Source organism: Aquila chrysaetos, chromosome 18, assembly GCF_900496995.4.
Source record: "Aquila chrysaetos chrysaetos chromosome 18, bAquChr1.4, whole genome shotgun sequence".
NCBI lineage: Eukaryota > Metazoa > Chordata > Aves > Accipitriformes > Accipitridae > Aquila > Aquila chrysaetos.
In genome coordinates this window covers 4,728,552-5,305,267 of record NC_044021.1, presented here as the reverse complement: position 1 = coordinate 5,305,267, position 576,716 = coordinate 4,728,552, and the positions used below count along the sequence as shown (strand labels likewise).

At 41.8% G+C, this 576,716-nt stretch overlaps 5 protein-coding genes and 3 long non-coding RNA genes across 18 annotated transcripts; 3 read left to right on the top strand and 5 right to left on the bottom strand.

The window, feature by feature from the left end:
• Window positions 1-55,559: 55,559 nt before the first annotated feature.
• LOC115353026 lies at window positions 55,560-56,657 on the bottom strand. The gene is made up of 2 exons (XR_003927376.1): window positions 56,533-56,657; window positions 55,560-55,743 (listed from the first exon to the last, which is right to left on the bottom strand). It is a non-coding gene; the product is annotated as an uncharacterized LOC115353026 (long non-coding RNA).
• A 90,844-nt stretch (window positions 56,658-147,501) lies between these two features.
• Window positions 147,502-199,281, bottom strand: BASP1 (brain abundant membrane attached signal protein 1). 4 transcript variants are annotated; one of them, XM_041118326.1, is made up of 3 exons: window positions 199,062-199,266; window positions 192,219-192,308; window positions 147,502-149,115 (listed from the first exon to the last, which is right to left on the bottom strand). In XM_041118326.1, the coding sequence occupies exon 3, from the start codon at window positions 149,104-149,106 to the stop codon at window positions 148,375-148,377; it is 732 nt and encodes a 243-aa protein (XP_040974260.1). In that variant the 5' UTR covers window positions 149,107-149,115; window positions 192,219-192,308; window positions 199,062-199,266; the 3' UTR covers window positions 147,502-148,374. The 4 variants fall into 4 exon arrangements, with proteins under 4 accessions (XP_040974260.1, XP_029897876.1, XP_029897875.1 ...); XM_030042016.2 differs by lacking the exon at window positions 199,062-199,266 and adding an exon at window positions 193,138-193,238; XM_030042015.1 differs by lacking the exon at window positions 192,219-192,308 and having other exon boundaries at window positions 199,062-199,281.
• Window positions 199,282-269,254: 69,973 nt separating this feature from the next.
• On the bottom strand, window positions 269,255-290,547 carry LOC115352880. 4 transcript variants are annotated; one of them, XM_030041610.1, is made up of 2 exons: window positions 290,537-290,547; window positions 269,255-275,852 (listed from the first exon to the last, which is right to left on the bottom strand). In XM_030041610.1, the coding sequence occupies exon 2, from the start codon at window positions 271,989-271,991 to the stop codon at window positions 270,618-270,620; it is 1,374 nt and encodes a 457-aa protein (XP_029897470.1). In that variant the 5' UTR covers window positions 271,992-275,852; window positions 290,537-290,547; the 3' UTR covers window positions 269,255-270,617. The 4 variants fall into 4 exon arrangements, with proteins under 4 accessions (XP_029897470.1, XP_029897472.1, XP_029897473.1 ...); XM_030041612.2 differs by lacking the exon at window positions 290,537-290,547 and having other exon boundaries at window positions 269,255-271,940; window positions 275,724-276,272; XM_030041613.2 differs by lacking the exon at window positions 290,537-290,547 and having other exon boundaries at window positions 269,255-271,921; window positions 275,724-276,272.
• A 10,071-nt stretch (window positions 290,548-300,618) lies between these two features.
• Window positions 300,619-470,449, top strand: MYO10 (myosin X). Its single transcript, XM_030041607.2, has 41 exons — window positions 300,619-300,906; window positions 334,128-334,226; window positions 374,317-374,475; window positions 391,034-391,221; window positions 398,062-398,196; window positions 399,180-399,304; window positions 400,213-400,226; window positions 400,352-400,436; window positions 401,108-401,211; window positions 403,403-403,532; window positions 404,471-404,589; window positions 405,318-405,464; window positions 405,650-405,750; window positions 405,987-406,053; window positions 407,457-407,549; window positions 408,280-408,348; window positions 408,534-408,616; window positions 410,065-410,173; window positions 413,337-413,417; window positions 436,927-437,051; window positions 437,210-437,324; window positions 440,474-440,580; window positions 441,606-441,815; window positions 442,126-442,165; window positions 442,586-443,488; window positions 444,763-444,886; window positions 446,758-447,001; window positions 449,291-449,386; window positions 452,760-452,853; window positions 453,622-453,677; window positions 456,088-456,230; window positions 456,668-456,862; window positions 457,992-458,149; window positions 459,456-459,579; window positions 461,355-461,652; window positions 463,273-463,480; window positions 464,082-464,218; window positions 465,139-465,259; window positions 467,719-468,171; window positions 468,543-468,734; window positions 469,023-470,449. Exons 1-41 carry the CDS (start codon window positions 300,886-300,888, stop codon window positions 469,131-469,133), a joined length of 6,183 nt encoding a protein of 2,060 aa, XP_029897467.1. The 5' UTR covers window positions 300,619-300,885; the 3' UTR covers window positions 469,134-470,449.
• Window positions 407,576-415,867, bottom strand: LOC115352883. Of its 2 annotated transcripts, XR_005930802.1 has the most exons (4): window positions 415,234-415,867; window positions 412,936-413,099; window positions 410,349-410,462; window positions 407,576-407,718 (listed from the first exon to the last, which is right to left on the bottom strand). It is a non-coding gene; the product is annotated as an uncharacterized LOC115352883 (long non-coding RNA). The 2 variants fall into 2 exon arrangements; XR_003927310.2 differs by lacking the exon at window positions 412,936-413,099.
• Window positions 456,057-483,239, bottom strand: LOC115352881. 2 transcript variants are annotated; one of them, XR_003927305.2, is made up of 4 exons: window positions 483,001-483,239; window positions 461,587-461,793; window positions 458,800-458,952; window positions 456,057-456,915 (listed from the first exon to the last, which is right to left on the bottom strand). It is a non-coding gene; the product is annotated as an uncharacterized LOC115352881 (long non-coding RNA). The 2 variants fall into 2 exon arrangements; XR_003927306.2 differs by having other exon boundaries at window positions 456,057-456,197.
• Window positions 483,240-483,516: 277 nt separating this feature from the next.
• Window positions 483,517-554,334, top strand: RETREG1 (reticulophagy regulator 1). Of its 2 annotated transcripts, XM_030041718.1 has the most exons (9): window positions 483,517-483,856; window positions 499,068-499,174; window positions 500,947-500,977; window positions 540,235-540,361; window positions 542,207-542,291; window positions 543,760-543,897; window positions 545,733-545,797; window positions 546,953-547,079; window positions 550,050-554,334. In XM_030041718.1, exons 1-9 carry the CDS (start codon window positions 483,567-483,569, stop codon window positions 550,559-550,561), a joined length of 1,482 nt encoding a protein of 493 aa, XP_029897578.1. In that variant the 5' UTR covers window positions 483,517-483,566; the 3' UTR covers window positions 550,562-554,334. The 2 variants fall into 2 exon arrangements, with proteins under 2 accessions (XP_029897578.1, XP_029897579.1); XM_030041719.1 differs by lacking the exons at window positions 483,517-483,856; window positions 499,068-499,174; window positions 500,947-500,977 and adding an exon at window positions 527,302-527,518.
• Window positions 554,335-554,650: 316 nt separating this feature from the next.
• On the top strand, window positions 554,651-563,668 carry ZNF622 (zinc finger protein 622). 2 transcript variants are annotated; one of them, XM_030041716.2, is made up of 8 exons: window positions 554,651-554,714; window positions 555,369-555,415; window positions 556,510-557,118; window positions 558,981-559,235; window positions 559,946-560,108; window positions 561,533-561,645; window positions 562,532-562,675; window positions 563,289-563,668. In XM_030041716.2, exons 3-8 carry the CDS (start codon window positions 556,512-556,514, stop codon window positions 563,414-563,416), a joined length of 1,410 nt encoding a protein of 469 aa, XP_029897576.1. In that variant the 5' UTR covers window positions 554,651-554,714; window positions 555,369-555,415; window positions 556,510-556,511; the 3' UTR covers window positions 563,417-563,668. The 2 variants fall into 2 exon arrangements, with proteins under 2 accessions (XP_029897576.1, XP_029897577.1); XM_030041717.2 differs by lacking the exon at window positions 554,651-554,714 and adding an exon at window positions 555,050-555,160.
• The last annotated feature ends 13,048 nt before the right edge of the window (window positions 563,669-576,716 follow it).

Here is a 576,716-nt window from a genome sequence, read left to right as displayed (position 1 = left end):
GGGAGGAGGGATGGACAGCACGGGACAGCTTCTAGAAGCAGCGTTTCAGCGAGCAAGTCAGAAAGAGCACACGACTCCTACAGACAGCTTAACCGGAGAAGATTGGCTATGCTCCAGAAAAGCCCTGCTCGCACGTTTACATAGAAACGGCCTGATAAATGAGAACTGCTGCTTGCGTCTCATTGTTTCCAGGTAATCCGGCCTGTGCTTGTGTTAGCCAAGATCATTTCACAACTTCTTCCACAAGCCCTTTCTTCACCTGTTTGTCTTCAGTATCTGCCTGCTACCGGCTGTGATCGTAAGCTCTTCGTAACAGGGGCTAGTTTTTCTTGTGCATGTTGTACTGCTTGATTGGGGTCCCTGGATGTTCAGGAAAAGTCAAAAAATCGTATTAACAGCAGGACCCCCTTACTAATTCATTGTGTTGAATTTTCTACATTTTTCCTAAAATACTGAGTAAACTGATTCTTCATATTCCTAGTTTTAAAAAGAAAACAAAAAAAAAGCCTTGGTATGTAATGAAGAAAAGGCATATGAAGCTGAATGACAGTCTTCAAGTGTTGGCGGGCACAGTGAAGGCAGAAGTTTAGAAATTACTAAATAAGTGTCCTGTGCCTTCATTAAGTTGATTTGGTGTAGATGACACTGTAAAAACCACTGTTTTAATGCATTTTCTGCTCTTTTAAGTCTCTCCCTGAATAGCTGTCCTTCATTCTTTTATTTGTAAAAGGACAATCACAGAAAAAAAAAAAGGCAAAGTGTCTGAAATGTCAAGATATAAAGCTGAATGATAATTTTTGCATTGATCAGTGGATTTAATTGGAGATAGTTCATCCGGAGTCTTCAAGTGAACATTTTTAAGCTGTTTTTTTCCTAAAGAATTACAGTAGGATCAGTTTAAGTCACAAAACTTCATACAGTCATACCAGAAATGTTCAGGAATTCATTTTCAGATGTCATGCTCCCAGTCTTTTCGTAAAAGCTTGTATACAAAAGCACCCATTTACCAGTGTGAAAATGGACTTTGAAGTAGAATACACAAGCACCAGAAGAGTTTCCTCTTCATGCTTTAAAGGATGGAGTTTTCTTTCTTCAGCCTGTATGGCCGTTCTCTACTAAATACATGCTTATTGTCTTATGTATAACGTTAATTCAAGAAGCTGCAAGATTTCTGAAACCACTCTTTTTAAGCTGGGCCTGTTTGTCCAGTTCTTTAAACTGGGATCACTGTTATCATATTCTGATAACCAGCATTTTACAGTAGTTTGTGTTCACTTAACATTCATATATTAATTGACAAGGTGCAAGACACTAGGGAAATCAGGTCTATGCTGTGCTATGTTCATTTGGTGTTGTGCATCTATCCTATCAGGTTTTAATATCCTGTTTGAATGTTGTTATTTGTATCCTGTTCCAGCTAGTATTTTCATGAGATGCAAAGAAACCACTGATTAACTGATCCATAGTTGATCTATCCACTCTATGCCACTGAAAAAATGTATAACTTAAAAGTGAAACTCTTGCAAATGTTACTATCAGACAAAAAGAAAGGAGAAGTTAAAACTAAAACTGTGTGAAAATCTCTGCTGAGACCAGACTAAGAAATTTCAGGTTTACACATTCACTGTTGTGTTCTGGCTGTGCAGAGATTTCAAAATCTTGCATGACGTACAGATGATATGAAACAAGAATTAAATGGCATTGCCACAACTAAAACTACGTTTTCTTCCTGTAAAACCAGACCATGTCAAACATGGCCTACCTACCTGCCTACCATCAGCACTGTTTAAATAATATTGTTCAGTGTGCAGCATCCTCTATTGCCACACCATAACTCGGTATTTCCATTTAATCTGATTTCGCACTCTGTGACAGACTATGTCGGGTTTCCATATATTCAAATGCACCTGAAAATACCTGCTTCCTGCAAGACTTCTCAGTAGCTTGCAGATAACGTAGGATACAAATATCACAGTCCTTACTGAAGTGTGTACCACCAGCTTTTTATCACAAGGCAAACTCCTTTGCCTGTGGCTCTAACGTTCAGCAATGTAAGCATTTTTCTTTTTGAAGCTGAGGTGTTTCTGAAAATGCACGGTCTGCTCTTTTAAAGCAGGACATGACTGTTTTGGCTGATTCACTCCATTGTTGGATTGTGCACCCCTCAGGATCACACAGTGGTGAGTCAGTCATTTGTAAACAAGAGAGAAAAAAACCAAATGAATAGAGACAACCACAGGCTTCATTTTTGTGATCAAAGGCCTCAGAGAAACCATGCAAAAGGAGCATAATTAGTTACTGAACAAAACTCATAGCGTGATCTTTCCTGTACAACCTCGGCAGTGCCTGCAGCTGGCCTCACCCACTATTGAACTAAGAAATCACTTGCACCTCGAGAAAAGATAACACACGTTTTGGATCCTCCCTTTGGGAGAAGGGGCTGAACGATGGGTAGTGCCTGCTGTTCCCTTTCTTCTGAGGGACTTTCAACGGAGTCATTTTGAAGGACAGAGACGTGATTTTAGGTATATCTCAGAAGCAAAAGATAAGTAAGTATCACGTGCTGGTTTTGCAGGCCTGAGCACTGGAACAGCACAGGACAACTTACAGTAGAGGCTTATACGCTTTCCTACAAGCAGAATCAGTCTGAGGAGGCTTTAAAAAACAACATTGCTTAGAAAGGATTTTTGCAAACACAAAGCTAATGAGACTACTTGGTATTATGTCAGATGTATAATGTTTCAGTATATTGTTTTTTGGCAGCAGTGGTTTGGTTTTCCTGGGCTCAGAGCCCAGTTTCTGTTTAATTTTCTGTAAGGTTTCATAGCAGCCTAGGCATACAGACATGGCTTGCTTGCAAATAACCATGTATTTCAGTATATTGGTTAGAATTCAAACACACCCAGCAGCCTGTTGGATGGACAAGCATTGCCTGCGTATGGTATCTTCATCAGAAAAATCTCTTCTCAAATTAATGGGAATTTTGCCTATGGAAGAACTCATAAGTTTACACATCAAAAAGAAGCTAGATGGATTAAGAATTAAAAAGGTGAACTTCACATGTTAAAAACACATTGACTTATCATTACAACTTTGGGCCTAAATCCTGTCCCAATTCTGAACAATTTTGTGTACCTGCAGTGACCTCCAAGCTTTACTAGGTCTGAAGCAAGGTATCAAAACGAATAGAAGATTTTTTCCCAGGATGCCAGCAGTCTTCTAGGTCCACTCACTTCCGAACATCTTGTTTGAGGCAAAGGCTCTTGAAGGGGAGTTTCCTGAGGCACTGCAGTTCCCAGGCAGTTCAGTTGAACTCACAGATGTATTAGCTCAGATCCAAATCGACTCTACCTGCTTTTATCCAGTGTTATTCCCAAGGCTAATGAGCCTTACGGAGGTAAGAAGCTCTTGGCAGAAAAGTTGGACTTTCTGGAGAGTGAGCCCCAGGGCCAGCTCCCACCGCCCTCCCCACCGTCAGCGTCACCTTGTGTGACACAAGCCTGAATGCTCTCTGCATTTGCACACCACTACAAATCTGTGCATTTGTGTTTAACTGCAGCTCTGTATGTAGCTGAAGACAGCAAAACTGAAAGCTCTACACCCAGTTCTACACCTCCTTGAAAACTGGGCCCTTTATTTGTATTAAAAGGTGAATATATCCCTCAATGGTGCACTTGTATACACACATATTCATCTTGTTCTAGAAGTCTATTGGTTCACCAAAGGCTAGAATGTGTAATTAAAGTTGGGTGAGTAATGAAAAATAATTAAATCAGACATTTAAATGTCTGTTTACTGTAGCTGTATAGGTCTTGTGCTTGCTTTCTGTGAAAGGTACATTTTTAAAATTTTCTTTCCAGAAAAAGTTAACAGAATGGCATATCTTTTATTGTTCATAGCAAGCAACATGTGTAAGTTTTTTGCAAGCAATACTTGTATATGGATTCGGTCACAAAGCAGAGGTGTAGTAGCAGTAGTAGCAGACTACTTTGTGTCACAGTTTTGACAAGTGCAAGAAAGTAGTACAACTCCCAGTTATAAAATATTAAGAAAAGATTTTTGATGGATACATGGATACAATTATGACATGGATGCAACTGAAGACTTTTTGATCTGCTTATGGCTATTCGGGGAAGAGGGGCAAAGATGCTACAGATATATATATATTCAAGCTGCGGTGACACAACTAATTCTAAACCACATATCTGGCTGTGACTTTGGGTCTTTGAATTAAAAGTGTTTATTCATCACTTCCTTTCCTCTCTGCCCACCATGTCTACTAATTTGTTTTATATCATCCCTCAGTGCCTGCTTTGAATAAAACTTGTTTGAATTAGGCACCATCTCTTTCTGTGTTGAGCCTGTGTTATAACGATTTTCTGTTACACCACTTAGGTTTGGCCAGTAATGGCCACTAGTAATCAAACACATCGTCCACTTTATTATGCACAAGTAATTTTGTTACAGCTGTTTAGAGCATCTGTGTTGTCCTAATCTCTGATTTCCCTTTTCTACTAATGAAAGTTACAGTAATTGTATATGATAATAATGGAGCAGCACGGTGAAAATAAACAAGGAAAAACACCCGCTTGTTTTTTCTTGCCCAAAGAGACTGCTAGGACAATTAGTAGTGTATAAAGACACTGTTCTCTCTTCTGCACTAGCTTTCATCACACAAAGTCACCTTTAAGTTACACAGCAGAGAAGAAAATCCTTAAATTAAAACATTTGAGCACCAATATTTCTTGCTTCGAAATGTCTTCAGTTTAGACTTTGCATATCTGTGTGGCAGTAGGAGATCATTATCCTGGAGCTGCAGTCTGATCCAGAGGCTCTGTCTTGATCTTACCATCTTAGATGTTCAAAAAAAAGGAAAGAAAGAGAGAGAGGAAAAAAGAAAAAGCTGAACTATTTAGTTCCTTGAGTCAGGTCTTTAGACTACTATGTCTATAAGGCTATCTTAAAATACAATTAAGAATACTTCTATTAATCACATTAAAACTCTCCTAGTAGACACAAGGGATTGTTTGTTGTTTGAATATCAAAGTGGGATGTCTTTTCAGATGATGTGTTCTCATACAAAAATTATAAATGAGAGAGAAATTATTTGCTCAAGATCATGGCATAGATTATGCCGGAGAAAGGCAAAATCGTTTCAGTGGGCTCATCTCACCAAAAAATGGTAGGCAGATAAAAATTAGAGCTGTGAGTGACAGAAAACATTGGGTCACTAGCAACCAAAGGTCATTAAGGACATCGTTCCCTTTATAATGTACAGGCAACCAGACAATTGAACTCACCATTACAATAGTCCTAATTACCCCCATTATTGACAGCCTTGGTAAAGAAACCAGAGAATGAGTTACATGTTGAGCATACCATAGGTCACTGTAGACACACACTGGCAAAACTCATACTTTGATGTATTTTCCTTGCTGATGTAGTCCTGTACTTATTCTATTGAGTGGACTTCTATTTCTATTATACTTCCACCAATCAATTAAGATTCAATTAAAAATAAAAATAGAACTGAAAAAACTCAACATCCTGCTAGCTGGAAGTTTTGTTGGTTTTTTTCCCCTTCTCATTTCAAAATCTTAGATAAATTCAATTGGTAAAAATCCCTGGGGGAAGGAATAAGAAAGTGTAAGTTATTTTTGTCAAAATTTATGTACTCTCAAATTAAGCTTCACAAACTGTGCTTAACTTGACAGGCAGGTGAAAAAAATGAGTCTATTTTTTACTAATTTACTTGGTGCTTTATCCATAAGCATTTTAAAAACCTAGAAATGTAAAGGACTGTGGAGCTAGGCATCAGAAAACATGCAAAAGAATTAGGTCCTTTATTAGGCATTTTCTAGATTTATGACTCACAAAGAATGTAGGGATGTTTTTTTTCTGTTCTGTGGAGATTTTATTTGGGTTTGTCGCTTCTAACATTAGGGAAATCTAACATGGGAAATGTCTACTCTTGAATGCAAAGAGAAGTTTAGTACTTGATTTCAAATTTAATACCTCATCCCAGATTACATACTCTTCACTTTTATGCTGTTTGGTATAAAAACATGTTTCAGTAAAAGAAATATCCTGATCTAGTTATTCATAGTCTAATAGTGATTTGGGGGCTAGTACCAATGATTACAGATGCTGCTTTTTCTGACACAATGCAGCACGTGAAAAGGAATTCTTCCTTGAGTGTGGTAAGTTAATCGTCAAACTATACACCTTGCTGATACAAAGAGCAGTTCTCAAATTCCCTAGAAACAATAGAATCACAGATCTTTTTCCTTCTCTATTTATGTCCTTTACTTAGAATGTAACAATATAAATGGAGTTCACTATGTGGAGTGTTGTTCATATAAATGATTTTAGCAATAAGATGACTCAGCTGGTGACAGAGCACATTTACATTAGATAATACACATTCAAATGCGTGCTGTACTGACAGAAAGCAAAATATCCAAACTGACTGTATTTCATTCTGTCAGGTCTGATAGTGGATCCAGCAGGTACACCCAAAGCTGAAAACACTGTGGAGAAAAAAATCCGAGGCGTGTTTCCAACACCAGTCTCTAGTTTTCAGAGAAGAGAGCTGGAGTCAGGGCTGGAGCACAGGTTCCAGGTCCATCCGGGAAAAAGAACTGGAAAGAAGACTGGAGACAAAGCTGCTTACAGGGTGGTCCCCAGTCCACCCAGCAAACCCAGTCCATTAACAGCAGGGGTGAGGACCAGGACCATGACTACGGCCAGGACCCAGGTGCACCTCGAGCAGTGCTGGGACAGGGATGGATGGTCCCAAGCTGGGCTGAAATGAGGTCCTGGGCCACAGGCAGGGTGGGGGGAAGCCCCCGCAGAGGCTAGGCAGGGACAGTCAGGGCTGGTCGTGCCCTCAGGGGTCAGACATCATTTCAGTCGCCTAGTGCAAGAAGTTGAGGAAGACACTAAAAGACCTGGCAGAGGAATAAGGCTGTTAAGATAAACTTAGTGATGTACAAGAGAACGTCTGTCATTTTATTAAGAGTAACAATTAGTTCCCGGCCGGGATGGCCTACAAATTTTCTGCTTCTCATAAAATACATATTACCCAGTAAACACCCATTCTCAAAAGTTATTTAAAATGTCATATTATAATGAATTACCTCCTTTTCATTTTAATAAAATGGTATATCTATTAGTCAGACAGAGAATCCATGAAGAAAACAAAATTAGCAAAAAGTAATAAAATCATCTTGCCTTTGTAAAGGATTTGAAGTCAGGCTGTCTCAGAGTCTGGTATCGAAGTCCAGAAGATAGGACAATCAACTCCTGGTGCAGTTCACCACAAGATGCCGTTGAATGACATATGACAACTACAGGGTGAAGCATCTTCTCAGGCAGAACTGGTTTTTTAATCAAAAAACTGCCACACTGACATTAACTCAACTTTATTGTTGGTGGATTTGTTTTCACCTTACATCTTTTTACACCAGGACTGAAGCATTTGGGAAAGCAACATTACTAACTTTGCTCTACAGCATCTGTTCCGAGGCAGTAAACCGGGCTTCCACAGCTGTAAATATGGCACCTTCCTCCAGAGCTAGATTCACATAACAAAAGTCAATTAAAATAAATATGGAGTCAGTAATTTCTGCGAGGAAGTAGAAAGACGTAGTAGCTACAAAAGTAGTAGTGGTCATGAACAAGGAAGAGAAGACTCTGACTGGTTTGGGTACTTAGAGATCTTACTTTGTATTTTGATTTACACTGCAGAATTTCCTTCAATGGTGAAGCAGACATATTACTAGTGATTTCAGTGAAGTTGTTCCTATTGCTGCACTGTTAATCCAGCTCCATGTAATGTTTATAGCACGCGTCTGGTTTTACTAGGGGTAGTAAAGAGCCTTTGGTGGTTGTGCTGTGCCACATGCGTAATGAGTAAAGATGACTGAAACAAAGGCTGTACGTCAACACATTGAATTTTATCCTTTTCTGGGCTATAGACTAGTTGTCCTAAGCTTTAAAAGCATTAGTGTGATGATTATGCCTATTGATGATGTAACGGAAGAACTGACTGTCTCTTCCTCCGAAAGAAACCCTCCTGAGCTAAAGACAGAAAATCACTCTTTTATAAAGCAAAAAATAAAACAAGAGCAAATTATATTGTCTCCTGACATCCTTGTTTTCCTGAATTAAAATGCTGACCGGATAGTCCCCAGAATTAGGAGATATGTCATTTGAGTAGTCACCTCATTAGTTTTAAGACTGGAAAAGGTAGGTCATTAAAGTGACCTCATCACACAGGAACGCTAATGCAGTCCAAGAACCACAGTACTGGAACAGAGAGTCAGAAAAGTGATGCATCGAGTCTTGATCATTTTTAAGGTCTTTTATATGGTCCCCTGTTTTTTTAGTGCTTCCAGATGATTTCAGTGAGATTTATCATGGAGTAAGGATCTATACAATACAGTTATCACTATCACAGTCTAGATGCTATAGAATAAAGCCTAACTGTGAGTGGACCCATACAAATGCTCATAGATGAGAGATTGAGTGCAGTGACACTTTGCCCCCTTGTCTCACCTTTTCCACCTGGAGAACCTGTGCAAGAGCATGCCACAGTAAGAGTCTTCATTTCCTGGTTTAGCAATAAGAAAGAGTTGGTCATAAAATAAGGATCAATCCCTTTCAGTCAGCCAGTGGGGACAATCTACGGATTTGCGGAGTAGAAAAGTAGAACACTTGTCAACAAGGTGATTTTTAAAATATTTATGTTTGGAAAGTGCTATTTTCTTATGCAGAAAACTGGAAAAGTGATTTTGAAATGTATAAATACATGCATTACACCAAGTAAGGCCAGTCTTGATCTTGGTTTCGTGTTCAATAATAGACACAGCCATTCCCATCTGGTTCTCTCTCTTAGTCAAGAAAAGGTGAATGCTAGCAGACTGCAGGCTTAAGAAGTGCTTTCTATGCAGAGAAAGGATCCATCAGTTCACCTTTCAAGGTGGACCTCCAAGAAGAAAAGGGCTATGTAAAATTGTTTCCTAACAAAAATTTCACCAAATAAAGCAAGAGATTGAGCTTCTCCTGAACATGGGAAGCCAAAAGGAAACCACTAAGCTGGGACTCTGCAACCCTCGCCCACTAACTACCTGATCCAATTTAAAGCCTAGTTATTGCTTAGTGTAACTTCCAGTGGAAGCAAAGCCAAGGTATCCGAAAGACAGCCTCACGCTCCTGGAACCCACTGGGACATGTGACATTTAACAGCATCGGGGGCATTTGGCACAGGGAGCCCAAGGTGGAACATTTTCAGTAGTTGGTTCTAAAGATCAGAAATCTCATCGTGCCCCCAAGGAGACCTGGAATAAGTCTGCCCAGACCACCAGTTAGCTGCCCCTAAAAGACTTTTAACCAAAGTGATGCCAAGAAATCAGTACCAGAGAATAAAGAAATGTCAGCCACCTGAAAAAAGGAAGAAAAACAAACACTAAGTAAAACTCAGATGAAGCAGGGTTTTCTGCAATCCATATGCATTGAAACTGTAGATCTCCAGAAGGAAATAAATTAGAAATTCTGATAGAATTATTACTTGTGATAGCACATGGCATGCCTGGCTTTTTGCTTATTTATTTATGGTTCTAAATGGGCAAAAGAAAAAGAAAATAATTTGGAATAGATACAAAAACATGTAAATGAATAATTCACCCCAGTCCATCGGGTTCAGCAGTGTCTGCTTACCTGAAAAAGAAAAGAGATAAGGAAATGTCAAAACTTAATGATTTTATGCAGCTTCTTCCATAATTCATTCTACTTTTTCTTCAGTGTCAAAACAAAACCATACTAGATTCTTGAAAAGAAATTATGAAGTAAGTGATTTCCCAAGATTTTTGTGGGGCTTTGGCATATAGATTGTGATCTCCAATTTCAATAACAAGTTGCAATATTAAGTGAAATCACAGTACCTCTATTAGCCCATCCAACATAAGGCTGATTTATAATACCTGTCTAGCCAGAAACCACTGAAGTATTTTTCTGGAAAAGTAGCCAAGCTGAATATAATTCCACTGCTAAAAAACATGGTTAATAAGGGTCTTTGTGTCTTCATGTATTCCCTGGGCTTAGTGTTACTGTGCTCTCCTCTGCCATGGTGTAAATTGCACTTTCCCTCAAAGTGGGAACTTCTGCACCCTCTCTATTTTTTCCTCAGCAATTTGAGTATGTCTGCACCAGTAACCTAGGCAACAGCAAGGATTTTTCCTCCCACTTTTCTAAGTTGTCCACCTTATCATTAAGAATAAACCTCAGAAAAATTGTGTGCCCACTATACAAGGGACTGCATTTTCATCTTTGATACGATAATGGTTCAAGCATGAGCGGAGGTGCAATGCAAAGGCAAGATTAATCCATGCTATATGTTCTACCAAAGGGAGTTTTCTTTTGCCTACAATTCCAGCCCATCAAGACTGCTATAACCTTGAGCAGGTTAGAGAGATGTGCAAACATGTTCATATCTTAAGCAGAAATGATAATGCTTTGAACTACTTTGATCCACTGATTTCCAAGTGTTCTGTAAATATTAACTACAGCCTGACTCTCAGATAGGCAGTGAGCACACTTCTATCTGACAGTCTGTCACTGATTTCAGAGGGATCTTTGCCCTAATAAAAAGAACGTATTCAAACCTATTTCCATGATCTGTCTACCAAAGTCAGGAAACTGGGCTTCAAGAAAGTGCAATGTGGTGACTGTCCATGAAAGTGAGGACAACAAATTGTGTTTCCAAACTCAGTAATGTAACCTAGAACACCTCTAGGTGCATCTATTAGCAGAAGTACATAGAGTTTGCACGGTGTAAGATCCAGACAATGCTTACACATACTATTAGACACGTAACCTTTTTGTTTATTTGATTGTTGGGTTTTTTTAAACTTAGGCTTTGAATTTGGAAAGTCCTAAACATATAGCCACATTCCACTTTATTGTGCTTTGGAGTTCAACTGATTGCAGCAGGATTATACTGACGGCTAACAGGAGGATGGAATCCAGCACCTATGCTTTGCAAATAGCTTGAAAGTGGCCATGCAGTTCTGAGCATTTCGGGAAGCTGGCCAGTAATTTCTAAGCTTTTTATCACAAGAGGATGTCTTTTTAAAAATGATGGAAAAGACACAAGCTTTCATGAATTGCTCCCAATGCATAAGGTAAAGCCATTTGTCTCTCTATATTTAGCTAGTAAGATGCAAGCCTTTCTTTCTCAATCAATGTTTGCAAATCCTAATCAAGCTGATAGCAGATTTATAGATGTCATGTCATATATTCTTACAAGATTGCACACCAAGGAATAGGCAAACATCTATATTTTCAGTAGGATGATGCACTAGTGCTAAACACATTAAGTTTGCACAACTGTGAGTAGAAATTTGGCAGAACAATCAAAAATTATATTCTATAAATCACAGAAGGATGAAGAAGTTAGTTCAACCTCCTGTAGACAAATAAATCTCCTTTGACAAGGTTTTGTGTGTTGAGCCCAACTCTCAACAGCAAATCACACATATATTGAGCAAAATACTGAAATATATATAGATATAGGAGGTGAAATCTAACACTTGGTGTAAAAAAGTAAAGTCAGTAAAGAACTATAAGCTCAAGTTATGACCCATATTTTTAGATAAAATGGTCTTTTTAAAACCATTTACTTAGATGCTTTGCAAATATTTAGAATCACTCAGGCCAAGAGCTGGTAAGTATTCTTACAGCGAGTGCCTTGTATCAGAACTCCTTGCTCCATGCAGCACATTTGCCATGCAGCAGAGCATTTCATCTTTTACATAGTTCATCTGTAACAGTAATCCTTCTGATTTACTAATTGTACACTTTGAAGTTACAGATATGATCCATCCCAAGGAATTACTCAGATGTGGCAAGTTGCACGGATATTTAAGTCTGCCTGTGGTTGTATCCGCATGCCATTGTTAAGCCTATACATATCATTAATCAAATCATCCAACAATCGGTCCAGATTTTCAAAATAGCTTAACTTTTTTAAACAAGGCCAGAGTTTTAAAGAGATCTCAAGTATTCCCACTGTGAGATTTTGAGCCAGATTATGAAAAATCTTACAGTACAGTAGGACTCTTGTAAAGCTCTAACCACTCACTTCAGAGCCTAGGTAGCTGCTAAGATCATCCTTGAAAACCTGGCACAAAAGTGAAGGCGGATCACTTCCAAAAATCTGTAAGAACAAGCATTCTTTAATCCAGCAGAGTAAAATGTATAGAGATAATGCTGTGACCTAATACTAGCTCGTTTTGCAAAATATTATCAGGGAAAGAGCATCCTGGCAACAACGTCTGGTATAAAAATCACTTGATAAGTGCAATGCAAAATCTGGATAGATCCACTGTGAATCTCTATCAAACTCTCTTTAGAGACATGTACAAACATTTGGGGGAGTATTCTGCAAAATTGTGTAAATAGTCCAAATCACTAAGTATATTACTGCTTCTACAAGGTGGTTTTGAATAAATGTTTATAGATTATTATTTCCATTTATTTCTTTGCTGGGCTTTCTTCATTTGAAATAGCTTCCATCCAAGAATGTAATTCGAGTCATATGCTGAAATTTCATATCTAGTTTCATTTTTGGATTATCATTTCATATTTATGTTGTTTTAGGGAGTACTTCGGAGATTTTTTGAGCCAAGCACTTGACAATGTTTTCATTTGTGCAATATTTGAAAGCTTCCTCAGCTGCAAGAAAAAAAAGGAATAGACCCTGTTTTTATTTCTAAAATTCTTCAGCCTTAAAGAACTGCTTTGCCCTCTCAGATGCTATTTAGGACTTTTCAGGATACACTACCACATACCGCAAATATTATTTGAATTCCAGCCTCATATGAAACATAGTCTTTGGAAGGCATCAAAGTCACCCTTGCTGGTTATGTCCACACTTGTATTTTCTAAAGGAGAGCTGAAATATTTCTCTGTCACAAAAAATCTCCCTTATTAGTTCTATACTCACAAACCTTCACTTTGATTGTCTATTACTCTTGTTATTGTTTTATTTATTAAACAAGTTAAAAATCTGATGCCAAGTTCAATGATGAAAAACTATAGTCATGTGAAAGTACAGACCAGTCATAAGACTATTACTTATCAAGGAGAAATATTATGCGAGTAATGCATTCTTTGATAAAAGCCCTTAAGTAGTGCTGTATGTATTGCTGCATTATACTAGAGTTTTAAATCCTAATTCCCTCTTTGTCTCATGACACACAGGAAAAAAACATTTCTTTCTTTGATTAATAGATACATAGGGATCCTTTTTTAATACACACAGAGATGTTTCTCTTTTTAAAATATGCTTCTTGCTATATAGGATCCACAAGTGGGATACAAAGGCATAAAGAAATAAAAATATTTTTAAAGTTCACTCATTCATGAAACAAACTAGCATTGCAGTTACCTTCTTTTCCTCCTTTTTTTTTTAAATACATTTATTGCTGATGAAATGAAGCAGACAGAACAAAAACTAGAACTCTGTAGTCAGCCATGGCAGAGGCAATTCAAACTTGACTCCCTTGTTCAAATAACATGCCTCAACCTTATCTTTAGGGGACTATCTCTGAGGTAAAAGAGTAAATGAATGCCACTGTTTCAGTCGGTGGCCTTTCTGAGGTTGACAGTAACCGTAGCAACTTGCTTCCATAAACTTCGCATCATACAGGCTTATCGAATGATGTTCAAGGAATTCAGCTTTGTACTCTTCAGCCTGTTTGACTGCATATGACTGATGTCTCAAACTACATTTAAACGTGGCCCTTAAATCCTGGTGTGAGACCCACCTAAATCACTACTTACTGCAAGATGAAGACACTGGTTACTGTTCTGCAAACATTTCAGCTCACTGGTTTCCATTCAGAGGGTGAGACTTTGGGAATCTGTTCTCATGAGGAATTTGTAGGGTACCTAAAGCATAAGGCTATAGGCACCGGGATAATTTGTCTCAACAAGGAGTAAAATGCAGTGAGATTAATCTGCTCTTCCATATAGACCAAAGGAACAGAAAAGAGAGGACCGAAAGTCTGTCCCATTCTTTTGTTCCTTCAGAAAGTCCAAGCTGAGTCAATTGCCTTCTAAGCCAGAAAAGTTCAGATTACTCAAAGCTGCTTTTCCTTTGGTGGAGATTCTTTCGAAACTCCAAGAGGCTTTGTATTTTGATTCTGTATCTAGGCTCTTAATTTCTACTTCCCTTCACTTCTCTTTTGCAGGAACACTGTCCAGGTAGTTCCCTGTGTCTTAGTACTATCTAAGAAAGAAGCTAACAGTGAGGTACTACTTACTGCTTCCTCACAAGCTGAGCATCAATGAGGATCATGTAAGTAGCATACACCAACCCGCTGTTTCTCTTGACCATTGTGTCTGAAAACACTTTACACTGATTGAGTTTCATACTTAACAGGTTACTCAAAGATCTAACATAAGCTAAACTCTGAAACTGTCATAGCAAGACCCTCAAGATCGCTTTTTCCCTGGCTTGCTGGACACCTCCACTACAGAAAATATTCTGAATACACTTTCATTAGATATAGCCTGCTCAGATAACAGTTGGGCACTAAAGTGTACAGATCTCTTGCATAAGGAGCCAAGATATTAATGAAGAATGTTATATTCTTGTTTCCAGCCAGGTAGAACAGCTACCTGAATGCTTAGGGATTTCCTAACCATGACATTTTTCTGAGCTGGGTATCTCCCAGTCTTTCCTTTGAGAGCTGTACATTTGTACAGCATTGGTCTATTGAAGCACGGACCCTGATTGCCAGCTTTCCTCTTCTTGTTCCTCTCCACTTTTTGTGATAGGGAAATTGAGCTGCTTTAGCTGCAAAACAGAACTTCTCTGTTGGTAAACTCCTTCCAGTTATACTTCGAGACTCACAGTCTCTCCTCAGCAGATGTTTGGTCATCTGGCTACAATTCCACCTGAAACCAACTTTCCTAGCTGTGAACTGCTGGACTAAGACTTGCCCCTTTTCTTGAATTCCATAACTAGCTTAAGCAGCTCCCAGTTTGTTCCCCACAGGACTTCTTCACAAGTCTAAAGCCCCCACTCACTGAGAGGCGGAAGGCATCGGATGGGCTATGGAAAAACTGGACTGCTCAGTGGAGCAGTATTTGAATATTCTCACAAACCCGAGTTTGGATGACTGATTTCTTCCGCAGTGCTATCAGAAGTGTACTTTAAAAAACAAAATTATTTTGTCATGGGAGGATAATGGAAACGGGAAAAAATAAAAATGGAAATTTTGCAGATTAGGGACTGAAAGTTCCAGCCCTGAGACATTAAAATACCAAACCAGGAACATTAACAAGACAGTACTTGCATTCAGTTGACTTTCACAGGAGCTAAGTGGCTATGTGTGTGGTAAAAGTGATTTTATTTTCTGATTTTTTTTTTTTCTCCAAATGAAAAATATTTAACATTCCTTGTTTAAAAGGGATTGGGGAACCACTAGAAGTTGAAAAGGTCTTAAATTTCACAAGACAAAAAAAAATGTAATCTGAACCTCCTCATCCCACTAGATTCGCCATCTCTAAAGTAATATGAACAGAAACGGCCCCAGAAGTCCAGCAGTTTAGGAAAGGAAAAATAATCATTTCATTCTGAATAGAAAGCCATGTTGCATATATGAAATAGATTAGACTAAAAGTACCAGGACTTCAAACTTGAAGGCAAGAGAAAAAACTGTTCACTTTAAGGGGAATAGGAAGCTTTTTTTTTTTACGCAGAGAAGAAATTCAAAGTAGATTACTGCAGACTTATCCACAGCTAGAGTAAACCAAGCTCTAAAATGATGCAAAATATAGAAGTAAAGCTGAAAAGAAATGCTGAAAAGTTTATATACTGTGAATATCCTCAGCATAATAACTAACTACAGTAGTATGAATTTCAGCCATTTTTATTATTTGCACATTCAAATGATCTAAGAAAAGATACATTTTCTATAATCACATTACTGTATAGTAACGTAATTTTTTTTCTTTCTTTCTAATATTGCAAGTTAGGTTCAAAAGCAAGCATTTTAACTTTTTAAAGCAGTGACAACTGAAGAGTAAGGGGGTTAGGAAATAGACACTTTCACACCACCTTTGAGTGTAGGACTGTCTCTGGTGATAAAATTGCCAATGGCAGGAAAATAGGTCCAGAGCAATTTGAGTATGAGGTTCTGATTTTGCAGTAAAAGTTGTGTGAATATAGGTGGCAGTCATATAAAATTTCCTAAAGGAGTGGTCTACCATGAACCTAAAAATTCAGGCTTTAGTTTGTTCTGCTTAGCACAAAGCCACATTTGAACCGCACATTCGAACTGCACATTCTATGTGGATGTGTAAATACAATGCTGTAAGAAAGAAAAAAAATATTTATGCCTGGTTTAGTAAATTGGCTGGGAAAAATGCTTCACTTGAAAGAATCAAATTAAAATTATTAGACCACATGCACTCATGATGAATGAAGATTCAACTGCAGTGATCTTGGCAGGTTTGCAAGTGTCCAGCACAATCTGTTATATGGCCATTTGCCATTTATGTTTTATAGGTCAGCATGAAATGAGGACTATAGGAGAAGATAATTTTATTAAGTAGCAGCCATTCTCCTGTGGAAGCATCTGGCTTTGCAGGTAAGCTATCAATCCTTGCAAGACAGATTGTGAGTTTGAGAAGTGGAATAGGAAAATCAGCAGGGGATGAACCAGCCACAAGAGATCTTAGGTTTCAGTTTAGAAAAATACCCACAGCTGAAATACTTGTAACTTAAAAGCAACGGAAGACCCTTTATTTCTTTCTAGCATCCAAAACAGGTGTTGGGTCCCTTCCTATATGCTTTCTATAATCTGCTCTTTTTTCTCATGATGAGGAAAGCCCAGAGTAATCAGAAGTTTCAAAGTAGCAGAGGGTTTGTTTTACCCAAGCAGTCCCAAGTGATCTAATAATTCTCTGGGAAAAAAAAGAATTTAAAATAATGTAGGGAGAAATGTTGGGAAGAAAAGGAGTGTAAGAATTTAATCAAACAGATACAAATCAGAAGAAAGGAAAAACAAGAGTCTTAATGTTCAGTCTGTTGTTTTGATCATACCTCACATTCAGATCTCACTTTGCAGCCAAGCTTCACAATTCCGACTATTTCTAAAGTAATATTTCGTTTTGTTCCCTGAAATGTATTACCTATGTTCTCATATGCACAAAACAGGAAGAGACTAAAGTACAAATAAAACTAGGAAAAAAGATCAGCTCTGCTGCCTTTTCTTGTCATTGTAGACGGGTTACCCAATGTTTAGTATTTCTTTCTTGAAATATATTGCATCTAGATAGACTGTAAATATTTTTTTTCCAAATATATGACTGTAAAGTCATACTTCTGACTTGGAAAAGTATATTCAGCTCGCTTGAATTTCATCCACTAGAAACAGGAGTTTCTAGTCAGAGGAGAGAAAAAAACACACCTAAAAAGTGATACAAAGAGTTTAAATATGGCAGTTAGGAAGGTACTTAGAGCCTGCCAAGAGAAAACATTAAGCTTGTGATTTTAGACGGAATTTTGACACTCTGTAAATTGCATATTTACCTTCAGCTGATTTCACTTTTATAAATGTTTCATAGTAGTAAATATAATTTAATAAGACATCACAACTTTGTCTACATATTTATTAATTTATTTGTTATCTAAAGGAAAATATCTCCTGTCCTCTAAAATTAGCAGCTTCTCTAAAGCTGCAAAAAGCTTCTTAGTGCCACAGCCAAAACCCACATCCTGTATGTTTCAGAAGATATGATAGGTGACTGTTAATAAACTGGAAAGCACTGAAAAAACAGATTAAACTGTAGCTAAAACACAGTGTTAACAATAACAATTACAGCCATAATCGGAGGAAGCAGGTAAGATACTTGGAAGCATCAACAAGTGAAAAGTGGGAAAAATCCATAAATTATTTCTAATCTAGTACTAGATGCTGTGTGTATGTGTTGCTGGTGTTAGAAGAACACAGTGAAATATTAATTTTATAAAGAAAACAATGCGAACACACATATTGATCATTCTCTGTAACTAGAACTTTAAGAAGCCTGTAATTCGGAAGAACCTGATGTCCAAGCCCCAAGAGCACCCTGAATTTATGGTGCAGGAGAAATAAATCATTAGGCTGTCTTGTGTCTCGATATCTGTGATACTGAGTAGGTTCTGCTTACGGTAGGTTCCTCTTACATGGCAATGTTTGAAAGAAAAAAACTCTCAAAGACCAAGAATTTCACTGGAGTACAATACCATGGTATGCAGGGGAAAAGCAAATTGAAACAAAAGAATCTTCATACATATATTAAGGCATAGATATTAAATATGCTTCTTAAGGTACATCTGCAGGAACGTACAGAGACATGCACGCTCGCCAGCCTGCACGACACCTGGATAAGAGTTAATAACAGCTTCATGGCTTTTGGTGTAGCGATAAAGTACTTCTCAGCAAGGCCTGACATGCTTTTCAAACTAGAGTTGGCAGGAGCGGGGCACACGGAGCTTGTTCACTTCCATCTGTGCCTGCCAGCACAGGCACTCTCTTCGAAGGCACTTTTTTCTGACGCCTTTTGAAATCAGTAAGACTGGAGTACCTACTGGATTTCAGCACCCAGTCAGAGGCCTCAGCATCCCAAAAGCAACTTAGGAACATAAAACAGGTAAATAGCCATAGGAACCAAGTTTTAAAGAGGTTTTTCCTTTCTCTCCAAAGCAGCATTGTTCACTCAACATTTTTTTGGCAACCAACCTCTGGCCTTGGCAAGGAGGCTTTATACTGACAGCTTCAGCTTACATGAACCTCATGTACCTGCCAAAAGCTTTTAGGCAAAGACCTAGATTTGCATTGCTTTAAATATAATATGTAACTCTAGGATTTTACATATATTTTCTTAGTTTACATGAATCTGAAAAAGGGAAGAAGAAGAGAAAATTATATCAAGCCAAATAAAAAAAGGAACAGTGTGAGACTCCAGTATTTTCTGAGGTCAGACTGAGGCCCCAGAAGACTTTTACTTTTTCACACGTAGATTTGTAAGACACCCTTAAAACTCTTTCCCATACAAAATTTTCCAAGCCAGATCAGAAAACTGGATATCATTTCCAGAAAGATTTCATATCCACTTCATTTATTCTCCAGTATAAGGCACTACTAGAAGTGTTTTCTCTCCCTCCAAGGGAGATGCAGCAAGAGAAGAGAAACAGAGTCTACAGGACCACGACTTCTCCCCAGGGAAAAAGGGCAGTCCGAAATGCTGTGAGACTTCAGGTAGCAAGAGGGCAAAGCTAAAAATCCACTAGCCAAAAAAAGGTAAGCTTCTTTCCCCATTACCTCATTAGCTGTGAGGTATCCTGTTGTGAACAAGACAGACTGACTGTACCTTGTCAAACTTGGGGTGAACGGAGTGACAGTTGCTATATGCCCTGCGTAGGGTAGGAAGCTGTGAATGAGCTCCTTCTTTTTGGCCTGATTAAGAGGTGGAGGACTGGCTAACGATGACCAGGATACCAGCCTGGATATGACTGTGCCAATGACCGTGCGTGCTCCCGAGCAGGCAGAGACAGAAGACTGGGGTCAAGTCTTTACTGCACAGCAAGCGTGGTGCCAAAATACATGTTAACTGCAAAGCCTAAAGCAACACTGGTACAGACATACTGCTCTCAGGACCAGAGCGGCTGCCTTTATACAGCCCTCCGTTCCACTCTGGAAAGGTGCCCGCACGGAGATGATGAAAGTACCTGAGCTAATTAATTTGAATTACAGCTTAGGTATACTGGTTTGCAACAAGTATTCTTACAGCTTTCCTCCAGTCGATGCATCCCTAGTGCTTTCTGCCCCTTGAATGTTACCTGTAGGATTTATAGTTTGGGACTGGTGTTTCTAGAGCATGTCTGAGTAAGAAGGAGAGGAAGAGAATAGGTTCTTTTTCCTCAGAATAAATCTTCTCTCAGGTTTGCAGTAGCAAAAAAGGTCTTTCTTGCAGAAAGCTACAGCATGCTGCTACCATACTTCCTCACAGCATCAGTTTTATGTTATTATTTTTATATACTTCGGGCAATTTTCCCTTTGCCACAGACGGTGACAAAATGAAGATGTAATCCTCGATCAGCTGTTAGTCTCTAAAATGAAAAACATTTCTAATATTCATAATCCACAGGTTTCAAAGTTCATGATAATAAAGGCTAATTCCTGTTGCTGCAGAAATAGAATGAACTTTTCACATTTTAAAAGAAGTCTCCAGTTCTATGAGGAACTGTTCAAAAGCTGCAAGTTCCTTAAAAAACGTAGAGCTGAATGCCTAAAACTCTAACACAGAAGCAGAAGTAAAATCAGCTGATGCTTATCTATCCCACAAGCAGCTCTCGTCACATGCTTATTTCCACTTTTTTAAATGAAGAGCAATGCAAATTAGTTCTTTTAAGCTGCGATTATCACTTCATCTATTACAAGCTAAAATTTCCCTCCCTCTATACTGTAGCTCTCTTTTATTTGCTTAGTTACTTTAATAGGAGCCAGACTTGATTTTTTTTTAACTGGGAAGAGAAATTATCTCAAATTATTTTATTTTGTGGTATAAGTCAATTTCTGGAACATGCAAATGTCAGACACAGGCACATTTATTGTCAGTGCCTCTGCTTTGGTAGCATGGATACCTTCACAATTCACACCTATACCTACTGTTCATGCTAAGTAAAGATTTGCACCAGCCTCTACCTCTAGTTCATCAATGTTCCTTATGAAACCAAAGTTCCCTGACCCATCGCAGGTGGAGATCTTTAATGGAAGAGTTCATTTCATATGCTGTTAACTGCCTCAATATTAGAGGCCTCATTTAAGCTCCTCATTAAATCTCCTAAGGTCTCTCTCACCACTGGAAGATGGAAGGCAATTCACACCATCATAACTAGGTAGCCTGAGTCTTCCTTCCAAAGTGCCTTTTTTCCTTGACTAGGGAGGGATCACAGTCAACCAGCCGAGACTGAAATACAGACAGAATTTTTAAAGGGTATGTTAACAAGTAGTTCCCACTGAAAACATGGCTTTCAGTCTGTTACCTTAGGAGATTCTTCTGAATAACCCGGTCATTCTTGCCTGCGCTTAGCACAGGATTATGTAAATATAATTTCCCTATTGTTTTACTGAACTACTTCAGAGTATGGCTGGGCAAACAGTTCAGGAAGAGAGAGCTGTGCCTAACTGGACACAACAAATGCAAATAACATGCTTCAGACTGAAGTTGAACACTTACCCGTTTAACTCCTTCCAGATAAAACCACGGAGACCGTGGAGAGGAAAGAGCTTTAACATGCAGCACAACACAAAGAACCTCAGGAATCCTCTAAAGCTACTTAAAATTCTTTCAAAATGAAAAAATCCATTTGAAGAAAATACCTCCTGAAATATTTCTAAAGCTTTTCAGGTATTTGTTATTATAATCCACATAGTCTTACCTAAGTTCAAGAAACCTCTGATAGAAGTCTACAGCTATAAACAAGGGTATCATAGATGAATCCAGGTAGGGAATACTGCCTTTTCATCAGAGTGCAATGAGCACAAGCTGCCTGGAAAAAAGAAAGATTTCACTTTGGCCCTGTTCAGGTAAAGCTGCAAATTATATGAGGCAGCCACACAGAGGGGGAAATACAAGAGTAACTGCTGAAGAAGTGCATGTGGCCATGTCAAAGAATGTCTAAAGTAGTGCTGCTGCTTTGATTTTATTGAAAACGCTGTTGTTGCAGGGCATGGTTCTACTCTGGCAAGTAACAATGAAGAAGTCATATTGCTTAGCTCCAAGATTATCTTTTGGTTTTCAGCTTTTCTTTGCTTTTCACTTTTCTACAAAACTAAAAGTGTGTTTCACATACAAGTATAAAGGTAAGTTGTCAACATAAGGGAGCTGAAGGTTTCTGGTAAGAGAACATGTATTAGGCACTCAGTCCCTTTTAAATGTCTTGGAGCATTGCAACACTTAACACCAACACAACTAGCATGACATTAAGATAACATTTTAATCCGAGATAATTTTGATTTGACTTGCTGAAGCCACTGCTAACATTTCAAAATTCTTCAAACCAGCAACATTAATAAAGAGAGCAGTCTTAATTTTGAATGTGACAAAAATAACTGCTTGGTGGGGAGTGAGGGCGGGGATGACAGGACACGACAAGGTTATACATACAACTATTCTGATTTTAACAACAGGCATACCTATAGATGTATGGGTTTGGGAGTAATAGCTAAACAACAATTTCCAAACAAACTTTTACTTTGGACATAATAAAATGTGATTTGTTCTTTTATTCACAAAGTAGAGAGATTATTACTCACTGCTAAAGAGGAATGATATATTATCCTTTGGAAGCCTGTACATAAATTGTACAGTTTCATGTCATGTATGAGTTTCAGTGAAGCTGCCATGGCCCACGGGACTACTGTTTTACATCTCAAGTGGTTTTCTGCACTAGTATTACTGCACTGATTATCTGGTTTCTGAAAGAAGAAAGGGATCTTTCAGGAGAAACAAAACTACATTCATAAACCTTCATAATATTGCATGATACTAGAAGCTGTATTCTCATTTTTGGCTATGGTGGTATAAAGCTAGAATGATTTCCCTGACTTCCATAGAGTTGCACTAGACTCAATGTGGTGTTCCTGAGCAAGGAAATTCATAATAAAAGCTTTAGACACAGCCTAAAAAGTTTATAGACAGAAAAGAACTTAGAGAAGACATTTGGCTGATCACAGTTGAAAATTAAATAATACTTACACTTGTTACTCTGATTATGGCAAGAATCTGTTGGAATTCTGAAAGAATCTTAGGAATATGGTCTCTATTGCAAGGGAACTTTTTTCCTTTTTCCTTTAGCAATCTGACAAATGGTGTCTCTCAGCTACTGCCAGCATCATTACATATTCTCCTGAAACTACATGATCTCATTGTAAAGAGTTTAGATTTGGCACGAAAAGCATACAGACCTCATGGTTCTGGTCCCTGTTCTGTCACTGCATTTTATTCAATGACTCCTTCACATATACAAGCCATCCTTCCATCCAGAAGCATAAACCTGGACTGGATTAGTAGTTGCTCATTTAATCAGTGAACTGGCCATTGTAAATCCTGGTTTGTTCATCTAAGTTTTGCCAGTCACCAGCAAGTAAACAGATGCTTTAAAAGGCAGATGTGACAATAATGAGAATCACTTCAGCTAAGTTATATATTATACTTAAATTACTCATATAAACTAGCTATAAACTAAATTATCATTTAATAATCTTGGCCAGAATGAAAAAAAGTAGATTCATCAAGGTCACAGTGCAAATATTAATAAGAGAAGAAATAGGCTAGTGCCCTGATGATTCAGCTATTTTTCTCCCAGCAGTGGTGTTCATTTTAACTCTCACAAGGCACAGCAAACAAGAGACAAAACTCCAAGTACCCGGAAAAGAAAGTCTGGGATCGTCGTTTGCTATTTTACAAGCGGACTGCTTGATACCTCTTGCATGATCCACTAATGACCATTTCTGTGTAAAGATCAAGCAAGACAAAAGCCTGAAAACCTCTGCCTTGAAGAATCTGTCCTTTAACCACTATTTCCCCTCCAGAATAGAAGAACTTGTTCAGAACGTATCAAAGCAATGAACATCCTTGTTAAGAGCTCCTCTTTTTTTTTTGATACTATGTCCAAAACAGAATGTATCTTGCTTTTATATTGTCCTAATAGGCTCACTGCAAACTTGTAAAATATTCACAGGTACACATGCAAGCAGACCAAGCTGTCGGGATGTTCTGGACTTGCCATGAATGCCCAGGTTGTTTGCTCATACGTAGCAAGGCAGCTGATTATATCTAAGGGCAGGCACTAAGGGGAATCTAGAGCCAGAACTTGAGTGTGCCCGTACTAACCTGCCATTCTAGTCCCATAAAGTTGGCAGAAAAATAAAAGGCAATAGCATGCTAGGCGATAGAAGATTTATAAACCACAGAATCTCTCACAGAGCCAGAAGTTTTAACGAAAACATTAGAAGTGTCACTGACATACTTCCTCTATGTCAGCAAAAACATTAAACAAAGTGTCCTAGTCTGATTACTTCCAAGAACTCCTACTCCCTGTAGTCTTTAGAGTTTGTTGTCTCTTAAAGAAGCAAATTAGTCATAGATTTTTTATTGAGACAATATTGTTTAATCCTTATAGAGCAGAGCAGATGGTTTAGAAGGTACCTATCTGTGGCAAAGATAATTATTGAGATTAATGGCTCCTCTCATTTCTGGTTGTGAGGCTTTGAGATTATGAATGGATTGAAAACACATTTTTGGCCAACTACTGACAGCACCTTTTGGCATTCCACCTCTTGATTGTGTGAGCAGAAAAAATATTAAAGGATGGCTTCTTTTTTACAACAGCGATTGTAAAAGAGATACATGCTTGATATCCATTCATACTAGTGCCTCTGTATCATTTTCAGGGCAGCACCAAGCAAAGAGTTCCAGCCACAGCTTTGTCTCAGGAGTCTGCCAGCCTTTGTCTCTGGGTTGGGCCACTGACATTCTAAATTATTCTGATGATCTTCTTTGTTCACCTGGTCATGTAATGGGTGAGTACCTTAGAGGCCTTACTCAGGTAAGGAACTGGCTGTGGGAGGGACCTTCTGCAGGTCAAGGATGTCTCACGTACACTAATGACACGGCAGGGGAAAAGCTATAACAAAACTCTTTTCAATAGTCTTTGAGGTTTCTATGTATTTTATCACCTTGGGAAGAGTAGGAGGTCATCTTGCCCGAAATGTAGCAGAGTGTGCGACTCCAGAGAAGTGAAAGGGAACTTATTTGTTCAAATAAAGTCCGTGGTCATATTGCTGTTGTTGTCTCCAAACCATTCTTTGATGCTTTCATGGCACAAAACCACAAAGAATAAACTTTGACAGTCCTCTCAAATGGAACAACCTACTACACCGTCTTTCAGAGAAGTCTCTGCACAAGAAAATGTGTCACACATAAGATTCAATTTATATGCTTCACTTTGCCTTAGTTCTCAAAAGCAAATTCCTCAAAACTAAGACTTTAGTTTGGTTTTGGAATAAATACACTTTATTTTTTCAATACATACAAGTTAATCAGGAGGTACAATAGAGAAAAAATTGTACTACTTAAGTTGAAAATCATACCAATGTGCTTAGAGCTCTTAAAAATGAATTAAATTATGCAAACTGGTATTTTCAAATACCTCACACTTACAAAAAACCCAAAAGGTATAGTTCTTTTTAGTCCAACAAGCTTCTATGTTGAAATCTGCCAAATACGATTCTGTGTTAATTTAACATTTAGTGTTTGTTTACATACTTCCCATCAAGAAAGAAAGAATCCTGCGCACTAATGTAGTCCCATATTGGTTTTTTCACTTGTTTTCTTAATATTTTGCTTAATATTTTTATGTTCCTAGAGATGACTGCAACATAGGGTGATAAGTTCAATGGTCAAATATAGCTGCAAAAAAACCCACGTAAAACAGTAACTCTAGTTCAAAAAGTGAGCCAGCATCTATTGACTCTAAGACAAGAAATAAGGTTTTCTATTTCTGCGTATTGGATCGCTGTCTCACGTCTGTTTAAATGGATGGCAGTATTGCCATCAAAAAGATTGGCCATTGGCTATTTCTGAGTAACAAAGCTTTTCTACAAAAAAGATGATCCTGATTATCTAGACTGACATTCCTAATGAATCCTAATAAGAGAAATTTGGGAGTGAAGTTATTCAGGGAAATGCCCGTTAACAACTGATTTTTTCTAAGTTAAGAACCTCAGAATGTAGCCTATTAATGGTGGAGGTCATGCTTGGGAAGAATTCTATGAAAAGATGTCATGACATTTTAATCGTGTGGAACATCTTAAGGCAGATCTAGTCTAAAACATAACTAATTCCACTAAAATAATGACATTATACCTATATTAAATTGTGTTAAAATGGGGCAACAGTCAGATCCTTAACCTGGTGATAGAAGATCTTTCTCTCCACTGGAGATTAACGGCATTTATGGTACATTTACATTGCTTCTAGAGTAATGTTATCTCTGGTGAAACTGTGGGAGTGATTGTTATAGCAACAGGTGTTAATGTCATAAATTGTAAGCTACTGCTATCTAAGGACTCAAGAAAAAAATTTTCAGCAAAAGCAGAGATCAAATGTATGAAATGGCTTAAAGTCATAGTTAATGGGGGAAAAAAAGAGCTTGCTACATGACTCTTTTTCTGCATCATGTGAGCTTTGGTCTAAGGGCACCTATGTGAGTTTTTCAAAGAAGCAGTCGTCCTTGTGAACACCTCTTCTCAAGGAAATTGAATGTATCTTCCACATTTTTTGGCAAACAAACCACCCAGAGGCAATGCTAAGAGACTAGACATTACCGAGTTCCTTAACAATAAGAAGCCAGGGATCTTCAAGACATCACTATTTGTGACTTTTCTACAAAAAGGACAATGGCAATATTCAAATAAGCCCCAGAGGGGGGAAATGTAGTGATTTATGCAAGCCGACATTCATTTGAAGAAAGGAGCAAAGGAAAAGTGACTGAGCTGTAGGGCTCTGATAAACTCTGAACTAAACAGCAAAATAAATACATAAAATAAAATATAATATAAAATAAAATAGAATAAAATAAAGTAAAATATACAGATTAAGATAACTGCAAAAAGTCTGTGTTAAATGTTGCACATAAGAAGTGATGAGACAAGAGAAATTTATGTGCAGTATTGTAGATCTTGATGCTAAATAATAGCTTATTTGAGTTTTATATCCATTGCCTATGGAGGAAGTTTTATAATCATCTCAGCTTCACTATTGACTCAATACTCCCAGTTCAGACATTTAATCTCTTATGACATATTGCTGTCATGTGCTTTGATAAGTGACATTACAAAGAATATAACAATGTGTGAGATTCATCATGCAGCCTGTAGACATTTTTAAAACGAAATAGAAGAGAATCTTATTTTGGCACATGCAAAGAGGTGTAAAAAAAAAATCCAAAACCCTTAACCAGGCTCTTTTAATCCCTATCTATGTCCGCTTCACTAGTATAGCTATATATTTGACTTATTTGCAGACATTATATTATCCTCCCCATGAAAACAAAAAGTGCATGAACCACAAAAAAGTGCTGACTAAAACAGGGAGAAGGCTACATTTGTTTTCATGTTCTTAGCTTATCCCCCTCTAAATACCTGAGTATTATAGTGGTACATCTGGGAGAGGGAAAGGGAGTTTTTATTGTTATTTTTGTTTCCACAGACTTGGAACTTGCCTAGAAATGAACAATGACATTATTGAAATAGCTCAGAAAAATTCCGGAGTAATTGGTTTTACAGTATCATTGGGTTTGCCTGGAAATAAATTAAAGTTCAGAAAAATTGTCCAATTCAAAAAATTACGTCTCCCTGTCCTAACAAAAAAACCTGTAGAACAACTCCCCCTTTCCTCCACCCCTGAAAATACTTATCTAAAAAAAGCAAGAAAGCAGAATACTTTGATTAGATACCTAGAAATATCAACCGAAGAGCCTTGATAATACCACATAGAATTACAAAAACACCCTCTTCAGAATCCCAATGCTAACCAAAGTTGTTTCCACGTTTACATCAGGACATTTGTTTTTTATAGAAAAGAACCTCTGAGAATCCACACCGCCTCACTCATTCCCTGCAGGGCTGTCTCTCTGCTGCTCCTGAACGCACGCTACCTCCCACCCACACCGGAAAAGTAGAATGTATATTATTTGCCTTGGGTCAATTCCTACCATCACTAAAAAAAACCTTTGTGATACCAAGATTTCGACCTATGAGCACTGCTTAGTTCTCTGCCTCGGTAGACTGCCATAGTGAGTACTGTGCCCGCTGGCCGTCACTCTGTTGGATTCGAGAATTAACCAGAACCATCTGATAAAATGGCAAAGCCTATTATGCTTTTCTTTGCACTGCACCTTAGACTGCTCATTTGCCTTGTTCCCTATTTTTATTACGTCTTCCACTTTACACGTGGAACCCCCCAGGTGACAAATAAGACCGTGCTGTGAATAGTATCCGTCATGTTGCCTAACCTACACAAGAGATACAACTGCATGCATGATTTGCCCATACAATATACGAGGCACGCCACTGAATAAGAAGCAAGATTGAATGGGCATGGACAGCCAAAGACCATCTGAAAGTTATGGATGACCCTTCAGCATTTGCAGAAATCAGGCAACACTCTGACCTGACCTGGGCATCACCAGGAAGTTCTTGGAAACTGCTCAGGAAACAGACACTTCTGCTACTTTCTGAGTAGGTACAAACATCTCCTCTCTCCTAACCTTTACTATATTTAGCCAGCTCCACTGCACCCAGGTTTATATTCTCATTCATGGACTAAACCCAAATCCTGTTTGAGATCATTCTAGCTGAGCAATTGAGGTTTCCAAGACCACACATGGTTTGTCCATAAAAAAATACATGGATAAAAGCTGACTTGATGACTGATGACTTCATGACAATTTGTATAATGTTAGTCCTGTTGTGTTACTGAGCAGTTCTTATATTTAAGAGAATTTCCTTTTGACAGCAAGCTTTCAAATCTAGTGAAGAGCTGATTATAACTCTTTATCTTTCCTAATATTGGAAAAGAATTCTAAACAAAAGATAACAATTAAAGAGATGTTTTGTTGCACAGATTTAGCAATGAAGCGGATACAAACCTGTAATGCTAACAGTGTAGGAGTTAATGAAATTCAATCACAGGAAAAGATGAAAGAGCACATAAAAAGAGTCCATTCTTCCATCTATTCCCTTATAGGAAGCATAAGGGAATGAGAAGCTTACTCTATTGAGTGAGAGAAGGTTGTTAGAGGGCAAACAGCTTCCTGGAATTTCACCAGAGACAACGAATCAGAAAAGGAACTGCTAGGGAGCTTTCTGTAGCAATAGTGAACATAAAAGAAAAAGATCTGTGAAGACAAAGATAAGCTTCAACCAAATATTTCACTCCCAACTTTCTCACCAAAAGCTTTGTGCCACCAGCAATATGGATGCTGAAGAAAATATGCTTTCATAAAAAAAAAAAAAAAAGCTTTCATTCCTTAATGCTTTTCACATGAGAGCTTGCAGAATTATTCTCAAAGAGGATTTGCACCCATACAAGTGGAACTTCTCTTTCTTCTTCAGTCAACCAACAGTCGTAAAGTATAAAGTAGCAATCGGTAATTATATTTCTAACACCTTTAATCATTTTAGTAGGCCAGGAAGGGTCCAAATAAGCATTTTTCAAATGTCTTTTTAGTGATAGATTACAAGTGGAATTCCTTGCCTTCTTATGAGTTCCTTTTCATTGTATATTTCAGTGCTGTGCTAAATCTCCTGGTACCTGCTTTTATGTTAGCTGAATGATTCGTTTAATCACTGCAGCTGAATTTTCTTTCAAGACATCCTTCTCTGACATTGCTCCAAGATAAAATGTGTCATAGAGGCTGACACATACTGTAGCAAATCTCTCAAAAATTATTCAAACCTCAGCTGCCCAGAACTTCTCAAGCACTTAAAATGCACTCACCAATTCCTCCAATTGCCTATGGCAATTCACTCCTTCCTTCCCTTTTCCTATAAGCAATATGGCCCACGTCCAGATGTATTACCCAAGCATTTCTCAGTGGCCAGAGATATATCTTGCAATTTTTTTGTTTAGAACACTGACCGGAACATTAACATACCAGACTTCATTCTATCACCTGCTCCATGAAATGAGACAAAGATATCCATTCACAAGGAGCCCATTGCTGGGAAGACTTACACACTCGTTTACCTTCGCATACTGTAAGACATTCCATTGACTTTTCTAGTGCTCTCATGCGTCAAATCAAACACATGCTTAAAATCTTACAGGGTCAGGGTTTAAAAGATGAGTTTAGGCAGATTCAGAATACCATGACCTCCAGCTGTAATGGGGGTGGCAGAACAGATGTGTGTCCACTCCTCATCTGCGCCAGTTCTTGATTCGGTGCCGTAAAACACTCATGTCTGTAAACTGTAAGGCTAAGCCAAAACAAAAAAATAGTGAGAATTATCCTAGCTTCATTGAATGCAATATTTAGGCTTGACATAAGAGTTGCTTTGCTCAGAAAAATACAGATTTTTATGACTGTGTGGAACAGCCAATCATATATCTACATATATATTAATATATAAATAGCAATATTGAGATATTGTTACCTTTCTGTGTGCAGAAATGTAACATAGATAAATGGTTGAAAGCAATTAAAAAATGTCTGTGTATTTCTAGCTTCTAAGAAATCCCCATTTCCTTGTGTCATTTCAAAACTGTTGTGAATCAGTTGCTGCTCTCTTTCAATTAGGTCATTTTAATTTCAAACACTTTTAGCATCCCTCTAATTGTGGGAATTCAGCACCTCTGGAAAAAGTAGACTAGAATAGCTTCTGAAGCTTTTTGCTTTAATCTTTGATTTTGAGTGTTTTGCTACATGCACACACACACACATACACACAGAGATGAAGCTGTTTGGCTGGTTGCATATTTGTGTATTACAACATACAAAAGCTCTCACTTAACTGTCACATAAATCCAATATTTGACACTTCAGTGCCATAATAAATCACATTGTCATTTCAGAGCTATTCACACCCTTTGTGATCAAAAATGCAGAAGAAATTGATTCCGTAGGAGATCTGCTATTTCCATGGTTTAGAGAGGCCATGACTACAAGAAGAAGGAAAAGAGTTGAATAAAAAATTAAATAGGGATCTAAAACTGAGGGCTAGCAGAATGAGAAGAGCATAAGCCAAATTCTTTGGCTGAATTTATGGCAATATAAGCTCCTTGCAACATATTTATCCCTGTTCCCTTTTCTGGGGGCCCCCGTGGAAGAATACACACATTTCCCTATTTCGCTTTGCAAATAAAGGTATGTGCTAGCTATCAAATAAGAAATAGATCTAGAAGGTCCTTAAAAAGTAGCTGCAATAGAGGAAAATAGATTATAATTAGGAAGAGATCGAGACCATTCAGCTTTCTCCAGCCTATTTTTGCAGATGCCTCCTAATTAAAAAAAGAACATGAGCTTCAAAAGCTTCGATGGGAATTCCTTATCTATCAGGGCTTGGGTCCCAGATTAGACAAATCTCTGGGCCAGATGCCCAGCTGCTACAAATCCATGGAATTACCCTGATTTAAACCAGCTGATGAGATGGCCAACTCTTTTGAATGCACAGCTCAATTCCCTTTACCCAGAGCTTTTTTTTTTTCTTTCTTTCTTAAGAAAAGCTTTTTGAAAAACAAGCTGCGTGTAAATATTAGGGTGAAATATGATTTAAAAGCACAAAGTCGTGTTATAAACCCCCCAGCCAGATGCAAAATCTCAACTCTGCTATGCAGTTCATAAGTTTATACTCAGGATAATGGTGTTAGGTTACTTTCATATATGGAGATATTTATGTTTCCACAAGTCAGAGATGGAAAATATGATTTGGTCATCTAGCCCTGTCAGCCAAAATGCTTTCTAGTTCTCCATCAGGTTATCTTTCAACATCTGAAGCAGCAGGTTTCGGTTTGTGTCTTTTGCCTTAGAGTCCCACCTTAGTTTTGTGAATGGCATATTACATTTCTACTTCAGTCATCAGAATTACTTTAGGAGTTCATTTTGAAGCTGAAGGTTGACACTTTGACACTGTCTAGGAAATTACAGCAGAGCAATCAAAGACAACCTACAAAGCAGTTCCATCTGAGTGGAGGTGGTACACCTCGTACTGGTAAAACTATTAATTCTGAATGTCTGCCAAGGCAGGAAAGAAGAGAAAGGGATTGCTCCACCCTGGAATTTCCTATCTGGAAGTGCATGGACAGGTAACAGAAACCAATGTGTAACCAAAACCTCTAGGTTTAAACTAAAAGCAAAAAAAGACAGCGCCATCTTGCTTCAGGTCAAAAACTGAGTCAAGATTTTCTAGAGAGAAGACAGCAAACATGATAAAGATTTTGTCCAGGAGGTCTGTGATACTAGTTCTGCAGTAAGGTCCTGCCGCTGCAACAAACGTGTCAGGAAGTGGTTTTCCATCTAAAGGAGGAGCTGCCAAAGCCAAGCCACACATAGGAAAACTGCTTAGTCACTTCTTCAAATCAAAAAGAATCGACATATCTGAGACTCAGCAACTGGAAGTGCAGCACAACACGGAGACAGGTTCGACATCTTGAAAGTCCGGCCCATGGAACATAGATGTACGCTATGGGACGTGGGAATTCTTCAAGCTCGAGATCTGTGTACTTCCCAGCTTCACACTATTAGAAGAGACAGGCTTCCCCGATTCCTTGCAGGAACATAGCCCTGCCAGTTGGACTGAAAGAAGAGTCTGTGAATTTTCTCAACGTTGCCAACCTACATTGGACCCCAGGGCACATTACAAAGTGCCCAAATATTGCAAGCAGACACAGAATTCAGTTCACTTTTTCAACAGCTTGCCAATGCAGCATTTCAGAGTTATTTTAAAACTCTCATTTCCCTAAAACAACTAACCTTTGGAACTGAAACTGTGGGCAGCAATTTCATGGCAACCGAAAGGGAAACTTAAACTTTGCCCACGTACACAAGTGTGATGAGAAACATCACCCTTAGAGTGCACCGAGGCAAAAGTTGGTGGCTTAGCCCAAGCAGTAGCAAGAGTCAGGCTTCAGATCAGCCATTTGATTCCACAAAGAGAGACTTTCCAGCGGATTAGCTCTTACTAGAGCTTTTTATGTGTGTCACTACGGTTGATAAAGTAAAAATATAGGCTCAGAAATACATTCACATATATGTCTCTCTTAAAGACGTAACTTGAAGTGCTGCCAATGGCAGCATTAAGTTTAATGTCCCACCTGGAAAACAGAGAAGACTCTAGCACAATTACAATGAAGGCGATGCTAAACAGCTGTTAATACTCCCTCAGCCTCTCACAGATTCACACAAAGTGGTACAACATAGATTCTGTCTATTGCTCTACTCCCCCATGAAATTAAAACCAAAGATAAAATTCACACTGAAAAAAAAACAATTAAGCAACAGTGGAGACCTATAAACTTGAAATTAACATGCCCAACATTTGTTTGAGCAAAATCTGCAGGAGTTTAAATTCAAGGGCATTTTTAATAGGTGTCAGGGAGCCATTTCTTCCACTTGATGTTCAGAAATGCAATTTCATGTAGCAAAGACCGCAGAGATCTTTTTCAGAGCAATAGAGAAACAAAGCAATGAGGTGCCTGCTTGACCACTCTTTCATTACTGAACTCAGATTTACAGGTCTCTTAAGTCATTTGATTAAGATTTGGTGAGAGATATCTGAAAATCTCTTTGGTTTGCTGATAAACCATTTGGAAAACCTGAAAGTACAAACTGGCTATTCAGAATGTTTTTCAGAACTGTAACCACCTATGAGGTTTTATAAAGCTGATTTCCCCCAAAAAAATCATCAATGATTTTATATCATCTGCAAAATGCTTGAAGTCATGTCACAAAACATAAGAAGACTCAAAAACTGTGTTTATAATGGTTATGGATTTTTTTGATTTGACATAGCTGTGAAGATGTGTTCACTCCAATAACTCCTCCTAACAGCATCTGCAAGTAACAAACTGAAACAGAAGAGTTAACTGAGCTCTCATAAGGTCAACATCAGCATTTAGAGCATTACAGCCAATTGACCTGAACAGTGAGGAATAGAGCACTGCTGTTTGTGCAAAAAAAGGATTGAAGATATTTTGAAGGATATCTTGAAAATTTCCTTTTACATTGCATTTATATCCTTTTACTCTGATGTTTCATATTAAAACAGAAAAAGACAATAAGGATAAAGGATATGTGAATTTCTATTATCATGTGAAAAGCCTCAGTTTTGCCTAATCCTTAGCCTGTTCGTAGAATTAAATCTTGCTGGAGATTATAAAGTTTTTGTTGTGACATTAAATTTTTTCTGTCTTTTTTGTCTTTTTTGTGTTTCTGGTTTTGGAAAGGAAAAGCAAATGCTGTGATTCTCACGAAATACCCAACTGTGAATTTACAGCACAGTTTTGCAGACTAAAAGGATCAAATTAAGATCAGATGTGGAAAGCAGCAGCTTCAGGGAAGTGAATGGTGATGCAGCCTCCTACACCTGGTTTGAATTTTGTTGCACTCTGCTAATTCAGATACACTACCAAAAGTATTTCTCCCTGAAGCTCTTGAAAAAGACTAAAATTTGCCTGAGAGACCACATGATTTTTAAACTTTGTATTGTTACAAAGCTAGCAGGAAGCAGGACCTGAGGTAACATACTAAATTTCATTTTATGACAAAAACAGAGGGAGAAATCTGAGCCACCATTAACTGGGATTTTAAATTATTAAGATATTCAAATAAACATTTTTTATCATCATCATCATCATCATCATTATTATTATTATTATTATTATTATTATTATTATTTTCAGTAGCACATGTAAGCTCTAGTCCTGGACCACCTCTGATAGATGCAATACAAGCAGAATGCAAAAAAAAAAAAAAAGAAAAAAGTAGTTTCAGCTCCCAGAACTGACTGGGCTCCTATTAAGAAAAATCTTTTAAAATCCTTCTAAATTCCTTTGAAAAGAGGACAGGGAAAAAGAAAAAGAAAGTAACCTGTGCAACTTAGTTCAATAACCTACTAACCTATGCCATGTCTGTTTTCCTGCTTTCATGACTTTGTAATGGTTTGTATGAATTTTCCAAATGGCACCTTGTTATACCTGCTGTTAATAGCAATTTCCTGTAGTTATATGTTTTATTTGCCAAGCTTTTTTAATACTACAAAATGTTGCGCCTCTGAAAACAGACTTGAACAAAGCTCAATAAAAATTCTTAAAAGTGCTGATGAATTAGAATAGCTGCTGATCAGCAGAAAACATGTTTAGTTGTTATGTCATTATTGATCCGGGCTCTCTATAGTCAAATCCAATTAGTTTTAACCATTTTAAATTAAAGGTAGATATTTAGCTTGGAAGAAAAGATTTCCCCTTGGATACCAAAACAGAAATGTTGTTGCATTTTGCCAGGATATACTATTCAAAATTGGAATGTAAGGTGACATGACACAGTGGCATTTGCTTCAAACTAGTAAACAACAAATCCAATTCTCTTTTTAACAAAACGAACTGCCCACTTCACAGCAGAGATCATTCCAGTATAAGTGCTTTGTGCGCTTTTAAATGGGCAACCAGAGACACTGACGTACCTGTGGCTGGATAAAACGCTGATACGGGTATTGCAAACTGGTGATGAATTTTGCTGGACAAATTTCTTTAGTTGGCAGGATTGTAATTATTGTCTACCAAGGTCTGCCCTGTGAATGGGAAGTACTTTTTGAAAAGGCTTTTAATCCAAGCTTCAAAGTTATCATCGAGTCAGGTAGAAGATAAACATAGCTCAGTTTAAGAGAATAGTTAGGAAGTAACATGTCATTTATTATTAGAAGCAGGTGTGGTATCTCTTGAAAGCTCAGGGGTTTTTTTCTGGGTGCTAGGCGTCAGCATGCTGACATGTCTAGTTTATAGCGATGAAAGTGCTTCTTCATCTCAGTTCACCAACTTTCAGGCTGTTATGGAATTCTGCCAAAGTTTAGTGACACTGACAGATTCAATCTATCTCAGAACTAACCTCATTTTAGCCTTATTGCTGTCTGCACCACTAGACTGATGAAATGAAAAAGAGGAAGTCTTCTATAGACTTGCAAACAGAGGAAGATGTCATTTATCACCTCCACTGCTGATTTTTCCACCCTATTCTTACATAACTGTGTAAAAAATTTTCAAGTGCACTGCACAGTTCTTTTAAAAAAAAAAACTACTGCCGCAGCCAAAAGTTTCTACCATTTACCTAAACTCAGACTGAACAAAATAATTTTTAAAAAAATCATAAGTATTTTCCTAGCATTTATAGGAAAGAGGGAACTCTGCAAATTTACGAGGAAAACTTGGGAGAGAAATGCAACAAGAGTCCTTCCCCGCCTGCGTGACTAAAAGGTCACAAACTGCTGATGGTACATCCCTGTAGCAAACTGCAGCCCCTACCAACTTGTGTGCAACATGATGTCTAGGATGATGTTCAGAAGGCAAAAAGTTTTCTGCGACAACCACTCTTCAGATATTCATGCCTACGTGTCTTGCACTTCAGGGTCTATTCTCCCTTTTGGTTGTAACATGAAGAGGCAAAAAAGGACACCTCATACACTCGGATTGTGTAGCTGTAATGTAAATCTGATCTTGCTTTGAGATTTTAAATTGTTTAGGGGAAAAAAGGGAAAGTTTGAAAAAAAAAAAAGCACAGAACGCAAGCAACCAGTCCATTCGTCTTCCGCAACATATATAGACAAGTCTTAAAGAGTGCCAGAGAAAAAATTTCTGTTTATATAAAAAAATGTCCATCCACTGAAGAAAAAGTGAACCACCAAGTTTGATTCTTACTTTTTGACAGATATCTATTCATCCCAATATTACTGTAACTCACCTTAGCACTGGGTGTGCTTAGGTAACAGATGCACAGTAAATAACCTTATAAGTACTACAAGAAAAGAAAACAAGTATACATGTTATTCACATGTGAGGGGTGTGATTTTTATGAGCACGAGCAGATTTACAGTAGGTTGTAGTTGTCAAATGAATGGGTCATGTGAAGAAACAAAAATGATAGTTTCAAATCTACTTGATGTTTCTTTAAGCTTCATGCTTTTTTCTTTAATAGCTGAACTGCCAAAAGGAAGAAAAATTAAATGACAAATGCTGAACTCAGTTAACCATTGTGTGTCTGTCTGTATCTTAAGTACAGTGTTCCTTACAGCAAAGAAATTGGATGAAAAAAACCAAAACCAACATCCCTCACCCTTTAATAAATTAATCCAAATTGTATTGCTTTTTTTTTCTTCTGCTCTTATGAGAAATGTGTCAGAAGATTGGATGTCCACAGTTAAAGATAAGTAAGTAAAAGATAATCTTCAATGACAAAAATAATATTCTTACACTGTCCAATATGTTCTTTGTACAGCCCTGAAGAGAGGTAGCAAGTAGACACAGGGAAGAGAAGCTAATATCCACTTTGCTGAAGAACATAGCCAAATTGGACATTTGAATCCTCTGGATACTGCCTTGTTCCCAAAGGAATCACAACTGATTTTGATGGTACAGGTGTGTGTAAAATGTCATTAAGTAAAGATGCATGGTGAGCTGTCTGATCCATGGGAGCCGAGATTAATCTTTAGTTCAGAATCTTTTAACACAATGGGATGAAAAGAGTTAAATTCCTGCAGCATCAATCTCAAGCAGTGTGCTTCAGAAGACACAATTTAGTGAGGGCTAATTAATGACATCTTTAGATTCACTGAATTCAATGAGACTGATCAAGAAACATTTGATAAGTGTAAGGATACTCTAATATGATCCTTAAATATTTCTTTTCTTTTTTTATTCTCACATTACAATGGTGAACATACGTCAGTTAAGTTTACTTAAATACAACAATTGCTAATCATGAGAAAAAGCTAGTAAATTAACCTATTCAAGCAATCTGCAAGACAAAGTATAATTTTCATAAAGCTTATTAGACCAACATTTTATCAGAACTACTATTGCTCCACCGTTGCAATGACTCAGCTATAAAGTGTAAAGAAAAAAATGTGCTCCAAACTTTCTGGACAATGAAATAATTTCAAATCATCAGTTACTGAAAACACCAGAATATTTTCCAGACTGACATTTTTGCTTAGCTCTGAGATGTTTCAGGCAACATTTTTTCAATGAGCTACTTTCCCTGTAACTGTGAGCTTCAGGTAGACCTACCACAACCAACAGCATGGAAGGAGTAGAACAAGAAATGAAGTATGTGAGAAGTAGGTAAAGACAAACCTATATAAAAAGATTTATGAGAAGGTGGTAGGGAACTGGGAAAGCCAACTAAATAGAAGAAGACTGGTCTGTGTTCAGATGTCTGGACTCTGAGCTTGTCAGGTTGTGTAACTGGTAAACAGAACAGCCAGGATTTGGGGAAGGGGTATCAATATTACGCTTTGCCTGTTAACTGAAAGAGCTGGAAGAGCTGATAGGCACATCTGTACTAGTTACGTGCTACGGCTGAATTGTTGGGCGTGTGGAGGGCTTTGTTTTCTGTACTGAGATCAACAGATACAAAGATGCCTAGACCTATATGTCAGCAGGCGAGAAGAGAAGAAGGAGGGAGCGTAGGCTATGCTCCTTGACTGAGCTCTACTACAGAAAGCAGTAAGATGACAAGCAGAGATCACTTGTTTGCCTGTTTGGCAAGCACCCCCGTGTCCCTGTCTTATAAAGTCATGCATAAACTGGACTACAAAAAATAATGAAGCCAGCCTTCATTGTCATCCATTAACATATTTTGCATCAACACTTAAGCTCTTCAATCACTACCAGGCTTCATGCACCAATTACATCATTTTGCAAGAGTAGAATTACATATTCTGGTGCTGAGGATTGACAATAATTTTTCACAGTGTATTCTATGTTTAATTTCCCAGTCTAATTCATGGCAGAGTAAAGGTTGAGCACTCAGGCCCAGGAAACGCTGGGACCTGTTTGGAAGTTCTGGTTTGACTCTTTCTGCCTGTCTTTTTAGCTTAAAATGTGGGTTCTGTGGGTTTTGGTCAAAGTTACGCATTTTAGAACTCCATATGACCTGGAATGTTTGCCAGAACCATATGCACCATGAACGTAAATATTATACATTCTCAACACTCTGAAGTGGGATAAATCACACAGAGTCAAGGTCTGTGTATTTATCTGTCACAAAGAGCTCCTTTGCTCTGCCAAAACAAAGCACATAAAATATTCATAAAGAATGCAGAAAGGGACAGACATCATGATCTTCAGCCCAGCAGACATTTAAATGGACATGGTAAAGGGACACCAAGACTATCGAACACAAAAAAAAACCCAAAAATCAGGAGTCCAAAAAAGAATAAAAATTGTTTTTTTTTATTTCAGTGAGAGTTAGGCCCTTACCTAGGAGCTATGTGTTTAAATATCTGTAAGGATGTAGGCCTGACTGATCACAGAAAAAAAGAGGAAGAGAGGCAGATCAGAATTAGAAGGGGTTTTCCCCTAACAGAGTTCAGTTTCGGAAAAATTAATATTGTTACAAAACTGACCTCAGCCCAAGCTAAAAATCCCTGAGACTTGCAAAAAAAAGGTAGGAGCTGGAGTTGCTAAGAAGCAGGACACAAGCACCCAGGCAAATGAAGTCAAGTCCTAGGGAAATAATACAAATAATATTCTCTCATCAGCCTAGGTTTCAGGTAGCAAATCCACAGCCAAAGAATCCTTTTCTGTGCCTTCTGCACACTTAGCCTTTGGGATATGTCTCATTTGTTTCATATATAAGTGATGGGATGGTTTTAGCCAACTAAGTCTTTATTTACTGTTCTTAATAAAGTAGCTTTTGTGTTCACTTGAGGAAATGTGGATTGACCACGAGTTTTAGGAAGTTTATAATTAACGACTAGTAAGGACAATTTCGGGTTTGGTTTGCACCAGTTTTATCTTTGCTGTTGGAATTTCAGTAGAAATGTTCTGCTAAGTATTTCCTGTGGGCTTGGACTTTCTAAACTTTGTTCTTTCCTTCTGCTCCCACAAGCTCTTTTTCTGATGGCATTGTAAAGAGAGAGCACTCTCTGAAGGTTGTGATAGGACTTAATTAATTATCTGTTTCAGGGGAAAGAAAAACAGTTTTGGCTAGCCCTGTGCTGCAGATAAGTAGAGAGAATGGTACGAGTTTCAATAGCTTTTTCAAACAACTGGTTGCAACTTAACATCTCTGGTGGCATACGTGAATCTCCTGTTCCCTCTGCATCAATCCATCTTATCTAACCTCTTCAGAGTTTCCATTCTTATGTGCCCTGCCAGCCCCGTTTCCTCAACAGTCCTAGTCTTATTCTGAGCCAGAGTTGACCAAACACAGGTTTTCATGGTGCTCTTCTATCCACTCCCCACAGCTCAGCTGTACACAACCATGTTCCTAAGGTACGTGAAAGCCCTGAATTTAGCACACCTTTTGCAGACTTCAATGCTTCTCAAGAAAGGAGATTTATTTATTAAACTGCTGTCTCTTGTAAATACAGAAACCTGTATCAACAGATAATGTCTTTTACACTTAGCCTTTGCAATTCTGCTGTAGCACTGGATTTTTCTTCCCTGTTTACAGCTTCATTTAGAAATTCTCTCACAATGTTTGCCCATTCTGAATGACCCCTTGACGCTCTTTTGTATTGAAGACTGTACAGGACAGGCAAGGACCTATTTCTGTTCTCATGGGTTCCTCTGAGTTTCTTTTCTTCATCTTTCACTCTTCACCTCTGCTTTGATTTCCTTTAGTTCCACTTACATTTCTCTGCCCTTCATCTTCACCATGAGCCACACTGTTTCCAACATGCTGAACTCACCAGCATAACCTACAAGATGAGACCAGGCAACGGAGGCTTCACCATCTATTCAAATTCTACCTAGAGCTTTCCTTTTCTTGCTACAGGGTGACGTCATCATATGGAAAGTGGAGAGGTGGAAGCTATCCCATCTCCAAAATGGATTCTTTCTATAGTCTCTGAGGCCATTTATTAATTGATAATGCCAACAATAACCAGATTGGGAGTTCTGCTAGAAGTTACCCATAGTAAGACATAACATGATTCCTACAAATCGCATGCAAATTACTATTTCCAATATATGACTTTTTCTGGCGATAGTACATGACAGGTTTTCTTCAAGACTGCATAATTCATCATTGGCTCTAGGGCAAGGCTAGAGAGGAGAGCAGGAGAAAGCAAGCAGGTAATTCCCACATCTGAAAGGTTTCTGGTGTGCATAGCCATCTGCATAGATGTTATGTGCACCCTGACATACGCCCAGTCTTTTGGGACCCAGATCATGCTTTCTACTGGCAGAACAACAGAAAAGGAGAGAAGGAATGTACCCTGTCCCATTTTGAGAAGAAAAAAATACGTGGGTAACAGAGGAACTGTCTCTGAAAAAACCTGAAATGTTTCTATGGAGTGGAGAAAAAAGGCTGGAATGGTCCTGAGGCAAGGACTGGATGATGGCTCAGCTTAAATCTCCGCCAACTTTCTGGCCCAGCACCCAAGCCTCTCTAGTCAATGGGAATCATCCTCAAAACATTGCCTGTACAATATGTAGCTATAGCCTTATATGTGGTTCCAAACACAGCAGAAACGTAAGAATTGCCATAGAAAATCAGAGAGTGCACTTAGTCCAGGGACTTGCCAGTGGTCAGATCCTTCAGATGACAGAAAACGGATCCTGCAAAAGTTTGTATACAATATCCTGATGTGCAAAAAAAGACACAGTCTCATATCAGGTATCTGCCTACTATGCTGGGGAGATCCTAATCTTTGCTAGTTACTTAGGGACTTAATCATGAGTTTAAATATCCTTCCAAAATGTTATCACCGCAAATCTGGATATTCTACTCTCCCATGTATATATTCAGTTTCCCTATATCACTAACAATCAGAATTACATTTATTATAGCCTTTCAGTGTGGTTCCCTAATTCTTCTGCACACAGTGTTGTGTTTTCTTGGAGTTTAATATCATCTGTAAATTTAATATATCTTCTCCTTATCCTGTCCTCTGGGAAGCTGTTAAAATAAAAATGTAAGATTTATTACTGTCTCCTGCATTTTTGGCTCTTGAAAGCAATAGTTCTACAATATTGTAATGGTTTTGACCAGTATGAACCAGCACCTACAAACACTTTTCTCCTAGGAGTATGACTTTCAGTGATGGTATTTTCTGCAAGGATAGCATTCAAGATTTTGTAGATTATTTGCAGAGTTTCAAAATAATAAAATTACATGACACACTCTGAACTGCTTATTAGATATAGTAAGATACAGAAACGTTAGCCAGAGAACAGAAAACAGATCAGAAAACTCTGTCTGGCTAATACGTTAAGAATTATGTTGGAAAATAGTATGACCCAGGGTAATACAAAGACTAATAGAAAAGCAGGGTGTTCTCTATGGGGTTTTCTCTCTCTGCTCCCCTTGGGAAGGTTGTAAAGATTCTCTTTTCTTAGCCCCCCCCTATTGCTACCTCCTGTTCAGTTTCTGATTTGTGAAAATAGCAGCTCCTAGCCTGGGCATCTGAAACCCCTAAATCCAGTGTTGGTAATGCCAACGTCTTTTAAGCATAGTTGTCTTCCCCAGTCCTCCGGTTGTACATACACTCCAGATTTACAGTTCACTTTTTCAGGGATACATAATAGCAAATTGATAAGTGGATTTTGTCTTACATGAGGAAAAGTGCCTCTCAATATTATCCTGCATGCCATCTGACCACTCTAACCTATTGTCTGGGTTAGGTCAGGATACTGCGAAGCATCCAGAATCTTTCCTCTCCCTTTCTCTGGCTTCTCACTAGTAAAGAGACCGTCCTCCTGGTGTCACCACCAGTCATTTAAATTTTGCTTCTATTCCAGCTCTCTTCCATTTTTCAGGGCCCTGCTAAGACAATTTCTTAAAACCTCAGGGTTCTTTCTCAGGGTTCCTCTCCTTGCAGTCAAAGTACTGCTTTGTCATTCAGTTACCTCTCTGGAGAACTCAGACTTGAAAAAATGCTTTAGTAGTAAAAAAAGTCAATTCATTCAGCTGCACTTCCATGCAAATAAATGATCATCAAGACTTAAAGCCACTTTGCTGCCAGTGCTATGTTACTTTCTCTGAGAATTGCATTGTAAGGTAAGGCAAGAGAGAAGACAGATAAACTCTTGCATGTATAGATAATAGAGAAATTACAATACCAAGTGTATTTCTTGTTAGGTATGTACATATACACATTTCCTCAGTCGTCACAATATTCAAGATTCCTTAATGCTGTGTGTAAAACACTGGACAGCAATAACAAGTATTATCTAGGAAAATGTTCACTGGAGTTTCATTTTAAAATTGGTGTTATCCACCAGGAGGGGATATCAGTATGAAAATACAAAGGTTACAAGTAAAATAAATATGCACAGGTATGCTTTCCATTCACAGTGAGACGCCTTTATATGACACGGGCCATGTGTAAGAGCTTTAGTGCGCACATGTTTTACCCAATAGATTCCTCAACAGTGCATGAGAATATCTTACATTATAGTACAAATGAAATTTGGACACTGTGATTCATTAGAGGCCAGGATCCCATGAAAAGCTAATTGCTAGAAGCAATAAATCTTCTGTCTAAAAGAGGAGACAGATTCTGCTCAACGGAGGTCCATAGTCTTCCACTGATTTCCACTTCCACTGAGCAGACCAAAAATTTTTTGTGCAGCACATTATCTTCTTGGTCAGCCCTAACACATGCTTCTGCCTGGTCTTGGCTGTCATTAAATTAATGGCAAGGACTCAGCTGGGAGGAAATGCAAAGCCTTAGGCTGATGGTCAGTTCAGCAGGAACTTATGAAAACAAAATGGTCCCTATCTGAAAGCAGTAGGCTATGGGTTTGTAAATCTGTCTCTCACCAGGTGATATTCTATCCTCTTGGATGTTGCCACTGTGTCTGATGTCCTTTGCATTAAAGTTCCCAGGCACGCATCTACATAGCCCTCTTTTAGGTAGATTTTAAAAGGTTAATTAACAGCTTTTTTTCCACAGTCCCTTATTTAATAAAACTACCAGAATCCGCCTCCCCCCCACCCCCCCCCAAAAAAATACTTTATACTTAATTATATTTGTATTATTGGCATAGGTCAACCTGTTGCCTTGGTGATGGAGAATCCGTTTTTTTTGCCACAAACGCTACTCCGTTCTCCAAGGAAAGAAGGTAAATGCATGATGTAAATAGCCGCCTAATTCCACCTTTCATCTAAACGGATATCTTTAAAATAGAAGTAATTAGAAGTGAAGTTCAAAGTATTCTGAAGATATCTGCTTTTCCCAATCTGTCCACATATAGAACATGCTATTAGGATGTGAAGAAAATCAGTATTAACTAAAATTAATTCTGTCAGTGAATATCTACTTCTTTATATGAGATTTCAAAGCTTCAGTAAGAGAGGCCCACTACTGAGCAATCAGGTTTGACTCCAAGCCCCTGCTCATCTTCTTCCTCTTACCCCAAATATAGCAAATCTACAAAGCCAGAAGTCACAGGCAGAGTTATTTTTAGCACAGTCACATGACTGGAATTTGGAGAAAAAATAGCACAGTTATTGAACATCCTTACTGTGAATGCATCACGGGAGAGAACCGTATAACAGTCCTCTTTCTGTGGCACAGCTGAGAAAATGCAGAAACCAAATTTAATACATGACATGACCAAGCTTGAGAGAGACTTGCTGTACAACTCCCAAAATTCCGTTATATTTTTTTTTTAACAACAATGACAGTAATATATAAGAAAGCATGCTGCAGGGAAAAAAATACATCTGCTTTTAAATACAACCATCAAATTTTCAATTGGCACTCGATTATTTTAACACGATCTTTTGGATCACAGAGAAGTAAAAATCGAGAACACGTGACTGTCAGTATCTCAGGAAACAGATAAAAATTACAGTAGACTGATCACTGTAATATAAGTGATAAGAGGAGACAACCCCACACTCCTTTGCTTTGTAGACAGAGTGAGGTCAACACATATCAGACTCTATAAATCAAAACTACAGGGGCTTGCCCCATGCCATTTTGTGCTATATTTTTTCTTCATCACACAAAACATTAAAATCATAACTGTTAGTTTTATAAATCCAAGCATAGGTCTGAATTCTTAAATAAGGATGTGGAAAGTATTTTCCGAATCCTGAACTCTTCAACCCTGCAAAAATCAATGATGCATAAGAGTCAAATAAAATCACTGCTGGAAACTAACTTGCATTTTTGTCCTAGATAGTCTACAGATTTATACTGCGATGATTATAAGCCAACTGGTTACATGAGGAAAAGGGAGGAACCAACACGGACAAATGTAGGAATCAATTGTTCTGTCCGTTCTGGCTCAGCCCCTACTGAGCTTTCAAATACACAAATTCTTACTGCTTCTTAAAGAATCACAATCTCTAAAGATCCTCTTCTTTTTTCTCTACTCCCTTGGTTGTTCTAAGCAGAGAAAAGATGGAAGTAATTCAAACTGGCAGCTGCAGGCAAATTCGGTGGTAAAAATAGGAACGAAGAGCTTGGAGCTATTTCACAAGATCATCTCTCTTGCAGTGAGGTTTCTGTTTAGACAGAGAAAACTAGAGCTTTTAATTCTCTGGATGAGTTCTGGAAGTAATAATTCTAACAAGTGAGGCTGTTCATAAAGGCCATACAATGTCCAGCACTATTACAAAATCTCTTTGTCTTGCAACACCCAATACTTGGAAAAGTTACAAATTAATCCATTGGCTCCCAGTCCAAAGGCTGGCCTTTTGGTTTTCTCCTGCCCAGGAGGAGAAATTACAACAGATGAGAACTCAGTAGTGGAGCCAGTTGAAACATTCCAAAAAATTCAACACATTAATGAAAAAAAGTTGTTTTGTGAATATTTTTTGATCATCTCCGCTGAGCAGAAGGGGCAGAACACTGGGGATAAATCCATGACACTCGTCTAACTCTGTAAAAACCACCAAGGCCCGGAAGACTGTTACTGAAACGGGCCTTTTGTACGTGCCACACTAAGCAACAGAGCGGGGCAGCCCAAGTAGGAACGCATTCCTGGGTGCGCACCAAAGAGCCCCAAGGAGAGCGTTACTGCAAAGCGTAAGCAGAAGGCCACATACAGGCACAGACATATATATATATATATATATGCCGGCATTACACATACAGCGGGTTGTAAACAGCTGGATGCTTCGTTCTGTGTGATACAGCCGCAACTACGCGTGGGGGGCAGAGGAAATAGGGAGCCTCCGTCCCCCACTGTCCCCTCCTTATGCAGGGACAAGGCTGAGCAATGGGGCTCTCCGCCAGCTCCCTGATTACTGCCCTTGGGGCAGAGTCGTCGGCAGAAGAAAAGGGGAACCGTCTAGGGAGGGAGTAGAGGGATGAGTTGGCCCTTGCTTTTCCCAGCCACGCACAGCCATACAGCACAGGGGTGGGCGGCTGTCCTTCTTGAAGGAGGTGAAAGCTGACCGCTCGCCCTGTCACTTACAAAAACCCTCCCTCAGCCCTCCCTGAGCTCCAGGTTCAGCACAGCTGGGCTGCTGCTGGTGCTTAAGGCAGAGAGGGAGTTTTTAAGTACCTCCAGCACACCGAAACCTTCAGGCGGTGCAGGGAACGCATTGAGAAGCAGAATATTGTGATGCCTAATGCTGCAAGGGAGCGTATTTATGCTGCCGTGCAACTGTTCCCTCTTTTAAGACAGTGCCCAAGGGAAACACGCTCACCTTTAAATGATTACACGCCTACTGCATTTAATTATAATAAAGGTATTGTCATGCTGGTAGAACTGTTGTTAGGGAAGCCCAGTAACATAGTACAAAACTTGTTTTCAGTTCTGAGGAAGAAAAAGCTAAAGCCAATTATGTATCTGTCACAAAATGGATAAAGAAAATGAATCTCATTAGACAGAGCAGGTGAAGACGGGGTAGATGGGCATAATCAGTCCAGAGATCTGAGGAACTCTGAGTACTGTCTGTTAATAAAAAATAAGGCCGAAGCTGGAAAAAAAAGGTGTGTATATCTAATGGAATTCATTCAGCCACAGGGTTTGGGGATTCACTATAGAAAAGGCATGTAATTAATTATGCTTCAATCCTTGACCTATTTTATGCCAGTAAACCGCAAATGCTTATGTTCATGCTAAGCCTAGAAGTAAAAGTAATGCTGTGTCAGCTTTCAGGGTGAAAAACACTACATTTTTTGTTGCCTCCACAAAAGTGTGTCTAATTACCTCCTGAGGCTGAAGCCAATGGAAAGGTTAAACTGTGATCTGTTCTTATTATTCATTATTCAGACTTCTCTGAATTAGGAATGCGTAAGTTTTACACCAAAAAAACCTAACCATCTCCAGGCCTATTTACAAAGCAATTCAGGGTTTCTGCCAGTACTGCCTTGAGATTTCCCTGGTGCAGAAGTCTGAAAGAGAGAACTGCTGCTGGACAATCTGACTCAAGACCAAAGAAATGTCACTTTAGATATTAATCCTGAAGTCATACAGCAGAGCACAACAAAATGGTTTAATAGGTTTTTTAAGCAAGCTTGCTAGCTAGTGGAGGTAGCTAAATCCCTAAGAGGCTGAGCAACACTCCAGTTCAGGCCAGCTGTGTCTCAGAACAAGGCACAGGGCACCTACTTTTGCTGTCCTCCATGTCATCTTGAACTAACTATTGTAAAGGGTGTGTCCCCCACCCCAATAAAATCATGAACTTTATCCATCGTTCATGTCGTATTTTGATTCTCAACCAGCTCCACTAGAGAAATCACAAAAGCCACCCAGCCACATGCCAGAAATTGTAAGGTATTTTCTGCCTTATGAACAGAGAATGGAGTACAGTCAGCTCAGCACAAGCCTGTCTGTAACAGAAAACCAGGGGAGCGATATTTCACATTAATTGTATAATAAAACTGGAAACAGTTGGGAATAGTGGACGTTCTTACCTTGTCTCTGATTTGCTACTGTCAATCAGTGCTATATCTATTATCCTCTGTAATTTGTGAACTATCTTATTTTAAATTTGCTGCAATATAATGATCACTCGGTTTTCAAGGAAAATTTGGACCCACTGTTACTTCTCTTTTGCTGTCTACCTGAAACCAAGAGAAGACTGTTAATAATAAATATCTAATAACGATATGCTGGTGGGATTTTGGGTTATTGAGGAATGTATCATGAGAGAAAGGACAACAATTAAAATTTAAATTCTTTTAAAACTCAGTTGTCCTTATCTACCCTAAGAAGTAACACCAGGTTAAGTAAAACATGTCATTTAACACCACTTCTAATAGAAGCCTTCAGCTATTTGGACATACTACTAGTATTAAGTCTTCTAACGTTATCATTTCATATATTGCCAGAGAAATGAATCATTACAATTTGCAGGACTTTCTTTTTTCCTATCACTTCCACGGTGCTGTATCTCTACATACCCATATCCAGCATAAAGCTGTAAGCCTAAGAAGGATCATATTTATACGGATAGAAAACTTTTTACAGGCAATCAATGAATGTCAAGGGTCAAGTCTTGGTGGATTTTCTATTTCAAAACCCTTTTAGGAAGAGTTTTTCACTAAAAAAAACCAAATTTTCTCCTTTTTTCGTAAAGATTTGTTCATACAATACAGTTCACAAAGACTTGTTCATTATGTCAGTTACAGAACTTGCACTGAATTTAGCAGGAATCCTGCAGTCTAAGCAGCACATTACTTTCTGAAAATGTGGAAAAAGCAACAAATTTGGAATAAAAAAAGCAAAAGTTTGTAAATAAAATGTGATAACAAAGTGCATTTTAAATAAAAATGTTCTTCCGTACTCCTGTGACTGGTATTAAGTTTATAATTCACAAGAAATTAGAATTTTAAATGGACAGATAAAACAATAACTAAAGCCTTTTTTCAATGATTCAAAGCCACATTTTCATTTTAACACGTATGTTTCCTACTCGTTTCTTGGTACACATTTCATATACACACATTTGATTGAGGTGTGTAGTAAACAAACTTCAAATGATGCCTAAAGCAGGAATACTGGATCTGTGACCTCAGCTAACTCTTACAAATTTAACAAAAATGTTATTTTAGTTCCTGCTCTGACAGTTTTCACATCAGTCTTAAAAGCAAAAGGGGAGAAAGAGAGAGAGCAGGAAAGAAAGAAGACAAGGAGACAGCAAATATTTTGCAGGTTTTTTTAAGGAAAGTGCACTACACAAGAAAATGTACGACAGGAAAGAAGACAGCCACGGAATCCCCCTCTGGTGTAGGTGGAGGGGGTACCCACGGGAACAGACTCTCAAAGCCAAGCCCAGAAATCATGAGTCCTGGCAACAGCACTTCTTGCGACTGCTGCTAACATCTCTGCCCTCCAGAACCTCCGTTACAAGCTAATGTATTAGCCCCCTGGTCGCATGCATTTGCTTATTTTCCGGAGAAAATTAACTAAGGTCGTAACACGTGCCATTTTAAAAACAGATCTGGAAGTAGAAGTTGGTTGCTCTTCAGTGTAACAGCTAATTCACAAGTTTGTCTTGTGGCTTTTCAGGCAAGAACAGATGAAACTACAAATCTTTGGCCCACAAGCCTGCTATGCCTCCCTGTCGCCTTGGCCACACACAGGAGTTTATGGGCTGGATACCACATCCTTTTGAAGGGATCTAAGCCTTCAGTTGAAATAACAAAAATTCACACTCTCAAATGCTGAGACTCATTCCCCGCAGGAAACTCAAATAGGTAAAAACTCTCCACAAACTCTAACTTCTAATCGTTCTTCAAAACAGGATGTACAACCTTGATTTTGAAGGGCAGGTGTTGGAATTAAAAAGGGGAATGCAGGGCCTCTGATTTATCTAAGAAAGGAGGAGCTTCTAAGACAGAACTGGAGCAGCGAGGGCAAGCCACGCACTGGATCAAGGACAGGCCATGCATTTAATAGTGGCAGTTAAGCCTTGCTGTTCCCGGCTCTCTATGCCATTGCCCAAGGCAAAAAACAACAGCAGAAAGCGATTGTGTCTATGCTTCGGTCGCTCCTGGATCTTTGCTTAAACCACCTGTGAAGGTGAGCTGCTCTAAAATGACAATTATATACAGGAGCATAGAAAGTGTAAATACAGATTGTTTTCTGCTGAGTGTGTGTTAGAAATATTAATGCCCAGCGGTGGGGCAGAGTGCCGGTTCCAAGCAGTAATGCCTGAAACGGACACTGCTGATTTTACCTGGGGGTATACGTCAGAACCCTGTGTTTTTCTAAAAGACTGGGAATTAGCTCAATTCTTTGCATTTAGCTTAGGAAAAAAACTTATTTAATTTAGGCTTTAGTAAAATCTTAAGGTTAAACAAGCATGACCAGACTGGTTATTTTTTCAGTAATAATTTCTCCATAATGTTTTGCTCTAATTACCCCAAAAACCCCACCACTCAGGGACAAAGACTGTGAGGAATAAGCCAAAAGCAGAAGAACAGCACAAATTGTCCCCATTGAATGATTTGACCGCTCTAGGCTGAAGATTTTCAGAGAATGACAATGATAAATATCTTGTTGCAGAGATGCACAAAATCTGTATCAGTGTTGGGAATAATTCTACCAGCCACTTTGCAGTGATTAAAACAGTACTTACAGTTACATATCACCCCCACAACGCAGAAGAGATGATGTAAATTGATTTCACAGAAACATTTCATCTGAGGACTAGAAACATCTGACTATAGTTGAAAATGTGCAATGTATTTCTAACCAACCTTCCAGCTAAAACCAAATTACACAGCACTGGAAGGCTCTAAAATTCATTTACAAAAAAGGAGCAACACTGACAATAGTGAGTAATTGGCTAATCATGATGAAGATGATGTCATGGGGAATAAAGAAAAGGTTTAGGCATGTATTATTTATTATCCCATTTACAAATAGTTTATGAATAGCTAAGAGATTCTTAATAGCAGTCCTAAGCATGTCACAGACATTGATAGTATGTGCTATAGTTGGTTATAAGCAATGCATTGTTATAAATTATGCATGGATTTCTAGGACTCTAATGGCTCTTTATTAAAATTCTGCTGGGTCTATTATTGACCTATTCCACATAATTTATAAAACCTTAATGCAAAGTTTGATAAATGTTTATTTTGACTTTTTGGTTACAGTCCTTATTCTCCATTTGATGGTTAAATCAATGGGTGAAGAAAATTAATGGAAATTACTATTGCAGAAAAGCACATTTTTACCAAGCATCATTTTTCAAGAGAAGTACCTGTATTATGTAAAAGTGTTGAATTTTTATAAAGACTGGAAATCAAGATTAAAATTACTTTGTATTCAGATTGCAAAGTGCCTTATGCTACCAATTTACTTTATCGGTTTACTTTATGTGCCAAATTCTTTGGTTGGCCACCTTCTCTGTTGATGCACTACAGTCAGAGATAGCTATAAAATGTCTCACCCCTTTGAGACAGGAAAAATACGGACTCTGAAATGGTGCCATAGGAAAGGAAGTTCTGGTGCCTTTAATTATCCTTTTCCCTTACAGGCTCGGATCTGTTTCCAGACTGATTATTTATAATACACCTGTTTCTTACCTTCATAATTTTACTAGATCTCTGACAATTGTACACGACCTAAAATCTGATCCTTTGCCTGTACATATGTTGCAAAAGGATGATTTAAAACATCCTGAAATTTCATCTCTGTTTCCCACAGGCCCTTATTATATATGTGCTTGTCTCCCTCCCACATACTGTCTCCTGCACTGAATATTTAAAGTTACTGTGCCCTTTAAACAATGAATTGGTGACCTACTGTGAAGAAAATAAGAATCACTCTTTAAACATTTACCTAAAACCTGACTTGAAATAAAAGCTTTCTGTTTACTTTTCAGTATTCTGAAAAAATTCAACAAAGAAAATATTGAGACCTCTTCCAGTCACTGTTGAGGAATGATCCTTTATTCCTCGTCCCTGTCACCTTCCTTCCCGCAGGGTCCCTTGCTGGTTATCTGCATGGCCCTTTTGCATTTTCACTGTCCTAGGGTATTTGAGAGGAGAGAATGGTTGACCTCATGCTTGTGTTGGTTATGCTCTGCTGAACTCCACTATGGTGAAAAACAACAGTTAAACACCTTTACCAAATTCTAACAGTGTTGTTCCCTCTCCCAGGATCAAAGGAACCAGCCTCATTCAAGGTAAAATAAAAAAACAGGGAAAATTTCTGAATTTCTTAACCATTTCTTTCCTTTCCACAGCCCTCTATAGGGCTGCATTCCTCCCATACACCAGCACCAAACATCTGTCTTTCAGGCTACCAATATATTTCAATTCTGTGGAAAAGACTTCAGAATAGGCAGGACTGGTATAACACTTCCAAGTGAAAGGTTTTTGATGTTGCCCTAATCCAACTATTTCAGATGAAAAGGTATGTAGAAAAGCCCAAATCCCTTCCAGCTGCCCTTAAAGTGACGAGCCAAGTCATTGTGTAGCTGTGCAATCACCCTTTCAGTCTAAAAAAGCCACCTCCAAAGTGCTAGGTCAGGAATTCCTTTCCAAAGGTACAGTCTAACGAATGTGCCGGACAAGCCTGGTGCAGTCAGTTATCTGCTATCAACTATTTGGCAACTCACTGTTTACACAGTATAGTCAGTATAGTCTGGTTTCTGCTTGGAGACAATACCTACTGTAGTCAGACTACGTACTCTGTAAACAGAAACAAAATTCCCCAAGGGGACCGAGGCAGCGCCAATACTTTGCTTTTAATTATTTGACTAAATTAACCATTTCCTACTGTCTGGGATTTGATTTGTTTTATATTAATCCCCTTAATTATTCAGTCTTCCTCACGCAGACAGCTCACAACGACCATGCACAAACCTGTTGTATAAAGTGAAATAATGCCTTAAGACTAATAATTGATAAGGTATCATGCAGAGTATTATGAGCTGGCAGTCTGGCAGTTTCATTAATCTCCAGAGTACACAGATTTTTATTACCTTTGTTTCTTGGAGTTTCCGTCCAAAAACCCATTAAGCCTATGAGCATGGCATACCTGAGAGTCTAACCATTTACAGCTGATGAAATAGTATTCCCTGTTTTTCAGGTTTCATTTTTTTGTGGGGAAACAACTGATTTAAGCCTATCCTGGTGAGTAACTCCATAAACACGTTCCTGCTCTTGCACTAAGGCCCATATTTCTAAAGATAATCCAGCCTCTCCTCTACTGAACATAGTCCGTGAGTTTTACATAAAAGCATCTTATCTTTCAAAGTGGCTCAACTATACCTCAAGATATTTTGCCATGTATCTAGGAAAAAGTGGGCCAAGTGGTAGGACTGTTAACTGCCTGAGTAACTCTGAAAAAGAACTCAACCACCTAGGTCATTCAAGCCAAGGCAATGACACCTATGGGAGTTTTCAAATATTCCTGGGAGTCTATTTCAGTTTATTTCAATGAGGGATTAAAGAGCCTACTTGCATCTTTCTGCCTCTAAGTATTTTCCAAATCTGGCCACTAAGCCATGCAGCCTAAAATCCTTAATATTTTTGTCCCAGAGCCATAATTCTTCCCTAAGCCTTGGACTGGTTGATCTCTATTCCCATGAGTTTCTCACCAAATAATGCTATATAGAACATCACTAAAAAAAATCAGCTCACTTAAAGCAGTATGATGTTCTCATTGCTGTACCTCAACCTTCACTTGCAACAACTCCCTACTGATAACGCTGGAGAATCTTCCTTTTGTTTTGAAAAATATCATGAATGAAAACAGACAAGGCTTATTTTTATTTGCAAGAAATAATAAAACTCTGCAAAAACAAAGTTGAGAACACCACCACCACCACCCATGTTTTTATTTATATGTTTACAAAGAACACAGTGAGCTTTCTAATCTGATGAGGTGACCGTGGGACACTCTGCAGGAGATTACTTGAAGAGAAGAGAAAAATGATTTTATCTTTGCTATGTGTTAATATGTTTCGTTTATGGCATGCACTTAGTCATTTGAATGCTGAGGAAGTAACAACACAGCACAGAGTCAGAAGAGCCCGAATGCATTTCTGGAGTTTATTTCTAGCATATGGTGAAAGTTCACAGTCTGGCTCAGAAAAGGCATTTAGCTATTTCCGATTGTTTAACTTTGGCTTGTCCCTGCCTACTGAATAATAAGGTAGGTTACGCACTGCAGTGGTTGAACAAAGTCCCTCTCCATACTTCCATTGTGTCATTGCAGGGGATCATGGGAAGCCCCCTTTTATTTTTAATCTTCCTGTAACTAAAAATACCTTAAACCAAAATAATACTTGCAGACAGCTTTTTAAAGCTATCTCGAAAATGAGGCTTTTCTTGGTCAGTTACTGATGTTATTTTGCTTAGCAGAGTATTTTCACCTTTTCCTCCACTTGTTTGAACTAAATTACATTAAAAGGTCTTTATTACAACCAAGCCATCAGAAACATTTACTTTACTCCTAAACTTACTCTGAAACTTTTTAAAGTTAATGTATACATTCCAATTAAACTTAGACTTTGGCATAGGCTGCACCAGTACCTGGTTCATAAGCACACACTTGTAAAAAAGCAGTACATAAATCTGTCTATCCAGAGAAATCCTTTGGGTCTGAGTTGATATCTTACAGAGTTGTTCCTCTCACCTACAAGCTTTGTTCCTCTCATCTACGAGCTTCTCCTCACGCTTGGTATCACAACCAGATTCATCATTACAGATAAGCCCTCAGGCAAAGATCTGGTATTCAGCTTTGAATAAAACCTATATTCTCCAGCAAGGCCCCCAGACCTCTTGCCTAAGATCTATTTTAGTAAATTACTCTCTGCACAAACAATTCAGTGAGGATTCCTTATGATTTCTGCCACTGATGGCAAACCATACATCCCCTCACGGGTGTGTATCGATACAGTTAGACAGAAGTAAGTGGAATGGCATCTCTAGAAACCAGCAAATCATCAGGCTTCATTTTACTCTCCCTCTCTAGTTTGAAAGTATGAAATAGTCTGTGGTGCAAAAGAATAACTGTTTTAACCAGGTCCACCTTTAGAAGACATTGGAGATGGCAGGGAGACGTTTAAGTCATTCAGGAAAGTAGCAGGGCAGTTTAGAGTTATGGGATCAAAAGCAGTTCAGGGGGTTTCAGCTCAAATGGCCTTCAGCGAAATAGTTAACTGTGTTCACATTGGCAAATTTTAAGGCTATTCAATCTCTGGATGGACACTGAGCACTTAAGACATCTCTTAGTCAGTATTTCGGTTGTATGGTGCAGACTCAGCCATTAGTAAAACATCAGTCCTCAGGTGATTCGTGGCTGGGACTTTTATGGCCACACGAGGAGGAAAAAGTATGCAAAACTGTGGACATTTATATCCTGGTTCACAGTACTATGGAAAGGGTAAAGGATGCGAGATACACCACAGCCATGGTACCAAAGGTTGTAAATGCCTCTGATCTTACTGTGACCAGCACCATCTCACACAGCAACGCTGTTCCTCTGTGACATACCACAATGCTCAATTCCAGAAGCATAAACTCAGTACGAACCAGCACGCATTACCGCATTACACCAGCGGGGATTTTCTTCCTTTCTTTGCTCCCTGCTGCTTTTCCCTATTAGCCTTGTTGTTCTGCTCTGTTAGGTCTGCATTCCTGTCAAGTTCCTATCTCTGCTAGCTCTCTTAGTAAGGGCAAGACTGGGAGATTTTCGTGATTCTCTGCCTTTGAAATGCAACATGTAGGAGGTGTGAGGAGAAGAAACAGTAGAGAGCTCAATTAGCACAGAATGAGGAAAATTGTGACCAAAAAAAAAAAAAAAGGCTAGCAAACAAACAAACAAACAAACAAACAAAAACTATGTATGCTCACAATTCCTTTTCATTTACAAGCTCACTGTATTTTTCCAGATGATGGATTGCTCCAATTTAGAAGGTGAACAAACTCAACCCGGTGACCTTCAGCAATATGTTCAAGGTCCTTCAAGCGGTACTGAAATCCCACTCTTCCCTTCATGGCCCTTCATTGATGGACATCTAGACCACATCTTAACAGAACAGATAGATGAAGAAAGATTTAGCTATATTTTGTATATTTCACACAATTTTAAGAACAAAAAATACCAATCCACACGGATAGGCCTGATCCCAAATCTCAGCTACAGCTATTTAAGCAATCAGAGGAGTTGGACCCAGGATTTTGTGTCTGACTTACTATAGCAAAGGCCTCAGCTTTGAAAAACACATTTGAAGAATTCAAAATAGACTTAATTCATGGTTATGTAACTGAATTATTTTACTTTTCATTATGCAGTAAAACTTTGTCGTGGAGAATTCTAATTCTTGTTAGGAAGTTTTGCATTTTGACAGTTTGTATCACCTGATTAGCACAGAAGAAGAAGGGGAATTGTGGGCAAGCAAGTTAACTAGCCTGTTTTTGCTAAAAAGCTAAGCAGGTAAATATAGCTTTGATTTTTATGTTATATTCATTCAGTTTTATTGTCAACATATTCATGTCACTAATGTCCCTAACGGGCATAATTCAGTTACCTGGTCATGATTAATTTGCAAACCCAGGAAAAAAATAAAAATTTTCACCTTTTAAATCAGAATCATAAATATCAAATGTGAAGTTAAAAAAATATCAGATGAAAGCCAAGATTCTATAGATCAATAATCAAGGAAGAAATGGGCAAGTCAAGAGACATGCCAATGTCTGAGCAGAAGTTAAGGCCTATACTGCGTAGAAGGCCACCCAAACCTGCTTTCAACTCCCCCTCATGAGGCAACAGGTTGAAACAGTTCTTAAAGTCATACAAAAAGTGACAAGACATTACCTGGGAATTGGAAGGGGAAGTCATGATATGATCCAAAGCCGTAATGATAGTATTTAACAGCGCTTGCTTTCCCTCGTAACGCATAGACTGAAAAGTTCTGAGCAAAATCTCTCTGTCAAGAATGAAACACTGATTATTGTCAATAAATTAGAACATTGCCCAAGCACTGCCTACATAACCTGTGTGTAACACATTGCCATTTCTTTTCTGCCCATGTGCATACTTTGGCCTACAGACTTCTCTTTTTTCACTGTGTTTGACGGTAATCTTCAAAGGACTCCGGTTTCTCAACAACATGTATAAAGGGATTTGACCTCCTGGGACAAGCCACAGCAAAATAAACAAAAAAGCAGAAGCTGAACTTTGAAATTATCAACATTCAAGCAGGAGTATGAAGCCAAACACTGTCAGCCCTCAGTAATATCCGTGGAGGACTATAGGCAGTTACACCGAGAAAGGAATGAAATTAAGCTAATGGTTTTCTAACCCTGATAAAAAAGTGACCTATCAATTAAGAAAAGTCCAGGACAGGTTGCTTAAAACTAGCAAGCTTAGTTTCAGAAGCCACAAACAGAATTTCTGCAGGTATAGCATGATACAGTACTTTAGAGGCATTGAAATGTTTAGGTTATGATTTTGTATTAACTTGCTCTTTTGAAATCTCATTAACGATGCTGAATGACTATTAGAAAAATGTGCAAGCCTTGCCTGTATGTTCTCTTGCTGTTTTATTAAAGCAATTTTGTATGGGTTTCCTAACTTCCATGGTAATTTAAAAATGTTTTTTATATTAAGCTTTTTGTATGAGGATTGAGTTTTAAATTTTGACCTCTAAGTTACCACATTTGCAATCTCATCTAATAAAGACAAGCAACATGATGTGATTTATTCAATCAGTCCACCTTTGACAGTACACTTTAATTTGAACTTGACTTCCAAAGCCTGCTTTCAGACAGCCCACAAGAAGAAAAAGCAACGGTGTTCCTCAGGAACCGAATATTTTTCAAGTACAGCTCAGCATCTAATCAAGAGATAATTAATAAACAAAAAGAAATTATTTTCAGGAAACTTTAAGGGGCCAAACTCATCCTAAAAGGATCCAATCTGTATAACACCAGAATCCTGTATGAACATCATATGTGTCCAGATACAACAGTACACAGTTTAAGGAAAATATAGGAAGTTATGTTAGATCTAATTTAAAGTAGTGCATAATGTCAAACAGACAAAAATTCAGTTTCCATGCTATAGGCAAGACTTAAAGAAGATAAGGACACTATTAAATTCTCTGTGCTCAATACAGACTTGATTTCCTCCCAATATTTGTTGTCATCCTGAAATCTAAAAATGAAGGCGAAGCTTGAACAGGTTTGATAACACGGAATTCTCAAGGACATTTCAGCCTAACACAGACAAGGTCAGAATAAGTCAAACCAAACTCCTGTTGTCAAAGCTTGAGCTCAAAGCATATTGATCCTAAAAATATAAGACATATACAAGCTGTTCATGTGAATTCAGGCAGTAATGTCTGTACACCTCATTGGAAGCCTTCTTTTGAAGACTCCAGTTGGTGCTCTGCTTCTGCTCATTAGTTGGGGGCAGGGGGAAACATGTTCTGAATGGCAAGTACATTACACAAAAGATCGGGCTAGGAGAATGGAGAAAAACTAATGCTGCTATGTCCACTAAAGAAAAACAAAATGTGCTAATTGGTTTTGTCAGAAGACAGAAGCAGGTGCTCTCTTCAGGGCTTTAATAAAGACCTGAAGGCTCTTTGGCTGATTTGTGGTATGATCTCCACTGGCAACAAATTATGAGGGCTACACAAGGGGCTGCAAAAGGAATACTCAGTCCTCATTGTTAGAATATGTGCAGAAAATAGAGGAACATGCTCTAAATAGAAAATTATTAGCTTCATTATGGATTTTTTTTATGGTGTTTTTTACTACAATATCTGAATGTTTGAGAAAAATAGAATTTATCTTCACATTTCTACTGCCAGGAAAAGGGAGGAGGGCTGAAGTTTGAAAGGCAGCAGGGCTTAACCCAATTTAGAGATTGGCAAGCAAAACATTTACAGGAGTGCTACCCAGAGTTGAGTAGTATCTGTTTTTTCAGAGTACTTACCATTCTTATAGCTATTTCTGTTCCCAAGTCTCAGTTTCCGATGGATTTGGTAGCAGCTGTGTATGTTTAGCACTTTCTTTGAAACTCTGGCTTATAGTTAACAGGAGTAAGTTAAACTTGTCACGACTGAAAGAATTCTCCTACGCAGGAGCCAACTGCTTTAATCTAGCAATACCCTTTTTATTCCTGTGAGCCCTTCCCTCATTCTCTGGATGTCCTCCAGTTAGATGTAAGCAACACTGAATTTCTGCAGCAATAAATGAAGCCTACTCCATATATAAAGATGATAAATTATAAATTATAATTATAAAAAACAATAGGAAATCTTCTTCCTTTATGAGTTTCATAATTGGTGTACAAAAATGAAAGGGTAAAGCATCTTTACTTTGCCGTAACTATGCTTCCATAGAGCCATCCATACAGCGCACTGAATGAGGTAGAGTCTGACAGAAAAAAAAGCATGTCATCACATGATTAAATGTGAGATGATATGAACAAATTCAAGTTATGCTGGTGATGTTTCATGGAATTTAAAAGCACAAACTGTATTTAGTTATGTGGCAACACAATGACATTGAATCATCGGTGGGGCTTTTATCTTTAATGGCATAAATCTCCGTCTTTGAGCAAGCAGCCAGCCAGAGCTGGCAAATACCTCTGAATTGAGACTGACTTTATAGTTCCAATTGTAAGGGAAAAATAGGAAAACTTGTTTTAGCAGTGACCTGCTCATACATTTTTTGATAGCGTGTCAGGGCCTTGAGTGCACTCCCAACTTCTAGGAGGGCAGCTGGCTCCGCAAGGCCAGCTCGCTGATAAGAGCCATTGTGAAGAAAAAGCTTTGTGGGGAGGCCTCGGCCAGGGCTCCCCCCATCCTTCGGGAGCTGCTTCTGGCCGTGACCCTCGCCAGGGGACCGCGTGGCCCGCTGACCAGCTGGTGGTTAGGGCAGCTGCCTGGTAGTCGAGCCTGTGCCTGGCCGTGCAGCCCCTTGACCGGGACCCCTGATCCTGACCCACGGTCTGACCGCCCCGGGACCTCATCGCCTGGGACTCGCCCACCAATCTGGACCACGTCTGACTCTATTTTCACCAGACCCGCTCTGCTTTTTGAGAATTGTGGGACCGCAGGCCGCTGGGGAGGGCAAGGCCCTGCTGGGCAGGCGGGCATCCGCCACCACAACCCCTGCCCTCACGGAGCAGCCCACCTCGCCCCTGACAGAAAGTGTCTCCGACGCTCTGTGCTTTGTTGCAGTCACAGGGAGGCAGGAGAATTCTCTTCCCAGCCCAGCCAGTCTTTTTACCAAACTTCTCTTCCTGAGTGTTTACGCCTTCTGGCTTTTGTTCCCTTTGTTTCAGGATGAAACACGGTCTAGATGGAAGGAGAAAAGCAGGAAGGGGAGAGGGGCTCACTACCAGAGGAGCTATTAGGGAATTCAGCATTGCGGTAAAAGGCTATTAAACTGGAGAAAGCTTCTTCTGAGCGTGTGAAGACACAGCTTAGCCAAATTTGGGAAATATAGGAAAACCAAGAAACATCCAAGAAATCAACCAACATTTTGCAACAAAAATGTTTAGAAGATATAGGGGTACGGGGCCCACTAACTGCCAGCCTCAGTTGTGCTACCCTTTCTACTATGGAGTTAGGGAAAGCCCACATTTTATGAATAACAAGGACTCATCCAAATTCTTACAAATAGGAAACAGCATGACAGTAAATCAGCCTCCTTTCTTTATGAATACATTTTAATATATTCTGTGACCACTGGACTAGAACTATTTCTAATACAAGCTCATTTCTCACAGATTTCTTTCATTGTCTACTGATATATCCCTTCATTCTTATCTTTCCATGCATTTAAAGTAGGCTATCTGCATAAGACACATCTTAGAGACACATATTTGTCAGGAAACATATTAAAGTCACCATCATCATTCTTTGCCTAACAGTCAACTGTCTGAGGCATTACAGTTTTGACCCCATTCTGACTGTAGAACTGTATCACAGGACAGAAAATACTTTCACCATGTTTCTTGGGGTCAGTGATTTTTGCAAATGTTTTGTGTTAACCAATAAAACCAGATGCTTTCCTCATTCAGTTACATTATAGTTCTCACTCAAAGCCCGGAAGAATCCTTGCTTCCCAGTGATTTTGATGGCAGCCACAGAAAATGAAGACAAGAGAATTCAATGTATATTCTCTCACAATCCAGAAACTGGAGGGCATCCAATGAAATTTCCAGGTACCAAATTTAAAACCACATTACATAATAAACTGTCCAACTCATCGACACAGTAAGCTGTTGAGGCCAAAAGTCTGAACGAGTTCAAAAAAGAACTGGAAAAAAATCACAGAAGACAGGTCCACTAGAGGCTTTTAAACACAATGGACAAATACCAGCCTCTGGCTCAGAAAGTCTGCCCTGTTAAATGCCTTAAACTGGGAGGTTTCAAAGGAGTATTGTTCTGTGCCTGCCCTGATTCTTGTTCTCCCTCTAAGCACCATCTACAAGTTGCCATCAAAATAGGAGAGAGCAAGCTAAACAGACCTTTGGTCTCAGCCTATATGACATGCTGCTTTGGAGGAAAAAATCTTTGCAACTGAGTGCATTTTTTCCCCATTTAGTGGCATATTTTAGTTATTTTAAAGTCTTTAGGGTCATGACTGGTGGTAGTAACTAAAGAAGGAAAACATGAAGAGAAATAGTAAGTTTAATCAGTAAATATGTATTATTTCAGTAAAATTGAATATATTGCTATTGCTTGAAGAAAATAACTAAATTAAATGGTAAACACAGGACTGCAAAGGCAGGTCATGTCAATGTTAGATGTGCATAAAACTGTCAATTATCATTACACCTGTAACAGATGGTGAGACTGTTAATCATTTTGTAGCAATAGCGAATTTACTGCCCACAGCAAAATGTAATGTTCCAATTAGCCTTGTGCTCTTGCAATAATAATAATCTCAATGCACTTTGTTTTGAGGATCCCAAAGCTCTTTGAAGATGTTTTCTTCTCAGCTCCTCCCTCACAGTTATTTGAATAGCTTTTTACTGGTTTTAGAACAAGAGACAGAAATGCTAGGGGATGTGATCACATTTACAGAAGTTTATTCTTCATGAAGTGAAGACCACATTCACATTCATGAGACAAAGCTTCATTTCCAGGCCTTATTCCACTGAAAACACTGGAACTGTTTACGCAAGAAGATTACCTGATCATACATGTCACAAATTCAGTCTCACACCTTCTGAAATCGTTGCAACTCATAAAGCACAGGCCAGATCATCAGATGGTACAGATTTACACAAAACCATTGAAATTGGTTGGAGCTGCGACAAATACAAAAGTAGAGGCTCTCCAAATTTGGATATGATGAAGTTATAGAAAATGTTCAAGTTCCACTGTCATTTTCTGTTTCTCTCTCTCTCATCACTATTTACACCATCATGGGCATTTGGGGGTCTATGAGTTCTGGCAGTTTTTGTTTAATTACATGTTAATCCATTACATGAATGATGAGGTTTCTATGTACTTCTGGCACACTTCTGCCTGGATAAAATAATAAATCAAATAAAAGTAAAGCTAAGGGTAGGAGTAAATGAAATGACCATACGTGCTTTTAAAACCACCTAGGATCCTGAGCCCTTGACCTTTTGGCTCTCTTAACCAAAGGACCCAGCTTTCAATAACAGCTCTTGAACTTCTCGATCCGTGAAGACCCCAAGGTCTACCTGCAGGAGCAAGTGCACGGACATCCTCCCCTGAAAGCAGCGGAGGTGCCAGCAGTGCCGCGAGCTCCGCGGGGTCAGTCAGGGCAGGGCCTGGCAGCCATGGCCTGTCCCGTCTCCCCAGCCAGGAGCGGGGCAGCTGGGAGGCACTGGGACAAGCGCAGCCCCAGGCAGTGGACACCATTCTGGGGACGGGGACGGGAGGAGGCTGGGCTGGAACGTGGGCCCACGGGTGGGCCTGGCTCGGCAGGGCCCGTGGACGGGCAGGGCTGCGGGGTCACCGGGGCAGGGGCTGGCGGCCCTGGGGGGGTGACATGGCGTCCTGGGCCGGGGAGTGTGTGGAGGGGAAGAGCCCCAGCGGGGACGGTCAGGGCTAACAGTGCCCTGGGGCCATGACACAAGAGGGAAAAGTCATATACCAGGTGTCACGAGATCCCCACTCTAACCCAAACCCTTGCTTAGAAGTGCCTGGGGCAAGCACCCCAGCCCCTTTCTAACACAGTACGTGTGCCGGCTGCAGACGCTACTTTTTCCGCAGAGCAGCCTGACCTTAAAAATTATCATCTTAGTAGCAAAAGCACTGACCTCATCAGGGACTGAGTACATTAGTGCAGTAAGACTCTTTCATGATAAGCCATTGATCATTCCACTTGCTGCCTTTTCTTGGGAGTAATACTGCATATAATATTCATGTAACTTCAGTTGCAGGGATTTCTAAAAATAAAGTATCTTTCAAGAAATCATTCTCAGTCCTCCTCTGCAATTTCACTAGTTAAAGTCCCACCAGTCAGGTGACAGGTTTCAGGTCCCTACTGAGCAATGTAGTGTAAGTTTCTTATAAAATGCTAGTATAATTCCAGACAGCCATTTCATTTCATGATAGGTCCTAGATCATTGCAGTAGCCTTCAGGACTCATTTTCCCACCTGTTTGTCTTGAGGCTTTGAGCTCCATGGCCTTGTTCAGGGCTTTTGTGGAGACTGCCAGCCCATGGCTGTGCTCTGTGGCCCCCAGTTCTCTTTTCGTCCCACACTGTTGTCTCTGGCAGCGTTCTACTCACTGGGATGTTGCCACAAATGCTAGTTTCTGCCCCACTACAGCTTGAGTAACTCCGATCCCTGCCTCCTTGCCTACGATTCCTACAAAGGACAGATTTTTTTCCAGCTTGTGCTCATCCTACTATACAAAACTGCAATCCGGCACATTGTCTTATTCCACTTATGCCAAGAGTGGTCAAATATGGATGCCTGAAAAAGAGTGAAGAAACTGGGAAGGCATGTAGCAATGCCCTAAATATTTACCAAGTCACTATCAATTTGCAGACTAGAGACTTCCTGAGTCAGAGTTGTTATCTTTGTGTGCAAGAACCTTCTCTTTCACAAAATATGGGTTTCCACATTTTGCTCCTATGTGCAGTTTTAGATGCACATCATCCCACAGCACAGGTTTCCACAGCTTTATTGTATGCTTTCTAAGGCATTGTCTCCTTTTTGTTTGGCTTGATCTTGCCACCTGATAGCTTAATCTAATGTCACTTGGTTTGTGTACTGGAAAAGGAAGTGAATAGTTGTTCCATGCTTACCCTCTGCTCTGGGTTATCGAGCTTAATCAAATACTGGTCCTTCAGACATCTAGGTTGAAGTTGGTTGGGATACTCTTACACTTTTCTGCAGGAGAATCCACACTGGTAACATAGTTGTACCAAAGTGGCCTGCAACTTCTAGAGTAGCTGTACTGACTTAAAGCAGAGATCTGGAATGTATTAAATTTGGGGGGAAGTTCTCTGTGGAAGGCTTGTGGTTTTCCTGAGTCGAAGCTTGTAATAGAAGACAGAGACAGTTTAGTCTGCTTTGTTCTACACTGTGTTTAATCTTATCTGCCTTTCCCTTTTCTCTTCCTTGAGGAGTAGGTGGGAGGAGATCATCACAAGCCAGTGTCAATAGGATGTTAGAGGTTAATCAGATAAATATGGATCCATAAACCCTAGAATGCAGTGAATAAGATAACTAATATGAGACAACAGAGTGGTTGCCCTCCCCTTACTGATAGTATTCAAGAGAGAGCTGGTGAAGGATATCTGAATGACTGATACACTATACCCCTTGATCACTACTCACTAACCCAGTTAGATGCCCTTGCATGGGGTCTATTCTTTTCTTAGTAACCAATGAGCCTGACAATTAGGTAGAGGTGCATCTTGCAACAGAAGGGGACAGCATAAAGCAATGAAGATGGGGGAGGGGGGGGGGGGGGGGGGGGGGGGGGGCGATGGATGCATTAGAGATAAGACTGAAACAACTGCTTCAAGCAGCCCGCTTAAATAGATAGATTGCTCACCTGCAGAGACCCAGCAGTAGACAAAATTTCTGGATGGGGATTCTATTTTCTCTTTCCTGCAGAACAGGCCACATCCTCCCATCTCATTCCTCTCTTTAATAACAGATGATATAACACTTGCCAGACTTCTCTCTCACTCACAATTTTGCTGACTGATTTTTTTCCTTATTCTTCAATTTTGCTTCTTTTAAAGCACATAACAGAAAAGCATCAAAGTTTTTTAAGACCATTCATCTGTCAATTTGTCAACTCCTGTTTAACAGATCTGACTGATTACAGGCAATCATTTCAGAAGCAGTGCAGTGCAAAGTTAGACCTTCCCAACAGAAATTGAAGTTCCCAACAAGGCACTACACTTCCATTCTGCCCTTAGAGAGCCATGGTACCAAACTAACATAAGACGTGAGATCTCCAAGCTTCTAATAAATAGCATCCAACTGCTTTATTTAAAATGGAATTATCTGAAATCTAGTGAATATCTTCTATGCAAACACACATTCTTACTGTTGTACATGAAACTGATCTTGGGTATTTAGACACAACTAACAAGTATTGAACAATTTAAACATGATCATCAGACTTTTGTCTGATGGGAATCTTTCAGAGCTTAACATTTCTACAGCTATCCAACTCACAAAAGAGATCATAGACTTCCCTTGGATTTAGGGGACATAAATCTACCACTCAAAATAAAGACCAGTAAAAAAGTGCCTTATACAGATGAGCTTGTTACCAAATACCATGAAGCATTTCGGAGAGGTCAGTTTCCAAACAAGTGGACGGGTGCAAAGTAACATGAGGTAACAAAACATTCCCTAATGCTTCAAAAATCATCATCTCTTAGGATAGAAAAGAGTTACTTAAGAGTTACTATAGGAATTACTGTTATCAGTGACTTGGGGTTCAAGCTGATGCTAATGTCACTGTTGCCTCTAGGAAGCCAAAGAATCCTCTTTCCTTTCATATGTGTAGGAGACATTGGACAACAGCCTTTGAATGCCCTATTCCTCATGTTTACTAAATGGGAGAGTTTTCGGTTCCCTGGATTCCCTCATATGAAGCTGTCGTGGTTTAACCCCAGCTGGGAACTAAGCCATACACAGCTGCTCACTCACTCCCCGCCGGTGGGATGGGGGAGAGAATCAGAAGGGTAAAAGTGAGAAAACTCATGGGCTGAGATAAAGACAGTTTTATAGGCAAAGCAAAAGCTGTGTGTGCAAGCAAAGCAAAGCAAGGAATTCATTCCCCGCTTCCCACTGGCAGGCAGGTGTTCAGCCATCTCCAGGAAAGCCGGGCTCCAGCACGCTAAGTAACGGTGACTTGGGAAGACAAACGGCATCACTCTGAACGTGTCCCCCCTTCCTTCTTCTTCCCCAGCTTTCTATGCTGAGCATGGTGTCCTATCATCTGGAATATCCCTTGGGTCAGTTGGGGTCAGCTGTCCCGGCTCTGTCCCCTCCCAAATCCTTGTGCCCCCCCAGCCTCCTCACTGGTGAGGTGGGGTGAGAAGCAGAAGAGCCCTTGGCTCTGGGTAAGCACCGCTCAGCAGTGATGAAAACATCCCTGTGTTATCAACACTGTTTTCAGCACAAAGCCAAAATACAGCCTAGCTAATCTAAAACTAGCTACTATGAAGAAAACTAACTCTACCGCAGCCAAAACCAGCACAGAAGCCATGACATATGAAACACAATTTCTTGCTGCTATTGTTGACTTGATTCTAGTATGGCTAGATCTCCCAGCCTTTATGAATCAACATACAGAAGACATCTAAATAGATCAAACAGCACAAAATCATGTTGCAGGTTGGCAGTGCTTCATTAAGCCCACAGTTCATTTCCAAGCTGACTAAACCTAATTAAAGCATATCTCAAGACATAACACGAGTAGGGATGTGATGGAAACTAAGCATAAGCAAACAGGCTCATAAGGAAATCAGTGATAATTGGCATTTTAGATGGCAAAACTGGCTTGCAGTGTCAGGGTAGTAACCATTCCTATGGAGATTAAGAATTTACTGAAAATTCATGTAAAGCCTTTCATAGGCTAAGTAATGAAAGATTCGAGCAGATGGAGACCCCTTTGGGGCAAAATTAATATTATCTAAATGCATGTACTTCCCAGAATGTTGCGTGCCCTAAGAGATCTCCGAGTTATTATTCTGCCATTTTATTTCAGAAAAATTAATGTGTCCTTAAATATTTTTAGGTAGCAAAGGAGAGGACAACAGTGAGGTAGGATGCTGCATAAATTGTGACTTCTAGTCACACTCAAAAGTTTCTTCTTCTTCTTCTGGAAATTTTATTTTGCTCCAACACCTATCCAAAAGGTCTGTGACTCTAGAATGACAAAGTAAGCTGATCTCAGGGAATCCATTTTCTGTCCTGCACTGTCATATGACTGGCACTGACAGTTATATAGTTCTTCACAATAAAAATAAGAATAACATCACCACGAATATCACAATTCCATAATCTCAACCCCTTAGCACAGAGGTTATCCAGGGTGGCACTTCAATGTAGCTCAAGAGTTTACAAGGGAAATTAATCTCCATGGATGTCTCCAATATTTTTCATTGAAAAGAGAGCTCACAAATATCTAAGGTAAATGAATGAATGAATTAGGCAGTGGGGTTATTATGCCAAAAATACACACACACACACACACACACACATACACACACACACACACACATATATATCTCAGAGGTTAAGTGTCCCAGAGACCCATTCCCACTGCAGGAGCCCAGACTGTTGTTGCCTGGTGTTTCCTGACACCCTACCCCCTGCCCAATAGAGAATGGAGCCATACCATGGCTTGTATTCTACTAACCCAGAAGAAAAAAAAAAAAAAAAAAACAACATCATTTTAACAGTTATTGTCCTGTATAGAGGACAATCCTTTATATGTAAATATTCAGGTCACTATGGAATATGCAGGTAGCATGAAACTCTCACACCACAGCTGTTTTCCCTCTGAATTGCTAATTCTCTATGGCTTTTTTAAAGGTCGAATTTTATTTTTTTTTTTTAATTGTATAACAGAACAGGTGTGTAAGAATGGAATTAACATCAATTCTTACCCTGCCATTTATTTAAAGTAACCCCACATCTGGAGCGTATTACTGGGGCAGGGGGGGGAACACCTGCAGTGATTATCCTGATAAAGCTACATGTTGCTGAATAACAGCAATATTGGCATATCACAGAATAATCCTCTGATCTTTTAAAATTATTTCACCATAGATATAAACTTCTAAGATCCCTTCATCATGTTACATCATCAAAGTACATATTTTATAGCTTCAGAGCTGAGAGAAACTGAAGTCCTTTGCCCTCAACAAAGCAGTACCACTTTAAATCAGAAAGGCAATGACCACTTAAAACTGGTGGGTTTAGGTTCCACAATCACTTTGTTTCTTTTATAAATAGGAGTGACTGAATATTTTGTAACTATTTTAGATACTGAGTAACAAGTAGTTATTGGGTTACATAAAACTGCCTGGAAAAGAATTATGCAGCAGATTGGGTTGTTTGAGGGTTTTAGCGCATTTTATGCATAAGGTAGAGCACAAGTTTACAAGAAACCTGCAAGAGGAAGAAATAAACTTCTTTAGGCATATCTTGTTGAGAGGCCAACATTTAGAAAAGTTTTCCAGCTTCGAAATGAAATAAAAGTACTTATCTTAGGTACCATCACCTGCATCTCAGGGTTTGATGGTAGTTGACATTCAAGGGAGTATTAATTTAATGTTTGCATTCCTTAAAAATGACAAAAGCCCTTGCCTACAAGCTCCGTGTGCTGTTTTACCCTTCCAAAGCTCTATAACCTGGATGCTGTAACAGCCAGGGAGACACACAGTTCCACCTGCCAGGAGTGAGATCACCCTACTCCACTGACTGAGACCCTCCAAACAAGACCACACTCCTGGAAAACAAACAAACAAACAAACAAACAAAAAAACCCTCTTGTATTCTCTGCAGCTTGGGAGTAAATCTAAAATTCCAGGATGTGCCACTTTCTGGGATGAACAGAAGTAACTGCGTAAAGCTGTAGTTAATCGAGATTCCTTTCTCAAGCTATGCCAGATCAATAAGGCATGTAAGCGTGCATTAACTCTCATGAAATAAGATGTGCAAAGGGCTTGCTGGCTCTGTCTACATTAGCATGTACTGCAGGCTAACAGGAGTCTTCCTACCACGTTCAAAGAAGCAAACACATCTCAGTAGACAAAAAATTACACAAAGGCACTACATGCTCATGTCTTAAATTTTACTTTACAAAAACACTAAACAACACACAACACTGTTTAATATAAAGCCTTATATGCAATTCTGATATACAACTCAAATAACAGACCAAAACACATACTGAAGTTCCTTTTTGCTGTGGCAGAAGCCTTCTATCCTGTGCACCAGATAAAACATTTCAGTCTGGCCCTCTGAGAGTTGGATGCAGATCTGTTACCAAAGTGGAAGTTCAGAATGTGAACTATGGGTGTATTTTCCATGAATTATTGACTGAGATTTTTTTCCAGTAATAGGATAAATGCTTTCAGAAAAAGAACTAGCATAGCAAGAGGTTTGAAGTGTTATTTTCTCTCTGTGTGCTAGAAGAAGCAGGGGAAGAGGGCACCATTTCATTGTTTAGTTTAAGGAATGAGCCTTTTATACAACGACTGAGAACCATTATCACTCTAGTTACTGACCATACCAAAGTAAGAGCGGATAGGAAATGTATTCCTTTGCCATTTCAGATTACAAATCAATAATTCCAATACTGTATTTAATCTCTGTACACTAACATACAGTGTCAGAGCTCAACAACGACTGTCCTTTTTTCTGTATCTATTACCGAGTGCATCTCCTCTTCCAGCTTTATTGTATCCTAGCCATCCTCTTTGCACTGAAGAAAACAGTGCCAGCCAGTGTGCATTACCACGTACACCTCGGGACTCACCGTGGTGAGCTAACCCACAGCATTCACCATAAACCCGGGGCACCCGTTCCTCACAATCACTGTTAGTATCAGACAACATAACTTGTCTTTTTGCTCATCACCTTTCCCACATTTATATTTTCTTTATGCACAGCCAGTGCCTGAAAAGAGTTAAATAGGATAGTGTACGGTTTTGGTTTGGGGTGTGGGTTTGGGTTTGGGTTTGGGTTTGGTTGTTGGGGGTTTGGGGGGCAGGGAGTTTGTGTCAACTCAGTATACGTTCTGCTCTTGGGTTAAAACAAAAACATGGGGAAAAAAGCTTAGTGTTCTGGTCACTTGATAAATGTAATCGCCATGAGCAGACTTTTTCCCACCCGGGAAAGATGAGAGTAGGCAAGGCTTGCCTCTTTACCAGTCTGTGATCGAATCAGAGGGTGCAATAGGTTTTACTTGGATAGTACATAAAAGTAATTTACAACCTGACTAATAACTGATAATTGCTGATGAATTTCTGTTATGTGGATGCTAAAAGCATTTTCTTGAAGCAGAAAGTTTAGGTCCAAAGTTTTGGGGATTTTGATGTTTCTTGCATTCTTTTCTCTATTACAAAATGGAGCAAAAGGTTTGCTTGGGGGGGGGGGGGGATTTACTTTTTTCTGACTTTTGTTTGAAAATAGTATAAAGTTGGATGCATCTTAGCCCATAGTAAATTAATTCTACTAGGATATGAAGTGAATTAAGATTTCAGCACAAAATCAGAACATAGGATTTTTTGCCAAGTATTTTTGTTCCGCAAGTGAAACTAATTTAGTTAAACAACATTTTTAAGTACAAATGTTCCTTCATAAAAGTAAATATTGACTAGCTCTAAAATTGACAGATAAATCAAGCTGGATAGATTGTTTGCTAGATTGAATGCTGGATCCATTGACCTTCAAATCTATCATGTTTTGCAACATATATTCAATTGCCTTACAGCAACACACTTTTCTCTATTCTCTGTCAAGCAAATCCCTGACATATTGCGAGCACTATTGTCAAACAAAATAATGGTTCTTTCCCTGGAGTATGGCATGCAGGTGGGAGGGGAGGAGAGAAGTAAAGGTTATTTTAATTTAGTTCTCAGTTCCCTCTCAGACAAGTTGCTTAGCTCACCATAAATTCATCACCACACAGCTCAGCTATTCCTAGTATGGTGCCTTCAGAAATTTAGTATTTATGAATGCAGTCATGGAGTAACTCAAATGCCTGGAACAATTCCATGACAGAGATTCAAAAGGAATATTACACCTTTGCTACATTTTCTAGTAGTCCTTTCTTAAGCTGAGGAAGCGATTTAAGTTAAATGCACCATGATCCCTGTTGCTGCACATCTATGTTCAGAAGATATTACTTAAATTAATCACCCATCTCAACCAGAGAGCTCTGTCACTGCAGCAAGAGCTTATAAGGGAACAAGGATGGTTATTGAAGAAGGAAAAGGCAATCAGCACGATGAACAGGAAAAAGTTAACAGCTAAACCAGAACTGGTCTGCTACATCCCATTCAACAGCTCCCTTGAAACAAAGTACTATTGGATTACATTTTCTCAGTCAGGGTATTCGTCTGAAATTCTAGAGCCATCTAGACAGGATTAAATAGGATAAGAGTGTTCCCCACGATAATAAACATTAAATCCAGTGACTGAATGAGAGACAGAGGGTGATCCTGTTTGTGTGTGTGCGTGTGTGCGCGCGCAGGCGTGTGTTCCGCTGCCTGTGATGGTCTCTATAGGCTTGAGTGATTTGACTGCATTTCTGGCACAGCCTTTTATTCTGCACGCACACAGTCAAACACATTAAATATTTATCATTGTGGAGCAGAGCGATTCTGCGAGTTTGGAGTGCTGGTAACGATCGTGTCCAAGCAACTCCCTAATAAAGTACAGATGTGGTTTCAAAATGGAACAGAAGTACAGGACACACACACACACACAAGCGCACATGCACAAATGCATACACACAAAATATGCTGTGGGTTATTTACGTTATGCCTGGTATTGATTATTACCAGATGGGACGGGAAAGCAATAGCTGACAGATTAACCATATGGAACTGCTTTAATTTACCCTGAGTTATACGTTTTCAATTCTCCCTCCTCCCTTTTTGGTTCAGAAACCTATGAATTGCTAGGGGGGGGGGAAATGTAAACTTACTGTAAAGAGCTCATTTCCATCATAAGCCTCCTAATGCTACACCCAGGACTTGAGCTATCTTTCTTTACAGGAATTGCACTTCCAGCACCACTTCCTAAAGCCACAGCCAGTACCATGAGCAGGAGATTTTGTTACAGACCAATGAACAAAAAGTGTTTCAATACTGATGAGCCTTGCAGACAATAGATCCTAACTGAAGAAGCTTTGTTTAAGACTCTGCTTTTCACAAAGCTGTTTCGGCCAGCCTCATGTAACACACCAACAAAAAATCCAGAGACGGCAGTTGTCAAGGCATCATTCTATTCTGAAAACTGGGAGCCCTCAGCAGTGCTTTGAGCTTCAAAGCCTTGGCTCTGGAGGCTTTCTAAATAGCTGCTCTTCCTACAAGAGTCAGATATAGCAGGAGCTACAAACTCTCTCAAAGCAACAAAGGAAAACACAGTCTCCCCACCCAGCTGTGACCTTATGAGACTTGTGCATTATGCATTAGAAGGCTGCAGTGTAAATGGATACTTCAGAAAGCCTTAAAGAAAAAGAAAAAAAAGTCTAATTGACAAAAAAAGCTTTTTGGTCTTTCTGCCTAAAGTGGATTTGAAACAACGTATTTTCTGTACAGTTTAACCTTTAATTTCTATTGTTTTGATTTGCGGCCACCTCCATCCCACTTCCAAGGGCAGAGGGCAAACAACCCTCTATTGCTCATAGGTTTTATTTATATATATGCACCATTATAGTTATCTAACCTTTCTGCTTTTCAAATCCATCACTTATGCCTACTGCCAAACAAGTTGCTGTAGATTTTTCAGTGCTCTCTAAATCCATAAAAGAGCTCTAAAAGGAGTAGCACGGGCATCAAAGAAACAACATATAGAGCTCAGACAGAACGAAAAGGGACGATGCAAACTAGGAAATCAGCACTAGAAAGACATGTACACCATGTTTCAATGTTCTATTCATAACTTCTGAAGGTTACAGGCAGATTCCAGCCTCTCTGGCACTAAAAGGCATGAATCCTTCCTTTCAGTTCTTGAGTCAAGAAGAGCTGTGGCAGCCAGCGTTTGCAACTGGTCAGAGTTCTGTCCCTCAATTTTGTGACTTTCTGTGCAGTCTTGGACAATTGGGGGGTTTTATCCCAATTTCTTACCCCTAAAATGGGAACAAACACTAACTCATGCACAGCAACTGCTAGGGGAATTAGTAAAGCATTTTCAAACTCCTAGTTAAAAGCCATACTCCATCTACTCTAGCTCTGCCTGGACGTAATTCTCAAACCACAAAGAAGCTGAGAATGTTGCACCCAATCTGGTAAGCTATTCTCAGTTGAAAATTTAATAGCATGCTGGAACAAATGGCAAAAGCCCTGCTGATTTTAACACAGTTAGGATTTCACCCCACTAAACAAAATTCCTAATAGAAGTCATGCACTTCAAACATTTGCACACTACAGCACTGTATTTTCAGTTTCAGCAAGGTATTTTGTAATTCATGCATGACTGCTTCTCTACAAAAGAATATTAAATAAAAAGTCAGTGTTCAGTGAAACCTATACAAAATACAGTGGCTGACCTTAAAATCATGCTTTTTGTAAACAAAACTGTATTTAAATTCAATGGCTGCTTGAGCAAGAAATTTTTTTTCTATTCTTGTTTTTGACAAAAGCTAACAGCTTAACACTATGCAACACATATAATCAATATCCAAAGACATGCTTTAGAAAACATAAGGCCATTTGCAGTATTTCCCCTTCCTCAGACAACAAGCACAAAGAGTTCAATTTACTATTATGCTGTCGGTTCACCTACCAAGCCCGTGACAAAACCGGGATGGGAATCTACAGCTCTCAACTCCCAGCCCTACGCATTAGCAGATAAACCACAGTTTCCTTTTGTGCCCATGCTGCTCTGATGGTCAGTAAGACTGGAAGCCAACTTAGGGAAAACTACTATTTTACCATAAAAGAAGGAAGGTTACAGATGCCTCCCTGAAGGTGAATAACAAAGACTAATATGTAAGTGCTTCTCTTGACAGTGGAAGCTCTGTCTGAGATGACTTGTACGCCCAGGACTAACGTTTACACCTCTGTGGAGAAACAGGGTGACATCCTGGTGATAGAGCCTTAGTCATTTACTCAGAGTGACACTACTGTTCATTGTTGGAGGGTGTTGGCCCTTATTTCTAAACGGTCCCTGTGGAGCCATGCTGGCGGAAGCTTGGAAAGAGGCAGAGCTGTACTGAAGCCCTTTAGTTTCGGCCTAAGGATAATGCATTCATGCATTAACGCTGGACTTGCAGAGCGGAACAGTCAGTAGGATGCAAGGAGAGGTTATTTAGATTCAGTCAGTGTTGTGATGCAGAGGAGGAAAAACAGACTCAGGTTAGTCTAGAAAATACGTGCAAAAGGGCACACTGGGAACGACAGTTAAAATCTTTACATTTCAGCTATAAAGTATAGGCACATGTCAAATGACTTTCCCTAACAGAAGACAGAAAATCTGCTTTCTTTTGAAAGCAGCTTGGAGAGCAAACTCAGTACAGAACATGTCAAGGTAGATTTCTTTCAGCTCTATGGATGTGCAAATCCAAACATTCACCCTGAAAAGTCAAATTCAGAAATGCTAGGTTTCACACTGCTTTCATCAAACCAGAAAATGCAAGCAACCTTTGATAGACAGCTTTCCTCCTAAGTTTCCCCTCTGCATTTTAACTCAAAGTTTCAGGCATACCTAGCCAATGTCAGGTAAATAATCAGAATATCTGTGTGGGATTTAAATGGCAACGTAGATGCAAGTCCTTCCATATACACTATAGGCAGAGGCCATGTAATTTCCCTACTTGAGATGCTATATGCAATGTACTACACAAATGTTCAGATTATAACTGTGTTGACAGAGCCCCTGAGTGCAGCTTGAATTTATTCAGGAGCTCTGCTGGGTTTCTTGACTTAGCTCTTTCTTTATCAGGAAAAAGTGGTACCACTTCTGACATCAAGCAAACATGCCACTTACTTACATGACCATATGCCAGTGCATTATGCAAACTTGTGGACGCCTCCATACATAAAACCATGTAAGAAATTTTAGCTGGATTAGTTATATTGGTTAAATCCAAAGGTGTGCATCTGATTTGTAAAAATCATTCTTATGCTGCCTAAAGTCCTGGTTTGTGGTTCTGACACACCTGTGACAACAGATTAAAATTAGATGACCCAGGTGTCCCTCTGCACCTTCCTGACAGATGCTGCTAGGCAGTGAAAGGGACCTAAATCGAAGTTGTGGGCAATAACCCCGTCTAGTTTTAATCCATTGCCACAAATCTGCTGGATACCATAGAAGCAGTTATATTGTCCAAAAGTGCTTTTGTCAGTATAGCTCATTTCACACATTGAACCACTGTAAACTATGCTAGCCCTAGCACTTTTTTGCTAGTATAACCGTGATTCCATTAGTAGGGTTTTATCAGGAAAGTTATCCAGTAAAGCTATCTGTAAAGCCAGGTCTTTCATTAGGAATGAAACTGCTAACAAGTCTGACATTTAAATTACCATTACTAGCCAGCTGAGTTATCTTGCTGAAATGAATGGACCATTCGAACCTCTCAGAACTACTGCTGCAAGCTCTTTGCTCTGTCCCCTGTGATTCAAGTTTCTGAGGTTTTCTTTGCAAGCAGAACCCATAAAAACACCATTATTTTTCAAAATTCAGAGGACCAAGCTATTGCTACAAAATGGTGCCCAATATGATCTGCTACCTCTTGCAGACCTACTCCAAGCACTTACCTGCAATAGCCTGGAAAATTCCCTAGGTTACCTGGGAAGTTTCCAAGCTCCTGCTCAGCACAAGAAAATGCACTAAGAGAAAGAAAAACCTCATGGTTAATGTTCAGGTTCTCCTACACGACTTTGGGCAAATATTTTTATTTTCTTTGCTGCAGCTTTCCCACTGGTGAAAGAGGATAGTTCTCCTCTTACCAGCCTGCTGTGATGGACCAGGCACCTCACTGCATGAGTAGGGAGAGTCAAAAGCAGACCCCCTCTTTCAAGTGCTTTGAGAAAAAAATAACAAAATAATGTTGATCAAGAGACTGCTAACAAAAAGACTGTAAAATACATCGGTTGTGCTCTTTCTGGATGCTGCTCTACTGGTTTCAATCTTTGTGGTTGAAAGCTGCAGAAGTCCTGCCACGGCAGCCGCGGGGACTCTGAGCTGAGGCTATGGCTACGTGATCAAAGGGCCATGCTGCAGGTATACACTTGGAGCAGAAAAAAGGTACCATGGCAGCTCCTGAGAAAGCAGCAGACCGTGCATTTGAAAGCCTGCAAAAGAAGCAAGCTGCATGCTGGAAGAAAGACATCTCATCCTGCAAGAAACATAGCCCTGACTCATCCAAGGGTGCTTTGGGATAGCTTTAAGCTGTAATCAAGGCACGTGATGGCTTTGCTGCTTGTCAAAAATCAGGACAGCTCTATTTGCCTTGGGTTAACTGGTTCACATGTCCCTTGCCTACACGTGATTTCATGTAGCTGTTTGCTAGGATGCCCATTTTGTAGGGAAAAAAAAGGAGAAAAAAAAAATACGTAAAGTAAAAATCCACAGGTTTGGGGATTTGAGGGTTTTTTTCAAATCACAGGCTTCCTGGGTAATCAAAACCCTGGTTTCTTCAGACTTACTTGTTAATGTGATAGACTGTGGATTACAGTAAGGAGGTATTTCTAGATTCTGAAAAGAGCTTCAAAAATCAGAGGTTAGTAAATAAATGTAGGCAGCAGGAGTGGGCTCTTGATCTCCCACACAAAATGAAAAAAAAGGCACAGGAAGAGGCCTGACCTTCCTCCTCTGTGGACACTAACCCAGCACAGAATTACAATCCCGTCTCACTTGCTTCATGCAAACAAAGAGTAATGCCTGTGAACGGAGGTACTCTGGCCCAAATTCTTCTCTGCTTGCTTTCATCAGCCGCAGCGTGCTCACCCGGGGTCTGAGTAATGCTGCGTAATTGATGGCTATTCCCAGTCTGGAGCATCACGGCCTGGTAAGTAACAGCATTCACAGCAGCTGGGAAGAAAGAGGTTCTTGTTAAATAAATAGGACCTGAATTAGAAGGCAAGGATTTTAACTAAAGCTAGGTATTTCTAATGCATATTTCTGACAGCTCATTCACCTGCACTAAATGCTTCAAGATGTACAAAAACGTACATGTATTTAAGACAGCTGAACCTCTGTGCCATCAAGTGTTTCTGAGGGTGCATTTTTACAGTTTGAAAGCTACTATGCTGACTTGGTGCAATGTATTTGAAAAATGTTTGCTAGAACCAATAAACAAACCAAACCCAAAGAAAACCACTATTTTCATTGCTGCCTTTTGTTTTACAGGACACTGCAAAGATTCTTGAAGGTTACAGAAAAAGGTGGCAGGAGCATTTTCTCAGGGAGATTCACATAAACCTAGTTTTTGAGATTCATGAGAGCTGGAGACAGTAGAAACATCCACAAGAAGGCCAGGCATATGGTAGTGTAAGGTAGAAATGCAGAAAACAGGTCAGGCTTGCTATGAGGTCTCAAGGAAAAATGAACACCGTTAAGCTTTACCTTTGGGGTTCAATGTAGCTGCCACGGTTCAGCTATTTGCTGGGTTGCATCCACACGCGGCCAGAAAACATTTGGCAGTTTCACTCTGAGGTGGCTTGTAGTCAAATTTAGAGTCAAATATAGTGACATTCTCTGATCTGCTTCAAGAGCTTATTACTCAGGCCCTGCTCAGATAGTGAAGAATTGGGCTAAAACAAGGCAGGCTCACAGGTACCAAATAAGATAAAATAAAATAAAATAAAATAAAATAAAGCACAGGAGTACCTTTTATTTTTTTCTTTCAAACCTACTCTGCTGCTTTTGTACAATGCACAGATCAGACTGACTGAAGAATTTTACAGAGATGGCTCTTGACGTAAAACCAAGATATTTGCACTTACCTCTCTGGGCGCAGTTCTGCGCTCCCTCCTGCCTATTGCACTCCAGCAACTCTCTGCTTTCAGGGTTCTCCATACCGCGTCGCTGGCTCTTCTAGAGCTCGTCAGCAATGAGTATTTCAGTCACAGAAGTTTACAACCACATGGGAGAAAAACACCGTGATACATTTGACTATTTGTATCACAGGGCTAATCCAAAAGATAAGCCCATTTGGGTAACTCTGATCATCAGGCCAGCTTTAATCTTTTGTCTTCTTTCTCTGGCTGTGCTTTCTTCTCACCAAACCAAGACATGCGCCTAGGTGAGCAGGTGAGGGGAGGTATAGAAAAAGTCTTAGCTTAGCTTGCTAATGACTTGAGCTGCCCAACTTGATGACAGATTTTGGCAGGTTCTGAAAATTATAATAGTGGCAACTGGCCCATGTTACATCAAAATTGTTTCCATCTAAGCTTCATAACATATCTTAAACTAACCTGCTTTCTAAAATAATATTAATTTTTCATGTAGCACTTCGAACAAAAGGGAAAACAAGAAAAACTGTTCTTTCACTTTCTACCAAGCCAATGATACAAACAGTTTACTAAGCTATGGTGAGGGCATAAATCGTATTTTGGTTTTGTCTACTTCCTTTTCATAGATTTGTAGAAAGCTGGGGATTGAATGTTCATAAAGATTTCTTTGCTTATCAAACAACTAAGTCTTCCATAAACAATCTCCAGTGAATGTCTTTTGATGGTAAAAAATGACACTAACAGCCGTGCAAATAAATGAGAAACAGATTGTTTCAATTCTCATTGAAAATAAGAGACTGGATTAATGCAATGATGACACTGGAAACAATTGTGAGTGGATAAAAATCTGTCTACTTACATGAACAGAATTTAAGCCTAGAAGAAATTTATTGTGCAGTATTTGTAAGGTTCATTTTGTTCTTCAAAGTGCTTTATAAATGTTAGAATTCAGATCCTAAAATGCTGAGGGCCTTCATTTCCTATTCCAAATTACTCAAATTAGGAAGCGTCTTTAGAAGCAGACTATACAGACTTCTAAGAAAAAAACTTGTTCATGTATAAAGAGGAAGTGAACACAAAAGCTAGCACTGGCTGTCCAAAGCTCCAACCTCCCACCTGCTCAGGTTTAGATCAGACTAAATGTTCTTCTCTGCTTGTTTGTCTGTGTTTTCAGTGATAATGGTTCTTATGATGGCTATTGCTGTGAGTTTCCAACAGTCACTCAGTCCAGTTGTTAAGAAACCCTGTCTTCAGCATGCAGAAGCAACAGCCTTTACTATAACCAGTGCCATTAGAATTCATTACAAAGTGCTCCAACAGTACCTAGATACCTAGAGAATCATAGACTGGTTTGGGTTGGAAGGGACTTTTAAAGTTCATCTAGTCCAACCCCCCTGCAATGAGCAGGGACATCTTCAACTAGATGAGGTTGCTCAGAGCCCCGTCCAGCCTGACCTGGAATGGTTCCAGGGATGGGGCATCCACCACCTCTCTGGGCAACCTGTGCCAGTGTTTCACCACCCTCATCATAAAAAATTTCTTCCTTATATCTAGTCTATCTCCACCATGACCCACATTGGTGCCCCATGTCCTAGGGATCAGCCAAAGACAATTGTTCAGTAGTGCAATTTGCTCCTAATGAATAGATCCCCTGGGAACAGGCAAAGTCATAAAGAATAAGTTACTCTTCCAGATCCAACCACTTCATTGAGACCTTGTAACTTGCCCACATTTTAAAGAAACCCAGGAATAAACCAGCATGGGTGGCTGAACCATCTGTTGTTGAGCCTAGAGGGAGTTTTGAGCAACAGAGACTATGAGTTCTCATTCAGAAAATGTTTACACCCCAGTCCCTGCTGTCCACAAAAACATTTCAGAGACAGCTTCAGAGTACTTAGATCAGAGACTGCAATCAGGAAAGTAGCCACACCATAAATCTCAAATGGTACTAAGTAGCTCAAACATTTACTTAGATTCTCAGGTGGGACTCATAACCTGTGTTGAGCATCATGAATACACTGAAAGCAGTACTTAAGTTAGCTAACTTTAAAGTTATCTTGGAAAGGCCTTTGTTCACCACAGTGACTACGATCTTGGCACATCCTTAGGTTGCGAGATTTTTCAGGAAAAAAAATACACATTTGGCAATACACTGAGTAACTCGGAGCAACTGCACTGGCAAGGGCAATGGCACTCCAATCTCCAGCTGGGATTTTACTTACAAATATGAAGTTGGAAGTAAGAATTACTAAAAATAGGATGTCAAATGCTGTGTCAAACAAATAATTTTTGAGTACGCCCAGTAAAAAAACAGTTACTTGATTTTGACCAAGTTTTACTTTCAGTCATTTCAGCATTAAAGCAAGCAGTTATCAAGAAATGTAAAAGCATACCTTTCAAACAGACCCTTCACAAAGTAAAACTGCAAGGTCTCACAGAAATCTCTATATATGCTGTAGTTAGTTTGCCATTTTTGTTCTTATTGCTTCTTCCCTTTAATTTTTTTTTTACTTTTGCTTTTGAAGAAACTTTCCATTCCCACACATTCTCTGCCCATCTTTCACCACCTACCTTCCTATAATAATAATAAAAAGGGGATTTACGTCCAATTTGCTGAAATCTTTGTATTCATTTATTTCCAGCACAGAGTATAAAAAAATAAATAGAATGAAGAAGAAAGGTGATTTTTCTTTTTTTATTAAAAGAATGTATTTTTATTTTGTTTTTTCTTCCTCAAGTCACATATAACTTTGTTGTCACAGATGCTGGGGTTGTGACAGCACTTTTAAAAAATGTTTTCTAAATAAGTTAAAATCATGCCATACAGCAAACTGAAATGAGGCAATGAATCACATATTCCATAGGTATAAATCTGCAAAATTCCTTTCAGGTCAATTGTCGTACACTGATATGATGTGAAAGTGGTGGTGGGGAGGGTTTAATCCCCTTTTACATCATTCTTCCCCTCTCCCACTACGCTCCTATCCTCTTATCACCTCTTTTCGACTTGGAAGACTTAAAGTCAGAAATATTTTCAGGAAGTTTTCATAATGCTGATGACACTTCAAACAGGTTAGAAGGGACAGAGAGAGAGAGAGAGAGATTAACTAAGTAACTATATTTGTATGCATTAGCTCAAAAAGCAATTAACTGCTGTAACAGGAGACCTAACAGATTGGTGCCTTGCAAGAATATATGACTAATGCTGTGTGACTGTATCAAGAAGAGCAGTTAGCCCACTAGAGAAGGTAACACATTACTATATAAGAAGTAATTCACTTTGAGCTCACATTTTTAAGCCTGCAGATGCTCTCAACGGGGGGTTTTTTGAGTTTTCTGCTTCCTTTTTTCCATAATTATTTCTGACAACTTTGTCCCTCCTACTCAGCCCAGTGCAAAGCAATGCAGTGGAAAAAGCATTGCACTTATACCACGAAAATGGGTAGTTGCATATTTTCTTGTCTGTCTAACCCTTCTGCCCTTCCTCCTCCCCAGGAAGCCCCAGACCCGAGATACAACAGAGGACAAGAGCAAAATATCCACTTTTCTAGAAAAGAACAACAGAACTCCTATCCACTCCAGCAACAATGGTGTCTGGCTTGATGTTAAAGCATTTCTCACCTCCTCTCCCCCCGCTTCCCGATTCTCCCTGGTGTAAAATGACCATCCCAAATGGATCCATTTGACAGTTCCTCCTTAGCAGTTACTTCGGACCGTAAGATTGGCTAAAAGCAGTGGTACTTTGCAAGTGGTCCAACACAGGCCACATCCATGCGTAGTTTACAACAGTACCCATGTAGATGTGATTGCTTCTAGCTGCAGTGGTACCTGATATTGTGGTAACACTGAGTAATCACTAGAAGCCTTGAGAGTTTGTCCTGGTGGGTCTCCTGAAGGCTGGACCTCTGATCCTTGGGGAGGAGGGAGATGGATGGTGAGTGAACCACTGTAGGGTTTCAGCTCAGAGGCAACCCAAATACAGCAGCTGTTAAGTTCAACACCTTTCATCCTCCTCCTCAGAGGAACCCCTTACCTGTGTCTGAAGTCACACATTTTATATCAACTTTACATTACCTTCCTGGAAGACAGCCTTGGAGGACAGATCCGTGGCTTCCTACCTAACCGAGGCTGGAGGAAATTACACAACCCTTCTTCCTCCGCTTCTCTTTCAGTCATACTATTAAATATTTTGAAGTCTCCAGTTCCAGCAGATGAAAGACACTTGAGGCAAAGCTTTAGCTACTGATTATTAGGTTTCTCTCTCAGACAGCTGATAGGTTTCTCACATACTTAATTGCATTTTAAAAAAAAGCAGTCCAGGAAAACTGCTGCAGAAACCTGACACATATTAAGGGAGTGCAGGAACTGACAAACAATACAAAGAATAAAGATCAATTGCTTTGAGAACAACTGATGAGATCATTCACTTATGAAATAGCAGGCTTGACAGCAAGGATCAGGTATCCCTGAACTAGCTCCCGAAGTGTAACCATACCATGTAATTAATATCAGCCCTCAGAGAGGTTAATGTTTCTGTTCCAGTCGCATTTCCTCCTGCTATCAGTGAGTTTTTCTGCAGGCTCAAGGCAGAGCAGAGCAGAACAGGGAGTGCAGTGCTGTTACTATACAGGCTGCATTGTCTGCAGAAGCACACTGCTAGCTGGTAGTGGAAAAGGCAACAAAGAGACTGCTGGAGGGTCACTTGGAAATAAAAAAAAATAAAATAAAATAAAAATGCCAGAACTGTAGCACTGGATATGCTAGCTATTACAACTTGGCTCAGGAAACAGAGAACTTTCCAGGGCCGTTTCCAGCCTTTGCAGGAGACTGTGCTCTCTGGAACGCAGAACAGAGTGGGCTGAGTGGGCCTGCCATGCCCTGTCACACTATTCATGGCAACCTTGCCTGTTTTATCCTCTGCTTCTCTGAAGGGAAGGGTAAAAAGAAGTGTCCCAAACAGCTCTTCCAAAATATAGAAAATGCCAACCAAAAACAGCAAAAGTAATTAAAACCTAAGGCCAGCTTAAAAAACATGTTGGAAGTCATACAGCTGCAGTCTTCAAAGGCTTGCTTTTTTCTGGAGAGGGGTGGAGAAGAGAGCTTTGATTTAAACACCACCACCACCACCACAATGGATCATTTGATCTTTTGGTTCCTCCTGTTTTATTTTAATTAATGTTTCTAAGTACTGATTTCAAGTCAATCCAGCTTTATTAAAGGTTCATTGCAGGATTAAGAGAGATTTGAAACCAAGCCCAATACAGTCAGCAGAGACAAGTTCAAAATGGCCACTCAGCAAATAAAAAGCGTATCATGCTGGTAGTGTTTTGAGCGATCAGCCAATAAAACCAGGCAGCATTTCTAAACACTGTTATTTTTTTTTTTTTTTCCCCTGGCAGTGAAAATCTTTTAAAGTTCTAGTTAATAGGCCTTTGTGCCCCTTGTGAAACATTCCTTTTCATTTTTTTTAAGAGAACATTCATTCATTCATTTAAGGTTAATGTTAAATAGGATCTTACATACATGTACATCAAGTACGCAGTCACTACCCAAGCTAAATGCAACATATATTAGCAACCTCATACCATTTGATTCCACTCTTTTGCCAGATTTTCAGGCTCCGAAACAGTAAGATTTCCTAGCTGAAGGGAGTGCCAAGGCTCTAATGTAATATAGGCTGTACATTGCTCTCTACATGCAGCACATACAGGACACAGAAGGAGCAACGCTTGCAAAGTCAATGAGCTTATTTTAAATCTTGCAGAAGCAGTAGCCTTTCTAACTTCCAGATAGGTTGCATCCAGTTGACAGCCTGCCTTGGTGGCATTAGGATTGTGTCTAGGAACTTATTAGTATTTAATACGGATTAGGCACCAACCCATTTATTTCACACTCCATTAGAAGAGCAGAAAATGTGAGATCCGTTATGAAAAAGCCCTGTGTTTCATTTGCCTTATTCCCATCTCAGATGAGACAGCATGTCACAGGTATCAAAAATGTCCCCTCCTCCCTTCCCGAGGGAAAGTTACCCAAGTCATACATGCTGAAGTCCTCAGACCACATCTATAGTACTGCATCTGTTCGGTGCTTCTGCAGGTTTTGCAGAAGACGAGGGAGAGGCACACTAAAACTTTACATGACCTTGGGAAGCACCGTTCTCTCTTGCAGAAACCTTTCTACAGCTTCTCCAGTGGGCAGGTGGGAAAAGAGGAACCGTCCTGTGACAGATCTGGATCAGTTGTGAGGGAGCTAGGCTATTAGCAGGAAAAAGTGCGTAGCTGAAGAGTGCGGGCATTGGTGCTGCTGTACAGCAGGTCCGGGATCAGCCGGTACGGCTCATCGGTCCTCAGCTTCTTTCGGCACAGCTAGGTCCCTCTCGGTCAAACGGACAACGGTTCACAGCTGCGGATATATTGCCCTCATTCATTCTGTCCCCTGTGAGCGTGTCTGCAGAGGGTGTCAGGGGGCCTCCATTGCATTAGTGCTGCTACTAAAGGAAGGCAGTACTTACAGAAATGCATTTCAATTCTGAGTCCTGCAGACATGCTTTGGTTACTTTTGTCCACTTAATGAGAAAATAATCTCAGGCCCAGCTGGTGTAAGTCAGCACAGAAGCAATGAGCCTAAGGAAATGGTGCCAATTTACCTCAGTGAGGATCTGGCCCAAGGGATTCGTAATGGATGGAGATGTCTAGTCAAGAAGAGGTTAGAATGGCTCAAAATGTCGGCATTTATCCCCCACTTTCACAGTTCAGACAGCTTCTGCCAAATGGTATGAGCAGCTGGACAGCTCTTTCAAATCCATATTTAATTCCCTAAAGCTGCATTGAAATGAAGAATCCTGCCCACAAAACAGATCAATGTCTTGCACTGCTTTAACTTCAAACTGTAATGAACAAGGAAGATGATGCTGTAGCTTAGCAAAAAATCAAATAATTAAAGTTACAGAATCTGTAGGCTGAGGAAACCAAGAAAATAAGCATTTTAAAACATTTTCTCAGGTAGTTACCTATGATGTAAACAAATTTTTCCCTGATTATGACACCTGTTTTTATTCAGTACAGGAGTGAGCAGCAGAAAAAAAATAATAATTGCAGTCTGAGAATTGAAAGAATTGTGCAAATTAAATGAGAAAATGATGAGTTATTGTCATTCATGATACTGCCATCAATAGACAGAGATACTACAACTAAGCCAAACTATTTGAATCTGGATCAGATTATTATTAACATTAATCTCTCTACTCGAGTTTTCTCTTTCACCACAAAAATACACAAATTTCAAATCAGTGAATAACCATAGCTGTGGATGGAAGATAGAAGTCATTTAAATTCTGATTGAACTTTGCTTCTTCACTTTCTTTATCTAAGCAGAAGAAAGTTCTCTTCAACGTTGTTTGGTGCTAAAAATTTAATCAAATATAGCTGAGACACACCTGAGCTTAGGGAATGGAATATAGGAAGGAATAAAAATGTCAGGTAGTTTTATTGATTTTGTTGGGACTATTTAAATTGTATGAGGGTACATTACATTATTGAGTAGGACAGAATCCACATAAATGTAGTGTCTTGGACTATACTTATAAATTCTAGTCTTAAGAATCTGGTTTGAGGTCTCTCAAGTTGAATTTTCACTCATGTTAAAAAAGGCATTGTAAAGGCATGCCCCACTGGATTTTTGTCTACAGCCTTGATCAAAAGGAACCTGAAACCCTCAGGTTCACAAGACTAGATAAAAGAAGCCTGGTTTAGAACACAGATATTCCTAAAATTTTTGCTAGCACTGAATACAACATTCCATGAAATAGAAATCTGATCTTTAATATGTCTCACTTTTTAAAATTAACATCTCCACATCTTCTTAATTCCCCTTGATAGTCTAAATCAGAATAAGAAACTTGGCCCTTTAACTACAGAGATGCAAGCTTCCATGTGCTCACCTGAGACTATAAAACACATTCCGGCTTATTTTATGGATGGATCAAACCCTAAAACCCCAAATAACCCAACAGCCCAAAGATAAGAAAACGGGAATCTCACTTTCTCGCTTTGACCCTTTTAAAACTTGAAAGTGGTATTTCTCCTCTTAAACCAAAACAGAAGTAGTTCATCTCTAGAAATAAACATGGGAAAATACCTCTTCAGAGGAAAAGGCTCAGCTTCTCACCCTACAGTGATATTTTCTGCAATGAAACAACTGTCATTTTGAAACTCCACCAGTAAATAAACTGAAGGTGCTTTCTGCTAAGAAATAACACTTAGTAAAAAATACATTATATAAGGTGCACATACCTTATATGGAGTACAAAATAGATCAAAATGTGCCTGGTTGTGTCTTTCAGCACTTGTATTTGTCTGCTAAACAAGGGACTCCTAAGACTGCCAGAGTTGGTATGGTTTTGAAAGGTAAAACTGCGTAACCATCAGGGAATGAGAAGCCAGACTACCTGCTTGACAGCTTCAAGGACGATGTGCCTGCTCTGTTCCAAATTAAACTTCAAAAGAATCCCATAATCAAACAAACTGAACATAAGAGGTATCCAAGGACAGCACAACAAAAGGCTGCTTTGCAGGGACGGAGAGAAAGAAAGCAATGGGAAATAATATAGTCAACCCTCACAGGCAAAAGAATGCAAACGGAGAAAGGAAGTGAAAAATTAGGCATCCAAGTGTATTAGAACAAGGTAAAGAAGAGTGGGGTGTTTTTTTAATTAATTGCATGAGCAAAAATGTTATACACCTCCTGCCCCAGACTGACCAACCAGCTGTCCTTCTAAAGGCTTCCTTTGTGATTTAGAAAATTCTTGCATGAGAAATTGCAGATCCTACTTATCAAAGTCAAAACAATATATATGTTTATAGTCAGATTTCCATGTTTTTGTTGCTAGAAAAGCCTTCTTACTGAGAACACAACAGTTCTTATTTTATTTATTCAGCCTGGATATGCAATTAACGATAGTCCAGACCCTAGTCCTACTTTGTACAGTAGCACTAATTCCACAGGATGCAAACTCCACTGATATATTAACACTGAATCAATGGATTGTGTTTTCTAATCAATATGAGCATAGTGTTGAAAGTTTGGTCTTTCTAATTTTGAGGGAAGGCATGAAGCTGATAATGTCAGAAGATAGGAACTATAATATATGCTGTAATAGGGAGAACAGGACAAGGACTTGGCAAAGAGTGTGACACAACAGAAAAGGAAGGACTACTGGACAGGAAGGAGATAATTCTTCAGATTATCTCTGGCCTAGTCCTGTTGACTGAATGCACACTGGTGCAGTAGGCACTTGGAGCACATCTGTCCCTTTAATGTCCTCCAGAAGGAATCTAGTTTGTGTACTCCAGACATATCTGTAGTGCAAACAAACCACGGTAAGAGGAGATGCATGGGAGAGTGACTTGAAAAGTGCTTTCCTGATCCAAACTAAAACATTAGCATGGATGCACCCCTCATCTTCCTGAATGAAAAGCAGAGACAGAGCAGGGAAGGAGCAAAAGAGCTTGGAATGGGAAATGAGGAAGCTGGGAGAAATGAGGCAGAGCTCGGCACCACCAGAGCAAAGACTTCTGCTGAGCTCTGAGTGACCAGTGCTGCAACCCAGTAACTGCAAATTGTGCAGCTCTCCCATCTCTGGTGACTGCTCAAACCAATAGGAAACGGTCTCTTTCTGTTATCATGAGGGGGAAAAGATCTGTGCTGTCTCTCTAGAGCATCCAGCCTTGCCAGGTAAGGATGATTCCCGATCAGTGAATTTTGGGAAAAAAAAAAAAGTCTAGAAAGCACATTCAGAGCAACTGCATCCAAAACCCTATTTTGTATGCTAGTTGAAGCCATCAAAATCCAGTTTGGAGGAGTGCTGAGTATTCCCTGTGCACATCTGAGGTCGGTGGGAACATGGCTAAACATGTTAGTCTTTCAAACCTAAGCATCCCTGTCAAACCAGAGAAAACCAAGAGTCTGAAAACTGCCCCTTCAAAAGGAGGATGCGTGGGTGGGGGTCAGGTGTCTTTGACGCAGGCCAGATACGGCACAGGAATGTGCAATATCCTGCTTCCTTCAACACCAGAAAAATCAAAGAGCTAGAGATCGTCTCCCTGCTCACAGCTCCAAACCTTCCAGCCAGCGAGGTCTCCACTGAGAGGACTTTTCCCAGGGGACTGCTCAAGAGACCAGTGCCATGCCATAAAGCAATTTAAGTTTTTGCACTCAGGCTGGTATTTATACTTACTTTACTAGACCTTGATGCTGATGGGGGTGGGGATGTAAAGAGCATTTAGCAAGCACCTGCACAGCCTTTTCCCATGATGTGGTCCATAAAGCCCAGGCTGCAGGGTACTACGGAAACATCGCAGTTCCCTCAGCCCCGCCATGAGCTGCCCCTGCAACCGACATGGAGCTTGCTGACAAACTCTAACTGCATTCAAAGCAGTCACCCAGATTACCTGGATATATGTACACACACGTATAATCTTAAGCGGTTTGTGGCTTTAACACTCTACCTGTAAAATGGCAGTCTCACACCTCAACCTCCCAAAGGTCGTGGGACAGTAACTAAAATAATATTTGTGAAGTACACAGAAATGTTATTATTAGCAGCAGAGCCCACACAGAAATTAATAATTATTTACTCAGAACAGGCTTGGATCTGAACGTACGGCAAACAAACGGTGTTGAACACTGAAGGCTAGTGATAAAGGAGAAAAAATACGGTCATTTCCTCACCATCTCATGTACTGAGGCAGAAATCAGAGGGGGGAAATTCTAAGTGATTATTAATTCAAACTTATGTTATATTGTGTATGTTCAGGGATCAAGTCTGGACTGAATGGAAACTTTGTTCTTAAATTTTCTTACTTCCAAGTTATTTTTATTTTGCAAATATGGCTTTACATGCAATACAAATAATACTTACAAAATATAGTTTGCAAATTCAGTGAATTACTAATGGGATACGATGTATTTCACAACCCAGGCTGTCAACTAGTAGTCCAAAACTTGCAGACACCCTTTTTCAGGAAAGCCCTATAAGTGCCAGACAGTCACAGTCCATTTTCATGCAATCTTATATTTGCATAATTAAGACTGAATGTAACCAACAATTTGATAATCTCAGGAATGATACAAGAGCTCAATGAAGATTAGAAAAGACAATATCAGTGTCTGAGGGTGAAATTAGGGGAGAAAGGGGTGGGGGGGTAGGGGGATACAAAGCAAGCAAGCAAACCAGAAAGTCAATTATTTGCCATTCCTCTTTGCCAGTTGCATGCTAGCTCTAATGAGAACAGCAGCTAAGTAGCCCTGCCAGCCCTCCTGGTTGGAGATGGATATGATGACAAGGAATTTGAGGAACCGAGCACTGCTGCTGCTGTTACATCTGTTTTAAAAAGCAACATCAGCCTCCCTTCAGAGCTAACTAATCAAGCAATTTTTGCAACTGTTAACGGGGCGCATTTGCTATCAATCAACTCAAGGTGGTGGGAAGAATCAGACCCAAATCCGTCCAGTCTAACAGCCTGATTGCTGTTGAGCACAGCCTCATTATATTCCAAAAATATTAAAAGATGAAATACCTTTGGCCTTTATAAAAGATATCTAAAAATAATGAGGACAGAAAGTGGGAAATGAATGCCTGCAATTGGGAGTCCCCAGCTCGGTACGCCTGTCACCAGTAGTGTGATATACCATAACAAAGAAATCAGCAAACTGGAAATTCCTCCTGCTGAGCACAAATGAAGCCAGAAATGACTGTCACTGCTGCTTGTACAGACAACATCAACATCTATGTGATGCTTTCCCAAGCTCGGTATGTTTGGTAGCCCTGGACTACAGAGCCTGAGCAGCGTATTCTGACGATTCAGCAGCACGCTTAGGCACAAGCTAGTTTCACTTCCATTCTGATGTGGATCCTGTTAAAAGATTTTTTGTAACCACTGGAGGATCTGAGGTAGCCAAGGGGTGAAATAATAATTTCTTTGAAGTACCAGACAGAAAAAGACGGAACGCTACTCACTGATTTAGTGCAAAAGACAGTAAGGAAATGACCATTTTTATTATCCTTTTTTCCCCACCAGCTGTTCATGTTTTACCCAATGTTTTTTAGAGGCAGACTGCTGCCTTTCTGGACAATAATTCTACAACATCCTAGTTTATACATTGGTGTGAACAACCGTTATCGATATAACTGCAAAATACGACAGTCTCTTTTTATGATGTAATTAGGCATCAGGCACGATAAGCTTATTGTTAACCAAAATTTATTGCCTGGCTGCTGCAAGTATAATAATTCAGCTCTCATTTTATCCAATTGTATAAAGTGCAAGAACAAGCTTTACATTTTGTACAGAATGCACAAAAGATTAAACACAAAATTTAGACTATTGAGCAGAAACTTGTATTGCAATATTAGCCACTGTGTGATTTAGTGTCAGGCCATAATCTGGACGAGAAATTTCAAAGACTTTTTCCTTGACATAATTAGGAAGTAGACAGTTTTCACCGGCTGACAAGATTTCTACCCATATGAATCTCAAACAGAACCAAAGGAATGGCTGATTGTGGAAACAAATGGAGACCCCACCACTTTTTGTAAGCAACTCAGGGGATGTGTCTTAAGTAAGGGACAATAGAAGAAGTTACAATGGAACAAACCAACAAAAGAACCAGTAAGAAATGACCAGGATTAAGATTATATTCACTCCAAAATGATAAAGGAACTCAAGCAAAGAGCTGGAAAAAATACAGTTTGTAACGTCTCTTTTGTTAGCCCTTGCATCTGAGGACTGAGAGGTGGCAAATGGGATGTCATTTTTTTAAAGAAATTTCACAGGGGAACTCAGGCTTCTAACTCTGGCCATATCTGTTTTGGGAAAATTAATAGAAACTCTAAGACCAAAATTAGTGGACATGTGGATAAAGATTATATATTTAGGAAAAAAATAACAGGAGTTTTTACATGGTCCTGCCTGGAAAACATGTGGGAGTTCTTCACAGGGTCAACAAGTACATCCAGCTGATATCAACTACCTGGCTCTCCAAAGGTGTTTTTTTTTTAAAGTCCCCCTCCAGTACCTTTTCAGGAAACTAATTGGTCATGGCATTGCATGGCAAATACTTGGTTAAAAGTCAGGAAACAGAAAGTAGGATGAAAATAGAACAGAACAAGATCATCAAGATCAAGAAAAATCTGGTTTGGGGCCATGTGCTGCTCAATACAGTGATGATCAACCTGGAAAGGACATGAGCAACAAGTTGAGAATGTCTGATGATACGAACTGATACTGAGTAGGAACAGGAGCGAAGTGGTGAAAAATTGCAGAAGTGCTTTGCACACTGTATAATGAAAAGGCAGATGAAGTTCAGCAGAGATTAATGTAAAGAAATACACAAGGGGAAGAACAATCCTAACTTCATATACAAAACCATGGGCTCTGAGCTGACCAATAGCATTCAGGAGAAAGACCATGGAGCTGCAACAGATGAAGTGTTAATGACTATTAGGAGGGAAATTGAGAACAAAACAGAGAATATCCTCATGCCACCATAAGGAATCAGGGTTCCCTACGTATTGAACTGTGTAATTCTGTCTCCCCATTTTAAAAAGGACACAGCAGAACTTGAATAAATACATGAAAACAATAATCAGAAGTGTGAAACAGCTTCAACAGAGGTGATGGCTAAGTGGAGTAAGACTCTCATCTGGCTCAGAGGGAATCCTGGGGAATTAAGATAAAGACTTTAAGAACTAAATGTCATTGAAAAACCTTGAAGGAGCAGGTTTCAAAACAGAGGTAGTGCTTCACTTAGGTGTTGTTAACTAGTGGAATACCTTGACAGATAAATTTGTGGACCCAAAGTTTACCTAGTTTGAAGAGAATATTAATCAAGTGCATGCAAGGGAAACTCCTCAAGAATTACTATCTGTCCAGAAACCACATCTAGCTCACGTCTTTTCCAGGATATTCAAGGAGTAAGAGTCATTTTTCCCCACCTCTGTCAGCCAACCTGGAAGCTGGTAATAGACAAATTTGTCTGAGACATCTCTCCAGAGACCAGCAGCAGCCAAAAAAATGTCTTTGGTGAGTATCAGGAGGGTAGAGAGATTTTGATACATAATGCTCTAGGACTGAGGCAAGGATGTTAGTAATCTGGATTTATGATAAAATAAGTCAAAAAAATTAATGAACTCTGGGGATACTAAAATTTTCTGTGACGTCAAGGGGAGATCAGACAAGTCCCTGGAGAAGTACCACTATATGCTTGTCCTGTCCTTATATTCTTTGCAGTAGACATCTATTACCGCCTACAGCAAACTGAGCTAGAGGCAACTTTGTTCTGACCTGCTACCAGTATTTTGTTTGCTCTGACCTCTGTTTTTATGGCATCATGCAAACAGGCAGTGTTAGGGCATAAAGCGCATCCCCCTGCTCCTGGGGATTTGGCTGCCTGGGCTTATGGTCAGCTTAGAGAGAGCACAGCTGCTGACTTTGAAAGCTGCTGTGAAGAAAACTAGAAGAAGCCTCAGCAGATGCCGCCTCTCCTTCCCTTGGGAGATGCTTTTAGCTGTGACTGTCGCCCTTGGCCTCTGCCTGAGCTACGTTGCAGTTGTGTTATAGCCATGCCCGCCCCTGGCCACGTACCCCATTGATTAGGACTCCTGACCCTGACCCACAGACTGACTGCCCAGTGCACCCCAGGACCTCTCTTGTCACCGTGACTTCACCCGGTGATCACTGGCCCCCAACTGTCCCTTACCCTCAGCCCCAGCCCTGCTCCACTTAGCTTGTTGGGGTATGGTGGGACTTCACCCAGCCTGGGATGGCACAGCCCTGCCAGCCTGTGGGCACCTACGCAGCCTGGGTGCAGCCGTGCACCTACCATGCCCTACCCATACCCCACGGCCCACGCTGTAGCCCGACAGAGCAGCAGTGCTGAATTTTGATCAGTATCTTCTGCTAATATCCACCTTGCATCAGAAGAACAGATCAATAAAACATGAGGAATCTGAACAGCCAGGATGCCTGCGACAGCATCTTTTGTCTTTAAAAGACAGAGTATCTCCTAGCACACTGTCATAATTCAGAAGAGCTTCATCTATATAGAGGTTTCTACTGTGAAATTCTATTGATTGCATAATACAACATTTCCTTTTGGAATTGGCAGCTAAAATATATAAAGCCCTTTATCACAGGAGACTTCTGCCCAAAGTTAGTATACAGGAGAAGTGGAAAAGAAGGCTAAATACAGGCTGTTCTCTTCTTCGCTGTGCTTTCAGAACAATGATGCTCCCCATTCCTGTCTCTGCAAGAAGCACTGTGAGAAATAACTCAAACTGTCTGCTCTAGTAGGATAGCAAAATTGCAAAGCTCTGGCTCCGAACTCAAGTGTAAAAGTACACTGCAAGCCACGAAAAAAGAGGGAAAGGGACAAAAAAAAGCCCTCAGTTGACATTTTCTTTACTGTTTGGTTCATTGCAGTAGATATTCCCCTAAACAATATATTGCATTAATTTATAAAGTACTACAGGTTTCAAACTATTTGATCCTTCATTCTGGTTTGTATACCTGTGGAGTTCATTTATGTGATTCTTTCCATAGTCATGAAGATTAGAATTTTCCTTTTTACTTTTAACGTGGGAACCTTAACTCATTTAGTCAGCTGATTCCAGGAACGGAGGTTTTAAAAGTAGAACATTACACATTGAAAAATTAGCAATAAAGCTCTAAGAGTTGGCAACAGTTACCGTTGCAAGGACTTTTCTTTTTAGCTCTTAAAGTTTTACAATTCTGAATCAATACAGTTCAATGATGGAAACAGTAGAAGTCTTCTGATACTGCCTCCCAAAACCTCTCCTCTTAAAACTAGAATCCCCATAAAATAAGTCAAAACAGCAAAAAGACCAACAGCTTTTGTGCAGGATAGCAGTTACATGTACATGTACTTTACTCCTGATCAGACACTTCACATTGCTTATTTTCTCCACCCGTTTTGCTCATTTACTTAATTGTATGTTACTGTGCATAATGAATATTCCTTTATCCAGAATGTAATATTTCTAGTGATCTAGAGCAACAGGCTCACTGTTGTTCTGCTGAAGTTATTGCAAGTTTTGCTGATGACCTCTTGACTTCATTGTCTGAAAAAATTAGGGGGTTTTCTGTCTTGGTAAAACAAGTTGTTAGTGTTGAGTCAATGAATCTAGAGTTCAAGCAGATTTTGTCATTACAGCAAATTTAAAATATTAATTCTGTGAAGTCAGGTCTACATAAATCATAAAAATTAAAAGTTAAAATCAAAAATAGAACATGAACAGTTTCCACTTCACTCAAAAATGTCTTTTATATTCAAGAAAAATTGACTATTGGAAGAGCATTGGAGAAAAAGACAAAGTTCAAGATAGGCTTAATTTTAATATCTGGTAGTTTACATTAGAATGAGTTTCACTTGGATTCTATCAAAACCAGAACAAGATTTCAGGTAAAGCTTCCTGACATAAATGTATGTATGTAATTAAGATAGATTACACAAAAGGAAAAACTAAGGTTTGTGTTAGCAGACCTAAGGTTTGTATTAGCAGACCTTGTTCTCCTTCAGGCATTACTGCAGACCAGAACTGAGACATGTCTGGGCTCAGGAGAAGCTGCTGCTGATAACCCAGATGAGAAACACAGCTTGCTTTCCAGCTACACTTACGTGTGAGTTAACCTTTATTAGCACGTTTCAGGGGAAGGTAAGCCTTCTGTCTGATGTTACTAGGCGATATTTGGCTCTTTCCTTCATCCTGCCTCTTGAGTTGAAGTAAGAAAGATAGGCCCAACCTCTCGTGAGCATACCTGTGAAAGGTATTTAGCAACTAAGCTTACTTTGTCATCTCCCTGCAAGGAGAAATTCAGATACTTGACTTCCCATTTACAATGCCAAAACCTAAACATTATGCCCTCCAATAGCCTCTCTCTGCTAAACCACATACTAACAAGAGTGAAGGTTTCTTTCCAAAGAAGCCCTGGAGCATTTTGGCTGATTTACATAGGGTCTGATTTCTTCACATGTAACAGAAATACCGTAGTAATCAATCCACTAAGGGAGAAAAATTAAATATTCCCCCAACTACTCAACTTCTAAAGGATTCCAGCAGTTTCTGAATTTAATTACCGACAAGTTTAGATATGCTGGGAGATTCCAGGGCTGGTTTTATGCACTCTCCCTTGAACCTCTCTTGTCAGACTTTCTCACAGTTCTTCATAAATGAAGGCCCTGATTGTTTAGATTAAATTGGAACATGGTGTTTATGTCCATACAGTGTAATACTAAACATAAACAAAGTCACATGAAAATTCTTGGTATGAGAAAAGAAGACAGATCTCCAATGTAACTCTGTTGTATCAGAGAGCACATAGTTTCTCTTAAAATCCAAAAACAATATTGCTATTTAAGTCTAAACAAATCACTGCAATGTAGAAGAACATATAGGTTTATTCTTAATAAGGCAAGTGAGCCCTGATTCTTTTTACTGAGTATTCAGACAACTTATTGTGATACAAATAGGTTCAATGCTAGCCCAGAAGTCAAGGTCCCTACTCAGACAGCTGAACACAGCAAAGAACGCTGAACAAACTTGCACAAAGTTAGCTATATCAGTTCGTGCACTTTCCACTCCTTCAGTTGGGGAATGTTTGTGTGTACACAGGACCTTTGAATTTGAAATCAGATTTCCCAGCTACACAGAGCTGGTGGACAGGCTGTTTCCCTTTTAGTTGCAACCTTTCTCAGCAGCTCCTGGCTTTTCAGCACTGTAGCCTGAAGTCAAATAAATTGTTCAAAGACAATGTAGCTGCACATTCATGTTCAGCTACAAAGGTCACATACTCGGGTTGCAGAGATCCAAGAAAAAGGCTGAACAAGAGGTCGGTGGTTGGAAAAAAAGTTCTTGAAAACATTTTGCCTTTAAATTCATATCAGCATAGTCTCAGTAGAGCCACTTACCTTTTTTTTGGTAGTAAAAACTTTTCTTAATGAAACACCTGAACTTTCTTAAAATTAAAAAGTAAGGTTATTAAGAAATTCTGTTTCACACACAAAACTGAACATTTCTCTCAACTCTTCCCAATGTCTTTATAGAATAGACATCTTTTTTCTTTTCCCTGTATTTATGTAAAAATGCTGAGTAGAGGAAGATCACAACTAAACAGATAGTCAACTGCAAAAATCCAAGAATGACTTCCTGATCCCTCCTCCATCAGTCCTTCCATTCTTACTACAACTGTGGTCCACACATCACCAGCAAAGATGACTCTTTGGTATCATTTTTTATAATTTGAAACTCCAAGAAGTTGCAATGACACGCAGGAAAGTCAAGTGTTTATCTTAGGTACTTGTTAACTTGCCCTGACTGGTTAATAAACTGTCAGCAATCACATTATTACGTGGGAGATACTGAAAATACTAGGAATAAGTGTAGACATTTATGTAGCTTAAATATAGGAAGATTTAAAGGTATTACCCTTTGCTAATGCCTATAGTGACTATTTCATTGTAATGGACAAGAGGTCTAAATGGATGTCTTTCAATGTCACTTAATAGGGATTGAACCAAGCCTTAATTAAACAGGCACTTTCAACTTTGAAGAACCAATGAAGCATGCAGACACACACCCCAAAAGAAACCAAAACACACGACAGTATTTTGGGGTATTTTTACACGATGCTTGACATATCTACTATAGGGTTTTTACAAGGAAGCAAACAACAACTGAACACAAAAGGATTTTTTGTTGCAAGAGTAAAACTTGAATTCTTTGCATTACCTACATTCCCATGAAGTCATGAGAACTCATAAGTCATTGCTGTACCTCTGAAGACCTACATTTTCACCCTATGACACTGTGTTTTAGCCTTGATCCACAAATAAGCCCCATGAATCTATCTGGAAGCATTGGAAGCATGCTCATGCATGTGTAAGCATGTTTTGGATTTAATGAGCAGTGAAAAATTAAGTGACAATGATGACACTTCAGCACAGTTTATAAACTGGTATTTGCAAATGTACATGCACTGTAGAGGCAGTTCTATACTATTATTTGAAACAAAAGTAAACAGGTATCGGTATGTACTTCCCCATATAAAAATACCTCATTTGACAGCCTTACTTAATGTTGTGTAAAAACACCATATTTAGAAAATAACACGTAGCAGAGAACTACTCTGCAGAGGCAGCTACTCTCAGGAGCTAAATTTAGATGCAGAAGGCAAATCTTTCAGCTAGAGCTTACCTTGCACCAGAACTCATTCTCTGTTGGCTAGAAATGAAGATTTTTTAGGTTCCAGGGTTTTTGTGAAGCTGAACGGCTTTCAGCATGAAGATCTGAGCAGAAGACTAGAATTGAATAGCACGTAAAACCCCCATTTCACCTGTCACTGCTAGCTAGTTGGGTCCTCAGATACATCCCAAGATAATATGTTTAATATTTTAACACCATTAAAATTCAACCAGTATATGGCATGACCTCTCTTCACTGTGCTGTGCTGATGAGGCAAAAAAGGTAGCAGCTTCTCCCTACAGACTCTCATCATATAGGTTCCTTAGCTAGGCTTGAGGCTACCTGGTGCCCTCGTAAAAAAGGGGCATTAAACAGGCGTTATCATCATGAGGATAAAGCCAGAGCAGAAGATTAAGTATCTTAGCTTGAAATACATTAATTTTGTATAGAGGAGATGTAAAATTAGGGGAAGCAGAGTTGATACAGGTCACTGAGGTGGAAGGGGAAAATTTTAAAGGAGAAAAAAAGCCATCTGTTAAAGTTAAGGACTGGGCAATGGAAGGGAAAAATACTATACAGATGGAAAAATGCACACACAAATGAAGGAGTTAACAAAAGGATTGGAAATATGGAACTGGGAAAGTATTTCCTACTGGGGATAGCTGGGGGGGGTTATTATTCTGATTCAGAGAAACATGCTTATGTTCTCCTTTCCCTTTTTTCAACCCAGCAATAAAATGAACCACTGGACATTTGCATTGTACTCATATGTAAATAGAGAAAACCCAAATGAAAAATAAGGGAAACAAGTATATGCTATAGAGGGAATCCAAATTACCATGGCTAGGTACTTCAGCATGTATAGGAAAGAACAAGTGAGGTAGAATTCTTTCCTTAAACAAAAGAGTTTGGAACTTAGTATGATCCCAGTTTTGAAGCTATAACTAGGAGACCTGATCCTAGCATTATAACCTATACTCAGCAGCAATTTTCTTTAGAAGAGGTCTTCTCATGGACTGCTATAGAGGGGAACTAGATAAAATCTTAGCATAATCAAGCCTAAAAAAAGGTGCAATGGGATTTTATTCTATACCCAAGGGTACAGCAATATAAGAAAATAATAAAGGTGTTGGATGAAAGTGAGGTGGAACTCATCAGTAGGCACATACTACAGGAGATCTCAGCTAAAGAAATAGGAATGGGTATTTGCAAAGACTACAGAAAGAGAGGTGTTTGTACATACATCAACAGAAGGCTTCCTTGTACAAAACAAAAGCAAGAAACAGAGACAGGAAGGAAATCACAGGGAATAGCTTGAGTAACAGCTTGAGTAACAGCCAAAATGCAGTTTCAGATCTGTGTAAATGTCAAGGTAGGGGACAGAAAGGGGGGAGAGCTTACATGTAGTGTTAAAAATCAATTATCCAATCAAACAAAATAATGTGAGAAAAAGGAAAAAAGAGAGAGGAAGGGGCAAGTACTTCAAACAACAGTGTTACTTCCAAAAGATATACTTTCCACCTGTAAAAATAAAACCCAAAGTCCTAGCAGTGCCGATAGGTATGACTAACAAACTGCAAACATTAGCTGAAAGAGGAAAAGTGTAATATGATAAACAAAACACAAGGCACAGGAAGAAGAACATTCAGAGTAAAAAGTGGTCAGGTGGAGAACACGCTCCCAGATGAGAATTTAGTAATCTCTTCGTCTTTCAGTTCCCAGATGAAAATGGGTGAACAAAACGTTAGAACAGAGGAGGAGGAAGAGACACTGGCAAATACACTTTCTGCCATTTTCACTTAAGATAATGAAGACTGAAGGAAATGAAATGACTGCCAAAGGCAGCAATTAATGCAAGCAGGAAAATTATTTTTAAAGGAACATAAATAATATTAGAAGGAAGCAGACTGTGTGAAGCTTCTTAGGTGTCAGAGAGTGCAGCAGATTCATTAATATCCTGGCTTCCTTTTTATCAATGCTTACATAGCACTATTTTAAAGCTTTGCTGGCTAACTCTTCCAGTCCTGCAACTCTTTTGCATACAGAATTTGTCAGATACCAGAAAAAAAAAAACCAGCCTCAAAAATTATAACACCATTTCTCATAAGAAACTTGTTTTATTTCTACAATCATAACAATGAAGCCTTACTGCAAGGTGAGAGAAGGACAAACCAGTAACTATAAAGTGAACATTTATCACCTGACCATGGTGGCTATGGTGCTGCCCTCAATAATAAACAAGACACATAGAAACAGCCGTTTCTACAAGATCAGATTATGCATGTTGCACAGAAACATCAACCAGAGCAATTCTTGTGGAGTGCTTGCGTGGGCGTGCTATGCTCAATGTATCTTTCTGATTCTGTATCCTTGTCCAATATATAGCTGCTGGCATGGTGGAGCAAAATCTAAATACGGAAAAGAAGAGTTAAAGGCGAAGTACTAGAGATAAAACAAAATTTAAAATGGAGGCAGAAAACCTCTTGTAACAGATCTGCTTTTTAGACTTTCAGTGTTCAGCTTTCAGCCCTGGTCAGAAGGTGAAGCACACTGAAAAATCCTTCTCAGGCTCATTCATACCATAATCAGCAAATATCTTCATGAAGAACATGAGGCCAATTTATGTTGCTAGTCAGTAACCATGGTTGGTATCAGAACCAGACTATACAACTCTTTTTGAAGTGTAACTAATTCAAGGCAAGGATTTTTGACAATGAACTCTTTGGATTAACAGGGAATGTTAGGCCATTGACTCAGTACGGCTAAGGTTTCATCCTTCTTACACAGGAATGTGTATGGTATAACATTTTTTTCCCTAATTCTCATTTCAGTAGGCGATTCAAATGGTTTCCTTGTGATGATCCACTGGGAGATCCACTAGGTTTCCAAATGGTAAAGAAAGATTAAGAAAAGGAGGGTGACAGTTTTGACACTACCTTCAGAACTGATGGAGGTTGCCGACCTGAGGTGCACATTTGGACTATCTCCCCATCTGATCTAAATTAGGAGCTCTTTCTGACAGCTGGGAGAAAGTCTGTGAGGAAGCTGAAACCTGACCTTTTCAAAACATTTGGGACTTCAGAGGAACAAAACCTATGTTTTCTTGAATAGGGGTTTATATATATGTGTCGTGGTTTCAGCCCAGCCGGTAACAAAGGACCACGCAGCCGCTCGCTCACTCCTCCCGCCCCCTCCGGTGGGACAGGGGGGAGATGGAGGAGAGAAAAGAAAAAAAACCGGAACCTCGAGGGTTGGGATAAGGGCAGTTTACTGGGACAACGCAAAAAAAAGTTACAACAACAACGATGGTACTAATGAAAGAGTATACAGAAAAGAGTGATGCACAGTGCAACTGCTCACCACCCGGGACCCGACGCTCCGCCACTTCCCCCACCGAAAGTCGAGAGCAGGAGCCCCCTCCTCCCGGCCCACTCCCCATGTATATACTGAGCATGATGTCACATGGTATGGAATAGCTCCTTGGCTAGTTCAGGTCAGCTGCCCCGGCTATGCCCCCCCACCTCCCAGGTTCCTGTAAAAATTAACTCTATCCCAGCTGAACCCAGGACAATATGCTTTTTTCTTTACAAGTGTAGGCATATAAATTGCCCAAGAACTAAGAACCCAGTAGATTATAAAATGAAGTTTTGAGGCTTCCAAGTAAAAACTCATGACAAGAATAATCTTAAATGCTTTCTCTTTTTTTTCTCACTGAAATGACTATAGGTAGAGTTTGGGGGCTCTTTAACCTAAAAATCCCGTTAATTTTTGAAAGACACTCTGCTTGCGTGCCCATTTTTGAAAACTCAGATCAAAACCTGTGAAGAAGACTGTATAGACTTACCTTCACTTTTGAAAGAATAAGAGGGAGTTAAAAAGAAATTGCTCAGAAAATCCTACTGTGAAGCTCAGATGGCACGTGGGCATGTTCACAAGCTTGGTTGCTTACACATATTTCCTCAGTGAAGAAATCAGATTGAGACTCACCATAGGTTTCCTGGCATGATGCATTTCTGTGTTTTGAGAAGGTTGCCTCTGGCACCACTGGAATGGCTGCGTTGCAGACATAAGGCATGCCCCAGTAAAGGTCCAGGTCTGGCCATTTTTAAAGCAAAAGATAAAAGGATGCAATCCTTTCCTAGAAAAAAGGAGTACAAGCTCTATTGTCAACTACTGTGAAGAAAACTCAACCTTAAAATCCTACAAGTGAGTTATAGAACCACTCACTGCCAAGTTTAATTACAGGCAGAATGAACTGTATGTGATGGAAAAGAGGAGTTTAATTTTCTGCCTCCTTTCCCTTCATACAGGCACCAACGGATGATATCAGAATATGATGTGGTGGCTTTCTACACTTGCTTTTTTGCCAGTAAGAAGTAACATATAATTATACAAAGTGGAGAACAAACATGGGGTAGAGATGGGGGTGAATCAAGATTTTCCACAAATCTCTCAGATCCTCTGCAATCACATACAAAAGTTAAGATAAAGACACTCTGGAAGATCCCTTTCCCAGAAAAGGCACACAGTAGTTGCTACTACTACCATCCAGTGAAAGGCTGAATTGTGTCTCCTCATGAAACTGCTCCTTGCACACCACCTCCCTTCCCCTACGCCTCCTCAGCAAGAGGAAGAATGTACTAAACTTTCTCTAACACCTCTGATGAAGTATGCTCATTTACCTGCAGGTGCCTCATTCTGATTTATTTTACCTGACCTTGTTGTCTCAATAAGGGCTTGTCCAATGCCTAATAGCTGTAGTACCTGGGAAATTCCACTGATGGTTGAAAAAGGATAAATGATCTCTCCTAAACCTTACACAATAACAAAAACATTGTCCACGACTCATCTTCTCTGAGCATAATTTGGTATCATACAGAACTGAAAATGAACATTTAGGGTACTATTTTGTCTTTAACAGCAGTTGAGCATCTCCAGGAAAAGGCAACCTACTATGGGAAAGTAAGGATCACAGGACTTCAGTCTCTTTTTCATCTCTGGCTGACACGTTCTAAGTCATATGGCTTTATACATTCTTACTGATCTCCATCAACATGTCTCTTTGATGTTTAAAGTCTCAGCTGGAGTCACATTTGTAAGCCAACAACTCATTTCAAAATATTTATGTCCTTCAACTCAAAGTTCAAAACAGGGCAAGATTCTTTTTGTATAATCGCTTAGAGCAAGCACACACCAGTTCGAGGAACAGGCATGACGTGTATTTTAAGACACTATACCTCATGTAACTTTTGGCACTGGCGTCGAAGAGCTATAACCTTTTAGTAAAGGAGAACAATGTGCTCAGGGCTTCTCACATTAAGCTGGTTTTGACTGTACTGAAATCAGCTTCAGTAGTCTATAAGTTCTCCATTAGGAGAATCAAACTATAACAACACTCTAAAAATGGAAATCGTGCACACAGTTTACTGTGACTCCAATATATACTTAAACAACCTATGAATAAAATCCAATGGAATGCGATGGTTATTAAGTCAATAGGGTTCATTAGGCATTTATCTTAAAGAATTTAATAAATAATGGCATCCTTCCTCCAGAATTTTTTAAGTGATACGTACTTTCTCTAGCAGGAGAGAAAATGGTGAATTTCAGTTTATAGAGCTCGGTGTGGAGTATCAATTTTATGTATATCACTACAGATTTTGTTTTGCAAGACTTTTAGATTTATGGTTCCAGTGCCCTTCTGCTTCCTAGGTATTCTTGGCAAGATGCTGAAGCCCCATCAGGATGTCAGTTCTTTGGCTAGCTGATCCAGAGAGAGGGTGTGAGACAGATAGAGAGGAGGAGCAGTTCCTTTCCTTCTCACCAATTTGCGTAGCTTGTTCTGTCTGGGCTGGAGAGCTCGAGCCAGCTGCTGCAGAAGAGATGTCAACTGCCATATAGAAAGATACACCCCAAATCATTCCGTAACCCATATTCCAGATACCCCTGTTCTCCAAGCAAGAGTCAAACTGAGGATTATATTAAACATGGGTGGCAGTTTCAGCCTCTCTGCAGCTGAGCCTGACTGCTGCTGCTGCCTTCTCTTTCTCATTTGCATCCTCCCATCTGTTCTTGCTTCATTTCCTGCCACCCCACACAAATTATTACACTCCTTTCTCAGTCCTCCTCCATCTCTTTCCTTCTCCCATTACAGCTACTGTCACTGCCTTCTCACTTGCCCCTGCCTTTCCCAGGCTGTCACATTCCTTCCTCCTTATCCAGCTTCAGCCATCACAAGTCCTTTTCTTCCTTGCTCTGCCTTGCCTCTCCCCACCAGCAGGTGTGGCAGTACCGGAGCAGAGAGCACGACCACAAAGCTTCCTCAACCTGCTGACTTTATTACAAATCTGCCCCCTGCCCAAATAGAGCAGAAATGTGGCCATCTATAAGCTTTCTGTGACATTACATTGCACTTTCATCTCCCATCAAGCATACATATAACCTTGGAAACAGTGGTATAGATAAAAGAAGTCTCATTTAAACAAATTTTTGTTTCTTTTGTATTTCGGTTAATTGTTCTTTCATGCATTGCACAATGAAAGAAATCTTTGTGCATTCTCTTAGCCCCAGGAATTTTGCAGAAAATTCTGGTGACTTTCTGGCTACGCTATTTGAGGAACATGGGAAATTACCAAGGGAACTCCCATGGAAATTATCTTTCTATATTTTCAACTTTGTATATCAGAGAACAGTGCACCACACACAACAAAACTAGTGGGATACAGCTGCTTCACAAAAGACATGACTTCACACTTTCCTCCCTATATGAACTCCATTAAATGGCAAGTAGAAAATACCTATGCGGTTTATAATCAACCAGCAGAGAACATCATGACCACTGAGGTGCCAAAGCAGCTCCAGATATACTACAAAGACCACTTTACATTGAAACCATGCACTACTTTTACAAGGGGTTGCCTTAGAAGACTGCCCAGGTGATTAAGGGATTACCCTGCCAAACTACGAGACAGAGCTTTTAATGACAGAGAAAACTAAGCTGACAACTACAATGCTGTGTTTTACTCTAAAGCTTGATATATTTTCTGCACCTTTTTTATTATTTGACAAATGTAAACTCTTTAATGCAAAGCATAGGAAACCATATTCTGATCAGCGTTTCCCTATACCCATGCTTGACCAAATAGGGACCACTTCTCTCTCAACTCAAACCTTGTCCCTTACGTCTACATACTTTCACCCAACTGCAACAACCCACAGAGAAATTCACTTTTCAGGCCCTGCTTGTGCTTCACTCCTGTTGCACCTGTGTTCTTAACGTCTCAAAAGGAATAGCATGACACTTTCACAACACCACTGTGAAGCCAATGGGGAATTTTGTCCGTAAGGTATTGTGGTGGGAGAGAATTTTGTGAGGATGTACAAGATCTACTTGACTTACATGTCTCTGTGTCCTTCTCTAGCTATGACAAGTCAATTCTGTGCGGAAAATTATCTTTAAGAAAGAATTGCTGTGATGCAAATTGACCCTGCTTTATTTCAGGCAGGCTCGTTACTATCTTGTGAGTGATCAGATGAGAAGGTCCAGTGGATTGATGCTCTGTGGAACAGGTTACAAAAATCCAGAGAAGAAATGGCTCTGCTTAAGGGATTTTTTTCCCCTTATGATCTGCAGCATTACCCCTCGTCTGTGGGGGCCTAAAGATTATTAGGGAAAGCCAATCAGCTTACAATCCAGGGGTCCACTCCATACCAGGATTTTTTCCTGCTCACTGAAAAAGGTTGAAAATCACTGCTCTAGACTCCTTACAATCATATTTTCTCTGTGTGATTGCATTCTGCCAGAACAGCTACATAAGAGGATTTAACTATGTTTTCACTAAAGGAAAGAGCAGCAACTTGAAGTGGCAGAGAAAACTTGCTTCTCTGTACTGCCCTACATCAATGTGTCACTATTCTTACCCACCTTTACCATTAACAAACCCTGGCTTCAGATAGGACCCGGCAAGAGTGGGCTGAATCCACCTACACAGATCTCCAGCAAGTTTACTGGGATTTCCCACACTGAATCAGGAACTGAAAATGTATGTGATGTGTACAGCTGGTTGTATTTATAGGTTACGACTCCTCTGACTGACCAACCATACATTTGGGGATTTTGTTGTTATGGAAGCTACTCAACTCTCTTTGTTTTATACTAGGTGTCAAGGAGGAAAGTTGTACTTGTAGAAATACGATAGCATAAGCATCTAGACTGAAAGCACAAAAACAGGTCTATTGTCATAGGGTAGCCTTGAATTAGGCCCACAAAAAATAATTCTCCTACTTCGCATCTTGAATTGTTGCTTTGATTTCAAGTGGGGAAGAGGGGACTCGCATGCATGACATAATTTGGCTATGTATGCTCAAAAATGAATTTATTCTGGCTATTTACTTTGTACACAGTTTTGTATAGGTTTATTTTTATATCTGTGACATCTTTATTTGCTGTTGGCTCTTTCTAAAAACAATAAGCCCTTCCTGTGCTTTTGCAGACTATTGTTAATAAACAACTCTCCTTTTGGTTTTAAAATTACCTTTTGGACAAGGAACATTTGTCCTACATAACAACCAGTAAATTAAAGAGGATGTTGAGCAGAAGATACATCTGTGTATAATATATTACGGCAAGTTTGCTAACTCCCTACATAGTGATTTCTCTACTATTTTACAAGTGTTGGCCACAAGTCATTCTGGAGTGCTCAAGAAGTCAGACACTTCTCAAGTGCCAAATTTTCCATGAAAATTACAACAGGCAGCTGAAGTTTTATGTAGATCTGGACATTGCCCACCTCCCAACCTCTTCTTCCACATTGGTTTATGGCCAGATTTTCAAAAGAGCTCAACTACAGTAGTAGACCATTTTGAAGACCTGACCCAAACCTTTAAAAATCTTGGAAGCTTAAAAAACCCACCTCAGAAACCTGGAAATCCAGTCTGTGTTCAGTACCTGACCTATTGTTCCAGGCTATCTCTTTTTTTAAGTTTTCAAAATCTCCTGCAAGTTAAGAAACCTGTTCAAACTGCTTCTGCACAAGTCCTACCCCACTCAAATATATGGGATCCTTAAAATAGTTGAAGCAAATCGCAGAGGGATTTTTTAGCCCAAGAGCTGTCTGTGAAAGACTATTCTTCAGAATATTTCTGTTTCCTACCTCCCCCGTTTCCATCCCTCCGTTCTTCCACTTGCATTATTCCTCAGCTAAACTACATGCTGCTCTTCTCCTTGTCCAGCTCACCTTCCAGCTCCATTAAGAAGTTGTTCTGTATGCTCTCAGGTTTTGACAGCTGATGTTACAGTCCTGCATTTCCACTTATTTGTGGAAAGGGTTGAAAGGGACAATTCTGCTTGGTTGAATATGGTGAGAAAGAACGGCTTGTTCTTCATCTTCTATTCTCCTTCCTGTCTAAGTGGAAGTGGATAGGCATCCCTGATCCATGCTTTGTGCTTGTTACAAATGGTGTCCCAGTTTTTCCATTTTGAAAACCTGCAGGGTTTTTGAGCAGGAAAAGAAGAAGAGATATGAAGGCAGCCCTATGCTTAGAGGAGAGTCAGAGGATTATGAAACCTCTGGAGATCACTTTTGTTGCTGGACGAGGAAAGTCTGAAAGACAGACAGCCTATGAGCAAAGACAAGGCAGGTAGGTAACAAGCTGAGAGAGCAAAGCAGGTTGTAGATCTCCAGAAGCAATTATATTGCCTTTGAGAAGCACATAGAGCAAACAGAAAGTGCAAGACTGGTGTCACAGGTAATAGAGAAATCAAGCAGTGAGCCCGGATGAGAAGACAAGGTGCTCTCTGGCAAATTCCACAGGCTTGTACTCAGTGGTTGTCAGCACAGATATAGACCAGAAGTAACAACGCAGATACTAGCCTTGGAAACCTGGCCGTTTAGTGCTGCTATCAAAATCACAGTGGTTTATTGCTGACTACTAGAAAGTAGCTTCTGAAAGGTCTGTACCCTCTCATCCAAGCAAGCCTGAGCAGGGGGTGAGCCCTGGCAACATTTCAGGAACTAGAACCTACAGCTTTATACCTGTCTGTGACCTTTCAGCACAAAAACCCAGCTTAAAATATCTGCCACAGCTTGTCACAACATACCCTATGATACCTTACCAACAGTATAACAGTAGTCAGTCAGCAGTAGCATTTTATCAAGAACCTTTTTTAAACCTAACTAGTTGTGGGGGGAAGGGGAGAGGGAGGCTGCAAGAAAATAGTACATTTGCATTTTTTATTTTATTTTAACTATCTTTAAATACATTCAACAACTTTTTACTTTTTCAAGTTTTGCTAGTCCTGTCCTGAAGTGCAACTTCCCTGGTACGGGTTATCAGACCCTGTGCTGTGGAGTCTAAAAGTGTTTGCAGAGATAAAAGTCGCAAATACATACAAGCCCAGAACGCTCCAGTGAAAACTGGAGAGTTATATGGGAAAAACAAATGAAACCTGAAGAGATACATAAGAAGGACATGCACTGTTTAAACAGCTCTTGGCCCTTTTCTGTTGATAGTTTCTGAAGCTCCATCAAACTGCATGTGGTCTAATAACAAAAGTAGAACGCCCACATCCATGTCACAGCTTAAAGAAAATAATGGTCCAGCTTCATTTCTAGTGAAGCAAACTTCACTTCATTTCTCCACAGAAGCCAACAGAGTGACAAGAGGAACACTCCCCCACCCAGGTCAGTCAGCTGACCCATTCAGACTGCACCCACAGAAGTAACTCAAACAGACCAAAGCTTGGCCTCTGGTACTGAGATGGCAAGTGGCACAGGGTGACTCCCCTTCAGATGGCTAAGCTTTCCCTTCCCCACACACAGCTGGATGGCCTCATCCATATGGCTTGCCAAGAAAAGTCCTCGGCATATGGTCCTCCCCAAAGGATGTCCAGAAGCGTGTTAGCAACCATGGGTCAAACAGGAACGTGGTCACAGTTATGCACTATCACGGGCCAGTGCCTGAGCCTTGGCACTGTTTAGGTGACCAGCATGCATGTAGCCTTGTATTCCTTTTATAGAAGAGCACCAGAAGCCCAGCTGAACTGTGATGCAAGGGGGAAAAAGCAAGAATCAGTAGAAATTGATTCTGCTCAATTCAAAAACTGAGGGGAGATGAGCTGTGAAACACGGGGATGTTCTTTCCATTATTTGCTCTTGTGACAGTCTCGCTGTCATCATCCTACCATACACACCGAGATCCAAAAATCAAAACAAACCAGGGCCAAATGCTCAAATGGGGTTTGGCAATCTGTCACATACCTTGCAATGAGTGCATTTGTCCCATGAAAAATATTCTGCCTGATGCAACAAAACTCTTTCCTCTAAGGGCTTCTGTTGCCTTGCTCCTGTCAAATACTTTCAATGAAAGTAAGATGGGGCCAAAGGGGAGAAACAAACAAAAAAAAAAAAAAAAAGAAAAAAAGACTATTGAGACCCTTTATCCCTAAGACTTCTAGAAAGTCAAACCCAAAGTTCTTATTTGTCATTGAATACCTGCAAGCAGCTTAGGCCACTTGCCTTCAAAAAGTATGGGTTTTTTAAATGTTGAAAGCACCAATTCCCAAAACATTCCCTATTAAGTTCATCTGATGGAAAGGAGTTTGATTATATCAAATGGGCCCTACATCAAGGACAGTAAACAATCCTAGGATAAGTCTGGAATTAAATTCTAAAGCCTGCACACTAGTGTAAAACCTGGATACTCTATAGAATGGTAGATCAATTATCTAAGAGGTAAACTGCTTTGAATAGCTGAACTTTTCAAGGGGAACAGAACAGAGGGAATAGTGCAAGGGACAAAGTTTCAAGAATATATCTGGTTTAGGTAGCACCTTTCTATCCGTGACTTCTCAGTCACAGTCAGTTCTCAGAAAATGTTCTCACTCCATTTCATACACAGTGAACCTGGTCCCAATTTGTACCCTCTGTTAGGTTTGTGTGGTACTGTTACCAAACAAAACAGATATCCTAGGACCAAACAGCTTATTGCTTTTGAGAAACAGCGTCTGGACCTGGTCTGCAAATACAATGAAGGCACAGAAATAAACAAAGAGGACTCAGGAGTGACAGATGCAGGCTATGAAACAGAAACAATCTGACAAGGTCAATAGAAATGGTGCTAGGAAGGCACTGAAGACATCATTACACTAGAAGTTAAATGCTGAGCTGTTCATTTAGTGGTTATTCCATTAGTGCATAGATTGGAAATAAAAGTTTTTAAAGTGACATTATGTTTAGGAGTAAGCTTTGTTTTACCCAAAAGTGCACTGTCAGGTATCATAAAAATGCCCTTCCTCTTGAGGCTTTTTGGCCTCTGGCAAATCAGAACCAGACTGCTGTAGCATAACTACACCCAAATATATTTAGAGGTCTTAAGAAAGATTTGCACCTATGAATTACGTTAAACTCATCTGGAACAGAAATTTATTTATTCTAAGTGAAGAGATACAGAATAAAATGCTCTTGAGACACAGAAAGTTTTTATTCACTCCTTTGATTCAGCATCTTAAGCTTAGCCATGGCAGGTGCTGACACTATTTCTTTTCTTTCTTCATGTGCACAACCAGCTCACATATAGTTTCCTTCATTAATGGGGAAAGATTATCTCCTTAAGTAATGACTTCTCTCTTATTGACATGGCTTTTTTTTTCTTGCATACTGAGTCGGTGGATTTAAATGAAACTATTCCCCCATACAACACTTTTCCTCATTTCAACCCCAGCTAAAGTAATGGATCCTATACTTTAAGTCTTTTCTGAAACTCAGACTGAAGTTTTCTTTTAATAAATTTATTATCATCAGTTGTTATTATAATTGTCTTATTCATTCCTCTGTAAGATTCTGCTGTGTTTTATTTGTGACCTTGACCCACTAAGTTTTGGAGATGAGATTTTCTCTTTTTTCACTGGCTCAGCCAGATTTTTTCTGAACAGTTTTCCATTTACCATAGATCTGTCACTTTTGAAAGACTCCCAAAGAAAGCATGGGTTTTTTCAGTATTAAAACTGGTGATCCTTTCTTTGAAAGTTACATGTTTTAGAGCAGAAACTACAAAGGGACAAGGTAATGGCCTTTGTATCAGGAAAATGTGCTTTACAAATATGCATTCAAATGGATTGTGCTACAAGCCTTCTGGTGCTGGGGGAATCATCCAGTTTTGCATATGTACAGTAGAGATTAATTACGGTTCAACAGTTAAAACTGCTGTTCCACTCACGTTTTTCAGGGATAATGCAACACCTTCTTTTCCACACCAGCTTCCCATCACGTGTTCCAGATCCCAAGTAAGGAACAGGAATCTACTTGACTCCTACACAAAGGAAGAATAAAAGATAGGATAAGCAAGTAGATGTGGCAAGAAGCAGTGTCAGGAGGAGTAGCAAAAACGTGGCTAAAAGCAGCGAACCTGCAAACCAGTGAAAAGATGCCCTAAAGGACAGGTGAGACAGATTTGATGAAGTATGTGGGCATGGAGCTGACTGGGCAAAGATACCGGGACACAAAACTGTGAGAGATTCAGCAGAGAGCCAGGGGGATAAGGAACAAGTGACTAGAGGCCAGGCACAGAGTGAAGAGATGGAGGCGACAGAAAGGTGAGAGTAACGTTGTCAGAACAATGTCGTAGAGCTCTTCCCAAAGACAAAATGCCCAAGTGTGTGAGAGTGGTGAGGACCTTACATGTGAAGGAAGGAACAAAACATGAATGTGGTCCTCTTTTGACCATCTTTGCTTGTGCTTATGGACAATTACAGGATCAAAAATCAATGTGATCTTACAGACAACAAAAATCATAACCTAAGGGAAAATATAGTCCAGTGCCTGAGCAGACGAGCATTTAAAGAGAGAACATATAGAACTACACAGACACAGAACGAAAACAACAGATTGCAACGTGACTCTAGAAAACAGGAAACAAAGTAAGAGGAGCAGACTGTAACAGTAGTTACAGGCAAAGGGTGTCTTATACTGAGGTGACATCCCACTACGTCAGCAGCAGGCAGGGAGAAACCTTAACGCTCCTGAGCATTTTACTTCATTAAAAAATCCAGTTACATGAAAGACTCCTTTTTCTATCAATCAAGAACCTGCAGAACAATGGGTCAGAGTTTTGGCAAACTACACAAAGATGACTGATTCATGCAATTACCAAACTCTACAGGCTGAACTAATTTGCGATAGAATAATGACAGGACAAAAATCCAGGCACTCAAATGAGAATGCTTAGGGATCCCATTAACTGTACAGAGAACTAAAGACATGTGCACAACTAGTGAACAAGCTCACATCCAAATAGAGAATATAAGCAAAGCAGTCACAAAGGTATTTCAGAAGGCAGAGCAAGTAAGGCATGAAAATTTACTGAAAATTCGACAAAGGCAGGCATACGAACACAAAGTAGAAAAGATGAACAAAATCCAAAGATCTATGGTTATTGTGGAAAAAAAAATTATAATAATGAAATGTCTTTATATGGGGTCACAGGCAAAAATTCTGACAAGACAAGTCATTATGCAAAGGATTACAGACAACAAAAAAAAATGCCCCCATATTGAGAAAGTAAGCAGTGACTCAGAGACCTTTGCATGTATGCGACATCAGTGCAGTGCAAAACAGCAAAAAATAAATGGACTGTGAAGTTCAGACTAGCACCAGATGCAAAGACAAGGCAGCAGAACACAATAAGAAATGGAATGCAAATTAACAGTAGGCATCAATGTGTGTGAAAGGCTCAAAGACCTCTTCAGAAGTGTGCGTGAAGAGAAAGGAAAATAGCAGAACCAAATTTTAAATTATTTTATACTATAATCAAACCAAATTTTAAGTTCCCTGATAATATAATCACAGTACCATGAGGCTGAGTAAATTGAGAGCAGAATATCAAGTAAGAAGTAGAGAGAGTGAAAGTTCAGGTAGTACAAATGTTAGAGAGACATTTAGCAAAAGAAGGAGAGTTATTAACCCCAGCACATTAAACCAAAATTACAGATAACTCCTATGAGAAACACACAAATAAAAATCATACCCTGTGTGGCCAGTGCATTATTGCATCCATGCAGTGAAGAACTGGACTTTTAAGGCAAGACATTAACTGAGAGTTGCTCAGAGACAAAAAATGATGAGGTGCCCACTCTTAAGACAATAAAAAAATGTTAACATCTTTTTTTATCTGCTTTTAGTGTCACACATTATATAGCACAATTTCAAAAAGCAGCATAGGATAGGTATCAGGAAGCCAAACACATACATTTAAAATTAAAAGAAAAATAATAATAAAAAAATAGTTTACATCTAACTGCTTACAATTAAAGAACCACTACCTGATACACTAAAGCAAAACTCTTCTTAATAAAATCAATACATGTTACCAAGTGAGAACAGCTATCTCAGTAATTCTATGCAGTAAACCAGTCTTTTTTGCAGTTACCAGCATAGAAAATGATTAGTGCACATTATACGGTGCATAGGTTGTGCTCTTTCTCTTGGAAGCTCGGAAGGCATCCAGGAATAAGCAGGAGACAGTGAAGGACCACGGGGCAAAGAGATCATGCTGCAGCAGAGCAGGCTCTGCCTCCGAGCGTCCCAGTCTCCGAGAGTGAAGGGACTGAGCCAGCACGAGAAGAGGTTTGGGAGCGCACAGCCTCCAAATCTGGTGGTGGTGGGAGGGGTACAAGGAGGAGAAACGATAGCGCTGGAAACAGGCAGAGGAACAGGTCAACGTCATTCATTTTTACTTACAAGATTAAATAGCAAATCGTGCCTTTCACCGTTTTCTCCTGCCTGACCATCAGCCGTGATTACGCACCAGGACAGCAGCCTTCGGACTCACGTTTGCGGTGGAGGGCGATGGAGAAGGTGCTGCCCGGGGGACATCAGCACCCGCCTCGAGAACCAGCCCCCTGTGAGGGTGCTGTGGCAAACCCGCCAGCAGCGGGGCGGCGGGAGCTGAGGGGGAGCACGGCTCCGCTCACCTCTCCTCCAGAAGGAGCCCGCGAAGAAGTCTGAAATTAAAGGAAATTTAATTAACCTTGGGGCTCCCAGGAGTCCCCCCACCCTGCCCACGGCCCAGGGCCCCGTGTCACCCCCGCCAGGGCCGCCAGCCCCTGCCCCAGCGACGCCGCAGCCGGGCCGCTCTCCCGCTCCCCACGGCCCTGCGTGGCCGCGGGCCCCGCCACGCCGGCCAACCCCCGGGCCCACATCCCTGCCCGGCCTCTGCCCGGCCCCGGCCCCACAGAGGGGACCGGTGCCGGGGCTGGGGCTGCCCCGGTGCCCCCCCCGGCCGCCCCGCTCCTGGCTGAGGAGATGGGACGGGCCGTGGCCGCCAGGCCCCGCCGTCACCCACGCGGCGAGCCCCCGTCACGGCTAACGGGCAGCCCCGGGGAGCCACCAGCCCCTCAGTGCCGCGACGCCGGTCCTGCGCTCGGGCCACCGCTCGGGAGAGAGAAGAGCAGCTACGGCTCCTGCGCCCGGGCACCCGCCGGGCACGGCGACGCTCCGCGCCAGCGAGTGAGACGGGGTGAGGACGCAGCCTTGAGGCCCGGCGCACCGTAGCCCAACCGCTGAGCTGCCGGGGCGCCTTCGTGGCCAGGTGCCATCTCCCCGGCACAGCCCGGCTACCCTTTCGGGAACCACACAAGCCGGAGGGTCAGTGTTCCTCGCTGGCAGCGCAGGCAACCCCGTTTATGAGGGCTGGGAAGGGAGCAGGAGGACAGTCTAGCCATAGGAAGGTGTCCCGTAAGACCCATTTTATTTACCGCTACGGGTGAGAGGCCAGCGGAAAAGGAATACCTTTCGGTACCGCTCAGGTGGGAAAAGTTCGAGCTGTATGTTCAAGGAGAGGGAACTATACAGGCAGAAATTAAATACACATCACCACAGGGCATTTTTAAGGGCTGCTGCCTGTTACTCAATCTGCAGTGTTATGTATTTGATGCGTGGTACACAAGACAGGTATGTGCTTACCAAGTTATTCAGAGCAGCCTCACACTACGAAATAAATAGCAATTAAGTCAGAACATGAGATCTTCAGCCAGCTACAAGGATGTCTATCTTTCTATAAGAAGCAAATATAAAACAGAAGGCTAAGGGACTGCTCTGCCCTGGTTTCAGGGCAAGGGGGTGGAAAGAGTTCAGTAACAAATCTTCCAGAGCAAAGATGAATACACGTTCACATACGTTGCTGTGTCGGGCACTCGCAGAGCAACCTCACCTGTCTCTCAGAACAGCAGGACTTCACACAAGCCAAATGTGTAGTATATTGCCTCCTATATTCTCATATCATAATATCCATGCTAATGAAAACAGAAAATCTCCTAAGAGATCAGAGCCACTCTGAAAAAAAAAGCAACAGAGAAGGACCATACAGAAGCCTACAGTTGAATTTATCTCCCCTAACTGCAGGCAGACAGAAGTTACACATGTCCTCTGAACTACTTGCCTACTCTGCCCTGAAAGTTAATAGACAGCTCTCTGGATGAGCTAACTGCCCTGTAGGCACCTATTTCTTCCTACTGATTTCAGGAGGAACCTTATAGCTAGCTCAGAGTACAGGCCTATCTTTTTGCTAGCTAAAGTCAGAAAGATGAGTCCCAAGCAGCGTAGGAAATGCCATATGTAGAACAATTCAGGAAAGGAATTAATGTACATGTGGAAAAAAATGTACACGTGAACTTCAGTCCTTGAAGCAAAAAAGGCAGTGAAACTGTCACTGTGAACTACTCAGTTATCATAGGCCACTAGAAATTAAATGAACTGCCCTAGTAGTCCTCTCAGACAAGACAATGAGACATTTTAGCAGCTATGGTACCTCAAAAATATTACTTCAGCCAATGGACACCTGCTTACACAACTCAAAATAGATAAACAACAAAATCCAGTTTTTCCAGTGCCAGTCAAATAAACAAGCCAAAAAAATTGTTAAAAATGGTTATATACTACCAAAAGAAAGGTGAAAAAAAAGAAGTCACAGGATCACAGATTGCTTGAGGTTGGAGGGCACTGCTGGATGTCATCTGGTCCAGCACCCTGCTCAAGCAGGTTGCCTAGGACCCTGTCCAGATGGCTTTGGCATATCTCCAAGGATGGGGACGCCACAATCTCTCTGGGAAACCAGTGCCAGTGCTTGGTCACACTCACAGTGAAAAAGTGTTTCCTGATGTTCAGATGAACATCATATGGCACTATTCTTGAATTCCAAGAGATAGTCATAAAAAAGCACAGGCCAACACTTCTGTGACAAACCCCCTATAATAAACAATGTCATTGAGGAAAAGGGGTAGTGTTTGACCAAGCATCAATTTTTTTTCTTCACTGCCTACTGTACCAATGTATCACAGCTGATCTGTAAGAAATGCTGGAGGCAAGCTGTGGAGTTCACAGGGAGTTCATGCCATAGTCATTTTTAAGACTGATTATGAAAGAAATTTTGCACCGAGCAAGAAGAGTTTGTGTAAAACAGGACAAATGGCCTGGTTAAAGAAAACAACTAAAATCCAAAGCAAACTCTGAGGGTGAGGAAAGAGACCACATTTACTGTACACACTCTGTAAGAGAATGAATTTGATGGCAAGTGAAGCTAGACCACTGCAACAGGAAAAGTAGTAGATTTATATTCACAAGTTCTCCTATATGAGGCAACCTAGTATTAAATTTGTATTTTCACTGATAAGCAAGACTGCAACATCACTGAGATGAATAGCAGGAAAAAGGTGGTAAGGTGTTTTTCTGAAATTCACTTTCTGAAATTCATTCCTTAGGCAATAAGAAGGAAGATCTCCAGAAAGTCATGATTAAGAAAAGGATCCAGATCTGTGAACCAATTAAAAAAAAGCACAATACATCTGGAGCTGGCCTCTCAGTAGAACTACTGGTAGATAACTTTTCAGAAAATGTATTTCCAAACATATCAAGTTTCGAAGGCTACTCTTTGCTAAAATAAGGTTAATGGAATTCTTTCATTTAATCTTGTCTAATAATAAGATATTTCTCAAAATGGGCTCACAAATGGCAGATATTATTTTTTTTCCCATTAGCAAATAACTCTGCTTTGAGTGGTGCACAGATATACTCCTGAAATACTTCCCCATTACAGGTGCATTTTGACAATCTACGGAGTAGGAGCACATACTTACCATGTCGTTGTCATGGTCAACTTCAGTGATACCCAGATACTTATCAGAGTAAGTAAACCTGGATATCAAAGAGCTCTAACAACAGAAAATGGACCCCACAATTTAAAGAGGATGTTGAGGTCCTTGAATAGGTCCAGAGGAGGGCAAAAAAGCTGGTGAACTGGCTGGAAGGAATGTCCTATGAGGAGAGGCTAAGGACTCTGGATTTGTCTAGTTTGGAGAACAGGAGGCTGAGGGGCAACTCATTGCTCTCTCCACCTTCCTGAGGAGGGGAAGGGGAGAGGGACGTGCTGAGCTCTTCTCCCTGGGATCCAGTGGTAAGACACGTGGGAATGGTTCAAAGCTGCTCCAGGGGAGGTTTAGACTGGGCTTTAGGAAGCATTTCTTTACCAAGAGGGTGGTCAAACACTGCAACAGGCTTCCTAGAGAGGTGGTCGATGCCCCAAGCCTGTCAGTGTCTAAAAGAGGCATTTGGGCAATGCCCTTAACAACATGCTTTAGCTTTTGGTCAGCCCTGAAGCGGTCAGGCAGTTGGACTAGATGATCACTGTAGGTCCCTTCCAACTGAAAATATTCTATTCTATTCTATTCTATTCTATCCTATTCTATTCTAAAATAAGCACCCTTCAGAGAATCCACCAGTCCAATATGAATAGAACATGGGCCAAAAAGTAAGAGATGACAAAATAGATTTAACATATCCCAGCACAAGATGAAGCAAGTGCAAAGCAGCAGCCAGTCATCAAAAGAAAGACTTGAAGTTTTTCCAGCATCTTGCTAAATAAGCAAAAGGCTTTGTACCAAGAAGCAGATGTTATTCCCAAAACAAAATACTAAACTCTTGGTAGAGTTGGTGTTAATTTATCTGAAATGGATTTTCAAGGAATGTACCTGAGAGTTCAGTATGTGCACAAGTTATTTTATTCATGTTTCATTTCATTAACTCCCATGAAAGTGACACAAGGAAAGTTACGTTATGAACCTCCTAGTATGGGTCTGCTTGACATATTTTTATAAGTTAATGCTCAGGAATTTAAAAGCATTTACAGAAAGTATTTGGTGGTTGTCATAACACAGAGAGCAGAATAAAGCCTGGGTATCACTTTTTCTTGGCTGCCATTTTACATCAATTGAATGTGAACAGCAAAGAATGGAGGCAGGCCTGAGAAAGGAGCTAGGAGAGAGAAAGTGTCTGTAACAGGGAGAGATTAGATGGAGAGGGAAAAAAAGAAGCAGGCAGGAGAGCCTGTGCCCCTAGAGCACACTCTGCCAGAACCTGAGGGAGTCTGAGGGTTGTGAATCTCCTCTCGCATCCTCTGTTACGGAGCCACTGGGAAACCCGTTGGAAGAGAGCCCCTTCCTTTTGCAGCACGGGCTACGACAGAGGATGACGCCCCGTTACTGGCACCATTGCGAGCTACAGTAACCCAAATGGCAGAGGTCAGGGTGCCACATCTAAGGGGCTCCAGTCATGCTTTTGAACAATGACTTATCAATATGGAAAGACACTGCAATTTGATCCACTGCCTTTCAGCACACACTTAATACTGTTCAGCCAACAGCGGTTTCTACCGCTAAAGCGATCTACCCTTTTTCAGTCTAACTGGCAGTAAAACCCAGAGAACTGAGATGTTTCTGATGACCAAGAGCCAAAACCAGGCTAGTTGTTCCCAGGGTCGAGAAGAACACCATGTATTCTATGGAGTGGCACAGGACTGAGCTTAAATTTTAATCTAGTTGGAAGACAGATATTTTTAATAGAATTCTAATACAAGGAACCTTTTAGTTCAACACTTCCTGCAATTTTCCCAAATGCAGGAGCAAACCCAAAATAAAATAAAATATGTATGTAGTAGGACAGAAGATATCTGTGGGAAAATCTCGGTCTCAGTTCAATGACCAAAGCGGAATTAACCCATGGAAGTACTGAAGATCTAGACTAGTGTAATGAGAAACCAGTCTTTACTGGAGACAAAAATGTCAGTTAAAATGTTTACAGTCACAGCATTTTGCTCTTCATTGCTGCATGACAGCCCGATATTTGTTCAAATAGCAGGGATAAGCCAATTCCACAGCTTCAGAGAAGCACAGGTGAGCAAATTCAAATAACAATACCATAGCAACAACCCTATGATCACCTCAGTGAAAGAAAATTGGATCCCTCTGGATCACTATGTGGACACTCAAGATATTGACATGGAAATCCTAAAACCTTATAGAACTGGTTTTAATGCACTTCTTTCACTTTTTTCCTATTGTCATCACCTAATTAGAGATGGGATAAATGAGTTTTCCCAGCTTTCTACACTGTGCTTTCCCTTCATGCCACAGTTCACAGTAATTGATACTAACTTAATTCAGCACTGAATTGTTATTAGCTACAGCCTAGTGCAATTCTGGTTTAAGTTTGCAACAATCGAATTTACTTTTGCAACACCAATCAACATCAATATTAGATATGAAGGGGAAAAATGAAAAAAATCAAGGTTTTTATTTCTGGTAAAAAAAGAACCTAAATATTTTCTCTCGGGATTAGATCTCATATCTGCTGGAGAAGGGATGTGCAGCATCAGAAATCCACTGGTCCAAAACTGGAGGTAATCTGCAGGGATCAGCGAAGAACAAATGGCAGACAGTCGCTTATAAACAGGATAAGAGGACATCCAACTTCTGTGTCATTTACAGAATTTGCCTGTCACCTGCATACCTCAAGGATCACAGCACCTTCCCTTTCCACCTGTAGGAACCCTGATGAGATGAGGTAGCCCACACACTTCAGCCTAACTGAAGAGTCTGCCAAAAAAACCCGAGCTGACCAGAACAGCCACTTGTAGCCAATGTGCCATATCAGAGCAGCCGAGCGTTCATGAACAGATGCTCATGACTAATTGGGTGCTTCACATACTGAAGTCAACAAAAAGCAAGATCGATGACAAAATAAAACAAAACAAAACCTGAGATCAACTAAAAGCTGTACTTCATGACAAAATAAAAGTCTTAACTTGTGCATCCTGTCTGGAAAGGAAATCATATGCTCATTCTGCATAACTAGTTCATTTTTAAATAGACTTATTTTGATTGTATGTGTCCACATCATAGTCCATAAATTTCCTGGCTTGACATAGGTTTCTCTATGCTTTATAGGTATCTCTTCATAGGCATCACTATAAAGAGTTTAACTATTGTATCTGGAGTGCAAATCAAAACAACATGTTTACAGTGACACAGCAGTGTTAAAATCTTTGACTTCTGAAACCCATGTCTTTCATCAAAATTAGTGATTCCCTCTATCCAATAGGTAAAAAAAAATCTTGCTTACAAAGAAAATTCAAATAACTGAAGAGGGAGACAGGGGTTCTCTAAATCAAACAACATTGATGTGACTTCTTGTCATGACTACAGGCATTTAAATTACTCTTAGAAGCAGAGTCTTAAGATTAATGTCTTTTGCATAAATTTGTCTGCATATACTGCATAGCTGTGGCTGCTACTAAAAAAATTTTTCACCAATAGACATTTTAACTTATAAGCAAGTCAAGAATTAAAAAGCTAAGTGTTTTGCTAAAAGGCCAAACACTGCACATATTAAAACCTTTTTTTTTTTTTAATTCTGAGAAATTGAATATAGCTTGATTACAAGGCGGGGGCGGGGGGGAGCGTATTTTCTTTCCTTGAAATTTCTGAAACTGATGTAGGAACAACAACAAAAACTCTACCAAAGTCTGTGAGAAACTAATGCAAATTAAAAAGGGAAAAAGAGTAAATATGTTATTTGGATACTTAGCCAGCAGTCATTATACCCACCTCTCTAAAATTTTTAATATTCTATTGATACTCCAGAGACTTTTTCACCTTAAAAATGAAAGTAATCTTATGGCCGCTATACTGCATTAAACATACACATTGTAGACTCCAGTAAGGGGGTAAGATCCAGGAGGATAGGATGAAAAGATCCAAGGGTCCAAGATTTTGTTAATGCAGTTACAAAGACCAATCTTCCATCGCACATTTTCCCCCTCTTTGAGCAAATTATTAAAAGCCCAAAAATCAAGATAACATTTATAAGGAACAGTAATAGCTGTGTACAAAACAAAGAAACAAACAAAAATAACAGCTGTTGCGATTAAAGAGATTTCATATTGTAAATTTGCATTTCTAAATGAGATCTTAGACAATACTATGCATGACTTGTAACCATCTTGATGCAGCTTTTATAATCATGTGGGTTGGGATCCTCATGATATCCTAGTATTTACGGGTTTCCCATAACATGCCCAAATGGAATCCACAGCCCCTAAAATTTACTGCTTCCTCCCATACTAAATTATTCGACCTCAGTTGGTTTAGTGATAGTCAGATGGCCTTTTGAGAGAAGTTCCTCAAAAAATACATAAATAGACAACATATTCTAATAGAAAGAACACTGAGAGCACACAAGACATTTCTCATGTAGAGGGAGGAAGCGCTAGCAAAGAGGCAACATTTCACCTGAGATTTCAGCTGCTTGGAGAACTGTTCATGGGTAATGACAGCTTAATTTCGTACAGAACCGTCCTCTCTTCTTTTTCCCCCACTCTTTCCAAGGTACCCCCACAAACACTTAAATTTCTCCTACTTCCTTCTTCCAAGCACGGACATGATGGAAAGCAAAACATGAGGCTTGAAGAATATGGATTACCTGCCTGTCAACAACCACCTGCCCTTTGTGTTTTGATTGTGCAAGTGGAATGCCCTCAAAATATGAAATTCAAACTCTTTTCTTTGTTCTCATCATTTCCTACCACCAGTAGGTTAAAGAGCTTGTTTTCAACTGCTCTTCTTGTCCCATAGCAAATGTGTAGATCAGTAGAGCACAGGTTCTTCTACTTAGAGAAATTACTTCCATCTTTTCAGACCACCTGTGTCACCTGGAAACAAAGGCAGTGACTAAATACTGAATATTAGTAACCAAAATTTGTGGTTTTTAAAGGAGGAGGTGGACAAATAAAATTTTAAAGTTATAACATTTGGGAATACAAAGGGATAGAAAATGTAAAAAGTATTTCTTTCCCCCAAAAGAATTCTATTATGTAGCACAAAGTCAAGGCAAAACATTTTGCTTGTATCTATCTAGGATTATTGTCTGAGCATTACTTCAGAGCAAAGGAATTTGCAAGTTTCATTAATTTTCAGTATAGAAATGATTTTCTGTTCCTACTGGCTTACATGGAATATCCACAAAGATAGTGGGGGAGAGAATAAACCAAGGACAAGCCAACTTGTTATTTATTCATTTAAAAATAAAAGAAATACTGATTTACAGAAAGATTTAAAAAATTAAAGCTCAACTAATGGAACACAGGTAGAAAAATTTGACAGTCTGCTTGTGTAACTGAAGACCAATAGCAATATTTCTATTCATTTTTTAAAAACAATATTCCACTGGGGAAAAATTAATAACGTCAATTACGCCCAAGATCTTTGGAAAATAAAATCTGCATCGCAGTTCTGCATATTAGAACTTAACGTAGGAATAATAATCCAACTGATGTAATTTTACAGTGAGGATGAGTATCTTGAAAAACAAAACAAATTCTCAAGTAAATTTTGAAATGAAATCATGGTTTTAGTTCACCCTAGTTTCAAGGCATCTGTATTTTGTTCAATCAAGTGGCAGAGAGTTTTTTTAGTCAGTAATATCACTGATACAATTTCATTCTAAATGAAAGCTTTGCTTTGAACAACATTAACTGCATATTGTAGCTAGAACCATGCTGTTTATGCTGAGAGGTAAATGAAAACCACTAACTTTCCCCCACCCCCTTTCCCAGAAGAAACATGATCATTTGAGAAGCAATTATTTACATTTCATATTGAATCAAGAATTGCTTTTCTCCTTTTTTCCAGAAACCCATTCAAATACCTTGAATAACTTGGTAGATTGCTCTGTCATTTTTCACTTTGATGTTCCTTCAAAAGGTTGGGTTTCCCCCATAAACACAAGCAGCACAACAAGGGCTCGTGGGTTATCAGAAACCGCTTCTGCTCACGTCCTGTCCCACCAAGACTTTCCTGTCACTCACTAGCAGGTGATTGACAGAAAGTACTTTCTTCCAGGCCTTATGGTGGGAAGGGAGGTGAGTACGCTGCAGTCCTGCGTGTCCCTGTGGAGGTTTCTGAGGGCTCGCTGGAGAAGGCAGAAACACCTGCCAGAAGTTCTGATGGGAGAAGAGTTGCTGACCCATACACACACTTGGAACAACTATCTTTAGTCAGCATTAATATATGAAGGGGTTTTTAATTAATTTAAATCACGTTTGGCATAGAAGAATGTGTTTTTCATCCTAAAGCATTGTACATAGCACCAGGTGAAATTTTTTGGCTCGGGCTGAGTAAGAGATCAGACGAGATAGCCCCAACAGTCCATTCAAAGTTTTGAAAAGCTTTTGAGCTGACCATTAATCCAAAGATAGTTCTTACAAAACACAGATAACTATGAAACTGAGGCTTACTTTGAATTCGCTGGCAAAAACTTCATCACAGAAAGACTAGAAGATATAATTATGTAGCACAGCACCAAAAACTATAAACACAATTAAATTTCTTGTTCTGTTTATTAATATCCTGTGAGAAAACAACAGCAACAACAGAACTGTAGGAACTGGTGAAGAAAGCTGGAAAAAATAACATAATGATCTGGATATTTCAGGTATTTCTTTTCTCTTTGTCCAAAGCAAGGTTGTAAGCATTTTTCAGGCTGATATGGTATTTTAATTCTACCGGTATTATTTTCCTGTCAGAGAGTGAACATATTGACGAGAACATTTAAAACACAAAATAGTCCTAATGCTCTACTGTCCAATTAGAGCTAAAACATTAGCTAACTTCAAAGAAAGAGTCTACTGCATATGCCAGTGTTTTGGAAATTGCTTCATATTGGAATGCTTAACTGTTAGCAAAGAATGAGACTCTTGAGTATCATATTTGACTTTAATCTGTTGTGAGAGATACATTTACTTCATTAAAAAGATGGCTGTCTGTAGACACAGCTAATACAAATGAGTTTCCTTCTGGTAAGGCTGCTTAATGCAGAAAACTGTCCCAAACAATTATACTTTCCTACAGAAACTACTTTGAATATATAAATATGTGTACATATGTGCACCTGCACAGATCTATTGACTTTTATACGAAATGCATGTGTTCACGTATATATCTGCAAACTGGGTGGCAGGTAGTCCTCACATTCCATTTCCTTAATGTGTAAATACTAAAAGAAAAAAAGAAAAAAAGTAAAAAGAGACAACCAGAACTTGTGGAAATCTGAAGACGTAATAGTCTGGAGATTTTTCTCTCTGTAAAGCAAGGACTCAAGTATTTTTTCTGTCCGTTCTACTATAAGGCTTTCCTACAATTCTTTACATGTCTTCCAAACTTTACTTGGTTAGACCGAAGCGTTTCACATTCTTGTTTTTCAGAAGCACATAAGCGATTTCCTCAGAAATAAAACAATATAGAGGAACCACTATGTCAGAGCACTCTAAGGGTATTTGCTAGGGCTCCTCTGTGCTTTTGAGCAGAAGCTTCAGATCTGGCAGATGGATGATCCCAGTACTGTCTTTTTGTCCTGATGAATGTCCGCTCAAACTAGTTTATAGGCCCCTGAATATTTCAGTCTGTATCTGCTCAGTGGTTTGACAGCAAAACTCTTTTAGAAAACTCTCCCTTATTTGCTCAGATCTCCACAGAGCCTGAGGGATGAATGGGACTTTCCCTGGAATTGCATCTGACATGACGTAGTACCTGCTGCAGTGACAGAACGACTCAGTGGCTGCTCTAGCAACACCCAGGCGACAGAGATGGGAAAAGCAGCAGACTGTTTAGGTGCAAGTAAGAAAACCAAAAACTGAGATGCAAAACTGGTACAGATGCTGGAGGTGTGGGATACTGTGATAAGAAAGTATATGAGCAGCAAGGAGTTGCAGAGCTGAGAGATAAGAGCAGGATTCTCCCTCTGCCCTAGATATTTTCTGTGACGCTGAATACACCACCGAGCCAAACTTTTTTCCACAACAATCAGTGCACAGAGCCTTTTAAATATCAGTTCCCAAACTGATTTGATTCTCCACTCGCAGGCTCTGATCTGCAGGAGTGCTAAGCACTTTATGCAGACTGAGGGCCGTGAGAGCTATGCTCTGAGCAGAGGAGCTGCTTTCAAGAGAGTATCTAAAGGCGGCAGCAGATATCCCAGATTGCACACTGTGGTGTGTTGACCCTGGCTGGATCCCAGGTGGCCACCAAAGCCGCTCTATCACTCCCCTTCTCAGCTGGACGGGGGAAAGAAAATATAACGAAAGGCTCGTGGGTCGAGATAAGGACAGGGAGGGATCACTCACCAATTACTGTCATGGGGAAAACAGACTCAGCTTGGGGAAAATTAATTTAATTTGTTACCTATCAAATCAGAGTAGGATAATGAGAAATAAAACCAAATCTTAAGAAACACCATCCCCATAGCCCTCCCTTCTTCCCTGGCTTAATTTTACTCCTGATTTTCTCTACCTCCTCCCCCCCAGCGGCGCAGGTGGATGGGGAATGGGGCTTGGGGTCAGTTCATCACACGTTGTCTCTGCCGCTCCTTCCTCCTCAGGGGCGGGACTCATCACACTCTTCCCCTGCTCCAGCGTGGGTCCCTTCCCTGGGCTGCAGTCCTTCAGGCACAGACTGCTCCAGCGTGGGTCCCCTGTGGGGTCACCAGTCCTGCCAGAAAACCTGCTCCAGCGTGGGCTCCTCTCTGCATGGGGCCACAGGTCCTGCCAGGAGCCTGCTCCAGCACGGGCTTCCCACAGGGTCACAGCCTCCTTCGGGCATCCCCCTGCTCCGGCGTGGGGTCCTCCCCGGGCTGCAGGTGGAGATCTGCTCCCCCGTGGACCTCCCTGGGCTGCAGGGGGACAGCCTGCCTCACCAAGGTCTTCCCCACGGGCTGCAGGGGAATCTCTGCTCTGGTGCCTGGAGCACCTCCTCCCCTCCTTCTGCACTGACCTGGGGGGCTGCAGGGCTCTTTCTCTCCCATATTCTCACTCCTCTCTCTGGCTGCAGTTTCTGTTCCACAGCAACTTTTTTTTCCCTTCTTAAATACATTATCCCAGAGGCACTACCACCGTCGCTGACGGGCTCGGCCTTGGCCAGCGGCAGGTCTGTCTTGGAGCCGGCTGGCATTGGCTCTGTCGGACATGGGGGCAGCTTCTGGCATCTTCTCACAGAAGTCGCCCCTGTAGCCCCCCCTGTAGCCCCCCCCCCGCTACCAAAACCTTGCCACGCAAACCCAATACACACACTTTCAAAGGAACAGCACAGTCCTTCTGACCTACAGTTTTACAGGAATTTAGGTGCCTAACTTCCACAGAATTGATTTTGCTGGGAACTGAGAATCTAACTATCTTTCTTTGGTGTTTTTTTCTAAAAAAATAAGAAATGGCCCTCAGTTCCATCTGTCAAATGGCCCAGACTCTACTCAGGACTGGTCTCCAGGTCTGCCATATATTCTTCTCAATCTTTTTCACAAATCTTGTTATCAGGTAATTTGCTTTTAGAAAGTGTTAAACTACAACCATAAGGGAGAGAGGAAGATTTTGATCACACAGGATTTTCTGAATCAACAGCAAGATCCTTTGAATACATTATATAGGCTGCCACCCTGAAAGTCCTTACCTTTATCTTACTGGTGGAATGTGTTGTTTTTCTGTTTCACAGCGTGGAGGGGACTCTGTATGAAATTCACCAGCTGTTTTTCTTTGAGAAATGCATGCTATAATCACGTTATCAGTTTACTCATTTCTAAATCAATTTTCTATTTCACATCCTTTAAAATCTGATGTGACTGGATGTGCTGGAAGAAAATATTCCTCCTCAACTTGTCAGCTTTGTTGTAACACTTCAGGAAAGGGAAAAAGAGGGGAACCTTGCTCTGACTCGGCACGTCTCAAGACTGACCTCTCAGCTATGTATATTTTTAAAAAACCCAACAAAAAAACCACCCCAAAAACCCCCACCTAAGACTTTATTCTGCATCAACAAATTCAGTGGAAAATTTCCCTTTGACTTCATCAGATACAGAAATAGGCCATAGAAGAAGGGTGAATATGAAGATCTGCTTATGTATATAACTATCACTTCATCAGCTGAGACTGTAATCCTGGCAAGAGGGAAGAGGAAAAGAATAAATCACTGGATATCCATGTTGCAGTTGGCAGCCTTTGGCTACAGAAATTACACAGGGACCTCTAGGTTCCACTATAGGACCTTTGCCCAGAACCTAAGCCACCCAAGTAAGCCACCTTTGTCCTACACCATCCTCATTCTCTGGACCCTAAAAGTCAGTTGTTTAGTTGCAAACAGCCATTTGGAGAAGCAGAACTCCAGGCAGGTAGCTAATAAAGAGATGATGAAGCTGGCACTGACTAGCAAAAGACTTTATTTAGTTGAATTTGGGGTTCGCTTGTCTCTCTGTGTAATAAAGATCTATCTAATTATATCACTACAGTCAGAAGAATACAGTAAATCTAATCTCAGGAAGCATTATAGCAAAAGCCTCCCAAGGGTTTCTCAGCCCCTTCCTGAAACACCATTCAATCAAGCAAAGCATTATTGTCACTCACCCTCCACAGTAAAAACACTTCCTCTTTTACTCTCAGTAAGAAGAAAACATGTGAGCTTCATTATAAGACTAACAATTAGCATGTGAGTTAAAGATGGAAGCTGCTAGCTGAAAGCAATACAAGGACTGCAATGGGCTTTACTGAATAAGGTATCACCACCCTTTGAGTGATGGTGTGAGATAACTGGAGATTATGAGCCTGATATTGCACTTAATGACTTTACACTTCTCTACAGCTACTCCTAATTTAAATCTCCTATACTCCCTAACTTTCCCCTTATCCTGAGACATCTGCCTTTGGCAAGATGTTTGCCATCTTTAAAATGAGAGTCTCCATATTCCTCCTTCTTAGGCAGGCCTACATATTCCTATTCCTATATGTCTACTCTCAGACATTTAAATATTCCTCTGTTGTATATTAATCATTCAGCAAAAAGGAGTCAGAGGTCTAATTAATCCAGAGTCTCAAAGCTGTCACATCAGAGAGACAGATCGCAATGTGATAGATCTTTTTCATATGATAGTCCCTAGAGTTAAATTAATTTGTTTAGAAGAATGCGGTCTTATACAGAGATTCTTTTCTATTCCCAAAGTAATAGTGTACATACACAACAGACGTAGCTTCAGATCCACTTTCACACTTTTTCATGATTAATATAATAGTGTTGATACATGTTTCTGTGTGCTTGTCAAGCTGAGAGGCTAGCTCAGATTATTTGAAGGCTTCACTTAATTGATTTTCTGATACATAGCTAAATTCTCTGCTGGCCCAAACTAGTGCAGCAGCACTGCATTTGATCAGTAAAGATGCAGCCATTTAGAGGGTCAGGAGAGTATGTTGGTTAAATTCAGCTTTCAGTTGCTATAAATTGAGAGAGACTTAATTGATTTCAGCTAATGTGTTGTAGAGTTGCACTTGTACATTTGGGAACCAAATTTGGGCCAAGGACAGTAAGGACTGCAGTCACAAAATGATTGTGACAGAGAAGTAGCATTTAAATTCAGCAGTTTAGGGGCAGGTAATAGGCAGACCATGGCAACACTGGACTGGGTGACTGACCTGCCAAAAAAAGCAAATACAGATAGCCCATAGCTGGGTTACAGATAGATTGATCCCAGCCCTAAATTTCTAGCACTAGCTAGGGTATGTAACTGTTGGATAGCCTTTTGTGTTCTGATTGCAGCACAGGTATATCCCAAGTTATACAACTCTGAAAACAAAACCCCATTGATTAACCAGTCACCTACTGCTGATAAGTTTTTTCCAAACTAATTCCAAATGGTTCCTTACCACAGCTCCATTTCGAGAAGAGAGCTTAGCACTTTCCCATGGTGTCATTTACAAAACAGCATGAAAACAACAGCCTCCAGGTGCTGTGAATTTCAAGCTGTTCCTTCTGAGATAAGTACCATCAAGAGCCCTTAATTTAGTTTTGGCAATCCCATATTTAACCATGTTGTTAAGTGTGCTGAAAGAAAAATCTGAAAGGGCTTTTCGCAGTTTTCATGTAAGTGTTGCTATAGAGCTTGCAGGGTGATTGTTTTTCAAATTTCCTTTGAAGTACAATTGTTCTTTGGTCTCTTTTCTTGAACCTGTGCTGTTTCTTGGTTGCGTTATAACCTCAACAGAGAGCAGGAAAGTGCCTTTCAAAGCCGCACACCAAGTGTGTGCAAAACTCTGAAGACTGAGACATTTTGAAGCTGGCTTCAGATTTTGAAAGGGTACTGTAGTATGACCATAATGAGGAAAGATAATCCTGTGCTTGGAAAACATGCTTAAATGTCATTTTATAGATACAGATACTGTATTTAATATGAAATGACACGTTCCAAACTCACATTCGGCTTTTGGGATCACACTCTGCACTAGTTCTGTTTTCTTCTTGAGCTAAAAAGATACAAACCTCAGTGAGCCACGTAGAAGTAAATAAAATCTATGCCTTTCCACTCATAATCATAAAGATGCTCTTACCAAAACCTCAACGTGAGGCCCACTCGGTTTTGTGGAGACTGAAAGAGAATATCAGTGAGCACAGAAAACTCTGTGAAACCATCTGGCTTTGAGTCAGTACAAAGTGAGACCTTCTGGGAGCAGGGAGAGGGGGACAAGCCGGCAGCTGCAGGTCACCCTAACATTGGCCATGCCCTCACTGAGAGGGAACCAGCGTGTGGCACCTGAGCAAGGCTGGGCTGGTGACAGAGACAGGTCCCATCAACTGTCTACTCATCATCTAATGAAGGCAAGGGGATGAGTCGAGTCAGGTCAGGGAGCACCCCGTGAAATCCGAACAATTCGCAATGGCCACCTACGACATAGGTGAGGAAGGAGCTGAAATGGGTTCTTGGGCCATCGGCGGCATGGGGAAAGCCCCCGGGTGGGCTGGGCAGGGACAGTCAGCGCTAACAGTGCCCTCAGATCCCATACAGCAGCCAAAATAATGAAACTCTTGGACACTAACTATTTGGGACTGTGATTTTTGTGGCTGGTTTGGACTTAGCTAAGCAAAATCCAGAATTTAGTCCCCCATTCCAGGTCCAAATATTATTTTCACAAACAAAGCCTAAGCCCTAAAAGATACCACTGACAGATATATGAAAGAAGTGTTTTAATCCACAGATGGACCAAGGAAGAAGACACCCAGGTTTAGTCCCTAAATTAAAAACACCCCTCAGGTAAATACACAACCATCGTAACAGTGGCATCTTTTACATCTTAAACTTAGCATGTGAAATGAAAACGTCTCAATCACAAAAAGTCTGCTTCTAGTAGATGGAAAACTTTCCTGTACCTCAAGTCTTAGAGCCAATGAAACTGGTAAAACCCAGTAAAAGCTTTCTTGAGAAGGGTTGTCATTGAAAGCCTCCTCATTCCTTCTTTCTATGCTGTGCCCAGTTGAAGCATTATTTCCCAAAAGGGCACCAATTAGGAGGTTTGGTACAGTTTCCAAGTCACATTTCTGTGGGATGAGGAAGTCCAGCATAATGACTATCTGAAAGACACAGCACATCAGTTGAACCATGAATGCTGCTTCCTCTCCTGCTTTTCTTTGACCATTATTCATTTATTCATTAAAGAAAGTACTAGTAACTAGTACTAGTAACTGCTGTGCTTTCAAAATTTGCCACTCCATCATCCCAGAGATGAAAATCCCCTTTCTTCTTTCGCACAGGATAGGAAACCTCCTGGTGTCCAGCTGAGAAGTTAGTTCAGTGGCCTCAGTCACTGCACCCTGAGACGGTGGCTGCCACGCTCTCCTCTACGTGAAGGACAGAGAAGTAGATGCACTATTTATGCCCGAACCAACCTGTGTCACCAATGGACATCTGCAAATTAATTTATTTTCAGTCCAGAAGTCCACATCCCACTCACCCTTGATCTGGTGCAGAACTTCCACTGTCAGTGTGTGGATTTATGTGTATGACCTAAGAGGAGGAACAGATATCGGTTATTTATTATTGCTTTTTGGTTTTTTTTCCTGGGGGAACTATTGATATCCTTAGTTTTACTCAGCCTCTTTAAATAAATATAACTCAAAGGGTTCTGAGCGCTAAGCAGTGGTGATTCATCTGCAGCAGTGTAAGTCACCGTGGTCCCCCAGAAAAGGAACAGCAGGGCAATTATACACCCATGCCTGAGCTTCCCCGACCTCATACAGTACACACAACTTCCTCAACGATTTTAAACACACAAGACTGTGATTGAGAGCGGTAAATTCACCATCTAGCACACAACCATGCCAACACACAAGTCACGCTTCCCTTGCTACCACAAGCAGGAGAAGAGGACAAAAGAGAGAGCAGAGAGAAAGCATGAACGGATGAAGCCAGCCATGTCTTAAGCTGCCACGGTTAAATTCAGGAGTAAGGAGTAAGATCCAGTGCCCTTCCTAAATGAAATCTGATATAATCAACGTGATTAAAATTCCTGATTTGGAATCCCTGAGGTAAATAGCTCAGCTCATGCTTAAGAGCTAAACCTTTCAACAAGAACATTCAAGTTTAGGAAATGGTTTGAGGTAAAAGCAAGCAAGGCAGAAGCCCAGCCTGGAAGAATGTCTCAATCCCCGCAGCGGTCTGGCAGGTTGTTTCCTGAGGGTTAAAGACACATGCCAGAACTGCAGTATAGGCTTGTGAAATGGAAAATGAAAGGGAGAAACTAGCTAACTTCATAGAAAGTTTTAATCTTAAAATAGAGTTGGTTTAAGTGAGCAGTATCCTGCAGAGAGCAGCCGCTGTATGTGCTCATTTCTGCGCCGAAGACTTCTCTGCTGCCTGCCACTGGGGGATCTGTATGAACACGATCACTAAGGGCTGTAATTTAAAACGCAGAACAATGCATTAATAAATCTGATGAATAACACAATGAGCACAAGCCAGACTTGGGAGCTGCAGCAAATGCAGGAAAGCTGATGTGACTACAAAAAACTTTGTCTCATGACCGGCCTGGATTGCTTTTACATGAGTCACCTGACCTCAGAACGTGGGCCCGCGAGGGCTGGGCTTTCCGATTACCCTTATTAGGGGGTTAGTGTTTCTTAGGTTTCACGCTGCGGGGCCGTCATTCCAGAAAATGACAACGCGTCTGATGGACGCATCACCGAGGGGTGGCCAGTGATTCCTTTTGAGTGCTGCAATAAAATTGCACAAGTGTTTTGGTTACTAGATAAGCAGGATGCTAACGTGGTGACTACACTTACAGGACTGTCTAATGTGGTTAGAGAAAGAACTCAGCATATATTTGTAGTTGTTTTCACTGCATGTCAAACGTGTCTGCATCAGAACGGTAAGTCAGGTCCACATAACTGAATCACTGTAAAATGGCTAAAATAAAAACAGAAGTACAATATACGAACTTAAGGGTCCCAGTTTATTGAGAGACATGAAAGGACCACCCTTGCTAAAAGCTAATGAAAAATATCCTTTCAGAATATCACTTCTAGTGCTAAATGTAAATCCAAACTTACTCAACTGCTGTGTCTTCAGACCTCAGATTTGAGGTTTGAATTCTGAAGCCTGTCTAGATCCAGATTTGGGATTTAGATTCTAACCCATCTTGACCTATTGCTAACTTCGTATCTACTCTTCTCCCCCCCTCCCCAAGAATACCTTTTCTTTGATGTATAAAAGCAAATGTTCTTTTTGCAAATGTCTATCTTATTTCAATAGCTCCTAGCTGCTGAAATCTGTAGGACTGCATTTTAAGCTGCATTTTAATTTCTAAAGGTATTTAAGCAGTTCTACTCCTATTTTTAAAATAAAAGAACGTAATCTATTTCTCACTTACAAATAGCTCTACTGTAGGTGAAGCAGGCACTGGCACGGGAGTGACTAGAATCCAGAGACAAAAAATTTTATTAAATGCTGTTTCACATTTCTTTTCCCTTCCGGGGCAGGGACACTATGAACCAAATCTTTAATCTGAGTGACTGATATGCCAACTTATACCACCTTTGGCTTTGATCTTTCAGTCCTACCACAGTGTAAATTTGGCCTAGTATTTAAAACTTGGAAAATCCCCTGGTTATAACGTCTGCTTTTTCTCACTTCCCATTCTGAAATAGTTGTCTTTTTTGTGGTTCCTTTGAGAGAGCGTCGCCCAGCATCTCCTCTTGAACTTTCATTTCTTTGTGTATTTAGACAACTAAAGACCACTGCTTCAAGATTTTTCTTATTCTTACACTGCAACAATTCACACGGTAGAGATCTCAGTGAATTCAAAAAATTCGAGTGTGCATTCCAAAAAATGCAAGTGTGCATGACTTTTAAGTACCTGCTAAAGTCTCATTAAGCTCGTGCTTGAAGTAAGATCCACCTAAGTATTTTGCTGAATAGAGCCCTTTTGGGTCCGAGCCAATGCACATTGAAGCCAGTCAAAAATTCCCATTGACTTCAGTGGGCTCCCAGCCGATTCCTGGGAGGTATTGAGTGTGTGAAGTTCAGCACTTCTCCTGCCAAACTTCAGTTCTTGCTCTGACATGTGTTCTTTAGTTTTTTTACACTGTCTCCTCTCAACAGAAAAACATAAAATTTTTAAGGCCTCCCTGAAAGACCTGAAGAGTTTTTCAGCACAGCTTTAAATGCACTCTTGTCAAAACTGAAGCATTTCAAAACCATTCATTTCCTCCTATGAGAAACATAAAACCAAATAGTTTCAGGTCTAATATATAACTTCAGGGCTGATAAATGTCATTGCAGCTTTATAATTTTGAGGTTATGTTAGTATTTTTATACAAATATTCAGGACACATTCATTACAAATACTATATACATGTATAAACACAGAATACAAACACACACTGTTGTACATATTTACAATATTCTAATGGTTTAAATAGTTAACAAAATGTTTTTCTTTTTCAGAATTACAACTTTCATAAGTTTGGGTTCATTTGGAAATTTTAAAATAGAAACATTTTCAGTTCAGATTAAAACCAAATTTCTAAATGTTCAATTTTCCATAGAAGAAAAATTCCACCTTTCTGTTGACATCTTCTAGAATACTTCCAGATGATATAGCTTTTTATACTTACTTCTCCCTCCAGCCTTTTACTAGCAAACATGGAAATCCACTTTTCAACATCCTCCTCCATTACAAATACTTCTACATTTATGTATACAACCAGTATCAGAACACAGTACTCACTCAACTTGCATAAATGAATCTTCCAAGTTACAGTGCATCAGATATGCATCTTAAATGGGAGCTCACAGTTAATCATAGTTCACTTCAGACTTGACGATTTATACTATGACCATTCTGTTTATTAGTAAGTACAAGTACACATGGCACTTTCACTTTGGCTTGCCTGTTTGAAGCAACTTAGAAACACTACTAAATTCCTCCTTAAATAAACTTGCAGTTAAATAAATGGCCTTTGTATGCAATGTGACAAGCTAAGCTAAATTCTGCAGAGAAGGGCTCTGGTTTCTGGGCATTGTGTTAATTTTGTGGCAGCTTCATTACATATAAAAATTGAGAGTCAAATCTTAAGAAGTTTTAAGACCACTGAAGCTATACTGGTTCAATGCAGCTGGAGAGGTGTTCAGTTGAATATGAAATTGAATAATAGGAACTGAATAAAAAGAAGCCTCTGTTTTATTAAGATAATACATTCCAAATTTTTTTTGTGGTTCCTGAATTTTCAAAAAGCCTCTTTACTTTCTTGCTGTCTTCTCATTGAAGCTTTTAGGAGAGTGCTTGACGTTTAGATGGTGGAGATGCGGAGCTGGCACCCAAGAAGGTGTAGGAGGAACGCTGAGCTTCTCAAACAGTTTGAGTCATAGGATATACCTGCTAGAGGGATCAGGACAAAATTTAATGACAGTTTAAATTTATCACTTGGAGATTTCGCAGTTACTAGGCCATCAGAGTACACAGGGCATGGCAAGTCTTTCAGATGCAGGCACAGATTGACCACAGGGACTAAGGGGCCTCTTGCCCCCATCTCCAGAAGCCATTTGGACTCAATGATCTTGAAGGTCTTTTCCAACCTAAATGATTCTATGATTGAGGGAGAAGCAAGGCACCACTGAAGCCACTGCCCGTAGCTGCCCGAGGCTACACCAAAATGTCAAGTGCCTGGGGACAAGGGCACTGCCCTTGCTGGATCCATGCCTGGGGCAGCCAGTATGAGCTGCTAGGGTAGTCCTGGTTTGGTATGGAGCTTGGCATCCAAACACTGCTTCCCCTGAAATATCTTGGCTCTCCAGAGTGCATCCTGTTCTTACTCCACCACCCTCACAAGGCAAGGACTCAAATATTTCTTATCAGTTATTCGTGTGAGAAGCCTTCCCCCCATGTTTACAAATGCAGATGTGAAGGACTGTGTTTATTTTGAGTGACAGCTGAGTTATGAAATGTTTTCCACACCTGGAATATTATATAAAGCCTAGTGGCAGAAAGAAAATAGAAAAGAAAGTGAGAAAGAGAGAAAGGTAGCAATAAAAAAGAAAGGTTATATTTACACAGTGAGCTCTATGTGAAAGATGAGGGGACTGAACTTTCTTCATGGGAATTTAAGTCTCTATTTCTGTGCTTGGGTAGTCACTGTACTGGCTTTAGATTGGCCTTTCACCATAACAAGGATCCAAAGCGTGTTTTTCCTGTGAAGACAAAAAAGGAAAATCATTGTCAGTCATCTTCTTCAGGCACTTCTTCCTCTTCCATCTTCTCTGCCTGCCTGTTTGTTCACAGCAGTGGCTCTTCCGAGTCAAAGAGAAAATCTGAGAAAATGATAATTTGAAAATCACCTGTTGATACTACTTTGAATTTGTCTTCCCCTACACTAAAATCAGTGGTGATGTAATTAGTTCCTTCAGTGTGGTGCACAACCTGATCCTTGTTTTGCAAGGACCTTGTTCTTCAATCATTACCCGTCAAAGCTAAACTTCCCACAATTTTATTCAGAACAGGACTAGGATATATATTCTTTTTTTTTTTTTTTTCACCATGTGAAGCAGTACTTGCTAGGATAAACACAGACAAAGTAGAGAGGTTATTGGAGCATGTAAGTTCAGTGACTTCTTTTACTCCATGAGAAAAATAAGAGATTAATTGGGATCTTTGTTCCCCAAAGGGAAAGCGGTCATGTTCTTTCCATCAAGATTTTGAAGAAGAAAAAAAAAGAGAGAGAAAGAAGAAAACCTTAAAAACAAACAAAGAAAAACCCAGAGACATCTCTCTCTCAGATTGTTACTGCAATACCTGGAGAAGGGGGAAAAGTGGGAGGCTGGTGAGTAAGAGGAAAAATGTAGATAATTTTTTTAGAGTACACTTGACAGCTTCTTAAAAAGAAGTGCTGGTCAGGAGAGCTACAGAGCAAAGCAAAGGTGCACAGCAGAGACTCTGTCCTTACCCTGTGTCAGCGGTGTCCACCAGCGGGGGATCATAGAAATATTACAAAAGGGAGAAGTGCCAAAAACTGCCGAGTCTACAAGTGGAGAGAGAAAATGAATAGGAGAAAGCAGAGAGAGCTTCCACCCTTCGTGCTTCCCTGGTCTCTTAAGTTTAGCGGGTGCTTTTAAATCCCCTCACTGGCTGTTTCCCAGGTGCTTCTCTGGCAACGTAGACCCCCCGTAGACTAATTAAACCAATAGACAGTAATTTATACTACTGTATTTCACACAACGCCTCTTCATCATTCCAGGATAATCCCAAACATTTTCCTTCTTAGTAGAGCATTAGCTTACGTTGTACAGATATCTACATAAAGGCAGCTTACCAAAATACCCAGTTGGAACAGCATTGTACACAGAAGTTTAATAAATCCTTATACTTTCAGATAATTTAATAGAGTTGGTATTATAACAAATACATGAAAACATAAGCTTTTAAGCTTAGCATCTCACCAGCAGCATTTCTCTCCCTGTTTTATCAGCAAGCTATACTAATGGTTACGCCAGAGCAAGCACGTCACATTTTATCTCCCTCAGGTGACACTGCCTGGCCAGACTACGATGCTCAGCTGCAAACCAAGAACCCCCCTTGACTCTCACAGACAGGGGAAGTGGGGGAAAGAGTGGGCTACATGGGTAACTAGCACATGCCTGATTTCAGAACAGCAGTTAATAATGAACAGCATAGATATCTTGACCGGGACAAGGCTGTGTTGTTTTCAGTTTGGCTTTCTAAAACCAAAGTGAATTAGACTGTCACTCTGTAATGCACAGTTTCTTTACCTGCTGCATTACTGCTTATGCACTTGAAGCCCAAACTAGGTGCGACTGTTTCAGACCAATTTGAAGCTTTGTTTTAGATTGAAGGCATTTTTTTAACCTTCTATGTTATTTTTCCCTTCATTAAGAGATCATGCATTTAAGAACATCTACAGAAAGCCTCAGGCTCTAAAAACTTAAAAAATAAAACTGATCTCCTAAGAAGAATATATGTTAGTAAAGAAACTGCCAAATGCTGCATAATAAGAAATTAATAAAAAATAAAAATATTTTTTCTTCCTAACTTTCCACTCCCTGCCCTCAAGACTCCAGCAACTCTTGGGAGCTGTTCTGATTATCCTCTTAGGCAACAGCCTTAAAACTAAGTAAATCCAGGGGAGCAAGTTTTTAAAAATTGTTTTGTCTTTGTCCCAAGGTGGGAAAATATCTCATTAAACATAAAGTCATAACAGAATAGGGATATCTGTGATTGTCTGGGTTATAAGCCATAGCAGGAGTGGTATGTCTTACCATGTGGCACCACTGGATTCCAGTTGCACGCACTATGTAAAATGACTGGGCCCCCTGTAACAGCTGTACGCAGTGGGTCTGATACAACGGCTCAAGGAACGCAGCTCTCCCCTTAGTTATTCAGTAACTTCTTATGACGGGTCCAATTGTACACTCTGTAAGAAACTATGTTTCTTATTTGAAAAAGATAAAGCTGTTCAATAAAGATTAGGGCCTTTAGGGCAGTATTATAAATAGAGACAGGCAAGTACTAAAACGCTACACACCCGCCTGTATCTGCATAGTGATAAAACAGCGGAGAAAATCTATGTGGTAACAGGGTAAAACACCCACTGCTTTCCGATACCAGGTGAGCTGAATCTTTGGGAACCACCCATGAATAAACAGTCCAGATTTTGTGGAAAGGCATAGCTGATTACTCAGCAGTTCCAGTTTTTATTATGGAAAAGATGCTCAAGCATCTTGCCTACTTGCAGTTGTTCCAGTTGAACAAATTTTCATTCTCTTTTTTCCTTCATTTTTATAGCTTTAATGATTATTTTAACTGCATAATTATCCTGGCTAAAGTCATGAGAAGCTGTACGTGCAGTCTGGTCCTTAAGTTCACTGAAATTTGGATTAATTTGGCCAAACTAAGATGGGAGGTGTGGGGGAAGCATGGAAACTGTGGTGGTTTCCAAGACTTTTGATATAAAACCCAGCAGTTTTTGCAGATAATTTACTCTGAGGTTTAGGTGTTAATAGATGCCAGGAGTCAAGACAGGGTACAGAGGGAGACAAACCCATGGAGTTTTCAACTGGAAAGAGTTCAAAAGAATCCTCAAAATTGTTAGTTCCTGAGTTTCAAATGGATCTAATTACTCTTACGCATATGGCTGAGTCACTTCTGAGCAGCTTCTAGTGCCCAAACGCGGCTGTGTGGAGATGCACAAGGACTTGAGACAGTCTGACCTAGCTTCAGTTTCTAATCTCATTGCTTCCTGCCAACAACAAAAATTAAAAGCTTAGAAAATCATTTTCTCTTCAGGATAAAAAAAAAGGGGAGTTTAAAATTTTGTGGTTTCCCCTATGCCTATCCCAGCTCTGAATTAACTCACTACTAGTATATCTATGCACAGGCCAGCACAAAGGGAAAAGCACAGAACAGCAATGATTGCTCAGCAGTCAGCACTGTACATGAGGCAGGGATTTTCCAGGTCATTTTAATCCAGTTCATCACTACAATTTGCTGGTCCAATTCTGCCAAATCAGCAGAAGTACTTCTTAAAAGAAAGCCTCACCCAGTTTTGCACAGGCAGCACTCTAAGAGCTCGCAGGGTTACTAGCACTTTTCATCAGAGATCCATTGTGAATTGCACTTTTAAATAAAGCACACAAAGATTAGAAAATTCTCACCACTGCTGGATATCTGCATATCCCCAAGTCAATTTATAACAACTGATGATTTTGCCCAGTTCAAATAGCAACATGGTCCTTGCCTATAGCAGGCTGAGACATGAACTGAAGTGCTGCAAAAATATATCCAAGGGAAGGTTGTGACCAAAACACATGTTATTGTTTCTCATTTGTGGTTTGATTGATGTACACAGGAAAAAGTAAACAGTTTTGCCTATTGACAGCCTGGTGGACAAAAGAATGGCTGGAATGAAATCATGTAAGAAAGTGGGGAAAAAAGTAAAGTAAAATTGAGAAACATTTCATTCCGGGCACTCAGACAACACTTCAAAAATCCATTTAAAAAGGGGATACTCAGTATCCCAGAGTAACAGTCTGCAGCTATTGAAGTACAGCACTGAGGGATTTATTTAAGCCTGAACAGTACCTTGTACTGCCCTTAGTCCTGCTGAAGGCGATGCAGAGTGATTTATTATTCCGTGAAAGCAAATATAGTCTAGCTCTTATTCAGGTGAAGAAAAACAGTTCTCACTGGGACAATCTTTGGTTATCGCAGAACCATAGAAAACTTGAAAGACTTTGACTTTCAAAGTCTTTTAGGGCTTCCCATTCCCCTGCCCTAAGGGACATGCAACCATACCCACGTAATTCCCGACAAATCGTTCCCCTCCCCATCCTTGAGCTGCCCCAAGGTAGTTCCGCGGCCTCCCCAGGTGAATTATTGGCCTCCAAGCCATTCTCTTCAGCAAAAGGTGCAGGTACGTCCCGGGCAGAAGGAGGAGCAGCCCCCCTGCAGCCCACCGCAGCCAGCCCCGGTGGGCTAAAGGTGGGCAGCTCTCCTCGCCCGCACGGTCAGGCCAGGCCTGGCAGCGCACAGGGCAGCCGGAGAAGTTGCTCATAAAATGGTCTCTCCGGGTTAACAGGACCGTTGGTGTTTCAGACAAGTGCTACAACACTACACGCCCGCCTGTGTCTGCATAGTGATAAAACAGTGGAGAAAATCTACGTGGTGACAGGGTAAGGCACGCGATGGTTCCAGATACGAGGTGAGCTGGTACGTCTTTGCTTCATACAAGATGCTCTGAGGGGCAAGGCTGTACATGAAGCCTCTCCAGAAGCACAGGAGCTCTCTGGAAGACATGTGGTATGTGTCACGTTCCTTTTAAATGGGTGCTTTGGCCACTTTAGGAAAGTCTTGCGGGTTGACTAAAGCGTACCTTGGGGACAAGAAAGAAATCCTTGAGGGAAAGGTTAAGCCTGCGGGAGGAAGTAAATATCAATGTAGGAGAGCTGGAGTGAAAGGGAAAAGAACAGCAGTGTGTGACTTTGTGCCTTCACATGCAGGCAAAATCCCTCTACTTTCTTTTTGCATAACGTCTCTAGCCTGCAACCTGTTCTGTCTAGTCCAGACTCTCAGCTTGTGTCTTGTCTCCATACGCATTCGAAGTGGTGCTCTGAAAATCGTTATCCTGGCCTTGCACACTGACTGCAATCTTTTCCCCACATTCCCCCTGTGACTGACTCCTTCCCAAAAGCTTCTCTGACCTTGTAATGTGTTTTTTAGTCGTCTTCTCTACCTACACCTGCTCTGTCACTGACTTGCAACACATAGACTGATTCTTACTTTCAATGCTATCAAACTAATTCTGGGATTTTCAAACTGGACAGCAAGGTTATAAAATCAATGGAAACAGCCATTTGCATAAAAGTTACTCCTTCAAAAAAGTCATAAATGTGCTAAGCGTTATGACTAGAATTGATTGCAGTTGGGTCTGATTGATAGCATCATTGGATGTGACGGTATCTCATGATACCATCACTAAACCAGGACTTTTCAGTCACTGAAAATGAGCTCTGATCACTGTGTAAAACTGTGCCCACAGCTTCCACCTCATCCTCTCATTTTCATTAGAAACATTGCACGTGTTTGGGGCGCTAGCTAGGAACTTGTACTTCACCAACACCACGGTTCATTTCTTTTTAGACTCTTTGATCCTGCTGTAGAAAGGCTTTGCTTATGCTGTTGCAAAATGTCATTCAGTATACCAAAATGTATTTTCTTGTATTTGTAATCTAAATTAAGTGTCAGAAACATAAGCATCACACAAAAAAATCTCTTTAAATAGGTTTCAAATATGATCCCATCTCTAAAAATGACTGCAACAGTGGACATGTCTTTCTGCCAAACTAGATGTCCCTCTAATCATCACAAGTTTTGGTTTTGCCTAAACGCAATATTTGTTCTCATGGCAGCTACATTTTCATACTCAGCTTCCTCCTCTGCAATACTGTACGTCATCCCAACTGTAAGGTGCTGCTCTTCTTGGGACACAGCCTGTGTCTTTGTCACCTTAATTCTACCATGAAGTTAAAGATTATTTTTATGCCAGCTATCATACTTTCAAACTCTTCTTTTCCATTCCCTGCTCATCCTGACCAAGGAACTGTATAGCTTTGTTTCAAATTTTCAGCCCTTCATTTGAGACCCACAGAAGCACTCTCCAGCTCAGCATGCCAGAATTTATCAGCTGCCCTCACTTTTTGAGCACAGGGAAGAGAGGGCGTCAGTGAGACGTGGGGCACCCAATGCACATTAAAACCTACTGACAGCTTTTCCCAGTCCCTGCCATTGGTATGGACACATCGAAGCCAGAGGTCACAAGCTCAGATGCAACACAGAGCTCTGTCTGGATGGTAAAGACTTATCCGAGTTTGGATCATCACCTATTCAGATCCCCACTAATGTAGCCATGTTGGTCCTGGCAGATTAAACTAGAAAAATTGGTATAAAATTAGGTCAGGTATGGCTACAAAAATAGTGACCTGCTATTCAAATCTCATCCAAAAGTCTGGTCCAACATGTGTGTGATACAGCTAAGCTAGAACACCAAAATATGGTACAAGGCAAAATTCAAGCCCAAGATATTTAAGTGCAGCATGATGCACCAGTTAAATTTAACACTTATTAGAAAGTATATACCTCTCCTCCCTTCTATCATTAATTTTTCTTCTCCATTTTTACATGTGTATGTAGAAATATGCTGATCCTTATGTTGTCCCCCTTGTCCCACAGAAACACTGTGAAACATTCATAAAAATTATTTACCTAAAGTCTTGAATAAATCCTTTAAATTTACTATTTCAGAACTTACATTACGCTCCTAATTAGTACTCATACACTGCTTCAATGCAAACTCCGATCTGTCTGTTATTAGGTTACCACTAAGGTCAACAGCTTAATTGTCTCATATCCAATCTTCAACGCTACCTACTATAACGTGGCATTCTATTGCTAATAATTTTTTTTCAGATCTATATGGAATAATTGCAAATAAAACAATTTTCATACAGTTCAGTGGACCTGAATCAATAATTTTGCTAGCTGATGAACTGGCCTCCCATGTTCCAGGTTTTCTTTCCTCAGCCCGCAATGCGCAGCCAGACTCTGTAAGATTGTCCATTTAGCTTATCATCAACAGTTATGCTATTAAAGTATGCTTTTATGAATATGTCCTTGAAAAACTGGCTATCAGGAAACTTTTCCTTTTAAATAAAATGTTGGAAAAGATTCCTAAGTAATGTTAGAGCTTCTTCTACTGGGAAAGGTTATTCAAGGTTTAATGGGATTGAAATTTTCCTTTGCAACGTACTCATTATGAGCTACTGTTGTTCGCCTCTTGAAACAAAAATGCCAGCTTTGGAATGCTGTCTTTTATTTAAAAATAAAAAAATGAAGTGCAGCTGACAAAGTTCAGATAATTGGGCAGAGCAGCAGAGCTTAAACCAACAATGTATTCAGCATACTGACATGTGATATCTTTTGAAATCTCCATAGGGTCTTTCAGCTTACAGTGAGCCATTTCAGAATCCCAGACCATTGCAGAATAAAGAGTTTGCTCTTTCAGGCTTGCACCCATGTCCAATGGTATAATTATATTTTCAGCTTCTCCTTTCCACCAGATCAATTCATATTCTACTCGGTAAACACATAAGTTTTTACGGACCCAGTCCAGAATCCTCCAAGTAATGCCAGAACTCTACAAAAAAACATTAAAAGCCAGAAAAATGCTATTAACGGAGCATCAGTATGGTCTGTCATTACAGCATACTATTCTCATTAACACATAATAAACTTAAAACTGGTAGAAAGCCAATAAAAGAGGGATAGGGGAAAAGGAGTGCTAAAAATGAGAACCACTGGAATAAATTGAACAGAAGCTCAGCTGCTGGCTTCCTGCCACACTGGGTATCTCTAGTAGCCCAGCTTCTCAGGGGGGCTGTGTAGCCTGTGATTAAAACACCTACTATTCAGGTTTAAGGTTTAAAGTACTAACTGTTAAGTTTTAAAGACCACTCTTTGGCTGGTATGACTTACAGTCTGGCTGCTATGAGCTTTGCCCCGTTCCCAAAGTGAAAAGACCATCTAGGGACAGAGTCCTGTTTCACACTGGTTTTCTGAACTGGATGGAACTGAATGGAGGAAAAAGAATTGAATTCTATTACCTTTCCACCTCCTAATGTGAACAGCTCTATTCTGTCCTCATATTGAGCCCAGTACGAGTTGTTTAATTCTCAAGTGAGACTGAATGTTGAACTTCACCAGACGTTAATCTAAAATTAGTGGCCAGCTGAACCAGCAGTGATGTTTAGCAAGTTACTCATTTTGCAGCAACGTGATGACGTTCCAAATAACAGACTGGTAGGGCTTGTAGGAAGATTTCACCTTACTGTCATCAAGAACATCATGTAAAGCCTTTGAACTTTTGCTTAGTAAGTGAAACAAAGTTGTAACTCAATCAAATCTGCACCTCACTTGACTGAACAATCTCAAAAAAAGTCATCTTGATCAAGCCAAGCCATCAAGAAGCTCAGTCAGCCTCCTGACGCTATGGGAGACTCTCAGAGATGCAAGACTTATGTTGTGGAGGGAAGACAAGCTAAAGATAGAAGCAATACATTTAAACAGCCACGAGAGTAAGAGCTGGAATTAATATTTATTGCCTACACAAGCAAATATGCTAAAAGAGAGACAAGTATCCTGACAAGTGGGAGAGACTTGGTAACCCCATGGCAGCCAGTTAACATACAACAGTGTTGTCTCCAGGAAACAAAAAGATTGTGTCATATGCCCTGTGTCCCAACTCTTGTGGCCATATTTTGAAACATCCACTCCTTCCTTCTCTCCCCACAACAAAAAAAACAAAAAACCAAAACAAAACTAAAAATACCTCCTGCTGCTTACCTGACCCTGTGGCCAGATCTTGACCCCACCGTGATAAATGCAGCAAGCTCTGCCAGTCCCGGAGAAGGCTGTTTCACGGCAGTGAAGGAAAACACATGTATGCTGCTGTTCCTTGTGCCGTGTTTTTCCCACGACTGGAGGGCCGCGGTTTCCAAATCTGACTTCTTAACAGCTGATATGCATTCATATTGCATGAAATACGGTAGGAAGGTTAAATATAAAACAGGATGTAAAAAAAAAAAAAGTAAATTAAAGGCAGAAAGTCAACCAAATCAGACTCAGGATAAATGTGGAGAGTTTGGTGCAGAAAAAAATATGTGACACCCCCCCCCCCCAAAAAAAGGCAAACCAAGTGATTAGCATATTAAAAATCCTTAAAAGGGGGCCTTAAAGACCATTAATTTAGTGCGAGGAGACAACAATGAAAGTATAGCAGTAGATGTACTGAGAAAATGTACTGTGAGAAAATGCCTTCTGCAGCGCTGGCAACAAATCTGAGATATTTCTTGCCACACTCCCCAGTTTGGCTAAATAAGGATAAAGTCACAGAAATGCAATCTAGTGAGAAGAAGCTGCTGAAGCAAGACCGAGGGCTTGATTCACCCACTGCTTCAGGCTCAGTTCAGTACAGTAGAACCAAGCTGGGGTTCAAGCTGATCCGGAGAAGGCAATTGTTAGGTGAGACACAGAAGGGACAGACCTTCTAGTTAAGTGCTGGGACAAAGGAAGTGCCAGCAGAAATTTGGGAGTCATTGACTGTTTAGGTACTGGCAGTCACACAGTCACATGCCTAGAAGTGCTGTCACATAAGACACCAACACAGCCTATAATGTTTTATTTTACTGTTTCTTCATGGAAGTGTCTATCCTGTACAGACACATAAGTAAGTGTACAGAAACCAGCTACAGGGCAAGTGGTCAGCATTGCTCCTAGGAAGCTATTTCATTATGAATATTTTAACATAACTTTACTTGGTTTTCCATCTCAAAATGTCATTAGAAAAATACCACGAGGCACATTTCAAGTATGGTTAAAAAAAAGAAAAAAAAAAAAAAGACAAGGTTAAGTTGCCGTACTTTTAACAGCAGCTGCATTTCTCCTTGCTGTGAAAGTGCGAGCAAAGTGTGAGCAAAGCCAATGGCACTGACCTTCCTGTTGTCGAAGGGAGAGCAGCAGATTCTTGACAATCTCCAAGGCAAAACAAGGGAGACCTTGCAAACATCTCTCTGCAGGGGCTCTAAACAATAGCAAAGGTTCTTTCCCAGGGTTGAATTTCTCTATTCCTTTGGCACGCTTTCACAAAAGGGCTGGGTCCTTTGAGGTTATCTGCAATGTGCTTACGCTCAAAGCATTAACATGCCTGTTAGCTCTGTACCCTTAGCATACTTTTACTGTTATTAAAGAGTGATTATAACTCAGAAAAAGAGGATCTTGGAGATGAGGTACTGGACTGAGGTGAAGAAAAGCAGGGCTGTAGGCTCTAACCTCTTCTCATGCCACTTCAGGCAAGCAACATGCTTCACATTTCTCTTAACCATATACACTTAGTTCATAAGCTCTTTGAACAGAGATGATTCCTTTCCTTGCATATGTAGGTATAGAATAGCAGTACTGTCCAGCAACGGCCTGAGCCAGAATGCCTTGGCATTACCAGTTACAGACTAAGCATTTTAACTACTATGACATGGCTAATTTTGCCGCTCCCCCTCTATTAATAAAAGAATTAAAAACATTATATGGCAACTGTCCTTTTTATTTTTTGAGAACATTGAGAACTTATTTAAGTGCATCCATCTTTGGCTGCACTGCCTCTCAGCTTCCCAAACACAACTGCCTATTTCTTTGCCCATATCTAGTGATTTCCAGCCACGTGGGGCACAACATTCGCTTGCACCATCAACACTAGCAGGAAGAAACTACCGTCAGCAAGCAGGCTGTGAGAGCTGCAGCAGGGGTGTTAAGAGTTTGCAGTCAACTGCTGCAGAAGCTGCTGGGTTTGGATACAGCTGTGAAGCACAGGGGTATTTCTAATTGCCTCAAAGAATTAAAGTAAGACTGCGTTCGAGATCTTCTCACCAGCTTTAAGTATGCCAACTGAGGAAAGCTCAGGGGAAGACAAGGCACGTGTTGGTTGTCAAACTATTTTAGTAAAAGAGATTAAGGGCTATTTTGAACATTATATTGAAAGTGAATGGGTGTGATACCAGCCAAGGTGTGATATTGTTAGTAGGCACATTCACACACCCTCCCAGTAAACAAGTTACATACCTATTGTCCATCGGCAGCCACTTCCAGCCTTAGGCAGAGCACAGATTTAGTCCCATCAGCTTCGGGTCGGTCCAGTACTACGGCACCACAAAGTACTGCAGGATCCCTGCTCTCCTCCTCTCAATCCTGGACTCGTCCCCACGGGGGAGTTGTGGACGGAATTTCTCCCTTTCCAGGACACATCTACACTGCGAAACGACGGCAGAAGGCTCTTGCAGATTTGCAGGAAAGCCGCAAACTTGGCCACACAAAGATGCTGTAAATTGTGACAGCTATATGTGCACAAAGCTTGGTAAACTACTGCAAATGTGTTATCTGCCTGGCCCCTTGCATTGCTTCAGCTATTTAATCTAAAAAAGCCTGCCTTCTTTTTAAGCCAGAGTACTTAGCTGACCTTTCCCTGTGCAAAAGAATCCACTTTATTTTGACATGTTATGCATGAAATTGGCTCCTTTGCATTAAGGATGCGAAAGCTTGATGGTGGTGCAAGATTCATGTAAGTGAACGACCTGATCTAAACCCAGCAGAACTACTCCTGCCTGTTCCAGTAAGCTTTCCACGGGTGTACAACTGCACATCAGTATCCCCAGCATGGTATAGGAACCTTGTACTTCTGAATAAAATAAAAGATAAGAATTATGGAAGTCTGTAGAGTGAATCATCCTCACTGCATGAAGAGAGAGTATGTGAAATAATTTATATCATTTTAAAACACCATTTCCCTTATTTACTGAACACAAGTCCACTCATCCCTTTGGTATGTGTACAAGCGGTGTTTCTATTTACCATTGCCCACTTCCCTCAGAATTTCTGCTCAGCCTAAGAGCTTATTAATGGGCAGACCAAATATGCTTCTTTAACCAGTTTTGTGAATCCTGGGCTCTGCACTGAAATAGTTGTCTGTATCCAGCAAGGACACCACTCAGCAGAAACTGCAATTATTCAGCAGTTCTGCTGAATAAAAATGGGGCAAACAGGCAAAACTATTGAAAAATGTTGTTTATGCTAGTCTAAACTCTGCTCAGCTCCACAAGGGTACCCATATTTGAAATACCCAGAATTGGCCTTTTGTGGCAGTTGCAGTTCATCTCCTGCACAATGGCAATGGGGAAAAGGACAAAGCGGATCAGCACTGGGAATATTTTAAGAGGACTAGGATTAAATTGAATTGCCTCATTTTAAAAGATCAGTTTATCGAATCCACGGTCTTACTCCCAGTTAAAACCCAGTCAGCATGCCTCTGGCTCTTTAAAACAGCGAGAGAGCATTTTTTTCACATGTTAAGGCAGGCAAAAGCCATTTCTACTTTGCCTGGGATAAAACATGTATGAGATGTGCTGTTCCTTCGCCGCTTCTTCCAACCTCACCTGTGAATGCTTGTGGCTGTTGAATAGGAGTTTACGGCAACCTGTTTCTAGGATCATGAGGCTGACGGTTCTTTCTTTGCCTCTACTTCGCTATAAATAGGAGAGTTAACAGCCCCAGATGTACCACTTCTTCTCCGCCTATTTGCCAAGGGGTAAAAAGTGAAGATTTAATCAGTCTTTACACTTTTGTATTTTTTAAATTATTTAACTTTTATTACTGTTGCACCATTTATACAATTACATATAATTTCAATGCATCCATTGTACATTTTGTTTTTTCATTTGTTTTCCAATGAGTGTGTGTTGGTGTCTGTGACACAGAATGGAAGAGAAACTGGAACTGCAATGAACGCAGACTTTTTCATTTCCACTGACCAATAAACAGAACTACAGGTGCACCCAACCACGGACATGCATTAACTCGTCATGAGAAATCTAGGTAGGCTAAGTAGGATGAGAATGCTTTTTACTCCCAAAAAATATTTGGAGAGGAAGAATTGGAGGATTGGCATTGAGAAATATGTGGACAGCTAAGTGGGTTTTGTCTGAAAGTTGGCATTCATCCACTGCATAAAAAAAATATCAAAATAAGAAAGGCTGTAAATAAAAAAACCACAGAAAATACTGCTTTCATAAAGATCTGATTGCCTTGGCACAAACCTAGTGGGCAGAATCAAACGCATCACTCCCAAACCCCATTACAGAACAAAAAGAAGATTTTGATACATTGGTGGAGTGCATTTACAGCAGTTCAGATACAAAAGATGTGCTGTACTTTCAGACATCCATTTATTTTACTTTTTTTTTTAATCCAGGACTTGTGTCAAGTTGGCAGAAAGTATATTAGATATTTCCCCACAAAAATACTATTTGGATTCTCCCCCCTCCCTCCCTCCCAACTTGATGGGACATCCTTTTCATTTTTTCCTTTTTTTTTTTTTCTCCTTTTCTTTCTGGGCAATACACATTTGTTATTTCAGATCTGAAACGAGTTAGTATAGCTGAAAAAATAAAAAAAAGACACAGGTTGTTTTAAGTGGTTGTTTCAACAGGCTGTCCAATTTAATCTTGCACTGCTATGGTTTGATCCGAATTAGTCGCTGGAACTTCAGAAGGTTTCGCTTCCTCTGGTGGGGCTGCAGGGTCCGAGGCCTTAGCAGTGGAACTAGGTGCTGCTGTTGCCGCGGTCTCCTTGGAAGAAGGCGCAGCCTCGCTGCTGCTAGGTTTTGAGTCTGAAGCTGGGGCCACTTCACTTTTAGTTTCTTGGGCTGCAGGCGTTGCGGGAGCCTCAGTCTTTTTGGCTTCCCCTTCCTCTTTGCTCTTGTCATCTGCTTTACTGGGAGCTGTGGCTTCTGAAGGCTGGGAAGCTTTTGCATCGTTGCTAGGCTCAGAAGTTTTGGGTGCTTCGCTACTGGCAGCGGGAGCAGAGGCTGCAGTCGGCTCCTCTTGCTTGGGTGCCTGTTCGTTGGTCTTCTGTGGCTCTACTTTCCCATCGACAACAGCCTCCGACTTCTCTGGTTCTGGTTTCTGGGTTTCTTCCTGGGTCACTGTTTTCTCCTTCTCCCCTTCTTTTTCTTCCGTCTTATTGGCAGCGACCTGAGTATCCTTTTCGCCCTTCTCCTCCTTGTTGTTCTCCTTCACTTCTGTGGTCTCTGTGGTTTGCTGAGCATCCTCAGCCTCCTTTGGAGTCTCCTCTTCCTCAGTTGCTGCTCCTTCAGCCTTCTTGTCTTTGTCTTTAGCTTTTTCATCATTGACACTGTACCCCTTCTTCTTCTTGCTCAGTTTGCCTCCCATGTTGGAGCTCTGTAACAGAAGAGAGAAGGAGATGGTTACCCAGAGCCCCGCATTTATCACCGAGAGAATCAAAATCAGATCAACTGAGGTGCAGGAGAAAAACCGATGCTGGCTCCTGAAAAGGAGACTACATCAGCTTCGGTCAGGCGTTATCAGCTGAACGCGCTGACGCTGCCGAGCATCACTGCCGCTGAGCTTACGTCCCGCTCAGCCCTGCAGCATTTCGGTCAGCAAACCCCCTTCTGCCACGTCCCCCCCTGAAGAGTCCTTCTCTGAGCCTCTCCAACCCTGGTCACTTTTCAGGGGCGAGGGAGGAACAAGAAGATGGAGGACTAACGTACATCACGATCTCTTGTGTCCTGAGCAAGGGATACAAAGGGTGGAAGGAGAACAAAGATGTATTTACGTTCAGGTTGGGCACAAACTGAATTTGACTCAATCTTGGCATCCACCCCTGGTTAACACAAAGTCCACTATCACTCTAGAAAAGGCTACGAACAAGGTTTTCACTAAGATTTGGAAAAATCAAAGCAAGCCTAGAGTCAGTGAGAAGGCTGATGTTCTCCGTAAGACGGAAGACTGCATCTGCCTGATACCCCCCCAGCCAGCTCCCACGGTAGATACAGCCGATGCGCAGGGCTGACGGTACCCGGAGGCCAGGAGGGGTACGGGCATCACCCTCCAGCACCCCAGAAGCAGAAGCAGCTCCCGAGCGGGGACGTCCCCACGCAGAGACCTCCCCGCAGCCCATTCCCACCCCACAGCTCCCGCAGGGATCGCCGTTCCCGCACACAGCAGCATCTCACAGCCCCCCCGCAGCAGGATGGGAAACTCAGAGCTTGAAACGCAGCAAGCCCGCGACCACTCGGTAAGACGACAGAAGCAAATACGGGCCCTTCTGACTACAGGCTTCCACGTGGTACGCGACATTACGCAATAACAAATGCGGGGGGAAGAGGGGTGCATGCGTTGTAGCCTCTGCTCATGGTTTTCAAGCATGACAAGCGATCAGGAACACAGATCAGTTGTTTAAAAGAAGTCGAGCCCGTGTGTAACCATATCAGTGTTTATATACCCTTCATGTGGGAGTCTTAACTAAGAATATACAAAATCTTTCACAGTACTTCAAAGCAAACTTTGCCTATTAAAACAGAAGGAGACACTTACAGATGCATCGGGTCATTAACAAACACAAAAACCTCTATGACTGGCTAAAAAATTATGCTTCCGGTATTAAAACAAATATATCATTCATACTCAATGAAAGGTTAAGGAAAAAAAATTTCCTAGTTTCACACTATTTGAAAATAGGAGAAAGTGATTTTTTCAAGGTACTGCCAAACAAATGTTGAAGGCCTTCTCCAGGGGAGATGAATCATTCTCATTTTCTGTTTTGCAAAGGTAGACAGACTTATAGGCCCTATATTTTTCACACACTTGCCAAAATTGTGAAAACAAACCAGTAAAAATTCATAGGAGTGCTCACAGAAGGTTGACTATTAAAATAATTTTAAATACCACTAAGAAGTAGCTGCCTCTCAGTCGATTTTCTGCTAACACAGATATAAGGCCCAAGCACAGCCCAACAGCAGACTTTCCACATGTCTTGGGCAAAAATGAGATATTACGGTCAGCAGAGCCCATCCTGATTTTGGCTCTCAAAAAGAACAACAATTTGCAAATACTGTTGAAGGGTCAGCACACAGCCCTGCGAAACGATAATGTAATGTTACTGAAACACTACTTTGTTGTCTGAAATTTTATGGGGAACAGCAATAAAAAGATTAACTTCCACAGAGCCACAGCTGAGCAATCTAATCTCTACCTTCGTGGCAGAGATACCAGCTTTTTAGGTATTTAGGGCAGGCTATGGACATTAGTTTGTTATCTGACAAATTTACAGGCTTCTTGATACTCCATAAATATTGCTCCAGCTTATTGTTTATGTACAGTTACAACCAAATACTTTGAAAGGGCTTTTGCAAGTCAGCAGGATCAGAGATTTATACCGAAGTCATGTGCGTATCCTAATTTGCAATCCCTAATTAAGCCTGTATTTGTTACCTGGCAAAGCCCAGGTACTGTGAGACTAATTTCATTTGCTCTATCTTCTGTATTTTTCCAGATTTTGCTATTTGGTGGATAGTAGTAACTCACCACATTTTACATTTTCTTCCATAAAAAGCTTTTAACCTCAGATACAGCTGGCTACAGAATGTGTACGCCAAAGGACCTCTAATAAGCAGAGAAGCACGCATATGAGAAATGTGCTCCCAAACTACGAAAAGAAACGTGCACTGTCTTTGCTCGGAGGTATGCTGTGAAATCGCTGTGTCTCAATTTGCATCACAGCCAGCTGGCTCGAGATACTGGAGCAGAAGATGGGGAAGAGGTGCACAGACTATCATTATGCCCTATTAGTAAATATTTACACTTACAAATGGAGTGCCACCTTCCAGCATAGTTTCAACTACTTTATAACAGAATAGATTCCCTCTTTGTGACACTGAATCTCACGTCTCCCTATTTAAAAGTCGCCTAGATCATCATCTTAATAGCTATGCCACATGCAACAGCACAGCAACCATCAAGGTCATCGCCCAGCCCTGCAGGTAGCAACGCTATGTTGTTCCTTTCCCCCTGTATCTGATTACAAAGACTCCTCCTCTCCCCCGCCTCCTGATAACATATCTGGGCTCCACTGCCTCAAACAGATGCTGATTTAGTCCCTGTCCCACCTTACCCGTGCCTGAAGCACAGCTCTGAACCACCCAGTGCAAAGAGTCTCAGGGCGCAGCAGACGCCAAGCAGACCTTAAAAAGTATTTTAAAATTACAACCAGCTGAACCTGGAAGTAGCACGTAGATTAAGCCACTTAAACATCTCTGTGACTGTGCTGGATATTCTTGCAGGGATAATCCTGCCTGGTGCCACACGAAAGTGAATCTCAGTGAAATGTCTCTGAAGTCATTGAGGTATGTATTCATACGGTGTTAAATCCACTCTGTATTACTACCTACACATTAACACTTGCAAAAGTACAGACCTTTTTGCTCACCCCCCAGCCCGGCAAAGGACTAAAGTCTAACAAAAAGGAGATACTCCGTCTGTCCCAGCGAGACTGATGGCCCTGGCTCTATTGCTCAGCTTCTCCTGCTTCCCCTGCCTCTCCCTAACCCCCATAAACATTGCATCCACCTTGTGAATGCCAGCCCCAGAAAAAAAAAAAATTGCCTACAACTCTTTACTACCCAGGCGAAAACCCAGTATGGCTTCAGTTATTTGCACTACCGTTGACACGCGCAGTGGTTTTGAACTAGCTCTAGCAGCTACCAGCTGAGTGCAAAGCGCTTTGTAGCAAGCATGTCCAAAGGGAAGATCCTTGAAAGTTTTGGTGCTGAGCACCATTCCTATAAAATGGCACAGCATTTGATGGCTGTGCCTCTTCGCTACTGGACAGAAAAGGGTCGAGAGAGAGACAGTCTAGAAGCAGATTTTATGCAAGAAGTTGCAATATATCAGTTATTTTCAGGCAACTTGGATGAACCAGTTGGCAGACTGGTGCTTCAGAAGAGCAAGGTTCAACACAGCACTTCAAAGTCATAATAGACTCCTGCTTCTCAGCATGCTCAGCATTCTTTGACTGTATTGCTCTTCTCATGGGAGAAGAAACAGATCGAGAGACCACTGTGGAGGACTTCTACAACAGGAGCAAGGATTTCTTCAGTTTCTAAGAGCTGCTGTTCATTGTGCTCATCCTGAAGTTTCCATTCTCCTGCAGAAAGCAGGAAGAGAACTAGAGAGCTTGCACAAGTATCTTTCTTATTGTATAGAAGAAATAAGCTGACTATATTTGTATTACAAAATACCACGTCTACAGATCACCCAGAGCACGTTAAGTGCTTTGAAAAACTGAATATTTGTGATAATCAGGATTTTCTGGGATAGCAGTGTCAAAAAAAGAGTTAATGTCCATAAGGCCATAATACAGCATGAAGAAGAGCTCACCGAACATTTCAGGTTTTACACGTGAAGACTGAGCTGATCTGATGGAGATGAGTCCCTGGAATACAGGCAGCATACATTTGTACAGTTTGGGAAAAGAAATATTATTTCAAGGTTTTATATTTCAAATTGTGCTTCTGTATTGAAAAAGTCCCTAGAATTAGACTCTTAGTATCTCTGTCTTTTGGCAGTAAAGATTAGTCTGCCCAATTACATTTCTTACGCACTTATAAATTTCGAAATGTTTCATTTAGCATACAATTCCACATCCCATGAAAGGGTCTGACTCTTACAAAAACAGACTTGCTGTCACCTTCATTCTTGGTACAGAGAACAGTGCATGGGGAAAGGACAAAAACACAGATATCAGCTGTATAGTCCGACTGACAAAGCTAAACTTCCAAAGCTCCTGTTCAACATCACGCAAAGTGTGGGGAGCTCAGTCCACCTCCAGAAAAACCAGTTCAGGAAGACAATAGGTATCTCCTGAAATCCCACCGCCTTCAGCGCAACGTAGGCACGTGCGGTGGGTCAGGCCAAAGTACCCCTTGCACAAGCCTGTTCCCAGGCATGAGTTATCTCACATCGCCTGCAGACAAGAGCTGTAAAACGCACATCCCTCCCAAGGCAGGGTTTCAACACTCCAAATCAAAGGAAATACCGATCCCAGAAACTGCCCCACCCCCCAGCTGCTCAAAATAAATGAAAAGATCTTGAAGAAACCATTACAGATCTGTACCTCATTGATTCACCCTATACCTCTATTAAAAAAAAAGAAAAAATCCAAGTTTTTATAAAGGGATATATATAGTAACTTAAGGAAACAAAGAATTTCCAGACACAATTTTCAAAAGATTTTCTGAAACTTTTATAAAAGAAAAAAAAAAAAAAGAACTCACTACTTCTCAAAATACGCTGTACTATTTCATGCTTCCCATTACACACACACACACTCAGAGACACTCCTATCTCACCAGCCCAGGTCAATCAGTTTACCAGGTTAATGTTAGAAGATGTCTGTAGCATACACCTAGATAGAATTTGACTCGCTAGCCTTGTCTTTTAGCAACCAAGCCATGTTTTTCTGTTCTTTCTCAATTATCCTCACACATCTTCCCTTTCCTCTGACGTTACTTGGAATTAATAGAACAGAAATGCTAGGTCTCACTCAGGTTTGAACCTCTTCATACCTCAGTAGTAGTGACCGTTTCTTTACTCTTTTTTCTTTTTTCTTTCTTTTCTTTTCTTTTCTTTTCTTTTCTTTTCTTTTATTTTATTTTATTTTCTCCTTTCTTTTTTTTCTCTTTTCTTTTCTCCTCTTTTCTCCTCTCCTCTCGTCTCCTCTTCTCTTCTCTCCTCTCTTCTCCTCTTCTCTTCCCCTTTTTTCTCTTTTTTCTTTCTGTCTCCTTCCCTTCCCTCCCCTCCCCTCTTGTTCTGTGTTCCTTACATTTCAGAGCAGTGATGGGAACCGGCTCTCCTACAGCCAGGCAGGTTGTTGGTGCTGGGCAAGGGAGGCAGCAGGAGAACACACCCTTGACCACCTCTCCCTTCCAAAGCGATGGCCGGGGGTAGCCCACGGCTCTGCCCCAAGAGGCCGGGCACCTCCTGCCGTGTCACACCTGCTCATGGAAATTCCATATATCTGAGGGTAATTAGATGCTAGTTCATTAGATGCACACAGCCAAACATGGCCTGTGGTCTCCACGTGCCCCGGTCGTTCAAGCCGAGTCCTTAACACTGAACAACGCGGTGTGTTTATTGCTGTGAGACACATGATAATAAAGTGGGGACATCTCGGCATGGCACTTGTGCTGTTTGCTTCACGGACCACAGGTAATATTTTCTCCTTCCCTCAGCATGTGCACAGTCCTTTCACCACTGTGCCTCCTTTCCTTCCTCCAAAGCCTCATGAATCTCAAGATTTAGTAAAGGAGTATAGAGTAACAGAACAGTGAATGCTTAAGACACAAATTGTACTAACTAGATTTTCTAACTTTGATCTTTAAAAGAAGCCAATTCCAGTTTTGGTGCTGTCCTGTTTTCTTTTAATATGCAGCCAATAAAGGAATTCTAAGAAGTAATATTGCCAAGTCTAAGGGTTTCATTCTCAGCCAGATTTCAGTTCTGTTTTCCTGTGGTGAGAAGTAGGATACATTTGATGCAAATTTCCTTAAAAAAAAAGAAGAAAGAGGAACTTCAATTTTTATATTATTTTAAAATTCCTGGGGACACATACACCACACAAAAATGGAAGGATGATGTGCTTTTTTTAATATGGGCCATTTGTCATTAATAGATCTGAATTATGATCATTGATAATAGACTCCAATTATGAGAGTAATAATAATTTAAGCACACTGCAGGCTGACGTAAAATTGTGCCTGGCTATTTAAGAACTTGTACTTGAGTAACTGCTTCATTTGAGAAGCATAACGTACTAATAATACAGCAAGTTATCAGAAAAGTTAATAATCAGCTGACAATTATTTTGAGAGCAAATTAGAGAGTTGTACCTGAAATATTACTAAGACTCATGTGAAATACTTGAGCGCTAAGGTATGTATTAATTCATCAATTAGAAACCTATTTTTCCAAGAACAGAACAGGAATGAAGACCAGCAGTTTCACCACAGGCAAAGGTTTTGCCAAATTTATCAATTCGTTTAGCATCAACCTGAAACCAAAAGTACTTTGCATGTGTAATTCGTCTTTGCACCCTGTGTGGGAAAAAAGCTAGCTAGCTAGGCAGGATTCCTGAATAAAAATAAAATTTATCCATTATTTGATCGAAGAGTGACGAAGATTTTGTGGGTTACATTGAAAGCAACTATCGAAGACTTTGGACTTGCGTCGGAGGACTGTGCAGCTGAAGAACCTGGAGACACGTAGTGACTGAAGATCCAGTACCCAGTCTGACTCTGGTCAGACACCAGCACTACTTTAGCCGTAGGAAAGTCCGCGGAAACAGCTACACCAAGGTACTGCCTGATGCAGCCTCTGTGCGTGTCACCCTATAGTAAAGCCGCTCTAGTGAAGTAGTGACCCGCGTGCTGCAGAGCCGAGCGGTGGGACCATGCCCCCGAACGCAACACACCTCATTTCTTTAAGCCGATACACCCCGAGCTTCTCCAGCTACAAAAAGCCGTCTTGCAGAAAACATGAGCAGAACATGGACTAGTCTTGCCTTCCCGAGTCAACGAGCGGCATGGAAGAAATTCTCTGCTGCGTGCGAAATCCCAGGCTGTGCTTTGTAGGCAGAGATAACATCTTTTATTATTAGACCAGCTAATATGGATAGAAATAACATCACCCCTATTCTTAGACGAATGTCTACAGCTGATCCATTTTAGCGTTAGCATTACTTGATACTTTCTTATTGCTGGTTTCAAATCAGAATCGCACTGTTTTGCCACAACTGGGGTTTTTTCAGTGATCCAACACAACACTACCTTGCCCAGCAGCGTAGATACAATTGCCAGTGCCTCCGGTTTCATCCTTGGCAGCTCTTGCAAGGCTGTTTTGCATTGTTTATAACAGAAACACAAGCCATATTAAAAACTGAGCGAGACAGAAGAAGCATAAAATAGGTTATTTTCACAGCGCAGTGCATGTGTTGCTCAGCCTTGCGTTCAGTGCATCCAATGCTCTGATTGCTTAAATTAAAAACGCTGCCATCAATTTCTATTTGCCTCATCTGCTCCGTTCAGCCTACCAGCCTTCCTACAGACTTGAGATCCACCTCACGCTCAAAGCATTCTCCTATATTCAGATTAACTGCATACGTTCTTTTTGTTGAATAATTAAAGACATGCTCATGCAGGTACACACATGCAGCCAAAAGTCAGCCTGCCCCAGACTGAGATCTTAATCACGCTATTGTTAGGCACACGGTTGGAAGGGGAAACTCTGCTGTAAACACCTGTTTTGCAGAGACTGAGATTAATTTTACAAGAACGCCTCTTGCAGAAAAAGTTTGCAGGCTTCAAAATAACCTGAAAGACTAAGCCAAAAATATAAGCATGTGCCGCCTCCTTATTCTTTCTAAGTTGCCACATCACTTTGGGGTTTGTGCATGACTCCCCAGGAAGCAGTTTAATAAATATTTTACACTAGCCAAAGCTTTCTAATCTGTATCCTAGAATTAAGCTCCTAAATAGGAAATGATGCAAATTTCAGAGGTGGTTATTACCCACATCTTTCAAACTGTTCAGGTCCCAGGAACATGCACAGCCGAGGGAGAGGCGAGATTCCACACATATTATTCCAATTATGGCCAGCCACTTTTTGCCTCCCTCAAATACTTAAGACACCACCACGATGTCTAATTACAAAAACAGGCAAGGTGGTGAAAGCCTAGATAATGGGACTATTTCCTTCTAATTCGCATTTTGCTTGAATTTCGTCCCTCCAGCGTTATCTCTATCATGGATCTCAATACCACAAATACGCTTGGCTTGCAGACCCCTGAACTGTTTGGGGTGCCTCCAAAAGAGACACTCCAAAAATGTAACAGTCAGATGCTAGTAAGCAACGAAAACGAATTAGCCTCCTCCACACTACAATCCTAGTGAAGAGGAGATGGTGGGAAGACCTCATTCCTGCAGGGACTGCACACCGGGAAAGGGAATTTTTTCAAGCTTAACACTTATAGCTTATATTTCTCTAGCCTCATCCTGAACAAAGAACATACAGTATGAGGCACATGAAGAGATTTCAAATTCATGCTTTCTATACCAAAAAAAAAGAAATTACTGTACAATCCTCATTTACATGTTTTCTTCAATAGCAAAGCTTCTCAGTTACTGTTTGCATAAACAGTAAACTTACCTGCCTTTTCCTTAACAAGGACATTCACTTGGAGAAGGAAGGAGAGCCACATTCACTTTTTGAAAAAGGCCTTAGGGTATTTAACTAGTGAACTGTCACTGGAGACAATTGCTTATGGGGATCTACATTTACGTTATATCTGGTTAACATTCCACACTTTAAAAACCTGTATTACTTTAATGCCCATTTAACTGGTCAAACTAGTTTTAATCAAACTTGAGACAGTCCTTAGAATATAAATTACAGTATGCTATAAGAAATGGATACATTAACTCTGAAATCTTGGAACTACCAGTTTTACTTTGAAAATGGATTCTCCAAGTGACTGCTATACTCTTCATCATTTTTCTTTCCTATCTCTAGGCTGCTCACGGTGCTGCTCAGTGGAAAAAGCACCGTCTGTAAGAAAACATCCTATAGCTAGGAACAGGGCTCTTAACAGACAGCTCAGACCTATGGGAGGTCATGGCAATCCTTACACTATGCATTTTCCTTCTTCTGTTTACATGACACCCTCACTACAGGCAATGAAACCACTCTTCTAATTATGAACCAAATCCAATCCTCAATTTTGTTTTTCCTTTTTAAATACAAGCCACACGGACTGCAGCGCACCGTTCCTGACTGCAGCAAATGAGTCCACAACTGCACCCCAGAAAGGGGGAAAAGCGGGAAGCAAGGCCAGCCGCCACGCAGCACTCTCCGCTGCGGCGGGTGTCCTGGGGTTCACGAGAACATTGCAAGCGCTTCCTTCCAAAATACGCAACATCTGGTTCACCCAGCAAAACAAAAGATTAGCAATTTCAATGAAGTATTTCTTGTAGACTCCTTTATTTCATTACCTAACTCTTGAAGTATTTTAAGATTTAGGATCTAGTTAACACGTTCTCTATCTGCTTTTATCTGTTGCAGCTCTATATTAAGCTGCAGCAATAGCTTTTCTCTATTTTTCCTCAAAAGGAAATGATTGAACATCCACTTGATGCTCCAAGAGGTACCACAGCTTCAGGTTTAGACTTTAGAAGGGGTCGGTTGGTTTTAAAAAAACACCCACAGTTCTCTCCTCCCAAATCTCCGTCACGGAACACGCAGCTCCTTCAGTTACTGGTGACGTGCCCACCTTCCCGATAACCTCAGCCCCGCACACCCCAACGGCATTCCTCAGAAATGAAGGTATGTGCAAGAGTCACGGGATTAAACCAGTTTCATCCTCCAGTTAATACACAACTGCTAAGGACAGTAAAATTAGTAATTAGAACGTTATTCTGAAAATACCTGCAAGTTTAACATTGCATTAGAAAGCTGAGTGCACCTATGTCTTTAGGACAGTATTACACACCATGCCTCTGGTGGAATTTAACCGCCTGCAAGCAACCGGCACAAAACCTACTTACCACCTCAGCAGCACTTACAGGGTATTTTACACCGGCTTCCTGAAGAGCTGCTGCATTTCTCCCTGGAATAACAACTTTTGACTTTCAGTCTTGTGTACGAAATTAATTTTAAACAAAAAATTCTGTACTGAAGTCAACGTGTACAAGTCAAGTCATGTTTTGCGTAACTTCAAAACTACCTATAATTAAACCCTGCAAGACTTTGGGCTGAATTACAAGTATTTTTCATGTTGTTAAGAAAAAACCCCTCGTGACCACAGTATCGGTGTCAGCACCTTATCAGCTCTCAGCTTCTCCCAGCTCTGTTGTAATAATGTCTTGTAGCAAAGACACACTCAAAAGAAATGAGAGAAATGCAAGCCTGAACGCTCAACATCTTGGAAAGCTTTTTACATTCATGTTCCCGGACACTCACTTGTGCCATATACACTTTCTACCAGGCTGTAGCTTGGTCTATTATATTAGGTTTGTCACTTTGGTCATTCTCATTTCCTGGTTCTCACACTAGCACAATATGTGTTTTTTTTTAAAATAGCATACATTTAGCACAAAAGAAAATATCATGTTCCAGACTTTCTTTTTTGATCTTATTTAGAATGCATGTTTATACTGGATTTTGACTTTTTTCCCTTCCCCCCTCCATTTTTTAAACAAAGCATTACATTCAAACTACCAGGCTTACCAGTTTCACTTTAGTCACTGGGGGAGGATTATCAAAATAACACGGAACCGGTACACAACAATCACTGGCAAGCAAAGAGCATTAAGCAGCTGATTTCTATTTGTGTCTTGCAAATATCTCTCTCCATCTTTTTCACCTCTACTCATTTACGCTCCTCTAACGACTGTTCAAAATACCAAGGCGTCTTAGGCAATCTTTTATTAAGACTGGCAATATTCTCCAAAACTTGAGAACTGAGAGCTGTGTTTCTTGCCCCGGATGAAGAACCGTAGGTGTGCGTGACCAAACGCTGTCATGTGGAGCCTATTACACTCCTCCGGTGCCACACCTCGGCCACAAGCTAACACATATTCGGAGTGTGCCATAGGCGGTTGAGAGGGAAGAGGCAGAGTTTGCTTGTCGGTTTCAGGGGTGGAAGCTGACAGAGGGGGCTGCAGAATAAAACCAGTCTCTATTAGAGAGCTTTGCCTTGTGTCCCAACACGATAACGGTTTGCTTTGCAAAATCCACTTTGAAAACATAAAGTGTTTCTAATACTCCCAAAGTAAGAGCTATGCCAGGCAATAAGCCGTACCACGTCCTGTGTTACGCTGTTAGATATGTCACCTCGGATTCAAGACTCCCAGATCCAGATCGATTGCCTCAGTGTCTTTCTGACATCTTCACTGACTGTACTTTCTCTTTTCTTTTATTTGGTTTTGGTTCGGGTTATATTGGGATGGCTGATCAGCCCTGCTAGAGGGAAGGTTACATAAGACTGGAAGCAAACAAGTCCATTTGGCAAGATGTGAAGGGAGCAGCTAGTGCAATCCATGAATTGCGCTAAGAGATTTATGTTCAAACCGGGCAAGGCAGAAATCCGATTTAATAATTACTCAGCCAGAACCATTCCAAGCTAGCAGCTACCCCAAAAAGGAGAAGAACACACAATGCAGCAGGAATGAAATGAAAACTGGGAATCAGGAAAGGTGATCAGGCGCATATCTCCTTTCAGTAAAATAGCTTGGTTTTCTTTTCCATTTAAGTATCAGTAGGAAAGCTGTCCATCTTAGAGCTATCAAATTTAAACTCACTAAATGAAAGCAAAAGAAAAATAGCTTTGCAGGGATAGCTGTGGAGTTGGATGTAGTCCTTTTCGCTCCCCCTCACCTGAGCACTGACTTGCATTTTGTGTCAATGAATGTAATTAATACCTAATATGGCCACAGTTCAATTTCTGCAGTTCAGAATGCGTATCAATTTCCTTAGATTATATTACTCTTGATGTAGACTAGCCCTCCATCAAGGCTGTATGTATGCCAATTCGCAATTTTGGTCAGCTCAGACCATATAACAGAAAAGAGCTTACTTTCCAAGGCCCACATGCTGTACCGAAAGCTATTTATAGAGAACTCTTAGAGTCACTCCTTCAGTTTAAAGAGCTTTCAGCCCATGGCTATTTGAAAAATTATTTATTCTAACCAAAGAAGGCAGGCAAACATCAATATAAAGTAGAACTGAGCTATTTCAGGATTCAAGTGAGAGAAGTCTATCAAAGCAATGGAGACTTGAGAAATATGGAAAATTGGTTTTCATTTTTCAAGACAGAGCCATAAATAAAAAGAAAAATACCACTAGAAAGGTTCTGGTAGCTCTTTCAGCACTAATGCATTTCAGTAGCAGCCCATGTTTCAAACCAACACCGGGGTCCCATTCTGCTGTCCCCCATATTAGCACATACGTGGAATCCATCCGTGCCCCAGGACGTCCACGTTTTAGACGGAGTAAGAGGAGAGCAATTCATTTTAATGCTGTTAACGGAACACAGCTGCCAAGACTCCTGACAATAACTGGCTTTTCCAGAGGGCTTTTTGTAATCTGCTCTCCTGGCTGGCAGGGTAGCAATGGTCAGACCGAGCAGCACTTCAGTTTGGGGTTTTTTCCGCTCTGGCTCCCAGGGTTTGGGCAATTCATTTGTTTGAGAGGTGAGGAGAGGGAGCTGCGCTTCATAAAGTTTAAGATGTTGGCTGTCACAAGGCAGGAGGCATTCAGCTCTGCAGAACTCATGTACGCAGTTCTGCTCACTGCAGTTTTCTGCACAAGTTGAGCACTAAATTCACACGTCCCAGACACGGGGCCCGGGTCTAAATATGATTCAAGTGCATAAAAGTCTCACATCCATATTTGGAAATATTACTTTCAAAGGTCTCATGCTATTTCAGAAAATGCTAAGTGAGACAGTATCAAGAAATATGTCTCAAGAAACACGTAACTATTTTAAGAGTATTTGCAACCCCAAAACTTCATTTAAGTCTCTTACCTACCACAATTTCTTACTCTCTTCTATTTCTTCTATTTTTATTCACAGGTAACTGGTAAGCAATACCACAGTTAAGCTTATTCTATGGTTTATACATAAAACACAATAAAAAACTTCTTTCCATAAATGGCCAATTTCACTGCCCACTTTCAGCTCAGCAATTCTTCACTATAAAAGGGCAAGTCTTCTATTTAAGTATTTATTAGCTTTTCCAAAGGAACGATGAAAAAAAAGGTTTCTTTTCAAAGTCTATTCTGTGTGAATATATGGGGCTAAAAAGAGGGGTCCTTTTAAGCCTGTTGCCAGTGACTGCAAACTTCTCTGGTCACACACTTCTCCCGACAGAATCTGACATGAGCCACTTCATTCAAACACAGAAATCAAATACAGAAGGAATTATCCTCTTTATTTAGGACAACTTAAATAATGCAAAACTACCGTTACATTTTCTCATACCCTGTCATTCACACTTAGCTTCATGTGTGAAGCCTGTCCCAGCGCTGCATCTCTCCGCAAGTCCGAAGAACCGACCTCATACCCCCAAAATCACAACTTGCTCATTTGGAGCAGGAGTCACCTTCTCAAGGTGAAATTGCCATCCTAGAGCAGTGAGACAATATCCCTTGGGTTAAGCTTCTGGGAGCTGTCATAGCACGAAGCGTCCCATGGCAAAAATGCCAGGCGAGATCTTGCCTTCCAAAGCCCAAATGCAGACACGTGTTACTGCAAGAAAACTGTAATGTAGTACAAAATCCTGAGAATCTCTGTCTCTCCCCGTTTTCAGGGGTCCACAGCAGTCTGGGGTCAGAGGAGGCAAGAGCCCCAAACCTCCTCACTCTCCTCCGGCTGTTATTGGGTGGAAGGCCACCTCATTTGCAGCCCAACTTCCCCGTTTGCAAAATGGGATAATAGCACTTTTCATCCCCAGAAAAGCTCTGCCTGATGCCAACAGGTGCTATAAAGGGTTGGAGATATTTTTCCTTGTTTTAAACAGCAAGCTCATTCCGTATGACTTCTTCACCCCAGATCTCTGTTAGAGAAGGCTGTTTTTCTGCGTATTGGCACTACTGATTACTGTCTCTGAAGCTTACCATTTATTTACACACGTTAGAATAGCATAATGAGCAAGTCACTCATCTACATTTTACAGTACTGTGCTAATATTGTAATATGGAGCCGAAAAGCATCTCTGAACATTTTCAGGTATTGCTGAAAGCTCCTTCTGGAAACAAGCTCCTTTGCATTTTTGCCTCTAGGCTGTGAACATCTGTACAGGGACATTTTGATTTATAGTGCCAAATATGCACATTTTGCTCAATTTTGGTTCATTTGATGAAAAGGATTTTTTCTCCAGCTAAGAAAGCTCAGGTGTATCCAGCTGGAAAAAGACAAAGCTACTGCTTGGCAGCCATCTTAGTGCTTTATTAAAGACAGATGTAAGAAAACAAAGTAATTTTGCTTAAACAGAACATTGTGAGTGCTTGAAAAACTACAATAAACCCCTTTTAACATGCTTTCATTAGCTTTTCAGGTGTTGGACTGGTGCATCATGGTCAGTGCTATGTTTATTCTATGTTTATTAATTAGAGGCCTGTCTTTGTTAAAACAATATCCCTTTTAGGAGTAATTATTCAAATTTAAACAGATGCAAGAGGAAGCTCTAAACTGGTTCACTAACTTTCCCAGACCTTTTTAAAGATTACACAAGTTTGAAAATTCTGAGTTATATTTGTCACATGCTGCAGAAGCTGCCTTTCCTACCTACAGATCTGAGCTGTAGCGGCTACATTATTACAATCACAAAAAGCCATGAAAATAGGAAGTGTCTGCCTTTAATGTGCAATTACATATCAACTAGACATAGCAACACGGCGCTGCTGGAGATGATGCTCAACAGAGCAGGATACGAAAGGAATGGCAGGAATTAGGGATTTGAAGGGTGACAAGTGTAGGTAAATTCCCCTCAGTAGCAGCATTTTCACACTGCCTACTCAAACTAGTCTGTATTCTGGAGTTTCAGAAGCCTTGGTAAGTAAATTAAGATCAGCGGCACAAATTTGGGCAGGTAAATAATATCAGGGGAATGAAGAACGGCCACGTAGGTCTCGGTTCTTAGTACCTGCACCGAGGGGCAAGCGGCTACGAAGGACTGCACTGCTCGAAGTCACAGGCTGAGTTTGTGAACCTCTAACTTCATACCCACTGACTTTGATGTGATTTTTTTTTTAATGTACCTTTTGATGTAATTGTTTTTTTCATTACGAGTAGATGAAGGGCATACACGTGTTGTTGCAGAGAGTTCAGCTTCCTTGCAGGTTACATCGTGGCAGTTACGTAAACACGAGGCTTTTGAAAAAAATCTCGTATCAGTGTCTGTTGAGCAGGTTCACAACCTGTTTTGTAGTCACTGGTTGAAAATACATTCATCGTAAAAGCAAGAAAAGTTTTTAGATGAATTTCAAAAATAAGCATAATTTCCCTGTAAAAAGTTCAAATAACTGTTACAGAGGAAGAAAAAAAGATTAAGAGGGTCTTTTTTCTTTTAAACTAAAAGAAAACTACTTTCATTATCGTATTTGTCAGAGGCCAGTCAGGAAAAATGTTACGTGTGCCAACAAATCTTAAAGATCCTAGCCTGAGAAAGAAGTGAGGTTAAAGTAACTAAATAATATGGGATCATAACCATATGACACTCAGTTTCAAATGAACTCAGTTTCTATGAACTCTTACATTTGTACGTTGTCAGCTCATAATTTTATCATAACCTCGGAGTAACTGGAATTTTTTTAAAGCATCAGCTCTAGTATTTATTACAAAAATAATCTAAGATTTCATTTCTATTCCTTATTTCAGCAAGAAAAGTCCTGAAAGCATCCTAAACCCAGAAGGCACTTTTTGTCTCATGGTTTCTTACAGCATCGTTCGTTTTAGGTGCTTAAGGCTGGGAACACTGCATGCTTGCAAGGAGAGAAAGGTATCTGAAACATTCATTAAAAAAATGAATGTCAGTTTATTTCAGGCATTCTTACCTGTTAGCCTGGTATTCAGATAAATTCAAGAAACACAAGAGTTCTTTAAATTTATTTTAAAATCCATGTGAGTGTTTCTCCATAGCATGCTTTGTTCTGACAAGTTAATCTGACATATTCAGGAGTCAAGACATCTAGCACCATTTGAAATAAACCTGATAAAGGACAGTAGAACAAGGCCACAGGGGAAGACAGAAGAATTGTGGATGGAAAAGAAGAGAACTGAGTCTCTGGCAACTGGTATGTCTGGAGTGCAGAGATGGGAGCCTGTCAAAATCAGTACAGGTAGAGAAAGGAGGAACTCCCAACCATTTTTCCCTTTCAGACCTACATGGAGAATCCAAAATTGTCCTAAAAAATTAAATTAACTTTAAAACGAAGAAGTTGAGAACAATGTCGTTGTCTACAAGCTAGCTACAGTGCATCACTGCAAGATGATCTGTGCTGTTAGCTCTCCATCTTCTGAGCTTCCGGAGTGTTTTGACATAAATTTCTTTGCTCATTTGCACTTAACTGATATTTTTGGTGCTCTGAGTGGCTTTCCAGCTGGAGCATTATAACAATCATTTGATTTTATTTATGTTATTTATAGCATAGAATTAATCCAAAAATTAAAACATGGGAATTCAAAATTGGCTGCCTGTTAGGCCATTTCAACTGTTTTGCCTGGATATTTTTGACCACCTTTTCTCCTGTCTCATTCCTTTTTTTAGCAACTGGCAAATAACTATTTGCTATCAGGCTAGATTGAAATAAAAGCAGTTTTAAAACTTGTTCAGAGTAATGTGGTGATATTATCTGCTTTACCAAGTAATCTAGATACAAATCAATGTGCAACTTCAGTATTGCTGAAGAGATGGGAGTTTCCTCACTTCTTTTCAAGTTCCAAATCTTATTTTCATGAGTTATAGAATTCAGTTAAGTGCTCTTGAGAGTTTATCCTTATGATCTTTCCCTCAAAGATAACTATAGATAACAGTGCAAAGCAAGAACTCAGTCCTTACAAAATGCCAGCATCATTAAGAATAATTTTGCAGTTTCACTCGAAGAACTACAAAGTAATGCTCCTAAATGCTAAACAAAAGTTAATCTGCAATGACTGTCTGTAATTCGGTCCTTTCAAATGAGTATTAAAATACTATTTTTTATATTTAGGAGAGTAAAATTTAGCTGGGATCTTTGATCACATCTCCAGCATTTGCCAGTACAATTCCCTTTCAATAGAAAACAAGAAGAGAGACAGAAAGACTCCAGCACCGTTTGCTAGCCCTATGAATGAAGTTAGAAGCTGGATCAAAGCATACTGAACCAGAGGCCCTGAAGCCAGTTGGTTTTGTTGAACCTCACATTGAACCATTTTTTTCAAAAAACCAAGTGTTTCATGTGCAGCCCAACTGTATGACATCTACAGTTACTCAAATATGATCCTCAGTTACCAGAAATATGCTCATACTAGCAAGCAGCAGCTGGAAAACATTAGTATCAATGGTAAACCTGGATGGATATCAATATCTGCAAGCTAATAGCCAGAGAAAAGAAGTATTACAGTTGTACATGGCCACCTGCCTATACAGATTGAGAGCGATTAACTCTCTTCTCAGCTGAGCGTCACCCTCCCCAGACTGCTTTAACGACTTTAAAACATTGTTTAGAAGGTTATTGAAAGCATATTCTTTACATTTGCAAGGTACAATATCATTTCCCCACTGTAAATTGCTGAGATTTACAGCCTCCCCTTGACTAGCACTTCAGCACGATGCTGTGGAGCAGAATGCACCACTGGGCTTATGAAGATTCGGCGCATGTGATTAAGCGTGTGGAACAAAAGTTTTAATGCTCAGCTGCAAAAGCATGCAACAATTAATTAAATATTTGACTAGAGCAGGATGAAAGTAAAAGCCTGACTTTCCATTAGCGCTCTGTAACTCTACCTTGGACTAATGTCTAAGAAAATATAAAGCCCTGTCTTCCCTCATGTGACATTATCAAGCAGTTGACAGTTCTGTTAATAAATAGACAGGAGAAGAGAGCAACAGGAGAGCAACTTTGTGCCCATACACATTCTTGTGTTAAAAAGAGAGACATTAGACCATGTCTACAATTAAATCTACCAGGAAACAAAGTCTGGAGTCTGTAAAGAGGTAAAAAGACCTGAGAAAAGGGTATTCTTTCCCCTTCTTATCTGGTACTGGAAAGGCACAGAAAAAAAAAGAAAAAAAAGAAAAGAGTAAATGTCACTCTACATTCCTATTCAGATGTGGGAAACTTCATTAAGCCTGTCAATCTGTGCTCATTTTCAATCAATGGTTATCCACACAAAATGGGAATACATCACAGAGCTGTTCATTTTCCATTTAACATCCCACCTGGAAAGATCAGCAACCTTGCAGCTCTGGAAGGCTCCATGCTCCACTGCTCATCTTGCTAAGATTTGAGAGACGAGTAGCACTGTGCAGATTTATAGGCACTGTGGGCTGAACAACCAGTCACAGCCTGAAACGTCAATATCTAGATGAAGACGTTTCCATACAATTACTGCATGAACACCTCCAAGCTGTACTTTTGTTCTTGGAGCATGATATTGCTGGGAGGTTTCTATAGCACTAATAAGAGTCACTCTCCAATTGGATACTAGCATAAATTTGGTACAATAGATTCAAGGAGGTTATTATTCCTGTCCACCTAAATCTTCCCAAAATGTAAAGTTTCAACGCTACTTTAAATGCAAAAAGAAAAAAGAAAAATGCAAGCAATCCTACCGCTTTTTTCCCCTGAGAAGCTACAGAATTTTGCATCTCAGCGGTAAATAACTATTCGGTATCATTGGGTCACAGTGCATAGCAGATCTAGGAGTCTGAACAACCTATACTTGCTAATATATACTGTGGAAAAGGGGCATAAAAATTGTTCAATAGTTCTTTCATTCTAGGCTACGCTTTAATTCTTTTCTACAGCAGTGGTTTAGATCTCAAAAATATTAAGGCATTAGGGAACCAATCTGGACATTACAAGCATAGTTGCCAAGAAAAGCTCATGTGTAGAATCTGAGAGTTGAAGGTACCGAGGAGAGTTAAAACTTAGATTTAAACTAAGACCACTAGCCAGAACATGGCTACTGAAGTGCAAAGAATTATTGTACTTCAGAAAATTAAGTTACTCACTGCTGTTGTCCATACTCAGCATGATCTAACAGCAAATGTGTAACAAACAATGCTAGGAAAAGGTTACTAAATTGGTCCTTATGCTTTTCTGATTATTCAAATGTTGTGTAAGTATCCGACAAACAGTAGAATCTTTGCAGCCCCCAGGATTAGCAGTCATTTTAGGATGCCACCGATGACTTCTGAGGTCAACCTGTGTAAATGTTAAAGAGCGAAACTGCTTTTATGTCCAACAGAGTTTGCAAGAGAAGGGGAAAGGACGAAAGGGCGACCCTTTCCCTTTAGAACATTTCTGAGGAAAGGACGTCTCTTATCTGTTTCTACGGCGGATACTGGAACATGGCAGGTCACCTCCCTCTCACTGTCTTTCCTCCGTTTTTTTACCATGTTCCTCACTGAAGGAATAGCCAATAAATTATCCCAGCGTGCAGGGTAGTGTGGACCATCACACCGAGAAGGCGAGAGGTCCTCTGCTCTAACCAAAGCAACCTATACACAGGGTGAGCGCGGTCCATATTGCTGCTTCTCTCTGTTACCACGGCAGAGCCCCTCGGCTCCGAGCCGCCCTGCGCATCTTCCTGCTCCTGGCACCGGTCAGCATCGTCCTTCTGCCTCCTCCGCACTGGCATGAAGAAAAAGACCCCACGGAAGAACTGGAGTTCCTCGATGAAAAGAGGAGGGGAATCACCTTTCCACTGTGAGGGAGGGGAGGAGAGGGCCAGAAGAGAGCGCAGAAAACCAGAGAAAAGGATATATAGGAAATCTATCCTTCTCATGCTCAAAAAGAGCAAGGATATGCTGCCACGGCCTTCACCTCCTTTTCCCTGGGGACCTTGCAACCAAAAAGTACTCCCCAGCCACAGCTGCACGTCAGATAATGTCCCATTACACTGGCTGCGGGGCACGGGTGTAAGATGTTGTCCTGGCCTAGATAAGAAAGGTGCAGCGCTAGCAAAACACCAAAACAAAACAGCAAAACAGCCAACAACAAAAGCTCTCTCAGACCAGCAGTAGCAACTCCAGCGCTGGAGCTCGGCATCTGTTTGGACACACGCCTGGCTTGCCCAAAGTGCCTGGTGTCACCGAGGCGGTGGCACGGTCCGAATGCGCGCGACTAGGCCCAGCAAGACATCAGACGAAATTTAAGAGGAAAATGTACAGAAAAAAGCAGTATACTTAACACATTCTTGGTAAATGGCTATTCAGTGTAGTTGGGTTGAAAAGCGGAGCTGACCTAGGAGTCTGAGCAATCTACGTTTGCCACGACATTCAGCAGGAAAGGGGCACAAAAATTGTTAAACGGGTTGAAAAAATTCTCACCTTGAGTTTAATCTAGAGCAGATAAAAAATAGTTTGGTTACTCAGCAACATAGGTTTTTTTATTTTATTTTAACAGATATCTGAAATTAGAGGCGATGATCTACGCCTCTATAACTACTTTTATAACTGCTTATATTGCTATAACTACATAAACTGCATTTATATGCTGGAACTGATTTCTGGGCATGTTTTCTGTGACAAACAGGGATAATAAATCGCCCAGTCTTCTGTTCTTCACCGTCACCTTCTGCTGTATGTCACATTTTGGTTCATACACTACCTTTCATAAACTACCCTCCCCCTCCACTTACAGTGCCCCTTCACTTTTATGAAACACAGCTGTCAAGGACTTCAGTAACAAAGAAATTCCCAAATTCTCCCAGTCTCAGGCATTTTCCTGTCTATTACACTGCTTGCAACATTAAAGCGGTATTATGTGAAACAAGGCTGCCTTAAGAGTATAGCTGCCACTCTCTATTGACACAGGACACTTTAAAATGAGAATGTAATAAGAGTCAGAGTTCAAGAATCGTGCGCCCAGTCCAGCTGGATAACATACAAACATCTTTCAACTCTGTCTCATTAAACGAGTTCAGGGAAAGGGCATTGCTAAAAATGAAGAACAAATGTCTTGATTTACAGATCGACACAGCATTCGCCGCAGTACGTTAAACAGTAACAGAAGTCATTTTTAATGCAGCCTCTTTTGCTGAGAAGCACATAATGACACCGCATCTGTGCTGCTAAGGAGGAACCCAGAAAAGACACATACATCATAAGTCGTCATTTGTGCTACCTTTTACTGAAAGGCCATACCAGTAGAAGGTAACGACGGCAGTACGGTGATGTACAAAATATTGCTCCAGTTACTTAAATCAGGATCCTCAATCCTTGCCCTTCCTTTCTGATCACGGCCTGTCCAGCAGCCAGCCGTGGACAGCCCAGGAGATGCTCTCAACGACAACTGAGTAGCCCAATGTACTGCATGTCACCGAGTTTAAGGGACTCGAATTCACGCCTATAAGCAACAGGGTAGATCAGAGACATTCCTATTTTCACAGCAGAGACATGCTGATACAAATCAGAGTACTGATTTTACCAGTTTACCAGTAATAACCAACTGGCCCATAGCAATCATACCAGTTGTTGAATAAAGGCTTTTTTCTTTCTTTTTTTTTTTTTGCTGACGTATGCATAGGCCTCTGCGAAAGGGCTCTGTGTCAGGGCAATTGCTTCTGAACTGCTACTCCAGTCTTTCCAAAGATGCCTAAGCAACTTCCCGCACCACGTGGTATTTCTCTGCTACTGCAAAACGCCACGCAGCACAGAGATCCCACTGGGATGGACACAAAGCACTGTCGAATGCATCTGCCGTGGTGGAACCAGGTCAAAATGCCCACAGTTGATTCAAAAGTGAGCTGCTTTGATTTGGGGTTTTGGGAGAGGGGCAGCAGCTCATTTCTCTTAGGCACAAGGGTAGTTAACTTTCTGCAGCTAAGCAGACAATCAGAAAAAGACTCACAGGATTATAAGGATGATGTATCCATGGTGATTTTAATAAGAAATCTTACTTGCAGTAGAATAGATAGAAGCAAGAAACAGAACCAGGCTTCACGGGTGATTTATTTTAGTTCATCTCCTAGGAAGTAGGATGTTACTGGTTTGATTTGAAGCCAAAAATTGTAAGCCTGGATCAAGGTCTTGAGGTTCAAACTCAACTATATTCTGCTCTCAGAAACCAGGACACTGTGGCTGTCTTTATCCTGAATATACCAGTTCTCTTTGGTAAATCGCTTATAATGTATTAAGCCAAGTTTGGACAGAGTCATGCTGTGAACATTAATTTCATCAATGTAAGTATCCTACTGCAGCTGCCCCGTTTCTTCTCCTGTAGCTTTCTGAAAGAGCAATATTTATGGTACTTCTGTTCCTCCCCAAGGCCACCAACATTTAATAGTGCCCAGGTAAAGTAGCCTAATATACACATACCTAATTTTGTCAATCCTTCAGCCAGGAAAGGACAGGAATTTTGCAGCATATGTCAGGATGCTGTGCAGAAAGGAGCACTAAATAGTTACAACTTTCATTTGTATCTATATTTAAATTACACTATTTTTAAGAATTTTTATACATATAAATCTACATATATGTATATATACATATAGAGGTTCTACTGAGTATAAGCACTCCTTGTTTACAAAGCTTCTTCTTGGATCAGCTGCTTAATGCCCCTTATTCGTTGCAGCCGATTGCTACATTTTCTGAAACACAGTAAGTATATTGTTACTATTTATTTTAATAAGCTCTGCTATCAAGCATTTTTAAATTGCTCACCACCACCGTATTCCCTGAGATCCAGGATAAACAGAGCATTCGGGCTCGCAACACCCATGGGATTCTGTGACTAAGCTGCCCAACCGCAGGGGTGTCCTAAGCGGTGAAGTTATTTGTGATGCTAGAGAGGCTATTCCGTGCCCATTTGGCTTCCTCTGTTGTCTACAGCTATATTTTACCCAGTGTCCTTGCTCAGTCAAGGAGGAAGAAACCCCAAGACAACTATCTCGACAAAGTAGAATTTGATAGAAAGACTTCTAAGAACAAGGAGAAAAGAGACCTGTTTGCCTTGAGACTGACTCTGTAGGAGGGAGATGCCACGGTTAGAGTTTTAGGCTTGAACAAGCTAAGACCAGAATGGAAATGATGTTAAGACTTCTGAGAAAAGGACCCTGACAAATGGCAAACCAGCAGTGAGATGTTTGCATTCCTCTTGCAAGGTCCAATAGCTCGGTTCCCATAGCTACTGTATGTTGAGACGGATGATGTAGCTACAGCAACAGAGAGCCAACATCCATGTTCACTGTAAAATTCCTAAGTCATTACTTAATCCTTCTTTTACCTCCCTCCAAACTTCTAAAAGAGGAAAAAATTAGGGTTAGCTTGGTCTTTGAATGAATTCAAATTATGCTAAAAATATTGAAATTAAGAGATCCACTGCAGATAACTGGAGCTACAATTTGCTTCCCTGGCACAAACTGCCTCATGCCACGGTTCCCTTCTCCACACTGACTGGGGGCCATTGCTGCTTTGCCAAAAAGAGAGCTGTCACTGCATTACTCGATGAGCGACGTTTGGCAGTCTGCAGCTCCTCCAGGTCCATATTCAAGAGCAGCACCCAGTCATTTATAAGCCAGTCCTTCCATCAGGTATACTCAGTTGTTTCTTATCTCCCACCACCCACTATTTCTACCCTACTACTATTTTGAAGAAATACTTCTGCTCGGAAAACCTGCAAATTTTCATGGCAATTATTTGCCTCCACTTAACAGTGATAGTTCTCTGCATAATTAAAAGGGAAATATTGCATCAAGCACAGAAAGTTTTGTTTAAAGCACAGTGTCTTTTAATCTTCAGCATGTTGTTTGCCATGCGATTGCCAACTGGATAATGTTTGGCAAGCCAAGGACATGTTTTGTTATATTTATATACAGCTAAACAGAAAAGAGTTTAAAGTTTAACCTACTATAATGATCTCTGCTTTAATACCCCAATTCAAGTCTCACCAAAAACAACAGGAGTCTCACTTAGGGGGATTTATACTGGGTCCTTAAGAGGAACAGTCAGCACAAGCCTTGATTTCCTAAGGGCCCTACACAGAAATATGCCCTATTGTTGCAGAATCCAAATGCGGAGATACCAGCAAAAGTCAGCACCCGGAGCTCTACTTAATTTTGCTTCAGTGTCCTGCTTAAAACTGCTTTTTTACAAAGCTACATAATCAAATGGTCAGTCTTTGCTAGAACTGTGAAAGGATTAAGTAACGCTTAAGCCCTGATATAGCGTAAATTAATCTGTAACCATTGATCAGAAAAGCATTGAAGCAGTTTTATGTTAAAAAGTCAACTCTAGAATATTCTCAATTAAGAAACCCCAACTTCAGTGCTCAGAAATAATCTCAGAAGAGTCCAGAAGGCAGCAGAATCTCAGTGTAAATATTTAAAGTTTTAATAACAAGATGTTTATGCAAGCTCACAAATCCATGTGTGGCATAACTACCCAACGTCTACACTGACATTGCTAATTTTGATTTGTGTGGACAGAAGGAAGGCTCAAGTAAATACTGCAGAGAATTGTTTTTCCAGACCCCATCTTTCTGTCAGGTCAGAATTGCTAAGGTTTGCAGAGGCATTTGGTTAATGTCGGGATAATTTTATTTCCTGTCTGGGAAAGGTACAGCACAGGTAGCACGTACGCAAAGTTACTCCTTCAGCAAGTGTCATGAGTCAACAGCTTTCCATTCAAAACTAAGTGAAAAAAGAATCCAAACACGGCCCCGGTTTCACCTTTTTCAGAGGAGAAGATGACCGCTCAGGTTCTGAGAAATGACGCTTTCATAGATGATGAGGCTGGGTATTTTTTTTCCCCTCCTGGCATTACAACATAGCTTTCCCACTCCCCGGGGCACAGCTTCTGAAAGAGGAAAGTTTCACAACACGGCGTCGGCAGAGCAGGCGTGCATACCGCACACCAGCCTGGGACGACAGAAACTGTGCAGGAAGTGAAACTACTGTAAGTTCACAAGTTTTCAAATACAGAGCTGAATATAGATACAAGCTAGCTGAGAAGTGGAAGAAAAGTAGAGTTGGTAGGGTTCATGCAACATAGTGAGAGACAGAGACACACAGTAAAGAACTTACATTTGTTTAATCTGGTCCTTTCTAATTTAGATCACTTCATGAGTTACCCAAACAGGTTGATACTTCATGTGTATTAAGTTTTTTAAAGCAAATTTCCAAATAATCTTATTTTTATCTAAAAAACCACATCAGCTCTGGGGAATCTAACTAAGTAAGAGTCTGGTAGGTCACCAGGTCATCATTAACCTTGGTGTTGTAATACCTTTGAAGTACTGCAGCAGAGCTCATTTAAACATCTAAGGCTAGCTATCAGGTTGCACTGCTAGAGTCCTCAATATCTACAAATTTGGGATGATTGTAGGCTCCGAATGAATTAACAGCAGAAAAGGAGATAGGCTGCTCCATCCAAGCTCTCCATACAAGCAGCCGCACAGACACCATTGGAATTTCAGTCAGAACCAGGAAAGGCTTTATAAAGGCTGCACAGAAATGTTTGCCATCACCCTGCAAGTAACAGTGCTGAGGCCAAAAGTAAAAAGAGTAGGAGACCATCAAAATTTTATCTTTTAACACATGAGATTCCAACTGCATACCAGGGTAGTGTGAAACATGTCTGGTACAAGCCTAAGCAAGGAGGAAAGAGGATTCAGAGGGCATGCGTGTACTCTGTTGCTTCCAGACCTGAACACAAACTGGTTCACACCTCAATTTTATCATCAGATTCTGCAAAAATGAATGACGGGGGGGACCAGGACTGCCTCTTCTTCAAGGTGTGTCCATTCTGTGAAACCAACGACCAAACGTTCTAAGAAACTGGCCCCACCTCATCCGGATTTAGCTTGCTCTATTGACTTGAAAAGACTTAGAAACAGAGTCCCCATATTACAGAAAATAAGCCACAGTTCCAGAGAAACCTAAGCTTCTTTCCTGCATGTTGGCCATTGCAAAGAGATAAAGACAGGAACTCCGAATGAATACGACCATTTCAATACTAGTGGCGAACTCTGCAAAAGTGAAGTACAAAGCTGGAAGAGAATTTGCTGTGGGATTGCCCCAGGCGTGCTAAGAGAAAGGAGTGCCATTGCTACTTCTGCCTGACGGAGAGATGGAAATCACCTTGGTGAATTGGATTCTGATGCCAGAAAGGCAGTCTGAAGGCTAACAGTAGGGAATAAATCGTAAACTGTGAGCATCCTCAAAACTCAACACTTCCAAGATACTAGTTTTGTGAAACATGAAATATATTTAAGAAAAGAAATCCACCAAATGCAAGAGAACTTAAAATAAACTGCCACTCCGTCATAGAGGCACCAGTCTTATTACTAAAAACAGTTATGGTGTTTACGCCACTGTACACAATAAAAAAGGCCAGATCCAGGATTACATTTCCTCTGTTCTTCATTAAATTTACTCCTTAAATTTTACACTCTGATCCCTGGCATGACTTGAAGAAGGCTTCCTCCCACCATCTGAATTACGCATTCTGGTGCGTTCAGCAAAAGCAGGGCTTTCTCCCAGTAACGCAATGGCTTCCCATTGCAGCAACAGACTCAGCGCAGCAACCTGAAGAGAAAGAAAGTAACACCTCACAGATGGAGTCAACCTCATGATTTCCATCCTGCATTTATTGTATGAAATGCAGTAACTTATTCTAGCCCACCTGCACTAGGAGAAAGAAGGTGTTTTACATGCAAGGACGTCAGTGCCACAGCATTATTTGATAAATATTTCCAGAGTTTCTCAGGCAAGCAACTGTCGTTCTCTGATCACTGTCTCAAAAATGAAGCTTACATCGATGGTAATGAAGATTCAAGTATAAACAGCAGGTGGTCTGCAGCTTTCCAGTAAAACTAGCACTCAGCAAGACAATTACTCCTAACTGGTATTCTGGTAAGGAATCTGCAAATGAGAGAGGCAGCATGGAAGATCATCCCAGAGATACGCATCTCAGTAGCTGTGACATAGTTTAAAAGAAGTTTGCAATTTTAAGCGATTCAGCTTTATTGTGTCTTCAGTAAAGAAAAATAAAAGTAAAAAAGTACAACAGTGATGTGGATAATACTTAATCAGTATTATTTCAGAGGAATCAGCCATGCCATCATGATGAAAAAGAACTTTATTCAGACAGTTCCATTTTTTTTTTCATTTTTTTGTGTACACCAACAGATTAGAATAGAAAGTCTTTAAAAGAGTCAAATGGATGCAAATAGAAGCTGTTTACAGTGAGTGGTCTGAAGTGACTGCAGGAAAACTCATTATTACTCAACATTGACAGTGGCAGCAGTGAGGTGATCCAGGAAAGGCAAGGAAAAGAATTAGGAGTTCCTGATATGGGTCAAGTCATTCATTTCTAAGAACGTATCCCAAAAGGCAAGATGCAAAAGTGATAGCTGAAAATGTTCATTTAACAGTGAAAAATGTCCTAAGAAATGACAGTGGGAAAAGTTCGTAATCGATCTAGAAGAGATGACTGGTCTGATACACTTTCTATGTTTTCATCTGAATTTGCAAGGTAAAAACTTAGGAGCTTCATGCAGCAGAGGAAGCTTGAGCAAATTGAGGTCTCCCCACAGGCCTGTGAAACTCTGTTACGTAAGTTCTTTCCATTTTACATACCTCAATTATTCACTACTTCCAACCTACCAAGCACATAGGATATTTTCTAAGTATTTAAATGAAACCGTTTGCCAGTTAAAATTATTTTCTCCAGCAAAGGAGGTAATCCAGAGAATGAGACTTCTGCTTTGAAGTACTCATTTGCAAAACATCCAACTGTCGGGGGGGGGCAGGGAGAAGGAGGATGAACTACCTCAGAGAATTTCTTAACCCATGAGAGAATTTCAACTCAGTGCAACTGAAGAAGTGGCTAATGGTCAATGAACAAAAGGAGCTCCTTGCTCAAGGACGTGCCGCGCTTGTTACGGCACTTAGTGCGTGCCTACCGGGCTCCATTCACTCCTATAGCCCTCAATGGAAAAAACGATGCGATAAAATTTAGGACATGTAAGCGAGGATTTAAAATAAACCCAAAGTAAGGAAGGACCAGTGTTGTTGGAGATACTACAAGTACACAAAAGAGTCATTGCCAGCTGGCAGCCTGTGGGGCAGATAGCCTGCCAGAACAAACTATCCTGTGCCCTGGCGCAAGGTTTTGGCAAGTTTTGCCGTGTCTATTGGAAATGTATTTCCCGTGAGCCCTGGCAGCACCAGGCAGGCTCTCACCTAAGCTACACCCAGGCAGGGATGAGCACAGGGAGAGAAGGAGAAGAGCTGAGCGCGAAGGGGAGCCCATGGTCAGGCAGAGGTCTGGGATTTCCTCGCACCGTGTGGGAGCACAAGAAGTAGAACTAGGATGGGACCTGACTGCAAGAAAAGCCCTGAGGTCCAAAGACATGAAGGATTTGGGAGAAGGATGAGGAAGGTGCGCAAGAGGGACTCCGAATGGCAGAGATGTCTGCGCCAGTAAATAACTATAGAGAGGGCTCTGCACGTTAAATCAGTGTCTTTGAAAGAGGCTGTTGCTGTGATAAGGGGTAGGACAATCACGCCAAACTGCAAGGGCAACATCCCCAGAGCAGGAAAACAGAAGTATCAACCAAGGGAAAATCACCCTGTTGGGGACTGGAAGAGATTACGTGCTGGGCTGAGAACCCCAGGCTGGAAAACAATCTCTGCTACCTCGTTTTGGGTTTGGAGTTCAGGGGGTGGAGGGGCTCGGGGGGGAGGGGAGGAGGAAGATAAAAGAGGAAGGAGATTGTTCAAGGCAGCAAGGCAATCCTTAATTCATACCAACAGATTTTGGTCTTTGTTCCAATCTCCATAGCGAGCAAGAGTAAGTGTCTGTGCCCGCACGCTGCCTCCCAAAGGGCTGACAAAGGTGGGGTCAAGATTCAGGAGGGCTTGGAGGCAGCTAGATTAGGTCTGGCACCGAACAGGAGATAAAATCAAGGAGTTTTGTGCAATCAAACTTCTCTCTACCAAGCCTTCCTCATCTGTGTTTTTTCCTTTCCCATTATCTGAGCTAATGAGGAATTGTCCATTACGTTGGCCCAGCCCCAAAGCAGTTGCCCAAGAGGAGCAGCGGTGAAACAGTCGCCAGCACTGCAAAAAAAAAATACGTACTGGCAGAAAGCAATGGATTAAATACAAGCAGAGGGTTCATCTGTTTTTCCATTCACTCTAGTATTTAACTCTATTAAGGTTATTTTAAATACAGAGGTCTCACTCACTACTGTAGTGGGATACTTTTTGAAGTAATTCCAGAATATTTTTGCTGTGCTGCTTTTTTTCTTTTTTTCCACTCTAATGGGAAAGCCTCACCAAAAAAAATCCTCAATTTTAAGAAAACACATCAATTCTTTTATGTCCTCAAGGACTTGGCAAGCAGGCAGATTTGGCAAGTAGAGTCGTGGCCAGGCAGCAGCTTTTAAGTTTATGGACACGAAGGTCAGTGACATAAGGCACATACACTCTGTATCACAGCTGCCTGCTACTGAATTTCCACAGTGGGTCAGTGACTCGATTACGTAAACAGTGGAAATAAGAGATCAAATCATCCCCAACACAGCCAATCTATTAATAAAATAAAGTCTTGTTGGGTATGAAAAATCAGGAACTGGCAAAAGACAAGCTAGGAATGTTCCCTGGCTTAAAAGACAGCACAAAGCTGAGTTTGAAGTTACTGGCTCCAGTAAATTTGGCTTAAATCAATCTTCAGTATCTATAACTTTTTGAAATACCATGCACGGCTTCACTGAACACATGGTATATCAGGATTCTGGCCATACAAAGAGGAAAGGCAGCACCTCCCAGAACCTGTTTCTAACTCACACTTCTCATCTTTACTTTGCTTCAAAGAAATCCTCAGATTGTTTTCATCTGTCGTATCTGAGTTATGATAACCTTGTCCAAGTACAGCCAGCTAATTATCTTCAGTGGATAATTAGGAGCACTGAGGAGCTTGGCTTTCTCCCCCAGTGGTAGATGTCAAGGCTTTTAATTTAGGCATTTAAGTTTGTTTCTTAAGCTACTCGGTGAGAACTACAACACTACGTTTTCAATTTTTATTAAACTACAGAACAGAGCAAAATCTTCTTTTACGTAATAATGATGCGTTTCAGAGCACTACTAGCCCTCTGTTGTAAGGACCTTCACACATGGTGAGCTGAGGCTTCAAAACACCATACAACCCAGGCATATAATTGTAGTTGAATTCAAACAGCTGCTAACCACAGCTAAATTACAATCCTCTACTAAGACACAGGTCACATCGAAGGGATAAAAAGAAGCAACAAGAAGGGAGGAGTTAAAGCATCCACTGTAACAATTAGCTGAATATCTTAATCAGCTGGTTTGTAATTATTTATTGCTTGGCCTAGGCAATTTGCTAAAAATGTCAGGGTTTCATCTGTGGTCTAGGAAATGAAATTTCAGGTGCCAGTATCTAACTATCTTAAGACATAATAACATGATTCCTGTTTTTTTCCTGGAAGCATGGTCAGGGAATTTCAAATTGCCACCACACTTTGTCAAAGTGAATCCTTAAATACTACCTGCAAGATAGGCTCTGAAGTCTTGAAGGGCTCCACGATTGTTGAGGCAGCAGCTGGTTGAAAAACAAAACATACTCGGATCTTTGCTTTATTGTTGATCTGCATGATGTCCTTCTTTTGGCTACTTTATGTGTTGTTCTGTGCAAACAATTGGACTATTTGTCTGGGAATAGAAATATTCTGTATAGTGAGAAAATGGTCTAATTTTTAATTTTCTTTTAAGATGACGTGAGGAAATTCTTTCTGAAGCTGTGCAAGTTGCATGTACACTTAAAATGGAATATAGAAACATTGCTCCAAGAGAAAGAGGAAACAGTCTCAAAATACTTAATGAATTTTCCATGCATTGCTTCATCTGACCAGTTGCATTAGCCACACCATACAAGACGCATTACACCTTCTCACCTCCCAGAACTGTACATATTTTAGGCATGAGAAAAGTAAACCCATGTAAAATTGAGAAACTGTAAGCCCCTGAAAACAGGTGTTTAAAGAGTCTTATCAATCACACTTGTAGCAGTGCTAAGTTTGGAGAAGATCTTGCTCTTAGCTTAAACAGACACTAGCAACTGATTGGACTTTGATATTCAGAGGTTTGGTTTTTTTATTTCACTCTTTGAGTACTTCATAGGAGAAATAATTGTACAAAATTTGAACTTGTTAGCTAGGACAACGCACACAAGCCAGTTGTTGAGGCCAACAATACCCCTGAAGCAATGCTTCAGCGCTAGATTGCGGAAATAGCAGAGCAACCCAAATGAACCCAGAATTTCAAGGGAGCGCTCTTTATATTCCTCTAATTGGGTGGACACATCAATCCTTGTTAGAGCACCTCAGTGATTCATTTGTTGTTTACTGAGGCATGTGCTGGAAGACTCCACTGGCATGCCTTCAAGGGTCGCAGTGAAGCCTCTTCCATTGAAATTTAAAATCTAGTTGTCTTTAGCAGCTTTTTAATAAACAGGATTTCCATTTGACCCACATTAGAAGCTTGCTTTGTTGAGATTTAGAAAGAAAGGTTTGTCCTTGCGAAAGAGCACGGGGGGCTCTTAATACTCCGATTAGATCTCTGCAATGATTAGGTATTATGAGCACTTGAGTTTCGGCTCAAAATGGATATAGTTTCCTCCTCGTCTCAAGAAGTTCTCAATGAGTCACCTTTCTTCCTCTCAGAGGCAGCAGCCTTTATAGACACCGGAGTCTTTTTAACAAACGGATTTTCCCTCAGACCTGCATTAGGTGAGAAGCTGGCGTGCTCCAACGCCTCAGCGGGCGCAGGTTCGTACACGAGCATCCGCAGCGCAGATGCACGCTGCCTAGCTTTAACACCAGCTACGCCAGGTGCTGGTAGTCATGCGGCTACCGCAGAGCGCAGCGTGGGCTAACTATTTGTGTATTCCCACTGCTGCTTGCACGGTTTCTGCAGATTGCTGAGCTCCACGCTGCCACGCAACTCTAGCCCACGCCTTGAGCTCCCTCAAAAGCGGTGGTGCGTCACAGAGCCATCACAGCAGCACCAGCCGTGCAGTCGTGCCATCAAATTCACGGGCAGAAGGAGAAGGAAGCCGCTTTCGATCCAGCAGCGCGGTCGTGCAGCTTGTTGGCAGGGGCAGTGGTAAGCCCTCAGGCGGAGCAGCCCCCCATGCTGGGTAGCTTCACCACCACGAAGGCACGTGGCATCGGCCAGGGGTGGTCGGGCCAGAAACCTTCCTGAGATCCCAGCTTCACTCCAAATCACCAAGTGCCTTGTTCAGCCTGTTCTCCCTGATGGCTTTTAGCATTTATAGCAGGGATGATAAGCTTAGCCATATACTTGTTATCTCAGTATAACTTACATCGCATTTTTTATGAGCTTAAATTCCTTCGTTCGATGTGAGTTTGTTTTACAGAAAACAGGGGTCGGTGTCCTGTTGCCTGTAACAGACGGAACACCAGTTTGCTGTAAACGGCATTTATGCTGACTATCTGTGCTGAAGGAATGACACTGGACCCATCAACATTTGTATGAAGGATTCAGTCTCTATAGTGCCATTCATTTGTCGAAGTGTGCAAATATAAGGTAGTGGGATCTCCATCATTACTGTCATCTCTCATGGTGCCATTTTCTAATTATTCAGTTATTTAAGGTTGAAGTTAAGAGGGACTGTTGGATTTTACAAGCATTTCTGGAGAGCTATGTGCACAAAAAAGCTTTATAATGAAAGATGAAACTGGTATATTTAACACTGATTCTTTAAATGTTATTTTTATTCAATTTAATTCAATTGAAAAGAATGGAACAAGGATACCTACCACTCCAGGCAATGCAACACTGAAGCACTCAGTTGGAAGGCAGAACTACGGGGCACAGAGCAGTGTAACATACTGGTGCCCACGTTAGTGGAAGCAGTGGGGTAAAATGTATGTGAAATTCTACAAGAGGTGGCTAAACATTCTCACACGGATAAAATTAGCTCCCACAGAGCTTCCTCATGAACGTGGCTATGGTGCTGCTGGGAACAGAGCTAACTCCCGCACTTCTAACGCTACCGACTGCACTACGGACATATTCCCACTTTTATGGCTGCAATATAAATGAGCAGAAAATTGTGGATCTATAGCTGTAGATCTGATGGATTAGGACTGGTCCAACTGTTCTCTGCTTCCAGATAAAATCAGAAAAGAAATTTCCTTGCAGTTGGTTTCTCAAAAATCCCATCAACAGTCCTTTCTTTTTACTGCATTGCCTCAGGACATGGTAGAAAAGATTTCTACGGGAGTTTCGGTAGGCAGGAAGCACCCAGTGAGTTACTGTATGAAAAGACAATATGATAGCTGGGCTTACCTCACAAAATACAGCTTTACACAAGAATAGCGCACGCACTTACCTCACTGACGTGACAAACTGCCTCATGTTTGGCTAACAGTCCTAACTTCCCCTCCCACGAGCAAGAGGTACCATTTTCCTGCAGCCAAATGGCTGACACAGTAGACATAAATACAAAAAACCTGTACAAAATGAAGCTGGGTTTTATAGCCATCTTGTAAGTACACCAAGTGAGAAAATTACACATATTCACACATTACGCTGAGCAGCTATCTACAGGATAAGATATTTCATAAAAAGTTCTAATTTCCTGTTTACAATAGAAAGGATTTCTTAAACCAGCACCAGTGTAGCAATTTGTTATGTGCAACACATTTTGGTTGCTGCTCTACTGATCTAATTCTATCAAGGAGTATAACCTGTAGTCTCCACGACCTGTTTTGTAGTGGGAATCAGGAATTACAGATGAAACGGTCGAGCTAAAAGAGCCTTTCTCTTTTGAAGCAAACTCTGAGTGACTCTTACACTAACAGAAAAAAATAAGAACTCCTTTGAAGAGATTATAAATATGTATTAGGAATTAAAATGTAGTCCCCTTGATTAAAACTCGTGGAAATCCCCCCAACTCCCCCCCGTCAGCATTAAATGAACGTTCAGAAACACTTGAAAGTATGAACCCAAGTTTCCAGTCCAGTCTAATAGTTTTATCATAACAACCTACTCACTATTTTTAATATTCGAATCAAAAGACAACATTAAAGTAAGAATTTAGTGAGCCTTCTGCAGCTCTCTTGCAGTGCCAGGATCACAATATCCCTTGAGAGGCCTGGCTCCTGCCCAAGGCACAGAAGTGTCGGATGCTCCGAGGCATCCCTTTACTCGCCGTACCACTTCACTCACACCTGAGCTTTACACAGCAATCTCCATTCAGGTGTAAACAAAAGGATCACATCATAAACCATAAGGGTTATTGCTTGCTTTTACAGGAATCGAAACAATTTAAGGAGACGAAAAAAAGGAAGCTTAAGATTTGAGTCATCTTCATTTACACAAAATAGATATGGATGTAAGAGACGTAGATGGTCATTAGAGGTCACAGTCTGAGTTAAGTCACTTCTGATTTCCCACACTGGAACTCCCTTGTCAGTTCAGACATACCGTGACCTTTGGGCAGATTTAGCCCTTTGGCACTGAGATAATTCACTTAGTAGATTTTAAACCGAAAAGCATTTTATTGGAAGATTCCACAATTGGTTTTAATCTGCAAAAGTTTGTGCAATTTTTTTTATATTCGATAACGTGATGTTTCCATGTTCTAGTCGTAAGATGTTCTAGTCTTAAACATGTGGGTTTAGATGAAAAACATGCTTAGAAGAATAACATTAAAAATCATTAATATCCTGAAATGAAGGAGTAGTTAGGTGATACAGCTAAGCCAAATTAAATAGCTTGCTGTTTCAAGTGGGCTGGGCCCACTGCCCGCTCCCCTTCCCTTGCAGCTGGTCTGGCTCTTAGCTGAGCCCTGGGCAAGGTGATTCAGCTCACTGAGCTGGGAGAAAAGGAGCCCAGCCAGAAAAAGCAAAGCCAACAGGGGAGAGCGTGCAGCCAGCCCACCCTAAGGAGCTGCTGATTCAGTTCAGCTGTCCTACCTGCACCCTTGAGGTGGAAGGATCTAACACCATAGATGGGATTAGTTCGCAAATAAGGAAAAAACCCACACGGTGTAAAGTAAATTTAAAATTTTCATGCTATGTAATTTCCCTCTAACGTAAAGTAGCGGGACCAGCTCCGTGGTTAAGATACGTGCCAGGCACTTAATTGGCAGTTGGGGACTTGAACATCTTCCCAGAAACTCCTATAAATAAAATACTGCAAAACGGGTAGATATTTAATCTACGAATCCAAACAAAGACACTGGCTTTATACTAGAGCTACATGGTAAAAAACTGTCCAGTCCCCCAAAAGATTGCTATTTATGGCATTTTTATATGAGTTTTCGCACTCAGACAGGCAAAAAATTAGCCACAGGTTTAAGCCCTTTGCTTAAAGGAAGTCACTTCATCTACAAAAGAGCATGTTTCAGCTCTTCTCTGTCCAGTTCAGACCGGAACCTCAGCTTTCAACACCTCGGTGAGCGCTCTGACCAGAGACATTCTCTTGCCAATTGGTAGTTTATATAGCAAAGAGTAGGCAGCTCCATCAGTAGAGGCTGAGACTGACCCAACCAAAACTGGGCAATAGCCTGATGAATATGTTACTCACTTGCTTTGCAGGAGACAAGTCCAATCCCCTAGCAGGAATCAGCAAGAGCAAAAATTTGGATCTTGGCTGTCCACGTGGGTTTCTTATGCACTAAATGATTAGCTAGCTCAAAGTGGGTAAGTCTGTCCTTTTTTTCAGCTAGAAATGAAAACCCGTACGATTACACCTACAGAATTTGAGCTGCAAGAACATTTTCCAGTAGAAAACATTTCATTGAAAGATTCCCAGCCAGATCCACTGTCATGACCAAATCTCAAACCTTTTTAGGACAATCTTTTAAAAAAAGTAAAAGAAAATAAAAATTATAACATCAGAAGTACTCTTCACTTGACTAGAAACCACTGATAGGATTTTATTTAAACTTTCTTCCTACCAGCATTACACTTCCCATTTGGTGAAAAAAATGCAAAGGATGTGGTATTACACACGAAGCTACCAAATCTATTAAAATAAATTCAAATTTCAAATAATTCACCTCATAGTTTTTGCAACAAGTTTTCTTATTGCTGCACATCCTCAGGTTGCTTTACCAATAGGTATGTGATATATGCCTTTCTTTAATTACTACTCATTAGTCCATAGGCTTTGTATTCTATTGCATGCTTTAGGTCTTAAACCTCAGAAATCTATGAACTGTACTCTTTATTAAGCGGCTAGTTACCTTATGGTAGAAAATGGAAATGTTTTTACTATCCCACTGTTGCAGATAGTAGTCTTGAAAGCATACTCTAATCCTGAAATACAAACTTGAGGGTTGATTTTAAAGTTCATGTTTATTTTCATTGGCCTGTCTCTTAAGTAGAAAAGGTTTTTGTAGAAGCACACTAGTCACGCCAGCCATATCTGGTTTATACATGTCAGATATTTCTCTATGACAAATCAGCCCAGCTCCGAACTTTAAACATCAGTATCCACATAATACGTGAAGATAAAAACTATTTTCTAGGGCATATCAACCCTTGAATGAAGTTCCAGCGTGGCCATTTTTAGCGCTTCATCTCGCTTACCTATTGCTTGTACTGCAGAGCTCCATAAGGCAGCTGACAAAACAGGCTTGGCTGGATCACTTGGGAACAGTTTTTACCGAACCAGATTCCCCCCCAAAACCCAGCTGAAGCCAGCTCCGAGGCAGGGGGTTGACTCAAACCCAGCCCCATGACCACCCTAACCCACCATCCCCATTCAATAGGTCCCACGCGGAGATCTACAGCAGAGAAGTAAGAGAGCACTGCCCATTTACGCACTAGATACGCTCCCTACCTACCCTAGTATATATTATTGCATAGCAGCGTGTGCTTGCATAGCCTAGTATATCTAGGACACAGTCCCCCCCCCCCTCACTGCCGTAATTACAAGGTCTGCTGTTTCTCATGTACAGGCCCATGTACTGGAAAAAAAATTCTCTGCTTTACAGACTATTCTGCAGCCCTTTGTGCCAGTTTATATGAGCTTGTTAATAGTAATAAGACCCAATGTCAGAGATTTTGTCTCTGACCAAAATAATCCTAACTTCAGGCATATGTTTTTCTGACCTATCTACTCAACATGAAGACTGCACTGCTGCACACACTTACCTTCTACAGAGTAAAAAGATAAACCTTCTCCCTCTTCAGGCAGTACGAAACTTGCCCTCAACATTGATACTATCCAAATTAACCTACCATTACTTTGTTAAAAGAACCAAGGAGGAAGTCATGAAGAAAAGCAGACAGATGACAGAACACCGGGATTTAATGTTTTGGCAAATGCTTACAGGTTGTGATTGCAAACACGAGCGCTGTTATATCACGTAAGAGCATCAGACCCAATCAGTACTGCCCACCCAACCATCCAAACCACCGTGGAATTCTAGCAGCTCACAGCTCTGCCTTTATTAGTACAACTCAATTAGATTCAAAGCAAATACTCACTGATCAGCGACGTAAATAAAACCAGAATCAAGCCCACAACTCTAGTTCTGCTCCCAAACATGCCTCCCTCATTGAGAGATTCGCTTCAGAGAATGCCAATACACTGTTGTGCATGGCTCAAAATCCGTACGTCGCTGAATAATCTAACAATTAGCAGCTAAACGAAGGTGAGCATTTCCTCATCTCTAATAACACCGAGATATGGGCAGCTAGTCAAGAATCTGGTTCATTAAACAGAAACATACGTACAAATCCTGCAAGCGCTTCTTAAGAGCACAACACTATTCCCAGTAAGCATACACAGAAACTCTATAAATCTCAGGTTGCCCTCAGGTACAAAAAGGTTGACTGATTTCAAACACATAGTCCAAAGTAGCCGCAGCGTGGATAGCCCCTGGTATAGAACCAGGAACTTCGACAGCAGCTGCCCACCTGCACACAAAAGATAGACTGCACAAAGATATTTGTTCAGCTAAACATTAAGTCTATTCAAAACCATTTATGAATACACACCAAGGATTTCTTTAGAAATGAGCCTAATTTATGTCAGGCTTAACCTTCAAAGCTATTGTTATTATGCCATTAAGTTTGAGCAACCATGTGTTGAAAACGTGTGTATAGCCTTTGTTACACAGTTAGATTCTCCACTCATCTGTGGAACAACCCAACAAATGTCTCTGCAGCCTATAGATTAAGTAACAAAAGGCATCCTAGTGCCATACCAATCAGTATTACACAGCGGTCCTCAGCTGCAGTCACAAAATTTCATCCTGAGCTTACAGAGTAAAATTTTCAAACCTACCCACATGACTACAAATCACCATCTTGAAATAAAATTTAGGAAGTGAAAAGCCTCCATCATTTTTGCAAGCTTTACTCCCCTTCTTGTCCCGCAGCCTCAGTTTGAAGAATGGCTTCAAACTTACAGCACATTTCAGGAATTCTGTCCAAAGTGCTATGAGAAATCTCTGTTTAAGAAGCTGTGCTGTTCAGCATCAAGAAATTAAATCTCCTCTTGCCAGCTCTGGAAAAGCCTTACTTGTATATTTCTTTCTAGCATGTACCATGCCCATACAGCATATTAGCAGAGGGTTTACCTTTTGTTCTCTATTTTAACAGAGCTCAGACATACTGCCAATAAATTACTATGCTTGGGAATGATTGTGTTTCAACCAACCTAATTTCTCTGCACTCAAGAACAAGCTCACTCCAAAGGTCGCCCATCTGCCTGGTCCCACAAACCATAGGGCTGGAAGTGACCTCAAGAGAAGTCTAGACAGTCCCTCTTCTTGCCCCAAGGCAGAATGAGTGACATTTAAGTGATCTCTCGCTGGTTACCGTCTTACCTCTTCTTAAAATGATCATTCTCTTCTTTATACTCCACAAAACCAATGTGTTCATTTTTCCCTTTCATAGGTCCTGTTTGATCACTCTCACTGTTTACCACTTGAACGGTATCTCTTTTATGTGGCATATGACCCATGCAAGAAATATCTTTAAACGTTCAATGCATAGTACATGAAAGGAAATTCTTAGATGTCCATTTTAGGACAGTTAAAAGGCAATTTGTTCTATTTTGGTAGCAAATGCTTAGCACAACTAAGAAGTGGACCTCTGTTACTCTTGTTGTCCCTTTCTGGTGAACAAAATCTTCTTTATGGTAATTCTGATCACATATCCTTTATGGTTACCACGTACAGTCTTAGAAATGCCTCCATGGACAAGGAATTTTTACTATGATTTATTCATTTCAAATTATTCAGATTATTTTAACTCAGGTTACTGACAGTCTTCCATCTATTACAGAGCAAAGGGCAAATATTTTCCACATACAATCTAAAGTTACATTTATCTACTCAAAGAGCAGAAATCCCATTTCTTGTGTACAACACAGTTACTTGCTACTCCTTAGTGGCAGAACAGAGAAAGATGCCTCCTTGTTTCCATGAAAGGCTTTAACATGTTTGTTACTTATGAGGTGTATTGTTAACATAAAAAATTATTCCACCATGTTAATTAAGGTGAACTCTGTATTTTTATTTCAGATGAAGGGCAGCTGGGCGATATTCCCGGCTGTGACTCCATAGCTTTGAAATATAGTCTCTTAGGAACCGTGAGCAGATTTAACCACAAATAGCTAAATGTGCCTAGATACATGAAAGTTTTATTTAACTATCTCCCTAGCTAATTAGATCAAGGAACCAGAATCATATGGCTAGATTAATTAAGATAAAACAGGGCATTTGTAATAATTAAGTTAGCTATTTGGTCTCCTTTCCAGTGCAGGGAGTCTACGACCATCATTAGCACAGCAGCCGATGACTGGCCCTTCAGACGGGGTACGCCCCACGGATGCAGACCCACCAAAGCCACTGTGCTTGCACGACGGCACAGAAGGCTCCTGCGGACAGTCTCATTTCATTTCTTTGTTTTGAGAAGACCGAGCGGCCAGAGGAGCTCCTTCCCCGCAGGAGTCCCTGAGGCTGCTCAGAGGAGAGAAGGTTTCCAGAGACGGCAGGGTGAGACAGGCGAAAGATTCAAGCCGGCAACCTGCAGCTCGGAAACAAAACTGGAAAAACGCTGCGAGGAGCACGTAGCAGACCCACAGGCAGACTCCAAAGGTGTTGGGAAGGAAGTTTGGGACCAGGGAGGACTGTGGAAATTTGCTGCAACGCAGAAAACCACTGTGTACTTGAAACCAACATTAGTATTCGAAACTTGCAAGGGCTTATGGGCAGAGATCGGGCTGTGAATAAACCTTTTATCTATTATTTTGGTTCTCTCACCGCTGTAAGTTTTCTCTGTTTAAGGAGTTAATTAACTGAGATGACTAGTTGTACTTCTAATGAAACTAATTTCTTTTGAGTTTTTTGGTCTTCTTTGGGAGCACAGCATACAGGAAATGATCTCAATCAATCCACTTCAGTTCTCTGGCCCCCTACTTGGGGACCCTCCACAGCGACCAAAGGCTATTTTGTGTCTTCACTCTATCTGTAGCCACAAACTCATACTTCAGAAAAAAGGCATATATATTTGCCATCATGAACTTATTTGGCCTGAACAGGGCACTCATCCCGATGGCATTCATAATGAATTTGCACAGCAATCATGTTGTTGTCTCCATCATTTATAGATGTTGTGCTTTATTTGGACACAATGAAAATCTCAAGCAATTAGAAGTGGATCCAAAGAAGGTTTCTCTATGGAAGCAACTCAGGCCAGTATGACTGTGACCGCTACTGGCCTTTGTGCAATATGTAGCCCAGCAAAGCCACAGCTTGACAGACAAGCTTTGTCTATTATAATAGCAAACGTTTCCCCTAAAAGTGTGTTTTGGAAGGTTTTGCAACTCACTAATGTAGTTTAATTATGTTCTTGCAGCAATTTGTTTCATGTCCTACAGGAATCAAACAAATCTAGTTCTTCTTGAAAATAAGACTGACAACGCAAGCTATCACATACAGGTTTTTAGGGTTTGGGGTGGTTTTTTTTTCATTTAGTCAAGTGCCAGTTTTGCTTAAAACTAAACCACCATGTAAAGAGGAAAAAATTCTACTCCCTCTCAGTCAGCAGAAGGAGAAATCACATTAATATTTCTTCAAGTGATAAGAAGGTAAAAGTGTTGAATGCTTTTGGCTGGCAGAGCTCCGAGATTTCCACATTGTTACAGGATTTGCATAAAACTCTGTTTAAGATCAAGTTCTCATGTTGATATCATCTCACTCTAGTGAGCGTCTAGATTTGGGAGTCATATCCATGCAAACAGTTGGGGTATAGTAACATTCATTTCAGAGTTTGGAATTAAAGTTTTGCAATAAGTGGCTCTGTTCTCATATCCCTGCTTTGTACTACACAGGAATGACAGTACACACTTAACCTTATGACATCTTACTGCGTCCTGGATACCTCCTAACGCACATATTACATGTTTAATGTCTGATTAACAAGGTGTTCTCTGAAATAGTTTGAGTTAGTTCACAGCTGAAAATAGGGACTTCTAGAGAGGATAACCAAGGGGAACAGCAACATAACCAGTTGTGATACTCTAATTGAAGCAAATGATCTACAGGGACATGGCAAGGAAGGATACAGAGTCAGAGTTAGCTTGAAGACACCAGGGTTTTTTTTAGTGTGACACATTTAGAAATATGCGCAGAGATAATAAGGTATATCCCAACATGCTAGAATACAAAGTTGATATCAAGAAGTGTATTCAATGGCTTCTTTAATCAGGAGCAAATATGCCAAAGAACTTTGTTTTTTAAGTAGAAAGGAAAAAAAAAAAGCTGCTGAGATAAATATTTCTATTCTCAGACTGTAAATTTACTGCCACTGTTTCACAGCAAACTCCTGGACAGACTTTCTTCCTGAACCACAAATCTGTCAGTGCGGAACTTCCTTCACTCCCTATCACCTCTGTGTTGTAGGCGGTGAGGGACTCGGATATTCAGTCTCTTGCCTCACACGGTCAATAGCTGTGGGGGAGCGTGCAAAGCCAGTTCATTTCCCTCAACACCATCCTCCAGGTATCAACTCTAAGTTAGAGCAGAGATAGCAAGTATTTAAAGACACAATATTTATCCTGCTTCAGGCAAGGGAGATCCATTATATTTGTCATTTGTTGACTGGTATGTTTGGTTTTCTCCATAATGCCTTGGTGACAGCATGGTTTCAAGACATGTTTATAGAAACACCTGTAGCTGATTTGCAGTATAGTTTGAAGCCTCAGTAACAGAAGCTACCTCAGCACTGAAGGCCACTTCCAAGACATTGTGCCGTAGTGGATTGCCAATACAATGTACTGTTCAGTCAGGATTGAGACACCATGAGGAGTGCCACATTGCTCTTGCCATCACCATCAGTAAATTGTTCCTGAATCTGTCAGTCACTGACTCATGCACAGAAGAGGATGACAGCTGAACTTTCAGTGACTGAATAATTATTCTCGTGCTTATAAAAAACTACCATAATATCAGTTTTCTTGAGCTCTTTTGAAGCTTTTATTCAATATTACATGCATGGGAAAAGAGTACACTCGGGTGAGCTATCATATTTCAGTGCACATGGCAGCTCTTACTTAGCTTGGTTCTAAAAGTATTATTCATTAAGGCAATGTCATCAGTTCAAGGCAACTGGATGTAAAGCACACGCCACTATGCAGAAAGCTGAATGTTCCTCTAAATATCACCTAGGGAAACTAGCACTGAGGAAATCATTAAAATGTACAATACCGGTGGAACGTCAGATGGCCACAAGCGGCTTAAAAGGGGTTCTGCTGGTACCTCTGCACTGTGGGATGGTTTTCTTCAAGGTGAAGGTCTCTGAGGGTAGGGAATAAGAAAAGGGAACAGCGTACAGAAACAGAGAACGAATAAATCCATCTCACCAAAATCTTTCCCTGCGAATGATACCAGATCCATCAGAAAGAATTGTCTGCATGGACAACTTGCCACTGTCCTTGAACTCTCACAGTCTACATGCAGCTTTCTAGGGCCAGCAGGATGCTCTTCGCTATGAATGCTGGAGCTATGCAGAGCATGTATGAACCGCAAACAGGGAAAGAGTTTCCACATTTGCTTTAGTCTGCTAATTTAGGCCCTTGAATTATAGGCTATGGGGCTATCCTGAGCACTCGGGTACACTACAGAGGCCTCACGTGCTCCTAGTGAAATCTCCTAGTGAAAAGAACTTACAAACCAACAGTGCGCTCTACTCAGCCTCAAGCAAAGTATGGAATGGAAAAGCCTGGAGAATCTGGCCAGATTTTCATTTTTACGCTCTGGGGAGCTGTTGTCTCCCTTGCTTCACAGGGCTTGTAGATCGGAAAAGGAAAGCAAGAGTCAACAGGCAGCTTTCACCCACTCCTCAGTGAGACCAGCTACTCCCAGCGCAGGCTGTACGTTCACTGGTGCAGAGTTGGCACGCAGGGCCGAGCAATGCTGCTGGAGGAGAACGAGTCCCACTCTCTGAGCCCATCTGGTTCGGAAACCTGTTGGGTAGAGCAGCCAGCACATCTTCCCCATTTGCCTCAGCTTTTGTGGTGATGGCAAGAAACCCAAAAGAGCCGTTTTCACCACCTCAGAGCTCACTGAATTTGCTTCCTCCCACCAGCTCAGCACAGCTAGTAGCAGAAGGCAATCACGCACTTACCAGTGCCGGCCAAAATACAAGCAACAGGAAATTTTGCCTATGAATGGGGAATGCTGAAACCATCCGAGCACCGTACCTAGCCGTGACAGGTTTCACCCTCTCCTTTTCCAGACTCCTAGTTTTATACCACCTCTAGCCTGTTTTGGTTTTGTTTTCCTTCCCCCTGTATGACGTGCTCTACCGCTTTGAGGAAGGATGATTACAGGAAGCTGATGTAGCAATTCTCAGGCTCCGGTCTATCCTGGACAAACAGATGTACCAAAGGGTTTCTCATAGTTTGACTCTCCTGTGTTGATTACGTGTTTGCAACTGGGTTTCCCCTGTTTTCTACATCCTGATTTGCGCTTGGTTTGCACATGCTTTTCTAAGATAGTTAGATGAGAGAGACGCATATCAGTTCTGTTATTGTTGATCCATTCTTGGTTTTGTCTAACTTTGCTTCATTTCTTCTCCATAGTTGAGCAATCATCTTAAATTTGTCTAGCAGATGCACATGTACAGCATCCTGCTATGTGACCACCTTCTACTTCATCCTAAAACAGTTAATAACATCAAGCTGTAATTTTGAATATGAGCCCCTCCTTCACCAACCAATTACCTAAGGAAAACAGTAACCGCAGAAAAGAAATTCACAAACTAAAACCAGGCTCTATCCTTCTGCAGGGGTTATGCTCTACCTCCTATTGAGTATTTAAGGACTACTGAAACAGGAAATGGCCAGCAGCCCCCCCTCATTTTACTATTTGTACAGAAGTGCCTTCCACTTGTCATGTAAAGTCATGATGGCAGAGATTTCTACCTTTAAAATTAATCCTATGGGAAGCTTTGACGTTACAGTTACTTGTCTTATTGCCTGGAGTAGAAGGTTATGCTTCAACATTGCATTCACATCCTCTTCATGCCAATGCGTCAGTACTACAACCACCATCATGACATCATTAGCAAGCATCCATCAGCACACCTTTACGAGCAGCAAAAGGTAGAGTGGTTAAGGCCCAATACTTATTACACAGTCGGTGCTGAATCCTTCGTAAGGACAGCGAGTCTCTATTCAAAATGAAGCTCTTACCATCAGTCCTACGGTTTACATTAACTACCAAGTGTGTGCTGCTCTGAACAACTGCTAGGGCAGCGTACATAAAACTAAATCTTTTGAAAAGACATTCAAATTCCTACAGGGTAAGGAAAAAAAAAATAATATACCAAAAAAATCCCCGGATCAGCAGATCATAATCATATGTGGCACTACTTACCAGGCTAAAATCTAAACTATGCAACATGTGACTAAAAAGCATGTGGCTTTCCCAACACTACAGCACTGGTGAGGTACTTGGCAGCCTATACCCCACAACTCAGATCAACTATAGAGCCTACTTAATTTCTATTCTGCAGAACACAATACCAAACACATCAAAAGAGATCGGCCTCTGATTTATATCCTGAGACAGAAGGTTTTTATTAATAAAACTGTTTCCTCAGAGTTAAATTCCATTAACTATACTTAAGAGGGAATTACTACACATCTTGCTCCCAGGCAAAGCCTGACCATTCCACATGTGTTACAAATCAGTATCTCTTTACATTTATTGGTGTGCTGAAGAAAGTCAAAGGATTTTATTTTCACATTCTGGCAAGTCAGGAATCTTTCATGTTTGAGGAATCGTGTTGCTATCAATCAGTTTCTATTTTAAACGTATGAATTTTCATATCAAATAACCAATTGATACATTTTTATACTAACCGCACGTCTCCATCTTGAAGTAAGAAGCTTAGCTGGCATCACGCTTTTAAGACAGACAGCTGGGAGATAGAAGATGCTGTAGAGAGGACTTTAAAGTCCTTTTCATTCCGCACAAGGTGTTTCCCCCCTTCTTCCCCCTGCATTTTTTTAAATCTTGAAAGCGTTTCCTACTAATGCATGAAACCTCTATTATGCTGCATATGGTTTCTATTTTCAAGTCCCTAATGCTTTCAGGAATTTCTTTGATTTCTCTAGTTGTTACCTCATTCTTGTCATTCCTGATTGACACAGCAGAAACAACCCGAGCCCCTCCTAAGTTTTCTTCCTTTAGTTATGAAGCTGTCTCAATGCATCTGTACAGTACTTCAAAATGGCCTGCCTTTACTACCCTCGTAGGAGAGAAGGTAGGGCCTTGAATGTTGGCTGATAACTCTTCGTTATATTTGAATAGCATCCAGTTTTCTTACTTGAAGAACTCAGATTTTAGCCACTAAATTTACAGTGCACCCAAGGACACTACATTTACACCTACAGACCTAAATCAAGACCTGGGATTTGTGCACATATGCGTACATACAAATGTAGCATCCTCTTCTTGCAGATGGAGGGGGGAAAAAAAAAAAAAAAAAGGAATATTCTGAAATTCTTGCTTTCAAAATTGGTGCAAAATCAGCTTTCAATGGCAAGCTTCCAAATAATTAGTAGCTCAATGGTAGCTGAATGCCTGAAAATGTAGCCGCGCAGAAGTCTCCCAAGACTTCATGGGAAGGCCTGTTTCTGCCCTGCAACCGACTTCTGTCCCTCAGCATACCCCATGGGGGCATGGGTGGATGCCTGCACAAGGGAAGAATTTCGCATTGCTCAGACAGAAGCCGTCCTGTACACAGGAGGCTCTGCCGAAGGACTTCATGGTTCACTGCATGGGGCAAAGCTACCAGCGGAACACAGCACAAACACAAGAAGATTCACTGGGAAAATACAATTTATTCCAGAGACTTGACATTGAAAGATCAAAATACTTAAGGACTAGACATAGCTCTAGAGACGGTTCTGAAATTGTGGAGCGTGCACACTCTATAATCTCAGGGGAAGGGTATGCTCCAAAGGTGTGCCACTGTCTGGAATAGATCAACCTTTTATCTCCAGGTTGCTTCAGTGGGTGTTGCATTTCAAATGCAAAGAAGCATGGAAAAAGAGGGGGGAAAAAAAGAAAAAGAAAAAAAAAGCACCTGATCGTTGTTCATGCAATAACTGGAGGAGTAATTTTACCAGTTTTACCTTTTAATGTTGATTTTATTTTAACTGGATATGATAAGCTCAGAGGTTCATATAAACAGAAGAAAACGCTGCGTGATTGCTTTTTGGCAGCTACGTACAATTTCCCCGAATTACACAATCAGCTATTTCATACACGAAGCATACAAGAATAGGCAGAGCCACCACAAATTTCCCATCACTTTGGGTGTATTCCATCCACAGACCAGAGTTGGCGCTCTCCAGTGAAACTAAGCCAGACAAAAAGAAAATATTCACTGCATACAATCCAGTAGGTAGGAAGATCACAAAGCAAAGCTTCTCCCTCATATGAGGAAGTTCTGCGAGACAACGAGTAGAGACAGCAAGTGCACAAACCTTTGGCCATGCCCTTACTTCTTCCCTCCCTTCCCTAAAGCTCGGAGGGTCTGCCCAAAATTCTCAGAAACGCCCTGAATACAAAAGGATTGTGCGGGTCAAGGTATCTCCGCTGGAGACGGCGGTAGCAGCAGATGCCGCATCTTCCCCCGGTGCGGCACTCCCACCCCACGCTCGCACTGCTCCCCTGCTTCACGGGGAACAGCTACGCTGGGGAAAAAAACCCTCGGTGTTCAAAGCCTGGCCACCGGACTACCGTTGTTGCCTGGCGAGCCGAGAGGGCACGTTAAGACAGATTTTAGGGCTCTGATGGCAGCACTTCTTCCGAAGGGACCTTAACTGAAAACACTGGAAATACCCAATAATCACGACGTGAGGGGCCTTGGGGTGTATGTTTTCCAGCGGATGTTCCTCACCCTAGAGGGGAAGGAATAAAACCCACTGCCATCCTCTCTTTAGGAGCCCACTTGCAGTACTCTTTTGTCACCTTTAAGTCCAGCTGGACAAACACCCCAGTCGTCTCTGTTCAGAAACCAACAGTCACTGGCTTACAAAATTATCCATTTCCAACAGGCTTAAGCACGCTCACCCTAAGGAGAAACATGCATCCTCGGTTTGGACAAGAGCATCTGCTGGGAAGGAAAAGGGGCGGAGGAGGAGGAACGAGCACCGATGCCAGCAGCGAGATGCAACAATTCGAACAAAAGAGATTTCAAGATGTCGCACCAACGCGCACACAAAAAAATTTAAAAAAAAAAAAAAATTTTTTTTTTAAAAAATCTTCCTCTTGAAAGACTGCATCCCCTGGGCCGAGGGAGATGCTTCAGCAGAGCACGAGTGTCCCGTGTGTGTCCCCCCCCACCCAAGACGGAGCCCGGCAGCAGGCGCGTCCCCGCGGCGTGGCGGATTCCCACGGCACCCGCGTCCCCTCCCTGACCCGAAGGACCCACGGACCCGCAGGCCGTTCCCGCGCTGCTGTAGAGCCCCCCCCCTTGCTTTTTCCGCACCGCCCCCCCAGGACTGCTTTTTCCCCCTTCAAAAAACGCCCCATTTTGCCTCAGCGAGGCGACGGGGGGTGTCCACTGGCAGATACCAAAGCTAAGCCGGGCGCAGCGCGGGCTCCGGAAGGTCTCGGCGTGCCCGGGCAAGGCCGGGGGCGAGGGGGGGTGTGAGGGGTGAGAGGGGAGCGGCGTCCCGGGGGTCGCAGCGGCGCCTTTGTTCCGCCGCCCCATCCCCGCCCCCGCCTCCGCGCATGCGCGGGGCAGAGACAAAGGCGCGGGCAGGGGCGTCTCTCACACAACGCCCCCCCCCCACACACACACACTCTCTCCTCACGCCGCACCGCGCCCTCGGCCCCCGCGGGGCGCCCACCCGGCCTGACAGGAGGGTGCGTGGGGGGGGTGTCCCGGGTGGGGGTCCCCTTCTCCCGCCTGAGGCGGGCGCGGGGAAAGTCCCTCGCGGGAGGCGCGTTGGCAAAGGCACGCGTGTGCGTGGGGGCACGGCGAGGCGGGTGGGGAGGAGGAAGATAAAAAAGGTCGTGGGGCGGGTGGGGGGGGATCTGTGGGGAGGGGGGGGCGGCGTTCGATGAATATTCATGAGGCAGGCGCGGTGAGGGGAGCAGCGGCCGTCCCTGTCTTTTTTGACGGCCGGTTCGTAGCCCCCGCCCGGGCGGGATTCGGGTAACCGACACCCCCCCCCCCCAAAAAAAAAAAAAAAACCAAACCCCAAACCCTTGGCATAACGCCCCGCCAAAAAGCAGGGATCGGAATCGCCGCCGCGTCCACGCACACGCGTGACCGCGAAGGCAGCGCCGCTCCTTCACCGAGAACAATCGCGCTGTTGCTCAGCCCCGCTCCTCCGCACGCCGGCCCCGCCCGCACCCCCCCCCTCCACCCGCAGCCCGGCACCGGGAGCCGAGCCCCGCCGAACCCCCACGCAACCCGCCTGCACCCCCCCACACACGTTCCCCCCACGTTCCCCCTTCCCCGGCGCCTCCCTGCACCACCGCCCCCCCCCCCCATCCTCCTAGCGCGGTGCGTTTTCTTCTCCCAGCGCTTCATTTCATGGAGAGGTTTGGGGGTCTTTTGGGGGGTTGGTTTTGTTGGTTTGGGTTTTGGGTTTTTTTTTAATTACTATTTTTTTTTCTTTAAGCAGGCTCCTTTTGGAAACAGGCTCAAGGCACCGACAAGAAATTGGGCATAAATCACTATTATCCCCACCACACCCACCGCTACCCCCCCCCCCCCCCCCCCCCAAGAAAGGCTTATCGGGCATTTAAATTTCACGAAATAGCCCTTCAGTCCATTTTGTGCCTCGAATCCGCTCCGGGGCTGTCTCCCTCTCGAGGAATCGAGCTCCCCGCAGCGATATTCCTAAAAACGTGCCCAATCTCCTCCGCTCTCCCCACTCTTTCCCATTCAAACCCCCGGTCTCCTCTCCCCACATCCCAAACACCACGGGGATGGGGGGGGGGGGGGGGGGAACGATCAAAATCGCAAAGCTCTCGAGATCTGCTATATAAATACCATAAGCGAGATATACCGCTCCTTACCTTTTTATGGTTTTCCTCTCTCCCCCTCTGTGTATTTCTGTGCTGGGGGTGTCACAAAGAGAGTCCGAGGTAGCCCCCCCCAGAGCCCGCTCGCCTTGCTGGCAGCGCTGTGCCTCTCCCCTGCTCGCTCGCCGGGACTGGAGTGACTGGTGCCTGCTGGAGCAATGCCGCCGCTACCGCGGCTGCTGCCTCTGCATTTCTCACTCTCTCTCCCCCTCCCTCTTTCCCTCCCCCCCCCCCCACCCCCCCCCCCTTTTCTCTGTGACAGTCTGTGGGCAGTTCAAAAGCCACACGCGCTTTATTTATTTATTTTGCAGGCGGGAGATGCGCTGCGCGCCTTTTGCGCTTAGGGGGCGCGCAGACCCAAGGGTTTAAAGATAAGCTTGGCACGCTGGGGGGGGGGGGGGGGGGACTTGCGCGGAGGTCCGCAAACGCACCTTGCAACCTTACCCCCCCCCCCCCAAAAAAAAAAAAAAAAAAATTTAGGGAGGATGGCGGCGAGGAGCGAACGGGGAGCTGGAAGGGAGAAGCCAGCCAGCCTTCCCGCCCCGTGGCGGGGGTGGTTGTGGCCCCCCCGGGGGGGGTCCGGTCCCGGCGGAGCTGGGAAGCTGCGAGGCAAGCGGAGCCGCCTGCCTACACGTGTGGTCCTTTCGGGGAGCCCCGCGGAAGAGGTCGGAAAATCCCCGGCGTTTATGCTTTTTTGGCACGCTTAAGGAGAGGGTCTGCCCGTTAAACACAAAAGGAAAGAAAAAAAAAAAATTAGAGGAAAGCAACCCATTTCTCAAGAGAATGGATCTCTCCCGGGCGCTCCTGCAGCCTCTTTTTAAAACCCTGCCGCCAGGCACAACCCGCCCTGCGGCGGAACCTCCCGCTCCTCCGCTTCTTCCCTCCTCCGCGCCCGCTCCGCGCTGCGGGAGCCCGGCGGCGGCGGCGGGTGGTGCGCGGGGCTCGGGCGCCCTCTGCTCCCCGAGCGGCGGGCGGGACGGGCGCTGGCTCCGGGGGACATGTCACCGTCCCCCGTGGCACCCCCCCCCCCCCCGCCTCCCTTGCCGGGAAAAGGCGGTGGAAACCACCCGGCAAGAAAATACATTTGGGGGATTTGGGGCAGCCCGTGGCCGCGCCGAGCATCCAGCCGCTGCCGGGGAGGGGGGGGGGGGCTCAGGGAAAGGCGGGCAGCACGGTGGGAGCCCCCCGGTGCCCCCCGCGGTCACACAAAAGCCCCGGGCGTGGAGGGAGGGAGGGAGGGAGGGAGCGAGCACGGTTCCCCGGGCGACTGCAGGGACAATTCCCCGTGTTTTCGTGCAAACCTTCACACGCCAGCCTTTCAAACCTTCGCTTCAGCCTTTTCATCTTTTTTTTTTTTTTTTTCCTTAATTCTCCTCCGTATCTCCCTTTTTTTTTTTCCCCCCCCAGTGGTTTAACCCTCGCTCTGCAGCTGCATGCCACACCTGCCCAAATGCAGCATCCCAGCCCTGCCGCAGCTGGGGGAGGGAGAGCAGGCGGGGACCCCCCCCCCCCACCCGCGACATCTCCCCGCTCACGGTAACGGGCTGCTGCACCGCACGGGTGAGGCAAGCAGCATTTACCGTTAAATTGGGTAATCGAGGAAAAAAGAAAAAGGGGGGCTGGGGGGGGGGGGGCGGCCCGATACGTCAGCTGTCGGAGGAGGGGGAGCTGCTCCCCGTGGATGCCGTGTCCCCCCCCGGGGGTCGTGGGGGCTGGCGGCCCCCGAGCAGCCTGGGCAAGCGGGGGGTCCACCCGGAGCATCCCTTGTAGAGGGAGCAGTAACGCCGGCGCCTGGCTGTCGGTGATCTGCTGCAAGGTCCCGGCGGGGGGGAAATCCCTCTCCCCAGTTTTATTTCGGAGGCACGCTGTGAGGCAGGGCGGGAGAGAAGCGACAAGGCAATATGAGTCCGAAATGTAGCCGGGATTTAAGGGCAGAGGCAGGCAGAGCACGGCAGCACGCCCACCGAATAGCTTAGTTGGGGCCTGGGGGCCTGGGCTGGGCTGAAATGGGGTCCTGGACCCCAGGTAGGGCTGGGGCAAAGCCCCAGGTTAGGCTGGGCAGGGGCACTCAAGGTTAAGAGTGCCCGCGGGGCCGTGGCATTTCAACCCTCGAGATTGTCCTGTAAAATTGCCCGACCACTGCAGAACCAGTGTGAAATAATGTAACGGAGGGAAAGAAGACGGCCAGGATTTAAGCCTGTCTTTGAAGGTGGGTTAGGCGGTGGAAGTTCACCTGCATGGAGCCAAGCACTATCTGACCTGATAGGGGAAAGACAAGTTACACAGGGTTCCCAGTATATCCAGGTAATAAAATTCCCGAGTGTGTACTGAGTCATTTGCTTGGGGAAGCCTGTACAACCAAAAGTGACATGGAAATAGTCATTCCTGCTACCAATTAGAGAGGGGGTTGGATCCTTTTCCCGCTTTCGCCAGCTAGAGGGCTGAGATGATAGCCATGGTTTACCAGCTAGTATTCTTTTTAAATACACCTACATGCTAAATTATGTACCTCCGAACAGCCCCCCAAATTCAGAATTCAGCAAATGCTCCCTTTAGTTACTTTGCTGCATCAAGATACCATAGATATCTGGATGTCTCATTTGATAAATGCGATACATTTATCCAAACGGGGATTCTAAGCAGCGTTTGAACATCTTTGTCATAACTAAGGGTGTGTAAAGTATGCCCACCTTTTCCTCGTATGCCGAAGGAATTGAAAGAAAAAGTGGGTATCAGGAAGAAGGAAAAGCACTGAACAGAGACATCTGCGAAAAGATGGAGAACCAGGTCTGGTCTGCAAACACGGGTACGTCCAGGCCCTTCTGTGTAATGGATCAGTTCTCTGCTTTTCTGAAATCCATGCTGTCACTGCGCTGTGACAAACACCCAAGCTCCCTCCCACTTCTTAGCCAGCTCCCCTTGTCGCCTCGAGCCAGGGCTCTTCGCCCAGCATTATCGCAGCCCAAGCCCGAAGTACGCACAAGGCCACCTCCGCTCTTCTCCTCCCGCCCTGCCAACATCCCTCCATCCCTCTCACCCAGCACCTCCGTTTCTGTGCCTGATCGCTCTTTGGTCTTTTTCCGCGGGAGAACCTAGTACCAATAAGGAGCACCTACTCTGAGGAAGCAGGGGCCTTTTCGTTTTACCCTGTAGGAAGGGAGAAACAACCAGCAAGCAAGGAAAAAAAAAAAAAAAAAAAAAGAAAAAAATCACCAAAATCCCACCTGTGCTCTTTCAGAATCAGCCTAGCCAGAGAAACACCTCCTTCCTCACACTTAACCAGCACAGCAAAACAGAAGACAACCCAGAGCCGTAACTGAGCTCAGGGCTTTCCAAAACTTCGGCTGCATCTATTTCCAAGCTCACACCACGAGAGGGAGCATTTTGTTCAGTTTACCGGCAAAACCTAGTTGCCCCGGTACCGAGGAGAAGAGAATAAACGCAGTTTCCCGTATGTAGAGGTTTTTCCCAAACCCCTTTACCCCCATAAGCATTTTCGTAGTAACATTTTTTCTTTTACCGTGCAGTTCAATTTTTTAACATTTCAGAAGATTATTATTCATTTGCAGTAAGTTTTATAATGAATATCTACAATGTAATTAGAGTCTAATTCCCTGTTGATTCACCCGGTTATAGAGTCATTTATTCTGGGAAAATAAAAGATGTCAGTGTAAGGCATGTGTAAAATTTTCTACTTGCAGTGGATATCATTCTCCTTATAAATGTAAATACCAGCTACATGAATTTAAAAAATTGATTGCAATAGCATAGGCAGACACGAGGTGTTTTTTCATAGATTTGCAGGCAAAGCACATAAAACAAACAGCTTTGATAAAATCCCAAAATAACAACATCGATAAGTCACTACTGGAACACCTCAGTCCAAATTTAAGTCCTGACATGAAGACAGGCGCAAGGCTCTGATAACAATTTTAATCTTAATGATGCAAAATTGAATGGCGGTAGGCCTAGCTAAGCCTAGTTTTACTAGACTGGGTGTTTCTGTTTATACCATAAAAAGTGGCACTTCATGCCTATAGCCAGGTAGGGATACGTGGGTTGTGAACCCTACTTTACCCCAACGTTCCTGGCTTCAGCTCAATCTGTAACGCGAAGCACATGTGCCTCCCAGGAGGTCCTGCGCTAGCCATTGATTTTAAAAGGCTTCCCTGCTCCGCAGAAGTCTGTATGCACGTTTTTCCAAAGATGGATGTAGTTGCTGTTCTGACAGGACAATTATCTGGCTTATTTCTGTCTCTTACCCCAGTTACCCTAAAGAGGTAGGGTTACTTATGTATAAAAGAAGCAAATGTGCTCAACTGCTATAAGCTTCCCTTATGATTTATGTATGCCAGGCTTCTCCATGACCATCTATAGGTTAGATCTCGGAGTCTTTGGTCTGTTTTCACTTGCAAGTTTCACCAAAGCAACGGCTGAATAAGATATTCACTGTTTGGCTTCCAAGGCCACAAAAATGTCTTTCAGTTAACAGCTGGAGTGACTATATCAATATCTTGATAGTGATCAAATTGGCTTCTTATGTAGTATTTTCTTCTGTTCTCATTCAACTCCAAGAATGTCAGTAATGCAGGATCAAGTGCACGGCTGACTGGATGATCTAACTAATGTGACAGCTATGGTGTACCTCCTACAAGGGAGGAGAAGTGAGGCGCACAGAAAAGAGTGTCAAATACCATGAGAGAAGAAAAGCGGGATTCTCTGCTCTGGTACGTGGTACCAGATCCGATCTCTGCAATGAAGGCTGCTTATATACTTTACTTACTGGACTAAAACATTGCTTTGTTTGAAACACGAGTTTTGGGATTCCTCCTACCTCGAGAGAGAACTTCTGGCTGTGAACCCCAGGGCCACGGCCCTGAGGGCACCGTTAGCCCTGACTGTCCCTGCCAAACCTCCCCCGGGGCCTCCCCCCACCCTGCCCATGGCCCAGGACCCCGTTCCAGCTCAGCCCGGGCCATCAATCCCTGGCCCGGCGACGCCACAGTTGTGCCTGACCCCATCGCTGTCTCTGACCCCATCTCCTGCTGCTTCTGAACCTCCTGGATGGACCCTGCATCTGGTTTATCTCCTCATCTTGCCGCTCCTCCTCCCCTGTGGAGCAACCCCGTGCTTGCTGCTCCCCGATATCCCGTTTGTCCCAGGTGCCTCCTGGCAGCCCAGTTAGTTGTGTAAAGCCGGCGCAAGATGCAGTTCCTTGAGGTAACTCCAGCTTAAGCCATCGGGTTTACCTGGCACGTTGCTCCTTGGTGGAGGCACTCATGCCATTGGTACCACTGCTCCGATTTCAGATTCAAACCGGGTCCCGTGAGGCCACTTCAGGAGCACCTGCATCTGTACTTTCGCAAACTTAGTCTTAGAATGAAAACTCTCCTAACGGCGCCAGTGTCACCACAGAGTCAAAGCAGAAAAAGGACAAGACGGACGCCCATCTCAAATTTGTCTAACAGGGCCAAATATTTCTGACACCTCTCTGTTGTTGCTGCCACTTCTGCCCTGGAAGCTGACTGCGGGAAAGCCTGGGGGTTCATTGCAGGGGAGAAATTGATAGGATCATTTGGTCGTCTTCCTACCGCTCTAGGTTGCAGCACTCGTTTATATACCTTCCCCGTCCTTTTCTACCCTCTCCCAATGAAGGGCTTTTCTAGGTCAGCAATTGACTGAAATGAGGTGTTCTGAGGATCTCTGGTGATTGAAGTGGTCATGGAAAAGAGTTTAAACCTGCATAAATTACAGCAGCTCTAGTCCTATGCAGCCGCCTTTCTTAGTCCCCTTTATCCCTTCAACTCGGAGGCACTAGATTTAAAGCTGTCTGCCTCTTGTACTTCACTGTGCTATTTGTGCCAAGCACAAGCTGCAAATGACTTGTGGAGAGTCAAATTAAATAACTATGTTTGAGGTGGCTAAAGCTGAAAACGTTTGTAAACGTTGAGATGGAAGTGGCTCTCCCAGAAAACGAGAGCCAGATAATACTCGTGCCTCGAAACCATCATGCCTCAACCAACCACCAGGCATGTCGATAGCACGAGCTGTCGAGATCGCTCCCGTGTGCGGAAACACTCCTCTGCTTCCAATCAAGAGTCAATTGCGGAGATTTCTCTGAAACTGAAATGTTAGCAGTAGATGGTCACAGAAAGGACCCAGGGCTTCAGACTAGCGAGTGCAAGTGCGAGCAGCTAGATGGTAAGTTATGCAACCACACCTAGATGACCTGTCCTTTCCATACCAGAGACGGATACATTCTCAAAGCATGCACCATGCATTCAGCCACAGGATTCTCCGTGTTGGAGCAAGACATGCTGTCTGCTTCCTGAATGCTTCTTTGAAATGCTACACTACTTTGATATTTTTATTTTCGTGTTTTTACTTGCCAAGTTTAGTTATCAGAGAGGGTGGGTGAAAGTACTCGAGCTTTAAATAAGCCTTGTAATGTGCGCTACCAGCTGTTTGTAGCTGAATGACAGAGGATCTGTAGCCAGGCTGTACTTTTTGCCTTTATTGGGTAAATTTTGTGGATACTACAAATGAAAGAACACATGGGGAGTCCTGACATATGGTAGGATCAAGGTTGTTACAGTGCATAAATCAAACGCTTACACACACAAAATGGTTCAAGCTTTACTGAAAAAACTTCAGAAAGACAAAGATAAAGGCCAGTGGGATCTGTGGAGATCCAGAAGCTGGTAACTGATTGTGCTCCAGCACAGAAATATCAGACGTTCCCTGCTTTATCAGCTACAGTTCATTGACCGGTGTAACTGAATGATTTCAGATAATGAAGGCAGATGCCGCTTTTGCTTCCCCAGCAGCTCATGTTTGTTTAGAGACAGGTAACAGCCTTGGTGACAGGCACAGGCTGCTATTGTCACCGCACCACCAGTCTGTCCTTCAGTGAAGATGAGGTAATTGCGGTAACAACATTTGATGGTGCAAAGAGCACCTCCAGTTTCTATTTAGTGAGTTAAAAAGATGAGAAAGAGCTTTGCAACGGGGCAAGGAGGGCACCATCTTTTCTCATCAAAATCACCGAAAGAGGCCCCCACCACTGGTGGGTCTGACACAAAGCTCACAGGACAAGCAGCCTGTTTGGCTGGAAAGTTGTAACTTTCTATAAGGAGTACTTTCCAAGTGTTTCTGGCACATCATAGTTTCCAAGACGTCTCCAGCACCTTTCCGAAGAGCTGTGACCAGCGGGCCACAGCGCGACCTTACAGCCTAGACTTCTTCAATGTATTGTCCGACAGGACTTGTGTGAAGAGGCATATGGTTTTACTTCTGATCAATGAAGTTCATAGATGCCATCTTGTATTGACCCCATCTGCTCTGTAGTCTCAAGCAAACTTGTGTGGTTTAATTCATCAGTCAGGAAAACAAGGCTAATACCACACCTGGAAGTAAGTCACAGTTTAGTAAATTTATCCTGAATTCCATGAGCTCCATAAGCCTGAGCTATTAATAAGCAAAGATTACAAAGCAAATCATTAAGGAGTTTTTGTTCCAAATATGGTAGCCACCTCATTAGCAGAAAGGGCTTTCAAGCAGTTATTTCTTTGAACTGAGAAAGTAAACTGGGCAATGGCATAGTACAAACCAGTTGCCAGTTAGCTGAATGATGAATTGTTCAGATTTTAAGAGATGCTTCAGCTCTTCTTCATACTCTCCCTGTCCACCCTCTCCCCGTCCACCCTCTCCCCTTCCTTCCCTTACAAACCAGCGTTTGGGCTTTTTTGCCAGAGAGGCTGTAGTACTCGGCGTGGCTAGGGCAGGAGCTCATACCATCATTCACCAATGCCAAGGGAATGTAAGGGATCCGCAGGAATTCACAATGTAAGTAAAATGAAGTCATAATCAACACTCAAAACCACCACAGTCGCCTTGCTTTTCAGTCTTTCATGTGATTTCATCTGGGCAGTCAGTCCTGTTGCAGTGTTAGGTCTTTGTGACAAGGCAGAAACTTTTCCTGCTCATACACACCCGTGCGTTGTAGGTGCTAGCCAAGTCAAATAGATCAGTAGGATCATGGTGCTGGCTAGGCTCCCGTACAGTGTAAGGATCATAAAAAGCATAAGGATGAGTGACGCCCCTATAGTGGGAACAAAAGAACCTAAGAGGCAACAAGGCTGGATTTGGGGGGGGGGGGCTGTTCCCCTCTGTTTTATCGGTAGCTAATGACGGTGCAGTTGGCTCAGGCACCTCCTGCTGCTTGCCCCAACATAGCCAGCATGACCAAAATTATGCATCAGGGAGGATATACTGATGCCAGAACTGCACCTAGAGCAGGTGGTTTCCTCCCTGCAGAATGGGAAGAAGGATGTTGGAGGGGCTATCAGATCAGTTTGGGAAGAAGCTTACCTATACCTGATTTTTGGCACGGAAGCCATCAGTACTAAGAATAAAAATCAGAGCATATTGGGGCAGTCATATTCTGAGTAAAGATTGCTCTTCCACAACAGATGTAATAGACTTAGTTTTGAGAATTTCATGGTGAATTTGCAGTGGTATGTAGTGAATACGATGCACAGCCATGTGCCTGGTCTGAAGCTCCAATCTTGTTCAGTCTACAACCTACATCTGATTTTCTTGTTCACCCACTTCTACTCAATGTCCCTTTCTTTTGTTTGTAGAATTTAGTAACATAACTTAAAGCAAATCCTGTTGACTTCTTTCTTTACATGTTACTTTTTTTAAAAGACTGTTTTTAAGCAAAAGTTACTCTATATTCCAGGCTGAATAATTAAGCCTCTGAGCACAGATGAAATGCAATATTAGAGGACAAAAGCATAAACTTTCCCATGTTGCTTTCTCAAATACTTTCTTCTATCTATAGAAACAAGTACTTGCTAGCCTTTTCTATAGCGTAATTTTGAAAACCTTTGCCAAAATTACCAGTTACAGTATAGGCCTTTCTCATGGAGGAGCTAACCTGTAGCCAGCAATTTGTTTTACAGCCACGAAGCAATTTAGTCACAAGAGCCACTAGATGCCCCAGCCGGCTAAAGAAACAGGAAACTTGAAGGAAGGCTGTCTTCTCCTCCTGTTCCCTGCAACCACTGACATTTGCAAAGCTGCTTTCAGCACAAGCTGCAAAGGCACGTTAAGCTGATACAGCTCATTCCCGATACCATGTGATGAATTAAAGATGCTGAAGATTTGCCTCCACTTCTTTCAGCCTTCTCATACCAAAAAAACTAGAACAAGATTCACCTTTGTTACTCAGTAAATAACAGGAATGTTGAGTCCACCACAAGGCAGTTCTGCTGTAAGGAACCGTGGGAAGAATATACTGCAAGCTCCTGCCCCATTATGATAGAAAGGCTAACCCAGACCATTTTTACCAGGGTATATTAGAGTTAATATTGTAAACAAAAAACAGAAGTCAGCAGTTTGACTTGAGGTTGCTTTCCATTTGATTGCTTAATTATCAGTTTCTGGATTTATGTGCAATCCAATTTTATTGGTTACCGAGACGTTTCAAAATATAGTGCCTGAATATAATATTTCTCTTCTCTCTCCAAACAAACAACTCTAAAAAAAAATCTGCTGTGAGATAGGCAAAAATAGACCATAAACTGAAATGAGTTCCTTATCCAGAAGTTTTCCCTGACAATCTGATTTGTATATACTTCACTGATATACAGCACATGAGCAAAATAAACTCCTTGAAATGCAAGATTTCAGCTTGGACTAGAGACACGTCATAGCATATCACAAGAGCTGTTTTGAGGGGACCTTGGGAGGTATATAGTTCAGTTTTCTGCTTAAAGCAGGACAATCATTAGCACTAAATTAGATCTAGCATGGCTTCATCATCTGGCAGAGTCTTGAAAACCTCCAAGGGTGGAGACTCTACAGCATCCCTCAGAGCTTCTTCCAGTGCTACGCTACCGTCTTGGTGAAGGATATTTTCCCAATGTCTTATTTGAACCTCCCAAGTCACAACATATGTCCCTTACCCTTGTCTGCTTTGTGCTTGCTACTGTGAAGAGAAATCTGGCTTTGTCATCTTCGCAACTTCAGTAACTTCCTCAGCTTCTGAGTGAGATTTGGGATACAGTAGGAGGTGGTGTCAAATGCTCTACTAAAGTCAGTTATATTAAACCCACCATTCTCCCCTCGCCTACATAGCCAGTCATTTTGTCAGAGAAGGTAATCTGGTTAGCAAAGGGTGATTTGCTCTTTGGAAATCTGTGTTGACTAGTCCTCATTACCTTCTTGTCTTTTGGGGGTTTGGAAGTGTCCAGAGGACATGCTCCTCAGCTGCCTCTCCTGACCGTCGTTATTTTCCATGGAGGCATCACAATCACACCAGCCATCTCTGTCAGCACCCACCTCCTCCCACAGAGCTCCTCCCAGCCTCTCTAGGTAGCCCCTAAACTGTTGTGCTCCCTACCCACCATCTCCTTCCAAATACGTGCTGGTACACACAGAGCTCTGGGAGCAGGTTTTGTCTGTGAAGACAGAAGCGAAAAAGGACTTTAGTGCTTCAGTCATTTCCATGTTTTTTACTAGACTGTCTCCTCGTTCATCCACTGACCTACCTTTTCTCTCAACTTCCTTTTCCAGCTAATGTTCCTGTAACATATCTTATTGCCCTTTGTGTCCCTGGCCAGTTTTAGCTCCAGACCCACCTTCTGTTTTGACCATCCTGATTTTGTCCCTACAGCATTTGTCCTTAAGCATTGCCGAGCAATATCGTTATACTCTTCTTTCATTGCCTCTCTTTGTTTCCGCTCCTTGTACACTCATTTTTTGTGTGTTTTAGTTCATTGAGAAGCTCCTGGCTTAGCCAAGCAGGCCTTCTGCCAGAATTCCCGGTCTTCCTGTACAACAGGATGGTTTGGTCCTGAGCTCTCAACAAGTTTTCTTTAAAAGTTAGCCAGCTTTCCTGGGCACCTTTCCCCTTCATGGCTGCTTCCCAGGGCACTCTGCCTAGCAATACCCTAAAAATAAGCCAAAGTCTGCTCTCCTGCATCCCAGAGTCCTAGCCCTGCTGCTTTCCTTCCCAGCTATCCTTCAGATCCTGAGCTCCATCACTCTGTGGTTACTGCAACCCAAGCTGCCAACCATGACTGCATTTTCCACTAGCTCTTCACAGTTTGTGAGCAGTAGGTCTGGTAGAGCATCAGCTATGGTTGACCCTCTAACGTTTCTGTGTTGCAAAATTATCACCAACACAATCTAGGGTTTTCCTGGAAGGCTTACATAATGCCATATTGTCGGTGTCTAGAGGGTTGAAAACCACATGAGGATGAGAGCCTAAACGCAGCAGACCTTTACTAGTCATTTTAGAAAGCCTCATCTGCTCTGTCCTCTTGGTCAGGTAGTTCTTACAGACTCATGCTCGGTGTGCCCTCCTCCTCTCTTCTTGACCCAGAGGCACGCTCAATGAGCATGTCCTCCAGCTTTATACTGGAGCACTGGACAGTCAGACTCTTGACGAGCCCCCCTTCTCTTCTTCCCTGTTTGCCCTTCCTAAACAGCCCTTACTCATGTCTGACCATGAGCTTCAGCCTCTGTTCACCAGGGATTTATGTTATACAAGAAGGGAATACAGGATCCGCATTCAAGTTCTCCAACCTTGATGTCTATTTATAGCTAGCGTTCACGTACGCAAGTTATGCAACACCTGCTGGGTTAAATGTTGTTTCATATTTTGGAGGGAGAAGAAATCTAGGACCTGTCCTCCTTACCCTTCTGCAAACCCTTCTGTAGATGAAGTTGTGATCTGAAAGGGGACAACACCGCTGTTCCCTGTGACACAGCTCACAAGTGCAGAAAAGGTGTAAAATGAGCCAGGATGAGCCACCAGACAAAGCCCAGCACTCGGATCCAGTTTTCTACCCACACCTGCATTTGCACCCATGGAAAATACAGGAACGGTTAGAACAGGAATGACTTTACCCGCACTGTGATACTGCAGGTCCGCTGCACACATGACCATTCAGCCTGAGGAAGAGCAGAAAGAGAACTTGCTCTCAACTTCAAAGTAGTAAGCACATTCCTTTAACTCAGGAAACTCTCATAAAAACGTAAAAATATCCTATTTCCTATTGTATTCGGTAGTGCCTATATACATGCAGCCATACAGTTCACAGCAATCTTTTATAGAGCTCCAGCCAAGCTAAATGCTTTTGAAATGCTAATGAACACAATGAATCAATTCTTCATAACCCAAGACACTGCTATGCACACAAAAAGGAGAAAGCATCCTTAGGAAAGAATGACTATCCCCCTTCACATGGGAAACACATTAGGTTTGGACTGTAGAGCTTGTGAGTGGGAATCCAGAGCCACCTTCAGGTTAGTACTCAGGTGGATTTTGTTATATGCTTGATTATTTATAAACCAGCTAATTTAAAGAGTGTTTCAGCTACAAGTAAGGAAAATTATACTTGTATTCCATGTAATAAACTGTAAGTCACACTGTGTGTGGCTTGTGGATCTCTCTTGAATTTGTGATGCCATCATCTTGAACAGTGTCCGGTTTCCTCACCACCACAAATAGGAATGCAGCATCCTTATGGAAAACGTACAAATACATGTGTAAATAAGCAGATATCCCTCAAAAAGTTAAGAATCACTAATGTCAAAGAAAATGCATTTTACATTACTTTGGATTTTTTGTCTCAGTCTTAGGGTGAATGACAACTGTAGAGAATGTACGTTTTCTGCATTTGCTGTTCGCTGACAAGCCCAAGAATTCATACTGTGACAAGAAAAAGTGCTTTCTGGACTCCAGGGTACGGGACAATGTTGACAGTGCCACTGTTGATGCTCTATATGTAGCAAGGTTTAGACGGAAAATAGAGCGTTTGAAAGCGGAGATGCAAAGTCTAAACTTCTTTCCCCCACCATGTCCACAACTTTGAACCTATTGGGCAGTTTTACCTAACAGTGACAGAGAACTCACATGAAAAGCTTACACGTGTTCATTAAAGAAATTACCTACTTTTCTAGAGGAATTCTGGTTTTGCTCCACTTTAGGGAAAGGTTGCAATGTGAGCTTGCGCCTCAGGGACATCAGAAAGTGCTCGTATGAGAATCTTGAATGCCTTGGGTTTAGGAAAAACTTTGAACACATTTTTAGGTAGAGAGTGGAGTCAGGAGGCAAAAAGGTATTAAGGGCATGTTAAGAACGTCTCTCTTGTGGCACATGTACATAGCAAGTCAATGGCTCACATAAACGAGACCAGATTTGCTGTACAGATGTTGGATGGTCTGATTTTACTACACACGTGCTTTGCAGTTGCTGTGTGCACATGCAGCTTAACACGTGTGTGGTAGACACTGAACATGAGCTACAGGGATCTGGAAAACAAACTTCCACTTGTTACAGTAACTTCGATTGCTCACAGAGCTCCTTGTTTTCTTGCACAAAGCCGTTTCTCTTGATATTGTTAATCTAGCAAGGCGAGCAGGAGGATCACTTCCTTCCAAGCACTGTGAAGCTCTGTAGTGCATAATTCTCATAGCTTCCCAAATGGCTCCTGCCTTTTGGATGGGATCACAAAGCACCGCAAACTTGCGTGCTACAAATATCACCCAATGCTTTTGAAGAAGTTCAAGGCAATGTAGTTCTAAGTCCAGGGTGGTGCATGGTCTTCTTAGACTCTTGGCTTTCTGCAGCAGCGTATAGAACACTCTCCAGTAGCATCTTAAGCAAAATAAATGATTCGTCATGTGTTTGGTCCCCTCTTTGAGAAAGCAGGCGTAGCTTTCAGGTTACCTCCCTGGGAACAAGCAGAGCAGCACTGTTTGCTGCAGTTGTGTGTCCCGCTCTGATGGAAACTGGGGAGCCACCCAGATGATTTACTCTTGGTGACAAGTACCCTTGGAGAGAGTAGATCAGCGCCATTCTGTGCAGCAGGCATTGCTAGAAATGGCATTATCGGAAAGCTTCGTGCTTCTGCTCATTCACCAAACAAAAAATCAAGCAGAATCCCATCAGGGCCAGTTTTGACCAGAGGGGAATGACTCATTTCAACTATTTGCAATCTGAATGAACTTTTGAAGGAGTAGCAAGTTTATCTCTAGGTCCTACAAAAATAGCAGTTACTGATTCCAAATTTCCCTCCGTTTGAATCTGATACCTTTTGTTTTCTATTTTAAGCTCATGCAAGTGGGGCCAAAACCAGCTCTCAAGTAATTCAAACATCTCAGGCTGCCTGCTGGGGTGAGCAGTGCTCCTGTGCTCCTAGAGCAGGATCTGATAGCTAATTCTAACTCCAGATTTTGGGAGTACTACAGAAGGTACACAGATGAATATTGTCTACCTGTCCTGGGCTCTTGCTATGCCCAGGCTTACCTTACCTTATCTTGGAGCGGGACTCCTGGAAAATCATTGTCCTGCCCACTCAATCTTCCACACACAGGAATTAAGGAACAGTTCCCATCTTCTATTTCTTGGCCAAGTGAAAGCTGTACTGCATAGTTTGTAGGATGAGGAGTATTGGCTACAGATCATTTTCTGCCTTCCCTCCCAAGAATCATAGAATATCTTGAGTTGGAAGGACCCATAAGGATCATTAAGTCCAGCTCCCTGTTCCTCGCAGGACCACCTAAAACTAAACCATATGTCTAAGAGCGTCGTCCAGATGCTCCTTGAACTCTGACGGGCTTGGTGCCGTGACCACTTCCCTGGGGAGCCTGTTCCAGTGACCGACCACCCTCTCGGTGAAGAACTTTTTCCTAATGTCCAGTCTGAACTTCCCCTGATGCAGCTTCATGCCATTCCTTCATGTCCTACTGCTGGTCACCAGAAAGAGGAGATCAGAACTTCCGCCTCCGCTGCCCGCCTTGAGGAAGGTGTAGACTGTGAGGACATCACCCCTCAGCCTTCTCTTCTCCAAGCTGAACAGACCAAATGACCTCAGCCGCCCTTCCTAAGTCTTGCCCTCGAGGCCTTTCACCACCTTGGTCACCCTCCTCTGGACACACTCTAATAGTCTGATGTCCTGAATGGGGTAGTCCACAGATCCTCCACCGATACTATAAGTGGAATTAGCTGAGGGAGGTAGCTCTGGAGGCAGTGAAGCTTTCTACAGGGTAGAGAGACTGGGAGACAGCTCATTTTGTCAGCCAAAGTCACTGCTCATTAGCTAACCTGAAGGGAGTCAGAACAACAGATCTACTCCGAATCTGACTGTCATAGCAAGAAAAGAGATGGGGTTTTACAAATAAAAATATTCAATCTTTCCTTAAATGATTGCTAGCACTGCTATTGGAAGTGCATTGTATGTTACAAGAACGTGGTGTTTATATTCGGTCCCTCAACATCTTTATAATTTCTCTCCAGCTAACAGTCACCAGAACTAAACGGGATCTGAGCAAGGCCATAATAGCACATTCATTAATACAACAGGAGTCTATTTGGGAAGCGTAAAACATCTGAGATTTCTCAACTGTCTTTAAAAATTGGAACATAGTGTGTTATTTTTGTTGACATTTGTTGTGCTTCCAGTGAACAAATAGGCTGGAAGGATGCTAACAGGAAATTCTGTTCACAAGATAAGCAGCTGTTAGCCCCCCAAAGCTTCAGAAGTTCATAAGGGCCAAAAAAAAATGTCTTTCTGTGTCTGATTTAATGAATAGTCAGCATTCCACATCAGCCAAAGGAAATGCTTTGGGGGCAGTTTTTACAGATGCAATCAAATCTTGTGTTTGTGTGAAGAAGGACAGAGCTTGCCGTTTGTTTGTGAAATAACAGTTTCAAAGGTTATGCTTTCACCACAAAAATCCTGAACTGTTGTCATTCCAAAATGCTTGAAAACTAGCCTATTTTGTAACTTACTGCTTAATTTCTGGAAAGAGACTTGGTCCAGAACATGTCATTGTTTTCAGATTGGAAACCCTCATGATTTTAATGCACATTTCTTGAAAAGTGTTCTGGTCTGGCTTATAATCATCTGCAAAGCAGCTAGCAGAGAACTGCTTCAGTCTTTTGGTCTTCTGTTTGTGGCCCACAGACGCTACAGCTTTCAAGTAAACCCACAAAGGAAAGAGCAACAGAAGCACGTCAGTAGTGGACCATATGATCCATTAGTAAAATCATAAAATGAGTATGTCTTCATCAAATTTCTCAGTGCTGTGCAGTGAGATACATCTTCAGCTGATGTAGATGGCATAACCTCATGTATTACTACTATGTTAATTTACATCAGCCAAAGCTGCGGACCTGGTGAGTCACTGGTAATCCTGGGAAAATTCCATGCTGCTTTGGAGATATTTGTTCTTGGAAAAGCGGTTTTGGATTTTTGTATATAAAGCATGTTCAAGGACTGTCCCGCATAGCAAGCAAGTAGTAAACTTAACTTTAGACATTATGATTTCATATGAAAACATGAAAATAAAAATGAAAATTGAACAAGTTACTGCGGGTTCTGTATGATCTATTTGTAGAAGGGTGGTGAAACTTTAGAGCCCTGAATTCCTTCCAATGGAAAAACCAAGCTCTAAGGAGCTTGGCATTCATGAAATCTTAATCCAAAAGGGCCAGAGAAGTAGTAAACCATGCTCCTTGCAAGGAGATTGACATAATGACTTCAAACCGTCCACAAGCCCAGTGACAGAAAACATGGCAGGTCTTCAGTCAAGCTGCTCTTTAGTTGTCTTCAAGGTATAAGAAGATAAATTATAACATTTGTGTTCTGCTAAACTGTGGTAGTCTAACAATGGAGTTTGGCTCCTTTTCTGTATTTTCTCCTCCCAGCCTAGGATAGAATGAATTTTTACTTGCGGTGTACAAGAAATGTGTATTTAGATGCTTCTATGACCAAAACAATGTAACTGTGCATAAGGAGTTCTCATCAAGCATAGGGCGGAATTGTTTTCTCAGGAAAATACAATGGCCTTAATTGCAGTTATACGCTAGCATTAGGTTACTCAATTGCAGAGTAATGAAGTAGAGTAGGAAACAGCCCAGACAAGACAGAATATGTACAAAATGCAGCCCTAATTGCTTGCACAAACGCTATCATTGATAAGCTGAGAATCTCCTCAAGTGTCATGGAACGGTGGAGCAGAGGACCACACAGCTGCTCTGACCGTGTTGCGTATGTGGACCAGGGCTCTTTTTGCATTCAAGCTTCTTCTGGGCCACGGCAATTCCAAACCGACAGACACTTGAGTATTCAGCTGCCTTGGACCAGAACAGATCCGGGAGGTCTAACCGTTTCCTCCGATTTCCCTATCACTGATGCATCCTCAGAAGGTGCAGGTGTAACTGATGTTGGAAATGACACTCTGAAAAGGGAATAAACAATTTTTCAGGAACATCCTGGTCTCAACAAATGATGCTTTTTTTTCTCTGTATCTAGCATGTTGTTTTCTTAGTAATGCCTAAAGTGCACAGAAGTAGAAACAAGTTGTGACATTTATATATATTGATTCCTGTCCACACATTGGAAAATATATTTTCTCTGGAAAAAGTTGAATACTTTTATCTTCTTCTTCTTCTGTTTGGGGGGGGGGGGTTTAACAAAAAAACTCTTTTCAAAATGGAAATAGACGTTTCAATTTTGGTTCAGCTTGAAAGCAGTATTTTGTTGCAAGAGAAGATATTCTTTGAATTTTGTTATGTTTATGTGCGTATGCATTTCCTTAATGTGAATTTATACAGAAAAGCTTATATAAAATTTCACTAATTAAAAGCCACTGCAATGTTTCAGAAATACATTTAACTGTCTAGTCTACAAGGAAACTTGAATTTCCCCTGGATCACATTCTAAATTAACCATCTATATTTTTGAATGAGCACCCTTCAAGACTGAACTGCTGCAATAGGTCATACCTCACTGAGCTTGGACAGAAATTACCTCTTTTTTTCATGCTTTTTTTCCTGACCTGGGCATTTCTGCTGCTTTCACCACTCTTCTTGGAGGCAGTACGTGGGTAAACTGAAGTTCTTGCCTCCCCGTTGCTAAAAGCAGCCCTCTGAATTTAGCTGAATGCTCGCACATGGTACATTTTTACAGCAATCTCACTGGATTAAGTCAGTAGGTTCTGGTGCTTTTATTTATAACACCATTTTCATTTGTGTCTATCCATAAAAAGTGCTGAGGGGGTTCATTTGTGTTAGCGGAAAGGATGAACTTCCCAAAGGCTCCCGTGGAAGTGGTAAGAATCCTGTTTTGTTCAATAGGAAAATCCACCCTGGTCTGTCTCTGGGACCCAAACACAAACCTGAGCATATCACACTTAGCCGAGCCACCGCCTCAGGCTGCCTGTTTCAGAAAATGCTCAAGTTCAGCTTTCCAAGCTGTCCTTCAAATTCATACAGACAGCTGCCAAGAAGCTTTTTTAAGCAACAGCGAGTCTGAGACTTACTGAGACAGAAGGGGAAGGCAGCTGGTTTTAGTTATCAGAGACAATTTACATATCACCAGGTAGTCCCCGCTAGGCGTGGAGAGACTGACCACCGCAGAAGAAGGGAGCAGCAGCTTTTATGGAGATACATTAGTGCTTGCTTCACTGTCACTATGCATGTTTACCTGTGTTCATGCCGTCTTCTTTCTTCACACAGGGAATCCAGAATTTTTGTGAAATAGTGTGCTTCAGCCTACGCTGAAACACTCACAGACAAGGTGGCTTTCCCTCCCCCTTAGGTATTTCTTCTCAAAAATCAATCTGGTATTTTGTAGGGTAAATTTTCACTTCAGTATGGCATCAGCCGTGTCACTGCTCCGTGGACTGTCACCGAGCTAACCCGTACCATGCAACATCCTCAGCTCTGCTTTCTCAGCAGACCTTGGTAAATACAGTTAGCTAGATGATACTGTTTCCTCCAGCTCACGAATCATATAAACTTTCTACATCTGCTCGTTAAGTCAACCACCTCAAACGATTTCATTTTCCCCTTCCCTTCCCCTAAGTGATTGGTTACACACAAGCAAAACGCTGTCTGATGTTCTGATGTTTGCAGGCTACTTCCCCTTGCAACTTTGAAAACTCCTTCCCATGTTACCTATACAAATATGTGGCATTCATTCATCAGGAATTAGAATAGGAAAGCAGTTGAAGCTGTGAGGCTCTTTGTGAGGTAGTTAGAATTATGCAGTTAGAAATCCAGCTGCTCTCCTGCCTCCCTATTCCTTTTCCCATTGCTCATAATTCAAATTCCTTTTGGCCTCAATTTTCCACACTCGACCTCAGCCCAAAAGTGATTACGTTGGACGTCTGAGTAAAATCTGTTGAGCTATTTTTGAACGATTCAAGTGTGAAAAAACACTGCCATATGCTCTGACCAAATATAAATAAACAGAGGGAAGATTTAGAGCCTTTCTTTTTTTTTTCTGTAGAGGCCACTGAAGTTTCTCAAGTCTTTTCAGCTTGATGCAGAAGTTCAGAATGGGAAATTTTGTGACCCAGTGTAAAGAAGCAGCTCCCCAACCCAGCCTCGTGTCTCTTACTTTTCCCCAGTTTTAAAGCAGGGCTCCAAAATTTTACCCATAAGCACATGTGGGCACACACGTAAAGGGCATCATTCAATCTGGGCTGTCTGTGCTGACGGCAGCAGAATTTCGGTTTCCTCTCTGCTAGGTGGAAGTTTACCACTGTGTTAAAAAGGGAAACCAAAGCAACGTGCTGTTTTCTGTTCCAAGTGAACTTTGTTCATCCAAACAACGTGTCTGAGGGGAAGACAGAGCAAGGTCTCCCTCTCAAGACCTCTCTAGGGCCGTACCCCTGGAGATCCAGAGGAGGTGCTTGATGGATAAAGAAAGGGAGAAGTCATAGGCATCTTCAAAAAAAAAAGGCCAAAAGGTCAACCTGAAGAACTACAGGCTAATTGATGTTACTTTGATTGTCCCTGGGGAGATAATTAAGCATAGATTTACCAAGGGTAAGTTACGCCTGACCCACCTGATTGCCTCTTGTGATCAGGATCTCAGTTTCTGGACAAAGGCAGAGCACTGCATGTCATTTATCTTGACTTCAGCAAGGCTTTCAACACAGTTTTACCCAATATTCTTGTATCCAAGTTAGGATGTTACGGTTTGGATGGATGGACAACCGTCCACCTAAAAAACTCATTCATTAGGCTCATAAGGGTAGGGGTTAATGGGTCATACTTGTTAAGAGCCAGCGGTGTGCCCTGGCTGCGGGGACGGCCAGCAGCACCCTGGGAGGTGTTCACGGGGACACGGCCAGGACATCAAGGGTTTATCCTTCTCCACTCAGCATGCCTCAGACCACGTCTCAAACACTGCACCCGGTTTGGGCTTCCCCATAAGAGAACGACATTAACAAACTGGACCACGTTCAGTGGAGGACCCCAAGCTGCTCAGGGCCTGGAGCACTTGCCTTGGGGGCGAAACTGAGGGACGGAGGCTTGTTCAGCCTGGAGGAGAGATGGCTTTGAGGGGACCTAGCAGTAGCCTGCCTGTACCTGCAAGGAGGTCATCAAGCAAAGGGAGCCAGGCTCTTCACAGCAGAGTGTGGGAGGACACGACGCAATGCACATAAGCTGAAACAAGAGAGGTGCATGCTAGAAAAAGGAAAAAGGACTGGAATAAGGAAAAAAATATGTTTTTCACTCTGAGGACAGTAAAGGACTGGAACAGGTTACCTAGAGAGGCTGTACAGTCTCTCTCCATCCTTGGAGAGTTTCAAGACCAGACTGGATAAAGCCCTGTACAACTTGGTCTGATCACACAGCTGACCCTGCTCGTAGCAGGAGGTTGGAATAGAGACCTCCCGAGCTCCCTCCAGCCTGAATTATCCTACCATCCTGCATTGCATTCAAGAGTAAACACGACCTGTTCTCCCAGCTCTGCTGGTGCCAACCAGTACCGTAGCCTGAGGGTACCGGTACTGTGGCCAATGTGATGCCAGGAGGCAGAGGAAGAAACCCTGAGAGCACCCTGTCTGCAGGGTGGCATGTGCTCCCCACCCACCTGCTCGCCCTTCCCTTTAGTCCCTGCTACACTCCCACAGGCATGATTTGGAATATTTTTCTATCATCTTATGTATCAAAAGCATTAAAGAAAATTATCTCCTAATCTACTGACAAGCCCTGTTAATTCCATAAGCTTAAGAGTAGGATCCAGCTACTTTGAACTTGGGGAAAGGAGTGTTGGTATTTGTTTCAAGAAGAGGAATTTAAGCCAGAACTGCTATTATTTCTAAGACGTCTACCCCCCAAGATCAGAAGTTGCCAGCCCAAAGCAGATTCAATCAAATTTAGCGATACAAATCTCCTTTTTTCTAACTAGAGTCAGCAGTAACCAAGTTAGTCTAAGAAATAATTTGGGACTTCTAGGGTATAAAACATTAAGTATCATAGAACATGAGGGCCACTGTTATTCTTACTTGAATACAAGGAGTTTTAATATGTGAGCAAATCATCATTTTCCAGACTCGTTCAGAAGCTCGGTGAAGTAATTGGGTTTTCCCATCCACTGCCAGCTGGCACTGAATCAGAATTAATGTGCAGTAGTGGAAGTGAGACTGGTAGTTTTGAGTCATATTTCAGTCATGACAATAGATCAGCTTGTATTAGAGAAGCAGTGGATATGGTTGTAAAGAAGATTAGTTCCCAGGCATATGAAGTGGAATTGGTAATGAAAGACTGTAATAATGAAGGGTTGTGAGAGAGCAAAAGGAAACCAAAGTTGCTGGACGAGTGAGTGAATGCGATAACAGAACAAGTCAGACAGTTCGTGTTGGAAGCTAATGTGGAGGAATGGCTGGAAACAGCAATGGAAGATGGAAAAGCTATGATCTCAAGGTAGTAGGACAAGATCTTTTTCACTAACTTGAGTACAAAACCGGAGACTAAGTAAGGATTTAGATGGCTAACAAGGAAGAGTTAAGCACTTAAGTACTTAGGAATAGTGTAGGATCAACGGTTTCATCTCAAAAATGAGGTTTACAAAAAAATTTTATTTCAGTAAGAGGTATATTTGCAAATAGAAATAACAAAACTTTTGACGTAACACATTTAGCACAAAGCCATCTACAGCGTGTAGTAAGTTTTACTACTCTCATACAGTCCAAAATATTATTGAGTCATAATGGTGGTATGTGATATAATGATTAGGTGGTGTTAATCCTACCTACTTTTCCTTAACCCAGGAACATCACAGGAGCGTTCATAGAGTGATAAAATCTCTGTAGCTGAGATAACAATTTGTTTTCTCTTAGTTCTTTTTGAGTTATGCCATGCTTAAACACAAGACTTTTTAATGATCAAAGCAAGAAAAGTGAAAAAAAAAACAAACTGAATGCACCAGCAAGTGAAAAATATGTTTGATTTTTGCATTTGACAGTACTAAAAGAGGCTTACTCTTAAATGAACTTACCTTGGCATGTAGGTCCTCCTCAATATCAGTAGAGTCACGGTGTGTTAACAGTGCATACTGAGTAGTGAGATACTACAACTGAGAGAACAAAACCCTAACAAGTATGATTATATTACTTTGGAGTGTGCTGTTGCCAGACCTGTTTGAATACTTTTGAAAATGGAATTTTGACTTGGAAAGTGAGACATACATGCGTGATTTGAAGTCTGAAAGCCGTGGCTAGGAATGAGAAGAGTAAATTCAGTCTGTTTAGTGAATTGAAGTCTACAGGATGTAATCACTGTCTCTGTCACATATAAATGAACTCCAGTGTAACAGGATTTGCAAACAAAATTGCAATAAGAATAATTGGATATATTTTGTTTAGTGTCGGGATTCATACTGGTCATTTTCTGATGTTGTTCCTGACCCAGGTTTTGTTATGTTTTCTTCAGGCTTATAGCACTGGAATGAGACTGAGATAGGAAAAGCTCAACCGAAGATCAATTTCATCTGAAATCATTAAAAATAGTCACTGAACTTGTCAATATGTAAGACTTCAGGTACCCCAAGAGGAAACAAGGAGGGAATTAATGCCGCAGAGCTCCTGTCCTTTATTGCTTACCTTGCTTTAAAGAATTTACTTATCACTCATGTTGAAATGTGATGTCAAAAACTAAAATGTTATCTCCAGGGCATAAAGCCTTAAGATATTTACTGGAAAGAAAAACTAGAACTAAGCTTAGGTTTTTGAAAGAAAAATAGCAAGTGTTTTGAAAAAGAAGGAAAGACCTTGTGAACATTACTGGAAGTCATGACACTCCATTTAGGTTTTGATAAGGCTTTTCTGTGCCTTCTTTTACAGTGGGTTTTGATAGACCCAGTCCATAAGTAGGTACGGTTGATGAACGGATCTCCCGGACAAACGTGGTAAGGGGAAGGATGACAGTTCACCTCATCTGGAGATAGCATTCCCCAAAAGCTTAAGTACCCCTCTTCAAATTGTTCATGCCCCTTTGCCTCTCCCCAGTCTTTCCTACATGGCAAGTTTAATTTTGTCCCTAATACATAAGGCTGAAACAGTCACTGTCTTGTTCGCCAGGAAGGAAAAACAGCACAGCGTTCTGACTGAGACGTACCCAGGGTGGTCTTCAGTGCAGTCTGTGCGTGAAGGATTGCAGAGCGGGATTTTGAGCTCTCGGTGACACTGCGCGGTTGCCTGCAGGTTCTTCGGTTAAGTGATCTGTCAGGGTTTGAGACCCACAGTGCACTGAGTCCATTAGCAAGGTCATTAGGACTGAGCTCATCTTACTCCTGTGCTCCTCACCTCCTCATTCTCCTGCCAATTTGTTTCCAGATGCAGAGATAGAAACACAGGAATGCTCAGCCAGGTAAGTGTGAAGCGATCTCAGGGCAACGTACCTAAAGCCATTTTACACATAAAGGAGTGCATATCCACATCCTTAATCACGCCTTGATTTACTTTGGGTAGATCCATTAGGTAAACACAAAAAGAATGTAAACTTGACAGCAAGTAGGTACATAATTTTGAAGGCCGTCAAATGAAAGGAGAATTTAGTACTGAATATGCATTTTCCTAGAAAACAGGTTTACTTGTCTAGAAGCGTCCTGGGTGCCAAAAACTCATTTGCAAAAGACGAATGACTCTGCAGGAAAACGGAAGGACTGTGAAGGCCGTGCTCTTCCCTTAAGCTATTACAATGATTGACTTAAATGGCTTGTTAGTTTAAGAGACTTCCAACGGGAACTGGAGCACACTGTATACTGTTTATGTTTTAAGAAAACACGGACTATGTTGATTTACAGCTCTCTAGGTTTCTCCTTTAAGCAAAAATACAGATTCCAGACGAATTCCGTGGAATTAAAAAAAAACCAACAAACCCCCACAAAATTCGGCAGAAAGCACTGTGAGTAGAGTTAGAAAACATTCTAGTCAGGTAAGGAGCAGCATTCATTTTCCCAGTTTCACCATCTGCTTTTTAACTTCACTCCCTGTGTGCAAAGCTAAAAATTTTAGAAGGGCAGAGGGTCACCATTACTTCAGATAATTGGTATTTTAAATATGTTAGAAATACCATGAGGGCTGGCAGGAAGCCATTAGCAGCAGACAAGGAAACAAAATTTGTCTTCTCAGATTTATAATGAAAAGTCCGTGCATTACACTAAACCCCTGCAAAGAAAGAGTCTTCAGAGAGCAATTCAGTTCCTCAAAGTTTCACATTTTCATCAGAATATTCCACTGCCTTGTGTATCTTAAATAGCTGTTTGTACAAGAGAATTCATAACCAACAGGAACAGAGTTCATACTGCACGAACTCTGACTTCGTACCTCTCAGAGCAAACAGGAACTAAAATCCCTACTTTCCAATAGCATTTGCATTGGGGCTTTTTTGTGTGTGTGTGTGAATTGTGTTAATCTTGTCATTTCCTCATTTAATAGAACAAAAATTTGCTTTGGGTTCATAAGCACAAAGGCGCTACTTCAATTTTGTCTAACTGTTAATGGACAATCTTAAAACGTTTAGCCACTATATCACAGAGTGCAATGACTAAGCCTCTGAAGTAGAATATGCCACACCAAGATACTTTTCCACAAACAGTTTAAAAGCAAAAAGCAAATAAAGCCAAGCCTTTCAGCATGCAGTGCAGCCCAAAGCCTGGCGTTCGAGTCCAGGTGAGCAGAAGGAATGTGCACAAAGGTCCTCACATAGGACATATCAGCAGGTCTTTTTTAACAAATAAATTTCTTCAGGTAGGCACGTTGGAATGACATCTAGGATAGCCTGACTGAAGAAAATAGGAATTCCTGCACCCATTTAGTCTGAAGTGAGAGTTTTGCACACATGAATGAGACTCGGTGCCTCTCCACCAAGTCACATCTATTTTCGTTCACTCCAGGGAGATCTCATCAACTTCAATTGAATGGAGGGGGAGAATTTAGCAGCAGGAACTTTAAAAAATTCAACGTAGCTTCTACTAGTCCGTTATTAATTCACTGCTGCCTTCGTGAAATGGTACTTATTAGGCAAACTTTCATTTGTCCCATATAATTAATTTGAACTAATATTGCTTGGACAGTTCTTAGAAATGTGATATTAGCGTTGGCAGAGTTTCCCCTATTGTCTGCCATGTTCTCTAAAATTGCGCCAAACCACAAACTAGGTCATCACTGCTTTTATAGACTCAAGTAAAGCTAGCTAGCAATAGTATGCTTTTGGCAATTTTAGAGTTGCTATTTTAAAGCTCCTTTGCTTGGGGCTATCTTGTCTCAGGGGTTACAAAAGGAATCCTAGACTTTCTAAGGATGTACCCTGAATTTTCAGTAATTGAGAATAGCCATAGGATTAGACCATCATTTGATACTGTGTTTGGATAAGACCCTCAATTTAGATGTTATTTGTCTCAGATGTTTATTTTAAAGTGAAGCATATTTAGGGTCTTAGTAGCTCAAGCCAGATGCCACGTCAGCGTTCTCCACGCTATACATAGCCACCATCTGGCACAACTGCGTCGGCGCAAACCCCCAAGGCTCCGAACTGCAGCTCTCCGCGGCACCAGCGGAGCTTAGCGCGGGTCCCAGCAGGTGCGACCTCGGCGCGAGCTGCGGCCAGCTCACGGCGCGGCGAGCACTGCCGCGGGGCTCGGGCTGCCCGTATCTAACGTGTGACATTGAGGCTAGCATCAGCTGAAGGTCAGATGTTTGTTCTCTCTTTATCTGCCTTGATCTAAATCGTGGACTGAAGAGCTTTAAATTGGTTATCATCGTGTTTAAATGAGACTACGGGGCCCATTTTCTAGCATTCATAATGCTGAGTTAGCTTACTCGTGAGCAGGGGCTTGCCAGGCAGGTCTCCGGAGAAACAGCCTGGTGTGTATGAGAATCGTGTTACAAGGAACTTAATAAGGACAATAAACTCCACGTAGATGAAAAGACGTCGTGTTGGGCAACTTAATCAGTATTCATTAACTGTGTTCACTGTTGACCTCTCAGATTGATCCAGACTACATTGGCTGAATCTTTTAGATGAGGTGTTGATACTTGAAATGCTCAGAGCTTCACTTTTTGGGGTAGTCTTGAGACTACTGTTCAATACATCCAGCTGCAGCTCTGACATTAATAAGTGATACCAACTAGTTTATGCAACAAATAAAGATTAACCGTAGATGCAAAATACACAGCAGTCTGCACATTAATGCCTGAACTATCGTTATACTTCTTTGCAGAAGCCATGATGGACTGTCCTTTAAAAAGCATACATTGGCTATTTCTATTTCACACGTAGCAGGAACTTCCAGCCAGACCCCACAGAACAATGACTTAATTGGGCTATTAGGTAGACAGCCTGCATGACCAAATTGACTACATTTTCTTACTCCGTTTGCAAGGATAACTAATTAGAAGCAGCTCATCCAAACATATTGGAAAGGAGCTTAACACGACGCCTGCTGTGCATAGTTTGTGTGCTGCATACGCAAACAGTGCAGAACTGCACAGTGGAGAAAGCCAATGTGTGGCGAATGAGTGACCCTGCATTTGCAGAACAACAGAGCTTCTAGCATTTCAGATATACTGAGGAAAGTGGAAGTTAACAATTTGGAAATTAGCTATTTTATACTAAAAAATGAAATAGCAGTTTGCTGTTTGATTTGTATTCTGCTCTGCATTGTGATGTAAAACTGAAAAAAAAGGAATAAGAGGGACAACTTTGTGACATCCTTAGAGAAACATTTGTAAGGGGCCATCCTTATGGTTGCCAGGACAGAAAATGGTGTAACAATTCTGCAGGGTTATACCAGAGATACAACCAGCCTAGCAGGTAATACCTAGGCAAGAGTGTGGCAGAGCACTCATGTTGTGATACATTCCCAGAATATTCTCCCATCCTTTAGCACTTTGCAGTTTGTTAGCTTCCAGAGACAGATGTCAGAGGCTTTGTATATGATAACCCTTGATGGATACTCTTCCACAAATGTTTGGTTGCTTTTTGAAAGCATGTACACTACCAGTATCCACACCCCCCCTTGGCAAGGGATTTCTTGCAACAGTTTAACGTTACACTGGATGAGGAGCTACTTCCTTTTCCTTTTATTTGGAACCTCCGTACTTCTAAGTTGGCACAATGACCAGCTCTTCTTCTCTTGGAAGAGCTGTCAAACAGCCATTCCCCCCCCCTCACCACCTTCGGGTCGCTCATGGTTTTGTAGCACTGTCATCTCTCTCTCTCTGGCTATCTTTTTTCCAAACTGAAGACTCCTGGTCTTAGTAGGGAAGCTCTTCCATACCTTGCTGGCTTTCACTAGACCTCATCTACATTTGTTTTATCGTTTTTGAGTTGACAGAGCAGAACTGCACACCATATTAATGATGAGGGTGTGCCATGGAAATATTCAGTGACATACTGGTGTAGTCAGATATAGGCATATTAACTATTTAATTATCTATGGAGTGATCTTCCCTTTTATGCAAAGGCTGCCTCATTTCCTTAAGAGCTTTCTGGAAATCCAGGAAGACTGAATCAACCACTTGACTGCATCTTCAGAAAATTCCAAGAGATTTATGAGACGTGACTTCCTTTACAAAAAAACATGTTGATCCTCTGAAGCGTGTCATTTATCTATATGTGCACTAATTCTTCTACTGGTTCTACAAGCGTAGCTCTGCAGCAACAGCCGCCTCACTGATTGTGTTTCCTGAATCTCTCCTGGAATTCTTTTTAGCAAAAGCATCGAGGAAGTTTATCCAAATAATTTTAACATGTTAGAAAGAATCTGCATGCTAGCCAAAACAAATCAAGAGATTTATAGGTTTCTTGCCGAAATCTTCTACGGACTGTATTCAGGAAAACAATAAGCTAGCATGCAAAGTCTTCTGCATCGTCCTTCACGGTAATGCTATAAGCAGAAGGGGAAAATGAAGAAAAAGCTGATAGAAAGGAGATAAAAGACACTCAGAAGTCAATACATGGTTCAAGGGAGTCTGTCTTTATCTACAGCAATGATTACAGACACATTAGATATGTATGTTCCTTCAGAATCAGTATTTTCTAAAAAGGTATATCAGCTGGGGATGATAACTCCTATGTTATCTCACTTTGCGAAAAAAAAATTCATTAATGCTTGAGCACATGGGGATCCTGTGATGTCCCTGAGCCAAGGGGGGGATGCAAGGCACCATAAAGCGGTAATTGACTGATAAAGCAGATGTATTTAATCTTGTATTACAAATATAATACTAGAAAACAAAGCACTGAGGACAGATTGTCAGAGGTCGCAAGATCCCACCACCCCTGATCAGGTGGTATTTCAGATGCTTCGGTTCCCTGTGAATTGGGCTTTGTGAACATTTGCAAACACGCTGACCGAACACTGCAACAGCTTTTCCTGGCACTTGGTTCTGAAAAGAGGTTTGTTATGTGTCTACACTTCTTTTAAAGCATAGTCACTTGAGGATCTTCCTCATCACTTAAATTTTTCAGTTAGAATATTAGTTGTTGCCACTGACAAACTGGAAATACTGCAACATAAAATGACATTTTTTGTTACCTCAGACTCATCAGTGAAAACCCATAAAGTGCGATTACAATTTGAAAAGAGAGCTATATGTTTTGAAATGTGCATTCATTGGAATACTGCTGCAAAAAATGAATGTCAAGTTGCTTCGGTGCTGCAGGGCAGTTGATCAATGGGGCATGACTACATAAACTGTGGTGTGTAACTAACACTTAACTAACTCTCCCCTTTCAGTAGGATTTAGAGTGGGGAATGGAACCTTTAATCTCAGCAAGGTCTTTGTTGTACTCCTCTGATATGTTGGAACAATATCTGCCGTTGTTCGGGGAATGAATCTGGTCAGGGACAAACTGCCAAATGTAAAAAGATTGCCAGGCCACCTAAATATATCACTTCACCAGCCGGAGATCAAACCGTTACTGCTATCTGACTTAAGCTTCTGACTCTGAAACAAGCCTGTGCATATTCATGTTCTAAACTACAGTGAAAAATGTCAGAAGTAAGAAAAATTTTTCTTTAATAGTGGTGATTTTCTAAAGCATGGTTTAAAATCTTCCTGAAGAATCTGAGAGCAGCTATGGAGTTACTGCCAAAGAGAACTAGATGCTACACACTCGGGGTTTACGCCGCACGTATGCAAGAACTTTATTTACTTTGTGTGTGGCCACAGTTCGACTAATGCTGATAAAGCATCTCCTTGGACAAGCGAATGGAAAACAAATCTGTCAAATTCTGTTAAATAAAAAGACACGTCTTCCTGCTCAGTGAGTCTCTGAGCCACAAAATGCTGGAGGCTGGGAGAGCGTTTAGAAGACTTGTCATTACATAATGGCCCCACTCTTGTATTCCCCCTGTGTCTGCTGTGGGCTATTGGTTTTCCCAGTTCCCCCAGAATACCAAATGAGGGTCGAGAAACACCAAACGGGAAAAAGTAGACACGGCAAGCTCAGGAAAAAGCACAAGTGATCCCACAGGAGATAAGTAGAAAAAGGATGGGGTGAAGGATTAAAGAAACAAAAATGCAAAATAGCCAGAGGAGGTGCTTGGCCAAGATCTCCAACAGCGCCCATTGCTCCAGGAAAACGTCTGAGGAACCGGTGGATGCTGCCAGGGTGCTCTACTTGGAGACGTGACAGGACAAGGGAACAGAAATAGGTTCCGCAGTTGTTGAAGTCTCCCCTTGTCATGCCGCTTTTTCCGCTGCGCTGGGTGGTCAGCATGGTTGGGACAAGGAGAGCATGGATGAGGATGTCTTGGGACTCGGCGGGCATGAGAAAGGGGCAGATGGGAAAAAAATGAGGGGGACGAGTGCAGCCAGAACCTCAGCAACAGGGTTTGGAGTCAGAGGAAAGACTACAGCCTGAGGCACTCAATACGCCGTACCGTAGGATTTCTCCTTTGCCGCTACAATGCCATGAGTCGGACAGCACAGCCATGCCTGCCACCCTACGGTTGAGTTTTCAACTTAGGTCCCTGTTAAGCAGTGCTTTGATCTCAACCAGGTTGGCTGTTCTTACATTTACTAGCTAATACATCTGCTGGCAAAGCCATAAAAATCACAGTCCGAGTGCTAATTCGCAAAAATTAACTCTCAAAAAAGCTAATCCTGTGTAATGCTTCAGAAATCCACACTCAAGATGCTACCACTGCGCTGTGTTGCACGTTATGAACCCAGTACGGTGTTCCATAGCTCCAGGTTTTGGCCAAACACAATTTTTCCTGCAACCTCCAGCTCTCTTAAGTTCAGCTAGAGATGTCTGCATGCTACTACATAGTAATGCCAAAGTTCAAAAAGGGCAAGGAATTATTTTTTCACTGATTTTTCAGAGAGATGTGGGACTGGTTTAGTTTTATCTGATGCATTACATATTACAGCTCATAGACCTGTAGAAAAACGTGCATCAAACGTCATATTCTAGCACCCCAAATCACAAATCCAATAATGAGAAATGTTTGTATAACAACCTTGAAAAAATTGTCCAAGATAATGTTCTGTACTACGTAGTGCCTTTTCCAGTCACAGAAGACAGAAGGAAGCTGTTCTGAAAGCACTTGATTACAGTGAATTAAGCAATGCAGAGGGTATATTCCTGGTGTATAAATTGTGACATATGGGATATTTGTGTTAGCTGTAAAGCTATCCTAACGTTTTTGTGGTTGGGCATCCAGTTAAAATTATTTCTGTAAAAATTCTCCCTGTAATGGTACTCCTGTGTCTCTCAGGTATTGTGAAGGTTGCTTCGTTAATATTTGTAGAGCACATCTGGATTTCTTGACAGAAAAAATATTGAAACGGTAGGTACTATTTTATCCCAATTCTTTGCTATTGAACATGACTCTAACACCAAGAGATCAAAATACCTTTCACTATACTGTAGAGCTTTCTCTTCCTTATTTGAAAGTGGCAATAATACCATAATTTATTTTTAGAAATAAGACTGCATTTGTCTTAGCTTTGTCTGTTTAGCCTTCTTTGTTCTGACAGCATCGCCTCCTGAATTCATCCCCTTTTTGGTGAGTACGCGTCTGCATTTACATGGCAACGCTATCGGAAACAAGAAGTTGCATCTTGGGAACTCTACTGTATATGGATGAGACTTTCGCTGTGCCCTTAGATGCAAATGATAGAATTAACTGCTTCTTCAGCATATTGGTGAGAAATGCTTTGAGGTGGTTGGCTAAAGCTCAATCTTAATTTAGGTCACTATGTTTTAATTTAACATAACCTTCCTGATAGGCTGAAAAGAACAGCTAAAATAACATTGCCTCCCCAGCATTACCAAAGCTGTTGTTTTCAGGAAATGACATAAAATGGAGAGGAATTCAAATTAAAATTGAGTCTGAGTAGCTGCAAACATTGCGAGTGTTGGGAGTTCAGAATCCAAACTTGGCATCATCTGTTGTCTTTGACCCTGAATGCAGGAGTTGAGCTAATTGCACGCATCCGAGAACCACATCAGTTTGGAGATCACCTCTCCTATTTTTCCTCTCCCTCAGTCAAGACCTAGCGCTCATTCCCTCTGACTTCAGACCTGAATTCTGTACGTGTTGCCGCAGCTGTGGTGTGTCTCTCGCTGGGAAGCCTGACCCCTGCGGTCCCTACCCAGGGTGCGGAGGAGCAGACGTGTGAGATGGGAGCTGCTACAGGCATCGGACCATATGATCGTTCTCAGCCAGTGGCTCATATGAGCTCATTTTCCTTCTCTGCAGGAATAAAGGGTGCTTTGTTTGTACTGCAGAATCAAAGACTACACGCAGGCAGTTCCCATGGTATAGCGGGTTTGCGGAAACTTGGCAGGAGGAGAAGTCGGTGCCAAATACGCCGTGTAGCTCCAACCAGCCTGCGCCCTGGTCCGCATCCCACGACCACCTACTCTTGCAGGCCAGGAAGACTAGTCAGATTTTTCTTTCAAAGCGGAGGGCCGTGGGAGGGAGCCCAGATCTACCTGTCGGCAGAAAAAAAGCAACTGGAAGAAAGCCCGGTGCCCCGAGCCAGCCAGCCTTCCTCCCCTGGGCTCTGCCACCCCGCTGCCGTGTCCCGGCTTCGCATCCACCTTTTGTCCCCTGGGCTCCCCTCCGTTCCTCATCGCTAAGAGCAGGGAATGAAGATCTCTCTTTCTGGCTGGTGTGTGACACATGCTGTCGCTGCCAAGAGCGAGCAGCCCTTTTCAAACAGTACTCATTCTTTGCTCTGTGCAAACACAGCGCTTAATTGATTTTGTAAACGGCGCAGCCTGCTTCTCCAAGGATTATAGCAAACTGTAGAGTTTGCACTTTGCGCTAAAACTTAGTGGGGGAAAAAAAAAAAAAAAGATTCATTATTCTCAGGCCTTGAAGAGTTTCCGTACTGCATGGCAAGAGCTGCCTGTGCTGACAGGGGAGAGCATTGCCAACTGCATGTGGTGAAAAACGAGGAGTTGTCCCACGCCGAGGAGCGGGGAGCGCTTCTCTTCCCAAGGCCATCCTTGTGCGTTAGGAAGTAGCAGCTTCTGTTAAAAGAAAACATATTACAGAAGTACGTGATTGTAACTGGGAATAGGGACTGTTACTAATCATCCCTAAATGCAAAAACATTGCAAGCCGTTTGATACGAACTGCCGCATGTGGGTAGGACAAGACGGTGCAGTCTGAAATCACGGACCCGTATTTTAAGGCAGAAGCTGGGTGTTTTTTTAAGCTAACCAAATGTTAATAGCAGTCCCTCGACAGAGGCTTTGGAGACTGACTTTCTGAAGACGGAGAGACTGTCAGTTATTTTTCACTTCAGTAATTAAAGGCAGGGTACTCATTAGCTTTGAGAACAGGTTAGGTGATACCCTAACCCAAACCCCTAGTTTCTTTCTGGCTCTTCAGCTCTAAGCGCAGTTGCATTTCACTGCTGACTTCCACATAGCAGTACGATGATTGCATCCAGATTTGGGACCTCTGAGAATAAGTACCTATTACTGGCCTTTCTTTAAATACAAAATTGATAGAAAACTGTAGTTGCAGAGAGCTTGCATGCACTGTCTTAAGCAGGAAAATCCAAAGTTTATAAGCCCTTGAGAAGGATTAAAGGATCTTTTACACGTATGTTTTGTTCCTTTTTAGCAAGCTTCTTGATACTTTGGGCTGCTGATACGTATTTCAGTTTTTCCTCTGGATTATTTAATTAAAACTGAATGAACAGAGAGGGAGAGCTGACAGCTAATTGTCAGTATTAGAAGGCACTGAAGAAACGATGACATAAACTGTTTCCCCTTTGATGACAGCTTCAGCACGTGAGTGAAGTTTAAAGACACAGGGGGCATTAGTGTTTACATTCTTTTCTTTTCTTGATATCTTTGTCCCTAGTTGAGACTATTAACTAACGAAACATAGAAGTGAAAACAACCTTGGTTTGCAGAAGACCTGTCCTTGCCCCTCATAAAATGTCATCTTCTTTATACACTTCTGGTATGTTTAAAAAGTATATAGTTATAACAAAAAGGCAAACCTTTGTCCAGAAGGCTTATAGTGGTGCCAGGTTCTCCATCCTTTCCTCTTTGATTTGAATCTGTATCCCTTTGTATATTAGTTTGGAGTCAACAGGATACTGCATCATTACCCTTCCTCAAGGGCAGCTTCCTTTATTTTTCTGAAGCAGCTGCAATTGCCACATGGCAATAAACGGCTGTAACCAGGTCCTAATATTTACCTTTTTTCAATACTAAACTTAATACCGCGTATGATGTCATTTTAACTTTTAAAGTTGATATAAGCAGTGAACTTACCGTCACTGTATCGGTGTGAGGTAACAAAAATATTGTTAAGGAAATTTGGATTTGTAAATCTGAGGCTTTTTGTCTAAGCTAGCAAGCATCGTGCCCATTCTACGAGTGGCAGAAAATGGAAATTAACATCTGATGACACAAGTAAGTTGTTCTTTCCAGCATGGGGAGCATTCAGTTCCTGGCTCTTGGAGCTCCCATCACAAATGCTCCTGCACTGGAGCAGCGATAGATCCCTACTCTCCCTAACTTGTTAAAGGACTTTGGATCTTCACATATGTGAAGAAGAAGAGACACATTATATAGCATTTTCTTAGAATATATGTACAGGGGAATATTTCTTGACAAATATTCTTAATAGGACCATAATTATATCCCCGAAGTGTAAGACCAAAATCAATTTTTATGAATATAAAGATCAAAATATGGAAATATTTTATTTCTTTATTTCATTCAACTCCAGTATGTTGTACCAAAGTGACACAACCTATTTTATAGTGCCTTTTTAGTGGGGATGTAATAATTAGTATTCATCCTGTCATTTTTTTAAATTGATAAGTCCATGATAGTCAGTGTGTGAGAATTACTAGAAACTAATTAAAATTCCATCAAATTGACTACTGTAGGTGTTTTCGTTGTTTATTTCGAGAAGTAAGAGTTTGATGTAATGCCTGTGACTGAAACCTCATTAGTACCTCTTACAGAAAACGAGCGGTCACTCAGTAAGCCTTCGAGATGGGCAGAAGTCCCTGCTAGCGTAGGGAGGGGGTGTCTGCCACTGTACAGGGGGGTTTGGCTGGCTGGCCAGACCCCGTTTGCAGAAATGTTCGTGAACATCAGGACGGCTGAGTTTTAAAACTGGGCACCCTGCTATTCATGTTTGAAAGAGGGGACAAATAGCCTGTTTGCTGTGCCCGGCCAGGGTTAAAACCTGCAGGGCGAGTGAGACCAGGACAGTTTATAAAAGCATGGGGGGAGAGCCGAAGCAATAATTCCCCCCCTCTGCTTGGCATAACTGGGCAGTGACGGTTCTGTCACAGCTCATACGGCACCTTCACAGAGGACGTTCTTCTTCCACTCCTAAATCCCAGCGGTGAGGAGCAGCACCACCGAGAAGTACCCGCGCCCCGCAGCTGCAGGACATGAGTCGTTGCAGGGTCACTACTGAGCATGAGTGAAGAACAGAGTGTAATAGCTCAGCGAGAGGGATAGTCACTCAAAACCTTGAGAGCATTGCTCGGCACGGGGCTTTACAGAGGTGCCCGGAGGCAGCAGCCTTGCTGAATGCGTATTTGGGTGTTGCTGGTCGCCGTGGTTGCTCTTTGCCCGGTAAGGCTGTGTTCACGTTCGGGTCTGGCTGAGAGCTGGTGATCGAGTGGTCAGCAGGAACCTCTGGAAACCAGGTCTGGTCCTTCTTACTCCTCCTATACAGCACAGGGTGACAAGGTAGGTCCTCTTTTTTCTCTGGAGTGTAAGCAAAGAACATTGAATTTCATTTTTGTTTGTTTTTTTAGTTTATAGTGCTACATCACAATACAAATGAGGAATTTCTTTAAAATATCGAGGGAAGTGATTAAACTGTCAATGAATTTGACAATAGACCTGAGCAGTCAGCATGCAAAGCAGAACAGATGCTAAAAAATCAGTTATAGGTGGCTCTTGTTTACTTTTTCTAACTCTGTTTCTACTTACTTATATTTTGGTCTGACTGTACCAGCATGCACACGAAATGAGTTAGTAGCCACTGTAATGGAAGCTGAGTAGAATACTGAACACTTGTTTTCATCAGTGCTCATCCACACAGAGAGAAGATGAACATTTTCCTAGAGAATGAAATAAAGTAATAAAGCTGAGCAAATCCCTGGAGAACAGCATCCCTTGTTGCAAAATAAATAATAGCATCGTTACAGATGCTTCTGTCCTTCCAGGAGTTAAGATTCTGCGTGACATCATGGCTGTAGCAGATTTTGGATGCACAAAAATGAATAAAATGAGATTGAGAAATGGATCTCTTCTCTTGATGGGAGTGAGCTCCCCACCTGGTTTGCCTCAGTCAGGAGAGATCCCCCACCCCTTCCCTGCTAATTCAGCTGCTGCAACAAAGAGTAACTGTGTAGTCTGAGAAAATGGGCGAGCTGGGTGTCCTGGTTTCAGCTGGGATAGAATTAATTTCATTTCTAATAGCTGGTATAGTGTTACAGTTTGGATTTAGGATGAGAAGAATCTGGATAACACCCTGATGTTTTCAGTTGTTGCTAAGTAATGTTTATCCTAAGTCAAGGGGTTTTCAGCTTCTCCTGCCCAGCCAGCGAGAAGGCTGGAGGGGTACAAGGAGTTGGGAGGGGACACAGCCAGGGCAGCTGACCCGAACTGGCCAAAGGGGTATTCCAAACCATGGGATGTCATGCCCAGTATATAAACTGGGGGGAGTTGGCCTGGGGGGATCACTGCTCGGGAACTAACTGGGCATCGGTCAGTGAGCAATTGCATTGTGCATCACTTGGTTTGTATATTCTAGTAGTAGTAGTAGTAGTAGTAGTATCTTCCTTTCTGTCCTATTAAACTGTCTTTACTTCAACCCATGAGCTTTACTTTTTTCGATTCTCTCCCCCATCCCACTGGGTGAGGGGGGAGTGAGCGAGCGGCTGCGTGGTGCTTAGTTGCCGGCTGGGGTTAAACCACAACACTGGGGATTTCTAAGGTCTCTGAGGATATAACTGGTACAAGAAAAATTGCCAAACGACTTGAGTTCAAAGGTAGGAAAGTACAGCAGGCTCTGGTTAGCAGGACGACTCCTTACTAAGCCTCAGGGGAGGCAGGGCTGCCTCCCCTCGTACATCCCCGGGAGATGTGCTGTTACACACTGCGGTGCTCTGCACAGCGCTAAAGGCTGATGGACCTGCTCACGTGAAGTGAAAAGGTTGTGTTGAATTGAGTTAAAAATAAAAAAAAAAAGTTGAGTTCAAAACATTCTGCTATTACAACTACAAAAATAAGGCAGTTAAATGTTGTGTTGGTCCTCACGTCCAGGGTGACTCAGGTGCTGGACCTGAAGTTCAGGGAGCAATGGGCAGCCTAAGGATTCTATTTTTCAGCCTACCCTTGGTGGTCAGAAAGAAGACCAGAAAAGTGAGTTTTATCTTCCCTGGGCATTTCTACATTATGTTTGTCCTATTACCTGGTCTTGCTCAGTGGAATGGGAGATGTCTGATTTTCATGTGTTTATCTGGGTGGAAGTAAAATCGTCCTGCAATGTCTGGTACCTTCATTAATGTGTTGGGAATGCCTGATCCAGCCATACTCTTCCTCCAAGAGAATAATACGACTTTCATAGGTATGAACGGAGCCAAACGAGGGAAGGATTTTCTCAGTCATGCTTGCGTGGAAAAAGAGTCATAGGAGAAGTTCAGTTACTTTATCATACAAGTAAGCTGGTTTTGAGACAGAATTTGACCTCATTGTGCATGGAAACTGGGAAGTTCAAGCAGGTCATAAATTTAATGTTGTGAGTACCTAGTGTAGCTCTGGCAAGGGAAAAAAAAAAGTGACCTATTTTTCAGGATCATTTTGTGTTGAATAAATACTAGTGGATTCTGTTTTCTCCCTCATTTCCCTTGGGTAATTGGACTGGGCAAAGAATAGCCAACACTTCTAAATTGATTGTTAGCATGAAATTTGCAGTGGTAAATGTTGGGAAATATTTGGATACATACAGCCCAGAAATGAACAGCTTTAAGGTTACACTGGGAAAGCCAGGCTTCAGGTATATATTCGTTAATGAACATTAATGTATAGAAACATGAATGGGTTCCAAAGCCTTTAATGAAAGGGATGAAAATATTTTACTTTTTGGTTACTGGGTCTCAAACCCTCACACCTGTGAAAGATCGGACCCTGACCGTGGTTCATCACTTGCCGTGCCTGGGGACCCTGATACCAGCCTGATGTGCTCAGACCCCGCGAGACAGCACCCATCAGTAAGGGCACCGAGGAGGAGCCCAGCTTCTCCTCCCTCGTGGACCAGCCCCACCCTCGCTGCTCCCTAACGCTCTCGGGACAGGTCTTGAGGTTAAACAGCTCAGGGATGGTACAGAAGAGCCCCTCAGCAATGTAAAATAACAGTAAAACGTGCAAGCGAGCCTCACAGCACTAAGATCTTTTTTGCTTAGCAGGAAATGATCTATGTTTTAAAAGGACTGCTTTGTGTTCCTTCATAAACAAATTCCTCTTTTGAAGAATTTTTCCTAAGGCTTTCATTCTTGGTTCTTTATTTCTGGCCATGGGATTTTGCCAGTAAGTTTATGCACATGGAATAATAATGTTCTAGAGGTTGTATATGTCACCCTGACACACAATCTTGCTGGATCGAGCTGGCTCTGTTCAACCCATATTTGACCCTGCTGTTGTCGCTGGACCAACCAAATAGCTGGGGAGTTTGATGTGTGTGGTTTGGATGCTTCCTTCTGTTTTTTCCTGTCTCTTGAAACTCAGCATTAAAATTCGCAGGTATGGCTTCTTAACAGAAGAAATAATTTCTATTGAGTTTCCAGGCAAGGGTGAGGAAGAGAGATTAATAATTCAAAGATTTCTGCTGTTTTCAGAGTTTCAGAAGCCAGGTGTGTTGTTTGGTATTTTCCAAAAGGTCAAATACATGTAGTTATTGCCAATGAAAGATTTCGCATTTGGGTGTTGTGACTGCACTTTACAGCAAGTGAGCAGTAAAACTCCAACTGTCAATGCATATTTAGAAAGTTTGATTTATCTTGCCTGGCTCTCCTGGAGACGACAAGTGCAGCTGTATCCTCTAATCGTGTGGTCAAGGGAACTGTGGAACTGCTCAAGGAGAGGAGCAGTCTCAGGCTGACCTTTAGCAGTGTTTTATCAAGGACTTCTGCACTGTATCAGTCCATGCTACGAGAAGAAAATTTCCAATACATTTTCAGAGTAGCTCTAAGGGAAGGTGGATGGGCTTTTCTGGTAGGATGGGAGCTTTTACTCGGAAAAAAAGGAAGAAGCAGCGTAGCCTTTTTTGTTCTGCTGCTTTGTGTCCTTCAAGCATATCTACCTCTAGCAACTCTTCAAAAGACAGCCAACTAGCTAAAAAATGGGTCTTCTATGGAGAGACTGAAGATTTGTTTAAAAAAAAAAATTGCATGATTTCTTGCAACCTGGAGCTAACATTTTTTTCATAGTGGTAACAATGTAAACTGAGTATGTGCAAATTACTTTTATCTTTAACATGGCAGAACAGTGATAGCCCAATGCTGCACCTAAGCATGTAAGCTCTGCTCGCAGCCATGGATTTTGGATAATGACATGGCAGAGAACACAAAATTTCTGCAACCATGGTTGGTGTAAAAAAACCCCAAATTCTCTGCATGGCAGAGACAGTGAAGAAAGTAAACCCTAACTGTAGGGTTGGTATAGCAGTAGAAACACCTGAACTGACAAACTGTGGGAGTCAAGACCATCAGAAGTTGGTCTGTACTCTTTTTCCAAGTCTAATTAGGCTAAAAATCTTGCAAGATTTGTGTTTCTTGCAAGATTTCCAGTAATATGTGATTTTTGGCTTGTGAGGAAACGCCATGAGAACAGTCTTTTTGTGGAGGTTTAAGTAGTAAATTTTGGTTGGAGCCAGCAGCACAGAACATGACGAGGTGTTTGCCGAAAGGGAATTGGAAAAGATGAAAAACTTCAAACATTTTTAGGCAGAAAAATATTGATGGGATTTAAGCCTCAGGGAAAATTCAAACTGGTTCCTATATTATCTAAAGAAGTTTCCTTCTCTTTTAAGGTGATGGCAATGTTCCTGTTGTCTTTGTTGTGCTTTGAACTGTATCTTTAAGCACTAGTATCGTTCCAGTACAGTTGTTCATTATGAATACTTTAAGTGAAGATTTTGAGGACAAATATATTCAGCCTCTGCTTTTCTTCCTTACCATGGATACATCTTCACCTCTTCCACAAGCTTACTTTCTCTAGAGCTGTCTTGAGCGTCTGTTCACTTACTCATGAGCACAGCCATACCCGTACAGTCGTTAACAGGCTTTCTTTGGGCTTAGCTGCACCACTCTGCCAGAAAATACCGTGGCTCTGTATCGTAGCTTATAATGCTAGTTTTTGAAGGAAACCAACATTTCTGTGTAGGGTGGGGACCTATTGGTGTCATGTCACAGTGAAGTTTCCTAGAGCATGTAACAAGGCCGCAGATGGGCTACCTTTTACAATATTATTCTTGGATATTAGAAATCTGCTGCTTTACGGTAAGTGATGGGGAAAAAACTATTCCTTCCCAGAGCTTACTGCAGATCAACAGTATGGAGTGGCGAAACTAAGTCAACAGAAATAATGGTGTGTGGAGTTTCAGTCTTTTAGATAGCAGTGCATTTGGTTGAGAGACTGGGGAATGCAAAACCATATTACTTTACATTCAGGTCACAAATTACCTTGTAAATAAAATTATTTCCAGACAAACAGTTCTTGTCTCAGCCATACGTATGTGCCACAGCATGATAATCTATGATTAATCCATTAATTATTTTGGTCAAATGACGATAACTGGAATTCCGATTAGCTTGAAATTTATCTTGGAAGAAAAATCTAGGCTGAAAAAAATTGTAATTGTGAGCTATATCAATTCATTTTATTTTGAACCATGCTGCTAAGCTGAGGATCAGCATTTGCTTCTGGATTTGCTTATCCTCTAAAGAAAAGACAGTACTTCTAACTCTAAGATGAGATATATTTCCATCCGCACTATTCAGTATAGAAGAAAAAGCATAATATGTCAATTACAGCAAAAATGGATCAGTGGAAAAGATTTTCCTGGCTTAGAATGGTGTTGCAGAATATCAGCCGTGATCAGTTTTTTAGTCCTCTATAACACAGGGTAGACGGTAAGTAAGCTTTTACAATGCAAAATAGTTTTCAACTCTTTCTATTATATACTGATATTGGATAATTCTATGTTTTGGCTTATTTTATGAAAATATTTTAAGTTTCAAAGGGCATGGGGGAGGGAGGGGTTTTATTTTGTTTGGCTAGTATTCAGGAGTCTTTCTGTAGTTACCAACATTAAAGGTAGGTAGATGAAACCAAATGATTGCTGACACGACAAGTCACAAGGGATCATCCTGTGCCTTCTGCCATTCTATCAGCTCAGGTCTACCGTGACTGTTCCACTCTACAGTGATAATTTGTACTTTAATTTCTCACCTGAGGAAAGTATGTCCTGTTTAGTTCCCTGAGAGAATAAGACAGTGATTACACTGTCCCCAGCCAGCTGTGTCCCTATTCTCCCTCTGATTCTTTGACAGACATCAATCAAATTTACCAGAGATGAAAAAGTCTACAATAAATACTGTCACCTTCATAAAAAAGAGTGACTCAAAAGTTTCTACTTGGATACCTACTACCATTTTTTGATTTCCTTATAAGACATCAGGAGCCCCATCCAGAAGAAATACTCGGAGGTGAGAGGACCAGGAGCACACCTGTAGGAAATCAGACTTCATTAGTACTGGTGCTCACAGCACCACTGGTTCCTAAGGTGCTCTGCAACGGCTGGCAGTAGATGCTTCGGATCCTGTCCTCTTCCTTTCCTCGGTCGTATATCTCATTATTCCTGTAAGGCAAGGAAACAATGAAAGGAGGAATGAAGCCAGGGGGCAATATTTGTTCTTGTTCTCTTCTTGACTGAGGTCACAGCTAGCAAGGACCAAGCGATACAGCTGAGGGGAGTTTCTTGTCTTGCCAAGGATAACTACGGTCATCATCCTGCTCCCTGTTAAATCTATACTTAATGTGTAGAGAAATCTGGATTTCCAGAAATGTATAATTTACTTCAAAATAAAGTGAGCAAAGAGGTGACTTGTACACTCTTTGAGAGTGTAAGATGTTTTTCTTCTCACCAAAGCTGTTTTCTTTCATTTTGTGAGAGGTTACTTGATGTGTTAAGTCACATAGTAGCAGAATTCCCAGGGCAGGGGACTCTGTCTTAACCTCCCCACCCACCCCCCCTGCAGCTATGCAAGATTTCTAATTCTGGTTTTAGCATGATAGCTTTCCCTAATGGCTTTGACACAATCCTAACACAAAAATAGCTTTCATCGCTGTGCAGTCCAATACAAACACCTTCCAGACTTCCAGCAGCCACTTGATATCCCCTTCGGATAACTTTTTTGCTATAGTAGAGTTGCAGAGAATCTATGAATTTATCATTTACTTGTTTGATTCTTACAATTGTACCTTCAGCCCTGCAAGTTGTATTAGTCCTACTGCAAAGTGAGGTTACTGCTCTAAGCATTGCTTAAGCAAGCATGCTTTCCACCCCCCTCCCTTCTCCCAGTACTACGCAATTTTTACCCAGAGCATCCTAGATTTTTCTAGAGTCTTTTCCTTCTGGTTCTCTTAAATGAACATACCCTTCATTGATATTATAGTCCCAGACTAAGTGCGGATCCAAGCATTCTTGAACTGAGTGGAAATTCATATCCAAATTTTGGTTCTGAACCAAACCAAAATCTTAGATGACAATCCCATTCTCAGGAATAAAGTTAAAATTGGCTAGAGATCAAGCTCACAGATCGTTAGACTGCTTTGTATAAGCTTTGTATATGTTACATTGTGAATAGTAAGATTTTCTTTTTTTCCATCTATTTCCTTTCTCCTGATGCATTTTTGCAGTGTTGTAGCCATAATGGCAGTTAGTAAAAGAAAAGGGAAATAAATATTGGTGAGAGAATCTGAAGTAAGTTTCATAGCCCTTAAATCAAATTAACTTTTGCAGTCATGAACTAATCAATTGCCTTTCTCTTCGGTATGATTCAAGCTGGAACTTGTGATTTAAGTTTTCTTTAATTTAGCATTCTTTTTGTACAGAGGCTTTAGAAAGACATAAAATTAGCACATAGTAAAATGAAGTGTTGAACTCGTACCATTGAGAAAAAGAGCTGTAACACACCCACATATATAATGACTTATGCTGAAGACCAAAAATAATACTAGGCATGCCTAATATTGCTTGTCCATTATCCTTTCCCTGTAAAAAGTGAACACTAAATATTATTGATTTATATAGTTATGTTAGAGGATTTGGATGAAGATGTTGGAGCTGTTACTCTCCTTGGAGGGAAATTATGTTTTAACACAGAACCAGGTAGAAGTCATCACAGGTAAAAATGGTGATGTCAAATGTGGAAATGAGTTGGAATCTGGAAGAAGAGGACTGACTTTTAATATGCACCTTGTATTGGGAGCTAAGGCAAGGAATGCTGATCACCCTTTAGACCATATGTCTGATAGCTTATTAGCAAAATACTTCATATCACATCTGGTCTTAGTGCTGGGGGGGAAGGACAAACAGGATTTGGAAAACCGAAACAACATGGAGTTGTAGTGGGGAAAACAACCACCTCCAGAACAACAACTGGACTGGTGGCTGAGACAGCTGGCTGCTACCCATCTCTCATTATAACACTTGATGGGCAGGTGGCTCAAAGGTACGTTTAAATTCCAGAATCTGTCACCTGTTCCTAATTTAACAATGAATGTTTCACCTGCTGAAACATTAAGGACAGGCTTCAGTGCTTTTAATTGCCATATCATTCCTGCTGACAGTGACTCCCAGCTCTTCTATAATATGAAGCTTACAAACATCAAATGCAAAAAAAAAAATCTGTCCTTTTTTCCCCAATATGCAATAGGGTATGGTGGAAGAATAATCATCAAGATGTTGGCATCTAGATCTGGAGGTATCTGAGAGAAGCTTTTTGGATGATCCTAAAACAGGCATTTGTGCAAACCTGATGATCATAGTATTGACAACTGATGGCCAGCAGAGACAAGAACTGTCCTTCCCCAAAAACTCCAACTAACAGAGCCCTATATTAACACAGGTCCCAGTCCTATGGTTGAAAGAGTGACTTGTCAGCAGCTTTGGAGAATAAAGGAAAGTAACTGCAACAGCCCAGGCTTAGGCAAGCTTCATTTTCACTGATGTTCTATTATATTTGGAACATTTCTGTTAAAGATAACTATATTTTAACCTTGGACGAACATTTGTTTGCACTGTGCAGTCAAGCATGCTGCACTCTTGAGGAGTTCATATAAGTTCAGTATTGTGGACTAGAAGCCAGCCACCAAGTATCAGAGTCTAGACAAGTTTTGGTTTTGCAACCATCTACATTCTTTTGTGTTTCTGGGAAACTGGTCAACAGTAAGACATGATCCCAGTGTGGCAAGGTCTTAATTCTCAATGCTTGGTTGCACGCTGCCAAAACCACAGTGCGGAGGGCTGTTCTGTTCTGATGTGGTGGGTGAAGTTAGTAGAGGGGTGTTAGGTAAAACTGTGAACTGATGGCAAGTACGTTCAGGTAGGTTTGAATAAGATGAAGTATACCAAATGTAAGGATTATGCAGTTTTCAACTTTGGTAACAACACACATTTTGGCTTTGATAATTTCACACAGTACCCCAAAAGCACAAGTTATGCTTTTTGACCTCGTTAGCACAGGCAGCAGGCTGAGCATGGGCTTTGGTTTTTCCTGTGGTGTTTCTTCCTTGCACACTGAAATACATTCATCCTCCCAGGAATACTTTGTTCACGTGCTTCTGTGACTTTGAAAATTTCTCAATGGAGAACAGGTCCTGTCCAATCACACATGGGTTTTGGCCTAAATTATGTTATTTTTGTGTTACAGAGCAACAAAACCATTTATGGCCAGAATCATCTGCACTGAGACATGCACCTCAGCAGTATTTGGGGCAAATCAGTGAGCCAGCTAGTGTCATAGTGCAGGCCTTGGGCAGCCAGACAATCACCATAAAAAAAAAAAAAAAAAAAAAATGGAAATTGGAGCTCTGTCAAATACAGAGGTCCAATAAGAACATCAGATTCCTATGCCTTGGTATGGCAGTCATGGCAGTCACTCTCAAACTGTGCAAGTCAGCAAAAATTAGTGGAAAGGAATCCTTTCTTCTAACCTTTACAGTATAGTACAGGCCACTTAAGAGGTATCAGCTATAAGTTGGCTGTGGTAAGACTTAGAAAGAAGCTATGGAAGACATGCAACTGTCTTATTTTGTAAGGATTGAGTTGGAATTAGGCTGGGATGTAAGTCATAACACTGTCACCCTTGAGTGAACCTGCCTGTGTGAACTTCCCCATCAACAAAGACAGTTCAACCACTCATTTTTTCCTTCAGCAGATAAAGAAAGTAATAAAGTAAATCTGGGCTGTAGGAGCTCAAGGAGCCTCAGCTGCATCATTTTCCAGTTTCCATTGCAGAAATTCTCACACAATCACAGAAGCATTGGTTGGGGTGGGCATTTGGATGTCATTCAGTCCATCCTTCTCTTTAAAACAAGAACTATCGTCATCGCTAGATCATTACATCTATCACCAACTACCATTGACTATCACCAACTCTAGAGCAATGGCTTTGCTTAGCTGAATATTGAAAAGCAGGGAAGTCCACCCACTCTCTACCTAGCTGCTTTCAGAGCAGCACTATCCTGCTGGTGAAGAAATTCTTCCCAATGTCCCATCTGAATATTCCAAGTCACAACACGTGTCCCTTGCCCCTTGTTATGTTCTCTGCTACTGCCAAGAGAAGTCTGACTTTGGTATCTCTGTAACTCCCCTTCATGTAGTCACAGGCTGCTGCTTGATCCCCCTGTAGCCTCTCCTTTGCCAGATAAATGAAGTACAACTCGCTCAGGTTTCCCTCATAGCTCACGCGCTCTGTGTCCCTGGTCATCCTGCTAGACACCTTATCGACCCTCTCCAGGTTTTAACGTCCCTCTTGAAGCGTATGTGGGTTCCCAGAAGTGAACACAGTAGACCAGCTATGCCCCACTCCCTCAGCAGCAGGTTAAGCAAGGAACAACCTCCCTTGATCTGCTGGCCGTGTTCCCCCTAAGGTAACCCTTAGCCGTTTGCTTCATTCGTGATGGGAGCAGACGGTCGTCACAGGTTCAACTTGGCATCCACCGTAATGTCCGCGTCCTTTTCGTTGAGGCTGCTGCTCTGCCAGCCAGCTCCCAGCCCGTTCCGATGCCCCAGGTGTCCTTCTTCCTACCGAACCGCATAAGTTTTCTGTTGCCCCAGTCCCTGAGTTTCTCAGGTCACTGGGAAGTAAAGTTCTGCCATTCGTCATGTCATCCCCCCAGTTTAGCATGGAAAGCGTGTCCACATGACTTTACTGATTGATTCAAGAGATGCGTTATACCTGAATGCTGAGAGTTGATCCTAAGTTCTCCTCCTGGTTTGCGTTGTAAAACATCTCTCCTGTATGGACTGGACCCTAAGTGAATATTGCTGAGAGGAGAAGGTGACCTGTAATACTCACCAGATGGCTTCAACCCACACTGTATTTTTCAGAGGAGGACTTTCCTGTGCTGCTTTCTTACAAGCTGATCTACTTCGGCTACTCAGAAAACAGCTGTGGAAGTTCTTAAGCACTGTTTACTGATTCAAACTATGTAATATTATTAGAAACATTCGTAAGTATTGAAAACATAACAATGCTGAATGATCTAGCATCTTCATGGAACAGCTGGTGTGCTGGTACCATTCTCTGAGATATGTTTTTCAGCTGTAAATTGTGATTAAAAGAGGGGGGAAAAATGAGCACAACTGTGGGAACTGTTCCAAGGGCAGCGATAACGATCTCCTCCCTTGTCTGGAATTGCCCTTTAAGCCCTAGACTCTTAATCAGCAGCAAAAGGAAGCAAAAGCTTCCTTCCCCGACTAGACCTGATTTCAACTAAGATGTGAGAGTGTCTTTCACAAAATACTCCCGTCACAATCTGTGTAAGAGCTGCTTTAAAAAAAAAAAAAAATTAAAATAGCTTGGTCTTTCGCTTCCTTCAGTTGTTAGACTAAATAATAAGAGACCAGCACCCTTTCTGACGGTCCCTTTCACGAATACAAAGCTGCCCCTGTTTCACTGAGATAAAGCAGCTTCAGCAGTGTGTGTTCTGCTTTGCAGATAGTTTATCTTATTTAGACGATGACATTTCTGCAAGTAATCTACATCCAAAAAGTGAAATTGACTCATTTTTATAGGAAAAAAGCCTAACTGAAGTTTGCTGGTAGATGGTTGTATTCTTCAAGGCTTCCCATCCCTAGGAAAGTTTTCCAGTCCCAGATTTGGCAGGCAATTAGGACAACTGTCCTAAAGTGGATTTCATACCATGTCATGTACAGAGCATAAATTTCTATCGTACTAGCTCGGGGCAGGGAAAGAACACGGGACAGACTAAAAAGCAGAGGCACATCTATACCTCATTACTGTAAAAGAGGCTCTGGCCTTTCCAACGCTAACGTAGCCCAAAGACAGGGAAGCCTAATGGCGATGGTGACTAGATATCAAGAATGATGAATCTGTATGGAAATGGGCTTCATGAAAGGAGTAGAGGAAGACTGACAGGAACTGGGATCAGAGAGAGCAGCAAAAGGTAGTCAGCTGCTGAGGCAGAAGAATGTTCTTTATGTTTTGAGTGTGTGGCTTGGCGGGTTGCTTAAATACCCTCCTTTGAATACACAGAGCAATGAGGAAAAATACAAAAGATTTGTATTTAAGCATTTAAAGGTATGTGAGTGATCTGGTCTGAGTGAATTAAGGCAGGACCTTTCCTGGTAGAGCATCTACATGTCGATATCAAGGGGAACTTTTATTCCAGGCATAGTTAAAAATTTGGGTGCTTTCAAAAAGTCCCATTAACCACTTCTGTGAATCCTTAAGTGGTGACAGTAGTAGGTTCAGGCACTTGAGAAAGTCTTCTGTTTCCCAAGGAGAAAGTTTTTGTGGGTTATACAGGATAATCGTTACCCTGAATACAATGAGTCAGGCTGTAGATCTGTCATGGAGAGCTTTGAACTCACAGCAAAAAGCCGTAATTCATAGCAGTTACACTTTGGAATACGTACGTAGGATTGCATGTGGCCATGCCACTGCGAAGAATAGGAAATGTCACTAAATCTGGTAAGTCAAACTGACTGTATTATAATCAGTGTTGCTCCCACGCTGCTTTTTTTTTTTTTTTCCACCAGTCAGCTCAGAACTAGAGTCCTGAATCTGCCTTTCCCTAAAGGAAAAACATGTTTTCCCTTGGTTTGCCTATCCTTGTTACTTTTATGACCTTTGGCAGCTTCTGAAAACTGCCACATGGAAGACAAAAGAGCTATAGTCTCTGCCGTATGACTGATGAAGTAGGCATGTAGGCACGTCCATAAGAGTTGGAGAATGGAGCTGTATCATACTTCAAGTGCTTCTATCTGGGGCAGAGTTGAATATCACATTAAATTAGGTTTGCTGCCGAGTACCTCAGATCAGTCTGTGAAACCTCTTTTCCTGTTAAGGTTTGCTAGCTTTGATGTTCTTATCTACAGTACTTTCAAAATGCAAAGTCAACCCAGGGAATTTCAACCTCTGAAGTTAAGTGTGAATTTAAACCAGTATAAACACCCCCTTTTTCTTGGAACAGTTCCAATGGCCTTCAGTATTGTTATTTTGCTCTTGCAAAAATTGGTGAAATTTGTGGCTTTGTTTGCACGGTCCGCATTTTTGTTCCTGACAAGTTGTCTTAGTTTGCAGCTGATACTCAGGTTAAGTGCTGGTGAAAACACTTTACTTAAATATTAATTGGAGAGAGCCCAAAGAATACGTTTCAACTAAAAAAAGCTGACAGTTTAAAATCCTGACCCAAATAAAACATTTAAATTAAGCATGTTGGTCAGTGTAATATGAAAACGATTTTAACTTTGCAGCAAAAACTTATTAGCTCTGACAGAAAATGTTTTCACACGGCGTGATGGGAACAAACTCTGTATAACTGAGATGCTGATGTTCATTTTCCCTGCCATGTTCTGTAAGACGCCTTAAGCAGACCGCGCAGTTCAGCCCAGGCAGAGTGCAGACGGAGCACGCACAACTCTGGGTAAACCTCTCCCGTCTATTTGTGCTCGTTGCTTGTCCTGCAGTTTTAAGCCAATTCCCACATGACAGAAATGGGGCGTTTGAGAGGTATTAGGAGTTGGTGAGGAAAAGAGCAGGGAATTAATGAGTGAGCGGGACGGTTGTCAGTTGGGCACTAGAAGGTGCAGGGTTTACAGGTGGCCGTGGGATAGAATTGGGTCCGGTCACGCAAAGCGGATCGATAGGGAAGAGCTGGAGGAAGGGCTGCAAGGGGCAACGGGTTTCGGTGAGCGCGGGAACAGGGCTGACAGGGATGTTTACTTACACAAGGGCAGTGCTGTTGCTGTGGGGTTTAATCTAAGTTAGACGCATGAATACAGATGTCACTAGGAAAGAATTTGAAATGTTCGGGTTGCCAGAGGTTGTGAAAGAAATTAATAAGGGGTGATAATGTGATTGGTCACATGTTTGTTCTCAAAGTATTTTTTCCCAAGACAGCGTTGGTCTGGGTTATTCAGGCCGGGTTATTCATGTGGAGGGTGTCCATGATTATTTTGACTTTGCAATGTTCGATGTCACGCAGTGCTCAATTCAGAGCAATAATCATGAATTGTGGGGTTTCTTACCCATGTATCCAATTGCCATTCATTAGCTTTGGGTCTGGGAGGGGGTTTTGATATGAAAATAGAAGCATACACAAGAGAATGTGTGCCTGCAGGGTGCCACGGTTCATCCTTGCCTTTTGAAATTTTCATAAAAAATACCAAATCGCCACTTTCTCCACAGAAGCTAATGCATTGCACAGACATGACTGGGTGAAGGCAGAGCCGGGCTGCAGACGTGGCAGTGAGGGGGAAGGTTAGCTCCTAGATTTAATTTTTAACGATTAGATTCCAAGCTAAATTTAGAGGGCCTTCTTTATTACAGGCTTCCCTGACACTGGCAAAGGGTTAGTTAACTGTTACAGACAGCTTGGTAGCTGGGGTTTTATGTAAGCTCCTATTTACCAAATGCTTACATTTGCCAAACGCGCTTGAGCTTGAACTTCCTTTAGGTATTCCTCCAAGAAGAAAAGGCTTTTGAGCATCAGCTTAAATCTTGCAGTTGTTTCTATGACCAATACCAGAGAAAATGACATCGTTTTGTCGACAGAAATAAAGCAAATTGGAGAAGATTAAGGAGACAAGAATAAAGAGGATAGGGTGGAGTAGCAACAGGGATCAGAGCAGGGAGGGAGGATAGTAAAGAAAGGGACAAGGAGTGATGCGGGTGTGGGCAGAGAGAAGCAGAAAAGGTCTGCAAAAGTAGGATAAAAGCAAGTAGGCAGTAGGGACTAGGAGGAACTAGCGATTGGACTCTACTATCCGAAAAAGCTCAGCAAAAGCCATGTGTGTCTCCTCCAGTGAACTGTCTGAACCGAGAAGAGCAGTCTGCCGTGAATATTACTGTTGGCTCAAATGACAGAGGTCTGTGCCATGATATTAAAATTCCAGCTCTGCTGATAGGCACTGCTAGGATTGTCTTTCATAAGATCTGGAAAATGACATGCAAAATACTGCACGTGAAGAATATTAAGTCTGTAAAATCAAGCTCTCTTCAACCATGCCAGGAATATTGTTACCTGTACTGTTTTCAGCCACTCGTCTGTAACATACATCATCATAGTTTCTAAATAGAGCGTAGTATGACTTTTTTCCCCCTCAGTGGCTTCATAGGTTTGCCTAACATGAATTATGTTACCTGTAGTGCCTTTCCTTTTCTTTTCAATATATTGAGAAGTATTAGTAAAAACTTTTGGAGGCACTGCAAGTATTTTTAGAGGACTAATGATTTCTTCTACCAAAATGCAAATCTGAGCCAAATTTGTAAGAAATTTCTTTACTGAATAATATCTTGAATTGAACCACAAGAAGATGTTATCTGTGTGAAATAAATTAGAATTGCTTTGTTTTCCTGACAGGATTCAGCTTTAAAAAAGGGAAGTCATCCATAAAAAAAAAAATGTATCTCACAAAATGGCTCTTACAAAAGTTAATTTGACGTTTTCAAACTACCATGTTCTGTAGGTGTATCAGACGATCTAGAGAGCTTGTAGGGATTTAGTAAAGTACCAGCTTAAAAATGAGCTAAAGAATGCTTAAAGTCTCAGCTTTCTCACTGATTACTGTGTATTTTTAGTGGCTCCCTGTTTTAACTAATTAAAACTATGGTTGACATACTCCAAATAACATATGTAACATATTAAAGTTAATAAAGAGGGGATTGTTGATCATACTTTATAAATGGCACTACTAAATAAATGGCAAAAGGACACTGCTCTTAATTATATAAATTACTCTTCAGCTTGAAGGCTGCTAATGTAGCCCATTGTTGAATTCAGTCCTACTACAAGTTTTTAGTACCTCTGACTTTCATTAGGCCAAAATCCTTGAGTAGGTCTTAATCATGTTGCCAATTTCTAAGCAGCTTTGAGACAACAACAGAAATTACTCCTTTAAAACCCAGTAAGTCCTGAGCTGTAGTTGTTAACCCATCCCTCCTTAGACACAACCAGTGTTGATTTTAATGGGAGTGCAAACAAGTCCTAAATTCAAATTTCGCATCCTTAAAGAGGTAAAAAGGTCAGCCTCACCCCCCACCATCACTACCCCAGTGGTACCCAACTTCAAAAAGGGGAAATATGTGAAAATGAGGAATTTGTTAAATTGAACCTAAAGGGAGTAAATCTTTGCAGGCTACAAAGAGGTTACTGGAAGCCCAGCAGTAGTATGTACCACCTGTTAAGAGAGGCTTGAATCAGGGTAAAAAGGAAGCAAGCGTGTCTAATCAGCACAGTTAAGCAGGTTATTAGAATAAGAAGACATCTTTCAAAAAGCTGAAATTGTATCCAAACGAGGAAAAGACAAAGGATTGTAAACTCTGGCAGATTAATTGTATAAATGCAATAGTGCATGTCAAAATAGAGCTCAAGGAACAATGAGCAAAAGGGATCAAATGAATACTAACTATTCCTTCAGACATATCAAGAGCAGGAAGCGTACCAGAGAGTCTATAGAGCCAAATAGTGCTCATGGCATTAAAGGAGCACTGAGAGGGCAAGACCACTGCTGAGAAGCCAAATGAATTCTTTACATAAGCTTTCACTGTGGACTAACTTGGAGATCTGTGTTGGATTCCTTTGGAGAGGGAGGATGTTCCTCAGAGAGTATGTCTGACACCGAAGCGGCTAAAGATGTTGTGGAAACGTTGACAATGCAAATACCAACCGGTGATGGACAGTGTTCACCAAAGTGCTTTAAGAGAAGTCAAGGATGAAATAGCTGAATTGCCAATGGCAATGTGTAAGCTCTCAGTTTAAAACTATTTTGGTGCATGAGGACTGCACCAATGGCAAATGTTATGCCAGTCTTTGAAACAGGTTCCAGGGAGAATGAAGGAAACTACACATCTGTAGCATGAGATTTATACCCACCAAGTCAGTAAAACTCTGAGAAATAATTGAATTAGCGGACATGTGAATATATGTGATTTATGTGGGAAGAGACAAAATGGCTGGTTGATAATAGTCAAGCTAGTTTCCTTTAAAAGCTCTTGGGAATCCAAAGAGCCGTGGGGTAAGACATGGATTGGCTATGAGACAGGATTCAAAGGGTGGAAGGCAAATGTCAATTATAGCAATTGAGAGAAGTCACAGAAGTTTGGGGGGGTCCGTGCCCAAACCTGTGCTGCTGGAACGACTGGGGAGGGGGAGGACAAGGGAGAGAGTGAGCGAAAAGTGAAATGATTTGCAGAGGATATGAAGTTGTTCTCATAGTAAGGCTGAAGACACACAGTGAAGAAGTATGGGAGGAGCTTTTGAGAATAGTAACTGGGCAATAAAATGTTAGATAAAATTCAATGCGGGTAAAGGTAAGGAGGAAGAAACCCTTTTCACATAAAATAATGGGCTCTGTGCTGACCAGTGACATTTCAGGAGTGAAGCCTTTGGATTATGAGCAGCAATTCAATGGAAAATATCAATTCTAATTCTATTCATTAGTGGTCAAAAAAAGGCAAAATAAAAGTTAGGCATGATTTAGGAAGGAAAGAAGAGCAAAACAATAACATTGTTTTGCATGCATGAATGCATTGTTTGCCCTCAGCATTAATACTGTGTGCAGTTCTGCCTCCCATACCATAAAAAAAGGTTAACTGTGAAGCCAGTCAACTGGAAAAGGCCCAAAGAAGATAAACAAGGATGATCGAGTATATGCCAGAAGAATGACCACGGTAGGATTTGTCAGTTTGGAAAAGAAAGGGGTTAGAAGGCAATATGATAGAGGTCTTCAGAATCACACCTTGTGCAGAGCGAACGGTAAGGATTGACTGCTCACTGTCTCCTGCAGTATGAGACGGGCTTCTTGTAGGAACTGGATCTGAAACAAATGAAAGAAGGTGGGTTTTGGCACAGTGGGTGGTAGACTTGTAGAACTCCTTTCCAAAGGATGTTGTGGATACTGAAAGTTTACGTGAGTTCAAAAGGATAAGTATTTGGAGGAAAGATCTATTCAGGGTTGCTAAACAGACAAATCATGTTAGGCCTAGACTACGCCGATTTGAAAATATGTGGTGGCTAGGAGAATATTTGAGATAAGTACCGTGCCCTATACTTACTCTTCACTGACATCTGTTTATTGCCATTGTGGAAGAGAGGTTATTAAGGAGAAGGACGCTTGGTCTGTATTGGATTCTCAATAAGCATGCTTCACTGTATGCTTTCCACTGTGATTATTCTAGGAGGATAAAATATATCATTGTGATCAACCTCATCTGTCTGGAGACTTGAATGAATTATCTGCCCTGAAACAAATTTAATCTGTGGTTTATGAAGGATATTCTTAAAATTAGAGAATCATTCAGACAACATGCTTTATTGTGGTCAAGGTTGCCTAGGGTTTGAAACAGTTAGGTGTGTCTAATACTTCAAAATAGAAATGAGACTCATTATTTAGCCCTTGCATAATGCTTACTGTTGCCAAAAAGTCATCATTCTTCAATCACAGGTGAAATTGGATCAACTACATGGTGGCAGACAGCTTTATCTGGTTCAGGATCTGATTAAGAACGTAAGGACAAATATGCTCATTCATACTAAAAATCCATCTAATGTCTTGCCTGTGACAGAGGCCAACAGTGTATGCCTAGGAAAGAATATAATAAGGTGTAAGGAATACCTTCCTGAAGTATCAAGGTCTCTCCTCAGCCAGAATGGTGTCTATAAATTTGTCAAGGGCTTCTTGAATCCATCTATAATTCTAGGATTAACAGCAAAGCTGTGAATAGTTGCACAGCTTAACTGCATGTTGCATGAGGACCATATCTTTCTGTTTCGAACATGTCATCTACTGGTGTCATTACTTCTCCATCACCTCTCTTTGAGCCTGAAGAATTCTAGCCCACTTAATCACTTCCCATGTGGAAACTGATCCACATGTTTTCCCTTCTCTACACCTTTTCCAGTTCTCTTGCATACATTTTGAGATGGTAAGAGACCTATATGAAGCATTTAAAATGTAGGAGTACATTTAGTAGGAGTATTTAAAATGTAGGGGTTTATATAGTGGCATGATATCTTCTGCCTTGCTCTCTATTCCCTACTTAGAATTTCCTAATATGTGGTTGGTTTTGTGTTTGCTACTGGACACTGAGCCAAGGTTTTCAGGGAAGTATAACCCCTAGATCTTGTTACGAGGTGGAAACATTGAGTTCAGATCCTATACTAATGGGTGTATAAAGTCAGGATTGCTCTACATTTATCCGAATTTCATCTGCCATTTTATCACCCACTAAACCTCACACCATCTTTCAGTTAGACATTTCTCTTTATTGACCTCAACAACTTGCCTGAGCAGACAACTGTCTTGCCTTATCCTTTGTGTGTCCCTTCGTGGTGACCTGCAATGAAGGATGTCTCCAAAGAGAGAATAGACGTTTAGAGCCCTGCTTTATTTGATTTAGTCCTTACTCTGCTGCTAATCCCACGCTTTCATAGTGCACTCTGTCAGAAGTATTTCCTCTTTGAACATTAAGCTATGAAACAATAAGTACACATGTAATGTAAAACAATACCATTTACTATTGGTTTCATGCTATGCTCTTCTACAGCAGACTAGCAAATGCTCTGAAATACTTTCTTTGTGGGAACGTGAAGGCTATATTGCATCAAGTTATTAAGCTTGTGACTGCCGTATTAAGGAAGGAAAAGCTTCAATGGAAGTCTGTGACATTTCCCACAAAAGTTAAATACTTTTTTTAAACAGCATTGTTGGGCAGATCCCTTCAGGATCGCAATACAATTGAAATGAACTGGGTGCTGCTCGGTACTGTGTTTCTCATTGCATGATAACATGCCATTGTGCATCATGGTGAACTCTGGGAGAAAACAATATGTAACATGTTCGTTATTCTCCTCCAAGAACTTTTATGGTAAGTGGCTTTTGATACCATCAGAGGAATATAAATGCTGGTGCAAAGCGAAACCAAATATAGACTCAAACGGAGATCGGCAGCTAAGATTGCATACAGTTGAAATATTGTTGTCTATGGTTGGGACTTTAGCAGCAGGGTACGGCTTCAAGGCAGCCCAAATTTATCTAAACCCTCATTTATCCCCTCATTTGCAACAACAATATCGCTTAGGTGATTTCTTGGTAAAACAGTTCTGGAGCATGAAACCAATCACAAATGAACCTGGCAAAAAAGTTAAAAGATTTATTCTTTTTTACTATGGACTGGCTTACTGCCAGATCAAAATGGCACAAGCTTGTACTAGAAGGGGACTGAGAACATGGGGCTGGAGAAGAAGGGGGCACCCATAGCAGTTGACAGTCTATAAGATGTTCTTTTCTCAACATATTCTTGACATATAGTGCATGATTGCAGAAGTGTTTTTACTTTCGTACCTTCCTTCCACAATTAGTTTTTAAATTGGCAAGAGAATATTTCTTATTTTGTGGGTACGTCATAGCACTAAAATCACTTTTCTGACAAAACCATTTCTCAAATTTGCACATAAACAAGGCACAAATACTGTACTTTTCCACCTATAAAAGTTAAAGGACCTAATTTGCTTTGATGGATTTTCCTTCGCTACTCTCTTTTGTAAGCAGTATATAATATCCATTTTAAAGAAGGGGGTTAGCAGTCCCATTTTGATGGTTCTGCATTGCAAAGATACAACTTGCAAGTAAAGAGAGGGCCATTGCACTTGTAGGTACTGCACATTCTCAGACCAGTGACGATCCGTGAGGAAGGATAGAACAGGTCCACCTTGGTTAAAAGCCCAGTTGACAGTAGCCAGAGCTGAAACACAATTCCATCTGTTTGTTTCATTCTTCCTGTTGTTGAACTTGTTGAATTTGTCATAAATAACTGCAAAGAGCGTGGGCAGAAAGGAATTTAGATGATTCATGATATGGTCACACTGTTTAGCCTCTGGTTTTTAGGGGTGTAGAATTTTGCTCCTCTGTACCTACAGCCTGGCCTTAAATCCTGAGATCATAGGGACTGTGAAACTGTAAAACTGAAGGCTTTTTATTAAAGTTGCCTGTTTAATAGCTCTGTCAGTCAGCGTTTAAGCAGCCCGGGAATAAGATTTGTGCATTTGTGCTGTGCTGTGAGAAGTTTGGGTAGCAAGCATAGCAAAGACTGATTTCCTTTCCATGGAAGATAAATGTAATCTCTGTAAAGAGTGATAGTCTTGACATAATAAAGAAAAACTAAAAGAAGTACAGTTTCACGATTAGTCAGGGAAGAGGGAATTGGGTTTCCTACTTTTCTTCTGCTTCTGCCAATGTTTTATGGTACCACATTGGATGAATTGCTCGCTTCATGGAGAAGTTATACATGATAGTGGGACAGTCTCATTTGTTGAGTACTGGAATGTACTTGCTGATGAACAAAAAATAGTTAAGGCAAGCTGTGTTTCACTGACCTGTCTAAAATAAGTTTTCCATAAAGAACAGAGTTAACGAAGACTGGTTTCTAAAGGAGCCCCATGTTCCCTATATCTCGATAACATTATCCCTGGTTTTTTGGTCAGAGATCCCCACTGTGCACTGGGCAGGATGTGCTGTGCCCAGCCCGGAGCTACGAGCCCGCTCTCCTGCTTTCAGCCGGCTGGCTGGCATGGGGGTTCAGCCTCGGCTCCTCTCCCTGGGCACCCTCTTTCCAATCAGTTGCAAAGCTTGGGGAAAAAAAACATTAATAGAAGTCTGATCACAGATATTATTTTTCTAAAGTCAATTAGAAGCAAGTTGCCCACTTAAAACTCACGTAAAAATAAAATTGCTTACTAAAAAAATGCATTTTGGTTATGTGTTGCCACGTGAGAATGAATCGTGCTTCGCTCTTGGGACTTTTAACCAAATATCTATGTAATTCTAGATGAAATTAAAGACTTTCATTTGCTTTCTGTAAAGCATGGTTGACTTTCCACTTCACAGGGATGGTGTTAATAGCACGGTTTACTTAAATGCTTGCAACATGCTCCGGACGCTGCGTGGGTTGGGAGCACCGTGGGTTCAGCGAGCGGGTGAGGGCAGGAGACGGGGTCCGCTGCGGCATCGCCGGGGCTGCCGGCGCCGGGGGCTGCGAGGGGTCCTGGGCCGTGGGCAGCGTGGGGGCACTCCCGGGGTCTAGGCACGGACAGGCAGGGCTGGCGGTGCCCTCGGGGACCCGAAAAAAGGAGCCCAGGGTTGTCCTGTGCACGTCAATAATTATAACTGGCAAATACTGGCGTTCTCTGCGTAGACAGCAGCTCGCAACAGCCATAATGTGACTCGGATCAGAGCTAGGTACGACTTCTGCCACTCTTCAGAAACCTCTCTGAAGTCGCCTGTGGTTGCAATCCGCTTCAGACTTTCCAGCCCAGCTGTAGATTCTGATTTTTCATAATACAGTGTCAACCATTTACTATCCATTATACTGTATTCCTGTGGCATTCTTCTTATCATTGAGATAGACTGCAAAACCTCAGAGGTAGCAGAAGTAAAAGCAACCTGCAAAGAAGAAAATGTAATTATGTGCTCCACTGTCCTGTATGAAGATGGCCCGGAAAATACGTTCCTTGGCATGTTTTTCCACCAGTTCTAGTACTATTTCAGCTCCGTAAATTTTCTTATTGAGAGTGATTAGAAAGAAAGAGCTGAGATGCTGAGGAGGAGCAAATGAGGATGCCTTTAATCACTAAAACTATATTGATTAATCTGCTTAGCCCAGTATCTGTCACCCGAACCCTGCAACTGTTTAGAGAAAGGATCTATTTAAGGAGCAGCTATCTCAGCTTATGATGATTTAGCAGAATGACTCCAGTTGTCTTTTATCCAAGAGACTCCCATCAAAGTGGGGGAGACTTCTGATGTGCTCAGAAACGTGCTCAAAAATACTTGGGCATTTTGTAAAAGGAGTCCTAAATGGCACAGTCTGAATTTTCAAGGCTTAACTTTGGTTGTTTATGTTAAGTATTTTTGTTTCTGTGTAATGCAAATATCATTGTAATTAACCACACCTGAGAGTATATACGTCGGTATCCTAAATGTACTTAAGAGTCATTGTTGCCAATTTTTTTACTTCTTACCTAGAAATAATACAAACTCCAGAGCAGAGATGACTTACTGTTGATGTAACTGATATAATTTATAATATAATTTTATATAGGAAAAAGAATCCTTCTGATTTCTTTGGTTTATTAAACAGATTTAGGATATGTGGTGTCCTCTAGTACCTTTGAATGCAGGTACACATTCTTGACCGAGTGGGTTTTTGAGTTTGTTCCTGTTGTTTCTCAATTGGCTAAAAGATGATGCTGCTTCAAAATAATTCACCGTCCTTTATTTCTTGAGCTTGCACAGAAAAACATGTGTGGTTACTTTATTTGTGTTGTACAATCGTGCGTGTGGACTTCAAAATTAGACATCTGATTTTAGAGGACTTCCAACAGCCCAGGCTAGAGAAGATTAACATGGACTATATTTACATTAAGAGAAATACAACCAAACAAGAAAGTATTTGAATTCTCTGTTAAAATATATAACCTGAGAGAAAATGAAATGGATCATTCCTACCAGTGCAAAAGTGAAATTAAAATGGTTAATCTACCCTTTGGACTTGTCCTTTCCTCCTTTGAGCAGAATTTCACATCTAGGAAGGAAAACCTAGAAGTAATGCTTAGGTGCAATTGCACTTATCGGTGCAAAGAAGATACCTGTAAAAGCAAGGAGAGGCTGGTGTGGTGAACACAAATCTCACAAATTCTTTGAAGCTCCCAGTCCTGACCCAAACTGCCAAATCTCTTGAGATATTGTGGCGGTGCATTTCTTTCCCCCTCTCCGGGCTGATTTACGAACTCGGGAAGGCTCGCTAGCCCTTAGCGTAAGTATAATAATGAGTCGGGCAGTTAAGCGACCCTTGGCTGTGCCGGGAACTCTTCCCCAGCTAAGACAGGGAGATGTGTTGTGCGTCTCAAGGACGCCTGGTGCCTGGCGGAGGCGGGGGACGGGAGTAGAGATTGCCAGTTCTCATAACAACCTGCAGCCAGTTCTTTCTCGTAACGACCTTGAGACATTACAATCCTCCCCTGACAATCTTGGAGCATCCCCTATCTATGTTTTGAGCTATTCTCCGAAAGTCTCGGAATTTTCCAGTGCAGCTGGGATTCTAGCAATTTGTTAATGACGAAAGTCATTAACATCATTCACCTCGTGAACCTATAAGCAGCGGTACTGAGTGAGGCTCTTTGAGCTCTCCTGGACCGCAGCGGGCTGGGACCAGCATCTCCCTCCGAGCGGGACGCCTCTCGGAGCTCCCAAACTCTCCTGTTTGCAAAAATCGGAGGTCTGTCGCCGAAAGCCGACACGACCTGGGCTGATTCTCTTCGCTCCTTGAGGCTCGACCCTTCACCTGTTGAGACAAATGCTGAAGCATTCGATGTGAATATTTTCACTGACCTCAAGAGGAATTTTTAACAGGTATACCTCCTGTTCTCTCTCTTTTACTCTCTTTTACTCTCTTTTATTCTCTTATATGTATTTCTCTCAGTGTCTTTATGCATGCATATGTACTAACTTGAATAGTCTATAGTAAGTTATAGCAAGTATATTATAAGACATTAAGTATGTTATAGCAAATATATTATAAATTAATACTTTCAAATTTGTACTTAAAATACTGTCTTAATTTTTATTCAACTGTGAATGAATTTTAGGCTGCTATTATAATCCTTTTAGATATAAACCTTTGACCAAGTCTGGGACTAGGAGTTGATCCAGCTGCACCTAGACTCTGACAGGAGTTTAGAAAGCAAGGGGGTCTGCTCTGAACCTCGTGACTCAACGGGAGGGTCTTCCTTACCCTTTCCCACATTCCCTTTTACCCTATTATGTTTTCTGTCCCTATATACATAAGTTTAGTCTGATTCTGATTTAATTTTCCTGTGTGCATTTCATCCATGTACTAAGTAATAGAGTGAACCTTGCCAACGAATTCTGTGAAGTCGCACTTTTATACGAATTCCTATTAAATCATTTTTCTATTGCTAATACAATTGAAGGTGATTCTTTAAGCGATGCAAACCCCTCTCTCATTTTTAATTCCCGCCACGACAGATATGCCCAGTACCACCACTTCTGAGTCCTGGATGTGTATAATTACACCACTTCCATGCACAGTGGGGATGCCACTGTACCACGCATTTCACACAGAGCCCCATTTCAGAACTGCTGCCTGTCTGATAAGAGGAAAATGAAATTAGGGATGTTATCTCTCCTGCCTCTGCGTAGCCTCTTGACTTGGTATCTGAAAATTTTGCCTTTGCCAGATGTAGTTTTAGAGGGGAATGTAAGGAGTGGGAAGGCATTCAAACAGGCCTGTACGGATTAAACAACTGTTCATCGCTGGTGGAGATTGCAAGAGCAGGACTTCCAGCCCTGAGCTCCTAAGAGTTGCAGAAAACAGTTTAGAAAATTAAATAAAAAAAACCTAATCTTGGTAAGCAAGACTGGATTTTGCTCAGTCAGGATTTACTGTTTTCTCTATTATCTGTTTAACAGAGGCCATGCAATGTTTTCACCAAGCAATTTCCATCCAGCATGGTAATTTATGTAAACTGTAACATACTGTAAAAGCATAGCATTCTGAAAGGAAAACACAATGTCCTGTGGAAACAGTATGAACAGCTGAATTTACTTTAAAGCTTGTGCCTGATTTGTGGTGTGAATTTCACCTCTGTAAGCTTCATCCTGGCCACTGAATCTTGGAAGTCTTTTCTTTGATAATGAGCTCTATCAAATCATCTCTCCATCCCAGCATTTCTGACTAGGATCAAGATTCCTCTTAACCTTGCTGCAAATAAACTAAACAGGAACAAACACAGAACTCCTCTTTTTTTCCACTGGCCTCTACTTGTTTGTCAGACCTCCCTTTTTTCACCCTTAGCAGCTTTTTCCAGTGCTTATGACTTTTATGTTATCAGTCTAATTTAGCTTATAAACTCCAATCAGGAACTCTTTTTACCTGATGGCATGTATTAACACTGCTAGCTAGTGTCAAGTTTTCACTATTAGAATACACTATGTTGCATAATCCATCACTAATTTTAATGCCAGTGTTCTGTTATTACCATAAATACATATATTGAGTGTTTTTTCCTGGTTTGCCACAACAGTTTGGGCTTTTTTTTTTTTTTTTTTTTTTTTTTAGCAGTGGTCTTATCTGATTTTTAGTCCTGAAGTACAGGTCTCTTCTATGAACCTTCATAATGCTAGATTAAATATGTATATGAACTTTACCTCCAAATCTGAAGTCAGCAGAGTAAAGGAAGAGATTTATTTACCCAGTACCCAGGACTTTAAAGGATGAGCAAATCTTTCCTATAGTTATGTCCCTGCATGACTTGGTCCTTTTCAACACTCATAACTCATATTTGGTCAGGTCTTATATTGGAAATGCTAATTCTGGCAAATTGTTGAGTCTTTCCAGTGAAGCCTTTTAGAGGTTAAAGTACATCCTCACCTGAGGGTGAGGGAAGTGTGTTCTTAACCATGTATTTTGTAAAATGGTAAAATCCTGTGAAGTTCCTATAAACTGTAATTTGTGCTTGCATTAAGAAGTTAAGGTTAAAATTATTCACTAGAGCACTTGTTTGACTAAAACTGACAAGATCTATTTTAGATATGACATTGCCTGTGACAGTGTTAACAGCAGAATGTATTCCAGCTTTTTTCTCACCTAGTTATTGGATACAGATCCTATAAATCATTTACCAACTGCTAATAGCATAGGTGAGTTGTCTTTTTGATAGGAAAGTTTACTCAGGTGTCATTAATATTAGAGAATTACTGTGAAGACCATAAACCACTAACTCCAGATGCTGAGCATGCACCTACACCTAGGTCTGTAAAAGTCTATGAGTGTGTTTTGTTCTTCCAGTCCTGTCCACGTGGTGTTCTCATTCAAAATTTGAATGATAGAAGGAAAAGCACAAATCATTAATTTCTTTTGAGGGCTCCTTTGTGATAGGCTGCATATGTTGAAGCCACTTCTGTGAAGACAGCCTGATGCAGACCTGACTGAACTAGCTATAAACTAGTTAGGATGGCCTGTGAGTACCACGGCAGCTTGGGACTGCACTATGCATAAAACACATTAATTGTCCCATTACTTAAATAGTTTTTCAGGTGAGCCTTCCAACCCAGATCAAGTCTTGCCAAGATACCACTGTTCCTTTTGACCAGGCTAGCATAGTAGTATTCACAGTGAAGACGTCCTCTTTGATTTTTGAGTTGAGCAATCCCAAGTCTAAAACTGTTGTGTGTGAGATAGAAGTCCACTGTATATTGAAGACAGGTCTAATGCCTTCATCATGCAGTGAAGTATGGTGTAAGGAGCCCTGAACTAGCCGAACAGGCTGATGTATCCATGCAAGGCAGTGAAGCAGCTCTGGGAGCGGTGTAACTCCTTTGGAATTGCACTCAATGGAAGCGAAGCAAACCTGCCTGTTGGACATGAAGTCTCTTGGACCTCAAGCACAGAAATTCTCTGACTCGTAAATACTGCTTCCTTTTCTGGAGGCTGCTTCTAGGATACACAGGCCCTACTCCATCATACACTTGCATGCTCCAGGAGAGCTTCTGTACAAAATTCCAGTCCCCTCAGTCCTTGCCTTGCATTAGCTTAAAGGTATGAAAAATCACAAATATTAATTTCCTGCAGATCCTTGTCAAGTATAACAGAAGAGTATCTTGGCAGACATTTCCCATCTCTGCCACAGTAAAGGGAATTAGGGACAACACGAACTCCTTATCTGCCTTCTGCAAAACTTCATTAAAAATACTTTCTGTCATGTTCCCCCAATAGTCTTAAACAGTCTTAACATTCACTCCTCAAAAGGTTTCCCAGCCTTCCAGTTGTGTAGCGTTCTTCTTGAGAGAGGATCACCAGGTGAGGTTGCACCCCCAGTTTATGGACAGCTGTGTCTCTCCAGCACTATTCGCCTTGTTCCTTGTACATCTGACTACGCGCCAATAACTTTCCATCAGGTACAGACTGTTAGCCGGCTCCCTTTCCTGCAGTGATTTACAAAGCTGCAGGCAGAGGTGCGGCTGTAGAGACCCCACATCATTCCCTGGGAGAAGGGAAGGGGGAGCGGGAGCGGGGCGGCCTCCTTCCCCTGCAGGGCAGAGATAGCTGGGTTGCAGCTTGGACGTGAGGGGAGAAAAGCTCGTGTTGCCTGAGATGAGCTCGGGCAGCAGTTTCTGGAGGAGCAGGGGGGGTGGTAGAAGCGGGGAGCAAGGTATGCCCGGTGCAGTGCTTGAATGATAATGCCAAGGTATCTTGCCCTTGCAGAAACCACGAGGCAGGTGTGAGTAGTCTCAACTTTGCCCACCAGTCAGTACTGAAGTTCGTTCGCCAGCTCATTGTCCATTCACTCACTGATGCCATCCTAAATTTTGTCACATCTCTCTTCTTGACTTTTTCACATCACCTGAAAAATGTCGCTGTCTCAGTTTAGTTGTTTTCTCCTCTCCACCTACACAGTGATACTATTAGGAGACTAAGTGTAGTATCTGAGATCCCTCTGTTACCCCTCCTTTGTCACGATGGAGTTTTACCATTCACTACAATTTCACTTCTCTCCTAGATCAAAAGCAATACTTTGACTCTCATCTTACTCAACTTTTCACTCAGCATTCATAGTATTATACCGATAAATTAAAAGCTGTAGAGTTTGTGTAGGTACTATATACCTCCTTTCTCACTTACAAGTGTGTTGGACTTACCAGTAGCAAAAGATGGCTTCCAAAATAGCCAAAGCTGAGAGAAAAATTTGGATATGGTAGAAAATCCTGGTGTGGAAGATGAGGCACAGAGTTCAAAAAATATTGTGAGTCTGAACACTTTTTCATGGCTTCCAAGTCACGGAACAAGGAATTTAAATTACTGGGGAAATTGACTACTGAATATATGATCAATTTGGCTCTTCTCTGAGTATTTTTGTGTGTGTGTCTACTGAACATATGAGCAAATACCAGTTCTTTGACAAATTTCTCCAGGAAAACAAAAATAGCTGACTTCTGTGATGGTTTCTATTTCCTGCTGAACTCATGTGACCACAAAAATTTGTTACGGTTAGCCTTTTCTTTACAAGATGACTGAAGGTTTAGTAGTCTTTAAGGAAGACTATCTGAGAACTCTGACACTAGTTGTTCTGCAAAAGACTTGACCATTTTTCAATTTAGGTTCATCACCAGTCTATATGAATTTACTTAAAAATCTCTTCTGTAAGGAAAAAATATGGGTTTCAGTTGCAAAATTTAGAGATTTTTCCCTGGCAGAAATATCAAACCCTTCACAGCATCAAGGAAAACCTAAGTTTATTTTGTACTGTTTTCTTAAGATATATGAAAAAGGAGAGAAGGAAAGGAAGTAAAAGAAAGAAAAGGAAAAGTAGGGAAAGGCAAAGAGAGAGGGAAGGAAGGAAGGAATGAGCCCTGGATCATTTGGGGTCTAACTGCATCTTGTTTTATGCGACCTTCATTCTGAGTAGCCTCCTAAAGAGTGGGCAGGTGTGAATGTCCCAGCCTTTTTCCAAATCCAAATGATCCACAGTGAGATTACCTGCTTACCTTCCTGTGAGGAGCCATCGCGTCTACAGCAGATAAACAGGTCACTGAAGGTGTCGTTCTTTTGATACCGTATTGCAGGATCAAAACGTAGAACAAACAGGTACTGAACTGGAACAGCACTTAATGCGTTAAATAATGTGCCTTTCAGCACGCAAGACAGCCTGCGTGGCGGGAGCGCTGCAATGGAGGGTCTAAGCTCATCAGGAAAGCCAGGCAGGGAAGAAGAGGAGGGGGATGCCCAAGGGCTAAAGGAGCAGCTGGGATGTAGGGAGCGGACGAGGGTCTGGGGAGACCTCGTGGGTCAGAACGGAGGGAAGGCCAGGGAGGGCGGCAGCGGGGGGGGAGCACGTTACCAACCATGGAGCCAGGGTGAGGGAGGGGACGAAGCCTTCCTTAAACCCCTCGAGGAAGCGTGGGGAGGGCAGCCTTGGCCGTAGTGAGCGTGAAAGCGTGGAGATGAAGATCCCAACAGGAGGGAGGGAGGGAGGGAAGGAGGGAGAAGCGTCGCAGAGGCCAGACATGGGGCACCAGGCGGGAGCAGCTCTGAAGGGGGAAGAAGATGAGGGGAACTGCCAGGGCCATACGGACCGCACCCTCCAAATGTGAGAATGGCCCATCCTGGTACCCGGGAAAACAAGCAGGCTTAGCAGCAGCCCTACTCAACTAAACCAGAAACTCTGCTTAATATCTTTATCAATGATCTGGATGAGGGGATCGAGCGCACCGTCAACAGGGTTTGCAGGTGACACCAAGTTGGGCAGGGGTGTTGATCTGCTTGAGAGTAGGAAGGTTCTACAGAGGGATCTGGACAGGCTGGATCGATGGGCTGAGGCCAATTGTATGAGGTTCAAAAAGGCCAAGTGCTGGGTTCTGCACTTGGGTCACAACAACCCCATGGAACTCTACAGGCTTGGGGAAGAGTGGCTGGAAAGCTGCCTGGCAAAAAAGGACCTGGGGGTGCTGGTCAACAGCCGCCTGACTATAAGCCAGCAGTGTGCCCAGGTGGCCAAGGCGGCCAACGGCATCCTGGTTTGGATCAGAAATAGCGTGGCCAGCAGGAGCAGGGAAGTGATTGTCCCCCTGTACTCGGCACTGGTGAGGCCGCACCTCGAGTGCTGTGTTCGGTTTTGGGCCCCTCACTACAAGACAGACACTGAGGTGCTGGAACGTGTCCAGAGAAGGGCAACAAAGCTGGTGAGGGGCCTGGAGCACAAGTCTTGTGAGGAGCAGCTGAGGGAACTGGGGTTGTTTAATCTGGAGAAAAGGAGGCTGAGGGGAGACCTTATCGCTCTCTGCAACTACCTGGAAGGAGGTTGTAGCGAGGTGGGGGTTGGTCTCTTCTCCTGAGTAACAAGCAATAGGACAAGAGGAAAAGGTCTCAAGTTGCACCAAGGGAGGTTTTAGTTGGATATTAGGAAACATTTCTTCACTGAAACGGTTGTGAAGCATTGGAACAGTCTGACCAGGGAAATGGTTGAGTCACCATCCCTGGAGGTATTTAAAAGACGTCTAGATGAGGCGCTTAGGGACATGGTTTAGTGGTGGACTTGGCAGTGTTAGGTTAGCAGTTAGACTCAATGATCTTAAAGGTCCTCTCCAACCTAAATGATTATACGATTCTATGATTCATGGTGCAGTTCCACTGCAAAATGGCCACGTACAGGAGGTGGAAGCAGGGCCAGACTACAAAGGAGGGCTTTAGAAATATCGCCCAGGCATGCAGGGTGGGGTTAGGAAAGCCAAAGCTCAGCTTGAGCTGGCAGGGACATCAAGGGCAAGACAAAGAGCTTCAGCCTCTGCATGAGCAGTAAAAGGCCAAACAAGGAGATGTGGCTCACTGCTGAGCAGGGCTCTTGATTTCATGGCAGCAAACGTGGAAATTTACAAATCGCTTGCATAGCCTGAATTATAAAACCAGATCTTAACCTATTAAATCTCAATACCGTATGTTATTGATACATAGATGAGGAATTCCTTTAGGACCACATACCTGTACTTTTACATGCTGGCATATGGCACATATGTTTTTATCACGTGACTCTTTCCTCACGGGAACTTTAATACATAAGGTCACACAGGTTTCAGTACTAATATTAGGTTAATCTTGTGGTATTATCAAGGACAAGTGAAGTGATAGGTGCTTTTTAAAGGCAGCACTAGAAGTGAAAGAATATAATATATTTTCAAATTAAGTATTGTGTGTCTTTGTAGCCACAGAAAAAAACTTGAAAACATTAGCAAAAACCCAAACAGTCAGAGGCTAAAAGAAAAAGGAATCCAAAATGATTATTCAAGTCTTGAAAGATAAGCTCATCACCTGGATTTTGAGGATCAAATGAATATTTTTGATGAATAGTTTGAATTGCCTGATACAAAGCTGGATTATATCAATGGACAAGTTCTCATTAGTTGTTGTGACATCTGCTGCAAAAGGAAAATTACAAAGCAGCCGTATCTTTGCTAAAGCACCATTAAGAACTGTTCTGTGGAAATGCTTTCTGATTCCCTTTTGGTATTGGGCAACATGTTGTATTTGTGGTTGTGACTTTAACATAACGAAGTATAAAATATTTGCATGTATTGCAACAAAAAGGATCATTTCTTTCATCATAACTAAACAGAATTGACAAGTCTTGGGTGCAGGGAAGCTTTAGTTTCTTTTAAATACAAGGTAACTGACTCACGGCACCACGTCCCAAGCCAAGGCAGCCATTTGGCAGTATTACAGGGAATAGAAGATAGACCGCTGGACCCCCAGTTCTGCGCTGTAAACACAGTAATCCTTTCTGGATTGCTTAAAAAAAAAAGTGAGAGAGTGCCTTAACATTTAGGAAGTTGATGCTGTTAGAAGAGTTGATGATCTGAAAGAAGATATCCGTGACTCGTTGCAAGAGTCCTGTGAAGCGATGAGGTTGTGATGTGTCAGCAAACGAGAAAGACAGACCTAACCATCCTCCCATCTCCAGCCAGTGTCGCAGGAGGTTAACAACCCCCGTCCTCTCACGGTTTACAGCAGCAGTTCTTGCAGAATTGGGTGACTAACAGTACAGAGGAGATCCAGACTCAACGGATATTATGCATATTTCCTTCAGCCCCTGCAGCTCTGTGCCAGTACACTCAGTCATGATTTGCATCATCGTTGCAAGTCCTGTCTATCACGTTTCCTGAATAAAAACAGTGTCAGTGTTTGACACGTGCACAAAGGGCTGGAATGAGGCCCCTAATTTTATTTTTGCTACTGTTCTGTTGAGAATGTGAGTAGCCTTGTTTTTCCAGCAAGCGATTTAATTTGCAAAACAAGACTGGAACCTTTCCTCTGACTCACCTGTTTTGTACTGTGTATATCCCATCTTAAGTACTTCTTTGCGTTCCCTTTTTAAATACCATCTGTTCTAAATAAAAAATAATTCAGGATGCTGTGTTTATATCCAAGTTCTTTAATAGTGCATGTAGATAGTACCATATGTTTTTCTTTCATTTCTAAAAGGAAATTCCTTCAAGGTCCACCTGGGTAACAGCTGAATAGGAAACCTGCAGAGCTGTTACAGTTCCCAAATACATTACTTCCTGCCCAGATTTCCACACAGAAGTCCTCCAAACCTGCAGAGAGACTGCTTTTGACCCGTCGCTGTTTGCCCTCTGTCTCCCAGCTTATCAGCTACTTCAAAAACAAGCAAACAACCAACACAAAACCCAAACCCGACCCCTTAGATGGTATCGTAAGTACTGGAGGACGTAGGTGAGGGAGGAAGTTCTGCAGACTGGGACCTTGTTTTCACGGTATCATGACAAGACAGTAGGACCGCACCTGAGATGAGCTCTCCTGGGCATTACTGCCTTACCAATCTTCTTCCTGTACCCATGGGCAGAGTGAGAGCCACGTACGAAAGTCTGTACTTGAGGATCGTGCAGGGGTGCACCTAGCAAACTAGCATCAAATGTACAGTTTAAATCTTCCCTGAACAGTTTCTTCTGCAGATGCAGAAGAGAATTTATAAAGGGCCAGAACCCATGGTAATGTCAGTGCAGGAAACAATTTTAAGCTAACTTTGCATTTGCCTAGATCCAGGGGCCTGGGAGCCAGATGAGCTTTTGGTGCGACTCCATACAGCCACAGGGCTAGAACGGGGTGGGAATGTTTTTTCCTATACTACACCAATTTGTGTGTTTAAAACTATTCCAAATCCACTGAGATGGTGAAGGAAGTTGTCCCAGAATAGCTAATGTGCCTGGGTGATCTCCTAGGCCACTCAGGTTAAGTCCTTGTTCTTGTGTCTTCATTTATACAGGAACATGTTACCCCCCTCAGGCTGACTATTCTTGGAAAGAGTAGAAATGGGCAGGATGTTTCAATTTCTCCCTTTGAAGCTTTTCCGTGTTAATCGTGAAATATTTTGGTAAGCCCAGCTGTAAGGACTGTAACCTGGGACAGTGGGAACTAAGGTTCGGGTCCTTGCTCCACAGAACATCATAAAAATCATGAGAAGTGGGCCATTCCAACAGCAGAAACTGGGAAATCCACTCAGCTTTTGCCCGCAGCCTGGTGGTTAGGTTGCAGAGTTGAGTCAGACCAAGGAGTAATTTAAAACTGAGCCTAGCTTATTGGCTATTTTAAGGTATATAATTTGGATCAGAAGTCTTCCCAAATGAAATTTCCATCGATATTAACACATTCCCACAGTCTGTTCTTATTCATTGGTGTCTTCTGTTAGTTTGGTTGGAAAATTCCCAGTCATCTGTACTGGACATTAATTATAGTGCAGTATAAAAATAGCCAAAGACTCGTAAGACCAGCTGAGATTAATAAGAGCTGGAGAAAAGGAGATGTGCTAGTCATGGACCTGCTGACAGGGAGAACTAGCAGAGGACCATACTGGTGGCTTTGCATCTTCTACAGAATCATTTTCCTGTAAGGTATTCCCTACCAGGCCTGTGTCTGCCTGCCACCCCCCCGTCCCGTTCCAAAAGTATGGAAGGGAAAATAAAAATTGGATACATCCGAAGCAAGATTAAGACACAAATGAGGTCCAATGATGATAACCAAAGGTCAATTCACTTTATTGCTTACAAAAAAAAAAAAAAAAAAAAAAAAAGAGGGAAATGATAAAAAGAAGGGAGAAAAGATAGAAAAATTTTCTTAAAAGAAAACGAGTGATAGTCACCACCATGGATCCTGCGGCGTCACGTTGATCCTCCTCTTCAGTGGGGAGAGCTCTGCCCGTGCTTGCCTAATGCCTGTTTTTATACAGTCCTGTTGATGAGTTTTACGGCTGCTTTTCAGCAGTCTTGCCCAAATCTGGTAGTCAGGGCAATGGCACTTCTGCCTCGTAGGCTTTGGCACTCATGTGATGATCGTGTGAATCCCCAGCTCGATGGTGCATGCGGACACCTCTTTAGGGGGTTGTTAGTCATCGGATCCCCCTCTAAATGCCGTGACCGCCAACTGACCTTCAATCGTGCAGGCGTAAGACGTTAGGCTGTAGTTTTGCTGATTGCACAAATCGCTGCCGTTGTTATGGTGACTGTGCAAGGATGAGAGGCGAACATCCTGGTTTTGCTGCTTATCTTCCAAGCGCCAGGCCAGCCAGAGCAGGTAGGCAGAGCAAACATTAAGCAGGCAATGGCGAGACAAAGTCTCGCAAATATTTCTCAGTCCTTTACACCACCCCATGGCTTGACATTGCCTCGGGGGAAATCGATGTAGTCTTCTACCACGGTGGTGATTCAAATATAGCGAACAGAGGAGGAATGTGAGGTCATCAACTGGTTTACCATACACTTCACTAGGCCAATGCCAATCATGAAAAATACCAAGCCAGTTAAGATAGCCACTCCAATTTGGATTAACCATTTCCCCCATCCAATAAGTCCCAATGATCTTAGGATGGTAGTAATCCATGATCCAGGGTTCGACCCATCACACCAATCATGGGGTTGGATCGATCGGAATAACTCCCCGGTCTGATCAGCTATCTCCTTCATCTTAGCTTAGGCTTCCTCAATTGAGGGTGAAGCATTATAAATGGTAATACAACATTCGGCTTCAGATAAATTTAACATTCCACATACCCCTTGTTCTTTTAACAATAACATATCTAAGGCTAATCTGCTTTGAAGAGTCATTTGGGAAACCTGTTGGACTTGCACATTTAGTTCACCAAAGGCGTATCTAGTCCGATTACTTAATACATGTACCTGCCATGTGATATTCTCTAATAGAAATTGGTGCCGTTTGAGGGTATGATAAGGGGCAAATATATTTTCAAACATTAATGATATCGTTTGCCCTGTGGTATAATAGTCCGGGACATGAATTCTTGTAATCGCCCAATCTGGCCTACTGGTTGCCGACTGAGGTCTTGACAGTGAGTGTGACGAAAATATCACGCCACTCTCATCTATGAGATAATTTGGTAATGTTGAAAATGTGACCAGGACAAAGAGATGGCAATGCAACCCCACAACGTAGTCCTGCGTGTTGTTCTAACATCAGATAGGAATAAAACTTGCCATTTGAACACACCCATGACAAACCAAAGGGGGTAGGGTATACACTATTTCTACATGAATACCGATCCTTATAATCCATAAAACGTACAGGCGGTCGTGAATCAATGGGTAGTGACTGAACTGGATAATGAGTATACGGAATGCCGCAGACTCTCTGTAGCGAGGTATCATTAGACCGGGTGGTATTGCACCGGGTGTCATTATTTTTCCATCCCATGGAGGGATATCCCCAACAAGTACACATATCTCTTATCAAGGTTCGTATTCCATACAAAAACCAGGTCTCTGGAGGATCTCCAGGACCATCCTCACATGTGATGGTTTGAGTACAATGAAACAAGAAACTATTCTCCCACCTTCGGCTTTTGCCGGATTGTAAGGGCTCGATGACAGTAACATTTCGCGACCAAAACCACATCAAATTATCCTTATCTAAGGGGCCAACTGCCCTCATGTTAGGAAGTTTAATACACCACTTGACCGATACATTCAGATTATAGTCAGCTTCATAATAATCAGGTATTGTTAGTGGGTCAAAAATAGGGTCCCAGGGGTAATATTCACACTTCCACGGGGAGATAAATGGGGAAAATGCATTATTTCCCCTAACATGAGAGTGATTTCCCAATGACACTAAAGGACGAGCCTGTACTGTATTGTCAATAGTAAGGTTAAAGGCGGGACCACTGACGTTACATGTTTTATTCATGAGATCAGCATTTAAATCACCAAAGAGGGGAGACCAAGTTTCCTGCAGACTAGGGACCATTGGTCTTCGATGCCATTTAATGGTGGTGTTGTCATAATCGTTCACCCAGGACATAGGTAAATAAAGTTTTGATGTGGTATTGGTACTGGTTACGTTAAAGATAAAAGATAGGTCAATTGGAGTCACAAAAAATCGCAATCCTTGTTCAGCTGATTCTGGCAAAGCAACACATATACCTTGATTGGTATGATTCCACACCCTTACAAACCCCTTAATGAGTTCCCATGCGAGGTTCCGATTATTCTCATTTCCAGGGGTTTGGTTTGCTGCACACACATACAACATGCATAACCATACAAATACAAACAGCACCCCCACATGATTATTAAAAATAGTCCCACAAGTAGGATGCTGATGCATATTCCAAATATGACGGTCTGCATTCACGGTCCGGGGTTCTTCTTCATTCAACAGGCTACCTACGAAGAGAAAAATAAAAATCTGTTCGGTCCTTTTCAGAACCGACATTAAAATAAGGGAACAATCCATCGAGTATTTATCCTGTGTTCCTTCCCAGAAGCATCTTTTGCTTTCCAGGCATATGTATTCAGTGGGCTAGTGAGTACCAACTGTACAGCTCCTATGGTAGGTAACTCTACCAGGACCGGTTGTCCTGGAAAATGGGAGGGATTCTGTTCACGATCCGGTCCCAGTATTGCAGCTATCAGGGAAGGGGGCTTCGGGCAGAAAGCTCTAAGTTTAGGACACCCGTTCATTCCCCACCAGTCATTTACTTGCCTAACGGCTTCCCATAACCGATCAGCCCAGTTCGCCTCTTGAGGCTTCAAGAATCATTTAAGGAGACCGTTAGTTCTCTCCACTATGCCGTTGTCCTGTGGGTAATAGGGTGTATGGAATACCCATTTGATCCCCTCCTCCTTAGCCTTTGAATGGCCCCCTCAGGATAATGGACTGCCAATGAATAGTCCTTTCTGCTTCTCGGAGGGCAAGACTTACTACAAAAAGACCCTTCTCCCAAGTAGAGTATCATTTTTTGGCATCTTTGAAGCTACAGGAATAAAACCCAATGGGCCATGTAGGGGCATCGGGCCCTTGTTGCCACATATGTACTGACAATCCTGAATTTACAAATCCCCATTCAATCTGCACAGGGTCAGTGGGGTGGATAGCACCAAGTGCTTAGTGTGTAGTAGCTTCAAAGATTAGGAGTTGTAAGGCCTCATCGTGGAGGGGCGTCCATTTCCACCCAGCTCCCTTCCGTAGTAAATCATACAGGGGTCTCACAATTATCGAAAAATCTGGAATGTGTTTTCTCCGAAACACCAGCAATCCCAAAACATGCTGCAACTCCCTCTTATCCTCCGGTACTTTTATTTGATCTATGGAGGTTAGAGTGTCTGGGGGAACACGTACCATCCCTCCCTTCCACCAAATACCTCAAAATTCCACCTCTTGCGCAGGAAGTTGTATTTTCTCGGAGGGGATTTGTAATCCTAGGGATTCTAGGTATTTAATGATATCATTCTGCATCACTGTACTGGTATGATTTCATCCCCTGCGATAACTATGTCATCAATATATTGATATATTCTAACTCCAGCTGCAGGAGGAACATTCAAAAGCTCCTATGCTAAGGCATGGTGTGTGAAAGTAGGTGAGTGCTTAAATCCCTGTGGGAGATGGGTAAAGGTGTATTGTTGACCCTCCCACTTGAAGACAAAACCATTCTGATCCTCCTTTTGCAGGGGAACCATGAAGAAGATATCTTTGACATCAACAGTAGCCATAATCTTGTGGGCCTGTTCCTAAATAACGGATATTAATTCAGCTGTATTAGGCACTGCTGCAGTTAGGGGTCCTGTATTAACATCGAGCTGCTGATAATCCACGGTCAGCCTCCATTTGTCATGTGGCTTGCAGACAGGCCATACAGGGGTGTTGTACGGGGAGTGTGTCATGACCAGAATCCCTTTCTCCTTTAGCTCCTCTATAACTGAGGCAATCCCCTCTTGGGCCCCTAAAGGCAAGCGGTAAGGTTTGACATTGGTAACTAAAGAGGGAGGAAGGAGGGGGACAGCTTGCAATAAGCGGAAACTTGGAAATTCCCATCCAAAGGCCCACACCTTTCCACCCTCATCAGTCCAAGATCTTCCTTTCAACAGGTCTAGTCCCAGCAAATTCACTGGGTATTCCCCTAAGACCATTACGGTGTCGACGGCTTCCTCCTCCCCGGGTAGCCAACATTTCACTTTGGCAGTCATTTGGGGCTGAGTACACCTGAAGGCATCTACCACAAATATACCCTTATGCAAAGGCATGATGCCACAAAGAGGTGTCTTTGGTCTTTAGGGCAGACATCTGAACTCCAGTGCCTATTAAAAAGGTAATAGAGACTTTACGGGGGCCGATGGGGCAAGATATTAATAGGTCCCCTCTTGAATTCTCGGTAAGCCTTCTGATAAACATCCATCCTTCACCTACTGAGGATGAAGGAGGAAGTTTCCCGCCTCCTTTTCATTCTGAGACCCTTGCAGGGGAGGGGCTGTAGCAGAAGTAGGTTTCTCCGGTCCCTCTCTAGAATGCCAACTTTTAACTAATAATTCCAGTTTGTCAGTGGGCTGTCCATCTATTAACGTCTTTGTGATTCCCTTCTGCAACCCCAAAATCAAAAAACTGTTTCTTCTTTTTTTATGTTTCTCACTGACATTTATCCGACCTCCATAATTCATGGGAGGTGTTGCTTTCTTAGGTCCTGACTGCTGCGTCGGAATCCTCCACTCCATGCGCCTAATAGCTTTAGAGTCCCCCCTATCAGAGGGTATTGGACTGCACTTTCGCCCATAATTAGTCAACTCCTGAGCCACCTCCCCCCACGTCCAGACTTTCCGCTCTCTGCAATTACAATTGGGGGTTACTACTCCTTCTAGAGAGGCAACAGCTCTTTCCCCTTTCGACAGACTGGCTATTTGTCCTTGTAATTGAATCCCCATTGGTTTTAAGAACTCCAGGAACCCCTTATAAGAGGGGTCATTCTCTCTGGGTCTACCGGCGTCATCATAGGGGATTCATGTCGTGGCTCTAACTCCCTCTCATACATCATTTGCAAACAAGCTGCCTTTTGAGCACTCTCTATTATCTGGTCCACAGTTCCCACTATGGCTAGTGGGTCTCCCCTCTCCAAGGGGTTCAAGCCTCCAGCCCAATAGGTCGCTCGCTGTGTGAGTGACCAAGGGGTGCGATGGTTTCCCGTGGTTATGAAAACACCGGGTCCCCAATACCCTTCAGCTTCCTTTTCTGTCAATAAAATCTGGCCACCCCCAGTAAGTGAAACTCTCCAAACATACTCCATCTCCGACTCTTAGGAGTCCGGCCATACTCTTTTTTTAATTTAGGCAATTTGGTGGCTGTAAAGGGGACTTCTTTTGTTGTTATTTGAGGAGCCTTGTCCTCCTTATCTTCATATGAATATTCGGTTTTAATCAGTGGCCGCAGCGGGACGGATAGCTTATCCAAGCGATCCCGCCAATCTTTTAGCTGGGACAGGGGCTAGGTTGGTGTTTTCTCCTCTGTCCTTCCTAGTGGATTATCGAATCCCTTTTCTGACATATCCTCCTCCTCTTTCATCAATCTTTCATAAAACTCATCTCTGAGTTAACGGGCATTAGCCCTTTCCTCCTCTAATTGCGCCTGCAGGGTTCTAACCAGGTCTTGTAACAACACGATGATTTGGCTTTCAGCTTTATCCTGTTGTCCCTTCTCTTCCACAGCAGCTAACAAGGCTGCACCTAATACCGCACAAAACCAGATTTTTCCTTTGCCCCGTGTCTCGGCCTGCAAGGCAATAATTCGGTCCACAATCGATTGCGCATTATGCCAATTTTTTCGAGCCCACTCCAAACCCGGCGGTGAGGGTTTAGCGGCTTGTTCATCCAAAAACTGTTAAGAATACTTTAGAGCCATTCTCCATCCTGTCACACTTTGGGAGCGGCCTTCTCGAGGGCTGCCTTATTTAACTAACTATAAATTTCAACATCCTGCTCCCTCTACCCAAGAGGTGCCTCGCTTTAACTATGTCTTCTACTAATCAAAACCTTGGTATCAACACTCTCGCTTAAGGCGATCCTGCCCGCGACGCCAGTTAAAACGTCCCGTTCCAAGGGCATGGAAGGGAAAATAAAAATTGGATGCACCCGAAGCAAGATCAAGACACAAACGAGGTCCAGCGCTGCTAACCAAGGGTCAACTGACTTTATCGCTTACCAAAAAAAGAGGGAAGCGATTAAAAAAAAAGGGAGGAAAGGTAGAAAAGTTGTCTCCAAGCCCCCCAAGTGATAGTCACCACCGTGGCTCCAGCGGCGTCCCATCGGTCCTGCGGGCCGGCGGGGAGAGCTCGGCCCGCCCCTGCCCGCGGCCCCGCTGCGGCGCTTTACGGCCGCTTTTCAGCAGTCCTGGTCGTCACGGCAACGGCGCTTCCGCCGCGGGGGGCTTCGGCGCCCCGGCGGCCGTGAGGCGACACCGCGGCCCGGCCGTGGGCGCGGAGGCCTCCTCCTCCTCCTCCTCCTCCTCCTCCTCCTCCTCCTCCTCCTCCTCCTCCTCCTCCTCCTCACCGGGGGGGTGTCGTTAGTCGCCGGGTTCCCCTCCAAGTGCCGTGACCGCCAACCCACCTTCGCCCCCGCGGGCGTTCGGGCGTCAGGCTGTAGCTTTGCGGGCTGCCACGAGCGGCTGCCGTTGTCACGGTGACCGTGGGAGGATGAGGGGCGAACGAGCCGGCCTCGCTGGTTGCCTCCCAAGCGCCGGGCCAGCCCGAGCAGGTAGGCAGAGCCGGCGTTGAAAGTCCTTGCCTCAGCCCTTCGCACCCCCGCTGCCTGTTCGCTCCGTTTGGACGAAGTGGAACGACCCTCGGGGCTAACAGCAGCCGAAATTCCCTCAAAATACAAACCTGAGATTCATCGAACCTGCCTCCTGATTTTGACAGAGGTTTGCCCAGGGTGCAGGCGAAAAATAGATTACTTTTTAAGGGAATCGGTCACGGCGCCAGCCCAGCAGACCCACTCCAGGCAAACTTCGCCAAAGGAAAACAACTTTAAAGTTCCTGACGAGCCGCTTAAACCTTATCGCAGGCAATATTCAAGTCTGGCTGCGCGGTCACCTCTGTTGAAAGTACTGAAAGTATGCTGTTTGGCAATCAGAACGTTTCAAGAGATGCAGATATATCCCCATCCTTTAATTTTGTTGAATTCAGGATAACTTCAAACACTTGTTGGTTTAGACCTTCATGTAGACCTGTTGTTTACTTTTCAGTCCTATACACTTAACTGTACCCAGCACAAGGAAATACAGGAACTAGCATAGGACTGTTGTCCCAAAAGTGGGATGGTTTACCCGGTGTGCAAAACGCCAGTATATGCACCAAGCAGAGGTATTTTATTCCAATTCATGTTTGCACAAAGATGGGGGCTAGGTGGTAATCCACAAAGCTAGCACCCCTCATACCTAAACGGGCAAGCAGTTCATACAGTTCAGTTATAGATACTTAATTTCCAAAGTTCTTCTCCAAAACTATTATTGGTAGTGGCTTATCTACCACAGTTTCTATTGAGCTAAAGTTTTCCCCGCTTCGAATGAAAGGTACAATGTTCTTTTATTCTACAGCGCATGCTCAAGGAGGGGGGGGGGTAAGTCTTTTAGGTCTGGAATTGAGTCGGTGGTCATGATCTCCCCCTGCCACCTTTATCTTTACTCCAGTTATCAAAGATCTTTGCTGACTTCATGCCTATTAGCAATTATTCAACTTTTGGGCGCCTCCTGGGCTGGGATGTTCCCTTCTTATCAGTCTGTTAGTTCTTCAGTGGCACAGTCGTTAGCAAGGCATGCATTGGTTATACAGAGGGGATCTTGTTTGACAAGACCTTTGGTGGCCTTTTTAAGGTGGTTTAAGTACATCATTTCTTAAGTACATCAGGATAACCTTAAGAGATAGAATAATATGATAATACAGAGAGCAGAATATGACAGTATGGAGAGCAACTTCCTTAGTATATATGAAAAGTAATCATAAGAAGGCTATGTTCAGTTTAATTTCACTTATGCCAAAAGAAAATAAAATGTCTAGAAGTCACTGCCAAAGAGAACTGAGAAATAGAGAGAGGCTTTCCAGAGGCAGAAGTCAGAGCCAGTTTGATTGCTAATCTACTAATAAACTCCTTTATGCAAGGAGATAATTGATTTTATCAGTAAATATGTCTAGTTACCTTATCAGAATAACAATATTTTGTGTAGGTTAGGGTAATTTTACATTGTTAATAACAAAATAAAAGAAGAGATACCTGGCTAGATATGGTTAAGCTGTATTTTGACCTGCTGTTACCTTCGAATCGTCTTTGAAAATTAGTCTCTGAATTTACAGAAGCAAACCTTTCCTAACTTACATAATGGGTTAGCTACCTGTTGGGTTTTTAAATAACACTCTGGTTTTTAAATCTGAACACATTCTGTTCACTTAATTACTAAACTTACATGTTCAGTATTGCTGTAAATCTCTGTTATTATAAATCTCTCATGAGATGTCATTTCCTATTATTGTTTATTTATCCAACATATGCGCATTTGAAAATTCAACTTACCTTTTAAAAAAACATATGTTGCTACGAAGGCTTAAATTTTGGGAGGTGGATTGCCTGAACTCTTCTGGTTCCCTGGTGATTAATGTTTACGATTTTTCTTTTTACTTATTGTCCATGTGTTCGCTATTTACAAAAACAAATTACTCTTTTTTTGTGTGTGTGTGTGCACGTGAATGGTAACGTATTGGTCAGTGGTGAATGTATTCTCCTTTGTATGCTATCACAACGCAGACGCTCTCTCAAGTATTAGAAACTATACCCATCTTACAGGTCTTACTGGAATATTAAGTCTCTCTCTTCATAATCCTATTAATTAGCTAATTTTAGCATGGCAGGCTGAATACCTAGTCCCAATAGAATTGTTCTCTGACTAAGGCATGAGTCCAGGATGTCTGGGTTATGTGTCCCTTTTTGCCAAATTACTCAACCTCTTTGTGTGTCACTTTTTCCTTAAAATGGGAATAGCACATGGAGTGTTTAAGGATATTTAATGTTAGGAAAGGGCTTTGAGATCCTTGCATAAAAGATGCCCTAGAAAATTACCACCTTTAGACTTTATAGGTTCTTATCCATGAGTGGTTTATTTCCAAAATACTGTAGAGTTCCAGGTGCCTGTGTATACGAATCATTTTCAGTATGTTTTATAAACTGAAAATAAAAACCAACCCTAAATCTCCTTGAATACATCACCAGCTCTAACCAAGCTTATGCTACACTCGGTTTTGAATTAAAAGGGTTTTTCTTGCTTTTGAATTAAAAGAGTTTTTCTTGCTTTTGAATGAAAAGGGTTTTGAATGAAAAGGGTTTTGAATTAAAAAGGGTTTTATACAGAGATATGGCTAGAGATGTAGAGGTAAGTGAACTGATGCTAGGCACGGGGAAGCCCATGTAAATTAGCCCAGACGGAGAGCCCCGGGGATGTGGTTATACCAATATTTCCCACAGCTCAGAGTGCGTTCTCGCAGTGCACACCCGGGCACCGGTACTGGGCTCCCACCGGTGTCCACGCTGGCTCCCCACTGTGGTTTAAGTCCTCGTGCTTCCAGTGGGGCCTGCAGGAATGGGGATGAGCACTGGATCTTTCAGCCCCTGCCTTCAAGCTGTTGGGTTACACTTAATTTTAAATGCTAGCTTATTTTAGGGAGAGTTTGTATTGAAGCTGTTCTGTAACATGCTGAGGTGTGGTGTTTAACCTATGTTAGCTGGGAATGTCAGCTTGGCTTGTATGTCATACCACCAAAAATCACCTTATTCTTACAAGCAGAACTCCATTACGTTAGTTGTAAACCAGTTTAAGTGCTTTATAGTACCATTAAGCTTAATTTAAGTTTGGAGAAGTCTTTAAGAAATGTAAGAGGTGAGAAAATACCAACAAGTGAATATAACACCAAGGTTAATGAAGACTGCAAAGCGTTGATGAGTTGAATTGCTGACCTGGAGAACAAGCTCAAATCAAGAAGCTGAAGGAGCAGTGGGGATGGGAGCTCCGCTATCAAAGCTATTTATCAAAATACATTAATGATACAATGCATAAGATATCTGAAGCATTGCTACAGTTTTATTTCCCCATGGGCCAAATCCTGTTGCTATTTTCACAACAAAGAAACAAAAAAAAGTGTTTACCTGAATGGGAATAGTAGGATTAGTGCATTCTCATGGGGAAATGAGAAGAATGCAGAAACACAAATGCTGGTTATGCATATAGATGTAAATTTGATGGGGAAGGTAATTCACTTTCCCATGTTCTTTTTTGCCATTTGGTATCCGGTGAATATTATCCAAGCACTTAAAGCCCTGGAAAAATGCGGGCAGAATTATTAATTGTTAGTAAATAATTTCTTATTGTTTCTGAATTGATCAATTTCCAAATAGATCAAACCCAAAGTTGGTTAGCTAATACAAATGTAGATTATCCCCCCAAAAAAGCTTTTTTTACTAATCTTTTTACTAACATTATGCACTATAAATAATTCAGCCAATTTGCAAGAACATGAAGTGAATTTTGACCTCCCAAAAGTAAATTTAAATTTGCTCCTGGCATGAATAAGAAAACAATTAAATTAATAGCAAGAAAATCACATTCCCTAATATAAAGCAGGATCTGGACTTTATTATCCCACACAGCAGATGAGCTGCCTTAACCACCAAACTGTTGGTTCTTTTGGCACATGTCTTCCTCGTTTCCACTGACACCTTATTCTGGACTGAAAATATAATTAAATACACTACACTTTTTTCTTTAGTGTATGCTTTAGAAAAAGCATTTTGTCCAACGAATTTTTTTTTGAAGCTTCTTGCAAGTTTCTAATCCTGTGCCTAGAACTATTGAAGTGAATCTCTATTTTAAACCTTTTGGTTACAACATGCCTGGATCTTGCCTTTGTCTCAAATGCGCATTTTTTTTCACATCGCTGTAGGAGGTCCCCTGCTGCTCCTCAGTGCTTGGAAGAACAGCTGGGGGGATAGAAGACACGCAACCTCCCCCCGCCTCATTCTGCTCCTAGGCATGGATCGAGTCAGCTGGATCCAACACTGCATCTTCCTGAGCAGACCTCAGAAGTAGAGTAGCTATGCTTTTAGGTGGCTGTGGGCAAAATCTGTTTGTTTGCTCGTTTGTTTGTTTTTAATGCCGAGCCCCTAGCACTTCTTTGCATTAACAGAAACTACCAGAAGTACTAGTAGAGTACTCTGGCTTCTTGCTGAAGTAGTGCCTGCCAATGGAGGTGATATCTGGCTTCTAGAGGAATCGTGATAAGGCATTCTTCCAAGAATTGCATATCATATTTCAAAGGTAGTTCTGATCCCTTTGGAGATGTAGTTAGAGCATGAGGATGCCCACGCCAGGTCAAGCCCAGAGCCCACCCATGGAGCCGGTGGGCAGGGGAAGGCACGCGATTTGCTCTCTGCGCCGGGGTCTGCGTCGCAGCCTTCCTCCCTGCCCGGCGTGCGAGTCACGCACAGCCACGTGCTGGCCGTTGCCTGCGCCGAGGCCCGCCGGGAGACGGGGCCACATCTTTGGCTTGGTGGGAGGGCTCTGTGGCAAGGAGACCGTCTAGGAGCTGCCCGGCAGCCTCCGTAGGGCACCTTCTTCTGCAGGCTCTGCGGGCTCCGCGTCTGGGGTCCCCCGGGGAAACGCAGTGGGGCAGGGGAAACAAACGCCGCCTCTGTGAGCGGTGACAGACCCACCCTGGGGAAACCTGACAAGACACTTTCGCTTAATTTTAATCATAATTTTAAAGAAGAAAAAGTAGAGGCAGAGAGTTGAGGGAGACCTTTGTCCTCCCTGCCTTACTGGAAAACTTAGAAACAAACATTGCAAACGTGCAAACCAACCAACCAAATTTTCAGTGTCAGGCGAGGTGAGACCCCTGTCCTGTAGTTTTAATTAAATGGATGGATTATCTTTGGACTGGACTGATGTTTTCAGTTGATTTTAAACTCCACACTGAAATTCTTATTTCAAAGCAGCAAGACTGTATTTGCCCTCGGGTATAAAAGCCTGTGGATCCTCTTGTAATGGGAGATAAAATAGGGAAAAGAGATTGTCATAAATACTTCTCAAACTCTGTGATTAATAACCTGATTTTAATTTTGAGGCCAACATGCTAAATTTTAACATGAGATCTGTTGCAAGGGATAACTGACCCCAGAAGAGACATGAGGGATTATTAATGGATGCCTGTGATCTGCTTGCCTCGTTTTTCCAAGCCTTCAAGCCCAGAGACTGAAATTCAGAGGAATTTTCCAGATGTTGCCGTCATTGCACATCAGCTTGCAAGGTTCTTAGGTGACTCCTATGCTTGATTTATTATTACTTCATCTTTTCTATTTTGCTTATTACTCTTGCTTGTGTACTTTTGTATTTTCTTTCTACAGTGGATACCCCAGACTCATTTTTCAAAGGCAGTCCTTTTGCTTGCTTCAACAGTAATAGATCACAGCCTCCTACTGCCTTTTGAGTTAAACACAGATTTCTGCTTTACAACTTTGGTCCACCTATAACTGAAAAATAGTGAATTTGACACATGTAGAACCCTTGTATTCACAAATAAATAATGAAGTGGCTGGTTACTCAGCCAGCATGCAGCAAATGCTACAATTTAGACAGCATGGGTAAACTTTTTTTTCCTCTGTACCATATTTACTTTTGTAATTTCATGTGGAAGTATTTATCTTGGATAAATTAGTAGCCGATGGGCTCTTTAGTACTTAATATTTCATAAACGCTAATGCAGATATTCCTCAATTGCTCTAGAAAGCTCTCAGCCTGATTACTAGCTCCACTGGCTATAGAGAAGAGGAGGGGATTATTATTTATAGTTTTAGTACTGGGGAAAACTCCAGTTGCTAGTCTCCTCAACACAAAATCCTAGCGTAGCTAATCCAGTGGGGGTGGGGAGAACAACCTTACTGCATTTCCAGCTGCAGCCTCTCTAAGAAATCACAAAATCAGCAACGGTGTTTGCTATAAACAGCGACTATACAAACAGTATAACAGTAACTGTTCCTCTGTTGCCTCCACATTTGTGAGAGTTCCAGGGGAACAATTTCTCCCAAAAGGGACTTCATAAAGAAATTTGATTTGTCTTTGAAAATGTTATCTATTCAAAAACATTTTGTCGTGTATTGAAAATAAAATTTTAATATAATGATTTTTTTTTTTCCAGTTAAGTGAACAAGCTCTTGTTTGAAAAATAAACTTGATGGATAGGAAACCTTGAGAGACAGAGCTTGGTAGTGGTCAGGATTGGTCTTCTAACAACATAGCTGCTTTTAGATGTATTGAGAAGTTGGATAAACTTGTGTCAACATCCGAGAAGTATTATTTCTACATAAGATGGACTGTTCACAGAGGTTTTTGTGCTTCCTTTCCCTCAGTTTTTCCCATCTTACAAGTGAAAACTGAGTGCATAGGAACTATGGGGTTTTTCTCAAAGCTGAAAGATCAGTACATTTCCATGTGGGCTTTACCACTGGATTTTTTGTTATTTTTCCAGCACAGACCGCCTAGATACCTTAAACTTGGTGGTTGCTTGTGCTGCTATAAACATCTGGCAGGGAAGTCTGCTGAAGGAGAGTCGTTACTGTGTGATGACAAAATTAAAGACTGCACAAATGGAGAAAATTAAGGTTGCCGGGGTTACCTTAAGGCATTTCCTGTCCGCTCCGTGCTTTGCTCTGCAGACTGGTTTGTTCATTTTGATATGGCATCTGTATGTACGTAAGCTTCAAGACTTTAAAACTGCAAACAGAACTATGTCCTAAAGTGAAAGGTCCCAAAGATAATTCTCCCCCTCTTTTTTTCATGCAACAGTTTCCCAGCTGTTCTCACCACGGATGAGGAGCCTGTGCTGCAGAAAGCAGCTGCATTGGGAGGCTTGGTCTATCAAGAAGATTCAATAAAGGATTAGGGCCTGTCAGTGAAGGAAGTTGTTTTTCTCTGTCTTTTCTTTGCTTAGGATGAGTTGCAGGAAAGAGTATCAGCTAAAATTTTAGGTCTTTAGGTTTGTCAGGGACAGCTTTGCAAACAAGGTAATCTTCCCTTTGAGGATCCAACTATGTAAATGGATGCAGGGACGCAGCATTGAAGGTCTAATCCTCCCACACATCTTACTAAGTCCCCGTGGGAGTCAAGTGTGTCTGGCAGTGTGCCGGCAGACCTTCTTAGGGAGTTGCCCAAGGTCGGGAAGAAAATCACTGGCAAACTCGCGTGCAGGATTCAGGTTTCTGCTTCCCGCATTGCATAGGCATACATCGTTTTGGTGATGTGGATGCACTGTTAGGGTTAGGCAGTTCAAAAAGCATGGTAGGTCGCTGATCCTCATAAAAATGCATGCATTATGCTCAATTAGACATGTTGTAGATGATATTATGAACCACGTAGAACGTTAAGCATGGGCATAAATCTTTGCAGTGTCATAGAAAACTGAAAAGTATGAACTGCACACAATGAACAACTTAATTATCTTCCACTCCAAATTTTTATGGCCTGAAGATCATGTTTGTTATTCATATATATTTTACACATCTTCGCAATGCTTGAAATAGAAGGCAGTAAGTGGGAAGAAGGCTGACAGATTTTTTTCCAACATGCACATTTTAAAATGTTACCGTAATTTCTGTTTAACACACCGTCCTGACACAGTGGCTACTCAGATGGGTTTTGCCTTGTCTATGCCAGTGTACAATGCTTTTTGATAGATACAGTTTCCACACTTTTTCCCATCAATTTCTTCTCTTGGAGAAATATGATTAGTATTAAAGAAAAAACAAAGTCAATATAGCCCACAACCATCTTGGTAGGAGCTTTATTATTGCATTTTCTGATTTGACTTTAGTTGGTTATTTTAACACTAAGTTAGTCTAGGTTTTGTATATGATACATCAAAGACATCCTTTCAAAAAACCTGAATCTTCAAAAAACCCCAAACCTTCAAAAAAACCCACTTTTCTGCATTGTTGTAAAGGCTCGACATAAATTGGACCATGATTCACTTTTGTCTGATTTTCCATTGACGTGAAGAGGACTGTTCATGTGCTTAACACTGAATGTATGTTTACTCTGAAAAATCAAATCAAAGATTAAAAATTAATATGGCTTTTTGGTATTGATTTATTTTCCTCTGACCAATTACACCCTGGAGAAACTAATTCACTGAAATTAGGTTATTCTGTTATGCCAGTTTGTGCTCTTTCTCCTAAAAAATCATCTGTAGATAAGCTGGTGGTGAAAAAGGCATACTATCGCTATGGGGAAATTATCTGAGCTTTGCTAATCCACTTGGACTAAGGTCATATGTCCAACAAGCTGTTTGTTCGATGGATGTTTACAGTCTGAATAAGTGCTTTCTATGAAAGGTTAAAATTGTAAATCAGGCAGATGTGGCTTCCATTTTAAAATGGAAGGTGGCCTGTAGGTTCTTTGAAATGCTTTTCAACATCAGACCTCAAAATGGGGTCTGAGATCTTCTGGTCTGCAGAGACTTTCCCTACTGTTTAATTACTGCTAATCACACCGAAACAGAGCTAGTGTCATGAGCATTCATTTCACTTTGTGAAATCCTGGACTTGCGAGCACGGACTTTGATGATGTGCAGTGCCCCTGCACTAATTGCAAGGGAATTTCAAGAGCAGTTTTAATTTGCTCCTTGGCTATGATCGTACACAGCTGTTGTAGTTCTGCACCTGTACAATCTGTTTTCCAGTGCCAAATTCTGCAAGTCCTGGCTTTTGCAGCCCTGGATTCTGGGGTTTCATTGCTAGCTATTAGATTTATTTAACCCTTGCTAGCTATTAGATTTACTCAAACTTTTCAATACGGCTTGATCTGCAACATTTTCAGAAAGCTACAAAAATCTTAAATTGTGAGCATTGGGAAGACAAGATGAGGTGTAGCTCATCCAGGTGTACATTACGTAAACTGTATCATTTTATTTGTTGACGTTTCATTAAAGCGTGGGCAGGCGTTAAGCAATACGACTGAGTCATGCTGACAAGATGTGCGGAGTGCGGTGTGCTGGGAAATGGTTTGGCTGGCTAGCGGTGGGAGTCCTGCCGCCCCGGTGACTCGCTGGCGCGGGGCTGCACCTACCGGAGTACTGGCCGCTAACACGTAACTGGTCCTTCCCCTTGGCTTCCAGGTCCCCTGACTCTATGTGAAAAAAAATACTATGTTAAATATCTTTTCTTTCCATGTTAGAAATGGAGGGAGCCATGTGTGCGTGGTTACTCTGATACATCCTCGCTGAGAAGAACAATTCCCTGTGTACTGTGCCATGCAGTACAAACTGGGCAGGAAAATGCAAAGTGGATCATCAGAAGGACTGGATTTCCAAATGAGCTGGCGTGCCTCTGCCTTTAAAGAAGGCAGAAATCCTTTCTCCCGGGGTTGTGGTGGCCAAGGTGGGACAGACTGCCAGTGCCTCCTGGGAATCTGCACCAGTATAAACGAGTGTCAGGACAGGGGTTACACCACATCCCAGATACACCATTTCTCCACCCAGAAGGTTAGCACAGACACTTTCACTGTCGGGTTAAGCCGGTTCGCTGGCCTGTAAACTTGTGTGTATCATGAATTGTCCCACGTTTGCTTTTGCTGACTTTTCTGCAGGGGGCAGTTCAGTGATAATATAAAATAGAACAGACAAATTAGGAGTCATGAGCCTTAAAACTGCAGCTGAGCCAATGATTATAGTTGCCACTCAAAGCAGTATGGCCCAGTATGAAGGGATGTGAGGAGTCACAAAAAGGAGGGAATGATGAAGCAGGATGAGTTGAGAGAAGGGAATCTGGGCAAGGAGGTGTATATGTATTGATATTTCCTCAGGTAGAGCTTGTGTGTAAAATTGCAAGTAAGGTGGAAGTTAACAGATCTGTAATTCCATTGGGATTTTAGTGAATCAGGCTTCTTTTCCTGTGGTTTATGACATTACCTGAAGCTTTTGATAGAACGGCAACCCTGTAATTCACAGCTGGTTGTAATTCATGCATGATATAAATATGTCAAGGGCTTTCAAAGGTACTGTAAACTATAAGAGCACCATTCAAAATGTAAAATAAAAATCTTGACATTGTTTATAATTGGACAAGGTACTGGCATCCATTAATTTTCATAATATATGGGGAAGATGAAAACTCATATTTAGATGTTTGGTGCACATGTAAACATACATGGTGAGTATCATTTCTTAAGATCATTCTGTGCTAAACAAGAGTGTCTCATTTTTTTTTGCAGATCCGTATCTGTGCATCTCATTGCATAGATTGTTGCAGCTCATCCGTGCATCGTGAGATTCTGAAGCATCACAAAGGTACGTATTCCAGCAAACTAGAGTATTTATATATAACAAACATAAAGGACATCTGTCATGCTAGCTGTCACCTAGCAATAAGCAAAAGCAGTAAATAACTGATCTGGGAATGGGTCAGTGGGTATTTCATTGTCCCTGAGTCCAATCAATAACAGCTTGTTTGCTGTATCTCTTGACATCTTCCCTGGAGTCAATGGTGTGCTTTATTGACCTTAATAACTACTATAATAAATCCAGTAGAAATGAAAAAAACTCTGCTTTCTAATGAAAATCTGATAGCTTCTCTATCGTGCTGTCCTCTGTAAAGAGCTATGTTCATTCTGCCCTGTCCCCCAGGACGTTGTCATTAGATATGTTGCAAGATTATGAACTACCACAGAATTTTTTATTAGGTTCATCTCGTAGCTTTTCTATACAGTGGTGTTTCTCCCAATCTCAGTTTTGATCTTTAATAAATTGAATCCGGTTTGCTTCTGTCTTTTATTTTTATGACTTCTTTAACTGAATGGATTTATCATCGGGGAAAAAAGTGTAAGTGAAAGAAAACTAGGTCCCCATTGTACCTGATCACTTTTCTGTTTAAGTAAAATTAGATGATCATCAAAAGTCTTATTCAGAGATCAGTTCCCCCATTCTCACTGCATGAGTATCAGCACAGGAAGCAGCTCTGAAGTGCACATTTTCCATCGCTGCGCATTGATTTCCACCCATCCAACTAAAGTACCTAAAGCTATTGATTTTAAGAGATCTTTTAAAACATAGTTTACCTTCAGAATTATTTGGTCTCCAAGTCATTAGGTATAAGTATGGTGGTACCAGTTTTGAGATGTGAATGTTTAAGGGCTGTTTCAGAATTTCTATATTGGCAGTGTTTTCTTCATTTCACCCTAGTTTAGTAGAAGGAGACCATTTGCTGATTTTGTATAAAGTCTGTACTTACAGACTTTAAAAATCTGATGTTCTTTGACCATCACTACTTGGATGACCTATTCATGTCTGTAGATCTCAGTCTCGTTGCCATCTCTGTAGACTGTGAAGCTCCTGACAAAGCACAGCTCTCTAAAGAAATGCCCGCTGCTTCACAAGCTACAAGTGTACTTATGTGCTACTATCAGGAATATTCAGTACTGACCCTTCGTGGCAGGCTTCCAAGCAAAAACTGGATTGTATTTAGAAGCTGGGTTGCACCTTGTTAAGTGAAAAAACTTCCTAAATACTTCATTTTGAAAGATTTCAAAAACTGAATACTGCCAGCAGTTGAGTCAAGAAAACATTTGCTGGTTTGTATTTCTCCATTGCATAACGTCCAAGTTTGAGTCAGGCTAATTAGACATAATGCGCCCTTTTGGGCTGCTGTTTTATCATGGTGAGCTTAAAGACCAACTGCAAAAGATGTCATGAGATTACTGTACTGTGAGCACTGATGCCATTCTGTCAGCATTTCAAATTTTGCTACAGAGCAACATATAGATAAGTCTAAAGCTGAGGTCAAAGCAATTTGACAATAAACTTTTACAAAATGAAGACAATATTCTCTTTGTTGGCCTGTTTCTCAAGATGAGAATGCCTCAGTCTCCATTCTGTTTCCAGCTGGCATTATTTTTTGGAATATCAATTCTGCCTTTGTGAATTTTTTAGGAATAGTGTAAGACTGGAAGAAGAAAACTTCATGAATGGATCTGATGTAGTTTGGACAAAAGATGCTGGGGGAGGACTAGAGAGGAAGAAGTGGTCACTGTGAGTGTCCTGATCATGCCATCCATTGTATAATCTGGGTAATTTAAGGTCACTCAGAAAACAAAATCTCCCATTCCCCCAAAACCAAAAAGAAACCATTTTGACTGGCAGTTTTAAAGCAGTAGAGACCTCTTAATTAGAAAACACTCTTGGTATGTATGAACTGGGAAGCCTTACGGCGAATTTATGCTCTTACAGACCAACCCACCCCCTTGCTGGGCCAGCACAGCATTGCGCTTTGCGGTGGCACCGCACTGTCACGTTGCACGGGTTAGGGAGCAGCTCTCCGAGCTCAGGTAGGTGCAGAAGAACACCACGGGGCCCAGAGTGTAGCACAAAACCTTCCTCTTCAGGGGCTCCAAACTGCAGCACAGAGGATAGGCATGGCTTAGCCAGAAGTGAAAGGATTTATGGATTTGCCCTGCTCATGAAGCAGCGTGCACTAACGAGCAGTTGCAGACTGAGGCTTCAGCAGCAGCTACTCGGCTGAAATTGGAGCTACTTTCCCACTGCATCGCTGTTCAGAGTGCAGTCCAACTGTTTGACTGTAATTTGTCTCTCAGTTACACAGCTGTAAATCCCAGCACATTTCTAACAAGACTGCGGGAGTAACTTCCAATTAGATAAAAATAGCATCGGGTGTATTTCATAAACGTTGTTATCTACTGTAAACATTTAAAAAAGGAAGGATTTGAAAAATTAACATTTTAAATTGCTCACACATCACTTCAGGTTCCTGGGTTTTATTGCTAAACAGTAGTTAGGCGTTTTAAGGGCCACCTTAGGCAAGATTACTGTCACTCGATCCAGTTCAGTGAAGACTTAAGCCCAAGCTGATCTTCATGCAGCTGAGACCTCATGCCAAGCCAGACGTGTAGTGTGAAGTGCGAGTCTGTGAACCGCTGCCCGGACTGCCTGCGGTTGCGTACGCACGGGACTCCCTGCCTTAGCAAGGGCTCCAGGGAGTTCCAAAGACCCACTCACAGGGCAATAATTTGGAAACCAAAGGTATGTAGTAGCAAAAGTAACAAAGAGGCGGAGGTGAGCATGTGAGGAATGAGAAGAAAACCCTAGGAGTGCTTCACCAGGTTCCTAGCTCGGGAGCAGCTTGAGGCCATCTTTTCACTGCATGCATAACTAATTTGCTCAACAGAACCCTGCTCAGACTTTTCAGACAATTAACATTTTACATCTAAATATGGAAACCTTTTTGTTTTTAAAGTTTCTTCAACTTGGGTCCTTTTAAAATCACTTAGACTATTAAGAGTTACTAAATGTTGCTACACAATTAAAATTGAAAAATGCATACTTTTTCTGTACGATTAGTTATGCTTTTAAAGCCAGATCGCTATCTTGCTGAGGTCAGGCCATGTATTGGGAAACCATAAAATGACAATTCTGACTGAAGTACTCTGACAAGGAGAACTCTTTATCATCTCACTGTTGGGAAGGTCCATTTCCTACATGCCACATCCTTAGTGCAGCATGAAGGCAGAAGAGGCCTTACAACTGCTACCCCATTTCAGCAGCGTCAGTGTCACACAGTGGAGACGTTGCAACGATTGTGACTGCTAGAAGGTCCCAGTAAACATCAAGCACAGTGCTAGAAGAAGGTGACTTTCAGTACAAGGTTTGAATTATTTATCTCCTTTCCCTAAAGGCAGGTGCTTTCCACAGCAGTAATCCTGCCACCTGAGTAATAGGAAGAGTTGAATTTCTAATCAAGCTAAAACACCCAAGTGTAAACACAGCGCTGAGCCTGAAATGTGCAGCCCTTTCACCCATCACTTCCCGGGAACAAAAGAAAAACAACTGCAAGTGTGTTAGCATTGTGCAAAGAGAAGGGGCAGGAATTTACGTCAGAGAGAGAATCTGAAGGCAGGCTAGATGGCTGCAGACAAACCATGCCGGCGGGCTCCTCAGCTCTGCTCCTCGGACCACGGGTGAGGTCTGTCTGTGCCCACGGCTGACAAATCCCTCCTTGCAGGGACAGGGTGAAGTGCCGACTTGCAAAGCCAATCCTTGGTCTGACTGGCGTGAAGGGACTCGAAGGCTGCCGAAACCCTGATCGTTCCCTGTTAGAAGGTCTCGCCGGTAGCTGGATAACCTCATGAGATGATAACTTGGTTTCTTTCGGAGAGTCCTAACTTGAGTGCTTCGCTGCCCGTGTTTCTTGGTGTTGCAACAAATGGCAACTGGATCTGGAAGCTTCCTTATGTAAAGAAAAGGGAAGAGCTTCCCTGGTTCTAGGATTCGTGGCTCAGGATGGGTCCCAAACCACAAGCACTTCAGTCATCGAGTGAGTCAGTATCCTCTGAGGATGCCATTAATAACAGGAAAGACAAAACACACAACCCTAATTTAGCACACATTTTGTTCTTAACACACTCAGCTTCGTCTTTTGACGTTTATTTTTTTAATGTTGGCTTTTTCCCTGCGAAGGGATTCACCTATTTTTCTGAAGATAAGAGGAAACCTTCTCCCAACGCTTCTAGACAAGAGCTGATTCACTGAACGAACTTACAGAGCTGAACTACTCGTCCCTTTCAACTAGTAAAGTTTATTTAGGTCAGTCAGCAGCAAAGGCTGCTCTGAATTCAACCAGACATTTTTATTTTTAGTCAGGACAAAATATCCTCCCAATTTGTTGTCACCACGAAATTTAGTCTAGATCAGACTTTAGAGATTGCTTCTCCCAGCCAAGGCAGAGTCATGCTGCCAGATGAGCGTTCCGTAGAGCAGCAGAGGCTGCTGTGCTTCACCTGTGCACAGAGCAAGGGCTTGATTTCCTGCAGTTTTTACTCTGATAACTGTGACTAGGAGCAATACCACTATTCGGCTCACCCTCCAGATGTCAGCTGGCTCTTCTGCCAGATTTCCCTCCATCTAACTTGATTCTGCTGGGATTTTCGCACAAATACGTTGGTCTTGGCTTCCTCTCTGAAGAGGTTTCCACTTGCTTTTGAAGTTTTTAAACTTGGAGGAGAATTTTTGCTAGATGCAGAAGGAATTAGCTGTGCTGCCGGGTTTCTAGAAGGCTTTGGAATGCTTCTGAGTAAAAATCTCTTGCAAAGATTCAGTAGTTTTCTTAATGGAAAAAATTACTGACATAATAACTGAAGGGCAAAACCCACATATACCGCACTGTTGTATTCAAACTTCTGCCCACATACACAAAGAAAATCTTTCCAGTTGTGGAATTCTGAAGTAGTTTGGGGAAAAAAAAAAAAAAAAAAGAGAAAATAAGGGTCACTAGTCACTATATTCCACTGTATCTGGAATGCTACCTATTTGCATCAGCTGGGCAGAAAAGGCATGAGGTCCTGGTAGTGCACTTGCTTGGATGCATCCCCACAGGTGTTAACTGTTTTGAGAAAGATTTTGCAAAGGTCCAAATGCAAGTTATTTCCCAGTTTCCCTCTGAAAGCCCATTGGAATTAGCGGGCTCGCTACTGTCACGTTGTTGAAAAATACCTGTTTTGCTGCTGTGTTTGTTACTCAGATGTTAATGACTGTATTTATGGAATTGTTCTCTACTTCATTTTCTGTTTACAGTTTGCTGCTGCATCCTGTGTAAATCCTGTAATTCATTGCAAAAGAAAAGAATAAGCATTGCTACAGTTTTACGGGTGTTAGGGGAATGGTATACAGTAGAGCAGTTGGGATAAGAATCAAGGGAAATAGAAGATACGGTCTTATATATCCTTTAACGAGCCTGGAACTAAACATCAGTACCATGTCTTTCCAGTCTACTAATTGTCATATGCTGCAAGTGAAAACAAACACCAAATATTGCTACAGGCAGAATGCATGCCAAGAACGTAGCTAGCACTGGGCTTGCTAACTTCCCCAGCTTCCTCTAACATCTCAAGCTGAAGTGCTTAGTATCTGTGTACACAAAACAAAGGTTTTCCTATTTCTAAATAGGGACATAAACTACCTTAGCAGCCTTTGATTCTATTCTGGGACAACAAGCTGATGTAAGCCAGGAACTTTGCTTTTGTTTGTACCAAAGAAATAGCATGTTTATTCACTTGAATGCATTCAGTAAATAAGCAAACCTATAAAGTTATAGTTCAACGGAGACCTAAACACATCCTAAAATTATACACAAATAAGATATTAAAGCGTAACAAGTGTATTTGGACAAAAATTTAAGCTACCAAAATTGAACGGATCGCATCAATGCAATACCAGAGAAGGTTTTGAGAAGATTTCAGGCAAGATTTGTTAAGTAGTAGATGTGATTATGAAAGGATACAATGACCAAATTTCATTTTTGTATTATTAAACGCAGTTTTTAACACAGTTCCTAAGAACATCCGCCTCTATAATGTGTAGGTTCACAGCATTCTGAGTGTCTCACTAAGACTGTGACATTGTCATTTAAGTCCTCCCAGAGTTTGTGGGAAATTCCGTCTGCTTCGAAATGAGTATTTTGCTCCCCTGTGCTACGGTGGGATTGCTTGATTTCAAACACAGGAAGGAATCTAGGGGCAAAGGGGAAGAATATTTCTTCCCACGGCAGATGCATGGAAAGAAACTTCTAACAGAAGGGCACTCACAGACAGTATTAATTAACCCTCAGGCTGATAAAGTCTAAATATCTGAAAGGTATAAACTTTCTCTGAAGTGCAAGAGGCTGTGAAGGTTCTTCCTCCTGGCTCTTTGAAGTTGTGACCTGGTACGAGGAATAAATGCTAGCAGCAATGCAGAGCACCCTTGTCGTTGTACCTCCCTCTGTTGCAAAAATATTTGTTTGCAAGCTATTTATCTGAACCTGCTCAGGGAACTGGTCCAAATCAAAACTTTTCTCTGTCAAGTTTTTGTTTTAAGAAAACACAAACAAAACCAGAACTCAAACCAAAAGAAAAAGTTTGGATCAGTTCCCCCGTCCCGTTTGCCGCACTGACCCATGGCGACAGAACGGCTACGCTACACCAGCAAATAGTGCAGGGAAATAGGAGCATATCCATAGAGTGAAACATCATGCTGGGGACCCATTGTCCGTCCTAGGCGCCCTTCAGGAGGCTGTACTTCACACTAGCTCTAATCTCGTCCTACGTCCCGATCACCCTTTAGCCAGCAAGAGTGTTTCTGCAGCGTATTTTTTATCTTCATTTCCTACGGAGGGCACGCAGTTTGCGTGCTCTGGGACCGCTCCCCGGCGCGAGCCGAAGCACGAGAAGTGGGAGAGACCTGGAAACTCACTTCTAAGGTGCCGAGCTACAGTGCTAATGTACCCTTTGCACATACCACAGCCGAGGGAGCAGTAAATGGTGGGGATAGAGCATGGGCATTGTTTAATCTGGCCTGACACCGCAAGTGAGAAGGCAGCCTTTGAATTATATTTGCTGACTGAACAGCTGCAGTGGCTTAAGGTATGACTGGCCCTCGCTGGCGTTTGCTGCCCTTTTACTGAAGCTTTTTCCTTCCGTAGCCCCGCCAGTGGCAAGCAAAGCGTGGGTGTTCCTTGTTTGCCTCAGTAGAAACGAGGATGACCTAGTTTAAATTGCTAGGGGAAGTGTTTTGAACTAACCTGGTTTACGCGGCACCGAGGCAGCAAATGTGCCCTCGCGGGTTCCCCCGCTGGGCTCTGCTCGGGGGCTGGTGACCTTCAGAGAGGGGTAGCGACGTTCTGCACAGCTCTGACTACCTGATAGATGAACGCGTGCATAAACTGTGACTGCAGGGTTTGCAACGAGAAGTTGCCTTTAAACACGTCTTTAAACAGGCTTCCTGGGTGAAGACAAGGAAAACACATTCGCGGTCTGATTCAGAAGAAGATGAGAAAAGCTTTCATTGCTTTTTATGCTTTTTCTTATGCTTTCCCACTGTCTTTACCCCTTAGCTGATTCTAAGCTTTTTGATAGCTTTTGTCTGCCACTCCTCTGTTTTTCTTCCAGCAGATATCTTCACGTGATAAACCAATGTTCCTGTACAATACAACTTTCTCTGTTGGTATCTTCTCTAAAAACTGATAAATAGAATTAAAACTAATAGGTTGCACGTAAGAGAAGAAGAGCCGGATTAAAAGATGCTGGCAAGGAAGAAATGCAGCAGCGGTCTGAAATGAGATGCAGGGTCGATGAGGCTCAGACAGCCAAGGGTGACAGAACGTGAGCCCGCCGCCACGAGCAGTGGTGCTGCCTGGAGGGCCCAGAAGGAAGCAGGTCGCTTCATGATACGAGGGATGGAGTGAGGAAACAGCCTGAGGATCATAAGCAGGGGAGAGCAAGGCAATGCCTGGGGGGCTGAGTAGACTTCAGGAAATAGGTAAAAATATGGGGAGGTAGAAAGAAAACTGTCCATCTTCATATGAGTGCTGCCAGCTGTTAAATCAAGAGGTGGCTCGGCATCATGGGGAAAAAAAGGCTGAGGTCGGTGAAACTGTATTTCGAAATCTTGTAATAGAGACCATTTTCTTATGTGGAAAATAAAACTTAGAATCTCCCAGGTAGAGCTTCTGGTCAGAAACCGGGTATAACAACATGTACTTAATGCACTTCGCCAGACCCTAAGCTGAGAGGGTTAAATGCACTGTCGTATGGCAATCCAGCTCCATGGTAACAGTTTTGGATTTGTACATCCCAAACAAGGAATCGGCCTCCTGGTTTGGATATGTGGTCAGCCCAGCAGCACGGAAGGTATCACATCCGTGGTGTCTGTGATTCTTGTGTGGGACCACTACCGCTGTTATTTTTTTCTCATCCAGGACTCCGTAAAAGTACTTGCACTGAAACTACAATCCAGGGAATTAGGGTGTAAGGAGGTCAAAGTGCTGGAAGAAGCTGTTGGGATCCAGAAGAGAGAGGGAGGCTGAAGAAGCCAAGAAAGTGTTTCCCAGCTGTTTTTTCTTCATTCCTACTGGGAGGTTGTTTACATAAAAAGAAAATGTTGAAATGCCTTTATGTTACAGTAGCTATAAATGAAGCTGTTACAAAAATCTGCCGGCTCTTCACTTTTTATTTATTTATTACTCCTAGAGGTTAATAACTAAAGTTCATCTGTGAACATGAATAATTCATTTGATCCATTGCTTGTCACGCTTAAGGGCTAGGCTCGTCCTGGCAAGACGTAGTTCAGCATAACAGGACCTAACGCTGAAGCGCCTCGCATCTCACAGAGTTCACAACTGCTTGTCAGACACTTAGCTCCCGGTACAGCACACGGGGAGAGCTGGCTTACTACAAGCAGGATTCAGAAAAAGAGGAAGACTGTCCAGCCCTGTTGTTGGGTATTCATTTGAAGATAATCCATTCATTATTTTGAAAGCTAGGACCATGACCTGGAACTGGCTTTGAAACCTGAGCATGTGCTTGCGAAGGAGTTACAATGGACAAGAACGTGAGGAATCTGGGGTTTTTGCTCTGCACAGATAGTGACAATTTTGGCTGGAGCAATCTTTTCTTTCATTGTATCCTTCAAAACTTGCATGGTAGCAAATTGTGCTCTGTGCTAGCAGTCTGCCTGTACGCTGTCACCCACTACAGAAATAAATATTTGCTTCTCCAGTAACGCCTTGCGCTTGAACTCTGAGGTTTTGTTGGACAATGTCAATGCCAAACATCTTGTCTAGCAAAAGTTAGTTAGGTGAAACCTTACTAGAGCTCACAAGTGCAATAGCAGCCCTGGAGAACAAACACAAGTAGTGGTTAAACTCCTCTTTTGGAGTAAGTTTAAAGAAACAGGAATTCTTACCAGAAATGTAGACCATATGCAAAGCCACTCTGAAAATGAAGTATACCGTGGACAAAGACCCCATGGGGAAAAATCTGAGAGCAAATTTTAGAGAGAGTACTGGATGAAATGAGGCCTGGAGCTGTGAGCAAAGAAACACACTGCCTCATTTTGGTGAGAACTTTAATTTAGGCTCCTTTTACTTAATAAGATTGAATTAACTGAATAGATCATTTGATTCTTTGACTGAAAACGATCCACATGTCCGACAGAAGGGGTAGCAGTGCTGTTGGGTAAGGCAGGTAACCTGCTTCGGAGCAGTCAGTAGGGAAGGAAAGCTTCTCCAGAGGGTGATGCAGAGGGAAAGCTTTTGTGCAAGAAACCTTTTGTCAGGCGTGCAAAAGCTAAAATCAGTCACTTCAATGATACTGCTGTGGAAAAATGGCAACTCAAAAATCAGGTAAGCCAGGCAAGAACAAAGCATCACATGCATGTAATGAAAACTCGTCAGCCTTTTTAAAAAATCACAGAATATAGAGGTTTTTAGCACAAAGATGCTCCCCACAGATTGTGTATTAAGGTTGGGGCAATCGAACGAGTCTTTGCTTATTGAACGGGGAGCAGGATTTGTGAAATGCACAAAAACCATCATCATGAACAGTAAGAACCAGTAAAGACGTGGGACTTGCAACAGAACAACCTGTTTGGTTTCAAACACGGTTACTGTCACGGTCCCGAGGGCACCGCCAGCCCTGACCGTCCCTGACCACCCGCCCCCCTGGGGCTCCCCCCACCTTGCCCATGCGTGCTCGAGGTACTGAATGAATTAATGGTTCGTTGGGATGCAGTCATGTCTGTGAACTTTGTAATAAATGCAGGTGCAATAAATCTTTAAAAAAAGGTCCTACAAATTTGGTCTGTGGAAATTCCCTGTGAAGAAACACGGCTCAGGCAAAACACATGATTTGTAAATAACTGGGCTTCAGCCAGTAAGTTGGGTTTGCCTCCAGAGCAGAAATAGAGAGAGCTGCATGCCATGGGACGTTTCCAGTCGTTGACAGAGACAGGAGTAGTTAAAATCTGTTTTAAAAGTCCAGGGTCTTATGAAAGCTGCAGCTGCTAAGATTACTTTGGAGCTAGGGAAGGAAGAGATGTCTGTCTTCCGTGAGACATTTTGGTCAAACATGGACTTTAGCAACTACCGGTAGAGGGAAGAAAGGTCAGAAAAGCTGGGTGAAGATGTGACCTGACCCATGTAATGCAGCGAATCTCAGTAAGTGAGGAATATTAAAACGGTCCAACAGACCAGCTGAGAGTAAAGCCAATCTAGCAAATGCCGAAGCTGTACTGCATGGAGCAAGAGAAAGGCTGGGGGAAAGGGGCCCTGTCCTGGTTTCGGCTGGGATAAAGTCAATTTTATTCTTAATAGCTGGTATAGTGCTGTGGTTTGGATTTAGTATGAGACCAATGTTGATAACACACTGATGTTTTAGTTGTTGCTAAGTAGCGTTTATCCTAAATTAAGGATTTTTCAAGCAAGCAGGTGCATAAGAAGCTGGGAGGGAGCACGGCCAGGAGAACTCACCCGAACTAGGCAAAGGGATATTCCATACCATAGACCGTCACGCTCAGTATAGAAACTGGGGGGACTTGGCTGCGAGGGGGGGATTGCTGTTCGGGCATTGTTCAGCGGGTGGTGAGCAATTGCATTGTGCATCACTTGTCTTTTCTTGGCTTTTGTTTCATGCTCTTTTTGTTATCTTCTTTTCATTACTATTATTTTATTTTATTTTTTAATTTCAATTATTAAACTGTTCTTACCTCAGCCCACAAGTTTTACTTCTTTTTTCCAGTTCTCTCCCTCATCCCACTGGGCAGGGGGGGGGAGCGAGCGAGCGGCTGCGTGGTGCTTAGTTGCCGGCCGGGGTTAAATCACGACCGGCCCGCTGGCCAGCCACCTCACCTCGCCACCGACCACCCGCGCAAGGTGGGGAAGACCTTTCTGGCCAGCGAGGAGGTGTCTCATCGGGGACGTGGAGGTGAGCCTTCGGTCCATTCCTGGTCCTCACCCGGGCTGAAAACTGAGCCGGCCTGCATGTGAGCAGCTTCAAAAGGAAGTAATTTACCTTAGGCACACAATCGGTGAAGGAATTTCTACCGATTAAAAGAAAATTGGAGCTGTGTAGAACTGGCCAAGTCCCCAGATGTTCATAGATGTAGGGAGCTTTGTACAGCATATCTGTGGGGTTTTCCAAATTCCAAAACAGTTGCATAAAATGAGTAAGAAACTAGTTTGGGGTCATTTTCAGAGTGGGAAAAGGAAACGCTGTGTTTCAAAACCCCTTTCCTATGAGACACAGATGCTAGCCCTTACAAACTGCGAGCGGGACTGCCACGAGAAGACAAAGAAGGAGAGAAGGAAGCAGCTTGTTGGAGTGACTGTACAAACTGCTCTTCCCTTCCCCTCCGCTCCCCAAATCCCTCTTCCTAGACCCCTCCTGCTTGTGCTTCTTTGCAGTTGTTCTAAATCCTAATAAAAGTCTTAAGAGTTATTCAGTCTTTTGCAATACATCCACACCACAAGAGAATACTCATTCTTTCTGCAGTGTATTTTTAGGCTGCATAAAACTGGTCCTATTCTGTTGTCATTTACTGAAATGCTCATTTAAAAAAGCACAGGCTGCTTTTATTGGATGACAGATTCAAGGTTTTCATGAATTCCTACGTTGTTGTACTTCGTAGACCTGAGTACGTGCAATGCAGTAGCCAGACATGCGCGTTACATTCCAATAGCATGGTGTCAAACAAAGTACTCAATCAGAAGTCAAAATAACTTAATAAATACCTCTGATCTGACTCAGCCCTCCCCAAATTAGGGCTTGTCTGAGTGGGGAAGCTTTCTGGCACAGTGACTGTGGAAAAAACCCTATTCCCCTGGAGTAACTTTGGAAGCACGGTAGTTTGGAATAGAGTTACAGAGCTTCCACACTGGGATTTATACCATATAATCTACAGTGGAATAGCTACTTAGGCTAACTCCACTGCGAGTTGGTAGTGTGTAGACGGGCGAATTCAGGTGAAATCCTCTGCAAACCTTGAGTTTCAATGCAACCGTAGGAAGGTACGACCTGTATTCCTGGGCGTAGAGACTAAGGGGGGGCTGGAAGAAGGGTGGCCGCGTCCGAGGCAGTTGTCCTGAAGGCTTCGCCCCGCGTTGTTTCTGTCTGACGGGGTGGGCAGCCGCAGCCCCCGCGCAGCCTCCAGCAGGTCCCCGTTCGACAGAAGGTCCCTCTGGTGCTGGTTCGTCCCAGCTCTGACCTTGGTGGCACAGCAGTTTGCTTGGACGTCGCCGTGTGAACCTCCACGATGAGCAGAACCCCGTTTTGGACATGACGTATCTCAAAGCCAAACCGCTTTTGCACGCTCTCCTCTTCGTTCACATTGTTGTATTTTTTTGAACACAAAGATGAAGGAAGAATGTTTTTCCTTGTGTAGTGTTTGTATTCTTAAACTTGCCTTTTTAGCGGTGCTCGTTGTGCTTTACTCGTCAGCTCCTGTGACACCGTAAGAAAAATGAGAGTTGCACGCTCGTGATTATTTCTGGTGTCGAGGGCCGGTCCCCCGTATCACTCCTCACGTGCTCAAGCTCCCAAAGCAATGTTAGGATTCTGCCTGCGACCAAAAGCCCGAATCCCGCGTTCGCTTTCTTTACGGCTGTAACTTATTTTTGGTACGTTTCTTTCCGTAACGTGAGCGAAATAAACCCGCGTCCGCAAGATCCGATTCTCCTTCGCCGTGTTCCTTGTTACTTACCGCAGGGCAAGGGTGCGAAACGACGGACAGGGAATATTCCCCCACCCCCCCAGATGAAATTCTGCTTTGCAAAACTGTAAAGGACTGGGGGAAACTACAGAGCGAGCTGCCGAACGAAGCCCGGCGGGTGCCTCGGAGGTGGCCCGAAGGCGACCTGACCCGCGCCGTCCTCTCGGCGGGAAGCAGGGGCTGCGGCAGCGCGGGTTTAGGTACGGCCGGCGAGAGCCCGTACCCCACCGCGCCGGGAACTTAACCGAGACCTCGCCGTAAGCAGCGGCAGCCCGCGGGGACGCCTCCTTCCCCCCCCCCGCCCCGTCGGTGGCGGCTCCGCACGGCTCGGCGGTGCGACGCCGCGCAGGGGGCGGCGGGCCGGGGCCGCGGCGGGAGCCCGGCGCAGGGAGGGGAGCGGGGCGGCCCCGGCCCCGCCTCCGCCTCCGCCTCAGCCCCGGCGGGACGGGACGGGGCGGCCCCGGGCGGGAGCGTGTGGCGGCGGTGGGAGCCTCCTTCCTCCTCGCTGCCCTCCTCCCGCCGGCTGCCGGCGGCGGCTATGAGCTGCCGGGACCGCCCGGGAGAGCGGCTCTGAGGGAGGGAGGGCGGACAAAGGCAGAGCGGGCCGGCCTTCGGGGCGCGATGGAGCGGCGCGGCGGCTGAGGCGGCTCGCTGGGGCCGAGCCGGGCCGGGCCGGGCCGGGCGGCAGCGGCACATGGTGCGCGGCTGGGGCCCGGCGCTGCGCACCCGCGGGCGGGCCCAGGGGCCACCATGGACAACTTCTTGGCGGAGGTGAGTGAGGGCCGGCGGGATCTTCCTCCTCCTCCTCCAGCGTGGGGGTCGCTTTGTGAGGTAAAAGGGGCTCCGGGGAAGTCCCCGAGCTCCTCGGCTTTGCAGCGGGGGTTGCCGGAGCAGCCCCTGGGGGGGGGGAGGTCGCGACTTTGGGAGCGGGTGGGGGGAGAACGTCTGTGTGTGTGTGTGTGTGTGTGTGTCCCCAAATTTATCAGCGGCTTCGGGCCGCGAGCGTTCGGCGTTCGGGAAGCGGCGGGCAGGCGTTCGGCGCTAATTGGGGCTCGTTAGGGCGAGCGGGGCGGGGGGGGGGGACCCCGGTGACCGGGTTCCCCCGCGGGGAGCTGGCTGCCGTGGGCTCCGGCGGGGGTCCCCGGGCTTCCCTCCTGCCCCTGACACCCCAGCCTCAGGGTTTCCCTGCGGGGAAGCCGGGGAGTGGGCTTTTTCTGCCTCGCGTGGGCACGGGGGGCTTCAGCTGACGGAGGTTTCGGCAGCGGGGCTGTTGCCGGGCTGCCTTTTCTTTAAGGTCCGTTCGCGAAGCGCACGCTGTTAAGCAGAGGCGAGATGTTCCGACACAAAACGCGAAGTAACAGGGCTTCAGTCTCGAAAGCGGTCTGAGCTTCGCCGTTCTCTTGGGGGTCTTGGCAGCTGCGTCGTGTCCGGTGAGGAAACCAAAGCAAAGACACGCCGCTGCTTACTCGGGATAAACCCTAAAAATCAAGACGCGGGTCCGCTTCTGGTCTAAAACTAGCTGAATTTTATACAACGATATTTCACCGTCGACGCAGCCTTACGAACACAAGGTGTCCGGTATTAGTGCAGCGACTTCTGTGCGCGTGTTGTGCTCGTAGGTCGCCGGCAAAGCTCGCGTCTGCGTCGTGACTTCTGGTGACTGGCTGCGCGATTGCTTTAATCGCACCCCTTGCCGAAGCAGTTGCGCTCTCAGGGTTGTAAATACAGGCCAGGCATCTGTTTTACAGGACTGTGATTAAGCTGCAAAACCGTCCTTTGCCCTCATGAAATAACTTCCCTCGTGTCCTCCTCGGTGCTGCCGCTGGTGCTCCCACAAGAAAAATAGGTGATCTGTCTACCAGAATAGTAATTACTCAAATAAAAGAAGGTCATACACCTTACTACTTGTTAGCTTTTCATTTGTCAGACGACAAAAGTTCTGTCAAGCGCAATAAGAAGGAAGAAACGCGGGATTAACTTTCAAAACGTCTGAGTTAAGTAGTAATATTGCGCCTTTTTTTTTTTTTTTCCTTCCCTATAGAGGATGTAGCCCTCGCCTTTCAAAAGCTTGCAAGCCGTGAGCAATACGGTAGTATTAGCCTAGCCTTGCAAAATGAATCTGAAGAGTCATTCGCTCTGACACAAAGTACAGTAGCGTGCCCTACATAAAGGTGAAGAAGAGAGTTAATGGTTTTGACTCCCCTATTAGCCAAAATTACTTGCCCAGGGGAAAAAGCAAGTAAATTTTGCCAGTCTGTGTTAGTATTTCAGCATGTATTTATGTTAATTTGTGGTTGCTGCATGCGGACTTTGATCTTTCTTAAGAACTCTTGCTCCCTTTCAACATGTTGATATTACTTTAAAAGATCAGTAAGTATAGCACCTTGACTTTAATCTGCATCCAAAGTCCCACCCATAAGTATAAACATTTTCCTTTCCTCACACCGGAGCGTATGTAAATCACATATAGGGAGCGGAAGGCACAATAGCAGAAATGCACTGGGCCTGACCCAGCTACCACAGAAAAACGTCTGTTCAAGGCACTGGATCGAGCCACTAGCTGGGTAATTTAATTTGTGCGAGGCAGACATCCTGCAGCTGCTCTTTACAAAAATATTTGCTGACTTATCTGGGAGAATTATTGTTCTCCTTAAAATAAGTTGTAGCGCGGAGAAGGAGGAAACTGGATGCAAGGCACAGGTAGCAGGCCTGGTCTGCTCTGCTCCTGTTCTGCAGTGATGTGAGTCCGCTGATATAATTATGTTTTGGGAGAAAAGCTAGTAGTAGGTGAGAAGGGTATATCCTGGCCCTTCATAGAGGTCCTTAGCGTTACCAAGGAGGCCCGCTTCACTGTGCTGGAAGCCAGAGTATCTTCAGGTCTGGCTGTTGTAGAAAAATACTGTACAACTAAGAGGTGTTACAGGAAAAAATCCCCTGCGTTACTATTTCTCCCATATTTTTCCATAGCTAGGTGGTGATTGTAACCTGCTCTCAGTATAGGACGATGCTCGCTGGAACAATACGAGGCCATTGGGTAAGATACTGCTGCAGTGCAGGAATGCACGCGTCGCAGAGAAGGCACTCCTGTTGGGACTTGCCGCGTTCAGCGAGGTGTGGGATAACGCCAAGCTCCCGCCGATCGGCCGATGCTGCCGTCGTCGGAGGCTTAACAGCTTTTTGACTTCTCAGTCTTGCCGCCCGGTTTCCTTCCTTTGCTATTGCTTATATGGCTTTTATTTTTCTAGGATGACAAGCAGGTGTATCTGTCTCCAGAAGAGCCTTGATCTCCATCCCTAACCCAGTTTTCTAGCTCAGCCAATTAAAAAAAAAGGCTCTGAGTAAAGAATTAGGCTAGAAGAGTCAGCCCAGGAACTTACTCCCCAAAATGCTTTTATTCCTGGAAGATATTAAAGTAATTACAAAGTTGCATTCTAAATCCAGAGGAGAAGTGTTTTCTGAGACTTTTAAAACTACTTCAGGCTGTTGATTGATCTGTGCTATCTTTTGGTGTTTCAAGGAAGGTGGATGGTGGAATCGTAACTTTTTCATTATATTTACCTAGTCATATTTTCATATATAAAGTGTTAAAACCTGTAGAAATCCTGGAGATCCATACTCAGAATTAAAAGTATGGATGTGTGCAATAGAGCCATTTGGCTGTGTTGCTCAAAACAGCCTGAAAAAATCGTTCCCATATGTTTTACCAACAGCTAGGGTGCTCGCGAGGGAGCAGTCTCCTGTGGTAGCTGAGGTCAGACTTCTTTTTTTCCAGTGAGAACGCATCCCTGCTAAAAGGGGATGTGTGCCACGAGGGAAGGAGGAGAGTAATTTCAAGGTGAGAAGGAACACAAGGACATTTTGCACAAAAAAGGCAGGAGAGGGAAGCTCAGACTGCCTATTCGGCATCTGCAGTTCCCAAGCAGCGCTCACCAGGGCAGCAGGGGAAGCGGGTGCAGAAGTCGAGTTCGTCTTCCCCCTCTTACGCGGGGAGTCGCTTTGCTCAATATTTGCGGTGTGTTGCAGACACGGCCGCTGTCCTTGTCGCAGGAGGAGCGTGGCAGTTGCTGGCCCAGCTGAGGTCAGAGAGTGGTTGAGGTTGGGAGGGACTTCTGGAGGTCACCTTCTCCAAACCTGCCCTCCGAGCGGGCGCGCAGCTCCCGGGCAGCTTGCGGCACAGCGTGTGCAGCGGTGGCTGCAGCGATTGATTGCGTTTAGCTGCTGCCAAGCTTAAAAGACAAAGGATTCCAACCCACCCCTGCAAATTTCCACAATTGGAAGAGAAGGGGGGAGGACAACTCGTATCTCCTGCCTTCTGTCTAGCATGTAGATGATGTTGAAGGAGAGCGTTAGATGATGTTGAAGGAGAGCGTTAGATGATGTTGAAGGAGAGTGTTATGAAAGCGTTGTTATCATAGAGGTCCTGCTGGTGTTTCCCTAATGCTGCACAGAGGTTTATTGGGAACTGCCGGGTAGCCTCTTTTGAGGCGCAGCAGATATTCTGTGCCCAGCATGCTTTTATTTTTAGCAGTACTGCTGGCACCTCCGGTTCAGAACGGTTTCCTTCATTTCTGCTTTCCGCAGTTGCACATATTTGCTTGTGTACCCTGTTTTATGGGCAGGGCTCCCAGCACATGTCCTGAAGGAGCAAGCGTTGAACCTCCCTCTGTGGGAAGGATATGGGGCAAAAATTAATTCTGAGGCTTTGAACTTCGCTTCAGGGAGAGCTGTTGGAGGAGGTATCTGCTGGCCTGGAAGCTCTTATTTCGGATACGCAGCTTGCAGCAAACTTTTTCCTTGGTGCTCCTGTGCTGCAGCGTTTGGAAGATCGCTGCCTCCCAGCGTGGAGTCCTTCATGGAGACCTGGGAGATGTTCACCATCTCCTCTGCCACCAAGTGACCTTGGCACTGCCAAGTTTCTGCTCTTGAAGTGAAAATCTGGCGACGCTAATAAATTTCTGCATCGATACACACGGATTCTGGCTGGGCTGCGCAGCATAGCGTATGCATTTAGGACAATCTCGGAAGTCTCCTAGTTTTCATTTAGAAGTGTTTTACTGATAGCACAAGCGTGGGTCTGACGTTCCAGCTTGTGATATTGGTGTACGCTTACACCAGCAAAGTTGTGTTTCAGACCGGTGGGGCAAAACCATCATCCCATGAGCGATGGCATGAAGGTTACGTTTCTGGAGGGCTTCTGAGTGCCAAAGCCGTGCCGAGCGGGAGCAGTGCCTCTTTCCACTGTTGACATTGGCTGTGTTTTCCAAAGTTTCTGAGCTGTGACTCCTTCTCGTAATTAGTTTTTTTAAAAGCTGGTGGTTGTTTTGTCAACAGTTATTTTTAGGTTACTTAGAGACCATTCCGTTTTCAGTAGAAAACGTTTCAAGGGGGCTCAGGACTACCTTACCGAGTTGGAAAGAAAAGAAAGTTTTTGCAGGTTTATTTCTGTAAGTTGGGAAATCACGTTCAGCTCATCGGTAGCACGTCATCGTGACTGCCTACTACACGTACTTCACATGTGCCTTTCATAAGATAGATTTGTGCAACTGAAGCATAGTTGTCATCGCTGGGCTGGAGCCTAGCAGCCCTGCTGGCACCACGAATATTGTAAAATGACACAAGAATTCTCTTAAAGCTGCAAAACACATAACTATTGAAATTGGCAATAGAGGCTCTACATTGTGCAGGGTCTGCTCGTGGTTTTTTAGGTATGTTCAGTCAGACTCCAACCAAGGGGGAGCTGTGAAACCCCCACCATTACAGAAGTCTTGGCTGCTTCTGAGTCTTGGCTTTTTTTTGCCTTCTGGTGACACCCTCGCTGAAATGTTACTTTTTTTTTTTTTTGGTCTTTTCCCTAATTGTATGTTTGTGTCAGCACTTTGTGTGTAAGCTATTTTGCTCTAACCAGATTTTCTTCTTTATAAGTATTTTCATTTGATGAACGCCCATTTGTGTATGGGCGATACTGAAGGTTTTGAACCTCTTTGGCTCTTTTTTCGTTTTGGAGCCTGCTGCCTGCTAAAAGGGAATTGTGTTTGAAAGCATGGCCAGTCCCAACTTATTTTTGAAGATGAGAGGCATGGGCTTTTCTCAGAAACGCTCCACAATTTTTTCCGTGGAGGCAGGAGAGAGAAAGGAAGGGGAGCTTGAGCTTTCTGTGTCATGTGGAGAGTATAACCATAATTACGCTGTCGATTGGGTCAGTTGTACCACGTTGTGCTTCTGCTGTGGTGATTTTAGCTGAATCTTGGGTTTCAGCTTGGTAAGACCAATGTAGTCTCATGAATCTGTTTTTTGGCTTTAGAAGATAGCTGAAGGAAAATTGGTGGGTCCTTGCCTCTGTGTGTTGGTGCACATGTGTGTATTTATATAGTGTCACTGTGTTCGCACAGAACAAATGCAGACCTAACCCCTAGCAAGTGAATAACATGCCTGCTTTTTTTTTCTTTTTTCTTTTTTTTTTCTTTTTTTTTTTCCCATTTACTATGGGGAGCGAATATTGATGTTAAACTTCAAAAAAACCCCCCGATTCTAGCAAGAGAAGTGGCTTTTTGTGTCTCTGGGGGGGATGCAGCCCCAGTGGAAGATGCTGCAGTCTGCTGCGAGGGGCGAGAGCAGCAGCCCCATCCCTTGCACGCCCGGTGTGGTGACTGCGTGCCCGTGGCAGTTCTGGAGGGAAGTGTGTCCTCTGGGTAGTTTGATCTCACCAACGTTTTCAGCCGCAGGGCTGGTATTTTTCCTTAGTGAATCACAGTCCCCAGCTGTGGTCAGAGCCAAGAACATAGTTTTGGGTGGAGCCTGGTAGAAGGGCAGGAGGTAAAAAGTCACTCTGAATTAAGATTTTTGCTGAGGGGGGGAAGAATTACCAGCATTAAGTCACTAATTGTGGCTACTTTACAATTTTGGGATGTGACCTCAAAACTTGCTAGATTGACTATGACTTCAGGGTTGTGTGAGAGGGTCATGGCTTAGGCGTTCTCATTTCTCTTGATCTTCCTGTTATTTATCATCACATGACATTTTAAACCATTAGTGAGACATGAAGGAGGATGCCTTAGTGGTGGGGCAAGAGTTCAGGGCGAGTTACTGGGTTTTGGGTATCCTTGCTTCAAATTCTGCATGGTGGTGCTTTCTTTTTTTTTTTAATTATTTAGGATTTTCTGAGATGTCCTGTGTATGTCTGAAATTTGAGCATTACCCATTGGTCATATTTACTGTAATGCAACTTTGTTTTGGACAACCCGCTGGTTAAGAATGGTTAAGTGGATTATCCTTTTGGTTAGAAGTCCATTAAGTAGCTCAAACACTCCACTCTTTTAGAGACAAGACTTTTCAAAGTTTGGATGCAGAATGGGAACTGATATTAGCTATCCTCCAGATCTGCCTTGTGAAGTAAACTATATCCATGCTGAAGAAGAAATTACCGCTTTATTATGTGGAAAATATGAGCTTTATATTGGAAAAGTATAGTGGGAAAGGTTCGTTAGGACAGAAGGAATGAGGAAAGATTACTACTATTTCTAAAAGTACCTGTAAGAAGTAGGAGGGTGTTAGGGGAGAACGTACTGTCTACTCCTAGACTCATTTCTGCGGAGTCAGTGATCGAGAATGTCATCTCCGGTAGGTCCAGATACGGTTTCTGCTCATTTTTGATGTCCTCAGCTGGACAGCCGGTGTAGAGCCAGGTCTGGGGGTGTCGTTCCATGGACATCCAGACTGGCCAAGCACTTTTCCACTGCAAACCAGTGACTGACTGGGGAAGGCTGCTGAGTTGTTTCAGCTGTAAACATGCCACACCTGTGCTTGTTTTACTGATAATTGTAAATACTTGCTCTCTATTTAGGTGCTGTTTTCCTTTGCAGCCAAGTGACTGCCTTTTCAGTCTGGTCTGTAAAAGCTTTCTTACTTGGTAGGAAGTTTAGAGGGTTGGTTTTTTTTTTTTTTTTTTTTTTTTTTAATTGAATTCTCAAACGTGAGTGATGTTGGAGGAATTTGATAACGTATGTTTTTCCGTGTTGAATAGCTTACTAGGAACAGACCCAATTTTGGTTCAGATTTGAAGCATGGCAGAAATTGGGGTGTGTTTGGTTTTACTGACCAAAGTTAACATTTCCATTTTGTGTAAACACCTCTGTAGAGGGGTTTAACACAGAGTTTCTATGTGAGATCTTGTCATTTTTCCTAGCGAGCAATTGTGCTTAGTTATTTTTCACTAAGAAGGAGCAGTCGCAGTCAGTAACTGGAAAAAAACCCAAAGAGCACTCCAGCCCTGTTAAGGCTTTGAGGAAAACTTTGCAGTTTGCCCTTGTGTATGGAAGGAAGCCTTCAGAAGAAAAAGGTACTGGTCACTTGGATGGTTTTCTGAACTTGCACTGAAAATTCAGATCTAATACATCTTAAGCTGGGTTTCTTATGTGTGTCAGTGGCCCTGCCCCCAGTGGGTAAATATAAGCATGTTGGAGCAGAGCCTAAATGGGGAGGTTGGTGAATACCTTTTAGTCCTTCTAGGATTAATGGCATGCTGAAGGAAAACATCCTGGAGGACAGACTTTATCAATCTCCTGTACCATCCAGCGGCCTGCCAGACTTCAGAATTGAATAGGGTTCCCGTATTTGTATGTCAATACATTTTAGCAAATACTTAAATTGCTTTGGTGGGGCATTTCGCCTGGTTTATGGTATCAGACTTTCTTTTCTTTGGAAGTATGTAATCTTCATCTTGTGGCGAGCCTCGCTTGAGATTTTTGAGTGAATATTAAGCAAAGGAGAATATTGAAGAAATCAATATTCTCTTTAACCCATCTGTTAGATGGGTTAAATCTTTCTGTGAAATTATGTGGGTTTTGGTTTTGTTTTGTTCCAAATGAGGGAAAGAGGAAGGAAGAGAGGGGAGCTCAGCGGCAGACTGCAGGAGCCAGGCTGTGCCTTCACACGTGATCCTGGCCGATGGCATGCACGGGGTTGGAGGACTCGGGAAATAAAAGGCTAAGTGCACTTTGATGTGTTGGTGTTGCCTTTTCCTATATATTCTTGGGAAACTATTCATAATCCTTTATTATAGGTCAGTGATACAAGAGTGTGTTAATAGAAGTCTCTGTTTTGTTTTGGAGAATGCCCTTACGGCAGATGCCATAAGGACAGCTTAGCAGGGGAAAATGTTTAGTTGTTGCTTTTTCCCCTGGGGGCAAAACTACATTCCCACCCTGAGCAAGTTAACCCAATGGCTTTTTATCGTGGCATGTCTGCCTCTATACTGGGGTAGTCGTTAAAAAGTACTGAGGGTTTTTTGGGTTGTTTTTTATGTTCTTAACTTCTTGACGTGGTAATGCCGGCAGAATGGCACCCTGCTGCCCAAGCCTGCCATCACGGTCTCAAAGTCAGGATTGATTTTGGTGCCTGTAGCATAACCTCGGGTAGAGACCTGAGGCTCAAATGCTTGATGAGCGCTAGCTGCCAATAACTCCAGCTGGAATTGCAAAGCGGAGTATTTCTGAAAGTTGTCATCAAAGTTAACACCCCAAACCATTTGGCCCTCTTTCTCTTACAAACCTTCGAAAGGCTTTAGAAAACTTATTTTGATGAACTTTCCAGCATCTGGAGAAAACTTTTCTGTAGTTCTTGAAATGATGTTGGACTGCAAAAGTGGTGCTGCTGGCAAAGCCTTGCATAGTTTTGATGTTGTGCGCTGCATGTGTCTGTTATCCTCCTTCCCGACCTTGCTAACAGAAATGCAGGATTTCTCTGGGAAGATTCTCAAGCTTCCCCTTTGCGTTCAGCCAAACTGGCCCTGGTTTTGGGGACTGGAGATAAGAGAAGTTTATTCCTTGTTTTGAAAAAGTATTGATGTTTATAGCATTATCGGAAATGGATTATTTGGTCCTATTTTAGTTGCTGTTGTTTAGCGTGCCATTAAAATGTTTACTCAGATGAAGTTAAATATATGTGTTAAGAGAATGGGATTGTTTTTCTTATGGAGTTGTTTATCTTGAGGAAAAGTCAAATCCCTTTGTTTAATGTACCCGTCTGGTTTACAGAAGCAGTGGAGATCATTTCTATTTGACCATTTTAGTGGGTCAAAAACCAACTGTGTATTTTGGTTAGGGTATATTTTTATTTGCTTCAGAAAGGAGCCAAGTTGGCAGAATGCCGGAGTTCACGTCGGGACGAGGAGCAGACGCTGATTCTGTAGCTCAGGCTTCTTGCTTTGTTGGTCATCTTCTCGGATCTCTTCCCCTTATTAAATATAGACTGTGGTTTTGGGATTAGGGTTTATCTCCTCATTACAGTTCTCTGGTGATGGGTGCGATGGATAGGTTGGTTTGGTGTGTGCAATTATATTCCCTAGAAGAAAATGAGAGCGTCGTTTACAGCAGGGCTTTGAAGGGTGGCATTTCCTGCTGCTTTTCAGACCGTGTACCAGGAGGAGCGTCCGATGAAGCAAGCTCTTTGTTGTTGAAAATCCCAGAATCAGATTCTGCTGTGTGATACTTGATAAGCTATTTTCAGGAATAAACAAATGCAGCCGATCCATGCTAGAAAATATAATTCACGCAGCAGCCCCTTTTTTCCCCCTTGCAATTACATTTCTAACACTTTGTGTGCTAAATCTGAGAAGTTTTAACAGATGGTGGATGGGATTTTGCCATAAAGTTGCGCAGCGCTTGCAGCAAAAGGGCGATTCTCTGTTTTGTGTTAGTTTTGCGAGTCTCTATTCCTAATTTCTGTTTCTTTTGCGCCGTTTCTGCCATCATTTTGCTTTGGTGATTCGGGACCTTAAATGGCTACAGCCCTCGTGCAGTAGTAAACTCCCTGGGTTGTTGTACAGAAGCCCATGAATAAATATAATTGCAATGTAGTGAAATACTTGTGTTTAAACGCTTACTGTATATTTACACCTTTGTCAGTAGGATGCCTTTCTACTGTGCCATTAAGGTGGAGGTGCCATCAGTAGCTGGTGGAGGACAGAGGGTGGTACCCAAATCTGTGTGTTTTCTTGTGAGCGTCCTGTGGTCCTTTGTTGGTGGCTTGTTCCTTAGCAGTCCTTACTGGGATGCTTGAGTGCGAAGGGAAAACGTTGAGTTGTGGGATCCTTTTTCTTTGGGTAGGGATTCAGCATTTACTGCATTCCAGGTGCTTCTGGAGTCAGGCAGATGCAAGCTGTAATCCTGAATTTTGATTTCTTGAACTTGCGTGCTGCTGACAGGAACGCTCCTTTATATTGCTTGCAGATATTTGACCTGAAAAGTGCGCAGTCCCTTTATGCAGTCAGAGAGGCCACAAAAGCTTTGCTGTTTTCATGGGATTTTTGTTTTTTCCCTCCGGAAAGCAGCAGAGCTTTTGGTACGCAGCATTGGCTGCGGCCGTCCCAGAGCACAGGGATGTGCGTCCTGATCGGCGTGTGGATGGGAGTCGTCTCTCCTTAGGAAAGAAGAGTTGGGTGAGCGTTCACTGGTGGCTAAATTGAAGGGACAAGAAGGACTCGAGGCAGCAAAGGTCCGGACGCCTGCAGCGCGGGATCGTGGGTGACACGGCTGCGGGGATGTCCCGAGGCGTTCCTAGGGGAAGCGGAGGAGAGGAGCTGGTGTCGGGCTCTGAGCAGGAGCGGGGGCTTTCGCAGGACTGCTGCTCAAAGGGCTCTCTCCTCGCTGGACCGGTCACTGCTTTAAAATGCATAAATTAAGCTTTCTTTTGGCTTTGCAATTCCTGTCGGAGTCAGAGAATAATCTTCTGTTGCTGTCCTGAGGCCAGCTGGAGTTTTCCTAGCTGTAGGTTTTGAGTGTATTTTTTTCTGGTTGGGTCTCTGGTATTGTAAAGGCCAACATTTTGGGAAGTCTGGCTTTTCAGGATGGTCTTTTTAGGTGGTTTTTTTTTTTTTTTTTTTTGGTGGTATTGAGCAATGGTGTGCTTCTGGATAGTTTCACGTAGGCTTATTGGAGAAATCTGGGGTTATTCTTGAGAAAGCTGCAGTAATTTATGTGCTAAAAAATAAGACTTTGGCATTTGTTAGTACTGCTCCGTCGGTGGCAATATTATTGTAGTAAAAATTGTCATTTTTACTTTTATTGACACCAAAATGCCTACTTTAATTTTGTTGTCATGTGATCATCTTCTCCCCTAATTTTTGTTCCAGACGCTGTACCAGAGTAACTAGTAGTCAGTGAGTTGTTCTTTCTCTCCAGAAGAACAGCCACGGTACTACCACTTGCTCTGCAGGAAACAGTTGGATTTTTATCAGATCTTTGTAATTGTTAGAAGAGGGAGAAATTTCAACAGGTCTCTGTCAGATGGCGAGAGCTTTACCTGAGAGTGCTGGAGGTAGCCTGTGCTTGGGACCATTGGGAAATCTGCTTTTTACATCTTCACCTGTGGAAGGGTCTGAGAACACCTGGAAGCTAGGATGCTCCTTGTATGTGCCTTAAAAAAGAAAAGGCTATGTCAATAAGCTCAAAGCTATGGCTGTATGAGCTGCTGCTTCTTTTGTGGGTGTGTATATTTATTTAGCTCGCTGATATTTTATTGTACTCCAGCTGCAATGCTGTGTGCTCTTGCTTCCTTTCCCTATTACCAATGAAGAGGAGAGGGGTGGGGGAAAATAATACCTTGTACTCTTCGCTGCTGTGGATCTAAATACGACATTTGTGCCTTCTTTTTATAGTAATCCTTTGTTCCTTGCTAATGCTGATGTTTCCTAATGTTCTTGTATATTACATGTGCTTTTTTCCATTTCTTAAATTCAAGTAAATGATTTGGCACACCTGGGGGACTGTCTGCATAGGAGGAAACATATGACAATGAGTTGCTTTAGGATTATTTCAAAGCAAAAAAACTGCAATTGGTTTGTCCGTCTGCTCCCTCTTTCTGACTTTTGTAGTTGGAATTAACTGGAACAGTAAAAAAAAAAAAAAAAATTTGCCTTTTGTTTGTTTGTTTATTTTTCAATGACCTGGGAAGCTTGTTGACAGCTCAAAAGCCATGCTGAGCAAAAATAACAAAAACATCTGAATAGCTGAAAGCTTAAAGTCCCTGCTGGAAAGGCGGTTTGTTGAGGAGCAAAAATAAGTTCAGAAGTGGTAACCATTAGTGGCTATAAATAAAGAGTTACTCATTTAGGCTCTCAGGCGGATAAAAGAGAGAAGTTGTTCCAGTTTTTCATCTTTACCGTGTGGTAAAAAGTAAGGTATGTCATGCCCTGCCATTTTTTAGATAGCTTTAAAAATAGCTGCACTTGTGCTGTTTTCCGCTCAAAGAAAGGTCTTCAAGTATACTTGCATAAAAGGCAAAAGCTGTTTGGTCCCAGTCTGAAACAAATACATGAGTTTATGAATAATTTCACTTTTAATAAGTTGTGTTTCCTGCAGGGCAGCGTTGCTATTCTGTCAGTATGCTTACAGTTTTGATAAAACACTGAATTTTATTCTAAAATGATATCTGAGATCGTGTGAGCAATATGGAAACAGGGTAGGGAGTAGCTAATGTGTACCTAGTGGGTCAGTAGGTCTCGTCTTTTGGAAAATGAAACCTGGTCTGCAACTTCATGAGGGAGCAGGCTGGTTTTCTTCCTTGAGGACAGCTGCTGTGGCGATGAGGAGGATGCCACAGACCAGGGTGAAGTAGCGATGCGCTGAGGGACCCTGGAAGAGCCCTCCAGACCCTTTCCCCAGGTTTGGGAATGGCTTTGGTGGGGAGGCAGGTTTTCCTAATCTCCAGGTGTTGGGATTAACCTTTTCCAGAGGGGCACCTTGTGCAGTCTGGGTCGTTGGGTTTCTTCAGTTGTACTGCGTAGGGTGCTGATACCACAAATTACATTTTTAGTTTAAAGTCTTTGTTTAAAGAAGCAGCTGCCTTTTACGCTTGGCTGTGTTTCAGCCTAATTAAGTGAGGAACCTGGGGGCTTGCATGAATAGCTAAATAATAATTAACCTCTGCTTGACTTCGCTGGTGCAGAACTAGGACCTTCATCTTCAGACCTAGATTTCTTCTGCCTTGGCGTTGACTGACCAAGCACTGACACTTGTCGTGTCCTCTTTCCCCTTTAACGCCAAGCGCATTTGTGGACACATTACGCTTCTCAGGCTCCTTTTGGAGAGTAATAATAAAGATGCAATGCTCTCGGGCTTATCCTGAGTCAGAAGAAGTTTGGTTTTGAGTGTCCTACTCGCTGTGGCTCCGTACAAGTGCGTTTTGCAGAGCAGCTCTCCGGCGGCGGAGAGGGCTGTTACAAAGGTCTCTTAGAGCCGCGGGGAGTAGAGGTGAGCAGTCCATTCCCAATCGTGAGCTTTGCTTCTCTTATCAGCAGACGTTGGCGCTTTCCAAACAAGTGACTGCGATAGCGGCTTCTGGCTGGGCAGGAGGGGGAACTTGTTGGTGAAGGAAGGGCGTGCGGCTGGGTAGGTTTAAAGGTGCAGGAGAGTTTTAGGGTTTTGGTGATCTGTAGCTAAGCAATGTGATCATGGCTAAAGATAACGAACCCAAAACAAGCAGTGGGAGAAAGCGTTGAGGCTTAGGTTTCCAAAATGTGACGCCTTGACTTGCATAGTACCGGGATGTGTAATTTTTTCCATGGACATTTATCTCCTGAAGTTGTTCTGCTTAAAATAAGTAAAGAGATCTTGATTCAGCGAGGTTGGTAATCCCAGGGGGAATGCGGGACGCACCATTCCACCTGAATTAGAGAAGAGTTGTAATGTATTTAAAATTAAGCATGTTCTGTGAAACCTTGTGGTTTTGGCTTCTAGCTGGGCACAAGTCACTTGGCTTCCTAAACGTCACAGTCCAAGCTTGCCACGGGAGGGTTAATGAACATCTGGGGAAAGATGTTCCTGACTGGGGGGGCGCGTGTGAGAACTGGATGATCTTTAACGGTCCCTTCCAACCCAATCCAGTCTATGAGTCTGTGAACACCATCCCTGTTGGGACTCGGGAAACCCCCCAAACTCTACTTAACAGTAACTGGTCAAAATGACTAAAACCCAGTGGGTAAGTACTGCTGATCTTGGTACAAATGACATATAAGTCGCAGTGACCGTGGTTCACGCACAGCTTCCGCAAAGCTGCTCTCACGCTTGCTGCTGAGCGCACACGGAATCGCCCTTCTCCGTCGCCGCTGTGACGCCCAGGCGGGCGGCAGCGGCTGTCGCAGCCCCGCGTAAAGGCGTCCTGCCTCGTCCCCCTTTTCCCCAGGAGCCCTGGTGCTGCCGTGTCCGTACCCTGCGGGACGAGGGCAGGGAGCCTCTGCCACAATCGGGTCTCTGTGCTCTCCGCACAGACGCGGCTTTGTTAACGAATAACTTGTCTAACTTACCACCGTTTTTTAACCCGCCTTGGGATCAATGTTGCGTTGATTTGTGCATTGACTGTAGAGCTCTTTTTATTGCAGCCATGTTCCTGGAAAGCACAAAATGAGGTTTTTTTATTTGTACTTAATTTTATTTTCTTTTTAATGAAGCCATCTCCTTACCAAGGCAGTGCAAGGCATGTGTTGAGGGAAGAACATTTACCGCTGGTGACTTTTGTAGTGGAGATGTTCAGAACTGACTCTGAAGTTCTGTAGGAGATTTTTTGGCTTTTTAGGAAGCTGTCCTTAAGAGACAACTGGCTTTGGAAGAGTACAAATGTTGCTACCGTATTGGCCCACAGAAGTCTGAGTCTCAGTGATGCTTCCTTTAATTTAGCGGAAAGGAAGCAGAGCAGTGTGTGAAGTGAGGAGTAAAGGAGAGCGTGTCTTGTAGTGCCTAACTGCTGAAGAAATTGAATTGCATTAGGACTGGGTAGGGGTAATTACATGCCAGCCTGTGTCCTTCAGGCACCAGATGGTAGCATGAAAGCTGCTTTTAGGAGGAAAAAAAAGTCTTAAGTTGGAGGCATTGTGTAGAAAATAGACTTATTGGGCATCGCGCTCTCCTTGAAACGAGCAAAATGCTGCCACGTCTGACATTATACGTTATTGTGTAAAGCAAAGCAGTAGCTGAGTTTTACAGGTCAAGTGATGTTCCAGACCTGTGGCACAGCACTGTCCGCGTTACTCACCCAGCTGCCTCGGGAGCGGCGGCTGTGGAGGTGTGCGCACTCGCGGCGATTCACGACCAGCCTGTGCTCGCTCTTGAATATTTGAGAATCGACTTGCTGGGAAAAATTTCTGCTGGAAGCTTTTTTTCACAACAGAAGGACCATTGAATGTAATCACATCTTTTATTTCTGTAAATGTGTCCATAAGTTATTTTTAGATGAAAAATAAATGGATACAATTTTATCCAAGGGAGAGACTTGTACAGTATATTGGGGTAAAAAAAACCCCAAACAAACTTCTTGCAAGTTGGCTGAAGTTGTGTATTACCCCTGGAAGTTGTATATGTTTGAGATGGGTCTTAATGTGATCTGGAGGAATTAAAATGAAGCATGTGTCTCTGCATACTTCTAGCTATGCGCCTAGATTTTGTAGTTGTCCCGTACAAATGGGATCTTGCTTATGTGAATGCGAGGTGGGGATTTAGCTCCTAAGAGAAGAAAACATCGTGAAAGCATGTGTATATCTGAAAATACACACAGAAGTTCTGATGGTCATGTTTGTGCATAAACAAACATGCTCGTGGCTATCTGAAGATAAAGGGGAACTGAAAACGTGATCAAAACAATGTTGTATAGGCGCTCTCTTCAAAAGATCTCAGTTCAGTGATAAACACGCTGCCAGAGTTCAGCTGTGCTCGTCGTACGCGTGAGCAGCTAGAATTATGATGAAGTTATAGGCACTTCTTCAAAACAAAGACAAGTTGATACTTGAAACAACAGGGAAATTGTAGGAAGACTGGCCCGTGAGCAGGAGGGAAGGTGATGTCATGTGAACACTGTCATGGGATTTGGATGATTTAAACTGCATCGATGCATCTGCCAAAGGCTTGCAGCCCTCAACAAGTCATTCAGTCTGCTTTTGCATCGGTTCTCTATTTGCAAAATACTACAGGATTTTTCATTTGCAACATCTTTTTCCCTTTTTCTGGGTAGAGAGGTGTAGTGCCCTCCCCGGGTCCTTGTGCCGATGCAAATAAAACCAGACCTACCGCTCGTGCTAAGCAAGGAGCCAAGTTCTGGGTGACTTCCTTGGTGAAGGAGCCGGCACATGGTCCTTGTGGTTTGTAATATTTTCCGCTGCACACATGAAAGTGGTGTGGAGCTCCAAGGACTCAAAATTCATTTCCTTACAGGTGAGGAAATCTCTGTTCCTCCCTGCAGAATGAAGGATTTCGTATGCTGCATAAGGGGTTAAAGGTAGTATGTGCAGTAAGCAGAAAGTTATTGTTCCATTTTGAGTTTCTTTATGCCTTCTTTGAAAAGGAAATTGGTTCTATTTAAGGCCAAGTCTTTTTGACCAGCCAAGTCAAAGCTTGGAGGAAGCTAATACGGAGCTGGCAGTGGAGGAATGCATTGCTAAATGTATTGCTAGTGCAGCATTTATTTGCAGTGAAGCGTAAGTGGCTTTTCATGATTCCTACTGTCCTAGAGTTAAGGAGCACTGCAGGGGCACGAGCTTCAGCAGAACTGTTGTGTGGGGTTGGGTTTCCTGGTAATAATGAGCAAGATGCTGCTCAGATGTTCTGCTGCTCTGAGATTAATGGTAACAGGCTGTTTTTTTGACTTTTGAAGAGTAAAAATACCATTTTGGCTAAAGCAGTCTGCGTAATTAGTAACATGCTTAAAAACATTCACTTTTTTTGAAATGACACTTGTGAGAGTAATTCAATAGGGATAGGTACCCCTCCAGGTGACCAAGTTTGGGCATTTTTCCCAAAGGAGGCTGGGGCTGAAGAAGCACACGTTCATTCTTGGGTGTGTGTCACGTTCACATCAGCTGAAATCAAGTGCGTGCTCTTTCTGAATAAGGAGGCTTTCCTGAATCCTCTTCTGTTCTACAGTAATTTGCCAATAATGCTTCTCTTTGCACAATTCCATGCTTCAGCATTTGTGGAAAAGTTGTTTTTTCGATGGTGTTTAGGTAATTTCATTTTACCTAAGAGTTACTAAAAAAAAAAACCCCACCACCCAAACCCAACAAATAGCTGTTTTGTTGACTCACAGTGTAGTAATATGAGGAGTGACTTTATTACTGGTATGAAAAGTAGTAAAAGATACTGGCTGTGTTTAGGCAGAGGAAGACATTTATATTTGTTTTAGACTTGCGTTCTTTAGTGCCATAAAAATCTGATTATGGGTAAGTAAGATTAAATATGTTTTAATAGCACTATGTCAGGCAGTCATGGAAAATTCCCAGTCTCAGCTTGTACATGCATTTGAATACTATGAAGTCCATATACTTTGTGTTTGTTTTGTTTTGTTTTGTTCTTTTTTTCTCTTTTCTGTTTTTAGGGTTCTTCTTTATTATTTAAGAAAAAGTGCCTCTCTGGGCAGGGAATAATCAGTAATGCTGCATTTTGAGTGCTGCTACACTTGCATTTTAATTTAGGCACCCTACTAATTTGACTTGAACTTACTGTGCAGTCACCTTCTTTATAAATAATTTAAAGAACATCCTTGTGGTGGAAGGCCTATAAAGTCCTCCCAGGTTTCACAGACTGGGGAACTGCATGGTGCTGTGGGAGGTAGATGTTTATGGAATTGTCTGGGCTGACGTTTACAAAGGAGTTGGTTGTCTTAATTCATTGCCAAGTAAAATAAATCGCCGTGTAAAGGTTTGTACTCCTGCGTAGACATACTTTCAGAGGTAGCTAAGAGAAAAGTCATGGTTCCCTAGGCTTTAGGGTCAACAAGGGTTGCTCGTGAAAGCTTGCTGTCCAGTGTGTTGACTCGTAGCTTCCAGCACACCTCTTGGGTGGCAGGGTGAGGGGGGGAGCTGGGAAATGCAGAGCAGGGATGTGTACACCTACTGGAGCAGTTTCCTTACAGGAGAAAAGCATGCTTTTGTCAGGCTTAAAGTCGCTGCTTGCATGCTCTTGCTGGCGGCACGATCCCCTGCCTGCTGGGACATCCCGAGTGCTCCACGAAGGTCCTCGTGCTTCACGCGCAAATACGTTTCGCACCCCTTAGGTCTCAGCCATTACTTTCACCAGCCTTAAAATCTGCTGGGTTTCGCTCTTGAATATCTCTTGTTTCAGGGCAGCTGCGTTCTTGCCGGGTCTTTCTCTGGTCTGGCATCGGTTTTTCTAATCTGGGGGAGCACGGCTCTCCACGGCCGGCGCTTGGTGGGAGCTGCTGGCTGGGAGAGATGCGGCTGCTAGTCGCAGCTGGCAGGTCTTTGTGCGAAGGAAACAGGATCTCTGCCCTGGATTTAGACCAAAAAAGTTGAGTTTAGCGTCTCGGCCCAAGTAGGTCATGTCGGTAGTAAAGGGTACGGTCTGATTTCAGACCTGATCTGGAGAATTGGGGAAAAAGGATCTCCCTCTCTGCTGCAGCGGTGCTCCGCTTCTTGCTGGAGCTAATCCTCTTGGCTAATGGGAAGAGCTTGGGTGCAAGGGGTTCCCACCCAAATATATGAGCGGTGTACTGCTGGGAGATTACAATGTATAGTCAGAACCGCTTGGCTGAGAAGGTCCTTCGCCTGCTGAGAGGCATGCAGCTGTTCAACCCTGGTTTTATTATGCTTTTGCACACTGGACGTGGTAAACTAGAAGAGAGTCTCAGCCCAGATGCATTTCCTTGTACTCCTCCTTTATCTCTGGGATAAATGGCCGTTTTGTTGGGTGTTGTTGCTTTAAATCACTTCTGTTTGGTTAAGCTCTTCTACTTGCTTTGTGGTTTAGTTTCGGGTTAAATTTCTTATCAATCTGCAGTACAGTAAAACATACATGCATGCAAATAAAAAAAATTTACAGAAGCAACTGCTCTGTGTTTCTGCTTTTTCTGCTTCTGCCACAACTACTAGGTTGAGGTAGTCATTTTTCCTTTTAACAATTACCAGCTCATGTAAACATGCACTGAAGAAAAAAAAAAAGAAAAAAAAAACCAAACAAAACCCAAAAACCCAACAAAAACCAAACCAGCGCCAGAGTGATGCAGGAAATGTTCATCCCTGTCATGAAAACAAGGACGCAGAATGGGAATGCGTCAAATCTCTAGGTGTGCCTGCAAGTGAGGAAACATGCCACACCTTTTTGTTGAAAGGTGGAGTGCAGATTTTAAGCTTCTTTGGAAAGACGCTACAACAACACGCCTTTCCTCATGGCTTGTACCTCCAAGGAAGCTGTGAGCCTGCTTTGTGTGACCTGCCCTGGGGATTTGTCTATAGGTGCAAGATGGGAAGCAATATGGAATTACAGGGCTCGGTCCAGCGTATGACGTGAAAGTATCTATGGCAGGAGAAGAGAAGGTTTGCTGATATAAATACCTGCTCCGTTTCTGAGTTTTCTACTAAAGGTGTTCCCTTCTGGCAGTTTAGTGCTGAATGAACTTAAAAGGAGTCAATTTTTATTACATGTCCTGAAAAAAATCCCAATAAAAGAAAAAATGACTTGCGATAATGACTCAGGTGACTCGCCTGTAGATGCTTCATTTTATAGTTGCACAAGTGCAGAAAAATCAAAGCAGGTATGCTAATAAGAGTAGCATTACTGGAAGGAAATGTATCTGGCCAGGGAGAAGAAGTGGGCTAAGCAAAAGCTGGAGATTGCATTTCAGAGGGTTGTGACCTTGAGGGGCTGAATATAATGAATGCAGTGTTTCAGGCTGCCTTTTTACCTTGCAACTGCTGCATACTATCGGTATTCATCAGCAGTGATGGGGCTCTGCAGCGGGAAGCCGTGCAAAGCATCAGCCTCGTCTCTGAGAGAAGTTTAAAGCCAATAAAGTTGCAAAACTGTTCAAAGCGCATGCAGGGAATGCTGCCTTTTACCTGAACCTCGTGGCTTTCTAACTTTACCTAAAATATGAGCTTCCTTGCTAAATTTGCCTTTGGTATAGATCCCAAATTCTCTTTTCTACTAAGTTGTACCTTCTGTATGTGTTACAGTGGTGTAAAATGCCACTGGTGCAGCCTGCTTTGATGTCCCGTAGGCTCTGGGAAAGCGGAGATTATCCCTGATGGACAGTCTTCTGCTCCCACCATCCAACAGCTGAGTGAGACTACGCTGGGATTAAATTTCTCTTCTGCTACTGCCACCTAATTTTCCTTGTCCCCTGTGTTGGGGAAGTGAATTAGGTGTTTTCAAATGCCCGTTAGAATTGATTTTTGTTTAAAAACATTTGATCACAGGTTTGAGAAGTAAGTCATGAGCAGCTATTTCATATCTACTGGACACTTTGGTGTTTGTTTCAGGGTTGGTAGATTAGATCCTACTTATGAGCTGTTTACATATATGAATGAATTTTGAATTGAATAGTAAATCATTTAAGGTTATAGGTTTTCATCCTTCACAGTTTGATACACTCTTTTCATATTTCAAGGGGGCGGGGAGGTCCGTTTGCATTGAAATACAACAGTGATCAAATCTTCTGTGTTTTACATCTCAGTTAACGGCTGAGTGTTAAAATTTACTGGGAGTCTTTCTTGAGTTTCTGACCTGGGAAGGAGAAGAAGGTAATCATTGGAGAAGGAGGAGATGGGAATAGCTGACAGCCAGTCCTCCTGCCTGCTCCAGACCCGAGAGAAGGGTCCACCAAAGTCTCAGGGGTGATTTCTCCCAGGCATCCCAGACTATTGATGGGGCTAGGTGGGACAAATGAAAAGAGGACTTAGGAAAGCAGAAGAAAGGACACCTCTTCAGGGTTGTAGACAGGTGCAGTAATTTCTCAGGGTCCTGTTAGTGTCATTTTTTCAACTGGTGTGAATGCAAATTAATTCTAAAATAAATAGGGAGTGGAATAAACTTTTTTCTTCTGTCTGTGTAGACCTGTGGGCCTCTTTACAGGTCTGTTAGAGAGTGTAACTGAGGGTCACCCTTTGACTCTTCCCCTCCCCGCCTTCTGAAAATAGAGATTATGTATTTAAGCAGTGTATACCCTGACTACTCTTTTGTTAAGGTACTTAACTTTTGTCCTGTTGGTTGAAGCTCCCACAACTTCCCAGCAAACAAACTTGCCCCTTTCTGTGTAGAACTGTAATACCTGTTAGTGGGTTGCGAGTGCTTTAATATGCTGCTAGGATTTAGCTGAAACACTGTTGGCTGCTCGCTTTTGTTTTTTAAGACCTGCATTTCGTTGCTGTATGCAAGGCAGCGAGCTGCAGGAAGTCGGAGGGCAAAAGGCATCGGATATTGCGCACCATAAAAAGCTCAAACGTCCTTCTGAGTTACAAAATCTTGCCCTTTTTTGGGGCTATTGTCTGGTTTTCACGTCCTCCCTGCTCTGACTGCTACCAGGATGCCTGCGGTGAGGCTGGCCGCGCACGTAGCGTTCGAGGAGCTAGGCTGAGCTCGCCCGATGCTCACCAGGTTGGGCACAGCGACCTACGTCTGCATCCCCCGCGCAACCTGTCCAGCCTTTCTGCCCCAGGTGCATGGGAATAAGCCAGCGCTCTGCCCTTTAATGATAAAGCGTGCCGCTGCGTTTTGCTTAATTGGTTGCGTTTTCATCAGGTGATCTCCAGACAGGCAATTTGGAGTTGCTCGGTGATTATTGTGGTTTGCAGCGGACAAATTAGTGTGGGAAGTTGCTAAGGCTAGCCTTGCAACTTAGGATTTCGGTGGCAGGATCAGCTTTTTCTGCGCTCAGCTGAAGCAGGAGAGGTAAGGAGGGAGAGCGCAGGCGGGTGCCGTGCTGCTTGACATTCATCGAGATGTCCATGAGTTTCTCTGGCAAAGGATCATCCCATCTTCCAAACCTGCGTGTAAAAGCCAGGCGCCACAGGTGGGCTTTGGATGCAGCGGGGTGCGCTTCCCCAGGGCAAGTTGCTTACATCCTGGATTTTTAGGATGAATTGATTTTTATTTAATTAATTTTTAAGGACGGTTAGGTCCTGGGTATGTAGTACTGGTTCGCCACCACCTCAAGTTTTCATAACCCACGTTGGACTCGTTTTGTGTGATGCTGCAAGTCTGATAACGCCTGCCCCGAGCTTCCCACACCAGCCTCAGCGCTGCCGCTACCCAGTTGCCGCAGCTGACTCCTTGCAGGCCAGAAAACCCCATTTTCCTGGCTAGGCGTAGACGTGGCATGCGTTTATTCTTCACTGGGCTTCTCTGGGCTCCCGTTCCCACCTGCGAGCGGTGGGTGACGTGCCACCTTGCGCCCGCGCCAAGGGACCGCGTGTGCCGGGGACGGGCCGCGGGGCCGTCTCGGCTGTTGGAGCTGGTGTGGCGAAGAGGCGCTTGGCCTGGATTTGGGATGTTGCCCCTGATTTATAATGGGGCGTATGAACAGAGTTGAGCGGGCGCTGTCGGTGAAGGCCGTTGGGTGAATCGCTGTGGCCCGTGGGGAACAGAGGACCTGAGCTCCGTCTGCTAAGCGTTGGTGCAGCCCAAACCTGTCAACTGCTTGCGGTCGAAGAGCAACGGGGATTTGTTCCTCGGCGTGGGGTCAGACTGGCCTTCAGAAAGGCGAGGCTGAAACGGTTGTTGGGAAATGCTACTGAACAGGTCCAACAGCACGTCCTAATTTACCAACTTTCCAGTGTTCTTCATCTGCTCCTCCTCTTTCTGTATTCCATTAGATATGAACCATACTAAGTCCTTATTCTACAGATGTTTACCCATATGCAGGTTCCTGTTGACATCTGTAGAACATGGTAGTTGGGCAAAGTTAGGAAAGGGTTCTGGTGTTTGTAGGGCAAACCCTGTGTAGCTTGCCAAAGGAGATTGGTTAAAAAAACCAACAAACAACAAAAAAAACCTCTCAAAACCCCTTAAAGCATGAACTAGCAATGTAAAGAAATAATTCAATGCAATTACATGCTTTAAATATTTGTGTTCCTGTGGTGAAATAGAGGTATGTACCGACCGTACTGTGAAAGCAAAGCTGCAAAGACAAATGAAGCCTGCTGAATCATCTATTGTAAACTCAATGTGAGGGGATCAATACAACTTAGGAAAAGAAGTTATGACCTGATATTTAAAATTCTCCTATTTTCAATAATCAATGTTTCTATTAGGGAAATAAATGAATGAAAGAAATGTGGGCTGACTGGTCCATTATTCTCTTTTCTCCCTCCTTTTCACACTTACTTTCTCAGCCTTGGTCTTGCTAGTTCTTATGGCACCAAAGTGTGAACTGTGTCTCTCCAAAATCCCAAGTTTTAATTTCAAGAAAATAAGGAGCTTGGAAGAAGAGGGGAAAAAACAAACAAACAAACAAACCAACCGCTTACAAAGAATGTGGGCTGGGTGGGTTGGTTTGGTTTTGTCTTAAGGCTCTGATCTTATAGCTGTTTTCTGCAACAATTAAGGCTGAAAATATTTTCCTTTCTTGCCCATCCCTACTCTAGCCCAGGAAAATGATTCATGTGTAAACTGATACTTTTGAGTTGCAGGGAGACATAAACAAAACAAAAAAAATCCCTCTAAGGTTGTCCGACCTGTAAAGGATCATGAAAATTGACAATATGGAAGTAAGAGCTAAAGTGGAACCTTTTGTACTTTGATGCTAGTAACCTGCAAAGTGAAAGCTGTGCTATTATTCTTGGGAATAATTTTTAAGTATGCTTGTCACCTTGCACAGTCAGCTGCTTAATATGGATTATCTTTTTCACACAACAATCCCACTTGACTAAAGGTAAGTTTTCCTGGAATTGGCTGCTTGTTTGGCATGAGGCGGGGGGGGGGAAGAAAAAGACAACACTGAGCTTCCTAGAAACCAGGAATAGTCCTTCCCTTGCTAAATTCAATTCCTCCTGTGTGCTTTCAGGTGCAACACTGGCATTTTACCAATGATGCTTCTTGACTCAAGAAGGCTTTGATAAATACTACCAGAATAAAATCAGATGGCTGGAAAGAGTGGTCAATGGTAGAAAATTTATCTTGATTAGAAATTTCGTCTGCTTTGCAAATTCAAATCGGGCTGAACCAGTATAATGTCCCTCTAGACAAGGCATATCCGTGCTTGTGTGGCACAACTAGTATCTGTGGAAAAACTAGTACTATGTAGTTGTTCCGTATTAGATTTTCTTCTAAAAAGTCATTCTCCAGGTACATGTAGAACAATGTTAAGAACGGAACAGTTCCTTGACTGATGAGCCTAACAGATCCATGTCTTGTGAAGATAAGTGAAATGGCTCTTTTCAGGACCCATGTGTCAAAGGAACATTTTGGGTTTTTTTTCACTTCATCATCTTTAAAGTATTCAAATTTAAGATGTTCCTCCTAAACAAAATGTTTTGAAATGAGACTTGAACATGTATCTTTGCAAGCAGGAGTTCCCATTTTGCAAACAAGACTCTCCATGGGCTTTGCAGGCGGTGAGTGAGAAACATCTTTCAAGCTGAGTCTCACACTAAACCTTGTTTCGGAGCGGTCGGTCTCTCCCGTACCGCGTGGCTGGTGTTTGTCAGCTCCCCGGCCTCTGCTCTGCCTTCTGCTCAGGCAGGAGAGGCAAGAGGAAGGTGGAAGAAAACTCTAGGGTGTTTTGCAACTCTTGTGAAAAGTGGTTTTGAGACCCTTAGCAACCTGTAGCAGATGATTAATTTGGTACCTGGGAGGTTTTAAGGGCAAAGTTTCTTAAGAAGAGCAAAACTCTGTGGCTGAGCCCCAATAAAGAGGGTAGTGAAGAAGAATATTTCTACCATTGCTTTGCCTCATTGGTCTGAGACACCAGTCCCAAGAGGGTAGCTGAAGGAGGGAATGAGAAGAGGGTGCTAGCATGGCTTCACCAACGTGCATTTAGAAATCCTTCTCCACCTCGATGTGAGTTTATAGGCTTGTCATGTAGCATAAGCAAAAAGCTACCAAGCTGGTAGCTTTTGGACTGGGGACTGCCAAGCACAACAGAGCATGGTGGATGAGCCACAGGCGTTTTGGCAGGCTGTCCTCTTGTCCCCAAGTCAGTGATAGAGCTGCATGGCAGCGTAACAACTTATTAGAAAATATGGAATAGATTATGTTAACAGGAGCTAGTGGTGATTTAAATTGGCTTGTTTGGGCAGTCGTGCTGGGATAACTACTCCTGCTGTATTGCTGTAGGCTTTGGTGAACAGTTTTCAGGGGAGAGCCTCTCCCCCTGCTGCTTTTATGTGCACTGTCCTGCCTTGGTTCTGTCTCTCTTAAAATACCTGTTGAGGTTAAAAAATCTCAATGCCACGCATGAAGAATTGGGGTGTGTGCATGTATACAGATTGGTTAAATTCAGTTGGTTTTAAGGAAACTAAGTTTTGGGTTTTTTGTGGTTTTGTGTTTGGGGTTTTTTGGTTTTATTTTTTTTTTTTACATTTGTAGTCATGAGTAATTAGTAAAAAATGTGGTTTTTGGAAAAATATGAGTGCTTGGCAAAACTGTGCTGTCATCAAAGACAGCACTGCAACTCCTACTGAAATCTGTGAAGGCAGAGTTAGGGCTTGTTTGGTTCTTAGGGTAAGTTTTGAGGGTTTTGTGAGGATATTGTATATTCGTCTTTAGGAATTCCAATAAGGGGAGAGAATTACATGCTACTTTAAGATGATCATGAATGTACCAGGAGATCTGTCACTTACCTGGCCGCTGCTACCCCCTGCCCCAGTATAGACGGTGATGGAAAGGTCTATAGTGGCCCCAAGCTGTTTTCCCCCCGTGTTCCTTACATCTCCCTGCTGCCATCAGTAACTGCCTCCTCTTCCTTCTCCTCACCCATGTGTTGTCTTTTTGAATTACTTATCTTCCTTACTGAGTTTTAACAGATAAAAATTCCACCCCTCCCAAGCCAAGGTGTTGAGGGGAGAGTGGTGGAGGTGGTGTCACATCCTGGTGATACCTGATGATGATGATGATGATGATGTACAGCAGGACTTGAAACTGCAGATCCAGTAAATACAGGAAAGTTGCTGTACACTTTTCCCACTTCCCTGATTTCTCATTTTTGCAGTTTTAATCACAGTCAGTTGACAAGTAGTGCTTTGAGCACTGATTTTTGATTTTGGAATAAATGAGAAATGCCATTGACTTGACTGCTCAGAAACTGTTACTTCTTTACCTAAACTTGCAGGCATGAGAAAGAGCTGTTGTCCCATAGTAGCCTGCTGAACTTGACTGCAACTGATAATAGGCTTTCCAAATTCCTCTGTTGTTGTGTTTTTCCAGCCATGATGCTATCGTGTAGGTTGGGCAGTGTCGAAAGCGAAAAAGCTATTTGACAAAACTTGTCAAAATGTAAAGGTAACGCTTGAATCTCTCATGAAAGTCATAATTCAGACTGTAGCAATACAGGTAACGCTCCCAAAAAGACTTGATGGCATCTCGTTGCTGGATTTGCTTTTAAGGGTATGATAAAGCTGTTGTTGCCTAGTGGTGTGGAATCCTTGTCGTCCTCAGGAACTGGCAACCACGTCTTCAGAGCTCTAAGCAGAGAAGTGGAATTGCTTTTTGGCTTTTGAGCGAGGTCTGTTAGTGATGTGTCTTCACACTCAGCAGCAGAAGATGGGGAGGAGCGTGCTTGTCCACCTCCATATAGAGAGGGTAATCTCTGTGTGCTGTTTGTGTTGGGCATAACTGGAAGATAAAATGGTTTTTTTAATTAAAAAAAAAAGGCCCTATTAGTATGAAGCGGCGGTCTTGTAAGAACCACTGGTGCTTTCAAAGGGCTGGGGAAGGTAGAAATTTATTCTGGTTCCCTCTCAAGTCAGTAAAAATACATGTTTTAATCCAGTTTCTTGTTTTTAAAGTGGTATGCCATTGTCGGTGCTGTGCTATCTCCAATTACTGAAACAGAAGGAGCTGGAGCCTGTTCAAGGTTAATCAGCAGCTGTTGCACAGACCTCAGGAGAGCTGGTGCTTTGATCTGGTGTGGGGGATGGACAGACAACAGAAACATCTCGTTTTCAAGGAATTTTTTTCTGCAGGAAACTAACCCCCCTAAACTGACCTTAATATCCCATGGAAACATCTTCATGGCTTTGTTCTGCTTTGAAACAGTAAAGCAAAGCGGTATTGTTCAGGAGGCAGAACTAGATTTGTTCAGAGAAGGGTGTTCATAGTTTACTCCTGTGCTCTCTGAAGAAATTGTGATTAATGCCTTAAGCATTTTCAAAATTAATTTTACCCCGTTTAGCTGGATTAAGTATGTGCCTAGATTTAAGTGTGTAGTCAGTTCATGAAGTTGAGTTTACAGTACTGAAATTTAGATTACATGCTCAAATACCTTCCAAAGCTGTGTTTTCTCTCACTATCTACAGAGACTTGGGGTTCAACTAGTCCTTCTCCGTAACTCCGTCCATCCCTTCCCACCCCACCATCCCCAGACAAAAACTGCCCGTTTCCGACTCTTGGCAGAGGGGAGGCAGGCTGGCTGGAGAGAAACGGGGCCCGTTAGTGCCACTATTTTGGTGATTTCTGGAGTATGCGTTTATTTCCCTTTTGTATGTTGTGTGGCGGGAGTGTACGTAGACTTTTTGTAGTAGTTTTTTTATGCGGCCACCGCTGACATCGGGCTGTTGTGGAAGCCTGGAGCGCGGGAGAGCTGCACTGGGGAGGCCAGGCACTGCAAAGGAGGGAATCTACATCAATACTCTGAATTACAGAGTAGTAAGTCAGACGGATGGCCGTTACTACTTGTTTGTTCCCCTGGACTTAGGTATGGAAGAACAGGTCTGCTCTTCTGCTTAAGAGGCTGAACACTTCATTTTTGGGTCAAAGTGGGTGAAGGATATCCAGCTTCCAGTGGACTTCAGGAGTTTGTCACTGAGGAGTCTGGTCAGGCACGCACTTGGCGTATTAAGGTTTTTGGGTACCTAAACTCAAGTGTTTTCAGTAGTCCTAAGCTAACAACGAATAGTGAGTTTTCAGAAGCAAAACTGCTCGTTATTATGAAATTAGCAAAGCTGTATTTTTTCTGGATAGCTTCTTTCTTGCCGTGGCCTTCCTTGTTTGTCATCAGTGTGTGAATTAGTAAAGAGGAGGAACGTGGTTTTGGTTATCTTTTGCATTAAAAAGCTATGTCCAGCTTGACCTAGTTAATAACATCTCTTCCTGTCTCTCAAACTTTGCATTTGGAGCCAAGCTACTGAGGTGCATAAACAAAAGGTTCTCTAAATACATATTGACTATTGTTCCTTTTGCTTTGCCAAGCCCTAATAGCAAAATGCTTTTTCAATGCAGATGCGGCGTAACCTGTGTTCATTGCCCTTAATTTAAAGCAGTTTTAACTGCTTTGAATCAACTGCATTGATGAGTCAACTGGATTTTACATTATAACATGCAAATAGGTAGCATTTTCATTTGGATGAGAACACATTTATTATACAATATCTGTGTTTTCATATATAGAGATATATGCAATATACATACAGAAATGTAATTAATGTGCACAGTTATTTTATTTGGGACACAACCTGTATGCATGCAAAATCTAGCTTGTTAATTACAGTTCTGCAACAAATGCTGCACTGTTTTACTTAGTTGAGATAAAGTTCTTGGTTAATTTTGTGATTTCCAGCATATATGTCCTGTAGAAAGTACAAAAATATGGATTTTTATCATCTCCAACAACAGAATACAGAGGAAGGTAAGAGGTAGTGTTTGCATTTTCAGCAGCAAAATCCGCAAGGTAGAACGACGAGGGACTTCTCCAGGTGGTCTTAGAGCTGTGAGATTTGCAAACCCATTTCCTTTCCCTTTTGCAGTCCAGAGAAATTTATTTGCCATGGAAGTGATGGCATATGGCCCTTCTGCAAACGCTATTCCAGGTATTTTTACAACCTAGCTTCACGGAAATAAAAACCATTGGGTTTTAGTAAGCGCCCCGTGGCTTGCTTTGTCCCCTTACCGCAGAAGGGCGGCGTGTCAGGGAGCTCTGGAATAACCCAAGTTACCAGGTTTCTCCCCCCAAAAAACAGGTTCCGAGCAATGTGCTGCCATGCGCGTTGAGCAGAGTCCTTCCTCTGGCGGGTCCTGTATGATAAGTCTTGTCCCTAAATTAACTGCTAGTGAAGATTTTGTTCTTAAAACTGTCACTTACTCATAGTTTACGCGTCGCAGAGGAGTACAGCCCAGTTGTGGAGCTAGCTGGGCGCAGGAGGTAGTTGGAACTTGCATAGCTTGTGAGGTATCTTTTGCCAAGACTTTTTTGGTTTTTTTCCTTCGCCCAGACGGGAAGGCTTTGCAGTGCACCCAGCCCATGGACAGATAGCATATTGTTGAGCTACCTTGCCAGGGAACACATTGTATTTGCATTTCAGATGCCTCGGGCTTTGTGAACTGCATTGTTCCGGCCTCCCCTGAATAGCAGCTATTGACCCCTAACAATGTACATTTGTTTAAATCAAACCCTTTTGTGCTTTAAAAAGTTTATTTTAGGACTAGCCCAACCAAGTGAACGCTTCTGTGCAGACCCCTTTTTTTTCCCCTTCATAGCCAGGAAAAAAAAAAAAAAAATGCAGAATTAATTATTTAATTTCAAGATGGAAAACATTCTCCTTGTGAGAGGCTATTCTGAATGCTGAGGGTTTGGCAAATTTTGTTGCAGCTTAGTGTTTATAAGCTTTTCGTTGCCCTTGAAAGCATAAACTTCATGTTACTCGAGCTCGGAGATTTTGGCAAATAATAAATCAGCGGAATAACAGGGGTTTGGTTGTCCTGAAGCACCTGAAGAACTTGACTGCATTTTGACAAATAGGTTTTTTTGCTGTTTATGTGTGCATGTAGATGGATTGAATTCATCGAGGAGGAGGAGGAGGTGGTGGACACTGGCCGGTACAGATACTTCATGCCCAGCAACAGGCTGGTGAAATCATTTCTCTGGGTGGTGGGGAGTCTGGGGCCAAATTCCCTTTGCTGCTTGGGGTGACTGTAGTACATGTCTGCACCCCTCCAGCCATCAGCTCTCCAGAGCTCAGCAGTGTCAGTAGCCACCGTCGTTAAATCTATTACAATTTGTGAACAAAACTAGGCTTATTTACTGGGGTGGGGGGAGGTTTTGCTATGCCTTGCTCCTGTGGGGTTATTAGGTCAAGGCAGAAAAGCCCAGTGAAGTACAAATTTTCTGTGAGCTGAACAACCTTGTATTCCTTCATTTTGTGCCAGAATGATCCCACTAATAATAACAAAATATTCAAACATGAAACGGCAATTGTCAGATTGAATGAGGTTGTGTCATGGGCTGATGATTCTTTCTTCTGGTGTCCTGTGTTAGCTCAGGAGTATTCCATCTCATCAGGTTTCTGTAGGTATTTCTGTTGGATGCATTAGGCAAAGCATTGCCCGCAGGTGGAGGGAGGTGATCCTTCCCCTCCCCTCAGCACTGGTGAGGGGACACCTGGAGTGCTGGGTCCAGTTCTGGGCTCCTCAGTACAGGAGGGACTTGGACGTACTGGATAGGGTCCAGCGAAGGACCGTGAAGACAATGAAGGGACTGGAGCATCTCTCCTATGAGGAGAGGCTGAGAGAGCTGGGACTGTTCAGCCTGGAAAAGAGAAGGCGCAGGGGGAATTTTATTCACTTATGTAAATACCCAAAGGGAGGGTGCAAGGAGGAGGGAGCCAGGCTCTTTTCAGTGGTGCCCAGTGACAGGACAAGAGACAACGGGCACAAACTGAACCACAGGAGGTTCCCTCTGAACGTCAGGAAACCCTTTTTCACTGTGAGGGTGACCGAGCACTGGCACAGGTTGCCCAGAGAGGTTGTGGAGTCTCCAGCCTTGGGGATACTCAAAAGCTGTGTAGACACAGTCTGGTCTAGGGACCCCGCTTGAGCAGGAGCGTTGGACCAGATGACCTCCCGAGGTCCCTGCCAACCTCAGCCCTTCTGCAATGATGCACAGGTGAAGTGAGGTGGCCGAGGACATACAGGAATCCGAGCGAAAAGACTCAGCTCACCTTTGTCTCCCGCCCCGGCAGTTGCGGTAGATATTCCTTAATACTGAGGATGTCGCCTTCAAAGTTGTCATCGCTCCTGCGCCTGTACCTGAGGGACCCAGGACGTTTCTGTGTGCTGGCTCCGGCAGGGAGGTACCAGAAGAAGTCCGAGAGCAACGCCCTCACGTCAGCCTTCCTCCCTTTGGAAATGGCGGGGTGAGAGGTGCCCTCGGACCGGTCGGCGCAGGTCTGCTCGTGCCGATAGAGATTAAAACAAGAGCAACGCCCTGGGTTTTCTGACGGCTGGAGTCAGAGGCAGAGCCAGGGGAGCGGGTGGAAGTCTTCCCACTGCTGTCACTGGGTTTTGAATTAAATGCTCAAATCCTCTCTATCGCTTTTACCACTTCTGGGGAGTCCTCTCCCCGCTGTTTCCCAGTCCTCCGCTCCCCCCTGCCCGCCTCAGGTACTAGCACTCTCCCTCCCCTCTGCCCTCACCCTGCACGTTTGAGTCGACATACCCTGCGTTTGAACTGCCTCGGACTTGCTGTAAACCTGGAAACCATCTGGCTCGACATTTCGGAGGTAAAAGGGCAAACAGCTCCGCAGGCGTTTGCAGCATTTAAAATGGAAAGCGGTTTGTCAAAAGATGGAGGGGAAAAAAAAAATCGTGAGGGATGCTCTTACATGGTCCTCTATGTGCAGCTGAGCTCTTACCATTCAGAGACACCGAGCAGCAAGAGTTTTTACGTTCTCCGTGAACGTTATTTTGTGTCTCAGTGCTGCTGTTCTCCCATCATAGAAACAAGAATAATGTTTATTCAACAATATCTAAAGCGTATGCAACTCGTAATGTGGCTGAAGTCTGTGGTAGACTCGCGGGCCGCTTGCCTTAAACATGTAACAGAAAGAAAACTCTGCGTTTGTCGTGATTGTTAATCAGGACCCTGCAACCCACCAACTTTAACAAGTCTGTAAGTCTAGATTCTGTGTGTAGATATTCAGGCAAGGACAACCTTTGGATTCTAGCATGCAGAATTAATTATTTGAATTGTTTTTTTCAGTGATCGTACACCCGAAGTCACAACCTTATGATTATCAAGTTATATCCCAGCCCTTTCCTACCACCCCTTTACTTTTTCTTTAGGAGAGAATTTGACTTTTCTGGTGGGGGGAAAAAAAAAAATCTATTCTTTAAATACCACTAAAATACTGTCTTTCTGATACGGAGCCTGCTGTCTGTTGGTAGAGAAGGGGAGTATAGTTTGAGTTGGAGGTCAGACCGTGGGGTGCTGCTGCTAAGTGTTTTCATGCCAGCTGAAGCCTTCTCCTACGCTGGAGCAATTTGAGTGGGCATCGTTAATGGGATGGCTTTTGCTGCAGCTGCCGCATCAGCTGTGGTTCCTCTTCCCACGTCCGCCTCCCTTGTTCTCAGTGCTGGATATTTATTTCTGTTAGCTTGATGCTGGATCTGCCAGCCAGGTGAAAATTCAGATAGTCTGCGCCTACCCTGTCTTACTAGATTGACATAGGTGTCTTGCTGAAAGTCTCTGTTTTTGCCTCACCTCTAAAAAGAAAATGTCATTTCTTTGTAACCTGGCTTGCTAGTAGGTTGGTTTTGTTTTTTTTTTTTTTAAATCCTCTGCATTGTTGTGCAGCCAAGAGAGGAGGACTGTATAAAGGGCAAAGGGATTTAGAAAAAAGGTGAAAGATGATAGGGGAGGGAAGTGCTGTGAGTGCCTAACAGAGATGGAAAATAAATAGGTAGGGAGCCAGCCGGCTTTGAGGATGATCTTTTAAACTGTGTGTAAATTCAAACACCGCTTTGTAATTTTACGTGTGCTAACATGAGGCACATGACTCAGAGAATTGGCTCCAGCTGCTCTTGCTGTGGCATTTAGGAACTTCTACTTAAAAAAAAAAAAAAAAAAAAAAAAGGCACTTCAGTGTAGTTCTCCTGTGTATAATGTTCCGGCAGAAACTGACAAATACTTGCTGAGCGATTATTTCACTTCTTTCAACTTGCTTACTTGGATTTTGCTCTTGTTTTCTCTCCTTTTACTTGAGAAGTATTTCCACAGAAAAATACTGAGTGAAATTATTTTTTCAGTTTTCAGTTATGCCATCTATAACTCTGTTTTGTTTATTGTAGGGGTCTCGGGTCTGGCTGCGAGAAAATAATCAGCATTATCCCAGTACTGTTCATTCCTGTGCGGAAGGAGTCATCGTATTCAGGACAGACTATGGTCAGGTATGGGCATCACTCTATGTTTTCTCTTTTTTGCCACTCTGTGGAAAAGAAGCTGTTCTCCTAAAAGCCTAAGGTTTGTGAATAAAATACTCGTTTTGTATGACCTGAATGTGCAACTTTGGTTTTTAATAGCTCTTTCCGTTGCCTGTCTGGTCAGTTGCTGTGATGGTGCCTGACAAAGCTGAAGCAATGCTGCCAGGCGTGAGAGCCTTATTCCACATAGGTGGGAGGTTATGTGGTTGACTGGAGGAAGGTGGCCTCTCCATGGTTTTATTCCCTTTACAAGAACAGAAGAGGGGAGCTGGCACGTGGATTGTGGCACCGCGGCAGTGGAGTGTCACCGATTCAACGGGAGGCAGCAAGGCACACCTCCCACAGCAAAACCGGGGCAGCTCCACCGGCCTCCGTCGCAAGAGGGTTGTGGAGGAGGGGGACCGTTACTCCCCTCTGGTTGCTTTTTTGGTTTGGATTTTGTTTGGATTTTGTTTGGGTTTTTTTGTTTTTTTTGTTTTTTTTTTAGGGTGGGGGAAGGTTGTTTGTTTGTTTTGATTTTAACTGCTTCCTGACTGTCAAGTGCTCTTGGCTTCTGCCTGCCTGCAGGGATGGAGATGGGTGCCAGTATCTCCTTGGGTTACCTCGGCCGTCTCAGGCAGTGCGTGTCTGGCTGCCAGCTGGTGAAAGAAACTGGTGTGGAGCTTGTTGCCCCCCTCTTTTTTTTTTTTTTTTTTTTTAATTTTCCTTTTTAACCCCCAGTTGGTGGCAAAACTAGCCCTGCCAGTTGCTGTCAACCTGGAAGTGCTCTGCTTTCTCACGCACTTACTTTTTATTTATCTATTTATGCTACTCTCCATTAGGCCATGGTTTATCCAGACCTAGCTTCCTGCAGCTTCCCCAAAGAAATTTCAGTTTTAGGTTGAGTTGGATATAAACAGTTACGCTGAGACAGTCATCAACCTCTGGAGGACACTCTCTTTGACTTTTGGAGGATGTTTGTTCCCTCAGTTTTGCTTTTCTTAGTTATTTGCACCAGGTGAAGGTAGCTTCAGGTGGTGAACGAGACTGAGAAAAGCATGGTAGACTGGAAAACATGCTGCCTGTTCTTGCTGTCTTCACTTAATGTCTTTCTGGGTAAGCATGGTGGAAATTATAGCAGCCTTCCAGTACTTAAAGGGGGCCTGTAAGAAAAATGGGGACAGACTTTTTGGCAGGGCCTCTTGCGACAGGACAGGGGGTAATGGTTTTAAACTGAAAGAGGGTAGATTCAGACTAGATATAAGGAAGAAATGTTTTACGATGAGGGTGGTGAAACACTGGCCCAGGTTGCCCAGAGAGGTGGTGGATGCCCCATCCCTGGAACCATTCCAGGTCAGGCTGGACGGGGCTCTGAGCAACCTCATCTAGTTGAAGATGTCCCTGCTCATTGCAGGGGGGTTGGACCAGATGACCTTTAAAGGTCCCTTCCAACCCAAACCAGTCTGTGATCCTTTGTACCTGCACCAAGTTACTCGATATACTGGATTGGTGACCCAGACGCACATGGTATGAGACATCCACAAAACTGAGAGCAGCTATCACTAAGTGCAAAGCCTCCTCACAGAGAAACAAGAAGGCCACCTATGTGCTGGTGTGTTTTCTGTGGGTTGCATGTTAAATTGTGCGTTTAGTGTTGCTCAGATTTGGGAGGTTGCATATTTTGACCTGTCCTATTGAAATTTGAGGTCCAGTGAAGGGGAGAGGCTGAGACTGTCTCCTCCATAGGAGGGGTGATCTGTAATTTTCACAGGATTTTGTAATTGGACACGTAGCTGTAAAGAACTTGACTTTTAGAAGTGTTTTGAGCTTCAAAACCTTTATACTTATAGGAACCACAGGTGCTGTCGTAAAACGGACAGCTTGTTTTGGTGCCCTAGGAGAGGATGGCAGATCTAATGTTGGCATCCACCAGAGGAAAAGGTGCTTGCTAATGGTCTTGCGTGCGTGTGTTATGTGTGATGTTGCTGCCTTTCCGTCGTGTACATAGTGCAAGCTGAAACTTCACGTAATTCGGAAGAAGCCTCCAGTCATTACCATGATATCATCTGACTGATTACGTTTCCTTAGAAAACCTTGGTGCTATAAACATCACAGGGGAAAAAACCCCCAACTTTCTTTGTTTTGGCCTGCTTGTGTTTTAAAAGCAGGTGGTGCGAAACGGGAAGGACGAAGGGAGCAGCCTTCAGACCCGTGACGTGGCGTTCATCTCCTCGGCGGGTCTGAGCTGGCTGCTGCTCAGCTGAAGGCATGCTAGTGATTCACTGCATTTGATAATTTTAATCCTTTTCAAGGCTTATGTTTTCAGGAGTCCACTTTGCGTGTAAAAGGACCGTGCCAGTTGACATTGGCCAATTAATGCTTTTTCTCCTGTTGCTTTTCCTGATGTGCTTTTAGACCGTCCTGCCCTTGCTGTTTGGTTACCCACGGGCTGCAGAAGGTTGCGAGCGGGTGAAATCAAACTGAGATAATGCCCAACAATTACCTCTGGCAGCTTGGCAATCCCTGCAATGCTGTATGTCACTTTGAAAAACAAGGCAGGGGAAGCAAGGGGTGAGGTTGCAGAAATATGGGATGATGCTGATTTTTGAAGCGTGGCCGGCATATTGATTCCCAGACCGTTTTGACAGCTGCAGCTCGTATTCCAAGTCTAATGACAAACTGATGAAAGTGCTGGGACCTTATCAAAGCACAGCATTGTTACTCATCTTCTCTGATTCAGTAGCATCTACTAGACTTTGCACTTCTCGCCTTTCTGCTGAGCATGTTGCATGAATTCTCAGGACGTGATTGATGGGGCGGTGGGACTAGGAAGGTGTGTTTGCCGGAGTTGTGCTCGGTTTTACTTTCATGAGTTTGGGCTTCAAGTCTTTGCCAATGTCAGTTTGCGGAATAATGGAAATATCATAGGACAGTACATTACTTTTTAATTTCTTCTTTCTGTTCTATTCTAAGTGGTGGAAATAAATTTGCGACAGAAACCTGCGGTGGCATATGCTTGTACGCTGAAGGAATGTTGGTTGTAGGGAATCGTAACCAATGCCAATACTCTTGCGAGAATATGCCATAACCTTTCCATATTTTAACAAGTTGTGCATCGGGTATTGGATCCCTTCTTGATAATCACATGGTGATATAGTTGCTCCTCGAGTATTCTTGTGTTGCCTGCATGTTTCAACTAAGCAGTCCATTAGTTAATTATCGTTGAAGAGGATTGTGGTACTGCCTTCTGCTGTTGTGACCCTCTGTGTGAGCTGGTTGTAAAACTAGCTGATTTGATAGGCTGTGTGGACTGATACGTATGATATGGTATACTAAAAAAGGGAAATTTGGGTTGTAGGTTTGGGTTTCCCTGGGCAAATAGCTATGAAACAGTCTTTAACTCTTTATGAAAAAAAGAAAAGCATGGCACTGTATGGGGGTAGATGAAATCCTCATGAAATACAGGGAGGGGAAGAGTACATCAGGGCTGTGTTTCGCCACCCTGGCCCACGGTAAAGGAGTGGGAGATGAAAGGTGTTAACAACCCTCTCGGCACACGTTCATGGCGTTGGGTTGCAGCTGGCTCTGGGGAGCCTCTCAAAAGCCTTCTGCAGGCTGGCCTTCAAAACAAAGGGTCTGCGATGACTCGAGAAGCTGCAATGAGCAGAGAATTCATATTGTAAATGTTTTTATAAGCATGTCCCAGATGCTTTCCAGAAGAGAAGATGCTGTACTCATTTGCTGGCTGGTGGGTGGGTTGGTTGGTTTGGTTTTTGTTCCATTAGTGCGCACAGAGCTGGTGAAGGACTCTGTGCCTGATGATTTGGAAACACCATGTCTGCGAATATACATATAAAGTATGTCAGTGCAGTCTATGAATACTCAGACTTAAAAAAATAAGTTCTCATCTTTCCTTGTGTGTACAGACATATATATATATATGATGACATTACAGTCACTGCATCTTTTTTTTTCATGTTTGAGGGTATTTTTGCTACCTCTATTTTTAGGGTTAAAATGACTTCTTCCTTAAGGGTTTTATTTACAGTAAAGCAGACATTTCCTCATCGTCATATTCTATAAATTTTTAATGAAGTTGTGTGAGCTTATAAAGTACTCAAGTGAGTGTTTAAATAAAATGCTAAAAGCCCTGCTGTCACTGTATGCTTTGTCTGAAATGACTTACTTGTGTATGCTCAGTAGAGGATCAGTGGTTTAGTTGAGGAAAAAACCTCTTTCCAGTTTCTCTCCTTTTCTTTTCTGAATAATGTGACCTTTACTTCATTGCAGACAAAATACTAACTTTTCCCCTTGCGTGAAGGAGGATTGCATTGTGCTCTTGACTTGTACAGCCGTACTTGAAACTGTCCACAGTGAAAGCATAGATAGCAAATAGAAAAAGCTTGGTGGGGAGTGAAATCTTTGAGAAGAGCTGTCTTGAGTTGTGTGGCGTTAATTTCAAGAACATCTTTCTTGTCTCCTAATTAGGAATCTTTACTTTTTCTTCCATTAGAACATCCAAATATATATAAAAATAATGTCAATAAATGTATAGTCAGTGTCGTGTCCATCCCCCCTCCCCCCGCCTTTTTTTTTAATGTAGTTGTGGTAGTTTGTGTAAGTAGCTCTGTGTTTAAGCCTTCAAGCATTGGGGACTTTCAGAACAGCACCTAAGAGCACACGTTTTTAAAAATGCCCATTCCCTTGCAAGGGAAAATTTCCATAAATGTAAGACATAATGTGTGTGCATAAGGGAAATCTGCTCTGAAGTAACTCATCCAGGGAGAAGTAAAAGTTGAATGAATTGCTGCAAACTGTCCCGAGTCTGACACTGAAATTTCAGGATACTTCATTGCATACCTGCTTAGTTGACTGAGGGGAACTTTTAAATCAAATATGTTATAAATAGAAGCAGCTGAGCGATAATATCCCAAAAATGTAGGCTCTTTAAAAACAGATGTTGCATTTTAGCAGTAAAGACTTTGTCAGTTAAACCAGCTTTCTGTGAACTTTCTTTACAAAGAAGTCCTTCACGGCATGGTGTTATGTCAGCAAACAGAGTGCTGCTCAGTATCCTTAGCTTCAAATCAGAGGCACCTGTAAATGGTTTGGTCAGCAACAAAAGTATTTTTTCCTGTGTGTTTAACTTAATGTGGTTCTTCTGGGGCATTTCTGCATCTCAAGAATTGGAAGGCTACAGATGTTCCTTGTTAAACACAGCTCAAGTATGTTTTCCATGGAGGTTTTCACCTTTTTTTTTTCTTTTTTTTTTTTTTCTCCTTTTTCCTTCCGTTTTGAAGGCTGGGAGAGTTTTTCATTGTGACCTCATTCAGAAAAGTTAGACCTGGCCTTTGTTTGAGGTTTGCGGTTTGTTTTTTGCTTGGTTTGGGGGGGGGTTCCTTTTGTTTGATTTTTGAGTTAGCAGTAGGATTATGTTGAAGTTACCATGTGGTTATGAGTTTTGGGTTTAAAAGAAAAAAAAAATAATCCCAAACCTGCAGGCAATGGTTAAGCACTTCTCATAAGGACTCTTTTCTTCGCCTTGTGTCCTTTCTCACCCTTGCTTGGGACTCCCTTGTGCTAGCCTTCGCTACTGTGAGGAGCCCTTTTAAACAAGAGTCTTCCGTTCATATTCACAAGGCATGAATAACACCACTGAAGTTACTTGGCTTAAGTTACTGAAGTCAGTAGGACGGACTGTTTATCAGTAAATGCTGTGTTTGGCTGCATCGGTTCATAGGATCAGGCATGGGAGAAGTAAATCCTTCTGGACAAGGATTTTCTTAGTTATCGTTGAAAAGCGTCGTGCTTGCTTCTAGCTCTTCCATGTGAAGACTGGACAATATTTCCAAACAGTGTTTTTTTGGACGTTTCCCCAAATTCAGCATCTATTACCCTTGAAATACACCCTTAGAAGGGAGCATTTTAAAGAAGCCCTTTGTGTCCTCCCTTGTATATACAGCCTCTTAAGAAAATACACAAATATATGCAATGGGCTGTGGTCTCGGCTGCTCTTAGTGTTAAATGAATCTGTCTCTTTCTGCAAACTTTATTTATGAAGACTTTCATGCTTTTTAATTTAATGGTGTTTATGAAGAGTAGCTACTACCGACTCTGGCCGTTGGGTAGCTCGTGCACGTTTCGGGCAGCAGATCCCCTGCCTTTGGGGCTCAGGGTCAATGCCAAATTCAGCGGCTTTACACCAGGAAATCAGATTCCATCGGTCTAAACACTGTAAAGTTCATTTTATTCTGCAGTTATTTATATTTGGCTTACTTTCAATAATTCTTCCGATTATTTTTAGTGCACTTAAAGAAGGTTGGTGCTGTGGCTATTTGCGTGTTGGCTTCTTGGGGTTTTTTTTTTGTGGTTTGGGTCTCTTCTATCGCTGTTGTTTTTAAGTATGGGAATTTGGGGTTCGGGGAGTGGGGTGGGGTTGGGGAGAGCCAGAAGTCAGCCGGAGCACCTTTTAGTCCCCAGGATTTCTCTTCCACAGAGAAGCGTTTACATCTTTATTCGGGATGTCAAAGTTCAGCGACTCTCGCCGCAAGCATCTGTTGACGCGCCTGTAAACAGAGCCGGTGCCGGATGGGAGCCGGGCGCTGGGAGCATCCGCCGGGAGACCGGCCTCCCACCCTCGCCCTGTCCCAGGTGCTGCCCAGTTTGGGGAGACCCGCTTGGGACCCCAGCCTGCGGGGCATCGCCCACCCGTGTCCCGCGAGCCCACCGAGCTGCGTCGTTCTGTCCCTCCCCTGAAGCATTTAATGGAGCGTAACCACAGCGCACAAAAGCCTCCCCGCGCCTACTAAGGGTTTAATGCGACCGCAGGGCCTCGCAGCGAACGTTTTCCTTAATGGAAATGCTGCTGCTTCAAACCCCCAGATGTTACTTTTAAGTGCGGTGTTTGATCACTGGTTCAAGTGGAAGCGCTCATAAATTGAACAAGTTTGGTTTTTTCTGATGCGCCATCTTTTTTTGCTTCTTAAGTACTCGCTAATTGGAAAAATCATTAGTTTGGGTCTCTTAAATTCTCCAAAATATTGACTGCTATAGCATAGAAGTGTTAAAAATACATTTCATAATGCTAAAGGAAGCAGTACCTGTAGCAGAAAACTTCTGTTTCCCCTGATTCAGGAACTAATTCAGCTTGCCTTTTTATCTGCTTTATGTCGAGAGCGCTATTTTTACATGACTGCTATTCTCTGAATATTTGTTAAAGGGTGATAGGGAAAAGCCTCCTTTTGCGTGTGTTTTTCCCTGAACTACTGTTTGTTTATTACATAAAAAATACAGAGCAGGTTATGAAGTACTTCTTGGATACATTGCACATGTGCTGTCCTTACTTTTTTCCCGTTACTTGCCTTTCTGCCAAAACCACTATCCGTTTGATTAATTCCAGGAAGAGGAAAGTTTTAATCCTGGAGTGAAATATTTTAAGAGAGAGGTTGAATTGTAAAAGAAAAAACCAACAACCTTCCCCTCAAAAAAACAACGACAAAAAAAAAAAAAAAAAAAAACCAGACCAAAAAACCACCTCTGACTGCCAGACCAAGTTGACCATCTTACTCCTGCAAGACAAACTTTCTGGCTACCAATGCGTAGCCACTTTTTATCAGAAGTCAGGGAGTTTGCAAGTGAGCAGCCTGGAGATTCTTAATGCGCAACTGATGGGGGCAGGAGGGCTGAGCAATGACCATAAATAACTCCTTTAATGTTGGGTTTTCAAGGGTTTTGTTCTGTGTTGCCTAAACATAATGGTAGCGTTTGCTTTAGCTTTACTGAAATTAATTTGTTTGGCATTAGTGTGGCCGTTGTTAAGTGTTTTACTAACAATATAAATTAAATCTGTATGAACAAAAGCATTTATCTGTGAGCAGAGAGTTGCTTTCTGCTTTTTATAAGACCTGACTGAAAGCAGTTGGTGTCTGAGATGCTGACAAAGAGGTACTCACTGTGTCCCCCCTTGGTTTGCTGTGGCCACGTAATGGGTTGTGGCTACGTAAACAGTTGAGATGTCAGTCGTCTTTCTTGCTTTCTGCAAAGAAAATCTAAACCATCTGTGCTTTTTTGGTGCTTTTATTATCCTTGCACTAAAGATAGTGAAACTGCTTTTGTTTTAAGATTAAAGCAGATGTACACAGGCTGCCATATTAATTTCTTTTGTAAGGGAACACAGTTCAGCTGCTCGCAAAACACAGGAGGGAATTCAGACTGCATCGTGCCAAAAAACCGACGACGACGATGAATCTGTAGCTTCATGATGAGCAAGCTTGTCACTTCAGTTGTTCCCTTATTCCTAAATTCCCTTGGATGTGGGGCCGGTCTGATTGTTCAGTGTTGTCGGTGTTTTTAGGAACACGTGGTTTCGGTTAAGTGCAATTACACACCGGGATACTTTGCAACAGGGCACTGCTCAGTTTTGCTCTGGTGATGTTTTGTACCTTAGAGTGCAGATAAGTGGTGGATGGACGCTGAGGTTTTTACTTGGAGGACTCCCATCAACTTGTGCGTGAACTTATCCCCATTAAGAGTTGAGCAAAACCCAAGTAGTACCGAGTGCCCTGGTTTTTTTATTATTACAGATTATTTTATTAGTCTTTATTATTTGTTTTTTAAATTAAAAAAAAAAAAAGAAATGACTGGGTAATTCTGGACAGGATTTTACACAGTGAGGGCTTGTGAGAAAACGCTAGCGTGTGTGCGAGCAACCATTTAAAAAAGTACTGAGAGTCGTGAGAAGAGGATACCCCCTCTGTCCGTGAGGGGCAGCTCCCCGGGAGCTGCCGTTCGGCAGAGCCACGTCCCGCTCCCGCTGCTCCGAGGGCTGTGAAAAGTCTCTTTACGTTACTATTTCAAGCCAAGTGGGTAGTTTAAAAAAGGTAACTGTCCGACGGACGCATAGGGTACGGCGTTAGGTGTGCTGGTGGTCCCAGCCCTCGTGCCGGCTAGCAGGTATCAACACAGAAACGAAGGGGGATCCTCTGCATCTCCAGGTAACCCTTCGCTGCACAAATTAACTTTAAACAAACTAAATCTGTGCAGTCAGACTGGCGTTTCGATGCCAGATTGCTTTTAAGGCTTGATGTCCAAAATTCTCTCCCTTTGGAAGATGTGGTACTTCTTGCAGAACTTCAGGTTCTTGTAGCAGGCAACACAGGAGCTTCCCAGTGGGATAAAATGTGTCGTCACACCTTCAGGAGCCGCATGACGTTTGTGTTCTTAAATGTTTCAAAGCGACTTGTTGTTTGAAAGCATCAAGCTTTCTCAGGAGAATGCTATCGGAGCGAGATTTCCCCTAAAGCGTTTCTGCAATGTGATGGTAAACTCTTTCAATATTAGTTGCAAAAGGAGCTTTAAGTGGTGCTTTTATGTTTGCTAAACCAGGGGAAGAAAATGTTGGCGCAGGTCATGTACCTATTCCTCATCCAGCATACTTGATTTTGTAAAACAAGCCAGGTCCTGTTTAGCATACACATGATGGAGCCAAGAGATGATTTAAGGAGATTTATCTATCCAAGCTGACTTAACTAAGGACAGTCGTAAAATGTACGTGGAAAAAAAACCCCTGTGTTGCGAAGTCAAACCCTGGAGAGTTAGGAAATGCTGCAGGGTCTCTTTTCGCACTGTAGGAAAAGCAGCGTACTGCACCTCTGCAGCTGGGTGGTTGTGGCACACGTGGGAGAGGAGAGGGACCTGTACCAGGGGAAGCAGCATCAGTCGGCTCCGAGCAACTTCTGGATGTTGTAGGGGTACGGGGACGAGTATACGTGAGGGTGGAAGTAAAGGGTGCTTGGGGCACCGGGGCAGCCCCAGTCCCAGCATCGGGCACCTCCCAGCAAACCTCAGCAGAGCACAAAACCCCATCAAGGCTCCTTCAGCTCATGAGAGGAGCGCGAGGGTCGGATGGTCTTCTCGTCCTCCTTTTGTGTGCTTTGGTCTGGGTTAGCATCGACGGCGGCATCTCGGGGCTGGGGAAGGGGAAAAGCACAGGGAGGTCTCGCTCAGCAGCAGCGAGAGCACGCCAAGGGCAGGCAGGCTTTCCCAAGGTGTTTAGCTGCTAAATGTCTGAGGCTCTGCTTGAACGCTCGCTGTGGGATTTTTTTTTCCAGTGATTTATAACTTTGTCGAACTGATGGCTTTTACAGGAAAGATAAAATCTTGCCTCGTGGAAACAATTCATTCCCTTTTTAAATTAAACTTGCCTTCTCCAAAGAATGGTCTGGTAGAGTGTTCGCGTATCGAATCACCAGAACTATTGTAGGTCTGAACGAGGCAAAAATACTGGTTTAGCCTATGGTGATAAAATAAGCTAATTTGAAAATACATGCATTGTTAGTAAGATGTGTACCTGCCATCGGGTGCTTCGTCTGAAGCTTTCCATGTGTAGCAGAATTGCAAGCTATTGAAAATAGATCTGGGAAGGGAGCAATCGTAGTAGCTAGAAGTGCCACAAGCCTATCGTGAAAATAATGATATGTCTTTTACTGCTGATTATTTCTCTTTCGAAAGTGTGTTTTTTTCACTAGCATCAGCAAGGAGTTCTAATTAGAAGTAAATAATAAAATCTGTTCCATTATTAATGCTGCTTTCAGGCAGGTGTTTAATATACATTGAAATCTGATGGCCAGACTTCATTGGCATTATCTGTGCATCATTATTGGCTTATATGCAATTACACAGGGTTTCTGTCACTGCAAGATTTGCCCAGGAAATGTAAAGTTCTGACAAGGATACTTGAAGGTCTGCTAGGCATTTGAGATATGTTAATGTTTTTCACATGTCCTCGGTGGGGGGGAAGAGGGAGCAGTATTTCTGCATGATCAGGAAAGCAAGAGAAGCGTGATAAAGGCTTGGCAAGTCCAGCGCACGAGCGTGTACTTCTAAGGAGAATGTGACTGCTGCACCGAGTTTGTACGTGAACAAAAGCCTTGCTGTGGGCAGGGGCTGCACCCAGCAAAGCCCGTGCAGAAGGCGAAGGGGAGGCCAAGAAGCAGAAGGCTGCTGGGGGTCCACGTTGTCTTAAGCATCACCCTCGGTTTGCTTCTGCGGTGTTTCTCTGGGCATTTTTTTAAAATGCCTGCCTTGTATTCCAGGTGTGTGATGGTGTTAACAGATCAGACCGGACACTGCTGTGCATATGCAATTACTCCGAATCAGTTGCTGCTATCTGTTAATCCCAAGCATGGCCACAGTGTACGTATCAAATGCATTTGTTCAAATGCTTTCGGAAACGAGCAGAGCTGTTGTGATGCCTCCAATAGGTTGACACGGCTCTTCTGGAAAGTACTAAGTCATGTGTACATATGCTGTGTAGATGATGAGGTGGGGAAATGTGTGTGTAAGTGCTCACGCAGGTGTATACATGTAATGCTTCCCCAAACCACTGGACTTAAAATGTGTTTACTCTGCATCTCATGCATGTCCATTTCTGTAGAAGAAATCCTGGCCAGCAGTAGCCTACAGAAGTTTTCTAAGTGAAGGCTTGATTTTTCAGTTACAGTGTCACGCTGATGCTAGATTAAAACGAAACCCCAGACCTTGGCTAAGGAAAACACAGTTAGGTAGAGCGGTATTCACCTTGTGGTATTGATAAGGCCCGCAGTCGCACTTTGAAAACTCCTTGAACATTGCTACTTGAGTCAGTGCTGTTTGAATATGAAATCCTTAACTCTGACTCTCCACAAGGTGAACAAACTGTCTCCTGTACCCGATGTCCTTAGAGAGCAGATAAGGTAGCTTGAGGTAGGCAAAAATTCAGACACCACAAAGACTCCGAGTTGCAGAAGCTGCTCTCGAGTCATGCATTTTTTGCATAACTTTTAACCTGTGCCCAATGTGATACACTTATCAGTTTCGGTGTGGACGTTATGTAAATACTAAGCAGTTTATCAGATGTGGTTCGGAGTTGCAGTTACAAGCAATGCTTCCTCTATTAGTGTATGAAAATGGAAAGAAATGGCTGATTAGAAATGGCAAACTAGGGGCAAACATTACCACACTGACGCTTGTAAAACAAGCTCACCTTTGAAGTGATAGCAACGGAAAACAGTAGCCACTTCTCTTTTCTTGACACGTTTCTGAATGGACAGATTTATTTTTATAATGGGAGATGAAAATAACTTATAAGGAAGCTTTTGGAACCTGGCTCCAGATTTTTTCATCACTTCTAAGTTGCAGTCTTGAGCTGTTAGTACCCATGAGTTAATGGAGCCAGACTTTGCCATGTGAAAGGGAATCCAGTCAACCTCATTCCCTTACATAGCACAGATTTAAAATCAGTTTTGAATTTTCATTTGGACTTAACGTGTCACCAATCTAAATACCATAGCAGAACTGTCAGTCTGAAAAGTGTCCTGTAACCTCCGTAGAAGCTCAGGTATGGAGGGATGTAAAGTAGCAGGTCCTGCATTTGCACCAGGACACAACTGGGGCAGCCAAGTTACTGGCTGAGGTGGCCGTTCTCATCCCAATCTTTGCATGAACTTTTCCTCCTAGGAATAAGGGCCAATTGAGCATAAGTTGCATAAGGAGAAAGAGCTACTCTCTCTCCTTCCAGGTTGGCTTACCAGTCCCAAAATACACGTGCCTTTTGGAAGAGTTTGCGAGGTGATGGAAAAGCGGGGAAAAAAAAAATCTGGATGCTAAGCTAGTAGTTTCATCTACTCCTATAGTTAAAGCTCTGAGCACTTGTAGCTTTGTTGAATCTCTTGTTTTGTTTGAAGCTAATTTAGTTTCCAGTCTGGCAGGAACTGTCCCCTTAATGTCAGTTTTCTTCTTTACCCTTCTTAGCGCAGTGCATGCTTTCTGGAGACCAGCGCGTTACTTCTGTCTAGCAAAAGCACCCCAGTATGCTGATGTAGTTCTTTAATTATACAGCTACCAGCATACACGTCCCTAGAGTGAGTAACAGCTCTTTGCAGTACATGTATAAATATTTACATCTACTTCCCTCCCACTTGGTAAAGTACTCCATTTTTTACAGTACAAAGTGCTTTGTGTATAGAAAAAAACCCACATTGTTTAGTTCTTTGGTTTTGTTTTGAGGGGGTGTTAATATTTATTTAACAAAAGGCCAAACTAGACGCAGCATGCATTTTGCAGGGAAGTCCTGCTTTCATCCAGTTTCGCAGCTGGGCCGACAGATTTATGACGAGGTGATGGACTTCTTCAAGGTCAGACGGTGAATCGGTGGATGAGTAGAACCTCGGGTCCTGCTGACTCCAGCTCTTTGTTTAATAGTTTGAGCGTACGGCTTTGTCTTTGCAAATTACTGCAGCAAATAAACCAAACTTATCCCCAGCCCCACAGTTAATTTCAATAAACAAATTTTGTGGGGGCTGTTATGCTTATTTAAAATGAGGTTGATTGGTACCGATAGGCTCAGACTTGTCCTTGCAGTAGGGAGGAATTCTGAAAATGATTGCGGTAATTCTTTTTCACTCTTTGAAAACATTTGGATGCTTAGACCCACGTATTTAATACAAGTAAATGTGTGCATCAGCTACCGCCGCTTTCTGTTTAACGCGGAGCGGTAACGTGCAGATCCTCATCCATTTGTCATACAGTTGTACCAAGTAGTGCAGAAAGGCAAATGGCAGAAGTGAGGAACTGGTAGTGCCAGATGAATTGGAAGACCCATGGCAGGTTTGGGCCAGCGTCTCCCCGCGTTGTGTCGGGCAGGGTGAGCTGTAGTGGGGTGGAGGGCTGGGGCTCCCACGGTGCTCTAAGGAGCAATTAATTCCTCCTTGGCTTTTTCCTTTAGCTCTGTACACTGTATGGCATACGTATTGTCAGAGGGGCTGGCTCTTGCTCCTGGGGACTTGCAGGAGAGGGTTTTCTTAGCTCTAGAGAGAATACCAGGCTTTTTGTGCTCCAGATTTTAACTTTTGCCAGCGTTTCGGTGGATGGCAGCTTCTGGCTGTTGCCTTCAGCCAAGGGCACCGCAGGGTACGTGGTGACTGAGGCAGAAATGAGGTCGTGAGTACTATCCGCTAATTTCCAGTTGTGAAACTTAAGAATTGATCTGGATTTCTGTTAGAGAAAAAAAACCAGCCGTCTACCTATTGAAAATTGTTTAATGTCTATGTTAGCATAGGCTTGCCAACAGCAAAGCATCTAGTAATGCTGTCCTGGCACGTCTGCTGAGTTCAGAGTCACCCGGAGTGGTGTGACTTCCATGATCTGTCAGCACCGCTTCCAGCTTCCTTCCACATTTTCTTTTATGCTGCTTCACCTGAATTCACACCTGGCTGCCCCTATCTGAATGTGCAGGGTCTCAGGAGTATAATCTGGGAGGCTTAGTAATAAAAGTTATTTTTGTATTGATTTTTTTTTTTTTTTTCTTTCTCAGCAAGCTGTATTTTGGACAGCCATGTCCTTTAATTTTCTCATCAAAATGTGCTATTGCTAACTTCAGGTATTAAAAATTTATTTTGTTATGCATCAAGTGTAGTATTCCTGGGGCGTTTCTTTCTGAAATTTTTTTTTTTTTTTTTTTTGGTCCTCTACATATGGATACAAATGGATATATTAATTTCACTTCTTTTATGATAACTGAATTTTGGCCTTGATTTGAATTCCTCTTATCAGTCACGCCTGTGTGCAGAAGTTACAGCATGTCAGGAAAGTGAGGTGAGCTTTCACTATCTGTCGGATGCAAGGCAAAAATAAAATCTCTAGCTTATGTGTTTAATAGTAAATGAATAGAGATCTTATCAGTTGTTAGAGATGTATATTGCTAAGCTCAGCTGAAAACTTGATGTGTGGTAGGAAATCAAGCTAATACTTGCTCCATCTGTTAAAAGGAGCAAGCACAGCAAGAGGCCAGGATAATGAGATGAGTATAAAGGGAGCAATGAATTTTACTGTTAGACATAGTTTTGAAAGCTCATTATTGAACAACAGGTTTGTGAAGAGGCTTGGAAGAAAAGCCAGCTCTTACTGTTGGAGTACAAATGGAGTTTGAACTTTCTTGAATCCGTTACAAGTGTTTTGAACTACACGGTAGTGGTAAGTGTCTGAGTTTTGGTCTCTGAGCTCATGGAAAACTTTAGTTTCTGGGGCTAGAAATTTAGTATTAAAAGGCCTATCATTCACTTCTTGCCTTGTGTTTGGAAATAGGTCTGTGGGTCAAAAAGAAAAAGATACCCAAATCATCCCCAGACTGTGCTCTTTGCTTTTACGTTCTGCTTGAGAAGTATTGCAGCTTTTCTTCTTGCACGTAGTCAGAAACAAGACTATAATCATGGGAGCGTAAGCATTTTTCTTAATAGCAAATACTAATGAATACACCCCATTACAAGTGGAACTTTTCAGCTCCCGCTAAGTTTAGCAGCCGTACGTGCAGCAGTTCCCTGGGCAGTACCTGTGCTGTGTTTCCACGTGTGTGTGTGTTGGGTTTAGCCAGAGATTCCTGTTGCCTTCCCTGCGGGTTGGATCTAGCCCCGGGTTGGTGAGGTCGAGCATCCAGCTGGGATGAAAGTCGTGTACCTGATGTGAGCACAGCTTGTTGAATGTGGCTGCTGGAGAAGCCAGGATCTGCACTCCTGACAGCCTCTTCCCACTGGAGATAAAATAAATACTTTATGGTTGGTGATCAGAACGCGCTTCTTTACCCTGCGATCCAGCAGCAGTTGTGGGGATTGAACTTGTTTGAACTGGTCGAAGCAGTGTTACCTTTCGTAATCTTGAACCAGAGATGGCAACGGCTTGCTAACATTTAAAACTCCCTTGCGTTTCGGGAGTCTGTCCCGCACCTTTCCTCCGTGGCAGGTTGCTGTGTGCGTGCCTCGATAGCTTGAACTATGAAATCTCCATTCCCTGTGGTCGGTGTCATGTTCGAAGCGTCTGCATGTCACGCTGTGCTTCAGGGAGATGTCTCTCGGACGGTTCACAACATCTTTCAGATCGCCGAGTTGATGAGGCTTTGCATCCTAACTCACATTTTGGCACCATTGTTTGGAAATGGGCTTGTCTTGCTCCCCAAATCAGATAGGTGAACACACGTCCGTGTTCTTGGTCCTTTGTGGAGGATCTTCACGTCTGAGGGAAATAAACCTCTTCCTTTGGTTCTCTGCTGAAACGGCAGCTGCTGCCAGATGCAAGTACCTCCTTTGGAGGGATGTTTTACAGAAAACTGCTAAACACCGGAGACACGTCTGAAGAAAGCTGTAAGCCAAACTGTGACTGTGAATGTTTTAGCTATGGTGATACGAATTCTGACATTAGTGTTTTATTTTAATTTAAAACTACCCCCCTCCCTGCCCCTTTTCTTCCCAGCACTTTTATCTTTCACTTTCTGGGAAGTGGTTTGTGCAAAGTCAAAATAAAAATATCTGTGTGGGCATGGATACCACTGTAACTTCAGCTGATGTAGCAGGGTGGTTTAACTGCAGTGGTGTGGTTGTATCAGCAGAAGGACGTGCTTGCAGTTAAGTGCTGAATTTTGCAGAGGCAAAGCTGTTCACGGCTCCTTTGCAACTAGGTAGGAAAATCCCATCAGGTCCAAGGACCCCAGCCTGCCAGCATGGTTTGAGTCTCAGATGCACGTGGAAAAGGGTCAAGTGATGTCAGTAATAGCCAAAACGACTTTGTTGGGAAGGGTTTGACTTCAGTTGCTGGCACTGTAGTAGAGCAAAAGACCTTTGGACTGCTGGAGCCCACAGCACCAAGCAAATAGTTTTTGAGTTTTCTTACTTTTGTGCATGTTTTGATTGGATTGAACTGTGCCCCAAGGGGCCTGGAAAAAGATTTTGGCAGTGTCTGGCTACCACGACAATGTGCTAACACTTCCTGGCTGAGGGGACAGCCCGCTAACCCTGAAACAAGTAACCCCAGTAGCCCTATGAGCAAAAGAAAATTCACCAAAAAAGCACTGTTGGTGTAATCGTGCTGAGGTCAAGGGCCTCTGGTAGGAAAACCTTTCTTATTCGTGATTCACAGGGCTGCCTCAGCAGGATCTAGTGCAGACCTGCCTTAACGGGAAAAGCCTGTGATGTCAAGAAGTGTATTTCTTTGGAGACCAGCGCTTGCTTATGCTCTGTCAGCAACCCAATATATCAGAGTGCTTGAGTTACCTTGCTCTGAGCTGCAGCAGACGGAGGGGATCAAAACGAGTGCTTTTTCACCTTTGTTATCTGATTTAATCTAATTGAAACGTTGAACGCCGGGCATGTGCTTTTGTTGACTTGTCTTCTCAAGAAGTATATCCTGGTAGTCTAGCGGTAAACCTTCCCCTCACCAACAGGCTACAGGATTCCTCTGCTGGTACCTGGGCTGTGTGCAGTGTGTTTCCCTGCCTGGGAACGTGAAGCAGTGTTTGATGGACGTGGTCTTATGGTGGAGTGGGAATTCTCAATTTTTACGCAACCTCTGGTAAAAGTGCCTGTTTTGGTCTTAGGCAGATCAGTTAAATCAAAATCTATAAATAATGGTAAGTGAAATCAGGCATTCGAATTTAGATACCGATGGGAACATGCGTAGCTTGCTTTTAGGGGTGCTAAGTTTTTTTTCCTAGCTGTTTGCAATTGCTCAGTATTTCATATTAAGATTTTGTGTTTGACTTCCAGCACCTGAGTTTGAGCCTTCCTTCTCTTTTTTGATCCATTTCCTTCTCGGAAAATTTCAGCTACAAAGGAATCTAGTTAATGCAAAATCATGGGGACTGTCTTTTAATTTGGCGCATTGGAAACTCATGTTTATGCCTGTGCTGTTATTGCAAGTGGGTATGATCCTGTGGGATGTTTTTTCCTCCCCATAGTGTCGTAGTATTTGTGCATAAAAGCGTAAGAACATGTATTTCCTTTGCATCTGCTAGGCATGCAAGGTTTTGTGATGGTGGTGTCAGGAAATTTGTTGGGTTAACTGAGCTTTTCAGATGAGTGAATTCCAGAATTAAACTGTTCCAATATAACAGTAGCTTTTATAGTCTTTACAATACAAGGGTCTCCTAAGAATAAGTTAATATAGATTAATTTTCAAACCGTACCAGAAACAAGTACAATTTTCTTGTACCTACCTGTCTTGAAGTAAATGAGGCGTTGGGTGACGGTGCACTCATGGACTTCGCAGTCCTGAGGGATATGGGTCAGGTGAAGTGGAAGTCAGGACCCTGAATTGTAGGAGAGCAAAATTCCAGCTGTTCAAGGAGTTAGTCAGTAGGAACCCCTGGGAAACTGCCCTCGGGGACAAGGGAGCAGAACAGAGCTGGCAGATCTTTAAGGATGCTTTCCATAAAGCGCAAGAGCTCTCGGGTCTCCGAGTGTAAGAAATCAGGAAAGGAAGGCAAGAGACTGGCATGGCCGAGTCGAGACCTGCTGGTCAAACTAAAGGGCAAGAAGGAAATGCACAGGCAGTGGAAGCAGGGACAGGTATCCTGGGAAGAGTATAGGGATGCTGCCCGGCTGTGTAGGGATGGGGTCAGGAAGGCCAAGGTGTAGCTAGAGCTGTCCTTGGCAAGGGACGCAAAGAATAATGAGAAGGGCTTCTACAGGTATGTTAGCCAGAAAAGGAAGGTCAAAGAAAGTGTACCTCCTTGATGAACGTGACTGGCAAACTGGTAACAACAGACAAGGAGAAAGTGGAGGTACTTAACAACTTTTTTCCCTCAGTCTTCACTGGCAACCTCTCTTCCCACACCTCTCGAGTGGATGGGCTATGAGACAGGTATGGGGGAGCAAAATCCCTCCCACTGTAAGAGAAGACGAGGTTCATGACCACCTCAGGAACCTGAACATACCTAAGTCTCTATGGGACCTGACAAGATGCATCCCAGACTCCTGAGGGAATTGGCTGATGTAGCCAAGCCACTCTCATGATATTTGAAAAGTCATGGCAGTCAGGTGAAGTCCCCGGTGACTGGAAAGAGGGAAACATTACACCCATTTTTAAAAATGGTAGAAAGGAGAATCCTGGGAGCTACCAACCTGTCAGCCTCATCTCTGTGCATGGGAAAATCATGGAACAGATCCTCCTTGAAGCTATGCTAAAGTACATGAAGGAGAGGGAGGTGATTCAAGACAGCCAGCATGGCTTCACCAAGGGCAAGTCCTGCCTGACCAACCTAGTGGCCTTCTATGACAGTGACTACATCAATGGACAAGGGAAAAGCTACAGATGTCATCTATCTGGACTTCTGTAAGGCCCTTGACACGGTCCCCCACAACATCCTTCTCTCTAAATTGGATATGGATTTGATGGGTGGACTGTTTGGTGGATGAGGAATTGGTTGGATGGTCGCATCCAGAGCGTTGTGGTCAATGGCTCAATGTCCAGATGGAGATCAGTGATGAGTAGTGTCCCTCAGGGGTCCATATTGGGACCAGTACTGTTTAATGTCTTCATTGATGACACAGCAGGATCGAGTGCACCCTCAGCAAGTCTGCAGATGACACCAAGCTGCGCGGTGCGGTTGACACACCTGAGGGATCGGATGCCATCCAGAGGGACCTGGACAAGCTGGAGAAGTGGACCCATGTGAACCTCATGAGGTTCAACAAGGCCAGGTGCAAGGTCCTGCACAAGGGCTGGGGCAATCACCAGTATCAACACGGGCTGGGGGATGAAAGGATTGAGAGCAGTCCTGCAGAGAAGGACTTGGGGGTACCGGTGGATGAAAGGCTGGACGTGACCCGGCAATGTGGCTCACAGCCCAGAAAGCCAACCCTGTCCTGGGCTGCATCCCAAGCAGCGTGGGCAGCAGGTCGCGGGAGGGGATTGTGCCCCTCTGCTCCGCTCGGGTGAGACCCACCTGCAGTCCTGCGTCCAGCCCTGGGGTCCTCAGCACGGGAGAGACATGGACCTGTTGGAGCGGGTCCAGAGGGGGGACACAGAAATGGTCAGAGGGCTGGAACACCTCTGCTGTGAGGACAGGCTGGGAGAGTTGGGGTTGTTCAGCCTGGAGAAGAGAAGGCTCCAGGGAGATCTTACAGCAGCCTGCCAGTACCTGATGGGGGCCTGCAGGAGAGCCGGAGAGGGACTTTTTACAAGGGCATGTAGCGATAGGACAAGGGGTGATGGCTTTAATCTGAAAGAGGGCAGATTTAGAGTAGATGTAAGGAAGAAACATTTTACAATGAGGGTGGTGAGGCACTGGCCCAGGTTGCCCAGAGAGGTGGTGGATGCCCCGTCCCTGGAACCATTCCAGGTCAGGCTGGACGGGGCTCTGAGCAACCTCATCTAGTTGAAGATGTCCCTGCTCATTGCAGGGGGGTTGGACTAGATGAACTTTAAAGGTCCCTTCCAACCCAAACCAGTCTGTGATTCCTCACTGCTACTGAACTTCCATGGATATAACTGACTGTTGGAGGTCTTTGTGTGCTTTTCCTGCTGTCCTGGTTTCGGCTGGGGTAGAGTTAATTTTCTTCCTAGTAGCTGGTATAGTGTTACGTTTTGGATTTAGGATGAGAAGAATCTGGATAACACCCTGATGTTTTCAGTTGTTGCTAAGTAGTGTTTAGACTGAGTCAAGGGGTTTTCAGCTTCTCCTGCCCAGCCAGCAAGAAGGCTGGAGGGGCACAAGGAGTTGGAAGGGGACACAGCCAGGACAGCTGACCCAAACTGGCCAAAGGGATATTCCATACCATGGGATGTCATGCCCAGTATATAAACTGGGGGGAGTTGGCCTGGGGGGATTGCTGCTCGGGAACTAACTGGGCATTGGTCAGCGAGTGGTGAGCAATTGCACTGTGCATCACTTGTTGTGTATTTCAATCCTTTTATTATTATGATTGTCATGTTATTACTGTTATTATTACCATTATTAGTTTCTTCCTTTCTGTCCTATTAAACTGTCTTTATCTCGACCCACGAGTTTCACCTTTTTTTCCCCCCCGATTCTCTCCCCTGTCCCACTGGGTCAGGGGGAAGTGAGTGAGCGGCTGTGTGGTGCTTAGTTGCCGGTTGGGGTTAAACCACAGCACCTAGTCACCCATAGCTTGTTTGTCAGTGTGGATGTTAAAGAAAAATGTGTGAAGATATCAGTATGAAGATTTGTATTTGAAGCTATTGGAATGCAAAATGACAGAGAAATAATGAATCTTCTATCTGCATAGTTGGCTAGCGTTCTACTGTGCTGAAAGGAAGGAACATATATATCTCCATGCTCTGTTACAGGAAATAATCTCCTCTTTTGCAGGTTAAATACTTTATACACATTTGTATTACAGTGTAAGAAATCTGCTTTTCCTGCTGGTGCTGATGTGTGTTTTGATGATGAAAGAGCTTGTTGATAGAAATATTAAGGCTTTTTTTGTAGGATCACAGCTTTTTTCATATTTTGCAGTTGACTTGGAGTCAGTCATTAGTTATGAGTCACCTGGTGGTGAGTCAGCTCAATACTGCATGACTAACTTGTCATGTCATCTTACTATTTTTTTTATAGTCTGTTGAGAAGATAGTTGGGACTGCAACTCTGAAGTCACCGAGCTCCATTGCTTTCTTGTTAATGGGATGTATGACCCTCTGTTGAATTGGCTTGTTACGCCTCAGTTCCATACCTTCAGGCAGTGTTTAGGGCAATAATAGCTACTAATGCGATGCATGTTTTTGTCCTTCTTGTTTGGACTTAACTTTCACGTTTTCGTCCTGTGACCACACTCAAACTTAGGTGTTAGGTGGCACCTCTGTACCACCAGCCGTATATGACTGTCCAGTTATGTCCATCCTGTGCTCTTTCCTTCCCACACCACTGATAACGGCTTTCCCTGCACGTTGTATACTGTGGTACGTTATCGGTGCCATGGGCTTGATGGCTCTGGGATGAGGACAAGTGAGGCTGGGTACCACACAGAACATCGCTAAACCTAGGCTTTAAAAAATCAGCGGGACAAGACTTGGGAGCCATAAATCTTGTACGGGAAATGCCTGAGCCTGCAGAAAAGTTTCTACTGCTAGTTTAAATTAATATTGTGGTTAACAAAAGTCAATATCCAAATAGACGGTAGTAAATGCAAGATATTTTAGGGGGAAGGAAAGAGATTAGCAATATTTCAGGGCTGAGACTTTGCTAAATACAAATTGAGGTATGTCTATTTTCTATGTTATACAGGTGCTCAGAGCAAAAGATCATAGCGGTCTCTCTAAATTCGTAGTTTTTGGCTGTGGGATTAAAGCATGCCCTTGCTTCTAGAAACTTCTGATTTAATCTGCCAGGCTGGAGATACATGTAACAAAAATCATCGCATTGTCAGAGCAGGAGAGAGTTTATGTGTAGAACTAAGTTGCTGGATTTGGGCAGTGAGTCTAAGCCTAGGTCTCAGTTCTGAAGCATACACAGGTGAGACAAAAGAGGGGGAGAAATCACTTTGGTCATTTTAGGTAAATACTCTTGGGGTAAGGTGACATTATTTAGGGCCCTGGGTAGCTAAATTAAATGGTTATTTAATATGTCCTTGTTCTTCTAATCTGATGCTGGTTTTTCTGTAAGAGGTTTTTTCAAAGTTATAGCTTGTTTGCTGTCTTGCAATAAGTTAGGGAATATATACCCATCAGCTTGTAAGTTATGTAGATAAAATCACTCAGTAATTGTTTTTTTCTTCTATGTCCCTTGCAGCAGAAGTTGCTTTCCTTCCTCTCACCTTAAAATGAGGAAAAATGAAATAGAAGTCCTTGCTCACCTTGCATTCTACCAGAAATCATAATGAGCAACGTAATGAACTTTGCAGACTATTTGAAATTTACAGTGAATTCTAGCGGTTAGAGAGATAGGGGCTGGGATGTAAAAAGACAGGCGAACCGCGCACTCTCCAGTGTCCCGCAGTGCAGGACGTCAGGACTCGCGCCTGCCTGGGCTTATTTACCATCGGTTCAGTTCTGTCCCAGGTAGACGTGCTGCTTTGTTCCCTACTCTCTGGGCCTGTTTCACATTAAGGCCTATGTGCTCTAAATGCCTGTAGTAATAAGAATAGCTAGTTGGTATGCTAACAGGAGGACTGCACCCTTGAAAAGATTGTGCATGTAATAAGCTGAGAGTGTTTGGGGTGGTGAGGGGGTGACATTTTTAGGGGACGAGAACATTGGTTTTGATACGGGAAAAGACAGCCTTTTGTCACTTGCAGGAGGGGTTTCCCCTTTGATCTCTAAAGCTGAGTTTTAAGACGTGATATTTATCAGAAAACACAGTAAAATAAATCTGTTTGGATAGGTGAGAGTAGCCTGGGAAGGTAAGTGGAGGGCAACACTATTTGCTAATACACAAGACTGCTCTGTATCTCTCTCACGACCTTTCCTCCCATGCAAGCAATCAGAAAAGGTGGTCGAATTTTAATCCGCTTCTTCTAATCTGTTTTTAGTAACATGTCAGGGTAATCTCACTGTATTTCCTGTTGAACTTATATCTAACCCTCATTTTAAAGAATATAGACTGGGGCTTTTACAGCTTCACGTGCTTGAGGTTTGTCAAGGAAAAGTCAAAAATAAACAACAGTATCCTTACAAAGACAGAAAAATGCTGGTGTATTTTTCTTTGCAGCAGAAGGTTGGGTTTTTCTTTCCAGGACTATAAATGTTATGTGTATGTGTAAAGGTACCAAGTAATTCTCTGAATGTAAGACATCTTTCTTGTCTGCCTCGTTCATAATTCTGACACAACTACTGAAGAAGTACTGTCCTTACGTGCGGGGAAAAAAAAGATGCTATGAATTGCTCTTTGCTTGTATCATGGGAACCAGTTGTAACTGGGCTTCTTCAACATACATGTACATGCTATCTAGTGTGTAATACAAAGGCGGTTTTCAAATGTAAGCACAGGCTAGCTGTCGAAAATTAAATTACCCACACACGTTTTAATAAGCGGGCCACCTTCTTATGTATTAAATTTGCTCTTTAGCTTCTTGCAAGGCAGCAGGTTCATAGTTCAAATGCAAACCAGACAGTTTATATGCTGATTTTATGGGGGTGACTTACAGAACAGTGTCAAACTTTTGCAGCCAAGAGCAACTTCTTTTCATTACCGGTATGTAATGCATGTTCTCACACATGTCAAAGCAATATCCATGCCATACAATAAGACTTATGACGTGGCTTTGAAATGTATTGCATCTCTTGACCGCTCCGTCTGCCCATACCTGTTGTTTCATGCCCTGTAATGACCGGTGGGTGTTCCAGTCTCCTGGGCAAGTTTTAGCAGTGCCACTTACTTACCTTTTTCTTAAAAGAAGTCTACTACAGGAGTATGGCCCAGACTGGGCATATTCAAACCTTCTACCTGTTGCTTTTTTTTTTTTTTTCCCCCCTCCCCCTACAAAAGCTTTAGGGTATTATATTTAATGTCCACAGGTTCTTCACAAGTACAATGAAAAGATTCTTACCTGCACAGTAACGGAAAATTAACAGTAATACACGCAGTATTATCTCTAAGGATGTAAAAAGGGAAACTTGCGGTGGGTCTAAGACAGACAGAAGAAAAGCTTTTTTAAGCCGTTCTGTGAATCTCTTATGGCTCCTGGGCCTGCTATATTCTTGCTTCTTGTAACAGAACCAAGCAAAAGAATAGAATACTGTTTTCCCCCAAACCAGACATATTAAAATGCAGTAGTGTTTTCATATTTGTACTTCAGTATCTCCAAGAGGTCTCTCTGTCTTTGTGCCAGACACTATAAAATTTTATAGCAAAGAGGTAGCTTTTTTCCTAAAAAGCTTTCAGTCAAAGAGCGAGCTCACTTTGGCATACCTAATAATGTGTACTTTATTTGAGTAATCATCAAATTTACTAGCATGCATTTGAGAGAACCTAAGTAATTAGTGCCTGACTGTATAATCAGTCTGACTAATGCTGTTCAGTGCAAATTAGAAGACGACTGTGGCGTGCTACTTGTAACTAAGCAGTTTCTCTTTTTCCCAGTCTAAACTTAAAGATTTTTGGACGTCGGGATAAGTGTGCATTCATGCCCACTGCAGTATTTTCTTACAAATGAAAGTTGCGTGTGGGCTTGCAGTCCAGACAAATATGCAGAAATCTTAAATTTCTGTGAGTTTACACATTTCAGGTCTACCCTCCCTCTCATGTCTACACCTTTTCAAAACAAGGTAAAACAGAGGGGTTTTTATTTATTTATTAGATGTGTCTGCTTTCTTTTTTTCTCCTCTTCTTACTCCACTACTTGCCTTTCTCTTTGCCATGGTTTCTTGATGATTGAACCATTGTGGAATATTCAGCTGTTTTTGTTGATCTTAAACCAGAGCAATTCTTGGGCCAGAGGAGGTCTGGAAAACTTCAATTGTGTGGTGTCCTCCCCATAAAAGTAAAACAGCTGAAAAAAAAAGTAGCTACAACAGGAAAATCTGAAGATACCATAAATGAACTGTCAGTGGCACTTTGGCTCCTCTGCCTTGGCGAAGGCTGGCATGGGGCTGCAGGAACCCTCCGACTTCAGCCGTGCGCAGGGCCAGGAGATCCCGGTTGACGGGAGCCGCTTGGGCTCTCAGGGCGTGGATCTGGATTTCGCGGTTGTAATGAAAAATGCTTAACCGACTCAGCTGCTATCTTAAGATACGTGCAGCTTCGTTTCATGCTTGTCCAAACCTGTTCCGTTCTTTCTTGCAGCAAGCTCTCCTCCTGCTGCAGCTAACAGCACTGGGAGGTGGTGGTGATGGAGAGCCAGTCCCAATTACACCAATTTAATAAGTTTCACGTTTCTTTGCTGACAAGGGTTGTGGCTCTCTGTGACAGTTCAACCTAACAAGACATGTTGGTGGGCGCCTTGTTGCGAGAATATCACGCAAATGTGAGAGCCCTGAGCGTCTTGAAGCTTTAAACTTTGCTTTGTGCCACAGGTAGCAAAGTGCCTCGGTGGCTTTTCCTAAAAAAAAAAAAAAAAAAAAAAAAAAAAAAGGACCTCAGGATCAAAGAGGGTGAAACAAGGCCCTGCGGCAACAGGCTGACGTGTGTAGCGATACTAACTGACCAGCAGCGCTTCTCCAGGAGCTGCTGCTGGTCATCTGCTGGAGCCTGCTGCTGTGGTCTAGCCACGCTGGTCCTGGAGAAAAGCAAGAATCTAAGGGCAAAATACACTCTGTACGACCCTAAAATAAGGCGACTTTGTGCTTTTTGAAAGTAATGAGGTTTATGCTGATTTTTAATGGCAAAACCTCCTCAGAATATATTATTAAAAAACCCACCACTTTTTGCTTACTATATAAAAATTCAGAATTATTCGAGCTTCTTGCTCCTTTCCCCCACCTTTCACCTGCCATCCGCTATTTCTGCCAAGCCGTCTGAGAGACGGTCACACCAGAGGGACCCCCATCCCTCCCGGGACCAGTGGATGCTGCCCACAGGGTCGGTGCAGCGGTCCGTGGTTGTCTGCTGGCAGGGAGGCACGGTCCCTTGCTCCTTCCCTCTGCAGACACAGAGTCCTTTGTCACGGTCCTGCTAGCAGGGCATGCGAGAGCAGTGCCCCTCGGGAGGGATTGTTGCAGAATTATTTTTTCAGAGGATTTGCAGACTTGGGCAGCCATCCCTGCAGTAAATCATACACTGGCAGGTTCCTCTCTAGTATAGGGAAGCTGGGATGTATAATTTTTTTTTATTTCTAGACTGAAGCTGAAAACCTGGTTTACAGCCAGCTCCTCATCTTCTGGGAGAAACAGGAGTGTGAGACACCCCAGGTTCACGCAGGACATGCTGGGAAGAGCAGCGTAGCCTTACCTAACCACAGAGCCAGCACTGCAGACCAGGGTGTTGCGACTCACGGTGTCCCAGTCTCCGGGAAGAGTGGTTCTCTGCGGTGCAGAGCTGAAGCTCTGATGCATCTCTTCATCTCTGCTGCACTGTGGCAAAGCCAGTAAATCTTTCCAGTGCTTTGCACAAAGCCTTCTTTCATCACAGCTTCCTTGTCCCCTTCTGGTGCTACCATGGCCTGTGGTGAGCTTTACTGCGTGGTCCGGAGAGATTGGTAGCAAAGTTGAGTGAACGATCGATCCCCTCTTAGACCCAGACTGGTTCTACACATGGACTCTCCTGTGTCTCTGGACCATATGTACCAGGGTCCTGGTTCACACACTTTTGTTTGGAGTAAACTCTACTCACGCTGTATGGGGCCAGCTGAGATTTAGCTCCAGCCTAGACTATGAAATATGGCTAAAGCATCTTCTGTCCCAGTGCTTATACAGGTTTTATGTGCCATAGGAATGGCACTGGCTAGTTCTGAGTGTGGATAAACTGCCTGCACCTATTTTTTGATTAGACAGTACTTCCACGCTAGCAAAAAAATTTTGTTGATATTTGGGGTGCATTCTTGGGCAGGGGAAACTGCTGTTGTGGGACCCAGCACTAACTTGGATAGGTTGAAAGGCAGCTTTGGAGACCCGTTGAGGGCTGGTCTGTTGCTGTCTACACTATAATTACCTCTGCGTGTCAGAACCGGGCATGCAGGCAAGGAGAGGTCAGCCCTTCCCACTGTCATCTAAGGGCATCTGCCAGTTATCTTCAGTCAGAGCTGGAAGAAATCCCCATTGCTGTTTAACTGAATTAATGGCTATAGCAACGGAAGGAGTGGCCTTGCAGTGTTCTCCTCGGTTAGCCCTTTCCTGAAAGGCTGATTAATTGTTTTAAGATCAGCATGCACGCATGATAAAAGTTAACTTTGAAATAGCATAGCCCTGTAAACAAGGCTACCATAGAAACTGTGCTGTATGCTTAGGTTTGGGGAAAATGCCATGTTTTAAGTTCACCTACCCATAATTCTGCTTTGAACATTCCCCATTGTGTGTTATGTGTCATCATGTACATATTTGTTTTCATAGATAAACATCCTTAGGGGCTTACTGTATTCAGGGCTTGAGTTCCTCTCCTTCCTACCTCCCACCCCGCGTGTAAGTTACCATTATACACCTAGAATTTTGGGGGAAGGGGAGTTTGTTAAAGGACTGCTTCAGTGAAGAACCTTTGAGCTGTGAATAAAATACATCCTTGGCTGTCTTGGTAGCAGTATGGCTGTGTCAAAACCTCATACCGCAGGCAACCTGCAAGGAAAAAACAGGTAGTAAACACTGGCTTAATGAAAAGCCCCTCTGATCATTTAAAACACAAAAAGAGTGTGAGTGAGGGACTGATGTTCAAGTTAGGGTGTTTGGGCAGCGTTGGGATCGCTTACCCAGTTCCCATTTTCTGGGTTAAAGGAACAGTAAGTAGTGGCAAGGGTATGGGTAGGAGTGCAGAGTGCAGGTTGCCAGTCAAGTGGGGTTTTTGGCTTGTTTTTACAAGGCAATTGGTGATACTGTAGAAATGCTATTTTGTGACACTATAGAAAAAACTTTAAAAGTTACTCTAAAAAAAAAAAAAAAAAAAGAGGATGAGGGGACGCTAGCTTTTGTTGTCCATTAAGATGAGTAGCTTATGCTTCGATTCAGATTTACACTTCCAGGATCTCTGCAAAATCATACAGAGCTTTGTACTGATCTCATATTCAAATTTTTTAATTCTTGTAACATAAAAGCAAAGAAAAATAAAACTAATTATTTTTTTTTTTAAACAAGCAAAGATGATACTAGACTCCTATCTAAATTTCACCAGAGTTGCATCATATGGTCTTGGAAATTCGTTCCTCAAAGATCACTTCAGAGCTCTGCCAGTTCACTGTTATGTTAATTTTGCCTATTCTGCTTCTCCGGAAACCTGTCAATATGGAAAGATCTGAAAGGTGGGTTTTAAATAAAGGTGGGAAAGTCCTACTGAAGCAGACACACTGCCACTGTGAACAAAAAGTCGTTTGATTAAAAAATGATTTGAGTACAATTGGATATTGTTGCTGTGAGGTGTGCAGTATATACGGTAAGAGAAACCAAGCCAAGGCTTGGAGAAGTTAAAATAAAATGGAAATACACTTAATTTTTGAGAGCTTCGTAGTTAAATGTTGTCAGGAGATCTGGAAGCTGAGATTGCGTGCATATGAACTTCCTCTGCGCAGGTGCGAGTTGTCATGCCTTTAATCCACAGATGGCTTTAGAAGTGTTCAGTGCAGTGGGCGTTTTTGCCTTCAGGACTGGATTTGTGAATAACACCTGCCAGTATCCTTTTCTTGCTTTATATTATTTTGTTGCCCTGATGTTTTAGGGCACCTCGCTTAACGTTTAGTTCCCTATTTTCAGTAAGAGCTTTGCTTCGTTGTCTGCCAGCACTGGTGCGTTACCTGTAATGTTGGGTCTTCCTTGCTTGCGGGCAGGACAGATGGGGAACCAGTTAGCTTATGCGCACCTCTGCCTGCGTTTCAGGGACTGGGCAGTTTAAATTAAAAAATTAAACACAGGCGTGGATTGGAAAGCAAGTTCTTGCCTCACCAGGCTGGCCGTTGCGGGAGGGTCGGCTGGGTGAGGGTGGCTCAAAGGGACAGGTCTCGCGGAGGGGAGGTGGTGGCAGGAGAGGGCACCGGGAGGTGAGGGGGGAAACTGAGACCGTGACGGCGGCGGGGGGAGAAGTGAGCGCGAGTCGGGGGGGTTTGCAGGAGGAACGCGGAGAGAGTTGTTGGTGGAAAGCCCTGGAAGGAGCAGCGCGGTTTGCGCCGTTGCCGGTGGTGTAAGAAAGACCCACGGCGGGAGAAGGTGGGAGGGAACGGCGGACCTGCGGGTCACCGCTCCGGCCTCGTGGGCGACGGCTTTCGGGACGGAGGTGGTCGTGGGCCTCGCGGGCCTCCCTGACCGGCGCGTTGCCCTCGGAGCGCGCCGGCTCCTGCGGCCGGTAGCCGTGCCCTGCCCGCGCCGGCCCTTCTCCAGCCTGGCTGCTGGCCGTGTCGGTCGCCTCGCGGCTCGCGGCGGGGCAGCCCCGGCGCTGGAGCCCGCCGGGGTGCTCCTGCGGCGCCGGCGGCGGACGAGGGAGCTGCGACGCCGGAGCTAAAACGGCGGCGTCCGGCCGAGGCTGACCACGTCTGAGGGGCTGGCCGCTACCTGGCGGGAGGAGCGAGAGAAACCCAAGCCCTGCGTTGTCTCAGCGCGTTGAAATTTGCCAGCAAGACCGTCCGTTTCTGTGTAAAACCAACCTCTCTTCTGGCTCCGTTTTCTTTTTCTGTCCTCCCAGCCCTCTGCAGCAGCCCCGTTGAGGGAGCGCCCCAGCCCAGCAGCCGTGGTCCCCCTTCGCGGGGGGGGACACGACCAGCTGGAGCCAGGGCACCGCAAGGACCTTTCGGCCTCCATAGCGGGTGCTGTGGCAGAGTCTTCTTGGCTTGGGCGATAACAGGACGGTGATAAACGCCGCAGGCTTTCCTGACAGCAGCTTCCCGCCACGCAGCTGCGCCTGGCGGCAGTTCGGCGGGCAGGACGGTCCCTCCAGGATTTGGGCACCGTCCGCACCCGCAGCAGCCTGGGCAGGGTCGGTTCGTACGAAGCTTTGGGCCGAGGGGAAGGTAGAGGGGTGAGGCTAAAAGGTTCTCATCGGCATTGCTCAGGGCTTTTTTTCGGCATCCCGGAGGGCCTCGGCGGAGTATTGCCTTCTCCAGTGAGCCTTCGTTCGGGACAAGGCTTGCTTTGCAGGGATTGCCCCTCGGAGCTCCAGCTCCCACGTAAGCATTGCCTCTGATTTCATTACAGGGTGCTCCTATTCTAGACTTGGAGGCAGTCCAGTCAGCTATCTGCAGGGTTTTCTGCTTCTTTTTTAGTAAAAAAAGGCCTATGGAGATTAATTGCTTTGAGCATCAGAAAAGCTGGTATAATTTGTAGGCTGCTTATTGAACATGGTTGTTCCAGTTCCTGATAGTAAGGCATTTTATTCAAATTCAGTCTTGTTCATTCGGTTGCAAATAGTCATTGTTTATCTCATATGAATCACTGAATAAATATGAATTTGAAACCGAGAGTTTCACTTGAGCTCTAGCTGATGTTGACAGTCAAGCTAATGCTTTCAGTGCCTGGCATCATCCATAGATGCACTTTCCATTGTGTGGAAAATGATGGATAAAGGGTGAGGGGTTTTTTTGTCGGTTTTTTAGTGTTTTGGTCTTCCTTCCCAGATGAGGAAACCATCAGTTTTCACCCCCTTGTCCTTGGAGCTAGTTAAGGCGATACACATTGAAAGCAAAAGGAGTATTGCCGTTACATCTGTTTACTGGGTGCTGCTTACGGTAACACTGACTTGGGGGTGCCTTTGGTGGGGTGTCCCAAGCCAGACGGAGGATGGAACCCATGGGGAGCGTGGGCCCAGACCTTCCTCCGTTCCTCTGCTACGTGCTGGGATCCGCTCTCTGCCTCATCTTGCAGTGCCCTGCAGGTCAGAGACCTCTCCCCTGGTTTGCTGCGTGGTCAAAGCTGGCTTCCAGTTGAGACCCTGCTGCTGACCGGCTGCCTGGCAGGGAGCTGAAGGCCCATCTTGTGGTTCGTCTCCTGTGTCCTGCCCTCGGACTAATTCACTTGGTCCGGCGTTCTGGGAAAGCTGGGCAGCTGTAATCCCTCCACCCTCCTCTATTCACGAAGAGAAAGGAGCACTTTTCTGTGGAGAAACAAGTGCTGGTGACATGCCAGGAATGTTTCACATTTTCCGCAGTGCTATGGTCACGGTATTTGTAGGTGGGCTTCTTAAAAATCGAGCCTTGCGGTGTCTTCAGGTGCTGTGTAACTGTAAGTTATATAAGGTCACTTGCAAAGAAAGTTAAATTAAAGGTGCTTTTTTTTTTTCTTGTAAGAATTAGCATGGTCTGCCTAGAGGCTTACTGTAGTATAATGTAGGTAAAATTGATGTGTTTAATTTGAATTAAATTTCTTTATTGTCTGTGTAGGCAAGCCCAATTGAAGGGTCATAAGTGCTGAACCTGTAATTGGAAGCTTGTTCATACTTGATGATAGAGCTTGTCTATGAACAGAAACAGGTCGGTATGTGGAATAAACTGCCTTGAAATACCTCTTGTGGAGTAGGCGTTAGGTGGGAAGTCGTGATCAGACAAGCTTATTGACAGCGGTCAACGCACAGGGAAACAACAAAGAGGTGCTATTTAGTGGGTTTGCTGAGTTCTGCTGCGGCGATGTCTGGGATTGCCATCCTGGCAGCATGCTTCCCCATGCTGTGGAGCTCAGAAGCAAAGAGGGATATTCTGCATGGGTGTGACAACCCGAAAGTTGTAGTAGAAGAGCTGTTCAGGGGAGGTGCTGCGAGCCATCGCCGGTGCTGGTGCTGCTGGAGGTTGAGGAGGCGGCGAGGGAAGGCACCAGGACAGGCTCCCAGCACTTGAACCCGATGTCCCAGGCTCCGGCAAGTCTGAGGAGTGTTCTGAAAGTGGGACTGAGGGGAAGGATTTGGAAGGGGTTTGACTGATAGGAGGAGGAACGGAGACTGAAAATGGCAGGAACCGAAGTGAGCAGAGGGTAAGGACGAAGTAGAGGATTATACACAATTTATCGGTTGTGTGTTACTCAGCTGATTTGGTAGGTACAGTAACGTGCAAAGTGGACATGTAGACATTTTGCATTACAGGTCAAGATTAACATCTAACTGGGAAGGGAGACTGGGGAGTGGGTTGATTCCCAGGGTAAATGGGGAGGAATTTTACAAAATGGGCAGGAAATAAGCTGATCCTCAGTTGATGTGCGTATGGGATATTTGCTTGAAGAAAAGGCCAGTGTTAGTCACACTAGTAACGATATCAGTTTAGTTGTAATATTTTTTTTTTCTTGACATCAATAAATACCTTACATAAAATTATTTCATTTTTCTCCATAGTTTAATAGATAAGAAACTTCATTGTGGGTTTTTTTTTGTTGCTTTGAAAAAGATTAAATTATATTGCATCAAAGCAAGCCTTGGGCCCTGGTACATCTTGTTGCCTGAAAGATTGTTTTGGGACAATGGAGTGGATGTCTAAGGTCAGCTGTTACAGAGAAATAGTAAATTATCGGATAAAAACATTACTTGGGTTGCACTCTTGTCACGATTAACCGTAGAATTTAAAATGTTGGTAGTTAATCTGCTTTACATTTGGTCTTAAATTGCTTTTGATTTATAAGAGAACCTCCTTGTCCTGTATTTTAAGTATCTACTTAGACAGTAGATCTCTCCAGGAAAAAAGAGTAAACTACTAGATTTTTATTTTTGTTTTTAATCTCTGGGTCCTTGGGCTTGCTGTGATTTATTTTTCTCCCTGGAACGCTGCATTCCACAGCTTGTAATGTGACCCCAAGGCCTCTTTTTTCTGCTTGGACTCATGTATAAAGACATTTTGTAAGATTTATTGCATTCTTTTAACTTCTAAACACGAGGGAAACACAAATGATGATCCTTAGTTCAGACCAACAGCAGAGAATGAAAAAAAAAAATGATATTTTAAGAGGATGTTTCTCTGTACAATCCCGTGTATTTTGCTGGGCTATGCTCATCTCTCTGCTGTGGGGTCAGTGACCATAAGCAAAAAGATGCCTTAGAAAACTGAGGGTGCTGATGTCTTGGACACATGAGCCAAGTCCTCTGCAGTTGCTTATGAGTTGTGTGGATTTTTGTGGGTATCGCCGTAGCAGTTGGGATTAACCCTGTGAAAAACTCATGTAGAGCAGTCCCTGGGGCAGTGACAGGAAGGCTGTGGGCTTCACTTTTTTGGGTTACGATTAGCTTTGCTTTCTGGTGTCTGTGGGCTGGCTAGGTGCTGTAGCAGTTGGTTCACTAATATCATAGGCATATTGAAAAAAGTTTGGTTGTATTTTTTCTTGGTTTGTAAGCCTGTCTCTCAGATGACTTCTGTACAATAGCTTTTTGCCTTCACTTTCCCCGTCTTCCTGAATTTCATGTTTAAACTACCATCTTTTACATTATCCCTCTTGTTATATGGATTTGAGCAACTTGATTTAAATCATCGAGCATGTGACAAGACTTTGATATTTCTGTTTTCCGTGTATGGATATCAGTATTATCTTCTGTAAGACCCTGCAGTTGGTAAGGTACACCTAGGGTTGATATAAAGTTCTCTTGCGTAGAAAAGGTAGAGGGAGGTTCTAGCTCCTTTTCTGTTACCCCTACCAAACCGCCCCCTCTTGATTTGTTGCAAGAACACTGGCGACAGGGACGTGCTAAGCTGCGTGACCGCTCCCGAGCACCGCGGCACGCGGTACTTGGCATCGGTCGGACGCCACCGCGTCTGGCACGTGTTACCGGCGGTGAAGCCGATGGCGCGTGGCCAGCCAAAACAGCTGCTGACCGCGTGGCCGGTGATGGCCGAGAGGGATGGCCTGGCGCGAGGCCGCGGCCGGCGTCTCGTCCCCGTCTAGAGGCAGCAGTGGTGGGGAGCCAGTGCCCGTTGCCACCCTTTGCTCCGATCCAAATCTCAGCCTTTGAATTAAAGAAAGAGACCTGAGCCTGCACTGACTGGGAGTTGTGTTTGGGAGGGGCGAGGGTTCAGGTCACTGTTCAGAAGGGGCTGTTTTAAAATGCTCGCAATATGTAAACTTTTCAGTAGATGATCTTGCACGTTTTTGGAGAGCAGATTCAGTAACGGTCTAGCTTGGGTCGGGGCTTCCAAGATGCAGACAAGCCTGTTTCTACCTTTAAATAAAAATCTCACGGAAATCTCACTAAAACGATGAACGTTGTTGTAATTCAAATACCGAATTGTTGATCAGGAAACTTTTGGAGTACCTTCTGCCTTCCTCCCAACCAGTATGGATTATCAGCATCAGACCAAGAACCCATCTCCTTGTGAAAAACACCCTGAGAGATTCAGTTGTGTATGCGCTCTGTGCAGACTGGAAAGCCTGAGTGTGACTTGTAGCTTTTGCAAGAAGCAGGGATTGTGTGGGTTTTTTGATGCGCTTTACCTAAGCACTTCATTCAGCATTCTCCTAAACGCACTTGACTCAGCTGTTGTGAAATCTCTTGATACCATTTAATGACCTTATTCAAGCAGGGATTTTTGTCACTTGGCATCATGTCACAAAATGATACAGTAAGAGAGAAAGCATGTGTGCTGCTGTCATTGAGGGCCCACTCTGATGTTCTTTCCTGGTGTTAATAAATTGTATTACAAATTAAATCTTTTGTTAAAATATAATTTCTGTTAGATCTTGAGCTTAGGGGTAATTTGTCAGTGCAGAAAATTAATTAGACATTGTTTTGTGATATTCCCCTTAAATTGAATGCTTGAAAGACTTCCCCCCCCCCCCCCCCCCCCCCATGCCAGATTAATTATGCAGGATAAAAATGTCATTTTCAACATAAAGAAGTGGGGAATATTAAGATCTTCATGCTGGTGGTTTTCATGCTCTTTTAAAAGCATCAGTGAAATTAATTTAATTGCAGTCATATGCCTCAAACTCCTGATCTGTTGGTGGGTTATTTTCTTTACATGCTCACTAGTCGATTTAAAAGCGTATATTTGTGTAAAAGTAGTTATTCCAGATTGCATGGCATACAAAAAATGCTTTTCTGAACCAAATATAAAGACACAGACTCGCCTAACAAATATTTGTACATTTTGGAGTACAGTATTGCAGTGCTCATGCAGAATTATTTTATGAATAGAGAAAATTATGTATTTATTTGCTAAAGCCATCATTTTCATTATATGTCTTTGACTTAGTATGTGATTTAGGGGTTATTTGCTTTTGAAATAGAGTCCCATATGAATTTATTTATTTATTTATTTATGATACTCCACTGTTTCAGAACAAACCCCTTCGCAAAACGTCAACTGGCAAAAACCCGTTTACCTAGTGCTCATCTGCAGTCTCACCTTTAATCTCGGTGCGTGCTGCTGTAAGTTCTCCAGCTTCCCGCAGGGCATTAGAGAGCATCTGACTGGCATCTTCAGCAAAGAGAAGGCATTTCCTACAGCAGCGGTTGGGGATCTGGATGGAGTTCCAGAGGGTGACGTGGGAGTCTGTCCCATCTATGCAACGGAGTCGTGGCCACGTCCTGGACGTGCTGGTGTGCTGCCGAGGACTTCCCTCTAACTTTTTTCCTTGGTCCCACATCCAAGGCTAATATTCTTGTTGTGAGATGATGAATTCATTTTCTCTACTTGTCCTTCTTTCTCATCTGGGTAATATTTTGGGGGGAGTATGACTGTAGATCTCGCTCTCAGTGTCTAGGGCTTGACTTTGTGTCCTAAAGCAGGTCCAGCAAGTGCTGCGGGTAGCACAGTTGTTCAGCAGGCGGACCTCGACACTGCTCTGGGTATGTCCCCATCACAGCAAGGCTGATGAATTTTACCCAATTCTGGAGAGAATAGACTTGGGCTAATAATCCTGTGGACTTCTGAACAGACATGAATCAGGACATAGGGTCATATCATCAACTCTTTGAAACAGGCTGTCAAAAACACACCAGTATAGTTTGTTTTCACGATCTCTGCACATCACCCTGTTTTTAATGTTCACTCAAATATTCCTGTCCTTACTTACCTGTCTCTTCTTCAATCTTTCCTTTTTGCCTAGAGAAAGAAATCTGACTCAGTAGCATGTGATTACTTTCTTTTAGTCTTACTTGTGTTCTTCTTCAGGACTGACACTAAACAGCGCTCCTCCAACCCTTGGGTGTGGGTTCTTCAATTCAGCAAGCTGTTAACATTTAGGCATCCGGTAGTTCCCTCCTATGTTATATTTGAAGCCCAGAGTACCTGCTGCAGCTTTTTCCTGTGTTACCTGGGGAACTTGGTAGCATTGGTCCCCCAGCTTTTCAGGTTGCTTCCTCATTTGAGTCCCTTTTTGGTGTGTTCATCATGGCACTAGTAAGCCATGGTAGGGACAGTAGAGCAGTTTTGAAGTGTTGTTTTCCCTTCCCAGTGAAATGCTCTTTGCTGTTGTTTAGCTGAATTCACTGTTCTGTCTTGTATTTCTTGAGCTTGTTCTTTTTCTTGAGCTTGTTCTTTTTGTTGTTGTACTTTGCATTGCTCCTTCCTATCTCAACCTCTAATTTTCACTTCCATAATAACTTTGAGAGTTCTTATTTTGCTTGCTGTCTCTTTAGGGTTTAATTTATAGTTTTCCATGTATTCAGCATGTTTGTTATCTTGGACCATTTATATCTTGAGAGGAAAGAAGTTTTTGCTGAATTTTCATTTAGGCTTGTCTTAAATCTTATTCCAAGTTTCCTGCATGTTTTACTTGACCTTCCAGAAATGCTGGCAAGATCCTTGAGGATGGACACTCCTGCGCTCTGCCAACGGGCTCCTCTTGAAGTTCAGGAGCCAACTTGTTCATCTTCCTCTTCTGCGTGCTGACCCCGCAGAATCACTCTTGGTTCCTATTTCCTGAGGATTTCAACTGCTGTAATGTTTCATAACGTGATCTTCTAATTAGTAACGATAAAGTTCAAGGTAGCTTTTTCATGTCCTTATCCTAGTAAAGGTGTGAGTGAAGATGAAATAAAACAAAGCAGGCCTTTCAGAGCTTGAGCAGCAGGACTGCAGAAAGCCCGTTTTAAGGAAATGAGGTCTGTGCATGTGATCCTGCTGCCCTGTCTGATGTCTTTGATCTCGTTAGATGATTTTCACCAAGTTTTACAGTGGGTTTAGGAAATCTGAAGGATGCATGGTTCTGGTAAAAGTTAAAAGTAAAGGAAAAGTAACTCCCCAGCATTGGGAAAGAGATCCTCCTCCTTTCTGATTTGGGTGGCAGCCGTTATGACCGGTTGGTGTGTTTTCTACCCGGTTGACACACAGGCCTCTCTCTAAGTCAGCTCACAGAGCCATTTCCTCACCCAAACAAGAAGGCAATGTGTGGGAGAACTGGCAGTATGAAGAAGAGAAAATAGTGGGTTAGAACAGGAAGGATGAATCTGCAGAGACCATCTTTGATAGTCCTGCCACACAGAAGTCAGTCGTCGCGTCAGTTTTGCTGGTGCATTTCAATGAATTCCTTGCGTTAATAAACATGATCAGTGATGTATGGGGTGCTCTGCCTACCCTACTAACCTGTGCGTCACATACCAAAGAACAGAAGTTACAAATATGAAGATTCTCCTCCTAGAAGTGATGTTCTGTTTCCTTTCTGTGTTCACATGAGGTGTACTCACAGGATATGTGCCATCCCCTTTTGGTTTCCTAATTATCTTACTGAGTCTATTTTCCTGTTTTAATTCCAGGCTGATACATGGTCTCTGTTAAGTTGCTTGCTTTTCTAGGATTTGCTCTCCTTAAAACCCTTTTATTTCCAAATCTTCCAGCTTATGATATTTTTGTTCTACGGTATGACCTTTGGGTTTTTCGTCATCGCTCTTCTGGCTATGAACTGCAGTTTATTATTACTCTTGAGATGTAATTACTTCTAATTCCACTTCGTGTGGTTAGTCTTGGGACTGCTAACACTGTTTTCAGTCCCAAAAGTTTTGCTGTCAATTGATGCTGTTCACATTCGCTCTGTCTGTTAGATACCTGGACCGCTTGCCCCTGGATCATGTGCAAGTGGCTGCTTTCTCCATACTGGTCAGCATTTCTCTGCCCTGTACAAATGCTTGTCCTGTCACCTTGATGGTTGTTTGCCACAAAATAAGGCTCAGATCTCTCAGTGTCTGTCTTTTTTTCCCCGCAGTTAGGGATTGTGCTTTGGATGCTCTGAATCTGTAGGAACTTTCTGATGGTTTGCTCACTTATCCTGTTGACGTCTGTGCTGCCTTCCAGCACCTGTTAGAAATTTGTTTGCTGCATTTCTTTTCTCCCCCAGCCTTCCCCCAGTATGCTTTGTGCTGGTGCAAGTGACAGCTGTAACGGTGCAATGGCCTGTGCCAGCGTTTGGTATGCCTGGGATACGATTTTAATGAACAAATATCATCAGGCAATTCTCCTCTGTCAGCTGGTGGGGTATCCGAGCACAGAGCTTCGGTGTTAAGTCCAGTCTGTGTTCAGCCTCTTGCTTCTTCAGCTGCTTTTCCTCGCTCATCTCAGCAAGACAGGCAACATTGCTGTTTTCCTGAATAGCCTCCTATGTGCAGTCTTTCGTTAACAGGAGCATACGTATGTTTTTATGCTAAAAGGCTCTGAGGGGTTTTCTCCTTCTGCGCAGACGTGGCCCCTTGCGCTGCCCCATTTGTCGGGCAGTGCTGCGTGATCCCCAGCCTGCAGCGACAGTCCTGCGGTGCTCGCCAGTGCTCCGGCTGCAGGTTGTTGCACTTCTTCCATCTGCTTTATAAATGGTATTTCAAAGGATTTTGGAAGGGTGTTTTTTTGAAATGTTCCACATCATTAAAGTATTTGCATTAACCCCACGCTTGACTTTCTTACGCTGAAATGGTGCCGTTCACGGGGACTAGTATTGCATGAGTAGCATTGGCTGGGAGATGCAGGCATATGTCTGTAAGGATGAGCTGCCAAGATGTAAATTAAAAGGAAATGGGAAGCTGAATTCCAAAGCTATTGTTTTACGGTCTTCAGTGATGTCATTAGTATTCATAAAAGTTTAACTAGATTGGGGATGTGTACATCGTCTGACCATATTTGTGATAGTTTTACAGAAGATGCGTAGAAGTGTTTTCTGACTGAGTATTTAAATTGTGGCTTTTTTAGAGCTTTTACTGTCTAAACATGCTTCAGAACTTCGTCTCAAAGGTCCATTAATTAGAAATCGGTTCGCCTGTTCATTTCCAAATATCTGCAGCACACTGAACTTAGCATGTTCCTTACATTAGGAATAATGACCTAACCCGATAGCGGTCCTGACCGGAGAATTGAATGGAAACGTTTAAGTGGATTTTAGATGAAACATAAAAACACTTGCAGCCTCTTAGAGCAATAATTTTCATTTGCTGTTTTGCACTGTGAAACATTTCCTCCCAGAGTAACTTGAGTATAAGTGGGGTTTACTGTAAGGGGTGGGGTTTTTTTGGTTGGTTTTGGGTTTTTTGGCAATGATTATTGCTTGGTTTATTTTTCTCCTGATAAAGTCTAACAGTAGTCCAGTGTGAAACAAGATCACATTTGCCCTTAAAAAGAAAAAGACCTTATAGCCCTCAGTGCATTGTCAGTATGTTCTAGTTTCATATGACCCACGTGTACGTATTTGGGGCTTCAGTTATTGTCAGAGGAACTTCACAAGAAGGTATGACTGGCAGGCTATTACATTTTACAAGTCTGCACACTGATAAACTGGATAGGGAATATGAATGGGTGTGAAAGCTCTATGCTCAGACAGGAGTTTTTGAATGCATGCTCTGATTATTGTATTGTCTTTGTTTCCCTTCTTTCAGGTATTCACTTATAAAAAGAGCACGATCACCCACCAAAAAGTAACGCCTATGCATCAAACGAGCACAGAGAGTGTGGAAGACATGGCAGCACTCGTAGATCTCCATGAAGGCTCCATTATGCACAACTTATTCCAGCGATATCAGCAAGATAAAATCTATGTAAGTTTCTTCTAAAATTAAGAAAAATATCCAGAGGGAATGTTTTTGAATGTGTAAGCGCTGTGTGTGTTTTGCTGTTCTGTGTTATCTCCCCTCCTAATGTTCTCCAGTTCTTTGTGTATCCACATAGAGCTGAATCGTGCCTCATCTAGTGACTTCTTACCAACAACGATGGAAGGAGAAGGTAGCTCAGGGCTGGCCAGGCAATCCCTTGGAAACCTTGAAAAACTGGCACGCTATGTACGCTTTTACGCTTCCAGTGACAGGGTTGTGTAAAGGGTTCTTGTTTTTCTCTTCTCCTTCAGACTCTCTGCCCCAACAATGTGTTCTGTGTATGTCGCCAGAGAGGATGTGGTGGGATTTAGCCTGTGACTGCCATCTGAGATCCCGTCAGGCCAATATCCAATTCTGATCAGCTTCCCCTTTTCTATTGTAGTACAATTGTCAAGCTGAGGACCTGTGCCATTAAATACAGATGGTCGGGTGTTTGGGGTGTATGAGAGTAGGCAGCTGTTTATCAGTTTCAAAAACCAGGACTTAGTCCACACAGAATTCTTCTTCTCAGCTCTGTAATGAAGGTTGTTGTGATTAGATTTACCTGCTCTTTAAATATTTTTGTTAATCTTGAACTGACTAGATATGAACCTTTCCTGAATCTGCAACTACACTAAATGTGAGAAAGATGCAAGGAGTATTAGTGGCTGTTACAGATTGTGAAATCTCACTTTCCAGTAGTTCAGTGGTTGGTGTTTTGGGGTTTTTTTTGGGTTTTTTTGTTTTTTTTTTTTAATTAATAATTGCAGAACACAAATAATTTTTGTTTGCATCACCTGTCTAGGCCCTTGATTTGCCCATATACATGCTTTATTCCAAGATTCATCTATTAAGTTTGGCTTCTTTATTTTTGAACATGAACATATCTTAATGTAAAAATAAACTTGCCCTGTATTCAGAAATTTCTTTCTGATAAAAAGCAAAAAAGGGCACAAGGAAATTATGTTCCTTTGCACATTGCCTTTAAAGTGGCTAGTGTGGGGAGTCCTAAATGTTGAGGTAGTTCTCTTCACAAAAGTCTTTATGTACGGTTTTTTTCCTCAAAACAAATGAACCATTTTGCCTTTCAGAAAAAACAGTAAACAAGAAATGAATAGCATATATGAACAATCCCGCATGTGCGTGGAAAAATAGCTGCTTGGTAAGAATTTAGTTTTCCAGCAGTGTTACTGGATTAGAATATAATACTGAGTGTGAGTTGAAACAAACAAAAAAAATTGTTTTCTGAGCCATTATGTGTACTCAGATGGAGGACACTTCCCCCTTTTAAAAAGTGTGTGTGTAAAAGGGGGTGATTTCTTTAAGAGGCAAAGAATAGCCTTGTTCTGAAGAAACATGTCCTAGCTTATTTTTTGGCTTGTCAAGGCAAGATTAGGGTATTCTGATACTTGGTGCTCATTGTGGTGTATGTTTCTAGACAAACAGGTTTGTGTGCTGTTAATGACGAAAGATCTTCAATTGCTGCTGAATACTCATTGTCCCTTCAGTTTTGCTAATTTTACTGCTTACTCTTTTGAGTCCACCTCACCTGAAAAATGATTGAAAAGGTGGTCGGAAAAAAGGTATGTTTTGAAATGCATATGAAAGCCTCTCTGTTGTCCTATATATGTAACCAGGACCTGATGTAAGAAGCATCTTCTCTTCTCCCTCCTCATTGGTACTCCACACCTGCTGTGCCAGTGGTAGTGTTTAAACAGGACGGGGCTCCAGGAACAGAAACCCCAAGAAAAGCCGATTCAATTGCTTGAATAATTTTATGAAACTTCATAGATAATATGAGCATGTGTTGTAGGAGGAGGTGTTGTCATTGCAAAGGGAACTGTGTCTTTTCAAGCCAAAATCTCGTATTGTTTTGAACGGTTCAACGACATTTTAATGTTTGATGTTAAAAAAAAAAAAAAAAAAGCGGACTGAGAGGTGATTAAGTTTACCTTTGTTGAAGGCATACTTGCAGATGAAAACATTAGGTTCCTGGTCATTCTGCTTTGGGACCAGTCTAGTTCTTGTACAGGACAGTAGAAGCCATTGGAATACATGCCAGGAGCAATCAAAACTTTCCAGATTGTACATTTGCCTTCTCCCTTTCCTCCAGAAAGTCCTCTCCCTTGGCCAGGAATTGGTTCATGAGTGTAGTGTGCATACTGTCTCTTGTGTCCGCCTTGGCACCTCGGCTGTATCTGTTCCCTGTGCGTTAGAGATAAATCAGGAAGGCGTATGCCCCTCTCCAGTCTGAGCTTAGGGGCTGATCATCCCATTGAAAGACTTCTTGCCATCCCCAAATATAAACCACCACATAATTGCCGTGTCCTGGCTTTTAGCTTACAGGTCCCACTTCAGCTCTGTGCAACTCGTTGTCCACATCGTGAGTGGGGCGAGAAGATACGCAAAGCTGTGTGCTGGCATTTTTGAGTCATACCCTTGTAATATTGCAAGTGTATTAGTGTGGCTCTGGAGTGTGGCAGCTTTCTGTTAGTTTTGTCAGTGGCAATGAGACTGGGAAGCACCTTTGTACCCTTAATGAGGAATGCGCTTAATTAGGACATAAGTTTTGGGGCTTGCTTCTTCGCGCACACACACAAAAATTATATGAAGTGCAATATACTAAATTGTAAAGTACATACAATTTCAAAAATATGGGAGAAACAATTAAAAGGAAATTGACAGTTGCTTGCTCAGGAAAACAATTATTTATGCAAATCTTCCACTGTTAACTTGTGTGTTTGTCTGTATTTGAGAACCTGTTTCTCCACCAATGAGCATTTAAGTAAATATCTTCAGATGTTTGAGTTCAGTTTAATCTTCCTTTACTTAATAACATTTTTGTCTCACATAATCATACCTGTGTTCCTAAACTCTTCACTACTTCCTAATTAATACTATAAAGATATTTGCTATGGATGCCAGGCTTTGTCAAACATGTCGGTGACTTTCTTTGCTGCTGCAAACAACTGCAGCTATAAAGGGCCAGCAGAGGATTTTCTGTGTTTCTGGCTGTTTCCTGGGGAGGGAGGAACACTGATTGAGCATACAGACTCTGTTCACAGCGTGAACGATGCCTGGCTCTCTCCTTAGTGAGTTGAGGCTCTTAGCTGGATCTCTGCTATTAGCGAGAAAGTGAATGACAAAAGTTGTTTGTGTCTGTGTGCAGCCATCTTTTCGTATCAGTGTCAAGTCTGTTGACATCTGCTTGTGATACTTTTTGTCTGAATTTCCTTGAAAGAAGAGTGCATGCTTTCCCTTTTTGGCCTGTGAGAAGCATGGGTTGTACAAGCCCTTTCTTGATTACTTAAAGCAGGCTCCTGTCTGGTATTTTTTCAAGTTTCTTGATCAATACTGCTTTTATCTAAAAGTTTGCTTCTGGCCTATCACCACTTTTGTTGTCCAGGAAAGGACTAGAGTTAGGATGGCAGTGACCATATGGTGCAGGGGTTTTCATTGTTACTTCCCCATTTTACTCCATCAGGAACAACTTGACATGGGAGTTCCAGCTTCTGGACATCGGCATAGGAGGTTTAATGGCTGTGTTTGAATGCTCAGATTAGCTTGCACACTAGGCTGGTATGTGGCAAAATATGGAAAGATAAACACTAGTGCTAAAAGCGGAAGGTGCCCGCATTTGAAAACAGAGTCTTTTGTGAAGGTGAATGAGGGATTTCGTCGCCTCTGAAGCAAGGCCAGCATGGGGCACGCGATGTGGAGAGGGAAAGTGCCGCAGCGGCTGTTCTTGTCGCTGTTCAAAGGCGAGTTGTTCCTGAAGCTGTTGATTCTGGTTTACTTTTAGTTAAGTACACATTGTGGAGGAGACTGGCTTCGCCTTGGAGAGGACACTGTAAACCACACTGTATGGATTGTGCTGCAAGACGCACAAATTACGGTGTTTGAGCTGGCTCTGGCATGAGCTACAGTTGTCTTGTCTCTGTGGCCAGCGGTTAGTTACTGATGCAGGCGAGCAAATTTCAGAAGAGCGGACCAGAGGATTAGAGAGCAGCTTTTGCTGAGGCGAGAGGCGCGTTGGAAATAACTGCACTATACATTGTGCAGGTCAGCATAGAGGTTTTCAGCATCAGATCCACCCTCGTTTGCCTGGGTTCAAGCAGTAAACAAGCACATCTGATGAGGTTTTTTTCCTTTTGAATTAAGCTCTGAAGTGCCAGGTAGGCACGTTTCCCCTTTGAAGCGGTGATGATTTGTTGCAAGCCCATCTTGTTTAGGTGGAGAACGTGTACGGGTGCCCAGAGAGGCGTGTGTGTGTGTGTATGTTGGTCTCTCAGCCACTGTCCCCTGATGGGGAGAGTGGCCTCCAGGTTGTCCAGAAATTGGGTGTGGTGGCCAGGAAGGGTGAGAGAGAACATAACCTATTTTTGCTCACTTTCAAATTAGGACTGCAGCTTGCCCACTGATAATTATAACCATCTGTTAGGTTTGTGTGCGTATGTATAAAAACTTCTGTAGCAGCCACGTAGACATGTAGCTCTGTACCAGCCACATCCACATCAGAGGGAGGATGATGCTAATTCGGAGCTCAGTTTTCATGGCTGGCTTCCTTTCTCTCTTCAGCTGAAGAAACAAACATGGAATAACTTGGATGAGAAAGCAACATTTCTCTGATTTTTTAAAAAAGGTGTTAAACTGGAAAAGTTGTCTCTTCCCTGACAAGGTTGCCTGCAGAGCAACTCGCCACTTCATTACACTGAATGCTCAGTTATCTGTTCTTAAAAGGTATATTCAGTTATTTATGCATCGATTTTTAAATCAATTTGTGTTTATTTACTTTAGCAGCATGTTCAGTTGTAGTTTGTTAAACTTGCAGTAATTAGATAATTTATCTCCCTCGAAGTCATGAGGGTTCCCTGAGGCAACTAGTTGATGTTTGTGCAGTATTAATCAATAATCACCGTAAGGGTTTTTGAAATTCTGCTTGCAGACACAGACACTTTAGTATCTGGGTCAGTTGCTCTCTGACTTGTTTATCTAGGTTTTTGCATATTTGTTTTTTTCTGAGTACAGTAAAACTCATTTCAGATCCAGTGCAGTTGCTCTGTGGCATGTTACGATGGTCAGCAGGAAGTGGATGTTGCTGCATGTTATAGTGAGAAAATAGCAGGGCACACTAAAGTCATGGTTAATTAAATACAGACGGACAGACATGACTCATACACTTTGAAAGCACTCATGTTCAGATGTCCTCTACCATGGACACAAGTTGTAGGTGGAGGCAGAGAGAAAAAGGAAGATCAGTAGAAGACAATAGGCCGAAAATGGTTACTTATAAAGACAAAAACTGCCATGACTGATTTCTTAAATGGAAAAACTTGGATGCGCTCCCTGCAGAAACTGAACTGAAAAAGAATGTGTGTCAAGGACCCATACGCCATCTTGGACAGCTCAACGGCCTTGGTCTTTGGCCTGTCATGCTCTGTGGCATAAGTAAGTGTGGGCCATTGACTTTAAAAAAACCAAACAAAGGTACACACAAATTGTGTCCTTAATTAGTACCATAAAATGTATATAAATATTGTACATGTACATTTAGACCAAGTCCCTAGTTATTACTCTAGTTCCTAGAACTATGTTTATCCTGGTCTTGTCTTCAACACAGCTGTGGTTGCACAGTTCCCCTCCACAGGCATCCAATGCTCTAGAGCAGTCCCAAATAACCGGTTTGCAGGATCTGCTCTATGGTGACTGAGGACACTGCTGTTTATTTAATTGCCCTGCTTTTACAGTAAAGAAATTTTAAAAGTGTGCTGATGAATCACAGTGGTTTTCATGCCTTCCTATGCTAGTGGGGAGATGTGGAAAATTCTCTCCACCAGCTCCTTCAGTGGAGGTGCGGAGAGAAGAGAACGTCATTGCTAAGAATGCATGACAAATGTCTATACATAGCTGCTTACCTCCATAATTGGCATGTTATGCTTACACACATCAGATAATGTTTTCAAAATGTAGTTCAAAGTGAGTTCCTGTCTCCAAGCATTAATTACAGCTTCCATTTCACATCTGTTACTAGAGAGCAGCAGACAAAGATCTATATAAACACAGCAGGCTTTTAATTGGAAATCTAGTGGAATTTATTTCTGGTGATTGCTAATTCTAAAGGATGGTCAGTTATATAGATCAACAATTGTCTGCCAAAGGCCAATTATCGTTATTTTTTATTTGTTTTTCTTTTTTTAATACATGTTAGAGGAAGAACATAGCTGTAATGATATGAGAAGTAAACAAATGCCATCGGTTGGTTAACCGACTTTGCTTCTGAATTCCTCCATACTGCACAACTTGTGGGACTGCTAATAATAGTAACAACAACAACAATAAAGAATGTTTGCCTGAACTTTGTCCTCACAACTGAATATATTGGGGATTTTAAAGGTGCATATTTTCAGATCTTAGCAAATATTTTGGCCTGAGGTGTTGTGATCAACATGACATTATTAAAAAGGGAGCTGCTCAGAAAGGTCTGTGTAACTGAGTACACTATCACATATGCAATGGCTACACAAACACTTTGCAATGTATGCAATGGCTACATGTATGCAATGGCTACACAAACACATAAATTTGTATTACGGTTTGCAGCACATTAGGTACTTGTTGGTAACCTGCTGTGTGTATATGCTGCAGTAGGGATCTCGCCCTCTATCATCAGTGGGCTGTTTCAGTGAAACAGATGAGGAGGTGGAGGAAGTCAAAGTTTTAATAAAACATCAAAAAACCTTGCTCTTTCTGTCTGCTCTGTATCAGTATTTTCCTTCTCATTTAGTTGGTTGGTAGGAGAATGAATAATACATGCAGGGTCAACAAGGTCAATTCCTGTTAACTTCCATAAGTTTTGAATGATACCTGTGCCCTACTTAATGATAACTTCATATTGAATACTGCAAAGTAGAAATCTGTCATCTTGTGCAGGTTTTGTCATTGGCGATGGTATGTATTGCTAATGTCTTGCCAGATTTGAAGGCTAGTTTTGTGGTGTTTTCTCCACACCTTTACTGAATGTCACTGCTAACTCTATGAGCTGAGAACAGAAAGTAGACAAACACGCAGAATCAAAAGGAAAATTTTGGAGTCATTCGCCTTAGTGCCATTCAGTCAGAGCTTTTGCAAATGGTGCTGAATGCTTCTGCACGCGCCTTTTCCTCACTTGCAGGTAAGCTTTGGCTCCTTTCTGTAAGGTCTGTTGCTCCCAGTCCTGCAAAGGCATTGAAAGCAGGGCAGGAATTTGGACTCCAGAACTTAAGTCGCTTGTCTGTCACCAGCACGTGTTTTCTTTACGTGAGCTAGGCTTTGACTATAAAGCCAGCTGCACAAAATTTACTGCTTGTGCTATGCTGTCTAACTGCCTTATTCACATATTCCAGCAGTTTAGTACTAGAAAGGCCACAGACAACCCATTTAAGTTGAGAATGAATTAAATTACTTTTATAGCTATTGTCTACCTGCATAAATGGACTATTGATTCATAGCCAGACCGTTACTTTTATTTGAAAAGATGTAGTCCATTTCTCGCAAGCAGTTTCAGCTATTTTCTTTTGATGTCTGTCAGTCTTTCCTTTTAAAAGCAAATGGAGTCCAAAAGTTCCATTTAGCAGATTTTTGACTTCTAGTACAGTTTGCCGTCTTAGTGCTGATTTCTAGACCCACGGCTATTTGGCAGCAGTTCAGTGCCATCCAACAAACTACCTGGCATAGGCTTAGATTTCAGTTATTCTGGCTTTTGATTTCTGTTTTCATGCTCTGTTAAAGCATAATGCCTGTTCTTCCTGCTCTCCTCCTAAAAAAGCCCTTTCTATAGAAGAGGTCTTAACACATTAAAGGATCATGGAGGTTATGAAAATCTGGATATCGGTATGTAAAATACTCGCAGGTAGAATGAAACATATCTCCAAAGCTTTACATTAAAAATATTTCTCCAGTGTTCCAGAGACACTGCTTTTTGGTATATCATGTACCAGCATTTTTGTTTTCATTTGTATGTGTTTGCTCTGAAAAGTCCCTTCATCTTCCCAAGATGAATCTATAGGAAGGAAGAAGACCATTTTTTTTTCTTTTCCTTGCTGGAGGGTGAATTAGACCTTCAGACAGCTTTGAAAGACTCATTTGAGCATTGTGCAATAACAAAGCAGGAAGAAGAACTAGTGTGTGGCCACAGGCCATTTGAAATGAAGTGACGAGCCATGAGGTCTCCGCTCTTTGTGGGGCCTTTTCTGATTTGAGCTAGAGATCGCCTGGTTAGAGTTAAGCTGTGCACTTGTGCACACAGATTGCTACAGTCTGATGTGCAAACCTACATTCACATGCTGTATTGCAGCCCCTGAAAATGACAAAAATCAATGTCTCTTTCTGATCGATCGTGGTTTTTTGTTCAGGAGGTCACCTCCTGTCTTGACTTGGCAATGGTGAAGAGAAATACTCTTCCATAACTGTTCATATAAACAGTCTATGCACAAAAGATCATTATCCTGACATCCAGTAGATAGGAGCGCTACATGGTAGAGATTGTATTGTATTAGTCAGCAAAAAAAATGCAATAAAAACAAGGACACTAAGCCCTTTTTATACAGGAGAAAAACTGCCAGAAACCTGTGAAGTTCTTAAATAAGGAAAGATGTCTATCTGACATCAATTTTATTGCCTGTTATTTGGTTTTTACCTTTGGCTGTAACAATGCTCTATTATCAGCTTTTCTTTATATTTCCCAACTGGATTTTTTTGGGTGCAGATTCTGGATATCGCTTGTAGAGTTTCCGTGAGTATTCCATCCACATGGAACAGTCTGTTCAGTAGAAGAAAATTAATGGGAAAATAAGATGAGACTAAGCTATGAGTGTATCTCTTAACCTGTGGAGAGCTCGTAGTTTTGTGCAGGTTCTTCATCATCTCTGAGCCTTCTCTGGAGTTAAGCTGAAAGATGTGACTGTCTCTGTGCGCTGTTTTGGGTATTTACGGTGGCAGCTAAGGTGACCAAAATGCAGTTTTTAACCCTTAAGAAATAAACAGATCTAGGCAGCTTCAGTTAGCTGCGTAGAACAAGGACGCTATGAATGTGCACGGTTGAAGCTGTAGGGAGTGGAAGGATTTGCTTAGTTTAGAAGTTAAGGTAGCTGGGCTGCAGAGTACCGCTTTTTTTCATGACCTTTGCATAAACAGCGTAGTAGCATAACCTTTGCCCTTGGAGGGGCTTGGGAACAGGACGGTGTTGCTTAATACTCTTGTACCAAGGGAAGCTTAAGGTCACATTAGTTGGGTTGAAGGGTCAACATGAGAGACAAGGATGCATGTAATAGGGTGTGCTGTTGCCCAACAGTTGCCTCTGATCATCTGAAATCGCGCATTTAAAAAAATAATCCAGAATTATTCCAAAATCTTCTTGTGAACTGTGCCAGTGAAAACAAGCATAAAGCCTGGCTTTGGAAATGTCTTGTTCTGTTATGCCTTGGATCCGATCTGTGCTCAGCATGGGAAGGGAAAAGGCCACCAGGGAGGTAGTTGGTAGAAGAGACTGCTGCAGTTTGCATCATGGACTGAAGTGCATGGGAAGCATAGCTAAGCAGTGTGAACGTGCCTGAGAAGATGCTTTTCAAAAACAATGACAAGCAGAACATTTAGCAGGTGGGTCTTGAATGTAGGTTGCTGCCTATTGGCACTTGATCTTCGTAGCGACATTCTCTGTTGTGTTCTGGTCCCCTTCTAAAGGTCTTCTCCTATAGGTGCTAACTCTTGCATTTGTACTGTGGCCTGTGTGTTTAGAAACAGCTCATTTTGCAATCAATTCTACAATTGACCTTGAGGAGCAAAAAGGACAATTTAGGGGTCATAATGTTGTGCTCATTGACAAGGAACACAGAGATAAAGAAAAGCAAAGCTGATGTAAATTTGAGTGGTTGGAAACCCACCATGAGTCACCAAACATGGTGAGGGCTGCAGAAGCCCAAGCATGTAAGGATGATTACAGAGTATGACATTTCCATCTTAGAAACGGCTTGATTGGTTGAAAACATCTAAACTTGTAGTTTAGTGCTTCACTTTGATTATGGTTTTTAAGAAAGGAGCTTGGCTTCAGACATTTTAGTTTATAATTTAGAGGCACAACTGGATTCTGTCCCACTGAAATTAGCATGGGACTAGCTGAAAGATGGGGTATACTTACCACAGCGAGGATAAATCAAGGTCCTACCAAGAAAAAGGGCATTAATTATCATCCTGTTTATGGCATACCCTTGCCCCTTCTGCTGCCTCCCCCGAAAAGCACGCCAAAATATGGCCCAGCCATCTTTCTCCTTTTTATGCTGACGTGTATGTGGTGGTTGACCTAATCATCTTTTCCTCAGAATAAACTCAGTCATGATTTCTGACAATCCCTTTACCTGAGAGAACTGGGAATGACAGAGGCTGTATCTGCAGTGTGGAGCAAACTCTTCTGTTCCCAGGTTTTGCATCCTGACACCTTGAAATTTGGTGCAGAAACCATCACAAAGTTTGGTGGCTATTTTGTGGTCTTTCAAATGTTGTCTGCCTCTGCATGTTCCGTGAAAGCACTGGTATTGTAATTCAGTAACGTTACTGTAGCCGTGATGGTGTAAAGGTACGAGACATGCACAAGTTGTGTGGAACAGTGATAAAAATCTTTTTCCATATGTTGTCTAAAAGTGACATAAGTACCTTTCTAGGCAGCCAGTTGCACTGCAGTTTTATTTGAAGTTTCCCATATATTAAGGGTAAGCCCAGAAAATACTACTTGTTGAATAAATTGTCAGGTTGATACTAATAACCCTTTTTTAAAAAAATACCCTTACTTTTCAGACATAGAATCAGTTCCTTAAGTGACTCCAGGAAAGTCAGGGGTTGCTCAGAAACAACTCAGAAACATAATTTTTGAGGTATCTGTAAACATGCTTTTGTTTCTTTAATGAGATACATTTTTCTTGTCACAAAGCAGGAATTGTTGAAAACGCTCTTAAGAGAGCTGGACAAAGTGCTATTTCTCAATGTTAATATATGTATCTGTAACAAAACGTCTTATTTCTGTATTTGATCAGTTCCAACATTTCTAGTACCAGGTTGCGAAGAATATATTGATTTTTGGTGTCATTGAGGAAACACAATGATAGAAATTGAGGAATGCAGTCTCCTTGTGCCTGTTTTAATAGTGCAAGCAGTTTTAGTTTCTGTTGTTACTGTTGATCAAAGACTTAGTTCAGGAGCAGCGCATAATGCCCTTCAACAGAGTCTTCCAGCCTGCTCTTGCCTTCTCTCCCCCACCTCATAGCATGAGATACGCAAAGCCTGAAAGAAGTCCTTGCCCCCCACCCTGCTTTTTGTCCCCTATTTATTTATTTGTTTAAGAAAGGAGGAGGAATGGGTTGTCTCAGATGCCAGAAGTCTGGGAAGTACTGATGGGTACCTTGATGTAGAGGGTGAAAGGAGGTCATGAGAAAAACAATGTAGGATAAAATTGATGACATTACATGGGAAGAACAAGCTTGGGTAAAACACAGAAATCATGAAGAATCCTCAGAAATAGAAAAGTTGTTGTGGAGGTGCAGAAGTCTTGACATAAAAGGCAAGAAGTGGAGGGTGGGTGATTGCTGGATATGGAGCAAACCTGAACGGATATACCCCAAAAAGCATCTGTGAAGGGAAGAAGATGGAGAGCAAGGTGTTCCTGATATATTTAGTATGTTTGGTTTATAGGATTAATGAAATGATCTTGTATTAGGGCCATTTCCTTTTTCATTGCTTTTTCTGCATAGAGAACCTGAAAAAAATTTTGAAGGGCAGATTTCTTATTCTACTTCTCTCTCTTTTAGTGTGAAAGCCTTTTCTACGTGGGAAAAGAAAGGTATTTCAAACTGTATTTAGTTCATCTACTACAAACTTGTTTCTTGTAATTTTAATCGAACTTGAAAAAGTGTATTTTAACCAATAAAGCTTTTTACATCATTTGAATTTGGTATCTAAAGTAAACTGATTGTGGTTCCTTTAAAAAAAAAAAACTCTCATGTTAGAGAGGACTGTGCTGATCATTGTAAGATTTTTCTAGAGTATTTCTGTGGGTATCAGAAATCTTTGTGAGCTCTTGAACTGTGTTAAAGAACTAATTGTTTTTGAGTGTTTGAAGAAGTCTGGGGTGCCTTCAAGACACAGGTTCAAAGCTGATTGCTATCAGAAGGCAACAAGCAAAACAAAAAAGGCATTCAGAGAACTGATGAAAAATCTCTTCCTTTCTCAAGTACATCTTTCATTTTGACTCTTGCGATGCCATTACCTTACTGAGTGTCTAGCTGAGAAGGCAGGGCTTGAACTTCTAATTTTGAAAGTCCTCTTAGAGGATCACCAAACAACCTTATTTCCTCTTTTTGTGCTAAAAGGGAGGGAGCAGGAGTGTCTGTGGTTTGTTACTAAAAGTGTTTTGGGAGATGCATTACCAATGTAAAATTTCAGTAAAAATTTGAAAGTGGAAAAGGAGCCCAGCCTTTTAATATGGTAATCAAAGCGCTGCATTGGGTTTCAGGCTGAATAACTCAACTTTCATTTATTCTTGGGTTTAACTAAATACATTAGCGGTGATCTGATAACAAGTTGTTGCTGGTTTGGTCTGTAACAAAGTAATTCAAGAGTTCGTGTGTGGTTGTGTCTGAAGTGTTGAGTTGGTCGTGTAACAGAGAAAAGTAAACTGTCCTGTTCATTGCCACGGATTTAAGAAGTCAGGCTTGTGATAGGAGCTCTGCACAGTATTTCTCTGAAATAACCCCTCAAATTATTTCAGCTGGAAATCTTTAGAAGTCCTGTCTGCTTGCTAGTGCTCTGGCAGATGCGTGAGTATTTTTCCTATTCATAACTGCTTTGGAGTGCTTTCATTAAAATAAGTAATTACTGACTGCGAGAATCAGATTAGAAACTGCAAAGAACAAAGAGAAAATGAAATTCACTCTCTTTTAGGCAAAGTGGAAGCGACATTCTCATGTGAAAACACCTTTTCTGAAATTTCATCTAAATGGCTGCCTTCTGATGTTAGCATAATAAAGTAATTTAGAGATCTTCCTTCTGACTGTTAACTGCTTTAAATGGCCATACGAAGATGCCTGGTGCAGAAATAGCGTTCAGGAGACAGTACCCATCTGCTGAACAGCCCTGCATTTTTTTTTTCTGTATCTTTACACCGGTTTAACTTGCTGCTGAGGTGCTTGCACTTGCAACAGCAGGAAGCCTGCCCTCCAAGAAGGGGCTTGCATTGGGCGGCTGCTCGGGTCCCCAAGGGGAGGAAAAGCAGAGCCCTGCGAACGGGGACGTGGTGAAGTGGGGCTCTTCTGCACGTGGGTGCAGGTCGTGCCGCGCCTCAAGTCCCTGACTTTGTGGCTCTTAGAGGTGCCAGGGTAGACGCTAGTGGGAGTCGGACCTACTGTCTATAAAATATTGCTACTAGTAAGGGCGTGTGGTGCTTACTGGAAGGGAAAAATAGTAAGCCTGGAAGTGATGTAGGAAATGATTCTTGCAGCAGATCTTGCTGCTGTTGAGTATCCCACAGGAGGTTTACAAAGACTTTGGGAAGATTTGTCTTTTAATGGGAACTTTTAAATAATGGGAATAGTTTTTAATAACGGTGCTGCTTCAGCTCATCGATACCTTGCTGAACTACCTTGGGTCAAGGTGGAATTTTCTCTTGGGCCAGCTAAATCCCAGTTAGTCCGTGCAGATACCTAGCTGTGGCTGCTCCTGGGTTGGATTATGACACTTGGTAGGTGATAAATCTGATTCACTGTGTCTGTGAAGGAGATAGCTATTTTGTGATCTTGCCTTGGGGTGAGGAAGTTGTTTTTTCAGGGCCTGAATTTGTTCTGTGTTGTATCATAATAATTTGGTGGCAATTTGTGCACGCATTCAACTTGTTCTGCAAAGAGGTAATACGTACTCAAAGCACCAGAAGACTGGAACCCCAGAATCAGAGCTATTTCAGTAGAGGTTGTGGTTCTTCACGTTTTTGCTGAAAGAAAAAGAGAGAGAAAAGGAATTTTTACAACAGTGACACATCCTAAGCGTTACTCCACGAGGTGATTTAGGAATTGTTTTTCGCCAGTATCGTTCCTGCTATTCACCAGGTTTCTCTTATTGCCATAATACACTACTTTTTTCTCTGTGATACCTTACATGAATTATGAGGCAGTGAAGCCAGCTGACTTTATTTAATAAAAACCTTTTCTTAGTCGCAGTAATGACTAATGTTCTGGAAGTGTTTACATCATTTTTAAAAAGTTACGCTTAAGCCATGTGAAAGACTGCCTCATGTTAAGCGAGTCTGTGCAGAAGTGGGCTGCTGTCGCCTCTTAGGAGATTTACCATTTGAAATAGTGCCACTTCTCTTGCTTCTCCTGTAGCGAGTAGTGCTGCAGTTTTGCCAGTGTTTTATCACATGAAGATCAGGGAGCGTGGTGATGTTGTTCTATCAGGTACTTGATTGTGCAGAAGCTATGGAGTGGATGCTTACGGTTATCAAGTTAGATGGTATCATGTTTCGTGGGGATTTTTTAATTTGCTGCTTTGCCGTGGCATCTGTTGTGATGGCGTGCCTCAAGTTACTCTTCTTACGTTTTAGTAAGACTTTAGTCAGACTTTAGTAAGGTAAAGAGGAAGATCTGTAGCAGTCTGTTTTATTGGTCATGCTTGCACTGTATTCACATAACTTAAAAAAACCCCAACCTTTTAAAATTTTGCCCGTACAATCTGTGTGGAATTATGTATTAAACTGAGGAAGTTTTCTCAGAGGCTTCCTGGTTAGTTATTTAAGAACCCAAGAGGAGATGATCCCAGGAAATTAAGCTGTTGTCTCAGTGCCGTAATTGCCCTGCGATATGATCTTGTGTTGAAATGGTATCTTTCCTCTAGATGAAACCTTCTGAGCTATTGCACAGCATGGGGGTTTGCATAAAACACACTGATTGGAAGTTCACAGCTCTGTAAAAGGTACTTGAGTTACAGTGAGGAGGAATATTCCCCTCGCAGCTAATAAAATTGTCTTAATTTCAAGGACGCTGCTGTAGTGCCCTTAGCAAAAGCTCAAAGCCGCTACTTGTGTTGGGCCTGATGACGAACAGGTGGGTAATGGGGAGTGTAACAGCAGGGTAATGGTTAGAAGGGAGAGCTGATACACAGCGGTAATCACATGTTAATTAAGGAGAAGAAGAGGGGGGCAGGTAGATGTGGAATGCGTGGAAGAGACTGGCAGAGAGGGAAGGAGAACGTGGGGGAGCTGATGGTCCCTGGGTCTCAGTGAGTGCCCCCGCGGTGGCTTGCTGGAGAAGGCGGCGGCTGCAGGAGGAGCACGTGGGGCTGCGTTTCTGTCGGGTGCAAGATGCTGCTGGCCTTATCCAGCCCTTGCTGGGTAGGGTGCTGCGGGGGTGAAGAGAGCTCCAGTCCTGCCGTCGACTTCGCAGCTGGTTCCTGTCGGCGACGACAGAGTTGACTGCTGGTGAAGCATCTGCCTGTACGTGGGGACCGTGTTACAGGGCTGGAGGCTTCGCAGCCTGGCTCTTTGCAAGCCCGCAGCAGGGCTGTTGAAGCCAGGTGTCAGCTTCCTGCCTGTAACTGCAGAAAGAGCGCTTAACAAAATGAAATTAGTATCACAGCGGTAACACCGCGCACAGCACACGATGTATCAATTGATATCACTTGCCCCAGAAATGTACTGGAGATTCTGGAGATAACATGCTTAATGTTATCTCCTACCTCACTTAATTTGATTTTATTTGAAAAATCTATTGAAGTGGATAGAGGGTGACTGAGAAAATGAACAGCATTGTGAATAGACTGTTGCGAATGATCATGTTACCACAGCCTGATGAGTTAAGGCAATGGGAACGGGCATAAGCTGCTACCTGGGTGGTTTTAACTGATGTGCTCTCTAATTGCAATGGGATCGAAATTAATGCCTTGTCAGCTGCTGTTGTACATCAAAATAGTAATAAAGTTGCAGAAACCCAGTGTTTTGGGAGCATCTGCCAGTTCATGTGCTTTTCTTAAGGCCTGCTACCATGTAATGGTGCTAGTGTCTACCATAATGTCTGATACTTCTGTTTTAAAAACGAGTAGCAGAGAAGGACTTGGATACTCTACATGGAAATACAGAGTTTTGCACGAATACTTGGGGCACTGTCAGGTTTTTTTACTAAGTTTAGTGAGTCCCTAAGAATGTGTGAGAAGCAGCTGAGGGCCAGAGCTCGTAGGCATTACTGCGCAGCTGTAAGCGGTGTTAAGGCAGGGGTTCCTACAGCTGAGAAGCTCTGTGCTGTAGGTGAGGTGAGCATGAAAACATGACAGAGGTGGAAACAACCTTTGCCCTTCTGTTGCTTTTGTTGAAAGGAAAAAAGCAGGGAAAAATACTAGCCACCTTTATCCAAAGGATTGCTAGGCTTTTGCAAACATTTATTTGTTGTCTTTCATTTGGGAAGAGTGTTAATCTGTTCCACCCCGTGTGTAATAACAACTCTGGGGGGCTGTTTGCTTGCAGACCTACATTGGTTCAATAGTTGCCTCTGTGAACCCTTACAAGAGCATCCCGGGACTGTACGACTGCACTGCCGTGGAGCGATACAGCAAGCACCACATGGGAGAGATTGCACCTCATATCTTCGCTGTGGCGAACGAGTGCTACCGCTGCCTTTGGAAGCGTCATGACAACCAGTGTATCCTCATCAGGTAAATGGCTGCTGCTTTAATTATCCCTGCCGGTGAGCCTTCCGAGGTGATTTAGGAGCATGGGTTTGGGCCACGTGGAGAGGAGAACTCTAAAAGAAAGCAGGCGTTTAAACCATCAGAGTTTCGGGAGAGGGTTCTGAACTCGCTCTGTATCATTCTGTGGACCTCTAGCAAAATGTTAATTTTTCTTACACATCTTACGACTTCATTTAGTGAAAGAATCTACTGTATTTTTGTGCATTTTTTGCTACTCGCCCATCTAATGTTACCCTAAGTGCTCTCCCCACCGGTTTAAACATACCTGTGCAGCTCAGTAGTTTGTCACCACTAGACCCTGAACCCTGTATCAAGAGGAAAAGAAAAAAATAACCCACCAGTCTTGAGAAATGCGGTAAATAAGAATAGCAAAAGAGAAACCCCTCCACATTTCAGCCACTTAATTCTGCCTGATTAATCTTCCTTGCTTAATCTCGTCGTGCTTTAATTTAATGGTGATTTAATAGCTTCCCGTTTGATCCACTCTGTCACTGGTATTCAGGATCTCGCTGCTGCCGAATGTACGTTGAGAGCAGTTGGCATTTCAATAGCTTTTCGCTGCTTTCAGCTCCTCCTTCCTTCTTGCTCCAGAAGAGCTGAAAACGCAGCCAGCTCTTTTCCCTTTCCGCCGCCTGCCAGCTCAGCTGCGTTGGCTCGTACACGGGCAGGGAAGCCGAAGCCTTGCCTGCCGGATCAGGAGGAGCAGCTCGGTGGCAATGGCAGCGTGGCACCAGCGTCGGGCTCCGGCCAGGGGATGAGAGAGCTTGTGTTTCCCCTCCCTCTCCTCTCTCGCCTTCGCAGTGTTTTTATGATTAAGCCCGTTTGCTCTCGCCTTCCTGCAGTGCAAATTAAGTGTGGCGAGCTCTTCAGACACAAGGTGACATAATTTTAGCCGTTTCCCAACCTCCATGGGAGCCCTTGCGACAGCCATAGGACCGTAGCACGGGGCAGCCAGTGGGGATGAGGCAGAGTGCGAGCAGCACCTTTTGCAGTAGGCACTTTGTACTGGCACTTAAGATTACAGGCCAGTTTGCAAGGCTTTCTAGATAAGAGGAGGATTTGGCACAACCCAAGCTGTTGTTAGAAATGTGGATTAGATGCAACACAGCTAGGTCTGGTTCCAACTTTCTGCAAGCTCTCAGGTCGCAGTCCCCGCCTGCCCTCACCTCTAGGCAGGTTCTACCTGGCAGTGGCACAAAGGCAGAGGGGCCCAAGTGTGTTTTTCAGCTTTCTTCAACTATGTTTCTCATTTTTATTATTTCATACATAGTGCGGTACATACGAAGCTGAGTCCAGGTGGCACTCCAAGAAAAAATGAAATGCACAGAGATCTTTGTCATGTGAAAATAGTTGGCCTGGAGTCATGATTTCATGTTTTAATGCCAGGTAGTTACTTGTGAGCAGCCCATGCACCCAAATTTTGGGGACCGAAATAATTTCTGGTGTGTAGGTGGTGGCCGTTGGTATTTTTGCCATTCTGTACTGGCTTAAGTATTTTACCTTTCCTTCCAGTTCCCCAGAAGCTGCCAAGAGAAAAGCAGGTTATGTCCTAAAAAGGACATAAGCAGAAGTCTCTGATGTTCCAGAGGAGCTTCCAGCAGTCCCCACTCTGTAAACGATGTGCCTTGGTACAGATAAAACCATAATACAGAGAAGTTTTGCATTAGCAGTCCCTTTTAAAACTGTTTACTGTGGTCATGGATTAAAACAAAGATTTGTGTAATTTCAGTGTTTCAGACAAGTGCCACAGTACAACCTTATAAGGGTATGTTGTTCCTACAGAAATTGAAGGAACATGCAATTCAAATCAAAAAACCAAAGTCAAATCTACTTCCTGAAACAGTATTATCTGCTGTATCTGTGAAGGACTCAGGGCAGGATTTTTAAAATTACTTAAGGTTTTCAGTGGCATGTCATGAGGTTTAGGAAAGTCCCTGTGATCATATACTTAGTTTGGGGCATCAGAAGTGTGCTTGTCATCTGCAGCATCCTGGTCATTCCTGCATCTCTTACTGGCTTAGAATTTGCAACAAGTCACTGTCAGACTTTCTTGGTTACTACTGGCATTTGAAAAAAATGGTCAAGTGGAGCTCTGCAGTGTCTGAATTCAGGCAAATATTCTGGTCTTCTATTTAATGTAAGAGCTGATAAAAAGGAAAATTTTGTTGCATCACGAAAACACCGTAAACAGTTACATCCACTTAAAATGAGAGAATTGTTCACGTAGGCTTCACATTCTGATCTGCAGTTTCACCTGCTCCTAACTTTGGGATCTAAAAACTCGGGTAGCAAGTTGTAACAGCTCCAGGAGGTGAGGAATTGAATGCTCTCTTACGCTTCTCTGGACTTGAAGTGCCCCCTGCTGACATCCAGAACTAGCTCAGCTTTGGTTTGGAGCTGCTTTCTTAAGGCATGGCATTCAAAACCTGTGGAAAAAGCTTCCACTGTTTTGAAATGCTTGGGATATTTGTCTGGGTGGGGTAAGCTGAGAGGGTTAAGGCAAGAACCTGAATTAGAAACGGTCATCAGTAGTGACTCAAAATGTAATATAAATGCGAGACTATTTTTCCAGTATAACCACTCCGACCAGAGGTGAAAAGGAAGGAAATACAGAAGAGATGACATTAAATGGAGTCATCCGAACATGCTTATTTATCGGTCTGTGTGACACAGGCTTATTTTAATTCAAGGTAATGCTGCATAAAAATGACTTAGCAGCCTAAAATGTCAACAAAATGGCACACTGAAGAAGCTGTGCATTAGAATATTTACACAGTTGTGAAATACTATTTAGCTCCCAGGCTAAAAATTGTTTATCTGGCTATTGAACTAGAGTTTTCATGTAAACAAAAACATCTACATCAATGAATGCTCAGTTTCATGTTGATCTGAACCTTACCCAGAGTCCAGTTTTGTTTAAAACGGGGAGGGGGGGAAGCCCACCACAGTTAAAAAAAAAAAAAAAAAAAAAAAAGATTAACATCATCTTAACGTCTTCTGATTTTTCAGCTGGGTGCCTCAGCAGGAGCATGAAGGGAGTCCATCTTACTCAAGGAGTAGCCAAACAGCTTGTCCTGATGTAGGGAAGGGACTGAATTCCTCCATGATTATCTGATGTTCACAAGTTGGGACCAAGTTCAAACCTCCACCACTTTATTGTAAGAATAGGAAAATATCTTTAGCGGTTTTTTTTGTTACTGCTCTGTTTAAGGTGGTGTAGTCCGTGCACAAGCAAGCACATGCTCTTCTCTCAGATAAAATAGCAGTTGATCCACTTTAAAGCACTCAAAAAGAAGTGTAAAACAGTTGAAGGAGCAGCAACAGTCACCGTGAATGACATTCAAGTCAGTGCTGCGGGTGGGAAATCAGTCTGACACCAGTTTGTTCTCTCTGTTATCATCTGATAGCCTGGCATTTTTGTTGTTGTTCAGCTTGAAAATCAATGTGAACCAAACTACTCTTTGGATGAGACCCAGACTTGTGATGGGAAGATGTTCTTATGAGACTGACACACGAAAATTCACATGTGTGTTTGACAAACTGTATTTGCTGAAGGGTCCTATTTTGTCTGTCTGTATCTGTCTTGGGGATTTTGAAGCCAGCAGACAGAACTGAGAAGTGATTTAGAGTAGTGTTGATACCGTCTCACTTGCATTACATCCTTCAGAATGAGGAGCGTCTCTCGGTGACCCCTTTTTCCGCTGCGGCAGTCCAGAGTCCAGACTGCTCTGCCCTTAGCGAGATGCCCTGCGTAGAACAAGTCATGGAGAAAGTCTAGAGATCTCTTAAGTGGGGGCCTTGTCCTTGTGGGTTGCTGTCACCTTTAATATATTCACAGTACTGAATGTAGTGATGTGGAATGAGCTGGGCACTTAAACTCATGGGGTGGAAAGGTTGCTGGAAAGGTTGGCTGTGCACTAAAAAATTCACCCTTTTATTGACCTTGGCAACTTCTTGTAGGCGTAGGCTTTCTAAGGAGGCTGAAACATTGATCCCACTTAACCTACTGTTAGTGAATGTACTGTAGGATTGAATAAACAACTTTAAAGTTTAGCATGCTTGTTCTTGATTTTTATCTTTTATTAATAATAACTGGTTTTTATAAAGCATTTTATAAAGGAAAAATGCAGAGCCAACTTGATGCACATAAAATTATGGGTCCCGAGCCAAGCAACACCACGCAGGAGTGAGATCTTACTGTTATGCCATCAGTAGTAATTGTAAAACTGAACCGAGTAGAACAGTTACTAGTAAATGAATAGAGAACATTGGGTAAATCCATCCTTTGTTCCTGTCTTGAGTATTTTGCACAAGCCTTTTTCCCCTTTGCTTGATATCCAGGAGGACTTTGTGGAACCGGAGGTGGTTCAGAGGTGAACAAAAAGGAGCAATCAAAAGTATAGGATGGTTCCATATGTAGGAATGGCTAACGGAGACGGGCAACTCGAATTGGGGGGGCCTATCCATGAAGTCAAGCACAACAGAGTGAGCGAGCACTGGGATGAGTTGTTGGTTTCTCCTTCTAATATAGGAACTAAGGGACATCAATTGAAGCTAATAGGAGGCAGATCTGAAAGAAGACGACATGTTCATATGCTTTTTAAGGGAGTATGGCTAGAAACTCACGGAAGAGAAATCCATTGAGGGCTACAAGACACATAGAAACCAGGTTTAGATCAGGAACCCTCTGAACAGCAAATAACTGGAAGCTGGAAGAACACAGAAGGGAGGTATTGCATGTCTTCCCTGGGCATCTCCATTTGGCATCTGTCAGAGATGGGACACTGGACAGGTAGATCTTTGGCCTGACCCCGTTCTGAGCTGCTCCTGTTCTAAGAAAAAAATCAAGAGCATATAATTGTGCATAATACCAACTGTACCAGAGATGGGCACAGGAAATACTTTTCCATCGGCTTTGAATATCTCACTTGTAGAATTGCTCTTGATTACAGTGGGATAACTTCCAGCTTCCGTAGAACTACAGATGCTCCAGACCATGGCACAGAGGAAGGATGGTGTCAGTGAAAGAGCTCATGTCCTCCTTGGCACCCATATCTGTACTGTTGAGCTAGACGCTGCTCAGAGGGGGTGAAAATTTAGGCAGGAAGAGGTATGTATCACTTGATTTTTTGCAGGAGACAAGGGTAATGCAAGGATTTGTGAAGCTCTTTCAAAACTAGTAGTAGTAATGTTTTTTGTACAAGGAGTGAGTGTTAAATACAGGGAATATTAAGTATTTGCTTTGTTGGCAAAGGAGCAAGTGAGGGTCTGCAAAGAGAAAGGGAACAAATACCGAAAAGGCCAGGCGTCAAGGGTAAAACTAAATTAAAAATACTACAGAATTTGTTTGAGATGGTATAAGTATGATGGATGAATCATGCTTGCTGGAACATATCAGTGGGAAGCATATCTTGTATGAAGTTTTAGGAAACATTTTAAAGACTCTCTGATTCTTCTTGGGAAACATGTAAATCTCAGCTACAAAACTCTTGTATCTCATTATGTTTTCTGAATGCTTCTTCCCTGATTATTTTTGTAATTGCTGGCATTCATTTGCAGGAAAATGCCATGCTGCTTTCTTGGGCTGTACCTTTCTTCTTTGCTTTTTACTAGAAAGCATCGTTATACTTTGCCGTAACCTAAAATCATCAGGGCCACCACTCAGCGATGGCACAACAAAAGACTGTCAGATAAACTAAGCTTGCTCCACAGGCCCAGTTCTACTCCATCAAAGTCAGTGACAAAACTCCTGATTGCTACAATGAAAAGGGTAGGACAAGACCAAAATGTACCTCCTTCCATTGGCAGTAAACTGGAATTAGGCACATTTTAATTAGGAATTAGGAAAGGTAGGAATTAGGCTGCAGCTCAGGATATAATGCTATGACTTCAGATGAAAAGTAAGCAAACTAGGCAAACTTTAACCGCAAGTTATGTTTCTTAATGGCTCACGGTGTGTTTTTAATTATAAGGCTACATAATTGAAGGGAAACGATATTGGGGAAATAAGCCAAATTTATACCTTCCGTTTTTAGAGTGTTGGCTTTGAAGAGAAATTGAGTGTATTGCCTTCTGTTTGTATCGGCAAGATTGCTTATTAACAGTTTTATTTTAAAATGCCAATTTAGCATTATCGAATAGCTTTGTTCTTCTGTGGGTGAATATGAGAGGTTTTACATTTCTGATGATGATGAGAGGTGAAAATTGTATATTTTGAACTTGCGAATCTGGTTTATTTGGATGGGCATATAAAAAGTTTGTTTAAAGAATATGTTGCTCACTAAGAATATCAGTATTAATTATACTAGTAGCCTTTTTGTGTTGTGTTATTTTGCATTGGTGTTTCTAACCTCCTCCTCACAGCAGGGCTCCCTCCTTAGCTAGATTGCTGCAACATAATCCCAAACTTTCCCAGCTTAATTCATATTCTGGCCTTTTTCCCCAGCCGTTGCCATGCCTTTGTTCTAACTTTGTTTTTCCACGTTGGTGAGGATTGTTGTGTAGTTGTTTGTATTCAGAGGGCTTGTCATTGCCTCATGGTTGTTGTGTAGATCCTTACGCAATCAATGCCTTGAAATGCTGTCTGAACGGTGGTATGAAGTCTAAAGATAACTTGCATTTTGTGTTGAATGTCACATTCAGCAAGCTCAAAGGGGTATTCTGTTGCTGTTTGAGTATCATTTCTAATCACCCCAGTCTTCCTGACCTCCAGTAACTTAAGAATTTGGAGGGCTGGCCAGACAGAGGGCTTTTGCCCTGGCAGCTGGAACTGTGCAAACACTTTCCTTCTCTCCTTCTTTTCAGCGGCGAAAGTGGTGCTGGTAAGACAGAAAGCACTAAGCTGATTCTCAAGTTCTTGTCTGCAATGAGCCAACATTCGCTGGAGCTGTCCTGCAGAGAGAAGACCTCCTGTGTGGAGCAAGCTATTCTTGAGAGCAGGTACTAGATCTTTCAATACACAGCTATTTTTTCCAGAAGACATAAGCCTTGTCATTGAAATAAGAGCTTGCAATGTAATTAAAGATGTGGGTGCATTTACTGAACAACAAAATGAATATTGGAAAGGGGGAAATTGTCCATTAAACAAAATTACCTGGCTGCTCTAGAAAGTTGTGAGCAAAGTGGTGTATCTTCATGAAGCAAAAAGATGCAGAGTTTTGAAATGGATGATGATTTAGTGGTGGCTTTCATTTTTGTTTGGGCTGAATTCAGATAATCAGAGTGAGGGAAATGGGTGGTGGGAGGGAGAAACCATTGGTTTGGTTTATATAGCCTGAGGATAAGGTAGAACAAGATACAGCATGGTGAGGATAAAGTATGCAGGTAGTAAAAGCGTGCTGAGGAAAGGGAGGATAAGGAGAACTGATAAGACAGATGAGTTAATGCATCAGATAAATTGGACACATTCTACGCAAGCAAAAAAAAAAAGTCTTTTAGTGTTCAAATGAAATAACACATGGTTCTAAACTATTTAAAAACAAAGACAATTTGAGATGCTATTACTTTTGTTTATCATCCTTCATCTCTGTTTTACCTGCTGTATCTTGATGTAAGTATTCTTTTTAATTGCCTTAGGACAAGGACTATTTTCCCTACATCTGTGTAGCAATTTGCATGTGCTGAGATTTCTTATTTCTGTAATTTGAGTACTGCAATGAGAATGGCATGAATCTTTTGAGCAGTTAGAGTTTAAGGTGCACAGTAGTTTGGTACTATTAATCTTCCCGTTGCTTGAATACTTGCATCTTTTGATAGAAAATTGAGATGCCCATTGTTAATAAATTGAGGATAATACTGAGTATGTAGGTTGTGGCTGAGGAGGGTGTCAGAAGTGAGTGCTATTCCTTTCACCAGTCCCATGTGAAACCGTTGGCATGCTGGTCACACGTTAACGCTCTTGTCATTCTTCTGTGTTTTCACAGTCCAATTATGGAAGCTTTTGGCAATGCAAAGACTGTTTACAACAACAACTCAAGTCGCTTTGGGAAGTTTATTCAGCTGAACATCTGTCAGAAAGGAAACATTCAGGGAGGAAGAATTATAGATTGTATCCTCGTATGGTGATTTTACCCCTGTTTCTGGGCAGCCCCCGCATACCTCCTCTGTGGAGGGCTGAGAGAGAAGTGGCTTGCCCTTGTCTGTCCTTTCAGCCCATCCTGAAACACACACAATTAACTTGAGCTGATGTAGGTGGGAAAGGGAAGCAGTAACACCAAATTCTGCATCTGTTTGTGCACATGCAGACATGCGTTTGTCGGGGGGTGGGGTTTATATACTCTTGGAGGGCCAGGATTTTGTATTGCTACTGCTAGCACAGCTCATGTGCATGTTCCTATGTAGTGAGCTAAACCAGCCCGAGTTCTTGGGGATAACTTCAGTTGTTAGCTGTTTCCATCATTTATTAGACCCGAAGATAAGCTGCTTGCTTTTCTGGAAAAGTGCTTGAAAGAGCAGAGCTGCTGAATTTCTGCAGTGTGAGCCTGGGTGGGTCAAATCCTTGGATTTGTCCTGCATTTGGCAAAATTGGACTATGAGCCAGCTCCGCCAGAGCACCAGAGGTGTGGGGATGAGGAATATACCAAGGGGATCCTACCTAGTGTTTTGAACATAAGCTGCTTTTGCAGTGGGACAAATTTCATCCTTAAAGCTGTTTCCAAGCTTTAGGGAAAAGAGAAAGGAAAGGAAAGCAGGTGTCACGCTCTGGGTTTTAAATGACAAGTCCAGTTTTGGTGGGATGGAGGAGAAGGAGGTGTGGGAACACGTTGGTATTAGAACTGCTGCAATATTATCATTGCTGCTACTTTATTCGTCTTGTTATGGCAGTAGGCACGTTGTAAGAAAAGACCATGATGCTCTTCCTATTGTCTCAAATGAAAGAAGGAAGATTATAAATAGCTTGTGCATTAATTGCTTTTTATTTTATTCCTTGACTGAAGTTTTTCTTCCTGGCTATAGATTTATTGGAAAAAGTAAGTTGATGTTTGCTTTTGCTCAGTTAATTTTGTTTTGATTTAATATTTTCTTTGAAATTGTGGATAAAAAAAATCTCCTTAAAAATGATTGCTTAAATGGAAACTATTTTTTACTTTGACAGAATCGTGTAGTAAGACAAAACCCCGGGGAAAGAAATTATCATATATTCTATGCTCTGCTGGCAGGGATAGAAGAGAGAGAGAAAGGTGAGTGGCAAAGCGCAAGTCACGCAACCGTAGTGGCTTTCTGCTAGCAGTTGGCCATGGTGACAGCAGTGGAGAATTTAACTGCAGAAACCCGCTAACCCAAGCAGAGAAATAGGTTATTTAGTCAGCTGGGACTCAGTGAGTGTGAATTTGAGCTTAACTTGATAAAGCAACCTGCTTAGTTGAAGAATGTCACCGAGCTGCCGGTAGTTTTTCTCCCAGCTTCTGCTGTGGCCCTGGGAAAATTACTTGGGGACAAACATGCCTCATTCTGTTCAAGCTGAATATTTTTGCTGGTACTAAATAACTCCACAGCAACAAAGAGAAATAATTCTTGTTCCTCTAATCCTCTCTCATAAAGAATAAATCCACTAACAAAAGAAATGACATTTGTGTATGTGCAAAATTGCCTAAAGCTGTCTCGGCATCTCCCTTTGGGCCTGCTGTCTTTGCATGCTAAAAAGTAGAGTTAACTCCATTGTGCAGCTAAATGAAGCAAAAAACAGCAGAATAAAACCCCATATCTGATTTTAATATGAAATTTGTTTTGTGCATCATCATAATTTCTGAGCAAATGTATTGTGAACTATTTAACTCTGACATAGTAATTTGTGGAGTGCTTTTGTTTGGGGATTTTTTTTTTCACTCATCCTCTTTTCCCTCCTCATTAGATGCTTTTTACTTATCTGTACCGGAGAACTACCACTACCTGAATCAGTCTGGATGTATAGCGGATAAGACAATCAGTGACAAAGATTCTTTCAAGGAAGTCATTGTGAGTTGTTTCCCTAGTTCTTTATGCTTTAAAAATGCTGGCGGTTCAGGCACATGGGGCCCATTGATGGAGCAGGGGACAAAGCCTTCTTGTGCTTACCTGCGCATGCAGCTCTTTCATTGAGGCACTAATCTCACAGGGACTTACATTTTCTCATAACACTTCACTGTCATTTTGAGCATGTCTTTACCTTCCCTCCAATATTTGATTTTTACTCTATCATTTCAAAGTGTGCTATAATTTAGTGAAATGATTACATTTTGGAATGAAAAGAATGTCAGTTGGGAAGACGGTAAGGCATTTACACACCTTTGCCTTTCCTTGCATTGTTTTATATTACAGCTATGTCTGCTTCCACTGTTTTTCCATCCTAAAGCTTTGCCCAGACGTAGCATCTACTGGGTTGAGTCCACAGTGCAGCACATGGGGAGCGAAGCACCTGGGCTTTTGTGACTCTTTAAGTTGCAGCTGGGAAATCCATTTGTATGGAGTAACTTACACAATAGACTTGACGAAAGTGTATACACAGGTTAAAAACCAGGTCCTGATGGTGTTTTTCTCTGAATGGCTTTATATCTTATACCCATGCCAATTAGCTACAGCAATTTGTCTGTACTGACTGTTAGGATAATTGCTACTTGCTTACTTTATCATTGAGGTGATATGCGTTAGATTTAAAAAATCAGACAAAATATTTGGTTTTATGCCCTTCACCAAACTATTTTTGCTTAGCTATGTTAATCTCTTTGCCAAATTGACAAATCAATGTGTAGAGGATGCAGCAGTTATTTTTAGTGTAAAAAAACCCTCATCTAGTATGGTGGAAGGAGGTGTTGGAAACTTATCTATATTATAGTCACATGCTTAAGTTGATTAGCATGATATTTAATTTGTGCTAATCATACCAGGGTAGGCAGAGCATGAAATCAGCTGGGCAGGTGACGTTTGTGTGCTGCCCGCAGCGCAGGCAGACTTGGAGCACTGGCTGAGACTGCCAGGCTGCATTCCCAGAGCAGGAGGCAGGCAGAAGCCCTGCAGTTCACCCTTGTCTGTCTTTTCCTATTATAGTCATCTCCTTTGCCTATTTTTACTGCGGTTTAAGTCCCGGAAATGTTACTTAAGTGAAACGTTTTTGTAGGAGACAAGAAGGAACTGCACGGTGAGCGTGGAGATGAACTCCTAGTGCTGCTGCCTTTCTTAGAGCTCTGTTGTGAAAGGTCGTCCATATAAAATAAACCTCCAGCCATTATCTTTTCTCTGCTTTTAGTTGTGGGATGAATCTGAGGCTTTTCCATTTGTAATTGATGATTTATGAAAGATAAAATGTGTCACGTGTCATCTGTCAGACACCTGCAGTGACCGTAACATGATGAGTCTAACTGTAAGGGTATAAAACTGTGATCTGGACTCAGATAGGCTCATATTAAACCCAAATTTGGGAAATTCTGGTAATTTCAAGAGGCATACAATTGCTTAACCCATCTATGTCAGAGAAAAGCATATGTTCCTCCTCTTGTTTTAGTATTTCTTTAGATGGAGATTGCTGTTCTCCTCATTTACGTAGTTAAGCCTTGATTGTTGCCATATTGGTGATTCATAAATTGAACACATTTTACATAGATCTCTTTTTCTTGCTCAGTTTTGCTGTAAGATGTCAGACCACACTGGTAAGATGTGTTTGGGCTTCATGGCTTGCCCAGAATATGCTGCAGAAGGCCTCCTCTGAATTCTCCGTGGCTGAGACAACAAGTGAGCAAATCTTACATGTTGCTGTGTTTCCTCCCCCATGCCTTGCTACCTACAAGGCTAATTGGCAACATTTGGTAAAAATACAGAGGAGGTTATCAGTTACTAATGCATATTAATGAAATTGCATCTGATGCACGACTCAGTAGGGCATTCCAATATTTATACAATTTTAATGAAGAATTTGAAAGCAAATTACAGCATCCTTACAGCATCAAAAGGAGATTTCTTAAAACCAGAGTGATACTTACATGTTCCAAGATGTCCCCGTCGAGTCTTACAGCGTGTTCGATTTGGGATGAAACCAAAGGAATTAACTCCTGCCAGCCCTTTGTCAGCCCCGACTTGCTTTTGTAAGGCCTGACAGCACCGTTGGTGGGTTTGTCCTTGTCCCCATTTTTGAGTCAGTGTGCATGTTATTGAAGAAGCTTACATGTCATTCCAGACTGCAATGGAAGTGATGCAGTTCAGCAAGGAGGAGGTGCGAGAAGTTTTGAGGCTGTTGGCTGGCATTTTGCATCTAGGAAATGTTGAGTTCATCACTGCTGGTGGGGCACAGGTGTCCTTTAAAACAGGTGAGAAGGCTGTGCAGCCAAATGTAAATGTTTCTTGAAGTTGTGAAAGCTATATTTGTTGCTGGTATATCTGACCGTAGCAAGGACAAACAGTGAAAGGGTCTTACTGCTTTTTAGCATCTGAAAATGTTGATTAAAATGTTATTTTTGGTTTTTTTGACAGATAAGGCAAACTAGTCTGCTGCTGGATGCTAGGTCTTAATTAGGGAAGACCCTGGGCCCATATTTATTCCATTAATAGTAGTGAAATTCCATTTTAATTTAATTCTTTCTTTGAAATATTCTCAGGTTGATAAAACATAAGTGCTCAAGTATGTTCCTTAACTGATATCTCCACTGAAGGTATCTTTTGTTAGAGTTTTCAGTACTTCAGTTACAAATCTGAAGGTATGTGCTGGTATGTGTAAAGATTGGGCTGGTGAGCATTTTAAATGTTTGTTCAAATATGGCAATAAAGAGTTGCATTGCATACTGCTTTATATACCACATTATAGCAAAATTGCAAATTGAAGTATGCATGTAAGAAAAAAATTTCATTGGTTTTCTTTATCCTCATGATCCCGAGGGGAGCTGAAGCACATTCATGAGGACAAAGAGTGAATTACTGTTTGTTTCTGGAAAAAATGTTAGTGTAAGCAGTAGATTATTTGAATCCTTGACATGTAACATTAAGAGGAAAATAAGTATTTGTGACTTACTTGTGATGAATTTTTACTGCTAAATTCCTTCAGTTGTGCATATTTATGATACTGTGCCTTTTTATGAGCAGCAAAAATGTATCCTAGAGTTTCTAGTTGTGTTTTTATCTCTAATCCCCATCATTTTAGAAGCATCTTAAATGGTGGTGGTAGTAATAATAATAATACTACTACAACAAATTGGTGTCATAACATTATACATTTAAGGACATATTTGTATTTGTCTCTTTCTTTTGCCAGCTCTGGGTAGATCTGCTGAACTACTGGGGTTGGACTCCACACAGCTAACTGAAGCGTTGACACAGAGGTCAATGATACTCAGGGGAGAAGAAATCCTAACACCTCTTAGTATACAACAGGTAAAGGCATCTCAGTTTTGACATGTTTTTAGGGTCTGTTAAATATATGGCTCGGTCTTCAAGTCCAGGGAAATCATTGGTCACTCAGGAACAGAAGCTTAGCTCATGCATCAGAGCTGCTATCAAATATACTACATAGTTTTTTGGGGAAGGATATATTGGACTTTTAGAAATCTCTGTAGATTCCATCCTATCTTTCTGGCCAGGGCTTGTAGCTTGGCTATTGTTATTCTTATTAAGCCAGATTGCTTACTGTTTTTTTCAAATTCTCATCTTGTAGGCTGATATATTTCATTACGGACATTTGTGTCAGGTGGGCATTTTTGAAAACTTTTAGCAGAACAATTTTATTATTTACAAGAAGGGGATTAGAAATAGGTGTACAAAACACCATGCTTACCTCTAGAAAGGGGTAAATTAAGGTGCTATTTCCTTTCCTTTTCTTCTTCCACACCTTAAGTTTATAATTTCCTAATTTTTGAATGCTTTAGCCTTTAAAGGTAATTTTAAAGACACATAGGTGTACAGCTCTTATAACTTACACTGTTAAAGCTTAAATCGTGACACTCTGTAACTGTTAATACAATTGCTGTCGAGGTACATAGGAATACAAACCTACTTGCATTATACATTGCTTTATGCTGTGCAAAGGATGCTGACCAGCAAAGTTTGATAAGTTCTCAGTTACAGGGGTGATTGATACATTGTGTATTCCTTCTTTAATGCAGGCAATAGACAGCAGAGATTCTATGGCTATGGCACTTTATTCTCAGTGTTTTGCTTGGGTCATTAAGAAAATCAACAGCAGAATCAGGAGCAAGGAAGACTTCAAGTCCATTGGAATTTTGGACATATTTGGGTTCGAAAACTTTGAGGTAGGTTTCAAAAGTTTGTTCAGATGGATTGTCTGTTATTTATGCTTCATTGTTCTACATATCTTTGTCATCTTCACTGGAACTTGATTATTAAACATGTTATGACTTAAACCAGAACCAGTTCCTTGTTTGCAAAGTAAAATACTTGGAGTGTATGCATTTTTGAAAATTTCTTGTCTCTTTAGGTAAACCGTTTTGAGCAGTTCAATATTAACTATGCAAATGAAAAGCTTCAGGAGTATTTCAACAAGCACATCTTTTCCTTGGAGCAACTGGAATACAGCAGGTAAGAGATATAGATGAAATTTGGAAGAATTTTGAAAATTATCAGTATTCACTTGAAACTGGGGTTCCCAGCTACCTTAGCTTCCTTTGAAAATCTCTGTCTGGAGCTGTGTGTTTTTTCAAAGCAAGCTGATTTTGCTCTGATTTGCAAGACAAATAGGTCAGCTCATCCTGTTCCTATATTTAAAATAATTTCATTGTAGTTGTCAATATAAAGGCCCTCCTTATTTTCCTTAGGGAAGGACTAATTTGGGAGGATATTGACTGGACAGACAACGGAGAGTGCTTGGATCTTATTGAAAAGGTAATAACGAATTTGATACTGGTACCTATTTCTAGTTTTTGTTCTGAGGTAATACGTCTTTAAAACCCTTGCCAACACAGAGAGCAAGTGAAGAGAATGGTGGATCTTGCATGTTTAAATAGTGAACTTTTATTCAGATTGTTTTCATGCATGGATATACTATAGATTATATTGTATGCTCAATGTATGTATCTTTCCTTGTAGTAACTTTTAACAGTGTATGTTTATATACAAAAGCAATATTTGGAGATGATTAAATAGAATAGAAAGAGGGGGCAGAAAGAATGGCAGTGTCTTGCTCCCGTAATGGCTTTTCATGGGATGTGGGTAATCTTCATTTGCTGCCTGCCAATTTTGGCTTCATCCATAATTTTGTTTGTGTTCTGATTTGTACTAAAGGAACATGTAAAAGAGCATGAAGTTTCTGCAAAGTTAGTGGTAGGAGCATTAGTGGTGAGGGGCAGATGAAGTCTGAGTTCACTGCATAGAAATTACGACTCCAGCGGGATGACAAAGCCGAAGTTCTATATCGTTTCATCCATGTTGACTTCTACCAGCAGTACAAGCGGGCTGCATGAGTTTATCTCCGTAGCGGGGTGTGTGGCTGCGTGAGTTTAGACGACCACAGATCCTGATGGCAGCGGGCAGGGGATCCAGCTGCCAGGACGTGACTGCAGTCAGGACGGTGTGGTTTGTCGGGAGCCGCGCTGGGCCCATGGGAAGTGGCTTATTAAAATGTGCACCTGGAGAACTGTGTTTTTCTGAAGAGGTTGTATCAACCTGAAGCTTGCTGGACACATTAATTAACTGCGGGGTTGCTTGCTTTGTTTACCACCTCTTCTAGCAGGAGAAGTAGGGAACATCAAAGGAAATGACACAGAGGCATACACAAAGCAAAGGGAGGTTGTGTTTCACGCACTGCCTAGTCAAACTGTGTATCTTTTGCTGTGCCCCTGGGCACTGTGGGTGCTAAAAGTTTGCATTGGTTCAACAACTAAGTAGGTAATTTTATGGAAGAAAAATGTTTGAAAGGCTGTTTACACAAACTCCTCATATTTAAGGGACTCTTGGTCATTGGAGATCTTGGAGGCTAGGGATATATTCTGGGGCAAAGTCATTGTATGCACCTAAAAACTGTCTACATCAGGAGAACCATTGCTTCTTCCAGTAGCTGCTTTTTCTTTATTTTGCCCATGTATCATATGCTGTATTTTTCAAAAGGAGTGTTGCCAGAAAAGCAGGATTGCAGTCCTCTACTGGCGTGGGGTTTTAGTCATGTCCAGGTGGTTTTGCATGTCTCTGCACACAACAACCTCAAGGACTTTGTGATTTTTCCAAACTGGGGACAATGTCTGTGTCCATCTGTGCAGTAATTCATTTTCTGCCTCTTCTTGTTTTTCTAGAAACTGGGGCTGCTGGCACTCATCAATGAAGAGAGCCATTTTCCTCAAGCTACTGACTCTACCTTGCTGGAGAAGTTGAATACCCAGCATGCTGTACGTGATGTTTTGCTCATGTTTTCTGTGCAAATTATGGAGGGTCTCTTTGCTTCTGTAGAAATTCATGGTTCAAATATATGGTTGCATAGTTAATAGAGGCTGTTTTGGATGTGATCCAACTTCCATGGCAATCTGTATCATTTACTGTCAAGACTGAGTCCATTACCTGGAAGAATATATCCTTGTTACTGTCCAGTTAAAGGTTTCCATATTGGTGAATAAGCCAAATTCTGCTCTTAGAGCTGTGACAACCTGCAGTAACTCAGATTACTTAGATCTTCAATTTCCCTTGATGTCATTTACCGAAAGGTTGCTGTTTCCTCCGTCCAGATTAGTGTTACCTTTATTTGTGATCCTAGAATTATTTTCAAGAATTTCTGGGATACAAGCATATCCACCAATCTTCGTAACTGCCTGTTTAAGACAGAGCCTTCTTTTTCAGAGTGCCTTTAATAGGATGGTTCTGCCAGATGGGTTCAGGTTTAGTATAATGCCTTTTTAGATACTATACATCTGTTATTACTGCATTTGAAGCAGCCCAGACTAACAAATCCTATTATCGTTATAAGTTGGTTGTTTGCTTTTGGAGCAGTAATCTTCCAGGGAGTTCACTGGAAGACAGTGGTTTGTTTAGGTCTGGTTGAGGGGATAATGTGACCCTTTTTATCGTTCCACTCCCTGACCCCCTCCCCCAAATATTTTTCTCTTTTCTTTCTCCTCCGATTAGAACAATCCTTTTTATGTAAAACCAAGAGTTGCCGTTCACAACTTTGGAGTGAAGCACTACGCTGGGGAGGTAATTTTCTTTTCTTTATTTGCTGAAATTATTCCAAACGGAGTTTTCATTAGCTTAATTTTACCCTGAGGCTGCTCAAAATTAACTAAAGCACTCTGTTCCCTCAGCACTTTTTACAGTACCGCTCTTGTGAGAGGTGCCTGACTACTTGGCTTGTTGTTTGAATCAGCTCTGTTTCCTGCTAGGTCCAGTACGATGTCAGGGGGATCTTGGAGAAGAACAGAGATACTTTCAGAGACGATCTCCTGAACTTGTTACGTGAAAGCAGGTACATTTCTGCGATTTTTGTTTATGACATGATGTTAAGGGGTGTCTTATCACCTAATTCTGCCAGAGTTTGAATATGTTAGATGTTGCATAGCATCAGACCTTGACAGAGTTGAAATGAGTATAGAAGAAATATCAGAGGTGCCTGTAAGCAGATCTGACTGTAATCGGTTCTCACAAAGTCAGGTTTTCCTACATTGTACAGTACCTCGTCCCTGTTCGGTCCAGAGGGTTGCTAGAGAGCTCACTTGCTGCTCAGTGGTGAGTAAGGATGCTGAAAGCTGGTGATGGTTTTTAACTGTTTCAGGGTGCCTCGCAGGCAGCATGCGTGTGTGGCTTTTTTGCTTCACATACAGCCTGATTTGCTTGTATTTCTGGCATTCCCTAATTTGGTTGAAAGCTTAGTGGCAGGGACCTACCACAGTACAAATTCCTATATAGTAATTGCTTCAAAAGGAGAATTTCTATAAAGATTTATTGTACTGAAAGTCTGAACTTGGATGTCTTTGGTACCTGCATGCGTCCTGTCATTCTGCTGTGTAAGGTCTCAGGATCCTTACAGTGGTACGCTGTGAGCCGGGGCGGTACCACGTCCCTTTTTGTAGGCGCGTGGATGAGACTCCAGGACACACCGAGGGGTGACAGAAGAGGAGGGAGCTGAGCCTGCGTGTTGCTGTCTCAGCTGCTGCCCTCACCCGTCCCGTCCAGTCATCCTGCCTTGCTGTGCGAGTTGCTCGTTTGTAAATCCCTTAAGCCCTTCTGTGCAGGGGAAGCCGTTAATAAGGGTTTCCCTCTCTATGTTGTTTGTTCTGGTTTCATGACATATCTGACATAACCTCTGTCAACTGAAGTATGTAGGTAAAAGTAATAAATGAGTTCAAGCTGCGGGGCCTGGTTTTGCTCTTGCAGCAACATCTGTCTGGAGCTCAAGTTAAAAGGTCTGTGTTTCTGTAGAAGTGGTAAGAGGAGGACACCTGACTGATAGGGTGGAAAACAGTATACACAGCTGGTATCTGAAAGTGAGGCTCATGTGGGTGGTTATTTTCTGTTATGGCCCCAAACAAGCTGGAAGTCTTGTCTTTCAGTCTTTGTTCAGGTATGGTTCCCATTACAGTCAGCTGGAGTTTTGGTTGAGTGAGTGGAATAAAACGCACTAAGGATTCTAGAACTTCACACTTGATTTCCCTAATGATGTGTTGGGAGTGGAGAAGAAAGAACCTCCTTGTTTTGTTTTGCTTTGTTTTGGTTTGGGGTTTTTTTTCTCCCCTGCATAAATTTTGCAAAGGCAAAATCTGTTGCCTACTAAAGATTATAGAGAAAATCAATAAGCATTTTTTGGATGGAGGAGCTGCTTTCTAAAGGACAGTGCTTTCTTTGCATTCTATAGTGGTAAGCCTCATAATCTATTGAGATACACTTTAGAGATATTCTTTTTCTTTCCCATTTCAGTCTTGATTTCATCTATGATCTATTTGAACATGTTTCAAGTCGCAACAATCAAGACACTCTTAAATGTGGAAGCAAGCACCGAAAACCCACTGTCAGTCTCCAGTTCAAGGTTAGTTAATGTGTTGTCTCTGCTCTGTAGCAAATCAGTGATAGATAAACCCCATTCAGTAAAGAACAGTTGCAGATTAAAACAGGCAGCATCAAAACATTGCTGTCTCTTCTATGAAAATACATTTACTAAGCAACTGATTGGCCATACTAGCTAGCTTCAAGCAGACACTAACCTTCGCATCACACCATCCGCACCAAACTCCTGTTGCTTTCCACTTGCTTATTTGTCCTTATTTTAAAGCACATCTATGAAGTTGGCGTCTCTCGTCCCGGTTTTTCTTTCTAATCTAAAACAAACCACAAAATCACACAAAGCCTTACAGCAGTGCCTATATGCTAAGAAAAATAAGTACTGAATAAATAGCTCATTAAGGTGTTGCCTTGCTTTTTAACTTAAAGCTTGGAAAGCATTTTTATTAAACACCTTTTTATGAGGCTTTATAGCCCTCCCATCAAAAATGGCACCAAATTGAAATCTCGCATAAAGTCTATCTGCAAATTATTTAAAAGGGAAAGATGGGCACAAAACCTTCTCTAAATTGCATGAGTACAAGTCTGGATTAGTTGTCTTTCATTTTGTTTGAATTAATATACATTTGCACTGTTCGTTCATTTTTTTTTTTAAAAACCAGAGCAGACTCAAAAGCCCTTGAGGGCAGATTTTATCCTAATAGACTATTGCTAAGTGTTGGACAGAACAGCAAGGAGTGTATGCTGGGGCACACACAGTGTCTTTTATTAAAAAATACTATTGTTATATTCCCTGGAGAGCTTGCTTTGTGTCACCATCGCTCATCTCGGGCAATACCCACTTCTTGTGGTGCGGTGGTATTATTTGCTAGCTCTCTGGGACAGCAGAAGGTACTGTTTCCACTTAGTCATTTGTACCTGTGCAAAGTAGACCTTTAAGATGTTACTGTATAAAAATTGACCATATTTTTGCACCCACTTTGCAAGGTAGAACATAATGTAGAGTTTCCTCTCTCCTCTGTCAGGGCTCCCCCAGGCAACATAAAGCATGATGAAACATGAGATCAAAACATTGTTGTCTCTTATCTAAAGCTGCAGTAACTGACCATTAACCAGCTGGGCTGCTTTACAAGAGGTTGACCTTCGCATCATCCTGTCCCCAAAGAATTGGGTTGGGTGTTTTTTCCATTTTAAAGCCTTCCAGGGGTTAGTCTATCTCATTTCAGCTGAAGATAAGAACTTTGCCTTCACAGTTTTATTCTCATGATAGGTTGGTTAACTTTTCTTTTCATTTGACAGCCTGCCTAATGCGGGCCTGGGGGTACACGCAGAATAGCTGAGGTTAGATACCATCTGTTTCAGCCTATTGCTTAAAGCAGGGCAAACTTCAGATTAGCTTGTAACCTGACAGTGATTTAGAGGCTTGCAGCACTGTGCAGAATCTGGCTGTCTGTACCACAGATGAATGTGAAAATAGGTTAAATCGTTTTTGTTTAGACTGACCAACTTTTCCAATCACTGTAAGTAGTAGCCTGCATTGAGAGAACTGGCTTAGTTGTCCATAGAGGTTGTAATGTTCACACAAGTTTAGTACAGATGAAGCCTTTACTTTTTGAAGCCGTAAATATTTGTCTTTACATAAAAATACTTGTCTTTGTATCTTCTGGCTGTTTAATGTCTGCTGCCCCCGACTCCTGGTCCATAGGCTGGCAAAGGCAAACAAACCAAGAACTATCATTTATGTTCCTAGTTACTTCACCATTTGCTTCCTTTGCTCTGTACCAGTTCTTGTGCACAGCCACAACTCTGCCTGTTGCCTTTATCACTTCATGTTTAATCGTCAAGAAAGCCCTTGGTTTGCAGATTAAAGCAAGAATTTGTTGTACCAGACTGCCATTGGCAGTTTCGCTCCCAAACATATGGTAGGATGCACAGTGTTGCTCTTTTAAAAAGTGAATTTTCTGTCTCCTTGGCAGCCTGCTCGGTATTCTCTCCGCTGCCTGGCATGCAGTGCCACCTTTGAGGGGTGAAACAGTATCATTGCTAGCTTTCTGGGCTCTTCAGAGTCTCGGCTCCCCTCCTATACAGTCATTTGTATCTCTGCAAAGTAAACACAAGACTTCAGTTTAAAATGGTTTATCATACTTAATGATACAGAATGAGGCAAGTTGGAATAAGATATGGGATGACGGCTCAGGCAGGAAAGGGGCGGATGTGTAATTAAAGTAATAATCTTAAAAGGACTGAGGGATTTTTTTTGATTTTTATCTCCAGGCTGAGGTTCAGACAACTGATAGTCTAATGTGTATTGGGTCATTCAGAGTTCTAAAACTAGGAAAAACCCCATGTTTTCTTCTATGTTTTTTTTAGCTGAACCTTATAATCTCTCTTTTTATTGTTAAATGCAATTAGCTATCACATGAAATAACTGTCAAACTGTCTGCTTAATGCTGTTAGTGTTGTCTTTCAGCAAGATGAGTTTTCTTTACCCCTCTATCCTTTACTCAATTTTTGTTAATTTCAGGAGGGGAACATTTTAAAGCCTAGTATTGGTAAAACAATGTCTACTGTATTCTAAACTCTTTTTTCAGAATTTTTTAATATTTCTTCTACCCTCTTGTTGACTTACATTTATTATCAGAGTGTCCTTTTAGCAAGAAAGGTTGAGACCACACAGGAGGGAGGAACTCCCTGTACAAAAATGCTGCTGATGGCAGGGAAAATGGAAAATGAGTTGATGTGGGGTGGTTGAAAAGAGGAAATCTGGTTTTGTGGGTATTTTAGTTTTACCTTAGACCCCTTATCCTTCCTTTTGACTTGCTCAAGTTTAGCAATTTGGGAATGTCGATCCTAAGTCTTAAGCAGTCATTCAGAAGATCCCTGAAACAGCAACTTCCCCATTTGGTGTTTCCTTATGAACAGTTTTCTTCATATCAATCTATATATCTTGTTCACTGTAAAACAGTGATGATAGTTTTGATCAGAAGGGCAGGTGAAAGAGACAAACATGCATGTATTGATTCTGTATGTTCACAAGCAAGCGCTTACATGGTACAGTAATTTCTGGTGTATACCACTAGGTGTTGCAGTTAGATATTGTCTGCAATGCTAAGCTGCAAGAGCTTTTGCCGGGGTATGTTGCTTGTACAAAAAGTCAGCTTGTGAAGTGCTGTCTTCTACTTGTGTTTTAGGAATCGCTGCATTCTTTAATGGCGACGCTGAGTTCTTCAAATCCTTTCTTTGTTCGGTGCATCAAACCCAACGTGCAGAAGGTAAGATTTAAAATCACGCCCGTCTTTTCTGTACATCTCAGGCCTAATCTTCCACTGCCTGTGTGGTTATTTACCACTGTGTGAAGCAGAAGGTAGCGTTCTTCACTGACTTTGTAAAAGGCTTTGCAAGGTGAAGGCAGTGGGATGGTTTTTTTTGTTTGTTTGTTTGTTTTTACGTGGGTTGTGTCTTTGGGCACCTTTTTAATAGTCATTGCTCACAGCTGATAAATGACTGGCTCTAAGGATGGTTATAAAAGGAAGGTAGAAGGCTGCACTGCACATTTAACAATTCTGTGAGAGCCTTTTAGGAAGAAAATGTCAAAACGGTAAAGTTTGTTTGAAATAACTAGAGGCAGTGAATGGTGGTGCATATAGCAAAACTGGTGTGAATGACCGACTGTCATCAGACTCTTAGTCTTTCAATTTATGTACAATTCTAGGTGTCTTCATGCCGGCTGTTTTGTTCTGTTACAGAATTATGTTTTCAAAAGAGACTTGGAAACTAAGGCTTACTGTATCAATTTGTCTTTTGAGTCACAGATAATGAAAGGCAGTGTCAAGACTGACTTAGATATGTTTGAGGTCTCTCTAGAAATGAAGTGGTAATGGTATAGTGATCGCTGAAGATAATATTGTTAGCCTGGTCCTGATATTCTGGGTTTTGTGCATCTGTCTCTGGCTTTATAGACCATTATTCAGGTATGGTCTGCTTATGTAAAAAATGCAGCAGGCAGAGGTGCTAATGACTCTGGTTTATGGTTTTCACATGGCAACTTAGAAATAGGTGACTTTGCTATAAATCCAGTTTTACGTGTTATATTTTTCTGGGATGTCTGGTTCATCGGGACGCTTAAGACGTCAAACCTGGCAGACTTCATTGCAGGTTTTTGTGTTACCTGGATGGTACATCCTCGACTTTGTGTTTTCAGTTGCTAACTGTTAACTCTGCTTTTGCGCTGTTACTCGTGGTGCGTCAAATAATGTGCAGACTGTGGGCACCTTAGCAAGAGGGAACAGCCTGGAAGCGAATAAGACCTGCTTTCTGCGTCCTGAAGTGTTTGGTGCTGTGAGGTGTGCAGCCACCAGGTAACCAAACGCACGTGGATGACAGTGCCTCGGCCAGCAGCTGGGGTCTGTGAGACTATGTGTATAGCAAAGCCCCGATCACTGAGGGAGGGCAGTTCTGAAAAGCTTGTTTTCTTCCCTGCTCCCGTTTCTGCTGGAAGCCCCATGACCCTAATAAAGCCCACCTGCTGCCACTGGAGTGTAAGAAGAATTTCAATAACTCACACGTTTTCCTTATTTGTCCTTTTGCCTTTGAGTAAGGCTCATCTCCACAGTACCAAAGTCACAAGGATTTGCCATGGTTGATGCAAGAACCAGGCACTTGTTGCATTTCCATAGCAAGGAACACACTGAGTTCCCACTCCCGTGTTCCTTGTTGCTCTTCCAGTCTTTTCCCACTAGAATGCTCCATCCCTGACAAATTTGGCATATGCTACTATATATTTTACTATCATTAAAACGAAGTTCTCACAGAATTAGCAGCTGTGCAAGCAGAAGGAGCTTGAGACAGCCTCGGTCTCAGGAAACCATGTCTAATTGCAGGAGTGCATGCAGGAACAGATTGGGAAATTCCTGTGGACAATCCCTTTCAAAGTACATATAAAATGTCACTGAAATCTTACACAAAAATGTTTGTCCTTGTTTGCCATTTGCTTTAATTCAATTGCAAATTTAACTTGATTCAATGGCTTTACCAAATAAGAAATCCTATTTGAAGAGCAAGAGTAGAGAAAAGGGTCACGCAGTTTACCTGTTGTAGCTGATTCAGTAGAAGACTTGATGGAAGATGAGAAGCAAGGCCATATATAATACTTGTCGATGGCATTCTTCACACAGAAAAGTGTTCTCAAAATGCATTTTGGGGATTCACTGTTTGAAGTTTTGTCTGCTGTGCACTGCTCTCTGTTCCCCTCCATGTCTCTCAGACGCAGTGATTTTTGGTGCCAGTCTTGTGACGGTGTTGGTGTTGTTCCTTCTGCGACGGTGCAGGTACAGAAGCAGGCACATGAACGGCATTAGGCTCCTCTGTAGCTCAGCTGGATTCTGTGGATGCACACCGTGTTCAACATTTCATAATTTATCCTGTCATACAACTTGTTGCTTCTTTTCAGTTAGACAAAGGAAAATAAGGTGAGTCAGTTTGCATAGCGCTGAACCAGCACGGCTCAGAGACACGTTAGCTGTGCGTGGACTACCAGGGTTTACCACATAACGTGACTCACTGTGCAGGGCTGGTTAGAAACATAACAGCTTGAAACATTCAGATGAGCTGCTGAAATGGACAAACTGGGATTGAAAGAAAGTAAAAATCTTCACTGAGCATTTTCCTCTGTGTTTTCCATCCATAGATTTTACTCTGCAGTGATGGTGATATGAAATGATAAAATGTCACCCTTCAAAAAGTATTTAAACAGTGCTCGCCAAATAACATATGATGTGAAAGAAAGGGGTGTTTTAATTGGTCTTTTGAAATATGCGGTGCTAAAGGAGAGCTGAACCAGAGGGACTTGGCAAGGAGAGAACTGAAGTTGTGGTATCAGGAGCAAAGCCTCTCAAGCTGGCCATTGCTGTCTGGGTTGGGTACGAATAGGTGATACACCTATCGGCGAGCATCCTCTAACTCTGGAGGTGCTCGAGAGCTGTTTTACTCTGGAATTATGTTTGAATTCTGTAGGTGAATGAGGTTGAGCAGATGGAAGACAAATGCAAGCCTTTGAAAAGCAGAACGTGCAGCAGACTACTTTCTCTGCTCTTCAAGACATTAAAGTATATTTATATTGGATAAGAGATGTGATAATTTACAGTAATTATTTGATTTTTTTTTAATTGATCAAAAGTTTTATTTTAAAAATATTTTACAGTGGCAAGCAAAACCAATTCAGCATATGCAGTAAACCACTGAATATTTACATATCAAAGCAGGATCTACACTCATTAGTGCAATTTCCTAAAGGGAGTGCACAGAGTACATGACCTTTTGTCACAAGACATTTTGGAGAGCAGGCTTCAGACGGAAGAACAGAGGACCCATTAATCTTTGGGAGACCCCCGAACAATCAGTGTATCTGTTTTCAGAGCTTCTAGTCTGTTCTGAGCTAGCCATAACGTGGAAACTTTTCCACTTGGTATGCTTAATGAATATTTTCTGCTAATGAAGGGTCTTTCTGCTAAACTCCCCTTATCTTCAATGCAGCTTGCAGAACTACGTATCATTTCATCCTTTTGAACTTTGACACATCTTTCTCTGTTTCTTGGTCTCATGTTTCTTTTCCTGCCTCCTGTTCTATTCAATAATGATTCCTCCCTGCAGCCTTGCCTTTTCTGGTCTCCATCTATCCTTTTTTGTGCATCTGAAATTAAAAAAAAACAACCAACATCACCACCACAACCCCAATCCTCTCTCCCCCCCCAAAAAAAAGACTGTCTTTTTAAAACAAGCTACAACCATCGCTACAGCCATCAGCTGAATGTTTCTTCCAGCTTGCTGCTATTAATAAAGTTGCTAAGCCTTGGTGCCACTCAGGAGACAGTTCAGGGTAAATTTAAGATCTGAACTTCCTATGCAGGCTGTTTCAGAGGCAAAAATTTTCCTGTTGGCCAGAAGGAGCCAGCCTCAGGCAGCTCTTGGCTCAAGTGCCTTCTCAAGTTCCCTTCTTCATTTAGGATTTTTCTTCAGAAAATATATTGGCTTAATATTGGCATAATCATTGCGAGTGGCCCCCACCTCCAGCATCTGCATAGCCTCATCTATGCTGGTCCCTTAAAACCTCAATTATTACAGCTTGCTTCTGTAATTCCCTGTTCTTGAGACTTCAACAGGTTCAGATGCAGCTGTTCTCTCATGCACGTAGATAGGTGCATCCACTTCTCTTTGGTTACAGATCTGAGACCAGTTTGGTCCTGATAGGCAAAATCCTGGCTTCATTAGAGTTGGCATGAAATATTTGATGTAGACAAGAATTTAACTTCTTTTTTTTTTTTTTTTAATTAAGGAAACCTGTGTTGTTGTGTGCCACTTGAACAGGATTGCAGGGTTGCTACTCGCCTCCCTGTATGCTCATTTATTGTCTGTCTCCTTCCTCTGTTGCAGTGATGGTCTTGCCACTGGCAAGATAAAAGCTGCCTTCTCTGAAGCTTGTGAGGTCTGAAGGGGGCAATTCTGTTTCTCTGCAGGTTTTTTCATATTAATTTTTTTTAATCTTAAAATTTAATTAGGTAAGGTGAAGAAATGAGACAAAATTAAACCTGTATCGTAAACCTACTGCAGGGTAGGGGTTACAGGGAGCAACAGAAAAAGTGAAACTACTAATAACTGCAATTCAAAGCAAGACGGGTAGAAAAAGGTCTGTAATAAATTATGTGAGGCTTACTGCTGCTTAGGAGTCCTGTCATGCTCCATATTCATTCTGGGAAAATTACTATCAAGGCAATAAGATTGCTAACATCGCTTCTGGGGACAGAGCCATTTAAAGGGATCAAGGTATGGCTATTGGCACCTGCAGTGTACTTTGAGGCGTAGGTCATTAATAGCCATGAGATGGCCTGGAATAGCAAGCAGTGTGTCCCCTAATTTGAAATAAGATGCAAACCTATTTTGCTTGGCGTCTGAATTAAACTTGTGCTCTTAAAATAGCTCTGAATCATTAGAAACATAAGTATAGCGTGATACCAACCTAAACACCAGTTAGGAGTACAGCTCAGGAACGCGGTACAAAGGAACAATGAGAGAACAGCTTGGCCCCATCTGCGAGGATGATTGTATGCAGGGTGTGGAGCAGGTACAAATGGAGTGAACGCAGTACGTGAACTGGTTGTCAAGCTGGAATTGCAATATTGTCATATTGAGACTTGACTGTATGAATTACTGAGTTTGCCTTGTAGAGATACTGGAACTGCAATATTGTCATATTGAGACTTGACTGTATGAATTACTGAGTTTGCCTTGTAGAGAGATATTTTTTGTAGAAATACGGATAAGGACAGTGCAAGTCTAATGCCGCTGTGTTGAGAACAGCACTGACGTAAAACCTTGAAAGATGCAGGGAGGGAGACTCTGAGCTTCAAGGACGTTCTACTATACCTTCAGCACAGGATTGCTAAGCATCTGGATAAAACTTCACTTTTAAAAGTCTTTATTTTAAAAAGTTATCCTTAATGAACTGGTCCAGCTTCAAACTTCTGTGCACAACCTACTGCAGTTGTATACCAAGCACGTGCTTTATACACCAACCTCGGTCACTCAGCAGACTCTGGGTCTCCTTACTGGGGAGTAGATGCCTTTGTGGGTTTTTAAAGATGCTGAGCCCAGCAGTTGAAAGCTAGAAAGTGTTAGGCCCTAAATGGACGCATCTTTATGGTTTACTCACTTAGTTGCAGAGCCCTGGGGCAGCCCTCCTGCAGCGAAGCTGCAGTGTTCTCTGGTACTGGGAGCTAGCAGATCACAGGGTAAATTTGTCTTGCTATCCAGAAGAAAAAGGGAATAGAAAGCCTGATCATCACATTGATAGCTACTCTGTCATACTTCGAAGGTAAAGGGAACAGATTATATGGCCCAGGTACAGCTGCTGGGTGTGTGCAGTGCTATCTGTAGAAAGTTAAGGTCTAGTAGTGTTCGTTTACAGCTATATAAGCAGCGCATGTATTAGAGATCCTCATTGCCTGTTTTAAAAATCTCTCTTTCATCTCAGTTGTTCTCAATAAATACTTGTTTTAAGAAGGCTTCCTGGCTGCCAATTACTGCTGTCATTGCTTCTGGAGGAAGCAGAGCCACAGGCTCTGAGCACAGATCGGGCTTGCTGGGGCAGCGTGGGTCAGGCTCCGGGAGCTGCTCTTCAGGCTCATCTTTTGGGAGGAGGGCAACCATTTCCCCAAACCATAGCATGTTGGCCCGATCTCGCAGGCCAACAAGTGCGTGGGGCCAAATACAAACTATTTATCCTTAGCCCTTTAACTAGTTCATAAGGCTTTATTGTTTGTAATCAGGAAGGCGCAGTCGTAAGGTGTGGCGTTGTGCCCGGCCAACGCCGCTTAATTCAGCTACCTGGATATTGTCGCCTTGGGTTTTGGAGAATTACATAGCTTCAAATCAAGACTTGTGGAGTATGTCCCAGCTGCATCATTTTCTGGCACATCGCTTGAGTAATTAGGTCAGGCGCTAGAAGACTCCTTAGGTAAAAGCGATAAGGAGAGTGGGTGTGAGGGAGGCAATCGCTCCTGCTCGCAAAGTGCCGGCAGTAATGTTACGTGTGAAGCTGAATCCCCGGCTGAAAGAACAAGACGATTCCTGCAAGGAGTTTTGTGCTGCTCAGGCAGCGCCTGTCTTCTGTGTCGCCTCCGAAAGATCGCTCCCATCGCTCCTGCAGCGCAGCGTGTCGGTTATGCTGCCCGGCAGCTACTGGGTTGTCCTTTTGTCCCCATCTCAGAGCGTCGCGGCTTGCTGGGCTGAACTAGGTCATTCCACTCTCCAGGCAATCACCCAGACAGGCATGTCCTCCTTCTTCATCAAGGTTTGTTGTTTACTAAGCAGGGCTGACTAGGCATCCCTTCGCTAAGTGTATTAGGGTTTGTCTTTCAGTGACCGTGGTATAAGGAGTTTAAAATTGACGTGTTTAAGGCTGGGGGATAGAACGGAGATGGGGTGCTGCCAGGGAGGGAGCAGATGCTGTGCTGTAAAGATTGCATCAAACTCCAAGCAGTGCAGGCAAACAGATTTTTGCATGTTTTGCAGCACGTACGTGCACAGTTGCCAAGTTTCCCAGAAAGACCATTTGGTAAGACTCTGTCCACAAGTGGTAGGAGTCATTTTTGCATCTCGGATGGTAACCGTGGCGGTGCGCTCTTGTGAGCAGGGTGGGGGGACGCATGGGGAGCGTACGTTGCTTCAGGAGGGACTTGGGAGGAGGTGGCCTGAACGGCAAAGTACCAGGACAATTCTGGGGAAAAATAAAATGCCTAGGGGTGGGGTATTTTTAAAGTGCAATACTTACTGTGTAATTCAGTGTAATATTAAGAAATGAGAAGAATTTTGACTGCTGCAGCAACTGATCTGTGAGCAGCAGAGGGTCTTACTACCTCCAGCTGACTTCAAGCACTGCAATAATTCTGCATTTTGTGCCACCTGATGGATTTTTTGCGTTTTATGAATTCCTTCTTATGTGATTGTGTGACATGGATGGGCATTCATGGAGCTGCAACTACTGATCCCAAGTCTGAAATATTTGCTTTCTTTAAATACCGAGCAAAGAACTTGGCTTTTCTTCCTTGTGCACTCTACCAAGTATTTGAATTGCAAGCATTGTCATGCAAATGTATGCACAGAAAAAGTGTGTACTTCATCAAGCTTTGGAAGTTTTCTTTTTTAACTACAACAAAAAAAATCCCCCCACATCTCTAGATGGCAATTTACATTCAAATCCTGTTTGCTGTGTTCTCATGGTAACTAGTCCAAGGGAATATGCACACTCCATGATAAATAGACATCCTTAGAGCTCCAAAAGCATCGCTGGGGTACAGAGTATTGTTCTCTAGCAAAAACTTTTATGTTCGTAACTCCCTTGCTAAACTGTGTCTTAGGGCATTTTGTGCATTTTATCTCTTAAGGTTTAGGAATTTGTTGGCTGCGAAATATATTTACATTCTTGATGCCTATATGGTGAGATTAGCCCTCGTGTCCTGTTAGTCAGGAAGATCTACAGCGATTGCTGTAGAGCCAGCCCTCGCTAGGCTTGACTTCCTTTGAGTAGCAGCAGGAATGAATTAAGCAAGTACAGCCAAAGATATCACATGAAAGACTTGAAATACCAGTGAGCTGAAGAAAGCCCCGTTCTGTGTGTGTCTGTGCATAGCTGCAACTGCTAAAGATTCAGTTTTTCACAATGGGCGAACGCTGAAGGGTGAAAAAGCCTTAAAAGGTAAGGGGCTTAATTCATGCAGTTTTTAAAATAATTTTAATCTTGCATACTTGGAGCTGCAGTGGACTTGTAGAAAAAGAAAAGAAACTGCCTGGAGTTTGGCTGAGCAAGCTGTGCTAGAAATGTTTCTGGGCTTGTATTTTCTTTTAAAGAGGGTAAATGCACGCAGAATCAAGTTTATGAAAAAACGACTAAATTTACTGGGCTAATCATATTTTCGAAAGCCAGGAGAGCTTTGCTGCCAAGCAGTCTGCTTTAATAAATCACACTCTGTTTGAAAGTTAAAGGGGTGATTGTTCACAGAGCAGGGAAAAAGTCAGCAGAAGTAGAGCTGTGTGTGCAGAGAGGGGAAGACCTGTGTTTTAGTGATGGGCTGCTTTCTGGAGAAAGGTCTTTTCTGTTGTTTGGCAGTCTATGGCGTAGATTCAGGAAAACCAGCTATGTAAAGTTTAGGACTGTAGTATTCCTGTAACTTATTAAGGCATAAGGTATGGCTGTAGTTTTGCTTTGATTATGTTATAAGAAAATGACACCGGGGACGAGTGTGCTTGGGGTGGGGGGAGTCCAGTGACTTATCTGCAGCACCCAGAAGTCTAAATTAATTTTGTAGTTTTACTGGAGAAACTCGATGGGGCACATTTGAGGCTAATTTTTTCACCATAGAAATACAGGAAATGGAATATGGCTGGGGAAAAAAAAAATAATTGCAGTAGTAATGGAAAGGATACCATAGCAGCAGTATATTTTGACTTTGTTTGCTGTGTCAGCTCACCCCTTCCGCCCCTGATGAAATAAACCCCCCAGCCCAGCAGTTAAAATAACTCTGTTCACCGCTGATTGCCTTTGCTTCTGGGATCTACATTCTGCTCCTTGCTTTCCCACTTAAAGAGCTTGCCTCTGCAAACATTAGTATTCAGCCACAGGGTAGAAAATTAGGGTAGAATTGCTTGAGAGAACCTGTTACGAAGGGAATGGGTTTGATCCTGCATCACTGAAGTCTATGGGAGTTTTATTCTGGTCTCAAGAAGAGCAACCCTAGATTTGCCTTGCAAATCTAGATGGAGGAGATATGATCTGATAAAGTGCCTATGGGACTGGGAAAGGGGGTTCTCATAACTTGTAGTTGTTCTTCTCTCACTGATGTTAGGATGTGTCCTTTTAAACTCCAAGTGGTAACAGTGGTGCTAGGTCAAAATGAAGGTATTTTTGTTGTATGGAACATCAACGATAGGTATTCAGTATTTCTTTTGCTAAACTGCTTAGTTTCAAAAAAAGATAAGATTTGTTTTGTCTCTTATTTGTTGGCTTATTCAAAAAAATGTATTTACAACCTGTAACATAAATGGAAGCATAACAACAGTGATTTTTTTTCCAATACAGCTAGATTACTGATGGGAATTATCTGGAAGTTATAGTACTGTCCCAACTATGTACAGATCTTTGTCAGAGGTACCCTCAGAACACAAAATCCATGTCAAGAGCAGAAGGTAATGTTGTTTGAGAGTAGACTTGGGTCAGTTGCTAAACTTTTATCTCTTTAACGGTATCTATCAGTTTGTGTGTGTGTGTGTATATATATGTGTGGCTTTTCTTAATTTAGTCACAGGATGTGGCAAAGAAGCAAAGACTTCATGGGGGAGAACCTCACTGTGATGAATTTGTAAGGACTAACTAAGTACACTTCAGAACATCTGCTGTACCCTCATAAGATGAAACTTTAAATATGAAATGCTTACTGAAAGCGCATCAAAGCATCTTATCTTTGTTATTTAACTTAAACTTAGAATTTACAGCTTCTGGTGGTTTTAGGCAGTTTATAAGCCTAAGAAGAAAGGCAGGTCCATTCCTAACACTGTCATTAGAATTACAGAAGTGAGGTTGTGGTTTCAGTTGTATGAAGTGGCATGCAGTAGCTGTAAAGTCCGTGTTTCAGGACATCAGCCGAGTCGTAGCTGTGTGATGGCAGTCGGCCTAAACTACAGCAAGTTTTTGGCTGATGCGTGATGAGGTTTGAGGTTGCTGTTGTTGGTTTGTCTCTTCCACGTTCCTGATGTGTGTTCCCTGTTCAGGCAACAGGGAGCTGGGCAGCTGGTGCTGCTCACGGGAGCCTTGCTGGGAAGGTGGTAGCACCACAACTCCTCAGGCTCTGTGGGCAGTATTAGTTTTGTTTTTCAGTCCCAAGCACAGGGTAAGCGTACGCTCTGTTCAGGTCTGTGAAGTTGCTGGTGAGCCAAGAAGCCCGTTGGACCATGTAAATCGTTCGGGACACTGGGAAGTTTTTTGTTTTGGCTGCCACCTTGGGTTGTCACGCACATCTGGGAGCACTGCATAATGTTTAGTGTGGAAAACAAAAGTTTGTCACCAAACTCATAGTGCTATATTATATTTCCACCATTTGCATGATGAGATCTATCGTGGCATTTTTGAAACTTACTCTCTGTAGATCTAGAAACCTTAAACATTAAGTATGTGGCAAGTAGGGGTTTTTGGGGGTTTCAAAACTTTTAATAGTCAAGCAGAGATAAAGTAGGTGGGTTGAGAGAAGACATCCACTTTCAGAAAGCCAGATAAACGCCAAATCCTCTGTGATACTGGCTTTCTCGAATGAATGGCTGCCCCAGATTCAGCATGAAAAGGACAAGTATGTCCATATGCAGCTTGCCAGCCACACCATTTGTGCATATTAGCCAAAAAGAAATAGTGTCCAGCCTCATTAATTAAGTAGTCTTTCAAAGGGAGAAATGATGATTTTTGTTAAAAGTGGTTTAGCACTTAAATTAGCTGCACAGAAGTTTTTCATCTAAGCAAACAATTGGCATAGCAAACAAAGTCACATTTAGGAAAGCTGATTCTATCTTCAGTGTCTCTTTCTGACTCAAACATTAAGAGTTATGTTTTGTTGTATATTTAAGCCAGCCTAGGAATTTCTCAGGGGAGAAATGGCTGTTCAGCCATCCAAAATTGCCATTTCCCTGTGACCGCTGGCGTGCACAACATAGCGCGTCTCAAATCAGCCCGGTTCACAAAGGGCGTGTACATCTCATTGGCCTCAATGAGCTCTAAGCACATGTCTAAATGCTTTGCTTAAGCTATTACTGGTTTTATGCTGCTTTGGCGAGCACATAACAGAGTACCTGGAGCTACGATGTCTCTCGTCACACAGCTTTGAAGAGGACTAAGGCATATGTGCAGCTCCCTAAAAGTTGCATACCCAGCCTGAAGTTGCAAGGCATCTGTGCAGAGGAAAAGAGAAGACTCGCTCCATCCGTTGCTCCAGTGGTGTGGAGTCCGTGCTGCTGGCCAGTCCCAGGAGAACATAGCGCTGGTATGTCAGCGGTGAAAGTGCATCTAACCGGTCGTGGAGTCTCAACAGTGCCTTTTCAACACGATCAGAAAATATGGAAGAGGGATGGAAAAAATCCACTTCTGGGGCAGAAAGAGCCATATTCTTATTTAAATGTAACGCAGCAGATTGTAAAACCATAAGTAAAGGCAGAACTTTTCTCCACAGGATCATTTTAAAAATGGATAGAGTCAACTAAGCGTGTGCTTCATGTAACTAAGAAAAGATGGAAGTAGTCTTAGTGAAACAAAGTGCCATTGACCAGTGTTCCTGCCTGTAAATTCTGCAGGCTTTGTGGAGAGGAACAGTGGCATTGCAATTAAATCACTCAGAAGGTGGTTGAATGTTAAATTAGTTAGGTCCTGCTGTAATTTTACCATCTATAATAATTCATTCTCTGTGTGTGTGTGTGTGTGTGTGTGTAGTTAGATCAGTTAATAGTTTGATAACCATATTGGGGTTAAGGGAGGTTTCTTGCCATCCATTGTAGGTAACTCTGCACCATGCTAATAAAGCAAAGTTTATTTACTCTATAGCTAACTCTCATTTCACGCATGTATAGGAATTGGAACAAAGAAGTAGTTTGTGAAATTTTTTTGTGAGGGAAAAATATATGGTGACTTTCATTGCAAGTGTTAACGATTGCCAATATATAATCCGTAGCAATGAGATGACAATGGGGTTTTTTGCTCTACCAAATGCGGTAATTAGCAGTGCTTGCAGGAAGCACAGGAGCTACCTGCTGTTCTAGCCAAGAAGATGTTGACTCACCTGTGCCTTTAGCGTGGTCTCTGTGGCAGCACAGATAGCTGTGATCTGCAGAGCTCCTCCATCTTGTGTTTATATAATACATGAAGAAATCAGTAAAGGGACTTTTTGTTTGGTTTAGGATGGAAATTCCAGAATTATCAGAAATACCTAATTTGATTTTGATGTGGTTCTCAGAAACATCAAAGAACTCCAGTAGGAGACTTTCCAGCTCTTAATGGGGGGATGGGATGGGACGGGACTTTTGTATTACAACGAAGCAGTCCAAGGAGAACATATTTGTTGCCTTTTTCTGTGAAATGAATGTACACAAGAACAACCAACCACCTTCATTTTCTGTCCCTTCTCTGCAAACACACACACATACACATTTCAGTACTCTCGATACCCCCTTGTCTAGATCTGCAAGGCAGGTCCTGAATTTATAATGTAAAAATGTGTAGGGATGCAAGAGCAGCAGCTCGAAGGACCAAATTCTAAGAAAAATGCCAAAGTTAGACTGATGCTGTCTGAGACGTGCTGAGATACAAGATGTAGGAGTAACTCACATACTGATTACATGGGATTGAGCAGGGTCATTTATCTGGGCCATCACGCAACTCTTGCTGTCAGCCAGGTAGATGTCCGTGCTGATCACGGGGATCCCCATCACTTTCTGTAAACTTGAATTTCCCCTCTCTAGACTTAAAAAGTATCTTAACCGCAGTGTTACAGGTTTCCTCGCACTTTTAAAACTTAAAGCAGATCTCCAGACCAGCCACTGCAAGTCTGCTGCAGCATAGCTCTCGGGCAGCCCCCCCGGTGTCCTGGGCTCCCCCAGATTGAAGCGAGCCCTTGGTAAATACAGCAAGGACCACGTGCAGCCCGACGGGACGTTTTTGGTGCGGAGGGGCCTGCGTGCCGGCTGCTCCGGCAGGGATCGGCGCGGGGTCCCGGAGGAGCCAGGCGGCAGGGGTGCTCCGGGAGGGCTGTGAATGGAGCCCTGTGCCTGCGCCGGGATGGGAATAATCTGCCCTTTCAGTGCTGCCCGACCTCCGGTGTCCTAGCAACCCAAAGCTGTTCGGCTGAATATTTTGTGGCGTTCTTCATTTACACATATCAGATATTGGCTGCGATTTAAGCCTGGCTGATTTCCCATTAGGGCTTTCAAACAAAAGGCTCGATACAGGAAGGAGAGGAGAAAAGGGCTCCTTAGGAGATAATTTTATAAAACCATATCTTTTTTTCGGCGTAGGAATTGCACCGGCACGTTTCCTTGCTTGAGAAAGCACCAAGCAGCAAGTTGTGCGTTACGTCAGCCTTGTGATCTGTAGGCATCTTTTGTGGGCTACTGAGGGAATGAACCGCATGCAGGGGCAAAATGCATTGGAGAAGGAGAAACTGCTCATGGCCTCAGTATTGAAAAAGGGGTGCGATCAAGTGCTAACTTTTTAAAGTTACTTGAATCCGATTTTGACTTTTAGCTAGGAAGTTGCTGGCCCTTATGGCCATACAACAAACACATACGCTCCAAACTTAAATCAATTAAAGACAACTTAAACTTTTTTATTATTTTAAACCTTATAGTTTGCGGAGGTGTGATTCATGATTGTTGCAGGGCTTTTCCCGTTTTTAACAATTGGAGCCGATAACGTGGAGGAGTTTTTTCTTAATTCGTGGTGAATGTGCGAAGGCTTTGTAATGACTTAATCTAAGCTAGTCCGTAGCATTGCAGTCTGTGTCTTCACAGACAGTCAGCCACAGTAAAATCTCAGCCAAACTTCCCTTGCTGGACCGTCAAATACTTGCATAAGTAATGAACTTTCTTCCTGCCAAGGCAAAGCTTGCATGTGGGAAGCGCGGTTCTGCATTGCACCGTGCGCTGCAGGCCAGCAGCTGTGGCTCTCGTTCTTCTGTCTCGTGCGGAGTCAGTCTTTGGGAGTCCCAGTACCAAAGGTTTCAAATAAATAAGAGTCATATTTTTTCCACAACTGGAGTGCTGAAGGGGGACCGGTTAGGTCTTTTAGTCTAACCTGCTGCGTTGCAAACTGTAAGGAAACCATTAATGCCTACTGGAAGGAGGAGGACATCCCGTGTTTTCTTTGAAGTGTCTGGTGGCTTTAGACAGTCCCACCACATTGGGTAAGCTCTTCCCATGAATACACGCGGTGAGAAAAAGGTGTGCCTTCTGGTTTGGATATGTCTTGCTTTGATTTTCGTGCTTTTTATGTCTTTATCTGCTGTATATTAGAAATTGTTGTTGAACGTATGCTCTTGGTATAGTTACTGACAGATTACTATCAAGGCCTGTCAGCTTTCTCATTGATGAGCTCCTCAAGGCTTTTATTGAAGTCCTTTACTGCTTTTTTTAAACTCATATCTTTATCCTCATGGCTCTTAACTAAATAGTTTCCAGTGTAGCGGTCTTTATTATCGTGCTCCAAAATTGGACACAACATTTCAGTAGGCGTCACATAGCTGAGGAGCACAGGTTAGCCCACAAATCACTAAACTGACTCCTGAAATATTGGAGAATTTTTAGTATTCTCTTTAAAGCAATGCCCCAAAATAGAAGAGTCTTAAGACGTAAATGGCATTCAGGCATGCAGTCCTAAAGGAATAGGGTGTGACCAGATCTAGAGAAGCAGCAGGTGGGTGCCCAGGACTGAAGCAGAGAATAAAGTGAGATTTGGATTTAGAGTCCTCTTCTGCTCTCCTTGTGCTCCACAAGTTGATGTCTCTTGTCCCTCTGTGGAGTGCGATGTTAGCTCCCTCCACCCGTGCATCGCGAGCTCTTGTGGCTGGCAGTGAGGTTCTTCCTCCTCCTCCTTTCTACTTATCTGCAATTAATTAGAAGAGGAGGCAGTATCCCTATATCCTCTCTCCCCCCCAATACGGAGCTGCAGTCTGAAAAATGTTGCTCAGTTTCGTGTCACCAGGGAATGCAAGGAGAGTTGGGATAACATGGATCAAAGTTATCCGCAATACTATTTCAGGATGTACTGCTGAAGTGATACGGTGTCAGCATTTCAGTGAGAACTAGCTACATGGAGGGTTTCACGTATTCAAGTGAGAGATTCCTTGTAGCAACACTACACTAGGTATTAGAAGGACCCAGGATTAGGTTCTTGCACAGATTGTTACAAGAAAAGGTTTTCCAGCTGTGTCAGACTTTGGCCATGCAAGATGAAATTCATCTTAAACAGGTTCTCTCGAGCATTTTCATCCTAATTTTCTATCCCCTGATGAAACTTCCTGTCTTTCAGGAATAAATGCTTGATACTAACCACCATTATCTGAAGAAATCGTGTTAGAGGAACCATCCTACATCATGATTTACTTCTTTTAAGTATAGAAATGGACTTAGGTGCCCAGCCTGCCAATAAACTGTCAAATAACAAAAAACTTGTAAGGTGTGGATGAAAAGTCTGGCATGAAGAAGTGAAAGTACAGTGGAAAAATTAAAAAAAAAAAAAAAGAGAAAGAAGGGTGGGGTCTCAGTCCATGTAAGTTATTTGATGTCATCGCTGACGTGGAGGGTCAGGGTTTCACCACCTGCAGTTGGTCTGTACGCAGCCTCAGCAGACACGGAGCGGTGTGTGCAGTTTTCTTGACCGTTGTAATGAACAGTGGTGACATTGGTGTTGGCTGTCTTGACATGGGGTCGGTAAGGAAGGACAGCTGTCCTTGCAATTAGCACCTCACAGCATGTTTCTTCATGGTGTGTCTGTGGCTATCAGGCAGCCTGATTGATTTTCTTCAAGAGAAGCCTGCTGACTGGTCACAGTGTGGGGAGAATGAGGCCAGGCTGGGGTTTAGTCTGCAGGGACTGGAGGCTTTAGCGAGGATGACCTCAAATGAAATGGCAACAGATTACTCGCAGGTGGAGAAGGAGGGTCCATGAAAAGTTCCAGCTGGGGTCTGTGCTGCGAGTCGCACCTTCTGCCAGTGTGCCGAGACCCTGCCAGAGCAGCTTCAAACCTTAAATCCCTCTTTTCCCAAATGCTCTTAATTGTCTGTCTCACATGGATGGTCTTGCAGTTGCTGTTCCGGGACAAACAGCCCCTGAGACTTGCTGTGCATTTCAATGGACTCCCTGAATAATGTATTCAAGCAACAAAGGCTCACTTCAGCTGAAAATTTAGGCAATCACATAGCTTTGAACGTGTGCTCAGAAAACTTAAATATTTCCAGTGTTCTAGCCTGTGCCTTTAACAATCCATTCCTATTCCATGAAGCTTTAACAAGTGTGTAAGAAATAACACTGTCATTTTGGGGAGGTAGCATTCTTCTGGGCTGCTATGAGAGGTAGACAAATTCTGTCTTCCTTCAGAAGAAATTCTGTATACCTTTAGAAAGGAAGGTTCACAGAGGGGCTGTTGTGTGTTTACTCAGGGGTACATTTAGTCCATACAAGCCAAACAAAAAGATTACTCTGAAATGGAAGAGTACAGTGACAATGACTAATAAAAGTAGATTAAATAGCTCCAGGATTGTGAGTTTATTGATCGTTGTTGATGAAAGCATGAAATCACAGCAAGCCGGTCAGAATAATTTGAGCGTCTTTTCTCCAACGGCGAAGCTAGTTCCAGCTCTTATCTTTGCTATAAATAAACAAGCAGGACCTGAAACATGACTACAGCATCTTTGTAGATGGATCTAACTCAGCAGTGTCTTGACCTAGTTGAAATGTTTAAACACCAGTGCAAATGGTCAATGTGGTAATGTACTGCTTCATAGCTCTTAAATGGGCTGCTGTCTTAAAAATACCCTGGAGATGCCCTTGTTTGTAAGGTAAGCTGGGTGACAGGCTGAATATAAATACAAAAGCATTTTCACATTCGTTTATTAAGTTTCCTCCTTTGACTGTTTTGGTACAGTAGAAGAACTCTAAAATTACAGTGTTCGTTCTATATGGTATTATTTTTAGCACAGGCAACTCTAACCTGTGGCGTGAGAGTGGCTAATTCTGAAGTCTGTCTCTTATCTGAAATACTCAGGGCTGGAAGATGAGTCACACAGGTCAGATGCAGTAGTTGGAGTTGAAAAGATCAGCTAATCCTGTAAACGTTTGCTGCTGGTAAATGCAGTACTTTCACGTTCAGACCTGTAGAGATTGTATAAAAGAGCCAGCACATCATTACTGAGTTTGCAGTGAAATCCGGCCTGGAGTTTGCAGCAGAATTTTTGGAGGCACAAGTGTTGTTGCAATATACCCATGCTCTTTTTCTAGCAAGTTACCACCAGCAGTGTTAGTAATTTTTAAAGGCTTTTTATGGGGTTTTGGGGTCGCTGGGTAGATAAAGGCCAGGAGAACTTTGGACATGCAAAACTTACTGTTATTTCAGGTTTATCCAAATATTCCTTGACTTACCAGTGCCATACAGTAGAAATACCAAATCAACTTCAGCTGTGGCACATTCTTTGTTTTTATTCTCCTATACCCTTATGGTGTTTGTCTGTGGACACAAATACTCTGGGACAGTAAGGGAATGTCTTCAGAAACAAAGCAGGCATCAAACTTGTCTATGTTTTGACCTGGACCTCTTCCAGTTACAGGTAGCTGCGTGCTGGAGAAGACTATAGAGGGTTTCTTTCCTTGAAATACTGTTGCTGTTAGGTCAGTAGGACCCGATGCTCCAGGCCCTTGGGCAGGATGCGCACAGGTTTTGATGCTCCTTGTGCTGGACGCGCAGCAGTTCTGAGGTTGAAACGCTGTTGAATAAGCCAATGCTGTCAAAGTTTACAGTGCAAGCGACTGAAGAAATGATGGCTAGAGGAGCAGGGGGTGAAATGGTTCGTTGGAGGTAGGAGGGTGACCAACATGGCACTGCAGCTGAAGTCTGTGGATTTGACAGGGAGGTTGCCCTAGCCCTGCCTGTCCTGGCTTTACGGTGCATTTTTCTATTGCGGGTGCAGGCGTTGCCCTTTCACTTCTTTCAGGTTACTGGCTTGGGTCCTTAGCACGAATAAAGGCTGCCGAGCAGTACGTATGGGTAAGAATCACTGAGCATAATGTGGTTTAAAAAAGGCAAACAATGGGCATGCAGAAATGTTCGTATCAGTTTAGCTGGATTATATATTAGAAGTTAATTTATTCACACTTTTCAAATTTGTCTGGGAGGAAAGCCTGGCATTTGTTTTGACTCATGGAGCCGGTGACTGAGATCAGAAGACCATAGGGACTGTTTCAGAAGGATCTGGCTTGATAAGTTCCCCTATTTCTGAAGAAATACTAGTACTCGTTTGGACATGGAAACAAGTTCAAAACCCATTATAAAGCAGAGGAAGACTGACCTCTTCTTAATTTTTGCTTCTTTTCTCCAGAGTAAAATTGCTGAGACTTCATTTTAGGAGTAAAAGAGCAGATTTAAAAAACGCAGACATTGAGAAAAGTTACTGGTTTTTAAATAAAAAGTTACTTTTTCACACCCTCATACTGGTTTTTCGTCTTTTTTTTTTCTCTGTACCTGTCTTCTACAGAACACTTTCCTAAGCTAGGAAAATCAACACTTCTAAGACACAGTAGCAAAGCTGACATAGTCCTACTCAAGTTCTCACATAGAAACAAGGGACTGGGCTTTTTCTTCCCCCCCTGCCCCCCCCCCCCCCCCAATCTCTTTGTGAGGTTCCTCTTGCCTACCTAAAAATCCGTGAAGGCTGCTGTAGTCTGTCATTATTGTGCCTGTACACTTCTGAGGCAGCCAGTAGTTCAGGGAGGATGAAGGATTTCCGCAGGGGGAAGTTAAGGTATCCTCTGTGTTTGAACGGAGCAAATCATGAGCAGAACAAAAAAAAGTTGTGTTCTCTCTGTGTGTCATTCGGATGCTTGGGGTCTCCATTAAGGATGCTGTCCAGGAAAAAGGGACGGTGTTTTTTTCGAGCCTCAGTCAGACTGTAATCTAAGGAACGATTTTATCATTAAAATTATGCGTAGGTGTTGGATGTCAGTCCTAATGGCTGCTTCTGGTTATGATTTCAGGCAGAAGCTTTGCCCTTTAGGAGGCTCGCAACAGATCAGAGCAAGCACTTAGCAGCTTAAGGAGCCAGAGTCTCGCCAGCAGAGACTCCAGGTCGCATTAAAGCCTTGGCTTCGGTGCCGTCTGGCGCAAATTCAGTGGAGGCGTTTGGATTCAGGAAATGATAAATTGCAAGTTGTGCTATGAAGGAGTGCACCACAAAAAATACCTTTATCAAGTAGAGCAGACCTCACTCGTAGCTATTAATTTCATGTTGATGTTGCTTAGTGCCCTAACGTGGCTGTGACCCATGCGAGTCTAGCTGTTGTCTGGCGATTTTGCGTGTCGGAATGGTTTAGTGCTACCATTCCTTGATGAAAGTGAAATATCTATTGAAAATTGAGTTGATTTGAAGTTGATTGCATCTCTCAGACAATTTTGGAAGCTATCAGTTGACTTCTTTTTCTGTTGCCTTCTCTTTTATAAATTTGATCTTACTTTGCGGGAGTCTTACTTTTAGCAAGTAATTCAGATTTTTACTTTGGAAGAGATATTGTTTTAAAATCAGTTATGTTCTGTTGTCTGTCTGAAATTTTCCTACAGAATACAGTTTCTTCCCAAGTGTTCATTTGTGAAACAAGTCCAGTTTTTACAGCAACACTGGTAAAAATCTAGCAGACCCCAGAGAGGAGTCCTGTCCTGTGTTACTTTGGTATAAGTCTGAAAGTTAGCTTGCTTACCCCAGGAAGTCTGAAGGAGCACCAGTAAAGAGACAAGACGGAGCATCGGCTGCATAGGTAACCCTTTGCATGGAGATTTTATGCTATTGCAAGTTTAACTCCTTAGTGCTGCACTGGGCATCGTTCAAGTGGAGCTGGTCATGATCCTCTGTCTTAGAAGCGTCTGCAGTTTAATAGCGGGGTATATGCAGTACTTGCACTCTGGTGCAAGAAATGCACATGCAATTGATTTTTTTAAGTATGAGGAGTCCTGCTGACTGGAAGTTATGCTTAAGGTTATCCCTGCCTGCAAGTGTTTATACGACTGAGGCTGAAGCCCTCTTCATCCACGGAGTAAAACTACCTGTATCGCCAAGTCGTAAGGTGGGTACACTGGACGCTGTGGTGATGTGCACAGGACTGCGTTGTTAATTCTTCTGGTTGTTTTCGTTAGACGTGGGAAACCCTGGATGCGTTTTAGTGTTTAGGGTTTTGGCTCCCTCTCTGACCGGCTGCAGCTCTCCCCGTTGCTGAGGACTGAAGAGTTGCTGTGATAGCTCAGTCAAAAACCCCCGAGCGATGGGGGGTATCTTCTGGTACTCCGTATTGAAAAGTGTAAGACATGAGTCCGGCATGCCTCTTACCACCCCCCAACAGTTGACTCAAAGCAGCCAGACTTGTTGCAAATGTAATTCCAGTGATATGCCAGGGCAGGATTTGACCCTCTGATTTAATAGCCTCATGTGTCTGTGAGTAATTAAAAATAACTCGTAATGTAAATTGAAGGAGTAGGCTTATGTGATGAGAATTGCGATGGTCTTTCTGTTGCCCTGCTTTGATAGCATGTTAGCATCTCTTGCAATGTTTCCTGCTTTTCTTTAAAAATGCAGGTATCTGAAGGTAGGTGACTCTGTGACAATCCCAGCTTCTGGTGACAGAGCAGGGCTGCTTCTAATTTCTGTAGCTGCAGGAAAACGGTCATGAAAATGTTGCTTCTTCCTCTGCAACTCAGAACAGGGATGGAAAGAGAAAGTTTTTTTTAAAAAGTAACACGAGCTTTCAAGCCAGCTGTGTGGGTGACTTTTGACTTTTTAAGTGCCTGGGGGTGGCAATAAAAGGATTAGGTGATGCAGCAGCCATCTGGCTCCCAACGCTGGAGGTGCTCCCTTGCAGAGGGAGAGGCTGCCTCGTGAGAGAGACAGCTGTCGTGTCACCAAAATTTTGCCTGGCTTTGGTATATCCCCACTTCCATCCATGCCTCCCCACCTCAAAACACCAAAAATACTGTTTACTTTGCAAGTCTTGTGAAGAACATCACCTTTTGAGTCGACGAGTATGGGTGGGGTAAAAGGACTAAAAGCAGGTATAGTGTTAAAGAAAAAAAGATATATTGACCTGCGTCCGCTTGTGGCACGCATCAGCGTGGCGTTATAGGAGGCAAAAAGCGAGTATGTTTTTTCCTGAGGATTTGCGTGTGCGTTTGTGTTCGTTCCCTCCTTCTCCTGTCGGGCATCATCCGCCACTTGCGCAGATCCAGGCAGGCCGGTGTGTGCGCGGACGTTCAAAGGGCGGCTTGGCAAGGCTAGTGCCCTACCACACCTGCCTGCCATAGGGTGGGCACCTATGGAAAACACTGTTGGCAATACCAGTCACGAAGTATCGATACCTTTATTGTAAGCGTTCATGCTGTGTGTTCGCTAAAATACAAAGATTTTGCTCGTGGTGTATTTTACTGGTGGTGGGAAGATCCAAATTAAACACATTGTTGAGAAAGAGGAGTTTGTTCGCATCGTTCGCAGAGGCATTTTTCCCCTCTGGAACATTTAATTTTTTATACTACGGAAAGAAAATGTTAAATCACATTTGCAACAGAGCCGTTAACGGAACAACGGCCAGAGTGGTGCGGAGTTGATGTAGCTCCCTGGGATGCAAAGCACCCGTCTCGGAGGGAAGGTAAAAGCAGCCGCTGGTGGTGGCTGATTTTGTCCGTACCCCCGTCCGCCTGCTCGGGCCGGATCAGGTCCTGCCGGCACGCAGTGCTAATTACCCCAGGCGGGGCAGGGCTCACCGTGGTGACCGGCCACTTTCTAAAACGCAAATTGTTTTCATTTTTGTTCAGTGCTATTAAGTGTGGCGGAAGGGCCAGGCTGGGGTGGTTTTCCATATGAATTTTAGCCCCTGTACCAAAGGAAGGGGTTGGAAAGTCTTTCGCTGTGGGAGGAACGGGGAGTGCTGGGGAAACGTTTGCCCGTGCGGCTCCGAGACAGCTTGGTGCAGAAGGGCTGCTGCATCTACAGAGGAGTCTCCCACCTCTGCTCCAGACAAGAAATTAATGAAAGGAAGAATAGCAACATTTTGGTTTAGACAGTTTGCCTTTTAAAGGAGGGAGGCAGAAGTTAATCTATCAGTATTTTTGAAGCTACCTAATTAACGACTCAGAGGTATCATCACTAGCACATGGTGTTTTGTTCTATGGATAAAGGTGCTGAGGGAAAAGTTTAGACTGGATATTTTAAATGAACTTTTGAGTCTGTGTTTTCCTGAAAGTACTTTTGATAAGTTCAAATTTGGGGGAGTTATTTGCTAAGTTGAACAAGAAGCATGATTAAAACCAGTTAATGAGTATCAAGAGAGTCCTCTGATTTATGGTTGCTCAGGGCTTGCTCTTGCTGTCATTTCTATCAGCTGAAGAACTTCAGATCTTATATAAACCATTGACTATATCTATGAAAACCCACCTTCTGAATTTCTTGCAAAGTAGCACTGTACTCCAGCCCTGCAAATGACTGTGCAGGAGGGTCAACTGGTGGGTTAAAGTGGATGATTGGGCAGATGAATTAAATGGTGTATTTACATGTGGTGTTATTTTGGTATCGGGGTTGCCGGCGTTTTGCAAAGCAGCAATTAGCACTATCTTGGGTAGCTTTGCGTGGCTGTGGCTGGTTTACCTCAAAGCCTGGTGAAAGCACAGGTGACTCGGGGGATTCTGAGATGAGACGAGAGGATTCCCGAGGCTCCCAGATCAGTATTTGCAGGTTTTCGTGACTGAGGGGCTATAGAGTTATCTGTTTTCTAAATGAAAAATGGTGCTGGAAAAACTGCATGCAAACTGAGGGAAACTTATGTCAGATGAGCAGATTTTTTTTTTTCCTGTTTACAGATGAAAATATTTCTGCTGTTAAGAATAGCAGAAAATAGAAACTCTTTGAAATACGGCTTATTTAAGACTTGAGGTACCACTGGCAAACTTCCATCCCTGTCCATAGTAGATGAATTGTCACTACACTAAAAATTAAATCTTTTCTGCCCTTCTGGTTTTGTTTTTTTCTAAAACCCTATCACACCAGTGTATTTGTGTATCTTCAACATTTGGGATCATCTACAGGGACTGTAAATTCAGTTGCTAAAGAAACAAACTAATCAAGCTTACAGCTGTTGACCTGTTAGCTGCCTGTGCTTCTTTCTGTTGTTAGCTCCTGCCCAGCAATGGCCTGCGAGTATACGTGAAATGGAAAGAGAGAGCTGATTGAATTAAATGGCTGTAAATGTTGTGTCTATGGAAATTATATTGTGTAATTACCTCTTTATTTCCATCCTGTAGATACATTTTTATATGCTTAGAACTGCTAATGTCCTTTAAGACATCACGTAGCCAGTTTTTAGCCTTTGCGCATTTCAGATTCATATAATTTGCCCTTTGTTTATTTCCCCTGACATCTCTAACCATTGCTATTAAACCCCTTGTTTTGAACCTGCTCATTTTAGATGCCAGACCAGTTTGATCAGACAGTGGTGCTTAACCAGCTGCGCTATTCTGGGATGTTGGAGACAGTCAGGATTCGGAGGGCTGGTTTCCCGGTCCGGAGGCCCTTTCAAGACTTTTATAAAAGGTAAACACACTGACTTGTGCACTTCAGAGGCAAGTCACAGGTACCAAATCAACGTTCCCATGTTGAGGAATAAAGTGAAAATCTGATAACAAAAAATTCATATGGCAAAAATAGAACTTGTCTCTTAAATGAAGTAATAAATACTGTTTGGTTGACAGGTATAAAGTCCTCATGAGAAACTTAACTCTGCCCGAAGATTTAAATGAGAAATGTGCCGTCCTACTTCGTCTGTATGACAACACAAGCACTGAATGGCAGCTCGGAAAAAATAAGGTAAAATAATCTGACTGTGCATATTGTGGGACTGGTGCTTATACAAAGCTGAGGGGACAGGATTTAGACTGCACAGCTGCAGAGATGTAATTGTAATGGTAATTACTTCTGGCCTTAAAAGAAGCTGCGCATGCCTGTGGCGCTCTTGAAACCCTTACAGCAACAATGAATGGTTGTGCTGAGGAATTTGCTGTCTAAGGCACTTAGACACTGACTGGTGATTCACTCGGGGAGAAAGAGTCCACTTGAATTTTCTGCCACTGCTCACAAGCGATAGCGCTGGTGAGATCAGAACTTAAAACGTGGTGGCTGGATTTTATCACTTTTAGAAGTATCAAGCATGTGAGGTAACACTTTTGTTCTGCAGGGAGCTCCACTCATACTAGTAACCCCCCCTCCATGATTCCTGCTCAGTGGCTGAAATCAGGGGGAGGAATTTTAGCCAGTGTTCATGTGGCAGAGTTGAGCTCTAAATGTGTTTGCCATCCTAGTCTGAGAGTCTTTATCAGAGGTATGTTAGACCTTGATATGTGTCCCACCAGACAACCTGAACTTTGCCCACAGCTTCTTTTTCTTCCCCCCAAAACCCAGATTATTTTAATTAACAGAATGGAATTTTAATTTGAGAAATAAAACAATCCAGGTGCTTTTGCATGCTCATTTTGCAAGTCTGCTTTTGGACAACAGTTATGTGCAGAGCTTCCCTCCTTGCGAATTTGTGGTCTTGGACTTAACAATTGATGTGAAAGCATTGCGTACTTACAAGAAGATTCCCCACTGCAGGATCTGAGATTTCCTAAATGTTAAAAATGCCTGGTGCAAAGGGGCTTCTGTAGTGGGGAGAGAACAAAAAACAGATCCAGAAGTAAAGTTTGCTGAATTATGTGTTACACTTGCAGTTTTCCTGTCAATTGTTAGAATTGTGAAAAAACTTTCTCATTACCATAAGGTAGCAAAAATATTTTGTAAAATCTGATTGATTCCTGTGTGAAACGCCCTTCCTCCTCATCCTCTTCTCCCCACAGCTGCATAGTTTTGAAGGGTTTCCTCCGTTCCTCTGCACACTTAAGAAGTGTTGATTTAATCATTTTAAAGTTATTGTAAGAGATAGAATCTGAAATATTCTGATGGTGATGGAAGTCATCTTTCATCCCATTTTTGTAAACGATGGCTTACAAGTAATACAGTGATAACGTTTGGCCGCAGAGCTAGGCTGTGCTTCCCATTATACTTTCATAGGTAGTATATTAACAGTATTTATGCACGGACCCCAGACAGTGCTTTGGCATCTTAGGGACATATATTTATTAGAACCTGAAATTGTTTTAACCAGCTGTTGTAACTTCCCCTTACTGGGGCCTGGGCTCATTCCCCCCCAGGAGCTGCCTGCACATTTGTAAGAGTCTTCATAAACAGCTTATTGTAGAAGAGAACAAGAGGGCATTGGTTTCAGACTGAGCATGGGATGAAGCACTATCCTGCCCATGTTATTTAAAAGGAGTAGTAATGACACTGTGATCGATGATTTAGCTTCAGTGTGATTTTTTTTTTTTTTTTTTTTTCTTTCTTCTTGTCCTTTATATCTCAAGCTGCAACGCACCTGCTCAGGAAAAGGCATTAGCCTGGGCTTAACATGTGCTTAACATCCATTTTTGTTCAGGAAGTAGCTGAATGCCTTTCTGAAGCAGAATTTTGTTGGGTTTTTAAAGCCAGTGTGTGTAGAGCAAAGCAAGTTTGCCCACTGAGTGAAAGAAAAGGCTTCTTCCATGAGTAAAAACTTTATATAGAAAGAGCTGCCCAGTACAACTTAGATACTGGAACTCTGAGACTTTCTGTGGGACTTTTTATGTTCCTTAGTGCTGGGTGATTTGTGGTAAAATGTAGTCCCTTTCTAGCTACATTCAAAACTCACAACTGTGCCTCTCTTCAGGAGTGCTGCTGATTTGGCTTTGATGATGGGCTTTTTTCCCCTAAACACAGAGGGAAAACCTACATTTTTTTCTGCTTGAACACCCCCAAAAGTCTGTTGGGGCTTTTTTGGTTGGTTTGGGGTTTCTTTAATTTTTTTTCCCACAGCAAGAAAAAACCGAAAACACTTCAAGGAAGCATTCCTGCTTTTAGATGTCTTTGCAGCCCTCCTCCCTTAGCAGAGCCCACGCTGTCCGTGCGCTTTCCTCATCGCCGCGTTGTGGCGTGCGGCCGTGCTCTCATCCCGTGTCAATCAAAGCATCACTGAGCTGGATATTTCCAGCCCCTCGTATCTTAAGCAGCAGCGTGCCAGGCTGTTGCTGCCTATAGCTGATACCAGTGGACTTAGCCTTCAAAAAGGGAAAAAGTTGAGAAGAGCTGGAAAAAGCACTGGCAGCACATAGCTCACCGCTTTGTGAGTAAGGAGCAGGCGTCAAGGCAGGTGGAAGAGGGAAGCTGCATCCCCCGTGCCTCTGCTTGGCTGGAGAAGCAGTTTCATTCATTTAAGGCAAAATGAGCTGGGTTAGCTCCATGGATGTCGATGCCAGAGGCACTCGGTAGTCCGGGCGAATGATCCGGGTCAGTGCTCGGGGGAGAGCCCGGGGAGCGGACGGCTGGGGGGTGTCTGGCCCCGGCAGCTGTCTCCCCGTGTGACAGCAGGAAAACACAGTCGAGTCAACCCGAATATGAAACCGCTCTCATTTCTGCTCGCTTCTGCGGGCGTATAGCAACGTCATTTGAAGCCATGACGCTTGTAAGGGGTTGTGGAGCAAGATGTTACTGTGAAACAGCTAAATTATCAGCGTGGTATTTCTGCCCCTCAAATCGGGACGTTCATGCTAAGTCCTACAAGTTCTTCGGCCTGTGTTACTCTTTGGTGGGAAAGGCTGTTTAACGAATCCAGTAATTATGTTGCTTTTGGAAAAACCCTGCTCCTAACTAAAATTCCCATTAGTGTAATCAGGCTCTTCCCACTGAAATCCAAAGTTGGAGGTTCATCTGCAGATATTTTCGTTTAAGAGGAATACGTTTTGGTTTTTTCTTTTCTGTTGAGGAAATGTTGTTTGTCTCTGAATTCAAAGCTGAGGCTTGCTGCTCGGACTGACATTGGCAGCACCCTGGCTCTCCTTATATTTATGATGCCCTCCGCAAGTTGTTAAGCCAGGAGTTTTCTTGTGTAGGTGTTTCTCCGGGAGTCCTTGGAACACAAGTTGGAGAAACAGCGAGAGGTGGAAGTCACCAAGGCAGCAATGATTATCCGAGCGCACATCTTAGGTTATGCAGCCCGGTAAGTGACTAGATGAGAATATTAATAATCAAGCTTTGGAATAAATGGCTGGGGTTTCATGGAGTTAAATCCTTTTCGCACAATTCTTAACTTTTCCTCGGGACCAGGCATCCAAATCCTGTGAGTGGCTTTTGAATGTACCAGCTGGTATCTTTGCCAGACCCATGAATAAAACAAAATGGAGTTGGAATTGTTTTAATATAATGAATAGGACAGTATGGAAGTTTGGAGGCCAGCCAGTATCCATCTATTTGTATCATGGCATTAGAGCCGTGGTAGGAACTCTAGCTGGATGGCACCTAGTGGGGCTGCCCCAAGTTACCAGCTGAGATTCAGATTTATCTTTGCTTCCTCATGGTAAGAAAAGAGAAGGCAAATAAAACTAATTAGTTTGGTTCTTGAAGAACCATGACATTAGGTAGCTGGTTAATGTTTCACTTGTTTACCTGGCTTCATGCATTATGTATTAGGTGGAGTTGCTCATCCCATCTGTTTATTTCTCTGCTTTTTCTACAAATCAGTTCAGGACAGTTTAAGGAAACTTGTTTGCATGATGAGGTAATTTCTTTCCATGTGTATATTAGTCCTGTCCTTATATTCTGACCAGTATGTTACTTAAAAACTATATTCCTTTGTTTAATGACAGAGCTATCCTGCTGTTCATGATCTTTCTTTCCAGAGATGTGGGATGACTTATCTATGTATATTCTTTCTTGGCATGCGTGCACACACACAGAGCTGCCCTTTTAGCGTCTCCTTGTCAGGGGCATAAGAACATATAAGACAGGTAATGTGCATTTCCTTAATGAAGATACAGACAGCGCTGTCACAGAAATGAGAAAATCTCTTTCCTCTTAAAAGGAGGAGAATGTGAACGAGAATGGGGAAACCATCGCAGAGCTAGAAATAATACGTTGTTTACTACCACGGGCTCATTACTGCAGGTCACCACGGCAAGACCTCTCGTGACTGCTCGTTAGTTCCTTGTTCCCTTAGAAATTGGCTTGTATTTTTTTTCCTCCCAGAAAGCGGTATAGAAAGGTTCTCTACTATGTGGTTGTGATACAGAAGAACTACAGAGCATTCAGTGGCAGGAAGAAGTTCCTGTGCCTGAAGAAAGCAGCCATAATCCTTCAGAAGCAGCGGCGAGGCCAGCTTGCTCGACGTGTTTACAGGGAGCGACTAGAGGAGAAGCGGAGACAAGAGGAGGAAAGAAGAAAAGAGGAGGAAGAAAGGTGCAGTATGCTGTCTTAAATCACTCTCCTGTCTGTGCCATATTAGGTTTTTGTCTGAATAGCCTTTATTTCAGGCTATTCTTGATCAAGTGACTTTGAAAACCTTTGCTGCTTCTGCTAAAAGATGCATGTCGCTATCATGGTAGTTTTATATTCACAAACATATCACCATATGAGTGGTGACCTCATTTTTGGCTGTCTTTCCACTTGGCAGATGATCTCTGTAAGTTGAGCTATTGCCCTAGCAAAGGTATGCGATGAGCTTATGTTGAGCTTGGTTTACTAACTTCTTTTCTTCCCTCACTTTTAGGGAAAGACAAAGGCAAGAAGCAGAGCGTCTCGCCCAGCAGGTAAATGATATTCTCAATGCTTTCAGCCATCCTGTTTATTTGAGTATCTCATCCCAGCCATTAAAAAAATAAAAGGCATCTGTGGCATTTAAACTAAACTTATTACAGGAGTTGGCAGATAAAGCCAAAGGAAACTTGATACAGTTGTTTGCATGGAAATTTCTTTCACCTCATGCTTCATTTAATTTCTGGCAAAGATTGGACTTTCTGCATGTACTTGAGCTTTCCAATATCTGTGAGCAAATGTAATCGTGCTTTCATTTTTCTTTCCTTTTCTTTTCTTTCTGATGTAGGGATAAGGGTCCTTTTAAATGAACAGCACAGTGGGAGCATCGTGCTTTACAAATAAATAAATGTAAAGAAGGAATCTTGCATTGAGGTGCTTTATTTTAATTTTTTTTCATTTTATTTTGATTGCAGGCTGAGGAAGAGAGAAAGAAGCAGGAACTGGCCGCCATTCAGAAAGCCCAGAAGGAGGCAGAGCTGAAGCAAGAGGTGGAGAAGCAGAAAGAAAGCAGGCAGGTAGAAGAAATCCTGCGTCTGGAAAAAGAAATTGAAGACCTGCAGCGCGTGAAGAAGCAGCAGGAGCTGTCCTTGACAGAGGCTTCATTACAGAGGCTGCAGCAGCTTCGAGACGAGGAACTCCGGCGGCTCGAGGACGAAGCGTGTCGAGCAGCCCAGGAGTTCCTGGAATCTCTCAACTTCGATGAGATTGATGAATGTGTCCGAAATATTGAGAAGTCTCTCTCTGTGGGCAACGGGTATCCTGCTGAGCTGACTGAACAGACTGGAAATGCCTGCAGTGAAAAGCCCAATTTTAACTTCAGCCAGCCATATCCTGAGGAGGAGGTAGATGAGGGCTTTGAAGCCGATGATGATGCATTTAAGGATTCGCCCAACCCAAGTGAGCATGGCCATTCTGATCAAAGGACCAGTGGCATCAGAACAAGCGATGATTCCTCAGAAGAGGATCCCTATATGAATGATACTGTGGTGCCAACAATTCCTGCTGCTAGCAACACCATGCTTATACCTCCTGCCCATGATACAGTCAGTCTCCACAACTCTTCAAGCGGTGAATCCACATACTGCATGCCAGAAAATGTATCGTGTAGACCCCCGAACTCTGTGGAACTTATTTCTCCCGATGGAGACTATGATTATGACCAAGACGATTATGAAGATGGTGCTATTACTTCTGGTAGCAGTGTGACCTTCTCTAATTCGCACAGTAGCCAGTGGTCGCCGGACTACCGATGCTCAGTGGGGACATACAACAGCTCTGGAGCGTACCGGTTCAGCTCTGAAGGAGCTCAGTCTTCTGTAAGTATCATTGTTTTTATTATCTAATAATTGATATGTGCTTTCTGATTTACTATTTTTTTTTCCCCACTGTGCAGCCGTAGAGTCGCTGTAGCTGTTCTTACAAATGTCTGTGTTGCGTAGTTTGATTTGCTTAGGCTGCGTATGGATATAGTTGTCTGTTGCCATCTAGATGCCACTGGGGTGAGTGCATTAGAGTTAGAGGCAGCTCAGATGCTGCTTGCAGTCCTAGGCTTATGCAGGGATACGGTTTTATCTGTTTTAACGCAGAACTGCATGATATTTTGTGAGGAGCTCAGCGCATGGCCTTGGATGCAATTCATAAGCAAAATTCTTCTGTGTGTGTGTGTTTGGAGTCGGGGTGCCAGGTAGCATGGTGGGGAATTGATTTCAGAAAAACCAGGTTCCGTATGGAGGAATAAGCTGCTTGCAGAAGTCCCTGAAATGCCAGGTGTATTTTGAGATTACTTGGAGAGTAAATTTCACATGATGGCAAATGTTAAAATTACTGAGGCAGACACTCCTGCTGAGGAACTCTTTTTCAATACTGTTTACTGAGTATACTGTGGGCTTTACTCCTACGAATATTTTTTGGAAGAATATGATTTCCTCTACCACTCACAGAATACTTCTGTGAGAAGTCCGATTGGGAAAGTGAAAAAGTATTTCAGCAACACTGACTTATTAGAAGGAAAATGTTACCACTGAGATATCTATTACAGTTGAGGTAATAAAAACGAGTCCAAGAGCCATCATAGTCGTTGGGATAAGTTGCCAGGTCTTCCCTAAGAGGAAACACTTTTAGCTGTCTCTGTTGAGGCCTCCTTCCTGTTGCACGGCTCTGGATGTGTGTCAGATACAGAATAGAAATTCTGATTATTTGGGGTGAGGGTGGAGGAAAGCTTAGTACCACAGCATGGGGAATATGTTTCTTTTTCAAGACTTTTCTAAACTGTTACCCACAGCACTTTGATGATGGAGGGAGGTAGCACAACGTAGCATACCCTGGCCATGCTCTTGCAAAGGGATAACTTCCCTGAGCAGCTACAAAGCTGTTTCATAGATTTATTACATGACGTGAGGGCTAGTGTGTAATCAGACAGTTCAAGCTGGAACTTACTACGAGGTACTCCTTCCTTTGTTAGCTGGATGAAAAATGAGGAATCATGTCCTTCCAATACATCATAAAGTGTTTTAGCTGAAGACTTCTAAACCAATTTTATCTAAACTCCTTCCTGAGAGATCATTTCACCTTTATTTCCTTTCTTCTGTAGTTTGAAGACAGTGAAGAAGATTTTGACTCCAGGTTTGATACAGATGATGAACTTTCCTACCGGAGGGATTCAGTTTATAGCTGTGTCAGCCTGCCCTACTTTCACAGCTTTCTGTACATGAAAGGTACTGGGTGAATCAAAATTCACTAATATACAAAATAACCAGAAATATGTATTATACCTTGCACTCCAATTGCTGTAGAGTTCAGCTATTTTCTTATTTTTCAAAGGGTGATGGAAAAGTAACTTAACTTAATTTGAGCTGCTCTCAAATTAAGTTACTTGCAGTGGCTTACATCTAGCAGTGTTTTTCCCCTCTGCAAAGAAACATCAACATTTTGGGCTGCCTCTGTTTCATTTTATGTCTTTGCTGGCTCATAAACAATAGAATATCCAGTATAAATGTAACAGAATAACTCACAAAGTCAAATTGTACCAGATTTTGAGGAAAGCTGGTTCCTGCTCCCAAAACGTTGTAACATAAACAGCATTCTACATTGCAGACCAGTTTTACTGACCTCAGTCGACTTTAATTTTGGATCCTGTCGTGGTTTAACCCCAGCTGGCAACTAAGCACCACACAGCCCCTCACTCGCTCCCCCCACACCCAGTGGGATGGGGGAGAGAATCGAAAAAAAGAAGTAAAACTCGTGGGTTGAGATAAAGACAGTTTAATAGGACAGAAAGGAAGACAATAATAATAATAAAATTACAATAATAAAAGGATTAGAATATACAAAACAAGTGATGCACAATGCAATTGCTCACCATTTGCTGACCGATGCCCAGTTAGTTCCTGAGCAGCGATCCTACCCCCAGGCCAACTCCCCCCAGTTTATATACTGGGCATGACATCCCATGGTATGGAATACCCCTTTGGCCAGTTCGGGTCAGCTGTCCTGGCTGTGTCCCCTCCCAACTCCTTGTGCCCCTCCAGCCTTCTCGCTGGCTGGGCACGAGAAGCTGAAAAAACCCTTGACTTGGTCTAAATTTCACTTAGCAACAACTGAAAACATCAGTGCGTTATCAACATTCTTGTCATACTGAATCCAAAACATAACACTATACCAGCTACTAGAAAGAAAATTAACTCTATCCCAGCTGAAACCAGGATAGCAGGAAAGACACAAGGATATGTGTAGCAAAGGGGGATGAGAGACTGAAAGAGAATATACACAGGAGTTCTCTGGTTAAGATTCTTGGGTTTATCTTCTGATGATTGATAGTAAATAATAATCTAGATGAATCCTTGTGTGATACCCATCACTAGCGTAACTAATTTTCCTGGAACAGGAACAGTGATGAATGTGCTCACAGCTATCTTTGTGTGAAAAATAACGCAGTCATCACTAGCATGGCATTTACTTTCTGACATAGCAGTAATTTTTTGTGGAATGACAGGAGTGCCTTGGTTTGGTTAAGGTTTTTATGACTGTGATGTAACTAGAGTGCAAGGTGTATCGTCTACCGTGTAGTCACACTTTGGTATGACTGAGCTCACACTGCTATAGCTCCTACTCTGAGTATAGCTTTTTCAGGTTTTGTGGTTTTGACTTGGATATTGTTACCTCTTAATAACCTGGAGAGAGGAAAGAGTTTAATGCTAAACTTTTCTTAGATTATCATTGAGATACATTGAAAACAGTGTTAAAGATCTGATTCTCATATGTGGTAAGACTTCTAAATAATTTATTATTTATTATATATATGCTATGTATAGGTATATATAATTATATACATGTTACATATATGTTTTTGTTATATAGAGATTTATTATAATTTGTAATTTGAAGGTCTTTAGATTGCCAACAATATTGGTGGCCTTAAGGATATGCAAAAATGAGATCTTTGGTTTCATGGCTTACAGCAGAGACTCGGTTTAACTGCAGCATTGTTGGTCAGCATCTTCCAGCGTTGGTTTGGTCACAGCTTCTGTTTTATAATATAATTTCTTGTCTTAACTGCATATAAACCCACATCTGTCTCTCTTGCCAGGTGGCTTAATAAACACATGGAAGCGACGCTGGTGTGTCCTGAAAGATGAGACCTTCCTGTGGTTTCGTTCCAAGCAGGAAGCACTTAAGCAGGGTTGGCTTCACAAAAAGGGGGGTGGATCATCTACGCTTTCCAGAAGGAACTGGAAGAAACGATGGTTTGTCCTCAGGCAGTCCAGGTTGATGTACTTTGAAAATGACAGTGAAGAAAAGCTAAAGGGTGCCATTGATGTCCGAACAGCCAAGTAGGTTTATATGTTAGCCGTAGTTCCTCCGAAAGACTTCTTGGGGCTTAGTCTGGGAAGGTGTTGAGTGCCCTGCCTTCAAATTGTGTGAAGGCAAGCATGAGAGTGTGTGCGATGAAGTTACTGAAAGCGAGTGTTGTCCATACTTGGCTCTCTCTTAAGTCTACAGAGTGCTCCAGAGCTAAGCCAGCGCCAAATACTTCAGAAAACTGCTGCTGTAATGAACCCATCCATGCTTTCTCCCAGACTAGAGGCCCTACTTAGTCTGTAACGATTCCCAAGGCAATTTGGGGCACGTTGCCAAGTCCGTAGCTGCAGGCAAACCTAGAATGAAGAGGGTGGAATTAATAGGCCCTGAATATATTTAAGTTAGCATGGGTCAAAGCTGTATCTTCTGTATGCATGTACGATTTTTTTCATGTTTGAAATAATTGTGGTCATGGTAGAAAAGTCTTTAAAATATGTATATTCATTTAAAAAAAAAAAAGAATTACTAAACCTAACTTAATAACTGATGTCTTGCTAACTAAAGTTCCTTATGCCTTAAAATTCTATTCTTCCTGAAGCATGCATCAAAAAGGTTTTCTGAGGGATGGTATTTTTCCTTCTAAACATTCAGTATGCTTTATGAACTTACGGATTATCTAATTTAAAAATTAGAGTGTGCTAACATTGGTAGTCTCATTTCTGTATAAAAGTGTACATAAGCTTTCTTCCAAGGTAGAGAAAAATAGAAATGGCTGTAACACTTGGTTCCACTCTGCTCCTTGTAATCTGCAACTATCCATTTTATTTTGTTAATTTAACAGAGTACTTAAACTAAATTGAAAGCTTAGAGTAATCTTTTCTTTCGAAGTCCTGGCTTGAGCCTGATTTCAGGCAGGACAAAGTAAATGGTTTCAGCGAGCATCCTGACTTGCTCTTGTAAAACCAATGGGCTGCTGGCTGTCAAGTAAATCTCTGAATTTCTGAAACTGCAGTTGCTACCACAATTTTTTTTGTGGAAACTGAATTTGACTCTGTCTCGTACCCACAGCATTTATTTAGCGTATTTTTCTAATAAGTTTAAACCTTTTTTTGTTCTTACCACATTGTTTCATTGACTGTGCCCTATAGAAGTTCTTTGCTGAATGTACCTTTAAAATTGTCAGGTAAAGGTTGTTGAACCTAACTTGAACTTTAGGTTCAATCAATGATTATTTGTGTATAAAGTAGCTAAAAGAAAGGGTACTTGTATTAAAGAGCTGTATGTTATGAGAAATAAGCAATAGCTTTTCTAGGTAACTAATATTCACTGAGTGCATTCCTAACATATCATGTGACTTGCGTATTTCACCACTCTGTATTAGGGACCCCGTTCAAATTAAATAAATCTTAGGCTGATTCACTTAAAACACAGAACAGGGGGGTATTCTGTTGGACACTGTTATTGGGAGGGAAGGAAACCAAATTAAAGAAAACAGTACAGAATTATAGCTTTTTGTTTTAATAGCAGGTAAGTTGTCCTCACGAGTCTGATAAGCAGAGCTTGCATATATTGTTTATAGGATAGAGATTTATGAGAATGGTATAGCTGATAAGTATAGCTCGTTAAGGAAATAATAAGCCTCAGACAAATACAGTAAAACAGCAGAAAGGAAATCAAGTTGATTTCTTAAGCTTCAGGAAAACCTGATGTAATACTTAAATTACTCCTTAAAAATCCTGTGCTTTGTGGTTCATGATTGTTTAATATATCGATACGTAGATGTCCAAACTACAAATCAGAGAGATGTAATTTTTCAGCAGATGAGTACTCGGCTTTCTCTGGAAGCCATGTTTGGAATTGTCTTTATGCTGACTCACAACCACACAGAATCACTAAACCAGGTTTTGTTTGCTTTTTGTTTTTAATCTTCCAAGAGCTTTCTTTTTACCCCTCCAAAAATTACTTGGGTATGCAGTCAGTTCAGAAATATATCCATTTCTCAACTCAGTTATCCTTGCCTCTCTTGAGGTTTGGTAATGCTTTTTCTTTAGTTTTTGTTAAAACAATAACAGGATAGTCAACTTGGTATAGACATTCATAATAGTTTGAATATTTGTACCGTATAGGCAGAAAGCACTACAACTATAGTTTGGTGAATTAATACTGTCTGATAAATCATATTGTGAGTCTTGCAAATGAACCTGATTAAGGCTGACTGCTGTTATTTTAAGTATCAGTGGTTTGCGAGCTTCTCAGCAGAACAGAATTTTCAAAACGTTGACAATCTCTAATGCTCAATCTTGGCATTTTCTTCTTTTCAGAGAGATTGTTGATAATACAGGCAAAGAAAACGGTATTGATCTAATAATGGGTGATAGGACCTACCACTTAATTGCTGAGTCTCCTGAGGATGCAAGGTATGAAAATCATCAGGCCTTTTTCTTTTTTTTTTTTTTTCCCCTCCTCCTTTTTAACCTCTATGCCATTCTGACTTGTGTTTGTTATGAATTTGTTTGCCCACTGTCACAAAATATTCAAGCTGTGTTACACATGTTGCATTTAACACTTTTTCAAAAGGCCTGCTGAGAAGAAAATCTTGTGGCAGAACATTACGGGGAAGAGTCAGACTGCCAATGACAATTTGCCTAGTATTTGGCTGTTACCCATTTATTGCCAGCAACTTTCTGAAATACAGTGTGTCTGTAGAGAGGCAGTCATCAGCCATTGATGCTTGTCTTGTGCATTACCCTGCTGTGTTTAGCTGCATAGATTAAATCAATATATAAGACCCTGTAATCTGCCTGAAATAAAGTACTGTTCTTTAGGGTTGGGATCTGTTTGCCTAAGAAGAGCCTAAAATTTTTTCAGATAAAAGTTGTAATGTGGTCACTGGATTTTACGGTGAAAGCGTGTTTGTGAATAAGAAAGGCGTGCAAGAGAGTGTTTCCCTTTCTGCTGATTTAAAAAGGGTCTTCCTTTTGTTGCTAAAGGATCCATATCAAACTGTAGAGGGAGGCTGGTAGGTGAGGAGCAAGCTTGACCTGTCAGATCAGTTGTAGTGCATCCTTTTAAAAAAATAAAAAATCCCCACACTGCAGTTCATACGAGATAATAATATGCTTGCCCATAAAAATCAAGTTTTAAATAAAGTGAACTTAGTAATCAAAGCTTATTACCCACTGCCTTGCTGCCCCAAGGCCAGAATACAGGATGCCTATGTCAACATCACTTGAGCTACTTTGCTCTGAAGCCTTGAAAGTTGCTTTGTATTCTATTCTTTTTAAAGGTATAATACCTTCCTATATCACAGGACTCCGAATATAAATTTAGCAATGCTTACAATGCAGAATCATTCCTCATTTTTTAGGCATCCTTAAAATTACCCTTGAAATAAGTTATGAGCTTTCCAGCAGTTATTGTTAAGATTCTTGTGTGATGGTAGTATATTTTAAAAGGAAGGCTTAGCTAAAGTCTCTTCTATTAGACTTGTGTACATGCCCTAGGGACCAATAAGAAATTATCAGCATAAAGACTTGTCTGTTGTCATGCATCTCTCTCATTTTTTTCGTAAACATGGAGGAGGAGACACTATAGGCTATTGTTGTGTATAGTACACATAACATACCATCCAGATTAAATTACTTTTTACCAGTGTATTTCATGTTTCTTTTTTCTCAGTCATCCCAGGAGACTTTAATGAGGGAGATGTGTAAGGATTTGCAGATAGGCTTAAGTCAAAGCCTCGTTCATGTTTGGCAGTGTTAAAAGTGAAGTACAAAATTACTGGACTGTGTTGGTTCTGGATCTGCTATTAAAAAAAAATATTTTGTACATGTGCTAGATATAAATGAAGGGAAAAAACAAGAGAAACCTGACACACTACCCCCCCGCCCCAAAAGAGGAGTTACTATTTTGATCATGGAAGTGTATTTGAGGAAAGAAGTAATGCTTCAGTGGGCAGCCGTTGCTGAGGGTTTATTCCTTTCAAACCCCTAGTCTGTCTTTTTCCCTATTCCTGGGTTCTGGGACTCAGCTGAAAGACAAAGGAGGTCCCGAGAGGGAAGAAAGCAAAAGGAGAGTAAAGTCTGCCTTTGTCTTTTGCAAAGCGCCGTGATTAATTTTTCTCATTGTTTACACAAAGATTACATGAAATTATGAAAACTCTGAATTGTTCTTTAAAATCCAATAAGAAAGCATTACTAAATGTGCACACAGTGCTATAAAGTCTTTTTTTGTTGTTTTTAAATAGAAGATTGACATTTAAATACATTTGCAATTCCTGAGTCCAAAAAGGAAAGCTGAATTTAATTTGTGGGAATTTTTTGGTAGGTGGGGTTTAGTTTGCTTCAGCTGATGGTTCCTTCTCTCTAGGTGACCCTTCCCTCGTTTCGAGGGGTTTTCAGTGACCTTGTCTTACATCCAGCAAAGTGTTAAGCACAACCTCTCTGTGGGTATCTGAGTCTTAACAAAAGAATCAGAACTCAGTATGTGCTCATCTTCTTTATCGTCAGGCACTCTGAATCTTCGTTTTTCTTCATGCCTTGCATTGTTTCTAATGAAAGCATAAGCTGTTGGAAAGGATTTAGGATATGGCAGCAATGGTACTGTTCGACAGACTACACAGGTTTTCTCAGGCTATTTTGGCAGTTCGGTTTCCAGATAGCTGCGTTAGGGGCAACAGTTGGCTTCTGAATGCTGGAGTTAAGGAGGCAGCACGTCAGGGTCCTACGCATAAATTCTGTGACTACAAGAAATTGCAGAAAAGATAGCTTTATATTTAAATCCAGTAGTTTTGCATTTGTTTCCTCAACCTGGTGGTGGTGGAGGAGCCTCGGGAGAAGAGTGAGGAGTCTGTTTTAAAGGCTGGGCTTTTGAGCCCTTTGAAAACTTGGCCCCAGGTGGTTTTCATTAGAATGGCAAATTCGTATCTCAAAGAATGGCATTCAGGAACCTGCCGAACAGGCCAAGCTCTGCCCTCGATTTCAGTGGGATTGCTTAGAGCAGTTGAGCTTTATCATGTGCAAGTGCCAGGAGGGTAGAGGTTTCCCAGAAGCAGAAGGTGTGGTTGGAATTAAATCCTCCTGTGATTGCTGCTCAGCACTAGGGGCCGAAGTACTGGAAACCTCTCTGCCAGTTTTCCTGTTGTGGATGTATACGAGGCCACAGGAGTGGCACAAATTGGCACTGGCTCAACTTCACTGGTCCTTCCAGCAGCTGGATTTTTCAGTGCTCCACAGTGAACAAAAAATGTAGAGGTATTTGCTTGGGGTTTTTATTCTTTTTCCCCCTCTCAGTTGTGCTTCTACAGAGGACTTGATGGACCTGGACGGTCTTTGCAGAAGTATCACTGTAAGAAACTATTACCAGTCACGCTATCAGTGCAGCAGAATTTATACTCTGAAGGTTGGGTTTCCCCTTAAAGGCTTTGTGTGTAGCTACTAATGTATTTTTTTCCAGATGAAATAGGTGGAATGTGTTACAAATAGTCTAAGCACTCAGATGTTTCAGTGTGCTTACTGCCAGTTTTTCAGTGATCCCACTTTTTACAAGGTATTTGTCTTCAGGAAGAAGGGTATGACATGAGCTTGGATGGGAGATGTGGAGGGGCTTGCTTGTACCCAGTATTACTTGCACCGACGTAAAGCCTTGCTGCTTTTATGCGTGTTGACAAAAGGAATCTTAAGCAATTTCAGAAACCTGCAGAACCTGCTAGATCTCTGCAGAACAAAGGTGATAGAAGGCCTGTGCAGAAGCAACATTTTACTTAAACTGCTGCCTTTCTCTCCACAGCCAGTGGTTTAGTGTACTGAGTCAAGTCCATGCGTCCACAGAGCAAGAGATCCGAGAGATGCATGACGAGCAGGCAAATCCACAGAATGCTGTGGTAAGTCTAAATCTGAAGAACTTTTCAAAGAAAATATTTTCAGAAAACAGGGGCACTGTGGTGGCCACAGCTTCTGAGTCACAACCTAGGCCTCCTTAAATGCGGTGGCACCTGTGACTCTGGCTAGAGGCTCCATGTAGCTATACAAGAAGAGAGTGACTTCTGATGCCTCTCCCATCATTCACCTTGATGAAAAATGAGTGGTGTTTTGGGGTGTGTTTTTTTCTCGTCCAGTTCCTTATCACACCACAGTGTACGCTTAAGTTTCAAGTTTTGCAAAGGTACAGTTAATGAGTAAAGTGAAAACCCAAGAGTTGAAAATTCTGAGATTTCTCTGGTTCTGCATTTATCATTCTGTACAACACACACTGGGAATAAATGGGATACATTTGGAACCTAATGTCAAGCAAAGGGAAATAAAAACTTCTGCTTAATGGCTTTAGAAGTTTGTTCCGAGCAGATGCCATTTATATTGGGATGGCACTTTTAGGTGAAAAGTTCAAGCAGGTTTGGAAGCATCGAATAATAAGAGCAGTTTTTGAGCTGCCTCCAGCTTAACTAGAGATAATCTTTTACTGGATCTGTTTATCTGGGTCTTTTAGTTTTCCCCTCTGCAGTTTTAATGGTTAAGAGAAACTGATGCCCAAAGCTGCAGTTCATTCTGCTTGATCAGAGCTGCTGCTCCTGTCACCTGTCTCTGAGAAGAGTACTGCGAGTAACGTAATAGTAAATGTCTTCCTCCTTTTCTGGTTGGATATTTGTTTACAGGGTACGCTCGATGTAGGACTAATTGATTCTGTCTGTGCTGCTGACAATCCAGATAGGTAAGTCAGAACTATGCCTGGTGACTTTCTTTTTCTCCTTTCTCTAGCCAAAATCAGATGCTTTATACTCTAGTCTCTATATTCTACTGACTGACCATGCATTAAAACGATTCACTATTGCCTCCCTTTTCGTAGTCCTAAACACCACGTGTTAAAACATGGAACAGGAATGGTGGCGGGTTTGGGGGGGGGCTTCACTAACTTCCCTGACACTGCTTCGTATATGAACTGTTCAGCTATTAAAGTGATCCAAAAGTAGAAGATTAAATATTTCTGTCATTTATACAAGTAATGCTCCTGAAAAAAAAAGCAGCTTATTTTTGAGTACTTTAGCAGTATAGTAGGCAGAAAAATGTATTTATTTTAACATTTTTCTGTTCAGCTTCTCATGCAAGAATGTTGTCTTCTACAGGGATGGGAATTATTTCCCAGAATAAAAATGTCTTGTAACAAAGACAACAATGCAGCATAAAATGTTAACCATCAGGATATTCTTAGTTCTTGAACTAGTTACAGTGTTTTGGGGGGATAAAAAGTAATCTGGTTCAGGCTATGACTCTGGTTATAAGGTTACTTCTTGGCTGTGAGGTGTTGTTTGTACTGTGGGAGTTCATGCCAGTCTCCTCATTGCACGTGTGTGAAACAGCTGGGTTTAAGTTACTGGTTTGTCCTTGGCCTGCCAAGATCCTGATACCACAAGTAACAGTGATTATACGCCCAGGTTTCCTGAACGATACAACACAAATGTCCAGAGCTTTCACAATTTTAAGTTAGAAAGGCATTTCTCCTGTAAGCATTTTTCACACATTTTTTTTCTTGTAATTTTTTTTTTTTTTTTAGTTGTCTCAATCTTAAATCAGTGATGGAAGGTTTTTCAATTAGGAAACGAATTTGGCTAGTACAGGCAATAGATTATTTTTATCTTGAGACGTAGGAACCTACTATTGTAAGCTCAAAAGAGAGAAGCTGAGAAGAGCCCTTTGAATCTGTATTCAGAAGGAATCCCACGAATGGGGCTTCCATCATTTTCCTAAACCAGGGAGGAGGAGAATGGAGCCTGGAAGGTTGGCTACTGTTGATCACAATCTCCTGCTTGATAGCTTGATCTACCTTAGTTTATACCTTAGCACTCTCCTTTTTCAGTTCCCTCGCTACAGCTCGTCTGTAGCTTCTGTCCTGTATGTCACATTATCCAGCTTTCTAGAGTGGGCTTCATGTAGCTCAGTCTAAAGCTTCACACATTTTAAAGCATGGTCACAAAATTGTTCTGTTCGGTTCCCATGCCCACTTGTTTCCTCACCCACGACTCTTCCTGAATAATGCAGCACTTGAGCACCACAGTGAGTGTGACCAAAACATGGGATGCTGATCACTCCCTTACCCCTTCTGTGGCACTGGTGAGCACTAGCTGTAGAGAACTATTAGGTAACTTTTAAGAGAACTTAAACACTTCTCATGTTACTTGATTTACTGTAACCTCCCTTCACACAGTTCTCTAATTTTTCCTCCTAATAGTTTTATTTACTTTTTTCTTTATCCCGTCATCCATCTAGCTTTTATGTGGCACGCACTGGTTTTGGAGAATGGTATCATACTTGGGTGAACCTCTCCATCCCCATAAACAATTTTTTGATTGGTTCCAATTTCCACCCGGTTACCTTCTTGCAAGAACTGTAAAAGGAAGGCCCGCGAGCTTCTCGTGCATGGGGTGGCCCAGACTGCATCATTCCCGTTTTCTACATCTGATACAGTTCTTAAAAACTGTGTGTGTTCCCAGATGAAAAAATTAACGGTAAAGGGTTAAACCAAGTGTTTGTAGGCTGAAGAACCTGCCTTTCTAATCCAGAGACCCATCAACACAGTTCACTCGGGCTAGTTCTTCATGCTTCAGTGAATCCTGGTGTAGGATTGGGTAAAAGCCAGACTCTCATTAAAAATAGATTGTATTCTCTGCGAATTGGGTTGCACTGCATTAAAAATAAAAGAATCTGTGTTCACATGCTGCTTCACTGTAGACCTTTGTAAATTGGAGTTGGTTTTAGCTAATGTAACTACTGAAGCAGACACTCTAAATAGATCTGACCCTGAAATAGAGTTCTGATTCACATCCAAAGCTGATTAGAGATTGGAGGTTTTTCTCAACATAGATTTATTTTGAGATAGGACAAGTTGCAATTTAATGTAAACTTTCCCACCATTCACAGCCCTAGCATTTTGGTGTGAATCCAACATAATTGAGTCTTCTCAAATGCTTAATTTTTTTTAGGTTTAGTGGTGTTGAAATAAATGCTTTAGAGGGGAACAGTATTTGTCTGAAGAGAAAATGCAAACAATGGACAGTGTTTATGGTTATGGTGAGTGAGGTAAACAGTACGTATGTTGATTGTAAAGCCTTCGTTTATTTTCATAGACCCAATTCATTTGTGATCATCACTGCTAATCGTGTTCTTCACTGTAATGCTGACACTCCTGAAGAGATGCACCACTGGATAACGCTTCTCCAAAGGTCAAAGGGGGACACTAGAGTGGAGGGACAAGAATTCATTGTGAGAGGTAAGAACGGAGTAGGACAGCAACAAAGTAAATAACATCCATTAAGCTTCGAAGAGATTGTTCCTGCAATACAGTCTGGGTAATATGTCAGCATGGTAGTGTTAGAGCCTCATCTTTCTACGGTGGAGTTTACTCACAAATTAATACAGCTGAAGTTATACTCCTGCTGTGCTGTGTAACGATGACCAAAGCATTTTTGTAAGTTGACAAAAGAATTTTTCTAGGTAAACACCAAAGTTGAAAAGTTTTCATATTAATTTTATTACATCTTCATCATTTCATTGCTTAAAAATTTTACTCAAAGTTGTTTAATATGTGGGCTAAACAATTCACATCATATTTTTGTTGTTCAAAGTACACAACTAAGTTTTAGCAGCCTAATTTTGTCCAACTCTGTTTGAAAAAAAAAAGTGCAATTCAAATTGTGTCTTTAACAGGATGGCTACACAAAGAAGTAAAGAACAACCCAAAGATGTCTTCATTAAAACTGAAGAAGCGTTGGTTTGTTTTGACGCACAATTCTTTGGACTACTACAAGAGTTCAGAGAAAAATGCTTTGAAATTGGGTACGCTGGTCCTGAACAGCCTCTGCTCAGTGGTCCCACCTGATGAAAAAATCTTCAAAGAGACAGGTAACTGTTTGTTCTTGTTCAAATAGGCTTTCAGTTGCCTTCTGTCCTACTACCTAGTAATGCAACAAACAGTGCATAAGAATATTTTAAATGGATTATTATGGTTGCAGTTTGAACAAATCAGGTTCCTAAGTCACTGAGGCATTTTACAGGGAATTACTGGCCAAAAAACAGAGGTAGTAATGTACACAGGAGTAAAATCTGTTCTCGCCAACATTCAAGTTACCATAGACTGACACTGCTGCTAAGTTAGTGTGAACACATACACATCAAAGACCTGGGGGAAGACATATGGGTAGCACTCTCCTCATACGTTATTTTATGTGCTGAGGAAGTATGAGGACTAACATTGGTGGAACAAGTATAGGGAGATCTAGAGTAAGAGTCCAGTTTGTGCTAACCTACATACTACACCTGAGTCAGCTCCCCTGTGCATTTTCAAAACTGGTTTTCAACTCGGAACTGGCTGTTTGCAAATGAGAAGCAACTGTTGACAGTCCTATATAATCTCATTGGGGTCACTGACACTTCAAAGAGGCTTTCACTAGTGAAAGATGAAATAGATTTTCTTTAATTGAATCTGCTTTGTAAAAAGCCTATACAATGATGCAGAGAGAGAATTTGAACTGAAATGTGCTTCCTATCATAGTTGCCACTTCATTGGTGTGAAATTAATGACTTTTTTACAGAAGAGGTAGTTCATGCTTTGTATGTTTGTACGTGTGCCACAGACGATGAAAGACTCTCACATACAAAGCAAGACTGTCTCAGATTTTCCTGTTACAGACGGGACTGGAGAAGTAGGGCCCACAAGTAGATAACAGTATTCCTTAGGGAAAGTGACCATAAGACGGCACTAAGGTTATTGGATAAAATGGAAGGCTGCATGATGGTGGTTGTACTCTGAGATTACTCCTAGGCTTGTTTAAAGGAGAATCTCCTTTAATATCATAGTATCTGCATTATGATACTTAATTACTCGTACAACTTCTTAGTTCCTGAAAAAATGCCAGCATGATCCAGAATGCAGCACTCCGGGTCTGATGGGACTACAGCTGTTTTCAGATAGAAGCTGGGGTATTTTTATAGATGCAGCTTCTATGATTAATAATTCTCCCTGTTGTGCTAGGTTATTGGAATGTAACCGTATACGGACGCAAACATTGTTATCGTCTCTATACAAAATTGCTTAATGAGGCGACCCGCTGGTCAAGTGCCATCCAGAATGTGATTGACACAAAGGCACCAATTGATACTCCAACTCAGCAACTTATTCAGGATATTAAGGTAGGCACAAACAAGAGGGCGTGGGGTGGGAAAGAATGGTTGCTTAAATCTTTTTTATGTTGGCTTTGCCATAATGGGTAATAAAGCAGAAAATTAAGTTTTAATCACACAGTGACATGGACTGAAATTGTGGAACCTGAATGTATTCACTGACCTGATAAAGGAATTTCTGTCTAAACAGTAGAAGAGCAAGGTATGAAGTGCAACTTGGAGGGCAAGAGGGATAACTTCTTTCCATGAAAACAATAACAAGTTTTACTGGTTTTTGTAATTTGACAGATGTTGTTATGCCTAGCAGTGGAGCACAGTGTGCAGGTTCATGAGTTAGCAGACCTGTTTGGCTATGTCCACAGTGAGCAGCGCACCAGGACATGGACTAGAGAGCTCTTGTGATTTTTTTTTTTTTTTTTTTTTTTTTCATTATGGTTCTTTTCTTGTGCTATGAGAGTATGGGCTAAGCATTTCATGCCTCTGTGTGATGAGAAACATACTCAATTAACACTTACTGCTTTATGGTCCTGTTGGAGATATTGCATGCATAGCCAGAGAATGTCCTTCTGGAGATTTTTGCTAATGTGCTTTCAGGAGAGAGGATAATGATTCTCAAAAGAGACCAGAAAAATAGGCAAGAGAGGAGAACTGCTACTAACCTTTTCCCTTGGAGACTGCCACTTCTTCTCTCATAGAAAAGAAGTATCAAGTCCTAAATTCCAAGACTATGAACACTATTCTTCACAGCAGTAGACATACATGGAAGTTCAGGATTGATAGAAGACAGTGGTCATGCATCTGTCAAACTTAGCCTAAGAAAGAACAGTATTTAGACATCAGAGTGAATGCATCACATTTACAGCAGCAGTTTTTCTAGACTATTTTGTTAATGGCAGCTCCTGTAAATTCTAACTGAAAAGGTCAATTAGTTATGCTGGAGAAATAGTTTTAAATAAAACTGGAATACAGATGAGTTAATTCCAGTTATGAAATACTGGAGTAAAAATGATTGTAAAATGAAAACACACTTCAAAAAAATTTTATAAAACTTCATTTTTGCCTCTTGCAGCTCTGCTGTGATTTGTTTTTTACTGCACAGGTAAAGTAAGCTTATGCAAGGCCTGGGGTTAGCAGGTACTGAGCATTCATAGCCTGCAGAGTGCCATGGCAGCCACAGTACCCACAAATGGATTTAGCACCAAGTGGTGTTGGTAACATCGATGACTAATTTTTTCATAGCCAACCTAAGGGCTCAAAGCATTGCATTATCGTTAATGCTGGACCCCAAATCCCGCTCTTTTTCTTACCCCAACAGGAAAACTGCCTGAATGCAGATGTGGTTGAACAGATTTATAAAAGAAACCCTATTCTCCGTTACACTCATCATCCGCTGCACTCACCATTACTGCCACTGCCATATGGGGACATCAATCTAAACTGTAAGTTTTTCAGTCATAGAAACACTTTTCCTTATGAAAGGCTAAACCAGAGGATGGGATTTTTTAGTCAGTGGGCTATAGTGAAGTAACGGTAGGCAAAATACATTTTTATAATACAAATAGACAAGTTTCCCTGTTCTCTTCCAGGAGGTGGAGCATAGCAGTTTGTCTAGCATAAAGGCATGGGCTTGTGGTGCCCCTCCATGGGTCTTGCAGAAGGGAAGGTTGCTATTGCTGCTGTAATATAAGTTTGTTACCCTCAGTAACACAGCCAAGATGACTGAATCTGAAAAGCCTGGCACTGAAATAAGCAACTAAACCCAATTCATTCACTCTCCTTGAATTGTATCCTCCTTCTCAAATCATTGTTGCTTCCTACCCCATGCGGGGAGCTGCAGCAGCCACAACTTCCAATTAACAAGTGTAAGTTTCATCAGTTGTGGTGGGAAGCATTATTTATGGGAAACAAATGTAACATTTGAGTGGACATGGTTTTAAAAAGCAATGGTTCATTTACTCCTGAAAAAGATGTAATCATGTTTTTTAATATCCTGGGCTCAATCACTAACTTAGAAGTCTGTTTTGAATGAATGGTTCAGAGCCATTGACGGTTGTGAATTTGGTGTCCTTAAATGGATTCACTTACCTCAATTTGCAACTGCGTATTAAACAAGATATGATTCAGATCAGAAGTTTCATCCTTGGGGCAAGGGCGGGAGGTCACAGTTGGTTAAAAGCTAAGGTATTTTAGGCAAGACTTCCTGGTAACTCAGGTGATACCCTTCCGCTCGAACGACAAGGAAAATCCTAGGAGAAACCTCTCCCTTCTCCCTCCTCCTGTACTGTGGCAAGGCACGGTTCCGATCTTCCCAGCACTTAAGCTGGTTGTCCCATGCAGGAGAGCAGCATGGTTGCTCTCTATTCCCCATGGGTAGGAAGGGCTAGCTCCCTCTGAGGTAGAAGTCTTGCCAAAGTCTTCCTATACTAAATGTAGCTCCACAGATGGACTGATGCTTAGTTATTGCCTTGACTTGGAGTTCTAGTTGTTTTCTGTAACAGTATAATGTCAGGTTAGAAACTTCATACTCATAACATCTGTCTGTACTGGTTTGTGCTTTGATAGTGAGTAGGGCTAACTGATTCAGACATCAGAGCAATCTCTTCCATCTCTTGAACCCAAGAACTGCATGGTTCTTTTAAGTAGATTGTAAAAGTTGTTAGCCCATGTTGAATAACCTGTAGTACAAAAACAATCACCACCTTTTCCAGCACTCAAAAAGCAAGTTGCAGTGTCACGGCAATGATTTAGTTTAGTAGCATTGTTTGGGTTTAATTGAAATGCTACTGCTGTAGACAAAAATGATGCCATTTATCTTTGTCACCTTCCGTAACGCAGTCATGCTTTACTTCACTTACGATCTGATTAGATTCTCACTTTCTTGTGACAGTGAAAAAGTGATAAGACACTTCAGCAGTGTGGATACTCTGGAAGGAAGATTCTCCATCAAAAAAACTCTGATCAAGCAAGATACACTTTTTAAGTTATGTTGTCAGAAAATGACAGAATGGGATTTCACTAAATTCAGAACAAACCTCAATAGCAAAAGAGCTCATAAAATGCGTTCGCATCACAGATTTGAAATGGAAAAGATCCATTCTAATATCCTGCATAGTAAGGGTCACAGAATAGCATTAAGCAATTCTTACGTTAAGCCTGAGTGCTTTCTCTTTTATATCTCAGCCTAAGCACCTTTCTCCCAATTTTTCTTTTGTAGTGCTGAAAGACAAAGGCTACACAACTCTGCAGGATGAAGCCATCAAGATATTTAATTCTTTACAGCAGCTGGAGTCTATGTCTGATCCCATCCCTATAATCCAAGGTATCCTCCAAACAGGACATGATTTACGACCTCTTCGAGATGAGCTCTACTGTCAGCTCATCAAGCAGACCAATAAAGTGCCTAACCCTGGGAGCGTGGGGAACCTGTACAGTTGGCAAATACTCACCTGCATGAGTTGCACGTTTCTGCCAAGTCGCAGCATCCTCAAGTATCTCAAGTTTCATCTCAAAAGGTGAGAAGCTTTGAACTACTAAAGCAAGAAAAGTTTTTTCACTCACGCTTTTCTTCACCACAACTTGTAACACTGTTTAGATATCTTGAAGTGAGACAAAAATGCATTCACTTAGTGGACTGGTTATGCCAAACAATGAATCTGAAAAGAGAATGTTGTAGGAAAAGCTTGTATGAGTTGATCTAGGTGGAATTATTCTCATTTGAAGAATCAAGCAAAATCCCACGAAATCAAATGTACAATTTGTTAATGTTGACAAAAGGGGGTGTTTGTGTAATTGTATAAAGTCGCTTAAATGACTTGCAGCCCGTACCCCTCGGCCCCATTCTCAACTGTCTAAATCAACCTGTTAAAAATTCTTCATCCTGCTTACCTTAGTTTTATGAGGTATGCATCATGCACATAAAAGAACATTATCATATTTGAAGATGTATTTGAGGTAAAAATGTCTGTTTGCAAATCTAATTTTAAGACATTAGTGACCATTAAAAAAAATAAATCATTGTTGACAGTTCAGCATTAACCAGAACGTGGAGTTTCTCTTGCTGTGATGCAGCAGAAGAATGCAGAGTGTGTCATTAGGAAAGTTAGTCCACAAAAACCAAACTGTTCTCAGTAATTTAAAGGTCTTGTCTGTATTTGTGCTAGAGCATAGATTTTGTCAATCACTTTGCTAAATCTAATTATTTTGTAAATTTTTACAAAAAGCTTGTATTGAAGATAGACCTTTCAAGCAAAGTAAGATTAGTGAAAAAAATCAAATCACTTTATATAACTGTTAAAACGAAAAAATCCAACATTGATTCACTTTCTCAGTTTAGGAGGCCAGTTTATGAGCCGAGTTAGTTAAAAAAAAAAATTGCAGCTGATACAACATTTGTAGGTGGTTTCAGCATTGTAGATGCATAGTCATCTTACAGCATTTCTGTAATCCTGCAGTAATCTTTTTATGCCTTGTACATCACAAATCACTGTACTTTTTCACGTAAATTAAACCTTAGTAGCTCTAAGAAGCTGGTATTTTATCACTGGATATATTATAGAAACACTCTGTACTGAAAGCTACCCAAATTCAACAGTTTTCAATAATTAAGAGTTGAGTTCATTAAAGTTATTAGTGAATACTCATAATACTAACTGCTGAACAGTACGGTCTAGAGAGAATCTTTTAAGAAAATCAGCAGTAGCAATCAAGTATCTTAAGTGACACTACCACAAAACTGAGCAGTCAAATATGCTTTGTTGCTTTCTTCTGTAGTACCTTAGTGCAGTTCAGTCTTCATCCAACAACTGTTACTGACAAAAAGGGGAATTGATTACCAGAAGATTTTCATAGTTCTCTTGCTGTCAAATCGAGTCATTACAAGATTCCTGTAGTTAATGCTATAAAGGTAGCTCAGTTTTTTCTTTCCATTCAGTTTGTAGAACAAAATGATGAAAGTATGTAAGTTATCCCACAGTAAATCACAAGTTAGAACACTTCCCTTGACACTTTGAGCTTGTCAATTAAATAGCATACTGGATACAGAAGTACTTTCAGGAAAAAAACAAACATTCTCAAATAAGTAAACTTTCTATTTCACAGACTGGCAGCTTAAAGTAGTAATATTTGTCTCACAGGGTTCGTGACCAGTTTCCAGGAACTGAAATGGAGAAATATGCACTTTTTACTTATGAATCTCTGAAGAAAACGAAATGCAGAGAGTTTGTGCCATCGCGGGATGAAATAGAAGCTCTGATCGGCAGGCAGGAAATGACATCCACGGTTTATTGCCATGGTGGGGGCTCCTGTAAGATTACAATCAACTCGCACACTACAGCTGGAGAGGTGAGAAGTGGTGACAGAACGGCTTTGGCACAAAATCAGTGTGTCCCTTTATGTGCCAGTTCCAGGCAGTAGTAGTGTTAAACTTCGGAAGCACTGGCGTTTCCCTACCTGTCTCTCCTTTCAGGGGAGGGAAGGCTTACAGAGCTGTCCCTCCAACCCCCCCAGCATTTTCTGAAGAAATCCCTGCTGTAAAAACTGTCTTTATTCTGCAGAGGATTACCCAACTATAGTTCCCTCTTACAGGAAAAATTACAGGAAAGACTAAGCAATTCAGTAGAGGCATTATTGGAATAACTTCAGTAGATACTGGTGTGTATGAGAGCCCAGCTGCTTCCTAAAACTGGGAGACTCTTGCTGAGTTGGTGAAATACAGGGGTTATACCTGGCCAGGTGATAGCACATACATATTCTGAAAGAATCAGCATTATTTAGTACAAAAATTGAAGTGGAATTTGACAACAATTAGTACAGCTGATGAGAACATGTTAGCAACATTTTTTGCCTAATGTAAAACCTAGCTCTGAATTTTCTTCTAATTATTTTTCTTACTCTGTGGTGCTGCTTTTCCATGCTGTTTTTTTCATGTGCTGTTTTTCACTAGGTGGTTGAAAAGTTAATTCGTGGCTTGGCCATGGAGGATAGCAGAAATATGTTTGCTTTGTTTGAATACAATGGAACTACTGATAAAGCAATTGAAAGCAGAACCATTGTGGCTGATGTCTTGGCAAAGTTTGAAAAGTGAGTGTCCCTCTCCTCCTCTCTCGCCACTTTAATAAGGAGCAATTAAATAAATTTCCAGTGTCAATAATGCTGAATTTTCTCTTTCTCTTGCTTGTTTGTGATGACGCAGCTGTATTACACACATGGCCATTTCTGGAAGAAAAGGATTTTTTTTTTTTTTTCTCAAAGGGATTAATGAGCCACCTATTCACTTGTATTTGGTTTTCCACTGTCTTGACACCAGTAGAGTAATACTTCTCATCACTATTTCCACATTTTCTTTTCCACTACTACAAATTTTTCCATTACTAGCATTGTGGCTGCCCCGGTACTGGGAGAACTGAACTCCAGGCAGTCATTGCCATTCTGACTACCTGTTGCCTAACTTCACAGGGAAATCACCACAGTACAGCTCACAACATTCTTCTCACCAGTAAAATTGAAACCACCCATAGCACTGTAGTAAGAAAATGTAATACAAACCTAAATACCTGTTTGTCATCTTTATGCTATATGCATGGCAGTCAGCCTCCTTTATCCACATAATAACGGGAGGAAACAAGGAATGTGTGAAGTGTTGTGCAATTACATTTTATAACAGGACTTAATAACGTTGCTTTTATCAACACCTGACAGAGCCGCAGATAAAAGCTTATTAAGAGAATTTGGGTTAGGAACAGTTGACTGAGAACTGAGTCAACATTTGTAAGTCCTTGATTTTGCTGTAGGCTCTAAATAGACACACACTCCCCCTGTCCAAATGACATCAGTCAGGTATACTGCTGAAAACTGTTAGCTCCTGTCAACAACGCCAGATTGATAGCAGGTATAACAAAGCAAAATTCAGCTGATGCCTTGCTTAGATTCTTCAGGTGTCAATTTAGAAAGCAGTTTGATTTCACAGCTCTGATCTCTCTCTCTCTCTCTTCACTATGCAGGCTTGCTGCCACTGCTGAAGCTGGGGAGATGCACTGGAAGTTCTACTTCAAGCTCTACTGCTTCCTGGACACACAAAACGTCCCAAAAGATAGTGTGGAATTTGCCTTTATGTTTGAGCAGGTAAAGGACAAAGGTTCTGTTTTGAGGCACTTTTAAGAGGAGGAAAAAAGCAAGAGCTCTAGGCAGCCCAGAGAGAGTTTTGATCATGCTTCTGTTCAACTAAATGCACTACTACTCAAGCATCAAATGCAAAGAAAGCAGTTCAGTGGTCAAAATAGGCTTATCCTGACATCAGTGAAGCACATATTTACCTAGTGTTAGGACTTTTCTTACTTCTGCATTACTTGTGAATTGCTTTACATGTAGTGGTAAAAAATTGGATAACTGAGTCTAAGCTGGTTAAAAAAGAAAAGGATAATACTTGCTTTTAATTTTGCTCTCATGAAACCATTTTCTTAAGTGCCAGAAATAAAATGAAAAATGTGTAATTGGCAGGCAAATTAATTATTAGAGACCCATGTTGGCAACTGTACAGAACTGATCGAGCAATAGCACCATAGTAAAACAAATCAGTCCAGTCTCAGCAGTAACAGTGAGACAGCTATGATGAGCAGAAATCCGCTTAATGAATGTGCTGAGCTCAGAATGAGCCCATATTGCAAAACATAAGTGAAATTGATATATAATGAAAATTAAATGTCAGCAGTTGGATTTCTATTATATGAAGTCCTGTAGTTGCTCAGAAACTCTCACTGATGGCATTTATTATTGTTGATTGACCATCTCCTTTTCTACTATATTGCAAATGGCTAAAAATTTGTCCAGTGGACAGCTTCTTCAAGTGGGCACTAGAGACAGATAAAGATTTCTGTGTAAGGCTATTTGCAATGCCAAGACACTGATGTTCTGTTGGTAAGCAAGCCTGATGTGATCAAGAACTGACATATTTCACTTTTCATATGTATGAAGCCTTTCCCCTTCCACAGGATCAGAAACATTTTTGCTGTATTAAAGTATTTCTTCATTGTTCACAGTTTAGTTTTTAAGGCACCATATTACATCATGAGTCTACCAAAAGTCTCCTTGCAGAGCCTACTACTGTAGCTTGATCCAGAACTGCTTATTGTCAGCTGAAGGATGTGGGCAATAGATTGCCTTGGTTGGGCTTAGAAACGTTGCATTCTGCCTGTCTGCCTGTTTTTACATAAAGAGTCAGCCAGTTAACGCCTCTGCTTTGGGTAAGAAGAAAATCCATGAGAGCTCTGCATCAGATATTTTACGTTACATTATTGGTTTAAGAGGCAGATTTAGATAGTTTTCCGTATGAAAAGCTAAAATGAGCACATTCCCTGAAGCAGATTGTTTTCATGCAGCATTCTGTGCTGACTGGTGTTTAGCCAAATATTTTATGTCTTGCCAAGACCAATAGTATTTCACTTATAAAGCATGGCACATTCAATCCCTATGATTAATATTACAGCAATACCTTAAAGAGGTGGCTTACTACATTCTAACATCAGTTCTGTTCTTTTTTTCTAATTGTCTGCCACTGACTTTTTTCAGCCAATTAAGAAAGTTCCCTTTTGTCATCAGTTTTAGTTCTGTAACCTCCATTATTTTAAAGTCTAAGTCCTTTAATTCATAAGGCACTGAAGAAAATCTTTTAGTTCTTGTTTCTCATTAAAATATTGTCCTTCCACTTCCACAAGACAGCTCTTTCTTCTGCATGTGTCCAATCGCAGGTAAACCATCTTGCATGTTTAAAGGCACATTTTGTCTCCATCCTCTAAGCGTTACACCTAAATGAACTAGCTCTTACTTAGATGTGAATTATCTCTGTGTGTTTGCTAAACTGCTTGCAATTCCTGCATCTCCAGACATCAGGCATGTTTGTTTCCTGTACCAGAGTCATCTGAAAAAAACAAACAAAAAAAATCCTACCTGCTGCCCATTTCCAAAGGTTTGAATGGGCATGCAAAGAGCTAGGATTTGAAAGAGTCTTCTTGGTTCAGAATCTCATCCCTGATGCTACAGACCACTGTAATATATAAATGTTTTACTAATTTTTATCTGGAATCCATTGAAGATTTACTCTTTTCCCTCAGAGAGGTTTATTACAAAGCTGTTGCAGGGCTTTGCTTGTTTGGCTGGAAACTTCAGTTTTCACATCCAGATTATTGATAGCAGTGAGGAAAACTACATGTCCCTTTCTTCCTAATGCCCTTGAACATAGATGGCTTCCTCCCAATCAGATGTTCAGATCCTGATTTTCTCCCCTTTACATTTTATCTTCCTTTTTAGTAATTCAGTTGCTCTTACATGTGTGAGTTCACCAAGAGCTGTACTAGTAACAATAATTCCCATTTAGCAAGTTCCTCAATTGCCTTGCAGTTCTTCTGGTAAACCCTGCCTTACCCAGTTAAACAAATTTGCTAAGAGATTTACCACATTTGATTTATTTAATGGATCATTTATTTCAGATCCAGGGTTTGCCTGGCAGCAAATCGACTTCCCATTTCTCTCTTAGTCCTTTCAAAGACTGGTTTGTACATAAAAAGCTACCTTTTTCCCCTCGATAGGCTCATGAAGCAGTGATTAGAGGACATTATCCTGCTCCCGAAGAAACCCTCCAGGTCCTTGCAGCTTTGCGACTTCAGTACCTTCAGGGAGATTACACCCTGCATACCACTTTACCAGAAATGGAGGAAGTCTATCCCTTGCAAAAGCTGAAGTCTCGGATTACACAGTCTACCAAAACATTTACTGCAGCAGAGAAGGCTGAGAAGAAACGAGCCAGCTTTCTTGAAGGAACATTGCGGAGGAGTTTTCGCAGTGGCTCTGTCAGCAAACAGAAGGTTGAGGAGGATCAGATGTTAGACATGTGGGTCAAAGAGGAAATCTCAGCTTCCAGGACTAGTATTATTGACAAGTGGAAAAAACTCCAGAGGATGAACCAGGAGCAGGCTATGGCAAAGTATATGGCTTTGATTAAGGAATGGCCTGGCTATGGCTCAACACTCTTTGACGTAGAGGTGAGTAAGACCTCCTGAACACTCAAACTACAGTTTATACTGTATAGATGATGATGTCATTACAGCGTAGTAAAATCATGAATACAGTATCACAGTGCTCAGGCAGCTGATGTAATAAAACGTTAAGATAGTAAAAGCATACTCCCATGAGCAAGCACTTGTAGCTATTTAAATCCACTAGTTAACCATAGAATACAGAGGGACAGAATGCTAGCCTGATGGGTTGCAAACAAGTTTGAGAAGCGTAAAAGGCTATCTTCAAAGAGGGACAAGCAATATGCGCTTGTTAAAAAATGATTACAGACGAGAACATCAAGTGGTGTGTGGCTCTCACTGTTCCCTTTGCTGTTAATTTACATTTTTTTCTCTAGTGTAAAGAAGGGGGATTCCCACAAGAGCTGTGGCTTGGAGTCAGCGCTGATGCAGTTTCTGTCTACAAGCGTGGGGAAGGCAGGCCTCTGGAGGTGTTTCAGTATGAACATATCTTGTCATTTGGTGCACCGCTTGCCAACACCTATAAGATTGTGGTGGATGAGAGAGAACTGCTTTTTGAAACTAGTGAGGTAAGAGCAGGAAACAATTTTGTTATTGTGGTCTTCCTGTTCTGATAGCCAGGCTACTTAGTAATTTAATCAATTGCTGCAAATGTTACAGATTTATTCAAGATCTCTGGTAAAGCTAAAGGGAAGACATAATGAGATGGACAGAAGTGCTGAGTATTTTCATTTGTTTAACCACAAAAGGGTTTTGTTGAAAGCTTGACAGTTTTATGTTAGCATCTAAAGACATTAATCCATTAATCCATTACTGTTACCTTACTAAGAACTTTGCTCTTTATACTCTTTTGGCAGGTGGTTGACATTGCAAAGCTGATGAAAGCTTACATCAGTATGATCGTGAAAAAACGCTACAGCACCTCTCGATCAGTGAGTAGTCATGGAAGTCAGGGCAGCTCCAGGTGAAAACAAAACCAGTTCTACTATGCTCTAAATAGAACATACCCTGCTTGGCCTCAGAACGACCTGATGATACTGATCACATCTGTTGACAAGTTCACCAAGAACCAGAGTTTCCACGGAAAATACCTTCAAACATTGTTTTAGAAAGACCACAGGGTGGGGAGGGGAGAATCAGCTGAAGTAGTCACATACTAGAGCTGCTGGCTCCTTCAAAACTTTCCAAAGCATTATTATCTTCAGTTGATTTAACAAATGCCTTAAGACTTGATACACTGCACTACAAGCAGTAATAAGTGCCTTACAATATTAAACCCAACTTGCATTGACCTAAAATTGCTGATAGAAGTCAAGAGGATTTTTTCTGTCCTTTCAGAACACTGAAAACAAAGTTATATTCATCCATTCTGCACTAATCTACTGGCCTGTATACGTGGGGGAAGGGGGAGGGAAGAAGAGCAAGATATATTTTTTTGGAGAGCTGCTGGCAGCCTTCCTGATGGACGCCAACATTTTGTTTCCCCTTGCTTCCATGGATGTGCACATTGTGCATGTGTATTTGAGCTGTCAGTAAAATTTGACTAATTTTATTCTGTATTTCACAAGTCTTTTGAAGCAAAGGGAATAAGTATGTGCAATGGTGTAAACAGTCTTTCTGTACATTTTAATAGTTCAGAGTTATAGTTGTTACAGTTGTATGGTTACTTTATAAGCAGTTTTATTAACAAGTAAATTCCAAAATTTTCATACATTGATTTTACTATTTCAAATATGTATTACCATATAAGTAGCAGAAGTCTGCATTCTGTATCTGCTGTATTATAAAGAGAGATGTAGCTGAGAATATTTATAGACTACCCTAATATGGAAATTATCAGTTGAATACTCCATAATGTCAGCTTAAGTTTTTAATACTAAATTTTTCTCTTAAAGACATTTTTTATAATTCTGGCTGGACTCTTCAACCTGGACTGACTGCCAAAGGTCAGAGCCCTTCAGAGTTGACTAGAGAACGCAAAGTTTTACAATGCAACTGCTTTAATACAGAGTTCTCTATTTTACCAGGTTACCTGATGAAGGTTCTTGACAGTACCCTGTAAATAAATTGGGGAATATCAGCTAATAGTAGGCTGATTTTGGACTTCTATTTTTGTACAGAAATACTGTAATATAAGGCAAAACTTTGATCAAAGGTATCTTTTTGTCCGCAGCAAAAAAAGAAACCTGAAATACCTTACTGTTATTAAAAAACTCAGCCTTTAAGGAATCATGCCTACTTACTGGAAAAAAAAAAAGTCCAGCAATAAAGAAAATATATGTGATGTGCTCTGTTTCCACTTCATACTGAGTTGAACTTGCAACAAAGCCCTAATTTTGTCTGTCTTCTCAGGAGGCAAGCCAGGAACACAGCATAGGCTATATATATAGGCTTTTGCTTGGAAAGGTGTGTGTGCTTTGTGTTGTGATGGGGCAGGTTTCCTTGATCATGTCATATGTGTCAGTTACACCAACAGGATAGAGGGGAAGGACTGCTGGGCAATTCCACTCCACAAGGAATGTGCAAGTAAAGCTTTTTGCTATTTGTGTAGCCCTGATGTCTTGTTTTTACTAGCCAGCCACAGCATGGTACCACAGCATGCGCTGCCCTCGTAAGCGTACATAGCTTTTACAGACTACAAGGCTTGCTACGAGAAATCCTCCTCCAACTGGCAAATACTTCTAGTCACTCCATCTGTGACACTGCCCCTCACTCCCTAAAGGCTTGCTAAATAACACTACTAATTTCATGTCCCCACCCTCCCAGCAAAGGTGAGCTTAATTTAAGGAAGACAAGAAAAATGAGAGAACTATAACTTCAGTATGCATAGCTGCACACACACAGAGTATCTGAGACTAACATTTCTGATTTTTTCCATGTGCAAGTTGTTTAGAAAGAATTTAGCTTCTCTTAGCAAGACATCCTTGGAATGACACAATTTATACATCTCAGCCAGCACAGCAAGAAGGTTCAGTTTTGTTTATGTGCTGTTCGTAAATATGCTCAGCGAAGTCCCTGACACATCATCATCATCAGTTGGTCAAAAAAAACAGGAATATACAACAAGGTGCCAATCTTATTCAGGGTCACATTGTTGAGAAACTGATGCCACTTCTCCAGTCCCAATTCACTCTACCTCCTGACTGACTTCTGGATGCTATCAACCATTAGGAGGGATGTTTGCTCTTAGTCAATACACAGAAGTGCCTGTCGCTACCTCCAAGAGCTTCTCTTCATTCATGCCAATTCTGCCACCCTGCCATGCAAATCTTACTTCAGTTACTATTGTTGAGGCAAATAAGATATTTCATAATTGTCAATACTCACAAGAAAGAATGCATAGTTTATCAAAATAAATACTGCATAAGAGAGATGCCTGGGTTTGGAAGTGAGAACAGTGTTCCTTAAACTATAAAATATTTAAAAATTGATGGAGGAGATGATCTTTTCTTGCAAATTATTTTGCTTCAGTAAAAGCTTACTCCAAGAATACATGAAATTTCTTGCTAGAGCCAGAAATTCTCTCCTACACACTGTAGGTTGAGTGCATCAGAAGTCACAAGGAACTGAGTATTAGAAGTTAAAGGGTCCTAGGAGACACACCATGCCTTGTCCAGTCCCTCTAGAGAGAAGGGGAATTCTACTGTACATGTTTTCAGGATTTGAAGCAATCACGTATTTTCTGAGGGAGTGAAGAGCAGCAGCTCCAGCTCCATTGCCCATCTCCCACCGCCAGGCTGCTCAGCTCTCATGGCCCCACTGCCCATCCCTGGTCACCACACTGCTGCACTGACCCAGTCAAAAACCCTCTGGGAGCACAGGCCAGGTCCCCGTGCCCTCTGACTGCGCCTGGTCGAATGCAGCCACAGCAAGAAAAGCCCCAGGACCCCACCAGCCAGATATGCTGCGAGAGCCCAGTCTGGGCAGAAACTATGTAGTCCAGCCTAGGAATAGAGTGGCAGATGCAATGGAAATGCTATTGTATATCATCGTCTTGGCACACCTTAAAGCTTGCCATGCCTCAGTTCCACCTATGTCCTCAGGCTTCAGTCTAGCACTTTCCCCGAGCCTTATAATAATTTGTCTGGGTGCCAGAATTCTTAATAAACTTAATTACACAAGTTATGCAGAGGAAATTGCTTCACCAAGAAAGTGTTGCATCAGAAACCTAGGTTTCAAGCTCCACATTTCTGAGGCATAGAGCTGTAACAAGTACACACAGGTTTGCACCAGTACAAACACCTAACAAACACAGACATGCTACAGGATTGCAAGTCATGCTGGCATAGGTCCGTTTTACAGCGACTTGTGCAGAACAGTGGCAGCTTCTTAATGCTGACAGACTATTTCCCACGCCACAGGCACTCCAGATCACTTACAGCTCTGTGAAGTAAATACAGAAGGGTACCAACCAAATATGACAGCACTGTCTTGAACATAACTAATTCTGCATGGTGCCCAGCCTAGAAACCCACTGCATTTCACTCCATCAGATACAGGAATACAGCTACCAGCTATGCTGTGGCACAACTGTACTTTCACACACACATATATACACAGGGCTGCAAGGTGGGTGAGAGCGCAGGGATGGGCAGTTGAAATTGCTTCATGGGACTTTCAATCAATCTACCCCTATTTCTTTCAAACTACTGAGTTAGTAATGCCAGTTAAACTCGCATCACAAGCAAACATCTAATAAAGTTTAATCTTGAAGGAATCCACTGAGAATATCTTCTTCCACAACACATCACAACAGACACAAAGCCTTTGGTGCAACACGTCAAAACTACACCTGCTCCAACAGTCACGGGCAGTGAGCAGAAGAGGGCAGCAGCGACCCAAAGGAGTGAGCTACACGGAGAGCGGTTCCATCCGCAGCGTGATTGTACCTGGTCTACAACGACCACAAGACAACAGGCTGGGGTAGGAGAACGAGAAAGGAGTTCTCTCGTCATTCTTGCTGTCCACCGGACGCGTGGTTAGACAAGCAACAGCTACTCGGGCTGCTTCTCAGCCATGCCAACACCCCCATCCATCTCTAGCTTTGGCAATCAAAAAGTGAAAAATACATTAACCATCAGGGGGGCTGGAGAAAGGGAACACCAACAGAACAGTGAAAACTTCTAGGGCCAAAGTTGCAAGTTTCTAACTAACAGTCACTCCTTTTTACTGATACATTTGGGGGGGGGAGATGGGGGACACACACAACACACTGCTTGCCCACATTACCTGGTTCAGAAGGCTGTTCCTGAACTTCTCTGTAAACATTTTTCCAAAATTTCTTGTCTAAAGTTGATTCATGGCTAGATTATTTGTTCCTGTTCCAGCACAATCTTTTGATTTTAATAATTTTGCCTCCATGTATAATTCTTACCCACTCCTCCCTCCCAATACATTTTATAAGTAGTAGTTGCACCATCTTCCAGCCTTCATTTTGCAAGCTACTCAAGCGAAAACTTTCTTTTAAATAAACTTTTCTCAAAAGCAAGTTCTCTCTTCTCCCTAATCAGCCTCATAGCATCTTTCAGAATCCATTACACTTCACATTCTTTAAAAACAAAGGAGATGGGAATGGTACAGTGTTCTGAACACCTTACTGTTGCCTTATAACAGTCTAAAACTTGTATCAACTAAAAGTACTTCACCTGTATATTGTAATCTCACTAGTCCTGTTCATAGTGACATCCCTCTAATTCTGCATGGGAATTCTAGACTGAAAGACGAAAGGAGGGGACAAAGGGCCAAATTTAATCAACTGACAAGATTTCAACTAGTTCTTGAAATCAGTTCCTAAGCATACGATTTTTCATTGTATGTAGTTACATGTCATTTCTCTTACTCCTATCCGTAAGAGCATCCAGTTCTTCTTTTATGATTACCATACCTAGTTTTCTTCATACACACCAAAACACTGTTCTTACAATCGTGTCACTAATTAAAACATTTAAAAGGATCTCTACCCCATCCCTGGTAACACAATTATTAACTTTAGTGATTTGTATTTGTAAGGTCCCTTAAAGAGAAAAAATCCCCCCTTTTACCACCTTCCTACCCATCTTATTTTTGTAAGAATTCCTACATTCTGTATCTTAAAACAGCCATTTTCAAACTTTTTAGATTACTTCCTTTTTTTCACATAAGAGTTTATTTTTCCTTTGCTGCTAGTCACCCCCACACATCTCCTTGGCAGACCTGAATCACACTCCAGATATTTACCAACTGACCAACAATAAGATCACAAACATCCTCTCATTTGACTGTGTCAGAATTAAAAAACGGTAGATGCTGATGAAATCCCATCTTCAACATCTGTTTTCTCAATTATAAGGAAGGATCATGCATGTGCCCTCGGAAATTCCATATAAAGGGGAAGTATCTTTTTTGCATTCTGAAAGACATTTCCCTAACTTTTTTCTTACATATCCCCTTCTGAGAAAGTATTTCCCCACCCATGCTACCACCATCAGTCTTCTAGGTACAGTGCCACAATCCAGTTTTCTCTAGGTAGGCATTACCTTAGCCCCCTCCTCACTAGGAGCTTGTCAGTTCACTAAACCCAACATTACACCCAGATGTCCTCTCCACAGATTGCCACCAAGAATTTCTACCTTTTACCCTCAACTGCAATCACCTGTTTGCCAGAGCACACCAATACATCCACTGCCCTCCTACAGCCTTAGCTGTGCAGACCACAACTGGTAGCCCTCTCCCTGGCAGCAGCTGGGGGGGCAGTTCTGCCTACTTACACAGCAAACATACTCTCTCCATTCTCAACCACTCCCAATTTTGCGTGTCCCATACTTCTTCCCACTTTGAGAGTCTTGATGTCATGAACTACAGTTTTTAAACACAGCACAGGGTCAAATGTCAGCTCGTGACAGATCACCCACATAGCCTGCGTCTAAAAAGTAAGTTCATAAAGTCAATGTAATAATCAAATGCATCTAATTACTTTCCACAATATTTAAGGCATTGTATAGTTTTACCACAATATAAGTGGTTTTGCTTAGATCACTATCCCTACAAATAAGGCCATAAGACTGGTGTACAAATTTGCTGATTCCCAGTAATTTTGATTGTTCCTTGCCAATGACAACTCCCACATAAGCTTACCTGTTTCATTAATTCTAAACAATTGCTATATTCAAAAATGTTGCTGGCCTGCTCTCAGGCAGAGTTGACCGAAGAGTGGAGCTAAACCTATAAAGTCATTATTGACTCTCTGCCGCATATATTCAAACAGACAATGCTATCTAAGAGATTACAGTAATAAGGTCCAAAACTGGATCCATGAAAATCAATTATTCTTATCGATCATGGCATGATTAAACAGACAAGAAGAGCAACATAGTTTGGTGTTGAACACCTATAAATTGTTGTATAAATATTTTATGACATTGCTGTACAATACTATTTCTGGGCTAAAAACACTTGGTTTAGGCAGTTTCTCAACTGGCCTTGACCACAACTGTTGAGCCTCTCAATACACATTTTCTTCTGCAAATTCTTTTCTCTCAGGTCCTAAGCAGTTAGATCAGAGATATTGTCCTTTCTGATTTAAAGTTGATCTGTCTTTATTATCCATCTAATGCCACGCCAGCAACTCAAAACATAGTAATGTATATTGTTACACTAGCTCAATTCTATAAAACCTGGATTCGGAAAAGAACAATGCTGCATTTGAGAATGGAACATTTACTATTGTTCTTACACACGTTAACCACACAAAAAGGAATATCTGATGCAGGGGTACCAGAGCATCCTGATCATGATCTCTATTACAGAAAAACTAAAACTGAAACACGATTCTTCCATATATTACTTCATTGTTGGGTTCTACTCTTAAAGCTTTGACTTCACAGGTATTAAGCAGCAGCATAACCTAGCAGTGAGGAAAAAAACAAACCAAATAGTAACATATCTGGATAAGAAGCAGCATCAATATTTATAAAATTTTGTCACTCTTGTTAATTTTTTCATTTTGTACCACCTGGTAGTTTGTATTGTGTTTGTGTGGCAAGGTTTTGGTAGTGGGGGGGCTACAGGGGTGGCTTCTGTGAGAAGCTGCTAGAAGCTTCCCCCATGTCCAACAGAGCCAATGCCAGCTGGCTCCAAGACAGACCCGCCGCTGGCCAAGGCCAAGCCCATCAGCAACAGTGGTAGTGCCTCTGGGATAATGTATTTAAGAAGGGAGAAAAAAAAAAACAACCCTGTGCAACTGCAGCCAGAGAAAGGAGTGAGAATATGAGAGAGAAAGAGCCCTGCAGACCCCCAGGTCAGTGCAGAAGGAGGGGAGGAGATGCTCCAGGCACCAGAGCAGAGATTCCCCTGCAGCCCGTGGGGAAGACCACGGTGAGGCAGGCTGTCCCCCTGCAGCCCAGGGAGGTCCACGGGGGAGCAGATCTCCACCTGCAGCCCAGGGAGGACCCCACGCTGGAGCAGGGGGATGCCCAAAGGAGGCTGTGACCCTGTGGGAAGCCCGTGCTGGAGCAGGCTCCTGGCAGGACCTGTGGCCCCGTGGAGAGAGGAGCCCACGCTAGAGCAGGTTTGCTGGCAGGACTTGTGACCCCGCAGGGGACCCACGCTGGAGCAGTCTGTGCCCGAAGGACTGCAGCCCAGGGAAGGGACCCACGCTGGAGCAGTTCATGGAGGATTGTCTCCCGTGGAGACTCTCCACAGTGGAGCAGGGGAAGAGTGTGATGAGTCCTGCCCCTGAAGAGGATGAAGCAGCAGAGACAATATGTGATGAGCTGACCCTAACCCTCGTTCCCCATCCCCCTGCGCTGCTGTCGGGGGGTTAGGTAGAGAAATCAGGAGTGAAGCTGTGCCCAGGAAGAAGGGAGGGGTGGGGGGAAGGTGTTTTAAGGTTTGGTTTTATTTCTCATTACACTACTCTGATTTGATTGGCAATAAATTAAGTTAATTTCCCCAAGTGAAGTCTGTTTTGCCCATGACAATAATTGGTTGAGTGATCTCTCCCTGTCCTTATCTCGACCCGCAAGCCTTTCATTCTATTTTCTCTCCCCTGTCCAGCTGAGGAAGGGAGTGATAGAGCAGCTTTAGTTAAGAGCACCTGGTGTCCAGCCAGGGTCAACCCACCACATAGTTTTAGCTTACATGGCCAATTAGGTCCCATGAATTCCAGCTGCCCAAGAGATAAACATTTCAGTGTAACATAAGAGTATTTTGAAAAGTCTGAATTGGGAAGCTTTAATGAGCGTAGCATGCTAAGCAAAATTAATTTATTTTTTCCCCTAAATATACATCTTCACAGACCCGGTGTTAAAAGCACTAAGCTTTCATTTTGGCCTACCAACTAATACCGTCTACCACAATCCAGCATAATTATGTATATGCTAAGCAGTCTCATAACCTCAGGCAACTAAGTATTTCATTTTAAGGTCACTTACAAGCTTTTGCAAGCACAGACCTCTCTTAAGATTTGTTTTATAAATCAACCACAGTTTTGATTTGTAAATTAAGAGTTCTCATGTTTTTTCATTATTTATATTGGGAAAGTACCTGGGAAATCTGTTTGAAATTGCACCCTGCTTAGGCTTGGCACTGCACAAACACATATGAGGTCACCCCATCTGTAAAGACTTCAAACAAACAGAGAAGACAAAGAGCAGGTCAGGAAGACACAAGGAGTATTAAGTATATTGGGAAGATACAAGCAATCTTCCCCCTCTCACGCAGCAGGACAGCGGGAGCCCTGAAGCACACTGCAGGTCTTTTCACTCTCAGCCAGTACTCTATTTTCCAGACTAGTGTAACTTTAAAAAGCCAGCAGAGGCAGTGCAAGCATTCTAAAGAGCATCACTCTGCTGATGACAAGGTATTAGTTTTTTTTAAATGAAGTTCTCCCATAAATTGTCCTTCCTTTTTAGATAAATGAAGGAAAACACAAATTTATGAACACATAACTAAAAATAAGGAAACAATAAGAAAAAACAACACAGACCAAACAAGGCCTTAGTGACTAAAGTTTGTTTTGTAAAATGTAATTTGGGACAAGATATACTTGGCTGGATTTGACACACAAAACTTAAAACCATGTTCATTCTGCTATCCTACATTTACTTCAAGAAGCTTAAAAAAAAAAAAAAGGCAAGAAGCTAAAAAAAGCAAGAAGCAAGGCCAATGGCTGAGAGAAACAGCAGAGGGCAGCCTCTGAAATAAAGTGTCCCTGGAAGGCGATTGATGTTCCCTCAGACTAACTGGCAATTATGCCTCTGAATTTCCCTGCATTTCCTTTAACTACAATTAGTTAGTTAGTTAGCTGCAGCAACCCACATGGCAGTACTGAAGTCCAAAACCTAGAATATTAAACTGAATGCTGTGTTCTCAAAGCACGTGGCAGAGGATGAGAGTAGAATAGGACTGTTGCTGCCTGCCATTTTAACTGATACGCAAACTTGTATGTAAAATACTGAAAAAGACGTGTCACGGTCCTAATTGCATTTTGCATAACATAGGACAACACTTAACACATTCCCACTCCATAGTTTAAGATTATGATATATTACAGTTAAATATAAGAATTAACAATTTGGGATGTAGCTTCAACAATGCTCCACAACAGAGACAAGATCTTTTGGATACTGAAAGGCCAAGAGTGTGCACATCAAAGGAGAAAACTGTTTGCCAATTATTAATTGGAAAGTTATTCTACACTTAAACAGTAACTATAAAAAATATCAGAGTTTAGTGAAGAGACCTGTGAGAAAGTCCACAAAAGCATGCATGAAGCTTCAGGCAGAAATAGGACTAATGAAATGTGCATGGTATGTATGTCACATACGACACCAGTCTTTAAACAGTTTGAGGGATCTAGGCAGCTAAAGGCTTTTAATGTTCATTACTAAATATTATAATAAAGAATACAATCAGTGGACACCTGGAGAAATATGATCTACTGGGGAGAGGCAGCATAGGTTCTGTGAAATAAAGCTCTGCGCTAGAAATTTGCTGAAGTTCTTTGACAGACCTGGGAATGAGGGCAATCTGGTTCACCTGGATTTCCAAAAGGCTTCTGGCAAAATTCATCACCTAAGGCTTTTAAGGAAGCTGTGGAGCCACATGAGAAGGGAAGTCCTGATGTGGAGAAATAATTGGCTAGAAGATAGGGAACAGACAATAAGAGCAAGTGGGTCCATTCTCAACAAAGGAAGGAGATCATCACTGAAGTTCTGCAGGGGCTCTATGTTCGTCCACCCACTCAATAGTGAACAGGAAAAGTGATGAACAGCAAGCTCAAAGTTTAGTGATGACATCAAGTTATTCAGGAAAGCGAGGACAAGGGCAGGCTAAAGAACTGCATGACTTTAGGAAAGTGAATAGTTGTCCAATAAAATTGTAGAATAAATTCCAAGTAGATAAAGTGAGGCAGGTGGCAGGGGCAGGGAGCCCAATCCCAGATTCAGCTGTACAAGCAGCTCTGAACTGATCATTATCACTAAGGGACAAAATTGTGAAGTTTTAATAGTTCCAGGAAAATACCAGCCCAATGTCTTGCACCAGTTAGAAAGAAAAAAAAAAAAAAAAAAGGAAAGCAGACATCAGAAATTATTACAAAAGGCATAAAGCAAACCACAGAGCATTGCTATGAAACTATTTAAATCCATGACCTGCTCCCACTTTGAACACAGCAATGACATGACTAGAACTGCACAAGAAGGTTATCTTACAACTGGAAAAGATTCAGGGAGGGGGAACAAGGATGATCAAAGTCACAGAACTGCTACAATATGAAGAATGACTAAGAGGCAGTTCTTCAGCCTCAAAGCAGAGACAAGTTAGGAAGTGCCATGGGGATGACTGGATAGAGAGTCAATAATCATGCACAAACTGTGGGTCATTACTAGGACAAGGGAGGTGATTCTTCCCCTCCTTCCGCCATTTGTGAGACCACATATCGAATACTTTGTCCAATTTTGGGTAACCCAAGACACACGCCAACATACTGGAAGGAGTCCAGAGGGCCCCTGGAAGGTCAGTGGCATACAGCATGTGATGTAGCAGAGGCTGAGAGAGCTGGGTTCACCCACTCTGGAGGACAGAAGGTTAACGGGGATCACCTTGCTAAGTACCTAATGTGTGGTTATAAAGCAGATGGGGCCAGAGTCCTCCCCTACCAGGTGCAGACCAAAGAAATTAGAGGAAATGGGCAAAACGTGCAGAACAAGAAATTTTTAATAGATAATCAGAGAATATTCTTCACAATGAAGGTGGTCAAACATTAGAACAGGCTGCCTGGAGCACGCTGTAGAATCTCCAGTCCTCATAGACATCCAGAACTAATCTGGGCATGACAGAGTAACATATCATAGCCAACTACCAAGGTGCTTTGAGTGAGTGCGTATGTGGGGAGAAATGTCTTCCAGACATTCCTTCCAAACTAACTTATTCTGTGATCCTGTCATGAAATGAAGCAGATAGAAAACAAGGTTTTTTTTTAAAAAAAAAAAAAAAAAAAAAAAAGAGAGAGAGAAGAAAAATCATACCATTTTGAGCTGGAATCCTCAACTGAATTCAACAAAGTTACTCTATGCTGACATCAGAACGTTCAAACATATTTCAGAAGCATTAGAATGCTTTGATAACCGTAAGCTCCTTTGATAGAACCACTTCGAAAGCTTTCTTCTCAGTTTTCATCCATCATTTACAATGTAGTCCCTGACACCAGAACCGCAGCCCGTAACCTAGTTCTGTGCATTACAGCTCACACATGCAACTGTGGACAGGGTGGTAGTCCTAGTTTTGCCCAGCACAAACTCACAAACTGCACACAAACCTTTTAAACCCTGGCCGGCAAAACATCAAAATGCAAAAAGATCAAAGCCAGACAATATATTTACTACTATTTTTCTGAAGAGGACACCTAAACCTTCAATGGCTGGGAATGAATTATCCACCTCTTCTCTCACACTGATGTTTATACCAGAGTGTTTTCTGTAAGCTCATTCATATAAACCCAGCCCAATAACTATCAACAGGGAAAAAAGGAGAGCTGGCTTCCATCAATACTTGAAGCATTTTTTCCCATTAGCTAAATTACAAAACCTATTCTGGAAGAACTTTTCACCCCACCTCATCCTTCCCTCTCAGATTCCATCCATCTTCTGAGGAGAGGGGGCATTCTTGAACTCCTGTGACTGAAAAGTGTACAGCATAGAGTACAAATTTTGGGGGGGGGAAGCATAGAATCATCCTCAAACATTTAAAAAAAAAAAAAGTGGAATATTGGTAAGGGAGGATCGCCTAAAACCTGCCACGGTTTTTATCCTTAGGGCCATAGGATTATACTGCCATTATCCTACTGTTGGTTAAAGCCAAATTTAAACATTCTAACCCCAGTGTGCTTTCTGGGGCTATCTATCCCATGGTCTCTTTAAAAGTGCATAAGGAACACCTGACTTCTTTCCAGGTTTACCTAGTAACTGTTTGGAGTAAGCTAGACTTAGATGCTGGATAGGGCAGCCCACATTACTGAAATAACTGAATGCTAGCAAGGTAAAGCGATCTGCTGCTGGCTAAGCTGGGGATGGTTTTGGCAAGTTACGGACAGTGTTCACTGGAACAGCAGCTTCCTACAGCATCCTACAATGACCTGAAAAAACAAAAGGCTAAGCACGAGAGAAACTCCCCCATTTGCGCTCCTCTCCCTGCCTCTTTTTCCTTGTGAGAAGACCTTATTTTTACTCCCAGGACTGGTAAGATTCCCTCTGCTCCCACTCCCCAAACCAGGGAATCAGCATCTGCAGGCATGCACTGCACGCACCCTAGAGAGGCATCAGATGCTCAAGCCACACCAGGAGCAGCGCTCAGTAATTGTAAGCAGCTGCCTGCATGCGTACACCGCAGCTGCGTGTTTTCCAGCATGGGGAGGACACCCTGTTTTGACCAAACCTTTTTAGGGCAAAGTTTTATCCATCAGCCCAAAACTGAACCAAAACGACAAAGTGTTGCCTCGCTGCAACTACTTCCCAGAGCCGTTCTCTTCCACCTGGGTGTTTGGGGTTACTAGGGGAGCCTTTCTCTTTCCTTTTGCTCTCTCAGACCCTCACAGACAACACTTAATCACTTTTTAGCTGGGCTTATTATTCAGGCAGGTCTGCCTGGCTCCAGGTTCTTACAGGTAAGAACACAGTAGTATAACAAATTAGCATGAAACTAAAACGTCCTGTAGAAAAATTTTAATTTGCTTACGGAGAATAACGTTCTGTATGTTTCCTCTTGGGTACAATTCATATACTACACAGAGTACGTGGAATCAGAGAATTAACGTTAACTCTCTCCCAAGGTCATGTGGTCAAAACACACGGCAGATTTGCAACCCACAGTCAACGCTGCAGCTTAATTAATTTTGTGATCTTATTTTGTCTTCTTTTACCTCAGAGAAAAAAAAAAAAGCATGTTGACCTTTTCCCATAAAAAACAGGCAAGCTAACAGGGGGTACTCAGTTAAGCTGGAAACAGATGTTAACTCCCAATCCAAAATTCTTCCTCTATTTTTGTTACTTTGCTCTTGCAATAAAAATGACTTAATTTTATGCAGTTTACGCCGCGAGACCTGTTCTTTGATTCCAATTTTTGGCCGTCCCTGTTCAGCAACAGACGCTCGAGTGACGTTTACTCACCAGGCGCGCTCTCCAGAATTCAGCTCCCCAATAACCACGCTAGCCATTACGCACGCCACCACCTCAAAGGCAGCATCAAGCTTCCACCTTGAGCCTGAGCCTGGCCATGTATTTAGTTGATTATTTAGATATTATTTAGCAGACGACGGGGCAGCACAGTATAGGTTTTGAGGTGCGTTTCTGGGATACTCACGGTGCAGGTGAAAGCCACCGAACTCCCGCAGCCTCCCTCACGGTCTCAGGAGGGATTCCCAGCAGTGTGACCACAACCGTTTACGTCCTTTTTTTTTTTTTTTTTTAATTTTTTTTAGCATTTTGCCCGGCTGTGGGATACGGAGGAGAAGATGGAGGGGGTTGGGGAGAGGCGGACGCAGCCGGTAACGGCCGCCGGCACGCGCGCACGCCCAACCGTCACCACCCAACACCCCCCCCCCCCCCCCTTCCCTCCCTTTTCCCGCCCACGAGGCGCCGCCCCCCCGGCACCTGCCAGGCGCACGCGCAGCCCCTCGTGACACCTGCCCGGAGGGCGGGTCCCGTGTCGTCGTCGTCGTCCTCCCCCCCCCCCCCCCCCCACCCCGACCTCCCGCCGTGGCTGGCGCGCGGCGCGCGGTGACGTCACCGGCGCCGGTGGGTAACGGCCGCGCTCCTGGGCCCCGCCCCTGGCGCTGCCCGGCCCGGGCCGCGCCCCTGCCCCGCCTCCCGCTCGGCCCAGCCCGGCCCGGCCCGGCCCCGCGGCAGCCCGGCGGCCGCCACCGAGCCATGGCGAGCGCGGCGCCCCTCCAGCCCCGCGACCCGGACCCGGAGCCGGAGCCGGAGGCGGAGGAGGCGGGCGGGGAGCGTGGCGGCGGGCGGCAGCGCCCGGAGGCCCTCGAGGAGCCGGGCACGGCGGGGGACGCGGAGCCGGCGGAGGTGTCGGGCGGGGCCGGGGCGGCGGCGGCGCTGCTGGGGGAGACGGGGCTGGCGGTGGGCTGCTGCATCGCGGCGGCGCTGAGCTGGGAGCGGCCCCTCCGCAGCCTGGGCGGCTTCGTCTGCGCCAACCTGCTCTTCTGGTGAGCGAGCCGGGACGGGGCCGGGGCCGGGGCCGCCTCCCCGGGGGAGGAGAGCCCCTGCCCGGGCCGCCGACCCCCCCCCCCCACACACACACCCCCTCCTCCCCTCACTCCGTCCCGCGGGAGGAGCGTTTGCCCCGCTCCCCCCGACCGGCGCCCTGGCCGCCCTTTGAGGGGAGCCGACCCGCTCCCCCTGCCCTTCCACGGGGAAGGTCCGGCATTTCTCCTCCCCTGCCCCCGCCAGCCGCTGTGGCGAGGGCAGGGCCCTGAGGTTTGCGAGCGTCCGCCTTACCGGGTTCTGTCACCCTCCGTGTCCGCTTTCTGCACCCCCTCGCCCCCCTCTTGCGTCCAGGAGCCTCAGGTCGAAGCTGACCCGGGCGGCCGCCCCACGCCCGGCCGAGAAGTTGGGTTTCTGGCAGCTGAGGTGAGCGATGCGGCCTGCGTTTCCCTGCGAGAGCGTTGAAACCTCGTGAAATTAGGCCTCGAGCCCGTCGCTTGCCCTTAGTGCCGCGCTGCCGCCGCTGCCGCCGTGGCCCGTGAGTTCGGGGTTCGTTTGGGCTGTGCGTGCTTTTCCAAATGGGTGGCCTAGTTAGTGGAGGCTTTGCGGAGTGGGGACGGCGGGAACGTTACTGCAGTGCACCACTCCTCTCTTTTGACTAAGCTTTTTTCTGGTCGGATACAGTTTTGTTGAATAAACCCCAGAAATTAGCCTACGGAGGTGCTCACTTCTGTGTTTGTAACAACTCTTCTGTTTATTTCTGTAGGAAAAAACTCGTCTTCCGCTGTGAAACTTCTTCAGGACTTTCCCCTGATCTTAGGTTTTGGCGATGCCTACGTCTTTTCATTTTCTGATCCAAAATGTTGCTGCATGCCAGCTCGCTCATGTAGCGCGATTTATGAATTGGGGCTCTGTCTAATAATACTGTTGAGACTCTAAGACTGAATTGTGTTTCCTTTCCTGTGGCGAGAACTGCCTCCTTTCCTCTTAAGTGAATGAGAGGCAAACAAGCAAAGAGGTGGATTAATTGCAAACTCCACTTAGTTCTCTGTAACCCTAACAGCGTGATTTTTAAACGTGAGATCCAAGTCGTGGAAAGAGAACTTTCTGAAGCTTTGTGTTGCACGAGAAAATCTGTGCAAATATTTTCAAAATCATTTTATCCTCTTTAATCCCAGGAGCAGTATGTGTGATGTCTAATTTAGGTTGACTTTTATTATCCGTCTTGCTCTTAGGTATCCATGGTAAATCCTTTCATTGAGAAGGTTACATGGTTTTGCTCTCATGTTCTGCATACTTCAGAGATCATCTGTTCTTTTCAGCGATTTGGAAGAGTCATAATGTTTCTTTGCGACACGGCCCTGAAAATTTTCAGGGACAGCGTCTAACAGATTACATTGCTGTGTCTCAAGGAATAGTAGCTGCTGGACAACCTGTTTGCTGTTCTTTGTTCATAAGCAAGGTATATAGCGCATGCATTACCTAATGCCTATAGGAAATCTCCTTTGGTAGTCTTACTGGCGACTGGTTTGATGACCACTATTTGAAGTTATTTTATCAAAATTTAGAGTTCAGTCTGCTTTCTTACTGTCAGGATGAGTCAGAGTGGCAAAAGTCAGGGCAAAGATTGCTTTTACTTTGGTGGTATTGTACCTCAGCAGGAAGCTCGCTATCCTAGCGCCAGGGAGATTTGAGAGGTGGAGACAAACTAGGAAATATGTAGGAGCAGATATGATGGCCAGTGAACTTCTGTGGTTAGACTGAAGAACGTCAGGAAAGGTCTTTTTAGCAAACCTATGAAATCTGACACTCTGAAAATGAAGCATACATTTAAATCCAGTTTCACATTTCCCTGCTTTGGTGTTGGCATCCTGAGTGCTTGCAGCACAGCGTGTTTGCTGCTTTCCCTTTTCTCATTTGAGATCCAACTGGTCAGCCTGGTTTGTGATGGCTCAGCCAGTCGCTGCTGCTTCAGGACTGGGAATGAGAGTTCGCCCCTGCTGCCTGTGAAGTCTCTCCTAACAGGGCTTTGTGCTGGCCGGAGCCTAGGTTGAGGAAACATTTCCCAGTTTCTGCTTCACGTGCCTCATCTTTCTTCGTCGTGTGCCTGCAAGTATCCCTATGCAGAGGTAGTTTCACTCCCAGTGTGCAGGGCCTCTAATCTCGGTGTTTCTCAAAGTTGAGAAGTCCATATTGCTGGATAGGAGGCTTCTCTCACTGTATCAGCAATAATGTTGGTGGAAGAGGGAGGTGAAGTTTAATTTTACAGTTTTCTAAATGTTGGAAAAGTAGTGATAGTCCCTTCCTCCCATGTCTTAATTTTGGCAGGACTGTGTTTTCCCTCACAGTTAGTTTAGTTCTTGCATGTATGCCATTCAAACGACTTCATGTGTAAACTGTTGCAGTAGGAGCCGCTGGGGGTCAACTATTTCTCTGATGCTGCAAAATCCTTTGGGTATTGTTTTTGGCTTTTTTTTATAGTCGATTGTAACCTTTTTCCCACTAAGAATCTTTCAACCATGGTACTGTATATAAATGCATTTTCAATGTTTACTACTGAAATAATGTTCTTGTAGGTACAAGAAATTTACTGATTTAATTTCATTCTGTTTTCCTTCATATTTTGAATATTCCTAACAAATCATCGTGGACTCTTTAACAAGGCTTAAAGCAACTAGTTCTTGATCATGACTTCAGGACCTTTTTAGGGTAGGCAGTACTGTACCATTTTTCAGTTTGCTTGGATTTCTAACGTAAAGGCTGCACTAAAGTTCAGACCCTGCAAAAGCTGATGCGATATGCTTTAGTATTTTGAATAAATGTATCAAATATTAATTATAATACAATTTAGATTTTATATATACTGGCATATTTAGTGAACTAACTTTTCATAAATTTTTCTCAAAAATTAATGAAACAAGGCTGGCAGTTAAAGAGGAATCTGGTTTTTGAAAAAGCATTTAGCACTTACCACTTCCATTATTTATTCACCATGAGCAGCTTAAAGCCCCCCACCCCAAATGACCCCAACTGAAAATGTTTAAAATGTACAAGGGTTAAATATATATTATTTAGCACCTAATCATCTGAAATGTGATAGGGATTCTACTTTTCTGCTGTAGATAGTTTACAAACCAATGTCAAAATACCACATGAGGAGAATAAGTATTTTTTTCCTATTTTACACGCATGGTACTGAAAAAGTGAGTGATTTGCCCACGAGCAAAGAAATACTCTGCTGGTGCCAGAAGCTTAGTCCAGGTATTCTAAGTGTTAGGCTGCTGACTGATAACTTTCAGTCTTGGGTTTAATCTTAGACAAGTATTAACAGTCAACCCTAGATTTTAAGCTAGTATTCTAGCCTAATTATTACTTTGTGTGTGCGTATGGGGTAGAGGGGATAGCAGCCGCTTTTCATTTTTGTTGTCCCCATCTGTCATCCTCAATGTTTCTATGAGGCCAGGGGCACAAGTTTATTTTTAGTAATTCTGTGCTGTTACTTGTCTTTCGTAGTCTGTGGATATGTGTTTCAAATACATGTTTTGTATTTGCAGTTACACGTTTCAAACATAATACATTAAAGTCTGCAAGGTCGTCCTTAGATGCACCAGTTGCATCTATTCACCAGTTGCCCAAATGACTGATTTCCATAGGGTTTCTCGGGAAGAGAGGCAGTAGGAAGACTTAAGATGTAATAGATGTTTTCTCTGTTTCTGTCTCCATGCGGAGGGAATTTATTGCGTTGCCCTGTTTGCTGTTCTCATTGCTAGCTCAAATCCAAATTTTTCTTTGAGGATTTTTATATGCTTTCTGATATACAAGTTTGTATGTTACTGCAGGTCTGTTGTTAACAATGTTACATGATGTTAATGTACTAGACGAACAACTTAACTGACTGACTGTGTAAAATACAAGTATCATTCCTTGATTTAGACAGGCATGCTGCCCAAGTTTACCATTAAAAATAGTGTCTTCTGTCACCATCCATACTCAGGTTTTTTTTGTTTGTTTGGTCTCACAACTAAAGAATATTTTCATTGTATGGGAGAATTAATTCATCAAGAGAGGAAATACTATTTCTTATATCTGAACTGGCTGTGTGCATTGCATCACATAAAGACTGCGGTAGGAAGGTTATTCCAGATATAAACTCTAATTGCTATTTACATGTTAGCAACAAAAACACATTCAGAGTTTAGAGTTTTGGTGTGTTTTAAGTATCCAATTTGCTTTAAGATTTGTTATTGAAGTGTTTGTTTTGTTTTTTAAGTATCCAATTCACTTTAAGATTTGTTATTAAAGTGTTTCTTACTTGAAATCTCTGCTTGGCAATGATAGTGCTTACTATGGAGAGATCTCAAAGTACTTTTCGTTCATTAATTTATGCTTTTGACATAAGAAAATAGTACTGGGCTAAGCATTTCTTTCAGGTGTTTGCACACAAACTGTGAATGCTGCCACTACTACATCTTGATGGACAGCTTTCCTATTAAGCAAGGTTTCTGCACAGTTGGAGAGCAGTGTGCATACACACTGTATGCTTGTATCTGGATTTTTATTCTTTTTTACAAGAAAGAAACTGACCTGTTAGACATGCCGTGCCCAGATTTGTATAGCTGTTCGTAACTCTATATATGCATTGGTACAGCTATATCATTACGTTCCATTTAAAATGTTTGAGATAGGGGACACTAAATTTCTGCCTGTTATCAACATGGACCGTGGGTACCACTGGCAATGTAGTCCTCGGGGAACGGCTCAGTCAAACAGGACGTCTTAGTGAACTTGGCATCCTGAACGTTAGGAAGTCCACTGCTTACAAAATGTTACTTTCTTCTTGGTCTTGTCTGTATTAGGTGGTGGTCTTATGCTAGGGATGTTGTTATTCCTAGAAGGCTGGTGTGGTGATCAGTGTTTTTCAGCACTGCCTTGGGCTTGTGATGTTTGTGGTTGCTTTCCTCCAGCAGTGTGTGTGGTCCCTTCTTTAAGGATCACTCACTTAGCACTTGTACAAGGATCATGTGGCTTTTATCCATCCAAACCAGTCCTCATTACCAGCGTGCTACCAGAGATGTCATTAGTAAGAAATTTACAGAGACTCTGTATAGATTGTACTGGCTATCTAAATTGAGGTTTTAATTTCAATTAAAGAACTCTGGATTTTTGATGAGTCCAGTTATTGAAATTGCAAGTTGCAGTATATAAATAGTTTACTCCCTATTGCTTTAATTCAGGTACACAGTAATTTAGCTGTTTCAGAATCCTTTTTTTTTTTTCCTCTCAGACGTAAGCTTTCCCACAACCACACTCAAATCTGAGAGCATACTGAGCAAAAATAATACAGAAAGAATTGATTCTGCCCAAATTTAAATCCTTGGGAAGAAAATACTTGGTTCAAAATACTTTCTTTGATTTAGAGTATATGTGGGAAATTCGTCAGTGGCGGTGGACAGGAGGGAGATTACCAAACTAAATTAAGTGAGAATTGGAATAAAAGAAATCTGTGAAAGCAAAACATAAAGAAAAATGCATGCAAATTAAGTGAGTTGGAGTGAGAAGGGGTATTGACATTTTAAGGCCAGTATGTAGTATGTTGGCTTTCAGATCACTATCTTAAATTTGTACTATCTCCCGAGTCAGGAGAACACATCTGTATGTTTCTGTGACAAAATGTTTTTCTTCTTACAGCAACCAGATGCTAAATGTGGTTTTGAATTTGGGAAATTTTAGTCTTCAGCTGTCTTTGTTACAGGAAATCTTAGAGCTACCTTTTTAGTAATTTTGGGATTACTTTCCCCAAATCCAAAGTATTAGGATAACACACAAGTGAATAATTTAATACAGATTGTAATCCTGCCTCAAACCCTAATAAGAGTTTCTCTCTCTTATCCCTTAAATAAGGATAGTAGATTAGGTTATATATTGACATATTTCTTTTATAATTATAATACATTCATTACCAGAAAAGAGAAGAAAAAAATTCTGGCATAGGCAGTTTTGAAATTCACTGTGCATCCATGTGAATGGGTTTCTTACATGGTTGCTAGTTTATGTTTCTTCTAGTCTGATAGTTTTAACTTAATTTGCTGCCTTTTACCAAGATTTTGTAACTTACTGGTGTCGTGATTATTTAATATACCCAGCTATAGTACAGTAAATTGCTGTTTGTTCTGCAAGCTTAAAAAAAAGTTTGTGGTTTGGTGTTTTGTTTCGTTTTTTTTTTCCCTAGACAGTGATATTCCAAAATATGCTTTCTCAAGTAAAGCTAAAATTCTGATGGCAACACAAGTTGTGGTATAATTTTAGGGTCTATTTGTTTTCACTCAGGCAGTTTTAAGCTTGTGTTCACTTTTCCAATACAAATTCTTAAAACTTTTGAAGACTTTGGAGGTTGAAGCGTGGAACAGAAAGTTAATTTAATTTAGTTAGCAAAAAAATTTAAAGCCATTCTCTCAACAGCTTTTTAGTGACAGTGTGCATAGTTTTGGCCAAGAGGTTGGTTTACAGGAATGAAAATTGACATTGTTTAAGAGCCAGACAGTGTTACATAAAAACCTGGACAGTTTACAGCATTTTTCAACCAGTAAGATGAAAACAGGATCAATCAGAAAAGAAATCAAATGGGATAATTGAGGAACTGAGGGAAAGCAAGCATTACTGAACAATTTAGGACCAAATCCAGGATGAGGACTTTGCGGAAGATGGAAATCCCGAACAAAGGAGAATAGACGAATTGCAGCATGGCTTGGGTTTATTCTGTCGTGCTAAAACTTAGAAATGCTGTGTCTAAAGCTGTCGTCTTAAGAGAGAAATGATAATTTCTTCATGTATTAACTCAAAATAATGAGACCTTTCAAATAGTAAGTAGAATTTTGAGAACAATGGAGGTTTTAGGGGGGATATGCTATGCTCCATGGTAGATGTTACAGGACTAATGAGAGCATTAAAGAAAAGGAGATTTAGGGCAGCATGGTAGGGGTGGATTGTTTATCATCAAACTGCTGCTACTGTATGAGAAAATGGGATTAGGATTTCTTCTGTACTTTGCCAGAGTACAGGTTAATTAAGGTCATCTGGGCATGTTTCTGCAAAAAAAAAAGGAAGCCAGGTTATTTGACGTTACGTGTTTAATTCAAAATAATTTTAACTTCCATGGAAATATCATCCCTTGTTTTCACCAATGTAACAGTAGCACTTGATGTCATGGTAGATTCAGAAGGTATGTAGCTTAGGTCATTTAAACTTCCTCCTTCTCAATTTTTTATTTTATATACCTATCTGAATGCAATAGGTTGCAGTAAAGCTGATCCACAAGCCACAGATGTTGAAATGTGATTCTAACTGCTGCATTCCCCAAGAAGTTTCCTTGCAAACAGTGTGAGTTAATTTTGCAATGCGACATTTTGTTATTGGCTTGATCCTATTTCCCAGACCACCAATATGCTTCTAAATTTACCAGCTTATAAGCAAATTTCTCTTTGGTGCTTAAATGCAAAGCATTTTAAAGTTTCTTCTAATATTTTTGCTTAGAGAATTGTACTATTTTCATTTTTATTTAGACTTATAAATAAGAAGTTTGAAATATCGTTTTGTGTAATCAGGGTAGAGACAATATACAATTTGAACTCCTATCCTGTGTGTTACTAACTTTAGTTAGAAGTGCCTTTTGCCCTGCAACCTGTGCACAGACCTCTGAGAGAACTACCACTTCTACAGGTGGCTGTCAAAGTACTAGTAGTTTAAGTAGTTTAAGTCTGTGGGATTCTGTTTCTTATGACAAGAGATTTATTTATTACTCCACAATCTTTGTTCCTAATAAGTTCTAGAAGGTTTTCTAAAGAACAGCTGTCCAGGTTTGTTTTGATCTCTGCTTTCTGGCTGAACAAATATGATCCTCATCTTTTGAATACAACTTGACAAATAAGCTTCTTGAATAAAAGGTTGACGACTGAATTGTCTTTGTCTTAACAAAGAAAGAATTAAAGAAAATGCTGCAGGTTTTAGAATAAGAATCATGCCTCTTCTATTTTTTTATTTTTATGTACTTAATGGTAGAATTTATAGTCTTCTGAGCACTATCCAATGGAAGACTCATTGCTAGTTGGCACATAAGTCACGAATCAACTGCTTTCCAGTTCTTCATTCTATTCTGGTTGAAATGTTTTCTTAAAAATCGTAGATATCTTAAGTTCTTGGGTGGCACTCTTACTTAGAAAAAACTTTTAGTGAAAAAGGTGTTTCTTCCTAATTAATGTCTGTACAGAAGCTTACACTTTTCTCCATTAAATTAAAGGTAATGTAAAACTTTTTTTAACGTACATATTTCAAGAAGCATTCTATTACAGTATTTCATGTGTTTTCAGCTAAACAGATATAGAGCTATTTGAGTTCAAGCTGCCAGACACCCAGAGTGGTGGTGTATGTATTTTAAATCTGGATTAACATAAAACGTAGAGTAATTGTTTTTGAAATTATTTTATTCAACAATTTATGCTTTTTGTAGGGGTGAGGAGGGGTTTTTTAAGACAAAATTTATAAAATCTTTGTTCATTCTAAAATTTTTGACAGCACATATGCAAATGTATTTTATTACATGTAATATGTTCCCCTCTCTGCAACAGGGAATGTGTGGTGCCACAGGTTTTTGTGTATCTTTCTGACATGCAGACCGACATTTAAATATCATATCAATATAACAAGATTCTACCAAATTGTATTCTATAAATAGAAGCTACCAAAAAAGCGTGCATAACTTGTTCTGCCTTAAGTGAGTATCTACACTTCTTGTGCAGGAATGGGGAAAGGATTTTTGCACTGTAATTCTTGAACAAGTATCTAAATACTTTGGCTCAGACCAAGGTGTACTAAAGGAACCACAGGAAAAATACTGGATTGTTGAGTTTTGGATTTCAAATGCGTTGAATACTTTTGAGCATTTGGGTTTTAATATTTATAGATACTGCATTTTGATATTTACAGAAGCTTAATATGAAAATCATTTACATCTAAGAGCAATTCACATAGAAGTTGTAAATTCACATGTTTAATAGATGTAGAAAGCAGGTTTTGCAAACCTGCTTTGGCATGTTTTTTCAATTAGGACAGCCAAAGTGTTAAATCACCTTTAAACAAAATATAATTGAATTTAATATATATTATTTCTTCTTGATTCACAAGAGGGCAAACAAAATGATTGAGCCAGTGATCAGTAAGAGCACGAGCTTTCTTATACTGCCTTTGCAGTGTATTTCAGCGACGTTCTTCGGGAAGTGCACTTCATGCTGTATTTAGAAGAAAACTAACCCTCCTCCCCTTCCCCAGACCTCTTGCTTGAGATACGCATCAGAATTTGTTGCAACCAGCCTGGTGCTGATCACTCCGGCAGTAAGCACGGAAGAATGGTCTACATTCAGCTCCAGGTAGGAAAGAGTTACCACCAGGAAACTGTTAGGACCACAACTTTTCCTTCTCTACATGCCATCACTGTGGACGCCTGTCTGAAACAGTGTTGGGCAGTCCCCTGTAAGAGCAGCAGTAGATATGCCTTTAAAATTAGCAGATAAAAAAGCCAGAATATCCATTGTTGGCAGTTGAGCATTCTCAAAATGCACTAGAAATATTTGATCTGCACAGGTGAGAGCCATTCTCTTACCTGTTTCATGTCATAGCCCGTGCTTGCTCACCTGTGTCTTACAGAAGACCAGTTCTACGGAAAACTATGGCTGGAAAGTGTTAGTGGATTTTCACCTTAGCGTTTAATGAGGAAACAAGTATATACCATCCTGTGCTATTTAGAACTCCTCAAAAAGACTGAAGAGTTTGGGCTTTGATTTTAAAATGTAAATACGTGTTTGTTGAGCACTGAACTGAAGTCCCCAAATCACTCATGCAGCCAATAAATATGTTGTACTAGCTGATGGTGAAACAAAGCTCCGTGTTCACGTCTGTGTTATTCACTGCTTTCATCTATTTGTGTGATTATCTCTAATTCATCCAAGGATAGATGGTTACTAAAAGTGTACCTGCTAAGGCTTTCCAGAAATAACTGGCTCTGGCTGCCTATAGCCTAAATCATTTAATTCTTGATGAAATATTTTCTTATGGTTTGTGTTTACAAAGTACAAGTCATTCATAATTCTAGAATGTGTTGTAAACAAATACCTTCACAGCTGAAATGAGGCTTGTATCATCAAGTTGATTTATTTAACCTTTAAAGCAATTTAGTAGGTCCGTCCCTTCCCTGTATCTCACAAGTACAGTTAAAAATGGCTTTTGTCATGCCCTGTAAGAGTTCTTTATGTTTACAGACTGCAATATTGTATGACAATGTTTGCCTCTGAAATTTCTTAGCTGGCTTGTGCCACTTGAATGACTCTGTACGATCAAGTTTGTGCAGCTAATTGGCCCAGGAGCTCTGCACTGGGAGGTGGCTACTTCTTGATATAACAGATCCAGTGGATTTGTTGTGTTAGTTAACATATCTTGCCACTATTGACATATGGCCATCCCATACTGTAATAATGGTTGGAGAAAATACAAGAAGGACAAGGTACCTTAGGGTACTTTTCTATCTTCAGGTGATGCGATATTAGATAATATCACCTCCCAGGAGCAAGTAAAGGAGCTCTCTAACCAGATTAGGTGTAATCATTAGTTTTAATATGTTGCTCTTCTACTATGTACAGTCTTGCTTCTGCCATTGGGATTTCAGCTGCATTTGTTGTCCCATCTTCTCTTTCCATCTGACCTTCATGGTTATGGGAAGCTTGTCAAAAGGATATTCTTTTTTTATTTTTAGTCGGAGCACGGTTCTTGAACTTAACAATTTAGCAAAATAAGAAAGTTGCCAAAATACTGAAAAGGTTATGTTTGAATTTAGCAACTTCTGAAGAGGCAGTACAGATTAATGGCAATGCGTATTTATTTGGTGACACTAAAAATAAAGAACTGTGACTTGCTAAGAAAAGTTGCATTATGGGATTTAAGAAAATGAGTTTGTAGTCTGTCATTGTCTGTAGGTAGGAAGAAGTGAAGGTGACTGAAATGCTGAAGAGCAGGTAGGGTAGCTCTCAGTGGAGTTTCAGAATGGTGTACTCTTTTTTTTTTTTTTTTTTTTTTTTTCAGAAAATCTCACATTTGTATGTAGTATTGTATATATGTATTATTTTAAAATTGCAATAGAAAGAGTTTACCATTATACAGTTGAATTTTGACTTGTAGTTGTGGAAATTATCAAGTTTTGACTCTTAATTGTGCAGTTTAGGATCATTTCAGTCCAGCTGCAGTACAACCAGGCCAAGAAGTAGAAGCTGTTATGCCTTAAAGTGCTAAGTTCAGCATTTTACAGAAAAGGATTTGCCAGCCACTTTTAGTAGACTAAATTAGTCACAGAATGAAAATATCGTTCAGGTTGGTAGGGGCCTCAGGAGGTCTCTAGTCCAACCTCCAGCTCTGAAAAGATCAGTACTTAATTCAGAACAGATCGTCAGGTTTTGTCTTGACAGCCTTCAAGGATGGAAATTCCACAACCTCTGTGGGCAGCCACTGCTTAATTGTCCTAACAGTCAATAGGTGATATCTCTCCTATTTCATTTTATAATCATGGTTTCTCAATCTCCCACTGTGGAGTTCAGTAGCAGGCTTGGTTCCATCAAGCTTACATTCTTCCTATGTGGAAGCATGCAGTTTGGAAGGACAACAGGGGGTCAGCTAGTTTGACCTGCTCAAATGAGGTCCAGTTAGACCAAGTTGCTCAGGTTCTTACGCAATGAAGTTTTTGGAGATCGTACTCCGTAGTGGTCTGCCAACTGCTTACTGCCTCCCGTAGCTCTTTCACTTGACCGCTCTACACGTTTAAGCGGAGGACATCTTTCACGGGTGAGGCCACTGTTGGCATGAGCCCCCAAACCAGATGGCTGTATCCTACCCCTGGAGCTGTGTCTGAGTGAATGCCTCTCGTGTGCTGGGGATACCTAGAGTCCTGTGGCACCTCACGACCGTTTTTGTGCAGTCCTACAATGTCTACAGCAGAGTTTCTTGCCCTCTTGTCATCCAAGCTGCCCTGTTAACTGCGGAAATCATTATGTAAAATGCATCATTCTATACGTTGTTTTAACCTTTGCTTTCTGAAAAAAACAAAAGAAAAACCAAAACGCAAAATTTACCTCTCAAAATAGTGCAGAATTTCACGGGGGGACAAAACTTGTTTGTGTCTCTAGTAATGGTTTTTACTTCCACACCGCTTGTAGAAGAAATCAAACAATTTGAACTTCAGTCTGTTTTGTTATTGCTTAAAAAGAGAGCATAAAAGTTTGTTCAGTAAGTATAGCTATTGATTCTTCTACTAAACAGAAATATTTTTGTGCAGTGTATGATGATGTCATTCTGGAGGCTTTCAGTTTTGTCAGATACGCGTGTGTGTTAGAAATGCTTAAGTAAACTCTGTTCTTTTCCTTAAAAAAGAAGGGGAAAAAAAGCCCCAATTCCTAATAATAAGCAAAAATACCACTGAAACTTTTTGTTTGGTTGCTATGCATCATGTTGATAATTCCTATAAGAATTTTGAATCCTGACACTGTTAGCATAGTAAGTGGTTTTCAGATCCCGGCACGTTGGACTAACCTTTTGAGAAGCTTATGATAGACATATGCCAAAAAAACTACAAGGGCACCTTATCAGCTTTTGACCAGTAAGGTCTTCGAGGACGTAGATCTCTGACATATGGCTCGCAAACAGTTTTTCTGATCTGTATTGTTGGAGCACCTGAGGGCTGACACGCACCGGCTGTGAATGAATTTGTAAGAGATGGACTTTCTTGCAAACAGCACCGTCTAAATAAGGGAGGAAGGAGCGTGACAGCTAATAATGTTAAGGCATGGGAAGTCCAGTCAGAACAAGTCAAAGCTCTCCAAACAAGTGAAGAGCCCTTGTTTGGCGACTACATTAGCTGTTCCAACTAGATTACAGTTTTCTTCTCCAAAAGCTACGGAGCAGGAGGACTGCAGTATCAAGAAGGTAGAATGCCATAACTTGGAAGCATCTTTCAGAGAGGATGCTACCTTGTTAATCCTTGTTTGCTAATCCTCGTCTGCATTAGTGCACTTGTTTTTAACAGCAGGTGACAGCTGTGATTGCAGTGAAACTCGGAGTATGGTTTAGTTGTCAGCATAAAGTAGGTCAAACATGTTCTGTATATTCTTTGAAAGATAGGCTAAAGCTTTTTAGTAAACATCTGGTCTTACTTTTAAGACCTAGTAAAATGTGTGTGTTTGTATGCACCGGCATGCACGCACACATACATAAATTTCAGCATTGATGTGTTTCTTTGAAACCATTGAGGACTGGCCAATGGTAATCGCTAAATCAGGGCGTACTGTTTGATTCTATAAAATATTAATGCACAAGCACCACAAAGAACCTATAGAATAGGCATGGTATTAAGCCCACATAACTTAAAGGTCTGCATTTGTTATAAACTTCTGATACCTAGAAGTTTTATGAAAAATTCCTCATTTGATTTTTCTATACGGTGTTATATCTCTCCTCCCACCCCCCATTATCAATAAGTTAAATAAGTAGGCTAAACAAAGTCTTCAGTGCAGTTGAACTTAATCCTTAAACAGAATCAAGAATTTTTAATGTTGAAGTTTATTACCAAGAAAAATAGTGGTACAACATGGTGCAAAGCTGTTAGGAGTTTTGATTTAATGAGCTATGCTTGGGCAGCTTTGAAATAGCTTACCTCGTAATCATTTTTCTCTGTACATCTTTATTGGTTTTCTTGAGCTGGTTGAAATTATACAGAGGTACTGATTTCATACTTTTTTTTAATAGAATAGTCTTACAATTCAAACTCTGCACAGATGTAGAAACCCTTCATATTCAGAAAAAACTTTCAGCGTGAGCTTATCTGTTCATATTGGAAATCATATCCTGGTCTGCTCAGGGTGATTGAGCATTATGAGCTTGTGTTAAATGCGAAAATTAGTGTCACGGACATTTTCTTTGACGCAGTCCTGTTTTTTTGAGGTTTGCAAGGAATACTGGAGCAGTTCCAAAACTGCAGTGTGTCCTGAGCTTGTTAGAAACACCTGGAAGTCAATTTTCTTTTTAAAAATCCAAGTGTGCTCAAAGGGTGTCTCTTGGCTTCCTCCAGTGGCCATGCTTGCTACTCGGTTTCACTTGCCTTCCCCCTCTTTCTTGCAGAAAAACTCTGCAGCAGCAACTAGTTGGGTGGCCAGTTGCCCTGTTTTCAAATCCGAGAGGTTTCTTGGAAACCTCCCAGCTTTGTATGATTTTGTTTCTGTTGGTATTCTCATTTGATCCACTGCCTTGGCTTCTTACTGGTTTTGTCTATCCTCAAGTGTTGGGGTTTTTTTTTAAGTTACTTGGGTTTGCTTTTACCTTGAAAAAGATACTAGTGTGCTCATTATCTGTATTCAGATATCTGATTTAAAGTGCTTGAAACACGCTATTAAAATACTTCAGCTTTTTTTTTATTTAATTGAATTTTAATTCTTTTATACTTCATGTCCTTTTTTGTGAGTTAAGATATTTGTCAGTAAAACAGATAGAAGAACTAATCTCTGAACACACCTGGATAGCAAAGTCAGCAGTGCATGAGATAATAAATCATACATTTTGAGTCTAGGTCTGTTTGACTTGGACATGTTCTAAAAATTTATGTAATGAAAAACAAAATTCACAAAAGCTCATTATGAAGACAAGTTTGCCATGAATGATACAGTTTTACCTCATCTTTGCATTTGAAAGAATGATTTGTATAAAAATCTTGTGTGAACATAGACCCTATAGGAAACACAAGAAAATGTTTAACCTTTTTTGTATGTGTTGTGCCAAGACAATTTACGTTAATAAAACCGTAATTAATTTAAAAAGTAATGTTACCTATGCAATAATTAAAACATTTTGTTTTCTATACTTCCTCTGCTTAAATAAATGTACGGACAAAAATCTACTACAAACTCAATGTATGTTTAACAATTGTATCTTTAAATGAGACTATGTCATGCTTGGAGCTCTCAATGTTTGCTTCCTGTGGAAAGATTGTGGGGAGAAACTAAATTCAATTAACGTAATACCAGTCTATTTTTTTTTTTTTATTTATTTTCAGTACTAATAGCAGCTGCCAGTTTACATATGCTTCCAATAAGTTTAGAAGTATTCAGCATTCATTTCTTCTTGACATTCTAGGTTTGTTGCACTGACCCCTTGGAGAGTGTATCATCTGACTTCTCTCATCATACTTGGAGTGCTAATTCTTCAGATAATTAAAGATTTGGTATTCTCGAGGATAAGAGGTAAGGCAGTATACCAATAGAGTTCCTTGCTTAAAGACCTGCAATTCAGAGCATGTTAGTTCATTACTAAATCCACTTCAATACTATGATTATTGTAAAAGTATTAGCTAATTTCAGAGAAGAATAATATATCTGTGATGATCTATTACCATTTTCAAGGAAGTTTTGCTATATTTTATAGAAAGGGCATTAGGAGATTTGTTTTAGCATGAGTATAATTGGTATCAGTGAACAGTCATTCTTGTTTCTTAACTGCTAGGTCTGAAAATGCATTATTTTCTAAAATACAAAGTTTTCCTAAACATTCATACTTCTTCTGACATTACTGTAATCATGTCATTGTTGGAAGGTTTGGGACACCCAATATAAATTGGTCAACTTTGTAAATAAATTGAGAAATGACCTATCTTAGCACAGGTGAGATAAGAAGTGAGCAGCATTTTTTTCTACTTTATGTAGTGTTTAGCTTCCAGTGTGTATAAAGTCTTAGGTGAATACAACCAAGTTTGAAAGGGATTTTGAGTTTGTTGGCCGGGCTGGTGGTTCGGGTTTTTTTTAATTCCTGTCCTGTACTTCACTACCATCTTGAAAATTCTTTGGCAAAATGCTTGTCGTCAGTCTGTAATTTTCACTGTCAGGAAGATTTTTTTTTTAAAGTGTCTTATTTTGCCTTTTGTTTGCTGTTGAATCCCCATGCAAAGTGTTTGAAAAATCCCTTGAACATAGTACAAAAGCAGGAAATAGGTGTCAGAGAAGCATGGTACTCCTCTTTGAAGTACTACCACGTCATTTCTGACCACCAAAGCCTATTGCTAAGTTACGGCAGTTATTCACAACCTTTTCTGAAGCACAGTTTAGTGTCATTGCCTTCTCTGGAGTCTTCATTACCATTCTGTTTCCTGCCTGAGCATTACAAGCTCAGAGGTCAACTTATAAAGCTTAGCAGAATTTGATTTTTAAGCTCTGTGTTGTAGAAATTGCCACTAATGTTGAATACCTCGCTAGTTGGAAGGTAGTGATTGACGTAAATTCTCTCTTAGCTGTAATTACTAATATTTTTGTATTGACCAAATCCAAGGTGTACCAATATTGACCAAGCTCAGAGAGTAAAAATACAATCCTGTCTTCATTTGTGTTTCACTCCTGTTTCTGTGTGATTATTCAACCATTCATCATAGAGATGAGGCTAGCTAGACCTGTGTTTCCCAGCTTACAGGATGATTATTTTACTACAGTTAACTTTTTTTTATTTTACTATTGCCTTTGATGGAATTGTACACAGAGTTCAAGAGCAATCTGGTTCTTGAAGTAATACTGTACAAATCTTGTAGTAGTGACTTGAAATCAGTGAATTGCCACTCCAAAAAGCAAGAAAAAATTCTTCCCAGTGTAACACTTCTGTGTAGCTACTTCACACTCTCAGCCAACCACTAGATGGCAAGACTATTACAGATTCGTAAGGAATGTAGAAAGTGGTTGTCAGTTTGTATATGTAAAGTGTGAGTCATGTTGGTTATCTTCTCCTTCCATGTGAAAATGTAGCAATATAAAATACTGATTTTTTCCATTTACATTTTTAACTGGTATGTTAAGTTTACAGAAAACAATTCAAGAACTGTTACTCTGAGTTAATATATCCTTCCTGTTTTGACTGTTACAGAGACTTCCTTATTCATTTTGTCCAAAATTTGAACATTCCTTATGAATAAAGAAAAAAAAAATTGTTTCTGTTTTAATGCATTGCGTTTCATCTTACATTCTCGCTATTGCAGGTGCGCAGCTTTGGAGGACCATCACTGGGAAGTAGGTATATTATTTTCAATACATTGGTTATTTAATATCTTCTTTTTTATAGTTAGTCTGGAATTTAAAAAATGGTCTAGTTTCCCTCTAATTAAAATAGAACAGAATTATTTTGATCTTAGCATCTTTTCTAGGTTTATTACTGCTTGTTCATCAGCTTTAGTTTTTAATAACTGTGTAGAAAGTGTATTTTTTCTGATATGAGTTATATTAAAGTATACAGTAACATATCAAAATACTTTTAGAAATGCTTTTTCTTACAGTAGGCTTATCATGCTTTGAGTTTTCTGGGAATTGGTGTTTTCTTTGAAGTTGGTTATTAGGGAATAATACTGTAGGTCATTATACTAGTGCTGTCTAGAAGTAGGTAAGCTTGCTGGGATTTGCCTTTATCTCTGTAGTAGCCAACACAAGTAATTCATCATTATAATTTCAAATAAATATTAGTTGGTATCCATAGGAGTAGAGATTAATCAATAATTGTGAAGTCTGTTGACTTGCCATTGGGCTGTCTCAGTCCACAGGCAAATGTTTATATCATGTTGTTAGTGTAGAGTATATTAATTGATTTAATTGGTTTGCAGTATAAACAATATCTCTAAACGGTTTACAGACAACCCATTTTCAGAATAAAAGTTTGTATATTGAAGGCATTATTCTTCTAAACAGACCACCAGGAATTACTGTATATATGACGTCATTTGAAAGCATATCCATTAGTACGCTATTGTATTACACCCTGACACTGAAGAAACAGTAATGCAAAGTTGAAAAGGGAAGATTCAGGGTTTTGTTTTCTGCCTAGAGATAGGTACCAATATCATGCAGTTACAGAAAGCAGTTCAGATGTGCAGTCGCTCCTAAACTTCTAGAGGTATGAAATATCTTCAGGCTTTCTTACACACCTGAACGGGAGCTATATGGAATGGATGACAGGTTAGTTTATGAACGGAGCAGCGTAAAATGGTTCTTTTACCATAGCTAGTGCTACTGTGTGTATCTGTGTAGACCAGCAGTGCTTCAAAGATTTTAACTGAGAAGCCATTGCTGTGGCACAGTAGTTTAGCCTGATTTGTGTGTTGTTCTTTCCTGATCTTCTTTGTGAGAGAAATGTACATAAAACTTACTATCTTTTGGGGTTTTGACATCTGAATTTACCTGTCTGTTTATGTTTGAGAAGAGGAAGGAAAAAAAATCAAATTGCTCGTAGAGTGGAAGGAAAACATAGGTTTTTAACTGCCTTTTGTTTCCATGAAAAATAATTCTGCAGTCTGAGAGAACTTTTTTCTCTCACTCCCCAGTTCATCGAGTCCCAAAACCAGAACAGTTGATTTTCATGAAAAGACTATAAATAGTACTTTAAATATCTTGGGTTCAGGTTTTCAGGTGTCCAGAATCATGGACTTGAGTCGCTGTTCTGTAGGAAGCGAATACAGAGAGTGGAAAAGAGAATTTGATGGACTCACCATAGCCTATGCCATTGGGTAATACAATAGAAGCATTGTCTGTCTCTGTGTAAAATAATTTGCAATGGTAAGAGCACAAGGTCAATCCGTAAGTCCATCTAGCCCAGTATCCACTCTCTGAAGGTGGCCAGCCAGGAGAAGCATGGCCTCGGGTAGTGTATAAAAGCAGGACAAGCTTGCAAGGTACTCCTGGTGTACTTTTCCCAGCCTCCAGCACCTTCCTGTTGAAGGACTTTTAGGTACCAGAAGTGGTGTCTCTCCCTGCCCCCCTGCCAAGCTGTTTTAGGTGGACCCTCCATGAATTTGTCTCATTGCTTTTGTTCTTAAAAAGCTTCTGCTATTCGCAGCATCCTGTAGCACAGATATCCACAGCTGAACTATGTGTTTTGTGAACACGGCCTTGTGTTTGTTTATTGCTATATAATAGTTTCTTAATCCCTTTCTTTCTTTATTGTGTTGGAAGAAATAGTGAGCAATCACTCTCTATTTCCAGCAAGCTGTGACTTTATGAACCACTATCCTGTCCGGTTCAGTTCATGACTACTTAATTGTTCCTAAAATAGAAGTTGTCTGTAGCTTTGATCCGTTCATCGTGCTTTTCTGCACTTTTCTTCCATTTCTGTTATCCTTTTTGTTGGGGAGGTGGGAGGGGGGGCAGAATTAGAAATAGCGTTCAGCATTCAGGGACACCCTTGGACTATACATTGGCATAGGACTACACATTGTCATAAGAGTGCCCTCTCTTCTTCTCAAGATAAATCCCAATGCTTGATTGGCTTTTTTAACCTCTCCTGAGCTCTGAATTGATGTTATCATGAATATACAGTCATCTCAAGATAATGCTCCCGAGTAGTAAAGGTCATCTTAAAGCCCATGTGATTTTGAGATTATTTTCTTTCCTCTGTGAATCTCTTCACATTTCACCTGCCTTTTTGCAAGCAAATCACTTGATACTTGGTTCAAGTTCTGCAATTCCTTGCAGTCAGTCTCTGTCTTTACCAGAAAAATTGCTCTCATATCCCATGACTTCTCAGTCTCCGTAACAGCATTTTGTGAGACACCTTGATGAAAGCCTTCTCAGAAATCCAGGTAAATTTTTACAGATATCAGTGTTGATCTGCAAGCTCGTTGACACTTTGAAAGCACAAAAGGTTTGTGATGTGATGTCCTTTACGGCCTACCATAGGACAGGCACGCACGTCCCTTATTAGATTTCCTGACAGTTTGCACAGGGCAGAGATGAGTCTTTACTGGTTTGCAGTTCTCTGGCTCTTACATACCTTCTCTAAAAATAGAAGTTGCTTTAGACACTTCACAGTCCTCTGGTGTTAAGGCAGATTTAAGGGAGGTTGTTTAACATAAATGAAATTTCAACTGTTGCACCCTAGCTTTCATTTAGAACTTTTGTAAGTTCACATTAAGACTGCATTTGTTTGCATTGTGAGTGGGTGTTTGTTTCTTTTTCTTCTCCTTTTTTTGAATGCTAACATAAATGTATCTGTTGATTGTGTTGAAATTGGAAGAACTGCTGTAAGACATCAAGGTTGGGTGCGTGGTTGCTTTTCATTTTACTCAAGATTGGATATGAACAACTGTTTTCATGTAACCTTATATAAGCAAGCTGTGTCGAACGTATCCCCATACTGTCTGTTTACAAAAAACACTGCACAGCAGAGAATCGCATGCTCTTAAATAACATACAGAGAAAAAAATTTAGTAGATTTGTGGTACTTTGAATGAGAGGCAATGCCTATTCTAATAAATTAAATGTGTTCATGATCATTCTCTGGCGTGATGGCCCACAGACACAAAACAACTGTGTCCATAGCACTTAACTGCTTTATAGTCAACGCAGAATGGCCCTGTGCAGGCTGGAAAGGATTCCTGGTCTGTGCCAACTTTGAAAGTACCTTGGCTTGTTTGGGAAAGTGCTGGTTGGCATGTGCCAAAACTCTGCCAAGAGCTATTTTAATGGTTTAACTGCATCAACGACCAATTCTAGTGCTGGACAGCATCGCCGCACACAGTTTAGTTTATCAAAACAGATATAGTCAGAAAGTAACAGATAATCTGAACAGACTTGTTTCCTGCCTTACCTTTGTGTTATGTAATTCTGGTTTTGAAAATTAGTATCAATCAGTCACTATCACACTATGATGTTTCATAAATGGTGGCACAGCTTTATGATGATTTTAATAGCTAGATGGTATCATTTGTACTATTATTTTTGCAAGTAAAGCTTGTGGTATTTGGAGGGTGAATGACTGATTATCACTGTTCTGAAACTTGCATTTTTTCAACATTCATGTGCATTGTGCATCCCATCTGCTGCACATACACTCCAAGCATCAGAGATTGGAGTCCTCTGGTAAAGATAGTGTTAATTTGTTGCACTTGCTTTTGGTTCTCCTTGATCTTTGCTGAGCATTGCTGACTAGTTAAAGCAAGCGTAGCCTCACTTCTTTTTCATTGCCGTAACTCAAATGGGGAATGCTAGTTGTCTCCCATGTAAAATGTGTCTGTGTAAGAAGACCTGTGCTTTTATTTCTACTGGAGTCATTTAGTACTATTTTAAATTAAAAATCTTCAAACTGAAGTAAGATGAGATCTCATCTTGAACCTTTCTCAGTGAAACAGGCTCCTGTAGCACATTCTGTTTCTGAATCTGCTTCTGTTTCTGAGGAACTTCTCTACTGATATCTTGCCTTTTTAAAAAATGGATAACAACTGTTAAAGGAGCACTGCAGAACGTCACTTGTTAAATTATTCTTTTTCTTTATAAAGCTGTTTTATTTCTTCCTATCCTAGCAAGATTTCTTTGAAACCTGATGCTTCTCTAGTCAGTGCTAGTAGATGTATTAGAATATGCACAGGAATTGTAGCACACCTTCATTTCTTGAGGGGTCAAACTTAAGGAGGTCATATTAATACTCATTCAAATTTATCCTTTTATAGCAAGCCTAAAAAAAATAATCAGTTGCAGCCTGAGAAGAGTCTAAGCAACAGCGCTTTAAAATGGCCATCAGAGAGTGACTGAAGAGAATAAGCCAGAAAGAACAGAGTTAATGCTGTAAAAACTGGCAGCTCTGCATAGCTAGTTTTCAGGGCCCCCTATGCTTTATCTTTTTTTTTAAACAAATTAAAGCTACTGATTTCTAGGAAGAGAACTGCCTGACCACAGATGGTGTTAAGCTCCCCACTGCACTAACAGCCGCATCAGCCGCACAGACTGCAGTAAGTGTGTAGTACTTACTACATTATTATACCTGGAACATTTTGGTTATCATTCTTTAGGCTGTGAAAGTAAGTCTTGAAAGGGTTCTCCTGGCCCCATAGTTTGAAAGAAAGACTTTTTCTTCCCAGAGGGGGGCTTTCCTCCCAGGTACACTTGCATGCTTTCTTCTGGTCCCAAGAGGGGGGAAAAATACGAAAGCACAGCACCCTGAACACCATGTCTTATCCAGTGCTGCCCATATGATCAGACCGATCAAGACTCAGACTTCTGTAAGAAGAAACAGGAACATTACAAGAAAAAAGGACACTTCTTGATTGCAGCTTTTAACTGGCATGTCTTTATTGAAGCAATTTAGGACTTGATGTTGAAAACCATGGGTTAATACTGAAGCTCTCTGGAACCTCGGTAGTTAGCCAGCTGGGATACTTCTAAGATAATAGCCTTCACTGACAGGAGGTTACAAACAGGTGCACAGAGGTTATTGCCCAAGCCCAGGACATTCCTGTTTCTCGACACCCCTCTCCTCGAGTCCCTCCTTCATGGATTCCTTTTATGAGAGTTATCTGTGGTGATACTTGTGGACTCTCATCAAAGTTGCTGCCTGCTTCCAGGGGAGTGTTACTGCTTGGTACGGAACTATATCCATTATTGGGCCAGCAGGTGTTAAATCCCTGTTGTGACAGCTTCAAATTCAGGTCGTAACTTTCCAAGACATGAACTCATCTCTTGACCTATGCAAATTCCACACTTGCATCAGTCCAGCTCATAGACTGATCATTGCATTGCAATGGTCAGTGCGCTCTAAGGAACAATGTTCTGTACTAGCACCATTCAGAGCTTGACAGACTTCACACAATGTGAGGTTATTGTTTTTTCCCAAGAAGAAGAAAAAAAAAAATCTTTTTAATCATAACTCTGTAATGCACTTGTGCAAAATTATTCCTAATATGTCACTGACAGCAATGGAAAAAACTTTTCATGTTATCACTGAAGATAATGAGACAATTCCCCCTTTCATCTAATTACCATGTTTCATTTATTATGTCTGAGGCTTTACATACCTCTGATTTGCATACGCTTCGCCTGCTGGGTTTGCTTAAGACAATCTGCAAGTCATTTGCCTAAACATTTCTGATGTATTCTGCCTAGCCTTATTTTGTGCTCAATGGAGAAAGAGTTGAAATACTTTGTGAGATTTATAGCATGATTCATCTTGTCCTAAATGAAATGTCTGTAGACTGGCCAGGTACATTGTACCTTAGTGGTCACTTTTTGGTTCCCTTGAATATATCCCGTAAGCCTAGGGTGGTGAGATGAGTAAGAGCATTTACAACCCTTGTGTCATTATTCCCTGTTGGTCTTAAGGCCTGTCTGTCTTAAGGATGCCATTGACTGGTGCTCATGGTTACAGTAAGAAGCTGACTCTTGCAGCAACATGCTGGAATAGCATTCCACAGCAGTAACAACTGCAGGGCTCGACAAACAAGCATGGGGACTAGGTTTACTTCTGTCTCTTTGTGTATGCAAGTGGTTTGTCTGAGATGAATCTCCGGCACAGTATGATTGTACATTCAGATCACTCTTGAGACCTTGAGGATATGCTGCTTAATCGTATCTCAAAAAAAAATATTCTGTCCTTCAGGGTGTTGCGAAGAGATCTCTTTGCAGATGGGCAGGTTAGGAAATAAGAGGTCTTTTTCCATTAGGAAATCCAAACAGATTCAAGGTTGTAACGGAAGTGTTTCTGTTTTATGCTTGTTAATCCATTTCCTTGATGGTGCAGATAGGAACAAAGCTAATGTAAGCCAAGGGCAGTCCTGTGGGCCAGTCAGTACTGAAACAAGGGACTATCGGTATCGGTTTCTGTTGCACAGTCCCTTAGTCTTGGTTTGGTCATCCAGGCGAGATCCATTCTTCACATGGCTGTACACAACTGCATGAAATCTGGTAACAGACTGAAGAAAAAAATTCCTGTGGACCTACAGGAAGGCAGAATATAGTCTAATAGATAAATAGATTAAAATCAGCTTCAGAGTGCAAATATTTCCTTCTTCAGTTGTTTCTATATAATGTGAAGGCATCTAGTATACTTAAAGAGTTCCACTCCTGGTATTTTGTAATGTTTGATGGTCTGTTCATTTCAGCTCATATATTCATAGGAGTTTGTGGTGGAATATATATATGTTGCTGAATAACGTACCTCAAATAATTATGCTTAAAAATATTATTCTCCAAATGTTCTTAATATAAAAAAGTGGTTGCAGTCCTGCAGAAGGTGGATGCATACATGTGGAACTGTAGTCTTAGCAAATGGAAGTTGAGTTTTATTTGCAGTTTAAACCTATATTTTATTTATTCAGTAGCTACCGTACAGTTCAAATATCAAATTGTAATTATCCTTTGTTTTATATAATGCATTGTCACAGCTGAGATAGCTAGCAATATGCATGGTGGGTTTTTTTCAAATCTCAAAGGCACATTATCTATAAATGCTCAAACTTCCCTGCAGATTGCAGAAAGAATTATCTACATTGCAAAAACTTCTTGATACTAACATCTTTTTTTTTTATGTTGCATGACTTTATTCCTGCTTTCTGGCTAGTTATTTCCAAATTGTTAGCTCACTTCTCAGGTAATATGCTCTTCAGGGTTTGTTTTTATATTTGATAAACAATAAAATCAGCATTCTGGTAAAATTTTGTGTGTTCGTTGTCTTACAGGAACAAATAATAATAATACTTCACTAGAAAGGCTGCAACTTTAGCAAAAGTGTCACACTTCAAGTCTGAAGATCGTTTAATACATTTTTTTACACACTTATCCTGGGGTCTTGGTTGGTTGGTTCTTTCTTGTTTAAGGGCAGGGGAAACAAAGGAGATGGCACAGCCTTTGTAGGTGTTATGTATCTCACTGGTAGAAATAGTCGGTTTGTTTGGCTTGGGTTTTTTCTTATATTTGACAGAAATAATGTGTGCTGCATATAACCGATTTCTTCTCACATATAGTGGTTTGTGAACTTTTGAAGTCAGGCCTACTATCTGTGGTTCTCTAGTAATTTGGTTAGAACATGACTCTGCCTTAGCCATCACAAGACATTTTCCTCTCTTCCCCATCTCTAGGAGCTCAACTTGCCTTTCATTGTAGAGCGTGCATGGAAGAGATGAGGTGAAAATGTTGGAATTCTCCAGCCTCTACTGCTACCAAATAAATATTGCATACCTCTTTCTGTAAGCCTTATTTGCCTTCTGTCCCTATTAGCTAAAAATAAAGGTTAAACATTATCGCGGCGGCAAGAAAAGAGTAACTTCTGAGGAAGTAAGGGCGGAAACAAAGGACCAGCAGAATTTTACTGGGGCTGCTTTAACTTTTTTTGACAAGGATATATTCCATCAACCCAATTTAATATTTGATGAGTCGTGAGTTATGTTTTCAGAAACTTTTATCATTGATGTTTGAGTATCTGTATTGCTCCTGGCATGATGCTCAAACCGAGGCCTTATCAGTATCAAGTAAAAGTGATGACTTGTGCTTTATAGCATAAATGTTTTGTAAATGCATCCCAGGCATAGATTTATTTTTTCTAACACTATTGCAAATAACTCAAGTAGCTTATATTCTGTTGGGAACATTCTCCTTTTTCGCTGCACTGCTTGTTTAGTAAGTTCTTTCCGATTTTGCGTTCATGCATTTGGCTTGTCAAATATAGTACGCCTCTGATGAGTTTGGCTGGTTGATTTGTTTCATGCCGTTTTCCAGTTTAAGCTCCTCTTCCAACACTGATTCTGTCCTCTACAGCGCCTGCCACTCGTCCCAGGGTATTGCCACTCACTCATCTGAAGGATTAGTGCGCATACTGAATGAAAATGCTAAGGACATATCAATCTCATAACAAGATGCTTCTAATACCTGCCCTTTGGTATGGCTTTTCAATTAAACGTGAAGTTATCTCATGGGGATTGCATATAAGCTGTATTTTTGCAGTTTGCTTTTAAGTGTCATACGGGAAATTTTCAAAAGCATTGCAACAGCTGAGATGTATGCTTCCATCTTTTCTTTAGGATGGGCTATGTACTTTTTAAAAAGAAATATGCCTTGTTTTTTACTTGTTTGGATACTGAGTAATCATCATTGACTGCTTTAACAGCTTGTCAGCTGTGTTACTAGCTTGGTCAGTATCTCTTCAAGTATCCAAGTGAGAGCAGTTGATCTGAAATTGCTTGGATAGCCCTATTTTTTCTAGTTTTAGCTTCCTAAACTATAATTCCTTGAGAAATGTATTACTTACTTTATTTGTCCCACAATCCTGTCCCTTCATCTAACCCATTGGCTAGTTGTAGTCAGAATTCTCAAGAATTATTTTAAACTTTTTATTCTATTTAGAGAGCTCTGAAAGATTTCCATATTGTATATTTTCGTTTTGCAGCACTGAGATACTAGGGAGTCATTCGGAAGATTGCTGTTGCTTACCTCTGGGAAATTTTTCTTCTTCTGATAACAAAAGTGGTTTTATAGAAATATTTAATTAAAATTTCAAGATGCAGAGGAATACCTCACATAGTCTGATTTGACAGTTGTTTTTTGGTCTCGCTAATGTCTCACAGACAGGAGATTTCAGTAATCATTTCCAAGCATATTGTTTGAAAGCCTTTTTTTTTTTTTTTTTTTAGCATTCTGTTTGTATATTCTCAGGGATAAACAAATATTATTCCTTGAATAAGTCAGAAGGAGTAATTTCATGGAACAACTTCAGGAGATTTCATGTGGAGGCTTCTAAAAATACTTATACGTAGCATTACAGTTCGACTCGATGATCTTAAAAGTCTTTTATAACCTAAATGATTCTCTGATTTTGCCAGTTTGCCTCCATGTTGGAAAAAAGGTCATCTGTGCACCAGCACAGTGAGATGTGTATTTTTACTATACTTAAATAAACTAGGTTTGAAAAACTTTTATTCAAGTGAAGCCACTGCATCCATGATTAAACGTGTGAAATAAATACCTGACATAAGTGCAGTCTTTGCAAACTGCAGGGTATGCTGCATCCTGTGCAAAAGTGACTCAGTAATTAATTTCCTTTGTTACTCACTGGTAAAAATTAACTGTTACACTCAGTTGAAAAATGCTAGCTCCGTAATAATGGGAGGATGGAAATACAGCCTTTGTTCGTCATTTTTTATTTAAACATAGGGCAGTTTTTCTTCAGCAATTTCCAACATACAGTAAAGCCAGCTCTATTCTGTGTTTAATTAATTTTTTGAAGTATGGAGCTGCAGTCACTGTTCAATTATTCATGAGAGTTTTGCTTCTGGATCCTCTGTGTCAAAAATGCAGTTCTGTTAAAGGTGTCTGTGAGCAGAGCCAGGTGGATTTGTACGTTGTGAACAACCTAAGAACTGCTAATTCTGAGCTGACCCAGTTCTGATAGCTCTGTGTCATGCTCACTGGCATGTCACGTAATACCCGTATTATCATCACTGGGGAAGAAAATGCAACCTCCCCGCTGCTGCCTACCATCATCCAGCCTGTCTCACATCTTTTTTATTGCTGTGGTTATTGTAATGATCAAATGTTTCTTTTGATCACAGTATTAACTAAACATTAAGTACAAGATATAGAGAATTGCAGGTGTTTTGGTCTTTTTAGTTCAGCTTGTTTCCAGCACTAAGAAAACAAAACAACTCCTGGAAGCTGCTGGGAGTTGAAAGGAAAGTGATAAAGCAAATACAGAAAATTCCAGCGAGGAGGTGAGTGGAGAAACGAACCAGAGATTCAGAAAGAGAAAATAGCAAAAATGCTTAGTGTTAGTCTGGAGCTCTCCCATGCCACTGGTCCCCTTCTCAGCTTTGCACTATCTCAATAACAAGTTCTTAGATCTACTCTTCCGTGTTAGACAAGAGCAAGCGTGGCAGGTGCTGCATTTGAATTTGCTGATTTGTACAGTGCAGTTGCATGCCGTTGGCCAAGTTTTCCCAGCTTTCAGCAAGGGAGTTTCAAGGTGTCCTTCACTTCTTAATATTTCCATGCTTCTTACTGATATAGCAATATTGGCACCATTACTTTTCAGCAGCAGAGAGAAAGTTTTAGAAGTCTAATTACAGGGAAAACAAAACATACTGTCTTCCGTGTTGAGTTGTGGGCCACACTTTGGACATACAATGAAAGCTACAAGCTTCTCTTAAAGTAGTCGTCTATCCCATCTTCGTGGGTTGATTTCTTAAGCCCGTGAACATCTCTATAGAAAAACTATATCTGGAAAACTGCAGAGGAATTGTGCTGGTACCATGCATCTCAGATCACTTTGTCTGTCTTCAGGGACGCCTCTTGAAGCAAGCAATTAATCCTTGCTTGTTGTGGGGTGCAAGACAGAATGAATTAAAAGGGACAATATTTAGGTACCTCCTGAATCTAAGAAAATGTTGTTCTCTGACCCCTTTTCAGCAGATCAGCTTTCTCATGCTAACCACAGCATCTGTTACTCTTTCCCTATTTATTTTTCAAAGCTGCTTGGAAATTGTCAGCTACGGGCAGGCACACTTTATGTATCGCTGTCAGTTCTGAGTATTACTGCACTTTCAGTATAAAGCCCTTGCTTTGTTTCTTTTTTTGACTTGTTTATATTTACAAAGTGTTTATTATAAATAGCATGCTTCAGAGGCAGGGTGTAGAAAGGTATACTCTTACCTTGGCTGCCGGCCTAAATAGCATTATAAGAAAACCTGTCCAAGGATGTGATTGACAGGCATTTCCTCAATAAGAAAGTGAAACTTGGAATAAAGTGTATGTGGGGGAAAGTGGCAAAGACCCCTCATATCCTGGATAAACATCCTTCCAGTTGAAGGATCCAAAAGATTTGGATGTACTCTTACAAAATGTCAGCCAAAAAGTAATGTTCATTCTTAGACAGGTGTGCTTCAACTCACGTGTTGAACTTAGGCTTAAATTATGAACTGCCTCTTGAAGGGTAGCAAAAGCCTTCCTACCCAGCTCAGACAGGGAAAGGCGAAGACTTGGATGCAGCTGCATCATTCTGAACAGAAGAGCTCGTCACTCCTTGCCTCTGTCAGCCCTCACCCCGTATATTTATCCCTAATCCATAAAGACTTTTGAACAAGTTCGGTGTTCTGGGATTTTCTAATTTATGGAGGGAATCCATGTCAAATGTCTGGCAATTTGTAGCTGTGACTATGCAGGAGTAGCTGCCTATCAGTACACTAACAACTAGGTTACTGGTTGGAGTGCAATCTTTAATTCCTTATTTTCAAGTGGAGGTACTGTATTCCAAGGCTTTGCAGACAGCACAAACTGGAAAAAGTCAGTTCCTTGTAAAGAATATCCTTCTTTTTAGGGATATTAGGGATCACAGAGTTAGCAAGGCTATCTTCTAGTTAAAAGATTTCAAAGAGCTTAGGCAGACTTAGTAATAACGTCTAGACATGTAGACCTTAGCTGCATATTGTTGTATCTTGAACTGGTTGACAAGCAGTAGTACTTTTCTAGAATAGCAAGGTACCAAGCCCTGTTAAACAGAACAGAAAACTGACATACAGTCAAAACATCCTTTTTGTAACTCTTTGTAGGGTTATACCATACAATAAACTTAACTGCTGCCTAGTCCAGGAACAGCCTGTTTGATTGCCACAGAGCTGTTGGGTATGTTTGCCTGCCTCAGAGATTTGTTCTGCTTGCAAATGTAATGTTCATATTTTTCACCTTTTGTATGTATTTTAAAATGTTCTTTATTATATAATTAGGTGGGTTGCGTCAGATTATTATTAATGCCCAAACCAGCAGAATATCATTGCAACAAGTACCAGACAGAACACGAGTAGAGGAAGACTGCATTTCTGATCAGTGTGGAACTTTGAACAGAATGACAGACCTCAAATTGCTCATCAGGAGACAAGTTCGCAAAACTGACCTTTTTAAAGGGTAGAGAGTAAATTTAAGTGGAAAGATTAATGTTAAAATGGTCATGTGTCCTATTGCCTATGTTTATTCCATTGCACATGTAACATTTTCACCATGGGTATTTTTATTCTATTCTTACCGCTTTCCATTTTAACAGTTGAACAACTGTGAGAGATAACTTACAATCCTGAAGTCATTTGACTTGTCATCTTAAAGGGTATTTATAAACTATAGCATTCAGGGAGCCCCCAGTGTTACTTTAAATAGAGAGACTGCTTTTAGGATTAAGAAAAAAAAGGGGGCTGTTTCATTTTGGAATTGCTTTTCTTAAACACAAGTCAAATCATATTTGATAAAAAAACTCCATAAAAACAGGTAGCAAACTTAACCATATACTGTATTTTCGTATTATCACTAAAGACTGGATGAAATGCAAATGGTATGGCTTATGCCAAACCCAAAAATGTGAAAAAGATGTTTTTCTCCTGCAAGTACAAACAGCTTTCTTCCCCTTTTAATATTGGTCTGTATTATCTGTTTCTTGTAGGCAGAAATGCTGCTTTTGTTATTTTATTATTTTGAGGAGAAGAATAGGGTTTGTTCCACATGAAAAAGTTACTGAATCAAATACCCAAACCTGCCATAGGTATATTTATCAGAGGCATTTGTCTCCCAATTTCCATGATTGCTTGTCACAGTTTTTGCCAGTCACATTTTTTTTTTCTTGCCGCACAAATTGGCATCAATCTGATTACGAGAATATATATACATGATGTAAAGAAATGGTTCTGGGGCCAGTTGTCCCTAAGCATTGATTTCAGCATCGTGAGAGCAGCTTTCAGGCCATTCTGCAGATAATGCAAAGGTTTCTAGAACCTGAAGCCCATCGTTGAATCGGTATCTGTTTTCTCTGATTAAAAAGCTTGCTCTTCTGTACTATTATATGTGGTTTGAGAAACTGAATTATTTAAATAATATTTTGTACTGTCTTATATCTCACCAACAAGAACGAAGGCTGGAAATTCTGTAGTGCTACACAGTTTTCCATATGCAATATGCCCCCTGTATCCAGTAAAAATATAGCAATTACATTTTCAGTTTCGTAAAAATGCTGTTTTTCACAAGGAGAAAATATGCGCAGATCTCCTAACAACCTGTTGAGTTAATTCCTGTCAAGTTTTCAAATTCTAAACAATTTATAAAGCATATTGGAAATTTGAGGGTAATAAGAAGGAAAAAGAAAGCAATTTCGGTTATTTGAGAACTTAAAGAAGCAAGGAACATTTATGATTAATGAAACCAGTTAGTTATAAATATATACTAGTTATTGCTATGGAAGGAAGAGGATGTCATTGCTTGGAATCTTTACAACGGTGATAGTCAGGAGAAAGATCAGAGTAAGTAGAGTTGAGTTTTTATAGTAGTTGGGTTTTGACCTTTAATTGCATCTGGTTTGCCAAATGCAAGCATTAGATTACAAAACGCACGATGGAAGTTATTTACAGGGGGCATGAGAACGTATAGTTGTAGTCCCTTTTTTTTTTTTTTTTTTAATGTTGCCGGCGCCTGGGTCATTGTAACACGTGAGGGTGTGTTTCCCAGCACAACATCTGATTAGTCACTAATTTAGTAAGGAATGTCCTGGCACACAGTTTTGTTGAAGCATGTGAGCCTATCAGCAGAATAACATATTATATTCTTTTAGGCGTTTCGACATACAGTTGAGTAAAACAGCTCAGCTGTTTTGAAACAAACTTCATGATATTCCTTCCCTGAGTCTCCTTTTTTTTTTTCTTTTTTCTTACTAGCAGAAGAGATGTTGCATGTTTACCTATTGAAATATATTTCATGACTTAAATCTTTTGGTTAATATTCCAAGATGGTTTAGAGTATAAATAACACTGGAAATCAGCTCTATAAAGCTACACATCTTTTATTTTTACACTGAGGAAAATAGAGGGTAGCCTATGCTCATTATGTTTTTCATGCTCTGCTAGTTTCCCCACTCTTTGAATACAGGTGATCAGACATATTCAGGAGACCAGTTTAATAAAAATTTTCAGAGATAAATATTCACTGTAGCACAAAACCACAAAAGTTCTGTCAAGCCCACGTGAATGTTGTGGTCCCACCACCATATGACACACGCTTCCTTTTCCTAGCTTAGATTTGATATGAGGAGAATGATACTCTTTCAAAAGTTCAGCCTTTTTTTACCGAGTGCTTGGATTGGTGGTACAATTAATAGATCTCTGACGTAGCTGTGGCCATTGACGTTCCTGTAGGTCAGTTCATTGTGTGAGGTAATGCTTTGGAGAATTTCATGGCAAATATAAAAATATACAATATGAAAGTAGTAGAAATATTTTTTTAAATACTTTAAAAGTAAAATATTAACTTTAAAAGTCTGTATTAAAAATTTCAGGCAGGAAGATACTGTGACAGAATGCTGAGTAGAGATTGATGTAGTCCATTTGGATTTCCAAAAGGCATTAGCTAAAAGCAAATAAGTAACTCTGCAATATGAGAGAAGATCATCCCATGAATAAAAAAACCAGATGGATTATAGAGAACAGCAGCGAGAGTAAATGGCTAGCCTTCGTCTTAATGGAAGGTCAGAGAATGCATCCTGCAGCAGTGTGTGCTGGAACCATTCTGATAAACGTACTCGTAAGTGATCCTGAAAACACAGTGAATAGTGGGATGGCCAGGCCTGCTGGAGGGACCAAATTATTCAAGGCAATGAAGACAAGGACCGACTGTGAAGAATTTCAGAAGATCCTTTACAGGATTCTTTCACAGTAAAATAGCATATGAAATTCAGTGTAGGTAACTGTAAAGTTACGCAAGAATAGCAGTCCTAAATTCACATATAAAATAATAGTGTCCCAAGGTGACTGTAACCACTCATGAGTAAGATGTGGTCTCACCAAACCAGCATTGATCAACAGACTAAATCTACTGTTAAGCGTCAGTGAAAGACATACAGGACAAAAGTAAGCACAGCCACATGCCACTCTTAGAAATGTGCTGTATGTCCACATCCTGAATACTGTGGGTGGTTCTGATCTGCTACCTCCCAGAGAAAGATACAGGAGAAAAAAAGTCCAGAGTAGAGCAACAAGGTAGAGCAAATATACGGAACTATTTCCATATAAAGAACAAGTAAATGAGGTAGGACTTTTCAAAAGAGAAAAGGACTAATTAAGGGGAAATGTAATAGAGGTCTCTAAGATGCCACAAGGAACATGTCTTCTCTCTCATGCTGTTGGAATGAGGAGGCATCAAAATAGCAGGCAGCAGGCTGAGGAAAAATAAAATGATGTAATTAAGCTTTAGAAATCCTTGACACGGGATTGTTGTGAATGTTAGAACTGTATGTGGATTAAAAATAGAAATTACAGGACAGTTCCTTGAAGAAAATTAATTGAAGGCTATTAAATAAAAAATCACCACCTCTGGCTTTGAAAGTCCCTAAGTTGCAGATTGTTGGAGGCTGTATTGTACTTTATAGAGGTACCATTATGTATTTTCCTGTGTTCTTACTCTGTTGCTTAGGTATCCCTAGGTATTCAGTTTTGGCAGCTGTTGAAGACAGGGCACAGGGCTAGATGGAGTTTTGGCTGACCCAGTATAGCTGTTCTTGTTAAAAGCGTTACAAGCATTGACTTTTTATTCACTTAAGCGACACAGTAAGACTAAAATAAATACATCTATTTATTTCTGCATTTCTGTATGTCGTTAAAGTCTGAGAAATCGCAGAAGGGCATGTGAGATAACTGTTGCCAAATTCTAGACTGTCTGTCTGTTGCTACCACCACATCCTATGGAAGTTGCAGGGTCAACGTATACCTTAAGAACTTGCTTTTATGCATTTAGGCATGAGATCAGAGTAATAAAATCAATCAGAGCAGCAATATCTGAGGTTGCACGTCTGATCTTTAAAAAAATATTGTTCTAAACATTTTTAAGAACTTTTAGCTGAATGCACGTATATGTTTTCTTAGAACGCAAACAGACACCAAAAGATGTAAGGCTGTTGTCTTGCGTGTTGATAGCAAAGACTCTAAATGTGTCTGAACAATTATTGTATGAAGTTCTCACGTCAGGGCTGTACAGGAACAGAACTGTTTCCATTGTGAGTTCACCATAAGCAGACAATTTTCCTAGGATGCGTAGCTTGGCAACTTCGGTCCTAACTTGTTAGCTGAATTAGATATTTTGTATTCTAATCAAAGTCTCAAAATGTGGGAATTCAGCTGAAAACTCCTTAATTCGATGATAAATAGAAATACAAAGAAGTTTCTGAAAAGGACACGTAAACAGAATTTTTTGTTAAAGTTTCAAAAACCTTGTTCAAAACCCTTCCAGATGTACCTTGGAAAATACTTATTTCATCAATCAGTAATCAGACAAAAAACATACTAAAGAGGCTTTTTTTGGTAAAGAATAATTTTAGCATATGGAAATTAGTCTTCTGGGGCTTTCTTTGTCAATCACTGAAATGAGGTGGAGAGAAGTGCAGGATACGTGAAAAGTAGTTGAAAAATTATATATTTAAAGTGCTCCAAATATTTCCCAAATAAAGTCTTTTTTTTTTTTTCTTTTTTTTTTTTTTTTTTTTAAATAAGAAACACTCACCTCACTGGACTAAAGTAAAAGTTTGTGTGTTATTTTTTCACCCTTCTACTTGCCTCCTCTGTAGGAACATCCAGGGAGTTGGACTCAATGATCCTTATGGGTCCCTTCCAACTTGAGATACTCTGATTCTGTGATCTGTATATCAGCAGAGAAGGTTTTTCAAAGCAAAGGATGCTTTCTCATAGGTATCTTGGAGATCAAGACTCCGAAGGAAATGGCAAAAGCTGTGATAAAATATGCATTTTGCAGGTTTATATAGATAGAACACATGTATGAATAGGTAACTTCTAAATTAAAAGCTTAATTTTTCAGTCTTCTGGCAGCAGAATGTACTGTTGAAGTGTCTTTCCTACAGCTTAACAAAAAGATTTCTTTAGAAAACTTTATATGTCTGTAAAACATGAGGGGAAGGGAAGTTGTAAGGGTGATAGGAGCTGCTATTGTGTCGTGCAAAACAAGGTGTTCTATACATGTGTTCTAAACCACTTTGTGAAATGAAATGGGTTGAACTGAAATAAAAATCAGTAGTAACAGAACAGGAAGAGGAAAATTTATGTCTTCCATACTTTGAGACAAAAGTCTAGATAACTGAAGTTAATTTGGCTTCCCGGTAGTGCTGTGAGCCTCTCAGCAAAATGTCACCCGGATTACCATCTTCTCGAGGCAGGGCGAAGGTTATCGGGTCTCAGCACTTGTGGCTGAGTGTTCTGGCAGCGCTCGCCCAGCCAGTTCAGGGGATTCCTCTAAATCACAGCTCTGCCTGTGCCCTCGATGACAGGCGGGTTAAGCTGCAGGTCTTCATTGAGCATCGTTCCTGCTCTGAACCCTTCTTGGCTTGCGTTAGCCCAAGAGCCATTCAACTGTGTAGGTTTTTTGGGGGGTAGGTGTGATTGCGGGAGGGGGTTGAGTTCTCTTGTGCAGTCTTGGCTGTCCCCTTGCCTTTTCTGTGGTTCATTGGGCTCCGTAGCTTCAAATTTGCAGTTGTTTCACAGAGGGCTGGGTGTTAAAAGAGCAGAAATGGTTGTGGTTTGACAAGTATTTACTCTGGAGAAACTCTGGTAAGAAATGGGGCACACCGGTCACTCCAGGATAAAGTTAGTTTTGTTTTCATCAGTGCATCTCAGAATGAACCTTCCTATCTAGTCTGCAGTTGTGTACGCGTATGAATCGTCGTGGTGTGAAGCACACCATTGCTTTGTGTAATGTATTTCTTGCTGCTATTTCTCATTATTACCTATCTTACCCTTCTACGTTGTTGCCTGTGATATTATGTAGGGCTGTTTTCTTTAAGTTTTGATGTTGGCGTTTAACGAGGTTATATGTCTGTTTTCTCCTTCCAACTGGTAGAACTATAAAGTGAGATTAAACGGTAACATGAACTGTGGTGAGGGGATTTTTTTTTTTTTTTTTAAAACAAACCGGTTGATCAGCGTACACAAATATGTGCCTTCTAAAATGGTGTGCTCTCTGGCTTTTTTCTCCCTGAGCTGTTTTAGTTTGTAAATACTTTAAACTTTGCTTATATAAATTTGCATTTCATTGCTTTCATGATAATATATCAGATTTGCTAATGTGTTGTTACATGTGTTGGAGGTGGAAAGTACTGACAGGTAGCATACAAATTACTAGTTGCTCCATCAGATAAAAATATGGCCTTGAAACTGAGTCACATTATTTTTTTATGTCACAGTTGCATGGTTTTATAAACTTCTACAGTGAGACTGAGTAAAGACAATTCTAATGAAAAAAGCTCTTTTTAAAGGGAGAGAATATGATTGTAATTTTACCGTCACGCATATTAAACAGTAGAGATTTTATTTCCTGTCACACAGTAAACCAACAAATAGATAAGAAGTTTATAAGTTGGTTTTCTTACATTGCGCCAAAGAATAAATTACATGATTAGGCAAAAAACTGGCTCATATCCTCTTCTTCATAGGATGATAGCAGCATCAAAGTAATAGTGGGTTGTCTTAGCAAACTGTGAGCATACCAGCAAAATCTTTTAGATACAGGGATTGTCAGTATGTGGCTCTGAGTGTCCTAATTATCTTAGAGATTCTATGTAGCTGAGTGACATCTTATGTTCTTAATTGAATTACATACAGAATTGTCTTCTAAATATTCTCATTTTCTTGGTAGCTTGCTGGCAGTCTGCTTTTCTTGCATTGTTTTGTGCTGTGTTTCATACTTACATTAGAAAACACAACACACTTCTCAGGTTTGTGCTTTAGCTCTTTGTATCAACATTTTTGAAAAATATTTTAAAGTCTTCATGCATTATTAACTATTTTTAATCTTTTGACCAATTTGTTCAATGCAAGCTGATTTCATTGTCTTGCTATTTGGTCTGCCTTTCATATAGTTCATCTCTTTTCAGTGGGGGAAGAAACCAATTGCTGAGAAGAAACAGATTCAGATTGCTACAAACCGAAAGACACAGGTAGAGGGGCAGGTTTGAGTAGCATGTGTGCCTAGGAAAAAATTTTGCATTTTAATGTGACTTTACTGAATTACAGATCATGATTAGAGATTAACTGGTACATAAGTACCTTTGTAGGTCTTAGGGTAAATAGGGAATGTGGTATAGTAAACAAAGTAATTTCATGAAACGGTATGTAAAGTGTCTCTTCAAAAATTTGGAAAAATATTCAGTTATCTTTAGAAATTGCTCAGATCATTGCTAGGTGATGTATTACCTGTTTTTTTGTCCCTCCAAAATCTGTTTCTTTTATAGCTGTTTAACAGGATCCCATGGCCAAAAAGTCCCAGAGCACTTGAGATTTTCACCCTTAGTGGTAAGACCTTCTACAGCCCTGTCTCCAGCTCTTCTCTGTTTGTCACACAAATCCAGCATGACCTATCATATTTGTACCAGAGGAAGATACGCTATCTTCACATGACTAAAATGTAGTAATTTGCTTTTTAAACTGCAGTTGAAGTGTCTCTTACTTCCTTTAACTCTTCTTTCTGCCTGTGTTCGAAAACTTGGAAATACTGTCATGCACCATGGTGTGTTATTATGCGTGCTTTATGATGAAACACAAAAACCTCACAGTGACAATTAATTGTTGCTGATACAAATCAGGTTTTGGTGTCTGTTGATAGTCAGTTTGCTTTCATACTCAATATTTTATGATTCTTTAAAACTACATATTCATGTGCTTTGTTCTGCCAAGTAAATATTTCTTGCATGTGATATCTTGTTTAGCTTTTTGAATGTTGCATTACTTTTCTTATGTCAAAACTGAATGCTGGGGAGGGGGTGTTCTTAATATGCAGCTTGTGATTTAAAAAATGTTTTAACAATTAGTTACTTCATCCAGGTACAAAGAAGAATCCTGCATAATATGCAGGATTCCATGAAGAGAGAAAAATTTTCCTGAGCACTTATTTTGTTTGCTTTCATTGGTCTTTGACTGTTGAAAGATTTTTATTTTTTTTAATTTTTTTTTTTGCCATTCCTAGTCCTAAGTACAGATAAATACAAAACTGTATTTTGTGTGTAATAGGTGTCTTAAGTTTTTTTTTAGTGCACTGCTTACCAGGTTGAGGTTATACCTGTTATAACACTCCAGCAAAGAACTGAGCATGTTCAGCAAAGAACTGAGCATGTTCAGCAGGTCTATCTTGATGATTTTTCATTTATGCTTGTATGAAAGGCTTCCTCTCTTCTAAAACAAGCCTCCTGTATATATCTTACAGCATATGAAGGGATCTCAAAGTTAAGTAAATATAATAAGCATTTGCAATTTGAAGTCTGCTTTACCTAGTCAGAAAGAATTGGAACAGGCATCATTCAGCAAATTTGGATGTTGAAAATATGGGAAAATTGGGTGTGCACTTGAAATTGATGAAATACAGTAAAACGTATCCTTTCATGTGGGTGTGCTTATAAATACATAAACGTACACATGCCTGCACACGCACAAATGTGACCAATATATTCAGTTTTCTATATTGAAAAAGGGGGGGAAAATATTCCATTTTGGGGACTTTATGTATTTTATTAATATGATTTTTTTCAGTAGCAGAAACATGCATTTCAAATTAGTTTTAATCCTAAACATGCCTTTGACAATGATGGTAATTTTTAAACACATGCCCTTGCTGAAAATAATGTCAGCATAAATGGTCCACAAAAAGTAAAATGCTGGATGGCCCATTCCTTCTGGAAATATGAACTAAACTAGATGTTCTTTTTGGAGCGTGAGTTTTTGCTATGAGACAGGTGAGGTTTTTTAGGATCTCTCTAAGTGCATAGTATGGTGTTCATTATTTTTTTCATCCACATTATTAGAATGTGGCTCATTCATAGCTGAATAATTAGAACAGTGTTATACATTGAAAGCACCGTCTTACTCTCCTTTTAGAGGAGGAGAGACATAGACGGCGGCAGCGATTGTGACTAGTTCTGGAGCTGGTTGACCAGCTAAAGCGTGCCACAGGCTGACTAATTAAAATCTTCGAAAGCTTGCAGACTGGGTGGGGTACATAATCTACCACGCAGTGCCAGATCATCCCCCTTGCACTCTTGCAGATGGACAGCACGCTGCCTTTCTCCCCGCTGCTAAAGCCCCTGAGCATCTTCAGTATCTGAGTATGTAAAACAGTGGATCCGACACTATTTCCGATCCTCTCAGCTACTCAGTAAGGCTGCTTCCTTGTCTCTGGCAAGAATATAGCTTTTATTTTCCTTCTTTTGCTGATGACTTCCTCTGAAGTCTTCGGTGCCTGCCTGTAAAAGGAAAATTTCACATAGATGTCTATACAGTTTGGGAGGAAGGCCATTTACTTGGTGATTATGATACATGTTCAGTCCAAATCTGTACTCATCAAGAGCAAAACTGGTGAGATTCCCTGACGAAGCAATATTGTCAGGCTGGCATTCAATCTGTGTGCCAGCACATCTTTTAGGGTATCTTAATACCTGACGGTAAAGAGAGCTGTTACTTACCAGCTGTCAAGGAAGTTTTGAGAAAGGTCTAGAAGAAGTCTGTTTAGTTGAAGAACAGGGTAATGGAGATGAACAGAAGTAAGAAGGATTGATTCTTAAAGTTATCGAAATAAAATGAAGACCACTGGGTACTGTGGAAAGCTGTGTGTCTTAAAGTTATCGAAATAAAATGAAGACCACTGGGTACTGTGGAAAGCTGAGGGCCAACAGAGCGTGAGGAACAACTCACAAAAAGGGTCAAAATGTGTAAATCAATAGTTTGCCCTCACTGGGAATAATGGTGTACATTTCTGGTCTCTCCCACCCTAAATTGGTTATAGTGACTGTAGGAAGAGTTTGGAAAAGAACAGCCAGGATGTTTGAGGGCATGCAACAGCTCACATGCGTGAAACATGAGCAAAACAGGGCTTTTAAAGCTGAATAAGCTGAGCAAGAGCAGAACATAATTGATAGTATCTTTCTCCTTTTGATTACAAAGTCAAGTGCGTTCGTGTTCCTTTCGGAAGTAACGGGGCTAGCAGGAAGGGGTTGCTCCTTCTGTGGAGGAACCAATGGAGCCAAAGGGAGGAAAATTTCAGAAAACGCTGGATGCGAGAAGTGAGAGAGACATAGCAAGGCTGGAAGATAGCAGCTCAGGCAAAGAGGTTGTTGAGAGGAGCAGGGATTAGTCATGTGAGGTGAGGCCTCGGACATGGCAAGAAGGAACTTACAAAGGACAGAGAGGATTGACCAATTGGCGATTTAAAAAGTTTTAGCGTTTGCCGCAACTAAGCAAGGAAGTAAGAACCTCCCTGAAAAATGACACGGGTAAGGAAAGAGTTTTTCCTTCCTCAGTTCTGTCATTTCTAGTCACTTTGAGTTTTCCATGTTGAAAAAGTTTAAAACTGATTTTTAGCAATTCTAATACCGGGCGAGCTCTTTTGTAGGTGGCTCCACCTTTCAATTCTGCAGTCCCATCAAAAGGGATATGATAACGGTCTGCAAAAATGATTAATAGCTGTGAAAAGCTGAAGAGAGAGAACTGTCATCTACCTGTTCCAGTATAAGACTTCCTAGGCATCAGTTGAAGTGGCTAGATCAGAGCGAACAGGGTGGGGTTTGGTTGGGTTTTTTGTTTTCAGACAGTATGTAGTTAAGCTGCCGAAGTCCTTGCCGCAAGATGTTACAGATGCTATCACAGGATGGAAATCCACTCGGAGCTAAAAATACAGACATCACTGCTGGTTCAGGAAACCCATGAGCCACAAGCTGGAGTCTGGAAGACTGAGTATTTGGAGAAGGCAGCAATGCATTTTTCCCTAGGCTGCGCCTTTGGACACAGTAGGAGATGCCAGAAGCCCTTTGGCCTGATTCAGTACAGTACTTCTGCTCACCTGCTGCTGTTCCACCCCAGTGCACTTGGAGAGGTCGTTCCATCTCGTGCGGCTGTGAAATAGTCTGGAGCCCGATCTGCTGGAAACCTCCAGATGGGCCACTACGAGCTCTAATTCCCTCGGTGCGGAAGAATTCAGAATGATTAAAAAATTGAGATGAATTTTCTAGATAAGTCTTCTTTGTGATAGCAAAATACTTTAGTGTGATTGCAGTTCGGCTAATTATGCGCTTATGCTGTTCTGAAGTCTGATTTGCAAAAATGATGAGCAGTGATATCAGTAGAAACTTGCCTTTGAGCATTGAAGTGTTTTATAAATGCTCTACTCCTAAGTTAACAGGTCCTTGACATTTCAGTTAGGTACTCACTCAGTAGACACTTTTGAACCTAATCTTTCCAGGACTCGCTTATCAATAAGTAAGGTGATATTACCCTCCTTACCTCACGGAGGGCTGGGGAAGAGACCTAAGGAATTGCAAAAGGAAACAGTGAACCATTTTTCTGCTGTAGCAGCAAGCATTGTGTACAGAGCGTGACAAAGAAATGAACAGTCCAAAGTCATACTGGAAGAGTTTGGAGTACATCGAGTCCCAAGACTGAAATACAGGGATAGACATGATACTGAGAGCTTTTCAGCTGCCGAGTGTGATCATCAAATGCATTAAAAAGCAGTATTTTGTAAAAGGCGTTTTTCATAGTAAATACGTGTGGCTCTGTAAGACTATATTGCAATGCATGTAAACAAGCAAAAGCAACTCAAATCGCACAAGGGGTTTAGTTTTGCTTGCTTTCATTTTTGATGCTACATTTAAATTTTTAATGATGCTTTTGTGCGTTTGCATATTTCAGCTATTTCTTTTGATTCTTTTCCTAATTAGAGGACTTCAGGATTTTAATCTGAAAATGAAGCTGTCACACAAAACCATTTTATTAATTAAGATTTTTGAATTTAGCAGCTCCGTTGCTTCAGGGTAAGCTTGAAGGAAATTCAGCTCTAATTATTTCACCTGTAACTATCAGAAGTAGAAAAAGAAAAGAAGAAAGAAGAGCAGATGATATTGAAATATGCAGGTATAAGTGACCATGGAATGTCTCTGTTGAGTAGGGCGGGATGTTTTCTAAAACATATTTATATATTCCTTTGCATAATTTAGACATAGGACTTTATTCATTTTTTTACTTCGCTCTCCTTTGTTTTAAAAGTCCACTATGATTAAACTGCCTCAGGAATAACGTGTGTTGTGAAAGACTGAGGAAAGGTATGGATACGGAAGATGGGATGAGATTAAGAAAAGGAAAAAGGAACTAACTGGAATGTTGGGAGAAGAGTTCGGGAAGTTGTCATTCACAGATAGGCAGCATTCCTGTTTCGTTTTGTTTTCTCACCAATTCCTGAGATCGTTTTATTAATTCAGATACTCACATAGTAAATATAAATCATGCCATTTAAAGTAATAGATCTATGATTATATGGTTTGGGGAGTTTTTGCAATTTTTATCTAGATCTTGCTACTCATTTTGAAGCATTTGGTATTAAAACAAGAAGAAAGGATAGAATCCTTTGTACTTTTGGAAGTTAAGCAGCTTTCCAGCGAATGATGCATTACTCACAACGCACCAAATACAGCTTACCAAATCAAAGATATGGGGTGCTTATTTTTTAATCTCACATACCTTTTGTTCCAGCTTTGCTTATTTTTTTTCATTTATTTTTAAGATGTGACATCCCCAGGACAATTCCTACTACCTCATGCGGGAGAGGCAGGTCTAAATCTTGCTGGATTCTTTCATAGAAAAAAAGATTTCTGCATGAAGATCTCTGGATATAATATTTATTTGAAAATCTATTAAGAGCAATAGGTCAAGCTGTTTAATGGAAAAGGAAGCCATATGAAGGAACAGTGCTGAGCAATGTGCTGAACAATGTACATATGGGATGCTTGGAGTCTCGGGCTGCGCGACAAAGCTTCATCAGCACAGATAAGGTTGTGGGGGTGTTGAAAATTAATAGAGACGTAGCTGGTGTAGCTGGAGTGACAGAATTCCTGTCATGCACGCAGCAAAAAGCCGTAGGAGGAAAGTGAATTTGTCAATTCACCTTAGGTTGTTCGCAGAGTCATTCGAAGTATTTTGGCAGAAAACCTCCTCCTGTTGGCATACTTTCTTTTTGAGGGCTCTTCCAGTACAATTTGCTGGTATCCCTGTGATAGCTAAGACTGCTTGTGGCAGGCAAGCTTGGAATCAGAACTTAAAACCAGTGCAATTAATCTTTACTGAGAACTCATCTTCCTCTTCCTTATTTTAAAAGAATTGCTAAGTTTTGGGTTTGTTTTTTTTCATCTGTGAATTTAGTCAGTGGAGAATAATTTTGCTGCTTCTGACTGCTTGTGACTGATGCTTTGTGGGGAGGATAAAAAGGATATTTTTACAGTTAGAGTAAGCTCTCGGCTTTTATATTTTTAAGCATGTTACTTTAAAGTTTGTGTCTTCTACACTGCTGCTCAGTTACACCTGAGAAAAAAAGGAGACGTTGAGGAAGATTTCCAGTGGAAGCAGAAAAATAAAATGTACTAACTGGGTGGTGATTCTCCCTCACATGACCAGGAGAAAAAAAAAAACAACAAACCTGTTTTGCTTTTGGCTGTGCTTGCTACTAAACACCCTGTCATAGTGTGAGAGGTGAGTCACGACTTGTTTATTTATAGTTTTGGCCAATCAAAGCCCAACGCTCTGAACTTCATTCAAGAGCAGCAGGCACTTAGGATGTCTTGTAAAAACATTTGCTCTCTGAGCAAGGAGCGCTCTTCGCGGCAGCAAACAGGACAGTTGCCCGGGTTGTCGCTTCTAAAACACAAAACAGACTAGAAGATCGTTGCCTGGATTATCTAGATTGGTAGCGAGAGAGATAATTCCTTTTTACATCTGAAATGCCAGACAGTGAGGATCTGGGACAGGATGAAAGGTACTGTACGTTGATTGTGATGGCCGCCTCGTGCAGCGCAGTATGGACCGAGGCTTCGTGTAATTAATCTGCGTGCGTTCCCGAGTTCTCAGCCTGCGATCAGTTTTCTCTGCGTTGTAACAGATCCTCTAGTTGTTGAGGGGTTTGCCTCTAATGCTAACCTAAGGCTTCTTAGGAGAGAAGAACTAGATCTTAATGTCTGCATAGAGGTTAAATTGTACAGCTCTTATATATTTATTAAACTAAAGCTGAAGGGAAGAAAATACTGGGTGGTTTCTACCTAGTCACTTTGCCCAACCATGGGACAACTTACGAGCCTCAAAATGTCAGAGACGCAAATAGTTTAGTCGGGAACCACATTACTGACAGAACCATAACTCATTACTCAGAGATAGGGCACTGTGTCCCTTGGAGGTATGCCTGTCTTTCTGAAGTTTAACTTTTATCTTAATTAGCTCATAAAACCAGCGGTTAGGAGAAGAAAGTAGTTGGATCTGAAACTTAGTAAACCATTTAACAAATACTATTTTCTCAAATATGATCCAGTACATTCCTATGAAATAAATGCACTAATTAAATTTAGCTAGATGGACAGATTTTAAAATAGGTATTTTAAAAGTAGATGTTACTGATGTTTGGCTATGACAGAGTTTATAATCTAGGTTTCTTAAAGTCCACATGGTCTTTCCATAGTTGCAATATTTACTGTCTTGATGCTAATCAAAATGTTGGCTCTAAAATGGTGTTAATGAAACATTTGATACTGCAAAAAAGAAAAATGGTCATGTATGTGGAAATAACTTTTTTTTTTTTAGAAGTTAGTTAACAAAATGCTGGAATATAGAGGCAAATTTAAGAAATTACAAGAATCAGAAGTGAGCATTTCATTATGGTTTCAGATTTGATTTCTTCTCATTAGATTTAACTTTGAACATTTATATGGGTGTTTTTTCCAATATGTATGTCAATGTGGTGTTGTAAGATAGATGAAATACAGAAGACATTTCTGGTTGTCTGTTGTAGATCAGTATATTCAGGCATGGTCACCTAATGGGATGAGTGTGGGTGAGTGGATCCCCGGTGGCATAATTGGGTCTCTGCAAGGGTGGGGTCACCTACGCATTTCCGTTTGCAGGGATCTAAGTTGTGCCCTATATATGACATAGATTAAAAGCAATTGTAGTAGTAGGTAGCATTTTTTTCTTTTAAGGAAATGTTGACTCGTTACTGATAGCCACCAAAGTGTTAATTGCTATTCATTAAAAATGTTTAGCTGGATCTCCAGTTTGTTAAATTGTATATTTTTCAATACAGGAAAACACCAGTATGCATGACACATTAAAAAAATGGGGTTTCAGATGATAATGACCTTTTTTTTTTTCCTTTTGAAACAATTTTATAAAGGATATGCATCATGTCCTTCTTTGAAAATGTGTTGTGGTTGTTGGTTTTTTTTAATCAAAATGGGAGAAAATATTAGCAGCAGAGAAGAAAAATAATTTTGGAAAAAAAAATTTCAAAATTTGGATTTGGAAAAAAAAAGCAGCAGTGTTTACCAGTATGTAAAAGGATGCAACTGGTATGCAAAACATACAAGCTTTGTAATATCTAACTTCCTTTGTTAACAATTCTTTTTCTATACAGGCTTGTAGCAAGCTTTGGCAGTTAAAGAGAAGTAATACTAGGCCTAAACCCTCTAAGACTTCTTTTTTTATGAATCAAAGTTGTTTGGTTGTTTTTAGGTTATTTGTTTGTTGTTTTTTTTAAACAAAAAGGATGAATGTGTCTAAAGCAGTAACCTGAAAAAGCATGATAATAGGGCCTGCTCTCCCCATTTATCATTTCTGAAACTACCATTAAATTAATTGACCCTGATCCTAGTCCCTCATCCTTTTGTGTCTTTGCTAGTGAGCAAAAAGGTTTGAGAAAAGAGTTTAATCAAAAGGTTCTGTTTTTTTCTGGAATTAATTTGCCTTTTTGTCTCGGTGGTAACAAATAGGGTATAACTGGAGACCATTCCTACAGAAGTGCTAATGAGATTTGGTGGAGGTCAGAATATTTTGGTCCAAGTTAAACAAGAGGGAATAGAAGGAGGAGCTATGGGAACTATACTGGACCAGTGTGGGAACTGTACTGGAACAATTCATTTTAGAATCGCACAAGAAGATATAGGAATGTAAATGCACAGATAATGGTGTAATTTTGAGGGCACACTGAATCAAAGCTACTGCTTTATATATTTAAAAAGAGGACGACAGTGGTATTTTTGTAGAAGCTGTTTGCTGATCGGTTTCAGCATACTGCATTCCTTGCAGCTGCCTCTCAGATGCAAACAAATACTTCTTACATCCTCTCCCCTCTCAAGTTCATGTCCTACTTCAGAAAATATGTAATATTGCATCACAAGTGTATTTCATGAACATTATAACATCATAGCTAAGGATGTGGCATTGGTCAATAGCCTGTTAGTCATACTGTGAATTTAAACGTGTAATAAGCAAAGGAACATAGGCACAAGTACTTCTTAGTACGACTAGTAAAAAAGCCACGAGTTGTGAAGATTAGGTACCCACTCATATCTTCTGTTTTGTTTTGTCATAAGATCCTGGGCAGTAGCAGATCAAGAACAGTGAGGAAAGATGTGGTCAATGGTAAAGGATTGAAAACAGTTTAGCGTAAGAACGATATTTTCCCCCAGTAATTCTTTATCATCAGGCCCCCTATAGTTTCGCTGTAAGATGGTATAATTTCTTTTTTAAAAAATTGTCATCTAATGAGGAATCTAATGATGATCAAGAATGGATAAAAGGTACTGTGAATAATTGGTCCCGAAGTGGTGGAAGCACACGGCTACGGGTGCTTCAAAGAGATACCGACGTGTGCCTTCCTCTATCAGAACAATGTCTGTGGTGTTCTAATCGCTGTCACCTGCCTGTTACTGAAAAGGACGGTGCGCTAAACTGTTAGCCAGGAAACTTTTATGACCTGAATATAAATGGGAGAGAAAGCTATGTTATTTTGAACCAGTTGATTTTGAACTACAATCTCAGAGTGCATGACCTTTCTCAGTATGTGCTTGGACTTAGAAATATGGAGATCCAGTTTCAAGTCAAATATGCGTGTTACTTAATTACTCAAAGCATCTTGATTTGTAATTATATAAGAATATTTGTTTCTTCTGCTAGTATTAGTTAATAAAGTGGAAAGTACTTTATTTCCTTTTACGATTGCATTCAGTGCACAAATGTAGGCAACAAGTGGTTAGCTCATGCCGGGGACTCTCAGTAATGCATCAAAGTAAATGATCACCTGCTCATACAAAATATACTAAAACCCATTGAAAAGAGTCAGAATGAAGTTCCATGCAGAAAGAGTTAAAGCCGCCTTGTAATATTACACAAAAAGGTGTTTTCATGTTTTTGCAGGTTAAAAGTATTCTTTGTCTGGCAGTTGAAAATCCAATTTTCCTTTTTTGTGCAGCTGCCCTGCAACTCCAGGAATGCTCAGCTCATCTTTCCTAGCTGTTTGACTTTGAGAGGCCTTGAACTAGGAGTATCCCAGCTGAAGAATGTGGAGGCCGAAAGAGGAAAATGAATTGATTTTGTAAAAAAGGGTTAAAGGAGTTGCCTTTGCGGGAGAAAAACAAATGTGAAAGAATTGCTTCCAACAGCTGGGCAGAGCCGTTTAAAGTTCTGCAAACAGAACTTTACACTCCTGTTGATAAAAACCAGACTTCCTTACTTTTCTGAACAAAAATAGTGTAATAAAAATGTCTCTTCTGCATCACCAGTTTCTGTTACAAATAGGAAGCCGACCTGGAAGATCCCAGCCCTTGTACTGTCTTGGTAAAAAGACAACAAACAGCACGTAGTAATAGCATTATAGTCTTTGCTAAACAGAAAGCAAGTCTGTAATAGTATTTATGTGGCACTGAAACAGTCAATTCTCATGCAAAGAGATGTTTAAAAAATCCACGCTTATTGACTAAGTCATGGCTTTGGACTAATAGCACTTGACTACCCAATCACATTTTTCGTTTTGAATGACCTCAAACTGGAGCAGCTGGTTTCTTCTCAGGGGAGCTGGGCAGGAGTAGTACGGGTCAAAGGGAGGGTTTCCCGTGAGAGCTGACCTGTCAGTTTGCTTAGAAGAGTCTGTCTAGAGGAGCTGGGCAATGAAACACCCCAAATTTAGTTGGAGTATATTTTGTTTATTTTAGCAGGACATTCAGCAAAAAGCGACAATGTTTAGTACAATCTGCTGTGTTGAGGAACTTGTATACTGGGATCGCCTTCAAAAAAGTTGGAGTTAACCAGTTGGTATCTGATCAGCTAAAGAAAGACAGTACAGCTCCTTATTGAGACTTTATAAGATGACTGATGTTATACTTGAATAGAAAAGATGAACACATCACCTCCAAAATAAAATCTTGGTAGTAATGGGTCTTTTTTTTTTTTTTTTTTAAGCAACCTGTAGGACAAGATGAGTTCTCCCATCCCTTTGCAGAACACTTCAGTGTATTTTTATAACAATAGGGTTGCTTTCATTTTCAGAAAGGTTTGTTCTTGACTAGTAATACAAGCAAAAAAACCCACCTTTATTTATGGGATTGATACTCTTTAGCAGCACACCAGTGGTAAAATGTTCCCATGTCAGTTGAAGAGAAGAAAATAACCATTATGATTTTAGTTTAACACACTGTGCAAGAAGCATGTAGAGTCAGGGATGAAAGTTTGCTTCTGTTATGTTTTGTTAAAAGTCACATGTCCTGACCAGTCTCCTGTGCAGTCCATTGAGAAAAAATCATCCAGCCTCATCAAATGCTGATGATTTAAACATATTTCTTGTACGGTAACATTACTGAAAAATACGTTTGGTCAAGAAACAAAAGGGGCGTGCATGTTACTGAAAGCTGTGAAATAAGATCTTTTTTCAGCTTTTTATTGCCCACCTTACCCTGAAAAAAACCCAGTAACGGTGAATTAGACTGTTAATAAAAAGCACAAAATTGAAGTGTCAGATGAAGATAGATAAGATCAGAAAGAAAACACTTTTAAAACTGGAAAAGCAATGTTGCATGCTTTTAACAGAATTCATTTAGTTCTTAGAAATTATGTATTTGAACTACAGGAGAGATGATAATTAAAGGAGATTTTTGGATTGGGAAATGTTGTTAGTTACTCTTCAAGGTTGATAACGACATTCTCCAGCCTCAATTTAAAAACAAAATCTGTCTAGCTTTATATATCTTAGAGATTCCAAGTGTGCCCAAGCCTTAACATTCAAGGGATGTCAAATGTGATCCGTTAAAGGATGTTTGCCGCAGTATTACATGTTGGTGAAAGCCTAAACCTGCGCAGCGCCTATAGATTAGTAATGGGAAATAAAGTGCATATGGATATCTACAAGCTGGAGAGATTTCTGTTACACAAGCTTTGTAGAGTTTGTAGCAAAAAGCTTGTAGATGAAGATTCTCCCTAAAGTTTGACAACAGAGTGTATTTTTGGGTGCTTCCCATGTTCCTCGTTCTTTCAGTGATACAGCATCTTTTTGTGGAACTCTTTGAAGCAAGCAAGATTTTACGTGGTGCCCCAGTGATTCATTTAAATTGCAAGTCTTGTTGACTCGTTCATAGCCACATGACACAAATACAATTATTTTAGTATACTTAACGATTGCATAGGATCCAAAAGTGGCACAGGATAAAGCACAATTCTCCATAATCACCTTTTAAATTAGCTGTGTAGGTCATTAAGGTGCTATGCTGTAAGTTCAGTGATGCTTGCTATTATGTCTTTCCACGTAGTGCACATAACATTCACAAAATTGTTGCATTGTATTACAATAAGGCTAATCAATATTGCATTGTTTTCTACCACACAGTTCAATAGTAGATTTTAGAGGTCTTGCCATCGGTACTTTAATACACTTAACTGTAAAATGTGCTTTTAACAGTATTTTATATTTTGGAGAGAGATGGGGATGGTTATTTTCATTCTGAGTATTGGTCACCTGGAATTTAAACGTAAAAAAACATTTACAATGTTATTCACAAACTTTTTAAATCTAAATACTATTTTATATCCCTTATCTCTGTACCTGAATAATTTAGAAGACAACTTTTAAAATATATTTTTGGCATAGGTCTTCAGGTATAAAACCTTTGTTTCAAAGAAGGGTAACTGCATCGTTATAATCACTCCCTTCTGCACTGTGGTGATTCCTTTCCTCACAGGAGAGACCTGTGAAAGCTCTGAAAAGGTAAACCTGTTTGATGGGGTTTTGCTAACAGTTTACACGCTTGATATTTCATTTGGTCAAGTTTCATACTTAATTCCTGGTTGCCTCTGAGGTTTGTCCTTAGACATCCACATCCCTTACAGCTGCATCATTCTATAAAGCTCTAGATACTACTTTTTAAAAGACTACAAAATAGCCATATTACCTATATTTTGATATACATATCTTTGGGAATGTAACTTTCAGCTCTTCCACCTTGACTAATACATTCTAAGTTACCCTTAAAATTACAGAGTCTGCACAGGTTTCAAGCGTGTGTGGTTGCAGTTGGGAAATCAAGAAGGTTTAGAAGCTCTGTAATTACTAACTCTTTGTTTATGTAGATGCAATCCTTCAGATCCACCACATCATGGTGTACTTTGTCACTGCTGCAGTTCCGAGTAGCGTATCTACGTGCAGATACATATAAAACCATGTACACATAATTAAAAAAATCCAGCACATCACGAAGAGATCTTTAAACCAGTAATATGAGAGCTACTGACCTTTCCGAGAGAAATGTGACGGGGCTTTGCTTGAACAGATGTCTAGATACAAAATGAGAGCATGACACCATCAGTCATTTTTAGAGAATGTAATGCCACTGACTCTTCTGGCCAGAGTTTGTGACTGTGATGGGTTGAAGCATCTGGGGCAGGAGGGTGTTTGGGGTTTTTTTTTTTTTGCAGCTACTAGGTAACAGTTTATGTATTTGCTCAGTTTTAGAAATCATGCAATAGGTAGTCAGAAGGATATAAGTGATTAATATTCTCTCTGAACACCTTCAATCTTGTTGACAGTAGTTTTAGAATAGAAGTGTAGTACTTTCTATCAAACTCGGGATAAGTGATGGAGGCATAAAACTTTATTCCTTCTAAATCGTGCACGAAAACCTTTGAAGGTGTTCAGAGAGTTGGCTGCTTATATTCCCAAAGGAGCACCTGGACAGGAGTCCCAAGAGCTGTTTTGGCAGGAGGCACAGGGTTCACATTTAAGTCATTTATTAAGGTACTGGAAGTAATTCCACTAATGTTGCGCTGAAGTAGTTTATGTTCTTGGTTGACCGATGTTGTAGTCATGCACTCCATCATCTACATCACTCACATATCTTCTTTTTTTCCTTTTTGTCTTTAAATGTGATCGTTGAAAAATGAATTTGCCTGGAGTATGCATCGTTAGGTGCCTGTCAGCTTTTGATCTAATGCAGGTTTAATGTTTGTCTCTGTTTCTACAAGGGCATGACGTAACCCCTCTACCTTTGCGTACCTACAAGTCTATGTTGTACCTCCTTTCTTTCTCGCTCCCCCTTCCCCGGGATCTCCGTGGCTGCCCCCTCGTTCCAGCCCTGCGGGTAGCACTGCCGCTCAAGTGGGCTTTGGGGAAAAGGGGCAGGAGGGACAGATCTTACCAGGGCTGGTAGTTGTTGGGAGGTGGCAACAAGAAGAGGCAGCATGTGCATCTGGTTGTCGTACTGAGGATCAGCAAGCTGACGTTCTTACACCTCTGGTTGCCTAAGGTCAGAATATGGCTTCAAAATAGTGCCTGGTGTTCCTTGTAAAATAGAGAAGCGTGGCTATAGTAGAACTGACAAAGGTGTCTCGTGATTTCTTGTGGCCTACAAGAAACTGCCAAGTATTCTTTTGCGGAGCAAGCTTCATAGCGGGTTTGTAATGTTTTGGAGCAAACTTCACCTGTACCATCCACCCTCCTTGCTCGGCGTCTCCTTTGTCAGTGTACCACATGCACACCACAGGACCAAAGCATCCAGCAGTACATTTTACCTGCACTGCGGCTCATACATTCAGTAACTTTTCAACTTGGCAAAAGAAGGCATTACTAACAACCAAGAGAAGCAACTCCAGAGAACTTTCCCTGCGAATGTGCCACTTTTCTGTATAATTTGCATGTTTGTTTTGAATTGTTATTAGTAATCCCAGTGTGCCTTGTTGTATCTCCTCCTCTTTAATCTATATTGTCTTTATATTGGTGGTTAGCCTATATGAAAATAGTTTGCATTATTATTGTAGTTTATGCTTTCATCTCCCCCCCGCCCTGTTTTTGCTATTAACTTAAAGTTTGTAACCCAACTATCTATAATTGTCCTGTGTATTTCAAAGCTCCATTTCAATAGTAGGCATCAGGCCTATCCACATTCTCCCTGTGCTTCCACAACATTCTGCTTTGACTGTCAACAATTTTAAATAAAGGATAGGAGTAAAGACTGTAAAAGGATTTTGTACTTCAGAATAATGTCATAATAGTAGTTTTCAAGACTAGAATAAACAGGCAACTCTTAAAATACCTATTATTAATGCTGCAGAATAGTTTACAAAAGCTAGAAGCAGTGTTTCTTTAAGCAGAGTAGCCTATCCATAAAAATGGCAGTTCTCAGAAGACAAAACCCTTGTATACTGCTTTTCTCAAGTTGCTATTTACCAAAGAGGATGGCAATTGAAATTGCTATTGTGGATGGGAAGCATGTGTAACATTGCTAATCCCTCCCACTGGGTTCCTGCAGTGTTCTCTGTGAGTTATTTAATGGTTTTATTTACATCCTCTGTCAGAGGCAAATACCTGCATGCAGTGCCATGCATGACTGGAAAATATGTTGCTTTTTCTGTCTTACAAAAGTCACCTAGACCAAGACGCGAGGCTCTTATCCTATGAAATATCAGGTACACTATTTTAAATTGTTTATGTTTTTTTCTCAAAGGGGGGGGGAAGCCTTCACCCTGAATGTTCTGTAATGTAAAGAGGAAATCACACTACTGCAATACTGTAAATACTATAATAAAGAAAAACTAGTATTTCAGCCACAGTGTAAAACTGATTAAAGTCCAAAACCCAAATTGTTGCCCTATTCCTGACTTTACTATAGTATAGTGTTTACATGTGTGTATATATAGTATTTACATGACATAAAGTCATGTTCTGCGTTCCACTATGCACGTGATAGTTTGGATATGAATCCCCCATGCCTGCTATTTCTGTTCTGTATGAAATGGCTCCCAAACCTTGCTCTAATACCAATGTTGCTGTGTCACCACCTCGTGGTGAAGTTCCTGTACGGTAGTTAAATATAGGCATAGAAAAAGGATGAAGTTTCTCAGTGTGTTTAACTAGACATTTTTGACCAAAATTATTCCTGACTTTTTACAAAAATGAGGCTGCGGAGACTATGTATCTGAAAATAGGAGAAGGCGGTTAACCTCCATTATGTTAGGAAAGCTGCTTCCAAGTAATCGGTATATCTGCAGTACAAGAGAAAAGAAGGTACATTACATTCCTGTGTAGAATAAAAAAGGATATCATGTATGTGGGAGAAGATGACTTATTCCTGGCTTAGATACAAGTATGTCAAAATTCATAAATTTAAATGTGGGCAGCAGTTGGACCAAAGCATACAATTCAACATAAGACCAAAATCCTCTTATCCTGTCTGTTTAGGAGAAATGAGAGCAAGAATTTATAATTGTAAGAAAAAGTGGCTTTAGACCTTGCTGCATTCGATGTCAGACATGTTGTCTAGGGTTTGGCTGAAATGTTAGTTAAAAGATTTTAAGGAGAACTTCACTGTTCTTTCGAACAGAGTTCACTTTCTCCTTTTATCGTAGTTTGTAAAATAGAAGTGACATAACTTTGGGCTATCCAACTGAAAATTTATAAATGGAGATTTATTTTTTTTAGTTGGAAAATAAAGTGAAATAGACATTTATATAAATAGTTACTTATCATTTGCCTAGTTTTGTTACTAATCTGTGACCAGAAATCTGAGGTAATAATGTAATCCCAAACTTTTCTTTTCTTTTGATGTTACAATGCAATAAACAGTGTGGACTACATTATTTCACATGCTATCATGAGTCATTGATCAAAGCTTCTGCCTAATTTAGGCCACTTGACCCTTTTAATAACCATCCCTTCAGTGCTATGTTAGTATATCTTGCATGCTGCCATGTGAGAGATCCCTTCCCTTTCAGTGCACGATCAGCATATAGCCCCAGCCCTACAAAGAGAAGCAAGTCAGAAGCTTATCTTTTTAGAAGAAATCAATGTATCTCTCGTAGTCCAGTGCAATTATATGTGTAACTTTCAAGTAAATGTTTTCCAGAATTTAAATCCTTTTTTCCTTCAGCCGTTATCTCCTTGGGCTGTGTAAATAAACCAGTTGTTCTTGCTAGAAAGATCTGCATTGCAGTTCTTGGTGGAAGTGGGTGTGAACTCATGCCCGTATAAAAACATTACTGTACACTTTTGCTTTATAGACTGAAAAAGTAAAAATAACATGAGGGAGCAAACATTTTTTTAGGCACTTTAAAAAAAACCCAAACTTCTAGTTTGTGGGTTCCTGCGAGTTTGTGAACCAATTCTGAGGGAACTGCAAAATATCTATGAGGAAAAATAAGCCTATTTTGGTAGGGTTAAATTTGCTATATTGGGATCCACATCTGTTTTGAAAAGTGTTAGGTATTAAGCAAATTAAAAAGCAGTACTCTAATTTTAAGTATGCACCATTATGTTCGTCATGGGAACAAAACTCCAAGTAACACCTGAGCCAGGAGTCTCGATAGCCTGTGGACATCAGGGCTGTTGTACGTGTGCATCGATACTGCCAGTGGCTCACAAAACCACAAACGTGTTCAAAAACTTCAAAATCTTCATGGCTTTCCTTATATCAGGAAATGAGAGACATTAACAAGTTCATAGCCTGAAACCTAATGGCTTCTTATTAGTAAGAATGAACATTAAATCGTAGCTAATAAAATACAATACAGCAAAGGTAGGTTACGCGTGTGTCCTCAGTCGAGAAGGTAGGCAAAAGCACCCTACTAACCAGCCGTCAACTGAGAAAAATCCGAATGCTCATGATGGCTTTCAATTTTTACAATATGTTCCAATAAAAATGACTAAGCAATCTGTTGTTGAACAGATATTAATGTGGAAGTTTTTAATCACTATAGGTATTTTTACAAGTTATGACAGATAATTTTTTTTTTAGTCTTATGTTCGCTACAGAAAAATTAAAATTTTAGGTCTTGTTATTCCTAATATTAAAACAAATGTTTAAATGATACTTTTGAACACCAACTTCGTACAGGGTAAAGCTTGAACAGCAAAAATCTCATCGGTGACTGATGCTTGCTAAAATTTAAGTTGTCCCAGGGAACTATCAGAGGGCATTTGCGTTCTGAATAACAAGAACTGTTAACAGGGCCTTGTGGTGTTTTAGTAGCTAAATAGCAGAGTAATTGTTTGGAAATACAAGTTGGCAGTTTGATCTGAAAGTCTATGTGTATGTCCTTATTGCTGCACACCAACCCTTGTACATTCATTTTTTTTATAATGTAGTTTTTGATTTATCCTGTAATTTGATCCACTTATGACAAGAGTGTTTACTATTAACGCAGTGATGCATTGGACATTTAATGGATCATGTATGCGAGTAAAATGACTGTGGGATTTTTTATGGTTTACTTGCATTCACTGTGATCAAAGCTGTGTGTACTGAGCAGTCAATTATACAAAAGATAACTTTGTAAAACTGGTGCAGAATTTACTTCAGATTCTCAGCATTTGCATGGTGGTACATCCATCCTTTGTACCAGTTTGATTTGACATTGACTGGCCTCTGTGTGTTTTTTCTTTCATTTCTGGTTTCCTAAAACATCTTTCTTGTAGATGTTTTGTCTACACCAAAAAAGTATACGATGTGATCATTAAACTGGATTTTGTCTAAACTGATCAGCCCCAAATTAGATACATATGCTTTCTCATGTTTTTCAGCAAATTCTTCAGTACAGTTTTTTTTTAATTTTATTAAAAGGACTGAACAGTCAAAAGCTAAGCTTTAGAAACAGTCCTTTCAATATACTAGAAAAATTAAAATTCAGTAAGGAAATGAATGTAAGCATCAAGACTTCAAAAGCAATTTCTTTTTTTCTAAGTTGGATAACAGTATCTTATGGATCATCATAGTTTGCAAAACGACAAAAAATAGAAAAGAAAAAGCATGAGGATTATGTGCCTGAAATCAAATGTATTAATATGTATGCCCCTCCTGTGGCAATGAAAAACATCGTGGTATATTTTTTAAGAAAAAATAATATTAACAAGTTTGGGGTTCAGTTGCTCAATTTAGATGACAACTGTGCCTTGAACTTGGTGTTTTCATATGGCCAGAATGAATAAGCAGTAATTTCCTCCATAATTGCTTGTGTGGACTGAGAAATGCTACTACTGAGCAGAATTTTTTTGATTAAAAAAGATCAAATTAGCCCAACATAAAATATGTGGAAGCAAGCACAGGTTTCTGTAGCGTAGTGGCAGCCATAGGTTCGCTGGAGGCTATAGCTTTACAACATGATGTTTTCAACTGGTTTCAGCTTTCTTATGATCTATAACCAAAGTTGTTGGGTATTTTTGTTTGTTTCCCTCAGCTGGGAAGTCATCAATTCCAGGCAAGACTACAGACCCAGAATAAATCAGTGCATTTCAGAAACACTGATGAATTTATTTGTATTTCTTCAAGAAATGTCCCACTTCAAGGAACAAAACCCTGGCAAGGTAAGCACTCCCAAGTAAGATTAACAGTTCGATATTGTTTAATGAAGAGGTGAGATAGATTTAAAAAAAACCAACAAGCAAGCAATCAAAAAAATGAAAGATAAAGTACACATTATGATACATTCAGTCATGAGTTTCTGCTAACTTTTTGCTGTGGAGAATACAGATAGGTCATCAGTAAGCAAAGCTGCTCACAGTAAGGTTTATAACAATACAGTCCCTTCCCTTACAGCTGCTGGAACGTCACCAGTCATTCCATGGAAAGGAAATTTAAAAATCACAATGTAATAAAAACTTGAAAAAGCAGAGAAAGTATACAGTTCCTAAACATACATAAGGGTTTTTTCCCCAAGTAACTGTAGTTTTCAGGAATAGCTGCCCCAGTATTACATGATAGAAGAGAATTCCTCATATTTTATTGTGATAATTTTTCTTCTATACAGATATAGTTGGTGGTTTTGGTTTTTTTACTGGACAGACTGAGCTGGAGAACCCAGTTCATGAAGAGGCAAGCAAGAGTAAGGTATCTTCATCCCAAACAGGAAGACTATCATTATATAGTTCTAGCCAAAAGTGAAGCAGCTTTCTTTTCCAAAGAAAAATATGAATAATGTAGAAGTATACCATGGTAATAGTAGATTTCACTTTTATATTTGTATTGCTAAATACAATATAAAAGGAGATTAGGAGGCTTTTTCTTTGCTTTCAATCTCAATTAACTTTGCCACAAAATCTTTCCTGAAAACAGGCCCTTCAGAATTAGCAAATAGGAAGTATGTAGTACCACACTCAAATATTAGGAATTTAGACTGAAAATACAGATGAGCAACAGGTGAAATACATTTAAAAAAATGAATAAATTATACAAAAAGAAGTTAGATGTTTAGGATAATAAAGTTATATTTAAAAGACATAGGTGTATATTGAGGTAAGGAAATGCGGCATCAGTGTACACAGTCCCATAATTTTGTCATGTGGTAACATGCCACAGTAACTCTGTGTTAAGATATATCTAATACTGATTTAGAAAAGCTGATTTTGACAGCATGTTTTCCTTTCTTTTTCCTGACCTCATTTTACAAGCTGTGTCATTATTTTACTGCTGTAACTACAAGCAAATTAGGCACTGATGCTGTGTGCAGAATTTCTTTGAATTAACCATTTTATTGCAGTTCAACTCCAAAAGCAAATGGATTCTTTCTGTAAACTTCCAACAGATCGATTCTGTACTCAGCATCGTGCAGTTGTGAAAGATGCACTATATGTCTCAGTCACAGCAGAGGCCGAATCTCAAGTTTCATATTGCAAATTCACCTCAGTCTTGTCGTTAATGGGGATGCTAGAGTAGCCAACAAGCATCGAGAGAATGCTTGCCAGCATAAGAGAGAAAACAGTTTCACGAAGCAACAAAACAGGGGAGAGAACTGTACTTACAGGACAGATTTTTTCCTTTTATAAGCATGCAGCAAGTATGCATTGTAGTATTTCAGCTAGTGATTTGGGTTTTTTCCTGCATGTCAACCATTTAACCTTTTCTTTGTGTAAGGAAGGTGAAGTAATATCTAGTAATTTTAGCAAAAACCACGAGCTTGTTAAAACTTTACAGTCAATGAATAAAAATAGCATATTTTTATAATAGAAGAGGGGATACATCCTAATTAGCCAAAATGGACTGTTTGATGCTTATATGCACCTGAAGTGTTAAAGTATTTCCTAATTAAAAAAAAAAATAAAAATTCAACTGCATTCTAGATTTCATTTAGCATGCAACATTTTTCTTTTGCAAAATGATCTGAATATTTAAATAGTGGAAGTGTTAATGGCCAATTTTAATGTTTTTGCCAGTTTTGCCTACTAGTCTGCAGTGTATGTACATTTTTCACTGTCTTGGGAAGTTACATTCCTGGAGTTGTCCTCTCCTATGTCCTGCGTAAGTATAGTCACTTTTTCAATCATGATTTATGTATGCGATTTGTTCATTATTTGGTCTCTGTTTAGGGAGGGGTTTTTTTATTTCTTTACATATATATATTTACACACACATGCAAGTCTGCAGATGACACCAAGCTGCGCGGTGCGGTTGACACACCTGAGGGACGGGATGCCATCCAGAGGGACCTGGACAAGCTGGAGAAGTGGACCCACGTGAATCTCATGGGGTTCAACAAGGCCACGTGCAAGGTCCTGCACAAGGGCTGGGGCAATCACCAGTATCAACACGGGCTGGGGGATGAAAGGATTGAGAGCAGCCCTGCAGAGAAGGACTTGGGGGTACCGGTGGATGAAAGGCTGGACGTGACCCGGCAATGTGGCTCGCAGCCCAGAAAGCCAACCCTGTTGTCCTGGGCTGCATCCCAAGCAGCGTGGGCAGCAGGTCGCGGGAGGGGATTGTGCCTCTCTGCCCCGCTCGGGTGAGACCCACCTGCAGTCCTGCGTCCAGCCCTGGGGTCCTCAGCACGGGAGAGACATGGACCTGTTGGAGCGGGTCCAGAGGGGGGACACAGAAATGGTCAGAGGGCTGGAACACCTCTGCTGTGAGGACAGGCTGGGAGAGTTGGGGTTGTTCAGCCTGGAGAAGAGAAGGCTCCAGGGAGACCTTATAGCAGCCTGCCAGTACCTGATGGGGGCCTACAGGAGAGCCGGAGAGGGACTTTTTACAAGGGCATGTAGTGATAGGACAAGGGGTGATGGCTTTAATCTGAAAGAGGGCAGATTTAGAGTAGATGTAAGGAAGAAACATTTTACAATGAGGGTGGTGAAACACTGGCCCAGGTTGCCCAGAGAGGTGGTGGATGCCCCGTCCCTGGAACCATTCCAGGTCAGGCTGGACGGGGCTCTGAGCAACCTCATCTAGTTGAAGATGTCCCTGCTCATTGCAGGGGGGTTGGACTAGATGAACTTTAAAGGTCCCTTCCAACCCAAACCAGTCTGTGATTCTATGATATATATACACGCATATATACGTACATATGTAGGTTCTGACAAGTGCTTTTTGTCACATGCAAGTCAGCTTACAAGTTTTTCCAGCATGTTGATTCTGGCACAACATTGCATAGTCATGTTGCTCAGGTAGAGGTATCAAAATCAGACTAAATCAAGACAATGATAAATGTTATAGTGATCATAAATTGTGCCTTACTGGAAGTAAAAAAGGTGTCAATTGATACGAATACAATGGTATTTTCTGCAACGAGTAGGAACGACTCCTAGAAACTGGATTTGACGTTAACAGTTTGTCTGACATGGGCATTTCACGATGTGCTTTTATGTAGAACTAATTGTGTTATGTAAAATTAGTAGTTATCTTATGCAAATGCATTGTTTAAGCTTTATTGAGTAACTTCTTATAAAGCAATATTTCAATACAGTTTTTCTCTCTGTCTTCATTTTTATCACAGTATTGTGTGCCTTTTTATGTCCCTTCCTTAAGTGCAATGAATTTGGACAGAAAGTGTGCAACAAAATTAAGACTGTTCTGATGAAACTAGATTTTGGAATAGTGGAATATATCAGCCAGAAGAAGAAAGAGAGATCTGGTGAGTAATTAAGTGTAGTCCCAAGTAATGTATTTTTCTATGCAGAGAAAGTTTTATTCACCTTGCAGACAGTTTGGTTTGTGCTGTGAAGCCAATTGTAAAGGTATTTCTTGCTTTGAACCCGGCTACCATTCTTAGCCTTATAAGGAGTGATAATGTATGTCAGACATCTGGGTATGGTTAAAAAAAAAAATATTTCATGGAAGGATACAAGGCAGGACTAATGGTTCTCTTCATACTTGGTCAGACGTACTGCTTGTAGGTTTTCAGAAAAAATACTCCCTGTAAGTATGCAATGCTTATCTCTGTTTAGATAAGGCAAACTTATGCAGGAGTCTCACTCAAGAACACAAAATAAGTACGTAACAGAATTTTCAGTAAGAGACTGAACTCTGTTCCAGTATTTAAATCTGCCTTGTTTTCACTCCCAACAGCAACAAGAATTTGTTTTCTTCCCCAAATACTCAAGAAGCATTTAAGAATTGCAGTAGGATAGTAGCTACAGTTATTTGAAGTTTTTAGTTAGAAAGGGGAGAAATCAGTTTAAAACAAAATCTCACCTAGCTCACCTGAAATCTTTATAACATTGGAAACTTTTAGATTTTAAGTAATACTGCTATTTCAAGAAAAAATATTTATATGAACGATGTTATCTTTAGTTTGGTTTTTGTGTGTGCTACAGTTTTGGTACTCAAACTTTTGTACTGTAGTCACATTACTTGCAGGTAGCCTACCCTTTTGAGTTAGTGTTACATCAGTAGATTTCATATCTGCTTTAAAATATGCATTTCTTGTAACTGTTCATCATACAGTGTGCTGTTCTAGACATGATGAGAGAGGAACCATCTGCCTTTTCCTCTTCTCTTACATATAATGCAGTAGTTGTTGGAAATAAGGAATAATGCATTGAAAATTTTCTTTCATGTATTAGTCTGCCTTTTTCTACTTTTAAGTGAAACTGGCAGAGAGAGAGATCAGACTATTTCATGAATTCATAAGCCAGCACTGGGAAAATGGTTGAGGTTAGATTTGCTCTTTCCTGCTTCTCACCCTCCGATTTAATTTAACCCAGACAAGTACCCTACCTTGCTTCGCCGCTTGGGTTCGCCACATGGGTTCACAAACCCTTGTACTGGCACAAGAGAGGAAATAGAAAGTCGCAAAAATAGGCAACCAAGAATAATATGACTGTGTTTTTCAGGTTATATTAGTTTAAAATATTCATGAGGCTATTCTCAGACAGAGAGGGGAGGTGAAATTTGTGTGTCTCTTCATCTGTAAGGAGCAACATTCTGTCAGACTTCAGAAGTTGTTTTGTACGCGTATTTGCATATAAATGTGAATGCAGGGTAGCTGGGTGCAAAGGAGGAGTTTGTGAGCGAAGATTACATGCAAGTATCCAGAAAATGCTTGTTCTCATGTAAAAGTAATGTGCTGGGATAACTACGCTGCCTGTTCTAACAATATGTTACAACTGTGCGTTGTACCAGCAGTGCAGTTCAAAAGATAGATATATATTGCTGGGGCAGATAACATGATGGTGGGCAACAGACACTTCTGAAGGAAGTGCAACACAGGTGAATAACATCTCTTGGAATGTATTTCAGAGCAACATTCTCTCTCCCACTTTGGCAGCTGCACAATATATTTTGATAAATATCTAGCCTCTCAATCAGCCTTGTTTCCCTCACCTTAGTAGCATATTACGTAAATGATGCACTGTGTCCACAGGTGAAAGTTTACTGCGCTACGCAAGCTGTGTGACAGAGAACACACACTGAACCTCGAAGTCCGTTGTCATGAGTAGGATAAAAAATATTTTTTTTTTCTTTCAGAAACAGCAAAAACAAAACCCACAGAAGATGACAGTGAATTAGACATATCAGCTCTGTGTCCTAAGGTGACTTTTTTTCAGTCAGCCCTATCTTGCTTTTAAAAACTATATAGATAATGGAGAGTATCTAGACTACTGTCTCTGTTCTTCTGTGGAAGACTTTAACCTGCCCAGGAGGCTGTGTTCCTGAACTAAGCAGTATGTTTTAAAAGTCATTCATAGTCTCCATCTTTAGGCTTATACTAATTAACTTACTGCAGTTGTGACTTCTGGCCTTCAAGGTAATGGTTTCTCTGGCCTACTAAACTAAGAATGTGTTTATTTCATATCGGCTGTAGAATGATTAAACTAGAATTGAATAGCAAAGGCGACTATTTTTATTTGCAACAGTGAAAATGCAGTTAATTTTTACCAAATTAAAATAGAAAAGGGAAATGTTTGTAGAAAACCTACGTAATTTGTCAGATACTTTTGTAATCACTTGTCTGATCATTTTCAATTATAGTGTGAATCAGTATATTATCTATAAATATGTTTCTAGATATGTATGACAACACTCTAATGTCTCCTTTCTCTCTTAATATTCTAAATAACTGTATGGCAAAGGATTTTCCATTACAGTCAGAACACTGCTTGATATAAAAAAATTCAGATTTATAGGAATTCTTATGCAGTTTTGATCAGTAGTGTGTAGAGTCTGACTTTGACAGTGATCGCTTCGAAGGTGTTTTTGTAGTCTGAAAAAAAATAAATTTATATCCCATGGGATAAAATTTTGTAGCTGACATAATTAAATATTGTTGGATAAATTTGTAAAGGATAATGATTTTTTTTACTTAGCTAATTTTTTACTTTCTTACGGATAATGGACTGGTTTTTTGATCCAAGTTTATGCATTTCTTTACATTTATGTGTATTTTGTACTCGCAGACTCATTCTGCTTTCATTACAGTAGAATGTTACTTTCAGAATGAATAACTGGAATTTTCTATGCTTCTTTAGTATAATACAGCTTTCAGTTACTACAAAGAGGAATGCTTCACTTCTAAATATTGTATACTCCTATTATTTTCATGTTTCTACAATTAAAGCTTAAATAGGAGGCGATTTCTATTGCTGTGACATGCAAGAGGCTTCTTTTTCAGTATCTAAGCATTGGCTTCCTGTAGTGTGAATTTTTGGAGTATAAGAATACCATGTATGGGACTTTTTTACATGTAGGTTAGTCCTGCAGTTGTTGCCAAAGAGCTGTCAGTGTCTGACACAGATGTATCGGAAGTATCTTGGACCGATAACGGGACCTTTAACTTATCCGAGGGGTATTCTCCACAGACAGACACATCTGATGGTATGTAATGGCTTCATCTATTTCATCGATGAGTTGCAATCATGTAAGTTACCTGAAAACGATCAGAGAATTTGAGGACAGTTTTTGGGTTGGGTTCCTCCCCCTACAATGAATTTAAAATTAATTTCAGTGTTTTATATAATTTTGGATACATCTTATGTAAGAACGGTCCTCATCTTAAAAATAATAAAGTACATCAGTAAGTGGCTAAATAAATAAGTAGTGATGGGTAAAACCGACACATTCAGTAAGTGCCAGATTTAGCTTTCCCTCCCGCCAAACCTTTTAAGCATGTAAACCTTTTAAGTTAAGTTAAGCTTACCCAATGCTTTCATGGGTAAGCTATACAAATAAAAGCTGAGGAAGAAAAAGTGAATACTTTGAATTGCTAAACAGCCAATTAAAGAAAGTATTATTAGGTTTTGTGACTAGAATGCTAATGAAGACGGCCAGCAATAAGCCTAAATTAGATGTGAACACTAAGAGTAGGAGAAGATTGTCAAGCACTTGTCTTGATCTCAAGCAGATCTTTAAGTTCTTACTTTTTACAGAGCAAGCTTTCAGTTAGCACTTTGCCTGAATAAAGATTAATGACAACAGTAGTTTGGTGTAATCTTATCTGTGGATTTGTTGCTCTGCTCGTCTTGCATTTCTCCTCTTCTAGAAAAAGTTCACTGTAAATGACAAGTAGGGTGATATTACTTAACAACATTATGCAGGCCAAATTAATTTATTCTGTTAATATTTCAAGTTGTAAATAGACAGCATTGTACGATCACAGAATCATAAGTTGGAATGAGCCATTGTCATTCATCTCATCTAACAGCCTATTCAAAGCAGGTTCAACTTTATCAAGTTGCTCAGGGCTGTGACCATTTGAATTTTGAGCATTTCCAGTGGCAGAGATTCAGCAACCTCCCTGGACAGCCTTTTTCAATATTTTCTCACCCTCACGATGAAAAAGTTTTTTCTTATAGTGAGTCAAAATTTCCCATGTTCCAGCTTGTGTCAATTTACTCTCATCCTTCCACTGTGCACCTTTAAGAAGAGTCAGGCCCCATCTTCTCTATACCTTCCCATTAGGTAAAGACAGTTATATGATCCCCCCCCCTTTGCTGTCTTCTCTTAAGGCCAAACAAAGCCCATTCACTCAGCATCTCCTCATATGTCCTGTTCTCCAGCCCCCTAATAATCATGCTGGCCCTCCACAGAACTCATTCCAGTCTTCCATCTGTCTTGTACTGGAGAGGTCAAAAGAGGACAAAGTACTCCAAATGTGTGCTCTTAGGTGCTGAATAGAGGGGGGAAATCCCTTCCATTGACTTTCCGACTTCATTTTTGCTAGTATAGCTCAATATGTGGTTGGCCTTCCTTGCTGCAAGGGCATACCACTGACTTGCTGTCCACAGGTCTTTTTCTTGAACGCTGCTTTCTGTCTCGTTGCCCCCAACCTGTAGTGCTGCACAGGTTATTCCATCCCTGATGCAGGACTTCGCATTTGCTTTTGTTGAATTTCATGATGTTCCTTTTCAGCCTGTTCATTTCTCCAGCCTGTTGAGGTCCCTCTGAGGGCACCCTGCCCTCCAGAATATCAAATACACCTGCCCCACACCAGTTCCTTCCTGCCCGTGAACTTGCTGAGAATGTACTCCATCCTCTCATCCAGGTCATTAATAAAAACATTGAACAGTGTTGGTTTCAGTGCCTTTGAGAGACACCACTAATAACTGGCCTCCAGTTGGACCTTGTATCACTGATCACAGCCCTTTGACCCTGGCAGTCCAGCCAATTTTCCACCCACCTAACAGTTCACTTACCCAGTTCACTCACCAGTCTGGCCGTAAGGATAATGTGGGAAACTGCGTCAAAGGCCTTGTTAAGTGAAAAAATAAACAACATCCACTCTTCTCCCCTACGGAGCATTTCAGCAAATGGGACATACACACAAGTGCAAGACCAGATGGGATGCATCCAAGGACTGGCTCATCTCCTGTCAAAGCTCTGTACATTTGAGCCACCACTCTGCATACAGCACAACCCTTCCTCCTCACCTTCCCAGCCTGTTTTTCCTAAAGAAAATGGAGAAAATGACGTATGAGACATTTTTAGGATTCATTTCCTTAGCCCTTATGAATGCACCTTTTGCTTGTTTTCATAGAAAGTAAGTTCAAACGGATTATTTTTTACCTTCTCATTCTAATACTAGATCAAATTATTCCCTTATGTTCATTTAGGCCTTTTCCACAGGCCATGTACTGTACAGTATGTTGTACACATTTCTAATAACAAATATTATGCCATTAATGCAGCCATTAAAATCTAATATTTTATTTGTTTACATTCTGCTTTTTATCCTCTTGAAAACATGAAACAATCCCAGTCATCCAGAGAGTTCCCATTTTCTGTTTCCTATATAACACAAGCATTGGCCAAGACAGGAAAAAGTTATAAATCAAGTCTTTATACGGGTTTTATATTTTTATTTAAACACATAAACATTCCTTTTGTTATTCTACAAGTGTATTAAAAGCTTGTAATACATTCATACATGGTTACGTATTTGTAATTTATATATATTGTGAAGAAAAAGAGTTGAGAGACCTGTTATCACATTGTAAATTTTAGGACTTTATGTGGTTGGTATATTTAGAACTAGCTGTGCTAAAGATTTGCATGGGTTGTTTCATATACAGCTAGATACCATTTTAAAAAGATATTTTCCTCAAATAACTTTCTGAGTTAGGTTGACACCAGGTGATTTGTGATACTAGATTTACAACCTCAAAACCATTTTATTTTAGATGTCACACAAAGCTCCTCTGCATTGAGACTGCAGGAATACTACTAGACTATGGATTAGTAAATGTCTTCAAAGGAACACTTATGAATTGCATTTTTATATTTGGCTGCTTTTTTGGGAAGCCTTTCGTGTTTGCTTAACACTGTTTCCTTCTGTTAACCCTGTAATAGATTTTGACCGACCTAGTGATCATGAAGAAGCTTTCGCTAGAGATCTTTCAGAATTTCCTTCCTTAGAAAATGGTGCCGGAACAAATGATGATGACGACTCAAGCATCGGTATGCCCATCCAGCAAAAACAAAAAAAAGAACAAACATATTTCAAGGTGGATCGTGCTTCCAGACAGAGTAAAGAGAGACCATCCACTGCAGGGCTCTCCTTGCCTTTGACCAGTGACCAAACCTTTAATTTAATGAGTGGAATTGCTGGGGATGTCATCGCAGCTGCCGTGTCTGCTGCCATCAAAGACCAGTTGCAGTCCGCACAGCAAGCTCCCTCACAGGCAGTGCCCAGTTTGAGCGAGGAGACAGACACAGAGGAGGCTGATGATTTTGAACTGCTTGACCAGTCTGAGCTTGAGCAGATTGAGAAAGAATTGGGACTTTCACAAGGCCAAGAAGCAGAATCCCAGGAAAAGAAAAAATCTTCAGGCTTCCTTTCAAATCTGCTTGGAAGTCATTAACCTGGAAATTGCAGCTGGTAACATAGAAGAAATTAACATAAAACACACAAAAAAAATCAAATGCAAAAAAAAAAAAAAAAAAAGGAAAATTCTGAGCTGTAAGCTTTAACTATCCCTTTAGATGTGTTGTAATAACTTCCCTTACGCAGAGTGAATTAACTGGATAAATATCAGCTGATACTGATAGTTTAATGTTTCTGGTAGTTACACCTCAATGTAATAGCATGGAAATGAATTATCTATCCACTGTTTGGTTGCAGATGAGTGTTGGAGGTCAGTTGTTCAAAAGAGTTGGGGGAGAGGGTTTTTTATCTTTTTGCCAACCATGTATTTTGGGGTCCTGAGCCAAATATTCAACATCGGCAGTTTATTTACTCTTGGTTGCCAACCATGTAATACAATTAATGATGCACACAGCGAGGGTAGGTTACCAGAGGATTGCAATGAGATTAACTAAATCTCACCTCCTTCAATCATACCGAAAAGTATGAATCCCTGCAGTTAGCATTACATATAGTGCATCTACTATATATGAAACACATTAACCAGCACAACTCTAGTTTAACTGTGTGTGCAACACTATCAAAGAACTTGATTTCATACTTAAAACCTTTGAATTATTTTGGATATGGTGATGCATTTCCAAGTTTTTTGCTGTTTTAGGCTTGTAGAGTTGTAAAGTGGCATGCTATTTGACTGACCACCTGCTGTGTTCCTTGATAGAGTCTGGTCCTTGGCAGTATTGCCCACGTAAAGTCAGCCAACACATTTTTATATTTAAGAGTTAATATGTAAACCGAACAACCTTTCTGGAAGCAGGTGAGGGTAGTTATTGTTTGGAATAGAGGTTAGAGGTAAAAAAAAGAAATAAAGAAAAGGCTTTTTTTAGGTGCCACTTCCTTAATTCAAGATTCTGTGGGTTTGGGCTTTTTTTTTCCCCAGGACAGCTGCCATCACTTGCAACAAAAGTTGTGTTGCAAGCTGAATATTTTAAGACACCTAAAAGTATTAGGTGAGGTCATTTGCTATAGAAGACACTCAGAATCTTCTTCTTGGCCTGCAATTTAAAACAAACAAAAAATAACTTGTTTAAATTATTTGCCAGTTAAAACTCCACACATGCTGAGTGAGTGGCATGGGATCTTAAGCAGGTAACTTATTTAACTTTTTCTAGGGCTTTTTTGTTGACCTGCGACAAAATTGAATTGTCATACCAAGCAATAGTAATCAAAGAAATAGGAAGAAGTAAAGCTAGTTTTTTTAATGTGATGTAAACCATTAGCAAAGTTGAGGGACCATGTCAGCTGCTACTACTCCTCGAGTGATTTTCCATTTGCTGGCATTTGAAGAGGTGAATACTGTCATCCAGGACCCTCAGAAAGTACAGCAACAGATTATAAAAATCTTCCACTAACGTATATGTGTAGGTAAACCTGTGTTTAAACTTAACTCCATTTTATTTTTTTTTCCTTTTGAGGTGAAAAAATAGGCAGATGGCCAAAAAGAGTGTAGCGAAAGGAAAGAGGCTGAGAATTTTTGACACTAGCTTTATCGTTGCTTGTGCTTTTGTGTCAGTAATGGATATTGACCGTGTTTGCTGTCCTTCACCAGTAAAAAAGTGAGCCTGTGCCTTCATTATCAAATCCATTATGAACTAAGTGGATGCTGGATATAGATCCCACAAGATGCAGCTTTTGAAATTACAACATCTTAACATTAAAAGCGAGCTTCTGGAAATGATTAAAAAACCATGGCCACATCACTTCCACAGCGTTGGTTGCTAAGTTTCCTTTTTAGCTTCCCCCCAGCCTGTCCTTCCCATTTTTTAAAAAAGTAAAAGAAGCTTTTGCTGGGAAATCAGTAAGTTTAAAGGCCATTTAAATTTCTCAGACGAGTTAAAAGCCTCACTTCCTTGCTGCATGTTTAGGACAATCTATACAGTTAGAAGAGTACAACTTCCAAGTTGCCAGTAAAACTTTGTAGGACACCCAAAAAAATGTGTGCTCCCTTGTACAGGAGTACTGGTGCCAGGAGGGGAAACGGGCTATGGGACAGGGAGAGGCGGGAGGGAGGGAGCAGTCCTTCACAGGCTTTTCGGGAGCGGATTGATGGGACGGACTAGCTGGCTGTCAATGGTGGCATTACAACAGCATGCACTTTATTGTTGTTTTATGAAGAATACTTGTGGTTATAAAAGTACATAACACAGGGGCACTCTTCTAGAATAATAGATTAGATCAAGAAGGAGAAGCAGTTGGAGGAGTTTCTTGGACTTTTTGTAAATGATCCATTTTCTGGTTTCAAGATAGAACAATAGATTGATTTTTCTCCAGTACGAGTCTCAATTTACCCCCCCCCCCCCAAAAAAAAAGAAAAACAAAGTAAAACTTGAGCAAGCAAATCATTAAAGTTTAGGGGCATAATGGCTTATCTGAGTGTCTTTAGAATTTTATTTTTCTGTTCTTGTGGTACTCAATTACATTCAAGCCCCTAAATGCTATGTAATGGGAAGGAAGTAATTCTGTAGCATTTAATATTCTTCCTCAGGTAGTGGAAAGATGCTTAATTTTCTGCAGGAAATTACCTCTTCCCTCCCAAACAACTGCATGTAAGAAACACTTTGCTTGGACACGATACATTCCACTGCCAGCAGTTTGACAGCAAAACACAAAGAAAATGTTTCTCTCCTTTGTGAGATCCCATCCACGCTGCCTTTAGTTGGAAATCCCTCGAGAAACCTTCATTTTGCTGTATTCTAGCAGCAGCCACAAAATAGCAGTCCCTTAAAAATTCCTGTCACAATGGTCCACCGCGTCTTTCCTACCGAGCACTGTCGTCACCTTCCCATCTTCCAAAACTGAGTACACGGACAGGAAGAAAGGCAAGCGAGTATGAGGTAGCACGTAGCTTTGAAACGTGCGTTTTGTTCCCTGGAAAACCTGCCTGTGTGCAATTTCCAGTCAAGAGGCAACACAGCGTGGAGGGCGAGATCAGAGAGCGTGGATGTGTGAGCGAGTGCCATGGGGTAACACAGAGTATGATCTTGCCGTGGGATCGCTTCTGCCCGTGTTATTGTCTGGTGTGCTCTTACCTGGCAGTAAACGGAGGATGCCGTGTATTTTTGCAGTAGCGTGGTTAAAGCATTCGCCCTCCCTCGCCTTGCAGTGGCTTCTTCACGCGTCCCTGCTGAAGAAAACAGCGTGTGTCAGGACAGGGTCTGTGGGACGCGGTGCAGTCCTTCGTACTCGGAAAATTGCCCCTTGCGTCAGTACATCCGAGTGACGGGCGGAGTGATGGCCGTCTGATGGGTGGCCTTAGGGGTGTCAAATCTGCTGTGAAAGCGCCCGTTTTCAGCACACGGGGCTTTTTCCATGTGTCTGTCCTACACACCTACTTACCATTCTTCAGTTTGTTCGTGGAAAAAAAATAATTACTCTATGCAGAGGAGGGGAAATAATTTTAACCCAAAGTAATAGGAACTGAAGAAATCCTCGTTTCACTTGGGTTTTGTTCGTTTTGCACTTTTCCCAGGCTGTCTAAGCTTTCTGAACAAATTCCCCGCAGTCTCCACGTCTGTTCTCAGCGCGCGAGCGGCCTGGCAGTCTGTCACCACCGCCTCCCTGGGCAACCAGAAACTGGAAACTTACAAAAATGTCTTTATTTAAAATATTTTGCAGCACTTTACCTAGCCTGATTACTATTTTGTAAACATGGAATTATTCTATTGATTGTTTGTAAAACCATTTAATAAATATGTGTTAGTTTTTACCTTTCATCGCAGCCAATGGTGTGTTTGTTCCCAAAACAGAGAAACGCACGCGCACCCCACGCCCCCCCCGACACCAAAACCGAGCGCCTGTCAGTGGGGTTCGGCCGCTCCCGTGTTTTATCCCCGACATTAGCCCGCCGTGGGCTGGCACCCACTCTGAACCTTGCTCTGGGCCCTCAGCCCCGCGGCTCGCCATTTTCCCGCCCTTCGCTTCAGGCGGGGCGGGGGGAGCAGGGAGCGCTGCGGGGCCTCCGCGCCGGCAGGGGGCGTGAGCGGCGGCGGGCGGGGAGGGCCCGGCTCTTCTCTCCTTCCTTCCTTCCTTCCTTCCTGCCGGCGCTTCCGCCGGCAGCGGCGCGGAGGGACTCCCGGTGCGGCGGGACGTAGGTGTGTGGCCGGCGAGGGCGGCCCGGCCCGGTTCGGCTCGGCTCGGCTCGGCTCGGCTCCGCCGGGGGTGGCGAGGAGGGTGAGGCCCGGCCCGGCCCGGCCCGGCCCGGCCCCGGGCGGCCTGCGCGGCCTGGGGGTGTCCCCGTCAGCCCTGCCCGAGTCACGTCAGGCGGCGGCCTCCGCCGGTCCCCCTCCTTGCGTTCTAATTGTTTTTCCTTTTTCTCCACTTAGCAGTCAGACAGGAAGGTTTACGGTTTTGGATCCTCTCAGTTAGATACCTCTGCCTCTCATCTGGGTTTGGTTTTGGGTTTGGTTTTTTTTTCAATCGCCCCCAGGGTAATCTAGCGTGTAGCTACTCTCCACCTGTAATAAACCGGTTCAAACTGTTCTGTTCCTGAGGTTTCCGCGAGGAGTTTGTGATTAACAGCAAACGTGATTCTGCGTCGGTTGGTTTATGGCAGTAAAATACCTGCTTGGGCTGGGAAAGGGACAGGGAGCTCTGCAGGTGGAGGGAAATGCTTCAGAGAGCAATTGGGATCCCTCACGTTTTCCTCTGAAACAAAAAGCATCTGTTACACTGAATGGATGCTTGCAGTATTTCAAATAAAATAGCCTGGCCTTTATTTTCTGTTAATGTGTTTTCTGTCCCTGTAGGATTACAGATAACGCAAGCAGTAAATTTGGAATCCAGCTCTTCCAAGGTAAGAGCATTTGATAAAGTACTTTTCAACTCTGTGCATGTTTGCGTCTTTCACTGCTGCTTCTCTCTGTTGATAGCTTCTGGGAGGGGCTGCTGTTCCTCTACCTGCTTTCAGACCCCCCTCCTCCTCATGTTTTTTGTTGGGGTTTTTTTTTTTTCCAGATTAAACCATAGTGTTTCTAAATTGTTTAAAAGATGGGGGTGGCTATAGGGATCTCTGGTTAGATCATGGTTTTTTGGTCTTTGCTTTTGGAGCGTTCGAGAGATTCCATCAACTTTGTTTAAAAAAAAAAAAGTTAAGTTTTATTAAGAACTGAAAAGGAAGGACATGTGTGGCTTTGGAAGGGACAGCATCAGTCACAGGTCACTGCCCTCCAGTTGTCCTGTGACAGCCCCAGTAACGCAGCTCGATGGGATGGTGGGAAGTGGAGGAAGACCCGGATAGCAGTGGCTTCAAGCCCTGGATCTAGGCATGACTGACTGCATCTCCACATTAACAGTTCTGTGGGGTGAAGTGTTGTTGACAGTGCATGTGCTGCTCCAAAATAGCTGAGAGAGGGTTTTATTTTTAAATGCGGTAACTTTTTTTTCCATTTGGTAAGGCTGTGGAAAATGGAAAATAGGCATGAAAGCAGGTTTTCCCTTTTTACCCTTATTTTGGAGTAATTGCTAGTCTCCTCAAAAGCCTATAGTTGGCAGAACACAAGCTTGATAAGAACCTTTAGTTTCTGATCTTCAGTAAAAAGTGCAGAGCTTTCCAAGCACTGTTGCTAGGGCTGGGAACCCTCTCACTCTGTGTCCGAGCCCTGACAAGCACAGTCAGTGCTGGGTCCAGAGCTGGAGTGCTCAGATGCTGCTGTGTTACGAGTAATCTCTGATAACAATATCAAAGTCTTTTATTTTTTTTTCTTCTTTTGCTCCTTCTAGTACACAGATGTTTGCTAATGCTAGTGTTTAATAAATTTAATTCTGTACCAGAACTGTATGTCTTATGCTGCCTTACATGGGTGCTGTCAGGATGTTGTGTTTGAGGTTTTTCATGGCTGTTATTTATCTTCTTTAGCATGATTATAATTTTTTTTCCCTGCTTTCTAGTAATGGCAACCTACACTTGTATCACTTGCCGTGTGGCTTTCAAGGATGCTGACATTCAGCGTGCCCATTACAAAACTGACTGGCACAGATACAACCTGAAGCGTAAGGTTGCTGATATGCCTCCTGTGACTGCTGAGAATTTCCAAGAGAGAGTCCTAGCGCAGAGAGCAGTAGCAGAGGAGCAGAACAAAATCACTGCCACTTACTGCACAGTTTGCAGCAAGAGATTCTCCACCTTCAATGCCTACGAGAATCACTTGAAGTCCAAGAAGCACCTGGAGTTGGAGAAGAAAGCTGTTCAAGCTGTCAGCAAGAAGGTGAAAATATTAAATGAAAAGAACCTGGAAAAGGGACTGGCCCTGGAGAGCGTAAACAAAGATGAAATGAACGCAGCTATTCAGCAAGCCATCAGAGCTCAGCCATCTTCATCTCCAAAGAAGACACCTTTACCTCCTGGTAATGAAAGTAGCTCCCCAGTTTCTACGGGAAGCGCCAGCTTATCACAGAGTAGAGAACGATGGGAAAAACCTCCACGGGTACAGTGGTTTGAACAGCAAGCAAAGAAGCTGGCCAAACAACAGGCAGAGGAAGAAGAGGATATGGAAGAAGGTAAGGCAATGAACATACTCACAAGACATAGGTTGGGGTAAGCTATGTAGTTGTTTTTTTGTAAAAGCCTTTCTCTATTTCTGTACTAGTACAGCATTTTCCATCACAAAAGCTCTTCCTGTTGATTAGATTTTCAGCTTAACAAAGGAGTTAAGGTTGGCCTGTGCTTGCAGTCAAGGACTCTGTTTTAGTGTTTGAACTGCCAGCTGCGCAAGATACTAATGTGTGTGAAGGTTGAATATAAACAGTTGCTAACCTGAGCACTCTTTCCCATGTAAAATTCTAGGGGAAGTTTCCTTTAAGGAGGTCTAACAAAAGTTTACCCTAAAACTACTTCTGAAAAATAGATGAACAAAAATCCAATCACGATGATTTGCTGTTGTCCCATCAATGGCTTTACTAATCTGTTGAAGGGAGGTGGGTGTGGCGTTGGTTTTGTTTTTCTCTGCCCATCAAGACCAGAGGAGAAAGTTTGCTCCTTAGCCTGACACTGTGTGGCATAGCTTCTCAACACGTTGGCATCTGTATTAAAATTGCTTTAAGAGTTGCCACCCCAACTGCCTGTTCCTGGTGCTTCACCCTCACCACTTGTGTGGATACAGCTCTTTGTTGAAGGTCAGCCTGGAAAGTGGACAACTGAAAAGATTAGAGCTTCGGAATTCCCAAGAAAGGGTTATTTTTATTTATTTTCCGTGCTGTAGATTACAGCGCAGCTCCAAATGCATCTATTGGAGCAGTTGGGTGGGGTGATTAAACTGCAGCAAGGGGACAGGTATGAATGAAGTGGGACCATCCTATGCCAGGTTCATTACTGAAACCATTGTGTTGTGTTATTACATCTGTTACAGCAGTTTTATGCTGGTGATATTTCAGTTGCAATGCAGGGAATCTGTTCTACAGGAGAAGAAACTTATACCTCTGAACATGCATCTTAACATCTCAAGAAGGAGCCAACTTGCACCTGTTTTGTATTAATGTGTTAGTCAAATTGTAATGCTAAAACCTCAGTAGGTTTCTGAATGTTAATTTTCCCTTTCAGTGTTTGTCCACGAATGTTTCCTACGAGTCCTGTTAATTCAGTGTCAGGCTTTTAAAATGATTAAACTATATCCTATAGCGAAGATCTCTAACTAGCAGCCTACAACACTGAGGAGCACTGTTCCCTGTTCTCAAACACTCTGTGTGCATGGCAGTTGGAAGGGGACCAGTAGGAACAGAGTACTGGGAAATGCTCACTGCCCCAGATCTGAACTCCTTAAAAAAGATTTCTAGACCCCTCTAGCGGTATAGTCAGATTGCTGGTTCATCTGTCCATTAATGAGCTCTGCAGTAATCTTGCAAATGTGTAAAATTGTTAGTATATGTTGGCATATACTAACGTATAACATAACCTAGTGCGTCTGTGACAGCTGGCTTTGTTCTTCTCTGTTGTTAAAGATGTAAGCGTGAACAGGAGTGTGTTTTCCCTCACTGCTGAGTCACTGCTGGAAATGAGTATTTTCATGATTCTGACAGAGTTGTATTGTTTTTAATGAGCCATGCTTGTGTTCTTGTGCTGTAGTGAATCACATTTAAGGCTTTAAAACAGCAATAAAGTGTTAATAGTTGAGAAAATGGAGGGGGGTAAAAATACTGGGTCTGCCAACTTTTTTATGGGCAGACTTCAGTTTTGCTGTATGTCTTACAAAGAAACGCGTTCTACTGGCAATGGTAGTTGCACCTGGAAGTGACTGTGTGGCACTTAGCTGTAAGAATAGAAAATGCAGCATTTTCCATTATAACTTTTTCTAACTTACTTGGGACTTGTTTTGCTTGGGACAAGTAATCATATAAATAAATATTTTTTAAACTTCCTTTAAAAGACTGGGAAGATATGGATTCTGATGAAGACATCGGCTCTGAAGAAGAGATGGAAAGTGTGGGAGAAGAGGAGGAGGAGCAGGCGGAAGCTGAAAGCACTTCCGCTGTTGGGGCCATACCAGTCACGGACTGCTTGTTCTGTCCCCACCATTCAAGATCTCTCACGAAAAATGTGGCCCATATGACAAAAGTTCACAGTTTCTTCATTCCAGACATAGAGTACCTCGTGGATCTCAGAGGACTAATCAAGTACCTGGGTATGCATGTAAATGTTCTCTGATTTTTGATCAAGATAATTATATACTGTTATTGCTTATTTTCACTTGGAGATGACTTATAATGGTTTGGGTTTGGGGTTTTTTGTGTAAAATTTGAGCGCTGTCTAGTTTGGTATTTTGATCATGAACAGCACCACAGGCTTTCTGGGGAGAGTGAGCGAAAACCCCATTGAGCAAACGTGGCCATGTACCCTGTAGGTCTCGTGTAGTTTTCTAATGTTGAGAAAGTTGTTCAGCTAACACAAAATTTAGGCCAAAACTCTGTTGCTAAAGTGTGCATATGAACTGTGTTATCCTACTAATGAGTCGCAAGTATTTGCCTTATCGGTTTACAGTACTTGTGAGATTGCTAAATGCTAGAAAAAGCGTATCTTCCTTGAAGTCTACAAGTAATGATGAGAATAAAATAATTTCGGAGTATCAGATAGAAAACTGGAAGTATGAAATTTGTTACTGAGAATACATAATGATCCATACCTTGTCATAAGAAATCTTTAAATGCACAGACTTGTCTCTGATGGAGCCATAGGGTCAAGGCATATGAACAGCAGGGCTTTTCTGGAAATGAAGGGCTCAAGGCTCTTCTTGGTCTCTCTGCCTGCAAGCTGGGAAGCCTACATCACAGAAATGTTAATTATTGACTAGTGAGGCTCTGTTCAGACCAATAGAAGCATCAATGTTTTCTGCAGGAGAGAAGGTTGGTGTTGGGAAAATCTGCATCTGGTGCAATGAAAAAGGAAAATCCTTCTACTCTACAGAAGCTGTACAGGCTCACATGAATGATAAAAGTCACTGCAAACTCTTCACAGATGGAGATGCTGCCCTGGAATTTGCAGACTTCTATGATTTTAGGTGAGAATGCTTTTCTTTGAGTGGAGCACAGGTGGGGACAGACAAAAGGACAGTTGTATATTACATCAGAAACTATTATTCATTCTTAAAATTTAGTCCTGTTTGGTTCTGATGTTTATTTTGTGTAGCTGTGTTGTTGTGCGCAACTAAGCACCACGCAGCCGCTCACTCACTTCCCCCCACCCAGTGGGATGGGGTAGAGAAGTGGAAAAAAAAAAAAAAAAAGGTAGAACTTGTGGGTTGAGATCATATCAGTTTAATGGAACAGAAAGGAAGAAACTAATTATGATAATAATAACATTAATAACATGACAGTAATAATAATAATAAAAGAATTGGAATATACAAAACAAGTGATGCACAATGCAGTTGCTTACCACTTGCCAACCGATGCCCAGTTAGTTCCCGAGCAGCGATCTGCGCCCCCCCCTCCCCAGCCAACTCCCCCCAGTTTATATACTGGGCATGCTGTCCCATGGTATGGAATACCCCTTTGGCCAGTTCGGGTCAGCTGTCCTGGCTGTGTCCCCTCCCAACTCCTTGTGCCCCTCCAGCCTTCTCGCTGGCTGGGCACGAGAAGCTGAAAAACCCTTGACTTAGGATAAACACTACTTAGCAACAACTGAAAACATCAGTGTGTTATCAACATTCTTCTCATCCTAAATCCAAGACACATCACTGTGTGAGCTACTAGAAAAAAAATTAACTCTATCCCAGCCAAAACCAGGACAAGGTGGTTCACCACTTTTCTCGGTAAGCATAACAACACGATTGGTTCTCCTCTCCTGTGACCACTAACACTGGTCCCACATGAAAATATATTTTGAATTCTGTTTTGTATATTTGGTGTTACTGCGTTTAGATTTCGGTGTACCAGCAAAGACCATAAAAGGGTGTTACTGTCTCTTCCATTACCTTCTAGGCAGATTGTGGGCTTAATACCTACTGAGAAATTTTTTTTTTTTTTTTTTTTTTTTTTTGAGGTAGCTGGAGTTAAACGGAACTGCTGTGATTTAGAGGCCTCTTGTTGAACTTTCTGTAACTTACCCTAAGCTGTGTATATTTTGGTCAGAAATACCTCCTGTTATGGCGACAGGTGGATTTAGTGTTGCTTCTCGGAGCGCTCGTTCAGTAGTTGTGCAGAGCTGGTGGGCTGCACAGTGGTGGCTTTTCACTGTAAGTCTCTGGTAAGTGTGCGGCAGCAGAACCGTGCTGAGTTATAGATCTGGGTGGAGGAAGGGTGGTCCTTGTCTTCAGCCTCTGTTCAGGGCAGGTGCTACTGGGAAGAACTCTCAAACCAAGGTAGGTGAAATGTGACGATTTGTGGCTTGCTGTAGCTGTGCATGGCAGTTCTTCTGTGCGTTGGGTCTGGATAGCTGTGGCTGCTCACCGCGTATAAACCATGTACTGCTTCTCTTCCACAGGAGTAGTTACCCTGATCACAAGGATGGGGAAGATGCGGAGGTGCCTGGAGAGCGCCCAGCAGAGAGAGAGTTAGATTACGATGATGACACCATGGAGCTGATCCTTCCTTCAGGTAGGCATAGGATTTGTGTAACGACGTACTTTCTCTGCATTTCTCGTAGCTGCAGCTGTTACCTGCAGCATAGGTCATTATTGTAAGTGTTTTTCCTTTGGCAAGGGAGAAAGTAATTTTGCATCTGAGTGTCTTTGGGGTTTTGTCCTCACCTTCCATTATTTTTGCTACCAAGTAGTTCAACTTTTTCAGCATTAATGTGTATGTGGACTGGGGCAGGGCATTCCCTTGCCCGCTTTACCTCTTCATTAACATGCGACTCTCATGGTATACTCCAAGAGTTTCCGTATCTTGTTTCAGTGCAACTTGGAGAGGCTATAACTTAGGTTATCTACTGTAGGTTTTTTGCAGAGAGGCAGCTGGCAACTAATTCAGTAAACAAGTTCATTAAAATTAATTTATTTAAGCAACCTTACTCTTGCCTGTATAGCATTTGGTGCTCTTGCTTGCATTTTTTTGTTGTTGTTTTGGTGTTTTTTGTATGAGGGGACCTCAGCCCTTTCATTCTGAAAAGCACTGCCAACTGTGCAGTTACAGAAGATTTCCTGAATGTCAGCAAGTTACTTCCCTGGTTACTTGAAACAGCATTGCCTCTCTGCTCATTCCCTAATTAAAATCTTTTCTGATAACTGCCTGTTTGTTATCTGAGCTAAGGCCTTTTTGAACAACAGCACTCTTTGGTTCTTTTCTTCAAGGCAGAGTACAGTACAGCAGCTCTTACAGTAATTACATGGAGTTCCTAACAGTCCTAGAGTTTTTAACATTCTGGGCCTTTTAAAAGCATGTCTCAGCTTAGGGGTTTTCCACAGTTTTCACAATATGCTTGAATACTGCATTTCAGAAGCTGCTTTATTATGCATAATAAGATGTCCCCTCCTCTGAACAGGTGCAAGAGTGGGTCATCGTTCTTTAATGAGATACTACAAGCAACGGTTTGGTCCGTCAAGAACAGTGGCTGTTGTGAAAAATAAGAAAGCAGTGGGACGAGTGTTGCAGCAGTACAGAGCTTTGGGCTGGACAAATCAAACAGGTAAGTGGCAATGTAAGGATTTTGCAGAGGAGGAGGTTCTAGGATGTCATCACTCTACAATTAAACAGGTCGAGTTTTTCTCAAATTTCTGGGGTTTTATGCAGTAGTTTTTTCCACTCAGTTCCCTTTCATTCCTGACACCCAAGCAGAATACGTTATCAGAAGTTGTTTGTGTCTAAAAGTCCGTTGCGGCTTCTGTGCAAACCCTTCAGTTCATTAGCATGCGTGTTTGTGATATTTGGTGACTTCCTAAGATTTTTTGGGTTTCTGCCTGTCAAAACCACTACTCTTGCTATTTAATAATGTAACATAAACCATTCTTTGACAGAATACTTTCCCGGTTGGGGAGCAGTGATGTGATCTGTATCCACTTGTGAAATAAAAGAACTGCACGTTGGAATGCAAAACAACCTTTTCCCTTAGTCACAGTCATGGGTATTCACACAGAGAACTCGCCTTCCCAAGAGAAAAGTGAAAAGAAGTGTGCCAGTATGGAAAGGAAAATGTATAGCTAACTGCTGATGTAAATAGACAGATTAGCTGGTTTGCCTATAAGTAGTAAGTAAGTTTACAGACATTTATCCCTCTTTCTCTTCCTCCTCTCTCCCTGAAGGGACAGTCTTTGCTCAGCAGCGCGATATGCAGTACCTGCAGAGGATGAAGTCAAAGTGGATGCTCAAGACAGGAATGAGTAACAATGCTACAAAGCAGATGCATTTCCGGGTGCAAGTCAGATTCTGAGTTCCCAGGAGAGCTGCATGCAACTGGTTTGGGGAAGGGGGATTTAATGGTTTCTGGGTCAAGGATTCTGTTATTAAAATGGACTTGGTACCTATCAAACTGGGATGTGTATGCTTGTGTGCCACCCTGTCTATGAGAAGAAGAGCAGGGAGCTTGTCTCTTCCAGTGAAATGATGGTTGGCCTAACTTAAAATGATTAAACGGAGTATATGGCAAAGTAGTCATGGCTATGAATAAAGATGCATGCATAGTCTTGCTGTCCATCTTTGTGAAATCCATTTCGGTGGGGCAGTTGACATTGTCATTTGTCTGAGTATCTTCGGTTTCCAATTCTGCAAAATGTTTGAGCCCAAGAGAAGATCCTAGATCTAAGAGCCTGAGATGGAGTGTATTGAAGGTTTTCGCTTGTGGTGCCAGAGATATGATAGCTGCGTGTTTTGGACTTCTGGCTGGGACTGTTGACGTGAAAATTTGAGAGCAGAGATTCTGGGAAGGTTAAGGGATAATTGTTTGAAGAAATGCACTGATGGAAAACATAACTCCAGGATTAACATTGTCCTCAGAAGTTGACTGTACCAGCTTAATGCTCCAGCTCAGGGCTGGATTAATAATTTACAGCGCAGTTGTTTTATGTTGAATTTAATGAATTTTCATTACCTAAAAACTGCTTAAAATTACCATAACATTTAGATGAATGTCAATCAAAATTTCTGATGACCTGTTAAAGATTTCCTGATTAAAACTCTGAAGTTACTACCGATGGCAGCTTTTGTTGTTCCCATTGAGTACGGGTGTTTTGTATGATCTTACTGAAGGAAAGTGACCCACGACACATATTGGCTAGAACGGAGGCACGCTCTCCACTTAAGCAGGCAAACTGTTACAGGCAGGCGTAGAGAAAACCTGCTTGCTGAAGCGCTGAGGCAGCAGAGCTAGTGTTGGTCCTGGTGTTGTAGATGTTAAAAGCTTCTGTGACCTGACCAGTTCTTCCGACCTTCGTGTAAGGAGGTGAGCAGTTACACACACAGAGGTGTAGGCTAGCTCGTGAAGGCCTGAGCTGTAGTGTGCTGGACACTGTAAGTGTATGCCGCAGGAAAATGGCGATTTGTTTGCCTGTCCGTTCATTGTGAAGGCAGCTGCCACTGGTTGAAGTCAAGTTGCACTTCTGTGTTTTAGGATTACTCTGGATTCCCTAGTAGTGGCTTTCATTGGCATGATTTTAATAGAAGTTTTCTTCCTCTCCTATGAATGGTATGCGCATAATATCACTGGGAATGCTAGGGGGAGAATTTGTCAATTAACACTGTATTTTGACCTCTTAAAATAATCCACTAAAGTCTCCTAAGAAGTAAGTTCAGAAAGAGTAGTACTGTTGGCATACCAGTGCTTCTGAAAGAGTGGTGTATTTATGGGACTCTTAGGAAACTGATCATTTCACAATGGAGGTGCATGCCAGCTATTTTTGTTTTGTGGATTTGTCTGTGGTGTTTTGCTTTTTGGGGTTTTTTTTCTGTTTTTTAGTAAGTTCTGCTGCCTTGGAAGTTTTTTGCTGTTCCAGCTTTTACTGAAAAGACAGAACTTGATCAGTAATGCAGACTATAGATTTGACACAGCATTTCCTAAGTCAAGTGACTAACATTAAAAAAGGTACAGATTCGAGTGAAGGGAAAACTGAAGCAGAGAGAAATTTAAAGAAAGGCTGTGTTCACATTGAAAATCTTAAAGTTGGGTTGATAAATGAGTACCTCCTTTTTCCTGGCAAGGCAGAGTTACTGCCATTGTGTATCCATAGCTGCATCTAGCTCACACTTGAATTTATTCTAGAGGGTTTGCTCTGTGTTTTTGGGCTTTACTGTCAAAGTTAGAAGTAAGGAATCTAGTCTCAGCTATGTGACTCAGGCTATGTGAATCTTAAGACATCATATCCTTCATTACACTCATAACCTGGCTCAACTTGCAATTATGGTATGTGTTTCTAGCACTGAGGGTATATCCTACTTATATGTGTCAAACCTCAGCATCTGGCCCTCGGGAACTGCTCGTATCTTTTTCTTTGAAGTTAGAGATTACTATTAAAGGGTCTTACGCTTATGGACAAGTTAGATTGTATTTCCACATAGAGCAAAATGAAATGCTACAAAAATGTAGAAATAGAAGGGTTAGACTTCCTAACCTTAATCTTAACTTGAAGCCTGCTGAACTGGCTTTGAATACCAGTATAGGTCAGCAGTGAGCATCAGGGCGGTGTTCAGTCTGGAGCTTTTGGAAAACACTTGTGGAATATCCAAAACTTACACTAAGGACAGGACAATTACCCTGGAAGAGTCTTGGGCATAACCTAGTAGAGTTGCCAAAGTTCTAGAGGTAGGTGTTAAAGAAGTCTTGGCAGTGAAGGAGATATACAAGGAGATAATTGATCCAGTGACAAAGGACTTTGGGTCTTGACTTTGGTTCAGGCTGAAGGTGCATGGAGTTTGCTGCTCTCCTTGATATGAAAGGGCAACCAAAGGAAACTCCTGTTCTCTGTGCAGACTTGCTAAAAGCAGCTTGCTGCTTATGAAAAGATGGGGATTGCCTGATTTTCCTGAACAGTCTAGTTCAGAAAGAAATGCAAGTAAGCAAAAATGAAAACTGGTAGTCATTTGGCAAGTCACAGAGAAGCTGAAGGAGGCAGTTTGTATAGTACGCACCTATGATTCTGTCCTGTATGTCATACTGCAGTCAGAAGGAAATGGAGGAGAGGTGTGGAAACCTACTGGTATTTTAAAGGAAGAATTTTCACTCTAAGCTGAAAATGGGTGCCTTTGAAAACCAGCAGAGGGCATAGGAAAGCTTCTCCCAGAATTGTGTTTACTATGAAAATAAAGTCTAGTAAGAGTACATTCATGCAGAATACTGGTAGGGTGAGAAGGTAAAGCTCGCCGCTAACATGAGTTAAGATGATCGCTAGACTTCTGTGAGATTAACTGCTATTAATATCTTTATGCAGGTCCAGGGAGAGCGTTGCTAGCAAAGGGTAACTAGAAGAAGTATGTAGATTGTCTACAGTATTCAGCAACAGTGCTACAGTCTGCACAGCTTGTAGGTAACTCCAGCTGTGTCAAAGCATCTGAGAGTATTTTTATTAAACACGCTTCACTGTTACAGTTTAGTCTTTTACCTCCCTAGCCTAAATCCTAAAGGTTGTACGAAGGGTAGCTGAGGCCAGGTTTTTATTTTCTGAAGGAATTCCAAATGATGATGGGTCCCATCAAGGAGCTATGTTTCCAGCTATGACCTAGCCTTGCACTCGTGCTGCCCTGCTCTGACCTTGCATTTTCTGGCTCTTACGATCAGAATGAGAAGAAAGTCAAGTCTAGAGGTAACCAAGTGATTTGAAACAGTCTCTGGATATAGTGGGTACTCTGGGGCAAGAATTTCCTGGTATGATTGTAATTCAGTGGGTGTGCTGTTCCCACAGGATATGATCCCTTCTCAAGCTGGTCCATGCATAGTAGGAAAGGCTGGGAAGAAGCATAGAAAAGGTATCCCGTTTTGGACAAGGTTGGGGTTCTGCCTGCCTGTCCAACCAGTAATAGCTGAGAGTTGAAGTGGTCCCAATGCTGCGTCAGGCATTGCAGAATGAGTCAGCAGAATAAAAGAATTGGCAAAGCTGATAGAGTGCATCTGCTGTCTCCTTTTGGAAGTAGTTCTTCTGTTTTGTACGCTTAAGTTATCTAAAAGCAGCCCAAGTGGTACTAGACGGAAAAACCTGTACCCATTATCTGGAAGGGAAGGGCTAGGAAAGAGAGAGAAACATGGGTTGTAGAGTGGCAGGGAAACAGGAGAGTCAGATATGTAAAATATCCTAACAGCTTATTGCGCTGAAGCTGCAAGTCAACAAGTAAATCATCATAGATCATGGAATGGTTTGTGTTGGAAGGGACCTTAAAGATAATCTAGTTCCAACCCCCCTGCCATGGGCAGGGACACCTTCCACTAGACCAGATCTATTTAAAGTGAGCACTATATAAAATGAGATCTATTTAAAGTGAGTGCTCCCTTAAAGAGTGCATTATTGATCCCTAATCAGTTTCCATAAGGTAGAGGGCCTGAACTGTAAAGGAGTTGGACCGTTGCCCAGCTAACATCTGATGCTTGAGGGGCATCTGAGTGAGATTCTTTGCTATGACTTTTAAGAGTTATTTTTGATCTATTAAAACTGAGGCATCCTGTGCTAATGGGCTTCATCTGCTATGGGTTTGGTCATCTTCCTCCACACTATCTGCATAAAGCTGCTGGTGCAAAACTGCATTTGAGAGACCCAAATGGGTTTATACTATTATGGCCTGTAATAGATGAGAGGTTAAAGCTAAGCTTTATGGAACATCTGACTGAAAATTCAAAATACATCTTAAAAGCTTTGAATCTTAGTGGTTAATTGCTTTAGTCCAGCTGACTACCACACTGCAGCTGGAGAATGACAGTCACCAGACTGTCATCAAATCCTCAATCCTCTGCAGTCGGCAGAGCCTGGGTAGTTAAGATGACCAACTGATGGCACTTTGTGTGTCAGAGCAAGCCAAACCATCTCTTGTCAGGAATGTGACCCAGAGGAAATTTCTGTTGTCTCTCTCACTATGTCCCAAACTACCCTGCGTAAGATGCAGCAGCCGGGCACTTCAGGAGCAACAGAAGCAGTAACAGGAGACCTGTAGCCAGCTTTGTTAAGGATTTCTGCACATGTCTACGGTACCAGACTAAAAGCAGAGTAATAAATGCTAGCATTTTGTGTTAATAAACAAAAGTGAACATATACCAGGACTTGGAAGAAGTGCATAATTACATCATCAGGTGACCTCATACCTTAACATTCCTTTCTTGAAGGATCTTCAGGAAACAGGTCTGGGTAGGAATTACTGTCAATCAATAACCTGAATAACAGAATTAGCAGCAGCAAATGCTGTTGGTTAAAGAGGGGAAAAAAAGAAAATCTTTATATTTCTTAGGAGCTCTAGAGGCCACAAAGAATAACGTAATGTTTTACAAAATGAAATTCATAGCAAGATACATTTCTCCTTGGAACACTTCTTTCTTTATTCTGCCAGCTCAACAAGAACTTTTTTTAATTTAATAATTAAACCATACCTTGAAGATCCAGCTAGAAGTTTACAAAACTAAGTGGCTCAGTAAATTGTCACCAGACCAACAGAAGTTGCATTTCTACAACAAATGGGTAAAAACCAAGCACCTCAGATGTGTAAGAGTAGTGCTGTGGGAGAGGCTAGCACTCCACTCCAGGGACATTTTCCAGGAAGCTGGGAAGGAAAAAGGAGTCTTCCTGAGCGTACATTCTGTGGCACATCGGCTGCAGTGCTCCAGGGGGGATTTCGGCCTCTGCAGCAGACACGGGTGCAGCCCCAAATACCAGCTGAGTCCCGAGTGTGGTGTCTTTGCCTCGGTTTCCTCTGTTATTTGTGGTTCTTTTAAGCTAGAAAAGAGGGCATGCTTGTAAACCTCAAGGCCAGTTTGCCTTACATCGCTCTACCTCAACCAAATCCCACCACACAAAAACAATTTCACATTTCCTATCCCTGCCAATGCCTGTTAATGATTTGGCAAGGTTTATACAGTCATCTATAGATACGTTGGCTTCTTTTTTTCTGGCTTGGGTAGCTTTCCACGCTTAAAGCCATCTGGCTTTCCTGGGCAAGATCCGTCTTTGGTCTCGCACAATTCTGCTACACTAACCACCACTAATGCCTTAACAGGTAGGGCAAGTGTGTGTTTGCTTATGCTATATGCACAGGAAATCTTGATAAAATATTCACTGAAATGTTCCAAAATCCAGATATTTTCCGACATCTTTCATAGGTGCAGTCATACCTACCTTACCTAATTCCTTGCAATCATGGTATTTCTATAAATCCTGCCATTCAAGTCGCCATATTTTAACTAAACTATACTGATGAAGTGCATGCTTTTACAATACAGCAGATGACGAATTGTTTCAAGGGTTTTTTTCCCACTAAGTGTTAAGCAATACCAACTGAAATTACCTTAAACTGGCCATGGACCAAGGATAAACCTGGACTGTTATTTTTGTTCAAATGATGTATGGTAAGTTGATCCCACATCCAAGTGCCTGGTAAATGGCATCGTCTTTCTTCATCTTTAGTATAGGACACTTGCCAGCTGCATCGGCTTTCCTGCTCGTACAAAGTTCATTGTCCTACAGAGAAGGGAAAAGTGACCTGTAAGGTGCAGAGGTCTGTCCGTCATCCTCGAGTGCTTTACAGATCGGCCAACCGGTGTCAGTAGAAGCCCCGTAGTTCATTGTACAGTCTATTTTTGTTTGCTTACTTGTCTGCTTAGCTCAGCTGTGCCTGCCGCAGCCGCGTGAGAAAGAGCACGTTACACCTAGGTTTGTCCTTGACTCTTCCAACGCCTAAGTCACTGTCATTCTGCAACAGTTCCTGACAGAAAAACAGCATTTTCTAGGAGAGGAGAGGAGCAGTAGAATCATGGCTTAGTTCCGTAGCCATTTACAGAGCACAAAGAGAGGATTAGGTGGCTCAGCTGTGGCCACACAATTCTCTAGCGAGGAGGTACCAAGACCTAATCAATGTGATCTCATGCAACATCTCACCTTGCCCCAGGGTCTAGGCACCAATCTGCAGCTGTAAGCTGAAGCAGAGTCCTCTTCTGAGAGCAGGTGCTTTTCACAGAACTGACCAGAGCTATTTGAATGTTTAAGTGCTTGCAGGAGGGTACCTACTACTTAATTAATAGGCCGGCTGTTCAAATTCTTTGTTACTAGGCAGTTAAATATAGAAATCAGCCAGATGTCTTTGAAGTTTTATTTTAAATGACTTGGTCTTTTGGCCCCATGAATCATCCATTTTTTTCTGTACTGTGGCATAGCTCCAATAAGCAATCCCAGTACAGCCATTAAGAATAGCTGAGGTACTTTGGGCGGGATTACAGCCAAAGCTGTACAGGCATACCTAAATTACTCCGGGTTGTGTATTCAGGAAATTAGTGCCAGAAACTGCAGTTAGCCCACCTCGGACATTTATCACATCTCAACAGCAAGATCACCCGGACTTAGGAGATCACCAAGTATTAAATAGTTCGGAAATCCACCTGTTCTCACCGGTGGTTAGATACCCTTGCACTGTGCACTTGTTTTGCTGCTGCTCCCATCACCTTGTTTCTAGGGCATCTCAAACCGGCTAGTAGCTCCCAGAGCTCAGCAGAGTAGCCCCAAATCTGTGCTTTGTTCCTTGATACCAGCCCTGTTAGGAGATTGAACTCCGAGTAAAGTAAAAGAAGCCCCTTGATAACTCTAGCACACAACCAAAGGAAATCTAATAGCAAAATAACTTTTTACATGTTTTTCTTCCTGCAGTTTGTGTCAGCAGGAGCGGATCACAGCTCCCATTCTCATGTGCTCGCTTAAGCGAGGCATTCCAGCAGGCAGGCTCTTGAACTTCCAAGCCCATTTATATGCCTATCTGCGGCAGCTGCAGCTATTAACAGCAAATCATTCAAGCAGAGAGAATAAATAAATCCTCTGTTATTCTGTATAATATTTTACTGGCTCATTGATTGTGAGCAAATAATCCCGTTTTGACTGGCTAGGTTGTTTGATGTCCAGTGGCAAGTGCAAGAAAATCACCATGCCTAGGACTGAAGGTCATACAAATGCATTAAATCGCGTGTCAGGAGCATCCAGCTTAACTGTGCCCCACCTGCCCACACGGTCGGTAGCTCTTATGAACAGTTTTCCCATAAGTCTTTCAAACCTTCACGCAAAAAAATACCTTAAGAAGATTAAAAGGCAATGGTTGCCTTGATACACTTGATCAGACCCCGCTCTGTGTTTTTGTTTAAAAGCAACATTATGAGAGCAATTTGTGGGCTTTCCTCCCTCATTGGTGTTCCATTCTTGCTAAGACCTTGCACCTTTAATAAATCTTTGCTTCTCAGGGTTTTATTGTGTACCAGTTACATCTGGGATGCCTCTGAGGTCTGCACGACCAAGGCGTTCATTCCTCTTGGCTACTATCTCAAAGGGAATCTCTTGAGAATATGCTCAGGAATACACACATCTTTCTCTTCCCTGGTTTAATTCATTAGTTGCCTAACAGCACCTCTCAAGGTTATCAGAGCGAAAAATGAAATCTGCAGCACCGCTTAAAGGGGTTTGGAGGAAAAGAAAAAAGTAGTATGATATGGGGAGGAGATTTTGTGCAGTCCAAGACTCCTGCATACTGAATGTGTAAAGGTTTGCAGCCTGCAAGAAAAGAGTCCCAGTGGATCTTTAGAGGATAATATTTACAGAGTAGTTGCTTAATGTTCTAAAAGTCCATTGAAGAAGCAGGTGAGCTATTCCTATAAACTAACCAAATGTTTCAGAAAAATATGAACTGTAGCCACTTCATCATTTTCCAGCTATGGAATTGGTGACTGGTTCTCAAGTAGATGTAATTTATTTGAATTAGTTCCTTTTTAACTTCTTTGCTTCTCTTATTTCTTAGTCATCATGTACACCGGGCTTTTGGTTTTTTCTCTGTACTGTGCTACAACTAACTATTTTATGGAGCCATTAAAGACTAAACTGAAATTCCTTCATTAATACAACAGCATCGATTTATGAACGAGTATCCAGCAAGTTTCAAAAGACTGTCTTCCTCCTTGGCCAGGGTGATGATATTGCAAAAAGCCTCAGCATTCTTGCACATCTGTTCATCTTCCTATCTGACGTGCCCCAGCTGGAGTACAGCTACAGATCAAGGTTACAGCAAGAAAGAGGTAAATGTATCCAGACAGAAGGAAAAATAAACCTTGCAGTAGGGACCAAGGTCTCTTCTACAGCTTGGAGGGCCACAAAAAACCGGGGATGTTCTCTCCAAAAACTTAGCTTTTTGGAAGGGCTCTGACTCCAGCTAATCTTTGAGGCTGGCATAACATCATTTGTATTATGTACAAATATAATAATAATAAGGATTTTAGTTGCTCAGTACCTTTGGTTAACATGCGACGTGCTACATCACTTGATTGCTTTCCTCTTCCTGCTGTCTGTTGTCTGCATAAGTCCTGTATTTGGAGACTAAAATAAAGAGACACCCTGCTGATTCAGTCATCAGATCAGTCCCTCGGGCAGCAATCTCTAAGCTTACTTCCAAAAACATCTCCTATCCATTCAGTTACAGAAGATACTCATCTTTGCAAGGACCCAGTACATTCAGAATGGCTTCAAAAGTGGTTGCTTTTTCTATAGTTGAGTTCAGTGCCTCACTTGGAGACAGAATTTGCTTTCTCATACCCAAGAATTTGTTACAGTTTTAACCAGAGTTGTAAAACTTTATAGATAGCACGGCAGCCTCACCGAAAATGCCAACTTCTGTCCACATCCAATAGCAAACACACAAATTGCCTTGAAGTCCAATATAGCCCGCAATAGCAACGAGAGGACAGGGCAGACTATTATTTTTTGTGATGCAGCTGTAGTACAGCTACGAAAAAGCAAAAACCTTTCTGTCGCAGGGATCAGTTGTCTCCAGAAGTCAACCACCACAAAGTGAACCGCAGCCGGGTGATGGGAAGCAGCTCGGTCCAGCTTATCGGGAGCGTAAGAGCTTCTGTGGTGTACCTTGACAGCTTTCACTGAAATGCAGCTTCCATCGCAGCCCGTTACGCTGCAGAGTGTCTGCGTGAGAGGGAAAATACTCTCTCCTGCAGCCCTGGGGAAAACCTGATGCACTCTGTGGAGCTAAGGGGCTTGCATGGGAAATCCCACCTCTGCTTCCCACCCAGGCACGTGCGATGCCCACGCGGTGGGAGAATCCGGTGGAGGCTGCTGCTGCCTAGTGCTGGATCTCTTGGGTCTCGGTTCTTTGTGCCGAGAGCAGAAAGTAAAAGATCGGACTTTCCTGAACCTGTGCTTGAGAACAGCACTGAGTCGTGAGCGAACGTTTCGATAGGGGAAAATTTTCCCCGAGAGCCCCGAGGTAAGCAGGTAAAAAGAGGGAATGGGGCAAAACATGCAAGGAAAGACCCACAGCTGGAAAAAAAAACAAGTCTGTGCCCTGTGGTAAAGACCACCTCACCTTTATTCATCCAAGGTGATTGCATTTCTGCCTAGCAGAGGGACACGGCCAGGGCTTCAGCCCAGTCACACTGCCCATTTCAGCTGACAGGTCGATATTACTCCGGACGCAGGAGCGCTCGACTGACAGACCAAACTATTTGCCGCCGTCACAGAAAACCGATCTTCAGTAAGTAGTATCCAGACGGATGTTTCAGAAAACACGGACACCAGTCGTGATGCCGCTCTGGCAAATGATGCCGGCAGGACTCTTGAGGACAGAGTCTTCCCTCTGCTCTCTCTGCTTTCACCAGGCTGTCCGCCCTGGAACTGCTTCCAGCTTGCCTTTGCGCGGGTGATGAACCAGGCAGATGGCACGCGGGGGCAAGTGGATGAAGATTTTCACATTTGCTAGGAGCAGCCTTGTTACGTCTCCCCAAGACGGTACTTCGCGTAAGCCGACTGCTTCTAATGTTAGCTCAGGCGCCGTATGGGTGGGAAGCGTTGAGGTTTCCTGCTCGGAGCCGGAGGAACGTGCTTTAGGCGCCTCGTGCTGCCTCCGGCACCCGCTCCCGCTCTGCGGGACCCCCGCAGCCGTGCGGCCGCACTCCCCCCGCTCTCCTCCTCCTTTCGCGCGTACCGTCTCCTCCTGCCCCGCTCCAATTCCGCTCCGACAGCCTGTCCACAACCACGACTCGGCTCTCGCTGAGCGTCAAGCCCCGAGGATTTTCGGCCAAGAGGAAACAAGGGGTAGCCTTTGCATTCCAAGCAGAGCTGCGTGCAAGGTCGGAGAAATAACAAACTGGACCTGATGGTCCAAATCCAGTAGTCATAAACCCTGTGTAATCTTAAAGGAAATGATAGCCTCTCTGTCCAGCACGCCTTCCCCAGCCTCCCAGCTGAACTGCGACAGCTTTTAGATTTGTTGCCTGCTCACAAATGCCCTTTTTTCCTTTTTATCTCCTTTCAGTACTGCCATCTTGTATGATTAAATAGGAGTCAATAGTGTCACTGTATGAGATCTAGATAGCTCAGTAATATAGCATGTGCTGATCCACCTAGGCTTGCTTTTTATTTGGGTCCTAAATGCAGAAGCCCAGCTCATCAGCTTACAGAGCTTTATTAACCATATTCATGAGCTGAAGTTTTTCTTTCGCTTGGAGCCACGTTCTGTAAGTGATAATGAACTTTAAAATGTTCGTATCGAGAAGATAGCCCTGTAAATCAAAACCTTTTTTGCATGTTATTAGCATGGTTAAACAAGTTTAAAGCAGTTAATGACTGAATGGAGGAAGAGCAGCATGCAGAACATCAAGAGTGACGCTGATCCAGCTGATCAGCATGAATTATTTGGGAATGGGAATTGTGCTAAATACCTTATCACAGTTGTGCGCGGAGTGCCTAGGTGTTCCCTTTTGCCAGTGCCATTTCCCACGTACTGTACTTGCGATCCTTGACAGCACCTGCCCTTATCTGGACAGATAAGCAGGCTCCACACTCAGCAGCAGAGCTTTGTCCACTACCTTAATTTTTCCTCTGCATCATTTGTAGAGGTGTGAGATGGTACGGGGACTCTTTTGGGAAGGGAAAACCAAGAAGTACTGGAGGAATGGCTCCATCCAGCCTAGGGCCTGGTTATCCTTAGGATCTACAGGAAATCCCCTCGACCCCACTGAAAACTCTCCTCTCCTGAGATCCGGGCTGAAGTCAAGAACAAAAGCCCAGGACATTTTGCAGCGGTTTAGCAGCATTTTGCTTACTGATGGCTGCTTTTGGCAAGCAAACATCCCTGGGAGAGTGACAGATAATGCGGAATGGCAAGAGACGTGATCATTGATCAACGGGGCTAAAATTAATATGTTAATCAGAAGAATCAGCCTCACGTACTGAATTACATGTGATGTATATTTATGTGGAAAGTCTGTTCTTTACAAGCCCACAGGCTTAATATGCAGTTGGAGGAGTGCCAAGGCAAGGGAGAGGAATATTAATTTTCTTACTACAGTCTACTTTAAAGTGCATTGGTACTGCAGCTTGAATGATGAGTCCAAACTTCAGGTTTTGATCGTTTTCCTTTTTAATGGGAAGAACTCCATGCTCTTGTCTTAATGGACTAATCTGTCCTCTTGAACTTTATATTCTTTAAAATACATAACTGCAGCACTGGAAGAGGTTCAATCCTTTCAGAAGAGAGACTACAAGAGATTGCTTTCATCTTTCTCACGTTACTGTAGAGACTAATAAAAGTCGACATTGCACAGACCAGTGATGCACCTGGTGCAGCTCCCTGTCTTTGTGGCGGTTGGTTCTAGGTATGCGATGGCAATAGCAGCTCCGTACCACCTTCTCCACTCTCCAAATCCTTTTTCTTTTCTTTTCTTTTTTTTTTTTTTTTTAATTAGGACAAAAGGGAAATATGGCAGAAAATTTGCAAGAACCTTTTAAAATATTTTCCTGCACAGTTGGATTAACTTCTTTCCTTTTACATGGCACTGAAAAAAGCCATGAAGAACAGAGAAGGCCCCAGTGTCACAGAAGAAGGTTTTCATAGCACTCATGAGTCTTATCTCAGTCCCCACTGTCTGGAATACCAAATCCTCCCCTACAGCAAAAGGAGACAACTCCAACCCTCATCTTCCTCTAGTAGGGACCTCTAGGATGCCTGTGGATTATATTTTTAAGTTTCTCTGCAAAGAAGGGAGCAAGAGCTTTTAACAGCCTCTATCTCCCTGCTGCCCCAAAGATATTAATTTTCTCACTACAGTCTACTTTAAAGTGCATTGGTACTGCAGCTTGAATAATGAGTCCAAACTTCAGGGTTTGATATTGTTTTCCTTTTTAAAGGGAAGAACTCCATGCTCTTGTCTCAATGGACTAATCTGTCCTCTTGAACTTTATATTCTTTAAAATACATCCCTGCAGCACTGAACTTGCAGCTTACCCAGGTAACCTGCTCAGTTGATGTGGGGCTAGCGGTGAACGTTGTCTACCTGGGTTTCTCCAAGGCTTTCGATATGGTTTCCCACAGCTTCTTCCTTGAGAAACTGGTGCGTTACGGTCTAGACAAGTGGTCCATGTGGTGGGTGGGGACCTGGCTGATGGGCTGCACCCAGAGGGTGGTGGAAAATAGCTCCTTTTCAAACTGGCAACCTGTCACAAGTGGGGTCCCCCAGGGTTTGATAGCGGGCCCAACGCTGTTAAATATCTTCATAAGTGATCTGGATGATG

What these genes read in the sequence shown, in the direction of transcription:
- BASP1 (XM_041118325.1), bottom strand. Translation starts at nt 193,200, where the DNA reads ATGGTTTCAGCATTCCCCATTCATAGGCAAAATTTCCTGTTGCTTGTA. An exon ending in TTGTATTTTGGCCGGCACTG is followed by an intron (nt 149,116 to 193,137) that starts GTAAGTGCGTGA and finishes CTTCTGTTACAG; the next exon opens with AGCTCCAACATGGGAGGCAA.
- LOC115352880 (XM_030041610.1), bottom strand. Translation starts at nt 271,991, where the DNA reads ATGGATTGTTCCCTTATTTTAATGTCGGTTCTGAAAAGGACCGAACAG.
- MYO10 (XM_030041607.2), top strand. Translation starts at nt 300,886, where the DNA reads ATGGACAACTTCTTGGCGGAG. An exon ending in ATTCTTTCAAGGAAGTCATT is followed by an intron (nt 401,212 to 403,402) that starts GTGAGTTGTTTC and finishes ATGTCATTCCAG; the next exon opens with ACTGCAATGGAAGTGATGCA. An exon ending in ATCTTAGGTTATGCAGCCCG is followed by an intron (nt 440,581 to 441,605) that starts GTAAGTGACTAG and finishes TTTTCCTCCCAG; the next exon opens with AAAGCGGTATAGAAAGGTTC.
- RETREG1 (XM_030041718.1), top strand. Translation starts at nt 483,567, where the DNA reads ATGGCGAGCGCGGCGCCCCTCCAGCCCCGCGACCCGGACCCGGAGCCG. An exon ending in TATCAGCTCTGTGTCCTAAG is followed by an intron (nt 545,798 to 546,952) that starts GTGACTTTTTTT and finishes TTTTACATGTAG; the next exon opens with GTTAGTCCTGCAGTTGTTGC. An exon ending in ACAGACAGACACATCTGATG is followed by an intron (nt 547,080 to 550,049) that starts GTATGTAATGGC and finishes ACCCTGTAATAG; the next exon opens with ATTTTGACCGACCTAGTGAT.
- ZNF622 (XM_030041716.2), top strand. Translation starts at nt 556,512, where the DNA reads ATGGCAACCTACACTTGTATCACTTGCCGTGTGGCTTTCAAGGATGCT. An exon ending in GGAGCTGATCCTTCCTTCAG is followed by an intron (nt 561,646 to 562,531) that starts GTAGGCATAGGA and finishes TCCTCTGAACAG; the next exon opens with GTGCAAGAGTGGGTCATCGT. An exon ending in GGGCTGGACAAATCAAACAG is followed by an intron (nt 562,676 to 563,288) that starts GTAAGTGGCAAT and finishes CTCTCCCTGAAG; the next exon opens with GGACAGTCTTTGCTCAGCAG.